This window comes from Lissotriton vulgaris, chromosome 5 (genome assembly GCF_964263255.1).
Source record: "Lissotriton vulgaris chromosome 5, aLisVul1.2, whole genome shotgun sequence".
In the NCBI taxonomy this organism is placed as follows: domain Eukaryota; kingdom Metazoa; phylum Chordata; class Amphibia; order Caudata; family Salamandridae; genus Lissotriton; species Lissotriton vulgaris.
The window spans coordinates 1,627,781,603-1,628,358,318 of NC_141693.1; the positions used below are offsets into that span (position 1 = coordinate 1,627,781,603).

The 576,716-nt window shown below is 44.9% G+C and overlaps 2 protein-coding genes across 3 annotated transcripts; both read left to right on the forward strand.

Moving 5' to 3' along the window:
- Window positions 1–4,536: 4,536 nt before the first annotated feature.
- On the forward strand, window positions 4,537–79,049 carry LOC147716861 (nicotinamide N-methyltransferase-like). The gene is made up of 3 exons (XM_086923769.1): window positions 4,537–4,737; window positions 56,940–57,147; window positions 77,286–79,049. Exons 1-3 carry the CDS (start codon window positions 4,590–4,592, stop codon window positions 77,710–77,712), a joined length of 783 nt encoding a protein of 260 aa, XP_086779895.1. The 5' UTR covers window positions 4,537–4,589; the 3' UTR covers window positions 77,713–79,049.
- An 80,837-nt stretch (window positions 79,050–159,886) lies between these two features.
- LOC147716862 (nicotinamide N-methyltransferase-like) lies at window positions 159,887–471,040 on the forward strand. Of its 2 annotated transcripts, XM_086920447.1 has the most exons (4): window positions 159,887–159,978; window positions 225,450–225,651; window positions 233,703–233,708; window positions 470,614–471,040. In XM_086920447.1, the coding sequence occupies exons 2-4, from the start codon at window positions 225,452–225,454 to the stop codon at window positions 471,038–471,040; spliced, it is 633 nt and encodes a 210-aa protein (XP_086776573.1). In that variant the 5' UTR covers window positions 159,887–159,978; window positions 225,450–225,451. The 2 variants fall into 2 exon arrangements, with proteins under 2 accessions (XP_086776573.1, XP_086776572.1); XM_086920446.1 differs by lacking the exon at window positions 233,703–233,708 and having other exon boundaries at window positions 225,450–225,657.
- Window positions 471,041–576,716: the final 105,676 nt, after the last annotated feature.

A 576,716-nucleotide genomic window follows, 5' to 3' on the forward strand; every position in this document is an offset into this window, starting at 1 on the left:
ATGTGCGGGACACCATCTAACCCTGCCCAATTCCATCCTTCTATACACCTTCCAGTCAGCGCCAGGATGCTTCTTCCGGAGCGACAGTCGCGCTTTATAAATACCAATTCCAATTCCAATTCCAATTCCAACACATGCAACATTCCCCACACCAGGAAGCAACATGACAGAGCAAATAAGAGCAACTGTAGCCACAGTATCAGCGCTATTCCCATTGAAGAAAATGTAGAACAGTAAATCCAAAAGAGCTCCTACAAAGCCTACCCCTACAACCTGCCCCAGCTGGTGGTGGTAGGCCAAAAATAGGAAAAGAGGGATGAGCCATTAGGCAGGACAGAGTCAATGGTAGAGGTGACCCCAAAGGTGGGGACAAGGGAGAACAAACACAAGCACATAACTCAGCCAGTTGGTATCACATACCTTCTGGAGGTCTCCCTGCTGTCTTCCCCTACCATGTCAGGTGTCTACATGGCCTTTAAGGGAGAATGGGACTTCTACCTGCCAGACACCTGTGTAAGTTCCATAACAGCCCTGATAACACTGTCTTTGTTGTTGCGAGAAGATGTGGAGAAAAGCTACTCCTGCAATTTGCCAAGCTTTGCCAAGTGACCTAGTACAAGCCAGGTCCCCATCCGGGTAGTGAGAAGTAGAGGCAGGCAGGACGGTGTTAATGATGGAGTCTTGCAAGGAGGCCAGAAAGGCATTGAGGTCACCTGGGACAAGGAAATCCATGCAGCTGCGATCCATGGTGATCCACATAAATGTCAGTTTCAACAGTCCATACTTGATGTCCCACTTGTACAGTACTGCAGCAACAAATGATAGACAGAATGCTGAATGAATCTGGCCTGGCCGTTAGGACTGGTCTGTTCCCATGGAGAGCAGGGTCAACACTGATATACATATGGCTGGGTTTAAATAGGAATTCATGGAGCAGCAAAATAATGGATTTCGGCCATATCTCTGTACTGTGGTGAACGTTTGACATTGTTCAGCATTCTGTTCATCAATTGTTCTTTTTGCACTTGCGCAGGGCTGGGCATCGGGCCAGGAAGGCCCAGCATTTTTGTTGGTTTCTCTCGAGTAGTCGCCTGCAATGCGGTTCTTGTGGCTCTTAAAGTCATAGGGATCCTGGGCGTGGGCTGAGGCCAGTATCTGCTGGACCTGGACATGGACAGGAAACAAGTGATGAGAAGGCGAGGCTTGTCATTAGACATTGGGTCACGGGTCTGGATTAGATGGAAACTCTGGACCTCCAGAGGAGGAGTGAAGGAGAGCCCCACAACGCATTGAATAATGTCACAGAGGAGATGCCCATCAGCGTCCTGCTCCACCTGCCCAGGGAATCCAAAGAAGCGAATGCTAGCCCAATGGCTTCTGTCCTCCAGGTCAGTAATTTTGTGCAAGAGGCGTTAAAGCTCCACCTCCAGTCCTTTACTTTTGACTACCTGCGCTTCCAGTGCATAAAGGTGGGATTCCACTCCTTACAGGAAGCCCTGAAAGACCCGATCTCTGTCCAAATTGACTTTGTGTTGGAGGTGAAGTCCGTGACCTTGGCATCCATCAATTTCAGTTTGTGGCCGACCACCATGATTTCCTGGAGGATGCAATCCATCCATTCACCAGGCAGCATGGTGGGACCAGTGCAGGGGTCTTGTGGAAGGCCGCTGTTTCAGAAAAGAGCTGTTGTCAGGATTCCTTCTCAGAGGCCATGCAGATAAAGCAACTACAGGAGACACAAGCGGTGGCAGGAGAGGGGGAGGAGCTGAATATAGACCAACAACCAGATGATAGTCCCAGTTGGAGACAAAGCGATCAAAGATCAGATGTGGGCCCCTGGAGGAGGGGCAGGGGCACAGCACTGGGGCAGGCTGAGGTAGGCAAACACACTTCCCAACAGCCAGTTGATGCCAGTCACATGTTCCAGGCCCCACATCAGTGGCACAGAGTAGTCGTCCAGGACCATGTGGTATATGCTAAGTCTGGGCAGTGAACACAGCTCCGCTCATGGACTTTGCAGAGTTTTCCGCACTCCCCGTTACGAGGACCTCATGGAGTTCCGAAAAACCTCTGAGGTTTTTTCCTCGCTCGCGTTTGTCAATGTCAAGTTGGCGCACGCGAGCGAGGAAAGTCCACCTCCTGGCGAGATATTTCCTTGTTCACAGTGGTCAAAATCAAGTTGGCGAGCGCAAGCGTGGAAAAACAACCTCCAGGCGAGATTTCTCAATACTGGCAGTGAGATTTCTCACTGCGAGTGGTCGCGTATGCTCGTGACCGCTTGCATTGAGAAACTGTCCGCGTTGAGAAAGGTGTTGCTCAAGTAAAAATCTACTCAAGTGGTAGAAAGGAAGCAGTGCCCACTTGCAATTTGCATGGTGCCGTTCGTGATGATTGCACAGTGCGGACAAGCACCTGGCACTGAGAATCATCGCAGAAGGCATTTATCTAACGTACTCCGCCACTTGCGGAGCTTTGCAAAGCGCAGCAGCATTTTTTTTTTACTTTGTGGAGTTCCACATAACAGAAATCCATGAACTCTGGCCAAGCTTAGTATATACCCCCACAGCCAGCACGAGGGGGAAAAGGGGAGGTAGAAACAAGAAGCAAGCCCCAAGCCTTGGTCACACAGCCCCAGTGTTGATGATCGGGGGTCAGCTAGGTCCAGAGCAGCAGATGAGTGGGTTGAAGCAGGGCTCAAATAATCCTCTGTGGGACACAAGGATGGGGCCTCTAACAGCCCTGTAAAAGATCCCTCTGTGGGCAGATAAGCCAGGACACCAGCTTGAAGAAGATAGATGGGCCCAGGCAGTAGAGAGCAGCAGCTGAAGTAACCAGTAATGGCCAGTGTCTTGCCCAGGCCCCCAAGTCTTTGGGGGCAATGAGCAGAGAGGGGGAAGTGCAATAGAGGATGGGGGAGGAATAATCAGTCCCTGGATGACCACCAAGGGCAGCTCTCCCTGCCTCAGCCTGCACGTAATGAGGGGGCAGGTCCAATGGTGCCATGGCAGTGCTTAGCTGGACAAAGAGGGAATCCATCACAGGCCATACCTGTCTGGAGCACAGACCTCTAAGGTATTCAAATCACTCCTTGGGGCCAGAAGATGGAAGGTGCAGAGCCCCGGGCCCTCTCAGCTGTTGAGGCACTGGGCACGGGGTAAATCTGGAGTAGGGTGGGGCTGGGACCAAGGCCTCACATGCTCCACTTCCCTCATCAGCCACCGGGAGCTCTGCAGAGGCAGCAGGCATCCTATGTCTTCATGGAGGCATGGGACACCTCCTGGCTGGGGCACAGAAGCTTCTCCAGTGCAGCCGATGCCACTGTGGTGGGGGAGTTCAGAGTTATGGTCGGCGATGTCAGGCGACAGTGAGCAGGCCCATGCCCATGCCCGGCTCCGTCCCGTGTTCGCACACCCTTTGGGCCTCAGGGCACCAATCAGGGCATTCATGGCAGAAAAGCCCCCGACAATTGGTGGGGAGCAGTCACAAAGCAACGTGGGTGCAATTGCCCCCAGGATAGTACCAGAGTCTCTCCAGCAGGCCACGGAAGCAAGGAGCTCTGGCATCAGGGGGCCATTAGTGTCAGAAGCCTAAAAGTTGTATTTTCAGAATTTACATTTTCAGACTTTAAATCCAACTTTACCATTAAAGAGGGTTTTAAATTACAATTCTTAGGACACAATATCAACATTCTCACTTGCTACCAATTGAAGGTTATCACTTATTAAATGCAATAAGGTAACCCAGTGTTATCCTACAGGAGAGGTTGGCCTTTCCACTATCTGGCCCAGTTAAACCTAAACATACTTGCCCAAAGTTTTAAAGATAATGTACTCTGCCATGTGGGCTTTGTAGGGTATACTCTAGGTGAGATTTATATGTATCTTAAAGGAAGGTTTAGGCCTGGCAAAAGGGTCATTTTGCCAGGTCAAAATTAAAAGGGAAACTTCACACTCAGGCTGCAATTGTAGACCCGAGTTATGTTTAAAGAAGCTACTTAAGTATGCAGCACAATAATTGCTGCAGGCGCACTAGTAGCATTTAATTTACAGGCTCTGGGTCCATGTAGTATCACTTTACTTATGACTTAATAGTAAATTAGTGTGCCAATTGGCTGCAAGCCAAATACACCATGCCTAAGGGAGAGAGCACAAGTACTTCAGCACTGGTAAGCAGTGGTAACGTGTGCAGAGTTCTAAATGCCAGCAGAAATGGCTTCAGAAAACAGTAGATTGAAGGCAAAATGTTTGGAGATGACACTACCAAAAGGGCCAAGTACCACAGCTAGGCATTCGGAGCACATTGGAACATCCATACAACGTAAGAGTGATTGAGTGTTGTAGTGCCAGGCCACATCATAAACAGCAAAAGAGAGGGTATGAGGTAAACACACAAATGATGCAATGGAAGAGACTAAACACCTGGATGGTTTGATTAGGATGTCACACATATTAGCATGTAGCACGTGTTCTAAATTAACATATTTTAATAGCTCCAGTTACCCTATAAAGGAGGAAGAGGAAACCGTGACACAGGCAAGGAAAGAGAAGCAAGATAACAGAGTCAAGAAACAGACAATCGAGAACGTGAACATGGCATCAGTTTCTTCACTGATAGCTCAATATGGAGAACATTTTGACCCTAAAAAAAAGTTTGAAGAATATTGTAGCGCTGAGTCAGGTTTTAGGGAAGATACTGTAGGATTTCCACTGAAATGGCTCGTCAAAACCTTCAGTTCAGGTATGTAAGACTTTTTAGCAGCCTTCCAAGTATGTGATTCTTCTTACTTCAGTAGCTATCTTTTCAATGTTATGGTGAGCCAAACACCGGAAAATAGCGGTTTTATGGTAATGGGAAATAATGCAAGGTGAGGTTTTTACCTTGTGTTTTTGTGTGTTTTCTCCTATGCTAATTTGGCCACCTATCCGATGGAAATGTTGGCATTATCTTCCTGCATACAGTGATGCAGCTTCAGTGTATCATTGATGTGGACGAACTGCATTAAGATGTAGCTGGTGTAAAGCTGAGCTTCAAAGTTGCTAAAATTAAAAAGAAGTGCAGTTTCCATATCGTTTTACTGCTTATACTGAAAAAAACATCTAAATGTTATTCTAGATCGAAGAACCAGGCTGAGTTATAATATAGAATTTTCAATACAGATCAAACCAGTCGTTGCTGAGAACATTCTTTTGTTTCGTAATTTGATTGTACTGTTTAATTGGATTTAATGAATAGAAAAATAACACTATGCACATAAAGTAAAACATTATATCACTTTAATTTAATTAAAACTAATTTCGTTTAGAGCTGCAATCCAATATCCTACATCCAGGCCTCCAACTCCCTACCATCTGTAGAGAGCCCCTTATGTCATTATGCTTTCCTGACCCAGGCATGTTGATACTAAAAATGCCCGTTGACATCAACAAAGGTAAACAATGTGAGGGGGCACATCGGTCATGTTAGAAGATTTCACAGAGATAACTGTGTTACTTAGAGGGACAAGACAACATCTCAGCAAAGCTTGCTGATCCGTCCTTGCTTTTTAGAACAGTTATCGTATCAGTGAGTTTATTTGGTTACTATTTTAACCCATGGGCCAATACATAAAATATACTATTTGTCTGGCTAACCTGTAATTACCAGATTAAATGCCTGCAGAAGGTTGGATGAATGGTCTGCCAAGATGGTAGCCGTAAAGATAGATGAGGTTACAAAAAGTTCAAATTAGAATATAATCATAAAACCACTGAATTCCATGGAAAAACAAGGACTAAAATGACTTTATATTTATGTTTGCTAAAAATATCTTAGAGGACCTGCAGATTAGCATGCTCTATGTAGTGGTCTTCAGAACATACAGTCTGGCACAGAGGAGGCCAACCACAAAATACAAGCAATTGTGTTTCATAATCTAACTCTTATGTTGCAATTTAAAGCCACATGTCATCATTGACTCCATTCTGACAAACCAGAAAGGTAAGCCTACAACAATCAATCAATCAGGAACATTTATATAGCGAGCTACTCACCCGCAGGGGTCTCAAGGCGCTGGGAGGGGGGGTGCCGCTACTGCTTAAAAATGAGGACTTCCCTCTTGTCTGAGTTAAGTTTCAGACGGTTGAGCTTCATCCATTCCGCGACGTCTTTCATTCCTTCCTGGAAGCTGGCTTTAGCGGTGGCGGGGTCGTTGGTGAGAGGATCAGTTGGGTGTCATTGGCGTAAGAGATGATGTGGAGGTTGTGTTTGCTTGCGATGGGTGCGAGGGGGCTCATGTAGACATTGAAGAGGATGGGGCTGAGCGAGGAGCTTTGGGGTACGCCGCAGATGATCTTGGTGGCCGCTGCGCGGAAGGGCGGGAGACGGACTCTTTGGGTTCTGTCGGAGAGGAAGGAGGTGATCCATTCCAGGGCCTTTCCATGGATCCCGGCGTGGTGGAGGCGGGTTGTCAGGGTGCGGTGGCAGACCGTGTCCTGATGTCGTCTGTGGCTGCGATGAGGGCGGTCTTGGTGCTGTGGTTCGCTTGGAATACGGACTGTGATGGGTCGAGGGAGCCGTTCGTCTTGAGGAAGGTGGTCAGCTGAATGTTGACGTTTTTCTCGATGACTTTTGCGGGGAAGAGGAGGAGCGAGATGGGGCGGAAGTTCGTAAGGTCTGTGGGGTCTACGGTGGGTTTCTTCAGGAGGGTGCTGATCTCCGCATGCTTCCAGCTCTCTGTGAAGGTGGCGGATGCGAAGGAGTTGTTAATGATGTCCCGGAGTTGGGGGCGCAATGATGGAGTCAGCTTTGTTGAAGATGTGGTGTGGGCAGGGGTCGGCTGGGGAGCCTGAGTGGATGGTGTTCATCATGAGGGTGGTGTCTTCCGTGCTGACAGGGGTCCAGATGCAGAGGGTGGTAGTGGGGGGTACGCGTTCTGAGCGCGGAAGCTGTCATGTATATCGGGGATATTGTGGTGGAAGAACGTGGCGAGTGAGTCACAGAGGTCTTGCGATGGCGTGATGTCATTGTTGCTGGCGCTGGGGTTGGAGAGCTCTTTAACAATGCTGAAGAGTTCCTTGCTGTTGTGGGTGTTGTTGTCCAGTCGTTCTCTGAAAGATGACCTTTTGGTGGGGCGGATCAGCTGGTGGTGTTTGCGGATGGCGTTCTTGAGGGCTGTCATGTTTCCGTTGACTGGTCGTGGCGCCAGGCTTTCTCGAGGGCACGGCAGGATTTCTTGGAGTCTTTGAGGTCATTGGTGAACCATGAGACTTTCTTGCTGTTGGGGTTGTTTGGAGGGTTCTTCAGTGGTGCAAGGGCATCAACGCAGTCGGTGATCCACTGTGTGAGGTTGCGGGCTGCTACGTTGGGGTCCGTAGTGTTGGTGGGTGGGTTTTGTCTCAGGGAGGTGGTGAGCTGGTTGGTGGTGATCTTGCTCCAGCATCATCAGGGGGCTTGTTGCGGGCGGTGGTGGGTCGTGGTTTTCCTGAAGTCGAAATGGACGCAGCTGTGATTGGTTCAGTGAAGTTCGGTAGCGTGGCTGAAGGAGATGTGGTTGCTAGAGAAGACAGGGATCTTATGGAGCGTGTGGCCAGCGTAGTAGGTGGGGGTGTTGACCAGTTGCTTGAGTCCGAGGTTGGCGAGGTTGTCTAGCAGGGAGGTGGTGTTGTTGTCCTTGTTGTTCTCCAGGTGGAAGTTGAGGTCCCCTAGGAGGATGTAGTCGGAGGAGGCGAGACCGAGCAGGCTGATGAAGTCTGCGATGGCTTTGCTAAAATGTGTGCGTGTTCCCGGGGGTCTGTAGATGAGTGTAACTCTGAGGGTGGTCTTGGGGTTGGTGTGTATCTGGAAGTGAAGGTGCTCGGCAGCGGTGAGGGTGTTGTCGGTGTTGGTTGTGATGCGGATGGTGTTTCTGTAAACAATGGCGATGCCACCTCTGGCTTGGTTGACGCAGTCCCTCCGGGTGATCTTGTAGCCGTCCGGGATGGCTATGGTGATGTCGGGGGCTCAGGAGGCATTCATCCAGGTTTCCATGAGGAAGGCGACGTCCGGTGCTGTTGTGTCAAGGAGAAAAAACCAAAGTTGATAGACAGAATACAGAACAATGTCATACATTCACCCCAGTACTGAGATCTGGGCCTAAATCCATCATTTGTTTGCACTCCACACCACCCCAGTTCAGACATGGCCATATGCAAATCAGTCTGACCCTTTGCCTCCTGGGAACAGTCCAGCCCGAACTGCCAAGCCATGCCTTCCCTGGACCGGAAACAAGCTTCCGAGGACCAGTTTCTGGCTTTCCAGCCGTCTTCAGCCCGGCTTGCTTGAATCCAGTGGTGTGGAGAGCATGGGACTCACGTCTGAGCATACCCATCCCACTTGGGGTGACAAATGCAAAAACGACAGTTGACGGACAGAATGCAGAACAATGTCATACATTCACCCCAGTACAGAGATCTGGGCCTAAATCCATCATTTTTTTGCACTCCACACCACCCCAGTTCAGACATGGCCATATGCAAATCATTCTGACCCTGTGCCCCATGGGAACAGTCCAGCCTGAACTGCCAAGCCATGCCTTCCCTGGACCCGAAAAAAGCTTCCGAGGACCGGTTTCCGGCATTCCAGCCGTCTTCAGCCCGGCTTGCTTGAATCCAGTGGTGTGGAGAGCATGGGACTCAGGTCAGAGATACCCATCCCACTCGGGGTGACAAGTGCAAAAACCACAGTTGATGGACAGAATGCAGAACAATGTCATACATTCACTCCAGTACAGAGATCTGGACCTAAATCCATCGTTTTTTTTGACTCCACACCACCCCAGTTCAGACATGGCCATATGCAAATCAGTCTGACCCAGTGCCTCATGGGAACAGTCCAACCCGAACTGCCAAGCCATGCCTTCCCTGGACCAGAAACAAGCTTCCGAAAACCGGTTTCTGGCATTCCAGCCGTCTTCAGCCAGGCTTGCTTGAATCCAGTGGTGTGGAGAGCATGGAACTCACGCCTGAGGATACCCATCCCACTTGGGGTGACAAATGCAAAACCCACAGTTGATGGACAGAATGCAGAACAATGTCATACATTCACCCCAGTACAGAGATCTGGGCCTAAATCCATAGTTTTTTTGCACTCCACACCACCCCAGTTCAGACATGGCCATATGCAAATCAGTCTGACCCTGTGCCTCATGGGAACAGTCCAGCCCGAACTGCCAAGCCATGCCTTCCCTGGACCGGAAACAAGCTTCCGAGGACCGGTTTCTGGCATTCCAGCCGTCTTCAGCCAGGCTTGCTTGAATCCAGTGGTGTGGAGAGCATGGGACTCCTGTCTGAGCATACCCATCCCACTCGGGGTGACAAATGCAAAAACCACAGTTAATGGACAGAATGCAGAACAATGTCATACATTCACCCAAGTACAGTGATCTGGGCCTAAATCCATCGTTTTTTTGCACTCCACACCATCCCAGTTCAGACATGGCCATATGCAAATGCAACAGGCTCAGACTGATTTACAAAGGCCATGCAAGGGCACTGGCAGCAGAGAGAGGGAGGGGACAGGCACAGAGGACTTACTCTGCAGCAGCAGCAGCAAGGGCACTGTCGGGAGGACCGTGTGGCAGCTGGGGGGCGACCTACCTGCTGGCAGGGTCAGAGGTCGCTCCCTTCAGTGCTCTGCGGCCTCCGTTTAAGTGAGTAGTAGGAGGGAGGAGCAGCTGGGAGTCGGGAGCGGGGTGGTGAATGGGACAGTGGGGGTGGGGCCGCAGGGACGCAGCAGCAGGAGCAGCAGGAAGGTGGAACGGAGGACAACGGGGAGGGGGACACGAAGGCACAGGCAGCAAAAACGAAGGGGACACCAGGGAGCAGGGGCACAGAAGAAATATGGGGGGAGAGGAGTCACAAGGGCACAGGCAGCAAAAACGAAGGGGACACCAGGGAGCAGGGGCACAGAAGAAAAACATGGGGGAAGGGTCACAAGGGCACAGGCAGCAGAGCGAGGGAGGCGAAAGACACAGAGGACTAACTCGGCAGCAGCAGCGAGGGCACTGTCAGGAGGACCGTCTGGTAGCTAGGAGGGGCGACCTACCTGCTGGAAACAGTCGGGACTCTTTGGAAAAATATGCGGCCACACAGGTTCTGCCAAGTAACTCTTGACCCATAGGTCCAGACTCCGCTGATGGAGCTAGATTTTAATTTAGGCTTCGGATCGGATTCATATGTGTTTCTTGATCCAAATGCGACATTGTCGAACACAAAGCAGACTGGGAAAATCCTACCATTTCTCCCAAACAACTTTTGTGCGATATAAGCCCCTGAATAGTTCCATTGACATACTAAAAGTCTCCATGTGATGCCTTCTATTTTTGTGTGTCCTATGCTGCACCTCATTTAAGGTACACTAATAAGTCAGGAAAAGGAAGTCAGAAGAGAGTAGGGACATACAGGATATAAAGAAAAATCTGGTGCAAATGAGACTGCTTGGTGTATCGGTAAATTATGCAAAAATACACTTACATTTGAGTGTGAAATTCTGTCAGTGACCATCATGTGTGTGAAAGTTTGTTTTATCAGAGGTATGTGCTCTGGGGAGGCTCATGTTACTCACTAAGCATCCATATGTCTCCTTAGTGTTGAAAAGTGGGTTATTAGTAGTAGTAACTATGCAGCTGCCACTGGCAATAAGTCCTCTAACACAGTCTAGGGCGAAGTACAGATCTCAATAAATTATTCCCATGCTCAACCTTGGTAACTTGGTTGCGAGCAGGCAGGCTTAACTTAGGAGACAGGTTTAAAAACCCAATTCAGTAAATAATTAAGACACAATAAACAATACAAATCCCACACCAATGTAGGACTAAGTAATCTATAGCGCCACTTTGGGACACCTGGTCACACTTAACAGGGACAAATTCAAAGTATTAGGCTGACTGCGATGGAACCCTGCTGGGATGCCCTTCTCTGTAAGCCGCGGTCAAGATTTTACGGTGGTGGTGCGGGTGCTGCCACACTGGTGTTCTGACTGCCCCATTATGACTTGGGGAGTCAAACTGCATTGGCACCACCACAAACGGGCAGTGTTGTGACATTCTTCAATCCCCAATATGCTTGGCGGGGTTGCTGCAGCCCCTCCAAACATATTCTGAGTTGCCTGTCTGCCAAGGTTTTCTTGGTGGTAAGCCTGCAATGAAAAGTGTAGTGGAGCGGAAAAAAAAGAGTCCTAATGGGTCCCCTGGTGTCTTTGCACCAAGGGATGGATGTAGTGCATCACATGGTGTGCCCCCCCCTGTTTGTATGTGTTGGACCCGGCCCTTTTGGCAGGTTCACCCCAAGACTTTTTGATTTTTCTTAGCCTGTTTCTGTGACCTGGTGTTAGTGATTTTAGGCCTCTGCGCACTTTTTCACTGTGGTACAGTGTAAAGTGCGTGAGTTGTCTGTGTATGTGTAGTGAGTGACCTGCCCTCCGATAGGAATGAATGGGGAATATGTATGCTCATGGTAGTTCCTGATGTGTGGGCAGTGCAGGGTCGAGTTTGGTATGTGCGAACTTGTGAGATTGAATGCTGCGCAATGATATATGTGGCATGATTGTGTCTAGTGTAGAAGTGCCACTTTTAGAAGTTGGCATATTTGTGTAATTTGTATCTGGCGTATTATTGGCTGCCAATGACCCTGGACCTGCTTGTGGATTGACTTTCTGGTTTGAGGGTCCTGAATGGGACTGGGTTTTCCCCACGCAATGCTGGCTCCACCCCCTGGGGTGCATCTGATGTCCCTAGCCTGGCCTGTGAAAGGAGTTCCCTATAACCAGTTGTAACTGGTTCTCACACTGCCTGCACCCTGCTAGACAAAGAATTTCTCTGTATAAAAAGGGGCTGTGTTCCCTTACAAAATGTTCTTGTTTCTGACTTGAATCCTGCCAGGGGCATGCTGCTGCTTGGGCTCAGGGGAAGGCTTGCCTCCCCGGGCCCTGCCCAGCCCATGGATACTTGATGGACTGCTGGAGGACTTCTTCCTGGGGGCCCTTTTTGCCTGGCCTGAGGGTGGCTGGGAGACTTCACTTGCCCTAGAAGCCTTGTCCTATAATGCCCTGCAGCTGCTGGGACCCTCCTTGCTGTGGGGGTCCTTTCTGGGGCGTTTTGGTGATTTCTGGGCTCCCCAGAGCCTCGTGGGCGCTTTTTTCCTGATTTCTGGCAGAGCGCTGTGGTTATCCCGTTTGGGAAGCGCCCCTGCCCTTTGTGTGCCCCCGAGTGCTTCGTGTGCACTTTATTTTTATAGTACGGGTATTCTCCCGTTTATAGGCCCCTCTGCGAGTGCCCACCTCGCTGGTATGTTTTATTTTAATACCGAGGGTGCCCACCCCTCCTTTCTACCCTTTCAATCACTGCCGCGGCCCTCCGCAAAACTGGAAGTCAGGCATCTTCCGCTGGGACGGGGGCGGGGCCTGCAATCCGGCAGGAAGTCCCGCCCGCCGCCGCCGGCCCGAGAAAGAAGAAGTGTGGGATGTTGCAGGGCTCCCGTGTGCTGAGGGAGCCCCGGGAAAAGAAGAGGAAGTGTGGTCTGTTACGGGGCTCCATGTGCGGAGGGAGCCCCGAGAGAAGAAGAGGAGCCGAGAGGTAGTGTGGCCAGAGCTCGAGTGAAGAGCCAGTTTGCAGAAGAGTCCGCGTAAAGAGGAAGGCGGGGCTCTCCTGTGGAGGAGGGAGAGCCCCGCGCACGCCGCCGCTTGAAGGAGCTGCCCCCGCCGCGAGTGAAGCAGGAGCCCCCGCCAGAGGAACAGCCCATGAGTAAAAAGGGCTGGGGGCTCCGTGGGGGCTGCTGTTGGTGCCGGAGAGAGGCACAAGGACGAGGGTGGAGGTAGGGCGGCCCCAGATGGCAGTGGACCGCCCCAACATTTCAATGGAGCTCGAGTGCCCCAATGCCCACATTTGTTGTAGAGCCTAAATAGGCTCTGAGGGGCATTTCAGTGATTCCGAGTCCCCCGAGAGGGACTCCAACATGCCGGGCATTAAGTTTCGAGCCCAGAGAGGCTCGTGGATGCCATTCTGGTCGTTTAGGGCCACCAGAGGACTTGGGGCATGTGTATTTATAGAGCCAGATGGCTCCAACGCCCCACAGCTGTTTCAAAGCCTGTGTGGCTCCAACGGGGGCTATATTTCTTTGAAGGGCCCAGGTTATTGTCCCTATGTTTTGCCTCAATATGCTGTTAGAGCCAGAGGGCTCAGTTTTGCGCAGTCCTTGTGTTGGAGGAGTCAGAGGGCACATGTAGTGTCGTAGAGCCTAGAGGGCTCCTACTTTGGGGCAGTCCTGTCCTAGGGCCAGTGAGGGCCCTGTCACAGTTTTACTGATGTCCCAGCTGCCCAGCAATTAGTGGGCAGCTGCACCGTTTAGGCTCTTGGGATTGTCCTCAGCTGCCCAGCAATTAGTGGGCAGCTGCAACGTTTAGGTTTTGCGCCAGTGGCGCACCCCTGACTGCCGCTGTATGGCAGCGCGCCCTGACATTCTGGACACAGGGCTCTTTAGTCCCTTTATTGTATGGCCAGTTGGCCTGGGTGACTGATAGGTGAATAGGGCACAAGGCCCTAAGGTGATCTTGCGCAATGTGGTTACCTGCTATGTTTATGATGGTAATTGCCTAATGTGAGTTTTGCGCAATGTGATGTGGTGCTAGTAAATGTAATGCATTTAGTATGATTATGCACCTTGATCTTACACCTCTGAATGTTTTAGGCATCATGTGTTTTTGCGCTATTGAGTTGTGTTCGGGCACCTTTGAATGTTTTTATGCATCATGTGTCTTCCTTGTTCTTACACTTCTGAATGTGTTGATTTATACATCATGTGTTTTTCCTTCCCTGTACCTCTGAATGTGTTTTTTATTCATCATATGCCTTGTTCTTACACTGCTAAATGTATGTTTTATGCATCATGTGTTTTACTTCCCTACACCTCTGAATGTTGTGATACATCATGTGTAATGTGTTCTTGCTTATACCCCTAATTGTATTGTGATACTTAGGTGGTTGTTCTGTCTAGTACAGGTGGTCCTAGTGAGGACCAGGTTCACTGCGTGACATTCTCTTAAGGTGTTTAGGGTTGCGTAGGTGGTACTTACCTGTTACCAGTACTTACTGGTTGTGTGCTATATTTGCTCATTTGTGCTACAGTGATTTTATAACCTATACTCTATTTTCTACTAAGTGCTGATTCTGACAGTGGCCCACGTGGCCCTGTCCTGTGTAAATAATCCCTTGTGCATATTGCCCGTGCCAGTTGGCACCATGTACATTGTGTGATTACTATCTGATGTGATTTCCAATACAGAAGATATTTTTATATAACCTTGTGTGGAGTTCCTTTTGTGGTGTGCTTAGGATGTTGTTGCTGTTGTGTGCATGCGCAAATGCTTTACACATTGCCTCCGGGATAAGCCTGTCCGATCGTGCCAAGCTACCAAGGGGGTGAGCGGGGGTTATCTTGGCGTGTGACTCCCTTGCCCTGACTAGAATGGTGGTTTCTGCCTAGCTTTGGCGTCAGCCTTAGCCAACCAGAAATAGCCAGTTCTAACAGTATGCACCCAAGTTCGTCCAGGGAATGGAGTTCACATTCCATGCCCATCAGGAACCTGCAATGGTGTTCCTATTGCAGTGCCTGTTACGGCTTGAATGTGATTTTTTAAACAGCCACCGCTGTGGGCCAGCTGACTCAGGACCGCCTTACCTGAATTCCAGTTGGAATCCGGCAGGCGGTTTAATTATGGCTTTAGAGGTGCAGGAGTGGGTCACAGGTGTGGTTGCCCTCTTGCGCACAGCCAGAGTCATCACAGGGCCCTCAGAAAATTTTATGGAGTTTTTTCTGCCGGGGTCCCTTGATAATGTTCACCAGTCCGGATTCGATGAGATGCAGGCGCTTAGTATTATAAGTGTTTCTTTATTATGTTCAGGTTGCAGGGTGGAATTCAAGTAAGATGGTTTCCATATACATCTGCCCTTCATCCTGGTGAACCTTATACTCCGGCCCCACCAGGAGCAGCCAGCCTGCTGCTCAGCCCATCTTCCAACTGTCACCACTCATCCACCCATGCACCCAAACATTCCAAGCATCACAGTCACACTAAGATTCCACTCTCAACACTTGCAGGGCAGCTAGGAGATAGGTAAACTGAGATACATATCATTACATAAACAGGATATAACATATCCCCGTCCTTTTAAATAAAAAGAACAATATAACATGGGAGAAACTGTAAACAAGAAAGTCTGAATCATGAACAAAGCAGAAAGGATGAATAATACATTGACAAGCAATATCAAATAAATTGACAATCAATATCACCCATTCTCCCCCATAAAACAATTTAAAAATATTTTGTAGCGTGTATCAAAGGGTGATATGCACCCAGAGACAAAATAACATACGCTGTGAAGATGGGAATAAAAACCCATCTTGACAACCCTCCTATAAATCGCGCACTTGGGACTGTAATTCATAAAGTCATCCCTCCTGTTAGGGTTATTTTCAGGTTAACCATGTAAATGGGACTAACACCCATGACCTACCCCTAAAGAAAGGGTGAGAAACCAATGTATATGTGTACATGGTGGCCTAAACACCGTATAGACAAGACATGTAGCAACTTACACACACACCAAGCAGACAAGACGTATAGGGCAAGGCGATTTACACACTGAACAGACCAAACGTGTAGCGCATGGCGACTTACACACAGTTAACAGAACCCACAAGTAGTGTAACTAAAGTAGCATATCTCATGACATATGCTACAGCGTGCCACATTTTGTGTATATGTTGCTTGTGGTATAATGGTGTGATAAACCCCCCAGAAGTGCTAGTTTATTATTTTATAAAACAAATATAAAAAAATGTTTTTCCCCAGCTGGAGTTTGAACCCTGGTCAAAAAGCATTCACAGCCACTGTATATTGCCAGTGAGCAATCTGTTTTGCTGGAATTACCCACAGCCAAAGGCCTATTTGTCAAGGAAAAATCATGTTGGTCCCTCCTCTATTTCCATGGTGTTTGGACTTTATATGCCAGAAATCCCCTCTTGATTTACATGCTTTAAGTACAAATAGCCCTTCATTTTTTACAGTCTGCCACTAGCCCCATGCATTTCTTATTGTTACACAATCATCCCCAAATTCTCCTTCCACTAAATAAGTGATTTCTTTTATAGCAAACATGTACCCCCCTTCCACATGACACACAGCATGCCATCAATGCCTGACATGCACAATAACTAAGGAGGCCATAGTTCACCCAGACACTGCTAGGGGGTGATTTACAAAGGCACAGCTTTCATTTGTGGAATTTAGAAAACAAAAAAAAAAAACGGTTTTCCCCAGCTGGGGTTTGAATCCTGGTCAAAAAGCACTCACAGTCCCTGTGAACTGCCAGTGAGCCATCTATTTAGCTGCAATTGCCCCGAGCCAAATGCCTATTTGTCATGGAAAAAAGATGTTGCTCCCTCCTCTATTTCCATCGTGTTTGGACATTATGAGCCAGAAATACTCTGTGATTGACATGCTTTATATACAAATAGCCCTTCTTTTTTTTACAGCCTGCCACTAGCCCCGTGCACTTTCTTATTGTTACACAATCATCTCCAAATTCTCATTCTACTAAATAAGTGATTTCATTTATAGCAAACCTGTCCCCACCTCCACATGCAAAACAGCATGCCATCAATGCCTGACATGCACTATGACTAAGGAGGCCATAGTTCTCCCAGACACTGCTAGGGGGTGATTTACAAAGGAACAGCTTTCATTTGTGGAATTTAAAAAACAAATTTAAAAACAAAACGATTTTCCCCAGCTGTGGTTTGAACCTTGGTCAAAAAGCACTCACAGCCCCTGTGAACTGCCAGAGAGCCACCTATTTTGCTGTAATTGCCCCCAGCCAAATGCCTTTGTCTCATGGAAAAATTATGTTGCTCCCTCATCTATTTCCATCGTCTTTGGACTTTAGATGCCAGAAATCCTCTCTTGATTTACATGCTTTAAATACAAATCACCCTTCCTTTTTTACAGTATGCCACTAGTCCCATGCATTTCTTATTGTTACACAATCATTCTCAAATTCTCATTCCACTAAATAAGTGATTTCTTTTATAGCAAACCTGCCCCCCCTCCACATGCCACGCAGCATGCCATCAATGCTTGACATGCACTATGACTAAGGAGGCCATAGTTCTCCCTGACATTGCTAGGGGAGGATTTACAAAGGCACAGCTTTCATTTGTGGAATTTAGAAAACAAATTAAAAAAAACGATTTTCCCTAGCTGGAGTTTGAACCCTGGTCAAAAAACACTCACAGCCCCTGTGAACTGGCAGTGAGCCATCTATTGAGCTGCAATTACCACCAGCCAAATGCCTATTTGTCATGGAAAAATGATGTTGCTCATTCCACTATTTCCATTGTGTTCGGACTTTATAAGCCAGAAATGCTCTCTTGATTTACATGCTTTATATACAAATAGCCCTTCCTTTTTTACAGTCTGCCACTAGCCCTGTGCATTTCTTATTGTTACACAATCATCCCCAAATTCTCATTCCACTAAATAAGTGATTTCTTTAATAGTAAACCTGTTCCCCCCTCCACATGCTACACAGCATGCTATCAATGCCTGACATGCACTATGACTAAGGAGGCCATAATTCCCCCAGACACTGCTAGGGGTGATTTACAAAGGCACAGCTTTCATTTGTGGAATTTAGAAAACAAATAGAAAAAAAGGAAAAACATCGATTATCCCCAGCTGGGGCTGAACCCTGGTCAAAAATCACACTCTGCCTCAGTGAGCTGCCAATGTTTTCCAGCCAAAGGCCTTTTTGTCACCAACCGAAAAATCATGCTGGTCCTTATTCTATTTTCCTTGTGTTTGGATCTTACAATCCAGAAATCCACTCTTGATTTCCATGCTTTATATACAAATAGCCCTTCCTTTTTTACAGTCTGCCACTAGCCCCATGCATTTCTTATCATGGATCCAAGGCACAGTGGGACCTGCGGCTCTGAGCTCAACTAACGCCACTGTTGACTTAACAGTATCTGTAGCATCAAATGAATGTACCTATACACAGACTGAGCCTGTGATAGGCCCCTCATTTTTCTTCAAACTTGGCGATACTGCAATTGACATTATAGCAGACTGTGTATTACCACAATAAAACACTTCTTGATAATAGCTTTGCAGATCTTTGGAAATGCCTAGATCGTTTAGAGTCATTAGTGAATAAACCAGGCTCGAATAACAACATCCATAAGCAGGCCTCACAACAGGTAGAGACTCTCAAGTCACAGATTTCTAATGCACCCAGCGTAACCAGCTCTAATAACCAACATCAAATGTTTATGTTCTCACAAACCCCCTATACTAGTACCCCTAGTGTTTGTGTCACCTATTATAAAAAAATGGAATGTTTGACACCTAAACCCACCGGTGCACAGAACGAACCAGTAACGTCTATTTCTATTAATAATACACACCAACCAGTTCACTCAGTCACCCATGTTGCCACCACGAACCGTGCAACAACACTGCTCTAGTTTGCAATACCCAGAGAGCGAAATTCCCCCCTGTGAATAATGACAGTGAGTTTGTGGTGGCCAATAAAGAAATCCTTAGCCTACCTCCGGTTGTTTGTCCCTATGTCTTACTCTTAGCATGCGTCCCACCCTGAAGGAAAAATCAGACTGCGACATGGGAACAACTGCGTAATAAAAGTGCTGATTGGCTAATTAAACATAAAGGTTTTAAGGTGACAAATGTAAGTGATATCATAATGGTGTGCAGGGTAGCGTGGGTTGGCTCATCAGTAAAGAACATAGAGGGAGATTACGTTGTTATTAACTTCGGTGGTCCAGCTTTAGCTAGATCAATACTAATGACACAAGAGCTCAACAACATCATTCCAACTCTTGTTACCCCTTGATTTCTTTTATACATCTACCCCTGGGCCAAACATACCTACTTTTGTCTTGCCTACAGATTTTAACTGATTCTCTGCTCTGCTTGGTTTGGATAGCTTGAATTGACAACTGGCTATTCGAACACCATCTGAATACATCCTCCCGAGACCTATGCTCAATTGTCTAGAACTTGCTACTTTAGAACTACATGATCCAAAGCCCACCTTTATAGAACGTGACATAATAGAACCACATGACCCAAATTGGAGTGTTCTAAGCTGGAACATCGCTGGCTTAGCTTTCAAGATAAGTTCTGAAGACTGGGCACATTTCGTTAGAAAATACAACAGTCTCATGTTTCTGGAAACTTGGGTAACAATGGACTTGTACTTGCAGGGGTTTTAATGCTTCATAATTATTGTACCCACTCCCAAACAAGGCAGCCCACCGGGGGGCTATTTATGGTAAACAGACATAATATCGATTCCAAAATATCGTTTGGACAAAATATCGAGTAAAAAATATAGACTAGCTAAAATATCGACCAGACATAATATAGACTACAAAAATATCGAGTAATATCGATATTAATAGCCGAAATATCGATTCAAAAATAAAGACTAGACATAATATCGACTAGATAGAATATAGACAAAAAAAATCGAAAATAAGGTAGTTATTAATAATTTTTAATACTTGTGTAATATAAATATGTAGTGGGTTGTGGGTTTATAGGGGAATAGGGTGGGGAGTAATTTAATTCTAAGTAATTAATTATGTAAATTAGTAATAATTGTTCATTAATTATTAATTGGTAAATAATTAAAATATAATTGGTACAAACTAATAAATAATTAATAATTAATTTTTAGTAAAATATTTTCTGTAGCGGGTTGTGGGTTTATAGGGGAATAGGGTGGGAAGTAAATGTATTATAATTAATGAATTATGTAAATTAAGAATAATTGTTAATTCATTATTAATAGGTAATTAATTAAAATATAATTGGTAATTAATTATAAATATTTAATTGATAAATAATTAATATTTAGTAAAATATTTTCTGTAGCGGGTTGTAGGTTTATAGGGGGATAGGGTGGGAAGTAATTTAATAATAATTAATTAATTATGTTAATTAATAATAATTGTTAAATAATTATTAATTGGTAAATAATTAAAATATTATTGGTAAATAATTATAAATATTTAATTGATAAATAATTAATATTTAGTAAAATATTTTCTTTAGTGGGTTGTGAGTTTATAAGGGGATAGGGTGGGAAGTTATTTAATAATAATTAATTAATTATGTAAATTAATTAAAATTGTTAATTGTTAATTAATTATTAGTCATTTTAACCCCTACGCTATCCGGCGCTTTCCATACTGTTGCACCCACTGGAGTGGGAATAGTAATTTTAACTCCTACGCTATCCAACGCTTTCCCTACTGTTGCACCCACTGGATTGTGAATAGTAATTTTTACCCCTGCACTATCCAACGCTTTCCCTACTGTTGCACCCACTGGAGTGGGAATAGTAATTTTAACCCTTACGCTATCCAATATTTTCCCTACTGTTGCACTCACTGGAGTGGGAATAGTAATTTTAACCCCTACGCTATCCAACGCTTTCCCTACTGTTGCACCCACTGGAGTGGGAATAGTAATTTTTACCCCTACGCTATCCAACGTTTTTTCTACTGTTGCACCCACTGGAGTGGGAATAGTAATTTTAACCCTTACGCTATCCAATATTTTCCCTACTGTTGCACCCACTGGAGTGGGAATAGTAATTTTAACCCCTACGCTATCCAACGCTTCCCCTACTGTTGCACCCACTGGAGTGGGAATAGTAATTTTTACCCCTACGCTATCCAACGCTTTCCCTACTGTTGCACCCACTGGAGTGGGAATAGTAATTTTAACCCTTACGCTATCCAATATTTTCCCTACTGTTGCACGCACTGGAGTGGGAAAAGTAATTTTAACCCCTACGCTATCCAACGTTTTCCCTACTGTTGCACCCACTGGAGTGGGAATAGTATTTTTTACCCCTACGCTATCCAACGCTTTCCCTACTGTTGCACCCACTGGAGTGGGAATAGTAATTTTTACCCCTACGCTATCCAACGTTTTCCCTACTGTTGCACCCACTGGAGTGGGAATAGTAATTTTTACCCCTACGCTATCCAGCGTTTTCTACTGTTGAATTCACTATAGTTGTTACAATAAATGTTAACCAATTTGCTATGCTACGGTAAAAATATTATATATGTTTAGTTAATAATATGTAATTATATATATATATATATTTATTATTATTTTTAAATTTTGTAATTTACATTAATTATTTATTAATATTACATTTATTTAATCATTTTAACTAAGTTTATATTAAATATATTTATTTTTATATTAGTTTTAACTTAATTTAAAGATATATAAAAAAAACGATATTTTGAGAGTCTATATTATTTACAGTCGATATTTTAGAGTCGATATTTTTGTACTTACCTGTATAAAGATAGAAACTCCATATTTTGTCCCGCGATATTTTCTCATCGATATTTTTGCAAGTCGATATTAATGGGCTCGATATTATTTCAGTGATCCCTCTTTATATGGCTCAATATCTCTTCTGGTGATCGTGTCAAAATCCTTGCCACAAACAACGACAATTTTCAAGCTGTTATTTGCACACGAGGGATCCCAATTTGTTTTAGTAATTTTTATAATAATGACTTTACAAATGTACCAAATAGGAATTATATTTAATTATTTTATTTTGTTTCTGCCTAAAAAAATCTAATTGAGTCTGGTAAGCTTGCAGGAATTTGCCTGGGTGGTGATTTTAATGCTAAGATGGTGAGGGCAAATGTAATCACTGCACCAATTTTAGACAGATCATCTGTTAAATCACAATCTACTGAATGTGATGGATATTGCCAATATTAATCATAACAACAGTCCCATTCCGACATATAGTGGTTGTTGTTGCGCCTCAGTGATATATTACATCTTTATCGCTGCCTCATTAGAAGATGTTGTAGTACAAGCTGATGTTTTACCGACTGTGTTTGGTGACCACAACCCTATTTTAACAAGAATTAGGTTTGCCCCCAGACCTGTTTTCTTTAAAGAGCCGGGTGCAAGAAATTTAACACACTTGATGGAAAACTTGAGGATAGTCTGGAAGGGCATTGATAATGGCAAACTTTTTCAAAATGATAACTGCATACTTATTCTCTATTGAGATTTGTCTGTTGTCTAATGATCCAAACTCAGAGGTGTCCAGCGCTTTTTGCCACCTATGTGGTGGTATCAAACGATCAAATTTGAAGGCTGTATCTAACATTAATTTGAATCCCTGATGGTTTAATAACGCCTGTTCTCGAGCAAGTAGAGAGCTCCGTGTAGCACTATAGTAGCGGTACCCAGTGATGGATCCCTGAGACAGCATTATAAACAAGTGATAAGGCAGCGTAAAGTAGGATACCTTAAAAGAAGACTGGGACAAGTTTGACTGTGTTGCCAGTTTCAACAATGGAAACAGTATTTGGCGGCTGTCAAAAATATGAGATCCATGGGCTTTTCACTTATGCCTTTAAGTTGTAATATAACAAGTGAGGCCTGGGAAGCTGATTTCTCTAAAATATATGCACCCCCCCCCCCCCCCAGAGTGAGGAGCCCTTTGATTTTTCGAATGTAGCACGCATCCGTAATCAATAATAGAAGTCAAGGATGCAATCAACCAAAGCTTGGGTAATAAGGCACCTGGCCCTTTTGGGCTTCTCATTGACCTCATTAATTACAAACCTGATTTCAGTGCTCCTGTTTTATTTAATGTGTTTAACAACTTAGCAAATACATTTATACCAAGCACATGGTGTACTAGTGCTATCATCCTGATTTTTAATAAGGGGACCCGTCCAACCCTAGCTGCTATAGACCATCTCCCTGATTGATAACACCCTTAAGATACTTGGGAGGATCCTGTTTAATAAAATTAGATCTTGGGCTGGGGAGGGACAGATTTTAAATAAATGCCAGCTAGGGTTCAGAAGTAAACTGGGACCAGTCGAACAATGTTTAAATCTTAACCTGATTGTCGGTAAATATACCATAGCCCGGATCTCTCCTCAGCCTTTGACTTTTTAAATAGGTCACTTCTATGGTCAGTACTCTTAAAGTATAGGTTGGTTGAGGTTTTAGTGCCCTTTTTAGCCTTTTTACACAGGGACTTGAACGCACGGGTGATAATTGGCAAGTAGGGGGAGGTTTCAGGGAACATTACTATCGGCAGAGGGGTCAGTCAGAGGTGCTTAATGGCCCCTCTCTTGTTCATTATGTATATTAATGATTTGCACACTGCCAGTTTTACTATATGCAGACAATGCTGTCCTAATTGGCCGCACCCCAAACGCACTTCACACTTTAGTTAGAGGCTTTGTTTATTATATGGCTGGTCTAGATCTTTGCATTAATTTAAAGAAATTGTTTATAATGTGTTGTGGCCCCAAAAAGCACTTTATTCACTCAATTACCTCAGGACTTGAAAGCCTTCTATGCACTCGCACTTTCCCGTACTAATTTTTCCGACATTGGTTGGCCCATAGTAGTAATACATATCTAAGGGCGAATAACTCAATTTTATGACTCCTGCAATCAAAAATGAATGAGGTAGTGCTCTCAATAATAAAATTTTATAAAGCACAATGCATACCTAAGGCTACTTATGGCACTGATGTTTGGGGCTATGCAAAAAGTAGCACTATCCAGGGAGAAGAAAATCTATTTTGTCGAAAACTTTTGGGGAACCCAATTTCTTCTCCAAATTTTATTTGACATCAGGAATTACAGCTGCCTTATAATGAGGATTACATCACATCCCGTCCGGCCATATTTTGGTTAAAAGTTTAGCAAAATTTGTCAGCTTCACTAACTAGAGAAATTATAACGGATTGCCTGAAATGCAGCAAGGGTGGAGACAAACTGTGGCTGGTCGCTGTCAGAAATAGTCTGATTAGCGTGAACCTTGATCACATTTTCCTGAACTCAAACAATATGGAGGGCATATATAAAAAGACTCTACAAGAGGCCCTATATGATCAATATATAATTTAACATTCGATATGGAACTTGTTAAGCCAACAGTCACAAGGTATATGTCCCTGGCATCTACTAACTGCCCTCCATCGCATTTGTCATCCAGTTATCTCCTACTGAATTTAAATTGCTGGGAGAGACGCTTGCTGTTCTGCCTCAGGGAAGCCCCCTTAAAATATCTATTGTGCTTCCCTTTAGGATTTAATGCCAACCTTGGGCAAATAATTGCCCCTGTGGCAATCGGAGCAACGAATCAACGCTACACTTCTTATTTTTTTGTGATTTTTATTTGCTATTTACTAAACAATTTTTGATCCCTTTTTTAAGGCAACTATAATTGCTGATTTTAGAATAGCCTACACGGAAATCTTTAACCTCAAGAGTGTAGACTTAACTTTTAGAATATTTTTTTTTTCTGAAGGTGGCAGTTCGCTCACGCGTTTCAATGAGCACTCCTTAAAAACATCAGATTTCACATGATTACATTTAGCTGTTACATGTTGTGAACCATAATTTCTAATGTTTTGTGGCATCTTGAAGAAATCTAATAATAATAATAATTCTTTATTCGATTAATCACGAAGAAAACCATGAAAGAAGCAATCAGCATAAAAAGGACCATACATACACAAGTAAAAAGACATTTCATAGGAACGTTTATACAAATAAGGAAGAAAGAAGCAGCTGTCATTTGTTTAAAAAGAGGAGGAGTTTTGCTTCTAAAAAACATTATTTTTCTTTTTCCTAGTGCAGTTTGCTAAAGGTTTTTTCTATGGTTCATAATACATTTTAAAAAGTTTAAGACCAGGTAACAGACTTCTTCAGACTCTAGGGTTTGCAGTCTAAGGAAGGCCGGTCGACATTGTCTGAGGCCCCATCGCCTACATAGCGGAAGTATCCAAAGTTTTCTGTGGGGTTGGTAAAATTTACAAAAGATAATGACGTGGATATTGGATTGAGTTGATATCGCATCGCAGGGACACGGAGGCAGGTTTGAGTCCCAGGCCTTATTTAGAGGAAAAGCAACCAGTCTGAAAAAGAGGTTCAGTCTGAGCCTGGTGAGCAGCATCCTCTCGTATATTTTGGTATGCAGAGTGAGATACGGTTGAATGCCAAAAGTTTGCTGGACTGTGTTCGCGTGAACTACTGAAGGTTTTGCAGCCTCGGTTATCAGTCTTAGTGTTTCCAGATGTCGTAGTGCAAGTTCCTTGAGCTCCTTTTTTGGGAGGGCAACAATCGATTCTGGATGATGGTAATATTTTTCGAGGCCAAGGTCAGTAAAAAAGTTTCTAATGTAGCGGAGCCATTTTAATCTAAGGGAGTGGTCAAGTGACATTGTGTCGGCCACTATCGACTGTGATAGCATGTTAGCATCCGAAGTCCATATACGCCTCCACAAAAGCAATGGCTGGATTTTGAGGAGATCCTGCAAGTAAGGAATTCCCAGTTCCATGTGGGAGGCGTAGGTTGATGAGCCTTTTGGGGTGGCGAGAAGAAATCTTATAAATAGGTTTTCAATTTTTTGTAGGGCTCCGACGTCTGTATGGCCCCAGACCCCTGCTTCATAAAGAGCAATCGCCTGGCACTTGGCGTTGTAGATTCTTAACAGTTCTGGTGGACGCCTCCTTCCCAATTTTCGTGAGAAGGTCTGCAGGGCTGATATTGAGCGCTTAAAAAGGTGGCATCTCGCTTCTACTGCTGGTTTCCATGTTAGCTTATCATCGATCATGATCCCGAGGTATGGGTATTGTGTGGCAATCTCCAGTGGTTGACTATCAAGAAAGATGTTTTTTTTGCCTTTCTTCGCCCCCCCCATGATCATGACAAAGGTTTTTTTTACATTAACCTTTAGATCCAAGGCGTTCATGAAGGTGGTATATCTATTTAGTGAATGCTGGAGTTCGCGCGGCGTTCGGGCCAGGATGACGGCGTCATCCGCGTAGAGGAGCGCTGGAATCGGTCTCTGTTTCATTTTTGGGAGGTCCTGGGCCCCCCTCAAGCCATTTGTGTAGAGCGAGAAAAGGAAGGGGGCCAGGACACAGCCCTGCCTAACTCCTCGCTCCACGCCAAATGATGCTGTCAGCTCACCGTTCTTTCCGAACCGAACTCTAGCCGAGGCCCCGGAGTACAGCTCTCTAAGAAGGTCCAGCAATGAAGGATCCACGTTCAGTTCACTTAGAACTGTCCATAATTTGGAGTGCGCGACACAGTCAAAAGCGGCAGACAGGTCCACATAGACCATGTATACCGTCGATTTCTTTGCATGCGTGTATTTGGCCATTATAAGGCTGAGGTTAAGTGCCTGCTCTACTGTCCCAAGGCCTTCTCTAAAGCCGAATTGTAAGTCCGAGATAATAGCCTTTTCCTCACTCCACTGTTGTAGTCTCTCCAGAATGACCCTCCCCACCACTTTGCCAAGGAAGTCCAGGAGAGATATGGCACGATAGCATTTTGGGTCCTGTCGGTCCCCTTTCTTGAAGATGGGGACCATGATTGATCTGGTCCAGGAGTCCAAGATGCCCTCACTGGCTGCTGCTGTGCATACTCTCGTCAAGATAGGTGCCCAAAGCTCCTGGTTGAATTTAAAAAGGTCCACAGGGACGCCATCAGGGCCCGGGGCTTTTCCTGTTTTGCTTTTTTCCAGAGCCGCCAGGATTTCGGAGATGTCAAAAGATATTGGAATTGGATATTGTACTTCGTTGTGGAGGTGAGATGGATGGTCTGTGGTTCCTTGGTCTTTGAATATATTTTCAAAGTGGGCTATCCAAGTTCCCTCATCTATAGCCACCTCTATCTTGGGAGAGTTGTTGTCCGAGAAGAATGGGGATCTAATCGTTCTCCAGAAGTCCTTGCTGTTTTTTGATGGGGAGCTCTTGTCTAGGTCATTCCAGAGTTTCTCTTTCATTTGTTGTAGTTTTAGTTTGCGTTACAGTTTGTATTTTCTTCTCAGAAGTTGAATAAGGCCCACGTCCCTTGGTTTTTTATGGAGGGCAGATTTTAGGTCAGTTAGAGCTCTCGTGCAGTTGTGGTTAAACCAACCTTTCCTTTCTGTATGTTTGTTAGTTATTTTCCCCGTGTGTAGTCTCTTGGCTACTGTCAGAATTTCAGCGAAATTCAGCAGGACCTCGGAATGATTTAGGGCTGGGTCCAGGCAGTTAACGATATGTGGGTACGCCTGGTTAACTAATTCTTTTGTGAGTTTTTGTGGGTCAATCTTTTCCCATTTTATGGAATAACCATTATGTTTGCGCAGTTGCAGGCTATCTTGGGTAAGGGCTGTTGCTATATCTGTAACCTTGGATTTGTATTCCGATGGATGGAATTCAATCTTTAGTGCGTAGTGATCACTTAGTGTGTTGTCAATTACTTGGTGATCTGTGACTTTTGTAGCGAGACTTTGGGACAGCAGGATGTAATCCACAGTTGTCTTGTGGCCTCTAGCCACGTAAGTTGGATTGAACTGATTTTTCTCCGCCTTCCGGGAATTAGCAATGAATAAGTCAAACTCTGACAGTGTGTTATTCAGAGCGTTGCCAGATTTATTGTGGACGAAATGGGCTAGTGGGACGTTGTTGTCGTCTACAAATCCGCAACATTGGGTGTCTGCCATTGGGCACGGATGTGTATTGAAATCACCTCCCCAGATAAGATGGATCGTTCTAGAGTTGTCCTCCCGGTGTTGAAAGGATCTTAGTCTCTCCTGCATATTTTCTACGAAAGTCAGGTAGTCATTTTCCGTTAAGTTGTTGTATGAGTTGACAAGAGTAATAGTGTCTTCATTTGCAAAGGAGAGAGAGAATATCTGACAGTTAGAGTCGGTGAAAAGATTAATCACTTTTAAGTGGGATAGAGTGTTAGCAATGTAGATTGTTAAGCCTCCTTTGGGTCTGCCTATTGTGCTTTGAGTAGCAAATGAGGAGTAGGTTTTGTACCCCAATAGATGGAGCTCTGAGGTTGCCCAGGTCTCTTGGAGGCAAATTATTTTGCCTTGTTCTAAAAAATTAACGGCCACGGGGTCTTCGATCTTTGTTCGTAGCCCCGCCACATTCCAGAATAAAAAAGGTATTGTGTGGGGGTTCACTTTCGGGACTAAGGTTGGTGGGGTCATGACAATGTTGTTAGTTAGGGGGGGGGAATATGGCAAGTTTAGGCTAGTATATTCTAGATCCCTTGATGGTCAATCCACCATTTCTAGGGGACTGTATCTATTTGTTGTTGGAATGTTATACCAGGGATCCCATCTGGGTGGTTCTCTGCGGGTCATCCTCTGCTGTTGGTATCCCCATTCTCCCCAATTTACTCCCTGATGGCGTGGATTAACTATTTGCCAAGGGTTTTCCTGCTCTCTAAAACGAGAGATGCCATATTGTCTGTTGTCATGGAAAGTTGGTTGGCGCTGAGGTGGTTCGACCCAAGGGAAAGCGGGGTCCTCAAAAAAATTGCTATTTGAGGTTTGGTTGAAGGGATAAAAGAATGAAAGGGGTTTAATTCTAATACTGCCCTTTAGGTTCGGTTGTTCCCAAGAGGTAAAATAGTCTGCCACCCATGGGTCTTCAAAGGTAATAATAATGCAGTCCCCTGGATATTGTTTGCTGCCTTTCCCCACCCACGGGGTCCTAGAAAGTGAGGAAATCCTACCATGGCAGTTTGGTGGCATGGGGGGATTTGTCTGCCGCCAATGGTGTACTTTGTTTTTTAGGGACCATGGCGGTTCCGCCGTATTAGGAGGTAGTTCAGTTACTCCAAACATAACTGCTACATAAGGGGCGGCCTCAGGGGGAAGCTCAGTATGGGCTCTGGCTTCACCCATCCCTCTTAGGGTATTTCTTTGGGTTGGTTGGGAAGAGGGGTTGTGTGCCGGGGTTTTAGGAGGAACGGTTTTTCTTGGGGCTGGTTGTGGCCGAGTGGTTGTGGGTGGTCTATTTTTAGTTTGTTTTGATGTGGTTGGGCCTGCAGTGGTAGTGTTTAATGTGGTTTGGGTCGAGGTAGCTGGGGGTGTTGGGATAGGAGGCGGTACAGCGGGTACTACTGTCTGTGGTGTGGTTGTATGGGGAGTGGAGGATTTTGCGCTAACACCCAAAGGGTTTAAGAGGGCGTTATGAGGAGGATTTGCACTCCCTTTCTTCTTTGGGGGGGCCCCTGGAAGTGTTGTGGGGTCGAGATAAGCTTCGAAATCTATGTTTCTATCTTTGTTAGCTTTTGTTCCACGGGTCGTAGGAGTTGTTTGAAGATTTCTGTTATCTTATCTATGAGAATAAGATTTTCGAGATCTTTCGGGCCCTTTTTCGTGGGTGGTTGGGTTGGTGAGTCCAATAGGATAGGAGTAGTATCTTCCTGTTGGCCATGATGTACAATTGCAGTGGCAAGTTCTTGCTGTGGTGGTGGTAAAGGAATTGATAGAGGAGTTGGTGAAACCTGGGAAGTATTCGGAGGGGGAGCAGTTTTGGATATAGTTGGATTTTTTTGGGGAAACTTATTTTTACTAATTGCTCTTTCTCTCCTTCCTCTGGCTTGTATATCTTCCGAGGGTGATATCTGGGTAGGGGATCGAGGTGGTAGCTCGGGGTTTTTTTTCTAATTCTGAACCTAACGGGGAATCTGCAAGGTCAGATGCGGATCGGTCTACATTATTTGGAAGGCTACGTCTACCTTCGTTCACAGTTCCTGGTGCTTTTTTATTTGCAGTCAGGACGGGAGTTCTAGCTTCTGCGAGGTTACCCAGGGAGGATCGCTTGGCAAAGTCTAAATCCAATGAGACTCTTTTTTCCATAAGGGTCGATGAACGAATTTGCTTTTGCAAGGAAATCGTCCATAGGTCCCAGTAGCTTCCCGACGCTCCCTGGAGCTAGTGTTTTTGTCCCTCTTGTGACTACCATCTTGTGATGTTATGAGACGATGTAGTGAATGTTATTTCCTGTGGCTAGATTAAATATTACTTGGATAGTGGATATGAGGAGGGAGTGAGTAATAACTTACAGAGAGTAGGGCCCAGTCCAGTCTCTCCGGTCCTCGAACGGCCTCAAACGGCCCGCTCTTTGCCCGGTCTTCGCCCCGGACTGCGCCCCGCGCCCGTCCCGCAATGCGCGTTGCTGGGGTCGCCTTTACGTTGTGATTAGTTGTAGGGGCGTGGCACTGGGAGGGGGCGCAGCTCACGTGGGAAGAGGACCAGCTGGAGCTGTTGTGTGCTAGTCCTCGCAGTCCCGGGGCCAGCGCCTCGCCCTCCTCTGCGGCCACGAGGTGTTCTGAGGCTTCCTAGCCGGTCGGCAGCGCTGGCAAATGTTGATGGGCTACTCCTGTAGCAGAGACAACTCAGGTAGGGCTGAAAACAAACACAGTCTGTTTGCGAGTGGCACCCGCGAAGCGGGTGCCGCGAGAAGTTATCGCGCTTGGTTAGGGGCGTGGCACTGGGAGGGGGCGAGGCTCACGCGGGAAGAGGACCAGCTGGAGCTGTTGTGTGCTGGTCCTCGCAGTCCCGGGGCCAGCGCCTCGCCCTCCTCTGCGGCCACGAGGTGTTCTGAGGCTTCCTAGCCGGTCGGCAGCGCTGGCAAATGTTGATGGGCTACTCCTGTAGCAGAGACAACTCAGGTAGGGCTGAAAACAAACACAGTCTGTTTGCGAGTGGCACCCGGGAAGCGGGTGCCGCGAGAAGTTATCGCGCTTGGTTAGGGGCGTGGCACTGGGAGGGGGCGCGGCTCACGCGGGAAGAGGACCAGCTGGAGCTGTTGTGTGCTGGTCCTCGCAGTCCCGGGGCCAGCGCCTCGCCCTCCTCTGCGGCCACGAGGTGTTCTGAGGCTTCGTAGCCGGTCGGCAGCGCTGGCAAATGTTGATGGGCTACTCCTGTAGCAGAGACAACTCAGGTAGAGCTGAAAACAAACACAGTCTGTTTGCGAGTGGCACCCGCGAAGCGGGTGCCGCGAGAAGTTATCGCGCTTGGTTAGGGGCGTGGCACTGGGAGGGGGCGCGGCTCACGCGGGAAGAGGACCAGCTGGAGCTGTTGTGTGCTGGTCCTCGCAGTCCCGGGGCCAGCGCCTCGCCCTCCTCTGCGGCCACGAGGTGTTCTGAGGCTTCCTAGCCGGTCGGCAGCGCTGGCAAATGTTGATGGGCTACTCCTGTAGCAGAGACAACTCAGGTAGGGCTGAAAACAAACACAGTCTGTTTGCGAGTGGCACCCGCGAAGCGGGTGCCGCGAGAAGTTATCGCGCTTGGTTAGGGGCGTGGCACTGGGAGGGGGCGTGGCTCACGCGGGAAGAGGACCAGCTGGAGCTGTTGTGTGCTGGTCCTCGCAGTCCCGGGGCCAGGGCCTCGCCCTCCTCTGCGGCCACGAGGTGTTCTGAGGCTTCCTAGCCGGTCAGCAGCGCTGGCAAATGTTGATGGGCTACTCCTGTAGCAGAGACAACTCAGGTAGGGCTGAAAACAAACACAGTCTGTTTGCGAGTGGCACCCGCAAAGCGGGTGCCGCGAGAAGTTATCGCGCTTGGTTAGGGGCGTGGCACTGGGAGGGGGCGCGGCTCACGCGGGAAGAGGACCAGCTGGAGCTGTTGTGTGCTGGTCCTCGCAGTCCCGGGGCCAGCGCCTCGCCCTCCTCTGCGGCCACGAGGTGTTCTGAGGCTTCCTAGCCGGTCGGCAGCGCTGGCAAATGTTGATGGGCTACTCCTGTAGCAGAGACAACTCAGGTAGGGCTGAAAACAAACACAGTCTGTTTGCGAGTGGCACCCGCGAAGCGGGTGCCGCGAGAAGTTATCGCGCTTGGTTAGGGGCGTGGCACTGGGAGGGGGCGTGGCTCATGCGGGAAGAGGACCAGCTGGAGCTGTTGTGTGCTGGTCCTCGCAGTCCCGGGGCCAGCGCCTCGCCCTCCTCTGCAGCCACGAGGTGTTCTGAGGCTTCCTAGCCGGTCGGCAGCGCTGGCAAATGTTGATGGGCTACTCCTGTAGCAGAGACAACTCAGGTAGGGCTGAAAACAAACACAGTCTGTTTGAAGAAATCTGCCCAGCATATTATGGTTTATCAAATATAGCTAATACCTGTATGCACTTTAATATAATATTTTCATGCTGCTATTTTCTTACTGTATTTTAACATATTACGCTGTGCTGTTATTTGCCTGTTTCTGTTTGCCCGCATATTAATTTAATTTGTTATTTGCACTTATTACTCTATGCTGCTATTGTCAAGAATAACTGAGCCATTTAAAGGAGTGGTCGTCTTATATATTTTCTGCTCTGTTATAATATGAATATTTATAATTACGTTTATGCTATATATACAAGTCCTTGTTATTTATTGTCATTTATTGATTTTTTTATCGAAAAAAGTTTTTAACATGAGCTGTGTATTTATGGATATTAAATATCCCCAAAAAGATTATTTTAATTGAATTGAATTGGAATATAACATAAACGCATTGAACCACTACTGCATTTCATTTCCCACCACATCGTCCACCCCAACAAATATATTCCATCACCATACAGTTGGTCCGTTAACTAAGAGGCCTGCATAACAACATTGATGCATATGCATCCACTGGGGGCACTGGGTCCAAATTGAGTCCTCGGTTGTCTGCCCATCTTTTCCAGATTTTGGGGTGCTTTTGTGGGCAACCCCTGGCCTTGAATATTGGGATCTCTAACCCCATGCAAAATGTCCAGCTCATTTTTCCATGTCGAGAGAGAAGATGGGGCCGTTGCCTTCCACAGCCTTACTACATTCCTTTTACCCAATGTCAGCCCCAACAATAACAGGTGCCTCTTCTATACTTTACCTCCTATGCCCTCCGTGATATGTAAAATTGCCAATCTTGTTGAAGAGGTGAGCTCCCACCCCAACACTTCTGCAAGACCGGCCAGAACCATTCTCCAAATTTTTTTGAGAACTGTACAATGCCTAGTTGTCTGTATTAGGGACCCCTCCACCCGACCACACTGCCGGCATATAGGGGATGACTCTAAGCCTGCCCTCCACAGCCAGAGCCTGGTATACTAAACCCGGTGAAGGTATTTAAAATTAATATTACGCTGCAGTATTTCTATCACTGCTCCCCTAGAGAAGGACAGTCTTTACATCCAATCATCTTCGTCTATTTGTCCAAGATCACCAGCTCAGGCTTCTCTAAGTTTATCCAATGTAGTGGAGCTATTGGTCACCAGTGACTGATAGATCTTTGAGATTTTATGATCCTGCAAACGGCCCATGAAGACCTTGGCTTCAATCTTTCTGAATTTGTGAATAGCCACTAAACCTGAGATACTAGGATAAATCGCATGCCAAAATAGAAGGTATTTATAAAATGTAGTTTTTGGCATCTGGTACTCTTGTTGAAGATCTTGGAATGATTTCAGAACCAAGCCTCGCAATACGTCTCCTAATGTGTAGACGCCTATATTTTCCTACCATCCATGTCCGGATAATGCAGCTAGCTGCAGCAAATGACCGTTGTGCCACAGTGGGGTTTCCCCAGTAAATGTATTCCACCACCCTATCCTGCAGAGAGACTGTTTCCACACCTAGACTACCACAGAGTGGCCGGCATTAAAGAATTGCGTGGAGGCGCCAAATACAGTATAGTATGTAGGATGGACTCTTGTATACACCTTCGCTCCACTGCATAAGCAGTGTCCTTCCTGTCCCCATACCACCATTCATTTGGCACCAAAAGATGCAATGCCATATAGTACGATTGGACATCCGACATGGCCAAACCCCGCAATATGTCGACTGACAGCAAGTCCTCAGCGCCACTCTGTATGCCCCTCCTATCAACAGAAAATTACCCAACGCTGCATTGACCTGGCAAAACCACATAGGGAGTATCTGATATGGATGGTTCTGCAATTGGTAGAGCAGGCGCAGCAATGACACCATTTTAAAACAAACACTGGCATAGCCATTAGGTATAGCCTTTTTGGACCTTATGAGTGTTTAGCAATGCAGTACATTATCTCCCACTGGCATACCCACACACTCTTAACATCTTTGAATAACCGTACAAGTTTTTTTCTTTTTTTAAAGTCGATATGACAAAGGAGAAGGTGTGGCGTAACGGCCAAAGCACCCAACATTGGAGTGGAGGTGACGATGTTCGAGCCTCCTCGTTGGCACAACAGCCTGTGATTCTGAGCAAATCACTTTATACCCATGCCCCCCAACCAAAACAAGTAGAGCTATTTACATATAAATGTAAAGTAAAATCGGGCTGTTCATAAATGATTAACAGTATGCGGTCATGCTGTGTCAGGAGATGGGAAGGGTCTGCTATAGAGGAAATCCAACAAATAACACTGCAAGTAGTCAAATTCAAAGTGAAAATGCAGCTGTGGACGCCCATGCTCTATTGGAGGTGGGAGAGGTGTGATTTTGAGGCAGGCCATGAACATTTTTTAACATACAGGCGTCATTAATGAAATAACGGTGCACAATAGCGCTGCTCGATGCTGTGTATTAGGTGGGAGGGGTCTGCTTTTGAGCCAAAGAGCAGTTAAAAACAATTATACTGGAACTCAGACAGAGCTTGGCCTGTCAATATCACAAGATGGTAGTGGTGGTTTATACAGGTCGCACCTCGAATTCTACCTGACAGTACAAAATTGTATTCCTTATTATTTGAGATATGTAGAAATGATGGTGCAAATCAAGGTATCAAGGACATCCCACTACCTAGGATGTCAGGTCATCAGGTGACAAATACCTAATGTAAAATATCTTAAGGATTTGTTGTACCTCGGCACTCTACTGATTTTATTTATGCTATTCGCAATTTTCTTAGTTATATCCAGACATGTATATCTGATATATCTGGTCGCTTTATGGTAAGTCATGTAAAACCAGACAAGCTTGAATATAAAACAGCATCATAATTGTTATTCCAGAAACAAAAAGAGAATATGTTGGCCAACATTCTATGCACTATATGTACTGATAATACTCTATGCACAGTCTGTTCTTTGACTCCTTGGCATAATGCCCAGATTTTCAATGAATTTGATTTCATAGAATGTTTTGAATTGAAGGAATATTAAATAGAACAAGACTATATATTGAATTTCTTGATGTTCTCTTGAGGTACAACAAATCCTTAAGAGCTTGGCCTGTGACTGTGGAGGATTGAGCACCATCCAGGTGCTGGGAGCGCGTGCAGCCACCTTGCTTTTAATAAACATCAGGATAGTGACTTACAGTACACAAAGAGAACATGGATGCATTTGTTGCAGGCACACATCCAGGACCACAGTTAATAAATAAAGGCGCACAGCAAGCAGTGCTCAATGATGTGTATAAAAAAAACATGCGGTTGATGATAATAAATAAATGAAGATGTGTCATGAGCGCTGCTCAATGCTTTGTTGGGGTGGGTTCTGCTTTTGAGGCAATGCAAGACAAGCCATGCAAGTGAACTCAACCGTTCTCTGTTTAATGACCCATGACGAGGAATGCAGCAGGCACCCTGCGCGCCGCTGCTCACTCTTGACAGATGGATGCCGTGGGAGTGAACATTTAGAGAAAATGTAGGACATGCACCCGCCTTTGGGCAATTGTGTGCTTACATTTTTCAAAGCCACATGCAATGGCCAATAGAATATGCCCGGAGAAAGTCTGAAGTGATTCCATGAAGCCTCCTCTTAGAGCAGCGCATGCATGCTGTGCTAGTATTGACCTAAATAGACGATCTACCATAAATAGAAAGGGACATGTGTGAACAACTTTTCATCTCCTCAAAAACCTGTGTCCTTATCGGGGCAATATTTCTTTCCCATGCAACACTCGGCAGATCTGACAGTAAAACTCCAAGATGTTTCACTCCCTCTGTCATCACCTGTACTGCCAAAGCTCAAGGTCCCAGACCAGTGGTTCCCCCCAGCACCCACAGAGTGTATTTATGCGGCTTCATGAAAAGGGCATAATGTGAAGCAGCCTCGGTCCTGTCTTGTTTATGTCTATTAAAAAGAATAAGACATCATCCGCATATAATGCGACACGATCCAAGAGCCCATGGTACCACTTAAAGCTCGCCACATGCTCATCCATCCGTACCTGCGCCGCTAAGGGCTACATGGCTAGAGAAAAGAGATGAGTGCCCCTGCCAATTTGAAATGTGAAGGAGGTAGGTGGATCACACAACATGCACCAACTCAGTGAGGACTATAGATAACCATTTTAAATATGACAGCAATCGTGCCCCATTTTGAGACGATCTAAGAGGGCGAACAAGTATACCCAGCTAAGGGAGTCAAACGCCCTATGCATGTCTGCCAGCAACAGGCCGGCTTGTACTCCCTTTCCCTGGATAGTGGCTATAGCCATGTGCGTTCGTCAGATTTTATGACTTCTAGCCCTCTGTTTAATAAATCTAGGCTGGTGTGGATGAATCAAATTGGTTATATGGGGTTGGAGTTGATTGGCCAATGCTTTAGCCAATTTTTTTGCCTCAACATTAAACAGTTTTGATGGGGCGGTATAACGCATGTTGGTCTGCGGGCCTGGTACTATTTCCGCGTGTCTCCAGTCTCGTGGCAGATGACCTCGGTCTCTTCCTTCGTCTATAACTCGGAGAAAATGAGGCTCCAATTTAGAAAAGTACTTCATAAAGAATTTGCACGGGAAACCTTTTCCAGAATTCAAATCTCCCAGGGCTGTGCAAAGCTCCTCTTCAGTGAGCAGAAGGTCAAGGTCTGCTCGAGCCTCATCGAGTGGCCGCAAGGTGGTAAGTCAGCTATGAAACTGTGTATCATGTCTTCCAGAAAGTAGTTCCTTCGGGGTTTTTAGCTCTGCAAATTTTCTTGCAAAAGTCTCTGCTAAGAGCCCTCCCATCTGAAACCAGGTATGCTCGGGAGAAACTTTGGATGCAAGTTCCTTTGACTCATTCTATGTAGTTATTAACTGGACTTGTCACCCCATTGGCAAATTCTGAAAAGGAATGCCAGCCACGCAAGTGGGCCTCATCTATCAGAGAGTCAGCACCAGCTGTCAGAGCACCCTATATGGGCCTCCGATCGCATAAGCTATTCCAGCTATGTTCAAAGTGCTGCCGCGCAGAATGAAATGTCTACCTCCGTAAGGTGGGCTTAATAGCCTCCCATAGGATTTCAGCCTCTGCAACTGTTCCCACATTTATATCTAGGTAGTGCTCAATTGCCTGCTCTATGTAATCCTGATATTTCTCATCCTGCAGATGTCAGGAGGAGAGACGCCACAAAAAGAGCTGTTTATCAGAACCCAACTGCGCTGTCCAAACCATTGGGGACTAATCGAACAGACCCCTTGGGAGAATCTCCATGGCTCCTATTGGTATAAATATATAGTCAAGACGAGAGTAAGAATCATGGGTTGTCAAAAAATAAGTGTATCCCTGCTCATCAACATACAGCTCCCTCCATAGATCCACCCATCCCAGTCCAGTTGCCATGGAGTTCAGTTTGGTACCGTAGAGCACATTTGAATTTCCCCATCCATCTATGGCCAAGTCCTGTTAAATCTGCCCACAGGGGGAAGAGACGCTTGACTAACGCCCATTGCAGGGGCGGGGGGCATATATACAGCCCAATACCACTTGTTCCTCATACATGGTACCCCCATATAAATACGTATCTCCCCTGGATGTCTGTCCAGGTCTTGATATGTTGGTATGAGACACTACCATGAATTAAAATCGCAACCCCACGGGACACCCTGGTGAAGCCAGAGTGGTACACTTACAAATAGCCATAGCGGAGGAGATGCAATGCTGTATTACCCATTAAATGCATCTCCTGAAGCATCAGGATGTCTGCTCGGTACAGTTTGGCCTGTTGAAGTACAGCCCCTCTTTTGACTTTATCTAGTGCTCCTTTGATGTTCCAACTAACTATTCGGAGGTCCCCCGCCAGGAGTCACGCCCTATCTATAGTGACTACCATCTTGTGACTTTAATGTGTGGGACAACTATAAGCCAGTGTGTGAATATTAGCCATGTGTAGCAGTGACGCAGTGCAAAAATATAACATGTATATCCCAACTTCCTCCAAACCTCTCCTATACTTCAAAACTGCTGAATTATAAGTATGGGGGGAAAATCCGTTCCGCTCGCGGATTTTGCGGATTTTCGGTAAATTCGCAATCCGCGAGATTCGCGAATTTCCTGCGAAATCCGCAAATCCGTGAGCAGCGGATTTTATGGCTTGCTCGCACTGTTCGCGTGAGTTCGCGGCTTCCCAGTTCAACTTCGCGCCCCGCGAATAAGCGCTAAATTGCAGAAATACGATCTTAGCAAAACTGAAACTACTTACCAGGCTCAAAAGTTCAAGCTCATCATTAGTAGCCATTTCCTGTAGTGCTTCCTGAGGGGCCCCTCCAGAGTTCAGTTGCCTACTTGCAACTATTATGTGACCCTGCTCTGACCCTCAGAATAGTTAGGTCCTGAATTACAGCTAAGGGAGACAAGCAGGAGCCAGGCTGGAAGTTCAAATCCAACAGTGACACATTAATCAGCCCCTAATTCATTATTGTCAGTTGGGGCAGGGCAGGTGTTTTAACTAATTTTGCAACAATGAAAGTACTTAGCAAGTGCAAAAGATCACTAATCAGGAAGCACTAAGGAAGCAGGTGCCAGCTAAAAAACATATTCTGTGACACATTAATCAGCCCCAAATTAATTCAGGTCACTTGAGGCAGGGAAGGTGTGCTTTGCTTTGCCACAATAATGTACACTGGACAACCAGAGGGTGCTGTGATGAAACAGAGGGTGGCATGGGTGGGCCAGAGGGTGGCATGAGTAGTCAGAGAGTGGCAGTGGTGACAGAGGGTGGCAGTGATGAAGAAGAGTGTCCCAAACAGGCTGGACACGTAGAAACAACAAGTTCACAAAACTTGCGACCCGACAGGTAAGTTCGCGTTTGCGAAATTGTACAAAACCCTCGCGAACTGGCAGAAACCCGCGCGAACACAAAAAAAATAAAAATCCGCAAATTCGCGAGAATTCGCGGATTTTTGCGGATTGCGAGTTCGCAAATCCGCAAAATTCGCGAACGCGAGATTCGCAAAATTCGCCCATGCTTACTGAATTATCTGTTGTCGCGGAAGTGGTTTGCGGATCCCAATGTGAGCCCCCGCCATTGTTTCACCAATAACCTGCCCATAGTTAACGGGCGTTCCCCTCAACTATTTAGAGTTGAACAAAGGTACTAGCCCCCGCTCATGCTTCATCCCGGGAGAGTCCTGGTGTACCTATGAGGCTGAAGACCCCTGCGGTGGCACCGAAGTGGATCTGTTTTTGATCGCTGCAGGATTGGCATCTAGATCTCAACCTCCTGGTTCCTTTCATTTTGTTATTGGGTGGGATGTGGACGACCTCACTGGACAAAGAATCTGATTCCAACCTTAGCGGCGTGCGGGCCGGATCTTCACTTTTTCATTTGTCCAGTTAAAGACATCTTCTGGCGATACAAAATAGTTGTACCTCAGCACTCTAATATTTGACTAAAACAATTTACGGTATGGCCATTACATTTAGCTAAATGGCCAGTACTAGAAGTCCTACAATAATGATTATTTAACCCCTTCCATGCTGATGACGGCCCCCATCCGTCATGCATTACAGTGCTCGTGTGCTGATGACGGCTGGGGGCCGTCATAAAGCCATTGATTAATTTAAAAGCCTAGCACACGAGGAAAATCGGCCCAGCATGGAAGGGGTTAATCCATGTATTGGATCAAAGATAGAAAAACATCTCAAATAAATCAAGCAAAAAGTATTTTTCTTGTGCAATTTAATGTTAATTATTCCAATGTTTTATTATAGCAGTTGAGGATAACTTCAAACATAGTACACAAATATGTCTAATAGTCTTGGAACACTACATGTAATATACACATTGTATATATAGTTTGAAAATTGGTTGAGCACTACAAGCAAGAGCAATAGTAACGGCCAAACTGGAGGTCCTAATCCTATGTCCTTCCAGGTAGTGATTGTTGATCAACAGCCGATGACTGCCGACACGTGTTACTTTACACATGCAAACTTTCTCAAGGCTTATTTTCCATTGCTGATAAAGCTGTTGCAGCGTGAAAAGGTTTTTGATATTGCTCCTAGCGCGGTTATTAGTCTTATAGAATCAATTCTGAATCTCGTGTGTCGTGTTCCCCTCTCTTTTTGGGCAACATAGTATATCAAACGTGACTATTCACAGATCCGTTTTGACTGGACCTGGCACGTGAAGTAGGAAGAGGTCGCCCCGTTAGGATTCCCAGCCTTTCTGTGGGTAGTTCCTAAATAATGTATACAATGGACCCTCATTTATTGTAAAGGCTAAGAGTATGCATTAAATGCACGTTTCACGTAGCAACTAAAGTCTTTGATAGGTCCTTTTTATGTTTTGCACCTGGCGACGCAGCGCAAAGCGCCGTCATCAGCAAGACTTATTGTTGCTGACTTGCCTCGGAAGGGAGACAGGAGAGTGGCATGCACTGGCCAGTCTGGAAATGTGAACGCGCCGTGCACATCTCATGTCCCCCTTCTGTCCACACAAGCCAGCCGCACGCAGTAACTGTGCGTGCGTGCGCATACACACACACACACATACACACACACTTCCACACACCCTCCACCCCACCCCACCCCACCCACCCTCCTCTCCCTCAACAACAAATATTTTGTGCTTTTGCTTTCCCTCCCTCCGCCTTCTCTATGGCTGGTCTTCTACCGGCCCTGCAGTGCTGTTACTGGTAGAATGATGCATGTGCTGTGGCTCCTCTGGGCCCTCGGCTGGGCCGGCATGTACTCACGAAAAGACCCGCTGGTCATCTTGGACTGCAACAACCTCTCTCACCTTCTTCACCGAGTTCTACGCGCCACCACTGGGCACGAGCCGCAGGCCACGCCGATGTGCACGCTCACGGCGTGCCTACAGCGTGCGCAGCTCTTTCACTTTCCCTTGGTTTTGAGTCATGGAGCTCAATGCAGAGACTACAGTGTGGAGTACGTGGCATAGCCCTGGATGAGCAGCGGAGGAAGAGGCCTACCGAGCCGAGACCAGATTATGAGTTACAGCTCGACGTACGGCCCTGAAGACGAGCCATGCAGCAGAGACATACGACAAGCGAAGGAAAAGCATAGCGGCGATAAAGTGGGCCCAAGTGCTGCGTTAATGAGGTGAGAGCCGCAGGGTCGACAAGGCAGCTGGGAGAGGACAAGGTTGGAGACTGGCCCTGACTAGTTGTATACAGGCTCATTGGGCAGATGTAATTGCATTTTCGCTGCAGACCTGAAAATCCACAGGCTCTTTCTAGCAGTTGCTCCTAAGCAATACCTGCAAGCACCAAGAGCACTGATGTCTCCTGTCAGGGCGCCTCTGAAATGAAAGCGCATTTCCAGAGCTGCCTTTGTTTCAAAATCACTCTTTTGGTGACTTATCAACTTTTTTGAACATCAGGGGTTCTTTGTCTGGATTGCTTTCAAATCATGTGCCTGTCGTGGTAATTCAAAATCTTTGCAATGACAGGCCTTGGTCTGGCTACCGGGGGCGACTTCTGCATCATGGCCCTGTGCGCCCTTTCAACAACAAAGTCTCAGGACAACAACTATGGAGGAAGCCAGCCGATCAGCCACTTAGTCAGGAACTGTTCCATGTCCCTCATTCACATTCTTTGTGGAATCCCACAAAGCATAGGTTTTTAAACCTACCCCTGCCCTCCATGTCTTCCACCCACGAGGGCAGGTAGAGATCGAATCCTCCACTCTCTGAACCCTGATCTCGGTCTCAGTAATGCACTCTACTGCATTCCACTGGTCCTGTCTTACGAGCATGACATCGGAGCCCACCTCTCCAATCTTCTTTTCCAATGTGTCCCTGGACTGTGTGATGGCCGCAATGAGTGCGGCATTGTCCGGAATGCCTCCCTGTGCACCTCCCTGGTCAGTTGTAGAAGCCCATGTTATGGTGTAGTGGTCCAACATGCTCTGCTTAGCAGTTCCTTCTGTTGTTTTATCTTTTGTCATGGTGCAATCTTGACGCTCATCCCTCATGATGGCGGTTCTATAACAACCCAGACTAACCTCCTGTATGAACCACACCTGCACAGCCATTGGCACATACCTCTTCCCCTTTGCGTTATTGGTTGTCAATATCTGTCGCTGCTTTGAACCTCTTGAATATCGGGACTCGGGTGGAGACCTCCTGCCCACAAGCCGCAGTGAGTGCTAACCCTCCTGCTTCTGCAGACAGTTGTGTTCCCCCTACTCGGTGTCACCCTGCCAACTCAAGCGCTGCCTCCAGCTGACCTAGGCAGTATATCTCACACCCCGTATTGGGTTCCACATTGCGCATGAAGCCTAGGCCTGGCTCCTTGCTTGGTAAAAGTCAGTAGCATATATGGGGTCCAGCAATCACAAGAAGGCCTTCATGCCGTAGGTCCACAATTTGCCACTGCCACAAGAACCACAAATGTCCATGTAGGGCTGTTCACTGCTGTACAGGGCTCTATTTACCTCCCATCAGCTAAAGGCCCTGTGCTTGGCTCCACTCCCAGTGCCTCCAATGGCACTCTTCCCCTGCAGTCACGGGCAATACATCACAAGGCTCAAGCTGTAACACTATTGTACATAAATAGAGTCACAGTGTCCCTCCACTGAGTGGATATATATGCCTTGTGGAGCCCAACAGCTCCCGTGCCAGTCCCTATGCTGCAGGCCCCAATGCTACATCCACCGGTAAGCAGGGTAACGTGAGCAGGCCCCCGGCCCTACAATTGGGCCCAGCGCAGTCCCAATGGCCCCCTCCAGGCTGTCCAGACCCCAGCAGGCAATTCACTCGACTCCGACCCCCGGTTTGTCTGGGGGACACCCCCTCCTCACGGCCTGATCTGACCTCTAGAATCAATGTAGAAGGTGGGTGGAGGGGAGATGAGTAAAAACAATCATTGGGTCACCACTGAGGACCTCCCGGTCACATATACACCGTTGCTGCTACAACAGGCATGCCAGGCCATCCACCAGGAGCTGATTCTACCCTCGGCCAGCCCTTTTGCCCTCGGAGCATTCTGGCTCTGCGCGCCCGTCGTTCTCTGCTCCGGCTGCCATCCAGAAGGCACCACCTGCATCTTGCCCACTGGGCTTCCGATGCTGCACACCACCGCAGCCACTGCAAACTCTCCTGTCATGGCTGTCTATGGGTGAGAAACACTGCAACAAGGCTCACAACAGCTACGGGAGACTTTGAAGGGTAGGTTATCCAATGATACAGGATAGAATCACATATTAGTATCTTTCCTATTACAGTGTTCTGCTGAACACAGAACGTAGCTACCATTTCATAGTTTCCGACATGGTTTCCATGCTGGTCTTTCCAAGATGGAAACCATGTTGAAAAGCGTGTTAGGGTGCCCCAGCTGGGCCACCTTTGGTTCACAGCCTCCCGTTTGAGGCTGAGAAAACACCTTTAGGTACCTATGGGAGCATGTATTATGTCGGGTTTAGGGCCAGAAGGCATGCTCCCATAGTAAATTATAACAATGCAACACAACAAGGTCTGTTTGCATTGTAATAGGGCGGTCAGGGCCGATGACTGGGAGTCGGTAGGTCCCATGACTGAGTCAGTATCTGGCAGAAGTGATTCTAGCCAACATCGTCATGAGCCCCGAATGTTTTTCAGAGTTTGGTAGCTGTCTGTCAAAAATTAGATCTGCTGTTCACAAAGCTTTTTGTACCTTCATGGGGCACATTGTTACAGCTTTTCATCTGAAGGCACAGAGATCATTCCTGGGCTTGAGGGTAACTCTAAATCTGTTGTGCTGTAGTACATCATAGTGGCGTAAGAAATTTCGTCCACCACCCTGACTGACAGACTACTGCCTATCAAACTATAAATTGCCCCCTTAAAGTTTAGGGATCTTATGCTAGTTTTGTTCTAACATCATGCCACATTTTATTTATAATTGTTTTCTGCACTGAAAGACACATACACTAAATGGATTCAATATAATGTTTTTAGACTGGATACTAATACTTTATTCCAGGTGTAAGCCCTGAACTCTGAGGAGCTTGTAATGTGCTCGTGATTAAGTATTGAAGCTTCTATCTTCTTTGTTGTTTCACAGAAGAGTTCAAAGTTGCTATGCACTTATGTGTGTTTAGGCATTATTTATAACAGTCTATTTGAAACTTTTACAAACTCTGAGATTGTGTGCATCTCTGACAATCCAGCAGTTGCATAGCAAGGTGAGGGAATGTAGTACAGAAAAGAACTCCATAGGGTACCTGTAAGAAAATGAATTATTACTTTTGGGGCGTTAGTAGGTCAGCAAAGCAATAAAGTCACAAACCTTTTTGGTCCAAGCTTATATTTCATTAATTTAAACCTAAACTAAGCCCCTGATAGATATAGCACAGAGCAAACACTGTTAAATAACAGAAAATGTGCAATGCATTTAAAATATCCAATAAACTTAAAAGTTTAAAACACAACACACTAATACTCTAACTCCAATCTGAAAATTGAATAAACAGATTTACTTCAAAATAATGAAATACCAATAAGGGGAACCAGAGCTATTATATTTTCAAAAGAAAGTGTGTCAAGAATAATTCACTTCTCGTGGGGGACCTGGACCTGGGTGTAATTTGAGGTTTACTGAGATAAAATGCAGTCAGGTATATCAATAGGTTAAGTTAGGTTGAAGGTTTTAACTTACGACTTTAAAATGAAAGTAGAGATCCTTGACTGTGCTAAGGTTGCAAACCATACCTGATGAAGTTTCCGGAAGCCTGATTGTTTTTAGTACAAGGTCCTGCTGAAGCTGTTGGTTTTGGAGGGAAAAGGCCTAGGTGGGAGCTGTTCAAATTTTGCGTGCAAGAAAGTAATTTTGTTGGGCGGTTCAAGATTTATAAGTTTGTACTTAGTGCCTGATTATGAGTTTGATGTTGTGAGAGCAGGACACCACACCACCGCCCCCTCCCACACTGCCATACCTTACAGCGGCCACCCGCAAGATTTAGAGTTCTTGTGTAGTCTAGCAGGTGGTCCTTTGGCATTGCCACAGTGGTGCCTATAAAAAAGTCCTAGCAATGTCAATGCTAAAGCCCATTCATTCACAGCATATACTGTAAAGTCCATGGTTTGCAGTAAAGTGGGTGCATGCAGACATGGGTGCACAACAACACCCCAGAGCAAGACCACTTTCTCCAGTGTGGCATAATCTTCTCCCAAAAAGCACTATTGCTTTCTGGGACCTGCTTACGGGCCGGGTCGCTCCCCTACCGCCGAACAGCACCACCTGTGCGCATTCACCTTGCTGCTACCGCTTCTAGCAGGTGTTCGATCCTCAGGTGCCCAGGATCGCTGATCTAACTGTGGTTTGTCCTTAACTGTTATTTGCTCTCCTGCCTGCTTTCATTTTCTGTATTCTATTGCACTGTTATTTCCACTGTTGTAGCCCATCTGCGCCCCCCTCCCCCCATTTTTGTCTTCTGTGACCCAATGTTTCCTGCCGTGGTCTCCCACGGCCACGCCCCCTTGCTGCCCCACTCCCGCCTCCCAGCTGCTCCTCCCTCCCTCCACACCTTAAATGGCGGCTGTTAGGTGGACGCGCCGGTGGCGCGCCGAAGGCGTGCCACGGGCAAGCCTGTCAGTGCCTGTCGGCGCCTGGACCGTGCCCAGCGCCAGAAACCCTGGACCCCGCCCATGCCAAGATGCCAGACTCCGATATGACACCAACACCCTCCTCGCGCTCAACACCGACCGAGACCACAGCTGCTTTCAGGCCGCCCCAAACGCACCCACTGACCCTTCTCCTGCCACGCCTGCAACTTTACATGCAACAGAACCGCTAAACCCCCATGGACCTGACCCAACCACCTCCGCTGCATACTCCTCAACACCCGTTCAGCATACAAACACCCTGTCAAGCTCTGGGACCTGCTCGACACCACCGCCCCTGACGTTGCCTTCCTGACTGAAACCTGGTGGAACGACTCCTCGGCACCTGACATCACCATTGCCATCCCAGACTGCAGCAAAATCTCCTGCCGAGACCGCAAAAACGGGATGGCAGGAGGAATAGCCATCGTCCACAAGTCAACCCTCCAGGTCCACACCCTCGCAGACGATTACCTTAACTCCGCCGAGCACCTTTGCTTCCAGATCCACACCGACCCCAACACCACCCTCAGAGGAGCACTCATATACACTCAGCCACACGCTCGACCCCGTCTTCTCCACAAGCACGCACATTGCCTTCAACCACACCACCGAACTCCACTGGACCGACCACCGATGCATCCACTTCACCATCAAGAAACCAACCACGCACCACCGCACCCAACAGCTGCCTCGCCGCTGCTGGAACAAAGTCACTGAAGACCAGTTGACCTCCACCCTCGCCCAGAACCCACCCACTAACCCCACCGACACAGACGCCGACGCCCGAAACTTCAGACAGTGGATCGACAACTGCGCAAACACCTTCATCCCAATGAAAACAAACCTTCATCAACCACCCCAGCAAGAAATCTGCCTGGTTCACCGAAAAACTCCAGACCTCCAAACGAACATTCCGGAAGCTGGGGAAGATATGGCTCCACGACCGCACACCAGACAGCCACACAGCCCACAAGGACGTCATCCGCAGATATTACCACCTCATCAGAACATACAAGAGATCGTCCTTCAAAGCCCGGCTGGACAACAATGGACACAACAGCAAAGAACTTTTCAACATAGTGAAGGAACTCTCGAACCCCAGCCCCAACACCAACGACATCCCGCCCTCGAAAGATCTGTGCGTCTCACTGGCCACCTTCTTCCATCGCAAGATCACTGACATCCACGACAGCTTCAACTCCTCAGACGACCCGTCCGCAACAGGCCCCATCCCGAACTCCACCTGCACCAACCAGCTGACCTCCTGGTGCCACATCAATGACAAAGAGACACGCAAGGTCATGAACTCCATCCACTCAGGATCTTCATCAGACACCTGCCCACACCACGTCTTCAACAAAGCTGATGCAACCATCGCACGCCAACTGCGGAAGGTCATCAACTTCTACTTTGACAGAGTGACATTCCCATAAAGCTGGAAGCACGCCGAAATCAACGCCCTTCTCAAGAAACCCAAAGTGGTCCCCAAAGACCTCAAGAACGTCCGGCCCATCTCTCTGCTCACCTTCCCGCCGAGGGTCCTCAATAAAATCTCCACCATACAGCTGACCCAATACCTTGAGTACAACAACATCCTAGATTCTTCTCAGTCCGGATTCAGATGCAACCACAGCACCGAGACTGTCCTCATCGCCGCCACAGATAACATCAGATGTCAGCTAGACAATGGCGAAACTTCAGCCCTCATCCTCCTGGACCTGCCACACACTAAGAACACGCTTCCAAGAAGCCGGAATCCAGAAGAAGGCACTAGACTGGACCACGTCCTTCCTCTCCGGCAGGACCCAGAGAGTCTGCCTCTCGCCCTTCTGATCCAAAGCCACTGACATCATCTGCGGTGTACCCCAGGGCTCATCCCTCAGCCTGACCCTGTTCAACGTCTACATGGCCCCCCTCGCACAAGTGGCCCGCCAGCACGACCTGAACATCATCTCCTACGCCGACGACGCGCAGCTCATCCTCTCCCTCACCAAGGACCCGCACACCGCCAAAACCAACCTCCATGAGGGAATGAAGGCCGTTGCCGAGTCCATGAGAAGCAGCCGTCTGAAACTTGAACTCGGACAAGACGGAGGTCCTCATCCTAGGTCCCACCCCATCTGCGTGGGACGACTCCTGGTGGCCAACGTCACTGGGAGCAGCTCCAACACCCAAGTTAATCAAGCCCTCGTCAGCAGCAGGCTGGACTACGGCAACACACTCTAAGCAGGAATCCCAGCCAAACACCTGCAATGATTACAACCCATCCAAAACCCCTCCGCCAGACCGATTCTCAACATCCCCCTCCGTAGCCACATCACCTCCCACCTAGGAGACCTGCACTGGCTCCCCATCAACAAGAGGATCACCTTCAAGCTTCTCACCAACACACACAAGGCACTCCACAACACCGGATCAGCCTACCTGAACAACAGACTCAACTTCTACAACCCCGCCTGCCAGCTCCACTCCTCCAGCCTCGCCCTCGCCACCATCCCGCGCATCCAATGAACAACCTCGGGCGGCAGATCCTTCTCCTCCCTCGCTGCCAAGACATGGAACACCCTCCCCACCCATCTGCGGCAGACCCAAGACCTGCTCATCTTCAGTAGGCTCCTCAAGACCTGGCTCTTCAAGCAGTAGCAGCACCCCCCCTCCCAGCACCTTGAGACCCTCACGGGTAAGTAGCGCGCTTTACAAATTCACTGATTGATTGGTCCAAAATTTGGAATGGCTGAAATCTCAGAAGAGGAGCAAGAACTAGTTAAACCAACCTCCAGGTTGGCTCATTTCAATAGCTCTCCTCCCCCTACAATCTGCAAATTCCTGTCTTAAGCCTGTCATCTGGCTGAGTCAGAGGGGCTGGGGGGTAGATGGGCCTCGCATTCCCTGCATGTTCTATCCCCTTTGAAGCTCCCTGCTTAATGACCCCCCCTGGCATTAGTGTCTAGCAGATTTCTCTCTACCAGATAGCCTCGCCCTGTGTGAGCCACTTATCACTTCATCCAAGCGGCCTGAATAATCCTGTTAACTCTGACCAATCAGGGAAGAGGCCACGAAGACTGAATTTTGGCTTACAGATAAGAAACTCTTATAACTTCTTTTCTGCATACTTTAGGATACATTCAACAATGGCATTCTGTTGGATTTATCAATACCAGTCTCCTAATTCATTGAGCAGTATTTATATTTAATTCCTAGCAATATTTATACATTCATTAACTATTGCAATGTTATCCTATGGGGCTAGGCATCGACAATGGGGAAACTGCAACGTGAAATTTCTCCACCATCAGGGAATATAGAAAACATACTTTATAATGCCCCTGATTATAGTTACCGGTCCCCCCACCCCTGGGGCACCTAGAGGAGACATTAAGGGTCCTGAATATGCAACAATTGTGTTTAACCTCACCCCACAGAGCTCTTAGCACCAAAGTCGAAATTGATAAGCACTTTACTACAATGGGGAAAGTGAAATGTTCAATATCTCTATCTCCAGGGCATATAAAACTACTTTTTTAAGGGCCCTCCTTATAATGACATGACCCTCCCTACCGGAAACATCAAGGGGAGAGCGGGAGCACCTAATATGCATATTGTAGTTTATACCTTTTTAAGTGCCCCAACCACCAAAGCCAAGTTTGGGCACAATTTACATTTAAAAGCAGTGCTGAAACACAAGGCTGCTTTTAAAATGACAGTAGGCACTAAAGAGGGGCAAACATGCAATTACAGAAAGGGTTCTAAACTGCCATGCTTTATTCTTTACTAGGGACTTATAGGTAGCTTTAATCCCCCGGCCCTATTATCTACTAGGTGCGTATAAGGTAAGTCGTACTAATGGTAAGTGTACCCTAATACCTTGTGTACCTTAATGCATGTGTGCGTTTCAACATAAGAGTGGGTCTTTTCAACATAGCACAGACCCTGAGGGTTTCCTCCTTACCCTGAATAGAAGCAAGGGTCCCTATTTGGACAGTGCTACCTACCTCTGCCAACTAGAGAACCCCAGTTCTAACAGAGCTGCAGTATGATTAACTGCCCTCCAGCTCCTGGTCTTCTATAGGAGGGCCCTCTTTTTTTCTCCTTCTCTTTCCTAGTCTTGTTGAGATTAAAAGTACCCATTGAAGTCAATAGCAGTGTTCAGTTTTCAGGTCCCAGAGGGGACTTGTGTAAAAATTTCACAGAGATCCCCGTGTTATTAACAACCAAAAACTGAAATCTCAGGGGAGCGTGTTTATCCTTCCTTGATTCTGAGGACAGTAGGCATACTATTGGGATTATTTGTTCACCATTTAAAGACATAGGACACTACATAAGATACACGCTTTGTCTGCCCGACCTGCAGTTTCCAGAACGAATCACAACTGTCTTGTATTTAAAAAGTACAATCACAATTAAGATGAGCTGGAAAAGGTACAGGCTGCGCATTTGTTCTGTGGCAATATTTTGCATCATGTATGTTATCGGATGCTCTGGTTTCATATTGTTGGATTGCTGCATTACCTCCTCTTCTCCTTCCTCATTCCACTACTTAGTTTAGCTATGAATATACCCATTCACCCCTTTCCTTCTTCTGCTTTCGATCTGTCTTCTTTTTCTATGTTTGGGTTGAAGAACTACTCATAAATTCACTCACCGCTCACAGCATTTCTTGTTCCTTTTATTTGCCCTTTTCTTCCAGAAGAGGGCTATTTTCTTCCTAGGTTTAGTAACGGTAACCCAGTTGTTAGGGGCTCACTCAATCCGAGGCAGACTTTCTCAGCGAGATCTTTCCATCTTCCCAAGAATTTGTCCTAAACCCTCTCCTCTTGCAAGACAAGTTCAGGAGGTGAGGAGTCCCTCTGATGGACTTGTGTGCAATGGAACACAACTCCTTACTATTGTTATTCTTGTCCGAATACTATGGACTGCAGTCAGCAGGCATAGATGCCCTAAACAGTACCTGGCTGAGAGGACTTGTCTACACATTCCTTTATATTCCCTAATTTAATGTATAATGAGTTAATAAACTACTGTTGTTCTGCTTATCTTTAAAAAACACAAACCACACCACCATGTGGCAGCTGTCTTAAGCCCCAGTGTTCCTAATTAAGTCCCAGTGCTAAGTGACAGAAACCACAGGCTCAAATTAAGCACCACCTGATGCCCAGGGTCCTGGCAGGACTTCATAAGCAGCCAGTGGAGGTCATCATGGTGCCTCCTTTTCAGACAAAGAGACCATGCATTCCCCTTCTGGGTCATCTGCAGGTAGAGCAGGAGTGGATTTTGAACTCTCTCCTTCTCTCATATGATATCCTCTCCCACTTCTAGACACCTTAGCACATTTAAGACTATTGGTCTGAAGGGTGAGAGGGAAGAATTTATAGAGAAGGTTGTATCCCTTTCTGTCTCCACCTCTCTACAGGCTTCTAAAAGGTTGTCCACTAATAATGTTTTGATCACCAGATAGGCAGAGCAGGGATACACGCATTTTCCCTATGACTACGGACACCCCTAATATTCCTCAATGTTTACAAGAGGAGATTTACAAGGGGTTGTCCGCTGCTAGGCAAAGATCGCAGTAGTCAGTTTTAGGGTATTTAGATCACCTTGGAATGAGTTTTCTTCTATGGAACCTATATTATCAAGGTTAATTAGAGGATTAAAATCTTTAGACCTAAGGATCATAATCCCCTCTTAGCTTGGGATATACCCCTAGTTTTCATTAAGAGGACTCCCTTCTAGCCCCCCGATACTATGTCTAAAACATTTTTTCTGTGTGGTTATTACCACAGGCAGACGTTTAGGGGAGATGGATGCTATACCGTGTCAGCATCCTCAATCAGAAATATATAAAAATCATATTACGCTCTCTCTAGAGCCCAAATTCTGTCTGAAAATCAATACAGACTTCCATAGCCATCAGCAGGTTGTTCTTCCTGCCCTATAACATGACTAAGAATAATCTGATACACCTATTCACCTTCTAGATTTAGTAAAGTTAAATATTGGACGGATTTGTTAGCATGAGCTGAAAGCCATTTTGTATTTCTGGCAGCCATTTTAGTTAGCCATGTGCTGCCACATGCTCGCTATGTGCTCTGTCCTCCCTCAGTGTTGACTGCTCTTGTAATCTGCCTAGAAACTAACTATATTTAGCATCTTCCACCTTCGCACATGCCCAGAAGGGCCTGGCTAGTAGAATGCACCTGCTTCTCTAGTATAACTGTCAGGCTATTTTTGCTGCTGTATGGAGAAGTAACTCTCCTCCCACTTTGTTGAGCAAGCAGATCGTGTATGCCCATCTTCGTAATTTTTGCATGCTTACATGAGCCAGGACTGCCCCTTGGTCATATGATGACTATGTTACCCTAAGCATATATAAGGCCTCTGTTTTCTGTACTCCTCAGACTGCCTCATTCAGTTGCTAAGGCTTCTGTGTGACGTAGTCTCACTCATTTGAGGTTAATAAAGATGTTCTGTTATATTTCAGCTTCTCTGCCAATTTCTTCTTTGTTGGTTTAAAAGGACCAAGTATCAGTGGGACCCCTAGGAAGGTGTCTTGATTTCTTCAGTAAGAACCATAAATATATTTGAAAATATCTGCTAAGTGCAGGGTCTTCAATCCCCTTTTTTTATAAATTACTGGTCTGCCAAGGAAGAACAGAAACCTTCCTCCTACGTAATGGCATAGGGGATAAAGATGGCCCATTGAATGTTATGATTTGCATATTTTGCACAACCAAAAACCACTATGGGCCATATGTTTAAAGCAAATTTGCAATCGCAAAAGCCGAAATTCCTGAATTTCTGGCTTAGCTAATGCTAATGTGCTTAACGGCATGTATGAATGCAAAAGCCATTGAATTTAAGGAATCGCAAGAAATGTGATTCTGCATTATGCGAAATGTGCCATTCTGCAAAAAATCAGCGATATTGAACATTTGCGAGTTTCCAGTTTGCGAAAATCGCAAATGGAAAATCGCTAATGTAGGAAATCACTTAAAAATCGCAGATAAGCAAATTTCGCTAAATAAAGAATTGCAATGATATGTATGAAAAATCGCAATTAGCGAATTTCGAAAAATCGCTAAATACAGATTCGCAATTGCCATCAAGTAGGAGCAGGTGGTAACAAGGTGCAAACTATTTAAGCAGCAACAGAATTCAAATAACTGTTTACCACAATGGCGGGGCTTTACATCATAGCTAGGAGGATACGTTTGAGAGCTGCTGCACAGAGGAGGCTACGGCAGGAGTGATATTCCGTTTGAGCATCAGCATCTTCCAGGGCCTTGAGGAGGACCTCTACACCCATTACAGGCTTGATGAAGACAGCATAAATGATTTAATTGCAAAACTCAGACCCTACCTTGAACACCCCACATGCAGGACAAATGCCATCTCCACTGAAATACTGGTCCTGTGTTCATTACACCTGTTGGCCTCTGGAAGTTTTGAGGGGGTGATTGCGTCAGCAGGAGGGGTGTCACAAAGTGCCCTTTCGCGATTATTCCATGCCTTCCTAGATGCCATGGTTCAGAGGATGCAACATCACATTTACTTCCCCAGCACACCTCAGGCAATAGCACAGACAAAGCAGGACTTTTATCACATATCGCATTTCCCACACGTGATAGGATGTATTGATGGCACACATGTTGCTATATCCCCCCCTCAAGCAATGAATACATCTTTTGAAATCGGAAATGCTACCCCTCCCTGAACATTCAGGGGGTGTGTGATGCCAAACACATCATTGCTGACATTGTAGCAAAGTACCCTGGCAGCACACATGATGCTTTCGTCTTCCGACACAGTGGGATATATCGTAGACTCTCAAGAGGGGAGTTTGGCGAAGGATACCTACTCGGTAAATACCTTCAGACATAGGGGTCATCAGTACCAAATACCATGTGCATGTCACAGGCTAACATATTTGTATCTAACCCACAGGTGACAGTGGTTATGCCGTACAGGATTTCATCTTGACTCCCTACCTCAATCCCAACAATGCAAGTGAACGCAGGTACAACAGGGCACACATTGCTACCAGAGGCACCATTGAACAGACATTTGGTATCCTGAAAAGGAGATTCCGGTGCCTCCATAAAAGTGGAGGTGCACTCCAATACAGCCCCAATACGTGTTGTAAAATAGTGGTGGCTTGTGCCATGCTCCATAACATTTCCACAAGAAAAGGGACACAAGTTGAGCTGAGTGACTCAGTATCCTCTGACGTAAAGGGGCCTGGACCTGGACGTACGGTAGCTGGTAGAGCTATTGCAGCGGCTGGGCGCCAGAGGCGTGATGAGATTATGCGCAGCTATTTTTAGGTAAGGAAAAACAACACAATGCCGAGTAATGTAAGTGTGAATTTTGTTTTTAATCCTTAATAGCAGGATATGTATCAACTGAAAACGTACAGTAGTCATACAAGACATATTTAGCACGTTGCTTTCACAGTGCTCAGAAAAGTAATGGAGTGACTCACTAGTCAAATGATGCACAGCCTAATGTTCATTTAAAGGTGTAGCCCTATTGGTCCCACCACTTGGGCCTCTCTCTAAGGCTGGCGTTGGGGTGGTGCTGCTCCGAACTGACTGATTATCTTCTTCACTTGAAGTCAGTACTTCCGGCCCTGTTGTGCGTACTTGGCGCAACTCATCCACAGCAGTGGTCACTTGCAAAAGCGCATTTACTATGTCTTGTGCAGCATGTGTGAAACGCCGCTGCATCTCAATGCTGCGCCTGGCCTGGATGCTAGATGTAGCCGCCACGCGGTTGATGGACCGGGTGTACCTATCTTGGCGTTGCCAACCTCTGCGCCTACCACTACACTCTGTACGCAATTCCTCGCATACCGCCTGTAGCCCATCCTTCAGGTCCTTCCTGAGTCCACGGAACCCCTCCCTCATCTCCCTTTGTAAAAGTTTAATGTTTTTTGCCTGCAGGCGCTGCACCTGTAATATGTTGAGTTCCAGTCCTGCATAAACTGATTCCTCGCCTCGCCCGTCAACATTGTTGCCCGTGCGTCGTCTGCGCCTGGCTGCACTTCGTGGGACATACTGGTCTGTTGCAGGTCCCTCTTGCTGTGGCTGTGTGTCCACAATAGTTACATTTTCACCACTTGCATCTGCCTCATCCTGAATTGGCTCCAGTGGTCTGACAATGTGTTTCCTTCTTTGTCTGTGAGTGGTCACAGGGCTGTCCTCCCCATCCGTGTTCACATCTTGGCCGGAATCTCCTGACTCAATACTCTCAACGACTGTCCCACTGCCTGAGGGCTGTGTTGAAGATGGTGCTGTGGATAGAACAACACACATTAATTTACTTTACTAACTTGCACTGTATAAATAAAATTTTCACACCTATTTCGTTTACATTGGTCTCTTGTTTCACTGTCAAGACCAGCAGAATATATGTTTGACTATTTTAGCTGCAATTTTAACACTTTGATTTACATGTGACTACATCTCCCATGAGGCATTGCTATGTCTGCCTGGGTGAGTGCTCTGGACTACCTATCTTGTTTCCTGCCCCTGGTTCACTGCTGGGGGGTGTTAGGGGGTGTGAGGGGTGTGAGGGCATGGTTCTTACCTTTTCCTGATGCTGGCTGGTCAGAGCTGTCAAATTTAGCCACTCGTCCCACACTCTCTGGTTGCAGGGTCCCCTCAACCAGTTCCTCCAGGGGTGTTGAAACAGAAACAGATGAGGTCCCACCACCTGTTATCCTGGACTGTTCCAGCCTGGCAGCTAGTTTTTCTTTGGAGCACAGGCATAGGTCGTACCAGCACTTTCTGAGGTCCTCCACACTCAGGGGTGTCACACCGCAAGCATTCAACTTGTGCTGGATTTCTTCCCAGATCCTCCTTTTGCGACTCTCTGGCACCTCCCTGGATTTCCTTCCAAAAAGTAATTCATGGTTTGACACCATTTCATGAATCAGATGCTCCAATTCTGCCTCAGAAAACTTTTGTTTTCTTTTCCTTGAGCTTCCACTCTCCTGCTGCTGGGATTCCTGCCTGGGCGTGGCTCCACTCTCAGCCCTGTTTCTCTAGGTGCACACTGCACTGTACCAAACACACCTTCACTCTGCCTCTGATTCAGGAACTCAGGTGCAGCATGGGAAGTCAATCACTTCCTGGTTGTGATTTCATCATGCTGCACCAGATCTCCTGATTGGCTCATTTGCGAAAATCGCGAAATTGCGATTTTTCACGCAAATTGCGATTTTTCACGCAAATTGCGATTTTTCATAGCGAATTCGCATATTGTGCGATTCCTACAGGTTAAGTAATCGCATTTGGGGGAATCGCAAATAAATAGCGATTTTTAAGGAATGGCTAATTATTTGCGATTTCTTTCATACATACCGATTTACGATTCTGAATGTGCGATTCAGTAAAAATCGCATTTTCAGATTTACAAATCGGTACTTTCATACATATGGCCCTATATATCATTACAACCAGAAGGGACTGATGGATGTAAAGTATAGTTTCCTGGATTCATCCATGGGGTTCATATCTGTTTTCACCACAAACTTCAAGTAGGCTGAAACCTTGAAACATAGGAAAAATGGACTAGCACTTCACAAAATGCAGAAACGCTGCTTGTTCTTGAAAAGTATAAAGATGATGCTTTTAGCAATGTTTTATTAAAAAAAGAATGTCTTCTTGCACAACACTTTTTGCTATTTTTCTGAAGAAAGAACATCAGTTTGGTTGTATTTTGGCTATTTTCTTGGCTCCCTTCTGCTGAATCCACAAACCCTAGGTACCATAAGAATCCTCAAGATTTGGGGAAAAATGAACTTGAATATGACTTTGATACCATTTGAGGAAAAATTGTCATGAAGGCTTAAGGGCACAGTGGCTCAAACATAAAAAAGACTCAGCTCGAGGGAGTGGGAGAAGCCTCAGCAGCAAAATGGTTAAAATATTTAAAAAGTCAAACAAACTATTTGTATAACTTAGCAACCAAATCCTCTTGCTTAAAAGATGCTAAATGTTTGTATATTCACACTCTTCCTAAGTAGCAGAATAAAGGAGGTAAGTCTTTTTTTTATTGAGGCTTTGCATTCTTGGATTAGGAGATTCACACAATACGATATAGTAGTTAAAAAAACAGTGTATAAACATAACATAAGTGGAATACAAACTAATGCACACATAGAGGATTGTTAGCTTAATCTATTTACCTTACATTTTAATGAAAATTCTTCAGTCACAAGCCATGAACTAAATATTACATATGTTTTCATCTAGAATCATTAAGAGTAACAATGTGTTATTTCATGTTAATAATTATTGAAACATTTCAAATTATTTGAAACAGGCAAAGTAAAGGGGGATACAATCATGCAAATTGGCATGACCTACCTCATACATTTACTTCTACCAACCTGCAAAGTCTTCAAGGAGATCTTTGTTGTTGATATTTTTGACATCAGCCTCCGGGAAGTTAGAAAATGGCAGGAGAAGGATCCTGGAGCAATCGATCTGTCATCTGCTGCAAAAACGCTTTGCGAACATGAAGGACACAGGTATGTATTCTAAAAACTTACCAGCTCTTTATAGATATTTCAAGGATTATCCCATCTGGGGCATGTATTACATGTCTATGTCAGAATGGTCTACTCTTACTATGTCTTGAATAGGTACTAGTCAAACCGCACTACTTTCATTTTTATCGGGTTAAGGCAACTAGTTAAACTTTTGAATTTCTGATCAGAATTTCAACATGCAGTGGAAAAACCAAATGGTGTGACTTTCCTAAATGCATTACATACTGACAATACTGCAGTAAAAACATGCTTTCACAGACAATATACAAAGAGCCAAATTGCACTGTCGCATGTGGACACACAACAGAAACTGGCTCCTGGGCACAGACGGCTTACAAACATGCATTGGATATGGGTACATGTACACGCAAAGTAGGTACATATTTTTTGCTGTTTAAAGAATTTGAGCAATGTCTCCTCATTTATTCAATTCTTCCAATAGCCCTTTCAGTTTGATTCTAATGTTAAGTTCAGAAGAAAGACTATTTGCTAATGTTCTTCTTGCTTTGTCATAATTTTTTTTATTGATGTTGTCCTTAATTTTTGTGGTATTTTAAGTTCTTGAATGTGCAAACAGCTGACATGTGTTTTGCCGCTAATGGTCTATTGGACCGGGGCTTTTTCAAGGCTGCAAGAGATGTAACGTGACAGTGTCAGTTTTAATAAAATTACTAAAACTGTATTGAGAACCACCACCGAGTGAGGAAACTATGTTGTGCATGGGTACCTAACATTCAGGAAATACAGGGAAGTGTACTGGGGAGGGAAGAGAAAAAAGTGAAATAGAACCAGTGACCAACAAAAAGAAAAAAAACACCTAAAAGGAATAGATGATGGGGTACTATTAAGGTTATTAGCAGACACAACAGTGCAGTGAAATTTCCCGTGGGTATATTTGAGGGCTACATGCTTTGGCGCTGGCAAGAGGGAGAGTTAAAAGAATGTATTCACTATGCGAGTCATGTTTTAGAAAGATTGTCTTACTCATGCTTTCATCAATCTTCTTGCAAGGCAAAATTCATTTGAGTCAAGTCAATTCTCATGTGTTGTTTGATTGGATTGGTAAGTTTGGTAATCACACTTTAGCCAATAGTTGTGCAATTAGTTGTTAAATAACATGCTTAATAAGAAAAACAAGCAAGAGTCAATTTTCAATAATACATATCCTGTGTACCTTAATAAGTAAACATAATCATAGTATGCAGTTTCCTTCAAATCTTCTATACATATATAAAAACGAAAGTATGTCTGTTTGTCCTTTATGCATTCCTACACCATTCATCCGATCGCCATGAAAATTTGGGAAGGTTTCTGGCAACAAAAAAAAGAAACATTTGTTAAATATCGGCTCCCCGGCCTCCCATGGCCCTCATAATCTTTCCAATAATGAACGGTTACAGTTTACGGTGCGACTCGCTTTTGCAATGACCATCAACAAAGCACAAGGACAACAGCTGCAAGTGTGTGGACTAGATTTGGAGAATCTGTGCTTCTCACATGGACAACTGTATGTGGCCAACTCACGCGTCATAAAACCTTCTGATTTATTTGTGTACGCACCAGACAGAAAAGCAAAAAATACTGTGTATCCACAAGCACTTGAATAAATAAACAGAATTAAAACAACACTTTAAAATGTTTTCCATATTAAAATGAATAAGTTTCAATAAAAATGACACAATGTAAATTGAATGTTATCATAACAAGTTTCCTTAAATGTCCTTTCTTCCGAGATCGCAGCAACGCGCGACGGGTAAGCTAGTTTGTTATAAAATGGTAAACATTAGTTTTCCCGACAAACGAAAAACTGAGTTGTAATCTGTTAGGAAGATAAGCACAAAAAACAGAAGAAGCCATAAGCAAAAAATGACATTGTTTATAATACATGATTTGCCAACAGTTAGGATAATGAGTGGTATAACTCCGAATATGAGAAAAGGAAAAAGGCATCATATCATTCATTTTCTGGCTTTATGCTCTCTGCAGTAACAGCCATAATATTAAAAGTGAACCCAATGATGGTCCCTTGACAGAGGGCTATCATCATGCCTCGATTTCGATTGGATCAAAAAACCTAGGAAACGAACAACAAGGGAAGCGAGGGCAGAGTCAAAATAATGTTATGCCAATATTAAAGTGTCAATATGATCCAATGGTATAAAAGTCAGCATTCTGAGTTTAATTTGACATGGCAATGACTCTAGGTAGAGTGGGTGTAAATATTTGATATTTTTGCCTCTGCAATGTGTCCGGGGCCAGTTTGTGTTGCATGTTCATGATTGATTGTACCTGTCATCTTTGAGTATGTTCTCATAGCTAATGGAATTTGCAATGAAATATTGCATTGATAAACAGAGTGCGGAATCATTTATACCCCTAGTAGAATGTTGCTGCTACTCTTCTTACCAAAACAAAAGTGGTGTTCTGTCATCCTCCCCTGGCACAGAAAATGAACCTGGCAACTGATATATTCTTCATACTCTGCAAATTGATGCTTACATAAAAAGTATTTCATTAGATAACAATTCAACTATACTATATGTCGGTTAGATTGATTTATGTCAATAATATCAATTTGAAAAACAACTATGATGCTTGATTGTACTTTTCAGATGTCAAATTGTCACTAATGCCTTGAAATATAAGTATGATGGTAGAATATTCTAGTAGCCACCAATATGTAACTGACAAAGTGTTTAAGCAAAGGCTGAAAAGGTCTAATAAAAAGATGTCAATTGGAGAAAACCACTGCCTCTATGGCCACTTACTGTATTCCTACTGTCTGAAATATTACAACACATTTATTTGTGCTGTGAAGTCACACCGGAAGATGAAGTATACAGATTTATTTTATGTGATACTGTTGTGTTCCCCAAATATTATTGGGGTCACACCCAGTAAACCCCCAAGCCCCAAAAGGAAACTTACCTTTGTTTGGAGAAAATTGAACTGACACGGGTCTCTCAGTTCCTCTCCAGTGAGTTATGCTTTATCAGACAGGGAGTATCAGTAGTCAGACACACCTGTTCTATAATCTGTTATCTGCAGGGTGATAGATGTAATCTTGTCTGTGTACTCCAAAGCAGCCTTCACACCACACACACACACACACACACACACACGCACACACACACACATACTCTATTAATATATTATTCAGCAGAAGTTGTCTGAGACTCCACACATAAAAAGATAGGCCTATCCTATAATTTTATGTGCAGAGTTCTACATCCGACTGCAGAGTCTCCACAGTTCTAAAATTATTATTCGTAAAATGTAACTTTTAGTTTGTCAAAAGGCCCTTAGATTTTGCAGCAACAGTACTGTGTGTATTTTTTGGTAGGTCTACCTGCAACTGTATGTTAACATGCACAAACCTATATGTGTATTAGTATAGCCTTGCATAGTTTCATGCTGTTAAATGCACAGACATGTACTCTTCTCAAGGGGTCAGTGAATGCGATTCAAAAGGGCATTTTGTTGCATTTTTTCAGTGAATTAAACAAAAGTCAAACTGTAAATATGAACACTCCGGGAAATCTTTGTGAATCCCATGAAAGTTAGAAATTTGCTCCAAATATTGAAGTTAAACTGTGGGATCAAAATTCCTAGTTTCAAGTTGGCGTTTTTGTTACATTGGCTGACTGTATATTTTTTAGTTGATGTGTTTCTTAACAATGTTTTCCGTTGTTTGTCAAATCCTTCACTTATAATGAGTTTCAGAGAGGGGGAAGAGAGAAGAAGAAATGCATCGCATGTGGAGAGGAGTTGGTTTAACGGCTAGCTTGGTTCGAGTCTCGGCAAAGACAGGGAAATTCCTGTGCTTCTGGGCAAATCACCTAATCTCCCGGTGCCTAACAAAAATTAATATGTTTCATGTAACGCAACCGGTGCTATGTAAAGTGATCTGATACGCAGTACCTACGGGTGAAGTTAGCGCTATATAAAACTCAGTAAAAAAAAGAGGCATGTTGTTTTATAAATCCTCAGCAGTAGTGTTTCTCACAGTAATACTGAAATACTAAAACACATTGGCATTTAAATACATATTGTATCATGTTTGCACACTATGAAGAACTTGATAACATACAGCTGTGTACCGGGGATGAAAACATTATGAAGTTGCAAAGTATGACGAACAGTTTTAAAAAAGTGAACATACTGATATGATAATAGTACAAACTGCATCCGAGAAGTGCTGGAAGAATGAGGCCACAGCCATGATGAGTGCAGTAAGTAAGCTTCCATGCAAACAGTTTATCTGTCACATATTGATAAATCATCTTTTACTTACAAATATCATCAGGCTCTTCTTAGTTAGATTCAGAAAAAGGGGGTGGTGATGAACAGAGTGTCTGAATTAAGCAGACCACTCTTACCCAGTCCAAAGATCAGGGCTTGATCCATCGCCGTTTTTTAGCTCACTGCACCATCCCAGCTCAGAACCTGGCTACATGCAAATTAGTCGGTCAAACTTTAGTCCAACCGCCATCCTGTTGGGAATGTGACCTCCGGACTAGCTGTCGGCAGTCCAGCTATAGGGATTATGAAGCAACCATTTTGCATATCCCTGCACTATTTAGCAGGCACCATACAGTGCCTGTCACATTGGTGCAGAGATATATAGAAGGCACCCAGAACCCAAGGCTGAGAGCAAGGTGGAAAGGGAGTCCACTAGGGGCCCTCAAAGTCCCTTTCCACCAGCCTTTTCATGGTGGGTTAACCGCCATGAAATGGCCGGCGGACAGTGACATTGTAATCCCTCAGGCACCACCACTGTTGGATTCAAGTCCTTTTGATGCATGACTGGCTCCTTGAGCCCGTAGGATATGTGGGGTCGGTCTCTCCATCTGCCAACCATTGTACAGCGGCGGGCAGACCTCTGAGTCCGATGGTGGTTGGACAACCACTGACTGGCTGACGGTGGCTGTCCCACCACCATCACAATCAGGCCCATATTTAGTAGAGAACTAAGGACCAGATATATGAAGATGTATCGAGTTGGTGATCAGTCACAAATTGATTAGGGTTAAGTTCTGTAAAATAGGGTCAAGTGATGGACAAAAGTTGGAAAAACTACTGAATCAAAAAATAACAAATTAAAAAATACATATATGTATTAAAGATTCACAAACAGTGATTCATAGGAAAAGCCCCTTTTGCATTCACAACCTAATATCAAATAGAGAGAGGTAATAAGCATGTGCAAAAATAAGAAATCTTAAAAAAATATTCATAAACTTAAACTCAGAAAAGCACTCAACTACCCAAAAAAACACATTCTGAATCAAATGTAAATTAATACACTACCTCAACAATTTTGAATGTGGAAGGCATGTTTGGGATTTCACAGTTACTTTTTATATCATCATGGTAGCATTTTTGTTCAGAAATAGTAACGGTATGTAAAATAATTGGAACATGACCATATAATCCTAAGGGGAGCTTTTTCAATGTGTTTAATTAAACATCAACTCAACACCTTCTCCGATTACCTACAGTGCCTCTGAATTGAGTATGTTGATGGATCTGTGCCAATTTCTCTGTATTGTACCCTGATGAGGTAGACTGTTCTTCCCTCTTCAGCTTACATGATACTTAGGCTGGATCCATCTCCAGTCCCCCAACAGAATTATAGCCCTAAAAGCAGAATTAAACATCTTCAGCTTCTCTACTGCAGTTGACATTAATTGTAAGACCTTTGTAACATCTCCTACACACGGTTTTATTTTGCATTTTTGACAGGGTATCTGTAAAGTTTTTCGGTAGCACTAGCATACCTGTCAAATAACAATGTCTTTCTGGAGGTAAGACCGCTGACTCATTGTCATTGAAATTGCTCTCCCTCACTCGCAGCTCACCATTAAGTGAGGCCTTCCCCCGAGTCCCTGCACTCTCGAATGTTGGTGTTCGAGGCCCTCCTCCACCTGTGCCACATCTCTAATGGTCCAGTGGACCTCTGTCTCCATTCCCTTGCTCCACTTTTGCTCTCCGTTTTCACTCTTTTTTTCCCTCACTTCTATCTCCCACCTTTACTCAACTTCTGGGTCTTAACCTCCATTTTCTGTCGTTTTCCCCTCATTTCAAGCTCCCCCCTTCGCTCTCTCTCCAGTGTCTTTCCTCAGTTTTTCACTCATTTTTACCCTCTTCTCCTGTGTCCTCTGTGTCTTTCCTCCACTCTTTCTTTCACTTTTGCTGCCTTATTTGCACTTTTCTCTCTCTTTTTGCCTTTTTCCTTTTGCCTTTTTTAGCCCGTTTTTCCCCGCTGCTGCTGCCCCCGCGGCCCCTCCCGCCAGCACGACCAGTGCGACTGGCCCAATCCAGCTCCCCTCCCGCCTCCCAGCTGTCCAGCCCTCCCTGACCCCTACTCAATGGCGGCCACTGCCAGCCGGGCAGTGGCTGCACCGCTGGGGCTCCAAAGGCTTGCCCGTCTGTGCCCGTCCGCGACCCAACTGCGACCAGCGCCAGGACCCCTGGATTTCTGCACCGCCAACGCTATGGCCCAGCGGCACTCACGCTCTCAACCCATGTCGCAACAACAACTACAAACATTCATCACCAGCCGACACCCACGGACCCTTCAGCTGTTACCGCTGCCGGCACACCTGCAGCATCGCCAAGACCACTGACCCAGAGAAAATCCGTCCGCAAGAACACAACCGAACCGAAGACCCTGCAAAGTATTCTCCTCAATGTCCAACCCCTCCACAAACATGCCACCGAAATCTGGGACCTCGTCCACAGCACTACCCCGAACTTAACATTCTTTACCTAAACCTGGACCAACACCACCTCAGGACCGGACATCGCCATTGCCATTGACCAAGGATACAAGATCTCCAGGAAAGACCGTCCCACCCGCCCTGGAGGAGGAATCGCCATCATCTACATATCCACCCTCCGCCTGAGCACACTCCCCGACGAGCCCACAGACCTGATGGAACACCTTCACTTCAAGATACAGACCAGCCTTAGCTCCACCCTCCGTGGAACCCTCATCTAACAACTACCTGGACCCATCAGACTTTTTGCCAACTCCATCACGGACATCATCTACCTGCATGCCATCGCATCCACCAACCACATCCAACTGGGAGACCTCAACTTCCACTACTACCTACTGGACCCCAGTACCACATCCCTCCTGGTCAACCTCCACAACATCGGACTCCGCCAGATCGTGACCGAACCCATGCACTCAGCAGGACACAACCTCGACCTCCTCTTCACAACAGGAAACTCCATCACCTTCAGCCACACCACCGAACTCCCATGCACTGACCATCGATGCGTCCAATTCACCTTCACAACACCCACTATCCACAGACACCAGTACCTGCTCCCATGAAGAAACTGGACCAGAATCACCGACGACCAGCTAACCTCATCACTCAGCAACTCCACTCCAACCATTGCGGAAAACGACAACACCAACACCACAGCCCCCCTCAAGAAAAACAACAACACCCACACCAAGAAAGCTAGATGGTTCACCACCGAACTTCGAGAGTCCAGACGCACTTGCCGGAACCTCAAAAAAGCCTGGAAGAACACCAAATCCACAGAAACCCACAACAACTTCAGAGCCGCCTCCAACGCCCACGAACAACTCATCAGAAAAACAAGGAAAAAAGTGATTGAAGACAGAATTTCCACTTATGCACACAACAGCAAAGAACTCTTCAACATCATTAAGGAGCTCGCCCTACCCACCAGCACGTCCACTGACATCCCTCCCTCACAAAACCTCTGCGACAAACTCAGCACATTTTCCACCACGAAATCAAGAGCATCTATGACAACTTCAATGAAGACAACCAACACACTGAACCCTCACCAACCACCCCGACACCCTGAAGCCAGCGATCGACAACTGGACAGCCCTCACCACCAAAGACACACTGAAGATGATGAAGTCAGTCCACTACTGGGCCCTCATGGACCCCTGCCGCACCACATTTTCATCATCGCACCCATGCTCTGCCACACCATCAACCACTCCCTGGCAACCGCCTCATTCCCTGATAACTGGAAACACGCTGGGATCAATCCCCTCCTGAAGAAACCCTTGGCAGACCCCACTGACCTAAAAAACTACAGACCCATCTCCCTACTCCTGTTCCCAGCGAAAGTCATCGAGAAAGCCATCAATAGCCAACTCGCCTCATCAAAGAGCACAACATACTCGACTCCTCCCAATCCGGCTACAGAAAAAAACACAGTACAGAAACCACCTTCCTTACTGCAACAGACGATATTCGTACCTTACTGGACAAAGGAGAAACAGCAGCCCTCATCATCCTCAACCTCTCAGTGGCGTTAAACACAGTCTCTCACCGCACCCTAATATGCAGACTCCACAACACAGGGTTCCAATACATGGCAGAATGCAGTGGGTCAGACTCCCCCATTTCCTCTCAGACCCTACCCCTACCACCTGCGGAGCCCCTAGGGGTGCTCCCTCAGGCCTACGCTCTTCAACGTCTACATGGCTCCGCTCGCCCCCATCGTCAGAACCTCCGGACTCAACATTGTGTCATACGCAGATGACACCCAACTCATCCTCTCCCTATCCAACGAACCCAACACAACTTTCGAGAAGGCATGGAAGCCATCGCCAAATGGATAAAAAACAGCTGCCTACAACTAAACACAAACAAAACGGATGTACTCATCATGGGCCCAAACCCAGACGCCTGGAATGACAGCTGGTAGCCACCCACCCTCGGAAGCCCACCCACCCCCACGGACCACTCACGCAACCTGAGAATCATCCTGGACTCAGAGCTCAAAATGGACCACCAGATCAAATCCGTCTCGTCCTCCTGCTTTCACACTCTCCGCTTCCTACGCAAGACCTTCAAATGGATCCTCCTTGAAAGCAGAAAGACTGTCACTCAGGCCCAGGTCACCAGCAGGTTCGACTAAGGCAACGCACTCTATGCCGTAATGAACTAATACCTCACCCGCAAGCTACAGAACATCCAAAACACCGCTGCAAGACTGGTCCTCAACCTGCCAAGCCTCTGCCACATCTCCCAGCACCTGGGCACACTCCACTGGCTTCTCATCGAAGCTAGAGTCACCTTTAAGATGCTAACCCACGCTCACAAAGCCCACCACGACACTGGACCAGCATACCAGAACAGCCGACTCAAATTCCACGCACCCCAAAAGGACCCTACGATCGGCCCAGATCTCCTACGCCTTGGTGCCCCGCACTAAAAGGACTAGATCGGGAGGCCGCTCCTTCTCCTTCCAAGGGGCCAGTGCCTGGAACGACCTTCCGCTCCACCTCAGACAGATAACATTGCTCCCCATCTTCGCTTGAAACCTTGAAACCTGGCTCTTCGACAGACCTCCTTCTTGATGGACTGCAACCTGCGAACCCCCCCCCCTCACCCACAGCACCTTGAGACCCTTACGGGTGAGTAGTCACGCTTAACAAACACCTGATTTGATTTGATTTGATTGTCTTTTTCCATTGCTTTCATTCAAAAAGTTAATCATTGCAACATAAGCTGTTGTACTTTTTCAAAAAGATTATCTTTATTTGCAATTCCTTTACATTCTTATCTATCAATATTCAAGAAAACATCCTTTTCCATCAAAAGCAGATATTTGTTTAGAGGATTACCCTCTTCATCAAGGCTGTAAAGAAAACAGAACATGAATCAGAACAACTCAAGTTCAATGTAAAATCATGTCTTACATAACGGCCTCTAATATGCAGCAATTCAATCATAAAATCAACCCCATAAAACATGATGTGATTGTTTATATGGATCTCTTTTTTTGATGTTATATTATACTTAGCTATTGCTTCACAATGTACTCATCCCCCAACACCATGTATGTTGGAGCAACAGTTAAGAGAGATATAGGGATTGTACTTGACTTTCAAATGATATATAGTATTCCTTAAATATATTAATAAGGGAAATTTAGATATGGTCTTCATTTCGCTCTCCTAAATGTCTTTAAATAGTTCATACAGTGCTATAAACATTCAAACAAGCCAATCCTCTTTTTGTAACACTACCCTTTGGAGTCACAAAGCATTCCTTTTACAATATACATGACGGCAGAAGCTATCACTATTAGCAATATTTCCCATGTAAAGATATATACGTGGCATGAAATAATAAATAGTGCAGTTGTCCTCAAAATAATACAATTTTTATATAGTAGAATGTTTATTCAAATATCACTTTGATTGATTTTAAAGTTTACATAGTGATACTTTTAAAGATGCTTACTAACTAGACATTATACATTCTCTGGATTGACTCAATGGCACGAAAACAGAATAAATGTTAGGGCCATTTTGGATACTCTATAACATTTATAGAAAGGTCCATCAAGTTCTAATACACACGGTACTGTCCAGAAGTACAAAACTTCTATCTCCCATTTATTGAAACCATGGAGAAAAAAATTGCTGCTTACAATTGAAACTGGATCTCTATATATGTTTCTAAGACTTTTACATATGATAAACTTCAGATAGTATAGAAATTACTTTGATCAGAATTCTGCAACCAATATAAAAATCCATATCCAATCTAACAATTAATAAACTCTAAAGTTATTACGGACTGTTCTAGAAGTCACACTCCTTTGTAATCTGCATAGAGGAATAGAAAATTCCTCATACTTGTGAGGTCAAATGGCAATACTTATGTAAAAAGTCTTGATAAAATCAATTCAAATAGGATCTCCACATCTTTAACTAATAGTTTCCCAAAAGATACATGTCCAATGACATGTCAATTACAAATGTCTACATTTTATATCAATATAAACATTCTAAATCCAATGTACCATTTAATAAAGACTAAGGGGTCTATTATGATGGCGGACAGACTTTGTCCAGCTAAATGACACATTTGGGATAACTCTTTCTTTGATGAAACACAAAGCACAAAATGAGAAATATTTGCGTTTTAGTTCCCCCGTATAACAAAAAAGTGTGCCAGAATGGACTAGAAAGTCAATAGCATTCTTCACTAACTCTGAAGATTGTAAAGATGCTTTCAGCATACCATTTTGCAAGTGGCAAGGCTCTCTTACAGGGAACACTTCAGCTCAGGTATTGATTTTGACACACAATATTTTCATATATGTAGCTGGATCACAGCATATACAAACAATATCACTCCAATCTTTGTTGAACTTGGGAAGAACTTTTTGCAGCAGCATTCCAAGTGATACTGCATTCCATGTTTTCCAAAGGTCTGGTGTCATATTTTCACCACAATCCCAGGTGCCTGGTGACAGCACTCTTTTCACATATACCTATCACTACACCTTGCATTTAATGTTTAATGCTTGGGGTATTTGGCAATTCACCTACTATTGATACTGACTCGCTAGAAAAGGGGGCTGATGTATAAAGAGGCTTTACCCATTCTCTATGGGTAAATGAGCAAAAGCAAGACCTCTGACCTTCCTGGTCAGTGTCACTGCTCTTCCCCTGTGCAGCTGCATCATTGAGGGACTGCCCTTGAGCCCAAGCTCCTTGCCCGGTAGGTGTTCAAGGCCCTCCTCCACCCGCAGGCTCCTGCCTGTGCCTCAACCCTGGTAGTCTCGTGGAAGAGCACCCTGCTCTTCTGCTATTCAGCTCTGTTCTGTGTCCTCTGTTCTCTTGTGCCTCTTTTTCTCTTTTGCCACTTTTTTCTCTGTTGCTTCTTTTCCTCTTCTGTCTCTTTCTCTTTTGCCTCTTTTTCCCTTTTGCCCATTTTTGCTCCCTCTTCCTGTGCTCCCCGCTGCTGCTGCCCCCGTGGCCCCTCCCACCAACATGTTGCTTCTCCTCCCACCTCCCAGCTGATCGCCTTCCCCCTGACCCCTACTTAATGGTGGCCAAGCATTGGGCACACCGCTCGAGCATCAAAGGCACGCCTGCCTGTCCATGATCCGTCTGTGACCAATGCCAGGGACCTTGGTCCCCCGGTGGTATGATGACCCCAGCACCCTACACACTCTCAACCCCCCCCCCCGACACATCAACAACTGCCATTTCGCAACACGGGCAACACCCAAGGCCCGATCTCCTGCCAACACTGCCACTGCACCTTCACTCACCTCTGTACCCCAGCAGACCCCCCAGCCCACCGGACACCAGCACACACAAACAACTGAAATGCATAATCCTCAATGTGCACACTCTGCACAGACATGCCATAGAAATCCGGAACCTTCTCAACACTCACACGCCTGACGTCACCTTCCTCACAGAGACCAGGACCAATGTCAGCTCTGGACCCGACACCGCAACCACCATCCCAGATGGATACAAGATCCTGAGGAATGACTGCCCCACATGCCCAGGAGGAGGCCTCGCCATCATCCACATAAGCTCCCCCTGCACGACAACCACACACTTGAATGATGCCTTGCCCTCATGGAACACATCCTCTTCCAGATCCAGACCAACCCCTCATCTACAGACCACCTGGCTCCGGTGGCGCATTCACCAACATCATTGCCGACCTCATTGCACCCCACGCCCTTGACTCCACAGACTAAATACTACTCAGAGAACTAAACTTCTACATGGACAACCATGATGAGGATGAGCCAAACACCACTGCCCTCCTAGAGAACATCACCAACATAGGACTGAAGCAACTTGTCTCCACCCCCACTCACAGAGCAGGACACACACTCGACCCTGTCTTGGATGGAGAAAACAGCATCTTCTTCAGCCACACCACTGAACTGTTCTGGACTGACTGCCACTGCATCTATTTCTCTTTTAGAAAACCCACCGCTCACAAGCATGTGCACCGTCTCCCATGCCGAATATGGAACAAAGTCTCTGAAGAACACCTCACCTCTGCCCTCACCTGCACTCTGCCCAACTATGACAGACTCCAACACCTTTGCAAGTAACCTCCATCAATGGTTCACCAGCTGTGCCAACACACTCGCCCCCCTCCAGGAGACTGCAAGATGACACAACAAGAAAGCAAACTGGTTCACCAGGGCACTCTAAGAACCCAAGCGCTCCTTCCGATGACAGGAAAAGATGTGGAGAAACAGCAGAATTCTGGAAACATGCACCACCTATAAAGCAGCCACCACGGCACACTAGCAACTTATCAAATCCACAAGGAAGAATTTCCTCCAAGACAGAATCCTCTCCAATGCCCACAACCCCAAGCAATGCTTCTCCATTATAAAGGAATTTGGCAAACCCAACAGCAAAACAACAGATGTCCCTCCCTCCCAAGACCTCTGCAACAGACTCAGCTCCTTCTTTCACCTCAAGATCAAGACGGTCTATGACAAATTCGACAAACAAGACCCCTCACCACCTCAAATCCTGCACCCAGCGATGTCAACCCAACAGACCCTACTTGGTTCCAAATCATGACAGAAGATACCCTAAATACCATGAAGAGCATCTACCTCAGAGCACCTTCAGATCCCTGCCCGACCACATCTTCCACAGGGCCACCACAGCCATCGCACCTCACCTACGTTGAACCATCAACTGCTTCCTTGAGACTGCCACATTCCCTGACAACTGGAAGCGTGCCAAAATCAATCTCCTCCTAAAGAAACCCTCGGAGGACCCGACAGACCTAAAAAACATCAGGCCCACCTTGCGGCCTCATTTTGCACCCAAGATCATTGAAAAGGCTGTCAACACCCAGCTAGCATAGTTCATCGAAGCCAACAACATCCTAGATTATGCCCATACCGGATTCCTCAACAACCACAGCACTGAGACCACCCTCCTCATTGCCATAGAGAACATCCATGCCATCCTTGACCAAGACCAAACGACAGCCCTCATCCACCTGGACCTATCATCAGCCCGCCTTCGACACCATCTCCCACCACACACTAGCCACCAGACTCCACGACCACGGCATCCAAGGAAAGGCATTAGACTGGATAATTTCATTCCTCACTGGCAAAACACTGAGAATAACAGAGAGCAGATGCAAGGTACACCAAGGATCCTCCCTCAGCCCACGCCACTTCAACGCCTACATAGCCCCCTCACAACCATCATCAGAAACCATGGGCAACATCGTCTCCTATGCAGATAATACCCAACTCATCCTCTCCCTCACCAGTGAACCAGACATCGCCAGGCACAACTTCCAAGAAGGGATAAAAGGTGTTGCAACCTGGATAAAGAACAGTTGCCTGAAACTCAACTCAGAGACAACAGAAGTCCTCATCCTTGGCTCCACCCCTTCACATGGGATGACACGTGTTGGCCCCCCACCCTCGGAAACCCACCCACCCTGATAGACCATGCATGTAACCTCAGCATCATACTGGGCTCATCGCTCACTATGAATTGCCAGATCAACACTGTCTCCTCTGCATGCTTCAACACCCTCCGCATAATACATACAACTTTCAAATGAATCCCCTTTGGCTCCAGGAAAATGTTCACTCATGCCCTCATCAGACTGGACTATCGCAAAACCCTCTATGCTGGAATCAGCAGAAAACTCCTCCACAAACCATTCAGAATGCCGCAGCCAGTCTAATCCTCCATATCCCACGGCACAACCACATCACCCAACACCTCCGTGACCTCCACTGGCTCCCTGTTGAAAGAAGAATAACTTTCAAGCTGCTCATGCACACCTACAAGACCATCTAAAACATATACCTCAACAACAGCCTATCCTTCCATTCCCCCAAGAGAAACCTCTACTCAGCCGTCCTCTCTCTAGGCACCATCTCATGCTTTTACAGGAACAGAGCGGGTGGAAGGTCCTTCTCCTACCTCACAGCCAAGACCTGGAATGAGTTCCCCCTTTACCTCCGGCAAAGCCAGACATTGCACCAATTCAGGAAAGACCTCAAGACCTGGCTCTTCAAATTACCCCAATGGAGCTGCACCCCCCCAGCGCCTTTGAGACCCTAACAGTTGAGTAGTGCACTTTACAAACCGCAGATTGATTGATTGATTGAATGTCATGGTACATATTGGAAAAGACCTAGCCAAAATATCAAATATGATTTTGATATTTCCTGATTCTGTACAGTTTATAAAATAATTAAACACGACCTAAAACATGCTTCTAAACCATGCATCTTTAGACCAAAGACCACAAAACTGAAAAAACTAAAAGGAAAAAGAAACAATATTTAAGTGACATCCTTAAACAACAAAACTCAAGCGGGATAATGTTAGCCCAGTCTTTATTGCTGCTACCTTGTATAACAAAGCTACATTGTATTGCCCCTTCTGTAAGAAATAAAAATGATTATTTCACTCTCTTTTTCCTTCCTTTGAATGGCATTTAATTTGCAGTTGTGCAGGTGTTTTTCCAGTGATAATATGTTTACACTGGTGAGGGTTATTTCCTTTTCAATGGGGTTTTATCAGGTATTATAAGTTTTAACCTAAAACAGGATAGCCTAAATGATTATGTTATTATCACTTTATTTTTCCCTTTCTTTTACTACTTCACAGCAGTGGGCAATGCTCCCCCAACATAGTGAAGGTGCCGCCACTGACCTTGCTATCCTCTGCCCTGGGAAAGCGCTTCATGGGTGGAGAGTGGGTGTTCTCAAACTTTGCTCACTTTGCCACTGGATTCAAGCTAGCCTGGCTGATGAGGGGTGTTCCCAGGATGCTTGTTTCGGGTCCAGGGAAGACATGGCTTTGCAGTTCGGGATGGACCATGAGGCACAGGGTCAAGACTGATATGCATATAGCTGTGTCTGAACTGAAGTGGGGAAGTGAGTTAAAGAACAATGATGGATTCAATCCAGATCTGTGACTGGGGGGAGTGTTTGAAAAGTTTCAGCACTCCGTCCATCATCTCCTTGTGCTTGCTTTGTTTCCCCTAATTTAGCAGAGTATGCCCAGACGTGTAAGTTGGTCACTTTGCCGCTGAATCCAACCTAGCCTGGCAGATGAGGAGTGTTACCCCGAAACCAGTCCCAGGATGCTTATCTCCGGTCTAGGGAAGACATGGCTTTGCAATTCAGGCTGGACTGTTCCCATGAGGCACAGGATCAAGACTTATTTGCATATAGCTGGGTCTGAACTGAGGTGTCGAAGTGAGCTAAAGAACGATGATGGATTCAACCCAGATTTGTGACTGGGGATGAGTGTATGTAACATTTCAGCACTCCATCCATCATCTCCTTGTGTTTGCTTTGTTCGCCCTGAGTTGGCAGGGTATGTCCCGACGTGGGCCCCTTGCTCACTTTGCCACTGGATTCAAGCTAGCTTGGCTGATGATGGGTGTTACCCGAAAATGGTTCCAGGATGCTTGTTCCGGTTCAGGGAAGACCAGGCTGGACTGTTCCCATGAGCCACAGGGTCAATACTGATTTGCATATAGCTGGGTCCTAACTGAGGTGGTGAAGTGAGCTAAAAAACGATAATGAGTTCAACCAGATCAGTGACTGGGGGTGAGTGTCTGAAAAGTTTTATCAGTCCGTCCATCATCTCCTTGTGTTTGCTATGTTCCCACACATCCACACATGGTTGTTTGGCACATTTCCACATATACTTCCACATGTAAATCTGGGAATGCATCAAAATGCTATGCCATCCCAGGTGAGGCTTAACAAGGCTTAACAAGGAGAAATCCTTGTATTTCTCCTTGTTTATTTCTCTTTCTACATGTTCTCAATTCTGCAGCACACATAAAAAGAGGAGGAAGCCTCAGAGCATTGTTTTTTTTAGGAAAGGTGTCCCCTCCAGCACAGAAAAAATTCTGTGTGTAACATAGGCACCCCTGCACCATAGTGCAAGGGTGCCAGCGCTAGGCTGCACTGTGTGCATCAGCAGAGGGACAGAGCCGAAGTGCACCATATCTTAATATCTCACGTTCATGCAGCAAGGTGTTTAGCTGTGTTGTTTGAATTGTTTGTAAATCTGGGCCCAGAAGTGTGGATGCACTTTATTTGATAGCAAGTGATTGGACAAAATATCCTGTTCTGGACTTGTAGGCTTGCTTTTGTGATGGATAGATGAACATGGTTTCATTAGATGTTTCAATGTTCACAAACGTTGAGTCCCACAAATGTTTTGATCATTCCAAACTGTCCCTTTGTGTTTGTTACAAACATATTTTGTATTTACTTTATTTTCACATATTCAGCAGACATAGCTGACCTCTCATCCTTCAACAATATGTGCAGTGTGTTTATACAAAGTATTATATCATCATGCATGGATTATGGAGGTTTTTCTGCTGCTTCTCTCACAGCACTGAAAACTGTAATTACAAAACACTGCTCAATAAAGTGCATGCGGTTTCTTAACATACCCTTTGTGGTATTTTTGTTTACTTGATCATGGGCCATATGTATCAAGGCCAAATGGGTTCGCAAACGCTGAAATTCGCAGAATTTCGGCGTTAGCGAACCCATTTTCGCAAAATGGTAGGTATCAAACAATTTGGGTGCAAAATAAGGAATCGCAAAATTTGCCATTCCTTATTTTGCTATTGCATTCCTTAAATGCAATATATCAAGGAAAAAAAAAATTCCAAAATGCCCTTAAGGAATCGCAAATTACCACCAACTTCTAGTTGGTGGTAAGTTGCGAATTCTTTAAAAAAAGCATTTTTTTGAAAATCAATGGTGCCATGTGACGCTCATACATGCCCTTAGGGCATGTACATGGGCCATATGCGCACACATGTCATTTTCACGGGTGCAGCAGGGTGTTCTTGAGACACCCCTGCACCCTTGAAATTATTCTCAATTTGCGATTAGCAAATTGCGAATCGCAAATTGCGAATAGTTTACCATTCATTCCTATGGGCCTCCTGGCCCATGGAAATGAATGGGAAATTATTCCTTAATTGTGATTAGCAATTTTCTAATCGCAATTAAGTAATTTTAAGGAATCGCTTAAAAATAGCGAATTTCTTCATACATACCATTTTGCGATTTCTAAATAGCGATTCCTTAAAAATCGCAATTAAGGAATCGCAAAAAGGTATGTTGACACATATGGACCGCCACCTTCCTGGAGAGCTGGAAGCACGCCGAACTCAGCGCCCTACTAAAGAAACCTACAGCGGACCCCACCAAACTCAAGAATTACCGCCCCATCTCGCTCCTCCCGTTCCCAGCCAAAGTCATCGAGAAGACCGTCAACAAACAGCTGGCCGCCTTCCTCGAGACGAACGGATCCCTCGACCCCTCACAGTCTGGCTTCCGAGCCAACCACAGCACCCAGACCGCCCTCATCGCTGCCACCGATGACATCCGAGCCCTGATGGACAACGGAGAAACAGCGGCCCTCATCCTCCTAGACCTCTCCGCGGCATTCGACACTGTCTGCCACCGCACCCTAGTGAAGCGCCTCAGCAACGTCGGAATCCAGGAGAAGGCTCTGGAATGGATCATCTCCTTCCTCGACGGAAGAACACAGAGAGTCCGTCTACCACCGTACAAGTCAGAGGCCACCGAAGTCATCTGCGGCGTCCCTCAAGGATCCTCGCTGAGCCCCACCCTCTTCAACGTCTACACGAGCCCCCTCGCGGCCATCGCACGCCAACACAACCTCAACATTATCTCCTATGCTGACGACACCCAGCTGATCCACTCCCTGACCAACGACCCCGCCGCCGACAGAGCCAACCTTCACGAAGGGATGAAAGACGTAGCCGAGTGGATGACGACCAGCCGCCTGAAACTGAACTCAGACAAGACAGAAGTCCTCATCCTGGGTTCCTCGCCTTCCGCCTGGGATGACTCCTGGTGGCCCCCCGCCCTGGGCACCGCACCCAAACCGACAGACCACGCACGCAACCTGGGCTTCATCTTGGACTCCTCCCTCACCATGACCAGACAAGTCAACGCCGTCTCCTCGTCATGCTTCAACATCCTGCGCATGCTACGGAAGATCTTCCGGTGGATCCCCACCGAGACCAGGAAGACGGTCACCCAGGCCCTCGTCACCAGCCGACTGGACTACGGCAACGCCCTCTACGCCGGAACCACCGCCAAGCTCCAGAAGAGACTCCAGCGGATCCAGAACGCCTCAGCCAGACTCATCCTCGACATCCCACGACACAGTCACATCTCCGGACATCTGAGGGACCTGCACTGGCTCCCCATCAACAAAAGAATCACCTTCTGTCTCCTCACCCACGCACACAAAGCCCTACACGATCAAGGCCCGAGCTACCTCAACAACCGCATCAACTTCTACGCTCCCAAACGCCATTACCGATCATCCAGCCACGCCCTCGCCGCCGTCCCCCGCATCCGAAGAACGACAACAGGAGGAAGGTCCTTCTCCTACCTGGCCGCCAGGACCTGGAACTCCCTCCCGACCAACCTGCGCCTGACCCAGGACCACCTCTCCTTCAGGAAGAAGCTCAAGACCTGGCTGTTCAAGCAGTAGCAGCACCCCCCCCCCACCCACCCCAAGCGCCTTGAGACCCTCCGGGTAAGTAGTGCGCTCTATAAATGTCTTTGATTGATTGATTAATTGATTGATGTTCTCTAAATGAAGGTCCGGTGCTATGAATGCTCTTTCCAATGATCTAGGATAATTTTCTTCCTACTATATTTATATGATACACTGAGAGCTAATTAATTCAATACTTTATTAATGATTCAAATTAAAGAAAGCATCCAGATGCTTTCTGAATATATTTATTTTATGAACTCTGAAGATCACATTGAATAATAAAATACACTAGTGTTGGTAAGCTGGCTTGATTGATCATTTTCTTTTCTATTTAACTTTGGTATTACATTAACATTCATGGAGTATGAGTTTTATTTTTACACTTGCTGTTTTGGTTAAGTATCTGTTTTTGTGTGTTGGAAGAATATAATATGGTTTATGGGTTTTGGTTACTATCATGGTTATTCTCTATGAATTACTTGCATAATTATGCAGATAGTTCCCATTGTGGCAGCTCAGATTTTCTGGGGCATTTGTATTAAATGCTTGGATAGGGAACCCAGGGAAAGTCTCCCTCTATATCCACAACACACTAAAATTGTACAAAAATGGTGTGGTGGAGATTAACTGCTTTGAACCAATTTGGCTGAATATGTTAATTACACAATATTATGAAGTCTTTTCTGACTATTAATGCAATTAGTCACTTAAATAATATTATTCATCCATGAATGTATTATTTTGTTTTTAGGGAAGAAGGTATTAAAAAGGAAGATGAACTAAGAAGAAAAATTACAGGCATAATGAAGTGTGACATCACTGCAAAGGACCCGTTATCGCCTAAAGTTCTGCCTCCTGTGGACTGTCTGTTCCTGGTTCACTGTTTAGAAAGTGTATGTCCTACCAAAGAAGCATACCGGAGTTCATTGAAAAATCTCTCCACATTGTTAAAAAGTGGAGGGAATTTGTTAATGATTGTGTGGCTCAAATGCACCTTTTTCATGATAGGAAGTCACAGAGTTCCAAGTCTGGGTATTAATGAAGAGTTGATTAAGAAAATGCTAACTGAAACAGGTTTTGTCATTGTAGAACTCACAGTAGTTCCTAGACATGAAAAACACCTTTATTCTCGCACTGATGCAGCAGGTGCAATATATATTGTTGCAAAAAAAGTTTAACTTTTTCATGGCATGCATTATATTTTTGCTCCCCAGTGCTCCAGCCCAGTAGGAAATACTCATTTAAGAAGAAAAATGTTCACAGTATATTAAATGAACATTGGCAACAACATAATTATGAAGGATAAACTATATCACTCACAAAAATACAGGGCACATATATTAGAATTGCATATAAAGGACGTTTTCACATTAAAGTCATACCAATTGTTTTCCATTGTCTTTCTCTGTGAGATGCTCTAAGTGTAACATGTATATCCATACATGTATTCTGTCTTTACTATGCCATTGAATCCAAACAGCACATCAATGATAAGTCCCAACTGACATTGTCACTACCTTGCTGTCAGTTGTAGTAGATGTTGTCTCTCCTGGAGTAGAAGTTATTTTTACTGCTGTGGTCTTGCTGTTGTGGAAGTTGTTGTTTATGCAGTTGTTCCTGCTGTGGTTACAATTTGTTATGCATATTGTGCCTTTTCTTTTCTGGGATTTTCCCTGCTTGATTTACATGTGCCAGTCACTCAATCAACAGTGAATATAAAGGATTGATAAAATGTTGGATGTGTGTGATTAATATGACGCATATTTAAGCTATCGTAATATGAGTTCGCAATCTGGAAATCAAGCTTACCTGAATATATTTTCAGTATTTCATCTAAACGCTGAATACTCTATTTTACATTAGCTAGGTATTGATTTCCAAGAGTTTCTAGAAGAATGATAGCTGCATGTCTTCTTTATTGTTATTGTTCAAAACGAACACTATTCATTAGAATGAAAATAATTAAAAAGGGCAGCAGGCCACTTTCTGTTAATTATTATAGCTAACGGTTTCTAATAAGATTGATATAGGTTATGCAAGCCAGGCATAGAGAGTGAAGGGGCGGCGGAAGTATTTACACCAGGCAATACTGGGACAGGTCCTACAGATTCATACCTTTGGTCCCAATGGAAGGTCACTTGGGAGGCCTTGGACTTCGTTTACTGGTTTTTCAGTGCAGCTGGTCTCATGTGAGAAGAATATCAGACCTTGCCATTTTAACAAACATAGAACTCAATTGTTCAAACAAGAATGTGGGTGTAAACCTTCTCTGAAACTCAAAATAGGTTTTACTTCCTGCTTTGCTAGAAATAGATTATCACTTAGAAGTAGCGTAATAAGGGTAGATTTGCTACAGATTAAAAATAGCAATCATGTTTGAAGTGGTATGTATTATTAATGCTTTTTGGAAACATTGCTGCTGCCATTTAAGTTGTATTCATTGTGATTACAATTCATATTGTGTGCCCTACACTCGGATTTTGATATTAAATACATGTTTTAAATATATTTTCCATGTTCTAGTGTTCATGAGTGTGTTATTTCTTAATTGCAGGGGGTTTGTACTTCCACTATTTGTCCTCATATTGTCATACAGTGTAGTTACTTGAAACACATCTTGCTCGAATATTGCTAAGTGAAGTGTGGAATGGTTATTGTACATCTGGTTCTCTTTTTCGTGTTGGGTTATTGACTGAGTCCTTGATGCCAAAGGTTCTAAAAAACTCACTTCTTTGTCTCTACAAAACCTAAAAATGTATCTCATTGTGCTCAATGTTGTAGTTCCAAGCTTGCAAGCAACTGTTGTTGCAGTTGCCCCTGCCTTTTGGGCAGCTATGGTCACTGCTTAGTCCCAATTGTGGTCAATGCATTTCAACAGCTGGGGTTACTGATATTGGGAGAGTTGCTATTGTTGCAATTTTCCTGTTGTAATAACAATTGTGATTATTGCTGTGGTCCCCATAGAGATTACACTTGTACTTGCTGTCATACTCTAGTTTACATACAAGAAAAAACAATGTCTCCTTCTATGTATTTGAATAACAAAGAAGTGTAGGCACCTTGCCATTGTTATGAGTTGCAATAAGTCTAAAGAAGGTGGAGGGGTAGTCCAAAAGTTGAATAACATTGAGATATCAATGCCAAGAAGTGATTTGAAGGGGACTTCATCAGGACAGGTACAAAGATATTTGTAGTCAATTATGTAAAATGTGATAAACTATGTCGATATGCACACTTGGAATATGTATTATGTAATTTGCAGCATCATGTATTCTATATTTACAAGCATAATAGATTGTTGTCTAGCAGTAGATTATGCCCAATGGCTCATCAAGCCATCACCTCTGCTCCTCATGGTCTCTGCTTAACCACTCAGAATCTATGAACACATGTTAACCCAGCTATGCTCCTCTCAATACTCTTCTCTTACACTGAAAGGCTACTTAGAGAATTTACAAGCACTCAGTCACCCAGATTATGCTCTCTGCTCTACTCCTCCATGTTTCCACAGGGTATTTTTAGTATCTATGAGTATCTGAAGAACCTGCTATGCTGCCCCTGACGATCCTACCCTAATACACCAGATTACATCTATGATTTAGAAACCCCTTGCAGATATATAATTTTACAAATGTACACAAGACTCACTTTACAATCTAAACTGCTAAGCAATTTAGATTGCTACATTTTGAATGTCACAAACTGTATTTTTAAGTATGCAGAGCAAATGAAGATCATTACCATCTTTCAACATTATCAGTTTTAGTCATCTGCTTATGTTCATGGCGCACTCTACCGCGCACAGCTGGCAGTAGCTCATAGAGTACCCTGAGCCTTTGCAAGATGGACATGATCAGTCGAACTCTGCTGTGGATGCCCAAGACCAAGTGCTCATGGGTTTCCACCATCTCTTTCCTTCTGTCAATCAGTGCTTCTCTGTTAAAGCAAAGAACTGGTGTTAGACATGACAGTCTTTAGGGTGGTCTCACCTCAAACATGTTGCCTACTGACCTCCTGTCGCTTAACTTTGTTTTTGTGGGCTTTGGGACTCCGGACACTTTATTACTGCTACCCAGTGCTAAAGGGCTCATGCAAACTCCTTAAAACATGGTAAAATTGGCCTAAACATGATTGGCACATCTACTTCACTTATAAGTTCCTAATAAAGTGCACCAAGTACTGAATATTAAATACTTGTTAGACCTGGCCCTTTTTGCAGGTTTATTCCTAAGCATTTTGCCTTTTGCCTCCTATTTTTCTAATCTTGTTTTTGTTGGCTATAGGATTCTGGGCACTTTACCACTGCTGAATGGGTGCCAAAGTGTATATGCTCTCTGTGTAAATTGTGAATACGATTGGTTATCCATGATTGGCATATTTGATTTACTGGTAAGGCCAATGGCGGCTCGCACAGGTAATGCTGTGGCGTGGTGTGACAGGAGCTAGAGATGTGTATTCACTCGAGGCAGTCACAAGGGGGGTTGAGGTGTGTTCTGCTGTGCCTAGGTGACTCAATTCTTGGCTGAATAGACCTAGTTTGCATTAAGAGTGGTGGGAGATGTTTTCTCCAGCACCTGAATAGGTTGTGTCTCCTTTGCACAATGCTGTCTCCACCCCCTGTGGTCATGCTGATCCAGGGAGGATAGAACAGGTTTGAACTGAGCACAGAGACTATAACACAAAGAGAACAATGAGAAAATGGGGTTTAAGTATTGGACCTTAAACTCCAAGACTTTGGATTTCTTCAGGAAACAAGAGGACCCTGCCCAGAAGAAGAGCTGATGAACTGTGTGAGGAGCACTGCCTTTTCTGTGTGGGGGGTGGGTTGGCGTACAGTTGATGCTTGTATGTACTTGCCTCCAGTTGGAAGTCTCAGGGAGATAAAAAATGTCAGAGAAAGCTCCTTGCTGGATTTAAAGAGAATCGTCTGTGAGGATAGCTGAATAAGCTGTCTGATGTATGTGGGGTAGGACGGCATGCAGTGGATGCTCCAGCCTGGAGTAGGAGAAGGACTGAACTGTTCCCCACGTTTTTTAAATGAAAATATGCAACGCACTTTATTGTTTTCTTCCTCCCAAAGTGCATGTGGAGCACTTTGCGTTCCATTCCAAACTGAGAAAGTGCTAAGTGAAACCCAACCACAACAAACACATGTTGAATATTTTATTGTCTGGAACATCCCTTTGCTTATACTCTACTGGAAGCTCCTGGTGCTTATTGGAATTTCCTTGTGCTTTTATGTTCCTCTTCAGATCTTATCAGTACTGTTCCTGTGTGCTTTGCTTGCTAACCCAGGCTTCTGTGGGCATTTTGCTAGCTGTGATGATCTGATCTGGTTCTAAGTTCTATATTCTTGAGCTGGACTCACCCAGCTTCTTTAGGTATCATTCTTAACCCAAATGCGGAACCATTCGTACAAGTACAATCTGTGGAAGGTGTGGAGAACAATTTTGTTAAAGATTTTGAGGGGTTGTTTAGTGAAACTTTAGGGTGTTTAAAGGGTTATAAACATCACATCAAACTGAAGCTTGGTGCAAAGCCTGTCACTGCTAAAGTGAGACAAATTCCAATCGGTGTTCATGAGGCTGTACAAAAAGAAATTGATAAATTGCTATGTACTGGTGTCATACAGCCTGTTGAAGCAACTGAATGGTTGGCCCCAATTATAGTAGCCCAAAAACCCAATAATGAGATTAGTTTGTGTGTGGACCTTCCGGCACTAAACAAAGAGGTGGTTGTTGATAAATTCCCTCTGCCCAATATCAAGGAACTAGTGTCAACGTTGGACGGTGCGTGCTATTTTACCACATTGGACATGGCTTCAGCTTACCATCAAGTACCTCTTAGTGAAGATTTACAAGAGTTGACAGCCTTTGTAACACCCATGGGTGCATTCAGGTTTCTGAGGATGCCTTTTGGATTAGTTTCCACAGCATCTGTATTCCAGAGAATTATGAATGACCTTTTTAAGGGTATACCACGTGTGAGATGTTATCAGGACAACGTTTTAATCTGTGGAAAGAATGTGAAAGAACATGATAAAAGAGTAACTCGGGTTCTAAGGAAAATGCTGAATGCAGGTTTATCTTTACAACATGATAAGTGCAAGTTTTGAGTTACTGAACTTGATTATCTGGGCCATCACATCTCAAGAGAGGGTGTTAGACCAAAGTAGGAGCTGGTTGATACCATTGAGATGTTAAAAGAACCATGTTCAAAAGAAGAAGTATCATCTTTTTGGGCATGGCTGAATTTTATAACAAGTATGTAAATAATTTTGCTGATAAAACAATTCCTCTGATGGGTTTAATGTCTAAAAATAAGGAGTTTGTGTGGACTGATGAATGTAGTGTGGAGTTCAAACAAATAAAGAAATACCTTAAAAATGCAGCAAATGTACAAGCTTTTAAACCGGTTGAGATTACTTTTATTGTCAAGGATGCAAGTAATAAAGGTCTTGGGGCACTACTTTATCAGGTACATAATGGAAATGAAGAGTTGATTGCTTGTGCTTCTAGGTGTCTGAAAGGTGAAGAAATCAATTACTCTGTAATTGAAAAGGAGGCTCTAGCCATTTACTGGGCAGTAAATAAACCTAAGAAATTTGTATGGGGTTCTTCTTTCGTGGTCAAGTCTGATCTGATCATAAACCACTTAACCACTTGGATGCTATGGTGCCTCTGGTGCCTCAATGTAATTTCCATTGAAATCAATGGAAACTCCATGACGAGTTACCCTTGTCATTAGCGGCGAAGAGGTTAAGGAGATATTTGAGAAGAAAGGTCTGGATTCTATCTTTTTCAGAATTAGAAGATGGGTTATTTCATTACAGGAGTACAATTTCAAGTTTGAATACATTCCTGGTAGCACGAACGTGTCTGCTGACTGTCTGTCATGCTTAGTAGATATGGTTGAGTCAAAAGACAGTGGTGAGGAAAAAGTTCAGTATAATGAAGAATTTGAGATGAAAGTATATGATATAACTTTAGGGGCACTAAAAGAGGATGAGTGGAAAGAAGAATTGAACAAAGATGAAGAGTTACAGAGTGTTATGAGTTTAATAACACAGAATAAGACAAAAAGTCTAAGGAAGCCATGGTTTTTGATGTCTCATGAGTTGGCAATTGTTGATGGAGTTCTAACTAGAGGTACCGGAATGATTCCACCTTGAAGTTTAAGAAATACTATTATTAATATGGCACATGAAGGTCATATGGGCATTTCAAAAACAAAAGAGCAAATCAGACAAGATTTTTGGGGGCCAGGCTGGTTGAACGAGTGGTTCGTGAGTGTGTCTCTTGTCAGTTAAGTGATAAGGTACTTAAGACCAGACATCCTCCAGTGGTTTGTAGGAAGTTGCCAAAGTCTCCATGGGATGAAATAGCTATCAACATACTGGGTCCTTTGCATGGAGAACAACAAACTCCATACTTAATTGTTTTGTTGGATTTATATTCTCGTTGGGTGGAAGTCAGTTCTGTGAGAGAGATTACAACTCAATCAGTTATTACATTTTTGGATTTAATTTTTAAACGTGAGCGCTACCCTAATTCTGTACTTTCGGACAATGGTCCTCAATTCTGTTCTGTGGTGATGGAAGAATATTTACTCAAGTGTGGTATTCAACATAAAAATATTTGGAGAGATTCAATAGAACATTGAAGGAGAGCCTTCAACTGGCAAAATTTAACAATCTTGACTGGAAGAAAGAGTTACAAAATCGCATTTCTGTGCACAGATACACTCCTCATTCTCAACGGGCAAAACAACTTTTGAACTTTTCAAAGGAAGATCTGCCAATACTAGTTTGTGTCCAGGGTGGATGATTTTGGATAATGGGCTGAAAAACAACGATGTTGGGGATTGGAGAGAGAAGGAACTTTGGGCTAGATGTAGGTAATCTAAGATTACCGATTCTAAAATACAGAATTTTACCAATTCGGTATTTTAGAATCGGTATTTGGGATGTAGGTAAAAAAATCTATATTTTTTTATTGATTCAGTAAAAATCGGTATCTGCCATTCGTAATTTACCGAATCGGTATTTACTGATTCGGTATTTACCGAATCGGTACTTCCCATTCAATCCTATAGGCCTTTTGGCCCATAGGAATGAATAGGAAATACCGATTCAGTAAATACCGAATTGGAAACGAAAGAAAGTGAAACTTAGGAGTCAGCCAATCAGTTGCTACCACCCACCCCCTCCCAACCAGGAAGTGGCTACACCCAGGCAGCTGGAAGTAATTAGAAGCTTCTGGAGAGGCAGTGAAAGCAGAGCTGAGTCCCTGAGCCACATGAAAACTTTTTTGTGCTTTTAAAGTTTGAAAATGGCAAGCAGCAATGGAAAGGAACTTCAAGAGAGGAAGAGAAAAATAATATGTAGCACCATGGAGCTGCAGGTCCTCGTGGAGGAGGTGTTTAAAGAACACCAGAAATTGTTTGGAAAGCTGCCCCTGACTGTGGCTGAATCTGCCAAAAGAAAGATTTGCCTAGAAATACAGTTGAAGTTGAATGCAGTAGGAGTGACTCCAAGGGACATAGAGGACCTGAAAAGAGGTGGTATGACCTCAGGAGCATGACTAAGAAGAAAATAGCAGAGCTCCATAAAGAGGCAAACAACACTGGAGGAGGGAAGAACCGTGCTCCTCCCCTGACTGAGCTGGAGGAGCTGGTGGGGTCCACCATTGAGCCAAAAAGCGTTTGTGGACTGGGAGATGCAGACAGCTCAGCCAGAGCTGCCACTAGAAAAGGTAAGACGCATTCACAGCAATCACCCCCACCACAACACCTTCCCTTTTCCCTATGTGGCAAAGTTTACCCCACTCCAGTAGAGGTAACATTATACAGAAGCAAGGTATTATGGGTCATGTAGTAATTGAATGACCATGTCATACAGCACAGCAATCAACAAGTTAGGCAAAACATATCAGTCATAATCAGTCTGAGGCAATATGTACAGTGTATCAGTGAATACATTTAATTGTAGAAGCAGTGAGGCAGGAGCACAGAGCTAATGTACGCTGTTATGTCCACAGGCGAGGCATCTGGCAGGGGTACCAGGGAGAAGGAAGGCACTGCACCACAGAGGGATGACAGCCAGGAGGCAGGCATAAGTGCAGAGAATGTGACAGAGGACACTGGTGCACAAACACCACTGCCACCATCCCAAGACCTTGAAATGTCTCCACATCTGCAGGCGTCCCCAGAATGTTCAGGATCCCCTCTGCTACTGTCCTCACCTGAACTGCCTGCGTCACTGCCGCAAACAACACCTGCATCTCAAAAGAGCAGAAGGCATGCAGTTGCTCGACCGCTTGAAATGAAAACTTCAGCAGGTGAAATGGAGGTGGATGACACTCAAACCTTGGCTGGGGAAGGAAGCACTGCCACACAGCAGTCCAGTGCAGAGGTTGCCCGTACAGGTACCAGACGCCGCAGGCCCAGAGATAGCAGTGCTGCACAACATGTGGAGGGTCCCAGTGTCTTCCATGGGCTGGAGGGTAGCATGGTAAAGATCCAAAAAATGCAGGGGAAGGCCATCCAGTCTGTGCCACGCCAGATGATACAACTGAATACACATAGGGAATACACAGGGAAGGGCATCAGTGCACTGGTAGATGAGAATAAAGAGATGGCATCAGGTATGAGGGAGATGGCTGCAGGGATGCGGGAGATGGCCACCGGTATGCGGGACACAACACAATCGGTGCAGCTTCTGCTCACTACACTGGGCCTGGACAGGTTAGCAAGGTGCAAGGACAGGCAACATGCGCAGCAACAAAGTAACGCAATGAACCGCCCAGCCACAGCCACTTTCCTTCTATGCAGACGATGCATCAACATGCAAGGGGGACTAACACACAGCAGCAGTGAGGAGTCTAAGGGCCTTGCAAGGGTGACCAGTGCTGTAGAGGTGCTGCTTAATGCACAGACATCACAAAACTGCTTCTCTGGATGTACCAGAAAGTGAGGAAAGCACCAGTAGGAGTAGCATGACAAGCCCCCCTGTTGTTGAGATACGGAGGAGCAGCAGGCGCCATGGTGAGCCAACACCCCAAACACCCAGTGAGGACAGCCAGCAACTTTCATCTAGCACTGGTAGGCATGGCCGGAAATTACTTATACAGCCCACACTCCATGACCTTAAATGGGGAAGTGAGCCAGGACTACCATTATTAAATGGATAACATTTGTGTTGCACATTGGTGCGTTTGAGTACCTGCGTAGTGCCAAATATTAAACTACGTTGGGTGCATACTCTACCTGTCTGTGTGCCGAGCAAAGTTTGAAAGAAATCTCAAGACCCCAAGCAAAGTAATCCCTGGCAATTCCAGGTGCCTAACGCGGCTGCCAGAGTTCCTGACGTTGTCAGGCAACCGCCAGGTAGCAGACAGAGATGCAGCGTTGTCTAGTGCTTGCCATAGAGTAATCCCCAGGTAGAGCCTGTGCAGGCTCTACCCATGTAAACCGGACCCTTGCCCTCACCACCCCAGCCTCAATGGACCGACACAGCTGCACACCACAGAAAGGAGTGGTGCTTCCCGCCCCTGAGACCCAGGGAGAACTCCCCGGTGCCGATTTTGCTCAACGAGAAGTGCAATTATTTATCTCAATTTCTCTTTCGTCAGTTTAGCATATGAAGTGTAATTTTATATATGAACCTATTTTAAAGGTTGAAATTAAGTCCTCGGTAGGGAGCTTGTTTTCTGTCGATATTTTAGATGGTCTTGCCTAGCAACCATTACAAATTGTCAGAAATGCAAAGCATGTCAGGGGTGTATACATTTTTGCATGCTAACAGATAATCTGGCCTGTGAACTTTGCGGCCAATAAATTATTCTTAAAGCTGCAGATGGAAAAGCCCTGTTCAGGAAGAAAACAGAAACATTTGTCTGTTCAGTGGATTGTTTGGCAGATCAGTTATTGGAATAAGGGCTACTCAGCTGCAGTCAATCCATTTGCAAACATGGCCAATGCAAACCTATGTAGAAAAAGGAAGGTTAACATTTTTGAACAATCTTTGGGACTGCTTGTTGACTTTGTCCTGGTAACTAGGATGTTTTATTTGGTCCACAGTCCCATCGTAAATCTCCACACATTAAAACTCTCTTCACATTAAAAATGGTAGAAGTGACATGACCTGCGCAAGATCTTTTGACCAGGTGTGAGTGTTTGATTGATTCAGATGCTCCGTCCATCACTACCCCCTTTTGTACCGCTTTTGGCCGCCATAACTGTGGCAGGGTATGCTCAGACATGAGTCCCTTGCTCACTTTACCACTGGATTCAAGCAAGCCGGGCTGAAGACGGCTGGAATGCTAGAAACCGGTCCTCGGAAGCTTGTTTCTGGACCAGGGAAGACATGGCTTGGCAGTTCGGGCTGGACTGTTCCCATGAGGCACAGGGTCAGACTGATTTGCATATAGCCATGTCTGAACTGGGGTGGCAGAGTGGGCTTAATAACGGTGATGGATTAAACCCAGATCCTTTGACTAGGTGTGAGTGTTTGATTGATTCAGATGCTCCGTCCATCACCACCCGCTTTTGTACTGCTTTTGGCCGCTATAAGTGTGGCAGGGTATGCTCAGATGTGAGTCCTTTGCTCACTTTTCCACTGGATTCAAGCAAGCTGGGGCTGAAGACGGCTGGAATGCCAGAAACCGGTCCTTGGAAGCTTGTTTCTGGTCCATGGAAGACATGGCTTGGCAGTTCGGGCTGGACTGTTCCCATGAGGCACAGGGTCAGACTGATTTGCATATAGCCATGTCTGAATTGGGGTGGCATAGTGGGTCCTGGAGCACCATCTGTCCTCATTTTTTTAATCTGGGTAGTTACCACAGCCGCAGTGATGTCAGGAGTTTTGACGACTTTGTCTTTTATCGAAGATTGTTGATGAGGATAGGTTTAAATGATATTCTGATGGGTTGAGTACAGCTGTGTTGCATGTTTAACCCACTCCAAGGCTGCCACTCCATTTCCTTTTGTCTGACCGGTGTTAGTGTACTGCTTAATGTATCTACAAAGTTGAATATGACCCCTTTCTTTGAGGAAGGTAAATAATTTGACCCATTCTGCCGCAATTTTCTCTGATCATATCTCCCAAACTTTCTTTCTGTGTTCTGCACGGAGAGCTATTATTTTCTGATTTTGGGGATTTTTGATTGCTTCCCTTCTTGTCTTCAAGGCTCTTAAAAGACTGCGTTTTGTGTGATTTAGATCTCTTGATTGGATTCGTTGAGGGGGTCCTTGGGAGTGGGTGTTCTGCTCTTGAGTGCCTCCAAATCGTCCTCTTCGGGCTGATTTTAATTCTACTAGGAATGCTTCCCAGTGCTCATGGGGGAGACTATGCTCATGACTATCGAGTTTGACTCCATATAATTTACCCACTCCAGGAGTTTTATACCAAGATTGGTAGTCCATTTTATTCTACTCAAGACTTCGTAGCATTCTTTGCCAGTTGAAACCCCCAGTGCTTCCAATTGTGTTGCAGTTTTCCCATTTAGCTACAGAGTTATCCTCAGTGGCCTGTGATCGCTCTCATCCCTATTGTCCACTTAGAAGTTGTTAAAGTATGTTACTAGATGATCCGAAATAAAGATATAGTCTATTGTAGACTCATCCCTGAAGGTGGGGAGAGGGAGCCAGAGAGGAACCACAGCTGTTTTGATGGTATGAGCGGAGACCAAGCTATGATTATGGAAAAGCCGCTGAAATTGGTCAAAGTCGATGTGCGGTAGGGTATGCACTTTCAACTTCCCTAACTCCTGAGTGTTCAGGTCTCCAGCGATAACGGGAATGTGTGAAAAGTATTTGTTTGTAAGCTGGTCCATTTTTGATGTTAGTGTTTTTAATACTTGTTTTCTTTGCTGGGAGACAGGGTTTACATAGCAGTTGGAGACAAATTGAGTTTTTGTTAATTTTCAGTCCGCTTATAAGTATCGCTTACAAGTCTGGGGTGTTGGTTACAATAAAAGTTGTCTCTAGTCTGCGAGCTTGGTTTATAGAGACTGACAGCCCACCGGAAGCTCTCCCGAAGATGTTGATAGCTGTAGTATGTAATTCGTAAAAGCCTTAAAGAATTAAAGGTTTGGTGGCCCAGGTCTCTTGTAGATATCATTTTCACGAAAATAGTTACTCGCTAAGCTGTACTCAAGAAGTCTTTTTGGACCAGCTTCTTTCCAGGATATAATGGACAGCTGAGTGTTATTTCCCAGAGTTCTGGTGCTGAATAGGTGGCGGACAGACTTGTTGATGTTAGAGGTGCAGTCGTAATTGCTGATCCCCTTGATCCTCTGGAAGACACCTAATGAGGCCTGCTTTTGCTGTCTTTAAAAATGACTTTGAGTAAGGGACTGCATTCCGTGAACTCCTTAAGAATCTGGGTGAAACTTGGGTCGAGGAATTTGATTTAACAAGGGCGTTTGTGGTTGGGAAGCTGTTTTTATTTGGCATCCTGTGGTTGAAGCCCGGCTATCAATGCCTGTATATTACCCCGATAGTCTTTACCTTCCTCCTTTGGGGTAGCCGATCACCGGGAAGGGTGGCTGCAGTGAGTAACAAACCACCTCTCCCCGGTAGGCCAAAGGAAGTAAGGAGGCCAGGGGACAAAGGTAATCAGGAAGCCCGGGGCCAAAGCCAACCTGCTCTGGAGTTTAGCCTCTGGGGAGCCCAGGGGAAACCGAGGAGGAGCCCGGGAAGAGAACTAATAGGGAGTATGGCATGGCCCACTTGCGTGAAGTGTCCTATGTTCTGAGGTGCTTGTTATCCTGTATGTGTGGTACAGACTTGGCTCTGCAGCTATATTTTTTTGCTTGTAGGTTGCTCACTGTGCCCTTTAGTACTGAGTAAACTTCCTTCCTAGGCGATGGGGCTGCTAGCACGTGCGGATATTTCTCTGGAACGGGAAAAGCAATGTCAATGTCACAGTCTGCCATTTGAGATATTTCTTCTTGTGTTAGCCCCACACTGGTATGACAACTCAGGCCTATCGAGGTTGATTCCCCATGGGTGTCACTGGAAAGACGAAGAAAATTTACCCAGGCTAGATTATCCTAGTATGTTTCCGACAGCATCAGAATGTGATTGAATAGACTAAGTATATTGCCCCTATTTAAGATGTCATGTTGCCCTTTGATGTAATATCGAGGCATGAGGATTACCTCATGAGTTTTGTTTGCAGGCTTTACTTAGTTTACTGACTTGCTCTGCTTTTAGATGGGTGTTTAAACTAGTCTGTAAATTACTTTGTTTGAAGCTTGGGCCTGCGTCAAGTTGACAGGTCTCAAGACTAATACTGGGGCTTTGTGTTGGCAGAGTGGTCCATTGTGGAGTCGGTTGGAGAGGGCCCTGGATGGGTTAGACCCCAGTGGCAGTTCCTTGTTCCTTGGACACGCTTAATTGACTTTTATACTCCAGCTTCTTAGTCTTTAGTGAGGAAACTGATTGATTATTTATTATCGAACCTTGTAAACTGCACAGACTCCCAGTTTGGGGAATTGACTGTTATGATCTTTCAGTCACTTCTTTTGTATCTGATGAAGTTGATACTGTAGATTTGTCATCACTCAAGGCAAATTTTATAGTAAAAATTGGAACATTCCTAATTTTTCCATTGTCTGCTTGTGAGGTTTGATTATGAGTTGATAAGAAGAGGGCAACTTTTTTTGTAGCTTTGGTTTTTTTCTCCTGTTTCCTTAATTTTGTTTTGGCCCTCCTTGAGAGAGGCTCGTCCTTTCTTACCTGGCTGGGATCATTGCCCTCAAGCTCAGTGGCTAGGTGTATGAATTCAGAGCTGGAGTTGAAACCTAATGGGCTGATGTTGACTTTGGTGGATATGGGTAAAACTTGATTGTCAAGCGTTGTAGTCGGATTACTAGAGTTGATTGTAGCCAGATTGGTTTGAAGCTCTACACTGTTTGTTGTGGATGGTGTGTCACTGTTTTTTAACTGGAGACTGGTTCCTACTGTTTGTACCTTCAGTGAGGCTACCAAGTCTGTTAACATTTATGGGAGTGTTGCCCATTTATCGATGAGTTCAGCACAAGAGCAAGTACAGTGTTGGTTGTCCTGTGTAACTCTAAGCTTGTTCTCTATAAAATCTACCTTGTTGTTTAACTCCACCAAGCGTTGTGCAATTGTAGATAGCAGGTCAATTTGCAGCTGCATGTTATTAGACTGCCAAAGTAGTACCTTTGTCATTGATTGGTTCGTTACGCCAGTTAAAGTCGGTCATGGATAGTTTATGAAGCTGCTACTGTGTATACTATGGCTTTGAAAACTTTGGGTTGGAGAAGGAGAGAGCCGAGTATCATTGCCGTTCTAAGAAGCTTTGGAGTAAGCTCCAATGCTCTTTGTATCTTTGTTTCCAAATTCTGTAGAAATATTGGTGATAAGAACCAGCAATTTCCCTGATGTTCTAGTGTTTCAGTCTTGATTGAGTCAAAACCTAATGGCTCTTAAGAAGGTGCCAGAATAGGGGACTGTAGAGTTTCTTGTTGGTACCAGTGTATTTGGGCTGGGGCAACCTGCTCTTGCTTTCCGAGAATTGGAGCGGTGGTGGCCCCTGGTAAATCAGATAATTGACTTGCATATTCATATTCATTTCCTGGCCAAGGGCAGGATTGGGACCGGCGTTTCCCAATTTGAGTGCTCTGGTCTTGTATTGCAGAGGAGTGAATGTTGTGAGATCTCTCCAAAAAGGGGTTCATTCCATTGCTGGCATTAGTCCTTTCTGGTAAGTCGTTCAGGATAGGGGAATTCTTATCATTAGAATGGCATTTACATAAAAATTGAGCAATGAGGCCTGCTTTTGGTGTCATTAAAAATTACTTCGTGTCAGGGACTGCATTCCGTGAACTCCTTAAAAATCTGGGTCAAACTTGAGTCGCAGGGTTTGATTTTACAAGGGTGTTTCCTTGTGGTTGGGAAGCTGTTTTTTTGGGGGCATCCTGAAGTAGAAGCCTGCTATCAATGCCTGTATATTATTTCGGTAGTCTTTACCTTCCTTCTTGGGGGTAGCCAATCACCAGGAAGGGTGGCTGCGGTGAGCCACCAAACCACCTCTCTTCAGGGGGCCAAAGGAAGTCAGGAGGCCCGGGGCAAAAAGGTAGTCAGGAGGCCTGGGGCCAAATCCAACCAGCTCTGGAGTTTAGCCTCATGGGAGCCCAGGGGAAACCCAGGAGGAGCCCAGGAGGAGCCCAGGGCATGCCCAGGTGGCAAAACAGGATGCTCTTTAGCCCCCACTTCCCCCAGCGTACACCCCTTTGTGCCTTGGGCGCACCTCCCTGCAGCCTCCCTGAGTCTCTGCTGCACAGGGGACTTCGGGGGCCTCAGTATTACTGGCTACCCCTTCCCCTCTCCAGCTCACCTCACTCACTCACTCTGCTCCTCACCGTCAGCTGCTTCTCTGGCGTCTGGCTCCCTGGCTCTGGCTCTCAGTTGGAGTCCGTTCTCTGTTTCCTCCTATCTGTTCCCCGGCTGCAGTTGCGGGTGCGGGTGTTGCTGCGGTGCCGGGGGTGCCACTCAGGAGGCAGAGAAGGGCTCAGGGGACTCTGGGGCCTTGATAATACTGCTCTCCCACCCGGATATATGTTGATACCACGCATACTTTTAGCACGCATACCATTACCACACATTTTTTACAACGCAGGACCCTTTACCACGAATACCTTTACACCGCATTACACTACAACGCAGGTACTATTACAACGCATACCATTACAACGTAAGTATAGGCAAGTATATAACATTTTAAAATAATGTAATTAATAATAAATTGAATATTTTAATTAATTAATAATTATTTTATTATTAAATATTTTAATTAATTATATTAATTTTTATTTATTAATTTGTGAATATATATGTTAAAAATACCCCTGTACCCCAAAACCCAAACCCAGCCCAGAACCCTAAAAATACCCCTTACCCCAAAACCCAAACCCAACCCTGAAACCTAAAAATACCCCTGTGCCTCAAAATCCAAACCCAACCCTGAAACCTAAAAATACCCCTGTACCCCAAAACCCAAACCCAACCCTGAAACCTAAAAATACCCCTGTACCCCCAAACCCAAACCCAACCCTGAAACCTAAAAATACCCCTGTACCCCCAAACCCAAACCCAGCCCTGAAAACTAAAAATACCCCTGTACCCCAAAACCCAAACCCAGCCCTGAAACATAAAAATACCCCTGTACCCCAAAACCCAAACCCAACCCTGAAACCTAAAAATACCCCTGTACCCCAAAACCCAAACCCAACCCTGAAACCTAAAAAACCCCTGTATCCCAAAAACCAAACCCAACCCTGAAACCTAAAAATACCCCAAAACCCAAACCCAGCCCTGAAACCTAAAAATACCCCTGTACCCCAAAACCCAAACCCAGCCCTGAAACCTAAAAATACCCCTGTACCCCAAACCCAACCCTGAAACCTAAAAATAACCCTGTACCCGAAAACCCAAACCCAACCCTGAAATCTAAAAATACCCCTGTACCCCAAAAACCAAACCCAACCCTGAAACCTAAAAATACCCCTGTACCCCAAAACCCAAACCCAGCCCTGAAACCTAAAAATACCCCTGTACCCCAAAACCCAAACCCAATACCCCTAATAAATGTTTTTAAAAAAAGATAAACTTACCTATACTTACGTTGTAACGGTATGCGTTGTAAAGGTATTCGTGGTAAAGGGTCCTGCGTGGTAATAGTTTTGTTGTAAATGTATTTCGTGCTAAAAGTTGCGTGGTAACAGTTACATACCCTCCCACCCCCGTCTTCCGCGTGCATGCTCGCTCTGCTTCATGCCATTGCGGGCCCCAGGGGAAGTAGGGTCACAGACCAGTCTTTCCCTGGGGATTTCGCGCATGGACTGGAAGGACAAGGTGTGGGGGTGGGATTAAAAGGGCAAGGGGTGGGGATTTGGGAGGTCTTAAAAGGTGTTGGGAGAGGAGAGTCAGCCTCTTCCGAACACCAAGCACCACCGGGGGGACCTAGGAAGAATTTTGTGTTGGGACCTGGGAAAAATTTTTTGTGGATGGTAGGGGCAGATTTGTCGATCGGTAGGGAGAGGTTTTTAGTTTCATTACGGTGGTTTTGGGTTTCGCGCTGGAACGTGTACATGGTTAAGGGGCTCTGGGTACCCTTCATATGACAGCTGTCTGCGGTCGGGGCCGAGCAGGCGGGGGGGACTGGCTGCGAGCAGCGTGCTTATCGGGCGCTTGAAGGGCCAACTGGTAGGCGTATGCTGGGGCCGGCGTAGGTGCTGCTGTGGTCCGGCGCACGTGATACAGTGGCTGTGGCATGTTGGGGCGGGCACCATGTTGTTGCGTCCGGCGGGAGTTTGGGGAGGGGGGGGCAGGAGTTTGGGGAGGGGAGGCGGCAGCCCATGTTTTTTCCTTGTGCCGCTTCGCGCTGTCCGCTTCCTTTGCGTGTGGGCGGGGGAGGGGGGAGTGGTTTTGTGTCTCGAGTAGCCGGCGCTGGGCGGCCCCTCTTGCCAGGTGAGGATCACGATGCGACGCGGGTGATTAGGATGGCCACGGGGGGCTAGGAGGGGGGCAGCGGGTGGGTGGTGGCATCCGTTTGTGGGCGGGTGGCGGCACCTTGCCCCGTAATTGATGCAAGCTGGCTGCCTGAACAGGGGTGGGGGAACGCGGTGCAGGGTCCTGCCGTCTCTCATTTAATGTGGCCATGAGGTCGGCTGAATCATCCGGGGGGGCGCGGTGTGGGGGCGGGGGGGCTGCTGTTGCACAAACTTGAGGTGTAACGGCCTCCTATCGTGGGCCTGCACCCCCCCTTTTTTTTCGGGGGAAAAGCGGAGTGGCACGTGTCGGGAGTCTGTGCAGGGGAGGGCCTCGGGGTTTTTTAGTGCAGTCTCTTCCCCCGCGTATGGTGGACACGGGGCAGTAGGAGTGGCTTCATGCCAGCTATGGGTGCAGGTCACCTTCGAAGGGTGCCTAGGCTACTGATGGCAGGGGTTCTTGTGGGGGGATGCTGCGTGGAGGGACACAGAGGAGTTTCAGGGGCCTGGGAGTAAGGGTGAGGGAGCGCCAAGCACGGCACGAGGCCCGGTGGTGCTTGGGCCTCACCTGGTTGGAGCGACCTGGTGGGGGGGAACCAGGACCGGTATTGTTCCGGCAGACGGGGATGCCAGTGGGGCGCACAACGGCCTCCAGACGCTGCCCAGAAGCAGTAGGGGGGTCCGCGGCGGCCTGCCCTCCATCGTGGGATCGTGCAGCTCGAACATTGCAGCCTTTATTGAATTTTTCAGTATTATGATCAGTGTGTGTCAGTTGACATGCAGCATGAAAGTCTGCTGATGAGTGAGGGGTTGCGGACATGCATGTGGGGGTATGCCGTGAAATAGTGAGTGGGTTGGTGGAGTGCAGCATGCGGTGCATACGACGTGGTTGAGTGGGGTTGCTCGGTGGGGAGGGGTTCCAGTAACTAGTTTATTTTGTGTTGCTCCAGGAGACAGATACGGTTACAGGCGAGTACGGGGGACGACGACAGCGGGAACATCAGCAACTGAACAGGAGCAGGAAGTCTTGGATGGAGTCTCAGGTACGGGTCTATGGTTGAGGGAAAGGGGGGAGCTGCGGGGGTCTTCAGCTGGTTGGCTGGGGGGCATCGGAAGGTGGTGGCCGCAAGGGGATGCAGGTGCTGCTGCAGCAGGCTGCTGGGGTACTGCTCAGGGCAAGTGACAGGTTGACATGGGACTGGACTGTTGTCTGACGGAGCACACAGGTTGCTTGATTGGAATGTTGGGTGACGGGGTTTGAGCGGGGTTGACATGCTTTGCCAGGGGTGCCGGGGCATTCTCAGACCGAGAGGAGCGCTTGAGGGCCTGAAGGACTGACTGCCCCACAAATAGTAATGGGTGGTATATGCGGTATCTGTTCTGGGTTTTCTGATTGGGTGCCATCAGGCTGGGGTTGACTTGCACAGGAGGAATTTGGACAATCCATTTGACAGGCGGGGATCGAAGGGGCTGGGAAGCCCATCTCTGTGGTTCGAGGCTATGGGTCCATGACGCTCAGTATCGTAGGGAGATGTGCAGGGAGTCCGGCGTAGAGGCAGGTTTCTTCTGGAACAGGGTTTTTTTAGCATAAGTCCAGGGATGCTGGAGCGGGGCTGGGGCTGCGCTGGAGGGCCATGGACATGGATGGCTGACACAAATGCTGCGGCTACGGAAGACTGGCATATGAGTGATGGGGCTTGAGGTTTGCGCTATGGTGAGGCAGGTTTTGATTGATACTGCCCCCCCTTTATTTCAGAACAGCTCTATATAGCAGTGGCTGGACTTGTGGGTATCATGGCGCTCTGCATACAGGCTGTGGCGGACTGGAGTGGCTGTGGGTGTGCAGTGAGTCGGTTTTTTTGGGGGGCCTGGGGTGCTCATGGCTTTATAGTATGTCTGGTTTGGTAGCGGTACACACAGGAGGGGGGGTTGTAGGCTGAGTGTCTGGCCAGGGAATGATTGCATGCACGACTGCAAGACCGAATGGTGCATCTGGTGTGTACGCGACAGTGGCAGAATGACTCTGGTGCTGTGCTACTCTCATGAGTTACGGGGGTCCTGGAAGTGCATTAGTTTTCCCCTGGATGCGGGTTTACAGTGGTCAACGTGGAGCAGTGGATGAATGGGGGACCGGCATTGTTGGCATGCCCTGGGGGTACGTAATGGGGCACCTGATTCTCAAGCAGGGCGACTTTGGTGCTTTGTGGCGCTTTGTGAGGATGGTTTGTCTGGGTGTCTGGATTGGGGGTGGGTTTGGTGGTTACGGTTGAAGGATAGTTTTCGCGGGCAGCGAGATTATTGTCTTACGGTTGAAGGCATAGGAATGGGGGGTTGTTTTTCAAAGGAGGGGATAGGGTTTTCAGTTCTGCAGGTCGTTATAGGTTTTCACACGCAGGGCTGCATACAGTGGCGCATAGTTTGGGTGTTATGGGACTGTTGCAGCATTGACAGACGGAGGGCCCTGGGGGGGATAGAGGGGAAGCGGCTGCAGCATTCGGGGCTGCGGGTGACTGGACACTTGTCGACCGGGGCTGAGGGAATAAGGATACACTTCATGCAGGACTAATTATTATTTTCTACTACAGGAGTTGGGAGTGGAGCAGGACCCCAGGCGGGCGCCTGGCGGGAGTGGCCCCCTTGCTACGGGGGCATGGTCTGTCGGAAGAGGCGAACTAGCCAGTTGCGCAAGTGCTGAAATATGATGATTGACTAGGGGATGTATGGGTTTTTTTCTTTGGTCTGGACGTGTGACATTGTGTTATTTTGTAAGGAGTCGCCCCAATCCGAGGTTTCAGGTGGGAGTCAGACGTATGCTGGGATTAGTGGGTATGGTTTACACGCTGATACACGGAGGGGGACATGGTGCAAGGAGACGGATACTGGAGGCAATAGGGTCGCTGTGATGAACTGGGGCCTCGCAGCGGAATGAGTCACAGGGTGAGCTATTGACTGGCAAGGGTACAAGTGAGGGGAGTGGGGATTGCGATGGGAGGGAGGCCACCGGCATGGATCGGGTCGGCACCTTCCATGACAGTTACTGGGCTTTGGGGCAGGCCCTGGTGGTGGATGGTCGTTCACCGTTGAGGGGGCTCTGGTCATGAGCAAAGTTTTGGCCTAAATATTGCTGAGCGGTTTACGCGGAAGGAAGGCAGAAGGGGGACTGGGCATGCAAGGAGAGGGGGGCAAGTGCCACAAACAAACTTTCGGTCCCATCAAATCTTATCAGTCTACAATGGTGGCGAGCAAGAGGGTGGATGGTCGTCCATCGTGAGGGGGACACTTGGCACTAATAGAGTTTTGGCCCCAGCATCCTCTCTATCTACATTGAAGGCAAGCAAAGGGGTGTATGGTCGTTCACCAATGAAGGGGCCCTTGTCAGACAGCAAAGTCTGGGCCCAGAATCTATTGTTACACTGATTGCATGCAAAAAGGTGGATGGTCATTCACCGCAAATGGGGCACTTGGCACGGGATGGATTTTGGCCCAAGAATCCAGTCTGTCTACACAGAATGCAACCAAGAGGGTGGATGGTCGTTCACCAAGGTGGGGGTGTTTGTCGCAAGCAGAGTTGGTTCTGCAAAAATCTGCTCTTACGCCGAATACAAGCAAAGGGTGGATGGTCGTTCACCCCGAGGGGGGCACTTGTCACAACCAGTTTCGGTCACATTGAATTCTCTATGTTCACAGTGGAGGCGGGCAAGAATGGTGGATGGTCGTTCACCGCGAGGGGGGTATTGGCACTAACAAGGTTTGGCCGGGGAACCCTATGTCTATGCTGGACGCCAGTAAAAGGTGGATGGTCGTTCACCAGCCACGGAGGCATTTGTTGCGAGGAAAGTTTGGCCCAATAATGGCTCTTATCAATGTGCTCGGGATCCTGGCAGAGGTGGTGGATTGGTCGTTCACCATGGGGGGAACACCTTTCGCAGACAAGGAGTTGCTTGCAATATGTGATGTGGTCCCGCGGTGAAGGGTTGTTCAACACATTGGGGGGGGCACTGTCCCGGCCAGGGTCTGGCATGGCGCAATGTACCTGGTAAATTTGACTACAGACACAGGTGGTGGATGGTCACTCACCAGACGGGGGGGCCTGCTGTTACTGCTATGGTTTGGCCGACAAAAGGTGGTTACTCAGGATACATGCAAAGTGGCGTGGTCTTTCACTGAGAAGGGGGCAATTTTCCCAGACATGGGATTGCCTTGGATACATTATCTGTTTGCGCAAGATGCATGGGGAAGTGGTGGCTGGTCGGCCACTGGTCACCACAAGGTTGCGGATGCATTCACTGCACAGGAACTTGGGGTTCCAGTGATGCTGGGAACGTTGGCACCTTTCGCGACAGAAGGTTGTCCCATCAACAGTGAGTTATATAGAACATACATTTGGGTGGTGGATTGGTCGTCCACAGGGTGGCACGGGGGTGGCACACAGGAGGCAAAAGGTGCCTGGGGGTGGGGCAGTAAACCGCCCTACGGGGGTTCTCTGGTTGGTGGTACTTTGGAGGGGTGGTGAGTCACATACGGGCGATCCACCCCTCAAGGGGGAGAACGGTACACGGGTGACTGATAGCGGGGCGCGGGAGGCAATGAAGGAAATTCAACAGAGGATGATCGGAGGGCAAGTGAAGGTGAGAATAGGGAGAGTCGAACAGGTGAGATGGTTTTAAGAAGGAGGAATGGAGAATGAGTCGGCCTGGGGTGGGGAAAGTACATTTATTGCATTTATGTAATATGTAATAAAGTCTAAAGGAGTGCAACCTTGTCCTAATAAAATGGCCTTTTACACTTCAAGTAACAGCGTGGAGTGTGGTTCTTGCGCGATGCGGGCCCCAGGGGAAGTAGGGTCGAAGACCAGTCATTCCCTGGGGATTTCAGGCATGGACCGGAAGGACAAGGTGTGGGGGTGGGATGAGAAGGGCAAGGGGTGGGGATTTGGGAGGTCTTAAAAGGTGTTGGGAGAGGAGAGTCAGCCTCTTCCGAACACCAAGCACCACCGGGGGGACCTAGGAAGAATTTTGTCCACCCACCCACCCTACAGGTCTTAAGTGATGGCCTTGGGGTGGTTTTTGGGCCGGAGCATGCCAGTTCAGGGCAGGTTGCAGGGCAGAGGCGTGGCGGTACTTTGGAGGAGTGGTGAGTCACATACGGGCGATCCACCCCTCGAGGGGGAGAACGGTACACGGGTGACTGATAGAGGGGCAGGGGAGGCAATGAAAGAAATTCAACAGAGTATGATCAGAGGGCACGTGAAGGTGAGAATGGGGAGAGGAAGGAGGTCACCAAGTGAATGGGGAAGAGTCAAACAGGTGAGATGGTTTTAAGAAGGAGGAATGGAATGAGTCGGCATGGGGTGGGGAAAGTACATTTATTGCATTTATGTAATATGTAATAAAGTCTAAAGGAGTGCAACCTTGTCCTAATAAAATGGCCTTTTACGCTTCAAGTAACAGCGTTGAGTGTGGTTCTTGCGCGACAGCAGCTTTCTCCGGCGTCTGACTCCGGCTCTCCGTTCTCTGGTGACTAGTGATGCTCTGTCTTGCCCTGCCGCCTGTCTCGTCCTGAGTGGTCATGCAGGAAAGACACAGCACCATACTCCTGCGGGCACCTGACTGCCATCAAGAGAACCTTGGGGATTACCAGGCCGACCCGAGCACTAAAGAGGGCGGGCCGAGGCTTAGACGCACTCAATTGCACTTGGCCGCCTGATGCTAGACAATGGATGTGGCCGGATGCTGCCCGTGGCCCCGGCTGAACTGTGTTTAGATAGAACCCCGGTAAGGGAAACTGGAGCTAAAGTCAGCTGGGAGCCGGGAGCTGTGAGCTGGAACGCGGCAGTTCGATGTCCTGCTGCTCACTCACTGCAGCCACTGGTCAAAACAAAAAACGTGGTAACTGGAACCGGCCTGTAGCAGGATTAGTAGAATTAGCATAAGGTTTCCCAGCATGCCCATCATTGAATACATTTATTTTATTGCTCACTTTTCTTTATGAATTGGTTGATAATTTCATGTTTTTAACTTTACTAATTCTTTGATGAGCTACTCCTTACACAAGCATTGATTTTAAGGTATTCTACAAGCATATATGCACGTATAACATCTTCGACAGAACGACATTACTGAGTTTTTTACATAACTTTATCTGTAACTTCTATGGCTTCTTGCCAAATAAAGTTTGTATAAATAGTTGAACTATTGAGATAGAGAAGTAGCACTATGTTTAGCATGATGAAAACATTTTCTGTACAAAGGCACAAAGATTTCTCTGTTTACTGACTTCAAAAGGAAACAGTAACAATGAAACACATGTATGCTATAGTATACCTTGCGAGGCTGCATATCCTTCTGTACAAAATAATTTTTTGTGATGTGCAAAAAGCTGCACAGTTCACAAAAAACATTGATGCATCCGTCAATGGCGTCTTCAACTATAAAATCCTCTCCAGAATGCCACACCGACACAGAAAACACTGGATAAACAACGGCTCCTAGGCTAAGGGCAAGTACACAAGGACAGACTCTTGGTAAAAAGAAATATGATCATTTCTGCCAGTTAAATTATAGCTACCATCTATCCACTATTAGGTGGATGTGCTCGCATGGCAACTCAAGGCTTACAAGCCCTTCTGTTATTTAGAAAGTTTATAGGTGTGAAATTGGGTAGTTCACTGACCCTTTGAGTGTGGTGCGGGTTTGGGGGCTGGGGGAGTTGATGGTGAATTTAAGTTGCCTAATACATTACTTGAAATGCCAACAGGGAAATCAAGGTTAGCCTACAGAAAGCATTATATCATAACAAACACACAGGCCATCTGTTGGATTCGGCCATGTCTACAGGGGCATCCCAAACTTTTTGTCATCCCCCTCCTGTGTTCTAAACTCATATTTATTGCCCTTTAGGCAGTGCTTAATTTGTAAATAAATGTAGTGCCGGGGCCCTCGACAAGAGGACACTAGAGCTTGCACCCTCCATTGCCCCTGGCAGCACTGCCAATGACAGCACCAAGACTCTGCTAATTAACCCACTCTTAAAAGTATGACAATTGATACTATTACAGACCCTCAAAGCTCTAAGAATGGCTCTGGAGGCAAATACTCATAATTGGAAATTTAATTTTAAATAATAAGCAGAAGTTATTGTGCTTGTACCTAAATTTTCAGACACCAATACCATGTGCCAGACAGTCATAATCACTGGTGCTGGCAATTAATTTGCGGTGCTGAGCACCGGAAAGCACTGGCACAAATCAAGCAGTGCTTTTAGGCTCAGCTAACCAGTGAGAAAGTGCTTATGCTCTCGTCTTTGAACATGGTGAAAATGGCTTACAGCCAATTGGCAAATTTATATACAAGTACATTCCTATTAAAGTGGAACTACACGGGTGCCAACACCTGTAAAATAAATGCTACTAGTAGACTTGCGATTCAGAAAAGGGGGTGGTGATGAACAGAGTGTCTGAATTAAGCAGACCACTCTTACCCAGTCCAAAGATCAGGGCTTGATCCATCACCGTTATTTGTCTCACTGCACCATCCCAGCTCAGAACCTGGCTATATGCAAATCAGTCTGTCCCTGGCCCAGTGCATCATGGGAACAGGGCAGACTAAACTACCAAGCCAATTCTTTACCAGAAAGGAGACAAGCTACCGGGGACCGGTTTCTGGCATTTCAGCCGTCTTCGGCCCGGCTTGCTTGAATCCTGATGGTGCAGTGAGAAAGGGACTCATGTCTAAGCATGGGCGGAAAATCCGTTTCGCTCGCGGATTTTGCGGATTTTCGGGAAATTCGCAATCCGCGAGATTCGCAAATCTCCCGCAAATTCCGCAAATCCGCGAGCAGCGGATTTTATGGCTTGCTCGCACTGTTCGCGTGAGTTCGCGGCTTCCCAGTACAACTTCGCGCCCCGCGAATAAGCGCTAAATTGCTGAAATACGATCTTAGCAAAACTGAAACTACTTACCAGGTTCAAAAGTTCAGGCTCATCATTAGCAGCCATTTCCTGTAGTGCTTCCTGAGGGGCCCCTCCAGAGTTCAGTTGCCAGTTGCAACTATTATGTGACCCTGCTCTGAACCTCAGAATAGTTACACATATGCCACAAAGGTCCTGAATTACAGCTAAGGGAGACAAGCAGGAGCCAGGCTGGAAGTTCAAATCCATTAATCAGCCCCTAATTCATTGTTGTCAGTTGGGGCAGGGCAGGTGTTGTAACTAATTTTGCAACAATGAAAGCACTTAGCAAGTGCAAAAGATCACTAATCAGGAAGCACTAAGGAAGCAGGTGCCAGCTAAAAAAATATTCTGTGACACATTAATCAGCCCCAAATTAATTCAGGTCACTTGAGGCAGGGAAGGTGTGCTTTGCTTTGCCACAATAATGTACACTGACTGGACAACCAGAGGGTGCTGTGATGAAACAGAGGGTGGCATGGGTGGGCCAGAGGGTGGCATGAGTAGTCAGAGAGTGGCAGTGGTGACAGAGAGTGGCAAACACACAAAAAAAAAAATCCGCCAATTCGCGAGAATTCACGGATTTTGCGGATTGCGAGTTCGCAAATCCGCAAAATCCGCGAACGCGAGATTCGCAAAATTCGCCCATGCTTACTCATGTCTGAGTATACCCTGCCACACCTATAGTGGCCAAAAACGATTCAGAAAAGGGGTGGTGATGAACAGAGTGTCTGAATTAAGCAGACCACTCTTACCCAGTCCAAAGATCAGGGCTTGATCCATCACCGTTATTTATCTCACTGCACCATCCCAGCTCAGAACCTGGCTATATGCAAATCAGTCTGTCCCTGGCCCAGTGCATCATGGGAACAGGGCAGACTAAACTACCAAGCCAATTCTTTACCAGAAAGGAGACAAGCCAGAAACCGGTCCCCGGAAGCTTGTTTCTTTCCCAGTATAAGAATTGGCTTGGTAGTTTGGTCTGCCCTGTTCCCATGATGCACTGGGCCAGGGACAGACTAATTTGCATGTAGCCAGGTTCTAAGCTGGGATGGGGCAGTGAGCTAAAAAACGGTGATGGATCAAGCCCTGATCTGTTGACTGAGTATGAGTGTTCTGTTTAATTCAGATACTCTGTCCATCACCACCCCCTTTTCGGAATCGTGTTGTCCACCATAAGCGTGGAAGGGTATACTCAGATGTGAGTCCCTTGCTCATTGCACCATCAGGATTCAAGCAAGCCGGGCCGAAGATGGCTGTAATGCCAGAAACCGGTCCCCGGAAGCTTGTTTCCTTCCCAGTATAAGAATTGGCTTGGTAGTTTGGTCTGCCCTGTTCCCATGATGCACTGGGCCAGGGACAGACTAATTTGCCTGTAGCCAGGTTCTGAGCTGGGATGGTGCAGTGAGCTAAAAAACGGTGATGGATCAAGCCCTGATCTGTTGACTGGGTATGAGTGTTCTGTTTAATTCAGATACTCTGTCCATCACCACCCCCTTTTCTGAATCGTTTTGTCCACCATAAGCGTGGAAGGGTATACTCAGATGTGAGTCCCTTGCTCATTGCACCATCAGGATTCAAGCAAGCCGGGCCGAAGATGGCTGTAATGCCAGAAACTGGTCCCCGGAAGCTTGTTTCCTTCCCAGTATAAGAATTGGCTTGGTAGTTTGGTCTGCCTGTTCCCATGATGCACTGGGCCAGGGACAGACTAATTTGCATGTAGCCAGGTTTTGAGCTGGGATGGTGCAGTGAGCTAAAAAACGGTGATGGATCAAGCCCTGATCTGTTGACTGGGTATGAGTGTTCTGTTTAATTCAGATACTCTGTCCATGACCACCCCCTTTTCTGAATCGTTTTGTCCACCATAAGCGTGGAAGGGTATACTCAGATGTGAGTCCCTTGCTCATTGCACCATCAGGATTCAAGCAAGCCGGGCCGGAAGATGGCTGTAATGCCAGAAACCGGTCCCCGGAAGCTTGTTTCCTTCCCAGTATAAGAATTGGCTTGGTAGTTTGGTCTGCCCTGTTCCCATGATGCACTGGGCCAGGGACAGACTAATTTGCATGTAGCCAGGTTCTGAGCAGGGATGGTGCAGTGAGCTAAAAAACGGTGATGGATCAAGCCCTGATCTGTTGACTGGGTATGAGTGTTCTGTTTAATTCAGATACTCTGTCCATCACACCCCCTTTTCTGAATCGTTTTGTCCACCATAAGCGTGGAAGGGTATACTCAGATGTGAGTCCCTTGCTCATTGCACCATCAGGATTCAAGCAAGCCGGGCCGAAGATGGCTGTATTGCCAGAAACCGGTCCCCGGAAGCTTGTTTCCTTCCCAGTATAAGAATTGGCTTGGTAGTTTGGTCTGCCCTGTTCCTATGATGCACTGGGCCAGGGACAGACTAATTTGCATGTAGCCAGGATCTGAGCTGGGATGGTGCAGTGAGCTAAAAAACGGTGATGGATCAAGCCCTGATCTGTTGACTGGGTATGAGTGTTCTGTTTAATTCAGATACTCTGCCCATCACCACCCCCTTTTCTGAATCGTTATGTCCACCATAAGCGTGGAAGGGTATACTCAGATGTGAGTCCCTTGCTCATTGCACCATCAGGATTCAAGCAAGCCGGACCGAAGATGGCTGTAATGCCAGAAACCGGTCCCCAGAAGCTTGTTTCCTTCCCAGTATAAGAATTGGCTTGGTAGTTTGGTCTGCCCTGTTCCCATGATGCACTGGGCCAGGGACAGACTAATTTGCATGTAGCCAGGTTCTGAGCTGGGATGGTGCAGTGAGCCAAAAAACGGTGATGGATCAAGCCCTGATCTGTTGACTGGGTATGAGTGTTCTGTTTAATTCAGATACTCTGTGCATCACCACCCCCTTTTCTGAATCGTTTTGTCCACCATAAGCGTGGAAGGGTATACTCAGATGTGAGTCCCTTGCTCATTGCACCATCAGGATTCAAGCAAGCCGGGCCGAAGATGGCTGTAATGCCAGAAACCGGTCCCCGGAAGCTTGTTTCCTTCCCAGTATAAGAATTGGCTTGGTAGTTTGGTCTGCCCTGTTCCCATGATGCACTGGGCCAGAGACAGACTAATTTGCATGTAGCCAGGTTCTGAGCTGGGATGGTGCAGTGAGCTAAAAAACGGTGATGGATCAAGCCCTGATCTGTTGACTGGGTATGAGTGTTCTGTTTAATTCAGATACTCTGTCCATCACCACCCCCTTTTCTGACTAGTAGACTTGCAGCACTCATTTTGTCACCCACTTGAGTAGCTCCTTTAAGTATTTCTTAGGCATTGCATTGCAGGCTGTGCGTATAGTTTTAAACACTTTATGAAAATTATATGCAGCAATGGGCATCTGATAAAAAATTGAAAAAAACTCTAAATGCAGATTTGACCCACCCATGTTTGCGATGAAAAAAGGTCCCAGTGTAGGATCACAAATCATAAGGGCCAATTTGGTGCAGCCCAAGAAGCGCAGCGGCATGAAACCTAAAACCACTTCAAGGACATCATAAATATATCCAATGTAACATCGGCAATCAAGCTATGTAAGGTCGCATCTTCACTGATGGTAAAATAAAGTGGGTTGACGACGAATTCTCAAATCGCAAACCCAAGATTGTTGTTTATGCTGTAATCTGCCTGTGTAATAAAGTCTACATTGGTAAGACTAACCAAGAAGTGAGACAACATATTGAGCATCACTAGAATCAAGACGAATACTGTTGCACCACCTATGGTGAACCATTTCAATCAAATGGGTCACACAGAAAAAGATCGCCATTGGACAGTAGTAAGTGTAATGCAGGCTGACCCCAGAGGAGGAGACTTGGATAGCAGACTTTTGCGTAGAGATGCAGACCTGATTATGAAATTTAATATGTGGTGCAAGGGGCTGAATGAAATGTCTGAGGCCCTCAGGCTGCAGAAAAGAATTTGTCACATCTTAATATTCCAGCGGGATGTTTTAAACACTTACCATGAATCTATATTAGTCCACACTACAACTCCCAGAATCCCTTGGTAAATGGTTTGTGCTCAATTAAGCTTCCCTGGAGCAAAAAGTAAATGTATCAGCCTCCATTCCTTGACGAGTTCGAAGAAGCACTGTGAGCTGGTTGTGTCGAGCTGAAAGTTGTTGAAAGTGGTCCAGTCGTTTCCACACGTACACATAACAATGCATGCATTACAACGCATGCATGGTTACCACTCATAGCCTTTACCACGCATAACTTTAGAACGAGATAAGTAGTAAAGGCATGTGTGTTAAAGGAACAAGCTAATGACCAAAAAATGCAGACTTAAACATTACAAAGAATTTCCGTTAAAAAAAGCATCTCTTTCCGTTGGCTTCACAGACAAAACATTTATTGAGGAAAGATGTGGAAACTGTAACCTAACCCCTGGGATGGGATTCATGGAAAATAAGTATTTTGGGGGGGCGAGTACATTTCTGAAACCAATGAATATTTTTAAAGCTATGAATACATTTTTCACGGAAAGTTAATTCTCGTTATATATTCTTCTCCTTTGCTTAATTTACACGAATGAACATATGTCGATACATCCCAAACAAATAATTTTGATGCTTTTACAACACCTTCATCGTGCTTTCTTACTCGCTTTATTTTACATTTCTCTTTATTAAATACGTCCATTTTATAATCTACACAAATACAGCATACCACCCACCTCTCAATTTACCCGGACCTCTACTAAATTTTATAATAAACGTTTTAAAGCTCTTACGTGGAAAACGCTCATCTGTGCTTCTTGTACTTCATGAGATGAGCCTCCCTAATGACGTTATTACATACGTGCGTCTACGTACTGCATTTTCCCAAAAATAGAAAAAAGGAGAATTCCGTCCTTAGAAAGCTTTTAAAAACTGTGAGTAGATTTTTTTATTGTACTAATTTTTTATGTTAGGCTTTTAAAAATATATATTTTTAGGTTTTATCTAAATATTGATAATGATAATGATCATGATGATGCTATTTATAAAGGGCGCAAATACCAAAACTGTGTCTCGGCGCTGAGAACTGGCAAATAGCCTGCAATACACCCCTCACTGAAACAACCAAGTTTTCAAGTTTTTTCTGAAACTCACGAGGGAGCATGCATTCCTGATTTCTAATGGAAGAGAGTTCCACAGTTTAGATGTACTATACTGAAATCTCCGCCGGCCCCAATGCACGGTCCGAATTGTGGGCACCAACAGCAATTTTGCCCCCATTGAGCGGAGCTGTGTAGCTGGCTGATACCACACAAAGAGATTTTGAAGAAGAGCTGGACCCTTCTGCATCAGAGCTTTGTAGGCCACACAAAGAGCTTTGAATTTGATTTGTTGCACAACTGGAGCCAGTGAAGCTTCCGAATATCCTCTGAAACTGATTTCTACTGAGGCAGATTCAACAAAAGACGAGCCGCCGAATTTTGCACTACCTGGAGTTTCTTAAGACACTGCTTTTGGGCATTAAGATAAAGCCAATTGCAGTAATCCAGCTTTGACTAAGTAAGGGAGGTGGCCACCGTTTTCTGCGTATGAGCTGGAATATAGGGTAGCACCTTCGGAATTTTCTTTATGAGGAAGTGTGAGGCAGACACAATGGTATTGGTTTGTTGACCAAACGTAAGTCTGTTGTCTAACAACACACCCACATTTTTTGTCTTCGCCTTTGGGGTAGGCGGCAAACCCATTTCTACTGGCCACCAGAGATTGCTCCAGGTGGGCTGTAGATTGCCAAAAATCAGAACTTCTGTCTTATCGGCATTTACCTTAAGGCAATGCCGACTCATCCAATTGTTGATCGCAACCATACAATTTTGAAACTGTGAAGCAGGAGAGATCTGGTTTTTGTACGCTGCTACCACAATCTGGGAATCGTCAGCGTATGATGTTGACATGAAACCAAAGTCCCTGATCAAAGGGGCAAGTTCGGAGACATAAACATTAAATAACGAAGGACTCAACGAGCTGCCCTGCGGCACTCCACAAGGTAGCAAGTAGGGATCTGAGTTAAAGCCATCAAGAGACACTGTCGATCTTCTCTCCTGCAGAAAGGATGCCAATGCCATTCCATCTACACCCAGATTTTTTAGTCGACGTAGCAGAAGAGTATGATCAACAGTGTCAGTTAGTCAGTCAAAGATTCTTTATTTCGATTAATTAAAATCATACAAGAGCAATAGAAACACATACATCCTATAAACAGATAAAATATATAAAACATTAATATGCGTTTAATTATTCCAATTCAGCAACACACTATTTACAATACAAAAATTAATTGTATACTATATCAAGTATAATTAATAACCAACAAGTTTCCCAATATGAGTCCTACTAGTCGATTACATACACACTCTCATTCTATTATGGATCCGGACAGCGGCCACCAAAAAGCACACTACACTATAAGTGACATGCGTACTACTGAGCATTTGTAGAAAGCCGACCTCACGCATTACAGGGTATCGAAATGTTTTTCTTGGATCTAGATAATGCTCACAAAACATCAGGAAATGTAGAATATCCTGTGTGGAAAACATATCACAGGAACAGGGAGCTGAATTTTCCAGTTTACCCCACCTTGGGAAATTACCCAAGGTTAAATATATTTGATTGAACTGGAATCTAACCAACAGGAATCAATGGAAAGGCTTAGTTACAAATTTTAAGTACGGTTCAATAGCAGGGGAAGTGGCTAACAAATAGTTGTTTCTAACCCCTGGTTTCCTTAGCTCCTGCTTTTCCCGATCTGTCACTAACAGATTCAAAAAATTGTGTTTAATCCAACCTATATCATCTTTTTGTAGGCCCTCAGGTGATGTGTACAATTCAGGACGCCCAAGCCTGAAGTACGCCACTCTAACGTAACTCAGCCATGGAATCCTGTTTGCCTTATCCAGGGCTACACAATCTTTTAAAATCAAGTGGTTTAGTGTGATTTCTTCATTTAACCACGATTTCACCCAGCATATTAGTGGGGCCATTTTTAGGTGGTCAGAAATATAACCCATACCCAGTTCAGTGTGTAGAGTATAGGTCGGAATCGACTGAGGAAGTGACAGGAATGATCTTAAGAACCTATTTTCTGCAACTTGGATTTTATTCGGAGCAGTATAGCTCCATAAATCTGCCCCATACGAGGCAATCGCTTGGCACTTAGATTTGTAGATTTTTAACATTGCCTCGATAGGTCTTGCTTCCAACCTCTTTGAAAAGCCCAGGAGTGCTGCTGTAGATCTCGCAACAACATTACCCTTGAGCTTCTGTTGTCGGCCCCAATTTCCCTTCTCATCAAACAGGACCCCCAGATATGTAAAGACCGGGACCTTCGATAATTCTGCTCCATTGCAAGTAAATGCTTGTGCTTTTATATTCCTACTTCCTGCTCTGACCATCATTACATGGGATTTTTTAATATGCACTCTTAAATCTAATGATTCCATGAAACTACCGAAGTGATCCAACAGCCTCTGTAGACCCAACCCTCTATGAGCCAGTAAAACTGCGTCATCCGCGTACACAAGGACGGGGATGCCCAGTCCCCCTGCACGCGGAATATCCAAGGTGGCCACTCCGAGGGACTCCTCCAGGGCGTTGATGTAAATAGTAAAAAGTAGGGGTGCCAGAATGCACCCTTGTCTGATACCCCTCCTTGACCTAAATTGTGAGGTTCATCGCCCCTCCCTGGTGACCCTAACTGAGGCTGAGAGGTCCGGATGTAAATCACTTAAAAAGTTTACCAAGGCGGGATCTATGCCTATTTCCCTGAGGATTCGCTATAGTTTGGAATGGTTAACCAAATCGAACGCAGACGCCAGGTCCATAAAAACCATTTACAGTAGCTCATCCTTGGCGACTGTATACTTGCTTACCAAGAGATGTAAATTTAAGCATTGTTCCATGGTGCTCCTGTGACCTCTAAAACCATACTGGAGGTTAGAGAGCACCACCCTGTCCTTGAGCCAATCCCCCAATCTCTGTAGAACCACTCTGCCCAGAATTGTTACTGCAGAGTCTAGAAGGGAAATTGGCCTATAACAGGCGGGGTCCCCTCTATCCCCCTTTTTAAAAATTGGGACTATAACCGCTGTTGCCCACGAAGGTGGGACACCAACTAGAGACGCTGCATTAAAAACATTGGTCAAGATTTTTGCCCAAAAAACTGGGTAAAGACTATATAAGTCAGCGGGAACCCCATCGGGGCCTGGTTCTTTATTTTTTGACATATCTCTAATGGCTCTCTCAACTTCTGTCAAGTCAAATATAACGGGGTTTACCTTTAGAGCACCCATGATGTCCACTTCCGCTAGATCAAGGTGCCCCACACCATAGATGTTATTGAAGTATTGAAGCCACCGTTCATCTGGAATCACACAATCCATCTCCTCATTTTCCTGTTCCGAGAAGAACGGGTGATTAATTGTAGCCCCAAACTTCTTCTATCCCTCAGCACATCGATAGATTGAAGATTGTCCCAGGCCTCCTCTCTGATTTGCTGTTTACGTAGGGCATGGTTATTTTATAATTGTTACGCAGGGATGCAACTAGCGCCCTATCTCTTGGCCTTTGTTTAAGTGCCGATAGTATTGCTCCATGAGCCCCTGAGCAACTATTATCGGACCATTTGTGTGCTTTCCTGGGTTTGGCCCGGTTATCTGCCTCTATATTTTTGACAATCTGATCGCATATTGCCACGTAGGCACCCAGAATCTCAACGCCCGAGGCCACACCATTAAGGCAGGTTGCAAAATGTGACTCAGCCTTGACTGTGAGATCTTCAAAGAACACTTCCGGGACCACCCTGTCCCATTTGATTCTTCTCCCTTGATCTTTTGTGGATAAACTCCTGTGATCCCCCCCCCTGTTTTCCTTGGCACCACTGGAGTTCCCTAATACCACCTCCATCAGGGCAGAATTGTGGTTGCTAAAGATTGAAGTCACCACTCTATATAGTCTAGTTTTAGCCAAAACTGTGGGGGATAAAAAGATATAGTCAATGATTGAAACTCCTCCCCGCCCTATGAAAGTGGGTACTCCCTCCTCTCCTTTTTCAATACAGGGTTCAAAAAGGTTCATGTTGGACAAAAAATCATCAAGAGCCTCTCCCTGCCTGCTATGCTCAAAGTGATCAACAGTGTCAAACGCGGCAGATAGATCGAGGAGCACCAATGCGGCAGTACCTCCTTCATCCATGACTGCTCTAATCTCTCCGGTCACCCTAATGAGCGCTGTTTCAGTACTATGTTCCTTGCGGAAACCAAACTGTGACTGATCCAGCAGCCCATTATCATTAATAAAGTGTGTCAGTTGACAGTTCATGACTTTGTCAACAATCTTAGCCGGTAAAGGGAGACGAGCAATGGGACGGTAATTAATTGTGTTAGTTGCATCAAACGTAGGTTTTTTTAGTAATGAGAGAATAGATGTCTCATTCCAGCTCACAGGAGAAATGCCTGATGAAAACATCTTGTTAGAGATCTCTGAAAGTACAGGGCTCACCAAATCTGAAAAATCTTTTAAAAAGACTGGTGGACAAGGGTCCGAAGGAGAGCCTGCCTTGGAATCGGATATGTAAAGGCTCGCAGTTGCAGCTGACACAGGTGACACAGGTGAGAAATTAAGTAATCTGCTCATGCCAGAATCCAAATCCTGCCCCTTAGGTGCCATATGTGAGTCTAAGCTATCCTTAAAAATGCTAAAAATGCTAAAATGCTAAAAATATCCATACCTTTAGTTTTAAATGTGGAGGCCATGTCATTAGCAAATTGCTGGCTTCCCAACTTGCCCAATACTTTGAGAACAGTGAGTTTGTTGATGACCGCAAATAATTCTTTAGAGGAATATTTAGCGGATTTAATCTGAGCCTTAAAATAATTACTTTTCTCCGCAACCAATAAGTCTTTGTAGGACCTAAGTACCGTCTTGTAAGCTTGTTAGTCAGAGTCAAGATAATTCAGTCACCAACGATGTTCCATACGGCGGCATTTCTGTTTCTCCTTACGAAGGAGATCAGAGATCCAAGGTGCCGATGGGACAGACCTTTTGCTGGAAAAACATTTTTTTTGTGGGAACCGCTAAGCAGATTGCTTTGGACAACCAATTATTATAATGGTTAACAGCAATATCCACTTTATCCGAGCATTGCGGGTAAGAACCCTCCAATAGAATCCGGAGGGCTTTTTTATCCGCTTTGCTCCATGCTTTGCAGGAAACAGCCAGTGGCATGGAATTGCTAACCTGACAAAAACTACTGCTAGGGAAGTTAAAACTAATGAAAGAGTGGTCCAACCATAAAAGAGGAATCACCTCTTCGATTTTAAATCCCTTGACCGATAAAAAATCCCATCCAACGTGTGACCAGCCGCATGATTGGGAAGGCATACTAATTGAGCTAGTCCAACTGCGCTTAGTGTGCCTAAACGCATAGCTGTCTCTTTGTTCTCAAAATTCCACGGACCTGATAATTCTAGCCTTGGTGCCTATTCCAATCATGGAGTCCCACTCTGCAATTCTGGACAATATCTTGCTTAATCTCCACAACGGCCCCAACAACGCTAAGGATGCCTGGCTTCCACCTTGGGGGTGCCCAGGAGTGGTCACCTCACAGGGAAAGCCAGGATGGGTTCCACAGCGGTATTCGTACAAGCGCCTTGAGACCCTTGCGGGTGAGTAGTGTGCTATACAAGTATCAATTTACAATTTACAATTTGTTCTCAAGGTCCTGTAAGTAAAAATTAAAATCTCCTAAAACAGTGAAATCTTTATTGGACAAAATGGTTTCTAGCATCCCATAGAGATTAGCTAGAAAACTGTTTTTAGTCCCTGGAGGTCGATAAATTAAAATACCCATAAAAGTTAAGTTTGCACTAAGACTACATGTACATTGAAGTGCCTCGAAAGAGAGAGAAGAGATAGGGTGAATAGTGACTAAAAAGCATTCTCTAAAATAATCGCTACTCCTCCACCTCTTTTGTTTGAAGGCCTGTCTACTCTAACTGCTCTATACCCCACCGGTGTAGCAGTAATAAAATCCGGATCAGAAGCAGCATCTGCCCAAGTTTCCGTGACGAAAAGCATGTCCAGCCCCGCATTTTCTATCAATTGAGCTATTTATTATCTATGCTTCCCCAAGGATCTTACGTTGACGAGCCCGCCCTGCAGCATAGTTTCATCCCAAAAGTTAAACACATCTGGAGACTGATGACTCAAAGAAAGATATAACGAAGTGTGATCGCTCCTAGGATCATTCCAAGGAGTGAAAGCGAAGCCACAGCCTGCACAGCTACTGTTGTCACTATTTCCAATCAAGCAACAACCCTCCCTCCTTTGTTTAAAGGAATAAAGTTCTTTCACTGAATAAGTTACCAGGTTCCTGGGCAAACCACTAGCATTTGGGGAGCTGGGCGTGATCCAGGCGCAGACGGGCGCAGACCGGCTTGCCTTAGGCAAGCCATTTGCACGCCCGTGGCGCGGCCGCTGCGTGCTTCCGCTGCGTACCCAGTCCATATGATGATTTATAGCCTCCTTCTGGTGGACGACTAGACCTCGTCCTACCCGAAGTGGAATTGTGAAAGAAAGGAGCTGCCTCCCGCACAAACGGCACAGCAGCCACGGCAGACAGGGGTCAATCCCGACAAACAGGCAGACACAGAAAGAAACAGTAGGGGCAAAGCAGCAATAACACATGCAAAATATGGATTATTAAAAACACACCCGTGATAAAAATATACACCGCCAATGTCTAGAAGAACACAATAACTGATAAAAAAACAAGTTAAAAGGAATCAGCCCCGGTGAGCAGCGCTAGCAGGTCTACTATAGTCCGCTGCGCGCCCGCACCATATGATGATTTATACTATATAGCCTCCTTCCGGGGGACAACTAGACCGCGTCCTACCAGAAGTGGAATTGTGAAAGAAAGGAGCCGCCCTCGGCACATACAGCACAGCAGCCGCGGCGGATCAGGGTCGGTCCCGACAAACAGGCAGACAAAGAAACAAACAGTAGGTGCAAAGCAGCAATAACACGTGCAAAATATGGAATGTTAAAAGCACCCCCCTGATAAAAAATATAGACCACCAATGTCTAGAAGAGCACAATAACTGATAAAATAACAAGTTAAAAGGAATCAGCCCCGGTGAGCAGCGCTAGCAGGCCTACTATAGTAGCTCTGCAGTCGGTAATGGTGTGGTTGGATTGGGGGATGGGGGTCGGGGGTCGCTCAGGGGTACAGGAGAGGGGTATTTTAAATAAATAATCAGAGAGCAGAAGGGGGGAGGGAGCAAGGAAAGGGTTATAGGAATTGGGGCAGGGATCTAAGATAGGATTTACTATGAATATGCCATTACCAAGCATGGGTCAATCGTTGTAAAGGTATGTGTGGTAAAGGCATTTTCGTGGTAAAGGTTATGTGAGGGAATGGTATTCGCATTGTAACACATGCATTGTATTGTCATACAACCCTGAACGATTAATCAGGGAGCCTAGGATGGGAAACAGCCACTACAACGTCATACAACCGCAGTGAGTTCTCGCTGTCAGGCCCACAGCACGTCTAGAAGCAAGTGAGTCAGAGGCATACATTACATTACTTAATATGAGCGGCAGCTCCTCGAGAATCTTTCCAAACAGCGCAGAAGCTACAATGTTACAGTAGCACACACAAGCAGATTGTCTACGCATATTTTCATTAACTGAAGCATGAGTTGGTTTAACACGCCCAAAGTGGTTTTTCATAGACGCTCTGCAATTCTTGATTACTGGGCCTGATGTGGTCTTTTCAAATGAAAGCACGGTACCAGGTCTCTGAAAATATTCTTTACTACCTGAATGACGCATCAACAACTGGAGATAATATCTGAGGCACTCAAGAGGTTTCCCTTGTTCTGTGCCTGCAATTAGAGACAAATGCCTTAAATAATATAAGGTGATCAACACTAAAAATATTTCTGGGGCATATTATCAAGACAGGCGATAAATTTATCGCCGCTTATTGGCAGAAAACATCCGCTAAAACGGCGATAATGGGCTTGACAATATGCTCTATGGTATTCCAATTGAAGCTCAGGTTAGATTTCCTACACATCTAAGATGGGCTTCAATTGGAATTCCATAGAGCATATTATTAAGCCCATTATCGCTATTTTAGCAGCAGTTTTCTGCCGCTAAAGTGGCGATAATTTTAACGCCTGTATTGATAATATGCCCCCTGGTTTTTGTTTGTAGCCATCCACCAAGTATTTTTTAAGCTTATGAAGAAATTGATTTGCTCCTTTACAGTTTTAAAAATCAGACTATTGGGTGTCTTGCTCGAGACAAACCAGCCCTTTGTTTCAACACACATTCTGTTCTGAAAGGTAACCGTTATTTGATGTTTCCATGATTGAGGAGGAGAATGAAGAGTGCAGTATATTCATGTTCTAAGCAAAATTACCTTTCACCTTTCTGAAGTCACTCAGCCCTGGTCTTAAGAAGAACCCTCAAAGAAAAGTGGGGCTCGAAACGCGTTGACCACTACTCAAGGTTACTAAAAAAAAAGTCATTGTTCTGAAGCCCATATTAGGTTTTTCTGGTCCCCCCTAGTATTCCAAGAGTGATAGCAAACAAATATTTTGTTCTGTTTTTTTTTTAATATAGGACTGGTGAATACTAAATTGTTATACACTTTTTTGTATGATTCCCTCAATGTATTGTTCACATTTGAGCACATAATCGGTTTCACGTTGAGAACAATGTGCTTAGACAAAATGCTGTGTGATTGTGGTTTTATCTTTCTTTCCTTTTTTGTAATAATGTCAATGTTTTAAATAAGTATGAATTTGTTATATGAAATAATCAGAGGCCAAGTTTATTCAATACAATTTCCTCTATGCTGAAGTAAAAGCATACAGGAATGTTACAACTACCTTTTTTTGTGTATAGTATGCAGTTGTGAAGCCCGGGTGGTTGTCGATAAGGGCCAAACCCCGCTATTTTAAAGCACTTTTAGAAAGTTGGCATAATATTCTCCTGACTATTTGATGAATAATGCTCCTTGGTCACATAACTGGGTGTTGATGGAGGTTGGCCTGTGTTTATTCCTCCCAGACAGTGCACAATAAAGGGACAAGGTGTGCTTGGGTGTCATCAAGTATTGGGGGGTTAGGACTGTTCATAGCTCCACTTGTACTTCAAAAGATTGTTCTCTGCTCCATACAAAGAACTTCACAATAGCCTATTGTTCCTCCAAACAGACTGGGACCAGGGTAGGGAGGCATGAAATTACAGACACTTCTGTGAGGAAAGCCTGCAGATGTTTCTCCCACTTCAAAGGGGACACCAGCTATACAAATAGATTCCTCAGACCCACTCTTTAGTTCAATCCTGGACATGCTGAAGGACTCTCAGAAGACTGCTTGCTTCTGTAGCCTGATGTGTACAGCAGAAGAACTCCTTTGCAGCAACAAAAATGAGTTCTCTGTTGCCAGAAGCCTGATCTGAACCCCCAGAGAACTACCATGCTGCTTGAGCCTTCCTCTTCTACTTGAACCCAGGACTTCCCAAGTGAGTTGCTAGTTGACTGGCCTCCTAATCACAACCACAGGGACAGAAAAGGCTCAAACCATCTCGAACCCTCACCTGACTCCGCCTGAGTGACTCCTGACACTACAAGACTTTGACCCTTAGAAGTGGTGCTAAAGGAACCCAGAAAGCCTAAATCCAAAATTTGGGACTTGGTGGCCAAAACGTTCTCTGAGAACGGAGAGAGGACCAGGACATACCTGCTTGTCGATTTCCCCCATGTCACATCATCGGTCTGCATGACTTCATGGCAGTTTCCATCATGTTCATCTCCAAAGCAGCAAATACTGTTCGACTGCTCTTCGAAGAAGAGGTATCCTGCCTTGTGGAGCCCTCATCAACAACAGCCTGCAGCTTTGTCTCACGCTGTAGATTTTTTACTTCCAAAAGGTGAGTTGAAGTCCAAATGAAGGCATCTTCACCTGAACTTTATCTAGTGGCTACCCAACGACGCCTGCTGCCGAGACCCCACTGGACTTTTCCTTCTCAGAAATTTTCTTCAAAAATGTTCTTTAAGTCCTAAGGAAAGCGGAGACCAGGCTCAATCAACTTCATATATCCGACCCATGCTCCATTGAGGTCCGCTATAACTTTTGACTTTGCCCCTGTCTCACGCGGCTAGATATCTGCGGTTGGCACTTTGATATTATAGGTGCTATTTTCCACTTTAAACATGTATAACTCTGGTTCTACTGATAAATTTTTATTGTATTGGTGTCAAATAATTAATTAGAATGTTCATCATGTTTTTAAATTGATGTTGGATTTCTTTTGTGTAGTGTTTTCACTTTATTAATGTGTAAGTGGTGCATAAATACTTCATACATTGCCTTTAAATTAAGCCTAACTGCCTTTGTGCAAGTCTACCAGAGGTTTAAGCACAAGTTAATTCAGTGACTTTTGTGAATGCACACTGATGAGGATTGTTTTGAAACCTAAGCACAGACTATCTCCAGAAATCAAAGCATCAGACATTGCTGAAGGCACAGGAGTTGAATGCACACAATCAAAAGTTACAGGGACTGAAGATAGACCCAGTTATGGTCTGTCATTGAAAGCAAGCTAACTTGTTCCTCTTATGCATACAATCAAAATGCTCTAGTAATGAAGGAAACAAACCTTGAAACTACAGTAGAAGTTATACAGCCTGACAATTGAAGAATATGTATTTTAATAAGAACCAACACACCAGTTACATCGACTGGGAAAGTACTCTAGGGAGAAGACGAAGATTATATTGTTTCAAAGAAGTAAGAGTAGGTACAGAACGTAATCTGGAAATAGGGCAGCAAGGTGCTAAACACATCACCCCCTCGCTGTTACTTAGGAACCTTTCATATTATCATACCCTAATATGAATATCAACTGTACATATTTCTTTTTAAAGATTTGTAACGGACTGGTAACTTCAAAGCAGAATTAACTAGCAACCAGGTTGAAGTTAGCTTGTAGTGTAGTTCCTATTTTCCCAATAGGCCCTGCGCATTGGAATAACATAAACAGTAGTATCGACGTAGAAGTGCGGATCTTCCAGGCCTCCACTGACTATGCTAAACTTAATTGGGTTTGTTACCAACTAGCTCAGAGGTCACTGGAAACTTTCTTGACTGAATAGGAAGTGATCAGCTTCCCTGGCACAGACAAGAAGGGATTCAGTTTTCCAACAACCGTGCAACATGACAACTTTGCTCCTCAGATAAGAGTCAATCTCTAGAGTCGTGTGAACAATAGACAGTTATTTTACTCAGTCAGTTGTTGTGCAGATTACTTTCACAATATGTAGAGAATAGAGAGACAGGTGTTTTCAATAAAGGGTAACATTTATTGAACAGTCTTTCTTCTCGTACAAGAGAAATGAATTGCCACATTTGCAAGACTTGTTATTATAAAAAGTACGTACAGTAAGATGAGTATTGCGAAATAATACTGTAAAAGCATTGATATGGTTTCTTAGCCATACAATGGTTTAAAATGAATATAACATATATACATTCATATATGCATTAGGCTAAAATACTCAACTGGTGCTTCTAACTACGCCTACCCCAGTGTACCTGACCTAAGCCCAATACTTGGGAGGGAGTAAGTAAGTAGCTTTAAGTTAAGTTGGTTTTGCCAAGGTTTGCTTCAAGAATTCTCTCTAAGGGTTTAGTCAACACCATACCTCTAGGATAGAATGCTGGAGGTCTGGTATCTCCTTCAGGGAACTCGATATCCCAGTCACTCGCAAGAGTAGCCTGGAAACGCTGGAGCTGGATTTCTCGGCAGGAGAAAAGACAGCGTCTCTCTCAGCGCGTCGAGGAAGAGGAGGGGCAGCGTCCACGGGCAGCTTGCATCTGCTGGGCTCTTGCAGGGGGACGGCTGCTCAGCTCCTAAGTTCACCACACCATCGTTTGTTCGTTAGCAGCGATAGCAGTAGCGATAGTAGCTTCAGGGATGGTATCATCATCAGCAGCTTCAGCATTTGCTTAGGGCAACGTTGGTAATATTTATACCTGAAAGGTGCCTTGTTTGACGTAAGTTTTTGGACATAAGACGTCAATAAAGATGTCACTAGGAAGTGATCGTCTATCAGTGCTCATTAGAGTTCTATTACTAATCAAAACATAGCAAGCGGGGCTTTCCCAGGTTGCTGAGTTTTTATCTTGTTGAAGAACTCGGAGTGTTAATCTAGGAATCTTAAATAGTAACTTCTGCTATGTCATTGCACTAATTAGCTGCAAAGGAAGTTGCAGAGGAAGCGATTCTGAAATGTGGCTCTGTTCGTGTGAGGCCAGAGACGAGTTTCTGAATATTGTGTTTGATCTGTTATGCCAATATAGGGAATAAATGGATTTATAGCCGTATAGGGGTATAAGGTCACAGTATCGATCAGGGTCCTAGATTAGAACGCGACAAGCTACTTCTTCTTGCTGCCTCATTTTACATAGGACATTTATCGATTTTTCTTGCCCGGACTGCAACAAAATGTGGAGGGATCATTACTAACAGACCACCTGGTATTAGGGACTTTATTCTTATGCCACACTGCTGTGATATAACTGCTCACACTTGTGATGTTGTTTTACTGACAAGCCTGTACAAACTTAAGCAAAATTCTACGAACATGTATACTATTGCTTTTTGAAGCAAGAAAGCAATCGCTTCCCGTTGTATTTCCATAACTGTCTTTGAATTAGTAATAGAACAGCAAACTAAAACATGTTCAAGCATTGAGGGGTGCATACTACTGAATTCATAACATCATTCTTAAACGCACCTTATTTGTGTAGGAAATTTGATGTTTATTTTTTATACCAGTGAGGTTCGAAATATTTTTCATTGTTAAGTGTTGGAGAACTGCCCTGTAGAAAGAGTACCACACACACACAAATAAAATAAACTAGCTACCGAAATATATAATATTTCTTAGGAGCAAAATCTTTAGTCATTCTGCCAAGTGGTTGTTAGTAGCCTAGAATAAGAAAGACACCAGAAAAAGAACAGAGCACATGATAGACACCCAGGATTTCAGGTGAGTAGGGATTAAAGACGTCAGTTCAAATAACAACCAGAGTAAAAGAAGACAAGTTCAAACTGAAGCCCATCAGGTTCCTCACACACAATTGCTGATGCAGATACTGAATGAATGCAATTATCCTGCAGGCCAGATGTGCAGGACTTTCTGGTGTACTGCTTTTGTTAATAGTGAGAAACACAACTTAGGATGACATCTGTGTCCCACAATCATGACAATCAGTCTCATAGAAACGTGTAAGGCTGCAACAGCAATAGGTGAAATTAATACAAATGCATGATGGTCTACACTCTCCATTTAATTGGTATTCCTCAAAAACTATTTTAACTCACTGCCTCTGAATTTAACCTGGCTGCTCATGCCAAACTTTAAAGGGGGTGAGCAGTGGCTATTTCAGGTAGTGTATCCCCCGTACCCTGACCAGAAGAAAATATCCCAATTTGGACACAGGTTCAAACCATTGCCAACTAGAGACCCTCATTTCTAATACTGGTTGTCAGCCGTGAGGATAGGACTTGCGTTTTCACATGACCTACAGTGATTGGTGTACACTACTACCATATCACAGACCACTATGTACCACATCCTAATTCTTTTTGGCCTATTTTTGATCTTGTTATTTTATCTGAACCTGAACTTGCTTTTGCAAAAAGCCTGAATCAAGAGCATCACCCGTTGCATACATGAAAGTGGACTTTGAGGAGGAGAGGTTAGAAACCTACAACATGAAGGAGTTGAAGGCTATTTGCAAGCACCTCAAAATCCGAAGCAGTGGCCTCACCAGGAAAGAGGAGCTGCAAAAGGTGCTGATGGCCTGGGTAACAGCCAGACATGCCAGTGGGCAGTCTTGAGATTTCAGTGTGGAGGCAAAGGAGGCTATTCCTAGGATGGAAGTGCTTTAGGGAGGGTGGGACCCTCCAGGTCAGGCAGCAGTTGCTTGTGCCAAGAGGAGCTGAAGGACGGGCAGGAAGCAAGGAAGTTTGAACTGGAAAACTCCAGCTAGAGAATGAGGGAAGGCAAAAGAATAGCCATGGAGGAAAGGAAGATGATCTTGGATCATGAGTGTGGTATTAAGGAGCTAAGAAGTAGTTCCAGCACAGATGGTGGCAGCAATTCCTCAGTACAGGCAGATAGAATTGTGCACATCCCCAAGAATATAGGCAAGGAATTCAAGAAGGGGGATTATTTAAAAAGGTGGTTTCAGGGTTATGAGGCATTGATACACATGAATGGGGTCCCTGAAACGAATTGGGGAGCAGGATTGTGGCCTATTTTTCCAGAAGAGGGAAAGGACACTTTAGTAGAATTGGGTAAGGGGCAGACCCTCACCAACGCTAACATGAAGGAGGCCCTTCTAACCAGATATGGTCTGACTCCTGAGTACATGGATCAGTTTAGGTGCAGTAGGAAAACTAATGCAAACTCTTGGTTGGAATGTGTTGTTTCTTTTTGCAGGTCACAGGATGATTGTGTGAAGGGCAGTAATGTGACAGATTTTCAGGGGCTTTACAATTTGATTGCAAGGAAGCATTTGTCTAGTCCATGTTTTGCAGAGCTTCGCCAGCACTTGACTGATAGTAAGCTGACTGACCTCATGAATCTTGCTATGGAGGCTGACCGCTGGGAGAGTACCAGGCCCACAAGAAGGTGTATTGTGGAGAATCCACCAAAGGTGGCAGAGTCCCCAGCAGAGTGGGGGAGGGATAAGGGTAAAGCATAAGAGTTCTCTAAAGGCCCCCAAGCTAATACCCAGGATGTATGTTCCCATCCCCTAGGAGATAAGAAACAGGGGGTCTTTTCAGGGAAGCTTGCAGTGACCGGACCCCACAAGTGCTATGCCTGTGAGTAGGTGGGTCACTTGAAGGGGGAACCCAGTGTCCCAAGAGGGCACAGTCCCCACTGGTGGACAGTCAATGGTTTTGGCTAGTATAGCCCTTGGGGAGGAGGGTACCCGCAAAAGGGTGGGGATCCCGCAGAGATGACCCTTGTCTCACTGGGGGACAGTGAGATGGTCCCGGGAAATCAGGTGTCTGCTAACACTAAGAAATACCGTGCCTGAGTGATCATCAATGAGCAAAGGGTAGAGGCTCTCAGAGATACTGGAGCCAGCGTGACCTCAGTCTGTTATTACCTGGTCTCTGAGTAGCAAGTAGTCCTTGGGGCATTCCACTAAGTAGGTGCTGTGGACAACTCAGAGTGCAATTCTATGATGTCACAGGTTGCCTTTGAATGGGGAGGCCTCAGGTTCCTTGAGAGAGGTAGCAAGCCCTACCATGCATGTAGATTGTCTGCTAGGTAAAGCAATGAAGCAGTCCTGTGGAAGGATGTTGAGCTCAGGTCTCTCTTGGAGATGCTTTGGTTGCCAGAGTGGGCCTGTATTACCACTCGGTTCATGGCAGCCGGACAGGGTTATCAGAAGGACCTGGAGCCTGAAACAGTGAACCAGGTTACTGCCAAGAGAAAGGGCAATGGGTGCGGAAACTTGCCCCTAAGTTTCCCACGGTCCGGGAGGAGACTGACCTTGAGTGGGATGCCCTGGTACCTACAGGGGAGCAAGTGGCTGACCTTGGGGACTTACCTGAGCTGACTCATTGGCAGCAAGAAGGTAGTCCCACCAGGGAAGAATTATGCAGGGAACAGAATAAATGTCCTTCTCTGGAGGGTTTGCGGTAGCAGGCTGCAAACCAGGCACCTAGTGATCAGTCTGAATCACACTGGATCTACAAGGGGGAATTGTCTTCTCTACAGCGAGCTTAAGGTTGCTGAGCTTGAGTCAGCCTGTGTGCTGGTGGTACCCCAGGGCTTCAGGCCCTTCCTATTGGATCTGGCTCACAACGTGCCTTTGGCAGGACATTTGGGGGTGACTGTCCCTTTGAGCTTCTGTATGCCCACCCTGTGAGATGACCTCTCAGTTTGGTCAAGGAAGGTTGGGAGACAGCTCCCAGGAAAAGTCTCCAGGATTTATTTTGAAACATGCTGGCCTTCAGGAACCAAACTTAATGCTTCAGGAAACTCACTCAGGTGAACCTGGAAGCAAACCAGGAGGAGGTGAAACATTTATGACCACAATGCCATTCTGGCAGAGTTTCAGCCTGGTCAGGAAGTGTGGGTCATGGCCCCAGTTGAACCTGGTGCCTTGCAGGACAAGTGGACTGGGCCTTTGAGGTGGTGGAGCACAAAAGTGATGTCACCTACCGGGTGAATTTGCAGACTCCCAGGAACCCTTTGAGGGTTCTTCATGTGAACGGCCTCAAGCCTCATTGTGAGAGGTCCAAAGTGAGCATACTCTTGGGGAAAGATATTGGGGTGGAATAGGAGAGTGAATCTCTACTTGACCTCCTGTCTAGGAAGGAGCATGATGGGTCAGTTCAAGGTGTGATTCTCTTCAGTACATTGACCCCAGAGCAGCAGAGTGACTGTCACCAGTTGTTGGGGCAGTTCTCTGGGCTGTTCTCCCTGACACCAGGTGTTACTCACTGGTGTACACATGACATGTACACTGGTGACATCCCTCCTGTGAAAAACAAAATTTACAGTTTGACTGACCGGGTGAGAGCCAGCATCAAAGAGGAGGTCTCCAAGATGTTGGCATTAGGGATGATGGAGCCATCCAACAATCTTGGGCCAGCCCAGCAGTCTTGGTCTAAAGGCTGCTGCACCCAGTGCCACTCCTGAACCTTTTAGAGGTTGGCCAATCAGGTGTTGGCTGGGCTGGAGGATTACAGTGTTGCCTACCTGGATGACATTGCAGTGTTCAGTTCCAGATAGGAAGAATACTAGCAGCACCTCTGGGAAGTGTTGAAAGATGCAGAGGACAGGCCACATGGTAATGTTTAGTGAGTGCCAGATCAGGTAAGGCTCTGTGGTCTACTTAGGGTAAGAGGTAGGGAGCTTCCAGGTGGTGCCCCAAAAGCCTAGGATTGACACCTGTCTGGCTTGGAAGCCCCCAAGACCCAGACAGAGGTGAGAGCTTTTTTAGGTCTCACCGGCTACAATAGGAGATTTATCAAGGGCTTTGGCACCATTGTTGCCCCCTTGACAGAGCTAACTTCTTGGAAGTAGCCCATGAAGTTGGTCTAGACTGATGCCTGCGGAATGCTTTTGATGCCCTGAAGGTAGCCATGTGCACGGCACCCTGCTCAAGGCACCCGACTGCCCCAAGGAATTTGTTGTTCACACGGACACTTCAGAACATGCTGTTGGAGCAGTGCTCATACAAATGAACAATGAGGGCCTAGTCTAGCCTATAGTCTTCCTTAGCAGGAGACTACTCCCCAGGGAACAGAGGTGGAGTGCCATAGAGCATTTGCTGTGATCCGGACATTGAAGAAGCTAGGACCCTACCTGTTTGGGACTCACTTCTGAGTTTAGACAGACCACAGACCCCTCAGCTGGTTAATGCATATAAGGGGTGAGAACGTAAACCTCTGAGGTGGTCCATCTCCCTACAGGGTATTGACTTTATGGGGGCACACCGCCCTGGCATAGAACATGCCAATGCTGATGGTCTTTCCAGGTTCTTATGCCTTAGTGAAGAGAACTCCAAGGAGATTGGGTAGTTCTCACTACTTTCAGCTGGAGGGGACATGTGTTAGACCTGGCATCTTCTGGTGTATTTCCCATGTGTTTTTGCTTTCTGACCTCCCGGTTATGACCCTGTTTTTGCTGGTTTAGTGTCAGTGTGCACTTTCTCACTGCTGTTCAGTGTGAAAGTGCAAGTGTTCCTATTAATATAAATTGGATTACGGATTAATGTTTCCATGATTGGCATATTTGATTTACCTGTAAGTTTCTAGTAAGGTGCACTGAGAGTGCCAGGGCCTGTAAATTAAATGCTGCTAGTGGGTCTGCAGCACTGATTGTACCACCCAAGCGAGCAGCCTTTCAAAGGGTTCTCAGACCTGCCACTGCAGTGTCTGCACACAGTTTTTACTGCCATGTCGACATTGACAAGTGCACCCACTTGTCAAGCCCTAACCTTCCCTTTTAATACATGTGAGTCACCACTAAGGTAGGACCAAGGTATGTGAAAGGTAGGACATGTCCTGGTGTGTGTAATACAGTGTCATTTGTTTTTCGGTGTTGAAAGGCTATTTGTACCATATGATAGAATGGGGAATAGTTTGTAAATATTTTACAAGTATATCTTCCCATTGGGGCAAGGTGGAGAATTGGAGTTTAGAATGCCTGAATGTAGAAATGCATATTTTAGTAAAGATGATTTTTATGCTCTGAGTTGTGAAAATACCACTTTTAGAAATAGGTATTTTCTGGCTTAGTGTTATAAATTGGATTTTTGGTCGGCCAGGGCTGCATGTACCAAAGTCAGGCAGAAACCAGCAATCCAATCAGAATAAGTGAGTTACACTCCTAAAATAATCCCTGCTCACCCCCTTGGTAGCTTGGCACGAGCAGTCAGGCTAATCTTAGAAGCAGTGTCTAAAGCATTTGTACATAACCAACAGTAATACAGTGTAAGCACTACAAAAGGACATCACACCAGTTTAGAAAAATATCCAACATTTTATATACTTAAGACTAGACCAAAAATGATAAAAATCCACAATACAGTACTTAAAAATCTTCAGTTATCAAAACATGCTTGAAAAACAGTTCCTTGATGTCGATAGCACCGTGCTATCACAGCGTCGTGAACAAACAAATCCAAACAGTTCTGGCTGACCGCGGTGTCGCGGGCCGGCTACTGTGTTGGGAAGACCAGCAAACAGTACCTTTTTAGAACTGCAGGGCGTCGGCTCCCTCTCGTTGAGATCCAAAAGCACGGGGTCTGCAGGCGTCGGTTCCGGAGGTCATGCAGGAGTCATTGGGGCCCTCAAAGTCACATGCATTGCAGAACAAACTCCTCTCTGTTGAAGTCAGGAGCACTGGCATTGGCAGGCATCGTGTGCTGCGGTGCGAAGTGCAGCAGTGCAGCTGTGCGGTGTGCGGTGCCCTAAGGTCACGGTGCGAGCAGCGGGTCGGTGGCGGTGTCAGATGGCGTCATCAGTGAGACTAGGGTTGCGGTGCGAGGTGAATGCTGTGCTCATTGTGGTGCTGGCAGGTCATGGTGCAAGCAGCAGTGTTGTCATGGCTTAAGCACTGTCGTCGGCTGACGAACAGGAGTCGATGCCCATGGCATTGGTAGGCCGAGGCTGCGGTGAGGGATGAGGGTGGTGCGTCATGTGACTTTACAAGCAGTGCCATCGAACCTCGGTACAAGCAGCAGCGTAGATTTTGGTGTAGAGCATCATCGTCGGGGATACCATGGCATCGTCGTGAAGCGAGGTGGTGCAGAGTGTGGTGCCCATAGGACACGGTGCGAGCAGAAGCTCGGTGGTGGCATCAGCAGGTGACATCAGTGACACCAGGGTCATAGTGTGGGGTTGCAGCAGAGCCTTCTGGAGTGCCTTCACGACAAAGAGTCGGCAGCGGCATCGTAGACTGAGTCGGCAGCGGCGTCATAGACATCGTCGAATTGCTTGTCTTCTGTTGCAGCAAAAAAATACAGTCCCCAGTGCTGAGTGCAAAAGAGCTTGAAGTCTTTGCTGTTCCTGGGCTTCTATGGGAATTCACAAGGGCATATTATCAAGCTTTATCGCTGCTTTAGCGGCAGTTTCATGCCAATAAAAGCGGCGATAATGTATCGCCCTTTCTCGATAGTATGGCCCTCAGTTCCTTTTTATATTTCACCTGTTTTACTTAATATTGCACTCCACGAGTATTAGTTCTGTCCAGGATGTTGAGTTTTTGTATTTGTATTTCGTGCTACATACTTCGCCCGTACAGTGACTAATCTGACCAGAGTCTCTTTGAGGTGTTTTTAACAGGCCATGATTGATAGATCTGGAGTTAAAGCTGAAGGCACTGCAAATTTCTCACAGTGTCTGTCACTGGATCAAAAGGGAGTTCAGAAAACCTGATCATCTAATCCATGTCTTTTCTGCAGAAAACACAGAAACAATTATTGATGAAGCCAATAGTCCTGGCTGGTTTTAGGTGCATGCCATTGTTGTATATATATATATATATATATATATATATATATATATATATATATATATATATATATATATATATATATATATATATATATATATATATGGATTACAAATAAAGAGGTATGCTGGCCCTAGTAATGAGAGAAAAGAAGAAAGGGACTGGCTTCTATAAAGAGCAAGAGCCCTCAAACCGTGCAAGAGGTGTCATTCTGTATCATAGGGCAGCTCCTCGTTGGGCCGGCACTGCAATGCCCAAAGGGCCCCACAGGGGGTCTCTTTGCCAGCGATCTTTTATAGATCATGGACTTAGCTGTAGATGAAATTTGTGTGTGTGGGACGTGTGGTGTGTAAGTGAGTAGAGTGTATGGAGTGTTTGGATTAAAAATAACTATAGAAAGCCCGCTGAACTAACATTAATTAGTGGGTTCCATGGCATGATGAATAGCAAGTAATACTTGGATATGGAGACGCTAATAGTATTGTCAAGTGTTTAAGTGCAAGTGACGGTCGACATGTTTCATGCCCTAAATTATGAAAAATTTGATTGTGGCATTTCTTCAGGACCTAAAACAATTACTAACTAGTCAAAAAAGGGTGTTGGTACACATCTATATAGTAGAGTCCATTCAGAATACCCTTACTAAATATACTATCTGCAGTCAGTACATCATCAGCAAGCAGGTTCCATTTCAGTAGGGACCTGCATCAAAAGAAAAGAGCTAAAAAGGGAGAGAAGAGGGGAAAAGGGAAGAAGGGAAGAAGGAGGAAATTAAATGGGGTAAAATCAATACTGAGGAAGGTGTAGAGGCATGCCTGATGATGTTCCTAGTTGGTAGATGGTGGTAAAAGAGGGGTACCAATTGCAACTGTCCAGTTATATAATACCCATGGTGCGTGTCCTGTGAAGTTTGAAGGAGACATTATGGCTTAGATGCTCTATTCACTCCTGTTTGAATCTTTAAGTTTGATTATCAAGGCACCCATACGTAAGATGTAATCCACATTTATAGATCCTATATCAGTGTCATCCTGATATCCATGGTTCTATACCATGGGCCCTCACAAACTTTCTCTCAGGGCCAAATTTACAGTGTGGTTTGTGTCCGAGGGCCGCACAGGTGAGGGCGGGGTCAGAGGGGGCGGGGCTAGAGCAACAAAAGAAACTGTGACCATGAAGTTGAACACAGGTCCCTGCAGCGGCATACACACATCTCTCACTCTCTCTCTCTCCCTCTCTCTCCCTCTCTCAACCTCGCTCTCCCTCTCTCCCCCTCTCTCCCCCTCTCTCTCTCCCTCTCTCCCTCCATCTCTCTCTATTTCTTACTCAGACTGTCTCACTCCCTATCACTTCCTCTCTGTCCCTCCCTGACTCCCTCTGTCTCACTCACTCTGACTGTCTCACTTCCTCTCTCTCTCTCTCTCTGTCTCCCCTCTCTCTCTCTGTCTCCCTCTTTCTCTGTCTCCCTCTCTCTCATTCCCTCTCCCTCGCTCCCTCGCTCTCTCCCTCACTCTGTCTCCCTCACTCTGTCGCCCTCCTCACTCTGTCACCCTCCTCCCTCTATAGCCTTCCCTCATCCCTCCCTCTGTCTGTCACCCTACTCCCTCCCTCCCACCTCTCTTTCTCTTCCCTCCCTCTGTCTGTCACTCTCCTCCCTCCCTCCTCCCTCCCTCTGTCAGTCACCCTTCTCCCTCTGTCTGTCACTCTCCTCCCTCCTCCCTCCCTCTGTCTGTCACCCTCATCCCTCCCTCCCTCCTCCCTCCCTGCTCCCTCCCTCCTCCCTCCCTCTGTCTGTCACCCTCTGTCTCACTCCCTCTCCCTTTCTCTGTCTCCCTCTCCATCCCTCTCTTTGTCTCCCTCCCCCTGCTTCTCTTTGTCTCCCTCTGTCTGTCTCCCTCTGTTTCCCTCCCTCTCTTTGTTTCCCTATGTCTGTCTCCCTCCCTCTCCCTCCCTTTTCTTCCCTCCCTCGCTCTCCCTCTGTCTGTGTCTGCCCCCCTTTCCCTCCCTCCCTCGCTCTCCCTCTGTCTGCCTCCCTTTCCCTACCTCCCTCGCTCTTCCTCTGTCTCCCTCTCCCTCCCTCCTTTTCCCTCCATCACTCTCCCTCCCCCTCCCTTTCTCTCCCTCCCTCCTCTCCCTCTGTCTGCCTCCCTCTCCCTCCCTCCCTCGCTTTCCCTCTGTTTCCATCCCTTGGTCTCCCTCCCCCTCCTTTCCCTCCCTCCCAGTCTCCCTCCCTCCACCCCCATCCCTCGCGGTATACAACCTTTACAACAAATCTTTTACCACGCACTACCATTACAACGCAGTCATTACAACGCAAACCATTACAAATCATTGCGCTGGGGGGCTCTCTAGGATATGGAATAAGTTTAATTTACTATCCAACACCTTCCCTAGTGTCCACGGGGACTGGAGTTGGAAAAGTAAATTAAACTATTCACTATCCAGCACCCCAAAGCGCTATGCGTTGTAATGGTATGCGTTGTAAAAACCGCGTTGTAATGGTATGTGTGGTAAAAGTATTAGTTGTAACGTCATACATCCCTCCCTCGCTCTCCCTGTCTGCCTCCCGTTCCCTCCCTCCATCATTCTCCCTCCCTCCCTCGCTCTCCCTCCACCTCCCTCTCTTGCACTCCCTCTGTCTGCCTCCCTTTCCCTCCCTCCCTCGCTCTCCCTCCCTCTCCCTTTCCCTCCCTCCGTCTGTGTCTGCCTCCCTTTCCTTCCCTCGCTCTCCCTCCCTCTCCCTCCCTCCCACTGTCTCCCTCCCTCTACCTGCCTCTGTCATCCTCTTCATCTCACCCTGCCTGTGTGTGCTCTGGCTGAGACAGTTTCCTGGCACACACACACACACACACACACACACAGCCGCACCCGAGCACTTCACAGGTCTTTAAAAGACCATTTGTATGTTAATGAGGCTTTTGTTTCACCTTTTAGCGCCCCTGCAGCTGCACTCTGACTGTCACTGGAATGCCTGGGCCCCCACAGAGCAGCAGAGTCTCTCAGAGTCGCTGCAAGCAGTGTTTGCTGACACTTCTTTATTTTTTATTTAACACGGCTAAATTGTCTGTAAGGTCCGCGGGCCGCCAGGAAAGGCTTGCCGGGCTGCTGGGGGCCCGCGGGTCGTACTATGAGTACCCATGCTCTATTCCATGCCGAGCACGTACTGTTACACCCCTCAAAAACATCCTCCCATAGTAAGTGAGATCCAGGGAAGGAGACAGTGGGCTGTAGTCCAAGTAGAGTGACACATTAGTACTCCATATCCCGCAGTGGAGTGCCCGAAAAAAACTCTGATATGAAGAATTACCGAGGTTCATGATTATGAATATAAAGGCACTTCCCCAAAATTAGAGGTGCAGGGAGTGAAACAATTCCACAGTCACAAGACACCCAGTGGCTTCATGACCAACTCCGGGTAGACATAGTAAAGGGGGCGCACGCTGGATTATGGCAGCATGGTTACAAACAAGTAAAATAAAATAAAAATCCAAGAAGAGAAAGGCATGCGCTAGAAAGGTTGCCTGACACACGCTAAGAGTATAAATGGAGCGTAGACTTACTGCCGGTTGGTGCATGGACTGCGACTAACTACTCTCTGTGAGTCCGGAGTGGTGTAGGAAACAACATACGTGCTGCAGTGAAAAAGGGTCCCATGCCAGGTCAGGAGAAGCACTTCCGGTGCACGGCAAAGTGTCATCCCAGTTGTGCCGGTGGGAGTAGTCCTGGCGCAACAAAACATCATGTGGGTGCCATGATGGGATGGGGTCGTCCAGGAGCAACCAACACATAAGTGACGGAAAGGGGCCTTGAAGGGTCCTTGCATGGTGGAAAACACAGGAGCAGGAGGTCAGGCTTGTGTCGACCAGTCGTGAAGGGAGGAGGAATGGTGCACCGGCCCACCAATGGATGAGGCGGGTGCCAAAACGAAAAGGTGTGGAATTGGGAAACAAAACCAGGGTTGTTAGAAATTGGATGTTTGGCAGGCTAGGGCAGATGTCAAAGCCTGGCAGAAACCACCACTCTAGTCAGGATAAGGGAATAACATTCCTAAAATAACCCCTGCTCACCCCCTTGGTAGCTTGGCACGAGCATTCAGGCTTATCTCAGCGGCAGTATGTAAAGCATTTGCACATAACTAACAGTAATACAGCGTAAGCACAACAAAAGGACACCACACCAGTTTAGAAAAATATCCAATATTTTTGTATATTTAAGACAAGACAAAAAGTAATAAAAATACACAATACAGTACTTAAAAATCCACAGTTATCAAAATACGCTTTAAAAACAGTTCCTTGATGTCAATAGCTCTGTCCGAGGCTTTCACTGTGTTGTGAGCAAACAAATCCAAATAGTTCTGGCTGACCGCGGCACCGCGGGCCAGCTACGGTGTCGGGAAGACCCGCAAACAGTACCTTTTAGAATTGTAAGGCGTCGGCGACCTCTCGTTGAGCTTCTAAAAACACAGCATCCGCAGGCATCTGTTCCGGAGGTCGGTGCAGGAGTCGTCGGGCCCTCAAAGTCACACGCATTGCAGGTCGAACTCCTCTCTGTTGGAGTCAGGAGTGCTGGCATCGGCCGGCGTCGGGTGCTGTGGTGCGAAGTGTAGCGGTGTGGCATGCAGTGCTCTCAGGTCACTGTGCGAGCAGCGGCTCGGTGGCGGCGTCAGATGAAGTCGTCAGTGGGACCAGGGCCACGGTGCAAGATGAAGGAGGTGCTCGTCACGGTGCTAGCAGGTCACTGTGCAAGCAGCGGTGTCGTTGTTGCTGAAGCGCTGTCATTGGCTGACGAACTGGAGTCAATGGCACCGTCGTCGGCATACCAAAGCTGTGGGTTGGGATGAGGGTGGTGCGTCATGCAACTTTAGGAGTGGTGCCCTTGAACCAGTGGTGTTGATTCCGGCGTGGAGCAGTGGCGATGGGGATAACAAGGCGTTGTTGTGAAGCAAGGGGGGCGGAGTGCGGTGCCCACAGGTTACGGTGCAAGCAATGGCTCACTGGTGGCGTCAGATGGCAGCGTCGGTGAGCCCAGGGCCGCGGTGCGGCATTGAGGAGTTGCTCTCTGTGGTGGCAAGGTGTCATCGTAAAGCGAGGCGGTGCAGAGTATGGTGCCCGCAGGTCGCGGTGCGAGCAGCGGCTTGGTGGCGGTGTCTGCAGGTGTCTTCGGTGAGACCAGGATCGCGTTGAGATGTTACGGCATTGCAGCGGTGCCCTCTGCGGTGCCGTCAGGACGTGGAGTCTGCAGTGGCGTTGTAGACGTTGTCGAGTTGCTTTTCCTCTGTTACAGCACAAAACACACAGTCCCCAGTGCTGCGGGCAGAAGACCTTGAAGTCTTTGTCGTTCCTGAGACTTCTTGAACAGGGGGCAAGCTCTACTTCAAGCCCTTGGAGAAACTCACAAAGCAAATTGCAGAACGTTCAGTCCAGTCCTTTCACTGCCTAAGACAGAAGCATCCACTGCAGGCCAACACAGAAAAGCACACAGCAAAGTGGTAGGTCCTCCTCACAGCTTCTCCAGCTCTTCTTGTCAGTCTTCTTGATGACAAAAGCGTTTTAAAGTTCAGGGGTCTGGGCCCCAGTTTTTGTTTAAAAAAATCCTTTGATCCTCTAGACAGAGGGTCTGTGCCCAGCCAGAACCAGTTCTGCCTTCTCTGGTGTGATTTCCCGGCAGGGGGTGGGGAGGGTATTCTCAGAGGCAGACCATGCCCTTTGACATGCAAGGAAATCTCCTCCCTCTTCCCCCATCGCAGCCCAGGTCTATTCAGCCCTTTCCTGACCTACCTAGACTATCGGCAGCCACCCTTGCTTCCAAGCCATCTGTCGTCCAAAACCCAGACAGGCAATCCACATTCTAGCAGACTCACACGGGATGACTGAGCAAGAAAATACCTTCTTCCTAAAGGAGATATTTTCAAACACAGAATGTAAAAATCACCTTTACTAAAAGATGCATTGTTAGATTCTGAGTTCAGGCATACTAAATGTTATTTTCCTACTGGGTTCCCAGGGCCAGTTATGTTTATAAGATGTTAGAAACAAACTCCCCATTTTGTCCTTTGGGGAACAGGTAGCCTTGCAATAGTGAAAAAACGAAATGGGTTATTTGAGCCTACCGTAGGGGTGCCTGACATGTAAGAGAAGGGAAGGTTAGGAACTGGCAAGTGTGTGCACTGGCCAAGTCGACATGGCAGTTACCAAATGTGCACAGATTCTGCAATGGCAGGTCTGAGTTACCTTTTTAAGGTGACTCACGTGGGTGGCACAAACAGTGCTGCAGGTCCACTGGTAGCATTTGATTTACAGGCCCTGGCACACTCAGTGCACTTTACTAGGGACTAGCAAGTAAATCAAATATCCAATCATGAAAACACCAATTCATAACACAATTTACACAGAGAGCATATGCACTTTGGCACTGCTCAGCAGTCATAAAGTACCCAGAGTCCTAAAACCAACAACAGCAGGTCAGGAAAAAATAGGAGGACAAAGCAAAAAGTTTGAGGACAACCCTGCAAAAAGGGCTATTTCCAACAAGGGTCTACTGGGGGGTGGGGGGAAGCTGTGTCTCCTGCACCAAGAGGGCACCACTGCTGGGACCAGTGGGTGTGGCACAGGAAATGGCCTATTGGGGTGGGCGTCTTGCGCTCAGGACACATAATCCTGGAAAAAGTCTTGGGTCGGCAAAAGTACCAAACATAGTCCTAAAAGGAACCGGGTAAGCTTGGAAGTGAAACCCCAAGAAGTAGTGTAAAGGACATGAGCAGAATTGTTTTCATGATCCTGGATACAAGGTGTAGAGGGTTAGAGAAGAAAAGAGAAAGGGACTACGCTGCTTAGCATATAGAGGTACCTTTTAAAAAGCCCTTACCATGAGATAGACCTTTCTACAATTGGTATGTCATCCCTGGCAGTAAAAAGGGGCTTAAGTGAGTAGTGACTGTTTAAATGATTATGGTTACAGTCCTAGTCAGCAGTGAGATCAAAGATACATAAAGATGTTGAAATGTGGATTCACAATCTGATTTCATTCCAGGGAATGCCATGGTTGAGGCCTGTCAGATTTGCCGAAAGGCGGAGAATCCACTGCTGATCTCTATGGAACAAATCAGCTTTCTTTATTTGTGTGTGGGTTTCTAAGATTGTCCAACTAAGTTTGTCTGGTCAGTAAACCTTCTCTCTATAGTGGGTGATCATCTTAGTGGTATCCCTTCTGCATCTGATGTTGCTGCGATGTTCAGGTATTTTCATTTTGACTTGTATGGTGGTAATGCCTATGTATTGTTTTTGGCATGGCCAGGTAATCATGTACATGCAATTCTTGGTGTTGCCATTAGTGTGGGAAGTTTGAGACCATGTGCTGGGGGAGCTCAACTGGATTTCTTTACATGGTTTTGTCTTCTGACACACACTGCACGATCCACATGGGTAGTGTCCCTTGATAGGTGGGAGGCCCCAGAGTGTATTCCTATCTGTCCTATCAATGGCCTCCAGTCTTGTGTGGACAATGTTATCTCTCAGATCTTTGGTGCGTTTAAAAGCAAAGCGAAGTGATGCAGGGGTAACTTTTACTGTGTGTAGTATGGGCTAATGGGCCAGTAGGATGCAATAACAAAAAACTTGGAGAGATGACGAAATACGATTTGCGTGGCACCCTATGGAAATCATAGAGATGTAGTTTATGATATAAGCCATGCATATAACTACATGTTCATGCCCCATTTAGAGACCCCCACACAATTGTTCAATCACACTTAAAAGCCCAATAGCAGTATATCATTAAAGAAAACACAATTAATGGCACAGTTTTGACTAGTCTTGCGTGAAAGACCGCATCAACCACCCCAAATAAAAATCAACTTTTTTTACAGCCTGCAAGCACTATACGGGAAAAAAACATTGATGTCCCACCATCAATGTGAAAAGTCAGAACTGCTAGTTGTCCTTGATCTGGATAAACAACACACTTATCTACGTTTCAATTAAATGCGATGTTTTGGGGCATTTTGAAAGGTAGAATGCTTAACTCACTTATAACATTGATGATGTTAGCTAAAGACTAACTGATAGGTCCTGAAAAGCCCACACCCACCTTCATAACTATGTCTCCAAGGGGTAACAAATGCAATCATAGATTCTATAATCTTGACAAGAGAAAAAGGTGATGGGGTACAGAGATGAAAGATGAAAGATGGAGCACGGTTACAGGAAAGTTTGAGGATAGAAAAGATTAATAGGAAACAAGAAAAGGAAGGATAATATAAAAGGTAAGATGGATGTAGCAAGTGTAAAGAAGTGAATAAAAGGGAAGAGAGAAATATTTCGCAGAGGGTTGATTAATGAGGAGTAGGCATGTTGAGCATCATAAAGTAGAGAAGATGAAGACGATATTGTGAGAGGTGGATAAAGGAAGATGAAAAAAGAGCCTGAGGAAGTAGGATGGATGTAGCATGGTATTGATGAGACAAATGAGTGATGATAGGAATGGGGATGGGTAAGCCGGTACTGATTCGGGCCAATAAGAGATGAGCAGAAGAAGAGGAATACCGAAAGATGTATGGGGAGGATGATACTTGTGAAGGATGGGAATGATGTGAAAGGAAGGTGGTCATATAAGAGGGTCATGAGAAAATGATTAGTGTTGGGGTAGGGGCCAGCAAAGGATTGTGAAGAGACTGGAGAATATAGGTAGAATAAGAAGGAGGATTGTTTGACCCAAAGGTTGATGGGTAAAGAGAAGGTAATGATAGTGAGAGTGGGAGAGAGTAGTGGGAGACAGGACATGGGGAAAGAAGATAAAGCATGCCGGTCACTGTTTAGAGATTGTAGTATTCCTAGTTAGAACATGTTTCCTGACATGTCTTTAGAATGTTATTGTTTCTCTAGGCTGGACGTTCTGTGAGTGGGAGTTGGACAGAAGGAATTTACATCTTAGGAACTGTGGTTGTATAAGCTGTCTGCAGTGAATAAATCTCTCTCCTTACATGAACCTGTCTACTGGATTACTTCATGATTTGGCGACGATCGGGATTCTGGACAAGAGTTATCAGACAGCGTTCACTTACTTTGAAGGTATTTTGATTTACTTCAATTTTTGCGTGTTTTGATTGCACCAGCGGCCGTTCTACTGTGTTGTGCTTTGATCGAACCAGCGGCTGGTTAAGTGTTTCTGGGATAAATATTCCTGTGCCAAATGGATACATTTTTTGATTGTTATGTGAATTAAATGCCTAGCCTACTTCTGGCTGAGGGTGATCTATTGTACGTGCATTTTATGCTGAGAAGTGTTTGTTATGCTGTTTGCATTCAATCAGTAACTTTATACTTTGGTGTGTTTGGTTCCGCTGTCGGTATCGGGCAGCAGGTGATTTCTGTCGACTCTCATTTTCGGGCAGTACTGAGGCATCTTCTATTGTTAACCGGCATTAGAGCGATGCCTGCATCTTTCAAAATTTCAACTTGCACTTACTGGTTGTGTCGCGTGTTACCAGATCGGCAAAGAACTTTCACGCGCATCGGCACATCGTCATTGCAACTTCTGTAGTCGAAGGTTTACGCTTCATTACATCATCACGCATCACGCAACGTTACAGTCGCCATCTTCTTTTTTTTTTTTTTGTTTATCGAGTTTTCGTTACCAATCAACATGCAAGTTGAAGCAACGCAAGGAAATTGAAGCAGCGCATTGCGGAATGGAGTGCTTACATCGATTTGGCGTTTCAAATTAGCATCGCTTTCATAAGGGATTCATTTCTTATACATAAAATCGAAATGTTAACATCGAGGAAATAAAAGACGGTAATAGATTTGATTATAGGAGGTTTTTTTTTTTGTTGCTTTGTTGCGCATTGACTCACGCTGATGCGCACAGCTTGACATTTTACTTTCTGCGCTTTCATTCATGTTGATGCGTACAGCTTGACATTTGGCGTTTCGCATATTCACTCGCGCTAATGCGCACAGCTGTAAATTTGTTTTTTTTCTCTGCAATCTAATATTGTATATTTACAATGTTGAAATTGCATAGCCGTTTTACTGAAACTAACTATATTCATCTCACCATTATTTACAACATGTCTAATATTGTCGCACCTCCACTTTTTTTGCCAGTTGCAGGTGAATCTGAAATGGAGTGGGATCTTTGGTATTTATTGTTTCTAGCTTATGTTGAAGTGTTAGAGGAAGATGGTTGCTTGCCTAAAAGAAAACTTGCTCTTTCAAGGAATTGTTTGGGGGGAGTAGGTTTGAAAGAATTAGCAAATTTACCTCCTATAGAAGGTTCGGGTGACACCAATGTTTTTGAAATTTACTGTCCAACAAATGAGCATTAGATTTGGCAGGAAAATAAACGCAGTTATGGAAAGATTAAAATTTTACTCGCAGGCTCAAAAGGATGATGAGTCGATCGAGGATTATGTAGCTGCATTACGTACATTAGGTGGATCCTGTGCTTTTGAAACCATCAATTGTGAACAGGTGTTAAGGGATCAAGTTATGATGAAGACTAAGAGTAAGAAAATTCAAGAAGCTTATGGATGGGTACAGAGTCTTCACTTAGTGCTGTATTAAATATTGCTAAAGGGATTGAACAGTACAAAAAATGTTAGTGAAAATAGTTGTCAAGTAGTTAAACCCAAAGAAGTTATTCCAGAGGTATCGGTAGTAAAAGACCATCCCAATTCGGATTTTTTGGAAATTTTTGTATGAACCTCCCAAGAAAGAAACAAAGATGAGAGACAACACATTTTTGGGAAAAAAACCTCAGGTAGTTTGTTATAGATGTGGTGGTTTGGACCATGTAGGAAGTTACAAAGGATGTCCTGCATGGAAAAAGAAATGCATAAATTGTAAGAAACCTGGTCATTTCAGCAAGGTTTGCAAGTCTTCGCAAAAGATCAATCTCATGACTTATGAAGAGGATGAAGGTTCTGATCAGATCTCAGAAATCAATAGCCTTCTGTGTGTTATTGATACTGTGTGTTAGAGTTTTCCCAATGACAAAATATTGATCAATGGAAAATAAATTTCTATGCATATTGATTCATGTGCATGGTATAGTATTATAGGGAGAGATGTATTTGACAAATTCTGGAGCTCTAAAAATTATTTCCGCCTGATGCCCAACCAGGTGGTTACTCTTGCCATAAAAGTGATCTTGATGGTTTTATGTGGGCCTACTTGGAGTTTAAAAATAGAAGAACTAGAGGCAAAGTGTATATTGCCACTGAAGGTGTGTCTATTCTTGGTTGGCCTCACCAACAAGAAATGGGCATAAAGTTAGACCCTAGTGCTTCTCCACCTGTGTATGTTGTACCTTCTGATGCAGAGGAATTTACTGATAATTTGAAAAGTAAGTTTCCTGCCATTTTCACAGACACCCTTGGGAAATTCGCAAATTTCCAGGACAAAATTATTCTTAAGAGGATGCTGTTTCTGTTAGACACAGAGTGAGAAATGTACCTTTAGCATATCGAGACAAATTGAAAATAATTTTGTCTGATCTAGTATCCCAAAAAACGATTGAGCCGATAGAATCTTCTACTTGGGTTTCTCCAGTTGTCTTGTCCCTTAAGAGCAATGGCGATCTTCGTTTATCTGTGGATCTTCGAAGCCTAAACAAGGAAATATGGATAGATAGACATACTTTACCTCATATACATGAACTAATTTCAACATTGTCTGGTGCCCGTGTCTTTTCCACTATAGATTTAGCTAGTGCCTATCACCAGGTAGTTTTACACGAAGAATCAACATTTTTAACAACTTTTATTACACCTGAGGGTATGTTTCAATTTTGCTGCATGCCATTTGGTTTGGCCAGTGCGGCGTCTGTTTTCCAAAGACTCATGAAGGAAGTTCTTGAAGGATGTTCCTGTGCGGTTACATTCCAGGATGATATCTTGATTTTTGGAAAGGACGTTGAAGAACATGACAAGAACTAGAAAATGGTATTGAAATGCGTGCAAGAGAAAGGTCAAACCCTAAAATTTTCTAAATGTAAGTTTAGACAAAATAAAGTGGAGTATTTGGGACATGAAATTTCCAGCAATGGGATTAAACCTAAATTCAATCACATCAAAAGCATTTGGAATGCTTTTGCCCCTTCAACAAAAGAGCAGCTTGTGTCGTTTTTAGGGTTAACAGAGTTTTACAATAAATTTGAACAGGATTATTCATTTAAAGTACATCCTTTGAGGTGAAATTCACATGGGGTAATGATTAACAATGTGCTTTTGATCTTCTTAAAAAAGAAATTATGAATGTTCCATTTTTAAGACCTTTCAAAGTAGGGAATGATTGTATTGTCACTTTGGATGCAAGTAACATTTGTTTTTCTGCATTAAAAGAGAACCCAAACCAAGGTGAAGAATATGTGGTCTCCTATGCTTCCAGAACATTGCGTGGGTTTGAATACAATTATTCCACTATTGAAAAAAGTGTTGCTGGCATGTACTTGGGCTGCACAACACTTTCGACAATTTTTGTGGGGTACTAAATTCCGTTTACGAACGGACCACAAGCCTTTAATCAACATGTTAGCTGGTGGTGGTAGAAGACTTACTGCTCGGCTGGCACGCCTTGCCGCCAAGTTACAGGAAATTCAATGTGTAGTTGAGTATGTTCCTGGTCGCTTAAATGTACATGCTGACTGCATGTCTTGTTTACCATTACTTGACACACATGATTCTGCTAATAATAGTATTAATCTTAACGTTGCATATACGATTGATGATGTTAATGGTGGTGATGCGAATGTTTCTTCCGATATCCTTTCGGAATCTGAATGGAAAGAGACTATGGGGGTCATTATGATTGCGGATTTTCCGCATCCTCGGGGCCGGCGGAAGCCACCGCCGGCCCCGAGGATGCGGAAAATCCGCAGCGGACTGACCAAAGACCCACCGCCAGATTAGGATGGCTGGTGGGTCCTGGTTTCCGTCCGCAGCTTTTCCGCCGCGGTCGGATTACAACCGCGGCGGAAAAGCTCTAATATGGTGACGGTGTCTTCCAGACACCGTCCACCATATTAGGATGGCTAGTAAAGTATGCTTTTCCGCGGCAGGTTTTCCGCCGCGGAAAAGCATACGGAACTTCACTGCGGGGGCCCGTTGCGGGCCCCTTAGGTGAAGGGGGAGGTGGGGGGTGCACATGGGGGGTACCTATGGTACCCCCCTGCATTTGCATGCAGAAAGCGGTAGGCACCGCGCGGTGCCTGCCTCTTTCTGCATGCAAATGCAATGCGTGCATTTTTAACATTGCCGCGGGTGCAGCTTGAAGCTGCACCCGCGGCAATGTTAAAAATAGAGGATGTGACCGCCAAGGTGGCGGTCACATCCTAATTGCACAGCAGGGAACTCCGCATGCCATGCGGAGGTTCCCTCCTGCTCTGGGGTCGCGGACGGACGCAAGTCCGTCCGCGATTCTAATCGACCCCTTAGTGTGAGGATGGTACCTTATCCAGTATTGTAAAATTTCTGCAGATTGGGTGGCCTGAGGAAAGGAAATTATCTGGCGATCTATTGTCTTTTTGTAAGATAAAAGATGAGCTTATGTTTTCTCATGGTTCTGTAACTAGGTGTGATAAAATAGTTCCTCCATCCAAGATAAGAGAGAAAATCATTGCTATGGCTCATGAGGGACATTTGGGTTTGTCCAGTACTAAAAGACGTATTAGAGAATTTTATTATTGGCCGGGTGTTGATGCAATGGTTAATAGGTGGGTCCGATTATGTTCTCCTTGTTCCAAAAGTGACAAATCTGTCAAACCTCTGTCGGCTGATGTTTCTCCCATTGAGTATGTTTTAAGCCCCTGGAAGAAGCTTGGCATTGATATTATTGGTCCACTTAATTTCTTTCCTAACAAGGATGTGTATGTACTAGTTCTGATTGATTACTTTTCTAAATGGCCTGAGCTGAAGGTAGTAGACAAAATTGGTTCTACTCTTGACAATTAATTTTTAGATGAAGTTCTTTGCCACGAGGGTATTCCTGCAGAAGTTGTTTCGGACAATGGTCCACAATTTATCAGCAAAGAGTTTGGTTCTTTTCTTGATAGATGTGGTATTGTGCATAAAAGGGTGTCTAATTATAATCCTCAAGCCAATGGTCAGGTGGAGCGCTTTAAAAGGGTCATTACAGATTCTATCCAACTAGCTATGAAAAGTGGTTTAGATTGGAAAAAAAACCCTACGTGCTACTGTACTGTTGTATCGTGTTGCTCCGAATTCAGTCACTGGTTTGTATCCATTTGAGATATTGCGAGGTAGGAAGCCTGGTTCTAAATTATTACCGTGGTGGATGAAAGTTAAAACTGCACACAATTACACTTTTGATCTTTCTCAAGTCAAAGAAAAGGTTCAGAGTTATCAGGAGAAGATGACAGGCAATGTTTTGCGACACAGCAGTCACAATTCGAAAATTAAAGTGGGTGATTTTGTACGTGTTAAATATGGTGGTTTTCATGGGAAATAAGGGCCAATTGGTCTGATCCTTGTAGAGTGATTGAAGTTTTCAGTAAAGCGGTGAGAGTAGAAGGCGGCAAAATTTGGAATTTTAGACGCATTTCTTTATGTAAAATTGTGAATCCTGTAACAATTTCTCAGTCTGATTTGCCAAAATCTATTGAGGACAATGAATGCAATTCTACCATGCTTGACACATTTGAGAATGTTTTGCCACCTCTTAATTCAGCAGAATCTGGTTCCACAAATGTAAGTAATTCTCACGAGACAACTCCTTGCACATCCAGTAATGATGTTTTTAATGGTATTAGTTTGGAATCTGGTAGTAATATTGGTGAGTTAATGAAAAGTTCTCGCATCAAGCATACTCCTGTCAAATTGAGAGATTTTTTTCATTATTAATTGTTATTAGTGTATTTCTATTTTTTTTATTATTTTATTTTGTTTTATTGGGGGAAGGTGTGTAGTATTCCAAGTTAGAACATGTTTCCTGACATGTCTTTAGAATGTTATTGTTTCTCTAGGCTGGAAATTCTGTGAGTGGGAGTTGGGCAGAAGGAATTTACATCTTATGAACTGTGGTTGTATAAGCTGTCTGCTATGAATACATCTCTCTTCTTACATGAACCTGTCTACTGGATTACTTCAGAGATAAATTTCAATTTTGAGGCACTTACATTAGTTGCACATTTCCTCTTTGTTCCCCTCAAAATACATTCTGACAAGTGACAGACAACAACATAATGGTTGAGAAATAGCCACCTAATTACAAGTCCAGTCATTAACCTCAAAAGATATAATCTTGGATTAGTGGGCCGACCGAGGTCGAAACAATCCCACCTCTGATGTCTGATTTTGTTTTGTTGCTCAGGTTGCCACCTTATGTTGCTCTTACAATTGTCACCTAACTTATTTAGTTACAATATGCATAACCCTAACTCTTTGTAGATCTTGTGTGTGCTCATGAGTTTGCTATATATAATCCAGGCCTTATTGTTACCACTGTTTAGAATGTGGAGAGCTACCAGGGATGAGCAGAGCCAGAGACAGAGAAGTGCCAGGCCGATTACATACACCCAGGCACCAACGTAAGGATATGCACACCCATCGTTCCTTTGCATACACAAAATATCTACCCAATAGGATGCAGCAGTGAAGATGAGGCTGACAGAAGAGAGTAAGAAGGTGAGTCCAGGGTGCGGTTAAGAGACAGAAGTATGAGGTGAAGAGAGGGGAAGCCGAAGCAGAGAGACAGGAGGGTAAATGGGAAGAGGCAGGAATGATAGTGTGAAAAATGAGGATGGTGAAAAGTAGAGTGAAAAGGAAAGATACAAGGGTGAGCAAGAATGAGAGGAGGGTGAGGAAGAGAGAGTAGGGTGACGTAGGGAAAGAAGGGTGGGGTGGAAGAAGAAGTGTGTTTTGGAGAGACAAAATGAGGTGGAAATAGAAGGGTGAAGTGGAGTCAGTATGTTTAACTAAAGTGAGAGGATGGCATGGTCAGGAGAGAAATAAAGTAGGGTCAGACAGAAATATTGAAGGGTGAGGTAAGAGAAATATATGAGAACAAAGTGAAGGGCACAGCCAGACAATGTGGATAATGGCGAGAGAGAGTAGAATGAGGTGAAGAGAGTAAGGTGGAAGAAAGTAGAGGGTGAGGTGAGCCGGACAACAGGTTCAAATGAAGACAAAGGAGGGTGATGTAAAGAGAGATGAAGAACACAGAGAGAAAGGAGGGGGAGGTGGAGAGAGCAAAGAGATCAAGTCCATAAACTTAAACCTCTAGGAATACACTGCTCAAAAGAGCAGACAAAACCTGGTAATAGATATGGTACGCAGCCCACTTCCGTACAAGACTGTCAAACAAGTCCAGACCCAGTTCTCAGACACCTGGGAGACTCTGGACAAGCCATTCATCTTTGTAGCCCACCCATGCTTTTTCATGGCCCTCTCAGATCCCAAATCCTGGAGCAAGGCCTGCTCAGAATCAATCTAATTCTTGTGCTGATGTTCAAAGTCACATATCATTGACTCCACCATGCCAAATCAGTATGGCAAACCTACAACAGTGGGCACTAGGATAAAAACTTTTGGCGAGGCAGTCCCTCACAAGAAATTCCGGGTCCAGGAGCCCATCCACAGGTAAGGGAGCTAGTCCAGGATGGAGGTCCTGAATGTGATTTATATGGGTTTGTCCTGACGCTATGTAATAATATTAAATATTTATACGGAAGTAGTCACAACCATAAAAGATTAAAAAAATACCATAAAAAGAACATCATTGCAGTTATAATTCATTAAGTGTATTGTACAGAGTCCACGCAGCCATCTGTCGCATCTAGAGCTTCGTCATTCAAAAGAAGCCATCAGGAAGTTCATGCCAACAAAAAGAGTATGGTCATTGGGCAGAAGCTACAAATACATAAGTGCAACATGGGCTTGTCTACATTTCATAGCTTTTAACCACTTCGATGTTCATGATGGCTCCACGCCGTCATGAACCACGGGCGACGTGTGCTCATGACGGCGTGGAGCCGTCATCAACTGCCGCTCTGGCCACGCTCCACCTGCGCGGCACTAATTCCCAGCCTGTGCGGGTGAATTAGTGAGTGGGCGGGGTCATGATGGCTCCATGCCATCATGAGCACAGCTCGCCGGTGACTCATGATGGCATGGAGCTGTCATGAGTGAGGGAGCGCCGTGCTCACCCCCAGCCCCACCCGCGCCGCGGCCGAATTCGTGCTCCGGCGATATCGTTAAAAGGAGCCTAAGAAGCCATCTCCTGGGATAGATAAAACATTTGCATAAGAGGAACACAAAGCAGTCCAGTCTTACTCATCACTTTTGGAAGCGTAGGACCACAACTCAAGTGACATACTTGTCTTTGAATAGTTACCAGAAGATACTAAAATCCTTCACTATGACCCCTTCTATTTCTGTCTGTGCTCTATTGAAACTCATGTGAGGTACAGTGATAAGCCGAGAGAAGGGAGCCACAAAGTATGGGGATCAATCAATCAATCAATCAATCAATCAGGTGTTGTTAAGCCGAACTACTCACCCGTAAGTTGATATGGTGGTTCATTTTGAGCTCAGAGGCCAGGATGATTCCAAGGTTGCATGCATGGTCCATGGGGGTGGGTGGGCTTCCGATGGCGGGGGGGCCACCAGGTGTTGTTTTAGGTGTCGGAGTTTGGGCCCATGATGAGTACTTCTGTATTGTCGGTGTTGAGTTGTAGGCAACTGCTTTTCATCCATTTGGTGATTGATTTTATGCCTTCTTGAAAATTGTGTCTGGCGGTGTTAGGTTTGTTGAATAGGGTGAGGATGAGTTGGGTTTTGTTGGTGTATGGCACAATGTTGAGTCTGTAGTTTTGACGATGGGAGCGAGTGGAGCCATGTAGATGTTGAAAAGCATAGGGATGAAGGATGACCCCTGGGGGACTCCGCAGGTGGTGGGTGTAGGGTCCGAGAGGGAGGAGTCTGACCCGCTACGTTCTGCTGGAGAGAAAGGAGTGGGTCTAGTCGAGGGCCTTGCCCTATATCCCTGCATTGTGGAGCCTGTGTATTAGGGTGCTGTGAGAGACTGTGTAGAACACTGCTGAGAGGCCAAAGAGGATGAGGGCTACTGTTTCTCTTTTGTCCAGTAGGGAGCAGATGTTGTCAGTTTCGGCGAGGAGGGCGTTTTCCGTGCTGTGGTTTTTTCTGAAACTGGATTGGGAGGAGTCGAGGATGTTGTGCTCTTTGATGAAGGTGGTGAGTTGGCTGTTGATGGATTTCTCAATGGTGTCATATGGTTACTGCGTTTCTATATATTGTGTTAAGTTAGCATGAGTTTATTAAATGTTTAAACACCATATTTTCCTTAGGCTTCAGTTTGCGCACGACACCTAATTGTTATGTGATTTATTTGAGAATAATATGTTATTGCTCTGATATCAGTCGTGCTTGGTACACTTGGTACAAATGTCTGCACACTGAGAACTGCACCCTCTAAGAATAAACTAACACAAGGTTGCTGAAGGCCTGATCCTCGCACCACATTAGACATGACACAAATAATATTGCTGCCAACATTGGGCTCTACTCGGGTTTAAGATAGAGTTACAGGGAATGAATCAACACACTTGATGCTTCGCATGCAGAGAGCTGGTAGCTGTTGATGTGATCTCCTACTACTGAGAATTAGAGGTATGGGCCCGCCCTGCTAGAACCCAAATGAGACCTTCTTAGATATAATATAATATGCTAAATAGGGTGCGCGAAATATAGGTGATACAGATTTCTATAGATTTTGCATTATAATATGCTATCACCGTTCGCTTATTATGGACTAGTGACTATGCTGCTAACTCTGGTTTTTATAATATGTATGTTGATATTATATAAGATACTGCGTTTGAGAACTTTGCATTGAAAAATAAACATTTCAAATTTGCACGTGTGTTCTTTGCCTCCCTGTTTCGGTTTGTAATGATTATATAACGAAAGAGTGTTCATGTGTTCCACGATACCTGAGGTACCCTAAGTTCATGTTCTGGATTGTCTAAGTCATTGGTAAGTTATTACTACCAATGAGACACTGTAGCTAGCTTGGTAAGGGGATTTCTGAAACTAAGGTGAGTTTTGGGTCACCCTAACTTACCCAGGTTCTAGATCTCTGTGCACAGTTCTGTGGGAGAACGGAAACCCTGCTACATGGCGCCCATACGTTGTTGGCCTTATATCATGACACTCGAGTAGTATATCATTCAAACCTTAACGCCTTCATTCCCGTTTCCGGAAAACGGCAGTGTCGGAAAAACCTACCTATTTTTGAAATAGGTCCTTTTCAAGCTTGAATCTATCTGTAAACGGTTTCTTTGAATTACTACCCAGTCGTGCTACAAAGTAATCTTTGTTTTTTCACTTTCCTGTGCTGACATGGCACAAGCCGTGGACATCCCGCAGCATAGTCGCATTGCGGTGCGTGACCATTTGCGGGCTTATGAAGTCCCTGTTGAGGGCTTGGCTGTTGTTCTAGTGGTGAGTGCGGAACATGCTTACCCGTACGAACTATTTTATTCGTGGGTGACATTTCCGCCGGTGAACGCTAATTCTGGCGTTTTCCATTCCTACACTGCTACGGCTGTACCGGCTGCGTATGCTCCGTACAGAGCACTGGAGGTTCCTATTGACGCTTGGCAGCATGGAGTTTGGTTTGGTGGCGCCCTACCACATGCTTTAACCGCTCCGAGGTTAGGTCCTTTGTCCATTCCGGGCACTCCTTGGCCCGCTTTGGCTGGATTCACTCCTCACCCTAATCAAGCCACTTGTGGCATAGCTGAGCTGCGGTAACTTCATGAAGTCGCAGTGACAGTGATTAGGGCGCTTGTGCATTACACTAGCCGTAATGTTCAAGATGTAGCCCCTAGGGGCGCACAGCTTTGTGCAGAACAGGCTGGTTTGAAAATCAATCCTGTCATGGTGAATTCCATGATGGGCAAAAAGCCGCAGGACAAGGATGATTTTCCGTTCTGGCTTGCTGAGAAATTCGGCCAGCTTGAAGCTGTGTTTCCTAATACGAATCCTGGTGATAAGCACCGGATTCTTACACTAAGTTTACCGAAAGATTTGGCACCTGAGCTTGTTGACTGCGAAACCTGGGGTAAGACTTTTGCAGCGGTCTATTCGAGGTGCTATGGCACCCCGTCTGTGACCAATCTGGGTGCGGTCCTTAAACGTGTTCAGGACGAACACGGACCGGAGTCGGCGGTTGAATTGGGTATGCGCCTGTGTGCTCCTTTGATGAAGTTTGCGATCTGATCCTTGCAAATGTAAAGGGAGATGCAGTGAACTTTCAGGTTGCTAACGCTTTGGCGTTGATTCCCGAGGCCGAAAGACCCCGTCAGTTGGCAAGGATAATTGTGGCTGCTTATAAAACGGTTGGCCGCAATGCGAAGGGGCTTAAGGCTTTTCCTGATAAAGAGAAAAAGCAGCCCCAGGGTCAGTCTTCGGAAACTAGTGGTCAACCTAAGTCCAAGAAACAGAATTGGCCTAAAAAGCAGAATCAGGGTAAGCAACAACAACAACGACAAACACAGGTTTCTGCTCCTGCGTCTCCGTTGCCTGCGCAGTCGGATCGTGTTTATGATTTGCGCGACCGCGCGATGATTAAATCGTCTAAGAGGTTTCAGGCTTCTGACCACCGCTCTCCTCGTTCCTTTCAGGACTCATCAGCTCCGTCAACCGGTGGTGGAGGGGGCGGCAGGGGCCGGGGTGGCCAGCAAGGACGTGGTCAGCCCCGCCCGCGTACCGGTGGAAAGCAGCAGGAAGGCGCTACGCCCAAGAGACCTCAGTTTGCCACGAAGAAAGTCGCCGCCCTGACAGCACATCGTTATGCCCAAGATAGTGAGAACGCGGCTTCGGAATCTGACGTGGGCTCTGACCTTGCTGAACAGCGCGGCAGAGATTACCATAGTGAGAGAGGCCCTCCGTCCACTGTTGAAGGTGACAGCGACTGATACTTTTGTTGTAATTGAAACTGCTGATACGCATGTTGCTCCCCCTGAACGTCTTTTTGAAATTGTCCTGTTAATAGAAGGTGACATGCAGCGAACTGTAAAAGGGGTATTTTGGGAAAATCTCTCGTCTACGTATGACATTTTGCTTTCGGAGGCTGATTGGCCCCCACCTTTTGTTCTCGCAGCTCCGCGAGGGGAGGAGGTAATCCTACCCAGTTTCGCGCACACTGTACCGAGAGTGGAAGCGCTGCATTTTGCAGAAGAGTGGGCTCTGGTGCTTGCGCCGGCTGTGTACCACAATCAGTGTGGCTGGGATAAATTGTCTCCAAGCCACGAGATTCCTTTACGGTCTCAGCCGCAGCCTCAACCTCAATATCCCATACGGCGTGAAGCCAAAGCTACAGTCGTGGCTATCCTTGAACAATTGGAATATCAAGGTGTAATTGAAACGTGTGTGTCACCGATGAATAACACTCTTTTTACTGTAAACAAGCTGGACGGCTCATATCGTTTGGTTTTGGATTATAGGCATTTGAACTCGCATTGCCGTAACTGTGCAGTACAGAATACTCATGGCTCTGCGTTAGTGAACAGTCTTGAGCGTAAACGGTTCAAAAACACGCTTGACATTTCCAATGGTTTTTATGCCCATAGATTAGACGGTCTAAGTTCCCAATCAACCAGTTTTACATGCGGCGGTGTGCAAAAAATGTTTCGGCGACTCCCAATGGGCTATAAGAACAGTCCTGGAGTATTCTCCGCCCGCATTGTCTCTCTTCTGGAGGGCATCGACCCAGTTGCTTGTTCGTATGTGGATGACATTTATCTCACAGACGACGATCTTTGGGAGCATCTGTGTCGAGTAAATAGCATAATTTGTAACTTTGCTGACATAGGTTACAAGTTTAACTTTGCAAAGTCGCACATTGCAGAGTACACAGTGTTGTTTCTAGGTTACGAGCTTAACAACGAAGGGAAGGGTTTAGCACCCCACTTCCTGGAGAAATGCGCACAGTTGCGCTCTCCAACAACACTGAAGAAATTACAATCTCTACTGGGCTTCTTGAATTTCGGGAGGACTTACATTCCGGAATATGCCCACCGTATCAAGCCTTTGTATGCTTTGATACAACCATCTTTTTCCAAATCATGCTGGCTGCCTGAGCATTCAGCCATTCTGCAGTCTTTGCAGGGTGATTTGCTCGCTTCTGAATACTTACAGACTCGTGATAACCAGACCAACCTGGTGATAAGAATTATCCCTGGGGCGGTGGGTTTCACGTACCTGACTTTTAATGAAGGAGATACAGTACCTATTGCTTACAAGTCACACTTGTACACTTCGGCTGAACTGCGTTTTTCCACTGTGGAGAAAGTTTTATCAGCTGTGCAGATGGCAATTCTTAAGGAACGTGCCCTGTCACAAGGAAAACGCATGTTGGTTGTTACCCCGTGTCCTGCCTTGGAGGCAGTTACGAAAGCCAGTGTACCTAATTCCAAAGCTTTGCACCCTCGGTGGATTCAATGGGCTGCATCCTTGACGTCCCAGGATGTCACGTTTATTTTTGACGCCACGTTACGGTCGCAGGAGTATTTACAGTATGAATTTGTTCATCCTGCTCCTTTAGCAATGCGGCCGTTGGAGGATTTCCATTGCATCATTTACACTGATGGTTCGGCGCAGGCTGCGCATGGCTCTAAACATGCCTATGTTTCCGCGTGCGCCATTGTGGTCGGTGCCATGGTGAACGATGAGTTCAAGTCCAGTGTCGTGCACACGCAGACGCGTGGGGACTGCACCGCACAATTAGCTGAGCTTCGTGCTCTGATGCTTGCATTGGAGTATGCTGATCCTAGTGTGACGACTTTAATCGTAAGCGACTCTTACTACTGTGTCCAGTCTTACAATGAAAACTTGTTCTTTTGGATTCAGAATGAATTTCGTGATTCCAAAGGTAGCACAATAAAACACAAAATGATCTGGGTCCGAGTGGCGGAACTTAAAGAGAAGTTGCCACTCGTGTTTGTGATTCATACTCTCGGCCATCAGCGCGTGGGGGTTCACGCTGTTGGTAACTCGCTTGCTGATGAAGCAGCGAAGTCAGTGGTATCAAAATACTTAGTTGCAGCAGTCACGAGGTCCAAAAGCAAAATAGATGATGACATCTTGGCAGCTGCTGCTGCAACCGAGAAGGGAAGTAAATATCCTGCGGGGTTCCCTTCTAAATACACATACCACTTAAGTCCCGATAAGGTTCCTTATGTGAAAATTCCTGATGTTGGTGAACGTCTAGTTCCCAACTCGGATCGCAGGGCTACTTTGATTGCAGTGGCTCATGAAGGTGTAGCGTCTGCGCATGCGGGCGTCTCATCCACTGTAAATCAGCTACAACAAAGGTTCTGGTGGCGGGGACTGTACAAACAGACACGCGATTATGTCCTTCAATGTGACATTTGCCAGCAGATTAAACCTTCAACTGCTGCGTGTCCGCCTCAGACACAGTTGTACATCTCGAATAAACCGCTTGGATGCGTTTATTTGGATCACTGCGGTCCATTTTCTTCTGATACTGCATACAAATACATCTTAGTAGCAGTTGATTCATGCACACGCTTTGTGTGGGTATGGCCACATCGGAGCGCTGATTCACGGACTGTCATTAAGGATTTGCGAGTCTTTGTGGGAATTTTTGCCTGTGGTACCTTCCATTCGGATCAGGGTCCAGCTTTCGCCTCTAAGGCGTATAAGGATGCTATGGTTTCGTTGGGGGTCCAAGTCAAGTTTTCGAGTCCCTACAGGCCCAAGAGCAATAGTGTAGTTGAACGAATGAACCGCGACTTAAAGCAATCTTTGACAGCTCGAGTTATAGGCACTGGCAGAAACTGGTTAGCCCACCTCATGGGCGTGCAGCATGCGCTTAATAATCTCCCTAGAAGGTCTCTGGGTGGGCGGACCCCGTACGAAATGCTCTTTGGTATCAAGATGTATGTCCCTGACCTCGATGGGCTAGACTGCAAGTCCCAGGCCACGGCCTTTGACGTAGATGAACATTGCAATGTTTTACAGAATCTACAAAAGACCACAGACAGTCTTGCAAAGGAACATTTGCCCTCCACATCGGATGATGCGCTGCAGATCCCGGTAGTTGGCTGGCTACCCCAAGTTGGAGAACTGGTTCGAGAGAAGATCGATAACAAGAAAGAGTTTGGTCCCTCATATCGGACACCGGTTCGAGTTCTTGGAGTGAAGGGCACAAGTACAGTCATTTTACCACCACTTCCAGGTCGTAAGGAAAACAGATTTATTTCTATTGACAATGTCAAGACACACAGGGTGGCCGATTCTTCATAGCATGACACCGGCTGTATCCTGTCCTTCCATGGTGAGGCACTCTGTGCTGGCTATTGCGTCTGGTGCAGAACAGGAGGTGTCCCTCGAGATGCCTGCCATATCTAGTCCTTTATTAAATACTATTCCTGTTACTAACATTGATGAGCTAAACTACACCTATCCTGCTGATTTATCGATGCCTGATTTACAGACTCGTTTGGCCGACCAGTCCAGATTCTCTTTTGACTCTGTTTCGGAACTTTCAAAGAAATCCTCATCTATTGCAAAATATGCCACGTTGTTTAAAAAACATTTTTTAATTCCCCCTTGGACATACATTTGGTTGATCTTATTTTCATTTTACCTTTTTATGTCAATTGGTTTTGTGTTTTATTTTTTCCGCCTGATCGATGGTCACTACGTTAAAGAAAGAACAGGAATTCGGTACCTTAATGGAACATTGGCCCCTCTTTCCTCTTCACATTCAGCGCACAGACTGAAATGAAACTTAAATACAGTCAACATTACAGCTTGGCCTGTCCTTGATGGGATTGTGTGCGATGCGGTTAGATTTCAAATACATGGGCCCACTGAAGTGATTAATGTTCCGAATGTGCTTAGAGTAAACATGGGAGATGTGATTAAACAAAATATACGTTCTGATGATTGGGATATTCAGGCCGTAGAAGCATTATTTTCTGATTTAAAATATTATGCGGCTTTTGATGCTGAAGACTTATATTCAGATTCTATTCATTATGGTGATTTGTTTTGCTTCCAACATTATGGTAATCATTTTCTCCATAAGACGAACTCCAGGAGGGTTGCTGTGAATTTCACGCAGTGGGAGCACTGCCCAGCCCCTTTCATAGGAAGCTCCAGTACATTTCTGAAAAAATATAGTTATTTTACAGATTTCAATCAATCAAATCCTGAGTCATTTTACTTCAGAATGACAGAAAAATCCATGTCCAAAGTTAGACTTACCGATACAAAGTTGCTGTATTCGAAGTCCTTTCTAGACAAGTTGGCTGTAGATGGCTACGAGTTCTGGAAGGGAATAATTGACCTTAAATCGGTTTGGGGTATCAAAGATTGGCAGGTACAAGGCACTGAGGCTTTGCACCGCGCATGTCTCATCCCGAATCACATGTTGTTTCTAAATTCTACTATTTCCCAAACAACATGCTTTGGATTGGCTACTTCTGAAAGATTAAATACACCAACTATCCCCGAATTAGAAGAATATTCAGGTTGGGGTAATTTTTCCAAGTTGTCTATTCATGAGATACAATCTCTACTATGCAATTCGTCCTTTAATGTATCCAGCTTGGATCCTAAAGGTTGGCTGTTGTGGCAAAAGAGTTCTGATTCTTGCCAACGTCGATTTCTAGGGTTGGCTGAAGGGTTCACACAGGTGCGACCAGATCCCCGTTTTGAAACTGATTATACTGTCACCACTTACTCTGTAGGGAAACTGTGTCAGAATTGGTTACAACATTCCACGTTAGCTGCAGTTAAACTACATCTGTCTCAGTTGACTGAAAATGTGGATTTAAATGATTTTATAAAAGGCCCAGTTAAGGGTAGGTCTAAATGGTGGAATTATGCTGTTTACAATGAAATTTGGAAAGTGTCTCAAGTTGAGGCTGCTAAGCGCCTAAGGGCAATTGACCAAGCAAATTTGGAAAAGGTACTTGCAGTGGTCGATAACAGTATTAACACACTTTCTTCCCGAATTTACACGTTAAACAATATTGTTTCTTCTGTTGTTGACATTGTGCATGATGAAGTGTCCGTATTATATCATGGTCAAAATCAATTGCGTTCTGTTATGCAGTTTGCCTGGACACTACAGACTCTGAAGTCTGGTCGAGTGCCTTGGAGTTATATGAACGTCTCATCATTATTTGCCCCGTTTAATTTGACTGACAAGCAGCGCATGCTTTCCATGCGAGATGCATCATTTTCTATGTTACACATTGAGAAATTAGAATCTTTGCCTTTCTCTGTGGCTGAGGCGGCTGCTGCTACATGGCTTATCCATGGTATTATTACTTTGCCATTTGCTCTGTATAAATTTACAAATTGTATGAGATATATTGCTATAGGGCGATATGAACCACTAGGTAGTGCTTTCCTACATGTGACATGGTCTTTACCATATTCATACAGATGTCTGAAAGAGGGAAAGGAGGTGAATCTGAATGGTGAAGAATGCACACAGTTGCCTGACCGTTCACTGATATGCAGGCACATCCAATTACATGGTTCTTGTAATCAAGACAGACCTAATTTAGCCTGTGTTTTAAAGGGCACACCGGTTCCTGCAATAGTTCCCACATTCACTTTGTTGTCTAACGGTAGTTATTTGCTTTTGAACAACGAACTGTGTTGTGGGTTAATGGTCGGTATCGCATATGTGGTTACTGTATCAGAACGTGTGGTGTGTTGCAAGAACGTGTTATATCCACCCACGCATGGGAATTCAGATGTTTCCATTTGGCCAAGTATTCTAACCTTGAGAGCGGACTTCAATGGTTTGAGCCGAATAAGAGCACTATTGTCTCAAAAATAGGTGGCACTGAGCTCAGCCCGCGAAACTTATGTCATTCACATAGCTAACACACGCACAGAGGTGCAGGCACTTTTAAATACTGATTTGCCGTTTCATTTCTGCGAGCTGGTTCATCAAATCTTCAATGCCTCCTCCACAAATGGCCTAGCACATTTTTTTAAATTGGTTAGCAGTGGTCTCGTGACTACGTTTGAAAAAGTATTTGGTATTATCCCTGCATTCTTTTATTCTATATTCGCAAGCTTGTTTGGCAGATTTCCTGTTTTGCTGGCTTTGGCTGCAGGCGTTCTGGTGATATTTTGCTTTATTAAACATGAATGCCCATCTTGCGCAAGGAAACGCTCAGCCCCTACTGACGCTGTTAGGCAACCGGAAGCTTGATTACTATGGCTCCTTACCGCTTGCGACCTTAAGCACGGCCTTTGGATTATCGTTCCGATTTTCCTTTTTCACATGTGTCCAGCCTGTGTTTCATTGCCTGAGCTGTGATTTCGACTGGGCCATTGATTTGTGTCTCTGCTTACCGACTTCTGCTGATGTCGATTTTGATCAGCTAATGAGCCCCGTAGTTGCTCACGAGTTGGTTTGTTCTGGCGAAAGGGTTATGGCAGTGGCAGCGATGCATGGACTAATGGGTCAGTGGGACATATCCGCAACGGCGCATGACTTTCTGGCACATAGCGTTCTCGAGAACCCACTGAGTTGTCCTCTGATGTTGCTAGAGGATTCAGTGCTGGAGGAGCGCGTATGTTCTTTCCCATTACTTAATTGGATGGCTGAACTGTTTTCGGATGATGACAGTGATTTCATGTTGGAGGCTGTGGCTACCTATTTTGCCTATTCTATCCACCCATGAGTGGCTTTGGAGACTTTCACTATTATGGCACGTGACTTTTTAGTAATTCTGAATGGTTCCTTTTTTATTACGAACATTGGACTTTGATATGTTCTGGGCCTATGATTTTATAAATGGCCTAAAGTTCAAGTTTTTTATATTTTTGGTGTGGCCACTATAGGCATTCATATATATTTTATATTAATGATTTTTATATACATTTACATACATTTAGCTTGGCTCAATATTGTTGAAGTCTGCTTTCATGTTTTGCCTTTCTTGTAGTATTGGCTTATTTTTTTCCTTTTTTGACCGTTCTCGGATCATTGGGGGGGTGTCATATGGTTACTGCGTTTCTATATATTGTGTTAAGTTAGCATGAGTTTATTAAATGTTTAAACACCATATTTTCCTTAGGCTTCAGTTTGCGCACGACACCTAATTGTTATTGTAGCTTTCAACCTAGACGAAAGATGTGATTTATTTGAGAATAATATGTTATTGCTCTGATATCAGTCGTGCTTCGTACACTTGGTTCAAATGTCTGCACACTGAGAACTGCACCCTCTAAGAATAACCTAACACAAGGTTGCTGAAGGCCTGATCCTCGCACCACATTAGACATAACACAAATAATATTGCTGCCAACATTGGGCTCTACTCGGGTTTAAGATAGAGTTACAGGGAATGAATCAACACACTTGCTGCTTCGCATGCAGAGAGCTGGTAGCTGTTGATGTGATCTCCTACTACTGAGAATTAGAGGTATGGGCCCGCCCTGCTAGAACCCAAATGAGACCTTCTTAGATATAATATAATATGGTAAATAGGGTGCGCGAAATATAGGTGATACAGATTTCTATAGATTTTGCATTATAATATGCTATCACCGTTCGCTTATTATGGACTAGTGACTATGCTGCTAACTCTGGTTTTTATAATATGTATGTTGATATTATATAAGATACTGCGTTTGAGAACTTTGCATTGAAAAATAAACATTTCAAACTTGCACGTGTGTTCTTTGCCTCCCTGTTTCGGTTTGTAATGATTATATAACGAAAGAGTGTTCATGTGTTCCACGGTACCTGAGGTACCCTAAGTTCATGTTCTGGATTGTCTAAGTCATTGGTAAGTTATTACTACCGATGAGACACTGTAGCCAGCTTGGTAAGGGGATTTCTGAAACTAAGGTGAGTTTTGGGTCACCCTAACTCACCCAGGTTCTAGATCTCTGTGCACAGTTCTGTGGGAGAACGGAAACCCTGCTACAATGGCTTTCACTGGGAACAGGAGCAGGGGATGGGTCTGTAGTTTTTGAGATCAATGGATCCACCAAGAGTTTCTTCAAGAGGGGGTTGATCTCAGTGTGTTTCCAGTCGTCAGGGAATGAGGCGGTTGCCAGGGAGCGGTTGATGGTGTGGCAGAGCATGGGTGCGATGGTGTCAGAGGCTCTGTTGAAAATGTGGTGGGGGCAGGGGTCCGTGGGGGCCCCGGAGTGGATTGATTTTATCGTCTTCCGTGTGTCTTCGGTGGTGAAGGCTGTCTAGTTGTCGATCGCTGGCATCAGAGTGTTGGGGGTGGTTGGTGAGGGTTCAGTGTGTTGGTTGTCTTCGTCAAAGTTGTCTTAGATGCTCTTGATTTTGTGGTGGAAAAAGGTGCTGAGTTTATTGCAGAGGTCTTGTGAGGGAGGGATGTCGTTGGACGCGCTGGTGGGTTGGGTGAACTCCTTAATGATTTTGAAGTGTTCTTTGCTGTTGTGTGCATGAGTGGAGATTCTGTCTTTAATCGCTTTTTTCCTAATTTTTCTGATGAGTTGGTGGTGGGCTCTGACGTTTATGTGAGCTTCTGTGGATTTGGTGTTCCTCAAGGTCTTTTTGAGGTGGCGGCTAGTGCGTCTGGACTCTCAAAGTTTGGTGGTGAACGATCTAGCTTTCTTCGCATGGGTGTTGTTGTTTTTCTTGAGGAGGGCCATGGTGTTGGCGCTATCGGAGATCCATCTGTGCAGGGTTTGGGTTGCGGTTGTCATTTTCCACGATGGTTGGGGTTGATTTGCTGAGTGATGAGGTTAGCTAGTCAGCAGTGATTCTGGTCCATTTTCTTCATGGGAGCAGGTGCTGGTGTCTATGGATGATGGGTGTTCTGAAGGTGAAGTGGACGCAATGATGGTCAGTCCATGGGAGTTCGGTGGTGTGGCTGAAGGTGATAGAGGATCCTGTTGTGAAGAGGGGTTGAGGTTGTGTCCTACTGAGTACGTGGGTTCGGTCACGATCTGGCGGAGTCCAATGTTGTGGAGGTTGTCCAGGAGGGTTGTGGTGCTGGGGTCCAGTTAGTTGTCGAGGTGGAAGTTGAGGTCTCCCAATAGGGTGTTGGTGGTGGACACGATTGCATGCGGGGAGATGATGTCTGTGATGGAGTTGGCGAAAAGTCTGCAGGGTGCAAGGGGTCATAGATGAGGGTTCTTCGGAGGGTGGAGGTAGGGCTAGCCAGTATCTTGAAGTGAAGGTGTTTCATCAGGTCTGTTGGCAATGGCGATTCCTCCTCCCGGGCTGGTGGGGCGGTCCTTCCTGGAGATCTTGTATCCTTGGGGCATGGCAATGGCGATGTCCGGTCCCGAGGTTGTGTTGGTCCAGGTTTCTGTAAAGAATGCTACGTCTGACGTGGTGCTGTCAAGGAGGTCCCAGATTTTTGTGTCGTGTTTGTGGAGGGATCGGACGTTGAGGAGGATACATTGCAGGGTCTTTGGTTTGGTTGTGTTCTTGCTGGGAGGTTGAGCTGGGTCCGTGGTCTTGGTGGTGCTGTAGGTGTGCCGGCAGCGTTGACAGCTGAAGGGTCCCTGGGTGTCGGCTGGTAATACTAGCTTGCAGTCGGGTCGTGGATGGGCACAGACAGGCTTACCGGCGGCGCATTGTTTGCCATTAAGTAGGGGTTGGGGAGGGCTGGATAGCTGGGAGGCGTGAGTGGGAAGGGGAGCTGGATTGGGGCAGTTGCACTAGTTGTGCTGGGGGAGAGGGGCCGCGGGGGCAGCAGCAGCGGGGACAAACGGGCTGAAAAAGGCAAAAGGAAAAGGGCAAGAAGAGAGAGAACCGCATATAAGGCAGCAAAAGTGCAAGAAAGAGTGGAGGAAAGACACAGAGGACACAGAAGGAGAGTGAAAGGGGGAGATTGAGATGAGGGTAAAAAAACGAGTGGAAAAACAGCGGAAAGACACAGGAAATTGAAGGGGAAACTTGAAATGAGGGGAAAAATGACAGAAAATGGAGGAAAGACCCAAAAGGAGAGTGAAGGGGGGAGATAGAAGTGAGGGAAAAAAACAAGTGAAAAAGCAGAGCGAGAGAATGGAGACAGAGGTCCACTAGACCACCAGGGATGAGGCACAGGTGAAACCTGTGGGTGGAGTAGGGCCTCGAACACCAACACTCAAGAGTGCAGGGGCTCGGAAGAAGGCCTCACTTAATGGTGGAGCTGCGAGGGAGGTAGAACAATTTCACTGACAATGAGTCAGAATAATCATCTGTGCAGATGAAACTGCATGGTGTGTAAGTAAAACATGCAACATTAAACTGTGACCTTCTGTCAGTGAGCATGATGCGTCTGAAAAAGTTGGTTCGCAGATTCACGTAAACTGGGTGAACATACATGTAGAAAAAAAAGTTAATTTTACCCACTAAGCCCTCAAATAAATGTCTTTGACGTCACTGTCAAACTTTTTTACTGCAACTGGAGAGCGCTGTGCATTCAGGGCCCTTTAAAACATCCTATCAAAGCCAGAGTGAATGTGTAGTGCAGTGCAAGGCCACATATACACACACATAGTAAAGAGAGTCGGAGGTAAGCACGCTGATGGCAAAATGGAGGAAATTAATCCCTCACGTGGTGTGATCAGGATGTCAATATTAGTATGCAACACGGGTTCTGAATTAACATGTTTTATTAGCTCCCGTTATGTTATAAACTGTAAAGAGGAAAAAGTATTACAGACAAGGAAACAGAGGCAAGACAACAGAAACAAGAAAGAGACTACCAGGGACGCTAGCATGGCATCAGTTTCTTCAGTAAAGGAATTATATGAAAAATATTTAGATCCAAAAAGAAAATTTTATGAATATTGCGGCGCTGAGTCATGTTTTAGGGACGACTCAGTAGACAATCCTCTCAAAAATCTCATTAAAATCTTCAGTTCAGGTATGTAACCGTTTTTAGCAGCCTGACATTTTTGTGATTCTTTTATAATGCGTTTATCTTCACCAGCGGTCAATTTGATTTTATGGTGAACACAACACTAGGACATAGAAGTAGCATTTTATTTGAAAATAACGGTAGGTAATATTGTTACTGAGTTATTTTCTGCATTTTCTCCAGTGCGTTTATGGACAGCCTTTTGAAGATAATGTTGTCTTCCGTTTTTACCAAAGCAGTGATATGATTTTAGTGCATTACTGATGCCGAGAACCGAAACGAAAAAGTTAATTTCAAAGGGGGGAGGATGTGGCCAACGGCTAGGTCGACTTCGAAACTGTGGGAGTGAGTTCGAGTCTGGGCAGTAATGCTCAACATCCTGTGATTCTGGGCGGCAAATGACTTAATCTCCCGTGCCTAATAAAAATAATGTGTTAGTTTGCAACGCAACTGGTGCGCTCTGATGCCTTCGAGTCGAGTTCGCGCTATACACAACTCTTAAAAAATGGGGGGAAAAAGATACATGAATGATTAAAAGAGCAGTTATAGTTTCGTTTTACTCTGTGCACATAGAGAAGTCCTAAAAGTTATTCATTCTACTGGAGTACACGTTTGTGTTCTATGAGTGAAATGTTATAACCGATTAACAAGTCTATACTGAGTGCCTTATTTTATAATACTTTATTGAGTAGTGCAAAAATACAATACTCATAAAGTAAATACCCAGAACGCAAAAGATTATATTACTTTAATGTACATGCACCTCATTTTCGCCTGTTTTGGTACTACTAATGAGTGCAAGCTTTTGCAACATGCTTATCCCTGAGGGGATTGCATATGTGGAGGATGTATAGTGTAGTGTAGTGTTCTCCATAGGACAAAGGCTGTGCATCGCAGAAGCTTCTCCATTTCACAGGGCCACGGCCGTACATAGCAGGAGATGCAATGTAATATGGTTTGGGTGTCTGGATGGAGTGGACTTTCTGGGAAGAGTTTTGCACAGGGTGAAAGCTGTGTGTAATAGGACTGTAGTAGCAGCTTGGGCACCTATTGGGGCTTGGGTGTCAGAAGGTAGCAGATTGTCAGTGAAAATGTTTGCACATTTGCGAAGGTGTGCGTAGCATTGGCTTGACCATCTAACGTAGATTGTGTGTCTAGAGGCACTAAACTGCAGTCACAGTTTTGATATATGCTCCTACATCCATGTACTACCTATTTAAATATTACCCTACCTACCTCTGTCCCTTTTTTCAGTGAATTTCTAGGTTTTCGTTTTTTAAAACAATGTATGATCTTATTACCGTAGCTAACTAATCCATCACTGGCCTGTGGCAGACAAGCCCTGCATCCAACCCCACAAGGGCGTCCAACCCTCCTCAAAATGCTCTGGCAATGAGAGCACTCATCCAAAAATGAAAGGGTGCTATTTTAAATAATGCAAATCTGTTGACTTTGTCAAGGGGTGACCACAATAATGTATAAAAGGCAGGCATATTGGCTCTATCCATAGGGAAATACATCACTAAAAAAAGGCAAGGCTATTGGCTTTGTCAACGGTGACCACATCAATATATCATTAGATGAAGGCAAACCTTTTTGCTTTGTCATCGCGTGGCCACATTGCCATGCAAGGCAAACCTGTTGAGTTTGTCAAGTGGTCACCACATCATTATATGTAGGCAGCCTATTGAGATTGTCAATGAGTAATCACCTCAATATGGAAAGCATGCTCATTAGCTTTGTGAAGGGAGCACCACATTATTATTAATAATGCAAGCCAATGGCCTTGTTAAATGTATTAAACACATCTGTATACAAAACTATTTTCTCAATAAAATCATTTGAAATCAAAAAGTAATCTTAGTCTTCAGGCCATGTATGTCAGCCATAATACCAAACACAAAGGGTCCTTGCAATGCTTAGCTGAAGGCCTAACGCTCCAACTATAAGTATGCATACACACACCTGAAACTTTCCTTGGGGATGCACGGTGTACTCCACAGGCAAAGTAGTATTTATTTTAATAAATTATTCGTGGCATGGGCTACGGCACTCCCTTCAGCCTGCGACATTTTTGTAACATGTTTGTGGTGCACCACAAAGCAGGGACATATGTGCATATCAGCCCATATAGAGAATAATGCTAAGCTCCTTGCCGGAAGCACTGAATAAATGAGTAATTCCAGATGCTTATTTAGTATTTATTTTACTTTTTTGTGGGGTGTTCTGATCCCACCTGGGATACCCACAGCATGCGATTCTGTTGGGGGCTGTCGGGGGAGGTCCAAGGCCACTGTGGCCCTACCAGCTCTCCAACCTGCACCCATCCTGGAGTGTAGGAGGAGTGGGCACACTTTTTTCATATTTTTTATTTATTTATGGGTGCCCTTGTTTCTCCCGGGGCACTTACAGCTCAGCACCAGAATGGGGGCTACAAGAGAAGGACCATAGACTCTATTGCCTCGATGGCTCCCCTATCAGTACCCTTCCTTGATTGTCAGTAGCAGCCAGCTATACTTCAATGTGGTCCTGCATGGTGGAAGCAGGTTTCATTTCTGTACCTACTAGGTGGGAGCAATCCAGTGTCCCCTATCCACATGTGTGTGAGCAGAGGAAAAAACGAAACTGTCTCTGTGTCCCCGGGGAATGAGTCCTGGGCACATCCATATTAGCTGTGGGCCTCAGAGGATGGGGTGCCTGAAGTCATTACATGGCTTGAAGAGGAAGCCCCCCCTTTAATATTTATTGCACCAACCACTAAAGCCATGGCCCACGGGTTAAAAAATGAGTATCCCATCCTTTTTAAAAAAAAATGTTCCCCCTGTAGCGTAGTATCATGGTACCAAAGTATTGTAATTGTATAAATATTTTTGCTCCTGGAAGTCCCTTTCGGTCCCTCCACAGGGCTAAGGGGTCGGAACATTCCTAGCCTGTCCTATTGTATGTTATTATACATTTTTCCAGGACACAGGATCTAGGTCCTAAAATCGCTGCAAAACTGAGCATCTTTTTTGATTTGAGGAAGCCAATCAGATCAAACGGTTGGAGAGTGTTGCCATTAAATATAGCATCGGTAAAGATCCTGGAGTGTGATCAAGTCATTTTTATTATTTATTAGCACATCCTAATTGGAATTGAAAATGGAAGTTGCACATATAGTAATAGTGTGAACAAGAGTACTTGGTACTCGAAACACGTCGCTTAGAAAGTGAACAATAAAAATAACATCTTGCCTGAAGCCGAGGGGTCCGTCTCTTCTTTCGCCACATGACTGTATGGATAACTGTATACCTGTATACTTGTAATATTGATTTTATAATTCACTAAGTATGACTTACTATCTAAATGAATAGATGAAGTTGTGTTTGTATAAGTGTTTAGCTAAGTAAATATGTAAGTATGATCCATTGTTTGCGTAAGTGAGTAGGATGACTTCATATGTCAATAGGATGTGTGCTGGTGTGTAATGTCGATATTGGTGTATAAGTATTTTTGATAGTGTTCTATTGTTCATTGACAGCATGTATCAGTGAATCTACAGGTAAGTGATTAGATGTGTGTATACATCTATGAATCACTGAGTGGGTTTTTAGATACTTGTATTGCTGTGATAATGGATTCAAATATGATACTCTGTATTTTACAAAGAGTGATGAAAGATTTTACTAGTATATGAAAAGATGTATGTGATTGTCACGTGGATGATGTCATCAGTGATGTCATCAGTGATGTCATTTGAGATGTCATCAGTGATGTTACTGACCATGCCATGAATGATGTAATATGTGACATCATCAGCAGTGGATTGCGGGTGCGCGAAATATAGTTAGTACAACTAACTATATAGAGCAATTTCAATGGTTTTGTATGAGTGAAATATCCAGCTAACTATAACACCCCTAAAACGTATAGTTTTTTTAGTGAATTTTAAAGGTTTTTTAAATACTAATTCCTAACTATATAAGGCCAGAAACCTATGTTTTTTTCAGTGAATTTCAAAGGTTTTTTTAAAAGCTGACTCCTAACTATAAAAGACCTGAAAGCTCACCAGGAATCTCCAGTATGCGCCAGGAGACTGCATTGCAGAGAGGTGTAATGAAGCCACGCCCCTTTTTACACCTCTCTGCAACGCATCCCCCGGGCGTGTTTGCAGAGGGGGAACTAATTCCCCTTGCATACTGGGGGTCCCTGGAGCCAACTATCCCACCTTGAACCTGCAGTATGCGCCAGGGGACTGCATTGCAGAGAGGTGTAATGAGGCCACACCCTTTTTTACACCTCTTTGCAACGCAGCCCCTGTGCATGTTTGAAGAGGGGGAACTAATTCCCCTTGCATACTGGGGGACCCTGGGGGCCAACAAGCCCACCTGGAGCCTCCAGTATGTGCCAGGGGGCTGCATTGCACAGAGGTGTAATTAGGCTATGCCCCTTTTTACACCTTTCTGCAACGCAGCCCACTGCGCGTTTGCAGAGGGGGAACTAATTCCCCTTGCATACTGGGGGTCCCTGGGGGCCAACTAGCCCACCAGGAGCCTCCAGTATGCCCAGTGGGCTGTGTTGGTTTGCCCAGGAGGTCCACGGGGCATTGTGGGGGGGATTGGGCACCCCCCCCACTTCTTTATCACTATGCCCCTGTGATTTGGACCCCTGGGGGGTAATTTTTAAAAAAAACATACTGGGTTTAAAAAAAAAAAATGTTGGCTTTGGAGGTCCTTGTGGGACCACCTTAGCAGGCCTAGGGGGTCAGGGTGTTTCTACCCTGCCCCCTTTTTGTGTTCTACATGTTTGTTTTTCTGCTTTCTTGTGCCTCAGTCTAATGAGCACAAGATGGCTGCCAACACAACCTGGTTTGGAGGGTTGACAGCCAATAAGCATGCAGCTTTCTCGGAAAGGTACGCGCACCGTCCCGTACACTTACGTACGCGGACCCGTGCGTGCACAGTACGTGCATCCCGCAATTTTTTGAAGAAAAGAAATGTCTGCCTTGGGGGGTCCTAGTGGGACCCCCTGAGCAGGCCTAGGGGGTCAGGGTGCTTCTACCCTGCCCCCTTTTTGAGTTCCACACGTTTGTTTTTCTGCTTTCTTGTGCCTCAGTCTACCAAGGCACAAGATGGCTGCCAATAATTTCTGTTTTGGAGTGTTGACAGCCATTGGCAGCCAATCAGCATGCAGCTCGCGCACGCGAAGGTCCGCGGACGTCCTCGCACGTATATATAAATATATATATTATAGTTAGCTGGACATTTTACTCAAACAAAACCATTGAACTTCCCCGTTATAGTTAGTTGTACTCACTATAACTTGCGCGCCCGCAATCCACTGCTGATGATGTCACATATTACATTATTCATGACATGGTCAGCGACATCACTGATGACATCACTGATGACATCTCAAATGACATCACTGATGACACGATCCAGTGAATGTGGTTTGCTTTGATATTTAAATATGTATTATAAATACACTACTTTGCATTGAAGAATGAGTGGATATATAAATATAAATGCGTGGATGGTGGATTTAGTAACAGTGTCATTGATTGTATCCTTGACTAATTTGTAGATTCTCACTATATCTAATGTGTAGTTACTAAACTGTGTGAAAGTCTTTATTGCTTTGTCTTAATTTCTATGTTAAAGACTATATTTGTTATTGGTTTCTTAACGGAGTATTTGTATGGGCAAATTAATGTCTATGTGGTTTGGTGGGGGGTGTGTGATTGCAAAACATATGTGTGAATAGTTCATTCAGTAGGTATGTGAGGTTAAGACTACATGTTATAACAGTTGTTTCAGTGAGTGTATATGTTTATGGGTGTGGTGGTGATGACATTTTTCTCTCAATGGTACATCTCCATTAAACTTGAAAAAAGGCAGTGTATGTGACAGTTATATCTAATTAAGTTTTGCCTAAGACTTAGTGATTGTATGAGTCACTATATGGATAACTGTATACTTGTAATAGTGATTGTTCACTGCATATAACACTAAATCTATAGGTAATTGATTAGATGTGTGTATAGTTCTATGAATAACTGAGTGGGTTTTTTGAAATTTCTATTGGTGTCTCAATGGTTTCAAATATGGCCCTTTCTATTTTACAGTGAGTGATGAAAGATTTTCGATTAGGTGTATTTGATTGTCACATAGATGATGTCATCAGTGATGTCACTGACCATGTCATGAATGATGCTCTTTTTGTGACGTTCCGGTGGCGCAGAAGACTGAGTGATATTTATCAGGCAGGACTAAACCACTTTTTGTGGCGTAATCCTGCCTGATAAATATCAGTCCCTTTAACTCAGTGTCCTGCGTTAAAGGGGTGTGCAATAAGTGTTGCTGGGGGCGTTCCCAGCAACATCCATGGACTTGAGTAATTTATAGCATCCTCAAAGTCAGTCTTTCAAAAATTCCAAAGTATAGGACATGATAATCCAAATCCAAATGTTTCTCAAGAAAAGTCATAAACCGTGTCCGTGGGTCATATCTGCCCAAACGCCGATATTCTGAACGATTGAAAATGACTTTTCTTGAGAAACATTTGGATTTGGATTATCATGTCCTACTTTGGAATTTTCGAAAGACTGACTTTGAGGATGCTATAAATTACTCAATTCTGCCCGAATTGTGTGGGTAAAATTGATACCTAGCCACTTTGAATAAGAATGTACTTACGTCTCGTCCAACATTTGGAAGAAATATCTAGTTATTTGACAACAGAATACCGACATAACTTGAGGAAAAAAGAACGCCCTGAAGAAGTTCTGTTGTACAGAACGAAGCTCGTCGGCTGGCTGTGGTACATAAACTTAAGGAAAATAAAAGCATTTGAATATACACCAAGATTCAGCGCTTCAATAAGGACTCTAAGTGATATGATTTGATTGGACTTGTTGTGCAAGTGGTGCTGGGCCAAACTTTGGAATATTCTCCACTATTCTCTACTACTCACTCTGTACTACTCCACTACTCTCTAACACTCACTCTCTACTACTCATTCTCTACTACTCTACTACTCTCTACTACTCTCTCTCTACTACTCACTCCGTACTACTCACTATCTACTACTCTCTACTACTCACTCTCTACTATTCTCTACTCTCTACTACACACTCGCTACTACTCTCTCTCTACTACTCACTCTCTACTTCTCACTCTCTACTACTCTCTACTACGCACTCTCTACTACTCTCTCTCTACTACTCACTCTACTACTCACTCTCTACTACTCTCTACTACTCACTCTCTACTACTTTCTCCCTACTACTCTCTACTACTCGCTCTCTACTACTCTCTACTATTCTCTCTCTCTGCTACTCACTCTCTACTACTCACTCTCTACTACTCTACTACTCACTCTCTACTACTCACTCTCTACTACTTTCTACTACTCACTCTTTACTACTCACTACTACTCACTCTCTACTGATCTCTACTACACACTCTACTACTTACTATCTACTACTCTCTACTACTCACTCTCTACTACTCACTCTACTATTCACTCTACTACTCTCTACTACTCACTCTCTGCTACTCTCTCTACTGCTCTCTACCACTCTCTACTACTCACTCTCTACTACTCTCTCCCTACTACTCTCTACTACTCACTCTCTACTACTCACTCTCTACTACTCTCTACTATTCTCTCTCTCTGCTACTCACTCTCTACTACTCACTCTCTACTGCTCTACTACTCACTCTCTACTACTCAGTCTCTACTACTCTCTACTACTCACTCTTTACTACTCCCTACTACTCACTCTACTACTCTCTACTACTCACTCTAATATTCACTCTACTACTCACTCTCTGCTACTCTCTCTACTGCTCTCTACTACTCTCTACTACTCACCTCTACTCTCTTTTACTCACTCTCTACTCTCTGCCTCTCTCTACTTCTCCCTCTATTAGTCTCTACCTCTCTACCTCTACACCTCTACCTCTCTTGCTCTCTCTACACGCACACATATACACATATATATGTGCGTGCATTTATATATGTGTATATATATATATATATATATATATATATATATATATATACATACATATATAAACATATATAATCTGCATATCTATAAAAATACAAATATAAATGCATGCATACATATACATATATGCATGTTATTTACATGAAAATTTGGAAAACACTAATAAAAGCAAAGCTAAAAAGCCACCTCATTACAAACAGAATGGCTTTAACTTAAACGAGGGTAAGATCTATTGCATTTTCAATGCTTGTTTACTTTGGTTCCATCATGAAGGCATTCAGATGTGTCACACATTTGCCATAAATTCTGAATGTTAGCACTCTAGTTGCTCATTAGATCACTGTAGTATATCTACTGCTCACCAGGGAAGTCTGCTGCTGGTATTCAAAGTGCATGTTTCAGTGTGCATGTCAGAATTTCTTTAATGAAATAGAAGAGGATTTGAGGAGTCACTCAAAAAGTGCCCTAATTTTTCTTTCTGAAGCACAAATCATACTTTCTATGGCAAAATGAACCCCCTCATTTTGTTCCTTTCTAAATTAAATGTTTTCAGACTTACCACTTCATTCCAATCAAGATGGCTTCTGGTGTGCCATACTTTTGTCATAAGTAAGACTGTTAGCGCTCTAGTTGTTCTTTAGAACACTCTGGGACATTCGGTCATTGGGCTAAACTTGGGCTACATCTGGGTAATATTTGGGCTACATTTGGGCACTTTTGTCTCTGGTGGCCATCTTGGGAGACTGCATGTCAGAATTTTTTTAATGAAATAGAAGAGGATTTTCAAGTCACTCAAAATGTGCCCTGATTTTTCTTTCTGCTGCACTAATCATACTTTCTATGGCAAAATATACCCCCTCATTTTGTTCCTTTTTAAATTAAATGTTTTAAGACTTACCACTTTATTCCAATCAAGATGGCATCAGGTGTGCCATACCTTTGTAATAAGTAGGACTGTTAGCACTCTAGTTGTTCTTTAGAACACTCTAGGAGGCTGCATTAGAACACAAAGGAATCAACCGAAAGTCTCTGCCCTTGTTGGATGTACATGTTTTACTGAGAATGACAGACTTCATTTGTACATGACCGAGAAAGATAATGCGAATTTACAGAAAATATGCTTTCAGTTTAGCTTATAGATCCCCTTCCAAACCACTGTGGGAAACGCATGAGATAATAGTTTTCTTTCAAACATGATTCATGATATCCCAGCAGAAGGCTTTTTCACTTGGTAAAATCACCTTAGAACACACCACAATTCCTAAAATGAGTATGGTACCATCAACAAATGATTTATAATGTAACTAAAGTCCTAAAACCTTCTATTAACTGCAATGCTTTTTAATGAGGTGCTATCATGTATATTGGTCACAAGTTGGCTGCCAACACTTCTTGGATGAAGTGCTGACAGCCAATCAGATCTCACGATGAGATGTGTGGTTAGGCTCCGCCCAGATATATACATTTTTTCCTTTTGATTTTCTTAGGAACTAATGGAGGGATTTACACCATTTAAGCAGAAGGGCAATCTGCGAACGGAACTCTACCTCTCTGCCAAATTTGGTGTAATTCCGTTCAGCCGTTCGGGCTGTAGCCGCGTCTAATTGTCCTATGGAAAATAACATGGAGAAAACAAGTTTTGGGACCCCCCTTTTTTCTCAACCCCCACTTGACGAATCCCCCAAAAGTTTCATGGAAGGAGCGAAGCGGGCCATCTTCTTTGAAAAATGTGCGAAGATTCATCTACCGGCCCCAAAGTTTTTCCCAATAGAATGCTGCGGATTTCCTAGGGAAACTAGGTCCTAACTATATATACCTACTGGCGACCACCAGTAGGATATATAGTTAGGATTTTTTCTCTATGGGACTTTTGAAAATTCTATGTCTAATAACTTTGGCGTTTGTGGACGGAATCGGCTGAAAGTTTCAGGAAAATGGCAAATTTGGGGGGGTTTCGTCAAGGGGGGGCCGAGAAAAAAGGGGGTCCCAAAACGCGTTTTTCCCATTCATTTTTCCATAGGGCGTTTGGCCTCACTTTTAGCTCGAACGGCTGAATGGATTTGCACGAAACTTGGCAAAATTGTAGGGACTGTTAGCCCGATGTGCCTTTGCTGGGTCTCAATATATGTGCTCCAGTGGATTTTGAGAAATTAATTTTTTTTAAAACAGATATATCTGTGACAGCGTCCCGGTTAGCGCTCTGGTTCGTGAACTTTTCGCGTAACGGAACTTTGTGAAGCGAAGCTGATTGGCTCTCTGGTGTCTGTCAACATTCTAAACAGTCCGGAGCAGCCGCCCTCTTGTCTCTCGGTAGGATCGAGAGACAAGAGGAGGAGAAAAACGAAGGGGGAATTTAATGAAAGGGGGCAAGGTAGACCCTTCTTGACCCTCTAGGAATGATGTTGGGGTTATTAAAGGGTCCCTTGGGGCAAATAAAAAAAATTTATTTTTTGCGGTAGAAGCGCTTTCCGGTTCGCGAACCGGGTAGCGAACCAGGACGCGAAACGGGAATTCGCCATTTTGTGTTTCGTTTTAATTAAATTACAAGATGGAGGAAAAACAATGTGAGAAATGGGTATAAGGGGGTACGGGAGACGTATCCTGACCCCCTATGTTTTCTGAGGGTGGCTGAGGATGCTCATATATGTTGATACCTGTCTTCCAGCGGCTGCGCGTGAGCGTTTTTTTTTTTTTTTGCTGCGTGACGTCTGTTAACGTTCGATTCGAAGGAAATCAGGAAGTGTTGACCGCCATTTTGACACTGCAAGTAAATATATTGTTAAAAATAATTGTTATAAATTAATCCGTATTGATAAACAGTGTCTGCGCCATCTTGCTTTTTTCCAATGCCACACTTTTGTTGTGCACGGCAGCCATTTTAGATGCCTTGACCAGCCCCACTCTCTGCACGCCGCCGATCCTCAGCATGGCTCCCCACCCTCGCAAGCATCTCCCCTACGCACTGGTCACCCCCGCTCTCTCTCTTATGCATGGGCCATAAACCTCCCCCCATCTGCGCTGCTCTTCCATGAGAATTACACCATGTGCCCGCCCGACACCTCCCTTTAACCCTATTCACTACCGCACCCTCTGACACTCCTCTTCCTTTGTGTCTGATTGTCCAGGCCGGTCCCAGGCTATCACCTAGCCCTGCGGATGTAGTTTATGGCCTCAACTGTAAAGAATCACCCCTCTTCAAAGGAGTTACAGTAGATCAAGGCCCCCACCCCATGAGATCCGTCACACCACACGCGTTCCTACTATCTGATAACGATCCTGTATTGTGATTGGGGAGGGGATTCTCACTGTGAGGGTGTGTGGGACCGAGCCTGAAGCGGAAGATTCCAGGGATGCCTTTTTGTGCATCAAAGTCTTCACAATTATGTGTCACATTAAAAATATATAGCACTCCAACAAAGTAGTAGGATTATAACACTTTAATAACTTATAAATATATACAACGCACCAAAAACAGTAAACACGTTAAAAAAAAAATTTAAACAAAGGAACAATGGGCTGCTGTGAGATGGCGTCAGTAGCTGTCTGTTGTGCGAATAGTTCGAAGGCAGCACAACGCGCTGAGACCTGGACGGCACCCAGGTGATGTCCTTTACTTGCCGCACTGGTCTTGGCATCCTACAATGCTGCTCCGAAAAACGGTGTGGGGCGCCCCCGTGGGGGGGGGAGGCGGCGTGAACGGGCCTCCCCAGGTGGAGGCTCGTCTGCTGTAGTGGGGCGCCCCTTTACCGTTTCAGTTGCCATTCAGCGGTTTTCCGCCCGCTTTTGCTGCACTGTGCCTCAGCCGCCATTCAGCTGTTTACCGCCCGCTCTTGCGGCTACAGCGTCTCGTCCACCTTCCAGTTGAGTTGCGCCCGCTCTTGCGGCTACAGCGTCTCGCCCACCATCCAGTTGAATTGCGCACACTCTTGCGGTGCAGCGATAGGCGGCTGCCACAGGACTCTTAAAATGGCGGCCGGCTCTTCGGATTTGGGCCTGGTCCACTAAAATGTCCCTGGGACACGTTTGAACTCAGACATTTGCCTGCTAGGGCTTGGGCCCCATTCTCGAAAGCGTCCCCTCAGCCTTGAAGATTCTACAAAAGACATTGGGGCCCCCGACTCCCGCAGGCTTCCGGTGGTGAGCGGCTGCCATGATTGCTTGCGGAATGGCCACGACGGAGCTACGAGATGGTGGTGCTCTCATGCTGACGCCAGCTTCAGTCTGAAACATCCAGAAACACTGTAGACTATCATTTTGATGACTTCCGGTGGAGCCCCAACGTGACCCGGTAGGGAAGAACTTGCCCTCCCCTTTTTTGACTGATGGTTCTTGTTGCCTGTCCCCTCTGTTGTCATCTAACTGAACCTTTTTGGATTGCCGAGTGAGAAAAAAAAAGGTGGGGCTTTCATCCTTTGGGCAAACATTTTTTTTCAATCCAATGAAAAGTGTTATTTTTAGGTCATATGATCGAGCATTTCATCATTAGGAAACCAAAAGCAAAATGAACCAATGAAAAGTTTTATAAACAAGTCACATGACCTGTTATGCGGTTTTGGGCTATAAAAAGCCTACAAAATCAGTTGGCCTGTGAGGCGGCCTCAGTAGCGGACCGATGTGCGAATAGGCCGAAGGCAGCACAACGCGTCGAGATCCGGATGGCACCGAGGTGGTGTCCAGCAAGTTGCCGCACTGGTGTGGCTATCCTACAATGCTGCGCCGAAAGACGGCGTGGGGTGCCCGGGGGGGGGGGGCGAGGCGGCGCAAACGGCCCTCTCCCGCCTCCCCAGGTGGAGGCACCTCATCTGCAGTGGGGCGCCCCTTACCGTTTCACTCGCCGTTCACCAGAGTTGCGCCCGCTCTTGCGGCACAGTGCCTCACCCTCCATCCAGCTGAGTTTGTCCCGCTCTTGCGGTACAGTGACTCACCCGCCATCCAGCTGATTTTCGCCCACTCTTGCGGTACAGTGACTCGAACGCGCCGAGATCCGGATGGCACCGAGGTGGTGTCCAGCAAGTTTCACTGGTGTGACCATCCTACAATGCTGCGCCGAAAGACGGCGTGGGGTGCCTGGGGGGGGGGGGGAGGCGGCGCAAACGGGCCTCTCTCGCCTCCCCAGGTGGAGGCACCTCATCTGCAGTGGGGCGCCTCTTAGCGTTTCACTCGCCTTCCAGCTGAGTTCCGCCCGCTCTTGCGGCACAGTGCCTCACCCCCCATCCAGCTGATGTATATCTAGATAATTTTATTGTAACTGGCCCTGTCGTACTTTAATTATAAAATGTACGTCCACCGATTCCGCAACTGTTAGACACCTTAGTTCTTGCAACCTAATGGCCCGCTCGTTACGTTCTTCTACAGTGTAAATGTCCCCTCATCATATACGATTCCAGTTTGCTCCGTGGCCGGCCCACGTGGTTATAGGCCCGTATTTGTATACTGACATTTTCACAATAAAGGTTTTTAAAACAAAACATGGTAGTAGTACCTTTTTTGGTATAGTTTTGAATAATAGCCACTGTTTTCGAATGAGTAAAAGGCAAGTGAAATAAAGCAGCCCGATTACATGACGGTTAAAAGGTATAATACGCAGGAACGCAGTAAAGATAAATGGTCAGGGGCTGTTGTGTTTTCCACTCCTGCAACATAAAGTGATCGATAAGAATCCGATAATCATGCCTATCAGCGACTAAGACAGCAGGCCGAGCCTCTTTTGCTCAATGGCTCCCTCATGGGACGAAGAATCGCCCTTTTTCTCGAAATAGGAATTTTTTACTTGCAGGACAGTTGTAAATTTCCCGGGAAAATACATTAGCCTGGAACATTGTTAGTGATAAACTGTAAATGCATCTGGGTCCTTTGCTTTACAAGTCAGAGCGAGAAAAAAAAAGGTGGGGCTTTCATCATTTGGGCAAAAAAAATGTTCGAAAGCAATGAAAAGTGTTATTTTTAGGTCATATGACCAAGCCTTTCATCATTAGAATAACAAAAGTAAAATGAACCAATGAAAAGTTTTATTAACAAGTCACATGATCTGTTATGCTTACGTTACGCGCTGCGCGCCGCGCTCTGGATCGCTTCCGGGAAGCTGCGCCTCGCACACCGGAGCACTTCCGGGTGCGCTAACGCGGCGCGTCATATGACGCATTACGCGACAACGCAGGTCCAGAATATAGTCAAAAAGTCTCCAACAACCAGCGGTCGGAACACAACCCCTTTCAGCAGTCCAAAAAGTTCTGTTAAATGACAAGAGAAGGGACAGGCAACAAGAACCATCAGTCAAAGAGGGGAGGTCAAGTTCTTCTCTACCGGGTCACGTTGGGGCTCCACCGGAACTGATCGAATTGGTAGTCTACAGTGTTTCTGGATGTTTCAGACTGAAGCTGGCGTCAGCTTGAGAGCACCACCATCTCGTGGCTACGTCGTGGCCATTCCGCGAGCAATCATGGCAGTCGATCCCCACCGGAAGTCCACGGGAGTCGGGGGTCTCGGTGACTGTTGTAGAATCATCAAGGCTGAGGGGACTCTTTTGGGAATGGGGCCCATGCCCTAGCAGTCAAGCGTCCGAGTTCCACGGTTGCCCAGAGCCATCTTTGCAGGCCAGGCCCAAGTCTGTGGAGCCGACCACCATTTCGTGAGCTCCGTAGCAGCCGCCTGTCACTGTACCGCAAGATTGGGTGCAATTCCGTTGGATGGCGGGTGAGACGTTGTAATAGCAAAAGCAGGCGCAATTCAGCTGGCCGAGCGAGGCACTGTGTCGGAAGAGCGGGCGCAAGTCAGCTGGTCGAGTGAAGCGCTGGGGTGTAGCTGAGAAACCTCCACCTGGGGAGGTGGGGGAGGCTCGTTCGCGCCGCCTCTCCCTTCTACTGCACCCCACGCCTTCTCCTGGCACAGCTATATGTGATGGTCGGACCAGGGCACCGCAGGACGTGTCTTCAGGTCAAACGAATTGTGGGACAAGGTGTGGAGCAGGCGCAATTATCTCGGGGGCCTCCGTCAAGCGGTTCAGGGAGGCACCGCATCACATTGTTTTCCAATGCAGTCAGGTCCACAAACAGCCCCCACTTACTTTGAGAATAGTGAAGCAGCAGCAGGTGCAAATAAGCTTCAGACAGTGTTACAAGCGCTGCTCGGAACCCTCAACTATGGCACCCAACATCCAGGACTTATGCCATTTGTGCAAGGCAGTGACATCGAAGCATCTCAGGGACCAAGAAACATACTATATCCAGAGTCCTTACCACAACCTCTGCCTTCCTTCTTACCTAGTTATTGTTCTTTCACTCCCACTCCAGGCTTTTAGTCTGTGGATAGAAAACCATGAACCTACACTCACCTATGAAAATCTTACTATTGATGCTTGACTGATGCAAAGGAGATCAGAGTGCATGACTCTCATGCTCGATCGATTGAGCTAGCCGGATCAGGCAAGAAGAAGGTGGTGGTGGGGGTGGCGGCATCAGCAAGGGATCCTCCCACACAACTTGTCGGACATCACCTCTGGATGTACTGGAGACGAGCCTAGGCGTATGGTGTCGTCCCCGGGCAATTTGCACAACGGTCCTCCACCCCTAGGCCGCCAGCTATGCTACCTCGACAGGAACAGTGATGGATGTTGCAGCAGGCTGCCATGTAAATAGTTATTTAATAAAAAGTTTTACCCTGTTACTTTGCTGGTGTGTTGTATATATTTATATTATTTGCATAGGGTTTGTCGTTGTTTTGGGCGGGGTGGGCGGCGGAGCCGAGCTGTCTTGCAGCCATCATGGCGTCGAGCTCAGTTCCTCTCACTAGCTGCGTATTTCTCATGAGGGGTTGTTCCTAATGTTCCTATTTTAGCGAGGTCAAAAAGAGATCCCATTAGTGGCCTACTGATTTTGCTTGATTCCTTTTGTTTACTCCTAAAAGAAAAGAGATGGGGGGGGGGTGGCAGCGTTCAAAGCACATCAGCGTGCATAAACACGAAAATGTTTTTACCTACCACGTACTTCACATTTTACAGCTTTTGATATTTGCTATTAAAAAACCATTGAAATTCACTGAAAAAACCATAGGTTATAGACCATATATAGTTAGGAATTAGCATTTACAAAACCTTGAAAATTCACTGAAAAAACCATGGGTTATAGACCATATATAGTTAGGGATTAGCATTTACAAAACCTTATTTTACTCGCACAAAACCATTGAAATTCGCATATATAGTTAGTTGCACTAACTATATATCGCGCACCCGCAATCCACTGCTGATCATGTCACATATTACATCATTCATGACATGGTCAGTGACATCACTGATGACATCACTGATGACATCTCAAATGACATCACTGATGACATACATACAAACAGTGAGTCAGTCATTGATACATCTATGTGCTAAGTAACACCCCCACCAAACTATACAGACACTCATACTGATACTAAAAAAACATATAATAACCCATATACACACACATGTAGCTACTCACCAACCCATACAGCCACTTATACACAAAGTGAAACACTGATACATATATTTAAATATTTAAACATTACTCGATAATATATGTATTCACTAAGATACACTTAATAAGCCAGTTAACCAATCAATTTTTTAAAAAAAAACATTAATTAAGACAATAATTTAAACATTTATTCTTCCATCGACCTTTACATATACATATATAAAACATATTTATTTTTCAGAAAGACACACATTCACTGGATAGTGTCATCAGTGATGTCATGAGGGATGTCACTGACCATGTCATGAGTGATGTAATATGTGATGTCATCAGCAGTGCATTGCACGCGCAAGTTATAGTGAGTCCAACTCACTATAACGTGGGAATTTCGATGGTTTTACGTCAGTAAAATTTCCAGCTAACTATAACTGGTGTTTTTTCAGTGAATATATATATATATATATATATATATATATATATATATATATATATATATATATATATATATATATATATATATATATATATATATATATATATATACACACACACACACATACAATATATATATATTCGATGGTTTTACGTCAGTAAAATTTCCAGCTAACTATAACTGGTGTTTTTTCAGTGAATATATTATATATATATATATATATATATATATATATATATATATATATATATATATATATATACACACACACACACACACTATATATATATATATATATATATATATATATATATATATATATATATATATATATATATATATTGTATGTGTGTGTGTGTATATATATATATATATATATATATATATATATATATATTCACTGAAAAAACCATAGGTTTCACACCAGTTATAGTTAGGAATTAGCATTTAAAAAACCTATTAAATTCACTGAAAAAACCATAGGTTTCACACCAGTTCTAGTTAGCTGGAAATTTTACTGATATAAAACCATTGAAATTCCCACGTTATAGTTAGTCGGACTCACTATAACTTGCGCGTGCAATGCACTGCTGATGACATCACATATTACATCACTCATGACATGGTCAGTGACATCACTTCAGTGAATTTAATAGGTTTTTTAAATGCTAATTCCTAACTATAACTGGTGTGAAACCTATGGTTTTTTCAGTGAATTTCATAGGTTTTTTAAATGCTAATTCCTAACTATAACCGGTGTGAAACCTATGGTTTTTTCAGTGAATTTCATAGGTTTTTTAAATGCTAATTCCTAACTATAACTGGTGTGAAACCTATGTTTTTTTCAGTGAATTTCATAGGTTTTGTTAATGCTAATTCCTAACTATAAGTTTCACTTTATAAATAAGACTGTTAGCACTCTAGTTGTTCTTTTTAACACTCTGGTACATTCTGTCATTGGGCTACAGTTGGGCTACATCTAGTTGAAATTTGGGCTACATTTACAATTTTTGGTCTCTGGTGGCCATCTTTGGGCTACATTGGGCTACTTTGGGCTACATTTGGGCTACATTTTGGCTCTAACATATATTAAGCCCAATGTAGCACAATACATATTTTTCTAAAGTTAATTTTTTTACAAACCACTTCAGAATAGGGCTACCTGTCCCTACAATTATCCCATTTTTTTTTTTTTTTTTTTGGGGGGAGCGCTCCCGGAGCGCGCCTCGGGGAGCGCCCCGAAAAGCGTATTTCTGAAAAGCGCCCCGGGGCGCGCTTCGGGGAGCGTCCCGTGAGCGCCAATATCGCAAACGAAAACATGATTGTGACGTATCGCGTAGCCGCGACCGCGTAATACGCACGGCGTAAGCGCACCCGGAAGCACTCGAGCGAATACGATCGTGCAACGTAGGCGTCTGACACGCTTACGTGGCGCGCCTCTGGCCGCGCCCCGAGGCGCGTCGCGTAAGCACGTCGGTTCATGTGACCAGAAAATAACACTTTTCATTGGTTCATAACAGTTTTGGTTTCATAATGATGAAGCCCATGGTCATGTGACCTGTAAATAACACTTTTCATTGGTTCAATAATTATTTTTTTCTAAATTTAGAGAAACCCACCCATTTCTCTCACTATTGATTTGCACTTGGAGAGAGCAAGAGGTGTTTTGTGAATTGTCTACTCATTAATTTCCTGATCTACAGCAATGGCTGCAAGGGAGTCATCCAGCAGTGATTCAGATGGATTTGTGCAAGAGGACCCTCCTCACCAGAAAACAAAGAACCACTTCATCTGGAAATTTTATGAGATCCCTAAAGGACAAAAAAAAGTTAATGCTGGTAAAGTAACCTGTAAAATATGTGGCAGTATTTTATCCAGAGGCAATCCTCTAAAAAAATACAGCTTCGGAAATGCCAATTTAATTAGGCATGTCAAAAGAAAACACCCCAACAATTACTCCAGGGAGAGTGTCAGGGAGCTGGCAGAGAAGGCACGGAGAGATGGCAGCAGCACCTCCACTGGTGGAGCAACACCTTCAGGTTCAAGACATGCAAGAATGGTCCCTAACGTCCAGCCGGTATTTGCAGGAATAAAATTTTTATGCAAGGACTGTGACGAACTACTCTGTTACGGGGAGCAGAGCGTTGAACTCATTGCAATAAAGAAACAGGAACACCAATGCTCTCCCCGTCCCTAAATTTTCTCATTTTTTTGCTCCTGTTGAGCATTTTTTGAATCCCTGTTTTTGTTTTTCCCCTGAAAAAAAAACAAAAAAAATATAAAATCGTTTCAAAAAGTATAAAAAAAATATAAAACAAAAAAAACAAAAAAAAAGTTCTTTTCAGAACTACCTCCAATTTATAAAAAAATGACACTTTTTTTTTAAAAAAAAGTGTCATTCTTTTTCTCAATCGTACGCTCACCGGTGCGCGTACCAGGCGCTCCCTCGGCGCAAATTTAAAAAAAAAAATTTTTGGGGCCCCGTACGGCTTTTTTATGACCCCCACATCAAACCTAGGGGGTCAGGGGGGGTGTACCCTGCCCCCTTTTGCTCATTTCCCCCTTTGATTTTTACCACCTCAATCCTACCGAGGTACAAGATGGCGGCCGCTGCGGACTGTTTCGAATGTTTACAGACACCCGAGAGCCAATCAGCTTTCCGTACGCAAGTCGCGTGGCGCGCTTTGAGCGCTCCCCTGCGTGCGTACCGGGGCGCGGCTCTAGATATATATATTTTTTTGAACCTAAATTACTCAAAATCCACTTGAGCACATATCTCGAGACATAGCAAAGGCACATCGGACTACCAGTCCATACAATTTTGACAAATTAGGTGGAAATCCATTCAGCCGTTCGGGCTAAAAGTGACATCGACCGCCCTATGGAAATTAACATGGGGAAAACGCGTTTTGGGACCCCCCTTTTATCTCGGCCCCCGCTTCACGCATCCCCCCCAAACTTTCAGGGAAGGACCGGAGCTCCACGAGGCCATTTTCAGGAAATTTTCAGGCAGATTCGTCAACCGGCGCCAAAGTTATTCCAAATAGAATTTTGAGATTTAACATTGAAAAAAATCCTAACTATAACTACCTACTGGCGACCGCCAGTAGGTAATATATATATATATATATATATTCACTGAAAAAACCATAGGTTTCACACCAGTTATAGTTAGGAATTAGCATTTAAAAAACCTATTAAATTCACTGAAAAAACCATAGGTTTCACACCAGTTATAGTTAGCTGGAAATTTTACTGATATAAAACCATTGAAATTCCCACGTTATAGTTAGTCGGACTCACTATAACTTGCGCGTGCAATGCACTGCTGATGACATCACATATTACATCACTCATGACATGGTCAGTGACATCACTCATGACACCATCCTTGTGACATATTGACAGACCTCCTTTCACTATAATGTAACCCTTGAGACACATATTCAAAAATAGAAACTGAAATTTTTAAAAAAATGGAGATACCTATATCAGTTACAACAAGCAATTCAGTAATTCCACTATCTATATACACATCCACTCATTCACCAACAGTTCTATATAGTCACTCATACATATACTCACTCATCATATGAAGAGATACACCTATACATCCTGTTACACACCGACATTCATCCAAAAGTTACTCACACACATATTCACACGTGCAAATAAACTATTGAACAACCATTTATTTGAATATAGAGTTATACACACACTTCCACCTTACTTCTATTGAAAATTACACATATTTATTCTCTTAAACAATCACTTATAGAAACACATACTTATTTAAACAGGAACTCTTACAATCTCTTACTCTCACATATACTCACTTATATACATCAATATTCATATATACTAGATTAAAACATATGTAGTTACTGATAAAGACACTAGTGAGACAGTCATTTACTCACTAACAAACACATATAGACACTCATCCACCCATACAGTCCTGTACATATGCTGTCTTCAAAACACATACAAAGAAAGAGTCAGTCACTCATGCATCTATGTGCTAAGTAATACCCCCACCAAACCATATAGACACTCATACTGATACTAATAAAAATATCTAATAACCCATATACATACGCATGTAGCTACTTATCAACACATGTAGCCACTTATACACAAAGTGAAACACTAATATATATATTTAAATATTTAAACATAACTCACTAATATTTATTTTTCAGAAAGACACATATTCACTGGATGGTGTCATCAGTGATGTCATGAGTGATGTCACTGACCATGTCATGAGTGATGTAATATGTGATGTCATCAGCAGTGCATTGCACGCGCAAGTTATAGTGAGTCCGACTAACTATAACGTGGGAATTTCAATGGTTTTATATCAGTAAAATTTCCAGCTAACTATAACTGGTGTGAAACCTATGGTTTTTTCAGTGAATTTAATAGGTTTTTTAAATGCTAATTCCTAACTATAACTGGTGTGAAACCTATGGTTTTTTCAGTGAATTTCATAGGTTTTTTAAATGCTAATTCCTTTGTATATCGAGTTTCTTACCTTTTTTTTTTTTACAATTTGCTGTTTTTTTTTAAGTATTCATTTTTTTTATAATTTTTTTCTTTTGCGCTCTGGGTGCGCGCTCGGGGAAGCTTTCAGCTAAGCTCTCCTGTAAGCTTCTCCGTGCGCTCATCTGAAAGCGCACCCAGAGCGAAACTGTCGTTCGTGAAAAAAAAATATGAATGAAAAGTTAATAATAATGCAAAACATTTCGTACCATACAAATAAAATTTTTTTTTTTTAATATGGAAAATGATTATGCATTTCTATGAAAGATTGATGACGTCACTTCGGCGCGCAACGTACGTGCCCTCGGAAGCGCCTACGTGCGCGGCTCCTAAACGCACGCAAAAGCGCCTACGATCGCGCCACGTTTGCGCCCCGGAAGCGCCTACGATCGCGCCACGTTTGCGCCCCGGAAGCGCCTACGATCGCGCCACGTTTGCGCCCCGGAAGCGCCTACGATCGCGCTGCGTAAACGCACCCGGAAGTGCACCTGAGCGCGCAGCGTAAGCGCGTCGGGTCATGTGACCCTAAAATAACACTTTTCATTGGTTGCTAACAGTTTTTTTTTTACAATGAATGAAATCCCCACCCATTTCCTTCACTTCTTCTTTCACTTTTGTGACTGAAAGACCTGCCTGTTTTGCTCTTGCATATTTCTTGGATAATCATGGCTGCCAGATCATCCAGCAGTGAAGATGACTTCATTGATGAAGAGCCACCTACCCCAAAGAAGAAGGGACATTTCATCTGGAAATTTTTTAAGTTTCCTGCAGACCAGAAAAAGGTGAATGCACCAAAAGTAGAGTGCAGGATCTGCAAAAAGGTCCTGTCACGGGGTAACCCCCTAAAAAAATACTCTTTTGGCAACTTCACCATGATTCGCCATGTGGAGACCAAGCACCCCCAGAATTTTGCCCGGGAAAGTGTCAGGGCTCTGGCACAGGAGGTTCCTAGAGATGGGGCCTCTACATCAACCGGAGGAGCAACTTCTTCTGGAAGAGAACAAGCTCAGGGGCAGGTAGCAAACATCCAACCTGCATTCAACCATGGGGTCGTCAGATGCAGATACTGCAATCAACTCCTCACCTATGGGGAGCAAAGTGTCCTGCTCATGGTTCGGGCATTAGAGAACCATCACTGCCCTTCCCACCCCTAATTTTTTTCTTTTCTTTTTGCTCCTGTTGAGCAGTTTCTATTCCCTGTTTTTGTTCCTCTTCAGTTAAAAGAAGAAAACCAAAAGTTCTTTTCAGAACTACCTCCAATTCTCATCAAAGAGCTATAATCTTAAAAAATGAAGAGTAAGTGAAATATAGTGCATTGATAATTGAAAGGAGAATGAGTAAGAAAGAACAGAAAGGTATGAGAGGTGAAAGGAAGTGAAGTAGGAGGACTGAAAGAAGGTGAGTGTTAGAAAAGAAATTTATGACACAGTGAATAAACTGGAGGCCTCATTTCTGAAAAGTGACGCATCGCTACGTGAAAATAGCGATGCGTCACTTATCTGGACGCACTCCTTATGACATTCCACATATGTCATATTTAATATATGACTAATCAATTCGCAAGGAGTTACAGATATGTCAGTATTTCTGACATATCTCTAAACACAAAAGTAACGCATTGCAGGAGTGCGTCACAAAAGTGACGCAACTCCAGTAATGTGTCCTTTCACATGGAAAAAGCACCATGTGAAAGGTTTGCTATGAAGCAGGCGCAAGATTTTGGCGCAACTGCATCCTAAAAGTGACTCACTGCGTCATTATTACCAAGCTTTTTGCAAGGAACACCCCCTCTGCATGCATTATACCTGACACTATTTTTTAAAAAGTGACGCATCTAGGTACATGGGTCACTTTTTAAAACTCTGCGCCATATTGTATCTGCATCAGGTATAATGTATGCAGAGGGGGCAATCCCTCGCAAAAAGCTTGGTAATAACAACGTACTGAAATCTATGAGATTTCCCTGCGTCACTTTTAGGATGCTATTGCGTCAAAATTTTGCGCCGGCCTCGCATCACTTTTATGTTTACACATATGTCAGAAATACTGACGTATCTGTAACTCCTTGCAACATGATTCGTCATACATTAAATATGACACATCTGGAATGTCATAAGGACTGTGTACAGAAAAGTGACGCATCACACCAGCAGTGTAATAAAATGTGCCTCGTTGCACTATATTTAAAGGATGCAACAGCATCCTAAAAGTGACGCAGTGAAATCTCAAACATTTCACTGCGTCGCTATTACAAAGCTTTTTGTGGGGGAACACCCCCTCTGCATGCATTATACCTCACGCAGATATAATGTGGCGCTTGATTTTAAAAAGTGACCCATCTACCTAGATACCTCACTTTTTAAATATAACGCAACGCAACACATTTTTTTACACTACTGGTGCAATGCGTCACTTTTCTGTGCGCACTCCTTATGACATTCCAAGTAACGCATTGCTGGAGTGCGTCATAGCGATGCGTCACTTATCTGGACGCACTCCTTATGACATTCCACATATGTCATATTTAATATATGACTAATCAATTCGCAAGGAGTTACAGATATGTCAGTATTTCTGACATATCTCTAAACACAAAAGTAACGCATTGCAGGAGTGCGTCACAAAAGTGACGCAACTCCAGTAATGTCTCCTTTCACATGGAAAAAGCACCATGTGAAAGGTTTGCTGTGAAGCAGGCGCAAGATTTTGGCGCAACTGCATCCTAAAAGTGACTCACTGCGTCATTATTACCAAGCTTTTTGCAAGGAACACCCCCTCTGCATGCATTATACCTGACACTATTTTTTAAAAAGTGACGCATCTAGGTACATGGGTCACTTTTTAAAACTCTGCGCCATATTGTATCTGCATCAGGTATAATGTATGCAGAGGGGGCAATCCCTCGCAAAAAGCTTGGTAATAACAACGTACTGAAATCTATGAGATTTCCCTGCGTCACTTTTAGGATGCTATTGCGTCAAAATTTTGCGCCGGCCTCGCATCACTTTTATGTTTACACATATGTCAGAAATACTGACGTATCTGTAACTCCTTGCAACATGATTCGTCATACATTAAATATGACACATCTGGAATGTCATAAGGACTGTGTACAGAAAAGTGACGCATCACACCAGCAGTGTAATAAAATGTGCCTCGTTGCACTATATTTAAAGGATGCAACAGCATCCTAAAAGTGACGCAGTGAAATCTCAAACATTTCACTGCGTCGCTATTACAAAGCTTTTTGTGGGGGAACACCCCCTCTGCATGCATTATACCTCACGCAGATATAATGTGGCGCTTGATTTTAAAAAGTGACCCATCTACCTAGATACCTCACTTTTTAAATATAACGCAACGCAACACATTTTTTTACACTACTGGTGCAATGCGTCACTTTTCTGTGCGCACTCCTTATGACATTCCAAGTAACGCATTGCTGGAGTGCGTCACAAAAGTGACGCAACTCCAGTAATGTGTCCTTTCAAATGGGGAAAGCAGCATATGAAAGGTCTTGCCTCAGTCTAACACCTGCTGTAAAGCAGGCACAAGATTTTGACGCAACAGCATCCTAAAACTGACGCAGTGAAATCTCAAAGATTTCACTGCGTCGCTATTACAAAGCTTTTTGCGGGAGAACACCCCCTCTGCATACATTATACCTGACGCTATTTTTAAAAAGTGACGCATCTAGGTACATGGGTCACTTTTTAAAACTCTGCGCCATATTGTATCTGCAACATGATTCGTCATACATTAAATATGACACATCTGGAACGTCATAAGGAGTGCGCACAGAAAAGTGACGCATAACACCAGCAGTGTAATAAAATGTACCTCGTTGCACTATATTTAAAAAGTGACGCATCTAGATAGATGCGTCACTTTTTAAATATTGCATAACAATGCGCATTTTTTTACACCGCTGGTGCGTCACAAAAATTGACGCACAGGAAGCGCAAAACTAACAGCGCAAGGCCTTCATAAATATAGTCCTGGATTTTCCCCGTGCTTCCGGTGCGCGTACCATGCGCTTCCCCCGCGCAAAACGAAAAAAATTTTTTATTGCCCTGCAGGACCCTATTTTAGTCCCTACATCAAACCTAGGGGGTCAGAGGGGGTCTACTCTTCCCCCTTATGGTCATTTGCCCCTTTTTTTTTCAAACCCCTTGTGTCTCGATTTTACCGAGACACAAGATGGCGGCCGCTCCGCACTGTTTAGAATGTTTACAGACAACTGAGATCCAATCAGCTTCCTGTGCGCAAGTCGCGTGTCGCGCCTGGAGCGCTCTCCCGTGCGCGCACGGGAGAGCGCCTATCCCCGCGCAAAACGAAAAAAATTTTTTAATGCCCTGCAGGACCCTATTTTAGTCCCTACATCAAACCTAGGGGGTCAGAGGGGGTCTACTCTTCCCCCTTATGGTCATTTGCCCCTTTTTTTTTCAAACCCCTTGTGTCTCGATTTTACCGAGACACAAGATGGCGGCCGCTCCGCACTGTTTAGAATGTTTACAGACAACTGAGATCCAATCAGCTTCCTGCGCGCAAGTCGCGTGTCGCGCCTGGAGCGCTCTCCCGTGCGCGCACGGGAGAGCGCCTATAGATATATATATTTTTTTGAACCTAAATTACTCAAAATCCACTGGAGCACATATCTTGAGACATAGCAAAGGCACATCGGGCTACCAGTCCCTACAATTTTGCCAAGTTTGGTGGAAATCCATTCAGCCGTTCGGGCTAAAAGTGAAATCGACCGCCCTATGGAAATTAACATGGGGAAAACGCGTTTTGGGACCCCCCTTTTATCTCGGCCCCCGCTTGACGAATCCCCCCCAAACTTTCAGGGAAGGACCGGACCGCCATGAGACCATTTTCCTGAAAATTTCAGGCAGATTCGACAACCGGCGCCAAAGTTATTCAAAATAGAATGTTGAGATTTAACATTGAAAATTATCCTAACTATAACTACCTACTGGCGACCGCCAGTAGGTAATATATATATATATATATATATATATATATATATATATATATATATATTGGCTGTCCTGCTGTGTTCAGTATTTATTTTTTGTGCATTTCAGTGTTGTTTTCTCAGTGTTTTTCAAACCTCTTGAAACAGTGCCTATCAGTGTTTACTCAGCAGCCTAACCCCCAAAATAGACAAAAACTGTGTTTTCCCATGGTTTTTAAATTATTTTGTTATAAAGCACATTTTAATTTAAAGAAGTAGTAATAATGGGTATGTAGTGTCCAATGGACTTATGTTAGATTGTTGTAAGCATAGCAAGTCTGTGTATGGCACTCTCACTTAGGGGAGAGGATGTGGCATAATTGCACAAGCTGCATACTTCAAAGCCGGTAGGAACAACGTTCGGGTCTCGGGATCAACATCCTGTGATTATGGGCAAATTACTTATTCTCCCTGTGCCTGCAATTCAGCGCCTTGGGTGATTTGACACACTTTAAAAATCATGGATTTATTTATTATTTTCTCACATTCACATCTCCTCACCTTATCCCGCATTTTCTTATCTCTTACACTCTCTCAGGCATATGTAGGTTATGCATGACTGTTAATCAATTAAAGCAGTAAGAGTGCTATATGCATATGTTTTAATAGAATACATTCTTGAAAAAAGTTGGGGTCATTCGCCTACTCTTTAGTGAATATTGTGACATTGTTGGGCTAGTCTACAGGATAGTACATTGTGCATTGTTTACACTTTAGAATTCCATAAGATTCATTTGTAGCCCTGGGTCCCAAAATGTTTTCCATGCCATTTCTCATAGGGCATTTTGTGATTTGGTGTACATCCATTCATAGCTTTTGAGAAATAAAGGTTAGAAATGTGTAGATATGTGTCACAGCACCCACTTTCAGTAGATGTTCTGTTCTCTTTTTACTGTTATTCAGGTGCATAGGAAACAAAATCTGTTTTACCATTAAAGTGTTCAGAAAATTAGTGAATCCTTTGAATACTATTTGAAAGAGCTTTTAGTCATTATTTATCCTTGTGAGATGTACTTGTAAATACATAATATAACATAGAATTGCAAGTCTGCAGGTTCCCAACTATGCATTAGCCAGTGATAAGGCATGCACAACCAGGTCTTATGTGCAACCCTTCATAATTTGCAAAACGTTTGTTGACATACTCGTGATATGAAAAGAATGGTGTACATCGCTATTAGAACAGTACTTACAATCTGACTGCAACAGGAACCACTTGTATATTACATTATACATTCCTCAACAATGAATGGTGTCAAGGAATTATCAATGAACGGCTGTAAATAATCATTTTCACCATATAAATCTCAAGAAAATAAAACTGGTCTATAGCACTACCAGACATCTCTTATGTCAGTACTCACACAGAAATCCACAACTGAAAAATGAATTGCAAAAACATTGACTTTTTCTCACATCTTTTTGGGGACAGTCTTCCTATTAAAGCCACAACCTCTTTGAAACGTATGCCTACAACTTACACAAGTTTTGTTAAACACATTTTATTGAGAGTTATGACAATAGGGCACACGAAAATTGAGAATGGTTCATCAATCAGTTGAGCAGAAGTTCAGCACAAAAACAAATAGGGATAATGGAAACCATACACAGTGTAGCAGTAGAACAATCAATAACATTGTTGCAATTAATAATTTTGTGCATAACAACTGCACAACAATTATAAAATAAATAGCAGTGGTAGTATTGACAAAAAAGGATAGGCATGGATAAACGGATAGGTATCACTAGGGATAAGGAGGGGAGGAGAGGAGAAGAAGGAGGAAAACAGCAATCAACCAATGAAGTAAAAAATGCAACAATCAGTCACAGGCAAACAAAGGCCTCATTAGGAGAATGATTGAATGAAGAAAAATGCATAAAGCACAACTGCTGCTTCATTAGAAGCATCCTGATGCTAAAATGGATGGATGAGGTGTATTCAAGCAGGGAGGGGGATGCACACGTTACCAGAGTCCAGCCATCACTGTCATTATCTGTCCTAAGGGGTATCCAGATCTATAATCTAGCCCCCATCCCAGAAGCTAAAAATACTCTAGGCATGACAACAGAACCTATTGCTGATCTGCTGAATCCTGCTCCAAGGGGGATAGTATTTGACCCTGGGGATCGATACTCATGCAGTCCTTGAGTATCACTTCCCATGCCTGTGTATGAGCTGGGCTACCCAATACTCTATGCACCTTCAGTTTTAGCAGAGCCCTTTCACATTCGTTTTTTTTAACCAAAAGCACTGGTGCACACACAACAAAAGTAGATTAATAAGAACAATTATATAGTCCATATCCAATAGAGAACGAGAGAAGGATTCCTCAGTTTTTTCTCTTTATTCCATTTTCATTTTATGTGGAAAAAATAGAGGGGCATATTACCAAGCTGAGCTGCGGCGATTTTTACCGCAAATAAACCTTGGTATTAACAAGGTTTATCGCAAATGCGATAAAAATCGCTGCAATGCATGAATATCGCTGAAAAGTCAGCGAGATTCATGCATTACCGAGCTAATGCTCTTAGCCATGTTATACACCTCCCATTGGATAACATGGCTAAGAACTGCTCAGGGCAGGTGTTAGCTTTTGGAGATATTCGCGCTTAGCGCGTATATCTCCAAAAGTTGGTAATAGGAGATAGCGATGTTAGCGACTGTTTTCAGTCTCTAACATCTTGGCACGCCCACTTTGCATGTCATTAGTGATAAATATCACTGACATGCAAAGTGGGGCCCAAGATGGTCGCTACCTCCTACTAGCTGTCGCCAACTGGTGTTAGCGACAGCTAGGTAATAGGGCGATAATTTTATCTCCGCTTTCTTGGCTTTTAAAGCCAAAAAAGTGGAGAGAAACCCCCTTGATAATATGCCCCATAGTCCGGTTCTAATGACTCAACACACAGTACCTTTTACATTAGGCCTTTCCATGGTTCAAAAGTTCCAAAATTCAAGCCACTATCTTTGTAAGGAGGGGCCAGTGGGAGACTTCAACGACACGGACAATTGCCTCCTACCAACGATAGTAATACGTCTGCAAACCTGGCAGTGACAGGCCTCGCCTTGAGCCTGAGGAATAACCCCCAGCAGACAGATTGTCGGGGACTCCACCAATGTTCTGTCCATCAACCAAGGAAATGATTGTGTTTCAATAGGGGGTACGTGCGGGGCAGAGCCATACCACATGATAAAAGTAATTTCCCTCCAACTGACAGCATGGACAGGCGGCATAGACCTCTGGGGACCTTTAATATATGGGTGATTCACAAACTGTTCAAGTCACAATATTGTGCACACCATTCGGCTCATTTCTGGAATATGTTGAGGATAGTTGACTTATTATGGAGGGTTGCCCGAAGGGCCTGGTAGTCACTGCTTTATACCGGGCTGATCTATATAAGTCTTAAACTTCTACATAAGACTGATTGGGTATTTATCATTAAGATAAATAATAACCAGACACTGTTTTTGAATGGTATTCAAGGTTTATTAAGTTTCTGATGCCATTAATGTCTACTGAGCAATTACATTCTTACATGCCTCGATACCAGTAAAACAGAACATAATATCTCCTTAATGTGGTTGATTTCGCTTAGATGCTTCATGTTCTGCTTGTTGCAAAATGATACTCCCATTAGTACTGCAGATGCTATGGAATCTTAGGTCTATCTGTACCTTGCTGAATACCCTCCAGTATGGAAAGCTTACAGCAAATTCTCATATCCCTTGGATGAAATAACCAATGATGTAATCAGTGATGTCATACATTATGTGATTTAAGATGTCATTAGAAATGGCATCAGTTATGTCATTTTTCATTCCTTGAATGATGTACTACTTAAAGTAATGAGTAATGGATTGTAGGGGTGCGAGTTATGGTTAGTTCATTAAAGTACAAAGCTGGTTAATTTGGGTGTTTTTTGTTTTTAAACATTAGTTTTCATATTATTACAACACGTAGAAATATTGTCACTTTTATTTTTGTTTTTGTAGTCAATTCCTATGGTTTGTATACATAAGCTAAAATCTTATTACCTTACCTAACTGCAATGCCACATTAAACCTTGTTTTTTCAGTACATGTCTAGGATTTATTTAATGTAAACTAAAATCTCATTACTATTCCAAATGAGAGCATCACTTGTAACTTTTTTCCAATGAATTTCTGTTTTTATATGTCATATTCAATAGCCAACTCCCTCCAGAAGTATAACTTTATGCAATGTATGAAGTGGGCTGGTTGCAGGCCCAGATCTGAGGCCAAGCCCTGCACTTATTACACTGAGGAGCAGCCAAACCCACACCAAACACAGATGTTCGTCAATCATGGCCTAGGATTGGCTGCAGGGCCGTCTTGAAATTTGCCCTGTGCCTAATCCCCCAGAGGTTGCCAATCTCCTGCCTTGGACATACATTGTAGTGATTTTCACTAGCGGGCATTAAGCCCCGCCCCTCTTTTTCATTGGCTGGCGTCACCGTTTAGGGTAAACGGTGGAAAGAGGTCATGGTGACGCATTCTTTTCTCTTTTTCATAAGGCCCACTTGGACGGGCTTGTCTGATTTACGTTGGCCGCAAAAGCTTTGTTATCTTTATGGGGTCATGTGTTTCAAACACATGGCCCCATAAAGATAACAAAACTTTTGCGACCAGCGTAAATGAAAGCGGATCATGATCGTGCTTGTTAAACCATTTAGTCTCAGCTCGTCCTCCACTTCCCCCGGCAGCAGGAATCGCGCTGCCCTCACACCCACACTTTTTTTCCTCCATTTTTTTTGTTGAAAAACTGAAGCTGTGCAACATATGAAGTGGCCGGGGCTGGAGCACAGACTGCCTCCCAGGCTGAGCCAGCGCCCTGTCCCGTTATCTGTAGAATGTCAGGGGTCCCTCCCCTCCCCGCCTCCTCGCACACACACAGACTCACACTCACTCAGACACCAATGACAAAGGGAGTCTCCCGGCCCTCCACCCCCCCTCCCATCCAGCAGTGCGGTCCCCAGGGGAAGTGAGGTCGACAGACCAGTCTTCCCCTGGGGTGTTCGCGTGTGGCCAGGGACAGGCAGGCTAGGATAGGCTAGGGGGTGGGCTTAGGGGTGGGGAGCTAGGGAGGGTACTTAGGGGACAGGGGAGGAAGTCCTTCCTCTTCCTGTCCCCGGTGCCGCAGGGTGAAGTTAGTTTGTAGGTCAGGTGCTCGGGTATTGTTGGGGACCTTTAGGTAGGGGTAGGTTTAGGGTCAGCAGGGGTTTGTGTCAGGACCCCGCTGGTGCCCCGGTGCGGTCCTGTAGGTGGAGCGCTCAGTTTTTCTTCGGCGGATTGCTGCTTGAGGTATTCGGTGCCGGCCGGCGCGCTCAGGCCCCGTTATTACACACGTTGCGCATGAGGCGCGAGGCTGCCAAAGTGCACGCATCTCTCGGGCGGGAGCAAGGGTGCCGAATACCACGCATCTCGCGGGGACGTGCGAGGTGCCGAACTACAGGCATCTCGCGGGCACCTTAGGAGGTCATGCATTGCGCAGAGGCGGTGCGCGAGGCTCTGCTGGTGCTGGGGAAGGCCGGTAGGGCGGGCCTCTTGCGGCCAGGAGTACTGGATCAGGCGTGGGTCGGCATGACCCGGACGCCGAGGTCCGAGTCGGCGGGTGTGGTGGAGGTGGTGGTGGCTTGGATGGACGAGCCACCACCGGCCCGATCAGGTGCGGGTGGGAGGGGTAGAGGCAAGAAACAATCGGAGGCGCCTCTGCGCGGAGGATGGCGAAAGAGCCTCCCTGCACGGTTGGTGGATGTGTCAGTGGGGGTGGGGGAGGCCTGGAGATCACGGCTGGGGGCGACGCGGCGGGCATGGGCCACGCGCCACCGGTCATGCATGTGGGCAGCCAAGCTTCTTCGGATTCGGTGGGGGATGGCCCGGATCAGGGGTCATTGATGAGGCCATGAGGGAGGACAGTGAGGCTAGCCGGCTGGAGGGTGAGGCTGGCTCGAAGGTGTCTGCGGGGGAGGAGTTCACGCTCGTGCTGTCAGATGGGGAGTCTGGGCCTGAGGAGGGGGGTGGCCCATCAGGGGAGCAGCCAGTAGATTTGTCAAGTGGCAGGAAGGGGGTGGTGAGGGCACCTGTCCCCAAGGGGAAGGGCCCGGCCAAGGCACTATACCAGCAGACGGGAGGGGTTCACCCGAAGGTCGGCCGCACGGCCCCAACGTGGAGGACAGAGGGTACCAGGGAGCTCACTGGACAGAACACGTGGTATGCCAGGTGGGCACACATGACTGAGGAGGAGAGGGTCTGCGACCAACGTCACATAATTGAAGAATCCAAACAGGCATGGCAGCGTTTGTGTGCTGCCAAGGAGACGCGGGCAGGTGGGGTGCATGGGGCAAAGGGGGCCCGCACCTGCGTGTGGGGCAGGAACTGGTTGAGGCAGCGGAGGGGGTACTCCTGGGTCACGGGGCGAGTGGGTCTGGGTAGAAGGGTCAGGGACTGCTCTGGCGGTGCAGAGACCTGGTGGCACTGGGGCCTCCCTGGGCGCAGACGGCTCGGGGGGCGGGAACAAGCCAGCTGTGAGTGCTGGCAGAGGCAAGGGTGGGCCGGCAGGGCACAAAATGGCCTCCAAACGCTGGCACAAAGCAGCAGGGGGGTCCGCGGCAGCCTGCCCTCCACCGAGGGAGTGTGCAGCGACAATGTTGGAGTGCGAGTTTGTACCTGGAGTGCGAGGGAAAGGTGGAAAACGAGTGGTGAGTGTGGTGCGGAGAGTGGCAGCAGTGGAAGTGGATGAGGAACGATTGGACAATGAGGACGAGGATGAGGAGTTGGAAGAAGGTGAGGTGCGTGACAATGTGAGTTGGGGGAAGGGTGGAGCGACAACAGGCAGATTTGGTGTTTTCCAGGCAGAACAGGACAGAGCTGGTCGGACGGCCAAAGGGAGTCAGAAGCCGGCGGATGCCCAGCGGACGGAGCGCGGAGCTCCAACGACTTTGGCAGGTGAGGGCGCATGCTGGGATGCTTGGGACGAAAGTACTAGAGGGGTGCGCAAGAAGGCCTGCCGGTCGGTGGGTGTGGGGGATGGCTCTGTGTGGGATGGGGGGGGCCTTGGGGAGACGGGGCCCGCCCCAAAGGATGGTAAGAAGCAGGTCGTGATGGCCAGCGCGCAGACAGACGCGACAGAGGGTGAGGGTGGGAAGGAGGATGGATCGGACAAATTGAGTAAGAAGTTGCCTTACATGGGTTTGGCGATGCGCCCTAACTTCTGCCAAATTTTGTGTAGCCATTTTTCATGTATTCTCTCCCAACTTTCCTTATTGAAATAAACATAAGCGAGAAGAGCAAGATTGCGGCTGTTGAATGCTGCACAAGCTGCCCGCTTCAGCCCGCTATATGTCATTTATATCTCTGGCGACACTTAAATAATGCAGATGGTGCTGTTCCAGGTTATAAGAAGGCTATAGACCCATTTTTAGGGAAACGGTTACTAGTAATCTACTGGAGTTAAGAAGCGTACCTCATTTGTGCTCCAAGCAGCAGCAGAGGTATTTGGTGAGTTTAATCGCTGATTCTGTTGGAGCTGACAGACTACTATGCACCCGAAGCAGAGCAAGTCGACTAAAGATCGCGCTGGAGCACCCACAGTGGTGTGGGGGGTCCTTCAGAGTTTAAAATCTCTGGCGGAGCAAAGGGCGGATGACATTGCTGCCCCCGCTGAGAGACGTGACTCGGAAAATGCGAGCAGGCAGAAAATCAAAACTGCAGGAGCAGCAATCTAGCGCGGACTTGTTGAGAGAAAATTAGGCTGTAATTCCGGAGATTTTTGCTGGATGAGCTGCGGTGGGAAACAAAAAAGAAGGCTCTGCCTGGCCACGGCCATGATTCACCAGGAGGTTCGAACGGCAGCAAATGCCTCTTTGGTGACAAATATTGTGAGTGAAACTTTAACTTTTTTGACATCCCCGGCCAATATTGCGGTCGACAAAGATGGTATTTATCCGTCTACTGGCCATACATGGGGTTGAGATCACGGAAAGCTTGGTTGACCCAGACAGTCGATTTCTGGGGCCAGAACCAAACACTGCTCTATGTCTTGGTGAGCAAAAGCTGAGGGCAGGGGGTACTCCTGAAGGGGCTGAGAATTTGTTTCCCATACTGATGAATCAGACCTATCCTGGGTTGGTGATACCCAATGTGATGTGGGCTCAGCACCAGGCTGTGAGAAGTTGGCCTGGCATATGCTGTCCACTATTCTGGTGGGCACCTTGCACCAGTCCAAACAACCCTTATTGATGACAGGTTTAAAGACAACCTTTATTGAAAGCTATCCTAAAGGTAGCTATGGAGACAGCCTTCAGGCTCTGTCTTGTAGGAATGTAAAGCAGCTTGTTTAACAAACCTATAATCTCGTGAATGACCAAATGAAAGGAGAACCACACCAGGTATGTATAAAATATATGTATTTATTCTAAGCACATCCCACTAGTCTCTTTATGAGGCTAGAGGCCAAAGCACATACGGAAAACTTAATAGCACACAGTAAATTAGCACAATATACGTTGAGCCCTAGGGGCGTACCAAACCATATATTAAGAAAGTGGTATAAGAACCACTACTTGACTAGACACAAGGCCTAGAGCCTGTAGAATCGTTGGGTTCACAAGGAACCACCCAAGGTAGTGACACAGGGGGCCCATGGAGAATGCGTGAAGTGTGTGAACACACCCGCCGGACACCGTTAGCTTTTATGCGGAAAGTCGTGGTTGGAAATTTAAAGATAAAGGAGACTTAGGAGAGGACTTTGAGCAAACCCTTTAGACTTCAGGGGTCCTAGGGCCAACACGCATGGGAGCACACGAGTTACCTCACCCAGGGAAACCGGGTGCATAGGTGTCTTTTGGTGTCAAGAATCGTCATTGTTTCTAATGGTGATCTGCTTCAAAGTGCTGCTGCCGTTGAAGAGGAAAGTGTCCATTGTGATCCAAGCCTGGATCGAAGATATAAAGAACTTGAATGCAGAGGGGACAGACTCTGGGTCATTTGCCAGTGACCGGGGTAAAATAGTCGAAAGCCCACCAATGCCGGGTCATTTCAGGTGAAGAAGGTGAAGCTTGACTCTTCAGCCACGAGGAACAGGAGGCGTCGACAACAACCAGGATCTGGAATCAAGCTGTCCCACAAAGGATGTTGAATGCTGTGGTGTTGGTGCCCAGTTTGGACCCAACAAGCCATGGCAACAGCAAACTACGCAGAAAGTAAAGAAATGCTTCAGTGTGGACCAGCAAGGTCCGAGGGACTCACCACGCCGTGGGGATTCGGGACACATCTGGAGCAACAAAGGAAGCCCAAGGAAAATTATAATTGCCTTCATAGGGACCCACCAGTTGACGGACCGGGGATGGCAAAGGAGCCTCAGGCGGAAATGCAAGCGCACTCACAGAACACTTGTGGAGTGTCGGCCCACAATTTTCGGTGCAGATGGTGCTTGGGGTTTGGGCTACAAATAACCCAAAGCACAACGCTGAGACGTCGAAAAATCAATGCACTAGCAAATGTGCACAGTGTCCTGGAGTTCCATATCCACGTCACTCACGGGGGCTGCGTGTCTCAACTTTGCTGGGGATTTGGGTCAGCCTCTGAGAAGTCTGGAAATCCTCTTCCAGGGCTGCAAGTACTTCAGAGTCCATGGGGAGCTTCAGAGATGCAGAATGGCAAATGTTTTGTTGGTGCCTGCCAAGCAGGGGAGTCACTCCTTGACTCCAAGGAAGATTCTTCCGTCCTCTAGTCTTGAGTAGAGTATCAAAGTTCTGGGATTTCTGTAGCAGAGTTTCGTCTGATGCAATCTAAAGTCCTGTAGCCAGGGGTTCCTTACTTATATAGTCTCTGCAACGGGTTTTGGAAGAGATGTATAGTGGCGCTCAGGCAGGTTAACGGTGTGGTGTACTGTGGAAAAGAAGAACAAATGCTTCATAGTGCAACCAGGTCAGGGGAAGACCCAAAATCCATGTATAAGATGTGGGTAAGAAACCCACACCAACAAAATCAAAAGCAAGTCCTGGGCACACGTATAGGGATACAGTTAATACAATTGTAGTGCTAAATTGATTTACAAATCAAAAGGAGTTTGTTAAAATCTAGTTTGCGACATCAACATTATCGGCGCCATCTTGTCCCTTTTTAGGGTCATTCGTGCGCGTAAGTGGCAGCCATTTTGAATGCCATGGCCTCTCTGCCCACTGCCGATAGCCAGCGCGTCTCTCTCTCTCTCTCCTAACCTTGCAAGCATCCCCCCGCACGCTGACAGCCCCCGCTCTCACATGCTTGGGCCATAAAACTCCCTTCAGCGCAACCCTGCCTCGGAACCCCATCCTGTTCCCAGCTCAACACCTCCCTCCATTCCTTTCATGATCCCGTATCCTTTGATAAACCCCCCTTTCCTCTGTGCCCGATTGTCCTGCTCGTTCCCAGGCCGCCACCTGGCCCTGCGGATGCTGTTTATTGCCCCCATACAGTAGGAAGCTTCCCCATCAAAGAATCCACAACTGATCAAAGCCCCCACCCTATGAGATCCGATCAACCACATGCATTCCGAGAATCGGCGGAATGCCCAGCTGCGTGACAATCATCACCTGTTGTGACCAGAGTGGGGACTTCTACTGTAAATGTGTGTGGGAACGGGCTTGAAGCGGGGATTCCGAGGATGTCTTTCCGTGTTGGCAAGGATGTGTTTCATGCAATAAAGCCATAAACCTGTGTATAAGAGGCCAGGCCTCAGAGATGCGGTTAGAGCACCTCAAGAAGATACCCTGTTGTCTGAGTTGACGTGTTCTGCTCCGTCAGAATAAAACTTCTGTTTCCTGCCTTCCAGTCTCCAGCGTCTGCCTCTTTGTTTGATAGATTTGAGTGGTATGAGAGGCGGTTAGCGCCGGGCAAAACTTAAAAAGGTTCTCGGCCAACATCTGCCCTACCCTTTTTCTACAAGTTCGACACCGGTAGTTCCATGAATGATGTTTGTGCAAATAGAGTTTGTCAAAGCAAAACGCCAACCAACACGTGCTACGTCAACAGGTAGGTCCGTGACTCTTCAGGGCTGGAAACAAACCAATATGAAAAATCAAATTATTGGTAAAAATACTATAAATGAGGGTGTCAAATATTCAACAGTGAAATCACTTAGGTGACATCACACGACACCGAACTATCAGTGGAAGCCCTAATGAAACCTATTTGGGAAGAACGACAGGTAAGCCAGGAACTACACGGAAAAAATATATATACGTAGTGACTACAAAATAGTCAAGTCAAGTCAAAGTTATGTTTATTATGACCATAGTCTTTAAACAATAGCAATAAGCAATATCACAGTTTTAAAATATTCCCATAAAACTCATAAAACAATGTAAAATTAATCCAATGTCAGATAAAAACTCTTAATAGTCCTTTTTACATTTATCAGTTTCTCTAAAATATACATCTTACCATAAAACTTATTCTAACATTTAAAACTCATTTCTTTCCTTTAGTTCTTATATCATTTCCTTCGTGTTAGAGTTCATGCAATACTACAATTTTTCTTGGCTTCTTAGTGCTTTTTGCATCGCCTTTATGTATTTCCCCAGGGCAATTACAATATCAATAGTTGAGCTTTCAAATATTAAGTTTGTTGCCTGCGCCCTTGTCCTTACATCATGTTTTATAAATACAGGACGTAGCCACGTTTTCCGCTGTTCTAAAAACGACAGGCAATCCAGTAGAATATGTACCAGGTCTCCTTTACATCCTAAACTACACCTGCAACACCCTTCATGATCTAGCATTTTTGCTTTCCAGTCTCTATTCATTAACCATGGGTGGATCCCTATCCGCAGCCTTAGTATCTCCTGCCTGTAACCACGGTTGGGAAGTATGTCTAAATAGGGGAACCAGTTATCATTTGACCAGGCATTCATCATGTGTGTTACTGATTTCTTCATTGCTAGGTATCCCATATCAATGGTTCTGCTTACTTCGTTCCCTTTTAATTTCACTCACTCTTAGTGCATGTTACTTGGAGCGTTTCCTGGGACACCTCCACCTTTAGCATTTTACAGATTTGCATCAGTCTTTCTCTACATGCTTTTGCCCATTTTAGGTCACTCTTTTGTATTTCTCTCCTACACCATTGGGCAACTTTTTGCCCTTCTAGATCTTCAAATCGATTCCAAAGTCTTATTAGTGCCATTTGAGTTTGTGTATCCCAAGACTTTGTACCTATTTCAATTCTTATGGCTTGGACCATAGACGACGGTGGTAGAGAAACAAAATAAATATTTCTTGGAATGGGGTCATCAAAGGTGAAATCCTACATATATAAAGCCATAACTCTAACTGAAATGGGTTACTGCTGATAAGAGCGAACATGTGGTCAAAGACCTTGTGCATGCGTAAAAGAGCGAGTGACATACAGTAATGGTACATGTGAAAAATAAATACCATGAAATATCCAAGATCACGTTTCAATTACTGTAACAGAAAGCCACGTTTCATTGATAAGATGTTTACACAAGTAACAAATTTAGTTTTGTAGTACATGCCAGAATAGGGGACTAATCAACAGCATAGGATATGTGATAAAAAACAGTTACTGAATTGTACTACATTGTGTAAAGTGTCTAAGATAGATGTCTGTAAGTTTAAGCGAAAAAGTGGCAGCGGTGTGCACCAGGGTAGAAAGAACAGACAAAACTGTAAAAGTGACAAGCACGTCAGGAAGGTCGGGGGAAACAGAAAAAAAGGGTATTGCATTACCTGATTTATGTGCTATGTTTGCGTGCTCTACGGTTTAAAGAAAGGAGAAATAAAAAATGGCATGCAATGAGTTATAAAGCGCCGGGGAAGAGGGCAAGTGAAAAAAAAAGGAACATGAATAGAAATTTAAAACGCGTAGTGTCCGAGGCTGGGACATCTCACCGAAAAACCAGTGATAATTCCAACCCAGTCGACGAGTATTAATGTGAGCAAAGGAAGGGGCCAGCAATAGAAAAGGAGTCACACGGGCGGGTGCGTCCGTGTTCAGCGGGCCTGAAAAGAAGCATAAGCGTTGGTCAGAACTTAAGTTAGAGAATTCTGAGTTGAAGAAACACCATATGGGGTGGGGAGAGGTTTGTAGGTCACCTCTAAGAAGCAGGGTCCAGCCTGTGTACGTCTCGCTTCCGAAGTGTGGGAGGAGTTGTACAAACAGGAAGTGTTTTTTATTGGCAAATGAAGCCAAGGCTAGAACGCTAACCTCTGTGCGTGCCTGTGAATACGGAAGTGGTTTTGTGAGCGAGTCGCGAATGGTGAGAAATGTGGAAAGGTAATACAGTAAAGGTAGTCAATATCCAGAATCGTATATCTACAGATAGTGAAAGTTATGTAATCAAAAGACATACTGAAATCAGACTTTACACTACGATAGTCGGTTGTGGTTTGGCGATTAAAATGGCATAAAGATAAACATTTTTGAGATAATATAGGTCAGGGTGTCATGTAATATTTACCTGGAAATGCAAACATCTCTTACTGGTGGTAATGCGCATGCAATAATTTCTAGCATTTGCATTTGGGTTTAGCATACACATCTTAGCACATTCATATATTCTGATAGTAGTTACAGTCAATATACAGCAATGCTGTTCAATTGAATAGTAGACAAACATGGATAAAAGCTGAAACAGACCGTTGCTTGACTGGAGAACAGTAAAGTTAATTTCATAGGAAAGATATGCAAAGCAAACTTGATACAATGATACATGATAATCATTTAGAGCTAGAGAAACTGGTCATTATGGAGTCTGGTAGTGCTATCAGGGAAATAATTGACAAGTTGAACAGCTTGTGATAAAGCTTGCTACATAGATGCAGAAAATCTAATAAAAGGGATTTACAGAATGATAAACCAGGAGAAGAAGAAAATACAAAAAGGCTGTGGGTCATGGCTTGAAAGGCATGAATGTATAGCGCCATGTTGTGATTGGATGTGAAAACATGGTCTAAAGCAAGTGTTGTGCCTTAAGTGCCCAAGAAGTATTGTAACTCATGGTTGGTGTTCTGGCCATGTCTCAGTGTGTAGGCGCATAATCCAGGTGGCCTCAAGGTGTCTTAGTTTGAGTTCACGATTTTCCCCCCTTATATTGTGTTGGGCAATATCAAATCCAAAGAATGAGAATTTTTTTACGAGCGCACTGCAAGGGGCATGACGCACCATGTAGAGCCATAGGGTACCTGGCATCCTGTTGGTGAATGGCTCTGGCGTCTTCACCGATGCTGTCTTTCAGGGCCCTGAATGTGCTGCCAACATATTGGCTTTTACAGGTGCACTCAAGCACTTACATTAAAAATTTAGTGTTACAGTTGATGTTCACATTGATCTCATAGTTACGTTTGTGGTGGCTCGTGAATTTCTTGACTCTATTTTGTGCCCATTTGCAAACATCACAGCAACCGCATTTGTGAAACCCTTTAGTGTGTGGCGTGAGCCAAGAAGAGGTTGTTGCTGCGTGTGGAACAGTGGGGCTTAGTCTGTTCCTCAAAGCCCTCCCACTTCTGTATGTGATTAAAGGCTTGGTAGTAATGCTCTCACTCATTGTTTTGTCAGCTAGTAGGATGTTTCAATGTTTATTGAGGCTCTTTCTGATCACTATGCTGAGGTCATTGTAGTCCGTTATCAATATGGTTTGTTGGGTTTGTGGTTCTTTGTGGGTTTTTGGTCGGAGTGTGCTGTCTCTGTTAATTTTTTTAATTCGGGTTTCCGCTTTGTTGATCGTGTTTGGTTTGTAACCTCTTTTTGAAAATCAGTTTTCATGTCTGACATGCAGTTTCGGAATTCAATCAGGACATTCAATCAGAACACTTGTAAAGCACACTACATACCGGGTAGTGTCTCAAGGTACTGTGGGGGGTCATGGGGGGGGGACGTGCTGCTGCTAATCGAAGAGCAAGGTCTTGAGGAGTCTTCTGAAGGCCAGTAGCCCTTGGGTCTGCCATAGGTTGGTGGGGAGGGTGTTCCAGTTGTGAAAATGATCCGACGCCAACGGTCGTTCTTCAGATGCAGGGGCATGGCTGGCGGAGCAGAGCTGGCTGGTGGGGTTGTAAAAGCTGAGTCATCTGTTGAGGTTTGCTGGCCCGTTGTAATGGAGAGCTTTGTGTGCGTGGATGAGGAGCTTGAAGGTTAACCTCTTGTTGATGGGGAGCCAGCACAGGTCTCCCAGCTGGTGTGTGATGTGGCTGTGGAGGGGGATGTCGAGGATCAAACGTGCAGAGGCATTCTGGAATGCGTTGCAGCCGTCTCAGGAGCTTGGCCAAAATTCCTGTGTAGAGGGCGTTTCCGTAATCCAGCCTGTTGGTGACGAGGGCCTGGGTGACCATTCTCCTCGTTTGGGTGGGGATCCACTTGAAGATCCTGCGGATCATGTGGAGGGTATTGAAGCAGGATGAGGAGACTGTGTTGACCTGCTTGGTCATGGAGAGGGTGGTTGGTGCGTGTGTGGTTGGTGCATGTTGGGGCTGTTCCCAGTGTAGTTGGCCACTAGGAGTTGTCCCAGGCTGAGGGGGCTGAGTTGAAGATGAGGACCTCTGTCTTGTCCGAGTTCTCCTTCGGTCAGCTGTTCCTCGTCCATTCGGCGATGGCCTTCATTCCTTCATCGAGGTTGTTTTTGGCGGTGTGAGGGTCTTTGTTGAGGGAGAGGATCAGCTGGGTGTCGTCGGCATAGGATATGATGTTGAGGTCATGCTGTTGGGCGACGTGGGCGAGGGGAGCCATGTAGATGTTAAACAGCGTCGGGCTGAGGGATGAGCCCTGGGGTACGCCGCAGAGGATCTCAGTGGCATTGGAGTGGAAGGGTGGGAGGTGGACACTCTGAGTTCTGCTGGAGAGGAAGGATGTGGTCCAGTCCAGGGCCTTCCCTTGGATCCTGGCGTCATGTAGGTGTGTGCGTAGTGTGCGGTGGCAGACCGTGTCAAAGGCAGCTAAAAGGTCCAGGAGGATGGGGCCGCTGTTTCTCCATTGTCTAGCAGGGTCCTGATGTCGTCAGTGGTGGCAATGAGGATGGTTTTGGTGCTGTGGTTGCTGCGGAACCCAGACTGGGACAGGTCCAGGATGCTGTTCTCCTTGAGGAAGTGGGTCACTTGTTTGTTGATGATTTTCTCGTTGACCTTCACCGGGAACAGGTGCAAGGAGATGGGTCGAAAGTTCTTGAGGTCCTTGGGGTCCGCTTTGGGTTTCTTGAGTAAGGCGTTAATATCTGCATGCTTCCAGCTTTCCAGGAAGGTCGCTGATTTGAAGGAGATGTTGATTACTTTCCGGAGATGGGTTGCAATGGTAGTGCTGGCTTTATTGAAGATGTGGTGAGGGGGGGTCTAGCAGTGTTCCGGAGTGGATTGTGTTCATGATTTCGCTGGTGTCTTCGTTGTTGATGTTGGTGTTGGAGTTGGGGTTGGAGAGTTACTTCACGATGTTGAAGGGCTCTTTGCTTTTGTGTGTGTTGTTATCTAGGTGGTCTTTGAATGATGCCCTCTTGGCGGATCTGATGAAATGATGGTGTCTGCGGGTGGCGTTCTTGTGGGCTATGTGACTGTCCGGTGTACGTTCACAGAGCCAGTTCTTCTCCAGTTTTTGGCATGTTTGTTTAGAGGCCTGGACCCTGGAGGTCTTCTGTAAACCAGGTGGCTTTCTTGCTGGTGTGACTGTTGAAGGGTGTTTTGAGCAGGGCGAGGGTGTTGTCGCAGTCGTCGATCCACTGTCTGAGGTTGCGGTCGGCGGTGTATGGGTTAGTGGGGTCGGTGGGTAGGCTCTTGGTGAGGGTGGTGGTAAGCTGGTCTTCGGTGGTTTTGCCCCAGCAGCGAAGAGACATATGTTGGGTGCAGTGGTGTGTGGTGAGCTTCTTGACGGTGAAATAAACCCAGCGATGGTTGGTCCAGTGGGGTTCGGTGGTGTGGTTGAAGGAGACTTGGGTCTCACAGAGAAGATAAGGTCAAGCGTGTTGCCGGCGGCGTGGGTGGGTGTTGTCATGAGCTGTTTGAGTCCGAGGTTGGCGAGGTTGTCGATCAGGGTGGTGGAGTGGATGTTGTTGTTGTTCTCGAGAAGAAGTTCACGTCCCTGAGGAGGATGTAGTCCGTGGAGGTGAGTGCGTGTGTGCTGATGAAGTCGGCGATGGTGTCGCTGAACTGTGGTCGGGGTCCGGTGGTCTGTAGATGAGGGTTCCTCTGAGGGTGGTGTTGGGATTGGTGTGGATCTGGAGGTTCAGGTGTTCGGCGGTGCTGAGGGTGTCGTCGGTGGTGGTCAAGACTCTGAGGGTTTTCTTGTGGGTGATGGTGACTCCCCCTCCTACTCCGTTGGTGCAGTCCCTGCATGTGATCTTGTAGCCTTCCTGGATGGCTATGGCGATGTCTGGTGAAGTGGTGGGGTTCAGCAGGTCTCTGTCAGGAAGGTGACGTCTGGGGCGGTTGAGTCGAGTAGGTCACAGAGTTCAACTGCGTTTACGAGCAAAGTGGGTGTTGAGAAGGATGCATCGGAGGTAGTTGGTTTCTTTGGTCACCGGTTTGGCAGGCCAGATGCTGCTGAAGCTGCAGTTCCAGCAGGTGAAGGGTCCTTGGGTTTGCTTCGGTGTGGCCCGTTAGCAGGTGCGTTCTTGTCTGGAGTTGAGTGCATGGAGGGTGCGGGCATCGTTGTGATTCGGGCGTCGTGGGGTCCGTGGGGGAATTCAGTTTTTTGCCATAAGGAATGGACTCTATCTGAGGGGCAGGGTAGGAATTGTCCTCATGAAGAATTGCATTGCAAGCGGTCTCTTTTCGATATAATCTGCTGTGTAAAATGTTCTTTTTTACGTAGAGTTCTATATCTGGGAATGTGATGTGCAATGTGCTGTGACTGCACGTGAACCTCATGTCCATGTCATTGGTGTTGAGGTGATCACAAAAGGCATCTAGCTCCTCTTGTGTACCGGACTACAGGAGAAGACGGTCATTGATATAGCGTCCTCATGTAGAGGTTTGCAAAAGAAGGTGAGAACCTTGAACCCATGGCCACACGTTTGGTTTGCTTGTACCATTTCTTATCGTACATGAAGCAATTGTTTTTGAGTATGATGTCCATCATGGATATTATCATGTTGGTGTGCTGCCACAAGGTGGCAGGTCTTTTGTCCAGATATTGTGTCACGACCTTTAGGCCTATATCAGGTTTGCGGTGTATAGAGACACCACATCCAGTGTCGGCATTATCATGCCTGGTTGTCATCGGATGTCACTAAGGATACCCAGAATATGCTTAGTGTTCTGGATGAATGACGGGAGATTTTTGAACATAGGGTTGAGAAATAGGTCGACATACTCTGCCAGTCTTTCCGTGGGCCACCCTATACCAGAAACCATGGGTCTACCTGGGGAAGGGCTGATTGTGTGTGTATTTTTGGGAGTGTACATAGCCATGGTGAGATGGGTCTATCTACTCTCATGTACAAGACTTCATTTTCATCTAGTAGACCTAAGGTGTGCCAGTCAGTCAGGTGTTTGATTATTAGGATGGTCAAAGCACTAGTAGGGTTACTCGCAAGAAGTTCATAGCAAGTTGAATCATTTAGTTGTGTGATAATTTCATTACGGTAGTCTGTTCTGTCCATTATATTGACGTTACCGCCCTTATCGGCCTCTCTTATAATTATGTCATGATTTGAGATGAGGGTTCTAAGGGTCATGCATTCATTTCTTGAGAGATTATCTCTGCTTCTGCGTTTGGGTTTGTCAAATTTGTTCTCGTATTTGCCAATGTCTTCTAAGACCAAATTGTAAAAGGTGTCCACAGAATTGCCCCCCGTAGTGTGGGGCTCCATTTTGATTGTACTTTGAGACCACTAGCAATTGTCATGTCAGTGTCAATGTCAAGTTCATACAGTAGATGTTCAAGTGTGTAGGGTGATCGTCCAGGTCACTAAGTGTCATGAGCAGGTGAGTATCTTTGTTGTCTTTGATACTTTGGAAGGTAGGGAGGGTAGTATTGACAAGGGTCGAGTGTTGGTGTTGACTTTAGGGATACTAGCAAAGTGTTTCCTAAGTTTCAGACCCCTAATAAATTTGATGCGGTCAATCTTAGTTCTGCAGAGGTCACCAGTTTCATAAGGATTAAAGTTAAGACCCTTGCTAAGTAGAGAAACCATATCCTCAGTTAATGGTTTGGAGGAGAGATTGACAACCTGGACCTCTTCTATGTTGGCTGCTATTTCCTTGTGTCCCCTGATCTTAATTTCTTCTTGTACTCATCTTTTGCCAGATCTTTTCCCTCTGCGGGTTTTCTTTCCTGTGTTTGAACCTTGCGTAAAACATTGGAGGTGGTTGCCCCTCTCTGCAGTTCGAATTCACTATCACTTGTGGGGAGGGTCTCCAGTGATGAGTAGCTTGAAGATATAGATGATGTGTCTACTCTCTCTGGTTTGTCACTATGTTTTGTGTTATGGACCAGTTGATCGTACTTCCTGGCGAAGGTAAAGACGCGCCCTTATTTGTAATCAGCCTTGTCTCTTTTCAATTGTCTGCTCTTCCTGTCTTTGATTTTGTTTTGGTAGTTACTAAGGACCTCATTCAGGATAGTGGGTTTTTTTCGGTTGCTTCTTTGAGATCCAGGTCTTGTATTTCTAGCTCTAGTTGTGTGGAACATGATTTTAGTTTAATTACCTTGCGTTCGGCATATTCAATTAAAATATGGATGAGTGTGTTCGAATTTACTGTGAATGCCTCTTCCCATTTACCTAACAGGTCGTCATCAAGGTCATCGAATGTGGGAAAGATCTGTGAACGTAGTCCCCTTGGTACCCTATTTAGCCTAAGGTACTGTTTGAGGGTGGCACTGTCCCACCATCTAGAGTTTTTGGTTTTGTGAAAAATAAATAACATGAAATGACAAAGTTCGAATTTGGGGTAGGGAGGGTGCACACTAGACTAATTATATCGTATACTGGGGACACTATATTGATGACTGTCTCCTCCTGTGATCCGGTACACAAGAGGAGATAGATGCCTTTTGTGATCACCTTAACACCAATGACATGGACATGAGGTTCATGTTCAGTCACAGCATATCACTTATCACATTCCAAGATATAGAACTCTACGTAAAAAGTCCGTTCCTTATGGTGTACTCATGAGAGCAAGAAGGAATTCCAGCAAAGAAGCTGAGTTCCAAAACTGCATGTCAGACATGAAAAACAGATTTTCAAAACAAAGCACTAACCAGAATTGAAAAAACTAACAGAGACAGCACACTCCCATCAAAAGCCCCCAAAGAACCACAAACCCAACAAACCAGATTGATAACAGACTACAATGACCTCAGCATAGTGATCAGAAAAGGGTTTCAGAAATGCGGTTGCTTGGCGTTTGCAAATGGGCAAAAAATGGAGTAAAGAAATCCATGAGCCACCACAAACGTCACTATGAGATCAATGTACACATCAACTGTAACACTACATTTGTAATGTATGTGATTGAGTGCACCTGTGAAAGCCAATATGTTGGCAGCACTCTCAGGGCTCTGAAAGACAGCATCAGTGAAAATGCCAGAGCCATTCACCAACCGGTTGCCAGGTACCCTATGACTCTACATGTTGCGTCATGCCCCTCGCAGGATTCTCATAAAACATTCTTATTCTTTGGAATTGATATTGCCCAACCCAATATATGGGGGGGAATTGTGAACTCAAACTAAGACGCCTTGAGGCCACCTGAATTATGCTCCTACACACTGTGATACATGGCCAGAACACCGACCATGAGTTACAATACTTCTTGGGCACTTAAGGCACAACCCGTGCTTTGGAACATGTTTTCACATCTAATCACCACATGGCGCTATACATTCATGCCTCTGAAGTCATGACCCACAGCCTTTTCGTATTTTCTTCTTCTTCTGGTTTATCATTCTGTAAATCCCTTGTATTAGATTTCCTGCATTTATGTAGCAAGCTTTATCACAATGGGTTCAACTTGTCTCTGATTTCCCTGATAGCACTACCCATACTGCATAATGATCCGTTTCTCTATCTCTAAATGATTATCATGCATCATCGTGTCATGTTCGCTCTGCATATCTTTTCTATGAAATGAACTTTACTGTTCTCCAGTCAAGCAACAGTCTGTTGCAGCTTTTATCCATGTTTGTCTACTATTCAATTCAACATCATTGCTGTATATTGACTGTAACTACTATCTGAATATATCAATGTGTTAAGATTTATATGCTAAACCCAAATGTAAATGCTAGAAATGATTGCATGCGCATTACCACCACTAAGAGGAGTTTGCATTTCAAGGCAAATATTACATGACAGTTAAGTCAAGCAAAAAATCCTTTTGGGACACCTTATTAAAATGACAAAACGTTCAGCAAACAGTTAAAACAGAAACAAATAAAGTAACAAAATACTGTACTCATGAGGCAAAACACAAACGAACTTATGAAAAATCCTGAACAATTTATTACACAATGCAATATTAAAAAATAATGATTCAACAATAATTAAGAAGATGGGGAAGAACATTAAAAGAAAGGAAACAATGAATTCCTATTAGTAAAAAAGGAGGTATAGCCAGAAAATTAAATTCAGCAAAAACGTCGGAATTATTTTGTAATCAATATAAAGCACAATCCTCCTTTTGTTATGTGACGCGTTTCGGTGGATCATTTGGTCAGACCACCTTCCACAGGGTTATATATAATTTCTTCCCCAAAAATTCTGAAATTGAGAAAAATGATCTTAAAAAAAACCTTCTTATTTACAACACTCTCTATTCAAGATAAAAACATTGTACAACAAATTTCACAATAACCTCGTTATATTGCCTCAAGCTTCATTTGACAGTATTACACAGACATAAAACATTGTTAAAAAGCCAAATTTGAAATATACAACATAGACAACTCATGACATTAAATATATAAAAAGAATAGATACTTCATACCCCTTAGTCCAACAATTAAGTATAGGTCGTGAGACACAGCATAGTAAATATCTACGAACAATTCTTCATTTGCAACATAAAATTTAAACCAAGCATCATTTCATTTTTTTCACTGCTTATTTGTATGTGTACCCTTGTAGTCAATGATATACATTTACTGACAGAGTGGACTGAAGTAGGAATAGGCCTGCCTCCCACAGGATGACACATCGATTGATCATAGAATGATAAGTGAGTACATCCTGGAAAAGAGTCTACTGAGGGAGCAACAACAACATCACAGTTGTTATAATTTAAATATAGGAAAGTATATGCTCACATACCTCGAATATTTCAAAATATAACAGCTTGGGGTAGATACTTTCTATGTTTTATAAAACCTTCTCTCGTCCAAAGAGTTAAGAAACTTAAGTATATCCTAATCAGCAGAATTAGAGCCACAAACGTGATCCCTGCATATAGTATACCGAATTAGCAACCCACCTTTATCAGACACAATAAGGTGGGTACATAGGACTCCGATGCAGATACAAGATAAATCTGAAAACAAAAAATACAATGGACCATGAATATCTAGTTCGTACTGCCTCAACTAAAATGATTACATCTAACCTTATACTTTCATTTATATATATTAAGTTTTAAAGATCTCCAGTGACACACAGTAGATATGAGAGGCTTTAGAAACGACACAGTCCTTGATCGAACACATACGCAGAAATATGCTGCAGTACTAGGATGGTTCCACAATTCATTAATCTCGGATACCACCGAAAAAATATAGAGCATAAGATTCCCTTAGTTCAAAAGACGAGATATTCACATGTCTCTTATTCACAGACAGTCAGCGCCTAAGCTTACCGGCATTCGTTGAAAAAACGGCGTCCCGTGTGTCGATCACCTTCACCATGTATAAAACGCCGAAGTTGTCTCACCCGCCGCTTAAATACTTTTTTAAACCGCGGGAATCCGCTAATACAAAGCAGCTGTGTATGCTAATCGGGAAATCACACTTCCTGTTTCCCTAAAGAATGGCACGAAAAACAAAAGAGGACTATCTGTATCACAGAGTCGTGTTTGTTTACACAAGATATTAGTCCCATCTAATATGGCCGACATTATGAGTGCCGATTAATTTAATTTTATTTATTTTAACGGCCGAAACGAGATACGTGTGAAGAATATCACTAATACTTAAAGTAGGTCACTCGCAAAACAAGCGTATCACTTTCAAAGAGTGCATTCGATTGGTTGAAAAATATACATTCCCTACACGTTACAAACACAATATAGTGTGAATATACGGACAACCATAGTGATGCCACTTGCCATTTTCCTTCAATATGGCCGTGATAATTTTCACACTGTATAATAATGCCATTTCAAACGGTAAATTGCATCATCACTCAAAAGTAAATACCACGCATCAATCTCATTAGCCACTGTATCCAATTAATACAATTTCACAAGGAATCCTAATTAGAACTTCGAGGCAGCATAATTCCAGCGTGAACTATAGAATATGAGCCTTAATATGCCTAAATAGTAATGCTAATTCTAATCGTTATACCGTGAAATATATCCGATAATGGAAATGAGAAACTGCACATTTATTCTCTCACTCCACATACATAAAGCCACGCTAGGATTATGCTGCCTCAATCCTGAGGATCCCTTGGGGCCAACTAGCCCACTAGGTACCTCCAGTATGCGCCAGAGAGCTGTGTTGCATAGAGGTCTTCAGAGGCCACGCCCCTTGTTACAACACTCTGCAACGCAGCTCTGTGGTGCTTACTGGAGGTACCTGTTGGGCTAGTTGGCCACCAGGGATCCTCAGGATTGAAGAGGAATTAATTTCCCAACTTAAACTGCGCCACAGGGTGTGTTTGCACACATGTCAACTCAGGCCCCGCCGCCTCCCTACACCACTGTGCAAACGCGCCTGTGGCGTGTTTTAAGTTGGGGAATTAACTCCCCTTGAATCCTGAGAGTCCCTGGGGTGTGACTAGCCCACCAGGTACCTCCCCCTCTACTACCTTAGTGGCAGCGCAAAACAGGACAACAAACATTCCCAAAGTAATATATCCCTTTAACAGCACACTAGCTCAATGTTCAGAGATGTGGCAATCAACTATGTATAAGGGAATAAACTCGCACATCAACAATAATGTACACAATCCTAACACTATCGGTGATATGCTATACACAACTCACTATACACACCAAAAACTTTTCCATGTGTAGATATACTATTGATATGTGTAGTGTACTGCAGAGTGGATGAAACCATATTATCTCAGACACTGGGGATTATCTCAGTCATGTAGCTGTGTTGTCTCCCCCCCCTTGAAGCAGAAGCGGAGTGGGCTGGTCCAACGTGCGCAACTCCAGTGTAAGACTGTAAATAATTAGCCTCCCCCTTGGGCGTGGTTAACTTCTGCAAAGAGAAAAGAGTCTGCCACAGCGTAGGTCATCACCCTGCCACGTGGCTCCCGCCATGAACACGTGCCTCTTTGATACAGGCCCATTGCAAACTCAGCACCACAGCACCACAGACTTATGTCTGTATCGACTACTGCCTTCGATCTACACTGTGGACAGCATTGTTCAAGACTTGAATTCAGCTTTGGATCTTCACTTTGCACATCATTTAAGTTAGCCTTGATTTATGTAAGGCAGAGATAATTTTCTATGTCCTCAGACTTTGTTAAAATAAGTGACAAAAATCCTTCGTCGATATCTGTACTGACTACTGCTTTCCATCTACAGTGCGGGCAGCAGGGTTCACAACTTGAATTCAGCTTTGGAAGTACACTACGAACAGCATGAAATAAATATAGCCTTGTTTTATTTAAAGCAGAGATAATTGTACTCGATGTCCTCAGATTTTGTAAAAGGATACAACAAAAATAATTTCTTGATGTCTGTGCTGACTACTGCCTTCGACCTACACTGCGGACAGCAGGGTTCACAACTTAAATTCAGCTTTGGATCTACACTACGGACAGCATTGAATCAAGCCATGCTTTGTTAAAGGTAGAGAGAATTCTACTCTATGTCTTCTGACTTTGTAAAAGGATGTGACAAAAAGCATTTGTCTATAACTGTGCTGACTACTGCCTTCGATCTACACTGTGGACAACTTTAATTCAGCTTTGGATCTACACTACGGACAGCATTGAATCAAGCCTTGCTTTATTTAAGGTAGAGACAATTTTGCGCTATGTCTTTCGATTTTGTAAAAGAATGTGAAAGTAAAAGGGAGAAGGGAGCACACAACCTCTCATTCCAGCACATTCATCCCATTGCAGTCTGGTACATGAAGTACGCTTACTTCAAAGTTGCTGTACTGTGCTGTAGGGAGTGACCACTGCGCCTCTGGCCTGGTCGCCCCCCTGCTCCTCTCCGCGCCTGCCACTGCAGCCCTGACTACCTGCTGACAGAGTTCCTTCGCTGACACCGCCAGCAGCGCCCCAGCCGCCGCTGGGCCGCCCGCTCTGCCGGTCCCGTTCCCGCACCTCCTGCCTGCGGCCCCCCCGCCACACGATTGGTTAACCCCTTCCCGCCTCCCAGCGGACCCGCCCTCCCTGCTCCCCTCTTAAGGGGACCTCGCCTGCTTCTAGGGAGCGACCACTGCGCCTCTGGCCTGGTCGCCCCCCTGCTCCTCTCCGCGCCTGCCACTGCAGCCCTGACTACCTGCTGACAGAGTTCCTTCGCCGACACCGCCAGCAGCGCCCCAGCCGCCGCTGGGCCGCCCGCTCTGCCGGTCCCGTTCCCACGCCTCCTGCCTGCGGCCCCGCCCCGTCACGCGATTGGTTAACCCCTTCCCGCCTCCCAGCGGACCCGCCCTCCCTGCTCCCCTCTTATGACGCCCCCTCAGCGACCGCGCAGCGGACGCGCGCAGCGGGAGCACCGATTGAGCGCCGAAGGTGCGCCAAAGGTAAGCCCGTCTGCGCCCATCCGTGCCTGGACCGCGCCCAGTGCCAGGACCCCTGGCCTCCGCAGTTCCCAGCCCACCCGCCGGACGTACGATCCCGCACCCTCATTGCACTCAACGACGGACGAGTCCCGGGATGCTACCGTGCCACCCCGAGACGCTCCCACGGACCCTTCTGCTGTACCGCCTGCAAGTTCACCTGCATCCGGACCTGCCTCGCACCAGCACCCACCAAGATGAACACCAGCAGCAACCACCTCAAGTGCATCCTGCTCAACACCCGCTCAGTCCACAGACACGCCATCGAACTCTGGAACCTCATCGACACCACTCCTCCTGACGTTGCCTTCCTCACGGAGACCTGGATGAACGCCTCCTCAGCACCCGACATCGCCATCGCCATCCCAGAGGGCTACAAGATCACCCGGAGGGACCGCACCGCCAACCAGATAGGAGGAGGCATCGCCATCATCCACAGGGACACCATCCGCATCACGACCTACACCGACGACATCCTGACTACCGCCGAACACCTACACTTCCAGATCCACACCGACCCGAAGACCACCCTCAGAAGCACCCTGATCTACGACCCCCGGGACCACGCACCCAATTCAGCGAGGACATCGCCGACTTCGTCAGCCCGCATGCCCTCCCCTCCGCTGACTACATCCTCCTGGGGGACCTCAACTTCCACCTGGAGAACAACAACGACCGCAACACCACCACCCTGCTCGACAACCTCGCCAACCTCGGGCTCAAGCAACTGGTGACCACCCCCACCCACCTCGCCGGAAACACACTCGACACCGTCTTCTCATCCAGCAAAGACATCGCCTTCAGCCACGCCACAGGACTCCACTGGACGGACCACAGCTGCGTCCACTTCACCTTCAGAAGAACGACGACCCACCACCACCAGCAACAGGTCGCCCGCAGAAGCTGGAGCAAGATCACAGCCGACCAGCTCGCCGCTTCCCTGAGCCATCACTCTCCCGCCAGCTCAGCGAACCCCAGCCAGGCCGCCGACAACCTCACGAAGTGGATCAGCAACTGCGCGGACGAACTCGCCCCACTGAGGACCCCGCCCAGCAGACCCGGCAGCAAGAAGGCCCCGTGGTTCACCGACGAACTCAAGAGCTCCAAGAAGAACTGCCGAGCCCTCGAGAAAGCCTGGAGAAGAGAGCCAACACCGGACAACATGACCACCCTCAAGCTTGCCACCCGGAAGCATCACCAACTGATCCGCGACACCAAGAAAACTGCATTCAAGGACCGGTTGGATAACAACGCACACAACAGCAAGGAACTCTTCAACATCGTGAAAGAGCTCTCCAACCCCAACGCCGTAAACAAGGACATCACCCCATCGCAAGAACTCTGCAACTCCCTCGCCTCCTACTTCCACAACAAGATCGCGGACATACACAACAGCTTCAACACCCAACCGACGAACGCCACGTCCAACTCGACCGAACCACCGCCCCTCACCACCACCCTCCGCGCCTGGACTCTGATCTGCACCGAAGAAACCGTCCGCATGATGAACTCCATCCACTCCGGATCTCCGACCAACCCCTGCCCTCACCACGTCTTCAACAAGGCCGACGCCGTCATCGCACCCCACCTGCGGGACATCATCAACACCTCCTTCACCACCGCCACCTTCCCTGAGAGCTGGAAGCATGCCGAACTCAGCGCTCTAATCAAGAAACCAACAGCGGACCCCACCGAACTAAAGAATTACCGCCCCATCTCGCTGCTCCCGTTCCCATCCAAAGTCATCGAGAAGACCGTCAACAAGCAGCTGGCCGCCTTCCTCGAGACGAATGGATCCCTCGACCCCTCACAGTCTGGCTTCCGAGCCAACCACAGCACCGAGACCGCCCTCATCGCTGCCACCGATGACATCCGAACCCTGATGGACAACGGAGAAACAGCGGCCCTCATCCTACTAGACCTCTCCGCGGCCTTCGACACCGTCTGCCACCGCACCCTAGTGCAGCGCCTCAGCAATGTCGGAATCCAGGAGAAGGCGCTGGAATGGATCATCTCCTTCCTCGACGGAAGAACACAGAGAGTCCGTCTACCACCGTACAAGTCAGAGGCCACCGAAGTCATCTGCGGCGTCCCTCAAGGATCCTCGCTGAGCCCAACCCCCTTCAACGTCTACATGAGCCCCCTCGCGGCCATCGCACGCCAACACAACCTCAACATCATCTCCTACGCCGACGATACCCAGCTGATCCTCTCCCTGACCAACAACCCCGCCGCCGCCAGAGCCAACCTTCACGAAGGAATGAAAGAGGTAGCCGAGTGGATGTCGACCAGCCGCCTGAAGCTGAACTCGGACAAGACGGAAGTCCTCATCCTGGGATCCTCGCCCTCCGCCTGGGACGACTCCTGGTGGCCCCCGACCTGGGCACCGCACCCAAACCGACAGACCACGCACGCAACCTGGGCTTCATCCTGGACTCCTTCCTCTCCATGACCAAGCAAGTCAACGCCGTCTCCTCGTCATGCTTCAACACCCTGCGCATGCTACGGAAGATCTTCCGGTGGATCCCCACCGAGACCAGGAAGACTGTCACCCAGGCACTCGTCACCAGCCGACTGGACTACGGCAACGCCCTCTACGCCGGAACCACCGCCAAGCTCCAGAAGAGACTCCAACGGATCCAGAACGCCTCAGCCAGACTCATCCTCGACATCCCACGACACAGCCACATCTCCGGACACCTAAAAGACCTGCACTGGCTCCCGGTCAACAAGAGAATCACCTTCCGTCTCCTTACCCACGCACACAAAGCTCTTCACGACCAAGGCCCGAGCTACCTCAACAACCGCATCAACTTCTACGCTCTCAAACGACACCTCCGATCAGCCAGTCACGCCCTCGCCGCCGTCCCCCGCATCCGAAGAACAACAACAGGAGGAAGGTCCTTCTCCTACCTGGCCGCCAAGACCTGGAACTCCCTCCCTCCCGACCTGCGCCTGACCCAAGACCACCTCGCCTTCAGGAAGAAGCTCAAGACCTGGCTGTTCGGGTAGCAGCAGCACCCCCCCCCCCCCCCCTAGCGCCTTGAGACCCTCCGGGTAAGTAGAGCGCTCTATAAATGCCTATGATTGATTGATTGATACTTTTTCACCAAAGTTGTCTAGACACATGTTTCTAGATTGAGCCCTTTATCAGTAGAGAGCAGAAGTTGTGGAGAGCAGTGTAAAGTCATCTGGGGTTTCTGAGATACTGCCCAAGTCTTCACTGGTCACAGTACCACTCCACAAGCGCACGGTGCATCCCAGGTTAGCTTGTCAGCTCATTGGCTCAAGGGAGCCTTTTAAAGATCGGGGGAAGGAGCACACTGTCTCTCAAGCCAGCACAGTATTGCATTCGTGTACTGCAGTACACTTACTTCAAAGTTGCTGTAGCTTTTCACCAATGTTGGTGCATGTAGTGCTGTTATCTCTGTGTAGGCACACAGTTACATCGCAGGTGAGCACATCAGCTCCTTTGCTCTAGGGAGCCCTTTAAACACAAATGGGGAGAGAGCACACTGCCTCTCATCCAAACAAAGTTCACCCCATTGCATTCTTGAAAATGCAGTGTGCTTACTTCAAAGTTGCTGTAGTTTTTCATCAAATTTGGTATTAGTGCAGGTAGTGCTGTTCTCTCTAGACCTGTGCTTCTGGGTTAAACCCTTCAACAGTAGGGATTGGAAGTAGTAGAGAGCAGAGAAAAGTCATCTGTGGTTGCTGACATCCTGTTGAAGTCCACAGGTGACAGTACCACTCCACATGTGCAACCCATGTAATCTCGTCAGCTTCTTGGCTCAAGGTAGCCTTTTAGACACAAGGGGGAAGGTAGTACACTGCGTCTCATCCTAGCAAAGTTCACTTCCATTACATTCTGGCAAATGCAGTAGACTTATTTCAAAGTTTCTGTAGTTTTTTGGCAAAGTTGGTGAATATAGTGCTGTTATCTGTAGACACGTGTTTCTAAGCAGTGTAGTGTGTTGGATTCCAATGAATGGTTAGCTGTCAAGTTCTGAGATAAGCAAAATGTTTATATGATCAAAACAATTCAAGATTAGATCACTCCTCCAGTTAAGACGCAGGGTCATTAGGCAGAAGTACACAAGTCCAACTGTATACTTGATTACAACAGGTGCATGATGAGAGTGGGTACAGCTACTTTAGCCATATTATGAGTCATAAAATTCACATAGGATACTAGAAGTTGGCTAAAAAACTGATCCAGATGGCAACATACGCTTTAAAGTTGTATTCTAAATTATCCCTTATTGAAACTCTTACTAGTGTTGAAACATTAACCACACATCATCTGCTTTAAAGTGATATACCTGCCAGCCTTAGGGTGGTTTCCCCCCAATTTTTTGCCTCCTCCTCCATTTTTTCTGATCTTGTTTTTTCTGGCCTTATGACTCTGAGCACTTTACTACTGCTAATCAGTGCTAAGGTGCATGTGCTCCTCTTCTCCAAACATTATAATATTTGCTCATACCTACTTGGCAGTACCCTGTGTGATCAGGGCCTGTAAATTAAATGCTACTAGTGGGCCACAAATGCAAAAGAAACAATTGATGGATGGAATGCTGAAAAAGCAAACATTCACCCCCAGTCACAACAATCTGGGTTTAATCCATCATTTTTTTGCACACCACACCACCCCAGTGTGGACCCAGCCATTTGCAAATCAGTCTCTACCCTGTTCCTTATGGGAACAGTCAAATCCGAACTGCAAAGCCAGATCCTCCTTGGACCGGTAACAGGCATCCTGTGACCGGTTTCAGGGCATCACCCCTCATCAGCCAGGCTGAATCCAGAGGCGCAGAGAGCATGGGGCCCACGTTTGGGCATACCATTCCCACTGAGGGCGACAAATGCAAAAGAAACAATTGATGGACTGAATTCACCCCTTGCTGTACTAATTTTATCACCCACTTACCTAGCCCTTTACATTCGTCTCAGGCCTGCAATTGCAGAGCCAATGTGTTCAGTTTCAGCTGCGTTGTCGGCCTGGCAAAATAAACCATTTGCCAGGCTCAAACCCTCCTTTTCTATACCTGTAAGTTATCCATATGGTAGGGCCTGGATATCCCAGAGAGCAGAGTGCCATGCATTTAAAAAGTTGGACATGTATTTTTAAGTCTTGCATGCCCTGGTGGTGAAAAACGATTTCACTACTGCAAGCCCTATCTCTTTAGTAGGATAACATTGGGGTCACCTTACTGCATTTTACTAATGTAATTTCCAAATGAGAAGAGATACCCCTTCAAGTTTTGTGTTTCTGGAATCACAATTTGAAATGCTATTCTGAAAATTCCACTTTTCAAACGTTTTTTGCTATAGCCATTTGGAGCCTTCAGACTGCGTGGGTCACATGGCTGGATGTAGTTGGCAGTTGGGTTTTCTGTATTCTTCCTAGGCAGCCTCACACAATGGGAGCTTAGGTGTGACAGGCATGGATACGAGGGAGGAGCTGGGCCAAGCCTCACTTACACATGAATTTGTTGTGTCGAGGCTTCACACAAAGAGCCTAACGACCTTGCATTGTCATTTTAGCCAGCTTGGAGCCATGGCAAGGGAGGTAGGGAATCTCATTCATATCAAAGACACTATCTAGAAGCTTCTCCCACCTTACAGAACCAGGGCACCAGTGTTTAAAAGAAGGATCTCAGACAGTAACTCTTCGTTAGACATAAGGACCTGTGGATACTCTGCTAGGAAGGACTGCTGTGCTGCTGAAAGGAGTTTGATCTGTTGGACTGCCACTCTGAAGGAGCTGCTGCCCTCTTGTTTTGGCCTTCTGCCTGCAGCCCTTTTCTCTGGGGCAGAAGAACTGGACTTGCAACCCATCTTAAACCCAGGGCTTCAGAGCAACTTAAGCGGCTAGTCTGCTGAATTCCTGATCTGAGCCTTAGGGACATACCAAACGCCCCTAAAGCTTCTGGATCTGCCTACAGAGAATCCCAAGTTGTGCCCCTCAGGTCCTAGACCCTTGGTGTGGCCCAGCTAGCTTTTACATCAAGCTCTTCAGCTCTTACTGACCACAAACAGGCCCATTCACAACACAACAGCGCCGCTTACACAGAAAATCAGAGCGATCCGCCACCAGCCCGTCTCTTCGCACAGCAAGCATTAATCAACATGAAGGACCAACAATGTGAGGGTCCAGTTCGCCCATCCATGATGCCCGGTCTGCTTCTTGCATCATGCCAAACAATCAATCAATCAATCAGTGACACTTATAAAGCGCGCTACATACCCGTAGGGTCTCAAGGCGCGGGGGGGGGGAGCCGCTACTGCTCGAACAGCCAGGTCTTCAGCTTCTTCCTGAAGGAGAGGTGGTCTTGGGTCAGGCGCAGGTCGGTCGGGAGGGAGTTCCAGGTCTTGGCGGCCAGGTAGGAGAAGGACCTTCCTCCTGTAGTCGCTCTTCGGATGCGGGGGACGGCGGCGAGGGCGTGGTTGGCTGATCGGAGGTGGCGTTTGGGAGCGTAGAAGTTGACTCGGCTGTTGAGGTAGCTCGGGCCTTGGTCGTGTAGGGCTTTGTGTGCGTGGGTGAGGAGGCGGAAGGTGATTCTTTTGTTGACGGGGAGCCAGTGAAGGTCTCTCAGATGTCCGGAGATGTGGCTGGTTCGTGGGATGTCGAGGATGAGTCTGGCTGAGGCGTTCTGGATCCGCTGGAGTCTCTTCTGGAGCTTGGCGGTGGTACCGGCGTAGAGGGCGTTGCCGTAGTCCAGTCGGCTGGTGACGAGGGCCTGGGTGACGGTCTTCCTGGTCTCGGTGGGGATCCACCAGAAGATCTTCCGTAGCATGCGTAGGATGTTGAAGCATGCCGAAGAGACGTTGTTGACTTGTCTGGTCATGGAGAGGGAGGAGTCCAGGATGAAGCCCAGGTTGCGTGCATGGTCTGTCGGTTTGGGTGCGGTGCCCAGGGCGGGAGGCCACCAGGAGTCGTCCCAGGCGGAGGGAGAGGAGCCCAGGATGAGGACCTCCGTCTTGTCCGAGTTCAGTTTCAGGCGGCTGGTCGTCATCCACTCGGCTACCTCTTTCATCCCTTCGTGCAGGTTGGCTCTGGCGGCGGCGGGGTCGTTGGTCAGGGAGAGGATCAGCTGGGTGTCGTCGGCGTAGGAGATTATGCTGAGGTTTTGTTTGCGTACGATGGCCGCGAGGGGGCTCATGTAGACGTTGAAGAGGGTGGGGCTCAGAGATGATCCTTGGGGGACGCCGCAGATGACTTCGGTGGCCTCTGACTTGTACGGTGGTATGCGGACTCTCTGTGTTCTCCCGTCGAGGAAGGATATGATCCATTCCAGCGCCTTGTCCTGGATTCCGACGTTGCTGAGGCGCCGTACTAGGGTGCGGTGGCAGACCGTGTCGAATGCCGCGGAGAGGTCCAGGAGGATGAGGGCCGCTGTTTCTCCGTTGTCCATCAGGGCTCGGATGTCATCGGTGGCGGCGATGAGGGCGGTCTCGGTGCTGTGGTTGGCTCGGAAGCCGGACTGTGAGGGGTCGAGGGATCCGTTCGTCTCGAGGAAAGCGGCCATCTGCTTGTTGACGGTCTTCTCGATGACTTTGGCTGGAAACGGGAGGAGCGAGATGGGGCGGTAATTCTTGAGGTCGGTGGGGTCCGCTGTTGGTTTCTTGAGTAGAGCGCTGAGTTCGGCGTGTTTCCAGCTCTCGGGGAAGATGGTGGTGTCGAAGGATGTGTTGATGATGTCTCGCAGGTGGGGTGCGATGACAGCGTCGGCCTTGTTGAAGACGTGGTGAGGGCAGGGGTCGGTCGGTGATCCGGAGTGGATGGAGTTCATCGTGCGGATGGTGTCTTCGGTGCTGATCGGGGTCCAGGCGTGGAGGGTGGTGGTTGTTCGGTCATGGTGTGCGTTGGTTGGTTGTTGAAGCTGTTGTGTATGTCCGCGATCTTGTTGTGGAAGTATGAAGCCAGGGAGTTGCAGAGGTCTTGCGATGGGGTGATGTCGTTGTTTCCTGCGCTGGGGTTGGAAAGCTCTTTGACGATGTTGAAGAGTTCCTTGCAGTTGTGTGCGTTGTTGTCCAACCGGTCCTTGAATGCTGTTTTCTTGGCGGCGCGGATCAGCTGGTGGTGTTTCCGGGTGGCAAGTTTGAAGGAGGTCCTGTTGTCCGGTGTCGGTTCCCTTCTCCAGACTTTCTCGAGGGCTCGGCAGTTCTTCTTGGACCTCTTGAGTTCGTCGGTGAACCATGGGGCTTTCTTGCTGCCGGGTCTGCTGGGCGGGGTCCTCAGTGGGGCGAGTTCGTCCGTGCAGTTGCTGATCCACTTCGTGAGGTTGTCGGCGGCCTGGCTGGGGTTCGCTGAGCTGGCAGGAGGGTGCTGGCTCAGGGAGGTGGCGAGCTGGTCTGCTGTGATCTTGTTCCAGCTTCTGCGGGCGGCCTGTTGCTGGTGGTGGTGGGTCGTTGTTTTCTTGAAGGTGAAGTGGACGCAGCTGTGGTCCGTCCATTGAAGCTCTGTGGCGTGGCTGAAGTCGATGTCCTTGCTGGATGAGAAGACAGCGTTGAGTGTGTGTCCGGCGAGGTGGGTGGGGGTGGACACCAGTTGCTTGAGTCCCAGGTTGGCGAGGTTGTCGAGCAGGGTGCTGGTGTTGCGGTCGTTGTTGTTCTCCAGATGGAAGTTGAGGTCTCCCAGGAGGATGTAGTCAGCGGAGGGGAGGGCATGTGGGCTGACGAAGTCGGCGATGTCCTCGCTGAATTGTGTGCGTGGTCCAGGGGGTCGGTAGATCAGGGTGCCTCTGAGGGTGGTGTTCGGGTTGGTGTGGATCTGGAAATGCAGGTGTTCGGCGGTGGTCAGGGAGTTGTCGGTGCTGGTCGTGAGACGGATGGTGCTCCTGTGGATGATGGCGATGCCTCCTCCCATCTGGTTGGCGTTTCGGTCCCTCCGGACGATCTTGTAGCCCTCTGGGATGGCGATGGCGATGTCGGGAGCTGAAGAGGCGTTCATCCAGGTCTCCGTGAGGAAGGCAACGTCTGGAGCTGTGGTGTCGAGGAGGTTCCAGAGTTCGATGGCATGTCTGTGGACGGAGCGGGTGTTGAGCAGGATGCACTTGAGGTGGGTGCTGCTGGTGTTCGGCTTGGTGGGTGCTGGTGCGAGGCAGGTCCGGATGCAGGTGAACTTGCAGGCGTGGCAGCTGAAGGGTCCGTGGGTACGTCGCGGAGAGGCTTGATGGCATTCTGGGAGTCGGCCGGTGTTGAGAGCGGTGAGGGTGGCGGCGGAGTACGTCAGGCGGGTCGGTAGGGGTCTTCGTGGGCCAGGGGTCCTGGCACTGGGCGCGGTCCAGGTGCGGACGGGCGTAGACGGGCTTACCTTTGGCGTGCCTTCGGCGCACAATCGGCGCGTCCGCTGCGCGTGACCGCTGCGCGTTCGCACGGTCGCCATTTAAGGCGAAGTGCGCAGGTGGGCGGAGCAGCTGGGAGGCGGGAGCGGGGAGGGTACAGAATAGAAAAAGGGGCGGGGAAAAGCGGCGGTGGTGGGAAAGGAGGGCGGAGGGCGGCGAGGTAGGCGGACAACAAGGAAGGAAACCACAACACGGGGGAAATAAAAATTATACAGAACGGGCACAAATTCTCAACAAAACAAGGAAAACAAGGAAAAAACCAAAGTTATATCAAACAGGCACAAATGTTAGACAAAACAAGGGCAAAAACAACCGCAGCGGCGCCCGCCGGCAATCGGCAAAACGAGGCAGCAGCGAGGCAGAGGGCAGGCAGGGGGCACACGCAGCAGCTGGTGGCCGTGCGGCGCGGGGGTGTCCCACAAGTGGGTCAGTTATGCTCTCCTTGCTCCTTGCTCTCCAGTGTAAATGGCACAAAATGTAAGAAGGAAACCTTCAGCCCGACTAATCTGGGATGGTATCTGACCTGAACTCAATTGTGGTTGGCTTGAACCTTTGACTGTTACCTGGTCCAGTGTGAACACATATCTGTGGTTGGTGCTTTATGCTTTAAAGCACTATATTGCTGTTTATTCTTGAAAAATGAATAACTTTTAATCTACTGATTGGATTTTTGGCATTTTGGTCTTGTTTTATTGATTAAATCTGACTCTATTTTCCTAACGTTGTTGTCCTGTGTGCTCCTTTTGTGGTGTGTTTTCTCTATTTTAATGTCTGAAGTGGTGTTTCGCAAATTATTTACACATTGCTTCTGAGTTAAGCCTGATTGCTTTGTGGCAAGTTACTAAGGGGTTAGGACACCCCAGGCTCACACCCCAGTCAACCAGCAACACAATTGATTATAGGTAGGATGTTGCAATAATCTGGGATAGGAACTTTGCTGACTGCATTGCTATAGTAGAGAAATAAATCAGTCATGTTCTTGATGCTGAGTGTGCACTTAGTGTCAAATTCACTTTATTCGGTTAATTAAAACCATAAAAGTTTACTACAAAAATGCATTACAAGGAAATTTACAAAAAAAATAACAAATAAACACAATCATCACAATTTATCAAAAAATACATAACTAATTCATTATTTTACAGAATAAAGAGGGGAAAATTTCATACAAGTCTTGACACAAGCTGCACATTATTAGCAGCACTTCCTTTCTTCTTAATCCTGACAGCCGAGGTTAGAAAACTAGCTATAGCAAAAATTTCCCATGTATTATTTAACATTTGCAAATAAATTAAATCCGGTCTTTCATGAGTAAAACCTTTGCCTTTTAAAATTGGTATTATAAAACGATTACAGATAAGCAAAAAATATTCACAGAATAAGACAAAATGCGAGAATCCTGAGTAGAGAAATTGTCACAGGTACATATATCTAAGTCCTCCAGCTTTTTCCATCCCTTTGGCTCGGCAAAAAGCAAATGTAGTTGGTTTAACCTAAATCGAACCAATAGGAAGCGATGGTGCTGGTTAAACACAATGGTTAAGTATGGCTCAATCGTTAATGATGTACATATCAGCTGATGAGCCCGAACAGACGGTATGCTTAACTCATTCTGCTCTCTATCACTTTGAGATACTAGAACATACCTATTTTTAACCCACAATTTGTCAGGTTTTAATAATTTCTCCGGGGAACAAAAGAGCTCAGGTCTGCCTGAATAAGCTGCAGTCCTTTTGACCTAATTTATCCATGGGATGCTACTTGCCAAGTCAAGAGTTAAACAGTCACGAATGATAACACGGTTCATCTCCAGCTCCGGATTTGTCCAAATACTTATCCATTTGAGCAGAGGAGCCATTCCAATGGTGTCTGTTATATAACCTATGCCCATTTCTTGATGAATAATATAGGTGGATGTCTATGACGGTACGGCTAGCAAATTTCTTGGAAATCTATTTTCCACTATTTACACGTTCCCAGCATTTCTGTGCAGTTACTGAGCAAAGTAAAGAGGATGTTGAGTCTGTACTACTGTCCTCCGCACCCATCTGAGCCAGGCCTGTGTTTCCCAACTTGTTTCACTTTGTTCCACACAAGAGTGAAGTTCTGGGAGACTGACTGAAGTGGAGCAGTCAGTATAATATGATGCCTAACTTTCTTGGCTGGAGTTATCGATGTCTCTAACGATTGCTACAGGATTTGATGAAAACTGTGACTATATGAAGTCAAAAGTATTATGAATTTGGTCTTCACATGGTCACTTGTTTGGTCCATTCTTGTCTCAGGTAACTGACCCAGCCATCCAAATGGGGAACCACTATTATTAGAAGAGTGGGAGAGCTGAGTGGTAGGAATTGTGTGTATCCCATAGATTCCACAAGTTTACCTCAATTAAAATGTGAGGAAAATGCATGTTTTTAGCTAGATTTTAGTTGAAGTTTTTAGGATGTTTTGGGTACACAAATGGAGAGGAGCACCCTGGAATTCCCTATGTGACTAGCTTTCAGAAATGTCTGGATGTAGTAGCTATCATTGGGTGTTGGGCCAGTTCAAGCCGATATTCCACAGCCTTCCACATTATCAAAATTGGTCATTTTTCATGGTAAATATGTAATATATCCATGTTATCTTTCCAGACTCGGGCACTAGGTCCAGCTTCACAAGCAGGGTACCGTTTTTATTAGGGGAAGTATGGGTCTACAGAACAGTAGAAACCGTGTTATGGTCCACTGAGTTTCTCTCCATTTGTAGCTTTCACATGTAGGCCAGTGTGAAAGAAAGACATATTTTGTGAAATGCACTTCGAATACACAATAGTAGGGTGTAATGCCAAGATGTACAAATAAGCGCTATTCCTAAATTCAATATACTGAGTACATTTACAAAATGCATTCCTTCATACCAATATGTCATCCATTAGATTTTACTATTTTAATAACTGCATGGTTTATCTAAATTGGAAAATCATTATAGGCTGCTGCCCAGTTGAATCTCAGGTTATTGTGTTTTATGATACCCAACACACATTGAATATCCATAGAACCAAAAGGCATTGCTGGGTTTAATGCTACATTACTTTTGTTAGTCAGTCAGCAGAGACAAAAAATTACTAATGAAAATATCACCAATTTTCTTCATGAAAGCAGAGATTATAGTGACGCACATGCTTTCTTTTAGAGCAATACTTTCCCATTTTTGCAAACAACAGCCATAACATATTGCTATGCTTTGGCTATTGTCTTGGTTGTTTCCAGGGGTATCCACAAACCCTAGGTATATTTAGAATCCCCAGGATTTCGGAATAACATTAAGAAAATGTGGCCTGAATACCTTTTTTGGATGGGTGGCAACTCTTAGCAGCTAAGGGGGTAAAATGCTGTAAAAGTCTACCAAGCTATTTGTGATATTTAGCAACCAACTTCTTTGTTGCTCATAAGATGTAGACTGCAAATATACCAATTTTCCCCTTTATATGTATATTCTCACTTTTTCCATAAAGCAGAACAAGGTGTAACGCCCTTTTTTGATTGCGTATAGATATTTCATCGAAGTCAGTTATTAGGTTAGGAGACTCAAACAAATGAGGTAAGCTCAAAGAAACAACATAAAACAGAGTATGTAATGGAGCCAACTGCAATTGAAGCCTGTCGAAATATGAATTGAGGTCCGCTTTATCATTCCAAATATCCTAAATATCAATAAACTAATCGTCACTGGATAGAACTATTAATAGCGATTGTGCTCTTTCACAAGTAACATTTATTATTTCACATTTTTCAAAACAGGCATGGTGAAAGGGGATACTATCATGCAAATTGGCATGACCTACCTTATACATTTCCTTTTACCAACCTGCGAGTCCTTCAAAGAGATCTTTGTCGTGGACACGATTGACAGCAGCCTCGAGGTTGTTAAAAAATGGCTGGAGAGGGATCCTGGAGCCATCGACCTTTCATCAGCTGCAAAATGTTTCTGCGAACTTAAAGGGTGCAGGTATACATCCTAAAAACGTATCAGGTCTTTAAAGATACTTGGATGATTATTCTGTTTCTGTCGTGTATGTTGGTTATGTCAGAATGTTCTTCTATTACTGTGTCCTTCATAGTACCAGTTAAACTCAACTGCTTTATAGATTTGCAGGCAAAGAGCTAAGCCTGAATAGAAGTTCAACAAGCAATGGCAAAGCCAAAAGGTGTGGCTTTGCTGCAATGCATGCATTGACAGACAACAATCCAGGAAAAACTCTTGCATAGAGTACAATTACAGTTGCACATGCATATCAACAGAGACATGTCCTGGATCCTGGTACCAATGCACATAATGCAAGAGCAAAAGTGTTTGCTGCCGGTGCAGTGCATGCATGGGATCTGCGGCCATTTTGTGTTGTGTGTCCATGATTGACTTTACCTGTCACCTGTGAGTATGATCCCATAGGTAGTGAAATGTGCACTGAAAATGTTGTAATCATAGCTCATCATTCCTCCCTAACCTATTTGTGTTAAATGTCTAACTTCTCCAAATATTGTCAGGTGTCGAACGTTTACGGTTGCTTAACTATGCTTTGCCATGAATTATTTTTCCACTTACCCTATGCTGCCATCAGATCAGAAGCCATCTCCCCTCAGTAAGCAATCCATGGCTATACACCAGAACCATATATACCTTTCTTGCTAAGGTAGTCATATGGCGCGAGGAGGTTAAATTCTTACTTGGCTTTGGTTTGCCACAAAACTGTGCTAACACTGTCCCTTTGCAGAAGTAAAAGTAAGCTATGAAAGATAATGCTACTTTTCTCTTCTTCCTTCATAGACGTATCTCTAGCTTCCATTAGAGCTGTAGTTGCAACACGCGCACCAGAGAAGCAGAGGTTTCTCTTTTTTGTCCTTTTATTTCCAAAAGTGACAGAAAAAACGAGGGGCGTATTTAAAATCCTCTAACGCTACTTTGTCTGGTGCTCTGGTTGCGTTGACCATTTCACAATTTTACAAGGTAGCCCTAAGCCACTTAATATGGCTTATTGCCACTTTGTAAATATGCCTCTTTCCGCTGCAGTCCGCTGCTCAAAGGGGAGGGCAATGGGTGTTGCTGTTGGCGTTCCACCACAACAATCATTGCTTTTCTGACACTGCCCCATATTTACAAGGCTGGCGCAGTGCCAAACTCTAAGACCAGGCTATACCTGGTCTTAGACTGAATATACAAGAATAAATTATAAATGACTCCTCGTTTTTTGCTCTTTACATGCTTGCTGCATTCTACACCACACGTAGAAAGAGTAAATCTCCTTTTAAGATTGTTTATGTGCAGGAAGTTGTCTGTTCCTGCATATACACAATCCCCTCTGTAGTGCAGTCACCCTTGCAACATGGCACAAGGGGGTCTGTGCTGCAACTAGGCAGCTTTACGAGTGCCAACGCTGGGGGGAAACTCAGAGCTTCTGATTTCACAAAAGAGAAGACCCCACTTAGTTCCAGGGAACAGGGTACTATCGACAACTTAAGTCAAAAGAGAAATCCCTGGACTACAGGCATTTATCTCCACACTCTATCTCACATACACATCGATCACTAGAGCAACACAAGTGTTATTATATATCATGCCAACACAGAAATATGACGTTTACACTCTTCGTATTTTCCTAAATATTTTTTTTCCTTGGGTTAAAATTCAGATCACTGTCTGAAAAGCATCATTAAAAACTTATACAGTGTTGTCAAATTTCAACAAATTAATTACAGTGTTACATACAGGTACATAATAGTAAAGAAAACAAATTATAAAAGTTATAAAAAATCAGTTACCACAGTTTTAAAGTGCATGATAAATCACAAAAACAACCCCTACAACCTGTAGGTGAAATGTGCTCCCTACAACTTTTTTATCCTGACCCAATATCCTCATACGATTTTGAAACAAAGAGATAACGATCACAGTATCCAAAATCAAGGTATATCTGCTATCTGGTTGGGTTTCTGTTGGGTTCTATTTATCTGTGTGTCGACGCGTTTCGGTGTTGTCTCACTGATAAATTAACACCTTCTCCAGGACAGCGAAATTCATGGGGTTCATCATTAATACATATCCTTTCTGTATGTATAAAACAATAATAGAATACAGTTAGAAAAGAGCTCTCTGTGGTTCTCTACTACTTGTGATTTAAATTCTAAAATACATTTCTCTCGTGACTTTCCCCATATGGTCTATGTTGTATTACATGTTTCTCTATTCTGTTTTGCCACTACCCATTTCTTTAAGGGAAACATTCTTCTCACGAGAGGGGATTTTATTATGCAATGATCACAATTTTTTTTTTATTTAAAACACATTTAAAAAGCAAATGAAATCTGCCTCCATTATATTTCAGTGTTGGACTAGTATCTCACCGTACACGTATTCTACTCATTCAATCTCATTCAGAACCTCACTTTACTCACATCAAAGGGAAGGATGGCAATGTTTTAATTCCTTCCTTATTCTTTTTCTTAATCGCTCTATCTTGGACTGGTGATTTCTGGTACAAGTAGATCTCCCTATAGGGTACAAATGCACTTCTTTTAGTGATTGAATTTTTGGATCCCTGGGAATATTCTCATTGGCTGATTCAAGTTGTTACCTTTTTGATTCAGGGCAGCGTTTACTCAGTAGTGGACCATTGATATAAGTCCTATTGCGCTCCTCTCTCTGATGTCATGTATTTGTACTTCACCTATACGGTTTCTAAAAATTAAATTTAAAAGGGGAGTCATATCTTTCCTTAAACCCATATGCCCTTCTTACTGTGTATTGCACTCATTTATTATTTACCTTCATGCAGTGTGCCCAGGTGAAATATCACTCTCTATTCTTCCATAGATGTGTTTGATGCACTCTCCTGGTCTCTGTTCTAGTAGATGTATTTCTAATTTGAATTTGAATTTAAAAACATTTATTCAGCGCTCTTTTACCAAGCGGTTTCATGGCGCTAAAAAATGTTTAACAGTATATTACTAGAGCATCCCTCTCCTTGGCTGTGAGATTTGCTTCCTCTATAAGGCGGTATCTTACCTTGTTTTAAATTAAAATCATCACATCGAGGTATGGCGTTTTCTTTCTGCCATGCAGCGGACCGGATATGTTCTGTTAAAGAATATTAATAATATCCCACATTATCGATCTATGTTTTTTATGTCACCTCGCACAAGGGATATATATACATATCACATTTAAAGATAATGGGTATGTATGGGTTAACACTGAGCATCGGAGATTTATTCTACGGGTGCCCGATTAAGTGGTAACCTTTGTATTGTCGGGATATGTATACACTACGTTTGAAACTCGTGGGTATACGTGAATTTACACAAAACATAGGAATTTTATTCTACGGGAGCCCGATTCAGCGGTAGCCTTTGTACTATCGGGTTTGCCCGCTCTCCGAACACAATAACGCTGCTAGTATTTCTTTCATTTCCCCAGTAGTATTATGGATATAATTGGTCACTCTAGTTAGTAACCTTTGGGCAGGGGGAAGATAATCAATTGTATACAATTATTTTTTCTGTGAGAGAAAGATAATCGTGTCGATCGTGTGAGTTTCGTCCCTTAGAGTTGTGCACCCCATCGATATAAACATTTCATAATCGTGAAAAGCCAGGGTTCTACATTCTATTCGTCACGAGTCAGTATCAGGAGCACTTACCGGAATATGTGTAGATATGCGCGTCTACCTCGTTCTCCTAATGTGATCTGGGGTTATCTTTCACGTTCTTTAATTTCGCACACCGACCTTCTTTACAGTTTGCAGGTGTGTATTAACTTGCGCATGCGCATGACCCGGCTTCTTCCGGGTTCATGGCTCCGCCATCTTGGAATGTCTCAGGGTAGTTAATATCGACTCTATAAGTGTGGACTTTTTCTCTTTTGCTCCTCTCCAGTTACCAGAAAAAATGTATTCTTCTGGTTTACAATATTGTGGTGATATTCTTTATTAAGGAGAGAAATTTTACATATGATTATATAATCTGTAATTTTGTCCTGATTTTTGTCTGACAGATCTCTTTTTAGTTTCTCTTCTCGAGGTATTCCTGGATATTGCACTCTCACTATTTTAAGAATGCTACCCTTTGTTGCACTGTTAGGTTATGCGTCCTAGCATTTAACAGAATTTAGAACAACTTCTTTGGTTACTAGGCAGAGGTCACATATACTCCACACAGTAGTATATGTGACCTCTGCCTTTCTCACGGGTTAAGGGTGAAGGGCAGTGGGTAAGACAAATTCCTTGTGATTGAAGTGTTCTTCCACCCTTAGTATGGGTTAGGGTGTAGGGTAGTGGGTAAGCCAAATGACTGGTGATTAAAGTGTTGTTCCACTTTTACTATGGTTTAGTGTGAAGGGCAGTGTTTAGGCCATATGACGTTGTCATATGGATACTTCATTACATATATTGCGTTAAGTTAGCATGAGTGTATTACATGTTTAAACAGCCGCTTTGCCTTCGGCTTCAGTTTTGCACACGACACGTACTTGTTGTTGTAGCTTTCACCCTAGAAGCGGTGAGGTGTTTTATTTGAGAATAATATGTTATTCCTATGCTATCAGCTTTGCCTCGTACACTTGGTACAACTGTCTGCACACTGAGAGCTGCACACTCTAAGATTAACCTAACACAAGGTTGCTGGGAAGTCTGATCCTCGCACCACATTAGACATTAGACATAACACAAATAATGTTGATGCCAACATTGTGGGCTCTACGCGGGTTTAAGATAGAGTTACACGGAATGAACGTAGACACTTGGTACTGCGCATGGAGAGAGCTGGTAGCTGTTGATGTGAACTGCTCCTACTGACATTGAGAGGTATGGGGCCGCCCTGCTAAAGCCCGAATGAGACCTTCTTAGATATAAAATAATATACTAGATAGGGTGCGCGAAATATAGGTGATATCGATTCTATAGGTTTTTGCATTATAACATGCTAGCACCTTTTGCTTACTATGGATTAGTGACTATGCTGCTAACTCTGATTTTTATAATCTGCATTTTGGTATTATACAAGATACTGCGTTTGAGAACTTTGCATTGAATAATAAATATTTCAAACTTGCATGTGTGTTCTTTGACTCCCAGTTTTGGTTTGAAATGATTGTATAACGAAAGAGTGTTCATGTGTTCCACGACTCCTGAGGTATTCTAAAGATCATGTTCTGGTTTGTCTAATACATGTATCATTTCATAATGATCCATGAGACACTGTAGCTAGCTAGGTAACGAGATTTCTGACACTGAGATGAGTTTTGGATCATCCTAACTCACTGAGGTTCTAGATCTCTATGCACAGTTCTGTGGGAGAACGGAAACCCTGCTACATGGCGCCCAACGGATTGGTTGGCCGTATTTCATGACACTCGAGTAGTATATCATTCAAACCTTAACACCTTCATTCCCGTTTCCGGTAAACGGTGGTGTCGGAAAAACCTACCTATTTTTGAAATAGGTCTTTTCAAGCTTGAATTCTACTTTAAACGGTTTCTTTGAATTACTACCCAGTTGTGCTACAAAGTGTTCTTTGTCCTTTTTTCACTTCCGGTGCTACCATGGCCGTGGAAATAGCGCAGCATAGCCGCGTCGCGGTTCGCGACCACTTGAGGGCATATAATGTCCCTGCGGAAGGTTTGGCTGTGGTTCTAGTGGTGAGTGCGGAACATGCGTACCCGTACGAATTGTTTTATTCCTGGGTGACGTTTCCGGAAGTAAACGCTAATTCGGGCGTCTACCACTCGTACACTGCCTCGGCTGTTCCGGCGGCTTATGCTCCGTACAGAGCACTGGAAGTACCTATCGATGCTTGGCAGCACGGAGTTTGGTTTGGTGGCGTCCTACCCCACTCTTTAACGGCTCCGAGGTTAGGTCCGTTGTCCATTCCGGGCACAGCCTGGCCCGCCTTGGGCGGATTTACTCCTCATCCTAATCGCGCCACTTGTAATGTGGGTGATTTGCGGCGTCTGCATGATGTCGCGGTTGACGTGATTAGAGCGCTTGTTCATTACATTGGTCGTAATATACATGGCGCAGCCCCCGCAGGTGCGCAGCTTCGAGCGGAACAGGCTGGTTTGAAAATCAGTCCTGTCTTGGTGAATTCCGTAATGGGCAGAAAGCCAGACAATAAGGATGATTTTCCTTACTGGCTTGCCGAGAAATTCGACCAGCTGGAGGCTGTGTTTCCTAATACGACTCCGGGTGAAAAACACCGGATTCTTACGCTTAGTTTACCGAAGGATTTAGCCCCTGAACTTGCTGACTGTGAAACATGGGGTAAGACTTTTGCAGCGGTTTACTCGAGGTGCTTTGGCACACCGACAGTGTCGAACCTGTCTGCGATCCTCAAACGTGTTCAAGATGATCACGGACCTGAGTCGGCGGTTGAGTTGGGTATGCGCCTGAACGGTTCATTTGAGACAGTTTGCGGTATTATCCTTGCCAATGTAAAAGGGGATGCTGTGAACTTTCAAGTGGCCAATGGTCTGGCGTTAATTCCCGATGCCGAGAAACCCCGTCAGCTGGCAAAAATTATTGTGGCAGCTTATAAAACGGTTGGCCGCAATTCTAAGGGCGCAAAGGTTTTTCTTGAAAAAGAAAGGAAGCAGCCCCAGGGACAGTCTTCGGAAACAGGTGGACAGCCCAAGTCCAAAAAACAAAATTGGCCTAAAAAGCAGAATCAGGGTAAGCAACAACAACAACAGACACAGGTTTCGAGTCCGGCGCCTTCACAACCTGCGCAGTCAGAGCGAGTTTATGAATTGCGCGATCGCGCTACGATTAAATCGCCTGATAGATATCAGGCAACTGACCAACGCTCTCCTCGTTCCTTTCAGGACTCATCGGCTCCGTCAACCGGTGGTGGAGGGGGCGGCAGGGGCAGGGGTGGCCAGCAAGGACGTGGCCAGCCCCGCACACGAAGTGAAGGGGATCAGCGGGACGACTCTACGCCAAAGAGACCGCAGTTTGCCAAGAAGAAAGTCGCTGCCTTAACGGCGCATCGATATGCCCCAGATAGTGAGAACGCGGCTTCGGAATCTGACGTGGGCGCTGACCTTGCTGGACAGCGCGGCGGAGATTACCATAGTGAGAGAGGCCCTCCGTCCACTGTTGAAGGTGACAGCGACTGAGACTTTTATTGTGATTGAAACAGCTGATACACATGTTGCTCCCCCTGAAAGACTTTTTGAAATTGTCCTGTTAATTGAAGGTGACATGCAGCGAACTGTAAAAGGGGTATTTTGGGAAAATCTTTCGGATACGTATGATATTTTGCTTTCGGAGGCTGACTGGCCCCCACCTTTTGTTCTCGCAGCTCCGCGAGGGGAGGAGGTAATCCTCCCCAGTTTCGCGCACACTGTGCCAAGAATGGAAGCTCTGCAATTTGCAGAAGAGTGGGCTCTGGCGCTTGCGCCGGCTGTGTACCGGAATCAGTGTGGCTGGGATAAATTGTCCCCGAGCCATGAGATTCCGTTACGGTCACAGCCGCAGCCACAACCCCAATATCCCATACGGCGTGAAGCTAAGGCTTCGGTCGCGGCTATCCTTGAACAATTGGAATATCAAGGTGTAATTGAAACGTGTGTGTCACCGATGAATAATCCCCTTTTTACTGTTAACAAGCCGGACGGATCATATCGTCTGGTTTTGGATTACCGGCATTTGAACTCGCATTGCCGTAACTGTGCAGTACAGAATACTCACGGCTCTGCCCTAGTGAATAGTCTTGAGCGTAAACGGTTCAAAACCACGCTTGACATTTCCAATGGTTTTTATGCACATAGATTAGATGGTCTAAGTTCCCAATGGACCAGTTTTACATGCGGCGGCGTACAAAAAATGTTTAAACGACTCCCAATGGGATATAAAAATAGTCCTGGGGTGTTTTCCGCCCGCATAGTCTCTCTTTTGGAGAGTTTCGATCCAGTTGCATGTTCGTATGTGGATGACATTTATCTCACAGACGACGAACTTTGGGTGCATCTGTGTCGTGTAAACAGCATCATTTGTAACTTTGCAGACATGGGTTACAAGTTTAACTTTGCAAAATCACACATTGCGGAGTACACAGTGTTGTTTCTAGGTTATGAACTTAACCATGAAGGAAAGGGATTGGCTCCTCACTTCCTGGAGAAGTGCGCGCAGTTGCGCTCTCCGACAACGCTGAAAAAATTACAGTCTTTACTGGGTTTTTTGAATTTCGGGAGGACATACATTCCGGAATATGCCCAGCGTATCAAGCCTTTATATGCCTTGATACAACCATCTTTTTCCAAATCATGCTGGCTGCCTGAGCATTCAGCCATTCTGCAGTCCTTGCAGGCTGATTTGCTCACTTCTGACTACTTACAGACCCGTGATAACCAGACCAACCTGGTGATAAGAATTATCCCTGGGACGGTGGGTTTCACGTACCTGACTTTTAATGAGGGGGATACTGTACCTATTGCTTACAAGTCACACTTGTACACTTCGGCTGAATTGCGATTTTCCACTGTGGAGAAAGTTTTAACGGCTGTGCAGATGGCAATTCTTAAGGAACGTGCCCTGTCGCAGGGAAAGCGCATGTTGGTTGTTACCCCGTGTCCGGCCTTGGAGGCGGTCACGAAAGCCAGTGTACCAAATTCTAAAGCTTTGCACCCTCGGTGGATTCAGTGGGCTACATCCTTGACATCTCAGGATGTCACGTTTATTTTTGACGCCGCTTTACGGTCGCAGGAGTATTTACAGTATGAATTTGTTCATCCTGCGCCTTTAGCAATGCGGCCGTTGGAGGATTTCCACTGTATCATTTACACGGATGGTTCGGCGCAGGTTGCGCATGGCTCTAAACATGCCTACGTTTCCGCTTGCGCCATTGTGGTCGGTGCCATGGTGAACGATGAGTTCGAGTCCAGCGTCGTGCACACGCAGACGCTTGGGGACTGCACCGCACAATTAGCTGAGCTGCGTGCTCTAATGCTTGCATTGGAGTACGCTGATCCTTGTGTGACGACTTTAATCGTAAGTGATTCTTACTACTGTGTCCAGTCTTACAATGAGAACTTGTTCTTTTGGATTCAAAATGATTTTCGTGATTCCAAAGGTAGCACAATAAAACATAAAATGATCTGGGTCCGAGTGGCGGAACTTAAAGAGAAACTGCCGCTCGTGTTTGTGATTCATACTCTCGGCCACCAGCGCGTGGGAGTCCACGCTGTTGGCAACTCGCTTGCTGATGAAGCAGCGAAGTCAGCGGTATCAAAATACTTAGTTGCAGCGGTCACGAGGTCCAAAAGCAAAATAGATGATGACATCTTGGCGGCTGTTGCTGCCACAGCGAAGGGAGGTAAATATCCTGCGGGGTTCCCTTCGAAGTACACATACCACTTAAGTCCCGATAAGGTTCCTTATGTGAAAATTCCTGAAGTTGGAGAGCGTTTAGTTCCCAACTCGGATCGCAGAGCTTCTCTGATTACAGCGGCTCATGAAGGTGTGGCGTCTGCGCATGCGGGCGTCTCAGCCACTGTATCTCAGCTACAACAGAGGTTCTGGTGGCGGGGACTGTACAAACAGACGCGCGATTATGTCCTTATGTGTGACATTTGTCAGCAGATTAAGCCTTCTACTGCTGCGCGTCCGCCTCAGACACAGTTGTACATCTCTAATAAACCACTTGGTTGTGTTTATTTGGATCACTGCGGTCCTTTTTCTTCTGATACTGCGTATAAATACATCTTAGTAGCAGTTGACTCATGCACACGCTTTGTGTGGTTATGGCCTCATCGAAGCGCTGATTCGCGAACTGTCATTAAGGATTTGCGTGTCTTTGTGGGAATCTTTGCTTGTGGTACTTTCCATTCGGACCAGGGTCCGGCTTTCGCCTCTAAGGCGTATAAGGATGCTATGGTTTCGTTGGGAGTACAGGTGAAGTTTTCAAGCCCCTACAGGCCTGAGGGCAATTCTGTAGTAGAAAGAATGAACCGCGACTTAAAGCAATCTTTGACAGCCCGTGTTATAGGCACTGGTAGAAACTGGCTGACCCACCTCTATGGCGTGCAGCGTGCGCTTAATAATCTCCCTAGAAGGTCTCTGGGTGGGCGGACCCCATACGAAATGCTCTTTGGTATCAAGATGTACGTCCCTGACCTTGATGGTGCAGACTGCCAGGCCCAGGCCGCGGCCTTTGACGTAGATGAACATTGCAATGTTTTACAGGATCTACAAAAGACCAGAGACAGTCTTGCAAAGGAACACTTGCCCTCCACATCGGATGATGCGTTGCAGATCCCGGTAGTTGGCTGGCTACCCCAAGTTGGAGAACTGGTTCGAGAGAAGATCGATAACAAGAAAGAGTTTGGTCCCTCATATCGAGCACCAGTCCGAGTACTTGGAGTGAAGGGCACAAGAACAGTCATTTTACCACCACTTCCAGGTCGTAAAGAAAACAGATTTATTTCTATTGACAATGTCAAGACACACAGGGTGGCCGATTCTTCATAGCATGACACCGGCTGTATCCTGTCCTTCCATGGTGAGGCACTCTGTGCTGGCTATTACATCTGGTGCAGATCAGGAGGTGTCCCTCGAGATGCCTGCCATAACTAGTCCTTTATTAAATACTATTCCTGTTACTAACATTGATGAGGTGACCTATGCAGATCCTGCTGATTTATCTATGTCCGATTTACAAGCTCGTTTGGCTAACCAATCCAGATTCTCTTTTGACTCTGATTCGGAACTTTCAAAGAAACCATCGACTATTGCAAAATATGCCACGTTGTTTAAAAAACATTTTTTAATTCCACCTTGGACATACATTTGGCTGATACTATTTTTATTTCATCTTTTTATGTCGATTGGTTTTGTGTTTTATTTTTTCCGACTGACCGATGGCCATTATGTGAAAGAAAGAACAGGAATTCGGTACCTTAATGGAACATTGGCCCCTCTTTCCTCCTCACATTCAGTACACAGACTAAAGAGAGACTTACATTCAGTACAGATTACTGCTTGGCCAGTCCTTGATGGGATTGTGTGGGATGCGGTTAGGTTTCAGATACATGGCCCCACAGAAGTTATTAATGTTCCTAATGTGCTTAGAGTAAACATGGGAGATGTGATTAAGCAAAATGTTCGTTCTGATGATTGGGATCTTCAGGCCGTAGAAGCATTGTTCTCCGATTTGAAATATTATGCGGCCTTTGATGCTGAGGATTTGTACTTAGATTCTGTCAATTATGGTGATTTGTTTTGTTATCAACATTATGGGAATCATTTCTTACACAAGACAAGTACCAGGAGGGTTCCTGTGAATTACACTCAGTGGGAACATTGCCCTACTCCCTTACAGGGGAGCTCAAGTACATTTCTGGAAAAATACTCTTATTTTACAGATTTTAATCAATCGAATCCTGAGTCGTTTTATTTTAAAGTGAACCAGAAGTTCATGCCCAAAGTTAGACTAACTGACACAAAATTGCTGTATTCAAAGTCCTTTCTAGAAAGGTTATCCGTGGATGGCTATGAGTTATGGAAGGATACTATTGACCTTAAATCGGTTTGGGGTACCAAAGATTGGCAGGTACAAGGCACTGAGGCTTTGCATCGTGCATGTCTCATCCCGAATCACATGTTGTTTTTAAATTCAACTATTTCTCAAACAACATGTTTTGGATTGGCTACATCTAAAAAATTAAATACCCCTACTATCCCTGACTTGGAAGAGTATTCAGGTTGGAGTAATTTCACTACATTATCCATCAGTGGGATACAAGCGCTTTTGCAGAATTCCTCCTTTAATATTTCCCATTTTGATCCGGAGGGGTGGCTTTTGTGGCAAAAAAGCACTGATGCTTGCCAACGTAGGTTTTTGGGTTTATCTGAAGGTTTTACGCACATCAGGCCAGATCCCAGGTTCGAAACAGATCACACTGTTACCACTTATTCAGTAGGTAAATTGTGTCAGAACTGGTTACAACATTCCACTTTGGCTGCAGTTAAACTGCATCTGTCCCAGTTGAATGAGAATATAGAGCTAAATGATTTTATAAAAGGCCCGACTAGGGGTAGATCTAAACGCTTTATTTATGCGGTATACAATGAAATTTGGAAATTTTCACAAGTTGAGGCAGCTAAACGCCTGAGAGCTATTGATCAAGCAAATTTGGAAAAGGTGCTTGCAGTGGTCGATAACAGTATTAACATGCTTTCTTCCAGAATTTACACATTGGATAATATTGTTTCTTCTGTTGTTGATATTGTACATGATGAAGTGTCCACGTTATACCATGGTCAAAATCAATTACGTTCTGTAATGCAGTTTGCCTGGACTCTACAGACAATTAAGGCTGGTCGAGTTCCCTGGACCTCATTGAACGTTTCATCCCTTTTCGCCCCTTTTAATCTTACTGAAAAACAGCGCATGCTTTCAATGCGTGATGCATCATTTTCTATGTTACATATTGAGAAGCTAGAATCCTTGCCTTTTTCTGTTGCTGAAACCACTACTGCTACGTGGCTTATTCATGGTTTAATTACATTACCATTTCCTTTATATAAATTTACTAACTGTATGCGGTATATTGCTATAGGACGATATGAACCACTAGGCAATGCATTCCTACATGAGGCATGGTCATTACCATACACATACAGATGTCTGAAGGATGGGAAAGAAGTGAATCTTAATGGTGAGGAATGCACACAGTCACCTGACCATTCATTAATATGCAGACACATTCAGTTACACGGTTCTTGTAATCAGGACCGCCCAAATTTAGCATGTGTTTTAAAAGGCACGCCAGTTCCAGCAGTGGTTCCCACATTCACATTATTAGCTAATGGTAGTTATTTGCTTTTAAACAACGAAGTATGTTGTGGTTTATTAATTGGTGTGGCATATGTGGTAACTGTATCAGAGCGTGTAGTGTGCTGCAAGAATGTTCTATACCCACCCACGCATGGTTCTTCAGATGTCTCCATCTGGCCACGGATCCCAACCTTGGAAGCAAAATTCAATGGTTTAAGCAGAATAAGGGCCCTTTTGTCTCAGAAACAAGTGACCCTGAGTTCGGCCCGGGAAACTTATGTCCTTCACATAGCCAACACCCGCACAGAGGTGCAGGCGCTTTTAAATACTGATTTGCCGTTTCATTTCTGCGAGCTGGTACACCAGATATTTAATGCTTCTTCGACTACTGGGCTGGCACATTTTTTCAAGTTAGTCAGCAGTGGCCTTGTGACTACGTTTGAAAAGGTTTTTGGTATCATTCCCACGTTTTTCCACACTATTTTTTCGAGTCTGTTTGGTGGACTACCTGTGTTGCTGGCTTTAGCAGCAGGCATTCTGTTGGTGTTTTTCTTCATAAAACATGGATGCCCATCCTGCGCAAGACGCCGTTCAACGCCTCCTGACACTGTGCCGTAATCGGATGCTCAATTACTATGGAACATTGCCGCTTGCAGCATTAAGCACGGCCTATAGATTGTCATTTCGGTTCACCGACTTCACGTGTGTCCAACCTGTGTTTCACTGCCTGAACTGCGAGTTCGATTGGGCAATTGATTTGTGCCTATGCTTGAGGACTGCTCCTGACGTCGATTTTGATCAGTTAATGCGTCCCGTGGTGGCTCACGAGCTGATCTGTTCTGGCGAGAGAGTTATGGCCTTGGCAGCGATAAATGGAGTTCTGGGCATATGGGAGATTTCTGCAGCGGCGGATGCCTTTCTGACACACAGCGATCTGGTGAACCCACCGAGTTGTCCTCTGACGGTACATGAGGATCCGATGCTGGAGGAGCACGTATGTTCTTTCCCATTGCTAAATTGGATGGCTGAACTATTTTCGGATGATGATAGTGATTTCATACTGGAGGCTGTTGCAACTATCTTTGCATATACTTTCCAATCGTGAGATGCCTGGAGGGAATGCTTTGTTGTGAAATATAACTTTCCCCTCGCTGAATTGGAGGGATGGACTATGTTCAGTTGATGGAAAGTTCACTCACGTGATGTCGCTGGAGATAACGTCTAGGTGGCACATGACTTTGGATATCGGATAAGTGCCTTGGTTTTTTCTCTTACAAACATTTGAAAGGATGCGACCTGGTCATACATTTCATATTTTTTGGACCTGGCGGAAGACTTTTGGTTCAAGACTTTTGTTCTTTTTTTAGATTTGAGGCCACTGTAGGCATTCATACATATTCATTCATACATATTCATTCATACATATTTTTAGCTTATTTTAGCTCAAGATTATTGAATTTTGCTTTCAATTTTTGTATCTGATTTAGTATTGCCTTTTCCCTTATGATTGGCGGTGCTCGGACCAATGGGGGGGTGTCATATGGATACTTCATTACATATATTGCGTTAAGTTAGCATGAGTGTATTACATGTTTAAACAGCCGCTTTGCCTTCGGCTTCAGTTTTGCACACGACACGTACTTGTTGTTGTAGCTTTCACCCTAGAAGCGGTGAGGTGTTTTATTTGAGAATAATATGTTATTCCTATGCTATCAGCTTTGCCTCGTACACTTGGTACAACTGTCTGCACACTGAGAGCTGCACACTCTAAGATTAACCTAACACAAGGTTGCTGGGAAGTCTGATCCTCGCACCACATTAGACATTAGACATAACACAAATAATGTTGATGCCAACATTGTGGGCTCTACGCGGGTTTAAGATAGAGTTACACGGAATGAACGTAGACACTTGGTACTGCGCATGGAGAGAGCTGGTAGCTGTTGATGTGAACTGCTCCTACTGACATTGAGAGGTATGGGGCCGCCCTGCTAAAGCCCGAATGAGACCTTCTTAGATATAAAATAATATACTAGATAGGGTGCGCGAAATATAGGTGATATCGATTCTATAGGTTTTTGCATTATAACATGCTAGCACCTTTTGCTTACTATGGATTAGTGACTATGCTGCTAACTCTGATTTTTATAATCTGCATTTTGGTATTATACAAGATACTGCGTTTGAGAACTTTGCATTGAATAATAAATATTTCAAACTTGCATGTGTGTTCTTTGACTCCCAGTTTTGGTTTGAAATGATTGTATAACGAAAGAGTGTTCATGTGTTCCACGACTCCTGAGGTATTCTAAAGATCATGTTCTGGTTTGTCTAATACATGTATCATTTCATAATGATCCATGAGACACTGTAGCTAGCTAGGTAACGAGATTTCTGACACTGAGATGAGTTTTGGATCATCCTAACTCACTGAGGTTCTAGATCTCTATGCACAGTTCTGTGGGAGAACGGAAACCCTGCTACAACGTGTGATGTGAAGTTTTTTATTCCACCCTGACTTTGAGTTAGGGGTGAAGGGGAACGTTTAAGCCAAATGATGTGTGATTGAAGTTCTGTTTGTTTCACCCTTACTATGGGTTAGGGGAAAAGTGCAGTGTTTAACCCAAGGTGTTCCATCCTGCTTATGGGGTTTGGGATGAAGGGCAGTACTTAAGCCAAGGTGTTCTGCCCTTCCCAATGTTTTTTCATTTGCTAAGGATGGTTCTCTACTGCCCCTCTGGTGGTTGGCTCCCTGCGTGCTGCTTTTCATGTCTCCCTGGCCAAATGGCATGGTGGCATTAGGGGTTTGGTAGAGGAGCTGTGGTGGGATAAAGTGTATGTTTTTGTTGATTGAAAGGGGGAAGATGAGTGAAGCATGTTTGTTTTATTGTTTTCTCTGTCTGATTAGCATGCATAAGGTAAAGTGCGTGTTCAAAGTGTCAGGTTTACCTTTAGTTAACATGGTAATACGTTTGAACTCAACAGGTTACTTGCATGTTTTCCTTTTTACATGTAGGTCTTCATTCTGTGGTCAGCATGCTAGGTCTTTTACATTCATTATGATACATATATATTTAGTTGCTAATGTTGTTCTGGCATTTGTAAAGAATGGAGATATGTTATATCCGCTGCTCAGCCAGTGTGACTGAGGTTGGGGAATGTTGGTGTGTAATGCTGTGGAATGTTGGGTGAGGAAGTCAGTTGGAGAATGGGCTATATAGCAGGAAGGCTGCTCCTGGTGGGGCTCTTACTTAATAAACATCTTTCATGCTTTACACTGGAGTATTGAACCACTTTTCAAGTACAACAGTGTCCCTTTCAAATAGCAATTCCTATTCATATCTATCAATCGTTTAGGCCCGAAATAGAAGTTGTAGACCATTGAAAACTTACTAACCTCCAAATTTGGGGTGTTAACCGGTTTTGAGAAGGGATGGGGTCCCCTTGGATTCCCTTTTGTTTTTTAAATGTTAAAATAAAGTTTACTGAAGAGTAGGCAATAGTCCATGTACCCAGAGCCAATTCTCAAACAAACGTTTTTGAAAAAGTACTTTTGTTTAAAATACAGCCCTGTTTCCTGTCAGGGAAACTGGCCAAATTTAAAATAAAACGCAATCACAGATATGGGGTTCCGCAGTCACCATAAGGCCACCATTGCTGTAATGCTCTTCAGTCTGTTTTGAAAAACAGTGTGGGTTAATGGTGTGTTTTCAAGGGCATATGTGAGAAAGTAAGAAGGTTGGAAAAACAATGATTAAAGTGTATTTATGGCATCAATAAAGACATTTCATATGATAATGAAGTTTGAGGGTTTGGGGGGCTATTGGACATCTGAGTCTCCATGTAGAGGCCAGAGAAATGTTGTGCATAGTTAAGTACTGTGAGAAGTTGGCCTGGTATGTGATGCTCACTAATTCTAGTGATCACCTTGTACCATGCCAAGCAACCCTTATGATGATTGGTTGTAAGTCAACCTTATAGACGAGCTATCCTAGTGGTAGCGTGGACAAAGCAGTCTTAGGCTAAACTCTGAAAGGCATGTGAAGCAAGCTGTTTTACCATATACAACCCCCTTGAATACCAATGAAAGGACACCTCACAGATATATATTGAAAATATATATATATTTATTAACTACAAATATCCCCTATACTCTTTATGAGCACAGAAGCACAAGCGTTAAAACAAAACACAGTTGAAATACACAAAAGTTGCACAATATGGATGAGCCCTAGGGGCCACTTAAACCATATACTAAGAAAGTGGTATAAGAGATACCAATCGAAAAGGAAACAGGCCTAGGGCCTTGGGAATCACTGGAGCTGATCGGGACAAGCAGTGACTAAGTCGGGAAAGGCCCGCGGGACTCGGGTGCAGTGTTTAAAGTGCACGCACTCACCAATGCAATGTCTATGGTGCATTAAAGTTATAAAGTTAGTTAGTTAGGAACCTTCCGAGTGACCTAGAGGAGTGAAACCTAAGACACAGACACTAGAGGTGTGTACCAGTGTGGGATCACTGGCGTTGCTGAGGTACCTCACCCACAGGACGCTGGTGCATAGGGTCGAAGTAGTGTCGTGTTTCTTCACGCTGGCCGATGGTGCTTGGAGCTGAAGATGCTGCAAGCGGCTCGATGTGAAGAGTTCCGGTGGATCCAATGGTGGATCTGAAGTGGTGAAGAGTTGAAAGCAGAGGGGACAATGTTCAAAGTCACTAGCCAGTGACTACCGTGGAACCAGATTGGAACCAGGCGATGTCGGGTGCAAACAGGCGATGAGGTGTAGCTTTTCTCTGCAGCCACGTGGACACGAAGAGGTTGAGGACGTCCAGGTGTCGGTCACGTGCTGTCCCACAAAGGCTCTAGCTGATGGCGGTGTCGGCAACTTGATCGGAGCAAACAGGCCTTGGCTAATGCAAGCCACGCAGGAATCAAAAAAGGCTTATCACTCGGACCAGCAAGGTCAGAGCGGGTGCTCCCTTTTACAGGAGCGAGGGCAAGTCTGGAGCAACCAGACCCGCAGTGTAGTTTGTAGGTTTCATTGCCAAGACGGCCGCTGACCACGTGGCAAGTGGCCGGGATGGCGCATTGAGTGGCACAATGCAAAAGGGCCCCACGCAGATCGTGGAGGTGCTGGGGGGCTGATCTTCGGTGCAAGGGCGGCTCGGTGGTGGGGCTTCTCAGTCCCCAAAGCACAACGTCGAGGGTGCCTCGGATGCTGCGCAGTCAGCTTCTCGGGGGTCTTTCAAGAGGACTAACCACAACTCTTTTTAGGCCAGTTACCCCTTCCCAGGAAAAGTTAACAATTGCCACACTATGGGTAGTGGTGACATTGCTGGCATTGGTCACCAGGTAATTATCACCTGGCATGTATTGTCCAGGGTCCACAAAGCTGGGTGTCACCATAGTGACACTGGCACATGTGTCCCTGTATGCTTGAGAGCCACTTTGTCATTAATCAAAGGCGTCTGTCTGTATTTGCCCAGATTACTGGGACTTATGGTAGGGGCCAAATCTATGTCCCCCTCACAAATCAGAACAGCCTGTGTAAGGGTTCTGACTAGGTCAGAATCTCCTTCAGTTCCCAAGGTGATACCCACTACCCCCTTGGTTTGTGGACCAACACTGCCAGCTGTACTAGTGGGTGCAGGTGCCTTAGTGGCTGCAGTGTTGGGGGCTCCACCCTTTTTACACTCACTTGTCCAGTGAGAGGTGTTTTTACAAGTACTACACCAGGGTTTTCTTTGACCTTCTTTCTTCTTCTTCTTGGAAGTTTGGGACCCACCCTCTGTATTAGTTTGGGGCCCTGTTGAAGACTTCCGGTCTTTAGCTTTCTGCTCCCCACCCTTCTGGTCTGTTTTCTTCAGGTCACCACCCTGGTTCTGGTTCTGGTTCTTTTGCTTAACTCTGGTTCTAACCCATTTATTTACCCTCTTTCCCAATTCTTGGGGAGAGGTCAAATCTGAGTCAACCAAATGCTGATGCAACTGCTGGTTCTGACAATTATTTAAAATGTGTTCTCTCATAAGCAAATTGTACAATCCTTCATAGTCTGTAACCTTGCTTCCCAGCAACCATCCCTCCAGAGCCTTAGTGGCACACTCAACAAATTCTGACCAGTCCTGAGTCTGTGTCTTCTGGGTGTCTCTGAACATTAACCTGTACTGTTCAGTGGTTAAGCCTAACCCATCAATCAGAGCACTCTTCAGGACCAGGTAGTTTCTAGAATCCCCATCACTAACTGTGAGGAGTCTGTCTCGGCCTCTACCTTCAAAGGAGAGCCACAAGATTGCTGCCCACTGCTGCTGAGGGATCTGCTGTACTTTGCAGGCTCTCTCAAGTGCAGTCATCCATTTGTGGATATCATCCCCAGCTTTGTAGGGGGGCACAATCTTACTCAGGTTTATGTTATCAAAAGACCTGTCTTTATCCTTGTGGATAATGCTGCCACCAGTGGGTTCTATTACCCCACTCTCTCTAGGCTGTCCTGCTCTAGCAAGTTTCTCTTGGGCCAGGGCAACTTCTAATTCTTGTCTCTGGATCCTAAGCTCAGCCTCTCTCATTTTGGCCTCATGTTCCCTTCTCTGATGACTAGTCATCTCCCTTCTGGAGTGACCATGAGAACCTCTAGAAGCCTGGGAGGTATTGGATTCACCCAAGTGATTCCTCCTCCTCCTACGCTCCTGGTTAAATCCACCTGGGTGTCTGGGCAAGGTCATCTTTGTTTCAGTCCCAAATATACTTAAGTTAGCCTGGTTAAGCCTGCTGACTAGCACCTGGCTATTTCTGCCATCATCAGAATCACTGCTCCACCCTTCTGTCTCCTCTTCTTCTTCCTCCTCCTCATCTACCTGAGGAGCTCCAGTGACTTGGTCATCCTTGTCTACCAGGACTATGGGGACAGGAGTTTCAGTATTGACATCTTCAGTGGGAGAGCCTCCCTCAGCATTCCCTGTGGGGTCTGCTTTAGAGGTCTTTAGAGCCTCAGACTGGTCTAAGAGCTCTCTAAGGTGGTCTGCACTAGGGGATGGCCCTGTCTTCAGACCTCTTAAGGTACAAAGCTGCCTTAGTTCCTTAAAGGAAAATATAGCAAATTTGGATGGTGCCCTTGGAGGGTCACTCTCAACAGAGACATTCCCAGTGGAACCCTCTGCTCCAGACATTTCTCTAGTGTGGGTGAATATGTTGCAATCTACCTTCACTGGTGTTTACCTACTAAACCTATCTAGTAGTTGTAGTCAGGGTGTGCTACTCCCTATCCTCTACAACAACTAAGTTCAGTAGAACTTAAGTATACTAGTCTTGTTTTATATGTACCTAGCAGGTACCTGTATGATCTTTCAAATGATACTCTCAAAGATTGTAATGGTAAAACAAACAGCAAGCTGAGATCCCAATCCGCTGCTCACCAATGTGAGAAGTTGGCATGGTATGTGATGCTAACTAATTCTAGTGATCACCTTGTACCATGCCAAGCAACCCTTATGATGATTGGTTGTAAGTCAACCTTATAGAACAGCTATCCTAGTGGTAGCGTGGACAAAGCAGTCTTAGGCTAAACTCTGAAAGGCATGTGAAGCAAGCTGTTTTACCATATACAACCCCATTGAATACCAATGAAAGGACACCACACATATATATATTGAAAATATATATATATATTTATTAACTACAAATATCCCCTATACTCTTTATGAGCACAGAAGCACAAGCGTTAAAACAAAACACAGTTGAAATACACAAAAGTTGCACAATATGGATGAGCCCTAGGGGCCACCTAAACCATATACTAAGAAAGTGGTATAAGAGATACCAAACGAAAAGGAAACAGGCCTAGGGCCTTGGGAATCGCTCGAGCTGATCGGGACTAGCAGTGACTAAGTCGGGATAGGCCTGCGGGACTCAGGTGCAGTGTTTAAAGTGCACGCACTCACCAATGCAATGTCTATGGTGCGTAAAAGTTATAAAGTTAGTTAGTTAGGAACCTTCCGAGTGACCTAGAGGAGTGAAACTTAAGACACACACACTAGAGGTGTGTCCCAGTGTGGGAACACCGGCGTTTCTGAGTTACCTCACCCACAGGACGCGGGTGTATAGGGTCGAATTAGTGTCGGGTTTCGTCACGATGGTCGATGGTGCTTGGAGCTGAAGATGCTGCAGGCGGCTCGATGTGAAGAGCTCCGTCGGATCCAAGGGTGGATCTGAAGTGGTGAAGACCTGAAAGCAGAGGGGACTATGTTCAAAGTCACTAGCCAGTGACTACCGTGGAACCAGATTGGAACCAGGCGATGTCGGGTGCAAACAGGCGATGAGGTGTAGCTTTTCTCTGCAGCCACGTGGACACGAAGAGGTCGAGGACATCCAGGTGTCGGTCACGAGCTGTCCCACGAAGGCTCTAGCTGATGGCAGTGTCGGCAACTTGATCGGAGCAAACAGGCCTTGGCTAATGCAAGCCACGCAGGAATTGAAAAAGCTTATTACTCGGACCAGCAAGGTCAGAGCGGGTGCTCCCTTTTACAGGAGCTCATGCAAGTCTGGTGCAACCAGACCTGCAGTGTAGTTTGTAGGTTTCGTCGCCAAGATGGCTGCTGACCACGTAGTAAGTGGCCTGGATGGCCCGTCGAGTGGCACAATGCAAAAGGGCCCCACGCAGATCGTGGAGATGCTGGAAAGCACAATGTCAAGGGTGCCTCGGATGCTGAAGCAGTCAGCTTCTCGGGGGTCTTTCAAGAGGTCCGGTCCCACGTCTCTTGGTGCCTCCACGGGTCACTTCTATGCAGGGACTATGGATCGGGCTGTGAGAAGTCTGGGAGTCTGGGTGTTGTCAGGCTCTGGGCTCGGGCTCCGGCGGGAGGCGGCGGCAAAGCAGACGTTGAGTTGCTGGATGGTGCCTGTGTTCACAGGGTGGCCACTCCTAGGCCACAAGGGAGATACTCTTCAGTCTTCTGTGCAGCAGAATGTCGAAGTCCAGTCGTCTTCTTAGTTTAAAGTTGATTTCAGGATGATCTGAGGTGCTATGGCACTGCTCCCACTCTTATTCCCAATCTGAGGGGTGGATGACCTGCTAGGTCCCTCCTCTGGGTGGGACCAGGAAGGGGGGCGGTTACACCCCCTTTCCTTTGTCCAGCTCCTCGCCAGGCCTGGGTCTGGAAAGTCCCAGGACCGGTTTGGACTGGCTTATGCACGGGGACACCTTTTGTTCCCCGGGCATGTCTGATTCTATTCAGCCCTGTCCTACCCAATACACAAAATCCTGTCTGGGGTGGTGCTCGCACCTCCCAAGGCAGGAAACCCTTTGTCCAAGCCTCCTTCGCTGGAAGGACTCCCAGCAGCAGGAGGTCAGACTTGTGTCTGTGCTGGCAGCATCCATTTTGTGATGCTGAGGCTCTGGTTAACTTTAACCGGGGTTAAGGCTAGGTACATGTCGTGTCCCTCTAGAAGGGTGGAATGCTATCCCCGTCGACAGAACTGTCGAGGGGATAGTATTCCAAATCGTATGACACCTTACTCGACATGTTTTGATAAAGCCAAACCAAAGTTAGCATATAACCGCGAGGATTATAATGCACTTAAGAGTATAAATGGTATGGCAATATCCCGGAACAGCTAAGGGAGTTGTTCCCGACAGCTGCAGACAGGCTCAGCTCATGCCAGAGCACCATCTCACATGAAACCACGCACTCTGCCCCCAGGATTGCAGGGGCCTTCCATAGGAATGGCTTATAGGTTAACATGTGTCCAGTTAAGGTTAGATATAGGGATACTATATCTAAGCAAGAGGTGATTACACCACCTTACCCCAGCTGAGTGATCAGCCAGTTTTGTCAAATATGGAGGCCAGGCCAGGGGTGGCACAATACATGCTGCAGCCCCTGGTAGGCCTTGGAAACACCTATGCCCTGGGTACCTAGGGTACACTGTTACAGGGGCCAATAAGGTGAACCAGTTCCAATTCGTAATGCACCTAGAGTGCATTGGCAGTAATTTAGAGAGAGAACAGCAGGCTGTGGGTCTGATTAGCAGGCCCACAGCCACATTAAGTCATAAACCAGTGAAGCAAAAAGCAAAAATTTGGGGTGACCATAGGATAGCAGACCCTACTCTCCTACAAGTACCATCAGTCTCTTACTGGAATCTGTCTTGTGTGCAGACACACTGCACTGAGCCCTGTACTGAGATCGCCTCTAGAACCAACCTGCATTGAAACTGAATTTACATGCCTGGGAATTCAAGACACCTTGATTCCCGGATGCTCATTTTATAACAATTCAGTTGTCAACTCCTTTTTTATGTTGACTCTGTAAGGTCAGAGCCTTTGATCCCGGATAGTGGATATCTCTGGAGGACATGACATGCAAAACACAGCTCTATGGTGCACATATCATGACACAGTGAGCCCTGCTTATTGCAGCTCACAGTAGGATAAAATGCTGGTCGGTGCCTTTGGGCAGTTACAGAGAAAGCGTTTGACTCTAAGAGTCTGTCTCTATGCAATACGCACATCCAACGAACGCAAAGATCACATGTCACAAGTTTTTTCCTGGAAACAGACATTATTAAGCAGTTTCACTAATCACTTGAGTAAATACACTTGTATTCTGGCAACCAAAAGTTAATGTGAGAATCGGATGCAAAACTTCAGGGTCAGACTGGTGAACACACAATTAATAAGCACCAGGACTGCAGCACGTGTGCAACAAAAAAGCGGCTCTGACCCTGAGATAGCTGATTAACCGGCCCACATGATTAGGTGCAAATTTGAACTTGTTAGGACAGAGTGTTGCAGGGATTCTGCTCAGATACAGCACTTTGCACAGAGACCCAGGACCTCAGTGAATTGTGGTGGACCAAAAAACTCACCTCAGTACCTAGAACCCCTAACCGGCTAGCATCAGTCTCACATTAGCTCTTTGTCCTATAGCAAAGTAACCACTGATTAGATAACCCAGAACGTGTGACTTAGGTTACTCTCTGGAATGGAGGGAATCATTATATTTGCATACCAGTCCACAACATGGGTTAAAAAAGAGACACAGTTATTGCAGACACATACGCGGCCTACTATGAACGCTTCTATGAAGCTAGACCACTGGGCACGTGCGACGACACCCTACTCTACCTGACACAGGTCACCCTGCCCGTGGTGGACGCTGAGGCCCTTCCGGCACTGGAGGCTGATATCTCCTTGGAGGAGGTGAAGACCGCCATCTCGGAGCTGAAACCGGGTAAGGTCCCTGGACCGAATGGATTTCCCCCGGAATTCTTTAAAGGTACAATGGACATACTAGCCCCCCACATGCGAAATCTTTTTACTGCGGCCTACCGGGAAGGAGGCCTGCCGGCTGACCTCGCCATGGCAATCATTGTACCTATACATAAGGAGGGCAAACCTCGAGAGGACTGCGCCTCGTACCGGCCTATCTCCCTATTGAACACTGAGGAGAAGGTCCTCGCCACGGTCTTGGCGCGACGGTTAAAGGCGATACTGCCTGACCTGATACACCTGGACCAAACTGGTTTCCTGCCAGACCGAGCCACGAAATTCAATCTCCGGCGCACACATAACTGGCTGCAGGAGGTGCGGGATAGGGAGCTGCCGCATTGGTTCCTCTCCCTAGATGCCGAGAAGGCCTTTGACTCAGTACATTGGCCATTCCTGGAGGCCGTGTTGCAAAAATTTGGCCTTGGCCCAAAATTCTGTACGTGGATACGACTTCTATATACCAGCCCACGTGCCAGAGTGAGAGTCAATGGGAGGCTCTCCCGCATCATTGATATCCAAAGGGGCACCCGTCAGGGTTGTCCCCTATCACCGCTCCTGTTTACACTTACCATTGAAGTGTTGGTGGCCAGGATTAGGCAGAACCACAGGATCTCAGGCTTCCGGATTGCTGCCGCGGACGCCACGCAGGAAAAAATATCGTTATATGCGGACGATATTCTTCTGTACATCACCAACCCGCAGACTACAGTGCCCGAACTCTTCAGAGAGTTGGAGCGCTATGGCAGCCACTCCGGCTATGCCATCAACTGGCACAAATCTGTCCTCTACGACCCTTGTGGAGGGGCTTCCAGAACGACTGGTAGTCTCTGAGGAGGGCTTTCAATATTTAGGGATCTACGTCACACTTGACAGGCAATTGTCGCGTCGCAAAAATGTAGACAGAATACTCTTGAACTCTGCCTCGGACATGGACCGTTGGCGACGACTCCCCTTGACACTCCTGGGCAGGGCAGCGATGTACAAGATGATCATACTACCTAAGTACCTCTACGCTCTCCAAAACGAGTACTATCTGCTCCCAGACAGCGTACTACGTAAAGCCCATGCAGACCTCCGAGCCTATATATGGTTAGACAGACAGCCGAGAGTGGCGCTGACCACCCTCCAAAGACATCAATATAGTGGTGGAATCTCGCTCCCCAACCTTGAAGACTACTATTGGGCAGAACACGTATCCCCCATTAATGACTGGTTACACGCCCCGGCGGATCACCCCACGTATGCACTGGAACGGGCCAAACTATCCCCCCATGCTTTGCTAACGTACCTATATGGCAGAACAGCGACAAAGTCGCTTCTCCCGGCCACAAACATCACACTCCGAGCCTGGAGAATGGCCACCAGACGCACAGGCTGGGATAAGCGACCCACGAGGCAGACCCCGCTTTGGCACTGCAAGTGGCTACCTGAGTTGTATAAACTTACCGGGTTTAGGAGATGGGATGATATAGGGATATCCACGATAGGCGACGTAATCGCTAGAGGTGACCTGAAACCCTTTTTGACCCTACAGGCAGAATATGGTTTACACCAAACACAGTTCTATAAATACACCCAACTGTGGCATGCATGGAGAGCACAGTCCCTGACTTTAGAAGGTCTCCCCGAGTATGCCCCGCTGGAAGGCAGACTGTTACAAGAACGAATACCGAGCAAGGCTGTATCGCTTACATATAAAACACTCACCAATAGCCTTAGAACGACATGGGAGAATGATGTGGGCACACTTGAGGACATAGACTGGGACACAGTTTTAATGCACCCCAGGGAGGTGGCCATTAAATCCCGGCTTCGCCTAATTCAATATAATGTACTACATAGAACCTACTATGATAGGGTGAGACTGTTGAAAATGGGGAGAATCATGGACGCCACATGCCTCCGATGCCAGGGCGAGAGAGGGGATTTTTTCCATACACTATGGACATGTGATAAAATACAGTCTACTGGACCCTAATCTTTGCTGAACTTAAAGATGTCCTGTCGGTCCCCCTGGAGCTAGAGCCCAAGCTCGCCATCTTGGGCATGACGAACGATGTTGATCTCCCACGTCCTTTGCTGGTGTTCCTGACCTTGGCGCTAGTGGTGGCAAAACGGGATATTGCGAGGTACTGGGGGGTGGAAACAGTCCCTACTGTGGAGGAGTGGAGGAGAGGGTTGGATCTTTACATGGCAGCAGAGCGTTTGACATACAAGGCCAGGGGTTGCCCGAACAAGTTTAAGAGGGTCTGGTCGAAATGGAGACATTATCACGGGATGGATGGGGGGCTGGGATTGGGGGGCGTATGATTCATGACTGGTGAGATGGAAAGGGGGTGCGAAGGGGACCGAGATACTTGTCTTGAATTGAACCTGATGCAACAGGACCGCACTGAGAGTTCAGCATTCTTACACACATGCCTGCCGGACGGGATGGGAGGTTGGAAATTGAAGGAAATGTATTGTGCCAATGTTATGACTGCACAGTTTAGTTCTGAACAAGAGATGTTAAGATGATTTTTTACATACACACTATGCTGTTTGTTCAAGGGAAGGGGGGAGGGGGTATTAACAAAAAAACAAAAGCAGCCGCTTGAATGGTTCACATGAGTGCCTCCCTCACTAAGCCATTGATATGTGGAGATTTGGACATTGTTATCGCCGGACTGTTTTTGCTGATTATCCTAGGGCAGAGCGGAGGACTCCGTGGGTTTACTTTGTAGTGTACTGATGCGTACTTTGAAACATGTATGTTACTGTGGATTTCTTCCCATTTGAGCGTCTGCAATAAAAATATTTAAAAAAAAAAAAAAAAAAAAGAGACACAGTAAAGTTTAAAATGTTTATTTTTAATGATGTGCTCTAAGATGCAGTATTTTTGCAAGCATAAGCAGGCAAATGATTAAAAATAATACAAGCTGCATTGTTACAATTCCATAAATCACAAAAGGAGAAATCATATTATAATGATGGTGGAAACAGGTGGTCCTATAATGCCTTTTATGCCACCCTCCCTAGCTAGGAACTATGTTTTATAAAATATTGTAGGTGTCTTAGGCTTGAATGGGGACCCCGTATCTCTAAGGTCAGCAGGAGTGAATCACATCAGGATCTGCAAAAGCTCTCTGTCTCTCTGTAAACGGAATTCTTCCAAGTGTCTAAAATAATTTATGCGGTGCCATATTAAAGGCGCCAGAATTTCAGTTAGCTGCAGCTGCATGCATGTTGTGTCTAAGCATGAGCCGATCAGCCTGAATAACAGCTAAACATTGTTATGATAATCTTGGAGGCTTCAGAAGTCACTGTGCAGAAAAAGATTGTGATGCAAGTCTAGGGATGTTGAAAACAAGCCTTTCTCATGTGAAGATATTCACGAAGTCAGACTTACAACAACAGCTACATGCAGTGTTGTGTGCAAAAGCGGCAAAAAGGCAAAAACGCGCCTAAACTTCTAATTAGCTTAGGCAAACATAGCAATGTGCGCAAACAAGGCCCTGCCTTCACTACAAGAGTAGACACGGTGAAGCTATAATTTTGCAAGGCTAGTGTTGATATTGTGAGGCATGTTTACCTTCACGCATTCCGTCAACAAAACGTTAGGTGGGCAAACCAGCTACACGTGCAACATCCTGGTCACCTGGTCGGACTGGCGAACAGAAAAAATTGAATAGCTATAAAACCGGCCCACATGATTGATGACAACGACGTGCAGGGATGTAGCTATAAATTTACAATGGTGTACTGTATGCATTTGTCTTTTGTAGTTGGTGTTTATGATAATATCAGGGAACAAGTGCACAACAGAACAGTAAACACCAACAAGCAGGAGCAGCACAAAAAACAGGTCTGGCCAACATATGGTAGTGTAGTGCCGCAGCTTCTGTAATCTTGTACTTGTACACCATTTTATTACCATTATTAGACAGTTTCACTACTATTACACATTCCGGCAACCAAATAAATGTTAATGTGAGAAAAACAGATGCACGCAGCCTGGCCCCTGGCTCTTCCTCAGCAACAGGCGAACATTGACTTCATTTTAATCCCTTCAAAGCTGCCGGTGATATTAAAGCTGCAAGTCACCACTTTACCCCACTTGATTCAGGTGGCATTACATAATTAAATGTTGTTTCCCTTGCCCAGCTTTATTAGACATTGCGAACTAACTTGTTTTGTAAAGTAAATTAAAAAATTTTAGGCTTGTTTTATTAATTATTTTAACACTAGTAGTTTTGGATAAATCTCAACGTTGATTCATATTAGCTTATGCGTCTTTGATTTTCTATATTTTCAGATTTTCTTCTTCAGGAACAACATAGACTGAGATGATATTAAATACATATTTTCTATGTCTCAGAAGGAAGGAATCATTACTTTGAGTTGTTCACGGCAGTGCGGTATGATCTGGTAGTATTATTAATGTTTTCCCCTAGTGATGTAGAGAGAGACCGCGTCTTGATCAGTTCTAATGAAAGCTGTGGACAAAATAAACAGCAAATCATCACCCCTGGACTGCAGTGACCCTCGGATGTGCAGCTGTGCACGCCCCTTAGTGATCATCATGAAATAATCTCTTAGATTGCTTGCCCCTGGGTAGTACAGGACACCTTATTCCTGGCAATAGTAGTTTTAGAAGTGGACCTGCCCAGCATCATGTAATGTGAGAGATGAAAGGGTGTAGCGTGAGGTATCCTATAGAAGAAGTCCTTCTGCAATAGTAGGCCAAGACCCATCTGACCCGTACACATTTTCTCCTTTGCAAAAGGACTGAAGCCCGCATTTGCAATAATGGAAGATGCATGCCCTGCCCTTGTTCGACTCAAATTTTGGTCGCGCCCTGGAGATTAACAAAATGAGAAGTGTGAGAGGATGTGGCCTAACGGACAGAGCTGTTGACATTGGGGAACCAGGTTCCAGTCTCGGCGTCAGCTCAGCATACTGTAATTCTTGGCAAATTACTTAATCTCCTCGTGCCCGACAAATAAATTGATGTGTCCTGGTGTAGGCAACTGGTGCTCATGTAAAGCACGTCAATACCTTTGGGTCGGGTTCACACAGTGGTGGTGCGTCCATTGGGGGCTTTGGGGCGTTGCCTCATCACCCGCACCCGCAGGTCCCTCGTGTCTCTGAACTTAAGGAAACTCTCAGTTTACTTAAGTTCAGAGAGGCGGAAGAAGAACTGACAATCATGTCAGTCAACATGATGTCGGACCGCCCGTCCCCTTCACAGAGTCTGAAGGGGGTGGGCGGTCTGGCATCATGTAGACTGACATGATTGTCAGACCATCACCAGGGGCATGCAGCAGCACAATGCACAAGTGCGCATGTCTGGGGAAGGTTGGCAAATTTTTCGCCGTGCCCAGTCATGCGCACTTGTGTCTCCTGTGGCTCGTGCATGCCTATTAGGAGAGCGAGGGTTGCTCAGTCCCCTAATGGGCAGGCCGGCGAAGAGGAACCCTGCTCTATGTCAATCCTGGTGCTGCTGGCAGCGCCAGGATTGGGTGAGAGGGGCTGCTGCCCACTTGCCAGCAGTGATGAGGCATTGAGGCTGTTCCTGAATGTAGGCACCAACCAGTGGAGTGGACGAGAGGCGGGGCGGACCTGGTCAGGTAGGTAGGATTTTACATTCATTTTAACACTCCCCCCGCACAACACCCCACCCGTGACACCTCCCCCCCGCGACCCTCCCGCAACCACCCCTGTGAATCACCCCCGCGACACCCCTTTCCCCGAGAGCCGCAACTGTAATTAATGTGTATTATGAAAAGAAGCAAGATAACGAACTTAGAATTATTATGACTACACTCTTGGCCGTTTCAGTTGTCATTAGCGTGGACTGACGAGATACGTTGGGTAACATTGATTGTACAGAAAACAGACTTCAGTGGTTTTCAGCTGACTGATATAAACTGGCGCGCGAGAGAAGAATGGAGACAACCAACATGTTCCGAATTGTTTTCTGATATGTGGTAGTTAAAAGTAACAAAAACATCATTTTTATGTGCTGTAGTGATGTATCTTTCAGGATATCTCAAAGAATGTTGCTGCACTAGGCAAGGGATATTCCACCTCCCCTCCCTCCCCTCACACCTTCTTCAACACCATTATATTTAATACCCAGTTCTGAAGGCTAATGTCTTCTGCTCCCAGTAGGTGGCGCCAGTGACGGCCACTCATGTGGCCTATGCTCAGAAACGATCCCGAAAACCTAGCACAGTGAATTCCCATTTTGAAATTGTTTTGCTGTTGTGCATGTGTGAATATGTACACAGTGTAGTTGTTGAATGGGCTGTAATTACAGAAGGCGATGCCGACAGCGATAATTACATGCTCATTAAGAGGAATGCAGATTAGAGATTACTGAGTTTGTTAATTTTGAATGAACTTTTTGTCAAATGTATTACTTTAAACTACACTCGATAATGCAAATGTGGAATAATCTGAAAGGTCCAAGTAATTGGCATACAGAAGGCACACAAGTGGGTTACACAAAGGAGGCACTATATATGACTAATGGCACTGGACAAAGGCAGTATATGGCCCTGGGTAAGATTGTCATTCTTTCTGCTCATTGCCTCTAAATCCAACAGGTCAGGATGTGCCATAGTTAAGGGTTGCACGGTCATGTACACCACCCTGAGCGTTTCAGTCCCATTATTTCGAAACAATGACAGATGTGCGATGGACAAATGCACAAAGCGCCTCGTTGATGTGGTGTTCAAGGCACATCAAAGCAGTTTAAGGCCTGTTAGTGCAGGTGCTAACACTGTTCCGTAGGGTACGCTAGAGTGCTCCGCTTAAAGCTGTAAGAATGGCCTTCACCTGTTGTTATTATGAATTGTTAATGTATATTGAAGTGCCAAATTCTCTGCTAAAGTGCTTCCCTCACATATATTTTAATATCACCACCTTGCGGGGATTGACTTAAGTGACAGTGTTGATAATTAAGTGCCGGTGCCGAGTACCGACAAACACTGCCTCAAATTAGTCTCTGAATGAGCATTTATGGTTGTAAAAGTGCCTTTTTTCCCTGCATGCAATCCGTGGCCGGTGTAGAGTCAGTAGGCCGCAGGCGCATGATTGCATAAGCGCCGCGGCAGCAATAAGACTCGGGACACACAGTTCAGTTTAACCGCATGGTCCGGACTGCCTCCGCCGGCCACGCCCCCTTTATTATGAATGCGAGCGCGTGACGTCACACGCTTGCATATGCGCACCCTTTGGTGCGCGGTCAACTAGACCTCTAACCAGCGGTTGAGAACATTACAGCCGGGATTCTGCATTCAGGTGATATGGCCATGCATACTAACGGGGTCCGTTCTACTGCGCTGCTGCTAAATTTGCTTGATAATGCACAGTTCATCCACTCTTCTTGTCGGAAGAACACTCCCAAACCACCCTCCGTAGTTTGTTCGAGCTTGTGTGCTACGCGCGCTCGCCGCAGTGCAGTACAACATTAATGTTACGCCTCACCACTTTTAAATGTCACCAGCCGCCACTGGGTTCGCACTATATAAATCTGCAACAAAAAAACATATCTCAATCACAGGAAGAGGCAGTATAATTAAGTAAGGAGCATGGTCGCCCTGCTTGTTTAGTAAAAATTACTGGAAAGTGGAAAGGCATCGTTCTAAAAGAATAAATTGATATTGGTTTGGAGAGTGTGTGCGTAAGGTGAGATAAAATCAAGATGGAACCCCACTGGGTAGGATCTTCAGTGAATTCCCACTGTTTAAGATTCCTTGTTACAACTCTCTTGGCTCTGGCTTCGGTCCATAGTCCGTGCTCTCCTCCTCCTGACCGCCAATGCAGACCTTGAGAGAGAAACGGGGGAAACGGGCTGACGATGCACCCAAGATATTACCAGACTGCTGACTGATGCCGCATGAGCTGTGAAGTGGAAACCCGGCTCAGCGTTTATCTCAAGCATGACCGCGTGGAGGGCCCCTGTCCCACCTCACACCCTTCAAGCATCTGACACGTAGTGATACTGGAGCAGTCATCTTATCTCCCCACTCTAAGTTCAGCCCTTTCACTCACGGAGTGATCCTTAGCACGTCGCCTTATAGCTCAAATAGCACAGCGCAACCACTAGACACAGTGTGATCTTGGCAAGACGTTGTCTTTCGCTTGGTGCTTTGGTTACAAAAAATTATCCGAACAAACGCAAGAATCTGGTGCCAGCATGCCCTACAAGCATTTTCAACAGCAGGTCTGCCGAGTCCTGGGGTTCAAAAAAGGGAGAAGGCTTACCTGCACGCGGGTCGTTTGAAACCACAGCTGCATGAGCCTTTCTTTTTCCAGCAACAAACACACCCTTCCCGGAAATAGAAGCTGCCTGCCAAACTGAAACTAAATGCAAAGCCACTCCCGGTCGCCTCTGCCTTACCCAATTAGGAAGCCTAATTTACGGAGGCGAAAGAGTGCTGCAATTGTTACCACCCCCTGCACTTAGTGCACTGTGAGCCAGCCCTGCCCCTTACCATTACCCTGAATGGCGCTCCATTGACCGTGCCCTGTGCCAATTCATTACCGCCCCATTTGAAACCCATTTACTGCCGCTTTATGCAGCCACTCCCACAAGGCTGATGTCACCCTGATGTCACCCGCCTCCTCGCTTGTCTCTTGAGGGGGAGGAATGGTTCTCGCCCAGATTTGCACATGCGCACATTGCGCAGGAAGACTCCTAGACCGAAACAAAGTAAGTTAAAAATGTATATATATTTGACATAGTTTAACTTTCAAGTTTCATGGGGGAACACCAAGCAGCGAGCACTTCTTTAAACTGCTCCATTGGTGTTCATTCTCTTCCTTTAGTTTTCCCAGATTCTGATAGGTGGGGCAACGCACCCTAGGTCCCTTAATACCAGCCGTCCCTGGTCAGACTACAATCCACTCCAAATAGGAATTTTTCAAATGCAACCTATATGTACACTGGTCAGTTTGGAAAAGGATTTGCTAGTCACAAAAACAGTGGCCTTAAATTGCAACCAGTATTTTACAAGCATTAAATAGTACATCTAGGGCTGTAGTATGAAAAATTGCCCCAGGGTGCAACAGGCAGGTGTTCCCTCATTTGCATAGGGGAGTTGCACTATGAAAACGAGGGATTCCGTTTGTATCTGTGCCCGCACCATATGAGACACATAAGTGCAGAGGCAAAGAAGCTGATAGCAGCCCTCTGGAAGCGGGATCCTATGGGCCCTGCAGACATCCCCTTGCAGGTGGATGCAGTAACTCACCGCACCCACCTGCAAGGGATCTCTAATCCCCCTTAAAAGTGTAGCCGGGTTGTAGCCTGTACAGTGAAACATGGAGCTGATTTGAAGCAGCAATTCCATATTTCACTTGAATATGCTGCCCCCAGGTCAGTACAAGTTTGCAGTTGCCCTGGGGCAGCACATTTAGTATAATATGGCATACTCTCCTTTTGAGCGCCAAGCGCACCTTTTGAAAGGTGCACAAAGCGTTAACAAGGAAATACGCTGCATTGCATATTACAGGCCATGGGGCCCTAATACAGATAAGGCACACATTCTTTGTTTGCACCATGGTACACCTCAAAGAGCAGCAAACAGAGAAAGTGCACCCTATAACATTTAATGCATTGCCCCAAAGGTAGCCACGACCTTGCATTGTCCTGGGGTAGTGTTTTCAAGTGAAAAATGGAGCAGCTTAGAAGTAACTGCTCCGTGTTTCACTGTGCAGACTGAAAGCCTCCTGCATTTTTAAGAGGGGATTAAAGATCCCCTTGCAGGAAGGTCTACAAGAGGATGACTGGGGGCTACATAGGACCCTCTTCCCCCTCCAGATGGCAGCATCAAGGGCGCACTAACAGTGCGTTTCCTGACAGCTTCTTTGCCTTTGTGCCCATGTCTGCAATATGGCGCGGGCACAGAAGCAAAGGGATGCACTCATTTGCATGGGCCACACCCCCAAGCAAATGAGAGAACGCCAGCGCTATCTGTATTTTTTTTCCTTTTTGTCCTCATTTACCACCATGGTCATTCCGTTAAAGTCTGAAGAGAGTGACACACTGCTTCAGTGAACTCGATAGCAAGGATATTGATCAGGTAGCCTTCGCCAATCAGTGATGTCAAAGCCTCCAAGACCTTCGTATAGAGACCATAGGGGAGCCACATTGCTGGGCATGTGTCCCAGCGATCAGGGCGCAACCTGATATATCTGGATATGCCTCAAAAGGAAGAGAAAGCAAGGGCAGAATAATCATTGGACAGGGAAAAAAAAACATCCGAAATCTCACTGTTGACCCCACTTCAAAAGGTACCAAAAGACTCTATTATTTTGATTGCCCGATCTCATTAGGTCTAGCCTAGAAACCTGCAATACTGATGCCCGCCAATCAGGAAAGGAGGGTGGTATAGAGTCCTTCCACTTTTTGCAGATTTCTCTCCTGGCCAGGGGGATGGTATAGAAAAGAAGATGTTTGGCAGGACCCATGACACCATCCATCACACCAAATATTGCAAGTACGGGATTTATTGTGATTGGGCGGCCGAGAGAAGTTGACAGTAGACTACTTATAGAGTCCCAAAAGGGAGACAAAGATGTGCAATCAAAAAACATATGTAAGTCCGAGGCAGCTATTGCCCCACACCTCATACAAGATACTGGTGAGTCTTTTGAGAATTTTGAGAGCCTCTGTGGTGAGTAAAAGGCCCTAAGCAGGGTGAAGAGGTGATTCCTTCTGAGCCATGCTGGTTTTACAATATCCCACAGTAGCTTAAAGGAATTAAGCCAGAGGCTTCCCACATCCTGGTCGAAGAAGGAGCTCCCCCAAAGCTTATCGGTCAGTTGAAATTCACATTCAATCTCGCCCAGAATTGCATGGTACCAAAAAGAGATTTCCTTTTTAGCCGGGATTTTATTAAGAAGTTGGAACTCTAGATGGTTACCTCCCCCTACTGGGAATCTACCCTTAGTGGTAGACTGTGACCGAGCCCAGCTAGCTATCTGTAGGTATTTAAACCTAGAAAGGTTTAAACCGACTCTATCTCTGAGGGATTCCCATGATACAAGAACCCCCTCTAGATACAAGTTGCCCCATACTTCCACACCTGCCTCTCTCAAGGGCAAAGCGATACTGTCCTTAAGCCAACCCGGGCCCCCAGGTGAATCCCACAGAGGTGCCCTACTAGAGAAATACCCTAGCATTACAGAGCTACGCAAGTTGGCTCACGTTCTAGCCATACCCTGTAAAACCTTTAGTTTTTTTTTTTTATTTGGGCTCCCCAAATTTAAACAGAAATCCCTCCTGTGATAGACTTGCCCCACTAAGCATAGCCATGAACATACAGCCAATCCCGATGTTAGTGGGCATCTTCAATAGCATGCAGGAGTGGGTAAGTTGGAATGCTCATGCATACAATTGAAGATCCGGAGCTCCCTTTTCTATTCGGCGCCTATGTTTTTTCCAGGCAATCCTGGGTATATGGTGAGCCCAAATAAATGAATTAATATCACTCTGCAACTTAGATAAAGAAGAAGGTTCAAAATAAAGAGGAATAGTATTAAACAGAAAAGTGATTTTGGGTAAAATGGACATTTTTATAAGATTTACCCTTCCCAAAATGGACAAAGGTAGTGAAGACCATGATCTCATGAGTTTTCGTTAGTCTTTCGCTACTACAGAAAGCTTAGTTTCAGCTATTTTATTGACATCCTGGACAATATTAATACCAAGGTACCACATTTTTAAGCTGGCCTGCACCCCTACAACTGACTCCTCATTGTTCCAGACCATGATCTCCGTTTTAGAGGTATTAATCTTATATCCGGAGATTTCACCAAAATCCTGAGCTAATTTAATAACCGACGGAAGGGCGGTACACAGTTCCGAAGACAAAATCAATATGTCATCCTCGTACAGGGCCACCTTCTTCTCCCACTCCCTGTTCCTAAAAGGCTTGATGTTATGGTCATCCCTCAGCCGTTGGGCGAAGGGTTTCATCAATAGGTCAAGCAGGAGAGGAGAGAGTAGCACATGGTGTCGCAGGCTCAGATTGCAAGACTGCATTACTTCATCGAAACACACGGTGCTTCTGTTGTCGTCTAGCCCTGCCTAGCCTTGCCTTGCCTGACAGACCCGACCAGCCGATCGCGGAGCGCCGAGCAACCTCACACACCACGGACCCAGCGGAGGAGGAGAGCGCCGGTCCGTTTGGAGGAGGACGCCTAACAGAAAATTACCGGTGAGCCCGGATACCCCTCTAGCCACTCTAGCCCCCCCGGACACGCAGCGCGTGACAAACGCGTAGTATAGTGAGGGGGCGGAGTAGGTTTGGGGATTGCCTGGGGACCGACGGTGCGTCGTAGCAAACGACGTGTAGCCACCCGGGAGCGAACTGGCAGCCTCAAGGGGTGAGAATATTAGCATCCTGCACTCAGGACAACCGGAGCGGAGTGCGGGGCAGTGCAGGGGCAGCGTGGGGTGCAGTTTGGGAGAGCACCCTAGTCACCCCTGGCTGCACTGGAAAGTACAATACCCAGCACTCGTGAGCACCTACCTAGTATTAGGCAGCTTCCAACCCCCACGGAACCACAAGCGGACAGTCTGGTGAATAGGAGGCCCAGAAATCACCAGAGGCACTGATGTAAGGGGGGAAGAAGAGAGGGAGCATCAGAGAAAACGGAAAACTGTGAACCTTGAAAACTAAAACGTGAGTGGAAACAATATAAGGAGAACCAGGCGAGGAAAAAGCCAAAAGACACCGCAAGAGAGGATAACAGAGGCGGCAGGCAGGCTAACCGGTGGGCATAAGGCACAACAGAGGTAAGTGTAAAGTTACAGCTACTCCTTTTTTAAACTTTTAAATCTGAGAAACGACCGCACGAAACGAGAAATAGCTGCATTACACATTAGGCAACCTAACCGAGAAATGAGACCGAAAAAAGGGCAAACCATGCGCAAAGAAGATAGCCCAGAGAAAAGCAAAATAACAGAGGGCTCAATATCTGTGGAAGAGAGCCAAGAAAGCCAGGCCTCACATATAGAGAATAATAAAGGGCGGCGCAAGAAAAGGAAAGTCAAAAGGGTAAATAAAAACGCCAAACAGGCTAAAAGGGACGGGGACCAAACAAATACTAAACAGAAAGACAATACGCTAACCTCCAAAGCTATAAAGGATTTTGTAGGGAAACACTACAAACCTTTAGAGCCAGTAATAAGACCGGACCCTGAGGAAGATACGGAAGAACATGGTGCGGAAGGAGTAGGAAGGATAGAAGCAGTAGTGGTGAATCCCGATATGGAAGTAGGAATGGAGGATTCCGTATTAATAAACCTGACGCTCCAGAGCCAAAATATCCACATCTCAGCTCCCCGGCTCTCATCGTCACCAAAACTTTTCTCATTACAGTCACTGGGAAATGAGGAACCAAGGGGAAATGGAATACAGAGCCAGAGCCTAATCTGGGGCGGGGAGCCAGCCCATTCCCCTCAACAACATGGTACCAAAAATCCAATCCAACAGCAAGAACCCACAAGAACAGGTCATCATACAAACCCAGGCAGAGACCACACACAGGACCCGGAGTGTTCCGTAACACCCACTTCTTCATTGGTGGACCTGATATTGATACTACAAAAGACGTTACAAGGAATCCTTGAAGTAACTCTATCAAATAATGGAGTATTGAAAGCCCAGAAATCGAACCTAAAAAGGATCGAAGAGGAACTAGTGGGGATAAAGAACCAAATGCCGAGGATGCAAAGCACTACTGTCACTGAACATTCGATTGATGAAAGGGTAGAGATGGAACTGGTGGAGGTATCCGCGGGAAGTCCAGTAGGATCCCCACATCCAACAAACCAAAAGCCATCAAACGACTCTATGGAAGCATCTGAAAATGTATACATCTCCAGACGCCCAATGTTGATAAAAAGGCGCGGGGTGTTTACAGGGGCCCCCCATAAGTGTAGGGGTAGAAAGAAGAGAGAACAAGCCTCAAAAGTAAAGAAAAATGGGAGGACAGCAGGGAGGGAAGCACAGGCACAGGCAGACCTAAATTCACCAGCCCAGATAGATGCACCAAATAGACCAAGGCAAAAGGAGTATAACCCAAGAACGACCCCGATAAACCCAAGAAAAAATGGGAGAACAAAGGTCATAAAAGAGAAGCCATTAACACCCTGTGTTACGAAACAGAAAGTAAGAGTAGCCTTAGGACATCCAAATAGGGGTAATAGAGCTGTAAGCCCTCTAGTCCAGGTAATTCCAAGAACAGGAAATATCGGGCGGCGATCAGAAGGACCAAAGGCAAGACAGCTCCAATATGACACCCCTAAAAAAGTACAAGAGAGAGAGAAAAATAAATGGGTGTATTTGGACCATATGCAGTCGGGGAAAAGGGGTAGTACGAATGGGAGTACGAACAGGAAAAGGAACCCCCTGAACAGAGCACAGATCTTGAAAGTCTTTGCAGAATGTAGTAGCCTTAGTGGGATCAGTACAAGCGATCTCCGGCAAATTGGCTTTGTAGAGACCAGAAATGGTAAAGAAATAACAAAAGTATCATTACATTCAGTCATGGTAAAAATGGCAATCCTCAAAGCAACTAGCGAGATAAACCACCTGGGAATAAGAATAATCCCGGAGAGGGAAGTAAAAGCCCCCAATGACAATACCTTCCTAAAGCATCATGCAGGTTTAGGGAGAAGACAGGTGAGATTATATAAAGACGAGGAAGGGAACCAAAGCTGTCTGAATATAGAAATAGACAATACAGGAAACGAAGTCCCATGGGGTAATTGGTCACACTGTAGCAGCCCAAGGTTCGATTTAAACAGGAGTCATACGGAGGCCGAGGGAGATGAGGGAGGTATGAGTGAGATAGAATAGGATGAGGGGGTGTCGCAAAGTCTAGGTCTCCTGTCATGGAATGTAAACGGGCTAGGCAATGAGAAAAAGAGAGAAACTATAAAGGAGATAGTAAATAAAGTGGACATTGCCTGCTTGCAAGAGACCTGGTCATGTGACGAAACCCCGTTTAATGAAGGATACCTACAACTAATCTGCCCGGCCAAGAAAAAGAACTTTGGTCGTTCGTCGGGTGGTTTAATGACTTTGATTTCAACGAAAGTGCTCAGAGAAGTAAAACTGATAAAAATGAAATGTAAATGGGTTCAGACTAGCAGAATAGAATTATTGACAGTGGAAAAGAAGTATAAAATGCTGACTATAATGAATGTATACATGCAGTGGGAGAATGGGGCAGAGTATGAGAAGGAGATGAAGCTGTTTAAAGAAGATGTAGATTCTGTTGCAGAAAAATATGTATTGGATACCGTGATAATAATGGGGGATTTCAATCATAAACTTAACCCAAAAAAGGCGGATATCTGGAACAGAGAAATGTTAGAGGTGTTTGGTATAAACCCAGCAAGGTTCCCAGTAGGGGAGATATCAAAACATGAAGCAGCTCTGGTATACTTCCTAGGAGGCAGGGGTTTCCAATGCCTGAATGGAAGAATGAAGAACGACTGCCCAGCAGGGAAAACTTTTAAAGTAGGCTCTCAGAACTGCCCAATTGATTATATGTTTTTACATGCCTGGAACTTCCCCCAAGTACGGGAATTTAGGTTGGAACAAAAAGAGATTAGCGACCACATCCTTCTATATCTAAAAATACAAGGGGGAAGAAGCTTACCCAGAGATAAAGTGATCACCCAGGAGGTGGAGTACCCTAGACGTGTGACGACACGACTCACGGAGGAATATCAGGCAAAACTGCTAGCTATGCAAATTAAAATAAAGCCGGAAAATCTTGAGAACAAAACCTTGAACTGGTTCATAGGTAAACTAGAGGAAGTTGTCTGTTGTTTAAGAATTGAACTGAAAAGGGTCAATAATACTAGTCGAAAACCACCCAGTAGAGTAAAATGGTTTTCAGTAGAGTGTCAATCCAAAAAACGAGAGATCCGGGCAGCACAAAGAAAACAAAAAAAGAACTTCAGCCAGGAGAGACAGGATCAGGTAACCCGTTTAAAAAGAGAGTATAAAAAAATGGTAAATGACGCTAAAAGGGCATTTAAAGAGAAATGCTGGTCAAACCTGCTGGAAGCGATTGAGGATAAAAACCTAAGACAATTTTGGAAATTGGTAAAGGCAGCATTTAGCCCCCCTGAAGGGGAACTAAAACTTGTAGTTAGTGAGGCCGAATGGGAAAAGTATATTAGGGAATTGTATGGGGCAAGAGCCACCACAAACCAGGTAGTGACACATAAATGGCAGGAAATATCAGCAGACCTAAAAGCTAAATTTTGCGTAAAACAAGTAGAAGATACAATAAGAGAGCTGAAATTATCCAGAGCAGCAGGTCCGGACAACCTCCCAGCAATAATTTTAAAGTCAGACATAAACTGGTGGGCAAGATTCTTTGCTCAGATGTTTGGTACAATACTAACAGAAGGCAAAATGCCATCCAACTGGAAGGGTGCTATAATTAGGCCCATCCATAAGAAAGGTAGTATGGAGGCACCACAAAACTACCGCCTGATTAACCTCCTTGATATAGGAGAGAAAGTTTTCTCTAAAATTGTACTGAAGCAACTCAACATATGGGTAAAAGAGCGCCAGATTGTCCCTACAGAGCAAGGAGGTTTCAGGGAAGGGCACTCGACTATAGACCATGGGTTTGCACTGTGGGCATTGGCGAAGAAGTCAACGGAACAAAATGGCAAGTTGTGCTGTTGTTTCGTCGACTTCCGAGCCGCATTTGACTCGGTTGATCGCGCGTGCCTATGGGAAGCATTACTAAAAGTAAACATCCCGAGTGACCTCCTGACAATAATAAAGGAACTACATAATGAGAACTGGGCGCAAGTCATCAAGGATACGGAGGGCTCCTTAACGCAAAAAATACCCATCAGAAACGGCCTAAGACAGGGGTGTGTGTTAGCGCCGCAGTTATTCTCCTTATTCCTGTCAGACCTCCCGGCCCATCTAGAGGTCGAGGGCAGTGCAAGTCCCAGAATGAACGGAAACAAGGTGGCCTGCCGACTATATGCAGACGACCTTGTTATTGTAGATCAGACAGAAATAGGCCTCCAGCGTAAGCTCAATGCCTTCAACGCATACTGTGCTAATAAATTTCTTATTGTCAACCTGGATAAAACTAAAGTACTTTGCTTTGGGAAAAAATTAACCAGATTCAATTGGTACCTAGGGGAGCTCAAACTGGAGACGGTGAATGAGTATCGCTACCTAGGTATATGGTTCGACAAAAGCCTAAAATGGGATATGCATTGGGATACGCAAAAAGCCAAAGCACACACATCGATATGTGGCCTAAAAATGTTCAACAGGGATTACGGTGAGATGTCGCACAGACCAATGCTAAGGGCCTTTGAGGCAATGATACCCCCCCAAGTGCTGTATGGGGCAGAAATCCTTTATTTGAGCGGTAAAGGAGCCTGGGACTTGGTAGAGGGTAAATGCCTCAAAGGACTCCTCTCTCTCCCACAATCTGCGATGGTGCAAGCCATAAGAAGGGAAATAGGCACAAAGTCCTGGGAGACATTAACTCAAATGGCAATACTTAGACTTTGGAAACATCTGGAAGACCCCGAGGGACAAAAAGTAGCACAATGGTGCAAGAAGGAAATCCAAACGAGTAACCTAAAATGGGCAAAAATGTGCAGGGAAAGAATTACGCAAATCTGTAAAAAATTAAAGGTAGAGGTAAACCAGGAAACTCATCAACTCCTTTGTACTAGGAGTGAGTTGAAATCAAAGGGGAAGGAAATATCGGGATTGTCCGATATGGAATATCTAGCGAAAAAGAAATCAATAACACATATGATGGGCGCATGGCTAAATGAAAACTGGTTCCCCTACCTAGACATCCTTCCCAACCGCGGACTTAGGCAGGAGATCTTAAGGCTGAGGGTTGGTCTAAACCCATTGTTAACAAATAAAGATCTGAAAAATAAATTGTTAGATAAAAATGGATGTTGTAAATGTAATTTGGGGTGCAAAGGAGACCTGGTACACATCCTACTTGATTGTCTGTTTTTACTGGAACAGCGGAAACTGTGGTTACGTCCCGTGTTCCTAAAATATGATATAAGCTCTAGAGCGCAGGCAGCCAACCTGTTAACTGAAATACCCACTATCGACATTGCGATTGCGCTTGGGAAATACATAAAAGCAGCATTAAGTGAGCTAAGAAACCGGGAATAACTGGTATATTCTAAAGCATTTTAAATTAATGAAACTAGTCTAGCTGAAGGAAGTAGAATGGGTTTTTTTTTTATTCATAACTGCGGAATGTTAACTAAAATGCAATTTTAAGGGCGTCGACAAAGGATGAAGCGTGCGTAAGAGTTTTAACTAATATGTGATGGATTTTATTGTGATAATGTTTTAAATGATTTGAGCTCATCGTTTTAACTTTTTGATACTCTCTTGCACCTGTTTAAATGACTAAGGTCATAATAAACATACCTTTTGACTTGACTTGACTTGAGAGTAGGCAGCCCTGATGTGTTCCCCTTGTCATGTTAAAAGGGTCAGACAATGCTCCATTCACCAAAAGGTAGGCTGAAGGATTCTGGTATAGCAATCTCACCGCTCGACGAAATTTGTCTCCGATGTTAAACTTACCTAAAACCTCCGACAGGTATGACCAATTTACCCAGTTAAAGGCCTTGGTGGCGTCGAGCGTAAGAACAGCGAAAGGAAGAGAATCAGTGGATGCAATATCAATAGCCCCTATCAGGTCATAGGTCAGTTCAAAGAGTTGTCGACCCTTGACGAAACCCCTCTGGTCTTGGTGCAAGATGTCACCTGCAACCGACCCCAATCCATTGGCCATAATAGAGGCAAAGATTTTATAATCAACATTGAAAATAGAAATCGGTCTATAAGACCCACAATTTGATGCCGGTTTACCAGGTTTTAAAATCAGGGTAATGGATGCATTATCCCATGAGGCTGGGGGTGTCACCCCTTCCTGGAGGATCTCGTTGAATGGGGTAGTTAAGAAAGGAACAATTGCCTGCTCCAAAACCCTATAGATCTCAGCAGGAAGACCATCCGGGCATGCTGCCTTTCCCTTCTTCCTGCTCACAATAGCCGCTTTGACCTCGTCCTGCGTGATTACCTGATCTAGAGTGGCACGTTGTTCCAAGGTCAACGAAGGCACTGGTATCTCATTCAACCAATCTTCAATACTATCCGCCTCAATACATTTATCCTCCTTATAGATGTCTTGAAAAAACAGCCTAAAAATCCTCCGAATATCTTCGTCCGATGTGTTTACCAAATTATCCTGGGAAATTGAACCAATATTATTTCGTACCTGGTCAGTCTTGGATTTCCAAGATAAAAGTCTACCTGCTCCCTCTCCATATTGAAAATGAGTGATTTTACTTGCTTCCCACCTTTGTAAAACACGTGTATTCAACATTGAATCCAAGTGCCCCTCTACTCGCATTAACTTGTTCTGTAACTCCTGTAAGATATCGACCGAGGCATATGAATGTAAATCTATTTCCCTTTGTACCTTACCAATTTCAGACTCACTGGAGGATACCTCCTCTCTATATAGTTTCCTCCTATAGGTAGCCCTACTAGTTATTTGGCCCCATAAAAAGGACTTGTAGGAGTCCCAAACACAGCCTAATGAGGCTGAACCAATGTTCACATTCATGTACCACTCAGTTTTGTTTACCAGAAAGGAAGTCTCCTCGTGTTCCAAGAGACTTGGAAGTTTCCTACTGCCTACCGTTTCCTACCGCCGTCTCCCCTCTTAAACGCCAGATGATGCTTGGATGCAGACCTACCAACTGAGGTACGAGTGCTGCTGCGCTGCTACCAGTGAATTTTCATTTGCACTTTGCTTTTACTGCAGGGGGCACGAGTTTGGTGCTCGCACTGCTTTGTTTGCTGAACTTTTAGCTGCCATTCGCAGGGGACACGATTAAGGTGCTCGCACTACGGGCTTATTTTTATAATTACTTTCCTAGCGCATCATTGTTCTTGACATTGGCGCCACTGCTGTGAGAGAGCAGGGGGGCACGAGATCAGGCGCAGCGCTATAGGCGTTTTAAATGTCATGCTCACCTTCATTTCCTACTCCCCGGTCCACCCCGAGCTTAGCTCGTTGTTGTGGAGGGAGTTCTTGCTTTCTCTTACTCACTTCCGGCGGAAGGGGGAGCGGTCTAGTTTCCTACCGCCACCTCCCCTCTTAAACGCCGGATGATGGCTGGATGCAGACCTACCAACTGAGGTACGAGTGCTGCTGCGCTGCTACCAGTGAATTTTCATTTGCGCTTTGCTTTTACTGCAGGGGGCACGAGTTTGGTGCTCGCACTGCTTTGTTTGCTGAACTTTTAGCTGCCATTCGCAGGGGGCACAATTAAGGTGCTCGCACTACGGGCTTTTTTTTATAATTACTTTCCCAGCGCATCATTGTTCTTGACATTGGCGCCACTGTTGTGAGAGAGCAGGGGGGCACGAGATCAGGCGCAGCGCTATAGGCGTTTTAAATTTCACGCTCACCTTCATTTCCTACTCCCCGGTCCACCCCAAGCTTAGCTCGTTGTTGTGGAGGGAGTTCTTGCTTTCTCTTACTCACTTCCGGCAGAAGGGGGGAGCGGTCTAGTTTCCTACTGCCGCCTGCCCTCTTAAACACCGGGTTATGGCTGGATGCAGACCTACCAACTGAGGTACGAGTGCTGCTGCGCTGCTACCCTGTAAATTTTCATTTGCGCTTTGCTTTTACTGCAGGGGGCACGAGTTGGTGCTCGCACTGCTTTGTTTGCTGAACGTTTAGCTGCCATTCGCAGGGGGCACGATTAAGGTGCTCGCACTACAGGCTTATTTTTATAATTACTTTCCCAGCGCATCATTGTTCTTGACATTGACGCCACTGCTGTGAGAGAGCAGGGGGGCACGAGATCAGGCGCAGCGCTATAGGCGTTTTAAATTTCACGCTCGCCTTCATTTCCTACTCCCCGGTCCACCCCGAGCTTAGCTCGTTGTTGTGTAGGGAGTTCTTGCTTTCTCTTACCCACTTCCAGCGGAAGGGGGAGCGGTCTAGTTTCCTACCGCCGCCTCCCCTCTTAAACATCGGATGATGGCTGGATGCAGACCTACCAACTGAGGTACAAGTGCTGCTGCGCTGCTAACAGTGAATTTTCATTTGTGCTTTGCTTTTACTGCAGGGGGCACAAGTTTGGTGCTCGCACTGCTTTGTTTGCTGAACTTTTAGCTGCCGTTCGCAGGGGGCACGATTAAGGTGCTCGCACTGCGGGCTTATTTTTATAATTACTTTCCCAGCGCATCATTGTTCTTGACATTGGCGCCACTGCTGTGAGAGAGCAGGGGGGCACGAGATCAGGCGCAGTGCTATAGGCGTTTTAAATTTCACGCTCCCGTTCATTTCCTACTCCCCGGTCCACCCCGAGCTTAGCTCGTTGTTGTGGAGGGAGTTCTTGCTTTCTCTTACTCACTTCCGGCGGAAGGGGGGAGCGGTCTAGTTTCCTACCGCCGCCTCCCCTCTTAAACGCCGGATGATGGCTGGATGCTGACCTACCAACTGAGGTACGAGTGCTGCTGCGCTGCTACCAGCGAATTTTCATTTGCGCTTTGCTTTTACTGCAGGGGGCACGAGTTGGTGCTCGCACTGCTTTGTTTGCTGAACTTTTAGCTGCCATTCGCAGGGGGCACGATTAAGGGGCTCGCACTACGGGCTTATTTTTATAATTACTTTCCCAGCGCATCATTGTTCTTGACATTGGCGCCACTGCTGTGAGAGAGCAGGGGGGCACGAGATCAGGCGCAGCGCTATAGGCGTTTTAAATTTCACGCTCACCTTCATTTCCTACTCCCCGGTCCACCCCGAGCTTAGCTCGTTGTTGTGGAGGGAGTTCTTGCTTTCTCTTACTCACTTCCGGCAGAAGGGGGGAGCGGTCTAGTTTCCTACTGCCGCTTTCCCTCTTAAACGCCGGATGATGGATGGATGCAGACCTACCAACTGAGGTACGAGTGCTGCTGCGCTGCTACCAGTGAATTTTCATTTGCGCTTTGCTTTTACTGCAGGGGGCACGAGTTTGGTGCTCACACTGCTTTGTTTGCTGAACTTTTAGCTGCCATTCGCAGGGGGCATGATTAAGGTGCTCGCACTACGTACTTATTTTTATAATTACTTTCCCAGCGCATAATTGTTCTTGACATTGGCGCCACCGCTGTGAGAGAGCAGGGGGGCATGAGATCAGGCGCAGCGCTATAGGCGTTTTAAATTTCACGCTCACCTTCATTTCCTACTCCCCAGTCCACCCCGAGCTTAGCTCATTGTTGTGGAGGGAGTTCTTGCTTTCTCTTACTTAGTTTCCTACCGCCTCCTCCCCTCTTAAATGGATGTGTTGGACGACGCGCAGCGGACGCGCGCAGCGGGAGCGACGATGGGGCGCCGAAGCCGCGCCAAAGTCCAGCCCGTCTGCGCCCGTCCACGACGGGCCGGGACAAGGGGCCACGTCCCCTGTCACTATATTCCCTGGATCACCTCTTACTTATTCTAGAGAGGTCCTCCCTAGCCTTAGGCCATTGCACTGTTTACATGGCATCACTCTGAACCCTCATAAGGCTCCTACAACCTGTCCAGGTTGTCATCTCTCCCTCACATCCTTTTCCTCTTTAACCAATATAGCCATATGCAACTTCCCGCCATTTTGTTCTAAGCCTAAATCTATGGATTTTCCTCAGGCTCGCACGTTAATCAGTTTAAACTGTAGTTCATAAGTCAAACATAAGAGAGAGATTTTCGATCTCCTCACTTCCTTGGAACCAGCCGCTTTATTTCTTACTGAGACTTGGCTAAAAGACTATTCCGGACCGGATATTGCATCTGCCCTCCCTGATAACTACACGTAATTAGGAAAAAATAGAACAGTGAAAGAAGGTGGAGGGATAGCTATAATTTATAATAGATTGTATTCTTGTAAATGGGAGGACCTTGATCTACCTAACAGCGAAGCTGGTCTTTTTAAACTTTCGTTATCTCCCAATTTTACCCTCTTGGGGATGCTCATTTATGGCCCCCCCACCCCCCGGCCCAGCGAGTTCCTTGGCTTCCACCTTTCTTGAGCATGTAGCACCTCTACTTCAGAACTCCACTAATTTTTCAATTATTGGTGATCTGAACTTACACTTGAATGATCCCTCCTGTTCTACCAGAATCAACCTCTTACAGGACCTTGCTGCTCTAAATATCACCTTACATAACTCTGGCCATACTCATAAGGCAGGGAACCTTTTGGATCCCATTCTGTCAAATTTAGAAACCATTACTTGTAGGCCTCCCTTACCTATCCTATGGTCCGATCATTTTATGGTGACTTTCTCCGTTATTATTGGTTGTCTGCCCAACACCCCCTCTACCTCTACTGAATTAAGGACATCCAGAAATTGGAATAATCTGGATTTCAAGAAACTTAATTCTTGTCTTGAGAATTCAAGACCTCTCACGGAAGTCAACAGTATTGGAGCAGCGGATGCTATCCATTCCTGGCTCACCCTGGCTGCCGATGCATGCGTACCCCTGCGCAAGCTAAAGCACAACCCACATCATCCACCTGCACCCTGGTTTACAGCTGCATTAAAACAAGAAAAAACTATCTGCAAAAACCTTGAGCGCAAATGGCGAGTAAAGTATGACCTGTGTTCCAAGCTAACTTATAAGACTGCCCTAACTAAATATCATTTACTGTGCAAAACTGCAAAAAATGGAACATGTCAATTTATCTATTCTTGAGGCACAAAATCGCCCTAAGGCACTTTTTAAGGCGGTACAAAAACTTTTGGGCACATTATGTCAGCCCAATTCGCCTTGTCTAGATGCCGCACAATGCAACTCTCTGGCTGAAAGTTTTTATCGCCAAAATTGACACCATTTATACTGACTTTGAAAAATCTACCTCTCCTCATCTCTCCCTTAAATCATCTGTTACAGTCATCCTCTGCGATCCAGTGACTTCAGAGGATAGGCACCCTACACCCTTACAGCAGACCTGCCCCTCTAAAGCATCTAACCCTATGATCTCGGGTGAATCTGGGGTCCCAGAGGAGACTAGTCTTCCATCCTCACAGCTGATCGGTACGTGGGATCCTCTTAATATCACCCTACTTATGTATTTATCAGTAAAATCAAATCTGGTTCCCCACTGGATCCTTTTCCCCCTCAAATTCTAAAAATGCTGGACAATTCTTCCCTTAAACTCATTTTGGACCTACTTAACACCTCCCTTAGAGAAGCCATAGTACCTTCTGCATGGAAACATGCAAGGATAGTACCTTTGTTAAAAAAGGCAAACGCTGACTCAAATAATCCATCTAACCTCTGTTCCATCTCACTCCTCCCGGTTTTTTCAAAAATTTTGGAAAAACATATTAACTCACAACTCATCTTACATGTTGAATCTAGGAGCATTTTACATCCATCCCAATCAGGTTTTAGGTCCGGCTTCTCGACGGAATCTACTCTGTTGGGGGTTTCTGAAACCATCCGATGCCGAGTGGACATGGGGAAACCGTGGCTCTCATTTTGCTTGATTTGAGTGCGGCATCTGATACGGTTTCTCACCCCATCCTTATTAATGCCCTTAAATCATCTGGCATTACCGGCTCAGCCCTCAACTGGCTTGCTAGTTTTCTTTCAGACAGTACCTTTCAAATCGGCGTATGGTGTCCCGCAGGGCTCCATCCTGAGCTCCTTGCTTTTTAATTTGTATGTCAGACCTTTGGCTACTATTGCGGAGCAAGCTGGGCTCACTATTTATTCGTACGCCGATGATACCCAGATCATCTATTCTCTCTCTATGGGTTCTCACTCTTCATCTTCCTCCCTTTGTGTAGGACTTAGTAACATCGCTGCTTGGATGCACGATAATAAATCAAAATTGAACGGGTGGAAAACAGAGCTTCTTCTGTTTGGCCATAACACTACTCTGTGGGGACCCCAACACTGGCCCTCGCAAATGGGCACTCTCCCCGTTCCCTCTAGAACAACACGTAACCTTGGCGTCATTTTTGACGACCAGTTATCTATGAAGCACCATGTGGTTAAAACTTCCTCTACTTGTATTACCATCATCAAATGGTTGAGAAAGATCATCTGGATGCTCCCCCAGGATACACAGAAAACCGTAGTCCAGGCCTTAATCACCTCTAGACTAGACTACGGGAATATTCTTCTCCTGGGGGCCTGCAAAGAGGTAACCCGTAAATTACAGACTGTCCAGAACATGGTGGCTTGGCTGCTCTGTAAACTTCCCAATACATCCTCTACCTTCAATTCCCTACACACTCTGCATTGGCTTCGCATTGAAAGCCGCACGAAATTCAAGGCCCTCTGCTTCATGCACAGAATTAATGCTGGCCAGGGCTCCACCCTATCTTAATTCCTTGGTTCAGCATTATTGTCCTCCCCGTACTCTTCACTCATCTAATCAGCATAGGTTTCTGGTTCCCAGAATCAAAAGAGCTAGAATGGGTGGCCGCTCCTTCTCCTGGCTCGCTCCTTCGCTTTGGAACTCCCTTCCCCTACTGTTGCGCACCAAACTTTGCTACCTTAAGTTCCGTAGAGAGGTGAAAACGTGGTTATTTAACCTGTAATTGCCTTCCTTTGTTTCAGTTTGATCTCTCCCATTAGGTTCTAGCGCCGGGAAACCTCCGGGTAGCTGCGCGCTTTATAAACTTAAATATAATAATAATAATAAAGAGAAGCGAGCGATCAAACAACCAAATTCTGGGGAAAGCTTTGGCAAAGCCTTCCATTTCCATCCATACAGCGGAATGGTCTGATAGATTTAGGGAAGGTAAGAGATGGTTTATACTACACTCTTCAGAGTCTGACTGATCAAAATAAAATCAATCCTTGATTGATGATGATATTTATAGTTACGAAATGAGACACCCAGTTGTTGTCCAGACCTTATTCTTCATATATCTAAATAGCCATACTGTTTCCTATTATCCAATAGGAAGGCCCTAGTTTTAGAAGGAATTGAGGTCCGACTATTTGGTGATTTATCGAGGAGGGGATCTCAAACTATATTGAAATCTTCGGCCAGGACAATAGGTTCTGAATACAGTAATAAAGGAGAAAAGATGGATTTAAGAACAGAGGGGTCATCATGATTCGAACCATAATATCCTACAATTGTAATTTGTGCACCTGAAATGTTTACTGTTACGATGACCCATCTGCCACCTGGGTCTACTAACTTAGATATAAGACAAGCTTTTACTGATTTCTTAACCCCTTCGATGCTGTTGACGGAACGGTTTCGTCATGCACGTCGGGTGAGCTGTGCGGATGACGGAACCGTTCCGTCATGACTCCGCCCACGCAAGGCGGAGTCAGCATGGGCGGAGAATTCGCGCCGCACGGAAGCGGATAAAAACTATTGTGACTCCCCTAATGTTCATAGTCTGAGTTGTAGAAATACATAAATCAATACATCTGTTTTTTTTAGCCAAGGAAAGCATCTCTGGTTCTGTCAAATGCGTCTCCTGGAGAACAATGACCTGCGCACCAGAATCACGAAGATATTGCAGGATCTTATCCCTTCTGGGTCCGGTGCGAAGATCATTAATATTCCAGGAGAGAATCTGCAAACTATTCATAGGTAAAATTGGCTCCCCCTTTCATATGTCTAATTTCAAACAAAAGCCCCCAAGACCCATCCAAAAACGTCATATTTACACCAAAAATCACTCTATGAAAAAAAGAAGAATAAATGAATGTTACAGAGAAGAAAATGAGGATTTTTTTTATTTTTTACCTTTCAACACCCACCCACCTTCCCCGTGCCCTAATCTACCCACCCCCTCCTCCGTGGGAAACCCTTGCCCTATCTATCCGGACCAAGTCCAGAGATAGCGCCCCACTGCACTCCTGCAACACTTTACTCCTTACAAACAAAACAAAAAAAGCAAATAAGAAGTCAAGGATGCCGAAGAGTTAGTACCTTGCCAACATAAGAGTAATTGGGACTCAATATATATTTTTTACCTTTTAAGATATCATCCTAATACTCAGTAGACAAGAAATGTAAATGCAAACCTACCCTACAACTACCCTACAAAAACTAACTTTTTCCAATATTGAATGTACTAATCAGAGAAGGAGAATCTACTATAGGACCAGGACTGGCTCAAAGCTAACCTGATGGACCTTCCTCTTTACCCAAGTCCGGCAAAAATTCGTCGGCAGCCTGCACAGATCTGATGTAGTACATTTTATTGTTATACATTATCTTTAGTGCAGCTGGAAACTTGAGTTGTGCAACCGCTCCTAATTTCGTAAAGGTGCCTAACCTCCACCCCAACTCCCATTGTTTTTCCAGGGTTGCCTTAGATAGATCTGACCTTATCTGAAAAGTGAACCCCTTGCCGCTCAAGGATTTCAGTTTTAGGGCTTGGTTAAGAATAAACTCTTTAAGGGAATAGGTGTGGAAGTTAACTATGATTTTCCTAGGCTTGGATCTTTGTGGGTTCTTCCTAAAGGGGTCCCTATGGATTCTTTGTATATCAGTACCTAGATCTTCTACCGACTGTTCAAGGCTTAAAGAGTCCATTAAAAGCGCGATAACATATTGCTTAATATCGGTCCCCTCACTCCCCTCAGGAATATTAAGGATTCGGAGGTTGTTGCGTCGAGCATTGTTCTCCAAAACCGCAATATTTTTACACAGGGCGAGATCCTCTTTTTTGAGATTAATAATGTCAGCTTTGGCCTTGTCAAGATGAAGAGAGTATCTTCTAGCGCCACCGTCCTAGCATTGAGTCATCAATGTTATTCTCCAAGGATTCACAGAATTTTCTAATTTCTGTCTGGTTAGCAGTTGAAACTTCGAATCCCTTTTTAATGTCCAGTGACAGAGATGAAAACATAGTTTCCAAAGAGTCTGCTACCGATCCGCCTCCATCTTCAACCTGAGAGCTGCTTGTCATTAAGGCCATACCCTTCTGCTGCGCTATCTGTATTACAGAAAGGGCTGCACAGGCCTCCACGGCCTCTTTTGTAATACCAAAGTGCCCCAGGAGTGCACAAAGCAGGCGCAAACATCTGTTGCATCCCGGGACAATTTTTATAAAATGGCCCTTTGCCTAAAGGCAGTCGGTAATTAGCATTAACCTGATTTGTAACCCAAATAGGGTTGTGAAGTGCAAAAGTCTGAACATTAACAATTTCAAAAAATAGCATGCCAATTGACAAAATACTGAGTAGGTAAATAGCAGATGAGAAAAATCAATTTGTTAATAGCAATTAATAATTAAAAAATCAAATTATATAGACTAAAGATTCACTAACAACAAGGCCTAAGAAAATAACCTTTTTGCATTTGTAGTTTAGCATCAAATGAAGAGAGGTGGTAGATATGTGCAGAAAAAATAAACATATCACAATCTTTAAAAAAGATATATAACACAATTTAATAGTTGTTTAGATCAAACTTAAATTGCTATTCGACTTCCAGAAGGCACAATTAGTGAATCTAATGTAAATAAAAACATTACCACAGCCAATGTGAAAGTCCTGTTTAGGCTTTATGCGCAGTATTTTTTACCAACCCTTCAGGCAAAGTTTTCCTAAACTGTTTGCCTTCTCCTTCTGGGATTTGCTGATTATCATGTGGTGGCCTTGGGGCCTGGGGCACTTTCCTACTCTAAAGGCAGGGTGAAAGTGTTTGTGCCCTTCCTACACAATTTAGGAAGTGCTGCTTACCTGGTGTTCGCCCTGCCATTTCAGGCTTGAGCGCGCACTTGTACTGATGCAGTCTGTAAACAGTGAGCGCTTTGCACCAGTGGTATGCTAAATACTTGTCAATTGTGCGTCTGCTCATACTGACTTGTTTAAGTCATTAGCCATCCTGAGAGGACCTTTAACTACTACCCAAGAACCCAGAGAGTATGTCTTAAGGAGTGAAGTGAGTGGTAGGTGAAAAGCAGGGCAGGAACACATGTGTCCCCTGCACAGGTAGTGAGGAATACCCATGTGTATTTCCACTACATATGAGTTTTCGCTTCCCATAGGCTAACATGGGGAAATGGGTGAAATTACTTCAGACTGAATAAGTAGATTGCAGTGGAGCAGCCTCATGATGCTTCCTTACATTGGTTTCACAGTGACAACTCCTTGCCAGTGGTCAAGTTGGCTTTGTCATGATTCATGTAGAAATGCCACTACTAGAAAGGGCAAACAAAACAGGTGATGGACCGAATGTGGATCAATGTCACACATTCACCCCAGTCCAAAGATCTGGGCCCAAATCCATCGTTTTTTTGCACTCCACACCACCCTGGGTTAGACAATGGCGATATGCAAATCAGCTCTGACCCTGTGCCCCATGGGAACAGTCCAGTCCGAACTACAAAAGCCATGTCCTTCCGAGAACAGAATCAAGCATCCGAGGACCGGACCGGTTTCGAGGTAACACCTCTCATCAGCCCGGCTAGCTTGACTCCAGTGGTGTGGAGTGCCTGGGACCCACGTCTGAGCATCCCCAGTGCACTTATGGCGGCAATTGCAAACAAAACAGGTGATGGACCGAATGTGGATCAATGTCACACATTCACCCCAGTCCAAAGATCTGGGCCCAAATCCATCATTTTTTTGCACTCCACACCACCCTGGGTTAGACAATGGCGATATGCAAATCAGCTCTGACCCTGTGCCCCATGGGAACAGTCCAGTCCGAACTACAAAAGCCATGTCCTTCCCAGAACGGAATCAAGCATCCGAGGACCGGACCGGTTTCGAGGTAACACCTCTCATCAGCCCGGCTAGCTTGAGTCCAGTGGTGTGGAGTGCCTGGGACCCACGTCTGAGCATCCCCAGCGCACTTATGGCGGCAATTGCAAACAAAACAGGTGATGGACCGAATGTGGATCAATGTCACACATTCACCCCAGTCCAAAGATCTGGGCCCAAATCCATCGTTTTTTTGCACTCCACATCACCCTGGGTTAGACAATGGCGATATGCAAATCAACTCTGACCCTGTGCCCCATGGGAACAGTCCAGTCCGAACTACAAAAGCCATGTCCTTCCCAGAACGGAATCAAGCATCCGAGGACCGGACCGGTTTCGAGGTAACACCTCTCATCAGCCCGGCTAGCTTGACTCCAGTGGTGTGGAGTGCCTGGGACCCACGCCTGAGCATCCCCAGCGCACTTATGGCGGCAATTGCAAACAAAACAGGTGATGGACCGAATGTGGATCAATGTCACACATTCACCCCAGTCCAAAGATCTGGGCCCAAATCCATTGTTTTTTTGCACTCCACACCACCCTGGGTTAGACAATGGCGATATGCAAAACAGCTCTGACCCTGTGCCCCATGGGAACAGTCCAGTCCGAACTACAAAAGCCATGTCCTTCCCAGAACGGAATCAAGCATCCGAGGACCGGACCGGTTTCGAGGTAACACCTCTCATCAGCCCGGCTAGCTTGACTCCAGTGGTGTGTAGTGCCTGGGACCCACGTCTGAGCATCCCCAGCGCACTTATGGCGGCAATTGCAAACAAAACAGGTGATGGACCGAATGTGGATCAATGTCACACATTCACCCCAGTCCAAAGATCTGGGCCCAAATCCATCGTTTTTTTGCACTCCACACCACCCTGGGTTAGACAATGGTGATATGCAAATCAGCTCTGACCCTGTGCCCCATGGGAACAGTCCAGTCCGAACTACAAAAGCCATGTCCTTCCTAGAACGGAATCAAGCATCCGAGGACCGGACCGGTTTCGAGGTAACACCTCTCATCAGCCCGGCTAGCTTGACTCCAGTGGTGTGGAGTGCCTGGGACCCACGTCTGAGCATCCCCAGCGCACTTATGGCGGCAATTGCAAACAAAACAGGTGATGGACCGAATGTGGATCAATGTCACACATTCACCCCAGTCCAAAGATCTGGGCCCAAATCCATCGTTTTTTTGCACTCCACATCATCCTGGGTTAGACAATGGCGATATGCAAATCAGCTCTGACCCTGTGCCCCATGGGAACAGTCCAGTCCGAACTACAAAAGCCATGTCCTTCCCAGAACAGAATCAAGCATCCGAGGACCGGACCGGTTTCGAGGTAACACCTCTCATCAGCCCGGCTAGCTTAACTCCAGTGGTGTGGAGTGCCTGGGACCCACGTCTGAGCATCCCCAGCGCACTTATGGCGGCAATTGCAAACAAAACAGGTGATGGACCGAATGTGGATCAATGTCACACATTCACCCCAGTCCAAAGATCTGGGCCCAAATCCATCATTTTTTTGCACTCCACACCACCCTGGGTTAGACAATGGCGATATGCAAATCAGCTCTGACCCTGTGCCCCATGGGAACAGTCCAGTCCGAACTACAAAAGCCATGTCCTTCCCAGAACGGAATCAAGCATCCGAGGACCGGACCGGTTTCGAGGTAACACCTCTCATCAGCCCGGCTAGCTTGACTCCAGTGGTGTGGAGTGCCTGGGACCCACGTCTGAGCATCCCCAGCGCACTTATGGCAGCAATTGCAAAATAACAGGCGATGGACAGAATGTGGATCAATGTCACACATTCACCCCAGTCCAAAGATCTGGGCCCATATCCATCGTTTTTTTGCACTCCATACCACCCTGGGTTAGACAATAGTGATATGCAAATCAGCTCTGACCCTGTGCCCCATGGGAACAGTCCGGTCCGAACTACAAAAGCCATGTCCTTCCCAGAACGGAATCAAGCATCCGAGGACCGGACCGGTTTCGAGGTAACACCTCTCATCAGCCCGGCTAGCTTGACTCCAGTGGTGTGGAGTGCCTGGGACCCACGCCTGAGCATCCCCAGCGCACTTATGGCGGCAATTGTAAACAAAACAGGTGATGGACCGAATGTGGATCAATGTCACACATTCACCCCAGTCCAAAGATCTGGGCCCAAATCCATTGTTTTTTTGCACTCCACACCACCCTGGGTTAGACAATGGCGATATGCAAAACAGCTCTGACCCTGTGCCCCATGGGAACAGTCCAGTCCGAACTACAAAAGCCATGTCCTTCCCAGAACGGAATCAAGCATCCGAGGACCGGACCGGTTTCGAGGTAACACCTCTCATCAGCCCGGCTAGCTTGACTCCAGTGGTGTGTAGTGCCTGGGACCCACGTCTGAGCATCCCCAGCGCACTTATGGCGGCAATTGCAAACAAAACAGGTGATGGACCGAATGTGGATCAATGTCACACATTCACCCCAGTCCAAAGATCTGGGCCCAAATCCATCGTTTTTTTGCACTCCACACCACCCTGGGTTAGACAATGGCGATATGCAAATCAGCTCTGACCCTGTGCCCCATGGGAACAGTCCAGTCCGAACTACAAAAGCCATGTCCTTCCTAGAACGGAATCAAGCATCCGAGGACCGGACCGGTTTCGAGGTAACACCTCTCATCAGCCCGGCTAGCTTGACTCCAGTGGTGTGGAGTGCCTGGGACCCACGTCTGAGCATCCCCAGCGCACTTATGGCGGCAATTGCAAACAAAACAGGTGATGGAACGAATGTGGATCAATGTCACACATTCACCCCAGTCCAAAGATCTGGGCCCAAATCCATCTTTTGTTTGCACTCCACACCACCCTGGGTTAGACAATGGCGATATGCAAATCAGCTCTGACCCTGTGCCCCATGGGAACAGTCCAGTCCGAACTACAAAAGCCATGTCCTTCCCAGAACGGAATCAAGCATCCGAGGACCGGACCGGTTTCGAGGTAACACCTCTCATCAGCCCGGCTAGCTTGACTCCAGTGGTGTGGAGTGCCTGGGACCCACGTCTGAGCATCCCCAGCGCACTTATGGCAGCAATTGCAAACAAAACAGGTGATGGACCGAATGTGGATCAATGTCACACATTCACCCCAGTCCAAAGATCTGGGTCCAAATCCATCGTTATTTTGCACTCCACACCACCCTGGGTTAGGCAATGGCGATATCCAAATCAGCTCTGACCCTGTGCCCCATGGGAACAGTCCAGTCCGGACTACAAAAGCCATGTCCTTCCCAGAACGGAATCAAGCATCCGAGGACCGGACCGGTTTCGAGGTAACACCTCTCATCAGCCCGGCTAGCTTGACTCCAGTGGTGTGGAGTGCCTGGGACCCACGCCTGAGCATCCCCAGCGCACTTATGGCGGCAATTGCAAACAAAACAGGTGATGGACCGAATGTGGATCAATGTCACACATTCACCCCAGTCCAAAGATCTGGGCCCAAATCCATTGTTTTTTTTGCACTCCACACCACCCTGGGTTAGACAATGGCGATATGCAAATCAGCTCTGACCCTGTGCCCCATGGGAACAGTCCGGTCCGAACTACAAAAGCCTTGTCCTTCCCAGAACGGAATCAAGCATCCGAGGACCGGACCGGTTTCGAGGTAACACCTCTCATCAGCCCGGCTAGCTTGACTCCAGTGGTGTGGAGTGCCTAGGACCCACGTCTGAGCATCCCCAGCGCACTTATGTCGGCAATTGCAAACAAAACAGGTGATGGACCGAATGTGGATCAATGTCACAAATTCACCCCAGTCCAAATATCTTGGCCCAAATCCATCGTTTTTTTGCACTCCACACCACCCTGGGTTAGACAATGGCGATATGCAAATCAGCTCTGACCCTGTGCCCCATGGGAACAGTCCAGTCCGAACTACAAAAGCCATGTCCTTCCCAGACCGGAATCAAGCATCCGAGGACCGGACCGGTTTCGAGGTAACACCTCTCATCAGCCCGGCTAGCTTGAATCCAGTGGTGTGGAGTGCCTGGGACCCACGTCTGAGCATCCCCAGCGCACTTATGGCGGCAATTGCAAACAAAACAGGTGATGGACCGAATGTGGATCAATGTCACACTTTCCCCCCAGTCCAAAGATCTGGGCCCAAATCCATCGTTTTTTTGCACTCCACACCACTCTGGGTTAGACAATGGCGATATGCAAATCAGCTCTGACCCTGTGCCCCATGGGAACAGTCCAGTCCGAACTACAAAAGCCATGTCCTTCCCAGAACGGAATCAAGCATCCGAGGACCGGACCGGTTTCGAGGTAACACCTCTCATCAGCCCGGCTAGCTTGACTCCAGTGGTGTGGAGTGCCTGGGACCCACGCCTGAGTATCCCCAGCGCACTTATAGCGGCAATTGCAAAAAAAACAGGTGATGGACCGAATGTGGATCAATGTCACACATTCACCCCAGTCCAAAGATCTGGGCCCAAATCCATTGTTTTTTTGCACTCCACACCACTCTGGGTTAGACAATGGCGATATGCAAATCAGCTCTGACCCTGTGCCCCATGGGAACAGTCCGGTCCGAACTACAAAAGCCATGTCCTTCCCAGAACGGAATCAAGCATCCGAGGACCGGACCGGTTTCGAGGTAACACCTCTCATCAGCCCGGCTAGCTTGACTCCAGTGGTGTGGAGTGCCTGGGACCCACGTCTGAGCATCCCCAGCGCACTTATGGCGGCAATTGCAAACAAAACAGGTGATGGACCGAATGTGGATCAATGTCACACATTCACCCCAGTCCAAAGATCTTGGCCCAAATCCATTGTTTTTTGCACTCCACACCACCCTGGGTTAGACAATGGCGATATGCAAATCAGCTCTGACCCTGTGCCCCATGGGAACAGTCCAGTCCGAACTACAAAAGCCATGTCCTTCCCAGACCGGAATCAAGCATCCGAGGACTGGACCGGTTTCGAGGTAACACCTCTCATCAGCCCGGCTAGCTTGACTCCAGTGGTGTGGAGTGCCTGGGACCCACGTCTGAGCATCCCCAGCGCACTTATGGCGGCAATTGCAAACAAAACAGGTGATGGACCAAATGTGGATCAATGTCACACTTTCCCCCCAGTCCAAAGATCTGGGCCCAAATCCATCGTTTTTTTGCACTCCACACCACTCTGGGTTAGACAATGGCGATATGCAAATCAGCTCTGACCCTGTGCCCCATGGGAACAGTCCAGTCCGAACTACAAAAGCCATGTCCTTCCCAGAACGGAATCAAGCATCCGAGGACCGGACCGGTTTCGAGGTAACACCTCTCATCAGCCCGGCTAGCTTGACTCCAGTGGTGTGGAGTGCCTGGGACCCACGTCTGAGCATCCCCAGCGCACTTATGGCGGCAATTGCAAAATAACAGGTGATGGACCGAATGTGGATCAATGTCACACATTCAACCCAGTCCAAAGATCTGGGCCCAAATCCATCGTTTTTTTGCACTCCACACCACTCTGGGTTAGACAATGGCGATATGCAAATCAGCTCTGACCCTGTGCCCCATGGGAACAGTCCAGTCCGAACTACAAAAGCCATGTCCTTCCCAGAACGGAATCAAGCATCCGAGGACCGGACCGGTTTCGAGGTAACACCTCTCATCAGCCCGGCTAGCTTGACTCCAGTGGTGTGGAGTGCCTGGGACCCACGCCTGAGCATCCCCAGCGCACTTATGGCGGCAATTGCAAACAAAACAGGTGATGGACCGAATGTGGATCAATGTCACACATTCACCCCAGTCCAAAGATCTGGGCCCAAATCCATCATTTTTTTGCACTCCACACCACCCTGGGTTAGACAATGGCGATATGCAAATCAGCTCTGACCCTGTGCCCCATGGGAACAGTCCAGTCCGAACTACAAAAGCCATGTCCTTCCCAGAACGGAATCAAGCATCCGAGGACCGGACCGGTTTCGAGGTAACACCTCTCATCAGCCCGGCTAGCTTGACTCCAGTGGTGTGTAGTGCCTGGGACCCACGTCTGAGCATCCCCAGAGCACTTATTACGGCAATTGCAAACAAAACAGGTGATGGACCGAATGTGGATCAATGTCACACATTCACCCCAGTTCAAAGATCTGGGCCCAAATCCATCGTTTTTTTGCACTCCACACCACCCTGGGTTAGACAATGGCGATATGCAAATCAGCTCTGACCCTGTGCCCCATGGGAACAGTCCAGTCCGAACTACAAAAGCCATGTCCTTCCTAGAACGGAATCAAGCATCCGAGGACCGGACCGGTTTCGAGGTAACACCTCTCATCAGCCCGGCTAGCTTGACTCCAGTGATGTGGAGTGCCTGGGACCCACGTCTGAGCATCCCCAGTGCACTTATGGCGGCAATTGCAAACAAAACAGGTAATGGACCGAATGTGGATCAATGTCACACATTCACCCCAGTCCAAAGATCTGGGCCCAAATCCATCGTTTGTTTGCACTCCACACCACCCTGGGTTAGACAATGGCGATATGCAAATCAGCTCTGACCCTGTGCCCCATGGGAACAGTCCAGTCCGAACTACAAAAGCCATGTCCTTCCCAGAACGGAATCAAGCATCCGAGGACCGGACCGGTTTCGAGGTAACACCTCTCATCAGCCCGGCTAGCTTGACTCCAGTGGTGTGGAGTGCCTGGGACCCACGTCTGAGCATCCCCAGCGCACTTATGGCGGCAATTGCAAACAAAACAGGTGATGGGCCGAATGTGGATCAATGTCACACATTCACCCCAGTCCGAAGATCTGGGCCCAAATCCATCGTTTTTTTGCACTCCACACCACCCTGGGTTAGACAATGGCGATATGCAAATCAGCAGTGAACCTGTTCCCCATGGGAACAGTCCAGTCCGAACTACAAAAGCCATGTCCTTCCCAGAACGGAATCAAGCATCCGAGGACCGGACCGGTTTCGAGGTAACACCTCTCATCAGCCCGGCTAGCTTGACTCCAGTGGTGTGGAGTGCCTGGGACCCACATCTGAGCATCCCCAGCGCACTTATGGCGGCAATTGCAAACAAAACAGGTGATGGACCGAATGTGGATCAATGTCACACATTCACCCCAGTCCAAAGATCTGGGCCCAAATCCATTGTTTTTCTGCACTCCACACCACCCTGGGTTAGACAATGGCGATATGCAAATCAGCTCTGACCCTGTGCCCCATGGGAACAGTCCAGTCCGAACTACAAAAGCCATGTCCTTCCCAGAACGGAATCAAGCATCCGAGGACCGGACCTGTTTCGAGGTAACACCTCTCATCAGCCTGAGCATCCCCAGCGCACTTATGGCGGCAATTGCATCCGGTCCTCGGATGCTTGATTCCGTTCTGGGAAGGACATGGCTTTTGTAGTTCGGACTGGACTCTTCCCATGGGGCACAGGGTCAGAGCTGATTTGCATATCGCCATTGTCTAACCCAGGGTGGTGTGGAGTGCAAAAAAACGATGGATTAGGACCCAGATCTTTTGACTGGGTTGAATGTGTGACATTGATCCTCATTCGGTCCATCACCTGTTGTTTTTGCAAATCCGCTATAAGTGTACTGGGGATGCCCAGACGTGGGTCCCAGGCACTCCACACCACTGGAGTCAAGCTAGCCGGGCTGATGAGAGGTGTTACCTCGAAACCGGTCCGGTCTTCGGATGCTTGATTCCGTTCTGGGAAGGACATGGCTTTTGTAGTTCGGACTGGACTGTTCCCATGGGGCACAGGGTCAGAGCTGATTTGCACATTGCCATTGTCTAACCCAGGGTGGTGTGGAGTGCAAAAAAACGATGGATTAGGACCCAGATCTTTTGACTGGGTTGAATGTATGACATTGATCCTCATTCGGTCCATCACCTGTTGTTTTTGCAAATCCCCTATAAGTGTACTGGGGATGCCCAGACGTGGGTCCCAGGCACTCCACACCACTGGAGTCAAGCTAGCCGGGCTGATGAGAGGTGTTACCTCGAAACCGGTCCGGTCCTCGGATGCTTGATTCCGTTCTGGGAAGGACATGGCTTTTGTAGTTCGGACTGGACTGTTCCCATGGGGCACAGGGTCAGAGCTGATTTGCATATCGCCATTGTCTAACCCAGGGTGGTGTGGAGTGCAAAAAAACGATGGATTAGGACCCAGATCTTTTGACTGGGTTGAATGTGTGACATTGATCCTCATTCGGTCCATCACCTGTTGTTTTTGCAAATCCGCTATAAGTGTACTGTGGATGCCCAGACGTGGGTCCCAGGCACTCCACACCACTGGAGTCAAGCTAGCCGGGCTGATGAGAGGTGTTACCTCAAAACCGGTCCGGTCCTCGGATGCTTGATTCCGTTCTGGGAAGGACATGGCTTTTGTAGTTCGGACTGGACTGTTCCCATGGGGCACAGGGTCAGAGCTGATTTGCATATCGCCATTGTCTAACCCAGGGTGGTGTGGAGTGCAAAAAAACGATGGATTAGGACCCAGATCTTTTGACTGGGTTGAATGTGTGACATTGATCCTCATTCGGTCCATCACCTGTTGTTTTTGCAAATCCGCTATAAGTGTACTGGGGATGCCCAGACGTGGGTCCCAGGCACTCCACACCACTGGAGTCAAGCTAGCCGGGCTGATGAGAGGTGTCACCTCGAAACCGGTCCGGTCCTCGGATGCTTGATTCCGTTCTGGGAAGGACATGGCTTTTGTAGTTCGGACTGGACTGTTCCCATGGGGCACAGGGTCAGAGCTGATTTGTATATCGCCATTGTCTAACCCAGGGTGGTGTGGAGTGCAAAAAAACGATGGATTAGGACCCAGATCTTTTGACTGGGTTGAATGTGTGACATTGATCCTCATTCGGTCCATCACCTGTTGTTTTTGCAAATCCGCTATAAGTGTACAGGGGATGCCCAGACGTGGGTCCCAGGCACTCCACACCACTGGAGTCAAGCTAGCCGGGCTGATGAGAGGTGTTACCTCGAAACCGGTCCGGTCCTCGGATGCTTGATTCCGTTCTAGGAAGGACATGGCTTTTGTAGTTCGGACTGGACTGTTCCCATGGGGCACAGGGTCAGAGCTGATTTGCATATCGCTATTGTCTATCTCAGGGTGGTGTGGAGTGCAAGAAAACGATGGATTAGGACCCAGATCTTTTGACTGGGTTGAATATGTGACATTGATCCTCATTCGGTCCATCACCTGTTGTTTTGGCAAATCCTCTATAAGTGTACTGGGGATGCCCAGACGTGGGTCCCAGGCACTCCACACCACTGGAGTCAAGCTAGCCGGGCTGATGAGAGGTGTTACCTCGAAACCGGTCCGGTCCTCGGATGCTTGATTCCGTTCTGGGAAGGACATGGCTTTTGTAGTTCGGACTGGACTGTTCCCATGGGGCACAGGGTCGGAGCTGATTTGCATATCGCCATTGTCTAACCCAGGGTGGTGTGGAGTGCAAAAAAACGATGGATTAGGACCCAGATCTTTTGACTGGGTTGAATGTGTGACATTGATCCTCATTCGGTCAATCACCTGTTGTTTTTGCAAATCCGCTATAAGTGTACTGGGGATGCCCAGACGTGGGTCCCAGGCACTCCACACCACTGGAGTCAAGCTAGCCGGGCTGATGAGAGGTGTTACCTCGAAACCGGTCCGGTCCTGGATGCTTGATTCCGTTCTGGGAAGGACATGGCTTTTGTAGTTCGGACTGGACTGTTCCCATGGGGCACAGGGTCACAGCTGATTTGCATATCGCCACTGTCTAACCCAGGGTGGTGTGGAGTGCAAAAAAACGATGGATTAGGACCCTGATCTTTTGACTGGGTTGAATGTGTGACATTGATCCTCATTCGGTCCATCACCTGTTGTTTTTGCAAATCCGCTATAAGTGTACTGGGGATGCCCAGACGTGGGTCCCAGACACTCCACACCACGTTAGTCAAGCTAGCCGGGGTTATGAGAGGTGTTACCTCGAAACCGGTCCGGTCCTTGGATGCTTGATTCCGTTCTGGGAAGGACATGGCTTTGGTAGTTCGGACTGGACTGTTCCCATGGGGCACAGGGTCAGAGCTGATTTGTATATCGCCATTGTCTAACCCAGGGTGGTGTGGAGTGCAAAAAAACGATGGATTAGGACCCAGATCTTTTGACTGGGTTGAATGTGTGACATTGATCCTCATTCGGTCCATCACCTGTTGTTTTTGCAAATCCGCTATAAGTGTACAGGGGATGCCCAGACGTGGGTCCCAGGCACTCCACACCTCTGGAGTCAAGCTAGCCGGGCTGATGAGAGGTGTTACCTCGAAACCGGTCCGGTCCTCGGATGCTTGATTCCGTTCTGGGAAGGACATGGCTTTTGTAGTTCGGACTGGACTGTTCCCATGGGGCACAGGGTCAGAGCTGATTTGCATATCGCTATTGTCTATCTCAGGGTGGTGTGGAGTGCAAGAAAACGATGGATTAGGACCCAGATCTTTTGACTGGGTTGAATATGTGACATTGATCCTCATTCGGTCCATCACCTGTTGTTTTGGCAAATCCTCTATAAGTGTACTGGGGATGCCCAGACGTGGGTCCCAGGCACTCCACACCACTGGAGTCAAGCTAGCCGGGCTGATGAGAGGTGTTACCTCGAAACCGGTCCGGTCCTCGGATGCTTGATTCCGTTCTGGGAAGGACATGGCTTTTGTAGTTCGGACTGGACTGTTCCCATGGGGCACAGGGTCGGAGCTGATTTGCATATCGCCATTGTCTAACCCAGGGTGGTGTGGAGTGCAAAAAAACGATGGATTAGGACCCAGATCTTTTGACTGGGTTGAATGTGTGACATTGATCCTCATTCGGTCAATCACCTGTTGTTTTTGCAAATCCGCTATAAGTGTACTGGGGATGCCCAGACGTGGGTCCCAGGCACTCCACACCACTGGAGTCAAGCTAGCCGGGCTGATGAGAGGTGTTACCTCGAAACCGGTCCGGTCCTGGATGCTTGATTCCGTTCTGGGAAGGACATGGCTTTTGTAGTTCGGACTGGACTGTTCCCATGGGGCACAGGGTCAGAGCTGATTTGCATATCGCCACTGTCTAACCCAGGGTGGTGTGGAGTGCAAAAAAACGATGGATTAGGACCCTGATCTTTTAACTGGGTTGAATGTGTGACATTGATCCTCATTCGGTCCATCACCTGTTGTTTTTGCAAATCCGCTATAAGTGTACTGGGGATGCCCAGACGTGGGTCCCAGGCACTCCACACCACTGGAGTCAAGCTAGCCGGGGTTATGAGAGGTGTTACCTCGAAACCGGTCCGGTCCTCGGATGCTTGATTCCGTTCTGGGAAGGACATGGCTTTGGTAGTTCGGACTGGACTGTTCCCATGGGGCACAGGGTCAGAGCTGATTTGTATATCGCCATTGTCTAACCCAGGGTGGTGTGGAGTGCAAAAAAACGATGGATTAGGACCCAGATCTTTTGACTGGGTTGAATGTGTGACATTGATCCTCATTCGGTCCATCACCTGTTGTTTTTGCAAATCCGCTATAAGTGTACTGGGGATGCCCAGACGTGGGTCCCAGGCACTCCACACCACTGGAGTCAAGCTAGCCGGGCTGATGAGAGGTGTTACCTCGAAACCTGTCCGGTCCTCGGATGCTTGATTCCGTTCTGGGAAGGACATGGCTTTTGTAGTTCGGACTGGACTGTTCCCATGGGGCACAGGGTCAGAGCTGATTTGCATATCGCCATTGTCTAACCCAGGGTGGTGTGGAGTGCAAAAAAACGATGGATTAGGACCCAGATCTTTTGACTGGGTTGAATGTGTGACATTGATCCTCATTCGGTCCATCACCTGTTGTTTTTGCAAATCCGCTATAAGTGTACTGGGGATGCCCAGACGTGGGTCCCAGGCACTCCACACCACTGGAGTCAAGCTAGCCGGGGTTATGAGAGGTGTTACCTCGAAACCGGTCCGGTCCTCGGATGCTTGATTCCGTTCTGGGAAGGACATGGCTTTGGTAGTTCGGACTGGACTGTTCCCATGGGGCACAGGGTCAGAGCTGATTTGTATATCGCCATTGTCTAACCCAGGGTGGTGTGGAGTGCAAAAAAACGATGGATTAGGACCCAGATCTTTTGACTGGGTTGAATGTGTGACATTGATCCTCATTCGGTCCATCACCTGTTGTTTTTGCAAATCCGCTATAAGTGTACTGGGGATGCCCAGACGTGGGTCCCAGGCACTCCACACCACTGGAGTCAAGCTAGCCGGGCTGATGAGAGGTGTTACCTCGAAACCTGTCCGGTCCTCGGATGCTTGATTCCGTTCTGGGAAGGACATGGCTTTTGTAGTTCGGACTGGACTGTTCCCATGGGGCACAGGGTCAGAGCTGATTTGCATATCGCCATTGTCTAACCCAGGATGGTGTGGAGTGCAAAAAAACGATGGATTAGGACCCAGATCTTTTGACTGGGTTGAATGTGTGACATTGATCCTCATTCGGTCCATCACCTGTTGTTTTTGCAAATCCGCTATAAGTGTACTGGGGATGCCCAGACGTGGGTCCCAGGCACTCCACACCACTGGAGTCAAGCTAGCCGGGCTGATGAGAGGTGTTACCTCGAAACCGGTCCGGTCCTCGGATGCTTGATTCCGTTCTGGGAAGGACATGGCTTTTGTAGTTCGGACTGGACTGTTCCCATGGGGCACAGGGTCAGAGCTGATTTGCATATCGCCATTGTCTAACCCAGGGTGGTGTGGAGTGCAAAAAAACGATGGATTAGGACCCAGATCTTTTGACTGGGTTGAATGTGTGACATTGATCCTCATTCGGTCCATCACCTGTTGTTTTTGCAAATCCGCTATAAGTGTACTGGGGATGCCCAGACGTGGGTCCCAGGCACTCCACACCACTGGAGTCAAGCTAGCCGGGCTGATGAGAGGTGTTACCTCGAAACCGGTCCGGTCCTCGGATGCTTGATTCCGTTCTGGGAAGGACATGGCTTTTGTAGTTCGGACTGGACTGTTCCCATGGGGCACAGGGTCAGAGCTGATTTGCATATCGCCATTGTCTAACCCAGGGTGGTGTGGAGTGCAAAAAAAACGATGGATTAGGACCCAGATCTTTTGACTGGGTTGAATGTGTGACATTGATCCTCATTCGGTCCATCACCTGTTGTTTTTTCAAATCCACTACTAGAAAGAAGGCATTTCTGTGCTCTAAAACTCTGAGTGCTCTGGTGCATGCCTCAATTCCACACTGAAGGTTGGGGAGCACATCTGGGCATTCCACAGCAACAGCTATAAAACACTGGGCATCCAACTTAAACAACAGACCTCAGTCATTTGTGGGCTGGCTGGAGAGACTGGAGAAAGCTGTTTTGCTTCTTTGCCTCTGGACCAGATCATGGTCTCACTAAAGATAAAGAACTGCATTCCATGGTCTGATAGCAGACAGGCTAAAATTTAGTGGAGACATCTGTGGTTCAGAGGGATCTCCTTTGTAGCCACCACCAACTTCAAAGGAACACTCCAGTAAACCTACTGGTGCCTTACTTCAGGAAAGGGTAAGATACACTTGTGGGGATGCTGGATCAGAGAACTTGGAACTATGTGGCACACTCTGCCAGAGGAGTCTCTTGTGCACATGGATGATTACTGCCCTTGAAAGGGATTGCATGCCCTTCCTGAATAGCTGCTGGCATGGGCTGACTCCCTGCTCCAGTATGGCACACCGAAGTATGCTCTCCATGGGCTTGTTGAGCTTTCTCCCTGTTCTTCAGAGTTATCATGAACATCAAAGATCTCCTATGAGGGACCCACACAGCACAGGTAACAGTGGGAAGAGGAGGAGGGGCGGTGCGTGGGTGGGATTGGGGGGCTGTTGACAGATGACAGGATAGGGAAAGTAAAAAAAAAAAATTGCAATGCTTGCCTATTGGGTAACGACCTGGAGCACACTTTTTAGAAGGAAATTGAGCTTCAGGCTCATATGGAGATGTTGGGTTTACCCGACTGGATCTGTGCTACCACATGGCCCATAGTTACCCGAGAAGGGAGTCAGATGGGGCTAGAGTCAGGAACAGTGGCCCAGCCTCCTGTTAAGAAGGGGATAGGATGAGGACCAGGGACTCAGACAAGATGGAAAAAGTGCTAGAAACTATCGAACACTCTATGGTATCAATGGAGGAAAGGCTTAGTACCCTGACAACAGACATCAGTCTGCTCAGGGATGACCATTGCAGATTAGCAGACAAAGTGTCGGGCTCAGAGTAAATAACCGTCACCATGCAACCTTCAGTCAACACTCACCAAGAGACCCTGCAGGCCCTACTGGGTCGAATGACCACCAGGGAGGAGCGCATAGATGATCTCAAAGGTCACTCGAGAGGCTGCAACATACGAGTTTTAGGACTTCCAGAGGGAATTGAAGGCACTGACCCTGTGTTGTACATGGATACATGGACAAAATCATTCACCCTAATCAATGAGCACACAGCATTCTTCTCCATTGAAAGGGCCCACAGGGTGCCGGCCCGTAGACCCCCGCCATGCGCCCGCCTCGACCGATGCTGGCAAACTTCCTGCATTTCAGAGACAGTGATGCAGTACTTAGAGCAGCCAGACAGCATGGCCCTATCCACATTGAAAGTAAACAGATAATGCTCTTCCCGGACTACTCCTGAGCAGTGCAATGCCAACGGTCCTCGTTTCTCAAGGTAAAATGTTATCTCCAGCTGGAAGGAATACAATACTCCCTGCTGTTTCCAGCCCATATCAAATTCATGCACGAAGGTTCATCCAGATTTTTTACAGATGAAGAAGAAGGACACGACTTGGCAGACCAACACTGCAAGAAACATCCCAGAGCAAATGCCAAGTTTATTAGGCGCCCAAAGACACAACGCACCAGCAGGCACCAACCAAAACAACAAAACAGAAGAAAAGACTCCGACATGCACACCCATTCCATGGGGTCACCTGACCTGGAAAAAATTATACAGGAAAGACGAAAACCCTACAAGCTGCAGCAGAGATCAGACCCACCTTCCCCAAAACAGACCTGGATAGAGGCCTGCACATCTTCTTGTCTGTGGAGGAAAAGGCAATGAAGGCTCGATCTCAAGGGTGGACTCAGTGACCCCACCACTGATCACACCACAGACTGCTTACACCCTGTTATGAGTGAGCATCAGTAGTCTATGTAAGCAGGGTAGCCCTGAAAGTCGCATTATAATGTAACTCGAGGTATGTGAATAATCGCGCTCCTGGCACAGCGACCAAATGCTACTTCCTCAGGCCAGATAGTGCGAAATTATCCTGCAAATGCCCCTAAGGTGAGCCACCTTGCTGACATGCGCCGCCACCTCCACATTACATTACAGGCCTCTTCTTACACAAGAGCAAGTTTGAATGTATCACTTGGTGTGATAGGTCCCCAGTATTGGGATTGTTCCCCACCCCTGATGTCTCCCACCATTATGGGGCAGCAGCTGAGCCAGGAAAACAAGGGCAGCCTAAGGAAGGGAGGCGGGTTAAGACTCAATGTAGTACCAAGCCATACTTCTCCCCTAGAAACCCCCAATACCATATTGCATATAAGGAAAACCTCACCATCCTCACAGTAAACGTGCGAGGCATGCACACAGAACGTAAACGATACTCAACTTATGAATACATAAAGCAACAGAATGTGCAGATCGCGCTGCTACAGAAAACCCACCAGGTAACAGAACAGTAAGAAAAACTGCACAAACGCTGGTGCTGGATTTTTTATGCCACAATGTACTCGGTCTATGCACGAGGAACTCTCATCTGGATCTGACCAGAGGTCCCATACCAGAAACTATCCAGAACAATCTACACCGAGGCTAGCTACGCTCTGACACAGGTGCTCCTAGATGGTCAGCCAGTAGTCCTGGGAAGCATTTACCCGCCTAATAAGGATTAAATGTTGGGACGCACTTTCACTCCCATTAAGCTTACACACTCAAGCACAATGGATCCTGGGAGGGGATTATAAATGTATATAAAATACGCTCCTAGACAGAGCCTATCCAAAGAATGCCTGGACGACACACCACCCGGGCAATGGAATGGAACGCGTTCGTGATCAGAGGCACATGCATACAGCACATGACAGGGGAGCATAAAACCCTAGAGTGCAGCATATGCAAAAAGGAACGCGCACTAGACACGTTAACACAATCAGCAGATAAAAACAAGGCCATGTCAGTTCCAAGTATCAGAAGCTAAAACTGCATATGCAGAAGCACTAGCAGCCCTCTGCAGATACAATTTTAGGGTGCATGCATCTATGGCACACAAAGAAGGAGACAGAGCACGTGCACTCCTGGCATAGGTAGGGGAACACTATACACTGCTATATGTAGAGTCTGACCCAGTAGACGGGAGTGACTCAATAGATTCTTCGATGCACATTCCTTACCCCTCATAGCGCGAAGCAACCGACACACCCTAGCCTGCCATTCTATGCTGGTGTACACAATAGTGCATCTGCTCAGACTGTCCATTTAAATTACTAGCCATCTTGAAAGGACCTTTTACTACCACCCAAGTATCCCAAGGATACATCATAAGGGATGAAGTGAGTGTTAGGTGAAATGTAGGGCAGGTACACATGTGTGTCCCCTGCCCAGGTAGTGAGGAATTCCCATGTGTGTTTCCACTAACTATGTGGTTTGCTCTTCCTATTGGCTAACAAGGGGAAATGCATGACATTACCCCAGACTGCAAAATTGTAGTGCGGTTGAGGAGTCTCATGATGTTTACTATCATTGGATTTGCAGCGACAACCCCTTGCCAGGGCTCAAGGTGGCTTTGTCATGATTTGCATAGATATGTCACTACTAGAAAGTGGGCATACCTATGCACTACAAATTTTTGTGTGCCTTGGTGCTTGACTCTAGTTCACAATGTAGGTTCAGGGTGCACATCTGGGCATTCCCCTGTGACCGCTGTAAAATACTGGGCATGCAACTAGAATGACAGACCTCTGCCGTCTATGGTCCGCTGGAGAGATTGGAGAAAGAGTTTTACACACTTGGCCTCTGGAGCCAGACCATGGCCCAGGTAAAGATTAACATCTGCACTCATGGCCTCCTGGCAGACATGGTGAAATTAAGGGGAGCCATATGTGGTTCAAAGGGAGAACTTTTGAACCACCCCAACTTCAAAGGAACACTCCAGTATAACTACTAGTATCATATTTCAGCAAAGGGTGAGATACGCTTGCTGGGAAGTGGGGCCGGAGAACCGGTAACTACGTGGTGCACAGTGCCAGGGAATCTGTTGTGCACACAGAAGTTTTCTGCCTTTGATAGGGACTGCATGCCCTTCCTGAATAGTGGCTGGCCGGGACCGCCTACCTGCTGCAGTGTTTCACCCTGTAGTGTGCTCTCCAAAGGCTTATTGAGCTTGCCCCCCGTTCATTCGGTGGTCTCAGGGACTTCAAAGACCTCTTATGAGAGACCCACATGGTCTACCTGTCCACTGCCCAGCGGTGCTGCTAGTCAGTGGTATAAATCTGTGTATGCACATATCTCTGATATTGTTGTTTATGCACATATCTCTGATATTGTAGTTACCCTTTAACTGTGTAGCACTGAATTATAAGAATTGCTGGGGTGGGCCTGGGGTGGACAACGTGTTGCACCACATAAGGGTGCTGGAGCATGTAAAAAAAGATCTTTCCCATGGGTGAATTGTACTAGTTTCATTCAAAAACGGTTGGGCCTAGTACTGCTAGTAATAATACCATGTGTGATTTATGCCCAGAAATACATAATGATCATGCTGTGTTGATTGTTATCTGTGTTGAATACAAAGCGTTATTTACTTACATTGCGTGTGAAGTCTTTTTTGTGACGCTCAAGGTATTTATCGTGAGCGACAGCTGTGCCAATGCTTTACACGCTGCCTCTGTGGTAAGCCTTATTGGTCAGTGCCAAGCTCCCCAAGGGTGAGTGCAGGTCATACAGTGTGTGTAATCACCCTCCCCTGATGGGAATGATAGGTTCTGCCCAACTGGGGTATTGCCTTGGCAAACCAGAAAGTGTTGGTTCCAACAAACACAGCATACCTTTCATTACAAAATAAGAAAGCTAAGTAAAATTGTTGAAACATGCCATATATCAAACAGAGATTTTCTTTCAATGTGTCTCATTAAACATCAGATGAGTCTCAGTAAGGGGCCTATACATTTTAAGTTCCTTCCTAACTAATTGGCGTTTACTAGCTGCATTTAGGCCGGAAACGATCCAACATATACATTTAATTAGTCCTATTGCAAGGTACCTTTATTTCCACTAACATAGTCGGCCTATGCCCCTCCTCCTCTCTTTGCTCTCAGTTCTTAACAGAAAGGTATGATTAGTTTATACATAAGCTTATAGTCATTGTTCCAATTCTGTGATGAATCATGTTTCTCATTGCTTTTAATCCCTTTGACTGTTTTCCCTCTCTTCCCTTAAGTACTCCCCTTCCTTCTTGAGCCCCCTTCTCCCCACCCCAAAAGCACTAACGAAAATAAAGATGGGAAGATTTGTTTCCTGTGGACAGCAACAGCCCCAAACCCCCACCATCTGACCTTCCCTCTCTGTATCCTGGAAAGGGAATCATCCCCCCACAAGCTGTCGATTGAATGACAGCAATCAGGGAGCACTCAACCATGTGGGCCATGCAACCCCAATTATGCATCACATACAAAACATCAAGAAAAAGTGATGAAAATATTAGTAGAGAATAAACAGAAATGTAGAGGAGAGATACATGAAACACATATTTTATCCTGCTCCAAAGTCCTGGAGTCACCGTTCGATACTTAACCTGAAAAGAATGAGATAGTTATGCAACAGCCCTGGCTAAATGCTATTATAAAAGCAATGGGCCACATTAGGATGGCGGTGAATGGATGGGAAGCCATCGCCGGCCCGGAGGATGCGGATTCACCGCCGCGGCCACAGAATACACCCACCGCCAGATTAAGATGGCGGTGGGATTGCGGTGGGACCAGCACGGAAGGCAGGTCCGTCCGCCGCTGATCCGCGGCGTGTGGAGGGCCATTTGGTGGCGGTGTCTGCAAGACACCGTCAGCCAAATTAGAATGTGCATCGTCACATGCTTTTCCACGGCAGCTTTTCCGCTGTGGAAAAGCATGTGGTCTTTGGTGTTTGGGGGCCCGTTGCGGTGCCTGCTGCTTTGTACATGTAAATGTTAAACATGCATTTTTAACCTTGCAGCAGCTGCTGCTTCAAGCAGCACCCGCCGCAAGGTTAAAGATCCAGAATGTGACCGCCAGGGTGGCGGTCACATCCTGATTGCACCGGAGGGACCGCCTCTGCCCCTGCCGACGGTCCCACCACCTCCGGGGTGGTGGACGGACGCAGGTCTGTCCGCCATCCTAATGAGGCCCTAAGTTAGATTACCACTCCCTCATCTACCGCTATTTGGTTGCCTGATATTGCCATTGACTAAGAGCCTGCTTAGCCTCAAGATCAGTATGAAAGATCTGAGAGCGGCCATCTTTGATGAACTTCAAACGTGCTGGCTCCAGCAAGAACACCTGTGCCCCCACTGCCTTCACAACGCATCTTCCGGCAATGTGTTTTTACATAAATCCGACCTCATGAAGAATTAAATAGATTCAACCACAATGGGAGACGTAGGACGGGCCTTGATGGAGATGGCCTGTCACAGGAGGAAGTTACCAATGAAGATGAGCATTGGACGGGGATGTTGTGGCTTTACTCATTGTTGCTTGGTTTAAGAAGACTCGAAGTATGTGGGCCAGCTGAATTTGGGAATCCCAATCGTACGCATGTTCCACAAATGCCTTTTGGAATAGCTGTACAATAAATGCTCGGGTCAGGTCCTTCTTTTACTTTGGGTATCTCGAAAAGCCTTAGATGATTCCCACGCTCCTGATCTCCAGGTCATCAACTTTCCCCTGTAAGAATATCAGTTGGATGTCCTGTGTTTTAATTGTTTTGGGTGTGGTTGCAGTAGCCTACTTAGTGTCTGCCAAATGCTGCTGCAGATCTGCTATATCACATGTGATTGAAGCAGTTTTGCCAGTCACTTCCGATAGTGATTGTCGTATTGAAAGATCATGCAATCTGACTTACGCAAAATGTTCCTGTGCCTCTACTTTTTGGGCATGCAGGGCCTGGAGAATTAAAGACAATGAAGGTTCCTGTATATCAGAGGTGTCATTTAGTTTACTCATAGCAGTTGTAGTTTCAGTCGTCACTGATGGGGGGGACCCAAGAGACTACGTACTTCCCGATATGTCAGGTGCTTTTCATTAGGCTATCCGACAGGTCATGTATCTCCATATTGACCGTGGCTTTTAAGACCTAGTCAAAAGGGTTCAACTCCTCAAGTATGTGTGAGAAGGACCCAGTCACAGGTTCAGAGTTCGATAGCTGCTTTATAATGACATTAACTTCTCCTAGACGTGACCCATTTATTTATTGGACTTCCATGGGACCCATCCTTCAGACATGCAGAAGTTTCACAGTTATAACGTTAGCTTTCCTGCTAGTCAGTAAGCTTTTTCAGACTTTTCACAGGTGTGGCTTTACTTTGATTTTCTCTCCCTGGGGAGGGGGGCATCTCAGTTTGTACATCCTCTTGGCTTGTTATAGGATCTGGGAGATTCTGAGTACATACAATAGTGGGGCAGATATTGCTGGTTCATTGATAACATCCTGAATCATCACAATATCCTGGTCTACTAGATACTCAGTTAGTTGATCAATGGTCTTGCCTTCACTGGCAGTGGGGTCTTTTCCCACAAGCTCTGAGCTGTAGATGCGAAGTGTGAACCTGTTAAGGTGGATTTTGCTGAGATGCATGTATTTCTTTTGCAGTCCCCTGCCTCCTGACCCTTTTGATGCCCTCCCCTCTGAATTATACTAGATAGTTCCATTTGCTGTTGAGATACTGATTACAACTCACGGGTGAGTAGTGCGCTTTATGGACCCCTGATTGATTGATTGATTGAACTCATGCACCAAAGGCTGTAAATCGATACAACCAACATTATTGTTCCTAGCCTCAGCCAAGCCATAAATATGTTCTGCATGCTTTGAGCTGCTCTGGTACCTTGGGGAGACTTATCGACACTGTTGGGGGTTTGCAAGAGTCCTTGCTGGGAGGAGCAGACTAGCGCCTTGAAACGCAAAACAGCTCTACAACTTGCTGCATCTGCAACGCGGGTGCCGCTGCGGCCTTTGCACCGGGAGATAAGATCTCTGCCTGGGCTGGAGACCCCATGTGGTATCTGGGGCTAATCAACAATGTACGAGACATTCCTGAGGGGCGGAGAGTTACGCGGTAGGGACTGCAAGTCCCAGGAGCCCCAGACTGATGACCTGCACCTGGTCCTGTCTGCCCTGTGAGCTCCGCCCACTGGACTCCGTGTGCATTTAATCCCCTGTACTCCTGCGGTCGGCGGGAGACTTATCAACACTGTTGGGGGTTTGCAGGAGCCCTTGCTGAGAGGAGCAGACTAGCGCCTTGAAACGCAAAACAGCGCTACAACTCGCCGCACTCGCTTTGCGGCTCCCGCTGCGGCCTTTGCACCGGGAGATAAGATCACTGCCTGGGCTGGAGACCCCGTGTGGTATCTGGGGCTAATCAACAACATACACGACATTCCTGAGGGGCGGAGAGTTACGCGGTAGGGACTGCAAGTCCCAGGAGCCCCGGACTGACGACCTACACCTGGTCCTGTCTGCCCTGTGAGCCCCGCCCACTGGACTCCGGGTGCTCTCTCTTTATATTGGACTTTGCCTGCAGCTGCGCGTTAGCGCTGAGGGAAGCCCGGGCAAAGGGCGGGCCATCTGTGGCCATCCGGGGACGTCGAGGGACGGGACGGGCCACCCCTCCAACACTCACGGACCAGCAATCATGGGTAAGCGCAAATTGCCATCTCCCACTACTGGAGGGGGTTTTAAGGCCAAAGTTCCCCGTAATTCTGAGAGCCTCATCTCATATCTGACTACTGCGGTGGGGGCTCTGAACACTGAAATAGCTAACACAGAACGTAAATTAAGCTTGGATGTTACTAAAATCAATACCCAAGAGGGAGAGGGAGAAGTCATTGAGAACCTACCCGCAGGCCAGGTGCCCCTGGAGCCCAGGATCATAATTGAACACCCTAAGACTAACCCTACCAGATTAGCTGATCCGGCCCCGGAAAACACTGCTACCGTTACGCCTGCTAACCTCACTCCAGGGGATAGACCAAACCAAGCCAAGAAACAGGGAAAGATACAGCATAAAAGAGGGAAGTCCCAAAAAATCGATATGGCGGAAAAAAGAACCCTGAGCCCCCTCGAATCTACAATCAGGGATATGCTGGAGAACATCCTTACAGAGAAAGTGGAATCTACATTGACGTCAATTGCTAAAGACATTATCGACACCCTGAATGAATGTGTTGCCGGGATCCTAAAAAAATGTGAGCGTCTGAATGCCTTCTTATTAGCCAAGGAGTCACCCACTTTTGTGTTTAATGGCACCCCTACGACATTACAGAGGCCACAGAACCCTCAACAAGTAAATGGGAGGCCCAAGAATATACTGCCTTTGATTAGTAAGGAAAGGGTTTCAACAGTGATGCCTAGTAGGACTGCTCCTCAACAGGCAGGACACTCCATAGAGGAGTTAGGGGCGGTGCGCTCTCCTTCTGTAAGGGAACTGGATGTTAGGAAGGCCCAGCCAAAGGAAAAAGCCTCAGTCCACCAACCCACGATCAATCTCCCCCCCGGAAGCTGCCCCCTTTGTTGGCATTATAGTCAACGTTCCCCCCTTAGAAGTGGGAGCGAGGGAATCCTCTGAGTCTCTAATAAAAACCATCAAAACCTGGTGCAATGAAAACTGTACAGGGGAGAAAAACATATCTTCCAGAATTCTAACGGGAAGACGTGTGGGTTGGCTGGGTCGCTCTAAAAAACCTTTGAAGGGGGATTGTCTGATTGTAAATTTTGATAACCCGAATGAGGCATCACAACTTTTCTGGGATGCATCTTATTTGAATAATATGGACCAAGGGATCCGAGCACTCCCATTGGGTTTCTTTTATCCAAACTTCAGTTCACGCATCTTAGAAGAGAAGGCCATCCAAGTGAGGAGAGAATCTACTTGGAAGTGTCCACTCCGTATTCTCCCGTGTCAGATAGAGAGAGAACAGACATATGACGGGACTACTATTAATACAGCATTACGCCCTAAACCACGCAGTGACTCAGGTACCTAGAAGAGGGAGGTTCTGGCCCTTCAAAACCGCTTTTCACCCTTGTCGCAGGTGGGAGAGATAGATTGACTTGTAGCCTCTTCTAGGGGGCCTCAAACACTTGACCTAAAAGTAGCAACTGAGACTGGGGGATTGGAGAATAAGGTACAAATATTGAGCTGGAATATTGCAGGGCTACGCTCAAAAAGGGAAGATAACATCTGGCTAACTTATGTCAAGCAGTATGACATTATAGCGTTTCAGGAGACCTGGGATAGGGGGTGTGATTTCTGGGCTACGCGTCTTTTTTTGTTCCAGCATGTGAAATGACTGTAGGGAGAGATAAAGGGGGTCTTATGCTCTTGTTATCGGTAAAAGTAGTTGGTTCGGCAAAAAAGTTAGACTCTACCTCCCTAAACCACTTGATAGTGGAGATTAGCTTGCCAAATGACACCAAATTATTACTTATTAATTTTTATAATTCTATGGTAGATGGATCTCAAAATGAGCATCTCTGCTCACTGGAAAACTTTTAAAAAATATACAACGAGAATCAATCCACTTTTGTACACTATATTTTGATGGGGGATTTTAATATCCATTTATGTAATCTAAATTGTCAGTTTGAAGATAGGGAAGGTCCTGTAAACTCAGTATACCAACATTTTGAACATAGCCCAAAAGGTGAAGCACTGGAGGGCCTTATTTCAAATATTGATCTGTATAAATCTGGGTTTCAGGATAGGAACGACCGTGTAGTAACATATTCTGCTAGGAATTCTGAATCTATTATTGATTATATATTTATATCTCCGGGATTGTTAAGTTTTGTGATTTACTACAATGCTGTGTTATCAGCTTTTAGTGATCACAATCCGGTAGTCTTGGAGTTGGATAATAGTATTAAATTCCTTAACAGAACGGCCAACATAGTAGCAGAAACTGCGTTAATACCCAAAGATCCAGGGAGGAGGTTAAAGTGGAGTAAGGTAACTCCCGTAGACTTCTTTAATACCCTAAATGTGAAAGCTGACATTGAGTTAAATATCTGTTTGGACTCCTCTAGTATGGGGATGGATAAAATCACCTCATATGAAACCATTTGTGCCCTAGTGGCCAAAGAACTCACTGTAAATACCCGACCAAAAAACCCCTTGGCTAAGGGATGGTTTGGCAGCAAGTGTTCCAGAGCTCATAGTATGCTCATAGGGGCCCTTAAAAAGACCCCTAGGGATAAATTGCAAGTAATAAGACTTAGGAGGGAGTATAAAACTATAGTGCAGGCTCGCAAAAGTGATATAAAAAAGGAAGCTTGGGCAGAATTAATGGATAAAGCAACAATGAGGGACAGCTCCAGTTTCTGGGCTATTGTTAACAACCCATTGTTCTCTGGTATTGAGAACGGCAAACTAGAAGTAAACATTAGTGAGAAGGATTGGTTAACTCATTTTGAAAATATTTATGGCAGTACTCTGGAATTAGAACCCTTTGTGGTATCTGACTTAAATCCTCTGTGGCCAGCACTTTCTTTTTCGATTGAGGAAGTTAGTAAGGCAATCGAGAATACAGCGGGTCAAAAGGCACCTGGGCCCGATGGTGTGCTAGCGGACATGTATAAAGCCAATCCCGATTTCTGGGCCAAATTACTAACAAATGTATTTAATGCTTCAATAACATCTGGGTTCCCAGAGTCATGGTCACGTTCAACCATCTTCCCTGTGTTTAAAAAGGGCCAAAGAGGGGACCCTAGGTGCTACAGGCCCATATCGCTCCTAGACTCATCCATAAAAATTCTAGGGAAAATGAATTTAGCCAAAATAGAAGATTGGGTTAAAGAGAAAAATATTCTGTCCAACGCCCAGTTTGGGTTCAGAGCGGGTAGAGGCACCGAAGATTAGTGTCTCAACCTGGATTTAATATTAAACAAATATACGGTGGCCTCTAGAGGATCGGTCTACCTGGGGTTCATGGACTTGTCCACAGCCTTTGATCTAGTAAACAGGTCTAGGCTGTGGACTATGCTCATGGACCTAGGGTTGGATCAACCTCTGGTATATTTCCTGGCAGAGCTACACAGGGACTTATATGCCTCAATAAGAATGACACAGGAGGGCAAATGTACTGCAAGGTTTAAGTCAGGTAGAGGGGTACGCCAAGGGTGTATATTAGCCCCCATGCTATTCACCCTTTATATAAATTCATTGGAAGATTCCTTGGGTAAGGCTACACTTGACATACCGCGTATGGGAGGAATTTCAATCCCAGTACTCCTTTACGCGGACAATGCCGTTTTATTGGCACAGACTCCTTTAGGCCTCCAAAGATTACTGAATTCTTTTGGTGATTTCAAGACATCACTGGACCTAGTGATTAATAACGGAAAGTCGCATGTCATGTCTGTGGGAGCAAGAAAAAATAGTATTAACTCCTTCTACTGTAATGGTAGAGCTATTTCTAGAGTTAAGGTCTTTACCTATTTAGGTGTGGAATTCGATGACAGAGGCACCTGGGCCCCACAATTCTCAGCTAAGGCCAATGCGATAAAAAGATCCTCTGCTGCTATACTAGGCCTCGCAAAACGTCTAGGAGGGAAACCTATTGGAGCAATTTTATCCATTTATAGGGCGAAAACAATTACAATTGCAAGATATAGGGCGACTGTATGGGGGTATAAACACTCGGAGGCTATTCAAACAGAGGAGAATACATTTTTCCGTGCACTCCTAGGTCATCCCCAATCAGCGCCCACCTTTGCAATTCATCAAGAGCTAGGGATGGGCTATATTGGAGACATAATAAATATGGCCCCTATTCTGTTATGGATAAAAACCTGGCTGAACCCTAACCTCACCCTAAACCATGTGATTCTGAGGGATTGCTTGCACTTGGAGAAAGGGAAGAATATCCAGTGGCTGTCTTAAATTAAAACCACCTCTAGGGAACTGGGGCGACCAGAAATTTTTACAAATCCAGCTGGTCTGGTAAAAGCAGATATAGGATGGGTCAAAACCAACTTTATCAAGATCAGAGAACAAGAGCGGGAGGCGGTACAACTTAGGAAACCTATGGTAAGAGATCATTACCTATTAATCTCATCCCTATCAATTCAACAGTACCTTACCACCGTGACGATCCCCTTCCACCGCTGGTTGCTGACCAAATTTAGATTTAATCAGATTCATTTGTTGCTAACTGATTCTAAAGTCTGGTGCAGGCCCGATAATGCCGCCCCCTGTAAGTTTGACGGCCACCCCCTGCAGGACACAATACATTTTACTTTCTTTTGCTCTTACTACAGATTACCCAGGATAAAGTTTATTCTCCCATTACTAAATGACAAGGGGTTTCTGTAAGTTAAACCAGCGCTGCTATATTTGAAGTTAATGGAATCCTCTGTGACTATGTTTGGAGTGGCAAACTATTTTGTTGCTTCTATTCGCTGCAGAAAACACAGTATGATGGATTAAATGGTTCTGTCGGTGTAGATATATTAACTTAACTGAAAAATGAATAGTATTAAATTATAACTGTAAATATATTTTAATTGCTTTTATATGTAATCATGTACCCCCACATTGATTTGTATGGCTTACTTTTTATGATTTTTAATAATCGAAATAAAGTGGAATTGAACTTGCTCTGGTACCTTGTTGCAGTGCAGCTTCTGATGCAACATTATCCTACTGTAGCCAATTCACAGCATCGACGGGAGCCAAAGATCCTGAGTATCCTGACTCGGATAGTAGCTCACGCAAACAGCTGCCTCTTCGAGTCCTGGCCGGACTGCACTAACACAGTGCCAACCATTGCTTATTCTAATTAAGGGTCTGTGGACATGCAAGTATGCAGTTCTGCTTTTCCTGACTGCAGCAGCTTTCAGATCGGTTTTCCAACCTGGGAGCCAGACCCTTTTAATGCTGCCGACTGTCGTCCACGTATCTCGCCCCGCCTGCCGCATTCTCCTCCATTACTGCAACTGCTGCAGTCACTAAAGCTGTTGCCTCCAGGGGTGTAGCCCTGGCCGCCCCAGGGCCCACATTGTGGGGGGGCACCCGCGCTCCAGGGGCTCCCTCAATTCGTCATGAATTTAAATGGTGCGCCTGGCCTCTTAATAAATTAAATGGTACACACCACACAGCACGCACTCAGAGGTTCGTCTTTAATTAAATGGTGTGGGTGCCCGTCGCCCGGCCGGCCCACCTAGGGCGTCAGAAGCCCGCTCTTCATGAATTGAATGATGCACAACTGCACATGTGCGGGTCCTGGCCGGGCCTCTGAGCCTCTTCTTTCATTATCACTCTCGCGTTGTCTGGGGCACGGGCTGCCCGAGTTTACGCAACCGAAGCCCGCTTGCTTCCCCTTTCCCAAATGAAGCATGACCAAGCCTCAACCAGTGCGGCTGCTGCGGAGGCAGTTGGCAGGTAAGGAGCGAGAATGAAAGGGAGCAGTGACAGTGAGTCGTGGTGACTGCAAAGTGCCAATAAAAGTGAGGTCTGTGACTCGCTTCCTCCGGAACACTCTTTGTTTCACCTCCTTAGAGCACTTATAATACTTTAGCCTGTCATCCTGTGACCTGACAAGTCGGGAAAGGGAGAAATATTTTTGTCTTCTATCCAATCCTTGATAAATGCGGCCACCAGCGTCTCCTTCCCTCGCAGGACTGTTACATTTGGTCCCTGGTGTCTTCTTTCTATACAGATTCAGAAAAGGGGGGTGGTGATGGACAGAGTATCTGAATTAAACAGAACACTCATACCCAGTCAACAGATCAGGGCTTGATCCATCACCGTTTTTTAGCTCACTGCACCAACCTGGCTACATGCAAATTAGTCTGGCCCTGGCCCAGTGCATCATGGGAACAGGGCAGATCAAACTACCAAGCCAATTCTTATACTGGGAAGGAAACAAGCTTCCGGGGACCGGTTTCTGGCATTACAGCCGTCTTCGGCCCGGCTTGCTTGAATCCTGATGGTGCAATTATCAAGGGACTCACATCTGAGTATACCCTTCCACGCTTATGGTGAACAAAACGATTCAGAAAAGGGGGGTGGTGATGGACAGAGTATCTGAATTAAACAGAACACTCATACCCAGTCAACAGATCAGGGCTTGATCCATCACCGTTTTTTAGCTCACTGCACCATCCCAGCTCAGAACCTACTCAGAACCTGGCCACGTTTCCTTTGCAGTGACACATTGTTAAATATGACAGGCACTCCACTGCCTTAGCAATGGTCTCTGTAAACCCGTATTCAATAGCCAAACAGGTGTGTTCCTTGAATGTGACACCCAATGTCTTTTACCCTGACATGGGTGGATTTTTACATCTGGTACTCTGCAGCATGTGTCCTGAAACTCAGCAGTGTTTGTAAAATGGACTCAGTCTGACGTGAATACCACTATTCTCCTCCCTCTGTGTTGCCTTTCCATTTTGGGCCTGACAGGAATCGGTACAATTATTTTGTTCTCTTTATGTGCTATCCTTGCTTGAATTGATTAGCTCTGGCACATTGTTGTACATTTACACTAAAAGGATGTAAATAGTTTTTAAGCTGAAGCTACAGTCACTGAAGTGAAGACAAAATGTCCCCAACTGGAATAAAGGAATTGCCCAAAGGAAGGCAGCAAAGAAGCTCAAGCTCACTGGAACAAAACTGGTGATCATGTCTATGGGAACAGGGTGGGGAACAACGTGTCTTGCCATACTGAGGGGCGTGATCCATGTTCAAGTCTTTTACTTTTAGTAGAGCTTCTAGTAGTTTAAGTAGGTCCCCAAGTTTTTGATGCCACTTTGAATCAATAATACAGCTTTAATTGGCTTCTATTTAAATTTGTTTCAAATGAGTTGGTTCCCTTCCATAAAGTTTTTGCATTTCGTGACCTTATGGCTAGATTATGTAGTGTTTACATGGATATCACATTTAAAACCCAGGCACGGAAGACGGCCGCCTCATGCTATGCCGTCCTAAAGATGATTTGAAAGGTACTTCCTCTCCTGCCTTTTCAGGCTAGGAAGATTATGGTCCAGGCCCTCGTCCTGTCCCAGCTGGACTATGCGAATGCCCTATACCTTGGTGCCCCTGTTGCCACTGTCTCCAAACTACAGACTATTCAAAATTGGGCCACACTACTCTTACTGGGCATCCCTAAGCATCACTCGGTCAAACCTGCCCTGAAATCACTCCACTGGCTGCCAGTCCAGGAGAGAGTCAAGTTCAAGTACCTGAGTATTGTTCACAAATCTCTTTTCAAAACAGGTCCCCCCATTCTGCACAGCATCATCCAGCCGTATGAGCCCAACAGAAGCCTTCGCTCTAAAACCATGAACCTGGCGATCCCTAGGATCAGGAAGGCCAGAAGTGGAGGCTGGCAATTCTCGCTCAATGCTGCCAGACTCTGGAACTCCCTTCCCATCCACTTGCGAACAGAACCCAACCACCTCTCCTTTCGCAGATCCCTGAAAACATTACTTTTCCCCTAACTGGCTGAACAACTCACTGCTGCTACTGCCAGCGCTAGGATGCCTCTGGGTAGCCATGCGCTATACAAATGCTATTCAATGTCAATGTCAATCATAGACCCTCTTCTGGACACTTGACAGTCACCTACCCAGCCTTACATTGGGCAGAGTTCCTCCTCGTCTCCCCGCTATGACTCCTTCCTCCCCTCCCTCCTACGAATTCTTGCAACATTGTTTTTGTGTACTGTTCCTTCCTATGCTCTTGTAACTTATGTAACTTTTAATACAACAATCCTAAAATTAAAGCGCTCTGATACCCTCTTGGGTCAAGTTTGCGCTATATAAAGTCTCTGAGGCTCTGCTCTTTATATTAAATGGTCTAGTCTCCTTGCCCTGCCAATGCTTTCTCTGCTGCCTGCCCGGCTACAAGTCTGTGCCCACCACTCACCTGAGCAGTAACGCTCCCCACTTCCCCCACATGGAAACAAGGTGTAACTTACCACTTTTTTACACAGGTAGCAAAACACCAACCCCTCAGAAACGTAATTTTACAAACTGTAAACCGCCATCGCTCATACAAGGCCGAACAAGCATTGAAGCACTATTGAACAGAACAAAAGATGGCATTAACGTGCGAAGAGGGGAACAATGAGTGAAATTTCCTCAGGGCTAGAGGGTCTCAGAGGTTGTCGTTTGGCTGCTCTCAGCATTTACATCAGCGGCAGCTCTGTGTCCTGCTTCATGTAGTAGTGAGTCTTTGCCATACAGCAATGCGGCGTAGGAGTTTCAAAACAACATAACTGAAAAACAAAAACATTCAACATATCGCCACAAAAATTTACATGTATCAATTGCTGTTCTCTTTTACTTTATTAGTTACAGATAGACTCACTATCTATAAGCTGAAGGAGCTTGTTACATAGGTCTCTAGGTATCAAGCACCTCAAGGTTCAATACTAAATAAGATGGCTTTAGAAATGTATGCAGCTCCCTCATGGACCCAGTGTTTCCAAACTACTAGTCAGAGGTTTGAAACATCATAAAAACAGGAAAAAACAAATGCCCCTCTTTCGGATCCCTGCGTGTAACCAACCTACAGGGATCTGGTTTGTGTTCCAGTAATGTTTTACATTGGGTTCCTGTGTTTTTTGTAGACTATCCTCTTGCATCTTACCCATCACAAGTACCAATCGCAGTAAGATAAGTGAGTGTATTATGCACCCGCAGCAGCCGCCAAAAACAATTAAGAGGGTATTGTTTGTTATAAATGTTAATTAGTAATGTAATGACACAAAGCCTACAATACCATATACACAAAATGGCATTTGTTAGACATTGTTTTACTCCATTATCTTACCGTCCAACATCGCCCTTTGATACCACACTAATTTTCTTCACTTTTTGTTTTTGGCTTGATAACATTAATCTATAGGTTTGTGTGTCGGCTTACTTGTGAAGTTACAGGGCAGAGCGCCTTTTTTGATGACTGGAGGCGAAGGTACGGCTGTCGCTAATGGCCCGGCTTTTCGTTATATATGATAGCTGGTCTAAGCTGGGCTCAAGTGACGTTAGGAACTCCTGATTGTTTGTTTGTTGTTACAGCATTTTGAGCAGGGCTCCTTGGAGGAGGCCAGGGCATCGTAAAGTCGACCCCCAATCCTTCAGTTTCCACGCAAGCAGACGATTGGCATATAAAAAGTGCAATGGTTGTGCAGCAGTGTTTGCAGCAATTCCCCTTTGCACTACATACATTTAAGTTCATTGACAGTACAAATAAGGACAGCAGTAATGAATATGACACTGGCTGGAATCTCTTGTCAGTACAGCCATTAGAAAAGATTGGAGTCAGCAGTGTATCATTTACATGGGTGTTCCCTGTATTTCTTGACAGGGGTATTAAGCAACCATATGTTATTAAATATATAAAGGATACAATTGCACGTTACAGCACTAATAGCCTGGCATGCAATGGTGAAAAAGAACACTGACAGGTATAAATCCAAATCACGAAGAAAATATTTCTAATGTCAAAGAGATGGTCTGACAGCAGTCATTTTTGGAGAGCACCTCCTGGAAGTATTTATTAGCACTGCCAATGAACACATACCGGTGTGCAGATTAGATCATCGCTGTCCAGCTGTTATCGCTATACTAACAGAAGTCACAATCCTATTCTTGTTTTCACAAGGTATTCAGCTCTATCTTTGCTTACTGAGGAGTGTTGCTCACCCCGGACTGCCCCGATCCTTTTAATTCCTATACCAATGCCCTCTCAACACCCCGCTGCTGGGAAGTTGCTCTTTTCATTTTTTCATAACTAATAATTGAAAATATATGTTTTTAATATTACTTCTGAATGTCCTCTAATTTTATAATGGTATCCCCTTTATCGTAGCATGATGTGGTGAAGGAACTGGCAAGTTAACTTATGTCATGTTTGACTTCTGTTGCTGGGTTTTTAGCACAGAGCAGCACTTTGAGTGCTAAGAGTTTTCAATCGTATGTAAACTGTACAAGGAAAGTAGAAGTCCCTGAATACAACAGCTTTTGGCTAAAAAGCAGAGCCTTGATTGTTGATGTTACACTTGACATGTTACATACATTTAAGAGGAGGGACTGCATTGATCTTACAGGTAGATAAGCCAAGCTGGTGTTGAGCCTGTGTCGGCCAAAGTTATTTCTAGGAATCTAGCATGTCTTTAGGCCCTACTTAAATGACTGACCACATAGGGAGCTAGGCGGATGGGTAGGTGAGTTACAGCTTCCTAATTAATACTCAACACTTTGTGGGAGCAATGAACTCGAGTTGTGCGTGGTATGTGCGCGCAGCTCTAACCCTGGTTAGGGACAGCGAAGTAGGTGACCTGCTAGTCTTGGAAGAGGTTAGGGATGCCCATGTGGAAGAGTTGCATATTTCACATCGTCTCTCACATAGCCAGTTGGAAACTCTTTGTTTGCCAGATGGTAAGGGGTGGCCAGTTGGGAGACCTGAAAGTCTTGATACTGGTAAAGAGTTGATAAATGGAGGTTTAACTCTCTCCAGAATAGCTGAGTTAAAGGGTAGCAAATCTCTGGACTGCCAGATGAAATTCTGCATATCGCTTAACCTGGTCAGAAAAGGGCAGTTGAACAATTTGAAGACTTTAATAGTGTTATTTATTATCCTTGTATGGAGCTCACGGGCCCCTATGTAATGGAAGATGACAGTATATGCTTACAGGACACTTAACTATTCAGGGATGCACAGGTTGGAGATTCCCAGGCATTTGTAATAGTTTTGGATTGGCAGAGGGAGGCAAGCAGGTCACTTTCTTTGTTACTGGTGCCCAAATCTGTAACCCAGTTAGTGGTAATGAACTGGGAAATTGATCGGTCTCTGTTCTGGGCTGAATGATCAGGTGAGACTTTGATAAATCTCTGGACAGGTCTCAAACAACCAAGTAGGGTACTTTTGACTGCTTATATATGGCCAGATTTGTGTGTATGTATGTTCACATAGCACAGACTTAGCTAGGGAGCATTTGACTGGTGAACCACTCTTTCATTCTCAAGCTAGGCCTGTGGTTGTCTGGGTATTAATTGTGAACCATATGGATGTCAATTTCTCATTCTTAGGTTATGCTGTGGGCTTTTTTAAGGGCTTATCGCTTATTCAGAATGTGGCTACGGGGATGCCTACAGATTCCCTAGGATGGGATTCTCTAAATTGGTTATTGGTTGTCAAGCGGGTCAGTTTCAAATCTTTGTGTTTGGCCCATAGGGTTCTACATGGTAAGGGCCCTTATACATGCAAAATAAGTTCCTGTTTTTTATTCCAGCCATAACGCTACATTCGGCAATTTAGATGGGAAGCAACTGCTCAGTAAAAGCTGTTCAACACTTGAACACATTGCCCAACTTTGCGGAAGATCCGCAGCGGTTGTGTTAGTAAAGCTTAGAAACCTGGCTTTGCAAACAGCATACCTGAACTGGTACTATTATCTAATTGTAGTTGGAATCTACCATTTATCTCAGCACCAGGATACAGTTTAGGTTTCAGTGCGCTTTATAAGCTAATTAATAATAATTACATTGTCAAGAGTCCAGGGATATGATTCATTATCATCTATAAAAAGCAGAATCTTACAATGGTGATTTCTATTGTTAAGCATTGTAGTGTTCTTGAAAAGGCGAATCTACAGGTCCTTTCAGGATAGGGCCTTTCTGATGTTGATATAATCAAGCCCTGGTAGCTTGAACAGGAAAAGCCTACTTTTTGTTTTGGTTTGGATGGGATGTAAGTGTAATTCCAATGTATGTCAAGAGGTGACGTGCTGAAGCATGAGGCCAATATACTTTCAGAGAAACCATGGAACATGTAATCAGTAAGTCTGCTAATGTTTGAACTGTTGCAGTGACGTGTGTTTCACAGACGTTAGGTTCATTTTCTTCAGGAAGGGCAGCTTGTACTACATTGCCTTAGGTTTTTTGACAATGTGTACTTTGCATGTAAATTTTGTGTCAAAGGTTTTTTTTTTCTCTCTTTTTTTTTTTTAGTCCTCAATTTCGCCCTTGGTGGCCAAATAGTAGTGCATGGAGATAGGCGTACTGTCACAGATAAACTGGTAGGGGCACTGAATAGTACGAAGTGGGTCGCCCCTCAGTACAATTACCATACTCCAACTGCACCACATTAGAACAACCAACGGGGTAGTATGCTGCAGTCAGATACCCAATCTTGTATCGATGTCGCCCTATTGGGTATACGAACATAAAAAGAGATGCCAAAGAGCGTAATCATTGGACCTTGGGGGAAAAAAAAAAACCATGGTCGAGTACTCAGCTATAACCAACTTAATAAAAACCAGACGTTTCTCTTGTCTGGATTGCCCAATCTTAATAGGTCCATTTTGGATGTTTGTAACACTGAAGTGCGCCAGTCCAGCAAGGTAGGAGGTAACGGGTCTTTCCATTTTCTACGTATCTCTCTTCTGGCCAACAAAATACCATAAAAGAGTAAATTCTTAGCCAGACCCTGAAACTCTGGTGCGACCCCAAAAATTATAAGAGCGGGACATAGCAGGACTTGGGAGCCTAAGACAGTAGTGAGTGTTAGACAAACCGTGTTCCAAAAGGGCGATAACAGTGGGCAATCAAGGAACATATGCAGGTCAGAATCCGCAGTCAGACCACATTTAGGGCATGCCACTGCGGAATTGTTTGGATATTTTGAGAGTCTCTCTGGCAAATAGTAGGCCCTATGTAGGGTAAAAAGGTGGTTTTGGCGCAACCAAGAGGGTTTCACTATGTTCCACATGATCTTAAAAGACTCAAACCACAAGTTCTCCACATTATGATTGGTGATATGCACGGCCCACAGCATGTCAGGCAGATGGAACTCACTCTCGACCTCCTCCAATAGTAGATTGTACCAAAATGAAACCTCTTTCTTAGTTGGAGGCTTATCTATTAAGAGGGAGACCATGGTGCTATCACCCCCTAACAAAAATCTGCCCTTAGCAGAAACCTGTGAGTGCGCCCAGCTTCGTATTTGCAAGTATTTAAACCTGGAAAGTCCTACCCCTATTTTAGAGAATAACACCTCCCACAGGAGTAAGCTACCCTCAGCGAAAAGGTCCCCCCACACCTCCACTCCTCCTCTCTTAGTGGAAGACTATCAAGAAGCCAACTCGGAGACCCGGGTGAATTCCACAGTGGAGATCTACTAGAGAAGTAATCAATTTTTATGGAACGCCTGAGTTTCACCCATGTTTTAGATATATCTCGCAATACCTTCAGTTTTACTTTTTTTAAAAACTTGGGGTCGCCAAACTTAAACAAAAACGCATGCTCAGCTATTTTTTTCCCTCTAAGCAGTGCTGCAAACATATACCCACAAGCAGAGTTTATGGGTGATTTTAGCAACATCCTAGCATGGGAAAATTGAAAAGCCCACGCATATAGCTGTAGATCAGGAGCCGCCAAACCACCCTTTTCTCTACGATGCCTAAGTTTCTTCCAGGCTATTCTAGGAATGTGGTTATTCCTAATAAAAGAACTTATATCACTTTGAAGTTTGGCTATCATAGAGGGTTAAAAAAAAAAGAGAGATGGTGTTAAACAAAAAAGAAACTTTGGGAAGGATGGACGTTTTTATTAAGTTGGCTCTACCCAATAAGGATAAAGGAAGCGAAGACCATGATTTCATCAACCTATGACACTCCTTGGCAAGAAGCGAAAAATTTGATGGAACTATTTCATTTATATCATTATATATATTTAGGCCCAAATAGCGTAAGACAGAACTCAGCTGAGCCCCTGCCACCGGCTCAGGGTCGTTCCAGACCATAATACCCATCTTCGAGGCATTGATTTCATAACCAGACACGTTGACGAAGTCCTGAGCCAGAGCAATTACAGCTGGAAAGGCCGAGCGGAGTTCAGAGGAGAAAACGAGGACATCATCCGCATACAAGGCTACCTTCTTCTCCCATCCTTCAAAAATAAAGGGCTTGATGTTACAATCGTCCGTAGCCATTGACCAAAAGGCACAATATATAGGTCGAATAAGAGGGGAGAAAGAGGGCAGCTCTGGCGGGTACCCCGCATGATGTTAAATGGGTTAGATAATTCCCCGTTTACAAGTAAGGAGGCAGACGGATTGTGATACAAAAGTCTCACTGCACGCCTGAATTTCTCGCCATTATTAAATTTCCCCAAGACCTCCGATAGGTAAGTCCAGTTAACCCTATCGAAGGCCTTGGTGGCGTCCAAGGTGAGAACAGCCAGGGGGAGTGATTCCACGGAAGCCATATCGATGGCTCCTATGAGATCGTAAGTCAACTCATAGAGCTGGCGACCCCTTACAAATCCCTTTTGGTGTACATGCAAGATACTTGAAGCGACTGCCCCCGACCTGTTCGCCAACACTGACGCAAAGATTTTATAGTCAGCGCTTAAGATAGAAAATAAGACCCACAACAAGTTGCCGGTTTTCCTGGTTTCAGTATCAATGTTATTGAACCACTGTTCCAAGAAATAGGAGGGGGCATTCCATCTTGGAGGATATCATTAAACAGCTCAGTCAAAAAAGGGAGGATTGTTAAGTTCAAAGCCTTGTAAATTTCCGACGGCAGACCGTCTGGGCCAGAAGCCCTACCCTTTTTACTATTGATAATTGCCAGTCTAACTTCTTCCTGGGAGATAGGATCTTCCAAAACAGCACGTTGTTCTAATGACAGTGCAGAAAGAGAAAGTCCCGCCAGCCAATCTTCAACTTGTTTGATTTCAATATTTTTATCCTCACGGTATATTTCACTGAAAAATTCTCGAAGAGCCCCCCTAATATCTGCATCGGTAGAGTATGTCATATCGCCAGAAATGATTGAATAAATATTATTTCTAACCTGCTCAGTCTTTGTCTTCCAGGCTAGCAGCTTTCCAGCCCCCTCACCATACTCAAAATGGGCTAATTTACTTGCTTCCCACCTCTCTAAGACCCGAGCATTCAAAACTGAGCCCAACTCCCCTTTTAGAGTAACTACTTTGTTTTGCCACACCTGTACTGTGGTGGCAGGGGCATCTGGGTGCATGGCTATTTCTGTCTGCACTCTGGCCATCTCCATTTCCAGGGAAGCCACAGCTTCCCTATAAATCTTATTCTTATATGTAGGTTTATTTGTTTTAAAGCCCCTCAAGAAGGCCTTTAGTGAATCCCATACACCCCCAGGGGAAGCTGTTCCAATATTATCTTCCAAAAAATGCTTCACTTCTACCTTACGAGCATTAATAACATCCAGCAAGGAGAGCAATGAACGATCAAATGACCAGTTTCTCAAATGACTCTTAGGAAACCCCCCCAGTTCTAAATAAATAGCCGCGTGTTCTGATAAATGAAAGGGGAGGTGAGAAACTGATTTCACCAAATTAACTAAAGGTTGGCTAATCAAAATAAAATCGATTCTTGACTGATGGTGGTATCTGTAGTTACGAAATGTAACACCTCTTTGTTGCCCATGTAATAATCTCAGATATCGTTATACCCTAGCTGCTTCATACTATCCTGCAGGAAAGACCTGGTTTTAGATAAAGTCCTGGCTCTGTTAGAAGGGGACTTATCCAAAAGAGGATCCAGAACTATGTTGAAATCTCCTGCAAGAATATCCGGCTCGGGAAATAAATACAGGTGAGAAAAAAGGGTCTTCAAAGCTGACGGGTCATCCTGATTTGGACCATAGTATCCTATTATAGTAATTGGGGACCCCGCTATGATCACTGATGCAATTGCCCACCTACCGCCAGGGTCAACCAATTTAGACACCAATCTCGCTTTTATTGATTTTTTAAAGATTATTGCCACACCTCTAATGTGTACAGATTGCGATGTCATTATACATAGATCAATCCACCTATTTTTTTTAACCAGCGAAAGCATTTCAGATTCAGCAAGATGAGTCTCCTGGAGTACTATAATCTGTGGATCTGAGTCGCGAAGATACTGCATTATGTTATTTTTTCTAGGGTTAATACGCAATCCATTAGTATTCCAGGAGATAATCGCTAATTTACTCATTGTATTAAAGATCCCACGCCTAGACTTTTAACATCAACATCAACACAATAATATCTGTACCAACACTACAGAGTTTATAAGGGCAAACCCACCAATATGCATACAACCAGAATGAAGAAAGGACAATCATATATTCTTTAAGCAGCAGCAACAAACTCAAAGCTAAACTAGAGCAAAAATTAAGAAATTGTTTAAGTTTTTTCCCTTGCAACCCCAACCCTAACCCCCCTGTGCCCCAAACTACCCTTCCACCCCCCTGGGAAACCCTTGCTCTATCTATCTGGAAAAACCAGAAGATAGCGCCCCATCCTGGGTTCCCACCCTACCCGTGACCGTGAAAAGCCAAAACATTAAACCTATACTATATACCTTATACCTATACTACCGATGTTTATACAAAAGCAGTGATTTTCTATTTCCCCGATTCTTTTTAATTCTTTATTGTATATTTCTCTTTTTTTTTTTCCTTTCTTCTTTTTTTTTTTTAACATTTCTAGTCTTTTATACTTTCGTATTTAAGCTAACGTTGTCTTCCGGGCCTTATCAGATTACAAAAAGGTTTCTTGCTGTACATATGTACATTATTAATTACATCACTCTCTTTTAGGTTCTATTAAGTTCTTACAGCTAGATTCATCACTGTCCCGTTTTGCGAGTCCTTATTAGCGATTATTAAGGCATCGCTATTAAGGACTTGCAAAACGGGATTCATGTAGGAATCACTAAATAAATTGCGATTCCTACACATTCCTTATTTGCGATTAGCAAATTGCTAATCGCAAATAAGGAATAAGGCCCATAGGAATGAATGGGGAGTTATTCCTTATTTGCGATTAGCAATTTGCTAATCGCAAATAAGGATGCGATTTCAAGGGTGCCAGGGGTGTCCAAAGGACACCCTGTAGCACCCCTGAAATGAAAATGTAGACTGATGTTGCGCACACACATGTCCAAAGGACATATGTGTGTGTGTAACATACAACTGAGAAAAATGAACAAAAGTGCATTTTTCTCAGTTTTCGCTATTTACCACGAAGTCAGACTTTGTGGTAAATAGCGGTCAAAAATAGCGATTTCGCAATTTTTAAATGCTTCTTGAAATGCATTTAAGGAATCTCTAATTGAGATTCCTTAAATGCAATTATTCGCAAATATGCGATTTCTAAAAATGCGATTTTTGCATTTGGGATGATGAATCCCAAATGCAAAAATAGCGCTCGCAAAGGGCCAGATTCTCAGAATCTGGCCCTTGGCGAGCCGTTTTCGGCTTGATGAATCTGGCCGTTAGTGACTCCCCAATACCGCAAAGCGCCTAACCTAGCCTGATGCTCCTTTGTCTTTGCCCATAGTCAGTAAAAGCTCCTCCGCTGCCTGCACTGATCTGATATTATGCATACTATTTTTCTACTTTACTCTCAGTGTTGCCGGAAAGACTAATTGAGCAACTTCCCCATAACTTCTAAACTCCTCAAGCCTCCTCTCAAACTCCCACTGCTTATCAAGTGTGGTCCTGGACAGGTCAGATCGAATCTGAAAATTAAATCCCTTACCACTCACAGATTTCTGCTTTAGGGCCAGATTGAGAATGGTCTCCTTAAGTGAGTAAGTATGAAAATTGACCAAAACTTTTCTTGGCTTGGTCCTTTGGGCGTTCTTCCTGAAAGGCTCTCTATGGATGTGTTGGATGTCTAAAGCTAGTTCTTTCACAGACTGATCCAAACGAAATGCTTCCTTCAATAGCGAGATGACAAACTGCTTAATATCTGAGCCTTCCTTGTCCTCCGAAATATTCAAGATACGAAGATTATTCCATCGGGCATTGTTCTCAAGAGTCTCTATCCTCTCTGCCAATGCTTGGTCTTCTTTCCTGAGCGTTGTGATATCCACTTTTGCTTCATCCAAATGTATAGACAGACCCGATACCGTGTCCTCTAATGACTCTATTCTTAAAGTAAGATCACTTAGCTTCTTGTCCAGGGACTCACAAAAACATCTAATGTCGGCCTGATTAGCTGCAGAGGTCTCAAACCCTTTTTTTATGTCAGCGGACAAAGATGTAAACATCCCCTGTAAGGAAGCCTGCAGGGAGGTGGTCAAGGTTACATTATCACAGTTAACCGGCAAAGCACTGGCACTGGAAAAGGGAGCCTGTGCACCACCTTGTATGCTATCTTGTGTACTATCCCCTTGCGTTGACCCATCAAGGGGGGCGGTTATCAAAAATGGAGGAGCCAGCAGAAGTGGCGGAGCCAGTGGTGGAGCCAGAACCAAGGCAAGAGGCGGGGGATGACCTGATGAACCAGCAGGACCCAAAGTTTCCAACACAGGGAACAAGCTCTCAGGAACTTCAGTAAGGTTAAGGGTGCAGGTGGTCTCATCCTCTCTATCCCTATCCCTATCCAAGTCTAATTCAGCTTCCATGTTGGAGTCTGGGATTTCTGGGCCATCCACACCACCCATCGCCATGACAATTGAGGTACTAATAAATGAGACCCCAGTATTCACTGCCTCCTCAGGACCCACGACCTCTGATAGTGGCTTTTCTGGACAGACCTTGGGAGAAAGTTTATCCGATAGTAGTAACACTTGGGGGATCACCTTAAAGTACGACCTAAGTGATGGAGTTATCCTTGACCCAGCACTAGCAGAGCTAGTGGATTTACACTTAAAATTAGAGTCTTTAGGCCCTTTAGTTATTTTACACATGTAGGCTCGCTTAGCCTTGACCTGCCCTGTTAGGTAGGAGGAAAGTTTCTTTTTCGTGCTATCAGCGTTACCAAAACTAGCAAGAACCACTGGCTTGGGCACCTCTAACTTAGGGCAGGGGTTGGGTTAGAGCAACAAGATGCGGAGAGTGTGGTGTTTTGAGCTTGTACTCCTTTACATTTTTTCCCTTTTTTTGACTCTCTCTTTGGCCCCTTGCGTTTGTCCTTTCTCAAATGTGGTGACCCCCCTACTCCAGACTTGAATAAATCACCACCCGGAGGTATACAGATGGACTCACCTTGAGTACCATCCCCCCGGCCTGCGCTGAGCCCCCACCACCTTTAGCACCACCACCTTCACCATAATCGTGGCAACTAAAGTCAGCGACAACTCTCCTTCCTCTGGCATTTCCTAATACATTTCTGCTGTCACCTCCACCTCGGCAGCGGGACCCCCAGCGGCTCCATGACGTCCCGGGAGAAGACAACGGATCCTACGTCTTCATCGGAGCTCCAGGGCGGCAAGACTCCAAACCGGAAAGCCCAGCGCCTGCAGCGGCAAAAACACAGGTTAGCTCCAGCTCTGATTCAAGCTCTTCGACTGCGATGCAGAGCCAGCACCTACAGCGGCAGGAGACTCCGCCGAGGAACACGCCCCTTCCAAACACATTGGATCTGATGGAGACGGGAAACGCCAATATCTCTGCAATGAGAAAAAATGTTCAAAATGTTAAAAAATGGATTAGGGAGTCAGCAGCACAACACAATACCAGGTGTCAGCTTCACAGGAAGCACATCGCGCAGTATTCACCCCGGAACCATCAAAAGATATCACGGCCGGGAACCCAGGAACGGAGCACTGCCGCAGCTCAACCGGCTGCCGCCATGTTCCCCCTTTGTGTCAAAGGTTTAATAGAATTTTGTTTTAGCATTTGCGACAAGAATTTTAGATTCTATTAAAGGACACAGAGGCGAGAATTATGCTTCTCAATCTTTCCTACTCAGAATACAGCAGCCAATCATAAAACAGCAAAATATTGAAAACACTACATATCCCATGAAGCTTTGAACCACACCTCCATAATCCACCAATCAACAGTATTCAGGATATATAAAATAGAGAGGCACCATCTTGCTGACTCTTTCTTTGCAAACAAGCAGTCTATAACCAGTCCAATGTATAACAGGAAACAGTTCCAACTTCCAACTCAGAGTAAAATCCACACAAAACAGGATCTTGGATAAGGCAACTTCCATTGATCTGGCGTAAAAACGCATCACTGCAGATAGCGATCCATAAGATTTAAGTTTGCTTTAATTCCGTTCCTGAAATCAAAATAAGTTTGAATACCAACGAATCTTAATCATGAACAGAAGAAGGGAGGGAAAAGCCGATGTCAAAACATAAACCATATGAGATATGACTCTTACCTGTCCCAATCAGTGGGATATTCCTTGCCTCTGTGTCCTTAATATATTTCAAAATTCTTGTCGCAAATGCTGAAAATTGTTCTATTCTAAGGCAGGACCGGAGGCTCCAATTATCCAGGTTCAAAGCTCGACAAACAACCATAGATGAAACATGCACAATAGGTTTGTAATAAAATATCTTAAACATGGAATCAGACAACCTGCAGCTCTGAGAAATCTTCTAATCTAGAACCACTCACAAAGGCTTTGGACGCCAAAGCGCCTCTAGTACAATGAGCACCATATACTGATAAGTCAATCCCAGCTTCAGCCATGACTCATTGAATCCAATGTGCAAAAGTATCAGCAGACACAGAGTGGAACTGTTTCTGGAGTGCCAGAAGTAAGGGCCCTAAGAGATCATTCTTATGTGTCAGGGCATGTTACTCATAAACCTTTATACATTTTACTACACAACGCTTCTCATTGGGAGGAAAAGCAGGGTACTCAAAGGAGCATGACATTAAGCATGGGCGAATTTTGCGAATCTCGCGTTCGCGAATTTTGCGGATTTGCGAACTCGCAATCCGCAAAATCCGCGAATTCTTGCGAATTTGCGGATTTTTTTTTTTTTGTGTTCGCAAGGATTTCTGCCAGTTCGCGAGAGTTTCGTACCAGTTCGCAATTGCGAACTTACATTTTGTCGCGCAACGGTCGCAAATTATGTTGTTTCTACGTCTGGTTCATCAAAACAGGTTCCCAGCACCCTCTGTTTCACCACTGCAACCCTCTGTTACATCAATGCAACCCTCTGGTTCATCATTACTGTAGATTATGGGGGGGAAAAGCAAGCACACCAGCCCTGCTTCAACTGAGATGAATTAATTTGGGGTTAGTTTATTAATGTGTCACTGTTTTAAAATTCCAGTCTGGCACCTGCTTCCTTATCTGTAATTTTGCTTTCTGTTGCAGTGCATTTTTTTTCCCCAGGACCTTCTTTGTGGCCTACTTGTAGCTATTGTATGAGCCTGCTGTGAGGGTCAGAGCAGGGTCATACAATTGTTGCAACTAGCAACTGAATTCTGGAGGGGCCCCAGTCAGGAAGCACTACCGGGAATTGTTACTAATGATGAGTTTGAACTCTTGCCCCTGCCGAGTGCTTTCAGTTTTGAAAAACTCGTTTTTCTGCAATTTCGCGGGGTTCGCAGGGTGCGAACACGCGCGAGATCGGATTCGGAAGCCGCAAATTCGTGCGAATATGCAATTTGTTTTTTTTGCGGCGTGTTAGTTGGCAAGGTTTTGTGCGTTTTTGCGAGCCGCTCGTAGCGCAAGACGCGAAGTTACCCTCGCGGTCGTTCAAGGGCGCAGCCATCTTGTTTGCCTGACGTATTTCCGTTTCCGGGCGCGAAGTGTAATCTCGCAAAGTCCGCGGCTTGCCAGTACAGTCTCGTGCGTGTTCGCAAGGAAAATCTCGCGCGAACTTACCGGCGCGGTCGTGAACGGGCGCGGCCATCTTGTTTTTCATTCATTGCTATGGTTCTGGGCATGGTCTTTGTATCCTCTGTCAATCTCTGCCATCCTTTGCTTGTTTGAAGTTTTTTTTGATCTATTTTACTTATTATCTATCCCTCTATTTTTCTAGCCCTATATTTTTGTGTTTACTGCTACTTTTGGTTAATTTTAAACTACTTTTGTAAACTCTTTTCTTTTCTTCTCTTCCCTATTCTATTTTCTTTATTCCTTTCCGCCCAGACCATGGTGAAGGGAGCCGGGAAGCATCCCGAGAAAGGGAAGGATCCCGCACCCCGTGTCCGGCTCCCGTGCGGGCGTTTGAGGGGGAGCTAGTGATGCCACAGGAGATCTTTACCCCGGAGGAGGTGGCCCAACTCATTTTTTATGTTCAGCGCCGCCTCCCCAGGACCATCATGGGAGGCGGCAAGATCAGTGCCGGGTACGGGGCCCGGGAGCGCCGGAAGCGGTGGGAGAAGGTGTGCCAGGCCATTTACCACCACTCTCGGGTCTGGCGCACCTACAACCAGGCCACCCACCGCTGGACGGATGTCCTGACCCGTGAGCGAGATCTGCTCGACCTCCTTGGCCTTGAGATCCCCGGGCTTGGTGAGTAGTAGTAGCTATGTCTTTACTACTATGTTTTCTCCTGCTGTGTTATTATATTGCAAATTTTTGTTTTTTACCAAGAGCAATAATGCTGCTCATTACATTGTAGGTAAATTTTATTTCAAAATCTTCTGTGCATTTCAGGTACACTGCTCTCCTTCTTCTCAGTAGTGTTGCTACTATGCTTATTTGTTTTAGATTTTGTGTTCATTTCATTGGCCTGTGAAATTATGTATGAGTGTAGTTGAAAGAACTGCGTAATGCTACACACTAAGGTTCAGATTTTTAATTACCGGCGCATCCCTGCAAAGTTGCAGGGATGCGCCAGTAATTGTGCGTCACGCCACCATCACCCATGGTGCGCCGTATTTACAATGCGGCGCGCCATGGGCCCAAAACGTCACCAAAGCGTTACGCATCTGTGCCGTAAAGGCGGCGCATTGCTGGAGTTGCGTCGCAACGATGGTGCAGCTCCATCAATGCTCTGGGGTGCCCTATCTCCCCAATGCTGCGTCAAGCCGTACGTCTGCTTCAAGCAGGCGCAGGGTTTGAGTCACGCATCATTGTCCTCAAAGTGACTGATTGAAATCTTGTAGATTTCCCTCAGCCACTTTTAGGATGCGTTCCTGCGCAGGAACGCCCTCCCTTGCGCCGGAACACCCCTATTGGCGCAGGGCTTTACAACGTGATGCATCTCCCAGATGCGTCACGTTGTTAATATACGCCGCACCATTGCGCCTCTTTTGTGCTGTCGCTGCATCACAAAAGTCACGCAACAATGGAGCAAAAGAGCCGCAAGGGCCTTCTAAATCAGCCCCTACAGACTCAAGTCCAGTCCTTCCTTTGTACACATGGCGATAAGAAGAAATAGTGGTGGTGGATTAATAGTTTGAGTATTTTAATGACTGGTGAATGTAATAGGAAACTTTAGTGTTGTCGCTGATCTTCAATCACGATGGACTTTGGCTGTCACTTTGCATGCTGCGGACTGCTGCCTGCCAATCCTAGGCAAACCTTTTTAGTACTTTGTTTAGTGAGTTACATAGGGTAGTTTCCAATTCGACGGTCCGCAAATCAAGCAATACTAAAGTAATGATGTAGTCGACCACATGAGATTGGTCAATAATATATCCCGTGGAGTCGTTCCCTATTTGCTATTTCGCAAAAATATTTTGTTACTTTGTTAGTTCTTTTTTAAATGTTTGATTTGGTTGAGAAATATCATCCATGTTTTCTGTTTTTCTTTCTTTCATGTTGTACATCAGCTTCCCCCAGGGGCAAGAGGAGGACACAGGAGGAGGAGGAGGAGGGTGCTGTTGTCGATGCAGGCCAGGACCGGGCAGTCGAGGGCTCCTTTGCTGGCCCCAGTAAGTTTTAATTTTAATATAGAGTACTTATTTTTTCCTAGCGTTCCTCATTCGATTTTTTCTAAATCGTCTTTGATCTTCTTGTAGACAGGATCTAAATTCTTATCCTGCCTCGACTATGACTCCGTGTGGTATTACTAGATTATTCTTATTAATCTGTCTGTGTAGCTAACTAAGATTGCACATTTGGCATTTCCATTGGACTCCCATTCTAGTCAGCAATAGCTCTATGCACTGAGTGTAGTCCTCTGGGATTGTCCATAATGTCTTTTCAAGTATTCTAAATGTTTATGCTTTGACCATTGCCAACAATAAAAAGGTGAATGACCACCACCAAGAAATAATAAGATACTACTTTACTTTTGGTTTGGATAGGAGGACAATCCATTCTACTACTGTTGCAGGGACAAATCTGCACAAACAGAACTATGGACACTAAATAATGCATCGCTTAGCTTATCAATTATAATAGGTGCTGTAACTGTTAGACTTTCCACATACCTCAGTGATAACAGACTTTGTAGTTGAACCCCCAATCTCCTTACTGACTAGATAGTGTGGGAGAGTCATTTAGCTCCCAAAGTCACCGATGGCAGAGGCACAGACTCATGCTTGCAAAAATTCGAAAACCTTTAGCTCATCCACTCTAGTCTGGAGGACCAAAAACCACAGAGTCTATTTAAGTTTAAAAGCTTTATTAAAAGTAAACACATTTATTAAATTCAAGTTTGTCATAAAAGTGAACGTGTAACTGAAAATGGAAAAGTGCTTAGTGCTGACGATTAATTGGACACATTTCTTGTGGTCGAGCCGAGCTCTCACCTGGTTTGAACTTGATCCTACTCGTGTTCTTAGAAGTCAAGGTTCTGTCTGTTAGGAGAAAAAGTGGTGCGTGTTAAAAAGTAAAAAGCAAACATTCATCAGTTGTGCCAAAAAGTGCAGCAAGACAACAGCCTTCCCTGGAAAAAGGGACATTTTTACTCTAGAGTACACAGTCAAAAATTATTAAATTGTACACTTTTTTCACATTTCTTTCTTCCTCCTAGACCAAATATTATATAGTAGTGAGTGGTGTATTCTAACATTATTAAATGTACTTTGTAGGTGGAACATCTGGAGACGGGGCCAGCGCGGAGGTGGTGGTGGCATTGGACGAGGAGGACAACTCTGGGGAGGAGGCGGTGCAAGTGCCGGAAAAGGACATGCCTGTGAGGGTTCACACGGTGGTGGCGGGCAGAGGTAAGCTATACATTCCTTAGTCATTGAGATTGAAGACTGCAGAGTGTGCTTTCTGCACGGGTGTATTATAAAAAAAGCAGGTAGTAGCCTCCTCTAAATGTACTTCGACTTAGCTGTGAAGTTTTTGGCGAGAAGAATCCCAATCAGATCTGAGGTGAACTTGATGGATGGGATGAACGAAAAGCGAAAGAAGGGTGTAAGTAAGTGTGGAAGCACGAGAAATGTAATGATGACTGGCAAAGAAGAATGATATGTGTTTGCTTGGTCCCCGAGGTGGCTGGGAAGGTAAGAAAATGGTATGGTGCATGGCTGGGTGAATGATGAAGCAAGGATGGGTGGAAGGAGAACAGCCTGGGTGGGTGAGACAGAAACTGTATGTGTGCAATATACTTTGAATGGATGGATGCCTGGATCATTCATGGTACAATCTGACTCTTAGATAGCATATGTGAATCTAGAGAGAGTAGACGGTCACTGGATGAACTAAGTGTTACTTTGAAGAGCATGTAACACCGCACCCGCACGTCCGTTCCAGTGTAGGAAAGGCAAGGAAAAGAAGTTGTAACGTTGTCCAAAGACTACCATGAATAGTAGCAGTAGTTTGTATTGCAACTGCAAGCACAGCATATATCCAGTTATTACGGTGGACACTCCCTACCTCCCTTAATAACTTTAGTTTAGTAGTAGTACGTCATTCATGTGTGGGGGTATCACTGTTCACTCAATAATAAGCAAAGCACCTAAAGTCATCCCATATGTCATCAAATACATCCCATGTGAAGTGATAGATAATCAGATAATTTAGCTTCTTCATTTTCCTTTTCTAATACTCATTTGCACTGTAGGGTGAAAGCTAAATTAATTAAGCAGTAGCCCTTTTAACAGAGTATTCTCAGTGCCACCCGTAATAGAAAAGTAAGAGCTTCACCACCTGCATGTACTGGACCGGTACAGTAACGCAAGTCTGTCTCACTCACCATGGTGTGCGTCTGTTTTTCTCGGGTGCAAGTTCACTGCGCTGGCATTATGCCGGCTTGCATAAGATAACGTACCAATTTTCCTAAACAAGAGAGAAGAAGAAGAATAAGAGTGGTGTACTGTCATAGTCGACTGTAATAGAAGTCCATAGTGCTCGTAGAATTTGTTCCTTAAACTCCCACTAATGTTAGAGCAAGGATGAAGAAGTCGGAGGTTACATAGATACTGTCCTCAATAGTTATGCACTGTGCTTTCAATTTGCTACTTGTACTGTGACAACTTTCTGCTCAATCATTTTGTGTTAATCTTAAGGAGCATTGGTTACAGACTATGTCTTTCTTTTTTCATGTAGTTGCTCCTTCCAAATCCAAGACACCATCAAGGAGGAAGGAGCTGGCTCGAATGGCCCGGCAACGGAGGCTGGATGCCACTGTTGCTGAATATCGGCGGCTGGTGGCCCTGGAGGAGGAGGAGACGCAGTCTGGTACAACAACAACGTCCACTGGGACAGCTGCATCCTCCTCCGTGCGGGCTGCCAGCCAGCGCAGTGCTCCAGCGGTACGGAGCCGGGCTACCAAAGCCAAACACCACCGCCCAGCAGCAAAGAAAGCAGCTGCCCCTCACAGGATTTGCAAGGCACGCCGGCGCCGCTTATCCCTCAGACTGTCCTACCTGGAGCAGGAGGTCCATAATTATAAGAACGTGGTGGAGGGCCTCCGCTTCGAACTTGCCACCCTCCGCAAGGAGCATGATGCCCTGGCTGCTAATTCCAACAGCACCCTGCCATAGTGTCCCTTGCCCCTTTTTTAGAGACTTTTGGGGGGTGGGAATTGGGAGTTGTGATTTTTGGGGACTTTTGAAGGACAATCGTTGGGGTTAGGGAGGGTCTTGCGGGAGATTCTTTTGTTAGGGCTATAAAAATATACTTTTTGAAACTTTATCTGACCATACCTGTTTTTTACTGCTTTTGAGTCTGGTGGGTGGGGGTTTAACATAACAGTAAGTTTGTTTTCCTGAATAGTCCTAGGACTTTAGTAGTACTACCGTCAATCAAATCTCTCGTCTCTCCTAATACTCCATTATACTACCTCCAACCAAACGCCTATCTTACCTGTAATTTCTGTTTGCAAGTAGGGCTAGGCCCAGGGCTGGCTCCACGGGAAACAGCAAATAAGGTTGGCAATCCTGGGCGGATAAAATTTCCTCATAGCGGTGGTACTAGTGGTGTGACACAGTGGCAGTTGCTTGCCTATGAAAAAAAAGAAAATGAAATCTGGTTTGTCCTCCTGAGCAATACAAAGGTACAATACAGAATATAGCAGGTGACAGAAGTACACTAGAACAGTGCCACGTTGTAGCCTAACAAATGTTAAAGTATAACTAATTCTGTTGAAGTTCTTTGACATTAGCCATGGGTCTTTGTCAAGCAGAGTAAGAATATATCCTCGGATTTCTTCACCAGCCTGTTGCTATCACCTTATCCTCCCCAGCAAGTGTGTGGATTTATTGCTGTAATTTAGTCACACATCAATCAAAACCACACAGCCCGGGGGAAGAGGGTTAGGGTTTGAAAAATGGATGGGTACGGGGGTTTTTGGGAAAGGTTTTGGGAGACAAGAAAAAGTAGCACAGCATGGATGAACAATTGTGAACATAAACAAATCTTTGGGTACAAACCTATCCATCAATCTTTGAAAGTGCATACACTACTGCATGCATGTCAGTTAAAAGTAAGTAGTACTTTCGACAACTGTGGAAGAAAGAATGCGACAGTACAGGGCGTGGGTGGAAATATTGATAACTATATTCAACATAAGGTCTCTGTAGCCAGATACCTGAGAGCCTTGCTGGTCACTATAAATCCATTCACAACAACACTCAATGGGGTTGGTCTGGAAGGTATAGTAGATAGAAAAGGAGAAATTGCTTTTTTTCTAGGTGTCCCCTCACTCACCAGGGTTGCCCCTTGGTGACATGCTTCATCATTGGGGCCATCCCAGTCCTCTACGGGCTGGGGCATGCTGCGACTTGCGAATTACGTAGGAGCACTTACAAATGACTATGTGTGGTGCAGATGTGATAGTGGAGTGGACTAAGTGATGTGTTAAGGGATCAATTTAGAAGCAGAGAGAGATCCAAGAAATGCAGTCACAGTCAGAGAAAAAGGCAAGGGATACTGTATCTATGTGGTTGTAGTGGTCCTGTTGGAAGTGGTAAGTAAGTTGCCTGCAGAAAAAAAATCCTCCTTTTAGCGGCACTCCTCCATTGCAGCCGACGCTTCGTCCATCGATGTTGGTCACCAGAAGACACCCTGTAAAAAAAAGCACAGCATAGACAAACAATGGAACATAAACAATTCTTTGGGTACAAACCTATCCATCAATCTTTGAAAGTGCATGCACTACTGCATGCATGTCAGTGAAAAGTAAGTAGTATATTCGACAACTGTGGAAGAAAGAATGCGACAGTACAGGGCCTGTGTGGAATTATTGATAACGATATTCAACATAAGGTCTCTGTACTTAGCCAGATACCCGAGAACCTTGCTGGTCACTATAAATCCATTCACAACAACACTCAGTGGGGTTGGTCTGGAAGGTATAGTAGATAGAAAAGGAGAAATTGCTTGTTTTCTAGGTGTCCCCTCACTCACCAGGGTTGCCCCTTGGTGACATGCTTCATCATTGGGGCCATCCCAGTCCTCTACGGCCTGGGGCGTGCTGCGACTTGCGAATTACGTAGGAGCACTTACAAATGACTATGTGTGGTGCAGATGTGATAGTGGAGTGGACTAAGTGATGTGTTAAGGGATCAATTTAGAAGCAGAGAGAGATCCAAGAAATGCAGTCACAGTCAGAGAAAAAGGCAAGAGATACTGTATCTATGTGGTTGTAGTGGTCCTGTTGGAAGTGGTAAGTAAGTTGCCTGCAGAAAAAAAATCCTCCTTTTAGCGGCACTCCTCCATTGCAGCCGACGCTTCGTCCATCGATGTTGGTCACCAGAAGACACCCTGTAAAAAAAAGCACAGCATAGACAAACAATGGAACATAAACAATTCTTTGGGTACAAACCTATCCATCAATCTTTGAAAGTGCATGCACTACTGCATGCATGTCAGTGAAAAGTAAGTAGTACATTCGACAACTGTGGAAGAAAGAATGCGACAGTACAGGGCCTGTGTGGAATTATTGATAACGATATTCAACATAAGGTCTCTGTACTTAGCCAGATACCCGAGAGCCTTGCTGGTCACTATAAATCCATTCACAACAACACTCAGTGGGGTTGGTCTGGAAGGTATAGTAGATAGAAAAGGAGAAATTGCTTGTTTTCTAGGTGTCCCCTCACTCACCAGGGTTGCCCCTTGGTGACATGCTTCATCATTGGGGCCATCCCAGTCCTCTACGGCCTGGGGCGTGCTGCGACTTGCGAATTACGTAGAAGCACTTACAAATGACTATGTGTGGTGCAGATGTGATAGTGGAGTGGACTAAGTGATGTGTTAAGGGATCAATTTAGAAGCAGAGAGAGATCCAAGAAATGCAGTCACAGTCAGAGAAAAAGGCAAGGGATACTGTATCTATGTGGTTGTAGTGGTCCTGTTGGAAGTGGTAAGTAAGTTGCCTGCAGAAAAAAAATCCTCCTATTAGCGGCACTCCTCCATTGCAGCCGACGCTTCGTCCATCGATGTTGGTCACCAGAAGACACCTTGTCCACTGCCTGCCTGATGCTGAATTGTGGCTCGCTACTGTGAAGCCTGACTCCATCCTTTTTTCCCCATTGCAGAGACTGAAACCCGGCCTGTAATTATTCAACGAAAAACAGGAAGTGATATAATATTACAACACCACTGATAAATAAATATAAGGTATGTAGGCTGTGGAGTGCAAAAAGTCACAATTTGATTTTCCTAGTAGACAGTACAATATTTTTGAAAGTGCGTACTCTGAGTCACCTTTTGAAGGATAAATAAGTATGGGCAAATTAATGTAGCGGATCTTGCCCCTCAAGCTAGGTGTACTGTAAACTGTGTTTTAGAACAAAATTAGATCTTCCTAGCAGTGCTCCCACCCAGACCCTTACTAAAGCCAGTCGCAAAAATGTAGAAGACCCCCAATCAAATCTCAAAAAACGAGGCCTAGCAGAAAACTGGTGACAAAACTTACTTTGAAAGTAAAAGTAGGCCGAAGTACCCCCTTCCTAATTACCCCTTACCCACCGTGGATTGCATTCAAACCACTTGCAAGCAACCAAGCAAAAGTAGCCATAGCCAGCATCGCTCCAAGACTCGAAATCCCCCCCACTCAAACACATGCAATAGAAATACTGCTAACCCTAACGAACCCTAAGTTAAGAATAGTGGCAAAGGCTTTCTTTAACTATGCCAAATCCCCCCTTTCCCACCATGGATTTTCTTCAAATGACTTGCAACCAAAATTACACATTCTCACGAGTGCTCTAAGACCCCAAAACTCAGTTGGAAAAATCTAGAACACCCCGAAACACATGCAATCCTGCTGCTAGGGCTAACCCTAACGAACCCTAAGTTACAAAAAGTGCCAAAAGGCTTTTCCGCGAGGATTTTGTCCCAACCACTTCTACCCGGTATTAGACCTTCCCAGGGATGCCCCAAGACCCGCCAACCCACCCGCCAAGAAGCATAACACCCCCAAACAGGCCAAAAGCATAATCTCATACTTGCAATATTTCTCGGCCTTCGGTCCAAACGCACTGCGTAGCTAGGCCATAAGTCGGGGTTGCCACGACGGATTTCCTGAAAAGCAAATGTAATCAAGATTAGAGTGTCCCAGCAGTGCTCCCAGACCACGAAACTCACCCACAAACACCAGGAAGCCCCCCTAAGAGCACCTCAAAGGCAAGCAAGTCATCAAAAACACAAAAAAAATTCCGCCTGGGATTTGGTCCAAAACACTTTTATCCGGTATTAGAGCTTCCCAGCAATGGCCCCAGAGCCGTCAACCCAGGAGAAAACGAGTAGAAGACCCCCAAACAGCCAAAGAGCAAAAGTACAAAAATGGGGACTTAGTCAATTTTTCACAAATTTCCCAAATCACTCCGCGCGCGCTCTGCAGCTAGGCCTAACTCCCCTCTGCCACCATGGATTTGCTTCAAACCTCTTGCAAAGTAAAGTATATATAGCCAGCAGTGCTCCCAGACCACGAAACTCACCCACAAACACCAAGAAGCCCCCCAAACAGGCCCCCGAAAAAGCTACATAGAGCAAAATGTCAGAAATAGCCCCAAAAAAAATTGGCCTGGATTTTGTCCCAACCACTTCTACCCGGTATTAGACCTTCCCAGGAATGCCCCAAGACACGCCAACCCACCCGCCAAGAAGCATAACACCCCCAAACAGGCCAAAAGCAAAATCTCATACTTGCAATATTTCTCGGCCTTCGGTCCAAACGCACTGCGTAGCTAGGCCATAAGTCGGGGTTGCCACGACGGATTTCCTGAAAAGCAAATGCAATCAAGATTAGAGTGTCCCAGCAGTGCTCCCAGACCACGAAACTCACCCACAAACACCAGGAAGCCCCCCAAACAGGCCCCCGAAAACGCTACATAGAGCAAAATGTCAGAAATAGCCAAAAAAAAATCGGCCTGGATTTTGTCCCAACCACTTCTACCCGGTATTAGACCTTCCCAGGAATGCCCCAAGACCCGCCAACCCACCCGCCAAGAAGCATAACACCCCCAAACAGGCCAAAAGCAAAATCTCATACTTGCAATATTTCTGGGCCTTCGGTCCAAACGCACTGCGTAGCTAGGCCATAAGTCGGGGTTGCCACGACAGATTTCCTGAAAAGCAAATGCAATCAAGATTAGAGTGTCCTAACAGTGCTCCCAGACCACGAAACTCACCCACAAACACCAGGAAGCCCCCCAAACAGGCCCCCGAAAACGCTACATAGAGCAAAATGTCAGAAATAGCCAAAAAAAAAATCGGCCTGGATTTTGTCCCAACCACTTCTACCCGGTATTAGACCTTCCCAGGAATGCCCCAAGACCCACCAACCCACCCGCCAAGAAGCATAACACCCCCAAACAGGCCAAAAGCAAAATCTCATACTTGCAATATTTCTCGGCCTTCGGTCCAAACGCGCTGCGTAGCTAGGCCATAAGTCGGGGTTGGCACGACGGATTTCCTGAAAAGCAAATGCAATCAAGATTAGAGTGAGCCAGCAATGCTCCCAGACCACGAAACTCATCCACAAACAGACGGAACCTTCCCTAAGAGCACCTAAAAGGCAAGCAAGTCATCAAAAACACAAAAAAATTTCTTCCTGGGATTTGGTCCAAACCACTTTTATCCGGTATTAGAGCTTCCCAACAATGGTCCCAGAGCCGTCAACTCACCTGCAAAGAGGTACAACAACACCCCCACAAGTGCTGAGTCTTTCTTCATCGGGCGTAAACCAGCCCTCTGGTTTGATGGAAATAGGAGTCTGGAGGAGGAGGATAGAGGAGCATGTTCTTCTGAACTTGTGAACCTGAGGAATGCAGACTGCGGCAACTTCAAATCAATTAGCAAACCAGCGAAGACAGTTCTGCTGATGGGCTTGATTTTGTGATTATCTGATTAAAGTTTGAAATATATTAACTGTGCACAACAAAGAAAGACAGACACACAGGAATAAAAGTGAATAGGGACGAAAAAGAAAGTTATTGATTCGTTGTCTCATTTTCAGGGCTCGGTATCACGGTCCAGGAATAAGAATAAGGCTTCGTCATCATACTCTGCGAATTCAGGCAGGGTGAGCTCAGTGTCAACTGACAGAGTAGAAATTCCCTCATCTATGTTGCTGGCCACCTCCTCTTCATCCGGCACGCTCTCTCGTACTCTGAAATCTGGTGGTATGAGGTGCTGATTCATCTTGATCATTGTTAACCTCTCCACATTTTTGGGCGAGAGGCGGCTCCGTTTGGGAGTTACAATCCCACCAGCTGCACTGAAAACCCGTTCAGAAGACACGCTTGCGAGTGGGCAAGACAAGTAGTTTAAAGCCAGGTTGGTGAGCTGTGGCCACAATTCTTTTTTCCCATGCCAATACGCCAATGGGTCAGAATTAACATAGACCTCTGTTGAGTCATTCAGATAGTCCTTCACCATCGACTCAAGGTCCTCATCCAAGGTTCCTCCACTTTGCTTAGCTCTTGCTGTGCCTCTGACCTTTTGAGAACCAAACCCACGCAGAGCTAGCCAATCCTCTTCAGCCTCCAATGTTTCTGTTGTGTTTCGTGCAGATGATCCGGTTGCCGGTGTCTTTAACGGCTGAGAGGTCACTTGTGCCACAGCCACAGGTGCAGAAGTGGATTGTTTTGACTGGGGATGGCCTGCTGATGTACTGCCATTTCCTTCAATTTCCAGCCGTTCTGTTTCAAACCTCTTGGCTGACAAGGCTAGCCAACGTTTGTACTTTGGAACATGTTCATCATCAAAAGGAAAGAATGCTTGGCCTGCCAGCACCTTTTTGTAGCGTGGATCCAGAATAGTAGCACAAATGTAATGCTGTTCTGAGTGGATCTTTTTAAGACGTTCATCACCTTGTAGGAGCTCTAATAATTGCTCAGCCAGAAGCAAAGAGTCTTGGTTTTTGTCATCTTTTCCAAACACAGAACACACCTCCTTCAGTTGGTCCTCCAGCATGTACAACAATGGGATAGCTTTTCCCAAATTAGAGTCCTCCTTGCTGACTGCACGCGTGAAGAACTCAAAAGGACGAAGCATGCGTGTCAGGCTTTCAACTATGTTCCATTGCGGCCCACCCATCCTCAGCTCCTCTGTACCCTCTTTAAGGAAATATTGATCGAGTTCCGTATACTGCTCATACAGACGCTCAAGCATGTAGAAGGTTGAGTTCCAACGTGTTACCACCTCCTGGATGAGTGCTTTCACTGGCATTTGACGTTGATATAGCAGGCTCCTCAGCTGCTTCCGGGCCTTAAAAGAATGGCTGAAATGCTTGCACATTTTTCGGCAGGTCTCCAATACACTGTACGCTGCACTGCCTTTATTACCCAAGAATTTTTGGACAACCAGGTTTATACAGTGCGCCAAACACGGCACTCTGAAATAGTAACCGTCCCTCATGGCCTTAACTATATTGGCGCCATTGTCCATGGAAACATAACCAACCTTGCGTTTTAGTGGGGACAGCCAGTTAAGGACCTTTGTGTTAAAGACATCCAAAATGTTTTCTGCTGTGTGACGTTTCTCCAAACCAAACATGGCTAGTGTTGCATGTTTCCGAGCAGCTTTAAAAACAATGTTCGTGTCAACACCTGTGTTTAGCTTTGCTTTAGCCCCTGAAAAAGAGACCCAGTGTGCAGTGATGCACATGTAATCAGCGCCTGCGCCACTGGTCCACATGTCTGTTGTCAGATGTATAGGTGAACAGCACTCTTCTGCAAAGCTGCCCCAATCACCTTCAGAACATCTTCATGTAGTGCTGGAACCGCAACTCGGGCAAAATAGAACCGGCTAGGAACCTTCCATTTAGGGCAGAGCGCTTCCACTAATTCTAGAAAACCAACCCCTTCTACAAAAGAAAAAGGGAGAAGGTCCAGAGCTAGCATTTTAGCCAGCTTAGTGTTATACAGACGCGTCATTGGGTGGTTGCGTTCATATTGCGCTTCTGTAAACAACATCTTTTTAATGTTGCCCTGGACCAAGGATTTACGGGATGATGATGATCTCTTCGACCCAGTTACGCTCGCTGATGTACTTTTCCGCATTGATGTCTCACTCTCTCCCAAACTCTTAGTGTGGCTCACATGGGGTGTGCTGCTGACAGGGGTACTGGGTGTAAGTGAAGTGTTTGAATCGTCTTCTTCCTCCTCATCATCAGATGAAAAATCAACGTTTTCATTACGTGCAATTCTGCCTTGCATAAACGCCTCTAGGTGCGGAAGCAATTGGACAGGGTGCGCTCTCTTAAGATGACCTCTCTGGCCTCCGGTACCATAGTTAGAACCAAGCTTACCATGACCAACTCGAACCTTACAAAGGCTACAAATGGCTACGTTTTCCATTTTTGGGCAAACACTAAAGAAGTCCCAAACTGGAGACTTGAAATGTCTTTGGGGGCCGGAGGAGGCGGCGATACTGGTGGTGGTGGTCCTGCTGCTAATGCCAGATGAAGTGGAGGATGTGGATTGCCGAACTTCAGTACGTTTTGCACTTTCACCACCACGAATTGAGGTCGAGGACGAGGTGGGTACCTTCTTGCGAGGAAGAAATATGGAAGCGGTAGGTTTTGGTGTACTACTTAACTCCAAATCTAATGATTCCATTTCCATTGCCTCCTCGCCGACATCATCATCACGCTCAACAGCTTCTCGGGATAGGGTCAAAATGTCTCTTTGCTGCATGCCCGGTGGGGCTGCAGTGACCTTTGTGATGACTGGCTCGTCGTCATCGTGAGAGGCTTCATCACCAGCAGTATCTGTCACTTCTTGTTGAGCCTCATCACACTCCATAGGTTTGAGTTTTTGGACGACCTTCCTTTTACGCTTAGGTACCTGTGTCAGATCATGGTGTGCCTCACTGTCAGACCGCAGTTGTGGTTCCCAAGACAGATCACTTGCATCAGAACGAGGTGGGCTTGAAGAAGATGTAGACACCCCCCTTGATCTTTTCCTTGCTAGGGATGTGGAAGACAATGAATGATCATCAGCAGGAGTGGCTTCCAATGATACCTTGGCTTCATTGTCGATTTCCTGATGTGCCCCTACTTCGGGAGGAACAACTATTGTGGGCACTTGTGAACCTCCATGCACCTTTGCTTGCGCATCTCCTTTTGCTGCCTCTCCTTCCACATGTACTTGGGCGTGTACTTGCACATGGTGTTGTTGTTGCGGCTGTGGTTGTTCAACACTTGTCAGATGAGTTACAACAACCTGTGTTGATTCAGGGACATTGCTGCTACTTTCTTGCGATGAGCCAACATCACTGGTCGATGGTGATTGGAGAAGTGCACTGACTGCCTCTGAAGCACTCAAGGGCTTTGACTTAAGTTGGCGTGGTGGTGGAGGCACTGAACCCAATGGAGCAGGGGTGCTGCTCCCAGCTTGGTCCCCAGCAGATCCTGCTGCTGCAGGCGTACTTTTTTTTTTTCTCCCAAAAAACGTGGCGGGTGGCACACCAGCCTCCTTGGTAACTTGCTTCTTCTGCTCCTTACTAGCAACTTTCTTGCTAGAGGAGCTACGGAGACCTTTCTTTGGGGCCATCTTCTTCAGAGCAGGTCAGACAGCAGGCCGCAGTTGCACGAATTGTAGAGTTGTCTGAGGCCAGACGTGACGTCGCGTGACGTTATGCTGCACACACACACCGCTGCAGGACTTCTTCCTGGCACTGGTGGTTCTCTTGAGTCTTGTGCACCTAAAAAAAATGGAAGACAGAGGAACATCAGTTCAGTTATAGAGCACAAAAAAATCGAAAAACACTGCAAAATCAGCACAATCCCAATCCATCCATGCCCTCCATGATGTTTAAATTCAAGACAACCCACAGAAAGACTAGGCCCATGCAAGACTCACTACCCCTGGGCATAAATAAAGGTTGAAAAGTAAGCAAAATGGTTGGAGGCCTAACAACAAAGCCTGCATTCAAAATGGCCACTTGCCTGCCAGCACATGGCCAGTGCCTGTAGCTGCACTCAAAATGGCCACCAGCCACATGGCCTGTCCCTCCCCATGAACACCCCCAAAAATCGAAAAACACTGCAAAATCAGCACAATCCCATTCCATCCATGGCCTCCACGATGTTTAAATTCAAGACAACCCACAGAAAGACTAGGCCCATGCAAGACTCACTACCCCTGGGCATAAATAAAGGTTGAAAAGTAGGCAAAATGGTTGGAGGCCTAACAACAAAGCCTGCATTAAAAATGGCCACTTGCCTGCCAGCACATGGCCAGTGCCTGTAGCTGCACTCAAAATGGCCACCAGCCACATGGCCTGTCCCTCCCCATGAACACCCCCAAAAATCGAAAAACACTGCAAAATCAGCACAATCCCATTCCATCCATGCCCTCCATGATGTTTAAGTTCAAGACAGCCCACAGAAAGACTAGGCCCATGCTAGACTCAAATACCCCTGGTGAAAAGGCCACAAGTACAGGCCCAAAAAACGAAAATCACTGAAAAATCAGCACAATCCCATTCCATCCGTGCCCTCCATGATGTTTAAATTCAAGACAACCTACAGAAAGACTAGGCCCATGCTAGACTCAAATACCCCTGGTGAAAAGGCCACAAGTACAGGCCCAAAAAACGAAAATCACTGAAAAATCTGCACAATCCCATTCCACCCATGGCCTCCATGATGTTTAAATTCAAGACAACCCACAGAAAGACTAGGCCCATGCAAGACTCACTACCCCTGGGCATAAATAAAGGTTGAAAAGTAGGCAAAATGGTTGGAGGCCTAACAACAAAGCCTGCATTCAAAATGGCCACTTGCCTGCCAGCACATGGCCAGTGCCTGTAGCTGCACTCAAAATGGCCACCAGCCACATGGCCTGTCCCTCCCCATGAACACCCCCAAAAATCGAAAAACACTGCAAAATCAGCACAATCCCATTCCATCCATGGCCTCCACGATGTTTAAATTCAAGACAACCCACAGAAAGACTAGGCCCATGCAAGACTCACTACCCCTGGGCATAAATAAAGGTTGAAAAGTAGGCAAAATGGTTGGAGGCCTAACAACAAAGCCTGCATTCAAAATGGCCACTTGCCTGCCAGCACATGGCCAGTGCCTGTAGCTGCACTCAAAATGGCCACCAGCCACATGGCCTGTCCCTCCCCATGAACACCCCCAAAAATCGAAAAACACTGCAAAATCAGCACAATCCCATTCCATCCATGCCCTCCATGATGTTTAAGTTCAAGACAGCCCACAGAAAGACTAGGCCCATGCTAGACTCAAATACCCCTGGTGAAAAGGCCACAAGTACAGGCCCAAAAAACGAAAATCACTGAAAAATCTGCACAATCCCATTCCATCCATGGCCTCCATGATGTTTAAATTCAAGACAACCCACAGAAAGACTAGGCCCATGCAAGACTCACTACCCCTGGGCATAAATAAAGGTTGAAAAGTAGGCAAAATGGTTGGAGGCCTAACAACAAAGCCTGCATTCAAAATGGCCACTTGCCTGCCAGCACATGGCCAGTGCCTGTAGCTGCACTCAAAATGGCCACCAGCCACATGGCCTGTCCCTCCCCATGAACACCCCCAAAAATCGAAAAACACTGCAAAATCAGCACAATCCCATTCCATCCATGGCCTCCACGATGTTTAAATTCAAGACAACCCACAGAAAGACTAGGCCCATGCAAGACTCACTACCCCTGGGCATAAATAAAGGTTGAAAAGTAGGCAAAATGGTTGGAGGCCTAACAACAAAGCCTGCATTCAAAATGGCCACTTGCCTGCCAGCACATGGCCAGTGCCTGTAGCTGCACTCAAAATGGCCACCAGCCACATGGCCTGTCCCTCCCCATGAACACCCCCAAAAATCGAAAAACACTGCAAAATCAGCACAATCCCATTCCATCCATGGCCTCCACGATGTTTAAATTCAAGACAACCCACAGAAAGACTAGGCCCATGCAAGACTCACTACCCCTGGGCATAAATAAAGGTTGAAAAGTAGGCAAAATGGTTGGAGGCCTAACAACAAAGCCTGCATTCAAAATGGCCACTTGCCTGCCAGCACATGGCCAGTGCCTGTAGCTGCACTCAAAATGGCCACCAGCCACATGGCCTGTCCCTCCCCATGAACACCCCCAAAAATCGAAAAACACTGCAAAATCAGCACAATCCCATTCCATCCATGGCCTCCACGATGTTTAAATTCAAGACAACCCACAGAAAGACTAGGCCCATGCAAGACTCACTACCCCTGGGCATAAATAAAGGTTGAAAAGTAGGCAAAATGGTTGGAGGCCTAACAACAAAGCCTGCATTCAAAATGGCCACTTGCCTGCCAGCACATGGCCAGTGCCTGTAGCTGCACTCAAAATGGCCACCAGCCACATGGCCTGTCCCTCCCCATGAACACCCCCAAAAATCGAAAAACACTGCAAAATCAGCACAATCCCATTCCATCCATGCCCTCCATGATGTTTAAGTTCAAGACAGCCCACAGAAAGACTAGGCCCATGCAAGACTCACTACCCCTGGGCATAAATAAAGGTTGAAAAGTAGGCAAAATGGTTGGAGGCCTAACAACAAAGCCTGCATTCAAAATGGCCACTTGCCTGCCAGCACATGGCCAGTGCCTGTAGCTGCACTCAAAATGGCCACCAGCCACATGGCCTGTCCCTCCCCATGAACACCCCCAAAAATCGAAAAACACTGCAAAATCAGCACAATCCCATTCCATCCATGGCCTCCATGATGTTTAAATTCAAGACAACCTACAGAAAGACTAGGCCCATGCAAGACTCACTACCCCTGGGCATAAATAAAGGTTGAAAAGTAGGCAAAATGGTTGGAGGCCTAACAACAAAGCCTGCATTCAAAATGGCCACTTGCTGCCAGCACATGGCCAGTGCCTGTAGCTGCACTCAAAATGGCCACCAGCCACATGGCCTGTCCCTCCCCATGAACACCCCCAAAAATCGAAAAACACTGCAAAATCAGCACAATCCCATTCCATCCATGCCCTCCATGATGTTTAAGTTCAAGACATCCCACAGAAAGACTAGGCCCATGCTAGACTCAAATACCCCTGGTGAAAAGGCCACAAGTACAGGCCCAAAAAACGAAAATCACTGAAAAATCAGCACAATCCCATTCCATCCGTGCCCTCCATGATGTTTAAATTCAAGACAACCTACAGAAAGACTAGGCCCATGCTAGACTCAAATACCCCTGGTGAAAAGGCCACAAGTACAGCCCCAAAAAACGGAAATCACTGAAAAATCAGCACAATCCCAATCCATCCATGGCCTCCATGATGTTTAAGTTCAAGACAACCCACAGAAAGACTCAGTCCACCCACCACTGAGTACCCCTGGGCAAAAGGCCCCAAAACAGCCCAAAAATCGAAAATTCCAAAATTTTAATTGCAGCAACTGTAATGCCCCAAACAAACTTACTTGTAAAATTTCTAATCCAACAGTGATCCAAAGAAAGTCAAAAAGGCCTCAAATCCAAATATCCAGCAGCATCCACAAAAAGTGATCCTTCCAGCTCCAGACCCAAATGAAAAGTGACCAGGAGATGGACAAAGCACTGGGAGGAGCCTGCTGAACAGGAACAGGAAGTTGAAGACTGTGGGGCACTTCCTTCCTCCCACCCCCCTGCACCCCTCCCCAAAATGGACTCCTTGCTAAAAAAGTGCAGGCAAATGTCAAACTAAGGAGTTATTCAGATAAAAATCATCATTTCTAGTAGGTTTATGCTGCTTGCTGGTGGATTTCTTGTGCAGATTTGCAAATTTTATATTTTCGCTTGTGCGAGATTGTTGCTGCTCGCCGCATCTCAATTCTCGCAATTGCGAAGTACCGCGAGACGTGATCTCGCCGTACTCGCGTTGACAAACTCTCGCTGTGCAAGTTGGCAAGCCGCGATGACGTAATCGCGCTCGCCAAATTCCCGCGGGATCACACAGCAAGATCCAAAATGGCGCAGCACTCGCAAAATATCGAGAAAAACAACTCGGCAAACGATGATAAACGCCGCGCGCCGCAAAAATTGTATCACCAATGCCGCGCGCCGCAAAAAAAATCCGCTGCGTGCGAATTTGCGGATTTTGCGGGAAATTCGCAAATCTCGCGGATTGCGAATTTCCCAAAAATCCGCAAAATCCGCGAGCGTAACGGATTTTCCGCCCATGCTTACGTGACATAGTCTTAGAACGTTTGGGAATATAAAAGAGACATCCTATGGAGATAACAACCTACTTGCTGGATCTAGCGCACATACATCCGACACCCATAGGCACGAAATCAAACATAACAGCATGATTAATTTAGCTGACAGTTGTTTTAATGATAAATCTTTATTTTCAGGCCAATATTCCAACAGGGATAGCACATTTATTACATCCCATAACTGAGTGTATCTGGAATTCAATGGTCGAACCACCATTTTTCCTTTCAAAAGCTTGCATACAACAGGGTGAACACCCACCGGTTTACCATCTATAGGATTGTACCCAGCTGATAATGCAGATCTAAAATTCTTACTGACCTGTCACAAATACAAGATTCAGCACATTCTGAGAGGAAATTAAGGATGTCTTTCAAATCTGATCCCACTGGTTTCAACTCCCGTTGAAGGCACCAACCCACCCATCGCTTTCATGCTAAAGAATATAATTTTCAGGTGGAAGGAGCCTAATCTTGTTGTATAAAGTCAGCAGCTGCCTCTGAAATTCCTTCAATTTGATCATGTCTCCCTAGATTTTCCAAACCATGAGCGTCGGTTTTGCAATTCTTACTAATAAAGACAAGATAATAGAAATTGAAATTGCTTCATCAGTTCAAGTTATTATCATGAACAACCCTTGACAGTTGCTAGTGTGTGGCATGCAGATAATTCACCAGTCTATTTCTCTTGACTTTCACAGGATACCGACTTATATCTTGTGTACTTCTCGTGTATATTGTTTTTATGGAACTGCAGGTCTGGGTTTGTCTTTCAAAGTTTCAAGTTATTGTCCATTAAAGTCAATTCTATTTCAGACCCTTCATAGTTGTTAGTTGTTCTTCAGCCATAAGCAGTTTCTGAGACAATAGGATCTCTCCCCTTGGCATTCTTTCGATTGCTGCCTCAGCTAAGTAATCTGCTTTGGACAGTATTGTTACAAATGGCACAGCTTGTATGTTAAGAGTTTTTCCCATTTTCTCATTAGAACTTAGAGAAAGACAAGATAGAGGCATTTCATTTAAGTGATGGAGGTTTAAAATCAAAATATACTAGATTTCTGGGTCGTAGGGCAAAGTAGTAAGTGGTGGGCCAGGCCGCCGGGGGGTGGGGGGCCCCCTCAATGTGCTTTGCAGGGGGGCCCCTCAAGTTTCGATACACCACTGGTTGCCTCTGTAGCCATAGAAGCGAGGCCACTGTGTCCTTCCTAGCTGCGCGCTACCTCTCTCCCAAGTTGAAATTAGACTTGGCTAGTAGAGAGTAGAACAGCTTGGTCCGATGATCCACAGCGCAATTCTGATCAGTTACCCGGAGTGTGGGTGGATCCTCACATGTGGTTGGTCCGTACATCGAGTTTTAAAAGCCTGGAAAGTTGTCTAAATCGAAGCTTTTCTCCTCTCTGCTCTTTTCCATGGATACTTTCAATCCGCTGAAAATGCTTGCCAGTGAAGCAACATTATGTTCCAGGAGCTGCTCTTGATTCATTCTCTCTGCATCGGATTCATTTTGCCAGCTGCAGCATACCGTTGAGTTCTATGCCAATAAGCTTCAGTTATTACACACCAACACACCAATGGGTGGACATGTGTTTTACAAATACATGTGATTGTATTGCCACATAAGATGTTTACATTTTTTTTAGAATTCAAGACCTAATTACACATTACCAAGAAAGAAATGAGGACTAAAGAGAGTGCACTTATGCTGCCATTCTTTGTCATCCAAACTCTAAAGGCTTTATTGTCCCGATAGTGTTAAGCCTTCTCAAACATTCCTGGACTTTTGAATGCTTTACATTTTTTGTCAAGCTATGAATTCAGCATCTTTTTCTGTTGTATCAGATTTTCAACCAGCATGATTCATAACTTTTATCAATCATCTAGCCTTTACGTCTTTCATTTTGTTTTCAAAATATTTGACACGTCAACTCCTGACTACTTCATCTTTGATATTTTGCATGAGTTTGGTCCTCTGCTGCGATACTTGCAGGATGTATCTTCCTCCAGTTTCCAGGTCTGTCAGTGTCTGTATGTATCTCCATCCAGTTTATGGTCAATTGTCCTTTGTTTGCCCCTTGTTTCTGTTTATAGTCATCTTTTTATTAAAGCACAGCATTAAAGCCCTGCCCTTAGCCTTGCTTATTGGGGGCACTGTTGGCTACAGTTAAATATATAAGCTGGCTTGAAGGGGAATGGGTATCATGGCTGATGATCTTCAGCTTGGAAAGAAGGAATGCATCTCTTTAACCGTCTCTTGAAATTTGCGGATAGCAATCCCTGGAAGCATCTTTGTCCCTGTGTACAGGGTGAACCCCATTATAGAGAACATATGTAAAGTTAAACAGTCTGCACCTGGGCTTTAGGATTCTAAATTTAAGCAGACCATCTTGCTGAGTCAGTCCAATGCCTTTATTTGCCATTCTGTTAAGAGGTTTGTATTGAGCCACCATGAGGCTTCTAGCAATTGCTTACATGCAATAAATATGAGAAGGGTTGCAGCACACATGCCCTGTTTAGAAAATAAGGAGATATTTCCATTAGTCACTCAGGTACTGGTATGAATCGCTTTATTTCTACCTGTACCAGTAGGCAGCAAAAGCTCATTCATGAATTTGTAGATCTGGTGGACAAGACCCTTTTTGCAGTGTCTCTCACAGATTTTTTGATTTTCGCTGCTAAACCCATTTTTGTTGGCATTAGGACTCACTGCTAATCAATGGCGAAGTGACTGTGCTCTTCCCCTAAAACATGGTAACATTTGTTCATGCCTAATTGGCACAATGAATGTACAAGTATATCCCTATTAGATGGTGCTAAATGTACACAGGGACTGTAAAGGAAATGCTACTAGTGGGCATGCATCACTCATTGGGTCACCAATAAAATAGCATTTTAAAATATGTAGCAGGCCTACAGCTGCTGCCTGTACTGTAGTTTTAAATTGACATTCAACCTGCCAAAATAAATCTTTTGCCAGGCCTTCAACAAAGCAGACTCCATCATCGCACCCCATCTCCGCGACGTCATCAACTGCTCCTTCAACTCCGCTACCTTCCCGGAAAGCTGGAAACACGCCGAACTCACCGCCCTCCTGAAGAAACCCACAGCAGACCCCTCTGAACTTAAGAACTACCGCCCCATCTCCCTCCTCCCATTCCCTGTCAAAGTCATTGAGAAAGCCGTCAACAGACAGCTTGCCGCCTTCCTTGAATCCAACAACTCCCTCGACTCCTCACAGTCCGGCTTTCGAGCCAAACACAGTACCGAAACCGCCCTTATTGCAGCGACAGACGACATCCGAACACTACTGGACAACGGCGAAACAGTTGCCCTCATCCTACTCGACTTCTCCGCCGCCTTTGACACAGTCTGTCATAACACCCTCATACAATGCCTCAACAACATCGGCATACAAGAAAAGGCCTTGAACTGGATCATTTTGTTCCTAGCCGGGAGAACACAGAGAGTCCGACTCCCCCCTTTCAAATCAGAGGCCACCGAAGTCATCTGCGGAGTACCACAAGGATCATCACTCAGTCCCACCATCTTCAACGTTTACATGAGCCCCCTCGCATCCATCACGCGACAACACAACCTTAACATCATCTCTTACGCTGACGACACCCAGCTGATACTTTCCCTTACCAAAGACCCTAACACCGCCAAAACCAATCTTCATGAAGGCATGAAAGATGTAGCCGAATGGATGAAAAACAGCCGCCTAAAACTTAACTCAGTCAAAACGGAAGTCCTCATCCTAGGATCATCCCCCTCTGCCTGGGACAACTCATGGTGGCCATCGGCCCTGGGCACGGCACCCATACCCACAGACCACGCACGTAACCTAGGCTTCATCCTAGACTCCTCCCTCTTGATGACCAGACAAGTAAACGCCGTCTCATCCTCTTGCTTCAATGTACTTCGTATGCTCAAAAAAATCTTTTGCTGGATCCCCACCGAAACAGGAAAGAGTGTCACCCATGCACTGGTCACAAGCCGACTGGACTATGGAAACACCCTCTACGCCGGAACCACAGCCAAATTACAGAAAAAACTCCAACGCATCCAAAACGCATCAGCCAGACTCATCTTGGACATCCCGCATCAAGCTCACATTACCGGCCACCTGAAAGACCTCCACTGGCCTCCCGTCAACAAGAGAATTACGTTTCGTCTCCTCACCCACGCACACAAGGCCCTCTAGAAACTAGGACCCGAATGCCTCAACACACGACTGTCCTTCTACACTCCTACCCGCCAACTAAGATCCTCCAATCAAGCCCTCGCCGCAGTTCCGCGCATCCATAGATCCACCATGGGAGGTAGATCCTTCTCCTACTTGGCGGACAAAACCTGGAACTCCCTCCCCACCCACCTTCGCCTTACCCAGAACCACATCTCCTTCAGGAAAGAACTCAAAACCCGGCTATTCGATAAATAATGCACCCCCTCCCCCAAGCGCCTTGAGACCCTCTGGGTGAGTAGTGCGCTATACAAATCCCTGAACTTGAACTTGAACTATACCCTCCTTTTTAATACTTCTCATCAATCTCACCAAACAAGACCATAAACGCTCACAAATGCCAGGCTAGCTTGAATCCAGTGGCCTTACTTTGCCACTGGATTCAAGCTAGCCTGGCTGATGATAGCTGATTAGCCAGAAAAAGGTCCCAGGATGCTTGTTTCCGGTCTAGGGAAGACATGGCTTAGCAGTTTGGGCTGGACTGTTTCAATGAGGCACAGGGTCAGACTGATTTGCATATGGCCATGTCTGAACAGTGGTGGCAGAGTGAGCTAAAGAATGATGAGGAATTAAACCCAGATCAGTTGACTGGGGGTGAGTGCTTGCATTGTTCCACACCATCCGTCCATCACCCCCTTTGGTTTTTCTCCATGTTTACACAAAGCTTTTGATGCCCACTATAACCGCCAACGTGAAGCTCTACTTAAATCTGCCCTAAGTGCTACAGCAATGGCCGGTAATGTGAGAATTGCACTTCGCACTATGGAAACAACAGCCCGTGGTGACTGTCAACAAGAAGATCCAGTATCAACCAACAGTGTGGCACGACTGTACGCAACGCCAGGCCTGCTCCTAATGCTACAGCAACGACCATTCAAGATGCTTTACCTGCTCCACGCATCCTCCTCCACTGTGAGCACAACTCTCTGTGCAAGACTTTGAATGTAACTCTTCAGTCGGGCTAACTTGGTCTCTGTATCTAACCTGCACTTCATCATGATCGACCTGAACATTTGATTTTCTCCAATCTAGCAGTCTAGCTTCTAAGTACTGTTTTGATCTTCAGACTTTATAATTGAATACCTCTGGTTCTGCTGTGTGAATTTTTGTACTTCTGGTATAATTTTATTAATTAAAATTCTCTCAACGTTTTTAAAACTAGTTTGGAATGTTTCTTGTATTGTTTTTACTTTATTAATATTTGCGTGCCACATAAATATTTTACACATTGCCTCTAAGTTATGCCTGACTGCTGTTGTGCCATGCTGCCAGAGGGTTAACCACAGCTTAATTTAGTGACTATTTGCAGTTCACCCTGACAAGGATTGTGGTTGTTGCCTCAGTGGGGCTTCTACCCACCTCAACCCAATTTCTTATAATGTCAGAAAATATGATCTGCATTCTTTGGTCGTGATACTCACCTACCTTTCCATTCTAACTAATTATAAATCACATCTACAGACCTGAGATATTTTTCACTTGTTAAAAGTGCTATGTGTGACTATATAGATTATATCCTGAAACATAAATGACCCATATTGCCCCTTCCTAATAAATATTTCTTTATGACTGGTGAATACTTCATTAAGTCAAACCCAAGGGCAAGGTATTGTTGTCATGGCCTCTATAGCTGGAATAGCCAAACATTGAGGAGATCACCTGCATATTCTCAAGAGGATTTTCACAGTCTAGCTGCACAAACCTCAGGAGCCAATACTTACTTCTGGGATCACAGGGTCAAAATCCAGCAGACTCAATCAACCTTGTATCTTACTAAGGAGTGGTGCTTTACTTGAGGTGGTGGTTGCTGGTGGGAGCCACCGGCACTCATTTTTGTGGTCTGGCGCTTACTTTTCCTCACCCAACATTTCCATAGAGTAAGAGAGAGAAAATACACAATGGAGAATAGAGAACAAGAAAGAAGGGAAAACCATCACAGAGGGATGAAGTAGGGATCTGCAAGGGTTATATAAAGGGACAGGGAGTGTCTGGAAGTCGATTAAAGGGGTCGGAGGTTCATTTCATACTAAGCAGCCCTGGTATTCGGGGGCTAGCGCCTGCTGTGTGACCCTGAGCAAAGCAATTAAGCACTGCATACAATAAAACGAATGCCAGTGAGATAGTAATGTACACATCTGATACCACAATCCACTGAGCATTGAATGAGTGATTTGCAATATTTTTATTCGTTTTTAGCTACATGGTACCCCACAGTTTTTCACTGCTCTGCCTCTCTGCCTCAATCTCCTAACTTAATTTTGTTCCTGTAGATGCTTGTGATAATTGTATTCAATGGAAGTGTAAGGGATGGTGATCTGGGTCTGTATCACGCAAAGAATCCCAGGGGTGCAACAGGTGTTTGCGCCTGCTTTGCGTATTACAGAAGGGGCTGCAGACGCTCGTGCGGCCCCTTCTGTAATGCTGAAAGTGCAGTTGCACATAAAGCACCAGCGTTTCCTCAAGAGGGCATTCCCTCATTTGCATGTGTGTGTCCCATGCAAATGAGGGAACCATCTTGCCTCTGCTCCCTCCTATTACAGATGTGGGCGCAGAGGCAAATAAGCTTTCTGGTGCACTCTTAGTGCGCCCCCTGATGGCAACCCTCTGGGTGGAAAAGGGGGTCCCATGGACCCCCCCCCCCAGACATTCCTTTGCAGGTGGGTGCAGTCACTTACTGCACCCACCTGCAAGGGGATCTCTAATTTCTTTTACAAGTGCAGGCAAGTTGCCGTCTGGACAGTGAAATACAGAGAAGCTGTTTCAAAGCCACTCCATATTTTACCAGAATGAGCTGGGGGCAGCGCATTCTATGTAGGAGTGTGCACTTTTTATGTTTGTGCCCAGTGCACCTATTTTATTGCACGCCAGTGCGCACACAGGGAATGTGCTCCCTATACATAATAGGACCCATGGTGATCTGAAGGCACAGAGGTAATAGCCCTTGCATCTATGTATTGGAAACCAATATATCATTTGAATGGAAGAGGTGTATTGCATAAATTGCCAAAACACAATATAAACCATCTTTTTTCAAGTGGACATCTTTCCCCAGATATGGATTTCCGGCAGGTGGTAAGCAATCAAAGAACCTGCATTGTTGGGCAGTACATTGCACTCTTAAATGTCCATGACTCTCACTCAATTTTTTATGGCTCAGACTCGGCTTTTTTCCCTACTTTCCAATAACTTCAACTAGCACATCTGCTTGACACTGTTTTCACTAAAGCAGATTACTGACTCTCTGCAGAACAGTCCAATAGCGACTTGAGTCTCTCCCTAGAATTGCCATTACTCTCCCTACAGTTAAGCATTTTTGTGGCTTTCCTTGAAGCACAGTGTTCTCGCTTCCATGATTCACTGTACAATGCTAGGTGTTCATTAGAGCATGCTGGAATTTTCCCCAAATGATTTAGGTTTCAGTGCTGAGAACTATAAATTATCACAGAAATCACATGTTGGGCATCATATGTATACACTCATTTCATCCAGTGTCCCTGAAACTTTTCAACAGGGCTTCCTGGGTACATCTGGGTGTGGAACGTGACTCAAGGTACGATTGTCTCTTTTAATCTAGTTCCATATTTAGCTTCTGCTATCACATTGTATTTCCTCCGAAAATGTAGGCCCATATTACAGTGGCCCAAAGCGGTATCTCAGGGTAGCCACTGCTCTAACCCATTCTCAGAAGCCATTTGTGAGCTAGTAATCATTAGGTCTACAGCCAGTGGGTCCAGTAATCTGTCACCTACATACTCCAGACCCAGGTACTGCAGTCACTCATACACCAGACTTACACCAGCAAGCAAGGAATTGTGATCCAGACACCCCATAGCCCTGCAGCAAAAGCTCTGGCATTGGCAGAGCCTGGGAACCACAGATGGCTTCCCAGCCTCATGTCACTGACCCCATCCCACAGTTAAGATAACCGCTTGTGGTATGAGGTTTAGAAATCCATTCTATATTCTTTAGCATATTTGCACTCCTCTTTACTCAAACTGCATACATACTCCCCTTTAGTGATTTTAATATTCTGATTAGTTTATGCAATGGATTTTAAATATTTGATCTAGGGTATTGAACCCTGAGGATCTCCAGAAACAGGAATATCTTCCAGCAAAGTGTTGGAATCCAACAAGTCTGGTGACACAAACTCTTGCTTATTAAATATACTAGCAGAAACATTTCATGATAATCTGTACGACATTGGCAGTTGATAATATGTTTATCCTTTACCAGAAGAAGAAGGAATAAAGGTTCACAGAAAGCAGTTTCCAACCCTCTTCAGAATTCCTTCCTAGAAATGAATGCAAGAAAGAGAAATTGATGCACGAGACATTTCTAAGACTTAACCCAAGCAAAATCGAGATCTTACCAACTTGATCCTGTATACTCCATCTGAAACAACTAAGAATATACTTTTAATTATCTTTTCCTCAATGAGTATCAATAGGTCTTGCTTTTATCCCCTCACACCTGGACTACAGTAATACAGCCTATCTTGGCCTGCCAAAGAGAAAGTTGGACCATCTGCAGAAACCCTAGAAAGCCACAGTCAGGCTTCTGTTCAAGGTAATGTGTCATTCTGTATCGAATTAAATTGCACAATCAAAGGATTAAGTTCAAAACTGCCTGCATCATGTATAAAGACACACCCTCAGCTGCCAACTGAGCTCTTCATCATTAGTGCTGTTATAGGACCCTAGTTCAGATCCTTTCCTTTTGGAACTCCGTGGTTTGAACCCTCCTAACAGAACCCAGTTTGCGTTCGTTTGGCAAGTTCTCAAAACCTGACTGTATTGATATGAAAGGGGTCCTCAGACAACTTTATTTTTTTTCCATTCACTCTAGTGCCAAAGTACTTTAGACATTACTGTGACAGCAGCATCACAAACCTTGCAGCACCTCTCACTACCCATGTAACCCTTAATTCAAGCAGGGAATCAATGGTTGTGGATTTAGGGCCAGTATTTCAGGGTCTGCAGTTATTCTCATTTTTAGGACAAATAACTTGTTAGCACCTGATTTTCATGTGGGGATACCATCTTGAATTTACATTTGCGGTTCTCGGTATGCCAACATCTAAAGCAGGGTATTACATAATAAATGCCATAACAACGACCTAGTAAGTCCCATAATGAGCAACTGCAGCATGTATTTGAAATGTATAAGGAGATAGAAGTCATCCCTCTTTGCTCCAAACTCAAACACCTCCTTGCTACCATTTTTGGGACCCCTGCTTTGACTTGAGTAGTCCTGCCCAAAGGCTACTATGGATTGCGTCTGCAGTGATCGTTTGCTAAATTTGCCCTTTTTCCTAAACTTTGAACTGCCAAAGATTGAAACGTGTAAATAAATGATGCAAAGTTATGAGTGAACCAAATCTGCAATATTGTACTCTTCTATATGAAACCCCTATTGAAAGTGGAGCAGTATTTGCATTCTGAAAGGATGGTAAAGTCACTAGTCTTGCTGCATCAATATAGTATCAGGATATTCAAGTCCACACATTCACTTGCATCAGAATGATGGTTTCCCAGACAATCTCTGGTGGTTGTGGTCACACTTGCAGCCTGGACTCCTTCAGACTGAAAACAAAGATGTACAAAATAAGAGGGTCTTCTCCATCTGCAGGAGAAAATGCCCTTTTTTGCTTTTCACCTGATGTTTTGTTGAATTTTATCCTTTGCTTTTATGCATATTGTTGCTGCTTGGTAAAACCTACCATGTGACCTATTAAAATAACCTTTTTAAAAGTAAAATCCTCCCTTTTAAATATTTATAAGTCACCACAATATAAATCTTGAAGCTCACAAGGTAGGGTGCATGATATTTAAAAGTAGGACATTTAGACAAATTAAAGTTACTGTGTCCTTACAGTGACATAGTCCTAAAATGTATTTCCATTGCTAGAAAAATAATGAAACAATCATTTTTAGGTCTTGCATGGGCACCGCATGTGCTGCCTCTATGAGGCTTCAAGTAATTAGTATTAGTGGTGAAACTCCACCCTCTGCGTTTTTTTTGTTTTGTCCCTTGCCATTGGTTTAAATCTGGCATTGCTTTTTTTTATCTCTCTCATTATTGGCTGGTGGACCGATGGGTCACTTCCATTTTCTTCTATTTTAGGAGGAAGCAGCATCGACCAACTAAAGTTACGTTATGCTGCAGAGCGGTATCTTTCAATTTAGGGACTACTTTGTTGTTGCCTTGTGCCTCCTCTCATGCCCGGACAGGACCAGGACGCACTTGGACCTGCAGTACTTCTCTCTGTAAAGTATGCAGCACTCTGAACCTTTTCTCTCTATTCCGTTGACTCGTGGAGTCTGGAGTGTGCTTCACTCCATCAGGCCAGTTCTCCGTGGAAGGGGCGAGCTGGCCTCAGTCAGGGTGTCTCATTCCTGCCAGCAGTGCGCTGGCCCACCTACGCTCCTTCCTGGGTGTGTCAGCGCTTCCAGCTCATAATCACTTCCTTTCAAGCAAAGTTTGGGGCAATTTACAAGCGCTGTGCCACGAGGCCGAAGCAGAAGTTAGCTGCTGTTCTGGGGCTTCTGCTCTGAACACGCAGTTGGGTGTGCTGTGAAGTCTTGCACTGAGTGCCGGGTGCAGGATCCCTCCCGCCGCTCGCACTGGTGCTGTTGAGAAGTTTGGTACTGAGTGTTGGGGACCGGAAGCAGGGCTCTGCAGGTGCTGGCAGAACACACTGAGGTTCAGGGGCATGCCCGAGGGGCAGGATGGTCAGAAGAGGACAATCTAGATGGCCCCTCCCTCCCTGCACCAGTTCCCCTCACTTCGGCCAGCATGTCAGACGAACAATGCCAACTGGAGCTCTTCGTGAAGGGAAGAATCAGCGTCCCGTTATCACTTCTTTTACATGGTTGGAAGGCACGAGTATTTTATTTATTTCTTTTAAGTTCAAGGGCATGTTTCTGGGTCATGAGACACTAATTGCTCCAGGGTTCTTATAGAGCACTGGTTTGAATCTGTTTTTTGTTCAAATAGCTGGGGGCGGCATCACGCACAGCTGTCCAAATTTACACTTCCCAGTATCTTTATAGGAGATTGTTAGAACTGGGGGTCTCTAGTTGGCAGAGGTAGGTACCACTAGCCAAATAGGGACCCTTTCTTCTAGTCAGGGTAAGGAGGAAACACTCTTTAGATAACCCCTGATCACCCCCTTGGTAGCTTGGCACAAGCAGTCAGGCTGATCCAAAAGCAATGTGTAAAGTATTTGTACCAACACGCACAGTAACACAGTGAAAACACCACAAACTGACTCCACAACAGTTTAGAAAAAAAAAGGTATTTAATGTAAACTACACAAGACCAAAACAACAAAAATCCAACATACACAGTTCAAGAATATTGTTGCGAAAGAGTTCTTAAAGTTGTGATCAAATAATCCACAGATGCATGAAAAGTTCACGGTTGCGTCACGTTTAGCCAACAGTACCTTTAAGTGCGACAAAGTTACAAAGCAGAAGCTGGTGCGGTGGAAAACAAGAGATGCATTGCTCCTGAGACCATGGGGAGGCGTTGGCGACAGTCCTGCTGCAGCAGTGGGCGTGTTGCGATGAATCCGGTCTTTATGGGGAGGAAGGCAATGACTTGTATGGATTCCGGTGCGTAGGTTCCGTAGGAAGTTTGTTCTTGCAAAGGCACGATGCGATGATCTGTAGGGGCTGTGACGATCTCAGGGGCAATGATGCATGATCCAGTGGCGATCTTCCTCTCGGGCTCCTTGATGTGATGACTCTGCGACGATGTTCGCGTCGACGTGAGGCGGTCCGCAAGGAGGCGGTGCTGCGATCTCACCCAGCGATGACAGGTTCTGTGACGATGCTCGCAGCGATGGTGATCTACCCGCAAACAAAGGATGCGACGTCTCTGGCAGCTGCAACAGGCACTGCGACGATCTCGGCCTTCGTAGCAGCGGGAATTTCCTCGCTCTGTCGGGGATGCGCTCTGCGAACGAGCGATGCAATAACTTTTCTGTAGCAAAGTCTCTCAAATCTTGGTTTCCAGCTTCCCAGCACAGGTACAACTTCCAGAGGCACCACAACTGGCCCAAGCAGTCTAGGAAGGACAGAGCTCTCTCAGCAGGGCTCAGGGAAGTTGGTGGTGAAGTCCTTTTGTTCCTGGGACTTCAAAACAGGGAGCCAGCTCACAACCTTCAAGTAAGGGGACAAAGCAACAACAAAATCCTTCCCCTCTCCTAGGAAGCAAAGCAACTGCAAGTCAGTCCAGCATCACAAGGCAGGGCAGTCCTTCTTTTTCAGTCTTACAGCTTTCTCCTTGGCAGAAGTTCCTTCTTGTTTCCAGGATGATCTAATTTTCAGTTGTCAGGGGTCCTGTACTTATACCCCTAAAAGTCTTTGTTCCCTTTGTGCAGGAGGGCTCTGAGCCCAGTCTGAACCAGTTCTGGGTGTTCCTGGAGCACTTTGTTTTCCTGGCTTCTTCTTTCCTTTCAGAGTGAGGGGCAGGGTTGTCAGCCGCCCAGCAGGAGGTGGAGCCGATATTGTGGAAGGCAGGCACAGCCTTATTCAGGCCCAGGTGCTATCCCCTCCCACCACTCAAGATGCAGATGCAGTCATTCAGCCTAGGGCTGACTCAGCCAGCCTCCTGGGGAATCCCCAGCACCTGTCCCTCTCCAACCAGACAGTCAATTTACAAACAGGCCAATGCACACAGAAAGGTCAGACAAGAGAACAGCAACTTTCTAAAAGTGCCATTCTCAAACACAGGAGTTAAAAACCACCTCTCCTTAAAGACGTGTTATTAAATTCTGAGTTCAGGGATACAAGACTTTTATGTCCTACCTTGCCCCTATGGGAAGATATGCTGGTAGCCACTGTAGCCAGCATCCCCATGATAGCCTATTGAGCAAGATAGCCTTACAATAGTGAAAAACGAAAATGGCTGTAATTCATTACCAGAGCATGTCACCTGCACAAGTGCATGCTCTACCTTTCACATACACTGCACCCTGCCCAAGGGGGTAACTTGGGCTTTCCATAGGGGTGACCAATGTGTACAGAAAGGGAAGGCTTAGGCTGGGTCAGTGGGGACACTGACCAGGAGGACATGGCAGTTCACAGACTGCCCACAGGCACTGCGGTGGCAGGCTTGAGACACCATTTTAGGGGTTACCCTCATGTGGGTGGCATGAACGCTGCTATCGTGAGCTCCTTACCTTCAGCGCTAGTGATAGTGCATTGACCTGTTTTTAACCCAGCCTTTCGCTGGTTGCTTTATTTTCCTTTGTGTGTGCTTGTGGGAATTTGGGGGGAGCGCTTGACGGGAATTTGGGGGGGAGTGCCTGAACTTTTACATTTATTTTTATTTGCAGCTCGATGAGGGCTTTTATTGTATAGACTGTCTTTCACCGCTTGATCCTGCTCGGGGCTTGTCTCCCTTCTGCCTCGCACCACTCCGGACACCGATTCTGGCCGAGTAGCGGCCATCTTGGACCTGACTCGCGTTATTCGCGGTCAGCGGTCCAGTTGTTGCGCGATTCCCCTGGCACTGGCCACTCCCTATTTCAATGTGGCTTGGCCGTACGTGCAGCGGGCGGGCGAAGCAGGCGGGCGCAGCGGGGGCGCCGTTGGCGCGCCGAAGGCAAGCCTGTCTGCACCCGTCAGCGCTAAGGCAGTGCTCAGGGTGAGCCATGCTGCCGGTTTAGATCCCACTCATCACATTGGTCCAGGTATCCGGTATTCCAGCTCGGCATTAAGGTCCTTGCGAGGCCCTTGTTGTACCTCTTATCCCATGTTTACCACGGACCCGGTAAATGTCCTGGCCTGTCCTGACTGCGGCTTTCTTCCCTCCATTCAGCTCCAGTCGGAGGCACGGTGTATCGATACCTGCCTCACGGCCAGTTTTAAAGCCTGTCTTATTAATTCCAGATCTCTCAAATGGCACCATGTTGATATTGCCGACCTGGTTATGGATACTGACTTTGATCTCCTATTTGTGACGGAGACCTGGTTAGATGCATTCTCGAATCCGATAGTCACTTTGGCAACCCCCGCTGGGTATAAAATACACCGGTTTAACCGCCCACTGGGGAGAGGGGGGGTGTTGCTATATTGTACAGAGATTGCTGGGTCCTTCAGGGGGAAGCATCGAATAATTGGGTAGACTGTGAGGCTTTGGACTTCAGTCAGCAATTGTCGCCCCATTTTACCTTGGGCGGCTATTTACTATATCGCCCTCTGGGCCCTGCTGGGGTCTTTTTAGACACTTGCGGTGACATTATAGCGGAGAGAGCCCTTAGGTTTTCTAAATTCCTTTTGCTGGGTGACCTCAATTTACATCTAGACTCAGCCGAGTCGCCGGATGCCGCCACTTTTCAGGATATCCTCCAGTTAGCTATGCTCTACCAATGGGTGAGTGATCCCACCCATAAGGGGGGTCATACCTTGGACCTCATTTGTTCCAACTTCTCGGTCCTGGTCTAAAAACCCCTCCCGGTCCCCTGGTCAGATCATTTTCCAGTATTCTTTTCTTGGACGACTTTGCGAGAACGTCCACCAGTCTGTCATCGCGCCCCGAAGGCCAGGGAGATTGATGCTGCACTTCTGAGCGCTAAGCTGGTGGTCTGGCGCCCGACTCTTGGGGGCACCTTATCGGATAATGTTACCACGTTTTCGAGCTTGTAAGTTGGGGAGAAAAAACCCCCTCCAAGCCTTGGTTCACCGCAGAGCTGAGGGATCTCAAACACTCTTGTAAGGTTTTGGAGAGAATTTGGAGGGCCAGTGGCTATTGTCCTTTGGCCAAACAGGCTCTTAGGGACAAACAGAAAGTGTACTACACAGCCATCTCCTCAGCAAAAAGTTCCCATTTTGCCGCTCGCATTGATAGGGCAAATATTAATGCGAAGGAAATCTTTGCCACTGTGCAGAGTTTTGTGGCTCCTTGTGCACAGGAGGCTGTTGCTACCCCTTCAGTCACTTGGGCGAACACTTTGTCCAATCTCTTTAGGGAGAAAATCAGGGATATTCAAGATTCCTTCCAAAAAAATGTGACGCCTGCTTTGCCCTTTGGGGGGTCTTTCTGTCTTTAGCCCCATCGACCTCTTGGCCTCTCGCAAAATCCTCGGGGCTCTGAAATCTGGTTCCCCCCACGACCCTTGCGCGGCTCGGTTGCTGGCAGATCTAGCTGACTCGATTAACCCAGAAGTTTATAATCTAATTAATCAGCCGCTTCGCGAGGCACATGTCCCGCTTGCTTGGAAGCAGGCCCTGTTATTGCCTTTACTCAAGAAGCCCACTCTCGGCCCCTCGCTTCCTGGTAATTACAGACCTATCTCTCTTTTGCCTAGCTTGGCCAAGGTCTGCGAAAAGGTGGTCACTTCGCAGCTAACCAACTATGTGGCGAAGTCGGACGCGCTACATCCTGCGCAATCAGGGTTTCGGGTTACCCACAGCACAGAGTCGGCATTGTTGGGGGTGGCTGAGGCTATTAGGGACTGTTTGGATGCCGGCGGGAGAGCAGCCTTGGTGATGCTGGATCTCTCGGCGGCTTTCGACACGGTTCCTCATTCTCTCCTTCTTAACCGATTGGCCGATATTGGCATTACGGGTACAGCGTGGAGTTGGTTGCAATCCTTTTTGGAGGACAGGTCACAGCAAGTCTGGCTGCCTCAGTTTTCCTCGTCATCCTCCCCTCTCTCCACTGGTGTCCCGCAGGGCTCTTCCATTAGCCCCCTTTTGTTTAACATCTTTATGACTCCCCTGGTTTACCTCGCGGAGTCACTGGGGGCTAGGGTGATCGCATATGCGGATGACACGCAGTTATTGTTCACCTGGAGAAGGGATGAGGACTCGGTCATCATGGTTCAGCGCTGTCTTTCTGCGGTGTTTCGCTGGCTGGCCAATGCACAACTTAAGTGCAATGAGGAGAAGTCGGAGGTGCTCCTGTTTGGGGCATTTCCTGCTGGCTTTAGAACTAGACTATGGCCTCCGGACTTTCCGCTCCCTCAATAGTTCAAGTTCAAGTTCTGGTATTTATAGAGCGCACTACTCACCCAGAGGGTCTCAAGGCGCTAGGGGAAGGGGTTCATTATTTGTCAAAAAGCCAGGTTTTAAGTTCTTTTCTGAACGAGATGTGATTCTGAGTAAGGCGGAGGTGGGTGGGGAGTGAGTTCCAGGTCTTGGCAGCCAGGAAGGAGAAGGATCTGCCACCCATGGTGGATTTTTGGATGCGCAGGACTGCGGCGAGGGCAAGATTGGACGATCTAAGTTGGCGGGTGGGTTTGTAGAAGGACAGTCGAGTGTTGAGGCATTCTGGTCCTAGATTGTAGAGGGCTTTGTGTGCGTGGGTGAGAAGGCGGAAAGTAATTATTTTGTTAACGGGAAGCCAGTGGAGGTCTTTTAGATGTCCGGTGATGTGATTTTGGTGCGGGATGTCTAATATGAGTCTTGCTGACGAGTTTTGGATGTGCTGGAGTTTTTTCAGTAATTTTGCTGTGATTCCAGTGTAAAGTGTGTTACCATAATCCAGTCGACTCGTGACCAGTGCGTGGGTGACAGTCTTTCTTGTCTCGAGGGGGATTAGCGGAAGATCTTTTTGAGAATGCGAAGTACATTGAAGCAGGAGGACGAGACGGCATTGACTTGTCTGGACATCGAAAGAGAGGAGTCTAGGATGAAGCCAAGGTTACGTGCATGGTCTGTGGGTGTGGGTGCTGCGCCCAGCGCTGAAGGCCACCAGGAGTCGTCCCAAGCTGAGGGGGAAGATCCTAGGATGAGTACTTCCGTTTTGTCTGAGTTGAGTTTTAGGCGGCTATGTTTCATCCATTCAGCTACTTCTTTCATGCCTTCGTGAAGATTGGTTTTGGCGGTGTTGGGGTCTTTGGTGAGGGAGAGGATCAACTGGGTGTCGTCGGCGTAAGAGACGATGTTGAGGTTGTGATGGTGCGCGATGGAGGCGAGGGGACTCATGTAGACGTTGAAGAGGGTGGGACTGAGTGAGGATCCTTGAGGAACGCCGCAGATGACTTCGGTGGCCTCTGAGTAGAATGGGGGAAGTCGGACTCTTTGAGTTCTTCCAGCGAGGAATGAGATGATCCAGTCCAAGGCTTTTCCTTGTATGCCGATGTTGCTGAGGCGATGTATAAGGGTGCTGTGGCAGACTGTGTCAAAAGCGGCGGAAAGGTCGAGTAGGATGAGGGCCACTGTTTCTCTGTTATCCAGGAGTGATCGGATGTCGTCGGTCGCTGCGATGAGGGCGGTTTCGGTGCTGTGTTTTGCTCGAAACCCGGATTGAGATGGATCAAGGGAGTTGTTGGATTCGAGGAAGGTGGCGAGCTGGCTGTTGAAGGCTTTCTCGATGACTTTAGCCGGGAATGGGAGGAGGGATATGGGACGGTAGTTTTTAAGTTCAGAGGGGTCTGCTGTGGGTTTCTTCAGAAGGGCGCTGAGTTCGGCTTGTTTCCAGCTTTCAGGAAAGGTGGCAGAGTTGAACGAGCAGTTGATGACATCCCGGAGGTAGGGTGCGATGAGTCAGCTTTGTTGAAGATGTGGTGGGGGCAAGGGTCGGTGGGCGAGCCAGAGTGGATTGAGTTCATGAGGCGAATGGTGTCTTCAGTGGTAATTGGGTTCCAGGCGTTGAGGATGTTAGTTGTCGGAGTAGGAACTGAGGGGAGTGGGGAGGGTTGATCGCTGGGGGAATTTTCGAAGCTGTTGTGGATGTCGGCAATTTTGTTGTAGAAGAAGGAGGATAACGCGTCGCAAAGGTCTTGGGAGGGAGTGATGTCGTTGGATGCTGCGGTGGGGTTGGTGAATTCTTTGATGATGTTGAAGAGTTCCTTGCTGTTATGATTGTTGTTGTCGAGACGGTCCTTGAATGCTGATTTCTTAGCGGATCGGATAAATTGGTGGTGTTTGCGGGTGGCTGACTTGAGGAAGGCCATGTTGTCTGGGGTTGGGTTTTTTCTCCATATCTTCTCCAGAGTGCGGCATAGCTCCTTGGATTTTTTAAGGTCGTCATTGAACCAGGGGGCCTTTTTGCTGGTTGAATTGATCTGGTGCTTTTTCAGTGGTGCTAATTCGTCAGCACTGTGCGTGATCCATAGCTTGAGTTTGGTGGCCGCCTGGTTTGGGTCCAGTGAGAGGGTGGGGGGGTTTAGGTTGAGTGAAGTGAAGAGTTGGTCGGAGGTGATTTTGTTCCAGTTTCTCCTAGGAATAGGTTGAGGGCGATTGTGGGTTAGGGAGGTTTTGTAGCTGAAGTGAACGCAGCTGTGGTCCGTCCGGTGGAGAGCTGTGGTGCGATCGAAGGAGATGTGCTTGCTGGATGTGAAGATAGGGTCGAGCGTGTGTCCGGCTACATGGATGGGGGTGTCCAAAAGTTGTTTGAGTCCGAGATTGGCCAGGTTGTCCAGAAGGGTGGCGGTGTTGCTGTCGTGTTTGTTTTCGAGGTGGTAGTTGAGGTCTCTTAGAAGAATGTAGTTTTCGGAGGCTAGGGCGTGTGGGCTGACGAAGTCCGTGATGTCATCGCTGAATTGGGTGCGGGTACCTGGAGGTCTGTAGATGAGGGTGCCTCTCAGTGTGGTCCTGGGGTCGGTGTGGATCTGGAAGTGGAGGTGTTCGGCGGTTGCAAGGTTATCGTCGGAGCTGGTTGTGATTTTGATGTTGTTCTTGTGGATGATGGCGATGCCTCCTCCTGTTTGATTGGTGCGGTCTTTGCGGATAATCTTGTAAGTGTCCGGTATGGCAATGGCGATGTCGGGAGCTGATGATGTGTTCATCCAAGTTTCAGTAAGGAAGGCGACGTCAGGTGACGTAGAGTCGATTAGGTCCCAAAGTTCTGTTGCGTGTCTGTGGATCGAGCGGGTGTTGAGCAGGATGCAATTTAGGCGGTTTGAGTCGGAGTTGTGTTTGGAGGACATGGAGTTGGTGAGGGTCCTGAAGCAGTTGAACTTGCAGGAGAGGCAGGCGAATGGGCCGTGAGTACGTCCTGGGGTGGCTTCGCAGCATTGTGGAGAGCGTCCGGGGTTGAGGGCGAGGAGAGTAGCGGCATCATATGTGATTTTAGTGGTTTGGGAGCGGCGGGGGGCAGGGGGTCTGGCGCTGGGCGCGGTCCAGGCGCGGACGGGCGTAGATGGGCTTACCTTTGGCGCACCTTCGGCGCGAATGGGGCACGTCCGCTGCGCGTGATAGCTGCGCGTAGGTCCTTCTGACATAAGTGGAGAAGTGGAGGGGGGCGGAGCGTGGGAGGGGGAGCTGGGAGGTGGTAGCGTAGGGGGAGGGACGGGCTGCAGGCACAACAAAATGGTGGAAGCAACAACAACAAGGACAACAGGACACTATGGGCGCAAACAATCAAGCAGCAATTGTGCTTAGGGGCTAATGCGAATAGTGCGATCTAGCGGTGGAGCACACAATATTCATAAAATCACTGAGCAAAGTAATGCGGAGCACTATGCCACAGACGGGCTTCTGAGTCAGTTTCAATTAAGTTTATGGCAGTGGGGGAGAGGCAGCGCTACGCACACAGGTCAGTTAAAGTAATCTGAACACTGAAAGGAATGCGAAGTGACAATCAGCAGCGCTATGCACACAGGTCGATTGAAAATATTATAAAACACTGAAAGCAATGCGAAGTGACAATCAGCAGCGCTATGCACACAGGTCGAATAAAATATTGTAAATAAATAACGCAATGCGGAGCGCTACACCAGGTATCGGGTGCAGAATCAATATGATGAATGGCAGTGTGGACAGGCAGCGCTACGATACCACTATAGCGCTTGCAGGTCGGGAGGTAGGCAGGAGCGACCCCTTCACACGGAGTTAGGCTGGTCACGGAGGCTCCCAGCCGGGCTGTTCCTGGTGATTCGTGGGTGGGAGGGGGAGCTGGGAGGCGGTAGCCTAGGAGGAGGGATGGGCTGCAGGCACAACAAAATGGTGGAAGCAACAACAACAAGGACAACAGGACGCTATGGGCGCAAACAATCAGGCAGCAATTGTGCTTAGGGGCTAATGCGACTAGTGAGATCTAGCGGTGGAGCACACAATATTGATAAAATCACTGAGCAAATTAATGCGGAGGCCTATGCCACAGACCGGCTTCCGAGTCAGTTTCAATTAAGTTTATGGCAGTGGGGGAGAGGCAGCGCTACGCACACAGGTCAGTTAAGGGCCTTGCAAAAAACTTGGGGGTGTGGTTTGAGGAAAATCTGAATTTTAGGACGCATGTCAAAAAAGTCACAGGGACTTGTTTTGGTATACTTAAAACCCTGCGAAAATTCCTCCCCCTTCTGGCTATGGAGGCAAAAATACAGGAGGTAGAGGCAAAAAGATAGGGGGAAACCACGCCAAGGATGCCAGGTCTAACAGAGATACTATTTAATACATTGTATGGTGATGTTGCTTTATGGCATACACATCATAAGTTATGTTCAGTTGTTTTGATATTACAGCACTTTCTGGGTCACCTGTTTTATTATGCAGCATGTTTAACATGGATGTTAGTAATACATCGTAAACAAGGGTTTCTTAGGAAGCTTTTTGCTTTAGTCCCTTGCATGCTGGTTAATGAAGGCAACAGTCTTTTGTCCATTTCTTTTAAGCGTAAGGGTTGGTTCTGGGGCATAAGGCACGTATTTCTTTTTTTGTTTTTTTATGTTGGCTTTTAAAATTCAATGTTAAATTGGGGGTGACCATGTGCACTATCGGTTTAGGGGACCACATACATGTGGGTTACACTACAGCAAGCACACACTGTGTGTGTTAAAAGGCTGTGCAAATTGGGACTGTGGAACCTAATCATTCTGCAGCTTTCCTTGAAAATGTTTGTGCACCGACAGACCATGGTACCAGGAGTTGCACGCCAAGAACTTCTGCCTTACAGCGTTGTTTGAAAATGGCTTAAGAGCGTTGGTTAACAGTGGCCTTAGCGCGTTGGTTAAAAAATGGTTTACAAGTGTTATGAATTGGGTCTGCATTCTTCTAGTTATATTGTTATACTAACATGACATTTGCCAAAAAATGTGTATCCACCAGCGAATGTTCTGTGCTCGAAAGTACGTTAGTAACAACCAAAATACTGCTGCTCCAGTCCTGGCCACTTTCCCTTAGCCAAGGAGGAATTCAGCTGCCTGAGCCGTAGTCACATTACCAGCATTGCAGGATCCACACTGGAAGATCCAGTGGTCACCAATGATGCAATGAGCAGACTCACAAGTGTAACATACTCACATGCACACTCTCACTCAGCTAAGCTCACTTACATTTACACACTCAATTCATTCTCACTTAAATGCTATTCTCACTCATTCACACTCCCTCATATGCTTTCACCCGGTCCTGCGCACTCTCATAATCTTACTGTCCCTTAGTCCCAGTTATTTTCTTTTACGCAGACTCTCTCATTCCCCTCTCTGTTTCACTCCCTTCCCTGTCACTGATTTTCACTCAATCACTTTCACTCACACATGCACACACTCACAATCCACCAGACACCTACGGTCTGCCTGACTCTCAATCACTGCCTGCCCCTGAAAAAAAAAAATATGTAAAAAAATTGTCAATTACAATGGCAAAAGCTTCAACTTTCACAAATGCAAGACCGATTACATTGCAAATGCTTGTTAATAATTGTTAAAATTCAATTCAATGGTGAATTCAGATCTTGAATAAATATTAAGAAAAAAGTAACTTTAAAAAGGTCACCTTTTCCATGCCTGAAGTTCAAAGAGGTTACTTAGCTCTCTAGATTCTCCCACCTGTACATGGAAGGATTATGGTGTGAATGCGATTTACAATCCTCCCATGACCACACCTGAATGTACAGGGGTGACTCTGTTGAACTCCACAAGCTTTCCAGAGTGGAGGCCCTGGCCATTCTGTGACACCAAATTGTCAAAACCTGCTTGACAACTTGGGCTGCACTTGAAAGAGAGAGAACAGGATGCTAGGACAATTCTTCTGTATCTCCTATCTGGTTTCTGCAGGACCCTGCTTTTCGCCTATCAGAATTCAGTCTCTGAGTTTGTTATGGGTACAGTGCCTGCTTCAAACTGGATTTCAGAGTTAGATGTGGGAGGATACTTGGATTACCCTAATACACTCCCTACTCACACCCCAGTCTCAAAGCCGACGTTCATTGTGGCTGAAGAACTTCCCCATCCTGGATTTCCGCTGATGCATTGTCTAACTGGCCTGTATGAAACTAGTCAAACAGGAATGACTGCAAAATTAAGTAGGTCACAGCCTGGTAACTTTTACTCCATTGGCGAGAGAGGGACTAGGAACATCTTGGTGTGTCCCCCACCCACAGGCTGTGAACTCCACAACGTTGGACTCTCACAAAGTATTCTCATAACACTGCTGTAGTTCCAAAAAGAAACCAGGCAGACAAAACTGCAGCACTTGACATCTGTGACTTGTGAGGAGGACCTGATGGGAATGAACTTCCTTCCATTTGAAATCTAAAGACAGAAAATGTTCAAAGTATAAGTCTCATCCTCGCGTTGGCTCCAGTAACATAAAAAGCAGAAGAGGACATCTTTGTGGAATATCTCAGCCATCCAGTAGCAACTGGACCTGTACTAATCTTTGCTGTTGCCCCAATCCTGACACCCTTAGAGTCGCCACGTACTCCTTCTGGCGTTGGGGTCTTTGGGAGTGTACTCCTGTGGTTGTTTGGGCACACAAAAGAAGTTTGGGAACTTTTATAAATCTTTTGCTCTAGAGTTACAAGGACACTGACTGTGAAATAATGTTCAGAAAGCAATTCCACAGTGACAGATTGAATTTCAGGTATGTCCCACATAGGAAATAAAAAACCATTAAAGTTCTTTTACCGATTGGGACTCAGAAAGTTTGTAGAACATCTGCACTTCCAGGCCATATCAAGGCCAATCTAGTTGGTGTACCAGGTCTCTTTTTCATCAAAGTGAGACTCAAATCATCCCTAGGTCACGGTCTACAGTGACTCTAGACTCCACCTGGCACATTGCAATTTTTGGTGCTCTATTAACTTAAATTCATATCTCTGCTTCTCCTTATTCGACATTTGTCATTTTGAATATTAAAGGTGTGGCTACTTTTATAAATTTGAGTGAGATATTTGTGATATTGACATTTCAACTGGTTTGGTGCTTCTACATAATTTACACATTTTTCTTAAATTAATCCAGTGTGCTCTGTGCCATTGCTATGAGGGGTGGAACTCAGGTTTACATTACTGAGGTCTTTACCTGGACATAACAACTTAGTGATTGTATTGCTTGTGGTGGACTAGCATCCACCACAATGAATATTTCACTTCCTCAAAGCATCCCAGATCTGGAATAACATCCTGGTAATTGTTAGGAGTGACCAACCAAAATTTAGGAAAGAGCTGTAGGAATGACTGTTTAAATTATAATTTATCACAATGTTGTAATAGTCAACTTCTGCTCTTAGAAAACATCCATTAAATATATTCACCTTTTTCTTCTTTACATTCCTCAGCTGCCTGTCAGCTAGGTTGTGCTATGGAATTATCAAATACATATATCCATAAAGTTCAGAAGATCTGTGAGGAAAAATGCCGAATGACAAATAATCCTTTCCATAAAAAAAACCACAACATTGAGCAGGGATATAAAGAAATTCCAGATTTCTAGATCTCCTTCCAGTGAAAGATGAGAGTACTTGTAGCGAATGACAACAGTATTTCTCCTTCCATGGTGTGCAAGCATTAGGTGCTGCACTGTAATCATGCAAGCATGGCAATCACCTCAAGGTTTACCATGGAGGTACTAGATGCAGCTTGACAGGATGAAGGGTTCAGGAACGGACTTGCAGGGTCTATGAGTAGGCCTCCAAGAAACTCTAATTGAAGCAGGGATTCTACTCAGAAACAGAACTATGCCTGGGACCACAGAACATCAGCATGTAGGTCATGAAGATGGTGGTGAACCTGGTACCGGCCGTCTGCCGGTGTTGATTTCACTGTCATCGTAAACCACTTCTCCGCCGCCCAAATTACAATGGCGGGCGGTGTGCTTGCGGATGCAAAGTCCGTCCGCCACCGGTCTCAGACCCCCCCCCACATCTACAATATGGTGGATGTGCCTAGCAGGCACCGTCTGCCACATTGTGACGCTGCCTTCCCACCAGCTGGTGATTGGCGGTGAAACCGCCATTCACTGGCTGACAGGGATTGCGTTTGGGGGCCCGTAGAAGGCCCCCTTTTTGTTGGGGGAGGTGGGTGTGCACACATTTCCTTGCACCAGGGGGCAGGCACCACGTGGAGCCTGCCACGTAGTACAGGGAAATGCAAACCCTGTATTTCTGACATTGCCGCAGGTGCTTCAGCCAGCAGCACCCACTGTAATGTCACAGATACACAACACGACTGCCACAGTGGCGATCGCATTGTAATCTTGTGTGCGGGACCGCCACAATCCAGGCGGACAGGCCCAAGCATCGGCACAATGGCAGACAGACGGAAGTCCGTCCGCAATCGTAATGACCCCCTAAGTCAGACTACTGCATCAGTACCTGTGGGGTCAAATCTGACTAGGTAATGGTACCTCACTTGCCTTCCTAACCTTTCCAGAGAGACATGTGATTTGGCACCCCAGAAGATAACACTTCTGACCCTCCCAGGGATCGCAGTAGCAGGTCATCACCTTTCATTCTCTCACTCACACGACCGCAATAAATGGAAAAGAGACATGAAAAAAGCTTACAATATTTATTAAAACTGTTGTGCTCTATTAATATTAAGGCATTAGTGGTAATGGGGTAACCCAGTAACCCTCAGAACCTGAGTGTGAAGCTAAACAATAACAATGGTTCTGTCAGGAATCACAATTGATTTGAAAACCCGTAATTAATACATATGAATAGAAATATCCCTTTAGAGGATATAAGAAGACACACACTACGTATATGGTTCTGAAGGTCAATCTTTAGTATAATGTAAGTAAAAAAGGAATCCATGGACTACACATCCTTTTCTCCACACTCTTATCTTACATACACCCAAATCTTAAGAGCAACACAATTTTTTAAATATGTATCAAACCAACACGCAAATATGACGTTTACACTCTCTGTATTTTATTAATTTGATTTTTTCCCGTTTAAAATTCAGATCACTTTCTGAAGAGCATTATTTAAAAACATGATATTATCATATTTGAACCAATTGACAACAATATTACATAAAAAACAAAATCATATAAAAACCACAAAATTGTTACTACTAAGCTTCCACAGCTTCCAAGTACAGAGTAAATCACAATAGACAACCCCTCCTAACCTGTAGGTACAAAAATTCCTACTACCGTACTTTCCTGACCCAATAACTTCATATAATTTTGGAGTAGTTCGAAATTACAGTATCCGAAATTGTGGTATATCTGATATCTCGTTGGGTTTTTATTGGGTTCTATTTATCCATGCGTCGATGCGTTTCGGTGTTATTTCATTGATATAGTAACACCTTCTTCAGGACAGCAAAATTTGTGGGGTCATCGTTTATACATTTCCTTTCTGTGTGTATGAAACAGTAATAAATCACAATTAAAAAGGAGCTTTCTACAACATTCTCTTATCCTTACATTCTAGGTTCTAGTTCTTGTCTTTCATCTCACGGTACAATTAAAACATGTTTCTATCCTATTATATTCCATTATAATCCTCCACATTGTAACTGTTATTAAAGAGAAACATTTTTTCAGGAAAAAAAATGTTTTGTATTGTAACATGGTCACAGCAGTTTTTTTTTTAAAAACAGGTGAGACTTCAATTTACCTCCGTTATATTTCAGTGTTGGGCTCCACATATCTATAGTCCCCCATTCACTCTCCTCATGCACTCAAGTCTGAATACTCGCCTTACTTACAAAGAGAAAGGGTAGCAATGCTTATTTCCCTCTTTTTCCTGCTCGGGAATTGGTTGTAATCCTAAGGGATTTTTGTTCCAATCAGGGTGTTGGCTTCCTGTTTTATAAATCTTCCTGTTGGATCAATGTACAATATTTTAATAGTTAAAATTTTTGTTGATCCCTTATTCTACTTTAAAATGTTTACAAAAGGTTACCTTTTCTTAATCAGGTCAAAGTTGGCAGAAGGAAAACTGTATAGAACAGGCCGATGTTCCTGTCACACTCTTCTCTTTGATCTCGTGATTCTATGGTTAACCTAGGAGGTTAGAAGTATAGTTGGGAATCACTTCTCTACTATATCTATTATTACAATCTTGCTCTCACTCACATATGCTGAATTTACCTTGGAGCAACCTGCCCAAGAACTGTACAGTTTTCCATTTCCCCGTTATCGTTTCCTGTGTACTCTTCTGATCTTTGTTCCAGTAGCTATCTCCTGTAAAGGATATTTTACAGCATATCACTTATATGTCCCCCTCTCCAAGTTCTAGTTTGGTTTTATACGCTAGGCGGGTTCTTACCTTGTATTGAATTAAAATTCTCCAAACGAGGTATGGCGTCTTGTTTCTGTATTACAGTGAACCGGATATGTTCTGTAGGGTAATGTTGATAATATCCCACATTAGTGATCTGTTTTTTCAATATTTTCAATATTGAAAAAACTAAAATCATGAGAGTTATTGGTGTTACTATTTTATTCTATATATGCACTTTACCATATTCTCAAGGAACCTTAGTAATTCATTTAGATTTTACATGATTTGTTTGATGTCCTGCACTTTTAGTGTGCTCTGAATCTTTTTTTCTGGAAGTTTTTACCCGGGATTAGAAAGGCTACCGTTGCATCGGGTGCCCAGACATTCTTTAATGCATGCCAGATTTGAAAAAACCTGGCTCAAACTGCGTATGACCATTAGCTTTAAATGCAGTGTGTATATATACAACATATGCACTTAGTGCATACGTTGTATATATACACACTGCATGCATACGCAGTTTGAGCCAGGTTTTTTCAAATCTGGCATGCATTAAAGAATGTCTGGGCACCCGATGCAACGGTAGCCTTTCTAATCCCGGGTAAAAACTTCCAGAAAAAAAGATTCAGAGCACACTAAAAGTGCAGGACATCAAACAAATCATATAAAATCTAAATGAATTACTAAGGTTCCTTGAGAATATGGTAAAGTGCATAGATAGAATAAAATAGTAACACCAATAACTTTCATGATAATATTACATGAAGAAATACAGATCACCTCTGCAATAAAGTGCTATAAGACATCACAAACTTCATTACTTACAATCATAATTCATTAGGTCAACTGCTGGACAATGTAGCACATTAGACAAATAGTATAGCCAGCCCTTCGTGACATAGAGCAAAATTCACCTTAAGGGGAACCTGAACTATTCAGAACCAGAGAACCCAGATTTTCAATTGAATCAAGATACTGCCAAGAGTCATTGAATCTCTTAAAGCCCCCAAGATCTTTGCGTTGGTTTCCTCAAATTGGTTCTTTCTAATCATTTTATTCATCCATTCTTGATATACTGGGACCCTGCAGGTTTGCCACAGTTGCAAAATCAAAGAGCAGGCTACAGTGAAGACAATTGAAGAGAAGTCTGTCCTGATTTTGCTATTTTTGAGGATTGACCATTCTTGAAAAGGTCAAAAATTTCCAAAGTAGATTACAAACCAATTCTTACCCCCATGGCCAAGCTTAAAACAGAAAACAGCTGCTACGAAAAGGGTTTTAAAATATGGCAAGTGTAAAAAGTTTCAAGCAACCCCCTTCGCCCTGGTGCTTGCAACGCAAACAACAATTATCAATCGACTGAAACATTCTATTCAGGGCTGCCAGTGAGGAATAGGCCATCCAACAAGATAGGAACAAAATCCTTTCAAAGTTTGCCACTCTCGATGACTTGACTTGTGACCTAGTAGTGAGTTAGTCTGCCATTCCTCCTTTGAAGGATGACAATGTGTTGCGATGGTAATGAGGCATATTCTTGAGCACAGCTTAATTATTTCATTCTTACCCGGATGACGTAGTTTGATTTCCATCTGTTCTTGACGTGACATCTTTTTTACTGCATGAAAAATTGCGTTCTTCAGTAACTAGAACTTTTCAATTAGAAGTTTGATAATAGTAGTGACAACAAACATATACCTTTTATTATGTTTGCAAAACAATGTTATTAAAGGTTTCTAAGAATAGCTTTATGCATGGGTCTGACATCTACTTCAGAGATGTTAGTGGTCTGCAGTGACATCTGCATCTGGTATATCATTTCTTTTCAATGACTGTAATTAGTAGAGATATGTAGAGGAAGAGTAGATAAACTGAGTGTATCTTTAATTCTAAAGTGTACAAGATTAGCCTCAGTATGGGGGAAGAGAGGTTCTTTTAATATTGGTCACTGATTCTCTTGTGTACAACTGTGGTCCAATAGAGAAAGAAAATATAGAATTTGTGTTGTATAATAGTTGTAATAATTCTATCTGAGGTTCCTTAAGATTTTATTAGTAACAAGAGCAAAGGTGTTAGGGAACACAGAAGTTATTGAAATACTTCTATCAACCACAGTTGCTGAGAGGTACTGATACTGTTTCCTTGATATTTGATTTCAGAACTAACCTGACAGTTACACTGACAGAGAACATATGCTACAGAGAATGTTGTTCTTCCTTTGGAAAGGAGTAGGTACAGCTTATTTTCTGCATAATAAGCCATTTTAAACTATCGGCTCTAGTGTTGCAGCAAGGTCCTAAACACATATTTATTTTGTTATTACTCTGGAAATCTAGTTTTTTAACTAGACCCTTAAGAGAACATGGGCAGTACATCTTCTTTAAAGAAAGTCATAGGCTTAGCAACCAACTAGTGACCAGGTACCATCTGGTTATATCTGCTGCTGACCTGATTTTGCATAGTTCAATGAAGTGCAAAATGTTAGTTGATGTAAATCCTCATATGTGTCCAAACCCCCTTGTTCCAAATATTCAGAGTTATGGGATGTGTTCTCCATTTTGAGATTCTTGGAGGCTTGACCTTCCAATAAGTATTTGTCAAGAAAACAGATTTCTGCTAAATTGACTATGCTACTCTGCCTAGTGTAATGTAAAAGGGTCTCCGATGTCTGTACTTTAGATCTAGCTGGGTGAAGGTTATCCCCATAGGGAGTAATTATTATAATTGCAAAACGTACTAAGTATAATATCTCTTCAATAGCTTACCCAGCTCTCCCTAATAATCCTAAACTGTGTGTAGTACAGTGTATAAAAGATTATGAGGTGAGCACACTCAATTTCGGCAGGACATGCAGAATCAATTATTAATTGCTCTACAAAAACCCTTTCGCCCAGTGACTCCACTACCTTGTCCAGATAGGTGTGTTGGCTCAAGGGCGAATCGGGTATCATCAGCTTGTGGAGCTATGGCACCTAAGGCTTTCTCTGTGGGGGTCGGCTTAGCAGATATTATGAATGCAGCTGATTGGTCATCTAATACAACATTCTACTTCCGTCAAAAAACACAAAGACTGTACAAGAACCAGGACCATCTTGCTCTACTTGATTTCAGCACCTGAAATGAAAAAGGATAGGGCCATAACATCATTCACCCTCAGATATCCCATCAATACATCGGAAGGGGAAGATTAAACATTGGAACATATATGTGGTATGAAGATACAAAAAAAACATACAATGTAATATACAATATGCAATACGTATCTCAGGATGGGTCTGTCCTTGCCTCCGTGTCCTTAATAGAATTGTTCTGAAGACAAAAGTGCCAAAAGACCCGGGCAATCTCCTCTAGAATCTGGGATTTTGTCCCCCCTTGCTTGTTTACATAGCATACTGTTGACGAAGAAGGATTCAACAGTTCCTCTTGCGAGGCGAAAGACTGTGGATCGCAAAGGAGTTCGCCAAAAGTTCCAGGCAAATGATATGCAACCCAAGTTCCTCTAGTGACCAGCAGCCGCCCATGGACATCTGGCAGAAATGGGCTCCCCATTACCATCGACTGGTGTCGGATTCTATCACTACTTCCGGGGTAGATCCGAAGAGGGCTCGACCATTCCAGGCCTCCATGTGGTCCAGCCACCACAACATCTCCAACCTCATCTCCTCGGAAAGAGGAATCTCATCTGAGTAACCGAGAGCTTTTGAGAGATGTTGAATCTTGCGCCGTTTAATTGCCCGGTAGTGAAGGATAACCCGGAAAGATTGCTTGAATTGAGGAAGCTAACAGCCCTACAATCTTGGCTACAGATTTCAATGACACACTCTTGATACACCTGATTTTCTGGGCTGGCAAGAGGAGTTGACAACTCCGCGAGTCGATCAGAAAACCCAGAAACACGATCGATTGAGTTGGAACTAAGACCGATTTTTGAGAAAACCGAGACACTGAAAAAGATTGATCATCCATTCTAGATGAATCATCACAAGTTAAGGACAACGAGCCATGATGAGGATGTCGCCCAAGTATATAATCAGATGAACTCCCTGCGCTCTCAATGATTCCACTACTGGCCTGAGACGTTTCGTAAAGCACCAAGGTGCTGATGGGAGGCCAAAGGGAAGGACTCTGTGTTTGTATCAAACTCCCTGCCAAAGGAACTGGAGAAAACGTTGATGAGGTTTGGACTCTGTGTTTGTACCAAACTCCCTGCCAAAGGAACTGGAGAAAGCCTCGATAAGGTTTGTTAATGGGAACAGACAGATACGCATGTTTCAGGTCCAGATGTACCATCCAGTAAGCCTCCTGAAGGAGATTACATAGAGAATGAATACCCTCCATCTTGAAATGTAAATATACTACCCATCCATTGAAAACCTTTAGATTTAAAACTAGCCTGGAACCACACCCTTCCTTTCTACTAGGAAGATGCTGCTGATGAAGAAGTGGAGAAGTGTGGCTCAATGGTTAGAGCAGGCAGACCTTGATGCAGAGCACTGGCCAGGGACCAGGGTTCGATTCCCGCCTCGGCCGGCCTCGAGCTCATTAATTCCCCTGACCAGATATTCTCGCCTCAGTGCCTATTCTGATCATGGGTCCCACGCTGCAACTCTGGGCAATAGCTTGCTTAGTCTCCACGATGGCCCCCACAACGCAAGGGATGCCTGGTCTGCACCATGGGGGTGCCCAGGAGTGGACACTTCACAGGGAAAGCCAGGAAGGGTTCCCTTGCGGTATTCATACAAGCGCCGGGAAACCCACTGCGGGTAGCTGTGTGCTATACACGTACAAAAACAATGAAGCCCCAGGGATGACGATCCGTGGCCACTATGGCCCCTTTCTTTAGGAGAGAATCTTTCTCTTTGGAGATGAAGACCTGATCTTGTCGGGACCAATACATCTGATGTGGAGGAAAAACCTGATTGGGGGAACTGCAAAAGTCCATCTTGTAGCCCTGCACTGTCTCTAAGATCCATGCATCCTGCGTTATCTTGAGCCAATTATACAGACAAAAATTGAATCCTGCCCCCCAACATTACTTCTGTTGACAGAATCAGTCTCACCTGGAGTTTAGGCATCTCGGTGTCCTCCCTGGTTGCCTCCAAATCTATCCTTTCTGAATCTGTTCTTGGCTCAAAGAGTCGGATAGAAAGAGGAGTTGTTACTGTAACTGGAGTCCTTGTAACCTCCTCGATGTTGCTGGTACTGACCATGCGGGGTGCCTTGGTTGTAACCAGGGCCAAACAACCTCCCACAATATTGTTAGGCCCTGCCTAAAACCAGGCGAAAAGCCCTTTAAGGGATCACTGCGCTTTGTCCAAACCACTAAAAGCAGTGACAAACTTTGTCAGCTCCTTAAGAAAAGGCTGGCCAAAGAAGAGACCCATAGTTAGGGGACCCAACTTTGAAGAGGAGAGCTTTGCCAATTTAGGATCGAGCTTCAGAAGTATGGAACGACGACGTTCGCTAGACGTACCACAATTTGCATTTCCTAGCTGACATATCACCCTTTGAGCCAATCCAATCACTTCCTCCGGGTCAATAGCCATTCCTGACTCCTTGCCACAAAAACCCAACTTCAAAATCTTAGTGAGTGGACCCGTCAAATCTAAAGGTTTGTCTTTACAGGATCTCCATGCCCGGTCAATACCTTTGTTTGGATCCTTAGAATATTTTTTAAGATAGGTGAGCAAGGAAAGATCCACCTCCTCTACCTCCTGGGCCGCTCTCAGCTGAGTATTGACGCTGAGAGCTGGTCCCGGGGAGGCGAGGGCTGCTTAGCGGCCATCTTGGGTGTGTAGTCACGCCCTCGCGCTCTAGTCGATATAAAGGGGGCTCTGGTAGAGACTGCCAAACGATTCCATTTCACCCTCTGAGGCGGAAGCCGGAGGTTCTACACCACTTTTCTTTACCTTTTCTGGCACAGATTTAATTGCTGAGGGGAACGCTCATTTTAGATCGCGTCCCGAGTGACGCTCGCTTTTAATAGGCGCTTGATTTTAATAAGCGGATTTGCACTAGGATCTTTGTTCCCTACCTTCCTCTACCTCCTGGGCCGCTCTCAGCTGAGTATTGACGCTGAGAGCTGGTCCCGGGGAGGCGAGGGCTGCTTAGCGGCCATCTTGGGTGTGTAGTCGCGCCCTCGCGCTCTAGTCGATATAAAAGAGGCCCTTGACGCTCCGCGTAGCGGACGCGGTAGCGGATGCGCCGGATGCCCGCCGGAGTCATGCCAGAGTCCAGCCCGTCTGCGCCCGTCCGCGCTGAGGATGCGCTGGACGGCTGGCCCCTGGACTCTGGTGAAATGTTTTCTCTCCCCTGCAGCTACTCCTTTCGCCAAATGTTGGCCCTGAAACCTCGCAAAAAACGCTGCAGACATTCCTACGAGCCGGATGACTTTCTGTTCCCTTTACGATGTGGCTGTCATTCCACGTCTAGGCCTCCGAACTCCGCCCCCATCCATCCTCCCTCTGGACACTCCGCCATATCCAGTCCTAATACAGTAGGAGTAGAGGGCAGCTTGGTTAATGCCCGCTCCCTTGTCAAGAACAAGGTTATGTTTAAGGAGATGGTATTGGATAGAACGCCCACTTTAGTGTTTGTTACCGAAACATGGGCCAAGGATTCATCCGACCCTGATCTAATCGAGGCGGTCCCTGAAGGGTACTGCCTGGCCAGACTCGATAGACAGGGACGAGTGGGAGGGGGGATAGCGATCCTTTACAAAGATCATCTACATTGCCATATCGTACCCATACCCGATTTTCCGGACAGCTTTCAAGCACTTTATTTTACAATAAAGGAAGCGCAACGCCCCTTCTTCAACGGTATCTTAGTGTATCGACCTCCTGGCTCGAGAACCCACTTTACGCACAACCTCCTCCAGTCCCTTGAACCTTATTTCGGCCGAGATAACTTTTCTATTCTGGGTGACTTTAACTATCACCTAGAACGGCATGACCTTTCTGATACCTCCTGTCTCACTGAGGCCCTGGAATCATGTGGGCTCACGCAACGTGTTACCGGAGCCACACATCGTGCAGGACATACTTTGGATGGTATCTTCTCCAATGACCCCCGTCTGACTATTAAGGATCCGATTCATCTATCCTGGTCTGACCATCTGGCGGTCCCTTTCCTTTTGGAACACCATAGGGTGGACTCCTGCAAAAAAGGGAATCACATAATGGAGACTGCCAGAAACTTCAGGAATATCAATAGCGATTCCTTCATGCCCTGGGCTGCAAGCCTTGCTATCACTGGCTTAGATAGCGTACAGACTGCAGTCGCTCATTTTGAACAGGTCACCACCGAGGCCTTGAATAAATTGGCCCCAGTACAGTCTCGGCGCCGAGCCAGAAAGAGACCATCTGCCCCCTGGTTCTTTGACTCCCTCAGGCTTCTTAGGCAAGAAGTGAGGAGAAAGGAGAGGCTTTGGCATGCTAGTTGGGACCTCAAGAACAAGAAAGCTCATAAACTCCTTGTTAAAAAATACAAAGCTGAAATTGTGCAGGCTAAACAAGAATACTTTGTTACCGTGACCACCTCGCTCTCCTCCCCGAAGGAGCTCTTTAAAACTGTTGACTCTTTAGTCAAACTGCAAGCCCCTGACCCTGTCATTCCTTCGCAGGACCTATGTGATAAGATTGCCTCCTTCTTCCACACTAAAATTCAGGATATTCACCTGGCCCTCGAGGAACAAAGAGCTTGTATCAGTGCATCTACATCAGGGGTAGAGATGAGTTTGATTACCACAGACATCTCCCCATCATGCACCCTGGACTCTTTTCCCCCGCTGGTCTTGCAAGATCTTGAGTTACTGCTAAATAAGACCAAGTCTAGTTCTCCCATGGATACCTGCCCACTGAAAGTCATCAAGCAGTGTAGGGAGACCCTCCTGCCACCGCTGCTAGAGGTAATGAATCTAGCCATTAGAGACGGTATTTTCCCTATAGAATGGAAGAAGGCGGTAGTAAAACCCCTGTTGAAAAAGGCCTCCCTGGATCCCGGGGTCCTAAAAAACTTCCGGCCTATCTCACTGCTCCCTGCCCCAGCGAAGATGCTTGAGGCACATCTTAACAAGCATCTCGCTGTTTTTGTGGAAAGCTCGGGATGCCTAGACTCCTCCCAGCATGGATTTAGGAGAGAATTCAGCACCGAGTCAGCCCTCACCATCGTGCTCGATAAGATCTGCACGACAGTAGATGAGGGCCAGACCTCCCTCCTGGTCCTGCTTGATCTAACTGCGGCTTTCGATACCCTCTCCCCCTCAGTACTTACATCTCGGCTGAGGGAGGTGGGGGTGAAGAACACAGCTCTGGATCTTTTGACCTCTTTCCTCACGGGGAGGGAACAAAGAGTCAAGCTGGGGGAATTCCTATCTCCATCCCGAACAGTGCAATGTGGGGTCCCTCAAGGGTCAGCACTCAGCCCGACCCTTTTCAACATCTATGTGACCCCACTAGCCAAATTAATAAGATCTTTCGGGATGGAGGTAGTCTCTTACGCAGACGACACCCAAATCCTCGTCTCTCTCCCCCATTCAGATGTACTAATCGCCTCCAAGTTTAGATCTTGTATGGAGGCGGTTGGTCATTGGATGATTCAGAACTCTCTTAAACTGAATGGGGAGAAGACTAAGGTGATGGTGTTTGGGGGGAAAGAAAACATCTGGTTAGCCAACTGGTGGCCCGACTCACTAGGAACATGCCCTTCCCCTACAACATCTGCCAAGAATCTCGGGGTGTTGATAGACCCTGCCCTTGATTTGGGCAGCCAGGTGAGCAGAACCGTCTCCACCTGCTGGGGTTTGATTCACACCCTACGAAGGATCAGGAAATATCTCTCCTTGCAGGCAAGAAAACAAATAGCCGTTGCACTCATTGGTTCTCGTTTGGACTACTGTAATGCACTGTATGCTGGGCTTAACAAGAGCCACCTGCAGCGCTTACAGGTAGTCCAAAACGCCATAGCCAGATTCGTTCTGGATATTCCCAGACGCTCTTCGGCCACTGCAGCCAGGAAAACACTGCATTGGCTGCCGGTGGAACATCGAATCCGGTTCAAAGTCCTATGCATGACCTACAGAGCCATCGCCAAAAATAGCGACACTGGAATTGGGTCCATCATTTCCCACTATATCCCCGGAAGGAACCTGCGTTCCTCTGGGAAATTGCGTCTGACAGCCCCCCGTGTACGAAGAGCTAGATGGGGTGGCAGAGCCTTCTCCACTCTAGCTCCTAAGTGGTGGAATGACCTTCCCCTGGACCTGAGATCTCTCCCGTCTTTACAGAACTTCCGCACTGCTTTAAAAACTCTTCTCTTTCGGCAAGCATATATGTAAGGTTTTCTGTCTCATTCTCTGATCATTCTCTGATCATTTTGTTAGGCGCCTTGATACCTGCGGGTTATTGTTCTTGCGCATTATAAATCTCCATTCAATTCAATTCAATTCCTGCGTTTCCACCACCTGATCAACCAAGAGAATGAATGAATGAATGAATGAATGAATGAATGAATGAATGAAGAATGAATGAATGACAACACATTTATATAGCGCATGGCTATCCAGAGGCATCCCAGCGCTTCAGTGACCCATTCATTTCTGGTGGTTTAAGAGAATAGAAAGGTTTTTAGCATCTTCCTAAACCTGAGATGATTCGCTTCCAGTCGGATGGTGTCGGGAAGCTTGTTCCAAAGATTTGCGGCCTGTAGTGTGAAACGCCTGCCGCCCATGCGGATTCTCTTTATCCTAGGAGTCGCCAGTAGATTCCTATTACTGGACCTTAGGGTATGGCAGGTATGGTAAGGACAAAACATTGGTTGGATCAAGGCTGGACCATCCTTAGTCATAGCTTTATGTACAATGGTCATAGCCTTGAACTCAATCCTCTGTTGTACTGGCAACCAGTGTAATTGGCGCACCGCTGTTTTGGCCGAGGTCCTTCGTGGGATGTCCAGTAACAACCGTGCCGCACAATTTTGTACTGTCTGTAGGATCTTGACTGTCCCCTGTGGGGCCCCTAGGTAGACCGCATTGGAGTAGTCAAGGCGTGATAGAATCAAGGCCTGTACTAGAATCCGCCTCGCCTCGAACGGGAGGAGCCTAAGGATTTTCCTAAGTAGTGTAATCAAGGCATAGCAGGTGGCTGACACCTTCCGGGCTTGCACCAAGAAATTCCGAGCTGGGTCCAGCCACACTCCCAAACTTTTAATTTGCCCCTTTGGAAGGGGGGCCTGGCCCAGGTGAAGTTCTACGATTTCAGATTTCATCCCGTATTTAGCCGCCATTTTGTGTCCGGTTGCCATTTTGTATTGCCTTCACTCAGGCGGCACGGCGAACACAATGCTTTTGTTTTACCAGCTGCGACGTGTTCTTTCAGGTAAAAAGTAACTCTATTGTCCTTGTTCATGAAACCCGATGTCAGGGTCTGATCGAGTTCGTTAATCCATGTCTTGCTTGATTGATCCCTGTCTCAGCCGACTATTTACCCTCTCCTATTCTTCTCTTATACTATCTTATCCAACTGGCCTTCACTATTCTCTCCTTGTATGCTCCTATTACACAACCATCCATTGAAACACACCAGCATGTCCTGCCACCTGCGAGAGGGGATTGTGAACACTTTCACTGATTAATTTGTTGGGAGGGGTGACACACGGGGTCCGAGAAAGAGGCGTATACTAGGATACCTGATAACTTGTTTTCCAACTTTTCCTATTGGTTCGATTTGTGTGTGCGGGGGTGGGATATCGTAAATCTGTTTAGTATAAGAGATTGTACGCCACGGATTGAAGTGGCAGTCTTCTGGGTTAACTGTGCTTAACTGCAGCTAATAAACCTGGCTTCCCCGCCCAACGGAGTGTCTCGTGTCTCTGTTAGTAAAAAGGTGAGCCCAGGGATTAAGGCATGCCCTGCGCCGCCCGGCCCATAAGGCCCGGTTCTCCAACTGGCGCCCAACGTGGGGCGGTTTCAGTGGTAGCGGTTCAGCCCGAGGGTCGTGAGAAGCCCCGCAAGAAAATTCCAGAGGATTCGCGAGCCACACCAAGCGACCCCTGTATGTCGAAGTGGACCGAAGGTCTTTTACAGCGCGGCTCCTCCTTCTCGACGGCTGCTGATGACTGCTGCCCTGACTACCGCCCTGCCTTGGACCCTCTGATGATGATTGGTATCGCGAGACGTTAGACGGTCCTCTGTTGGCGTGAGAAGTCCATCTAGTTAAGTATTCGTGGGTAGCGCCCACTTCTTTGTTTTGTTTTTGATTTTTGTTATTCGCCTGTTGCAATAGTTGAAGCTGAGGGGTGAGTACTTTTGTACTGTGTTCTTTGCTTTCACTCTCGAAGTTAGTGAACGGATCAGAGTGCTTGAAATACCAGGCTGTTGTTTTTGTTGTTCTAGGGATTCCCAGCTTGAGGAATCATGTCCGATTCCTCCGGTTGGAACTCCCACTTATGAGCTCTATTCTAAGCATGGTGTTGGTCCTATTGCTTTTAACGATGCATGGATTTGATACACAAAGAAAGATGGTGTCTTACGGTGGCCACAAAATGGTAGCTTTGAGCCTGACATATTAGATCATTTTGAATCGATTTTGTTTAAAAGAAAAGCCCGGCCGGCAAATTTTGACTCTTTCAGCCTTTGGCGTAAGGAAGCCAAACAGAAAGAAATTGAGCAAGCAAAACGAGATAGGAAAATGAAAGATATGATGGTTATTTAAAGAGGATGAGACAGATCGAGTGATTGAAGTCTCAGATAGGCAGCATTGGATGGCAATAGATAGGGGCTATCCTGCGCTGCCCCCACAACAAAAAGATCTTGAAGAAGATCCTTTAATGTCTCATTTACTGAAATTGCCTCCGCCTCATGTGCCAGGCACTAATGCACCCGTATTATTGCCACCTGTGCAGCAACCTGTTGTTCAGCCGGGAGCTCTGGCTCCTGCTCCCTTGGCTCTTCCAGTAATACCACTAGCACCTCCTTTGCCAAAATCTTCTGTACATCAGTCTCCTTTGCCTTTTGTATCTGTCGGAACAGACAGCCCTTCTCTGCCTTTGTTTAACACTTCATCTCCAGTTTTACTCCCCACTTCTTCTCCGATGCGTAATAGGCTAGTTAATACTGTTTCTGTTTTTTTCTCTCCTATCTTTGGTTCGTTTAATAGGACTCCTGCTTTCTCTCGAAGACAATCTGTAGCCAAGTCCCAGATTCTGAGGAACGGGTTGTGCTGGACTCCCGTGCTCACAAATGGATGATGAATGGTCCATTATATAGTGTACCCGATATATTGAGTACCTTTCTTCAATGGAATGCACCTACACAAAGATACGTTTTTTATGGTATGTGTGATGTGCTCGTTAAAGGTTGGGAGGATATGGAGTTGGACCTAACTCCTCAGGGTTTGTTGGAGATACATGATAAGTTTGATAAGGGACTTATAGTTGGTCCTGATGTTCAGGATGCTACACAGACACTTGTTACTTTTAGGACCTTGTATTCTTCTCGGACTATTCCCGAACCTGATCCTGCAGTTAGACAGAAAATGAAGAATTATCCTATGAGAGAAGTTCCTCCGGTATGCAGGAAAGCGGTTCCGCAAGCAGGTGCTAATCCACCTGTCCCTGCTCATTTTCAGCCTGTATAGGTACATGTTCCTTAGAAGAGAGCTGAAGTTTTAGCCCTTAAGCAGTCTTTGCCGGACCCTCGTAAAAATCCTGCTTGTTATTATAAAGAGTTGTCCCAGACTGTTGATGCATGTCTTATGAATTTGGCCGATATTGATATGCTGATGGGGAAAGTGGTTCCACAAGCATTGTGGGCTCGGATTCGTAGAGAGGACCACAAGCAAGCTTTAGGTGGTACTTGGAATGATATAGTTGCCACGGATGCAGCACAAGTGGGTGGTGCTAAGCCAGATGATTTGATTACACAGTTGCCTGGTAGAATCATAACTTTAATGAAGACGATGATGCCTGCTTTACGCGTCAATTGGGATAAATTGGCTGTGTGCAAGCAGGAAAAAGTTGAGAGTGTTTCCGATTTCTTTACTCGGTTCGAGGAGACGTTTATTGACCATAGTGGTCAGGACTTGAGTACTGAAGGAGGACAGCGATCATTTGTGGATAAATTTATTTTTAATTTGCTTCCTGAATTATCTCATAAATTAAAAGATTCGGAAAGCTCTTGGGCTGTTTCTTCATCTGCTCAAATATTGGCTACTGCTCAACATTATGAGAATAGGGACAAGGAGGAAAAAGATAAAGCTGAGAAGAAAACTAAGGATTTAAAAATGAAAGTTCTTCTTCAGCAGGCTTATCCTCCTCGTTCCGGTCAGCGTCAGTTCCAGCAACCTATTTAGTCTCAAAGGTTGCTGCAGAAACCTGAGTCTTTTGTTCCGCGACCTTTTCTGGGTCCTAATCAGTGCACCTATTGTTAAGAGGAAGGCCATTTTAAGAATAGTTGTCCGGTTTTATTGCAGCGTAATGGTGGGTTTCAAGGGCCGCGAGGTCGTGGTGGTTTTCAACCAGCACCTAGAGGTAGAGGGCGAGGTGCGTTGCCTCAGGGGCAGCGTTCCTTCTCCCCTCAGAACTCTTCGAATTATTTTGATCAGCAGAATACTCAGTCTGCGCAGTACTATAATGATGATTATTGTGTGGAAGGTGAGGTTCAGGATTTTCATTCTAGTTAGGATAGCCATGGACAAAGAAAGGGAGTCGTATCAGTTCCAGTGGATCAAAATGGGCCTTATGTTGAGGTAGTTGCTTTGGGTGTTGCAGAGCCATTTCTTTTGGATACTGGTGCAATGAGAAGTTCTATGATTCATTCAAAACTCCCTGGGGCACCTTTGTCTGGCTTAACAAATGTTTCTGTGGGATTCTCTGGCGCCCTAGTTGCTAACCCAGTTTCTTGTCCTTTGTCTCTTTCGATTGGTCCTTACGATCTGGAAGCTCCACTTATTTTGACGACCGGTTGAGGAGAGAATTTGTTGGGTCTGGATATGTTGAAGCGTCTTCATGCAATGTTGTACTGTTCCCCCTCTGGTGTGCTTCTTAGTTTGGGTGAGAAATTGGTTTCTCCCATATATCCATAGAAGGATAATTTTCCACCCGAGTTGCAGTCTCTTCCTTCCACACTTTGGGCTACAGGTTCAAACGATGTTGGTCTATTACAAATTCCTCCTTATGTGGTTACTATCAAGCCTAATGTCAAATTGCCACGTATTCCACAATACAAGATCTCTAACGATGGTGAGCGAGCCTTGATGGCTATTATTTATGATCTGGTTCAGAAGGGCGTGGTCGAGGAAACAAGAGGTAATGTTTGCAACAGTCCTGTTCTCTCTGTTCTTAAACGTAGCAATCCTTCTCAACCACCTGTGTATCATTTTGTGATTGATCTTCGGGAGGTCAACAAGATTGTTGTCCCCCAGTTTCCTGTTGTTCCAGATATTACTGCTTTGCTTACTAGGATACACGCCTCAGCGGCATAGTTTTCTGTTATCGATCTGAAGAATGCTTTCTTTAGTATTCCCTTTGCTGAGGAAAGCAGAGATATTTTTGGTTTCTCTCTTGGAGGCCGAAGCTTACGGTTCAAGCGTACTCCTCAAGGTTATTGTGAGAGTCCCTCTATCTACAGTTAAGCTTTGAAATCTCAGCTTGATGCATTTACTTTGCCTTCAGGTGCTACTTTGATACAATTGGTTGATGACTTGCTGATTGCTGCCGATTCGGAGGATATTGGTAAGGATGTGACGGTTTCTTTGTCTGATTTACATCATAAAGTGTCTCCTTCTATATTGCAATATTGTTGCCAAGAGGTTACCTACTTAGGTCATCTCTTGCACAAAGGGAGGTACGTGCCTTTCTGGGTATTAACTCATATTGTAGGCAATGGATTCCGAATTTTTCTTTGTTAGCTAAGCCCTTGCTGGCGCTTATGTTGAAAGATACGCCACACCCCCTCCCTTGGACTGATGAATGCCAAAAGAGTTTTACTGCTTTATGTGATCCTCTGTGTTCTGCACCTGTGTTAGGTACTCCGGATTACAATAAGCCTTTTACACTCTATGTTCACGAAAGAGAAGGTTGTGCATTGTCAGGTTTTTTTTTAAAAACAGATTTTATAGACAGATCATATAAACAGCTACAGAACTCTGTACTCCAGAGACATCTGTCAGGTATCAATAAAGTTGTACAATAAGGCAAACCGTCATTACTTTTCATGAGCAAAACAATAGGAACAATTACAAGAAAGTAGTACCCCCACCCAGTGCTCCCTATCCCCATCCCTAACTACCCCCCCCCCTTCTAACCCACCCGGGACCCCCCGTACGGTAGTCGATCGATCAAGCCATTCACACGCATCCATCCTGTCATCACACTCATTCATAGGTCCGGATCTGGATCCTGCTCCACTGGGGGCTCTAGCCAGAGTCCCCTGTAGTTTGCCCACCTTTTCCATATCTTATAGTGCTTACCAGGGCAGCCCCGGGCCAGGAATATGAGCCTCTCCATCCCCATACAAAAGTCCAGACCTCTCTTCCAAGCGAGAAGTGATGGGGGTTGCGGGTCCTTCCAGGCCCTTGCTATGTCGCGCTTAGCTATTGTTAGTCCCAGCAGTAAGAGATGTCGCTTGTACAGATTGCCCCCCACTCCCTCCAGGACGTGCAGTAAGCCCAAGCGCGGTGTACGTGGGAGCACCCATCCGAGTGCCTCATCCAGACCATTCCAAACACCACGCCAGAACCTCTCCAGGCGCCCACAACTCCACACTGTATGAAGAAACGTACCTTCCTCGCTCCCACACCGGGTACACACCGGGGATGCAGTGAGTCCCGCCCTCCATAGCCTCTGTCGTGTGTAGTACACTCTGTGGAAGTATTTAAATTGAATCAATCGGAGGCGAATCGAGATGGCTGTGCCTCGAGAACTCGCCAGTGCCTCATTCCAATCCTCTTCCTCCAGGGGCCCCACATCCTCCTCCCATTTCTCCTTAAGTGAACATAAGTCAGAGGAGCAATGTATGATCAGGGATTGGTATATGAGAGACATTTTTTTAGAGTCCAATTCCCCATGAAGACCCGGGCCTCCAGTGGACTAAACTCCGGAAGTGCAGTCAGGCCCACCAGATCCGGAGTCAGGGCGTGATGAAATTGCAAGTATCGAAAAAATTGTGTGCTAGGCATGTCAAACTCCACTTTTTCAACTCCTGAAACGATTTAAGCGTCGTCCCAGCCATAACGTCGCCCAACCTAGAAATTCCGATAGCATCCCAACCCGCAAATCCCTCCAGGGTAGCAAGGCCCGGGAAGCGGCCATTGCGCCAGAGGGGAGTCTCCTCCTTTAGGGTTCGCCACCAACCCATCCGCCTCAGTGCCCGCTGCCAGACGTCGAAGACAACCTGCGTCATCGCCGGCAGTGCCCTGCGCATCTTCGGTGCATAAAGCAATGTGTGAAGTGTATGGGGTTCCATCAGTAGTCTCTCCAGCGCATAGGCCGGGTCTCCCCTGTCCCCATACCACCAGTCATTTAGGACGAGAAGCTGAGACGCCTGGTAATAGGAAAGCACGTCTGATGTCGCCAGTCCCCCCCGTACGTGGAGCGAAAGCACGTGCGCAGCGCCACCCTGACAGAGCCACCCTCCCAGAGGAACTGTCCCAGGACCGAGTTGACGCGCTTAAACCATAAGGGCGGGATCGGGTATTGATGGTTCTGCAATTGATATAGCAGCCTGGGCAGGGCCACCATCTTAAATATGGCCGACCTGCCATGGATGGTCAACGGCTTCCGGGACCACACCTTAAAGTCCGCCTGCGTCCGTTCCCAGACCGGCATCACATTGCGTTCCCAGGCAACCGCCGGGATCTTGGTAAGAAACACCCCTAGATATTTAATTCCTCCCGCAGCCTGCTGGACTTCTGCTGCCCAGTCCCCGACCGGCGGACCCTTCCCCAACACCCAGAGGATGGATTTACGTGGATTCATGTACAGGCCCGACGTCTCGCCGAAGATCTGTAAAATGCGCATGAGTCGGGGCCCGGACTTATAAAGGTCCGTGAGGAAAAACAATACGTTGTCCGCATAGAATGCGATGCGGTCAGATAGGTCGCCAGTCCACTCAAATCCCCTCATCTGCGCATCAAAGCGGACCCAGGCAGCCAGGGTTTCCATGGCTAAGGCAAATAAGTAAGGCGAGAGGGGACAGCCCTGCCTGGTGCCCCTCCGGATGGTAAAGGTCGAGGACGCCACCCCCGCCACCCGAACCGAGGCCGTGAGGTTAGTATAGAGCAGTTTCACATAGGACAGGAATACCGGCCCGTGCATTGTCAGTTTTAACACAACAATTTGGAGACAAACAACGGCCATGTGCCTATTTTTCGACAACGTTGGACCCAGTAGCCAAGGCATTGCCTAGTTGTCTCAGAGCCACAGCAGCGGCAGCAATTTCTATTCGACAGTCTGCTGGATTGGTACGGGACAACACCCTTGTTGTCATGGTACCACATACAGTAGATACTCTTTTGAATAGAACTAAGACACAACACTTGACGAGTGCTTGCTTGTCTGGATATAAGCTAACACTTTTGGCTAGTCATATACATATCAAGCGGTGCAATACTCTGAACCCATCGACATTGTTGCCCATACCAGATGAGAAATACATTCAGGAACAGCATGATTGTTTTCTTTGAACAGAGGAGGAGACGAAAGGCAGAATAGATCTAAAAGATACACCACTCGTGGATCCGGATGGGATCCTATGGGTGGATGGATCTTGTTTTAAGCTTCCGAATGGAGAGACAACTGCAGCTTATACTGTCACTACTTTGCATACTATAGTGGAGACAGCACGTATTGCACAGAATTCAGCCCAAGCAGCTGAGTTAATTGCTTTAACGTGGGCATGTGTTTTGGCGAAGCGAAGGAGGGTAAACATCTACACCGATAGCCAATATGCTTTTGGTGTAGCTCATAGTTTTGGTCGCTTGTGGAAGGAAAGAGGATTCTTTACTTCACATGGGACTAAAATACCGCATGGTCAGTTGGTGACTGATCTTCTTGATTCACTTGCTTTGCCTAAGCAAATAGCAATAATCAAATGTAGCGCTCACAAAAAGATTATCGATGATGTGGGCCGTGGGAATGCTCTTGCAGACGAGGTAGCAAAAGAGACAGCGAGAGATGTTACGAGTCGAATGAATGTTGCGGGTCCTGCGAGATTTATCAGAGAAGGAGGAATGTGTGAGGATACAATAGAAAGTGTAAGAATGATTCAAGAAGAGGCCACTGAGAAAGAGTTAAGTAAGTGGAAATAAAGCACGGGAATGTTGGACGCGACTAGGTGTTGGACGAAGTTGTCAGAGCATCAACGATGGCTGTTACCAGACGCCTATGTGCTACCTGTAGTTACTATGGCGCATGGTCCAGCCCATATTAGTGCGAAGTGCATTTGTAAAGTTTTGGCCCCAGTATGGCAGAATGAGAGAATTCCGAAATGTGCAGAAAACATAGTGAAGCATTGCATTGTTTGTTTAATGCATAATCCAGGAAAGGGAACCCCGACTCCAGCAGGTCATTTTACTCCCCCTACGTATACTTTTGAGGTATTGCAAATTGGTTTCATTCACATGAATCGTTGCACTAACCTCAAATATGTTCTGGTGGTGGTTTGTGCCTTTTCCAGATGGTTAGAGGCCTACCCCCTAAAGGACAATAATGCTCTATATACTGCTAAAGTTCTTTTGAAGGAGTTTTTCCCGAGGTTTGGTTTGCCGCGCATTGTCTGGTCTGACAATGGAAGTGAATTTGTGGGTGAGATCATGCAGAAAGTATGTGCAGGTCTTGGTATCAAACAGAAATTCCATGCGGCAAACCACCCTCAGTCAGCGGGATTGGTAGAGTGTTATAATGGTACTCTCAAGCTCAAATTGGCAAAGATTCAGGCGAGCACAGGTCTCGCCTGGCCTGATGCCTTACCATTAGCACTTTGTCTACAAGAACCACTGCTCATTCCCGCTTAGGTCTAAGTCCGTATGAGGTAGTTTTTGGGTGACCAGCAAATATCTGGGGAGTGCCTCGCCCTAAAAAATACTCCGATATTCCATACCCACTGTTGATCGATTACTTGCATGACCTCACCACTAAGTTGCGTGTTCTTCACCAACAGGTTCAAAACGCTTTGCCAGAGGCCTCCGCAGACCCAGGTCATTCCATCCAACCTGGCGACTGGGCCTGCGTCAAGAACTTTCAGCGAAAGCGGAATCTGGAATCTCGTTGGGGTCCACCACGTCAAGTTCTGTTGACTACGAGGACGGCTGTGAAGGTTTTTGGGAAGAAGAACTGGGTCCACGGCATGCACTGCAAAAAGATACCCCTGCCCTTGCCTTTTGACCAATGGGTTCGAGAGGGTATAGCGGACAATGAAGGTGAGACAGTGCCCAGATTTGTGTCATTCAGTAGTGCACGCCGGGACCATACGACCTGCGAGAAAGAAGACGACGATGTGTTACAGGAGGCCGTCCCAACACATTTGCGTTTGAACACTGTGAATCCAGAAACCTTGTTTAAGGACCAGAAAATTCCCTACAAGACTCAATATAATTTACGACCAAAGAAGGGTCGAGAATAATTGAATTTTTTATGATTTTTCTGGTCATACCTTTTTGTTTTTAAAACAAAGACATTTTGTGTATGAATTTTTCTTCCACCATCCATCAAGTTGCAGGGTCACGGTATGAGTCTTAAGCTGTGACCTGAGTAGTGACCTAGGTTCCACAGGACTTGCAGTGTCATAGGACGGCTAACAACCACAACTAAGTGATCTAGGAAGATTTCCGTGAGCAACGCCTTTGGAGTAATGGATGTTGAAATGGAAGTTAATGATCAGACTGTAAATATGAAACACCGATTTAAGAAACTTATGGTTAGTCCATGCGGTGTAACCATATGTATTTTAATATGCTTATGTACTCTATTATATTTACAACAAGGGGTGGTGAGGGACAGAGTCTCTGAATTAAGCAGAAAGCTCTCACCCAGTCAAGAGATCAGGGCTAGATCCAACACCGTTTTTTAGCTCACTGCACCATCCCAGTTTCAGAACCTGGCTGTATGCAAATTAGTCTGTTCCTGTCCCAGTGCATGATGGGAACAGGGCAAACCAAACTACAAAAGCCAATTCTTACACTGGGAAGGAAACAAGCTCCCGGGGACCGGTTTCTGGCATTACAGCCGTCTTCGGCCCGGTTTGCTTGAATCCTGATGGTGCAATGAGCAAGGGTCTCACATCTGAGAATACCCTTCCACGCTTAGGGTGGACAAAAATATTTACAACAAGGGGTGGTGAGGGAGAGAGTCTCTGAATTAAGCAGAAAGCTCTCACCCAGTCAAGAGATCAGGGCTAGATCCAACACAGTTTTTTAGCTCACTGCACCATCCCAGTTTCAGAACCTGGCTGTATGCAAATTAGTCTGTTCCTGTCCCAGTGCATGATGGGAACAGGGCAAACCAAACTACAAAAGCCAATTCTTACACTGGGAAGGAAACAAGCTCCCGGGGACCGGTTTCTGGCATTACAGCCGTCTTCGGCCCGGTTTGCTTGAATCCTGATGGTGCAATGAGCAAGGGTCTCACATCTGAGAATACCCTTCCACGCTTAGGGTGGACAAAAATATTTACAACAAGGGGTGGTGAGGGACAGAGTCTCTGAATTAAGCAGAAAGCTCTCACCCAGTCAAGAGATCAGGGCTAGATCCAACACCGTTTTTTAGCTCACTGCACCATCCCAGTTTCAGAACCTGGCTGTATGCAAATTAGTCTGTTCCTGTCCCAGTGCATGATGGGAACAGGGCAAACCAAACTACAAAAGCCAATTCTTACACTGGGAAGGAAACAAGCTCCCGGGGACCGGTTTCTGGCATTACAGCCGTCTTCGGCCCGGTTTGCTTGAATCCTGATGGTGCAATGAGCAAGGGTCTCACATCTGAGAATACCCTTCCACGCTTAGGGTGGACAAAAATATTTACAACAAGGGGTGGTGAGGGACAGAGTCTCTGAATTAAGCAGAAAGCTCTCACCCAGTCAAGAGATCAGGGCTAGATCCAACACCGTTTTTTAGCTCACTGCACCATCCCAGTTTCAGAACCTGGCTGTATGCAAATTAGTCTGTTCCTGTCCCAGTGCATGATGGGAACAGGGCAAACCAAACTACAAAAGCCAATTCTTACACTGGGAAGGAAACAAGCTCCCGGGGACCGGTTTCTGGCATTACAGCCGTCTTCGGCCCGGTTTGCTTGAATCCTGATGGTGCAATGAGCAAGGGTCTCACATCTGAGAATACCCTTCCACGCTTAGGGTGGACAAAAATATTTACAACAAGGGGTGGTGAGGGACAGAGTCTCTGAATTAAGCAGAAAGCTCTCACCCAGTCAAGAGATCAGGGCTAGATCCAACACCGTTTTTTAGCTCACTGCACCATCCCAGTTTCAGAACCTGGCTGTATGCAAATTAGTCTGTTCCTGTCCCAGTGCATGATGGAAACAGGGCAAACGAAACTACAAAAGCCAATTCTTACACTGGGAAGGAAACAAGCTCCCGGGGACCGGTTTCTGGCATTACAGCCGTCTTCGGCCCGGTTTGCTTGAATCCTGATGGTGCAATGAGCAAGGGTCTCACATCTGAGAATACCCTTCCACGCTTAGGGTGGACAAAAATATTTACAACAAGGGGTGGTGAGGGACAGAGTCTCTGAATTAAGCAGAAAGCGCTCACCCAGTCAAGAGATCAGGGCTAGATTCAACACCGTTTTTTAGCTCACTGCACCATCCCAGTTTCAGAACCTGGCTGTATGCAAATTAGTCTGTTCCTGTCCCAGTGCATGATGGGAACAGGGCAAACCAAACTACAAAAGCCAATTCTTACACTGGGAAGGAAACAAGCTCCCGGGGACCGGTTTCTGGCATTACAGCCGTCTTCGGCCCGGTTTGCTTGAATCCTGATGGTGCAATGAGCAAGGGTCTCACATCTGAGAATACCCTTCCACGCTTAGGGTGGACAAAAATATTTACAACAAGGGGTGGTGAGGGACAGAGTCTCTGAATTAAGCAGAAAGCTCTCACCCAGTCAAGAGATCAGGGCTAGATCCAACACCGTTTTTTAGCTCACTGCACCATCCCAGTTTCAGAACCTGGCTGTATGCAAATTAGTCTGTTCCTGTCCCAGTGCATGATGGGAACAGGGCAAACCAAACTACAAAAGCCAATTCTTACACTGGGAAGGAAACAAGCTCCCGGGGACCGGTTTCTGGCATTACAGCCGTCTTCGGCCCGGTTTGCTTGAATCCTGATGGTGCAATGAGCAAGGGTCTCACATCTGAGAATACCCTTCCACGCTTAGGGTGGACAAAAATATTTACAACAAAGGGTGGTGAGGGACAGAGTCTCTGAATTAAGCAGAAAGCTCTCACCCAGTCAAGAGATCAGGGCTAGATCCAACACCGTTTTTTAGCTCACTGCACCATCCCAGTTTCAGAACCTGGCTGTATGCAAATTAGTCTGTTCCTGTCCCAGTGCATGATGGGAACAGGGCAAACCAAACTACAAAAGCCAATTCTTACACTGGGAAGGAAACAAGCTCCCGGGGACCGGTTTCTGGCATTACAGCCGTCTTCGGCCCGGTTTGCTTGAATCCTGATGGTGCAATGAGCAAGGGTCTCACATCTGAGAATACCCTTCCACGCTTAGGGTGGACAAAAATATTTACAACAAGGGGTGGTGAGGGACAGAGTCTCTGAATTAAGCAGAAAGCTCTCACCCAGTCAAGAGATCAGGGCTAGATCCAACACCGTTTTTTAGCTCACTGCACCATCCCAGTTTCAGAACCTGGCTGTATGCAAATTAGTCTGTTCCTGTCCCAGTGCATGATGGGAACAGGGCAAACCAAACTACAAAAGCCAATTCTTACACTGGGAAGGAAACAAGCTCCCGGGGACCGGTTTCTGGCATTACAGCTGTCTTCGGCCCGGTTTGCTTGAATCCTGATGGTGCAATGAGCAAGGGTCTCACATCTGAGAATACCCTTCCACGCTTAGGGTGGACAAAAATATTTACAACAAGGGGTGGTGAGGGACAGAGTCTCTGAATTAAGCAGAAAGCTCTCACCCAGTCAAGAGATCAGGGCTAGATCCAACACCGTTTTTTAGCTCACTGCACCATCCCAGTTTCAGAACCTGGCTGTATGCAAATTAGTCTGTTCCTGTCCCAGTGCATGATGGGAACAGGGCAAACCAAACTACAAAAGCCAATTCATACACTGGGAAGGAAACAAGCTCCTGGGGACCGGTTTCTGGCATTACAGCCGTCTTCGGACCAGTTTGCTTGAATCCTGATGGTGCAATGAGCAAGGGTCTCACATCTGAGAATACCCTTCCACGCTTAGGGTGGACAAAAATATTTACAACAAGGGGTGGTGAGGGACAGAGTCTCTGAATTAAGCAGAAAGCTCTCACCCAGTCAAGAGATCAGGGCTAGATCCAACACCGTTTTTTAGCTCACTGCACCATCCCAGTTTCAGAACCTGGCTGTATGCAAATTAGTCTGTTCCTGTCCCAGTGCATGATGGGAACAGGTCAAACCAAACTACAAAAGCCAATTCTTACACTGGGAAGGAAACAAGCTCCCGGGGACCGGTTTCTGGCATTACAGCCGTCTTCGGCCCGGTTTGCTTGAATCCTGATGGTGCAATGAGCAAGGGTCTCACATCTGAGAATACCCTTCCACGCTTAGGGTGGACAAAAATATTTACAACAAGGGGTGGTGAGGGACAGAGTCTCTGAATTAAGCAGAAAGCTCTCACCCAGTCAAGAGATCAGGGCTAGATCCAACACCGTTTTTTAGCTCACTGCACCATCCCAGTTTCAGAACCTGGCTGTATGCAAATTAGTCTGTTCCTGTCCCAGTGCATGATGGGAACAGGGCAAACCAAACTACAAAAGCCAATTCTTACACTGGGAAGGAAACAAGCTCCCGGGGACCGGTTTCTGGCATTACAGCCGTCTTCGGCCCGGTTTGCTTGAATCCTGATGGTGCAATGAGCAAGGGTCTCACATCTGAGAATACCCTTCCACGCTTAGGGTGGACAAAAATATTTACAACAAGGGGTGGTGAGGGACAGAGTCTCTGAATTAAGCAGAAAGCTCTCACCCAGTCAAGAGATCAGGGCTAGATCCAACACCGTTTTTTAGCTCACTGCACCATCCCAGTTTCAGAACCTGGCTGTATGCAAATTAGTCTGTTCCTGTCCCAGTGCATGATGGGAACAGGGCAAACCAAACTACAAAAGCCAATTCTTACACTGGGAAGGAAACAAGCTCCCGGGGACCGGTTTCTGGCATTACAGCTGTCTTCGGCCCGGTTTGCTTGAATCCTGATGGTGCAATGAGCAAGGGTCTCACATCTGAGAATACCCTTCCACGCTTAGGGTGGACAAAAATATTTACAACAAGGGGTGGTGAGGGACAGAGTCTCTGAATTAAGCAGAAAGCTCTCACCCAGTCAAGAGATCAGGGCTAGATCCAACACCGTTTTTTAGCTCACTGCACCATCCCAGTTTCAGAACCTGGCTGTATGCAAATTAGTCTGTTCCTGTCCCAGTGCATGATGGGAACAGGGCAAACCAAACTACAAAAGCCAATTCATACACTGGGAAGGAAACAAGCTCCTGGGGACCGGTTTCTGGCATTACAGCCGTCTTCGGACCAGTTTGCTTGAATCCTGATGGTGCAATGAGCAAGGGTCTCACATCTGAGAATACCCTTCCACGCTTAGGGTGGACAAAAATATTTACAACAAGGGGTGGTGAGGGACAGAGTCTCTGAATTAAGCAGAAAGCTCTCACCCAGTCAAGAGATCAGGGCTAGATCCAACACCGTTTTTTAGCTCACTGCACCATCCCAGTTTCAGAACCTGGCTGTATGCAAATTAGTCTGTTCCTGTCCCAGTGCATGATGGGAACAGGTCAAACCAAACTACAAAAGCCAATTCTTACACTGGGAAGGAAACAAGCTCCCGGGGACCGGTTTCTGGCATTACAGCCGTCTTCGGCCCGGTTTGCTTGAATCCTGATGGTGCAATGAGCAAGGGTCTCACATCTGAGAATACCCTTCCACGCTTAGGGTGGACAAAAATATTTACAACAAGGGGTGGTGAGGGACAGAGTCTCTGAATTAAGCAGAAAGCTCTCACCCAGTCAAGAGATCAGGGCTAGATCCAACACCGTTTTTTAGCTCACTGCACCATCCCAGTTTCAGAACCTGGCTGTATGCAAATTAGTCTGTTCCTGTCCCAGTGCATGATGGGAACAGGGCAAACCAAACTACAAAAGCCAATTCTTACACTGGGAAGGAAACAAGCTCCCGGGGACCGGTTTCTGGCATTACAGCCGTCTTCGGCCCGGTTTGCTTGAATCCTGATGGTGCAATGAGCAAGGGTCTCACATCTGAGAATACCCTTCCACGCTTAGGGTGGACAAAAATATTTACAACAAGGGGTGGTGAGGGACAGAGTCTCTGAATTAAGCAGAAAGCTCTCACCCAGTCAAGAGATCAGGGCTAGATCCAACACCGTTTTTTAGCTCACTGCACCATCCCAGTTTCAGAACCTGGCTGTATGCAAATTAGTCTGTTCCTGTCCCAGTGCATGATGGGAACAGGGCAAACCAAACTACAAAAGCCAATTCTTACACTGGGAAGGAAACAAGCTCCCGGGGACCGGTTTCTGGCATTAAAGCCGTCTTCGGCCCGGTTTGCTTGAATCCTGATGGTGCAATGAGCAAGGGTCTCACATCTGAGAATACCCTTCCACGCTTAGGGTGGACAAAAATATTTACAACAAGGGGTGGTGAGGGACAGAGTCTCTGAATTAAGCAGAAAGCTCTCACCCAGTCAAGAGATCAGGGCTAGATCCAACACCGTTTTTTAGCTCACTGCACCATCCCAGTTTCAGAACCTGGCTGTATGCAAATTAGTCTGTTCCTGTCCCAGTGCATGATGGGAACAGGGAAAACCAAACTACAAAAGCTAATTCTTACACTGGGAAGGAAACAAGCTCCTGGGGACCGGTTTCTGGCATTACAGCCGTCTTCGGACCAGTTTGCTTGAATCCTGATGGTGCAATGAGCAAGGGTCTCACATCTGAGAATACCCTTCCACGCTTAGGGTGGACAAAAATATTTACAACAAGGGGTGGTGAGGGACAGAGTCTCTGAATTAAGCAGAAAGCTCTCACCCAGTCAAGAGATCAGGGCTAGATCCAACACCGTTTTTTAGCTCACTGCACCATCCCAGTTTCAGAACCTGGCTGTATGCAAATTAGTCTGTTCCTGTCCCAGTGCATGATGGGAACAGGGCAAACCAAATTACAAAAGCCAATTCTTACACTGGGAAGGAAACAAGCTCCCGGGGACCGGTTTCTGGCATTACAGCCGTCTTCGGCCCGGTTTGCTTGAATCCTGATGGTGCAATGAGCAAGGGTCTCACATCTGAGAATACCCTTCCACGCTTAGGGTGGACAAAAATATTTACAACAAGGGGTGGTGAGGGACAGAGTCTCTGAATTAAGCAGAAAGCTCTCACCCAGTCAAGAGATCAGGGCTAGATCCAACACCGTTTTTTAGCTCACTGCACCATCCCAGTTTCAGAACCTGGCTGTATGCAAATTAGTCTGTTCCTGTCCCAGTGCATGATGGGAACAGGGCAAACCAAACTACAAAAGCCAATTCTTACACTGGGAAGGAAACAAGCTCCCGGGGACCGGTTTCTGGCATTACAGCCGTCTTCGGCCCGGTTTGCTTGAATCCTGATGGTGCAATGAGCAAGGGTCTCACATCTGAGAATACCCTTCCACGCTTAGGGTGGACAAAAATATTTACAACAAGGGGTGGTGAGGGACAGAGTCTCTGAATTAAGCAGAAAGCTCTCACCCAGTCAAGAGATCAGGGCTAGATCCAACACCGTTTTTTAGCTCACTGCACCATCCCAGTTTCAGAACCTGGCTGTATGCAAATTAGTCTGTTCCTGTCCCAGTGCATGATGGAAACAGGGCAAACGAAACTACAAAAGCCAATTCTTACACTGGGAAGGAAACAAGCTCCCGGGGACCGGTTTCTGGCATTACAGCCGTCTTCGGCCCGGTTTGCTTGAATCCTGATGGTGCAATGAGCAAGGGTCTCACATCTGAGAATACCCTTCCACGCTTAGGGTGGACAAAAATATTTACAACAAGGGGTGGTGAGGGACAGAGTCTCTGAATTAAGCAGAAAGCTCTCACCCAGTCAAGAGATCAGGGCTAGATCCAACACCGTTTTTTAGCTCACTGCACCATCCCAGTTTCAGAACCTGGCTGTATGCAAATTAGTCTGTTCCTGTCCCAGTGCATGATGGGAACAGGGCAAACCAAACTACAAAAGCCAATTCTTACACTGGGAAGGAAACAAGCTCCCGGGGATCGGTTTCTGGCATTACAGCCGTCTTCGGCCCGGTTTGCTTGAATCCTGATGGTGCAATGAGCAAGGGTCTCACATCTGAGAATACCCTTCCACGCTTAGGGTGGACAAAAATATTTACAACAAGGGGTGGTGAGGGACAGAGTCTCTGAATTAAGCAGAAAGCTCTCACCCAGTCAAGAGATCAGGGCTAGATCCAACACCGTTTTTTAGCTCACTGCACCATCCCAGTTTCAGAACCTGGCTGTATGCAAATTAGTCTGTTCCTGTCCCAGTGCATGATGGGAACAGGGCAAACCAAACTACAAAAGCCAATTCTTACACTGGGAAGGAAACAAGCTCCCGGGGACCGGTTTCTGGCATTACAGCCGTCTTCGGCCCGGTTTGCTTGAATCCTGATGGTGCAATGAGCAAGGGTCTCACATCTGAGAATACCCTTCCACGCTTAGGGTGGACAAAAATATTTACAACAAGGGGTGGTGAGGGACAGAGTCTCTGAATTAAGCAGAAAGCTCTCACCCAGTCAAGAGATCAGGGCTAGATCCAACACCGTTTTTTAGCTCACTGCACCATCCCAGTTTCAGAACCTGGCTGTATGCAAATTAGTCTGTTCCTGTCCCAGTGCATGATGGGAACAGGGCAAACCAAACTACAAAAGCCAATTCTTACACTGGGAAGGAAACAAGCTCCCGGGGACCGGTTTCTGGCATTACAGCCGTCTTCGGACCAGTTTGCTTGAATCCTGATGGTGCAATGAGCAAGGGTCTCACATCTGAGAATACCCTTCCACGCTTAGGGTGGACAAAAATATTTACAACAAGGGGTGGTGAGGGACAGAGTCTCTGAATTAAGCAGAAAGCTCTCACCCAGTCAAGAGATCAGGGCTAGATCCAACACCGTTTTTTAGCTCACTGCACCATCCCAGTTTCAGAACCTGGCTGTATGCAAATTAGTCTGTTCCTGTCCCAGTGCATGATGGGAACAGGGCAAACCAAACTACAAAAGCCAATTCTTACACTGGGAAGGAAACAAGCTCCCGGGGACCGGTTTCTGGCGTTACAGCCGTCTTCGGCCCGGTTTGCTTGAATCCTGATGGTGCAATGAGCAAGGGTCTCACATCTGAGAATACCCTTCCACGCTTAGGGTGGACAAAAATATTTACAACAAGGGGTGGTGAGGGACTGAGTCTCTGAATTAAGCAGAAAGCTCTCACCCAGTCAAGAGATCAGGGCTAGATCCAACACCGTTTTTTAGCTCACTGCACCATCCCAGTTTCAGAACCTGGCTGTATGCAAATTAGTCTGTTCCTGTCCCAGTGCATGATGGGAACAGGGCAAACCAAACTACAAAAGCCAATTCTTACACTGGGAAGGAAACAAGCTCCCGGGGACCGGTTTCTGGCATTACAGCCGTCTTCGGCCCGGTTTGCTTGAATCCTGATGGTGCAATGAGCAAGGGTCTCACATCTGAGAATACCCTTCCACGCTTAGGGTGGACAAAAATATTTACAACAAGGGGTGGTGAGGGACAGAGTCTCTGAATTAAGCAGAAAGCTCTCACCCAGTCAAGAGATCAGGGCTAGATCCAACACCGTTTTTTAGCTCACTGCACCATCCCAGTTTCAGAACCTGGCTGTATGCAAATTAGTCTGTTCCTGTCCCAGTGCATGATGGGAACAGGGCAAACCAAATTACAAAAGCCAATTCTTACACTGGGAAGGAAACAAGCTCCCGGGGACCGGTTTCTGGCATTACAGCCGTCTTCGGCCCGGTTTGCTTGAATCCTGATGGTGCAATGGTGCAATGAGCAAGGGTCTCACATCTGAGAATACCCTTCCACGCTTAGGGTGGACAAAAATATTTACAACAAGGGGTGGTGAGGGACACTGCTCCATCAGGATTCAAGCAAGCCGGGCCGAAGAAGGCTGAAATGCCAGAAACCGGTCCCCGGTAGCTTGTCTCCTTTCTGGTGAAGAATTGGCTTGGTAGTTTAGTCTGCCCTGTTCCCATGATGCACTGGGCCAGGGACAGACTGATTTGCATATAGCCAGGTTCTGAGCTGGGATGGGGCAGTGAGATAAATAACGGTGATGGATCAAGCCCTGATCTTTGGACTGGGTAAGAGTGGTCTGTTTAACTCAGACACTCTGTTCATCACCACCCCCTTTTTGTAAATCGTTTTTGGCCACTATAGGTGTGGCAGGGTATACTCAGACATGAGTCCCTTTCTCACTGCTCCATCAGGATTCAAGCAAGCCGGGCCGAAGAAGGCTGAAATGCCAGAAACCGGTCCCCGGTAGCTTGTCTCCTTTCTGGTGAAGAATTGGCTTGGTAGTTTAGTCTGCCCTGTTCCCATGATGCACTGGGCCAGGGACAGACTGATTTGCATATAGCCAGGTTCTGAGCTGGGATGGGGCAGTGAGATAAATAACGGTGATGGATCAAGCCCTGATCTTTGGACTGGGTAAGAGTGGTCTGTTTAACTCAGACACTCTGTTCATCACCACCCCCTTTTTGTAAATCGTTTTTGGCCACTATAGGTGTGGCAGGGTATACTCAGACATGAGTCCCTTTCTCACTGCTCCATCAGGATTCAAGCAAGCCGGGCCGAAGAAGGCTGAAATGCCAGAAACCGGTCCCCGGTAGCTTGTCTCCTTTCTGGTGAAGAATTGGCTTGGTAGTTTAGTCTGCCCTGTTCCCATGATGCACTGGGCCAGAGACAGACTGATTTGCATATAGCCAGGTTCTGAGCTGGGATGGGGCAGTGAGATAAATAACGGTGATGGATCAAGCCCTGATCTTTGGACTGGGTAAGAGTGGTCTGTTTAACTCAGACACTCTGTTCATCACCACCCCCTTTTTGTAAATCGTTTTTGGCCACTATAGGTGTGGCAGGGTATACTCAGACATGAGTCCCTTTCTCACTGCTCCATCAGGATTCAAGCAAGCCGGGCCGAAGAAGGCTGAAATGCCAGAAACCGGTCCCCGGTAGCTTGTCTCCTTTCTGGTGAAGAATTGGCTTGGTAGTTTAGTCTGCCCTGTTCCCATGATGCACTGGGCCAGGGACAGACTGATTTGCATATAGCCAGGTTCTGAGCTGGGATGGGGCAGTGAGATAAATAACGGTGATGGATCAAGCCCTGATCTTTGGACTGGGTAAGAGTGGTCTGTTTAACTCAGACACTCTGTTCATCACCACCCCCTTTTTGTAAATCGTTTTTGGCCACTATAGGTGTGGCAGGGTATACTCAGACATGAGTCCCTTTCTCACTGCTCCATCAGGATTCAAGCAAGCCGGGCCGAAGAAGGCTGAAATGCCAGAAACCGGTCCCCGGTAGCTTGTCTCCTCTCTGGTGAAGAATTGGCTTGGTAGTTTAGTCTGCCCTGTTCCCATGATGCACTGGGCCAGGGACAGACTGATTTGCATATAGCCAGGTTCTGAGCTGGGATGGGGCAGTGAGATAAATAACGGTGATGGATCAAGCCCTGATCTTTGGACTGGGTAAGAGTGGTCTGTTTAACTCAGACACTCTGTTCATCACCACCCCCTTTTTGTAAATCGTTTTTGGCCACTATAGGTGTGGCAGGGTATACTCAGACATGAGTCCCTTTCTCACTGCTCCATCAGGATTCAAGCAAGCCGGGCCGAAGAAGGCTGAAATGCCAGAAACCGGTCCCCGGTAGCTTGTCTCCTTTCTGGTGAAGAATTGGCTTGGTAGTTTAGTCTGCCCTGTTCCCATGATGCACTGGGCCAGGGACAGACTGATTTGCATATAGCCAGGTTCTGAGCTGGGATGGGGCAGTGAGATAAATAACAGTGATGGATCAAGCCCTGATCTTTGGACTGGGTAAGAGTGGTCTGTTCAACTCAGACACTCTGTTCATCACCACCCCCTTTTTGTAAATCGTTTTTGGCCACTATAGGTGTGGCAGGGTATACTCAGACATGAGTCCCTTTCTCACTGCTCCATCAGGATTCAAGCAAGCCGGGCCGAAGAAGGCTGAAATGCCAGAAACCGGTCCCCGGTAGCTTGTCTCCTTTCTGGTGAAGAATTGGCTTGGTAGTTTAGTCTGCCCTGTTCCCATGATGCAATGGGCCAGGGACAGACTGATTTGCATATAGCCAGGTTCTGAGCTGGGATGGGGCAGTGAGATAAATAACGGTGATGGATCAAGCCCTGATCTTTGGACTGGGTAAGAGTGGTCTGTTTAACTCAGACACTCTGTTCATCACCACCCCCTTTTTGTAAATCGTTTTTGGCCACTATAGGTGTGGCAGGGTATACTCAGACATGAGTCCCTTTCTCACTGCTCCATCAGGATTCAAGCAAGCCGGGCCGAAGAAGGCTGAAATGCCAGAAACCGGTCCCCGGTAGCTTGTCTCCTTTCTGGTGAAGAATTGGCTTGGTAGTTTAGTCTGCCCTGTTCCCATGATGCACTGGGCCAGGGACAGACTGATTTGCATATAGCCAGGTTCTGAGCTGGGATGGGGCAGTGAGATAAATAACGGTGATGGATCAAGCCCTGATCTTTGGACTGGGTAAGAGTGGTCTGTTTAACTCAGACACTCTGTTCATCACCACCCCCTTTTTGTAAATCGTTTTTGGCCACTATAGGTGTGGCAGGGTATACTCAGACATGAGTCCCTTTCTCACTGCTCCATCAGGATTCAAGCAAGCCGGGCCGAAGAAGGCTGAAATGCCAGAAACCGGTCCCCGGTAGCTTGTCTCCTTTCTGGTGAAGAATTGGCTTGGTAGTTTAGTCTGCCCTGTTCCCATGATGCAATGGGCCAGGGACAGACTGATTTGCATATAGCCAGGTTCTGAGCTGGGATGGGGCAGTGAGATAAATAACGGTGATGGATCAAGCCCTGATCTTTGGACTGGGTAAGAGTGGTCTGTTTAACTCAGACACTCTGTTCATCACCACCCCCTTTTTGTAAATCATATGTACTCTATTAGCATGTGGAAGCTGGATTGTTTATGTTTTGCAGCTGTTACCTGTTCCTACTTCTGTCCCCGTATCTTTTTCTGTGACTGCTTCCCCACACCGGTTCTATACATTTTCACCACATGAACAGATCAGGAGGACCTAATATTTTAACAATTCGTTCATTCAGTTATTACATCAACATCAGTTAGTAATGAATACTACTGATTGTTGGGTATATGGGCTCATGCCTCATAATACAGAAAGAGGTATTCCATATTTGGTTTTTCCGTTGTCCTATGAAGGTTCCGCCTGGGCATATTTGGCTATGTTTTCTAATCTTTACCAGAATCAGTTGCGATACCCTCCTGGCAGTCCATATGGTGGTGGAGCAGACTTTAGTCATATTTTGATTAAGGGAATTGTGACTATGGCTAAGATTGCACAGATTAGTAAGATTTCTTTAGATGAAAAGAGAGCATATATAATGGATGGAACATAAGACAGTATGGTACTACCCTTACCGAAAAAGCCAAATTGAGGAGCTCTCCACCAAATTGGACTGTGCCTCATCAAGGTAATTTCTGTTTACAAATCAATGGTCAGAACGTTAAGAATCAGCCAGAGAGGAGAATCTGTTCTTATACCTATGTCTATACACCTCAGATTCCCTTACCGTTAGTGCCATCACAAGGCACATATTTCATCTGTCATGATAAAGCCTACACATGGATTCCCACTTATTTCTCGGGACATGTCATGTGGCTTTTCTTCTTCCGTACAACCTTAGGTCTGCAGGAGTTACGGCCGGACGTCCCAAAGTAAAAGACCCTCATGCACGTGATGGGTATGATCGTATTCAAGCGGTATATCTTGGTTCTCCACTGTACATGTCACGTGTGTGCATAATCATTAGGTCATTGAGTTATGCAGCCTCCACCAGGAGGTTCTTACCCAAGGTTGCAACAGTAGTGAGCCAGTGATAGGGGATCTTAAAAAGGCCCGGAAAACCAGAAGTAAATATTTATTAGGTCTGGGTTCGGGTCTGAATAACTCTGTAAAAGTGCATCTTGTGATTTTTTATGAGTCGTAGGTGCACTTAGAGTAGTAGATGAAAAAATTGTGAGGGGGGAGTAAAAATTGGTCAACATGTTTCTGCCTTGTCTGCCTAAGTTAGGACTTACGGGCATTCATCAGGACCGTTATGTGAATAACGTGGGGGGAAAAAGGAGGTGGCAGTGAGCGGCGTCAACAGTACAGACGCGAGGAGCGGACACAAGAGTCTACCTCGAGCCCTCCACCCGATTGGAGCGAGTATAACAAACGTGCAAGGTACACTGAGACCTTTATCAAAAGGAAACAGGTTAATTAATCCTATTTTCTTATCACTTTTTTGAGAGCACTTTACCCCTCTTTTTTCTTGTGAAAAGATAAACATAATAATATACAATGTGAAATGATTAAAATTAATTCATTACTCAAACGGCCAAAGACTTATTCCTAGTGGATGGACACAAGAAGATATTTACAGTTTTAAAATCACTTTGAACATCCTATATCGATTTACAAAAACATATAAAAATCTTCTGTTGAATTCAACCCATTAGGGCTCTTGGTGTCCATCTCAAGAATATATTTCGTTTCCACCCTCCTTAATTTAGCGTTTCTGTCACCACCACGTCTCAGGGGTAAAATGCAATCAATAATGTAATACTTCAACAAATCAGAGTTTTTTGCGTGAACTGCAGAAAAGTGACGAGCCACGGGGTATGATTCATCCCCATTCTTGATGGCCCGTAGGTGTTGGAGGATTCTCTTGTGACACTGGGGTCTAGTGCTCCCTACGTATTTCAGACCGCAAGGGCACTCTAATACGTAGACTACATATTCTGATTTACATGTAAGTTTTTTGTCAATTTTCCTCGGTGTACTATGGAATGGGCTGTGGTATTCAGTCTTATTAATGCCCTGCTTACATGCCTTGCACGTTGCACATTTGATGAAGCCCTTACTTTTAGTTAGCCAGTCTGAGGAGGATTTAATTTCCGGGCTACTCGAGACCAAGGTGTTACTCATGGAGTTGGCTTTTCTAAAAGTCAGATTGGGGGAACGTGAAAGTCTCTCCCCCAAGACTGGATCGTTCTTAATTAGAAGCCAATTCCTAGTTATAATCCTCCTGATGGCCTGATGCTGATCACTAAAAGTAAGAATGAGTCTTATGGGCTGCTCATCAATGGGAATGTCTCTGATTCTGTCTCTGGTTACCAATGCCTGTGCTCTACTTTGTGCATTGGCCCTTCTGGTCGCACTATCAATGACCTTGGGGCTGTAACCCCTTTCAATGAACCTTAATCAGCATTCCTGCTGTGCTTTAAGGCAATCAGTCTCCCTACTGCAGATTCTCGTGATCCGCAACATCTCCCCATAGGGGATGCTGCGGATCAAGTGGGCCGGATGGTTACTGTCTGCATGTAGCACTGAATTGCCCGCCGTGCTTTTCCTGTGTAATCTGGTGTTAAGAGAATTCTCACTCACAAAAATCTCCACATCAAGGAACATGACCGAGGATTTGCTGATGTAGCTAGTGAACTGTAAATTCATGTCATTAACATTGAGCGAGTTCACAAAATACTGTGCTTCACTCTCAGTCCCACGCCAAATAAACAATAGGTCATCAATATACCTAAACATATGTGCTGCATGACTGTTAATAAATGAAAGATCTACATCAAGAAGTGTCTGTCTATATATATATATATTCACTGAAAAAAACATAGGTTATAGACCATATATAGTTAGGAATTAGCATTTACAAAACCTTATTTTACTGACACAAAACCATTGAAATTCGCATATATATAGTTAGTTGTACTAACTATATATATATATATATATATATATATATATATATATATATATATATATATATATATATATATATATAGTTAGGAAATAGCATTTACAATATATATATTCACTGAAAAAAACATAGGTTATAGACCATATATAGTTAGGAATTAGCATTTACAAAACCTTATTTTACTCACACAAAACCATTGAAATTCGCATATATATAGTTAGTTGCACTAACTATATATCGCGCACCCGCAATCCACTGCTGATGATGTCACATATTACATCATTCATGACATGGTCAGTGACATCACTGATGACATCACTGATGACATCTCAAATGACATCAAGGTTTTGTAAATGCTAATTCCTAACTATATATGGTCTATAACCTATGGTTTTTTCAGTGAATTTCAATGGTTTTTTAATAGCAAATATCAAAAGCTGTAAAATGTATTCTTCTTTTTAATGGAAAAATATATTTTATATGTTTTTAATATAATTTTTTTATGTATATATTTTTTTTTAATTATTTTTTTTTGTTTCGCTACCGGTCCGCGCAGTGGGTACCTTCCCGTTAGCTCAATTTGGTGCCGCGACCCGGTCCGCGCACCGGGAAATGTTCTGTTAGCGCAAATGCCGCGTCCGAAAACAACATCGTGACGCGCTGCGTAAGCGTGACGTATCGCGTTGCCGCGTAATGCGTCTTATGGCGCGCCGCGTTAGCGCACCCGGAAGTGCTCCGGAGCGAGAACCGAGGCGCGAAGCGCAGCACCCCGGAAGTGCTCCGGGTGCATAGCGGCACGCGTAACGTAAGCGTAACAGGTCATGTGACCAGAAAATAACACTTTTCATTGGTTTAGAACATTTTTTTTCCCAAATGATGAAAGCCCCCACCTTTTTTCTCACTCTGACTTTCAACTTTGTGAGAGGAAGACCTGTTTTTCATTATTTTCATTATTAAGTGATGGCTTCAGTAGTAGCTACAGCTGGTGGACCCCCACCACCACCACCACCTCCTAGGAAGGAAGGACCACCTACACAGTTTCTTCCCAACCCTGAGGAAGAGGAGGAAGACGAGGAAGAGGAGGTACAGGACAGACAATTATTGCCTGAACAGGCCTTTCCCTCAAGGCCAAAAAAATGTCAATGCCCGACATGTGACATGCCTCATATGTAATGGAGTTCTGTCCCGAGGCGCAGATAAAAAATATAGTTACGGGAACTATACTATGCATCGCCACATGCAGAGGTGGCATTCAATTAATTACAGCGTGGCTGAGGTGCGTCACCTCCGCGAAAACCCACCAACTCCTGTGGCCACCACCTCGACACATGAAAGTCGCGAATGACCTGGAGTCCCTGTTTAAAAACTAGCGCCGATTGCCTTGCGCCTCAGCAACTAGACTGCACCCTATACTGGAAAAAAAACCTCCCCAAGATGGCCACACTCCATCAGCTTCGCCTCCTAAGATCGAGGCCCGACTATACCCCAAATCGGCTAAGTCGCGTGAGTGAAGGTAGGTTAAAAAAATGCCCCAATGCGAAAATAGCAGTCCAAATAAAATTTAAATTAGTATTTTTAAAAACAGTGCTCAAAATACATAATTCACGTACAATGCGCGCAATCTCCCAGCTTCCGCCTCAGGAGAATGAACGGGTCTGGCCATGGGCATGCCGAGCGGAGGCGCGCTCTCACATTTTTTTTGAATGCCTGCCTCAGGTGGGGCTGAACATATTCCGCGACCTCAGGAGGCGGAAGCTATGCAGAGGAATTAGGATGAACTATTTCTGTTGGCTTAAATGTTAGGAGTTTAGGATGAGAAGGTGAGCCAACAAACGCTCTTTCCTTAATTTCCTGGTGAGCCAAGGGGACTCTTCCTGCTCAGAAGCTTGCTCCGAGGAAACTTAGAAATAGGTGCTTCCTTAGATGTAGTACCATAGTCATGATCATTAGACATGGCTCTGCCAGCCTCGCAAAGTCTGCCATGTGGGGATTTTTGGACCCTTTCCCTCTGGCGTTAGGACAACTGCCGGAGCTGGGAAGCCAGCCCTGCTGAAGGGCATAAGTACATAAATAATGCTTCAGTGGTTCAATAGCCCTCACCAGAGCCTCATTGACTGAGTGTTGAATTCCTGCATCTAGTGCATCAACAAGCTCCTGCTCCATGGACCCAGGGGGTTCCTCACCAAAATATTCCTCCTCAAAATAGAAATCCAACATAATATCACACTAAAGTGACACACTTTCCCACAGGAGGACTGCCAGTGATACAGAATAAGGGCCTCGTTGCACAGATAATATCTGTAAACAACTGCAACAGCAATTAATTAAGGGGGAGTGGAAAAAACCCCAGGCAATCCAATGCACAGAGATGAAAACAGAATGTATAAACTTTTGTGCAAAATGAATGAAATGTGGAGGGAGGGCTTGCCAAATCCACTCTAGGCAAAGCCTATGCAGCAATTATCCAGCCCCACTCAACCTCTTTGTCAGGGTGTCGCCAAGAGCGGGGTTCCAGCTAGTGGGACAAGAGCAATAAAGTGCTGCTCCCGCGCTCGTTTAAACCAGAAAATCTGCTGTGGAACGGGTAAATGGCCGTCGTGCATGCGCAAGGCATGGGTGACCGTTCATCTCCTCAAATCACATTGCAGTAACCTTGATAGCAGCAGATGCTGTCTCTATGAGTTCGAGTGTCAAGAGAAACTACTGCTATTAAATTATTTTATTTAAAGGGTGGACCACGGAATCTCGTCATTGAGCCCAAGACTCTTCACCTAGAGACTGCAGGTGACCTCAGTACTTGTCTTTGAACTTTGTTTCTTATTTTCACTTATTATTTCTTTTATATTTGCAGTAGCATATATTTGTTGTAAGGTCCTGAAGATAGAAGGATAATCCTGTCCACAAATTGCTGAAACATGTTGGCCTGGTTCCATTTCTAGACAGCTAATTTCTCAAACTGTCTTAACAAATTTTTTAATGTTGGTGGAGTGAGTATCACCCGAATAAATTTTGTTCTGTACTCCCTCATCCAATTTTAAACACACTCTTCTATTTTTCATTATTTTTTTCACATAGTTTTTGTGCACTGCACTCCACCAGTCATCCTACACTTTACCACTCATTAACCTAGAGAAGTGGTACGCCATACTACCTGTTGTTTCAGTCGAAGGGATATATTAACATCTGCGTCTCCTTCTTTCTGAGAATAGCACATCTGAGTAGATGGTTTTGGAGGAATCCCAAATGATGAAGGGCGGTTCCGAGTGGTGACTGATGGGTATCTCTGACCATCTATCAAGGTGTCATTGATTACCATCCTCTATAGGTCAGGTGAAAGGGTCGATGTTGATTGGCTTCACACACTATTAATCCACCTCTTTCTTTCTAGACCCTCTGGTACTCTTTTGTTGCTACATAGTTCTAAATTGTTCTCTATCTGCTAGGTCAAAGATGGCATACGTGGTCCTCTTCACATCTTAATTTATAACACCAATCTTGCTTCTCTGATCACGTCTTATGGACTTACTCCTCTTTTACCTTTCCTTTTTGTCAGAATGATTCTACATACTTTTTGTCTGAAAAATGTTGCACTTCTTATTTTACTTTCTCTATATGAAGCCAAATAAAATGGAGATATTAGCTCACATATTTGAAGCTCCATAGCTGTCCTATTCCTCTATCCATGTCACTTGCTTCTTTCCTTTTGTCCTTATGTTAGGCTAACTTTGGTTTGATCCTCAATTCCTCTCTTCTCTTTGCAAATCCTAACATTTTATGACTGCTCTTCTCATGCTTATGGGTCTACCATTCTGCTCTTTGTCCTTCTTCTCTCAAAGTTGTATGTTTCAGTAAGATGTCTTATTTGCTATTGCTTTCTTTGAATAACTTTAAAACGAATAACAGTTTTGCCACTTTCTATATATAAGGAGCTATCAGTAGTGGTCAGCAGCAGGGTTCAGACAGGTCTTGTCGGTGCTGGTCAGCTGCAGGGAGGTCCCTAGTAGCTTGTCATTTTCATTTAGCACAAACAGAAGGTCAGCCAGCTGACCCATGGAGTCTCTTTTGGGGATGCTGAGTTGAGGGTACACAGATCGTCTTCCATCTCCACAGAACAAGATTCCACAGGTCCAGTAGTGTACTGATGAGAGGATCTGAAGGTGTCACATTTATACCTGGTGCCAGCCCCTGGCCTACTCACTCTCAAAGTGGTTCTGACTGTTCTTTCCCTTCTCCTGGGTTTAGCTCCAAACTGACATGTGTGACAAGGGAAAGGCATGCCTGGGGACAGATTTATTTGTGTGTGCTGCAGACAGTGTACTTTGAAGTGTAATCAGGGTAGGGTACAACTCCCCCATCATCCTGCCTGAAAGTTCAACTCCTTCTACACCCAGCCTAACGTTTTACCCCATTTCAGGAATGCCTACACAACACAGAAGAGGACAGTCATTCACAGTTATGAGACCTTGAATAACTGGCAGAGAGGTGCATTTGGTTCAGGCAGGAAAATGCCAGCTTTCTAAAAGTGGTACTTTTAGAATAGTAATCTAAAATTCAACTTTACCATTAAAAAGGATTTTAAATTACAATTCAGATGAGTGGACTATGCTTTTCTCTATCTGTTTCTAACCTAGGGACTGATTACAATGGCGGAGGGACTTCAGTCGTATCAATCAATCAATCATGTCACTTATAAAGCGCACTACTTACCCGTCATGGTCTCAAGGTGCTGGGGGAGGAAGGGAGGGTGCTGTTAGTGCTCGAAAAGCCAGGTCTTGAGTCATCTTCTGAAGGCCAGCAGGCCTCGGGTCTGCAGTAGGTGTGTGGGTAAGGTGTTCCAAGTCTTGGTGGTGAGGTGGGAAAAGGATCTACCACCGGCAGTTGTTCTTTGGATGTGGGGGACTGCAGCCCGAGCGAGACCGGTGGAGCAGAGCTGGCGGGTGGGGGTTTAGAAGCTGAGTCGTCTGTTGAGGTATGCTGGTCCGGTGTTGTGGAGTGCAGTGTGTGCGTGGATGAGGAGCTTGAAGGTTATCTTCTTGCTGACAGGGAGCCAGTGCAGGTCTCTCAGGTGGGGTTTGATGTGGTTGCGGCCGGGGCGTTCTGTATGTGTTGAAGTTGTCTCAGGAGTTTGGCTGAACTTTCTGCTTGGAGGGCGTTTCCGTAGTCCAACCTGCTGGTGACGAGGGCATGGGTGACCGTTCATCTTGTTTCGGTGGGGATCCACTTGTAGATCCTGCGGAGCATGTGGAGGGTGTTGAAGCAGGAGGAGGAGACTAAGTTGACCTGCTTAGTCATGGAGAGGGTGGAGTCGAGGATGACCCCTAGGTTGCTTGTGTGGTCAGTGGGTATCGGGCTGTTCCCAGTGTGGTCAGCCACCATGAATCGTCCCAGGCTGAAGTGGTGGATCCGAGGATGAGAACCTCCATCTTGTCCAAGTTCAGCTTCAGTTGGCTGTTCCTCATTCATTCGGCAACGGCCTTCATTCCTTCGTGGAGGTTGGTCTTGGCAGAGTGAGGGTCTTTGGTGAGGGAGAGGATCAGTTGGATATCATCTGAGTAGGAGATGATGTTGAGGTCGTGCTGTTGCGCGAGGGGTGCCATGTAGATGTTGAACAGCATCGGGCAGAAGGATGAGCCCTGGGGTACGCCGCAGATGATCTTGTTGGCATTGGAGCGGAAGGGGGGAAGGCGGACGCTCTCTGTTCTGCCAAGGAGGAAGGATGCGGTCCAGTCCAGGGCCTTCCTTGGATACCGGCGTTGTGTAGGCGTGTTAGTAGTGTGCGGAGGCAGACCATGTTGAAGGCAGGTGACAGGTCCAGGAGGATGAGGGCTGCTGTTTCTCCGTTGTCTAGCAGGGTCCTGATGTCATTAATGGTGGCGATGAGGGCAGTTTCGGTGCTATGGTTGCTGCGGGAGCCGGACTGGGATGGGTCAAGGATGCAGTTCTCCTCGAGGAAATGAGTCAGTTGTTTGTTGATGGGTTTTCTGATGACCTTCGCCGGGAGCAGGGAGATGGCCCGGAAGTTCTTAAGGTCCTTGAGGTCTGTCTTGGGCTTATTGAGTAAGGCGTTACTCTTGGTGTGCTTCCAGCTTTCCGGGAAGGTTGCTGTCTCGAAGGAGACGTTGATTACTTTCTGGAGATGGGGTGCAATGGCTGTGCTGGCTTTGCTGGCTTTGTTGAAGATGTGGTGTGGGCATGGGTCGGTGATCCAGAGTGGATGGTGTTCATGATCTTGCTAGTGTCCTCGTTGTTGATGCATTTTCAGAAGAGCAGGGGGTTGGTGCGGGAGGTGGTCGTGGGGGCGGAGGTCTCAGTGGATGTCGGGGTGGTCGTTTTGTTGAAGCTGTCGTGGATGTCGGCGATCTTACAGTGGAAGAAGGTGGCCAGCGAGTCGTACAGGTCTTGAAAAGGTGGGATGTTGTTGGTGTTGGAGCTGGGGTTGGAGAGTTCCTTCACGATGTTGAAGAGCTCTTTGCTGTGTGTGCGTTGTGGTCTAGGTGGTCTCGGGGATTTGGTTCCAGAGTAGGCATTACAATTCCTATATTTTACATTGCACACGCCACAATGTAAAAATAGCACATGTTACATATTCCTGCACTACGAGGCAGGCACCATACGCAGCCGGTCACATGGTATATGGATATGTAGGGGGCAGTGATGTCATCAGTGATGTCATTTGAGATGTCATCAGTGATGTCATCAGTGATGTCACTGACCATGTCATGAATGATGTAATATGTGACATCATCAGCAGTGGATTGCGGGTGCGCGATATATAGTTAGTGCAACTAACTATATATGCAAATTTCAATGGTTTTGTGTGAGTAAAATAAGGTTTTGTAAATGCTAATTCCTAACTATATATGGTCTATAACCTATGGTTTTTTCAGTGAATTTTCAAGGTTTTGTAAATGCTAATTCCTAACTATATATGGTCTATAACCTATGTTTTTGTCAGTGAATTTCAATGGTTTTTTAATAGCAAATATCAAAAGCTGTAAAATGTATTCTTCTTTTTAATGGAAAAATATATTTTATATGTTTTTAATATAATTTTTTTATGTATATATTTTTTTTTAATTATTTTTCTTTTTTTCGCTACCGGTCCGCGCACCGGGTAGCTTCTCGTTAGCTCAAATTGGTGCCGCGACCCGGTCCGCGCACTGGGAAACGTTCCGTTAGCGCAAATGCCGCGTCCAAAAACAACATTGTGACGCGTCGCTTAAGCGCGACGTATCGCGTTGCCGCGTAATGCGTCTTATGACGCGCCGCGTTAGCGCACCCGGAAGTGCTCCGGAGCGCGAACCGAGGCGCGAAGCGCAGCACCTCGGAAGCGCTCCGGGTGCGTAGCGGGACGCGTAACGTAAGCGTAACAGGTCATGTGACCAGAAAATAACACTTTTCATTGGTTTAGAAATTTTTTTTCCCAAATGATGAAAGCTCTCACCTTTTTTCTCACTCTGACTTTAAACTTTGTGAGAGGAAGACCTGTTTTTCATTGTTAAGTGATGGCTTCAGTAGTAGCTGCAGCTGGTGGACCCCCACCACCACCACCACCTCATAGGAAGGAAGGACCACCTACACAGTTCCTTCCCAACCCTGAGGAAGAGGAGGAAGAAGAGGAAGAGGAAGTACAGGACAGACAATTCTTGCCTGAACAGCCCCGGAAATCCCACCACAAAGACAATTTTATTTGGCAATTTTTTTCTTTCCCTCAAGGCCAATTAAAGGTCAATGCCCGACATGTGACATGCCTCATATGTAATGGAGTTCTGTCCTGAGGCACAGATAAAAAATATAGTTACGGGAACTATACTATGCATCGCCACATGCAGAGGTGGCATCCAATTAATTACAGCGTGGCTGAGGTGAGTCACCTCCGCGAAAACCCACCAACTCCTGTGGCCACCACCTCGACACAGGTTAGTCTTTCGGGACCAGAGGCGAGGGAGACGGTCCCCAGTATCCAGAGCAATTTTGCACACATAAAGCTAGTGTGTATTTATTGTGGGGGACTACTTTGTTATGGGGAGATGAGTGTGAATTTAATGAACAGAGCATATGAAAACCACAAGTGCTCAAAACGCCCCAAAAAGTAAATTTTTTTTGCTCCTGTTGAGCCCTTTCTAATGCCTGTTTTTCGTTGTTCCCCTCAAAAAAAAAAATTTAAAATTGTTAAAAAAATACAAAAAAAAATGTTTAGAAAAATAATAAAAAAATATAAAACAACAAAAACAATAAAATAAAGTTCTTTTCAGAACTACCTCCCATTTCTAAAAAATTGCTAAAATGTTTAGCAATCTGGCAATCTCTTTTTTTTTATTCGCTTCCTGGTTCGCGCACCTGTACGCGAACCGGAAGCAAACCAAAAAAAATAATGAAAAAAAAAAATAAAGAGTGAATATAAGGGAAGGAGACAGAGAGAATAATGTTAAAAGAAAGACAGCTAGAGGGAGTAACACAGAGATACTGTATAATAGATAATTATACAAAGAAAAGATGTAAGAGGGTAACATTGAGAAAAAGAAAATAGAAAAGGAAGTGAAAGGAAAAAGAGTGTAGAAGAATAATAAACAAGAGTTACTTGGAGAATGTGAATGAATCTTCAAATTAAAAAGAAAGAGAGTAAAGGATGTGGAGTAAGAGGTAGGGATAGAACCGGACTAAAACAACAACCCTGAGGGATGGTGTTAAAAAAACAGTGAGTGAAAGTAAATAGGATTAAAACAAGGAGTATGATAGTGAATAAGGTTAAAACATGTGGAATAACAGAGAGAAAAAACAGAAAGAAGAAAAGAAGAAGTGATAGAAAAAGAATAATTGAAGCAGCAAAAAAATGTAAATAAGATAGTGTGCTTGAACTACAGAGAGAAAGCATAATGAACAACTAGTACAAGAGTGAAGAGACAGAGACAGTGAGAGTAAGAGAGACGGATTGAGTGAAAAGGAGTGAGGAACTGTGAGAACAGAGGGACTGACAAAAGGAGTGGAAGGAGGGGAGTAAGTAAGTAATTGAAAAGGAATGAGAGAAAAAGCAAAGGAAGTAATAGAAGTTGAATGTGATAGAGATGTAAGGGAAAAAGTACTAAATACTCACTTTATAGTTGTTGTTAACTCCATCACTTATAATTTTTTTACTTTCAATCTGTGAAAGAAAAACAAAAATTTGAAAAATATTAAAACATGTATTTAACAAATAGAAAAGACAAGGCATAAGGTTGAAAATCATACAATTTTACAAACAAATAAAGTTAGAGATAAACATTCAGAAAGGAAAATAAAGTAATGGTGAAAGACAGACAGAGTCAAAAAGAAATAGAAATAGAGTAAATTACTAAGTGAATAAAAAGGAGGATAGATTCAGTGACAGAAAAGAAGGATAGAAGAGAAAAATAAACTAAAGATGTGTAAGATACTAAAAGAATGTGAGTAAGGTAAACTAAATAAGGAAAGGGTGAATAAGGAAAAGAGAGTGAGGGAGAGAGGGGACAGAGAAAGTGAAGGAAAGAGTATTAGATACAGACTGAGTGAAGCAACAAAGAAAGATAAATGAGTGAAGGTGAGTTATTTTAACTGATTGCAACAAAAAGGGAGAACCCAAAATTATTTAATTTCGAAAACAAAAGGGAGAAAAGATGGAAAAGAGAAGCGAAGCAGAGGGTCTAAAAGCTAGAAAATGGTGCATGAGAGAAAAGAAAAAAGCAGAGTTGGAATAAGGAAACAAAGGTTGAAAGATAAGTGGAGTTAGAGAACAAGGGTGAAAGAGAATAAAACAAAAGGCAATGTGAGTATGTAAAGAGAATTGATATAAGGTAGTAAAAGACAAGTGAGCATGACACAAGATGAGTACAAATTAAAAATCACAATACAAAATATAGAATTAATTATACATGTTAAATGGTTTATTTTTGCTGTTCTCAGAATATATCAGATTTCTCTAAAAACAGTGAGTTGAAGGTATTTATCATATAACAGCGGGGAAAAAAACACAATCAAAATGATTGTGTTTAAAAAACCCATATAATATAACAAATCAAAAATCAGAACTCATCAAAAGTACACTTACTTTCCATGACGTCGAATGATATGCGATGAACAGCTTATACTCTGTTGTGCTCTAAAAAATCCGTGCCCGCCACTTTCTGAAAGAAAAGCTCTTTTTTTTGGAGTAATATGTTAGAAACAATAAATGACTTTTCGCTCTCTACCGCACTTCTCCTCAAGGCCAAATCGTGCAAGAGCCATTTTAAACTCTTCGAATTCCTCAAAGCAAATCCCGCCATTTTCTTTTTCCCCGACTTTCAGAAAGAAAACGTCCAAAATCACTTTCACAATCTTGTACTAATAATATCTCCCCTTCTAGTTTACTCATGTTTTACATTTCCTATAACATTGATACCACTTACTATGAGGCACACTTACACCACCTCTATGACTTTTCCAATTTTTTCATTCTCTTGATCTCAGTTACTAACAAAGCAATTTAAAACAACAGAGTAAATCATATCAACTCTTTGAATCATTATAGGCCAGTTATGTACCTCTATGACTACTTTACATTTTTATTCATTATAAACACTCTAATTCACAAAGCAATTTAAAACAGCAGACTAAAATTTATCAACTGCTCCAATCTTTGTAGGCGACTTTCCTTCCCTAAAATTGTGGTTGTAAAAACACTAGGTAAGAATTTTTTAAGTCAAATGATAAACGTTTTTTGAAAGTTAAAACAGAATCATGGCAGAATGACCAGCCGTTTCCAGATTTTAAATATGCTGTGTAATGTCCTGAAGTTGTTGAAGGACCGTCATGATATATAATTGCTGCAGTTACAAAAGTCCTTCCTGATATTGACAACTGCGAAGCCACACATTTTTTTTTAATTAAAGTTGTCAATTTAGTTCCATCAGACCTACATCGTTGGAACATTAAAATGACATACTGGCCATAACTTTGTATAAATAATGTGGACATCATTGCAGACTTACATTGGCTACACTCCATGTTTTGATCAGCTGCTTTTACTAGCTTATTAAAGGATACTGATTTACTGTCAGGCAAAGTTAAATATATAAATCTTTCTGAGTCTACACTAGTAGTACTTGATAGCCTACAGTTCTCGCAGTCATGCTGCCATTGATAAGAAAGGCCAAACAGATAATCTACATCTACACCTTCATCTTGCAATACACCAAGCATATACATTAAAAACTCCTGACAATCCTGCTGAATATTTTGAGAGAATTGCGTTTGACATGAACATTTGACTAAGAGATTTCGAATTTCAGACACACTTTCTATTTTTCTTCTATCAGTGCTACATTTCTCTAACACAGAATTTAATAAACAGCAAATGTTTGATCCAAATTGACCACAATCTGTTCTTTTAATGTTTCTAGAGAGAAGACAACATTAACCACTACATTAGCATAGCAGTTGACACCAGAACTATTTTCAAATTGAAAACCAACAACATCTTGAACAGCATCCATTTTCTTTCTGCTTACAATTTTGGGTTCATCGACTTTTCGTGTTTTTGCTACAACCTCCCTACTAATGGTTACATTTCTTCGTTTCCGACCTACCACACGTTTTTCAAACAAAGGATATTGAGGCAAATGTGGCGCATACTCTCTTCTTAACCTATTGTATTCCTTTACACAATCTAGATCTGCACAAATGTTTGGCTCATCACACTCAATCAAGTACAATCCAGATAAAGTTCTGACTCGTGATAATGCCACATAAGCCATACCCTCCTTGAAGACAGAACTGCCAATATTCACCAAAGCACTGTCTACACTTAAACCTTGCGATTTATGGATTGTCACTGCATATGCCAAGCAAACAGGAAACTGCTTACGGCGAACATATAAGTCTTTAACAAGCAAAAACCTAGCAGAGCAACGACCAATTTGCTGTACATCCTCAATGCCATCAAATTTAATTTTTATAAATTCAATTCCATCTCTATTTCTGTATTTCTCAAAATCAACAACATTACCCATTGATCCATTTACCAGACCTCTTTCAACATTTAAATTCCTTCTCAAAATAATACGGCAATTTAAGCACACATTCAGAGTCTTTTCAAAACCAGCAGTCTTAGATATAGTCTTCTCTAAAGAATCCAATTTAGATTTAAAATTTTCAGACAAAATAATTGTTGCTCCCATATGCTCAATTCTGTCAATAGCTTCCAGTTTCACTATGTCTTGGTTTTCTAAAATCAACATTTTGTTGTTGAAGATGGAACATTCTTGCAGAGTTGGCATCAAACATATCCCAGATTTCTTCTCCGTAATTTTCTGAAAAATATTCTCTGGCAGAACGTCTTCATCTGGATACAAATTTGACAATAATTATGCATGTAAAGCTTCCTTCCCATGCTCGGTCACTTTTCCGATTCTAACATCTTGTAGAATATTCTTATCATCTTCATCCTTCGCCTGACGCATATTTTCACGCAGTTCAGCATAATTGAAGTTTATCCATATATTAACGTTGCCAATGCTCCCTAGGCACTTCCTGGTATCTTCATGCGTGAGTAGTTTAAACACTGGTTGTCCTTTCACTGGTGTCAGCTGCAGAAGATCACCAAAAACAATGATGTGTTTGCCACCAAATAACACATCATACTCAGTTTTAAGAACTTCTTGCATTCGCAAATGCACAAAGGCAAGCATGACATTGGAAACCATGCTTACTTCGTCAATGATAAGAAGTTTCATCTTCTTTAGGACTCTTGAAACTTCACAACAAGCATCTCCAGATAACTTGTGGTATTGTAATTTGTTATCATGCTCCACTGGCAGCATCAGTAGACGATGCAAAGTAATACCTTTAATGTTATGTGCTACCAGTCCAGTTGGAGCAGTGACAACACAAGACAGCGATGACTCAGTCCTTTTCTGCAAATAACATGAAATTGCTTTAATGAGGAAACTTTTTCCAGTTCCTGCTTCTCCACTCACGTACAGTCGGACAGGCTTCAACGACGTACATGAGCACTCTTTCTTCTCACGACTTAATCCATGATCAATTTGGTTGGTAACTTCGTCATATATTTTCCTCTGCTCAACGTTGAGTTGTCTTTCCAAATCTTCTAACTTAACCGCATCCTCCTGAGCATGTGCCATGGCTCTTTCCACTACAATCATGGCAGTGGCAGCTTCATTTTCGATAACTGGTCCTCCTAGTGGATCCTGACTCAATGAAGTGGAACTCTGACTGTCCTAAGAACTGTCTCTAGCAATCTAGGCTGCAATTGTTGCTTCCTGCTCGATTTCTGCATTCAACATTTCTAGATATTAAGGAAAAACGGGACATTCTATGGACTCCTTGGCTGCATTGAAAGAATCTTCATAACAGAGGAAATCTCCAAGCAATTCCTCAATTTTCGATGATTTACCAATTGGCATTTTCTTTGCTTGACCAGACATCCCTCACTTCCAATTACAGCATACACTCCTTTATCAATATCTTCTTTGATGCTCCTCTTGAATATGTAATTTTGTAGAACCTCATACAGACAAACATTCTCGAGGTGACTGCTTCTATTTGGATAATATGTATCCAACATGTTGCTCTTCAAAATATCTGTACTGTTTGGCTCCTTCTCCGCCAAATACTCAATTTCCCATACAGGTTTCAGAACTCGATTACGTGTTGCAGCAAGACCAAGACTCACCCAAATTATACTCCTAGATTTGGCATAGAGACTTGCTGAAGATAACCGATCAGAACATTCGTATGCTCCGATTTCTCGATGCGACATCTTTAGACTGAAACTAAACAACTTCTTACTGAGGCTCTTTTCATGTGAACTGTCATCCCACATATCCTTCAGTTCTGTCTTTTCTTTTTTTGTGATAGAAGACGTCACATACCGAGCCACAGCCATACAGTTGTCAGCCACAAACTGTATATCCATGTTAGCATTCCATATGGACAAAATCACTGGGTTGTAGTCGTTGATGTACTTGGACTCTTCGTTTCTTCTTAAATTGTATGTATTTTTGGGTGATTTCCTCGTCACATTATGTCGCAGTGAAGACATTAAATTGTTCACTCTTCCTTTAGATATCCCTGATCGTGGAAACCCAAAACAACATTTTGTATAGAACTTGTTCTTGTTTCTGAATTTACGACGACAGTACTTTCCACAACGATGGTTTTGAAAGCGTAAAACTTGTTCTCTTAAACGTTTGTCTTCCTTTGTCTTTGGAACGGCACAAGTAGAATACTGTTCTATGAAACTCATCACTAAGTCATCCGGATCTGTTCCAAATTTGGGTGCATCTTTGATCCATAGCAGCATATGTATATGAGGAGCACCTCTTGCTTGATACTCCTTTTCCCAGAAGAAATCTAACACCTCTCCAAGAGGTGGAATTTTCTTGTTCGTAATGAAAGACATCATAGCTTCAAATCTATGATTGAAGTACCTACATACATTGACTGGATCCAAAGAGCACAGTTCTCCAGGTGTCTTGAATTCGGTATTTTCGATGTTTCCATTTGCCTCTCGTAGAAATTCAAGTAAGTCTTCCCAGCCATATTCGGCACAGCTGAGAGTGAGGAACCATGTTGGAGTTCCTAAGTTCCTCAGCATACATTTTAAGTCACCATGACGACGGTACCAATACTCATTAGTACCACGCTGACATGCCATGAGAGTAATCAGGTGAGAATCCAAAATACTGTCTTGCACATTGACTTTATCCATAAACTCCCTTGCCGAGATATTTTGCATCTGTACACCACTTTTCAGGATGTGGTTCACTGCATAAGACAGTCCAGACAGATCACTTTCATACAGTAGATGAAACAAATAGGGAATGCATTGATGAAACCTAGGATCTTCTGCATACAATCGAAAGTCCGGTATTCAGAAGCAGGAATTTTATCAGGTCGCTCATCATATCTTCCTCCTCCACCTGTTGGAAATAACTGTGGGAAACACAGAGCTTCCAAACTTTCCTCCCAAACACTAATGGGACTCCCTTTGGCTTGTTTCATTTGAAACAACTCAATAGCATTCCCCATGACTTCTTTAGAATGCAAAGGATGAACACTATAATGTTCATATATTTCTTCATTTTTAGAGGCATCTACTTTCTCTATGTGTCCAGCACACAAATCGCTGTCCTCTTCTTCACTCAGTTCCTCTTCTGCAACACATACATTCTTGTAGTACTCATTGTTTTTCATCAAATACAACGTTGCCTTTTTGACTTTCCTAACATCCACTAACTCTTGCCATATTTTCTTACTCTTTGTCGGAACCCCATTAACTAGGATAACCAGAGGTTCCTCTTCCACTTTGTCTACACCAATTGTATCAATATTTTTCTTCAAATCCAGAGGCAAATAAACAACTCTTCCCTTTAATCCTCTCTGTAAATCTGAAGGAGGCAATTTCCCTGTCTTAGGCTCCATTCGAACAATAGCCTGAAAAGGATGGACACTTTGAATCAAAATAGATTCATAAGTATTTAAATCCTTCAGTTCAGAAGGAATGTCAACCAATTCCAGATTATTATGAACCGCTCTAGCAGGCATCCAGTTTTGATTTAATTTGTTAAAACAATAAGCACACATACTTTGATCTGATCCCAAATCAAAACAATTTTCTACCATCAAGTATGTTGCAAAATCCTTCCATTCACTATTGTTTACCATTTCACTTTTTGCATATAAATCCACTAACTTAGTCTGATTCTTATAATAAGTCCGTCGACAACACACACAAGTGAAATTAGGCCTCTCACTTGATTTCACCGTAAACGTGGAAATTTCCTTGTGAAACTTATCTGTACTGGAAATCTGTACACTCTCTTCCACATTACCTTCTTCTACTGGGTCAATTTCAACATTGTTCTCTTTACTAGCAAAGTAACAAAACTCAATTTCTTCACAAATATTCTTCACATCTACTTCAGAACCATGCAAAAGAGCAGTGCATAATTGTTTAAGCATAATTGCTGGACTCTTAGCATAATACAACATTCTAACTAATTTCCTCACTTTATTATGATGCACTGCTAGCATCCTGAAATGATGAAAAACACTCTGGCATACTCTCCTGGAAAGACAAGCCAGTGAATGACCATGCAAACCTGTCACTTCTCTCACTCTGCAAGGATCTATTCCTTGCAACAACTTCATTTTCTGTTTTAAACTTTTCTTATTAAATGTCCGTACAAAATCACAAACAAATTGATGGAATCCTGTCGCACACTGCAAATAGTACTACACTTCCAGGTGTACACTGGTCTCTTAGGACGTCTCCCCAAAACTTCATTACCTAACACCTCTTCTGCCTCTGTTGACACAAGTTTTTATTTTTCAACCGGACAACCGTCTTTCACCTCATATGCTCGACCACTGGTGTCAACTGCATGCACCAAATCATTGTCCTGGAAATAACTCTCCTCCTTAAAAAATGCCTCACAACTTGAACTATGCATCCATTCTCCTGAAAAAACTTCACAAAAATTACTACGATTAACTGTTTTCTTCCATCTACTATTTGATTTGAAATCATAAATTGCCTTGTTTAGTTTCCTAATTCTATTGATTATCAAAATAAATAACTTTCGCTTAATTTCGAAAGCCTGATCAATAATTTTCTCTACATTTTTCTTTCTCCTATAAAAAGCCACTTTCTGTTGACCTTTCTTAATATTTTTTAACAAATTGCCAATTATCCTGTTGCGGAACATTTGTCTACGAATGTCCCTAAACAGATTTTACCTTCTACTACCATGCACAGAGTTATCTCCTGCTCTAGCAGTAACATTTTTGAGGGGCCTTTCCTTCCCGTTTAAATTGGCTCTCTTCTTCTGGACTAAAACATGTTCTGTAGTGATACTTTTTCGTCTGCAAATGTTTCTTAAAAAAGATTTTATTGTCTTACCCGGAATTTTTTTGGTGACTTGACAAGTTTTTATTGTAGAGGACTGCTGCAAAGGTTTACCAAGGTGGGGTGTAAGTTGCTTTGCTTCTTTTCTTTTTCTTTGCCTTGAGGGCATTTTTGAATTTTTCAAAAGATCTTGAGTTGAATCTGTGGTAAATTTAAAAAAAAAAAGGTTATTAACCACTATTACCAAAACAGTAAACCAATAACAGTAAGCAAACAATTAACACACTAGTTGTCAATTCTACCTACGGTAATTTAGCAGCATAGACAAATTTAAAACTCACAAATAGTAGCAATGGAATGGAATGCTTCTATAATAATTTGCTTACTGGATGTGTTTAAAATCGTTTCTTGAAGTCACTTAGGTTTCAGAATATGTACTGCTAGAGTTTCATAGCCAGTATGGGGCCTATTTACAAAGCCTTTGAGACATTTTAAGTCAAAAAACACATTTTTAAAACACATCAAGTAAGTACATTATTCTCCCAGATTCATGTGGGAAGTGACTTAAAATGGCCTAACACACATGGGGGCGTATTTACAAGGCCCTTACACCACTTTTGCATCACTATTAACATGGGGAAAATTACGTGAAAGTGACTCAAAGGCCTTTTAAATATGCCCCATGCTGGCTATGAAACTCTAGCAGTACATATCAAGAAACCTAAATGACTTCAAGAAACGTTTTTAAACACATCAAGTAAGCAAATTATTCTCCCAGATTCATGGGGCAAGTGAAATATTTGTTTAAAGAAGCAGACACCATTTTTTTCTTCTCGTAAATTTAAAAAGCATTCCTTTTCCTTAAAAACGATTTTCAAGTCATAATTTGAAAACACAGCACAGCTCCTATGTACAAGCACACCCTGTCAGTACTAATGCTTCACATTATCTCCAATTACAATTTCTCAAAGAAACAACATCTTTTTGTAAAACACTTGACACAAAGCAACATTTTAAATACACAACTTGCTTCCTAATTATCTCCCTAAAGCATACTAGTCTCTATCTAAATTAAATGAATCTTTTCTCACCTTAATTTCAAAACAGTCTCAGACACACACCAATTTTTCTTTAGCAGAGCAAAGGGTATGCACTCCAGAGGCTGCAACCAACAATGGCACAGAAATTCTGTAATTCATCACACATATCTCTCATGTCACCCAATCAAAACTCTTCCCTCACTTTTTTCAAATCAACACCCTTCCCCCCTCTGCCCTTTTTGCCTTTTTTCCATAGCAACTAACTCCTAACAGACCTCTCATGTTTACAAGTTCACACAACAATGTTTCAACTGAACTCTGAACTCTCAGTACACCTGCTTATCCAGTGCAATGTTTCTTAAAATGATTTTTTCTTAACCATTCGAATTACATCTTTCAAAGAACAAATCCATGCACCCTAACTTTCTGTTTTCAGCAATCAAAATCCACCAATCACTGCTACTGAATCATTAGCACTGAAACTCCACAGTTTTTTTCATTACAAAATCCTACTGTTTCAACTGCCATTTCATTCCCACACTTCATCTGACTGCAGCAGAACCTCCTCTCACCATGTTTTCTGTCTGGATTCTTGGACATAGCTACATCCACTGGGCTCACAGGTATGCTGATAACAGAAATTTACACAACCTCAATTTACAAAAAGTGGAAATCAAGTGGATTGGCCAGAGAGGTTTGAGATGTCACCAATTGATACCATTGGTGAAAACCTTTTTGCATTTGCCAAACCCTGACCTCATAATAGTGCACTGTGGAGGAAATGATTTGGGCACTTTGACTGGGGTAGGTCTGGACATGCTTTCAAATGTTATAGTTAGTTGGACTCACTATAACTTGCGCGTGTAATGCACTGCTGATGACGTCACATATTACATCACTCATGACATGGTCAGTGACATCACTCATGACATCACTGATGACACCATCCAGTGAATGTGTGCCTTTCTGAAAAATAAATATGTTTTATATATGTATATGTAAAGGTCGATGGAAGAATAAATGTTATAATAAGTGACTTAATGGATGTTTTTTTAAAAAAAATTGATTAGTTAACTGGCTTATTAAGTGTATTTTAGTGAATACATATATTAGCAAATATTGTTTAAATATTTAAATGTTTGTATCAGTGTTTCACTTTGTGTATAAGTGGCTGCATGGGTTAATGAGTAGCTACATGTGTGTGTATATGGGTTACTAGATGTTTTTTTAAGTATCAGTATGAGTGTCTGTATGGTTTGGTGGGGGTATTACTTATCACATAGATGCATGAATGACTAACTCTCTCTTTGTATGTGTTTGGAAGACGGAATATGTGCAGGACTGTATGGATGGATGAGAGTGTATATGTGTGTGTTAGTGAGTGAATGACTGTCTCACTAGTGTCTATATCAGTAACTACATATGTTTTAATCTAGTATATGTGAGTATTGATGTATATAAGTGAGTATATGTGAGAGTGAGAGATTGTAAGAATTCCTGTTTAAATAAGTATATGTTTCAATAAGTGATTGTTTAAGAGAGTAAGTATGTGTAAGTTTCCTTAGAAATAAGGTGGTAGTGTGTGTATAGCTGTATATGCAAATAAATGGATGATCAATAGTTTATTTGCATGTGTGAGTATGTGTGTGAACAACTTTTGGAAGACTGTCAATGTGTTACAGGATATATAGGTGTATCACTACATATGATGAGTGAGTATATGTATGAGTGACTATATAGAAATGTTGGTGAATTAGTGGATGTGTATATAAATGGTGGAATTACTGAATTGGTTGTTGTAACTGGTATGGGTATCTCCTTTTTTTAAAAAATTTAAGTTTCTATTTTTGAATATGTGTTTCAAGGGTTACAGTGAAAGGAGGTCTGTCACTCTGTCACAAGGATGGTGTCATCAGTGATGTCATGAGTGATGTCACTGACCATGTCATGAGTGATGTAATATGTGAGGTCATCAGCAGTGCATTACACGCGCAAGTTATAGTGAGTCCAACTAACTATAACGTGAATTTCAATGGTTTTATGTCAGTAAAATTTCCAGCTAACTATAACTGGTGTGAAACCTATGGTTTTTTCAGTGAATTTAATAGGTTTTTAAGTGCTATTTCCTAACTATAACTGGTGTGAAACCTATGGTTTTTTCAGTGAATTTCATAGGTTTTTTAAATGCTAATTCCTAACTATAACTGGTGTGAAACCTATGTTTTTTACAGTGAATTTCAGAGGTTTTTTAAATGTTAATCCCTAACTATAAGTCTCAGTTTATAAGTAAGACTGTTAGCGCTCTAGTTGTTCTTTAGAACACTCTATGACATTCTGTCATTGGGCTATATTTGGGCTACATCTGGCTGATATTTGGGCTACATTTGTTTTTTTTGTCTCTGGTGGCCATCTTTGGGCTACATTGGGCTACATTGGGCTACATTTGGGCTACATTTGGGCTCAAACATATATATAGGCCAATGTAGCACAATATATATTTTTTTCAAAGTTAATTTTCGTAAAAACCACTTGAGCATATATCTTGAGACATAGTAAAGGCACATCGGGGTACCAGTCCCTACAATTTTGCCAAATTTTTTTTGTATATATATATTTTTTTTTTGCCTTGGAGCGCTCCCGGTGCGCGCCCCGGTGAGCGCCCCAGAAAGCGTAGTTTTATGAAGCGCCCCGGGGCGCGCACGGGGGAGCGTCCCGTAAGTGCCAACATCACGAACGAAAACATGATCGTGACGTATCGCGTAGCCGCGACCGCGTGATACGCACGGCGTAAACGCACCCGGAGGAACTCGAGCGAATACCCGGGGCGCGTAGCGTAAGCGTGTCGGGTCATGTGACCTGAAAAAAACACTTTTTATCGGTTCATAACAGTTTTGGTTTCATAATGATGAAGCCCCTGGTCATGTGCCCTGAAAATAACACTTTTCATTGGTTCCTAATATTTTTTTTTTCAAATGAGGAAAGCCCCCACCTTTTTTCCTCATTCTTACTTTCTTCTTTGAGAGAGAAAGAGCTATTTCTTTGTGAGAGACCAATAATGGCTACTCTACTTGCTGCTGCCCGGGAGCTCCAATACCACCACCACCACCACCACCACCAAAAGGACCACCACCACCTCAGCTTTTTAGTGGTGAGCAGGACGAAGAGGAGGAAGAGGAGCAGGAGGAGCAGGAGAGACAGTTCCTACCAGAGGAACCCCACCCATCTCATGTAAAGGAGCACTACATTTGGCAATTCTTTAAGTTTCCTGCAGGACTGAAGAAAGTCAATGCCCCTAAAGTAACATGTCTGATTTGCAGCAACATCCTTTCACGTGGCAATCCTGCTAAAAAATATAGTTTTGGCAACCACACCATGATTCGCCACATGGAGAGGTGGCACCCACATAATTTGGCCCAAGCAAAGGTGAGAGCTATGGCTGAAAACCCACAGACCCCTCAGCCTAGCACCTCAAGGGCGAAATAATAATAATAATAGGGAGATTTGTAGAGCGCATGGTGACGCCGGCGGCGTGTCCCCGCGCTGAGATCCCAGTGCAGGCAGAAGGGAGGGAGGAACACTATTGAGAGTAGAGAAGTGTTTTCAGTTTAGCTCTAAAGGTGGGCTCTGAGGTTTCCAGGCGGAGCGCTACAGGGAGTTTATTCCAACTGGACGCTGCTAGGTACCTAAAGGACCTGCCACCCATCCTGGCTTTGGACACCTTAGGAATGGCCAGGCGACGCGTGCCAGATGATCTGAGGGAACGCACTGGCTCATATTGTGTCAGAAGATCGTGCAAAGGGAGGGGTGCCCTACCGTTGATGATCCGGTGGCACGTGCAGAGTGCTTTAAATTTCACCCTGTTTCTCACCGGGAGCCAGTGGAGTGCTTGAAGCGCGGATTTTGAGGCTGATCTTCTAGGCCGTCTGAGGACCAGCCGGGCTGCGGCATTTTGTAAAACCTGCAGACGGTTTAGGTTCTTCTCGAGGGTCCCCAAGTAAAGCAAGTTGCCATAGTCCATTTTGGAGGTGACTAAGGCGTGCACAAGTGTTTGGCGAGCTTTGATGGGAAGGAACTCCAAGACCTTCCTCAGGGTCTTGAGGGTCCCAAAGCATGAGCCGATCACACGGTTGACCTGAGGTTCGAAAGTGAGTTTAGAGTCGAACCAAACACCGAGATTCCTCGCCTCCTGGCATGGGACTGGTGTAGGTCCTAGGCAGGGTGGCCACCACTCTGATGTCCAGGCTGCTTGGTCTCCCCCCACCACCAGCACCTCGGTCTTGCCTCCGTTGAGCTTGAGACAGTTGGCAGACATCCAGGCAGCAAGATCTTGCATGCATGCTCTGAAGATGTCTGCCGACAGACCGGGCGCTCGCGATAGGGAGATGACGAGCTGTGTATCGTCAGCGTACGATACCATGCGCAGGCCGTGACTTTCCACTATGGTGGCAACCGGCGCAACATAAAGATTAAAAAGTGTCGGGCTCAGAGACGAGCCCTGCGGGACCCCCTGATCGAGGGCCACTCGCTCTGAGTAGCAGTCACCCAGTCTGACTTGGAAACCACGTCCGGATAGAAACGACTGGATCCATTTTAGAGCTGCGCCTCCTACCCCTCCCTTGTTCAGACACTGTAGCAGGATGGAATGAGCTACAGTGTCGAACGCGGCGCTCAGGTCTAATAGGATCAGGGCCATGGTGTGGCCTTCGTCAACACCCTGCCTGATGGTTTCGGTTGCCATGAGAAGAGCCGACTCCGTTGAGTGTCGGGGCCGGAATCCAAACTGGGTAGGGTGTAGGAGGCTCGTATTCTCCACAAATTGCATTAATTGCAAGTTGGCCACCTTCTCTGCCACTTTGGAGAAATAAGGTAGAAGGGAGATGGGACGCAGATTCTCCAGCTTATCGAAGCTGATATTGGGCTTCTTGCGGAGGGGAAGCACCACAGCTTGTTTCCATTCCATAGGCAAACTGCTGGAGTTGAAAGAGGTATCCAGCAGATGCCTAATGTATGGTTCGAGTGTCATCAAGCTGTCGGCCAACCGTTTGGGAGATGATGGGTCCCGTGGGGAACCTGACTTTACTGATTTGCAAATTTTGATCAGGTCTTCTCCAGGTGGAGTGGAGAATGTAAGCAATAAATTTTGTCCCTCATCCTCTCTATCCTGGATTTTAATCTCCCCTCCTGCCACCGGTTGGATAGGGAATGCTGAGTAGATTTTGGAAACTTTGTCGCTGAAATACTCAGCAATGCGATTGCATGCTGTGACTGATCGGTCCTCTGGTCCTGTCGAGGACTGAGGGACAGCCAGAGATTTGTAGACACAAAATAATTCCTTGGTTGAGTTTTCAGCATCCGTAATTCTAGTGGCATAGTAGTCCGTTTTAGCTTTTTTGATTAGATTGTGGTACAGCCGTCTGTTAGTGAGATATTTTTCTCTTACTAGGCTGTCATAGGCTGACCGCCACTGCCTTTCTGCCCGTTTACAGTTCTTCTTGGCACTCCGTAGTTCCTTGTTGAACCAAGGTGCCGTTCTTTGTTTGCGACCACCCCTCTTTGAGTGGCCCAAGGGGGCCGTGAGGTCAAGGGCCGCAGTAATACGAGCGTTGAGCAGTGTGTTTGCCGTATCCGCGTCGTCACCCCCAGGGGGGCCTCCTGCTATAAGGGCTTCGTTGAAGTCAGGTAGAGAGAACCTGGCCCAACTACGCCTGGGGTAGTTGAGGGGGGAGGGATCTAGCACCTTCTGTTTTGGGAGGGGGATTACAAATGGCACCAGGAAATGATCTGTCCAGGGGAGAGGCACGGGGGGCAGCGTAGTGACATCCTCCCAGTTAGCAAACTCTGGATCGAGCAGATGGTTGTGCTGATGAGTAGGGAGCTGACCCTTTAGCTCTAATTGTAAGGCCTGGAGTTCTTGGCAAAACTCCATAGCTCCTTTGTCCGTCTGGTCCTCTAAGTGCATGTTTAGGTCCCCTAGTAATAGAAATTTATTTCTCCTCAACGCCATCTCGATGACACTTTCTATTAGATTATTTTTAAACCTTGCTGGGGGGCCTGGGGGGCGGTAGATTAAATAACCCTTTATCGTGGTCCCCCCATTGACTTTTATGGTGAAGACGCCGGCCTCGCAATCTGCCATGTGTAATTGTTCCAGTTGGCAGGCGAGTTGCTGTTTAAATGCAATAGCTATGCCACCGCCTCTGCCATCAGGTCTGTCCAACCTTGTCATCAGGTATTCTTGCGGTAATGCCTGGATGATGTCAGGGTCGGATTGACCGTCCAGCCACGTTTCTGTAAGGAATATCAGGTCTGGTTGTCTATCGACTAATAGGTCGTGGATGTCGAATTTATGGCGTCGGAGTGATCTTACATTGAGTAAGCCGCAGGACAGGGTAGAACAGCTAGAGGTATCGGCTATTGACGTAGTGAATTGAAATTGGCAATGTTTACAGCCAGTTTCCACCCCTGCATGTATAGTATGGAGGCCAGGATTGCATGCAATGGTGGAAAATTTAACAAGCTCATTTCGACTCCACTTTATAGAGGTGGCCGGGACAGGGGGGGTGGCCCTTGGCCGTGTCCGGTCGCGGACGGGCGCAGACGGGCTTGACTTGTGCGCGAAATCATGTTTTGCAGCACCTGAAGGGCGTCAAATGGTGCCCAACTTCCAAAGCAAATTCTCACACTTCAAAATAGTTTGTATTTATTGTGGGGCTACTATTGCTTATGGTGAAAAAAGTATCTCCTTAATTAACAGAGCAGAAGAAAACCACAAGTGCTCTCACAAACGAAAGCAATGATTCTTTATTTATTTATTTTGCTCCTGTTGAGCCATTTTCAAATCCTTCTGTTTTTTTCAAAGTACTAAAAAACAAAAAAAATATAAAATTGTTTTGAAAAACCAAAAAAAGTAAAAAATGTTCACCCAAAAAAATATATAAAACAACAAAAACAATTAAAAAAAAAGTTATTTTCAGAACTACCTCCCATTTATATAAAATGACTTACATTTTTAAACTCTGCCATTCTCTTTTCTCTTCAGTGCGCTCCCCGGTACGCGTACTGGCCGCTCAATCCCCCCCCCCTGCAAATCCTTCCCAATTTTTTTTTTGTTGCCCAGCGGGACCCTTTTATAGCCCCCACATCAAACCTACGGGGCCAGGGGGGTCTACCCTGCCCCCTTATGGTCATTTCCCCCTTTGATATTTCCACCTCTTATATCTCAATTTTACCGAGACACAAGATGGCGGCCGCTCCGGACTGTTTCGAATGTTTACAGACACCCGAGAGCCAATCAGCTTTCCGTGCGCAAGTCGCGTGGCGCTCCCACCCGGAGCGCTCCCCGGAGCGCGTACCGGGGCGCTGCCATAGATATATATATTTTTTTTAACCTAAATTACTCAAAATCCACTGGAGCACATATCTTGAGACATAGCAAAGGCACATCGGGCTACCAGTCCCTACAATTTTGCCAAGTTTGGTGGAAATCCATTCAGCCGTTCAGGCTAAAAGTGAGGTCGACCGCCCTATGGAAATTAACATGGGGAAAACACGTTTTTGGACCCCCCTTTTATCTCAGCCCCCGCTTGACAAATCCCCCACAAACTTTCAGGGAAGGACCAGGGCGCCGCAAGGCCATTTTGAGGAAATTTTCAGGCAGATTCATCAACCTGCGCCAAAGATATTCAAAATAGAATTTTGAGATTTAACATTGAAAAAAATACTAACTATAACCACCTACTGGCGACCGCCAGTAGGTGATATATATGTATATATATATCTATATATGTATATACATATATTTTACCTACTGGCGGTCGCCAGTAGGTAGTTATAGTTAGGACCTAGTTTCCATAGGAAATCCGCAACATTCTATTTGGATTAACTTTGGCGCCAGAGCACGAATGTTTGCGAATTTCTCAAAGAAGATGGCTCGCTCCGCTCTGCTGCTTCCCTGAAAGTTTTGGGGGGTTTCGTCCAGTGGGGGTTGAGATAAAAGGGGGGTTTCAAAACGTGTTTTCCCCATTTATTTTCCATAGGACGTTTAGACACGGCTGCAGCCCGAACGGGTGAAATGAATTATAAGAAATTTGGCAAAAAGGTAGAATCCGGCTCGCAGAATACGCTTTTCTTTAAATGGTGTAAATCCGTTCAGTAGTTGCTGAGAAAATTTAAGTTGAAATCAATTATATATCTATAAGCGCGCACGGGTCCGCACACTAGTGCGGCTATGCGCGAGCGGAATTATGATTTGCTGATTCAATTTGGAGGAAATCAGGAAGTGTTGACTGCCATTTTGTCAGTGCGAGTGAATATATTGTAGAGAACAAAGTGGCAGAACATGGAAAGGGGACAAGGTAGAGACTCCCTGGCCCCGTAGGTTTTCTAAGGGGGTGCAGTAAGGACCCCCAAAGCCAAAAAGAAACATTTTTTTTTGCAAAAAAGTTGCCTGGTGCGCGCACTGGGTCGCGCACTGCTATTTACAAGAGTGTGAAAACTTATAGCAGAGAGTGTGGAAAGGGGGCAGGACGGAGACTTCCTGACCTCCTAGGTTTTCTCAGGGTGTTCATTAAGGACCCCAAAGCCAAAAAGAACATTTTTTTTGGCTAAAAAGTTGCGGGGTGCGCGCACCCGGTCGCGTCCGCTGACCAAAAAAGATTAAAAAAATTGAGTTAAATTACAAGTTTGAGTGTTTAGATGTAAGGTGGCTCTAAAAAGAGCCGTTGTGTTAATTGGGTGTTTTTTGTACCTACAAGTAAGTACCGATGCAGAGTCTCATGTTACAGAGGAAGATTCTATTCCCCTCATCCGTGAAATGAACACCATCTCTCCTATAGATGCCTTCCATGTTGCAACGCAAGTTTTTGTGGTATATAGAACCCATGCTATAGTCCCTGAGGAAAGCAGAAACAGATTTATTTACATGTTTCCTTGCTTTCTCAATCTGTGGACAATATTGATTGGACCAATTCCATTTCTGTCTTTGGCATATATTGAAATACACAAAGGCAGTTTGAGGAAAAAGTGACATCAATTGCTCAAAGGTGTCCTTTAAAAGCATTTCCAGACCTACCCCAGTCAATGTGCCTAGATCATTTCAACCACAGTGCACAAGTATAAGGTCAGGTTGTGGGAGATGCATAAAGGTTTTCACCATGGTATCAATTGGTGACATCTCAATCCTCTCTGGCCAATCCACATAATGTCCACATTTGGTAAATCAAGATTGGAAATACCTCTGTTTGCTGTGTATCTTTCACTCCAGTAAATATAGCTGTGCCCTAAAAGCCAAACTTTCATCATTTTCAAGGCAGATTCAGTAGTACTCAGATGCGTTCTGGAAGTGAAATGGCAGTTAGAAGCTGAGAGTTTTGAATAAAAAGTGGATGAGGTTTGGTGCACTTGAAAAACTAAAAATGATTGGTTGTTTCTTACAATTCAAGTTTGAAGACTAGGTTGCATGTTAATGTTTTTTTAAAACTAAAAATGCTATTGGTTGTGAAAAAATAATGAAAACTAAGAAAGCAGTGGATAAGCAGGTGTGTTTGGAGGTCAATCAGCCTTGCTTGTGTTGATATGAACTTTTGACCTGTGTCTTCAGCCAGGTTCAGAATGAGGTGTTACCATGGTAACAGCCAGAGAAGGTAGAGGGTGAAGGGTTAACTTTATGTGACTTTGAAATTATTGAAAGGGACAACCAACAGAAATGTTAGTTTGATTTTGAATTTGTGGTTATATAGACAAATATGAGTCTGTATAGAGTGGAAATCTGTGCCATACTTTTTTGGTTGCAGCGTCAGAAGCATTATTCAGAGTTTCTGCATACGAAAATCTGGTTTGTGACTGCCATTGTTCTACATCTAATAAAGCATTGTTAAAGGTGAGTCTCTAATTCTTTATCACTGTATTTCACCTTAAATTATGCTTTAGTCAGTATAACTGTTTCACTCCTTCACAGTCTCTGACTGACCTAATTTTTCTCTCTGGCACTGCTTTCTTTTCTTTCTACTACTCTTCCCTTTCATTTCCTCACTCTTTATATAAATTATTTGCTCTCACTTACTAGTTTTAAATTTCTCTTAATATGTTTTATTTCCTCAGTGCTCTTCAGTCATCCTGTTATGTAATCCCTGACTGTTAGTTCTTTTTATTCACTGTTAGTCAGAGGCGATACTGGAGCCAAATTTCGGGGGGGGGGCTAACAAAAAATTGTGGGGGGGGTCTGAACCTTTAATCAGTAGGCAGAGTGAAGCTGCAGGGGCTCTTAGAAGGGGTGAAACAAGTGTTTGGCCTAATTAACATTCAAATGGTCCTTTAAAGATGTGTGAAACGTTCGGGTGTGGCTCTGTGTGTGCCCGGGATCTGTCTCATCCCGGGCTGCCACACACGACGGGGGGGGGGTGAAGCCCTGTGAGTTCAATGATTCAGAAAAGGGGGTGGTGATGAACAGAGTGTCTGAATTAAGCAGACCACTCTTACCCAGTCCAAAGATCAGGGCTTGATCCATCACCGTTTTTTAGCTCACTGTACCATCCCAGCTCAGAACTTGGCTATATGCAAATTAGTCTGACCCTGGCCCAGTGCATCATGGGAACAGGGCAGACCAAACTACCAAGCCAATTCTTATACTGGGAAGGAAACAAGCTACCGGGGACCGGTTTCTGGCATTTCAGTCGTCTTCAGCCCGGCTTGCTTGAATCCTGATGGTGCAATGAGCTAGGGACTCACATCTGAGTATACCCTTCCACGCTTATGGTGGACAAAAATGATTCAGAAAAGGGGGTGGTGATGAACAGAGTGTCTGAATTAGGCAGACCACTCTTACCCAGTCCAAAGATCAGGGCTTGATCCATCATCGTTTTTTAGCTCACTGCACCATCCCAGCTCAGAACTTGGCTATATGCAAATTAGTCTGACCCTGGCCCAGTGCATCATGGGAACAGGGCAGACCAAACTACCAAGCCAATTCTTATACTGGGAAGGAAACAAGCTACCGGGGACCGGTTTCTGGCATTTCAGCCGTCTCCGGCTTGCTTGAATCCTGATGGTGCAATGAGCTAGGGACTCACATCTGAGTATACCCTTCCACGCTTATGGTGCACAAAAATGATTCAGAAAAGGGGGTGCTGATCAACAGAGTGTCTGAATTAAGCAGACCACTCTTACCCAGTCCAAAGATCAGGGCTTGATCCATCACCATTTTTTAGCTCACTGCACCATCGTTTTTTGCCACTATAGGTGTGGCAGGGTATACTCAGACATGAGACCCTTTCTCACTGCACCATCAGGATTCAAGCAAGCCGGGCCGAAGACGGCTGAAATGCCAGAAACCGGTCCCCGGTAGCTTGTCTCCTTTCTGGTGAAGAATTGTCCTGGTATTTTAGTCTGCCCTGTTCCCATGATGCACTGGGCCAGGGACAGTCTGATTTGCATATAGCCAGGTTCTGAGCTGGGATGGTGCAGTGAGATAAATAACGGTGATGGATCAAGCCCTGATCTTTGGACTGGGTAAGAGTGGTCTGCTTAATTCAGACACTCTGTTCATCACCACCCCCTTTTCTGTGAGTTCAATGGGCGTTGCGCGTCTGCTGTCAGTTCTTTTTCCTTATTCTCCTTCCTCACTTTCTTTCCTTCAACTGTTACTTTGTAGGTTTGCAACCATTTTTGGTATACTGAATAAATGGTATATAAAATGTGTTTAAAGCAGACAGTAATTATTTGACTGATTTGTAAGCGTTTTACTGTAATCTGTAAAGATGGTGCAGAGATGGAGAGATGGTATGAGCAAACACACACATAGTGCAGGCAGAGACAGGCATGGTAGATTACATGTGACATCGTGGTAATGTGTCTAAGATCACACTGTGAGTCAAGGTTGTTTTTAAATGAATCTAGGTGAATAATTTGCTTAGTTGATGTGTTAAAAAGTTATTTCTTGAAGGTAGTTAGGCTTCGTGATCTGTACTGCTAGAGAATCTTAGGTAGCATGTCTGTTAGGTGTCTTAGATGCGAAAAGATCCAGGGTGTGCTGTTGAAATGAGAAAGGAATGTTTTTTCTTGCATACATATATATGGTTTATTTTTTGCTAGTAAAGACACACATAGTGTAGGTAGAGAGAGACATGGTAGATTGCATGTAACATCCTGCTCATGTGTCTAAGATCACACTGTGAGTCAAGGTTGATTTTAAACGAATCTGGGTGAATATTTTGCTTACTTGATGTGTTAAAAAATCATTTGTTGAAGTTAGTTATGCTATATTAAATGTACTGCTTGAGAATCTTAGGTAGGATGTCTGTTGGCTGTCTTAGTTGTCAAAAGATACATGGTGATTCGTTCTGGCAACTAGGAGGTCTAACAGACTGTCACAGGAATTCCGTGCTCAGGCAGAACTGTGCATAGAAGCATGGAACCTCAGTGAATTACGATGTCCCAAAACTCACCTTAGTACCCAAAAATCCTCCACCAGACTAGCAATCAGTGACTTATTGGTCATCATAAACTTCCAATGCTTAGGGTACTCACAAACTTTCTCTCGGGGGCCAAATTTACAGTGTGGTTTGTGGCCGTGGGCCGCAGTGGTGGGGGCGGGGTGAGAGGGGGAGGGGGCGCGGTACAGCAAAATGAAAACTTGTGACCCTGAGGTTGTACACAGGTCCCTGTAGCAGATGCCTTCATCCACTGAGCTACCAGACCCAGTATACATAGATCTCTTTCCCTCCTGCCCTCTCTCTCCCTCCTGCCGTCATTCTCCCTACTGCCGTCTGTCTGCATCTCTCTCTCCCTCCTGCCCTCCGTCTCCGTCCCCTTCTGTTATCTCACTGTGTGTGAGTCTGTCTGTGTCTCCGTTCAGTCCGGGCTGAGACAGCTTCCTCAGCGCTCACACACACACAGCCGCAGCAAAGTACTTGGCAGGTCTTTAACAGACCATTTATATAATTTTGGGGCTTTGCTGAAGCGCCACTGAATGTCCACTCTGACAAAACCGCTCGCTCGGCCCCACAGAGCAGAGGGTTTGTCGTATTTCACCTCTTAGTTCCCCTGCATCTCCACTCTGTTCTGTGGTGGCCGGGGGAGAAGTGATTTTCAGAGTGGAGATTATCAGTCTAAGTCAAGCGCTGCTGTGGCGGTGTTTGCTAACACTAATAAATTATTTTTTTAGCAGAGGTACGATTGTCTGTAAGGTCCGTGGGCCGCCAAGGAAGGCTTGCCGGGCCGTCACCGGCCCGCGGGTTCTACTATGAGTATGCCAGGCTTAGACAAACTAGAACATGAACTTAGTACACCTCAGGTTACGTGGAACATTTCAGTTCAGAATAAGGAGTAAAAGAGGAAACGTGCAAATTTGAAATGTTTATTCAGTAATGCAGTGCTCTCAAGCGCAGTATCTTGGCTAATACAAGCAAACATATTATAAGAAATAAGGTAATCAGCATAGTTACTAGTCCATAGAACACAAACGGTGCAAGCATAGTACGATTCTAAATGAATAGAGTTTAACAAAACCTAATTTTTACCCTCCCTAGCTAGTATATTATTTTATATCTAAGAAGGTCTCTTTTGAGTTTTAGTAGAGCGGGCCCATAACTGAAAATCCTAGAGTTTACAGATCACATCATTAGCAACCAGCTCTCTGCATGCGAAGTACTATCAAGTGTGTTTGTATACTCTTGTGCAAGGCAATATAAAACGCGCCTAAAGCCAGAACTTGGCTGCAGCTGCATGTATGTTATATGTAGGCACGTGCGAAGATCAGTGCTCATAACAACTATTGTATTGAGATATCTTTGAAGGTGTTAGCACTCGCTGTACAGATACAGCTCGCCAAGCAAGGCTGATATCAGTGCAACAACATATTATTCTGGTATGAACTGAAAACATTTCACTAGGCTGATAAGTAAAGCAGCAGATGTGTGTTGTGCGCAAAAAGCAGCAGAAAGGAAAAAAGGCGTTTAAACTCATAAAAAGCTCATGGTAACTTAACACAGTAATCAGGGCACATCTATCCATATTTTGCCCTCCGTTGATCTGAGCACGTATTAGATAGGATAAGATAAGATAAGCGACTCAATTGTTGAAATCAGAATTCAATAAAATGCCCAGTTCGAAATCGAGTATGTGAGGAAAAAAAATGTTGTCCACATAAAAATCTAAAATCTCACCATCATGAAATTGTAATGTCCACTGTTAGCAAAGCCAATAGGTATGCTTATATAAAAAAAGTCCATAAAAGATCGGAATAATAATGAGAGAAGACATTTTTTTTGACATCAATGGCTTCAATAAGAGTCAGCTTAAAAATGAGTAGGCGAAATAAGTAGCAACCGCTTCTAAAAGGCAGTCACTATTATCATCCGAAAACAACTCAGCTATCCAATTCAATAGAGGAAAAGAACATACATGCTCTTCCATTACCGGAGCCTCTAGTACCATCAGAGGACAACTCGGTGGGTTTTCAATGAAGCTGTGTGCCAAGAAATCTTGCGCCGCTGCGAATATATTCCAACGACCCAGAACTCCATCCATCGCTGCACAGGCCATAATCCCTCCGTCAGAGCAAAGCAATTCAAGAGCAAGTAAGGGACTCATGAGATGATTAAAATCGACTTCAGGAGACACCAACGTACAGAGACACAAATCCAGGGCCCACATGAAATCACAGCTCAGGCAATGAAATACAGGCTGGACACAGGTGAAATAGGAAAATCGAAAAGACAATCCATATGATGCACTTAAGGTGGCGAGTGGCAGGACTCCGTAGTACTCAAGCATCCTGTGGCGAAATAGTTCTAACTGCTCCAGCTCGTTTGCGAAGATAGGACGGACATCCATTTTGCAATAAACAAAGTATTAAAAAAAAAAGAGCAGCCAGTGGCAGCAAAACAGGAAGTCCATGAAATAGACTGGAGAATATCGAGTGAAGGGAAGCAGGAATGACTCCAAATATTTTCGGCAAAGAAGTCACTAAACCAGTGCTCACTACTTTAAAAAAAATGAGCCAGCCCGAAAGTGGAGGATGCGTTAAAGATTGTGTGAATCATCTCACCAAAATGTAAAGCAATGTCAGTATTTAATAAGGCATGCACTTCTATGCGAGTTTTAGCTAAGGGCAGAACAAATGTTTGCGTGCAGATGTCAGGTTAACTTGTTTTTGTGACAATAAGGCTCTTGTTCATATCATCTTATTGAACTCTGAATTCAAGGCCGGAATTCTCGGCCAGATGGAAACATCAAGGTTCCCATGCGGGGGTGGATAAAGGAGCTTCTTACAGGAAAGGACATGCTCAGTGACTGTTACAACGTAAGCTATGCTGTTCAATAACCTATAAAAATGCTCATTGTTTAAAAGTAAATAACTCCCGTTAACCAATAAGGTAAAAGTCGGGACTATAGCAGGCACCGGTGTACCTTTCAAAACATATGCTACATTAGGGCGGTGCTGGTTACATGAACCATGCAATTGGATGTGTCTACACATCAACGAGTGATCCGGTGTTTCTGTACACTCATTTCTATTCAGATATACCTCTTTCCCATCCCTAAGGCATCTGTAAGTGAAAGGGAGCGACCAGGTTTCATGCAAGTAGGAGGTACTGTGCCGGTCGTATCTGCCTATGTCAAAATAGTTCATGTAATTTCAAAACTGAAGAAGCGCGAAAGGTAGAGTAATTAATTTGTGGATTAGCCACGTTGCAGCTGTGGCTTCTGCCACTAAAAAGGTCAAAGTCTCTAGGCGTTTAATGTGCAACATCAAAAAAGAAGCATGTCTCATGGAAAGCAAACGTTGTTTCTCTGTCAAATTAAAGGGTGCAAAGTGAGAGGAGACATTAACATAGGTGTAAGGCACTTTTTCATGCTTCAGCGTCTGCAAGGTCTACGCAAACTGCATAACAGAACGCAATTGATTTTGACCATGGTATAAAACAGATACTTTATCATGTACTATTTCAAAAACAGATGAAACAATATTATCTAATGAGTAAATTTGGGAGGAAAGGGTATTAATGCTGTTGTCCACAACTGCCTTTTAGATTTACTGTTAGTCGGGCCCTTTATGAAATCATTTAAGTCAACCTCGTTGGTTAGTTTTCATGGGTACTCACAAACTTTCTCTCGGGGGCCAAATTTACAGTGTGGTTTGTGGCAGAGGGCCGCACTGGTGGGGGCGGGGTCAGAGAGGATGGGGGCGGGGCTAAAGCGAAACAAAAACTTGTTACCATGAGGATGCATACAGATCCCTGCAGCAGATGCCTTCATCCACTGAGCTACCAGACCCAGCATACATACATCTGTCTCCCTGGTTCCCTCCCTGTCCATCTCTCTCTTCCTCCTGTGTTCCCTCTCAATATCTCTCTCTCTCCTGTCCTCCCTCTCCATTACTCTCTATCCTGCCCTCCCTCTCTATCCTGCCCACCCTGTTCCTCCTACCCTTCCTCTCCCTCCTGCCTTCCCTCTCTCTCCTGCCCTGCCTCTCCCTCCTGCCCTCTCTCCCTCCTGCCCTCTGTCTCTCTCCCTCCTGCCCTTCCTCCCCCTCTCCATCTCTCTCTCCCTCCTGCCCTGCCTTTCCATCTACCTCTCCTTCTCTCTCTTCCTCCTGCCCTGTTTGCCTGCTACCCTCACTCTCCCTCTTGCCCTCCCTCTCCCTCCTGCCCTCTCTGTCCCTCATACCCTCTCCCTCCCTTTCCATCTTCATTTCTCTCTTCTTTCTGTCCTCCCTTTGTCTCTTACTCTCACTCTCCCTCCTGTACTCTTTCTCCCTCTTCATCTGTCTCTCTCACTCCTGCCCTCCCTTTGTATCTCTCTCTCACTCCTGCTTCTCTCTCCCTATTGTCCTCTCTCTCCATTCTGCCCTTCCTCTCCCTACTGCCCTCCCTCTTCCTCCTGCGCTCTTTATCGTTCCTACCCTCTCCCCCCCTCTCCACGTTCATCTTTCTCTTCCTCCTGTTCTCCCTCTCTCTCCTGCCCTCTCTCTTCCTCCTGTCCTCTTTCTCCCTCTCCATCTCTCTCTCTCACTCCTGCCCTCCCTCTGCATCTCTCTCTCTGTCCGGCCCTCTGTCTTCCTCCTGTCCTCTTTCTCACTCTCCATCTGTCTCTCTCACTCCTATCCTCCCTCTGCATGTCCCTCTCCCTGTTGCCCTCTCTCTCCCTCCTGCCCTCCTTCTCCCTCATGTCCTCCCTCTCCCTCCTGCCATCCCTCTCCCTCTCTCTCTGTCATTAGTTTTTTACTTGCCACAAAGGCTCTATGTTGTCTAATAAAGATGTGTGTAATATGGTAATACAGTTTGAGGTTTTTTCTTTTTTTTTGTGTTTCGTGCTCAAATCAAAGAATCTGGAGTGTAATTGATAGAGTTTTGAAACTTCAAAACCATTTTTATAGGTGAGTTGCAAATTTGTAAAGGGAATCTATTTTTGTGCAGATTAAAATGATAGGCAACATTTCTCTCAATGTTTACAGTATTTCTCTTGTGTTCTACCATTTCATCTTTTATGTGTAGCATGTCTGCATCTGCTTGCACTATTTATGTATATTGTCATACTATTTTACTGTTTCTTGGCACCATCTTTTTATGGGACTGGTCCATGTGTTCTTTTCTTTGCAGTCCTGTTTCATCTGACCTCTGAATGTAACAGTTTACTGTCTGCTGCATTATTTCTTGGTAAATCTTGGTAAATCTGCATTATCTCTCTAACTCATGCTGTACCATCTGTCTGCACTCGTTCTTGTGTATTTGTAGAGGCGTAATATGATATGGCTGTTGATGTGTGTTATACAGTCCTACCATGATAAATCTTTTCCCTGTCTGTCTGTAGTTTCGCAGTCTCTGGATGTACTGTTTTCTCTCTGTTTTCTCTATCTGCGTCTCTGTGTGTTTAATATAGCCTCTGGATGTAACATTTCAGTGTCTGTTTCTAGCATTTTTTCTGTGTTGTACCATTTTATTATCTGTGTGTACTATGTGTGAGTCTGTTGCACTATCTGTGTCTGAGCTCATACCATCTCATCGTCTCTACTGGCAAAAAACAGACCATATACATGTAAGCAAGAAAAAACATTCCTTTTTTATTTCAACAGTGCACCCTGGATCTTGATTGCACAGCATAGGCACTTTTTGGCAACAAAGAGGCCTAACAAACATGCTGCTTAAGATTCTCTAACAGTACATATCCTGAAGAGTAATTGTCTTCCAAACATAGTTTCCAAACATATGAACTAAGCAAATTATTTTTCCACATTAATTTAAAATCAAACTTAACTTACAGTGTGATGTTAGACACATGACCAGTATGTTACATGCAATCTACCATGTGTGTGTCTGCCTCTACTATGTGTCTCTCTGGTCATATCATGTCACTGTGTCTCTACATCTTCTCTTTTTATAACTGCTCCATCTGTTCTTTAACTTGCAGCAGTGCATTATCTATTCTCTGACTGTAACAGTTTACTATTTACTATCTACCTGTGTTATTTTATTTTTTAATGGGCACCATCTCTCTATATCTGTGCCTGTACCATCTGTCTGTACCCTTTTATATGAATTTTCAGAGGTTTTATTATGATATGGTTGCTCATGCTTAGCATGACATTTTGTACATGCTGTGCATTTTAGATGCTGAGTGTGCTGTTGAAAAACAAAAGCAACTGTCTCTGTGGCAGGTAGTTTTTAGTTATCTATTCATGAAAAAGATATAATTTAGTCTTTATATTTTTTTGAAAGGACCAGCAACCAAATCCATTTGATATAATGGAAAGCCACCAAGAAAACGTTGATTTACATTTTGAAATCGCAAGTGATTTAAGTGGAAATGGCGATTTCATGGATGAGACTTTGGACAGTGCTTTTTTAGAAATGGTTGAAGATTTGGAAGGGGAAGATGAAAATTTTGAATATGATGGAAATTAAATATCTGATGAAGTTATGTTGCAAGTGTTATTAGAATATGAATTGTTAAATGAATAAATTTATAATTTATAATACAACATTTTTCGAGTCAGTCTTCTTGTCGTATTGATCGTTGATCTGCTTAATGAAAATGAGAATAAATGTTTTGATGAAGTGTGTTAGAGATTATGTTCAGAAATATTAATTGCACTATGATCACCTACAGCGCCTCAAAATCAGTGTACTGTTCTTAAGCCTGAAAAATTATTGTCGGTAAATACGTCTATATTGTTGACACAGCTATGCACTGTCACAAAGTCAGAAACAGCACTCACTGCATGATTTCCTACTCTGTTCAGAGACTGTTGCTTTGTCTTTATTTTACTTATAAAGTAAACCAGTAGTTATAATTTCTATGTTATATGTTAGTAGAGGTCTACAAAACTGTTTTTTCTCTTTTCACAACAGATTGTAATTTTGAATAGAAAGAAAAATCAGAATGCCGACCAAAAATGAAAAAAGAAAGCACTATAAACGGACATACCATTCCAAGAGAAAAGAATTAGAAGAACTACGTAATCAACAAAGGACGGATAAAAACAAGAGTGCTCCTGGTAAGAAAAGCAAGAATTTTATAAAGAAGTTATCTCAAAGGAATTTTTTTTGGGATAATTTTGAAAAGGAAAAACAGTTGTCAGTATCTACAAGGACAAATCAGAGAAAAAAGAAAAATGTTTCTCAACTCTGTGGTGAGGAAAATGTGTACAGTAAAAGACGTACTAATCATTTTGCGGAAATCGGAAAGCTCATGTTTTATAATGGAGTAGTTTCGAATTTATTAAAAAAGGAAAACATTTTTAAAAGGAAATCAGCTTTTTATAAGAAAAAAATATATATTGAGGATGTTGTTGAACGCGCGTTTGAGACAAAAAAGAAGTTATTTATTTTAGTAATTAATAGAATAAATACACTGAATAACGCAATCAAAGTTTTAAAAGCTAAGAGTAAATGGAAAAGACACATAAATAGAAGTAATTTTTGTAAAGTTTTTTCGGGAAAATGGATGCAGACTTCAAGTTCTGAGCCATTTTTTTATGAAGAGAGTTACTTTCAAAGTAACGATTCGTTGCATGCAGTTGACACCAGTGGTCGAGCATATGAGGTGAAGGACGGTTGTCCTATTGAAAAAGAGAAAATTGTGCTTAGAAATGCAGAAGAGGTGATAGCTGATGAAGTTTTAGTTAGACGTCCTAAGGTTCCTGTGTACAGTTGGAACTGTAGTAGTATTTGCAGTGTACGACAGGATTCAATTGATTTCTTTCGCAATTTCTTACGTAAGTATACTAAGGAAAGTCTTAAAAAAAAGATTGTAATGTTGCAACAATTAGACCGTTGCAGAGTGAGAGAAAAAACAGGTCTGCAAGGGCATTCTCTGGCTTGTCTTTCTAAAAAAATATGCCAGAGTGTTTTTCATCATTTCAGGATGTTAGCAGTGCATCGTACCAAAATGAGGAAATTAGTGAGAAAGTTGTATTATGCAAAAAGTCCAGCACTTAAACTTAAACAGTTAAATAGTGCTCTTTTGCATGGATCTGAATTAAATGTTAAGAAGATTTGTGAAGAAATTGATGTTAGTTACTTTGGTCCAGAAGAAGACAATGCAGAAACTGATACAGTAATAGAAGGAAATGTGGTAGAAAATGTCCGAAATTTTAATACTAAACATTTTGAACAGGAAATAACAAAGTTTAAGGTCATTGCAGGTGAAAAAACAAATTTTACTTGTGTGTGTTGTCGAGGCACTCATTACAAAAATCAAACTAGGTTAGTTGATTTATATTTAAAAAGTGAAGAGGAAAATAATAGTGTGTGGAAAGATTTTGCAACTTATTTGCTGGTAGAAAACTGTTTTGATTTGGGTTTTGATCAACGTATTTGTAAATATTGTTGTAATAAATTAAATGGAAATAGAATGCCTGCTAGAGCTGTACATAATGATCTTGAGTTGAGAAATATTCCATCTGAACTAAAGGATTTAAATACCTATGAGACTATTCTAATTCAATGTGTGCATCCATTTCAGGCTATTGCTCGTATGGAGCCTAAGACAGGGAAATTAAATCCTTCAGATTTACAAAGAGGATTAAAGGGTAGAGTTGTATATTTGCCTCTTGATTTAAAGAAAAACATTGAGACAATTGGTGTTGAAAATGTAGAAGAGGAACCTCTAGTTATTCTAGTTAATGGTGTGCCTACAAATAGTAAGAAAATCTGGCAAGATTTAGTGGATGTTAGAAAAGTCAAAAAGGCAACGTTGTATTTGGTTAAAAACAATAAATACTATAAAAATGTATACGTAGGAGAAGAGGAAATAAATGAAGAAGAGGATAATGATTTGTCTGTTGGACAAATTGAAAAAGTGGATGTGTCCAGAGGTGAAGAAATGTATGAACATTACAGTGTTCATTCACTGCATTCCAAAGAAGCAATGGGGAATGCTATTGAATTATTTCAGATGAAAAAAGCAAAAGGAAGTCCCATTAGTGTATGGGAAGAAAGCTTGGAAGCTCGTTGTTTTCCTCAGTTATTTCCAACAGGTCAAGGTGCACGATATGAAGACGGACCTATGCAGATTCCTGCATCTGAATACCGGACAACACGATTATATGCAGAAGATCCGAGATTTCGTCAGTGTATTCCATATTTGTTTCATCTTCTGTTTGAGAGTGACTTATCTGGACTTTCTTATGCAGTGAACCATATCCTAAAAAGTGGAGTACATCTGCAAAATATTTCAGCAAAGGAATTTATGGATAAAGTGCAACAGAAAGGCACTGTTTTGGATTCTCACCTAAATAATCTAATGGCATGTCAGCGTGGTACTAATGAGTATTGGTACCATCATCATGGAGATTTGAAATGCATGTAAGAAACTTAGGAGCACCTACATGGTTTTTAACTCTAAGCTGTGCTGAGTATGCTTTGGAAGATTTACTTGAATTTCTTCGGGAGGCAAATGCAAACATAGAAAATATAGAGTACAAGACACCTGGAGAACTGTGCTCTTTGGATCCAGTTAATGTTTGCAGGTATTTTAATCATAGATTTGAAGCTATGATGTCTTTTATTACAAACAAAAAGAAACCTCCTCTTGGCGAAGTTCTGGGTTTCTTTTGGAGAAAAGAGTATCAAGTGAGAGGTGCTCCTCATATTCATATGCTATTATGGATCAAAGATGCTCCCAAATTTGGAACTGACTCAGATGAGACCGTACTGTCTTTCACTGAAGAATATGCAACATGTGATATACCTAAAAGTACAACTGATAAGGACTTAAGAGGAAAAGTGTTACGATTTCAAAGCCATTGTTGTGGCAAATATTGTCGGCAAAAATTCAAATCAAAGGAAAAATTCTATACCAAATGTCGTTTTGGGTTTCCATGGCCAGTACTTTCAAAAGGAAGAGTAAACAATTTTATGTCATCTTTGCGACATACTATCACAAGAAGATCACCCAAAAATACTTACAATTTAAGAAGAAGTGAAGAGTCCAAATACATAAATGACTATAACACAGTCATTTTGTCCATGTGGAATGCTAACATAGATATTCAATATGTTGCAGACAACTCTATTGCTGTGGCTCGATATGTAACGTCTTACATCACCAAATCTGAAAAGACGGAACTGAAAGATATGTGGGAAGACATTTCTCATGAAAAGAGTCTAAGTAAGAAATTGTACACCTACAGTTTGAAGATGTTATCTCATCCAGAAATTGGTGCATATGAATGTTGTGATCGATTATCATCAGCAAGTCTTTATGCGAAATCTAGGACAATCCTGTGGGTGAGTTTAGGTCTTGCAAGAACACGAAACCGAGTTTTGAAACCTGTTCAATAAATTGAATATTTAGCAGAGAAAGAACCAAACAGTACAGGCATTCTGAAGACAAACATGTTGGATACATACTATCCAAATAGAAGTAATCTGCTTGAAAACATTTGTCTGTATGAAATACTACAAAACTACACTTTTAAAAGGAATATTACAGAGAATATCGATAAAGGTGTATATGCTGTGATTGGATATGAAAGATGTCTGGTGAAACAAAGAAAAGGACATTTGATTAATCACCGAAAACTGAGTTGCGACACTCCTGACAAAAGAGAATTTTACTATTTAGCTCTTTTGCAACTGTTTAAACCATGGCGTACAGAAGAGGAACTACTTGGTGACTTTGACAGTTATGAAGATTCATTCAACGCATCTAAAAATATTATAGAATGTCCTGTTTTTAGTAATTATCTGCAAATGTTGAACGACAAAATAGAGCAAGAAGCAACAATTGCAGCGGAGATTGCTAGAGACAGTTCTCAAGATAGTCAAAGTTCTGCTTTGTTGAGTCAAGATCCACTAGGACAACCAATTATCCAAAATGAAGCAGCCAATGCCATGGATGAGGTGGAAAGAGCAATGGAACAAGCTCAAGAGGGTGCAATAAACCTAGAAGAATTGGAAAAGCAACTTAATCTTGAGCAAAAACAAATATATGATGAAGTGACAGAGCAGATTGAGCATGGTTTTCGTCATGAGAAAAAAGAATGCTCATGTATGTCATTTCAACCTGTACGACTATATGTGAGTGGAGAAGCTGGAACTGGCAAATGTTTTCTAATTAAAAGAATTGCCACATATCTTCAGCAAAGAGTCATCACTCTCTTGTGTTTTCACTGCTCCAACTAGGTTGGCAGCACACAACATTAAAGGAATTACTTTACATCGTTTATTGATGCTGCCAGTTGAACATGAAAATGAATTACAATATCACAAGCTATCTGGAGAAGCTTGTTGTGAAGTTTCTCGAGTCCTTAAAAAATGAAACTTCTCATTATTGATGAGGTAAGCATGGTATCAAATGTAATGCTTGCTTTTGTGCATTTAAGAATGCAACAGATTCTTAAAATGGAGTATGATGTGTTATTTGGAGGCAAACATGTCATAGTTTTTGGAGATCTACTGCAGCTAACTCCTGTAAAAGGACAACCTGTATTTAAAACTGTTACACATGAAGACACCAGAAAGTGCCTGGGAAGTATTGGAAATGTTAATATATGGTCGCATTTCAAATATACTGAACTCATTCAAAATATTCGACAGGCAAAGGATGCTAAATATGGAAATATTCTTCAAGATATAAGAATTGGAAAACTAAGTGATCATGCGAAAGAAACTTTACAAACACGATTACTTTCCAATTTGTTTCCAAATGAAAATAATGTGGCAGAGAAAATATATACTAAAGAGGCAGAAGATAAGTCAGTTATATGCTTGATGCCAACTTTACAAGAATGTGCAATGTTCAATGAAAAAATGTTGAAGTTAGAAAATCCAGAAATTAAGAAACTGGAAGCTATAGATAGAGTAGAGCATGAAGGAAGTACTATTATTTTGTCAGAAAGGTTGAAGTTAAAATTGGATTCTCTACAGAAATCTATATCTAAAACTGCTGACTTAGAAAAGAATCTGTATGTATGTTTAAATTGTCGGGTTATTTTACGAAGAAATTTACATGTGAAAAGAGGTTTGGTGAATGGAGCAATGGGTAATGTTGTTGGTTTTGTGAATTACCCAAATAGAGATGAGATTCAATTTTTAAGAATCAAATTTGATGGAATTGAGGAAGTTCAACAATTCAGTCATTGTTCGACTCAATTTTTGCTTGTGAAAGACTTATATGTCCGTCGAAAACAATTTCCTATTTGTTTAGCATATGCAGTGACTATTCATAAATCTCAAGGTTTAAGTGTAGATAGTGCTTTGATAAATATTGGAAGTACTGTGTTCAAAGAGGGTATGGCCTATGTTGCTTTATCTCGAGTTAGAACTTTATCTGGACTGTATCTAATTGATTTTGATGAGACAAAGATTAGTGCAGATCTAAATTGTGTGAAGGAGTATAACAGGTTAAGAAGAGAATATGCTCCAAATTTACCTCAATATCCTTTAATTGAAAAGTGTGTGGTAGGTCGAAAAAGGAGATGTGAGGAAAAATGTAGTGAAGTAGTAGAGAAACGAAAAAAATAGATGAACCTGTAATTGGTAGCATAAAGAAAAAGGTTACTACTGAAGATATTGTTGGATTTAAATTTGAAAACAGTTCTGGTGTCAACTCATATGCAAATGTAGTAGTTAATGTTGTTTTTTTTCTTAAAACTTTACAGCAACAGATTGTAGAAAATCGGGACCAAACATTTTGTTCTTCATTAAATTCTGTGATTGAAAAATGTAGCAGTGATAATAGTGAAATACCAAGTGTTTCAGAACTTCAAAATGTTTTAGACATATGTGCTGGAATAAAGCAATTTTCTCAGAATATTCAGCAAGATTGTCAGGAAATTATTATGTATATGCTTACAGTTTTAGAAGATGAAGGTGTAGATATTGATAGTCTTTTCGGCCTTTCTTATAAATGGCAACCTAACTGCGACAACTGTTCATTTTCAAGTGGTACTGACATACACAAGGAAAGATTTATATATTTAACTTTACCAGACTGTGAAGCAGTGTCTTTCAATAGTCTCGTTAGAGATGCGCATCAAAAAATGGTCTTTTCTCAATGTAACTCAGAAATGTTATCAACATTATTTATCCAAAGATATGGACAGTATGTAATTTTAATGTTCCAGCGATGCAGAGCTGATGGTACAAAATTGACAACTTCAATTAAAAATGTTGTGGCTTCTCAAATATCAATTTCTAGAAGAACATTTGTATCTGTAGCAATCTTCTCTCATGATGGTCCTTCAACAACATCAGGACATTACACAGCTTTTTTGAAATCTCCAACAGGCTGGACACAGTGCAATGATAGTCAATTGACTTTTAAGAAATGTTTGCCTTTTGACTTAGCAAATTCTTATCTGGTGTTTTTGCAAACCAAATTTCAGTAAAATTACTTGGTGTAGGAAGATTACTGCTGTTAAGAAAAGATACTCTGTTCTTCAGAAGTATTGTGTGAGTCAGGTTGACCAAATTAAAAAATGAAACTTGTATTTGGCATAGTGATAGTATCAGGTACAGGTTTAAGTAATGTTTGATGGTACAGAACATGTTGGAACTTTTGATTCTAAAGCTCGGGAAAAGAATTGTTAAGAGTACAATTAGGTAATTTGGGAAATAAGGACTTTACTCATACTATTTGGCCACGCGGAAAAGTATGAGAGAACAAAATGAGTACTTGAGAAAAATGTTGTTAGAACATGCTTGTACGGAAGTTTGGGTTTAAATAATGTTTGATGGTACAGAATACGTTGAAACTTTTGATTCTAAAGCTCGGGAAAAGAATGGTTAAGAGTATAATTAAGTAATTTGGGAAATAAGGACTTTACTCATACTATTTGGCCACGCGGAAAAGTATGAGAGAATAAAATGAGTACTTGAGAAAAATGTTGTTAGAACATGCTTGTACGGAAGTTTATTGAGAGGTATTTAAAAGAAAGTGATATTGTTTTATTACTTTGTGATTGTTGAAGATGTAGTGCCCTTACACAAGAAATTGCGAATTAGAGAAAAACATTTAGGACATGTTTTTTTCAAATATTTACATTATGTATTCAAGTTTTGTATGGGTTTTTTAAACACAATCATTTTGATTGTGTTTTTTTTTTGCCCGCTGTCATATGATGAGTAGTATTGAACTCACTGCTTATAGTGAAAATCAATATATTCTGAGAACAGCAAAAATAAACCATATAACATATTGTACAAGGTTTTTTGTTAGATTGTATTCAGAAATATTTATTATAACTGATTTGTTTATTCTCTTCCACAGATATTACATTTATAAGGTAAGTACGACTAATAAAAAAACTTTTTCATTAGTTTTTTATTTCTCTTTCTCCCTATACTTCCCTCTCTCTCTCTCTCTTACCCTTACTCATTTCATCGCCTTCCTTTGTCATTGCCCTTCTCTTATGCTCACTCCCTTTAAGTCATCCACATTTCGTCATTTACTTTTCTTTGCTCCTTCCCTGAGTCCTTTTCTGTCACTATTTCCTTCACTCCCTCTATCTCTTCACTTTCTTACTCCCGTTGTCTCATGCTCACTCATGTTTATCCACCCTCTATGACCTCTGTTTCCTCAACCTTAATGCCCTTCTCTTACCCTACCTTATTCCTTGTTCCCTTACTTTCATCACTTATCCTCTTTTCCCATACTTTAATTCATACTTCACTCCCCTTACCCTACTTTATTTCTGTTTATCCATCCGTTACAGTCCTTCCCTGTTTCTGCCCCGTTCACCTTCTGTCACTTACTCTTCATCACTCTGTTTTTCTTAGTGTCCTTTCCTTATTTTATCATCTCCTTAACTCATTCCCCTACCTTTAGTGTCTTTGTTTTAGACACTGTTTCTTTCGCCTTCCATCACTCATCATACTCTCCTTTCCTCCCTCACCATACTTTTTTTTAACCCTTTCAATGCTGATGACGAGCTCAGCTCGTCATGATGCACGGTTGAGCTGTGCTGATGACGAGCTGAGCTCGTCATGAACAATGATAAATCTGAGATTTCAGCACCGGAGGGGAAAACACCTAGCAGCCAAGGTGTTAACACAGTCATTCCTTTAGTGCCATTCTCTCTTTCACTCAATTATCTTAGTCATTGATTTATACACTACACATTCTGTCCCTCTCTCTCTCTCTCCCTCACTCTTCCTTTCTTTCAGTTTCTGTTTCCTGCACTCCTATTTTCTTTTGTTTTAGGAAATGTAGATTTTAACTCTATTTTTTCTTTTCTTCAACAGATAGTATGTTTTTAAAAGAAATTTATTATTACAATGTTACTATTTGCAAGGTAAGTATTACAAACAAAAATACTTTATCATCACTCTCTTACTTCTCTTTCTCTCTTGCTCATTATTCAATCTATCTCTTATTCACCTTCCTTAACTCTTTTTACTTTCCTTTAGTTTCCTTTACTTATTCCCATTATTTCCCTTCTATTTTGTTTACAGTCTTTTAATCATTAATAAAACTATGTTTTTCAGGCTCACTCAGCTTGTTTAACTACCTTTTTTTCTCTTAGTCCCTTACTTACTTTAATTCCTCAGGGGCAGATTTAGAAGCGCATTGCACCTCTGTTATACTGCCTGTGTGTCAGTTGTCTTACGCAGTGGCAGCGCAAAAGAAGAGCCATAGTGCAGGGAAATACATCACGTTTGGAAAGGGGCGACCAATCGGTCCCCCCGAACGTATGGTCGAGTACCACGATCCCCCCGGGAAGCCATCTTGGGCGGGAGGCGAGTCTCGGCTGGTATGCCCGAAGCGGCGTAGCCGGGGCGCGCCTTTTTCCCGCCCTAGAGTGGGCTGGCCTAGACACCAACACGGCCGGCCATGCCCTTGGAGGCAGGCGGGGGCAGGTTCACGCCCACCCCGAAGACGGATAAAAGGAGCGGAAGCCAACAAAGCATCCTCTTGTTCCTGTGCTCTGAAGCTGCACCTCCCCGCTGCACGTGAGCTCGAGACGGAACGAAGAGCAATTTTGAGCGTTGTAATCCCTCTTTTTGTCTTACAGATATCCCGTCTAAGAATGCCCAAGCATGCTCATGAAGGAGATAGCCGATCTGAAGAGAAAGGTTGAGGCTAAGGACGGGGAGGGAGGACCGAAACGGCCTTTACAGGGAACAATTCCCGGTGGAAAGAGCAAGAGGCCCAGAAGGGGAGCACTTGGGGGGGAGACCCCGGTTCCCAAAGCGCCACGAGAGGAGCCAACCCCGGCGCAAAAGGAGGGGAACCCAATCCCTGTGGTGGTCACCCCTGCGAACAGGGGGGATATGCCCCCCGAGTTAGCGGCGCAATTGGCAGCGTGGTTGGGAAACGATAGCGAGGGCGCCACGGCTGACGACGCCCGGGCAGTGATGAGGCAACTGCGGGAATCTAGGGAGGCTGCGAAGACTCCATCTCCTGTTCCCCCGCAGGTCCCAGCAGTTGGAAGTACAGCAGGCCCAAGTTCGGCGACAAGCGTGGGGTCTACTTCAGGTAAGCGGCCATTGCCGATTGCGGGGGGGGACTCTGCACCTTCTCGAAAGGAGAGGATTGCCCAGCACGTCCCACTAGAAGTCAAGGAATTGATTTGGGCGGACAAATATGTAAACATGTTTTCATTGCTTACCGACCATTACGAGATCGAGCATGTAAAGAGTCAAAAGGAGCTCATGCATCCGAGTGTTTGGCGCGCTAAAATGGCCGCCTTTAAGGTTGATGAGACCATTGGTACTTGGGGCAGAGCGTGGGGAATTTTTACTTCCATCATGGGGGAGCGCAGACCTGAGTTACTGACCGAGTTACCCATTTATCAGTCACGTATTATGGAGTATTCTGTGGCATATGGGGGCAATCAGTGGTTCTGCTATGATAATCTGTTTAGAAAAGCTAAGGAACACAACCCGTTGTTGTCCTGGGACTGTTACGACTCTGTGTCTTGGCAAAAAATGGAGAGTACAGGGATGTTGAAGGTGCCATTAGTAGGGAGTAACGGGGGGGAATCCTCCCGCCAAAACTCTGGGACACCCTTTCGGACGGGTACAGGTAACGAGTCCCACACGAAGCCGAGTGGCAACACAGGTAAAAGGGGGATCTGTTGGAATTTTAACAGGGGCAAATGTACCAGGCCCCAGGGGTCATGCAAATTCAGACATGAGTGTGGGGGATGCGGGCAGCCATCCCATCCTGAGTCCATGTGCAGAGCCAAAACGGGTGATAACGGTGGTAAGGGAGGCGCCAAACAGGTCTAATATAGTCCGAGGGGCGCCTTTACCGACCCCGATTGATACCATGGCAATGATTCCTTGGCTCAGCGAATACCCAGATTATGCTTCCGCTGGGGTGTTGCGGAACGGGTTTTCATATGGTTTCCGCATCCCAGTGGGGGATTTTCAGGGGGTACCGGACTGTAAGAATCAAATGTCGGTCTTACAGCACACGGCGGTGGTGCAGGTAAAGATTAGGAAAGAGGTGACTCGAGGTCGTGTCGCCGGTCCATTCGATTTGCCACCAGTTGCTAATTTTGTGTGTTCTCCTCTAGGGGTGGTTCCCAAGAAGGACCCGGGTGAGTTTCGGCTGATACACAATTTGTCAGCCCCACATGGTCTTTCCGTGAATGACGCGATAGACCCGGAAGTATGTTCGGTGCGGTACGCATCTTTCGATGAGGCCGTTGCCATGTTGAATCGCCTGGGGCCCGGGACGCTGATGGCCAAATCGGACATCGAGTCAGCGTTCCGGTTGCTCCCGGTACACCCAGACGATCAGCATCTCCTTGGTTTTCAGTTTCAGGGTCGCTATTACATGGATAAATGTATGCCTATGGAATGTTCGATTTCATGTGCCTATTTCGAGAAATTCAGTTGTTTTCTGCAGTGGGTATTCACGAGGAAGACAGGTTTTCAACATGTTATGCACTATCTCGATGACTTTCTGTTTCTGGGGGCAGCCGGGGATTCTGAGTGTGGACAGGCCTTACATGAATTTTGTGTCCTAATGAATCAATTTGGTGTGCCATTGGCGCCAGGTAAGACGGTGGGTCCCTCGACCTTAATCGAGTTTCTGGGGATCGAACTCGACTCAGTGGAAGGTTGTTTTCGTTTACCTAAAGAAAAGGTGTTAAAATTCAGGTTATCCCTTGAGACATGTATTCGTGCAACGAAAGTGAACTTACATCAATTGCAACAGGTGGTAGGTCAGTTGAATTTTGCCCTAAGAGTAATGCCGATGGCACGCCCCTTTTCCCGCTCGATTGCACAGTCCATGGTCGGCTTGAAGGAAGGACATCATCGTACGAGACTCTCGGCAGAGGTTCGCCAGGACATGCGCATTTGGATTGCGTTCCTGGCGGATTTCAATGGTCGAATTGTCTGGAATAAACCAGCAGTGTCTTCCGAGGAGTTGGGACTATGGACAGACTCGGCGGGGAGTGTGGGTTTTGGCGCCATATTGGGTACACAATGGTCGGCTCAAAAATGGCCGTCATGGTGGCATGAGTGCTGGTTGACGAGTAACATTGCTTTTCTCGAACTGTTCCCTATTCTGGTGGCCTTGAAAACATGGCCAGAAGGGTTTAGGGGTCACTCTGTGGTTTTCTGGTCTGATAACATGACCGTGGTTGAGTGTATCAATAGTCAGGCAGCACGTTGCAAATTGATTCTAAGACTACTCAAGGAAATTGTGTTGTTGTGCATGCAACTAAATGTACTGTTTAGGGCGCGGCATGTGCCGGGGGTGATGAACCAAGCGGCTGATGCGCTCTCTCGTTTCCGTATGCAGGCCTTCTGGGGTTTTCTGCCCACAGCGGACCCGGTGGCGGCACCCTTTCCCGAAGCTCTCTGGTCTCTCGGTGCCCCGAACTACAAAACCTCGTGGGAGAGAGTTTAGCACCCAGGACGAGGAAGGCATATGAAGGGGCGTTCCGTTCCTATTGGGCCTTTTTGGGTACTGCCGGGAGGGAGCTTTGGGGTCTGGAAGAGTCTGTAGTAAGATTCCTGCTCTCTTTACGTCACGCAGGCAAGTCAGTAGCTACGGCCCAGAGGCATCGGGCCGCCATTTCCTTCATGGCAAGGGCTCATGGGATCCAGGACCCGACAGCGTCTTTCGTTGTGCAGAAAGCGCTACGGGGGTGGCAACGCCTTGAGGGTCGCAAAGTAGACGATAGGCACCCGATAGGTTTGGATAGGTTGACCCTGTTATTATCCGTGCTACCGGTAACATGTTCATCCCAGTACGAAGCAGTGTTGTTCCGAGCCGCATTTGCATTAGCATTCCATGGGGCTATGCGGGTAAGCGAATTAGTGGCAAAGAACAAGCAGGATACGATGGGGGGACTGTGCCGGGAACACATTCAGGTCAGAGAGGAGACGATGACGGTCTCGTTTGTAAAATCCAAATCCGATCAGGATGCAATCGGGGACTGTGTAATCATCCAGAGGATCCCCGGGTCTGCCATGTGCCCTGTTGGGTGCGTAGAAGCATATTTAGCGCAGAGGGTGGCAGCATGGGGGGGGACCTTGTTAAGACACGCTGACGCCACCCCACTGACGAGGTTTCAGTTTCAGCGGGTGCTTGCGATGTTGATTTCTGCCGCGGGCTTGAACCCCGGCGACTTTGGGACCCATTCCTTTCGGATAGGGGCTGCTACGGAGGCTACAGCCAGGGGTCTGAATGTTGATCAAATAAAACGTGTGGGGCGTTGGTCCTCGAACTGTTATAAGAGGTATGTACGGTTGCACATGTTGTGAAGCTGTAACGATGTACTCACGCTTCTTGTTTTTGTTTGGTTTTCAGTGGCGCAAGCCTACGAGGCGGGGCGGACTGTCCAGTCGACCCAACACCGGGGGGCCAGCGGTCAGACATTACCGGCTGTGAAAAAGGAGGTGTGGGTCGTGGGCCACTCATACGTGAGGCGTGCCGCGGACGTATTCAAAGCAGGTGACATGACTCACGTGGCTGGGGAATACGGGTACAGGGTGTCCTTCTACGGAAAGGGCGGGCTCTGTATTGACCAGTTTCAAGCATTTTTCGAGGTTTTGTTAGGGCGGACAAGGTCACCGCCGTCTGTAGTCATAGTACATCTTGGGGGCAATGATTTGGTGACCACTGGTAGACGACTTCTTCTTGAGGCGATGCTTTCCACGGTAAGTTGGTTAGCGAGAAGAGTTCCAGGGTGCACAATTGCTTGGTCCCATATGATCCCACGGAAAGTGTGGCGGGGGGCTATTTCTGTTTCTGCACTGAATCATTCAGTAAGGAAAATTAATAATAAAATGAGTAGATTGTTTCGTTCAAGTACACTGCATTCTGTTTCGCATGGTTGTATTAAAGGGGACAGTATGTATTTGGGGGACGGTGTTCATTTGTCCCGGGTGGGGAACGAATTACTCATAGGAGACTTCATAGCATGGTTAAGGAGTTTACAGCATGACCTTTAGGTAGGAGTGTTTTGTGGGGGGTCCGGATAGCCGGTCAACTATCCGGCCTGTGGCGGTAAGGTCATGATCGGTGAGCAGTAATTGGAAGATCCCTATGAGGGGGCGTCACCCATTACGGATGGGAGTGCGCGGGGGAGGTGGCCAATTGGCCCCTCAATGGGGAGGCGGTCCTGTCTAAGGAGAGGCCGCCGGAAGGAAAGGAAAGGTGGTCAAGGCCCCTTCCTGGATAGGAGGGGCTACGGCCCCTCCTGGGGAATTTCCCGGGGCCAGGACATCTGCGACGGCAGATGGGTAAGTTGTGTGGGGTGCGGGAGGGGGATTACGCTACCTTTTAGACACCTCACACGAGTCCTCGAACGACCGTTAAATGGCGTCGAGTTTATTTGGGCCCCCGTCAAGTACAAAGGGAAATTGGTAAATGCACTTGAGGTACGCCTCTGTGCGGTCGCCCCTCTCACAAGTGAGGGGGGTATTTCTGGTTTAGGGATCTGACACCGGTTACGACCTTGCCGTTGGCCCTTAACGTTAGGATGTACAATTTCAAGTCAAATGTTTTGTAGGATGTTAGTTCGGCTAGGAGAACCTTTGTATTAGAGATCTGTTAAGGTTAGCCAACATCGTAATGTGGAAATGAAATTGTACATTATATGAAACTGTTATTTTAATGTTTTCTTTTGTTTCATATTTTAATAAATACGGCCGGGAAGGGTGACTCCCTTCCCGCCTTCCAAAAGTTCAAGAACTGTTTCCGGTTTCCCAATTCTTGGGGATTGTGTTGAGAGGGGGTGGCGGGTATCTCGGCCATATGGAAAGGGGCGACCAATCGGCCCCCCCGAACGTATGGTCGAGTACCACGATCCCCCCGGGAAGCCATCGTGGGCGGGAGGCGAGTCTCGGCTGGTATGCCCGAAGCGGCGTAGCCGGGGCGCGCCTTTTTCCCGCCCTAGAGTGGGCTGGCCTAGACACCAACACGGCCGGCCACGCCCTTGGAGGCAGGCGGGGGCAGGTTCACGCCCACCCCGAAGACGGATAAAAGGAGCGGAAGCCAACAAAGCATCCTCTTGTTCCTGTGCTCTGAAGCTGCACCTCCCCGCTGCACGTGAGCTCGAGACGGAACGAAGAGCAATTTTGACCCACCCACCAGCCCCTGAGGACAGCGATTCGTTGTAAATACAGTTGATATAGTATCTTTGGTTTTCTCTGCTTTCTTACAGGTTGTGATGGTTGTCGTGAAAGTTCTTAGCGATGCAATAAAGATTGATTATTTTCAGTATGTTTTGCTAATAAAGTAATTTTGAACAAGGATCGATCAGTATTTACGCTTGGTAATAAATGCTGTTTTGCTTTAGAGATCTTAGTAACTTAGGTAGAACTGTCGTATTTATTTTGGTCGGGCGGTAAGGTCATGATCGGTGAGCAGTAATTGGAAGATCCCTATGAGGGGGCGTCACCCATTACGGATGGGAGTGCGCGGGGGAGGTGGCCAATTGGCCCCTCAATGGGGAGGCGGTCCTGTCTAAGGAGAGGCCGCCGGAAGGAAAGGAAAGGTGGTCAAGGCCCCTTCCTGGATAGGAGGGGCTACGGCCCCTCCTGGGGAATTTCCCGGGGCCAGGACATCTGCGACGGCAGATGGGTAAGTTGTGTGGGGTGCGGGAGGGGGTTTACGCTACCTTTTAGACACCTCACACGAGTCCTCGAACGACCGTTAAATGGCGTTGAGTTTATTTGGGCCCCCGTCAAGTACAAAGGGAAATTGGTAAATGCACTTGAGGTACGCCTCTGTGCGGTCGCCCCTCTCACAAGTGAGGGGGGTATTTCTGGTTTAGGGATCTGACACCGGTTACGACCTTGCCGTTGGCCCTTAACGTTAGGATGTACAATTTCAAGTCAAATGTTTTGTAGGATGTTAGTTCGGCTAGGAGAACCTTTGTATTAGAGATCTGTTAAGGTTAGCCAACATCGTAATGTGGAAATGAAATTGTACATTATATGAAACTGTTATTTTAATGTTTTCTTTTGTTTCATATTTTAATAAATACGGCCGGGAAGGGTGACTCCCTTCCCGCCTTCCAAAAGTTCAAGAACTGTTTCCGGTTTCCCAATTCTTGGGGATTGTGTTGAGAGGGGGTGGCGGGTATCTCGGCCATATTAAAACCGTGCAGCACATGAAACCAGTGTCAGGTTTTATGTGGGCATTTCCACTCACAAGAACTCCCTTGAAAAGTAATTCAGTGAAATCTACAAGATTTTTCTGAGTCACTTCACTAAAGCTGATGTGTCAAAACATTGCACATATGGAAGCAACTGTAAAGGTTGACGTACCACGTTACAGATAGAGCAAGTTTGAAAAGTGCTGGTGCTGCGCCGTGCATAGAACACAATTTCAACATTGTGCAAACCTTCAGCCCTAGATGTGACATGCATCTGTTTATTCCTGCACCATGGTGCACCGCTTTGCAAATGCGGTGCATCATGACTGGTGTAAGGATTAACTTGTGTGTTGCATCTTTCCTGGTGCATCTCTGCTATTTTGCAAAGATTTGTTGGGTAATATAAATTTGTATCTCTGCTGCATTCCCTCTCTACGCTTTCCTAAGACCCTTCATTCTCTTGATCAATTTTTAAATCACTTATTTCCCACTTTTCACTTTCACTTACCTCCTTTTTATCATCCTCAAATCCTCTTCCTTCATCATCTTTCCATTTGTTATACTTTCACTCTCCTAACTCTACTCTATAAATTTCTATTTCTACCTTACTCTCCTTCCATATGTCCATCCTCAGTCCCCTTTTGTGACTCCTTCGCTTTTACTTTCTTTTCCATACTGCTCTTCTCATAATTTTTAATTTCCTTTAATTCACAACCCTATCTTTAGACATCTTGGGGCAGATTTACAAGCCCTTTACGCCTCTTTTGCGCCGTCATTGTCTCACTTTTGTGATGCAGCAGCGGTGCAAAAGATGCGCCATGGTGTGGACTATTTACAACATGACGCATCTGTGAGATGTGTTTCGTTGTAAAGCCCTGCACCTTAAGGACGCGTTCTGGTGCAGGGGGGGACGTTCCTGTGCAGGAATGTCTGCTAAAAGTGGGTGAGTGATATCTACAAGATTTTACTCAATCACTTTTAGGTGAATGCTATGTCAAAAGCCTGCGCCTGTTTCAAGCAGGCGTAAGGCTTGTAGCAGCATTATTTGAATGGGCCCACTAGGAGCACTGCTGGAGCTACATCGCTCATGCGATGGAACTCCAACAATGCGACACCTTTACTGCATAGATGCATCACGCATGTGTGCTGTTTTTGCCCCATGGTGCGCCACATTGTAAATGTGACACATCAATGGTGGCGCACGGGTGATTTTTCTTGTCATAGTTTATTTGACGTATCTTTGATGATTTGCAGAGATATGCCATGTAACGTACATTAGCCCCCATGTTTCAGTTACTCTTTTTCTTCACTTTGTTCAGTCACTATACTTCCTTTACCTCACCCATTTCCTCAGTTCCTTACTACATTTTTGTCATCAATTTAATTCACTCATTTATACACTACACATTCATTCAAAAGAAAGGTGATACAGGAGCATATTAACAAGATGTGCTTTAAAAAACACACATCGCACATTTGACTTTCGCCGGCAGTCGCCAGATTTTTTCGCCGTGTTAGCGCGTTATTATCAACGCACAACACATAGGCGATAGTAAATCCTGTGATAGCCGGCGATTGTGTGCCTTGTTAATATGGGGGGGTGGATTCACCTTTATGATCCACACCCCCAGGTTAACAATGCCTAACGCCTGGTCAGAGCAGGCGTTGGGAGACCTGCGATAAACGAGTTTATCACAGGTCTTTTCCTCTGAACGCCTGTCTTGGTGATAGGGTGTTCCCACCTCCAACCACATTTTGCATGCGGTTGGACGTGGGAACGCCCACTTTGCATGTCATTAGCGATGTTTCTAGTTGACATGCAAAGTGGGCTTGTGCCAGGCGTTGCAATGCCCTTTTTAATAAGGCGCTGTACGTATCGTCGCTTTCTCGGCAGATTCTGCCGAGAAAGCGGCGATACAGCTTGTTAATATGCCCCAGAGCTCTTTTTGGAAAAATGAGTTAGTTCTGAAAAGAACTTTTTTTTGTTTTCTTCTTTTATTTATTTTTTATCATTTTTTAAAACTTTTATATTTTTTTTAGATTTTTCAAACAGGGACAGAAATCTTCAACTGCAAAACTGTTCAACAGGAACAAAAAGAATCCAAACGTTGAAAAAATTCATCTTCTCTAGGAGCATTGATGTTCATTAATCCTTCGCTCAATCAGAGTGAGACTCTGCTCCCCGTATACAATAATTTGAAAACATTTGTTGCATCTCATGTGCACTTTTGACAAGAATGGTGTTAAGTCCAACTCTGCAGTGGATGGAGATGCAGGTCGTCCTCCAGATGATGTGCTGGTGGTATTTGTGTGGCCAGAGCTCTTGTAGATGCTTGTGCAAATTGCACAGGGTGCACTTGTCTGACATGCCTTGTCATTGTATGTATTGAAAAGGAGTACATTTTTGAAGGATTTCCTCTTGATAGAACAGTGTCACATATTGTGAAAGTAACTTTCGGGGCATTCACTTTTTTAGTTCTTTAGGATAAGTAAAAAATTTCCATATGAAAGATTTTTTCATTTTTCTTTTAGGCAGCTGAAAATCTTCCTCAGAATTAGAAGATGAATCCTGTCTTGCAGCCATTTCAGAAAATTCTCCGCAAAGTTGTAAAGGCTCCTTCTCCTGTGAGAGTAAAAGAGAGAGTGAGGGAAGTGGGTGGGGTTTTTGAAAATTCTGGAACAGAAACTACTATGAACTAATAAAAAGTGTTGTTTTCGAGTCACATGACTCGAGCACCCGGTCACGCACGTCGCTTGAAAATGGCGTTTTCTCCGATTTACATAAAAGTTTCAAAACTTGAAAAGGAGGCAAGGTAGACCCCCTAGAGTTTCTCTGGGGGTCTTAGAAGAATCTCAACGGACCAAAAAACCCTTTCTTTTTGTTGAAAAAATAGCGGGGTGCGCCCACCTGGTCGCGCACGTTGGTTTAAAATGGCATTTTGCTCCATTACATTAAAGTTACAAAACGTGAAAAGGAAGCAAAGCAGACACTGCTTGACCCGATACAGCTTTTTTGTTCAAAACATTTGCGGGGTGCGCGCACCTCCCAGTTGCGCACCTCCCAATTAAAAAAAAATACATTTATGCTTTTCGGGGTTCTTTTGGGACCTCCTGAGAAGGTTTAGGGGGTCAGGGAGTGTCTACCTTGACTCCTTTTCAAGTTTTGAAACTTTTAAGTAAAACGGGCAAAACGCTGTTTTCATTCGACGTGTGCGTGGCGAATGTGCATATGCGATGCAACAACTGTTTTGATGTTATTGTTTTTGCTGAAGAGAGCCTGAATCTAATTGAACGCAGTATTCAGAATCATAAATGCTTTAAAAGGAGATAATTTGTTTTTTATTTTTCATGTATTTTGTTCGTGTTGAACAGTTTCCAAGTTGCAGTTCCTGAATTTTTTTGCAAAAAAACTCAAAAAAATATAAAACTTTAAAAAAAGCTAAAAAAAATATAAAACAACAAAAGAAAAAAAAAGTTGTTTTCAGAACTCATTCAATTCTCAAACAAAAGTTATATGTACACTGTGTCGTTCATTATTCTGAATGAAAGCGTAGTGCATAAATGAGTGATTGAAATGACTGAGTGAACAGAAGGGAGGAACTAAGAGAAAGAGTGAGAAAAGGAGACTAAGGTGAGTGAGAAAAGAGGAGTCGAATAGTGAGTGAAAGAAGGGGACTATAGGAAGAGGAGTGAGTTAAGGGGAATAAAAACCAAGGGAAGGGCAGTAAAGAGAGGAGAAAAAAAACTACATTCAGTGTTTTAATGTTGTATTGATATTCATTAAAAAAGAACAAAGATTTACACACGTATTTTATTTAGGGGTTAGCATTTAAAAAACCTTGCAAATTCACTAAAAAAAATATAAGTTTTAGACACATTATAGTTAGGAATTAGCATTTAAAAAACCTTGCAAATTCAGTAAAAAAACCATAGGTTTAGCACATGTTATAGTTAGGAATTAGCATTAAAAAAAATTGCAAATGTACTGAAAAAACCATAGGTTTAACACATGTTATAGTTAGGAATTAGCATTTTAAAAACCTTTGAAATTCACTGAAAAAACCATAGGTTTTACAAACGTTATAGTTAGGAAGTAGCATTTACAAAACCTTTGAAATTCACTGACAAAACCATAGCTTTGACACATGTTATAGTTAGCTGGACATTTCACTCATATAAAACCATTGAAATTCCCCTGTTATGGTTCCTTCAGCTAACTATAGCTCGTGCGCCCGCAATGCACTGCTGATGACGTCACATATTACATCACTCATGACATGGTCAGTGACATCACTCATGACATCACTGATGACATCTCAAATATTTTGAATATCATTTGAGTAGTTCATTGTTATTATTTTTTATTTCAGGGAATGTGGACTCCTCTTAAATATTGAGACAGCACAATGCAGTTTACTACACTTGAATGCTCAAGGAAATCACGTTGAGGGAATTACGCCCACTTGGGCAAGATTGTTGCTGTCATAATATGGTTTGATATTCATGCACTTTGAAAATCATGTGTGAATTCGATGTTCCGTGGAAATTTAATTTGGGGACTTGCTTTAGCCCACTGGGGCAGTACTTGTAAATGACAATTTCGCCGACTGTTATTTTTAAGCAGTTGTAAACTGATCAGTTTAAATCCAATCTTTGGTATAACTGTATTGAGGAGCACTGGCCTTGGGATTATTTTGTAAACCGCGGCGTGATAAAGATAGCAATCGCCATTTGCTGGTTAAAATAAGCTGACTCAGAGATTTATGGTCCAATCTAAAGCCCTCGGAACTCACCTATTTTTATTGATAAAATGTGCAATGAACATTTCGAAGGGAAGCTAATAAATTTTCTTTGCATTTATTAATCATTTTTAGGCATAATAATGGTATATCCCGGTTTCAAACAAAACAAATGAAATTGTATAAACTGTTAAGAGGAAGAAACACTCCGTACTGCCGCTTTGTTTACTAAATAGCGGTAGTCTGTTGTTCATGTTATTGTGTCACATGTTTGTTTATTTAAACCAATGAGATGCACACAACTTGACTCGCGAGCAAGGGAAGTCTCCCGAAATGCGTTGAGTTATTTTTCTGTTGCCAGTCACAAAATAAAATCCTTTTGATGCAACTTTGGGCTCGTGCTTTTTCATACAGCCTTGAATGTGAGGAGCATTGAGTGGATCATGGAATTGATATATACATATATATATATATATATATTTATATATGTATATATATATATATATATATATGTACGAAAGGGCTCCCACAGCAAGTACGTTCCCAGGAACAACAAAAAGACTCGCACACCAGGGTCCGTGTAGAAAATTGCGTTTATTGGCGACACGTTTCAACCAGACGGTCTTTTTCGTAAGCCAGCCACATAAACACACAATCACCGTTTTATAAAAAAGTGCCCAAGGATAGTAGTGGAAACTGAGGAAGGACCACAGATGTATCAAGGACTACAATTCAAGAAACTACAAATGAGGTGGAAGACAGACTTTGTGGTGCACGGTTTCACAATTTAAACACTACAGGAATCAAATATTTTAAATGATTGAATAATTAAATAAATACGCAAACATTATTTAGGTGCATTTCATATTATCATATTTCTGTTTGTACTGGTCACATTGATTTATCATTCGATCCAAGGTAACAAGGTTAGACAATAACAGTAATGATAATAACAATAAAATAATAATAATAGTGATGGCCAAGTGGCCTATAATTCCCAGAATCCTTTTAGAGTCCATATGTTGGCACCACCTCATGTCCATCCTGCTCTAGTTTACACCTTAAAATTTAATAGTCAGATTTAATAGTCAGAGGTGAGTTTTGACTCTCGGCCATGTGGCCAATCAATCTATCTGTTGATTAACAATAGCTATATCGTAGTCTAATTAGAAATACGTGTCCCAAGGCGGGGGGTCCTTCACAGTTTGAGTAACGGACTGCTCCATCATTGAAAGAGCCACTCCGGAGAGGTAGCAAAATTAAAAGAATTAAAGGGTGACAAGGTGCCAAAATGCGTCTTTCAGCACCGTGAGTTATACAAAGCGTGAACCCTGTACTGACTGTAGTTCGCCTAGCCAGGCATATAACAACAGTCAATTCGGGTGTGATTGTGCAAATGAAATTGTGGAGTAAGGATGTGCCTGTGGGGGAGTCGGGGAAACTGTCCTCCTAGTGGTGATAGTGATGGGATGCTCTCTATTATGAGCTCGCCCTTGTGCTGGACCGAAGTGGTCATGAGGATGGCGTTAAATCTAAGCTTAGATGTGAAGCTTCTAACTGTATACCCGTCAACAGAGAGAGCCCTCTCTGGACGGGATTGTGAGTAGGACGTCGCAAACACAAAAGCTGGGGCGGGGGGGTCAGTGAAGCAGTAAAGGGGGGATGAGGATCATGTGCAGTGTCAAGGCAGATCTTCCGGCTTAACATAAGGTTCTCAGCCAATATGCACGTATAACTCCTCATCCTCATTCAAACCAAAGGGGTTTCTTGAATCCAGATGGATGATGTACCGGGATTCCAGGACACGTAGCTGGTTGAGCTGGTTACCCCCTCTGGGATACACTGGAACTCTGTCAATGCCAAAAAAGGAAAATTAGTTGACATCACTATTGTGGAAACGCAACCAGTGACGTGCAGTAGCATAAGACATATCAACATTTTTGATTGCCCTCATGTGTTCCAAAATTCTTTTCTTTATTGGGAAGATGGTACTCCCAATATAGAACTTTGCACATGGGCAGGCAATCACATACACACAATGGTCAGTGTTACAATTCATGAATTTCCCAATGTTTTCGCTCTTGCCAGTAGGGAGGGGTTAGGATTTCACATTTTTACTGGTGGCACAGGCCTTACATTTGCCACATTTGTAAAAACCTTTCTGCTCTTTCAGCCAATTCTTTTTCTTGACTGGACCCTCAAAATAACTCTTTACTAGCATATCTTTTAAGGAGCGTGCCTTCCTGTAGGTCAGCTGTGGTTGTCTATTGATCATTTTTCCTATCGTTGGGTCACTCTTCACGATATGCCAATGTTTTCTCAGTATCTCTCATACCTTGCCTGCTTCCACACTGTACGACGTTATCATCCTGACATTGTTGGATCCCAGGTTATTACGGTCACTAGCTGTTTTCTTGCTCAAGAGTGTCTCCCTTTTCCTAGCTTTTGCTTTCTATTTGGCTACCAGCAGTACCTGGTCTGAGTATCCCCTGGCTTTAAACCTCTGGGTCATCGTGGTCTGTTATTTCTCATAAATGTCATTCGGGCTACAGTTACGCTTAGCTCTCAAAAATTCTCCATATAAAATGCTGTCCTTGAGGCTGTTTGGATGGTGACTTTTTGCATGTAAGATGCTATTACCTGAGGTAGGTTTTCTGTATAGATTTGTCTGAATAGTTCCCTCTACTATTTTGACTGTGACATCTAAGAGATCCATTTCTGAGTAGTCTATCTTATTAGTGAATTTCAGATTCACATCATTCTTATTGATGTTCAGAAGGAATTTATTCAGATCTAACCTTGGGCCATCCCAGATCAGAAAGATGTCGTTGATGTACCTGGTATAAAACACAATGTGGTGAGTGACATCAACATTATCCTCTGACCATAGGATTTGCTCTTCCCACCACCCCATCAGCATGCAGGCAAAGCTGGGAGCAAAGCAACTCCCCATCGCAGTGCCCACATCTTGCTTAAACCAATTATTCTCGAACAGAAAGAAATTGTTCATAAGGCAGAATTCCAACATTTCAAGTAGCATTTCCGTTTGTCTTATGTAGAAAATAGACCTGTCTCTCAGAAAATGTCTGCATGCTTTCAAACCATCAGCGTGTCTGATACACGTGTACAAAGAGACCACGTCTATTGTAACCATACAAAAACTTTCCTCCCATCTGATGCCCTCAATTTTAGTGATGAAATCTGTGCTGTCTCTACAGTATGATGGAAGGTTGAGTACATACGGGAAAAGAAAAGTGTCCAGAAAAATAGAGGTGCTTTCTAGGAGACTGTCATTCGCCGATACAATGGGCCTACCAGGTGGGTTGGTCTCGTCCTTGTGGACCTTGGGCAACATGTAAAAACAGGGGGAGACTGGATGCTGCACACATAAAAATCTCAATTCTGACTCAGCTAGTAGGTTCTTACCTCTCCAGTTTCTGAGTTTGTCATGATAGATAGAAATGCTTTCCAAATACTCTTCCCTGTTTGATCTTCTATAGTTGCCTGACAATTCCAACTGTTTTCTCGCCTCCTGTCTGTACAGATTAACATCCCACAAAACAACATTACCACCCTTGTCTGAGGGTTTGATTATGCAACATGGGTCAGCATTTAGGGTGCTCAGTGCTCTTCTCTGTTCTACTGAGAAGTTGTGAACGTGTTTGTTCTTGCTCTTCTCCCATAAAGAGAGAAGATCCCTAGTAACTACGTCATGAAATGTCTCTAGGTTATCATGCGGTGTAATGGGATTGAAAGTAGATTTGGGCCTATGGCCTGTTGCACTACGTCCTCCTAGTGTCAATCCCATTCTGTCAAGTATCTCCAAATCATCTAAACCACTCACATCTTCACCACATAATTCGAACGTGCTTGCTAAGCTGTCAACATCCTGAATCTGTAAAACATTAGACACCTGTGTGCTCCAAACTGTATCATTACTACCTTGCTCAAGCGCACGTTTTTTCTTTAGTAAAAACATTTTCAATAATTTCAATTTACAGACAAAAAGGAAAACATCAATTCTGGTTTGGATGTAATCGAAATTGGCCATCGGGCAGAAACTCAAGCCCAACTCCAAAACCGATTTTTCAGCCATAGTCAAGGTGTGGGAGGAAATGTTAATGATAGTCAAATTGGGCTCACCCATCATTGTTGCTTGTTCTGTCGTGGTGTCTTCCCATGCGACATTGCTCCTCTTGTGTTTCCTCCCCCCGCGCCTTTGGTTTTCCTCTCGTGTTTCCGCCTCTTCCTCTTCCGTATGTTCGGTTTGGTGGTCTTGCCCTTAGTGTCATTGCTGACTGTAAAAAATCATATTCTTCCAAAGGTTTGAAAGATAGTTGACTCCTTCCGCTAGTATCCAGTACCTCATCAAGGTCTGAATAGGTTTCCGAGCCTGATTCAGAAACCGTGACATTCCGTTGTTGCCCTGCAAGCTGTTTAAACTTTTTGATTGCCCCATTATATTTCTTCCCAAAGGTCAGAATCCGCCCACTGGCATAATCCTGTTTATCTCTTAGGAACTTGCTCTTCTTCTTTTGCTTGATTTCATCCTCATATTTATCAAGTCTTTTCTCCATTTGCTCGATGGCCTTAGCTATTTCATCTTTGGCATCATGTTTGTCCAGCTCTGATTTCAGTTTCGCAATGTCTATGATGACCTGTTCCAATTCCATGCCTGCATACTTTGACAACAGGCCAAGCATGTTTTTGTAGGTCCCTACCATTAATTCAGACCAATCAGAAATCAGCTTAGGATGTGGGTCGTGGTATGTGGGGGTGATCATGATTCGAAGACCCCTCGGTACTCTCCCAACCTCTATATAGTTATCCAGAGAGGTTACCTCCCACCATCTATTGATTTCTTTTTTCATGAGTTTCTCATACTGAAATAGCATCTGTTTCAATGTTTTATCCGGCGGTGTTATTGCAGTTTCGTTGGTACTCCCTGAGCTTGTGTTTGCCATTTCCGTCTCACAAAATAACGACCGTGCCTCATCCACTTTGCCTGCACGGCGATTCGTAATTGTTGCACTCGCCATAGTACTTGTATTTGTACTTGTGGTTGTTTCATTCCCTATGGTGGTCTTGGGGGTTGTTGATGCAGATGCGGCAGCTGCCGCTTTTTGTGCGCCTCTAGTCATGGTGTTAGGATGACGTCCCGTTTCCTTAAAGGCACCAGTGTTTATTCAATATCACTGCTCAAATTGTCCTGCACAGAGGGAGCACTGTTTCAGTCGGTGCCCGCGTCGAGACCAGGACAGGGTCTCCCAAATATTTCTCACAAAATTTAATTTCACGGCACTCCTCTTGGTAAGTTCAAAGTTGTTTTATTTCACAAACGTGTCTTTCTCCTACGCGTTTCAGACCGTAGTTCCTGATCACGACAGTATGTAACATACTGCCGTGATCAGGAACTACCGTTCAAAACGCGTAGGAGAAAGACACGTTTGTGAAATAAAACAACTTTGAACTTACCAAGAGGAGTGCTGTGAAATTACTTTTGTGAGAAAAAAAAAATTATATATAAAAAAAAAAAATGCACTTCAGGCTAACAGCAAAACGTAATGCTATACACTAATGGGCTTTCAGTATATGGTTGGGTGATTCCATCTGCGGGTTGTAGCCAATTGTCCCACCAACTGTAATGTCATATTCCCAGTATATCTATGAGATCTGGTGGAAATAAATCCTAGGCAGCAACACACTAGGTGTGAGTTCACTAAGCTGCCATCATGTTTGGCAACCAGTAGGTCAGTTTAATTAATCTTGTCAAAAAGGAGTTCCATCTATCAATGTTGGGGAGAGGATGTAGCCTTACGGCTAGAGTGGTCACTCGGGTGAGAGTCTCGGCAACAACGCTCAACATCCTGTGATTCTGAGCTAATCACTTAATCTACCAGTGCCTAACAAAAATGAAAGTGTCCTTCTGTAACGAAACTGGTGTTATGTAAAGCGCTTTGCTACCCGATGTCTCGGGTCTAGTACGCGCTATATAAAACTAAAAAAAAATAATAATAATAATAATATGGCAGGCGGTAACGTTGGTTACGATGGTGAGGGGACCGGCACCGACAGGCTGTGGATGGCATCCTCCCAGTAATTGTAATTAGCCCCTTAGTGTCAGTCTATGAGAGAGAAGTCTTTGCTACAGAGAAAAATGAGTGTAAGAGTGCTTCACTGTTAGGACATCTACATTTTAATTCCCATGCACCATATCCTAGGGGCCTTTAGGGCCTACCTTGGGGGTGGCTTACAATGATTGAAAAGGAAAGTGTAGGCCTGGCAAAATGTTTATTTTATCAGCTTGCAGTGGCAGTTTAAAACTCCGCAACAGGCAGCAGTGGCAGTCCTGGGACATGTACTTAAGTGAATGTAAAAACAATTGCTCACTTTGCCACTGGATTCAAGATATCCTGACTGATGAGGGTTATGAACCCCAAACCGGTCTTAGGGTGCTTGTTTCTGGTCCTGGGAAGACATGGTTTGGCAGTTCGGGCTGGACTGTTCCCATGATGCACAGGGTCAGACTGATTTGCATATGGCCGAGTCTGTACTGGGGTGGCGGAGTGAGCTAAAGAAAGATGATGGATTAAACCCAGATCATTGACTGAGGGTGAGAGCTTGCAATGTTCAACACTCCATCCATCATCCCCTTTGGTTTTGCACAGTTCGCCCTAAGTTGGCAGGGTATACCCAGACGTGGGTCCCTTGCTCACTTTCCTACTGGATTCAAGATAGCCTGGCTAATGAGGGTTATGAACCCGAAACTGGTCCCAGGTTGCTTGTTTCAAGTCCAGGGAAGACATCGTTTGGCAGTTTGGGCTGGACTGTTCCCACGAGGCACAGGGTCAGATTGATTTGTATATGGACATGTCTGAACTGGGGTGACGGAGTGTGTTAAAGAATGATGCTGGATTAAACCCAGATCAGTTGACTGGGGTGAGTGCTTGCAATGTTCAACACTCCGTCCATCATCCCCTTTGGTTTTGCAAAGTTTGCACTTAAGTGAATGGCACAATGTATGCTGCAGCCAAATTGTAGCATTAATTTACAGGTGGTAGGTACATGTCGTACCATTTACGAGGGATTCTATGTAAATTAAACATGCCTATTAAGACTGATGTATATTTTTCTGTGCAGACTTATCTCCCTGACTTTGGAGTCTCCACTATTTGTGAATAGCCTAAAAGTTTAAACGTACACAAAAGCATACATTTACCTTTGTGTATAAGACCGTAAGCTTTCTCTACATATTTATATATTGTAATTGCAGCACACATACAAAGAAACAATAAAGACATAAGCAAAAATCAGCCAACATGTTAGCTTATATGACTGATGTCAAACATGTAGTTCATTAAAGTATGCTAGAATATTGCTTGTGAGAGAATCACAGTTATTTACTTGTAGCATATTCAATAATACAAGTTTGTACACATAAATGTAAACGGCCTCTGCATTGAAAAATATATGATCATGATAACATCATTATCCTACATGGATACTATTGTGGAAGCTCCTGTGTCCTGTAGCATATCTATTCCACAGAATGATAGAGAGGCCATGTTAAGTCTCACAGCTGAATCTCCCTTGATTCACTCAATCCACTACAATTGAAAGACAAGCTCAGTAAATGTTTGCATGATTTACCAACGTGGCCAAATACAGTTCTGGATTTTTCCATTCGTGGTCCATCTATGTATGTATGTATGTATATGATATTTCAATAGAGCGAGCCTATCTAAAATGCAGAGGAGCTTTGTACAAGGTCAAAGACTGACATAAAGAAAACAAATAGAGGAGAGGAAGCTGGGTTGTAGACCATTAATACATTGCGATGTAGTGTTCTTTAAATGGATGAGTTATCAAATGTTTCCTAAATTTGAGCAGCGTTAGAGCTTTCCTGATGGATACATGGATGTTGTTCAAATCCTAGGTGCATAGATTGGAAAAGGCCTGCTGTCTTGTTGTTTGCTTTTTAAGACTTGCTAGTCTGCAGTTTAATGGTGTACTGGCTGTGGTTGTGCTGAGATTCACCAGAGACAGTGAGCTTTTCAGGATGGAGGTGATGTTATCATATTTCATTAGCCCTCGATGAGACATGCCGCAATATTTAGGATGTCCCTAAGGAGTGCCAGTGTGTAGGTTGGGAGGTCATGGAGTGCCACCATCTGGATGTGAAAGTGTGAGGGCTTTTTCTGAAGACCCTATCCGAAAAAACTGGTTTGATATTCTTTAGATGAGAGAGCTGTTACCAGGCTGTATACTTATTTGGCAATGTATTTCTTGAGGATGAGGTAAGTGTCCAGGGTGAATCCAAGTAACTTAATATTCAGTGAATGTTGGAGGGTTTGAAGGCATCAAGGTCCATGTCATTGAGCAAGGTTAATACTGGATCTTGTTTATTGTACTTCTGATGTATGTAAATTCATATGCCATTGAAATCTAGCTATGGTGCTTATATGATGCATACATTGATTAGACAATGTTATGAAATCCGTGCTGACTACTAATGTAATTAATCTACATGAATACTTTTACTCAATAATATTATTTATGCATCAATGTATGCTTTTGTTTTTAGGAACCAATGGATAAACAAAGAAGATGAATTGCGAGGAAAAATAACACATCTAGTAAAGTGTGATATCACTGCAAAGAACCCATTGCTTCCTGAAGTCCTACCTCTAGTAGACTGTCTGTATGTGGTTCATTGTTTAGAAAGTCTATGTCCTGACAAAGAAACCTACTGCTGTGCCCTGAAAAATATCTCTAAATTGTTAAAAAGTGGAGGCATTCTGGTAATGTTTGTGTGTCTCAACTGCACCTTTTTCATGATAGGAAGTAACAAAGTTCCAAGTCTACAGGTTGATGAACAGTTTGTGAAGAAAACATTAATTAATACAGGGTATGTCATTAAGGAAGTGAATGTAGTTCCTAGATCGGAGAAAAATCTTTATTCTCGTACCGATTTTTCAAGTGTGTTATATGTTGTTGCCAAAAAAGTCTAACTTTTTCCTTGCATATCTAATTTTTTATTCCAGTTCTGAAACCTAGGTCAGAATACTGATTTAAGTATAAACATGTTAATGGCACATTACAACATACCAACAAAATATTTGTTTAAAAAGATACACACTATGATTCATGGAAACACAGGTGACAGACATAGAAATTACAGAAAGATGCAAGTTTTCACATTAAAGTCAAACCGATTGGCTTTAATAATCATTTATTTTTCTTGGCAAGATGCCATAAGTACAACATTCATACTCAGACATTTATTCTGTATTCACTATGCCGTAGAATCTGAGGTGCAATAATAAGTTCCAACAGCCCAGAACTGAACTTGAGTACCTTGAAATCACACTCAGGAGGGGCACGCTACAGCAGTTCGACTAGAATATTCCATCATTAGCAAGCCTGCTTTGCGTGTATCAGGAATCTGTCTGTGATTTTATAGCAGGTAAAATAACAATGGACTGGGAGACAGCCTAAGGTAGTTCCCTACTGCTGGAATTATTCTAAGCATTGCATGTATGTCTTCCTTTATTTTTTAGGTCAAGCCTACAGCAGCGAATGTGCTGTCTCTTTGAGACATGCTGTATTTACTCCCATTGACTTAAGCCTACCCTTTGCCTTTTTATTCATCTCATCAATTGTTGTGCCTGTTAGTAGTACATCTTTCCTCTTTGTCCCTCTATTTTATGTTTGGTTTCCTCCCACAGAGCACCACCCAATTACGGGTAACATTAGGATTCTGTGTTTATGTGTTCACTTGGTGGACTATTTTTTTATTGATTCCTGCTCTTGTCACTGTATGCCCATCATCGATGGTTACGCTTTGGCGCTAGTCACTTAAACTCCCTGTTCCGTTCAGATACCAAGATGAAATGTCATATGATTCAGGCGCAGTTTTCAAAATCGCATCTTTAATTTTCTCTGACTTCAAAGTGCGAGGACTTCCCCCAAACCCCTCCTCTTCACTGCTTGTTGCGTTAGTGAGCCTTAGTCACTGGATCTTCTGCAGCCTAACCTTGCAGCACAGTTAATGGCACACATAATACTATAGTGCTGTTGACATGCCTTGAGGAACTTGTCTTTTCTATCTGTGCATTAAAAAGCCTTGAAATGTGTCCATACATTTTTCCTGAGAAAAGCATGTGTTCCTGAATCACACTGCATAGCCCAGTGTGTAGTAATTGTTTATCTCTTCACTCCCTGGTGGCACAGCACCCAGGATAATGTGCTGCATAGCTAAGCACCTATAAGGTCCCAAAGGTGAGACCTATCGGCTACTCTTGTTTCAGCATGTACAGCTGTGGTAACTGGTATAGTCACCACCTTGTAGCCAGATGCCATCCATGCTAGGGTAGAAGATATTGTTGCTGCAGTGTTCTTGCTGTTGGGGATGCTGTAATTTTGGTGTTGTCCCTGCTATGGTTACCTTTTGTGCTCTGTGCCGTTGCCTCAACCTTGCTATCAACTGTTGCTAAAGCTGTTGTTCGTTTCTGCTCATTGTGAGCTGTGGTCACTATTTTTGCAGCAGCGTTGGTCACTGATTTGGTGGAAGTTATTAATGCTGCAGATGTTCTGATGTGGCAGCAAATGTTGTTGTTGGTGCTGTGCTCTCTGATGAGTACTGTTTGCTGCAGATCTCATACTGTAGTGCAAGAAAGAGACAATGCTTCCTTCAGGGTAATTTTCAGGACACAATGAAGTGTTGGTGCATTGTCACTGACATGACCTACGCTTATTCAACAGGGGCTTTGCGCCGTTCAAAAGGTGAATGATGAAGAGGTATCAACCCAAAGAAGAAGTCAATGCTTCTTCATCAGGACAAGTATAATGACATTTAAGCAATCATTATGTACAATGAAAAAATTGCATGCTATGCAGATATACACATATCCCAGTATGGCAGAAAAGTAAGCGAATCCTAACACGCAGGAGTGGAACTAGTCATTTAGATAGGTGAGAGTACATCCACTAGGACATTTCCCTTAAGAAAGAAATCACATAGGTGCATGTAAGTAGAACTTAACACATGCGAGGAAGTAGGCCGCCTCTCCAGTGATTCAGAATAAATGGATTAGTCACCCTGTTCATTTGCAAAAATTTCTATGCCACCACTGTCGCTCTATGTATTAAATTCAATTCAACTGATCTTTATTTCGGCAAACTTTGCCATAAAAGATTTACATCATATACATTTCATAAAATAAAAACAATAAATCCCCTGAGTAGGACAATTAATTGGTATACCATTAAAAGCAATATGGATTAATAAAGATACAAATGTGAAAGGTAGTACATCTCTAGCGTTAAAAGCAGTGAGGAACGAAGCTGAAAAATATACAGTTTTAAAACATACATTTACACCATAAACCAGCTAAAACGAGCGAAGAAGTGGTTGATGATTTGGATCTTATAGCGTTATACCTTTTTTCTTTCGCACAATGTAAATTGAGTGCAAAAAACGACTGACACTAAATACAATTACTCGTGTTGTATCAGATTTGATCATTCTCAGTGCCGTTGTGCATGACCTTATTCCCAACAGGTTACACAGAGGTTTAATCCACTTCCTTCTGGCCAACACATATGCTGGACAGAAGAATAGGATATGCTGGTCATCCTCCTTGTGATTACCCTCACACATAGAACATATTTCACTAGTTGTATGGTCCTCATCAACATTACCCCTTCTAGACCAACGTGCCAAGGTAGAATTGGTCACAAGATTACCATATCTGAATTTCAAAAAAAGGGTTTTCGCTAGCGGGGGCTCAATTTCATCTAAAAAATTCTCAAAAAATGGTTCATCCTTGAACCTGAGAAAGTTATTTACTAGTGTCCCACCACTATTTCCATTGGTCATTTGGTTAATTATAAAGTCCCAAAAGGCCATTTTCACCATTTTTTTTTAATTACGGGGCAAACTATCAGGATTCTCCCAAAATGTGGATAAGCCTATTCTGATTAACCACAGCTTAACATGTTTTAGCCACACATTAGAGTTCGATCCATCCATACCCATTATCTCTTTTATTCCATTTTTGTAGTCAAGCAGTTCTGGTGTTAGCCAAAGTCTTACCGATAGCATTATTGGTCGGATAATGGTGTAGTGGTCAGTTCTTCTGACATTTAAATCCAACTGTAATGGTACTAGGGAGGTGCCTTTTGGAACCCTTACAAGACTTCTCATGAATTTGTTTTCAGATATCAAAAACACTTCCTTTGACATTGGCCCCCAAGTGCAGCCGATTGAACTTTGAATTTAAACAGTTCTAGTGCTGGAGAAACAGCTTTACAGGTGCTTGCACCCTGCTTCTTCAAAATGGGTATGGTGTTCTGGGTGAATATTAGCTTACTTTTCTCAATTTGGGGTCTCCATGTGAGATTAGAGTCGATTGTGACCGCCAAATAGGAAAAAGCTTTGAACAGATTCTAGTCTTTGGCCATTTAGTAATAAGTGTCCTTTGTCTGGTTTGATTGGGTTTAATGCCATGCATTTAGTTTTTTTGCGTTAATTTCCAAGCCTTTCTTATTACAATATTCGCTAAATGAATGCACTAATGCCTGTAAGCCTTTCTTGGTTTAAGAAATTAAAATGGTATCATCCGCGAATAGTAACGCGGATACCCTTTCCCCATTTAGTTTTGGAGAGTCGTTTTTACAACCCTCCAAATGAGCAGGAATATCATTCACATAAATGGAAAATAAGGTGGGGGCCAAAACACATCCTTGGCGGACCCCACGCTCAATGGGTATGTTCTGAGTCAATTCCCCATTTGGGCCCCATCTTACTTTAGCGAAATTATTAGCATGTAATCCAATATTCTGAGTCAACAGACAATCGGGAAGTCCTGCCTTATGTAGAGACATCCATAAAAGATCTTGTGGAACTAGATCGAAGGCTGCCCTGAGATCAACAAAGGCGACATATAAATGCCCCTTTTTAATCTGGACATATTTCCAATAAAGGCAGCAAAGTCTAAAAACTTGGTCAATGGTGCTCACTTTGTTCCAAAACCCAGCTTGGAACTTTGTTAGAACCGAATGGTCTTCCAACCACAAGTTAACACGAGTTAAAATGTGCCTAGAATAGATTTTCTGAAGGATATCCATTAGGCTAATTGGTCGGTAGTTTGAAGGTTCCGACCGCTCACCCTATTTAAAAATTAAAACAATTTCGGCTCCTCTCCAGCTTTTAGGGAAATCTACACTACAAGACAATGTGTTACACAGGTGATTAATGTAAGGTGCCCAGACCTTTTGATCATGCTTGTAGAGGTCCCCCGGGATTTTATCTAAGCCAGGGGCTTTACCATTTTTCACAGAACTAATAGCCGCCTCAGTTTCCTCTAAAGTAAAGTTCTTGCTAACGCCCGACGGTGTGAACTGTAAAACCTCCTCGCTGGTTACATGGAAAAATCATCGTATTCTTATAAAGAGTAGTAAAGTGATTAACCCACGTCATTTCATCAAGGTAAACATCTTTTACAATTCTCCCCTCATGGTTCCCCTTTGCCACTAGCCTCCAGTAGCCTATATTATCTTTAGCCTTTACAGCTGCCAGCATGTCCGCCCATTTTTCCTCCTCCCAAGCTTTCCTTGAAGCAACCTGCACCTCCTTGTATGCTTTCCTTGCCAGCCTAACCTGGTCCGAGGAGTTCGTTTTAATCGCTAGTAGGAGACTTTCTTTGTGCTGTCTACATGTTTTGTCTTACCAAGTTTTGCGATTGGACAGATTTTGTGATTTCTGGTGGCTCTTTTTTGGTAATTTTGTGACGAGGAGTTTTAAAGTTTTGAAGAGATCATTGTGAAGGTCAATAAAGCAGCCAGGATTAGCTGCCTTAATCTGTGAACTTATTAAGGTCGACAACATGCTTGCAAATTGTAAATAAATTTCAGCAAGAATATCACCATGTTCCAATATGTGGGACCACTTTAAAGCACGTCTGTTATTACTAACAAGGATCTCATCACATTGGTCATTATTTGAGTCTGGTGTCATTGTGCTCCCAATTCCTGTTACCAAACATGCTTTTAGACAAAGTTCCAAAGGACAGTGATCACTCTCTAATCTGTCCTTCACCTCCAGGTCAATCATATGGTGCCAAATGGCCAATGAAACAATTACAACATCTAAATTACTTCTGCAATTGTTCCTGTGAAATGTTGTTTTTTTAATCATTTCTGATGGAAGACGACCATTGCAGGCCCTGAGGCCATGTTCCGAAGACAGCTTCACTAATTGGACTTCTAGTGCTGTACAATGTACGGGATCATTGTTATCCAACAGGGGAATGTTATATGCATGGTCTTCTTCATCAAAAACATCACTAAGCCCTGGGATTGGTTCATAATTAAAATTTAAATCACCAGCTATAATGATCACCTCTTCATTGACTAATCTACTTAGAAAAGAATCCAGCTTTGTCAGGGTTAATGATTCTTTATATGCTGGAACAGGTAGACATTAGTTAAATAAAGTGATTTGCCCTCACTGGTTGTGATTTTTAATGCCAGTATGTCCAATGAGCTAGTGTTTATAATTTCTACCTTAATCTTCAACGTTACTTTAACCTAAGGTATTAGACCGCCTGATGGTCTTCCCCTTGCTGAAGGAATGGCACCAATACCAAAAGACTTGTAGCCTACCCTATGTGGTGTATCAAGTGCCCATGATTCTTGCAGAAGGCAAAAATCAACAGAATCAATGTACGTAGGCCCAATCAGGATCCCTCAAATTCTTTGTTACACCGGCTATGTTCCATGATATTAGTTTCAAGGTCCCATTGTTACTACTTCTAGTGGGTAACAGTCTCAAATTGGGTGTCCTAATATCTGGGATTGTGTTTCTCATAGGGAGCTCTCCCAGAGGATTCTGTTCCTCCAGGGATTCCATTAGCTCTTCCTGTGTAGACATACAGTTTGGACGCCCTGTTACGTGTATGGGTGGGTCCTGTGATCCATTCCCTTGGTCGCTAACTATCATGGCTTCTCCTTCGCTGTTAAGGGTACTAGGGGCTTCTATATATCCTTTCCCTAGGTCAAAATTGGGCATAGGGCTCGCCGTGTATGATTTACCTTCAATACTGGATGCACAGCTCGTGACTAGCTTCGGTCAATCAACTGAGTCTAAACAGCTGAATCTATTATAAATTGGTGCCTCTGCCCATTGATTTGGGTTAATCATGTCCCTCTCACAAGTCCTACCCCGAGCATGATAATTGACCCTAGTCCAACTACCTCCACCTTCCAGACACATCCTGTATTAAACGCATGTATGCTGTCATCAAACAAAGGTGTGTGTTGTTCCCTTCAAGGTCCCAGGCCAAATGCAGGAACGTCTCACAATCAGGTACAGAACTAGGCCTCTGTGTATAGCCTGAAATTTGAGACAGTGGTTTTAGGCACAAGAAGTGCGGAGTTTAGGTGGGAGGTTGCAGGGTTGCTGGAAATTAAAGGTAGCTGTTTTAGAATCAAAATATTCCAGAAGGTTGTCACAATTTTGCATTGATGGATGTGGTTTTGCTTTTCAGGTAATCACGAATAGATATTTCTTGAGGAATGTCAACAAGATGTACCTTGTTCGGTTGGAGACCTCATTGAGACATATTTGTTTGAGAGGTATTTTTAACACTCTTGGTAGCCTCTTCAGTTTTATCTTGCAATGGGTGTATTTTCTGTGGAAATTGACGAGCCATTTGCACTTCACATTGTCATGAGGTCGGTTTAGCTTTGCTGTTTTCTCATATATTTTGTGTAATCTGTTAATTCAATGTTAGCTTAGATTTGTAGTCTTGGCATGTAACAGCTTTCTAGAAAATCGTAGATATGGTAACAGTAGTGGGTTAGCGGTAAGATTGGCCTTACGTGTAACTTTCCATGTCCAGCAGGATTCCAGGGTTGTCTTGGCTCAAATGGAAGTTTTTTTTAAACCATTCTGTTCTACCAGCAAAGTGTGTTTTATTAAATTGTTCTGTTCTTGTGATTGAATTGGCCTCGGGAATATCATGATAGCTCCTTGAGACTCCACCTGTGGAAAAGTAAGGACTGTAAGTATGAAAGTCACACACACTCTCCAGTAGATTTGATGTTCATTGCCAAATGAGCATTGTTCTTGGTGAAAATCAGAGCCAGTTCTTCACAGTTATACCCAGAGAAGTAATATTATTGACCAAACCGAGCTATAACTCACCTTGTCCTCACAAAGCTGCATCAGTACTAGGGGGTGTGTTAAATTCACGTAATTTTCATGGAGTTTAGACAAAATTAAGTGTAATTAAGTTTAATTACACAAACACAAATCTGTCATTTTGCACTATATTTTAGTAGGAAATTAGATTTTGTGTTAATTTTTGACAGAAGGACAAATTGTTGTTCCTGAAAAAGTAGCAAACATCACACTTGCTGCTTACAAAAGGCACTCCCACACTCCTCACCTAATGTGGCATAACATCGTAAACGCACAAATCCCCAAATTACGAGAATTTCGCCAGTGTATTTGAAAATTTTCCTTTGGCTAAATGAACCCCTTAAAAGCCAGCATAATCAGTCCGATTCTTCTTTGCACTATGTATTAACTCATAATTCAAATAATCCCCCATCCGTACATGCAGAACAATCATGTGCCCCTTGCAAAGATGAAGTTATGGCTAGATATTTCTGCCCCACTGTGTCTAACCTGAAATGTCCCCTGTTGAATGTGTCTGTTGTTGACTATGACATTTGTTATACAGAAATAACTTGAAACAATGTGTACGCAAAACGCAGTTGCATTGTACGTCACGTCCATGCACTTGTAGTGGAGTAATTCATCAAACCACTGTAATCTACAGCTGGCTGTTGTAAGAAATTACATACGGAATAAACCAAACCTAGGCATAATCTGCTATCTCCAGATATGAGTGTTTAGTATGAATGTTGAATGTGGGGCACTGCAAATGTTTCCTAATTTAATTTATGATTCGTTTTTCATGCAGGTAATTTTTTAAATTAATTTGGCATTTCTTCCAGCAGCATTTCGTCTAAAACTACACTAATGGCACCTTTCTTTTTTATGTTTGAAAGCTTTATTGAAGATAAAATTGGATAGTACAATAAGGTGACATCATCAAATTACAAGAAAAAGGTTAAAAATTGGGATAAACTAAACAAAAGGAGCTAATGCCACATTGAAAAGGCAAAGCATTTTGAATATTTTAGGGGGAGGAGGGGGGGGAGGGAGGGGAAGGAAATAAAACCATGCTAATCTCATAGAAGAATGAATAAAAACTAGAAAACACAATGAAGATCAGTCAGAAAGTAGAGTAAATACACAATATTCAGCAACATACTTGAAATAAGCAACTTTAGCAAAAAACATGAATAAAGCTAAAAAACTGCGTTAGTGAAATTGAAAAACATCATCAACTACAACAGGAGTACATATGTTCAGGGGGGTTTGAAATTTTCAGAGGAAAGTGGAGAATATGTTTTTTGTTTGGCAGATTGATCTAAATATAGGGTGAGAGGTAACCAGTAGAGCTCAACATTTCGGGAAGGTTTGCAGGAGGACGCACAAGCAACATCAAGTCTATGTGAATGACATACTAGAGTCCACCAGCAGCTTAGGGACAGAGTATTCAGGGATTTCCAGTTAGTAACAATGTGTTGCAGTGCAAGGGCTAACATAAGATCAAAAAGACCATGAGAGTGTGGAGAGAGTTCCAAAGTGTCTGAGAGGCTACCTAGAAAAACAAAAGAGGTGGAGAAGGGAAGAGAGATGTTAAAAATACGGGAGAGACGAGACCATATCTGAGTCCAAAAAAGGCGAATTGAGGGACAGAGGAAGAAGAGGTGTAGAAGATCAGCATTAGGAGCATTACAGGTCCAACAATTAGCTACAGAATTGGATACAAAGCGAGAAATAGAAAGAGGAGAAAGGTAGAGTCTGTGATAAAAGAAAAATAGGGACTGAGTAAGAGAGGCAGTGCGGGAAATCCTCAAGGATCTAGCCCAAAGTCTTTTTCCCAAGATAATTCCAATTTCGACTTGGGACGATTCGGATCAGGGGCCGAGAAATATCGATAAATAAGGGAAGCTTTAGGAGCAGTAGAGAGGACGGTAAGTAGAGAGGAAGACGAGGCTGGTAAACCTTCAGAAGGAAGAGAATAATAGCGATCAAGAATGGTTTCCATAAGTGTGAAGAATTTCTTTGCAAAAGAAGGGGGCAACGGAATTGAGATTGGAATTGAGGAAACGAGCAAGGAGATGAACCATCAAAAAGATGACGTACCCAGATGATAACTTTCGATCTCCACGAGGGCCATGCAATAGGTCTATTATGTATTAAAATGAGTGAGTTGTACCAGATAGGTAATAATAAGAAGGATTCCTGAGAGATCGGAATAGAGGAAACTAAAGGCCGCAAAAGAGAAGAAGTGTGTTTAAATAGGAGGGGGTTAAGACATGGGGCCTTAGAAGTGAAACGAATTACCTCCTGGAAAGAATAAGGAAGCAATAATTCCTGTTCAACAGAAAGCCAAAGGGGAGAAAAAGGAGAGATTTCCTGTGATAACCAGCGGGAAGCTTGTCGAAGCGAAAAGGACTTATGGTAAAGGCGAAAGTCTGGAAAATTGGTCCCACCATTAGATTTAGATTTACGAAGATTTGAGAGAGATATGCGAGCCTTTTTTTGTTTCCAGAGAAATTTGGACAATACAGAGTCAATGCGGCGGAAATAGAACGCTGGGATACGGATTGGGAGCATGGACAATAAGTAGATCAAAATCGGGGCAATCATCACCCTGATGGAATCAAGACGACCCCACCAAGAAAGAAATAAAGGGTTCCAAGAGGAGAGTAAAGAATCTATTCTAGAGATGACCGCGTTCATGTTAAGTTGAATAGAGGAGGAGATAGAGTTAGAGAAAAGAACACCAAGATATTTTATTTTCTTAGAGTTCCAAGCAAAACCGGTGGAGGTGAAGAAGTGGGGAAGGCAAAATTTGGTTAGAGGAAGAATTTCCGTTTTATCAGAATTTATTTTATAACCTGAAACCAAAGAGAATTTTTCAAATTCACTTAATAAGGAGGGAACAGAGGTAACCGGATCTGAAATAAATAAAAGGATATCATCCGCATAGGCAGATAATTTAAGATGGTGATCACCATACGGGAATCCAGAAATGGAGGGATTGTTACGTATAGAAGTGAGGAAGGGCTCAAGCGCTAAAATAAATAAAAGAGGTGACAGTGGACATCCTTGACGAACTCCACGTTGGAGTGTGAATGGGGAAGTGAGGTGACCATTGACGAGAACGGAAGCCTGGGGCATAGAATATATTAAAGACATATAGGAGATAAATTTAGGACTGAAGCCATGCCATTTCAGGGAAGCCATGAGAAAAGACCAGTCAACCCGGTCAAAGGCTTTCTCAGCATCGACTGAGATGGCTGCAATGGGAATTGACAGCGATGGGGCCTTACTTAAAACGTTAAGGAAGAGTCTGGAGTTATCCGAGGTGAGGCGGCCCTTAACAAAACCACATTGCTCTTTTCTGATGAGATGTGGCATGAGCGGGTCAAGGCGAAGAGCCAATAATTTTGCAAAAATCTTATAGTCCACATTAACTAAAGATATAGGTCGATAATTCTTACAAAATTTAGGATCTCTACCTTCTTTAGGGATAAGGCATATGGTAGCATCTTGAAATGAGCCTTGAGCCAGTCCAGCAGAACAAAAAGACTGAAAAAGTGAAAGAAGTTTGGGTAAGAGGAGATCGGAAAAATGTAAATAAAATTCAACTGGAAAGCCGTCAGGTCCTGGTGTTTTGCCTTTGGTGAGAGAGGACAAAGCAGTGGATAACTCAGAAATAGTGAGATCAGTATCAATGTCCGAAAAATTAAGCTGGGAAGCATCTGGCTTAGGTAGGTTATCAAAATAAGATTGGATGAGCTCTGGGGTAGGGGGATTTTCAGGAGTGTATAATGATTCATAAAAAGAGTGAAATTGTTCCAAAATTTCTGCATCTGTATGTAGAAGAACATTATAAGGGGAATAGATAGAGTCTATGATAGTTCGTTCCTTACGCGATTTTAGATAGTTAGCCAGTAATTTACCGGACCTATTGCGACCTCCATAGTATCGTGCACTGCTCCGGAGAAGAAAAGAGGAGGCTGAATCCGTAGTAAGCTTGTTAAAAGCAATTTTAGCCTTAAGAAGGTCAGGGGACATATGATTAGGAGAGGAAGTGTAGAATTGATGCTCTAATGACTTAATGTGTGCAAGGGTAACTTTACGTTTTTGAAGGAACATTTTCTTCTTTTTAGAGACAAAATCGATAATAAAACCACGGGCTGTGGCCTTGAAGGAATCCCAAAGAACATGAGGAGGGGTATCAGGTTTAGAGTTAAATTGGAAAAATTCAGAGGTGAAAGAACGAAAAGAGGAGGAAAAAAGAGGATCAACAATAAGAGAAGGGTTAAAACGCCAGCGAGAAGACTTAGGAGTAGGAGGAAGAAGATCAAATACAGTGATGATAGAAGCATGGTCAGAGATAACGATAGGTTCAATAGAAGAGGATAGAAGATGTTGAGATAAAGATGAGGATAGAAAGATGTAATCCAAATGAGAGAAAGAAGCATGAGGGGGAGAGAAAAAGGAAAAGTCTATAACATCCGGGTGAGTGAGTCTCCATGAGTCCACTAGATGTATCTGAGTGATAGTGTCAAGGAACTGTTTATGGGGCTAGTGAGGGGTAAAACGAACAGAGGATTTACGATACAGGAAGAGATCGATAATCTGATTACAGTCTCCACCTAACAGGAAGGAATCATCTTTATATTGAACACATTTTGCTGTAATGGAGGGCCAAAAAGAGGAGTCAAAGCATGTAGGGCCATAAACATTGAAAACAGTAATTGGGACAGCATTAATAAGTAATTTAGCTAAAATCCAACGACCCTCATCATCCTTTTATTCAAGTAGTACTTTACACTGAAGACGTTTATGAATCAAAATAGCAACCCCGTTCTTTTTATGAGAAGCAGGGGAAAACAAAACAGTTCCAACCCACAATCTCTTTAGTTTTAAAGATTCAATATCCGAGAGATGGGTTTCTTGAATAAGAACAATATCAGGATTGTAAGAGGATAGGTGTGAGAGTACTCTCTGCCTTTTAATAGGGTGATTAAATCCTTTCACATTCCATGAAACAACTTTGAAAGTGAAAGAGTAATAAACTGTTCAAAATTGAAAAATGCAAAAACATACTGTACAAGTAGTAATTCAAACTTTAAAAAGGTAAAAACGATGAAAAGCATTAAAAAGGTAGAAGGAAGAAGAGGTAGAGGGGGAAAAAGAAAAGGGGAAAGGGAAAGCGGGTCAGCAAAAGAAGGAGAAGGAAGAAAAGAGGGAAGGCATAGAAGACAGTACAAATCCAAAAGGATGACTGTAATGAACATACCTGGAAGGGGGAGGTACACAAAGGGGGGAGGTGGGGAGGTGGTGATGCGTTACAAGACGGGTGGACCAGGACCAGGAGCAGAACCACACCGAGACCTCACAAAAAGGAACAAAGGATGGAACAAGATGGTGAAGGGAGCGTCCGACACATATCCGCCTGGGGAAAAAAGGAGAGATTGTTAACATACGGAACATACTGAACATGTGACACAAAGTATGGATCCAGAAATTAGAAAGAGAAAGTATGTATAACATACGGAAGGAGACATAGGAGAAATAAGAAAAAGGAATATAAGCAAGATGAGAAGATTAAGATTAAGAAAAGGAGTATAGAGAAGTACACAAAATCAGAGAAACATTACTAGAAAACAATACATGGAGACAACAAAAACATTTCAGCCACTGTTCGAAGTAGAGGAGAAGGCGTCCATCCCTTCTTCACTCTGCAAAAAGAGGAAATTCCGTAGTTCACCAGGATCTTGTAATGACCAAAACTTATTCCGATAAGTGACTCTGAGGGTACAAGGGTGAAATAGGCCATATCTTGCTCCCAGGGAGCGCAGAGAAGGACGCATAGCTAGAAACTCCTTACGTCTGGAGGCAGTGGCATTAGAGACATCTTGAGATAAGTAAACTCGTTGACCTTGCCAAGTCACTTGTTTTTTGTTCCTTGCCACTGAAAGGATCGAAAGGAGATCTGTGTACTTCAAAAATAGGATAATGACTCCACGAGGCTTAGAAGAAGAATCTGTTCTTGCGCCTAATCGATGAGCTCTCTGTATACTGATGGATGTAGATGGGGGCATGTCCAAAAGTTTCGGTAGGAAGGTGGTAAAGAAAGCCACTGGATTGTCACCCTCAAGATTTTCCGGTAAATTGTAAATACGCAGGTTGTTTCTTCTATTGCGATTTTCCAAATCCTCCGTATGTTTTTGTAGAGAAAGGACATTCTTTTCTAATGCAACAATACGTTGCGTGTTGGATTGAAGCTCAGGAATTTGTAGTTCAACAGTAGAAAGTCGTGCATCCATGGACTCTCATTTGTCCTTCAAAAGCTGCATATCTTTACTTGTCTCTTCGACAAAGGGGCGCATTGCCCGCAACTCCTCCAAAATTTGGTCAATAGGGGATGTTGAGGGGCTGTCCTCCGGTGTAGGAGAATTTTGTTTGAGACGTTTGCCCGATGGAGTAGGTGGAGAGGGTCTACTGGCAGATGAATGATCCGAAGAGGGTTTTTGAGAAGAAGAAGTCGACATTTTTGCAGAGTGAGTCGAGTTAGGTGTATCAGCTGAGGGACCCACTGAAGTACGCACTGAGGGAGCAAAGACAAATTGAGGTTTGCGTAATCTCACCATAGAAAGTGGCACTGGAGCCAGCAACTCAGTTCAATGCACAAGAGGAAATGAAATGAAGTTATTTCCCAGTGGGAGTGCTTGTAAATTTGAGAAGAAGGTGCCAAAAAATTGGGGGGAGGATATGCCGGCAATTTGAGGATTTGAAGAGAGGAGGCGTTGAGGCTGGCAATAAGGAAAGCGAGTAATGAGACGGCTGAGGTTTAATGAGATGCGCAGCACAGCAAACAGTCAGAAAAAAGTCATGAGGAGCATCGGTGGCGCACTGGCAGTGAGAAGCGCTGAGGTGATAAGGCGCGTGAAGAGAATGAATCTCATAGAAGAGGCGCCTGAGGAAAGGCTTCGCAGAAGAGATAAAGTAAAAACTAGAACGTGTCAAAAGACACCAAACAGTTCAGCTGCTCACCCCAAGTTCGTTGCTGCCGAGGAATGCATGATAGCAGTGGTCGTCATCATGCGTTGTGAAGAGAGGAAGCCGGCAGTTGAAAGGCACCTAAAATGGCGGCTCCGTGAGGCGCGATAAAAACATCGCGGTAACTGGTGAAGAGCGGCACCTTGAGAGTTGTAAAGATGCTCCACTTGTGCCCACGGGGTTCTGACAAAGGAATCCGGCCAGACGGCGGTCAGGCAGTCCCGTTCACATCGGGAAAGAGGCGATGAGGTGCAGCGATGCGGCGGCGCTCGGAACCTAGCCGGCCATCTTGCGCAGCATCCAAGCCACGCCCCCTAATGGCACCTTTCTAACAGCAGTGGCAGCTTTTGAATTTTGGGGTGTAAAATATGTGCCCTGAAATATTTAGGCATGCATTTATATTTGACGGTGAATTCCTTCTAAGTTGAACCAGAGTGGTTATGTTGTCTAGCAAAAAGTTCCGCAATCTCTCCTCTGACATGCAGCAGAGAATGCCTACAAGTGTAACATTAAAAGTATAGAATACATGTGTGGGTAGTGAACTGTACGCTAAATTGCACAACAATATGTCAACCATTTTTGCCTGTGACCAAATGTTTGGGAAAACCATGTAAGTTATATCTTTATAGGTCTGGTGTTCGTCAAGAAATTTAGATTTTGCTAAAATATATGTATATTATGCTTACTTAAAGGAGGTCTCAGCCATCCATTGGTCTGTTTTTGTGCCATTCACATTTTGCTTCCGCCCACTATTGCATACAGCATGGGCTCATGGGTCAGCCTCCTTCAGCCACTGGTTAATTTCACTTTGAGTGACTGCATTCTGGTCTCTCACAATAAGCAAATCCACACACTAGGTTCTTCCCTTCAGTGTTTTTATTGTTACTTTATGACTACTTTAGTATTCCCTTATGTTTTGAGTCCAAGGTGAAAGCAGTACATTTCTTCCAGATGATAGCACAGACCACAACCAGCCGTTGTGTTTAATTTGCAGCACTTGTAACACGTTTTCATTTTATTTCCTTTTCCTTCTTTCTTTGTTTCTTTCCTTCCTTCCTGCTTTGTTTCTGTTCTTCTTTCTTTGCTTCTTGCTTTGTTTCTCCTTTGCCTTCTTTCTTTCCTTATTTTCATTGTATTTATTTCTCAACCAACTTAAGCATGGAACAAGGGGCAATGTGTCCCTTTCAGCCATTGACCAATGAAATAAATGCAAGTTGTAGAAAAAAGAGAAATAAAAATAAAAGATAATCTCAATAAATCAAACTTTAGCTCAAGTATCAGCTCACAACTATACTGTACAACCCTTAAATCAGAATACATACTGGTTAGTACATTTTATATAATATAAAATACACATTTATGTCATTACTCAATCATATTAAATAGAATTGCTTGATGACCTAAATGTTTATATATACCCACTAATAAAACATACTGAGGGCCGACCATGTTTGTGGTATATAATTACCCAGCCAGATGTATTCAGTATTCATAGCATTAGGGCGAAAAGCTTCAACTTTTACATTCCATGCCCAGTAAAAAAACGGGACACAACAAAAAATAGTTGTTCTATTGGGAAGCTTTTTAAAACCCCTAATGCCTCCCAGTAATTTCTCACACCAACAAGTTTGTCTACAGCAACAATTAATTTCTTGTGTGCAGATGCTAAATGAGGGCAAACAATTGAAATGTGTCTCTGTCTCTTTGACCAGAGGGCAATGTGGGCAGAAATTCGAAAGGGAGCATGTTTTGTCCCAATTTGAAGTGTGGGTTCTTAGTGGGAGAAGTCCACTTCTGAATTGGTCATGTAAACATTTGGCTTGAAAGGGAAATATTCTATCCACATAAGGCTTCTGAATGATCTTTCTGAATCTGATGCATTGCTTCCTCCCAATACATTTTTTTTACTTTCTGTACATCGGTTTTGACTATATCTCCTGGAGCACTCCATAATTCCCCCATCCTGACTTTGTCTGGAAGTTTCTTGATTTGCTTCAGCCAAGGGTACATACTTCTTTATCATAAGCTATCAACTCCTTTAGCGATTCCTGATACAGTGCCAGCTCCACAATTGATCATAACCAGACTAAATATTACAAAGGTTTAAGCAAGATGACCATATTAATGGGACTAAATGCAAATCAAATCTCAGGGGTATACGAGGTGTACTCTCAGGTAAATTAAAAAAGAGGGCCCTAATAAATGTGTTCTCGGTCTCAGTAAGAATTGCTGTGTCTACATAGCTCCCCATCTCAGCATATAGTTGCTGTCTACACCATATATCTATATGCAGTAATGGTAGGTGACACCAAGCCCCCTGAGGTGGCCTTATATTTTCGTCCTATTGCAGATTTCTTCTGATGTAAAATAGGATTACTTTTTTCTAACAGATCCCTCCATGTCAGGTTATCTGTAAGTCTATCACCTAAATATTGAAAGTGTGTTACCAGCTTTAGTTAACCCTATCTATTGTCATCTTCCTTCTGAAGGACCAATGGGGAATTATTGAGATGGACTATGATTTAGATGGATTCATTTCTAATCCCCTATTAGCACAACAGGCTACTGAAACATTCAATTCTGACTGTAAGTGCATTGAGGATCTTGATATAAGTAAAGTGTCATCTGCAAACATTAGAAATGGGAGAGGGACACTTTCAGATTCATGAGCACCATGTCTGCATAGGGCTAGCCATTTAAACGCTCCATTAATATAGAGACTGACGAGATTAGGTACAAAGAGACATCCATGCCTTACTGCCGCTTAATGTCAATTCTGTCCATTAGGTCCCTTCTCATATTTCATCTCACCCGAGCATATGTTTCAGAGTGGAGTACCCTCAATGTTCAAAGTAGATCCCTTGGGATTCCTCATTCATCCAGGACTTTCCCGAGGTTATCCTTCTGGACCAGGTCAAATGCCACTCTTAAATCAATAAAAGCGGCATGTAGATGATCCCACTTCAAGGTGATATATTTTCAGCATAGCACCTTAAAGCAAAATACCTGGTCGAGGGTACTTACCTTATTCATGAAGCCCGTTTGTGTATCTTCAAAGATGCACTTCTCATCTACTCACTTATGCAATCGAACAGGACCTACCTACAAAAGATTTCATGAGTATTATCCAGTAGGGTTTTGGGCCTGTAGCTTGAAGGGAAATCCCTGTTCCCCTTCCTTTAAATAGGGAGAAGGGCAGCTTCATGCCATTATGTAGGAATGTCTTTGCCTTTTAGAATGCTATTACTCACAACATTAAGATACAGGACCCATATATTTGGCTGAAGTGAATACAGATCTGCAAGTTTTTCATCTTCATCTGTTTTTAGGGCAAGAGCCGAATCAGCTAAAGTAAAGTATGGAACATCAGAACTTCCATTTATTGAACCCTTTTCCATTAGTCCTAAATTTCTCTGGGTCCCTGACATTTCCTTCCCTGGAGGTTTGCACTGGGTTTATTCACAGAGCCATTCTTTATATAGACCATGAAAATGAAGTACCCACCTATCTGGTGTTATTGTTGCTTTAAGATGTTTCTAAATTGTTTGAGAGTTAACTGCAATCAGCTTCCAGAAGCCTTTTGGCCCCAGTTTGTAGGGCATCGGTTATTTCCATCCGATGTTCAGATTCTCTTTCCCTTTTGGCATTAATCAAAGTAGTCTCATAGTTTTTCTTAGACTACTTTTTTCTGAGCAATTGCCCTTCTTTATTACTTCCAGGAATTGCTGTTTCTCTACACTGCAATCTTTCGAGTTCCTATTAGGGGCTGTTTTTTTTACTATAGCCCCTCTTTTTTTCTTTCACAAAAAGCACACTTATTAGTTCATCAGATTGCAATGAAGATTTACAAATATGACATTAGTTATGTTAGCAAAATCTATCAGAGAAACTTTTTCCACAAGTAATTCATATATTTGTGTTAGGACCAAAATATTAGTTGCTGTTATTGGCCATTGTATGCTTTTTCTTTTATTGATGGTTTCCAAAGGAACTTTAGGTATAGAAGGGGCCAGATTTATATCGTACAATGCGTCAATTACTCATTTTGCGCTTAATGTCTGGTGGTCGCGGTCTGTTTTTGGGATTAACTTTATATCATTTAAATCAAGCCACAGACCAATTTCTAAAAGTTTATAATCTATGTTTGAATTAGTTTGCCATCTTTTAAAAGTTGGATAAGAAGGGAAATAAGATCTTCTGTTACCATTTATGCCATGGTCTACAGTTACCGTAGGCCGCTGGGATGCCACTTTTATCAATTTCTTATCAGTGGAGTGCCATATCAGCCAGGGACTACTCTGTAGGCAATCATGTGTTGCAATCACATTATATTCCTGTAGCAGACTGAAGATTTGGTTGAACTGATCTAATATACTTATTCACTAGATCAATATATCTCACTCCTACTGTAGGAGTTACTTAAATTTCAAGATCGAATAAATCCCTGGTGTTTGAAGGCACTACTCTAACCAGCAGAAATAGATTTTCCCAATACTGCGCCAATATAGCAGTACTAATCGCACAGGGTTTTCACGTGTAAGGATGCTTTTGTGACGTCAGACGCCGAAACACCAGATGCCAAAAACATGAACGCTGACCGTGAGGAGAAGCTGCTGCTGCCGCGATTCCATAGATTGATGCAGCAGTCACCGGATTGCCGTAGAAGCAGGAAAACACCAAGATGGCCTTAAGTTAACACAGCCGCTCGAGGAGAGGGACGCACAGTTAATTGCAGTACACGAAAGGAAAAACAGAATTGAACAGGTTGTAAGAACAAACAACGTGCAAGGACGAGTGCCCCTTCAAAAACAGGAAAAAGGGAAGAGTGTCGAGATAATGAAAAAGACACACCCAGGAACAAGACCAAGATAAATAGTTGAGTGAAAAACAAACCTGCAGACCGGCAACAGCGGGAAAACAGACAAACTCAAAAGACAGAGCCCTGAAGAGAACCTGAGAATTGATGTCATCGGGTTTGAAACGCGTCGGCACATAAAAAGAAAATAGACATTTATTGTTGAATAGACCAAGCAAAGGCTAAGGGCATCTACTACGCCAATCGGATCGCCAAGGCCAATAACAACAGCCGAGAGATCTTCTCAATTGTTAACAGCTTTCTGTCCCCTTGCGCGGAGGAGCGGACAGTTCCAGCTTCCAAGGATTGGTGTGAGAGTTTGTCTGGGTTTTTTGAGGATAAGATCGCGGCTATTCAGTCCAACTTTGCCGCTATTATTCCCTCAAATGCCTTAACACACCTGATTCCTCTGAGGGCTCCAGCGGCTTGGTTGACGGAGTTTGCCCCTCCTTCAACTACCGACACTCTTGCTGTGATTAAATCTTTGAAATCCGGGTCTCCATCGGACCCTTGTCCAGCAAGAGTGTTAGCGGAGGTTGCCGACGTAGTTGTTCAGGAGGTATCACACTTAGTCGGCCTTTCATTTAAATCAGCCAGCCTGCCTTCTGAGTGGAAACAAGCCAAACTTCTGCCCCTCCTTAAAAAGGCTGGTGCTGATCCGGCGGTTCTGACTAACTACCGTCCGATATCGCTGCTCCCTGCTTTGGCAAAAATTGGAGAGAAACTGGCCTTTCAGCAGCTTAACAAGTTTGTGGAAAGCTCCGGAGCTCTGCATGAGGCACAGTCCGGGTTCCGTGCTGCCTACAGCACTGAATCGGCTCTTGTGGAAATCTCGGAGGCGGTCAGAGAGTGTTTGGATGGTGGCGGCAGAGCGGCTCTAATTTTATTGGACCTCTCTGCCGCGTTTGACACGGTTCCCCACCAACGCCTCTTGACCAGGCTTGCCGACATTGGCATTGGAGGTCTTGCATTAGATTGGCTGAGCTCAACAGATTTGGCTCCCCCCTTACTCCTCTTCGGCGAGACCTCTCGTGACAGGAGTCCCACAGGGCTCGACTCTGAGCCCTTTGCTCTTTAATATATATATGACACCTCTGATTGAACTAGCAGAACATCTGGGAGCCAAAGTTATAGCCTACGCGGACGACACGCAGTTGTTGTTTACCTGGCCTGGAGAGGCTCTTGACACTGAGCAGATTCAGAACTGTCTGTCCTCAGTCTTCAATTGGTTAGCGTCTGCTCAATTGAAGTGTAACGAGGACAAGACCGAAATCCTGCTCTATGGCCAGTTCCCCCCTGATTTTCGATCCCTACTGTGGCCGGCTGGCTTTCCTGCACCATGTGCCTCTAACACCTTGGCTAAAAACCTTGGGGTCTGGTTTGGGGAAGACCTCCGCTTTGAGGGGCATATCAAGAGGCTCACTGGTGGCTGCTTTGGGACTCTGAAGTCTCTTAGAAAATTTTTCCCTTATCTGCCTGCCCCGGCCTGCGAGTCAGTCGCGAGAGCTTTAATTCTCTCGCGTCTGGACTACGCCAATGCCCTGTTCAGTGGCTCACCGGCCTATCTGATCGGGCGGCTCCAGATTATTCAAAACGCCACCGCCAGACTTTTGGGGAATATCTCCAGGCGGATCAGTGTTAGAAGTTATCTGGAGAGCCTGCATTGGCTGCCGGTACAGCATCGAATTACCTTCAAAATTCTGACTCTGGCCCATAAAGCCATCAATGGGTGTGGCCCTGCCTATCTGATGAAACGTTTCACGCGGTACTTCCCTAACAGAGATTTACGCTCAGCAGCACAACATCTGCTGCTGGTCCCGCGCTTCCAGCGTGTTCGGCTGGGAGGCCACTCTGTGACTGTAAAGGCCGCGCGCGCATGGAACGCCCTCCCTGCGGCTCTACGCTGCATTGACGAATTCACTGCTTTTAAAAAAGCGCTGAAGACTCACCTGTTTAGAATAGCTGTCTAGTATGTTTGCTGATCTATGCTCTGCGTCTACTGTTCCCCTCTTTCCGCGCCAGGATACTCCGGAGTAATTGTGCGCGCTATAAAACAGCTTAATAATAATAATAATAATAATAATAATAATAATAATAATAATAATTGATTTATGGTTTATTGAAAACTTCTCTTACATTTAGTTGTTGTTTATTTAACTTTTAGTCCAAACGTGACTTTGTCTTGAAAGAAGTGTGGTCAGTAAACACACAAATACGAACTGTTGTGTATATAACGCCAAACATTTTGCATATTGTGTATTTATATGTGTTGTAGATATGTATTGTATGAATGTGTAAATTGTCAAAATGTCTAGTGTTTTTTTCATACATGAAATACTGAAAAAGATGGAAATAATAGATTAAAAGGGTACGAATGAAGTATACCCAACAAACTAAAGAGTAATACTGGTTTGTTTTCCTTAAAACTTGAGGATTTAGAGAAGTGTGTAGTTGGTAATCTTCACTTTGTAATAGCGATTCCAATAACCGCACTTCCTGCAACTCCCACAACAGCCATCACAGCCTGCCTAAGTGCCTGTCTAAGTGCCACCTTGTTCCCCGGATCCCGCCGTCACGAGGAGACCGGCATTGCCGGTACGGGCTGCGCGATTTGAGCAGCAGAGTGGAGCAAAAAGCTGTGCAATCGGATATCTAAACGACAGACCAGACCACAGTAGGAGCGTAGTAGAGCGTCCGAGTTGAGCTCAACCAGCCGCGCAGGTGCTGGTGAACTGCTGCGAGGAGCACGTCGCTCATTACTCTCCTGACGCCGGCCCGCGGCTGCACGGTTACACTGTGATCACAGGCCACAGGGTGCAGCACGCTTTCGGTCCAAGGAATGAGGACTGGGGCACGGGATCAGCCGGTCCAGCCGGGAGCAGCCAGAGGCAGCAGAGGTAAACCAGAGGTGAGGGACGGAGAAGGAGCAAGTCGGGAGCTGCGGGAGCCGCAAAGCTGTCGGCGGCTGGCTTTTAACACGTTGTGCGACTCCCCCTTTAAGCCCGGGTTCTGCCCTCCACCTTCTGCTCACCTTCTGATCTTCTTTTTGCTTCATTCCCCGCTCCTCACTCAACACCCCGGAGTCTGGGAGCGGTGTTGTGCTGAGTAGATGCGGGTGTCTGCCTCATGTGCCCAGTGTACCCAGGTGTGATCTTGGCTGCTTGAGCATTGGCATTGGGGGCAGTCTCGCTTCGCCCCCACTTCCCTTTAGAGTACACAGCCCTGGTCTATTCAGCCCTCAACCCTCAGCCTCCATTCCACCTAACCTGCTCATCTCAGCCATAGAACTGTCTCAAAGTGGGAGACCGGCTCCGGAAGGCAGTGCTCAAAGCAGTTGAGAGGTGGAGGCAGAGAAGGGGGCCAGGGGGGCCAGGGCTTGGGCTTAGGTAAAGCTCTGGGAAAGGTCTAAACCAGGTGCGAACAAACACCATCAAATTGAGCCAAGGGACTGCCCTTTATTAAACAAACTTTCTGCTTTTAGCCTCAACCATAAGACCTATTGACTTACAGGATCACTGGCACAAAAAGGCACAAAACGGCCTGAGAAGGTGAGATCAGGCAGGGAGAGACTCTCTGTCACATCCTAATTAACAAATGGAAAAAAAGAACAAAAGCCTAACTGATATAGTCAGCAATAGAGTCCAACGATGGAAGAAAACCCATCTCAGTACCTGGTTGATGTTGAAGGGCAGGACCAGAGCACTGAAATTAAACCAGCCAGTCATCAACCAAAAATCTACACAAAATTTGCTTTCTTAAGGGATGTGGGTCAGTTCTCTGCACAAAAAATGAGAGCCTCAACAACCTCCCATCCCCTCTGTGCCCAGTAAAAACAGACTTTCAAGCACTTGCTGTAGACATGACGGCTCCAAGTAGTGGAGGCAGAGAAGCAAAAAATGAAAAGAACCAGAAGGCATAAGCCCAGAATTATGAGTACCCCACATTTAGAAGGCCAGAAAGAGAGGAGGTCACTTAAAGAAATGCCTACCGAGCCTCTCCAAGCAACAGACAAGGACACAGGATTATGGTCCTCTCAGACATTAACATCAGTAGCAGGATCCAACTTAGCCACGGACAAGTTTAATAAAGAACCACCTCTTGAACCTATTGTCACCATTCTTTCAGGAAACCTTATCTCCATTTCTGGTAATCAAGATTTCCACTCCAACAATTACCAAAACACTGGAAAATTCCCTGCAACTGTTCCCGGTACAACCTCCTTATCTATCGCGCACAATGAGGTTTGCAAAGAAATTCCAGCTTATCCAACAGGGTCAAAATCACCAAAAAATGAATCCATCAACTCCAAAAAAGAGAATCACCCAGTTTGTGTGGAACCACATCCCCAAATGCCCATGGGTCCAATGGGCATACTTCACTCCCGCCCAGAGATGGGTCTGAATAGCCAATATCACGGGTCTAGCCCTAGTAGGTCGGAAGTTATAACGAGCATCGCCAAAAGCACATCAAAATGGGATAAACCAACTACTATTGACAGTCTAAACTCTGTCTTTTCTCCCAATCATAACACAGTAGCCACTGCTTCCTCTTGTAGCTCCTACCAAACAACTGGAGAAAAAGGACCGGGCCCACCCGACAGCTTCACGTATTTAGCCGGTAACCAAGGATACTTAGCCAAGAATAGCAGGACCTCTCCAACTCTTACCTACTTACAGACTTCTGGCAGGCAAAGTCCACTACCATTCCAAAAACTAGCAATAATGAGCCCAATCAGTCAGACTTAGACAAGATCTGGGAAACCTTACTGGATACCATGCAGCTTTCTGTCAAGTCAATGCAGTATCGTTCCGACAAGATGGATGTCCAACTTTCCATCCTCAATTCAGTGGCCACCCACATTTCAAACATCGACAGTAGACTGGCAGACATGAACAAGTTGATCAAAAGGGCCCAGGCAGATACATATCTGACCCCAACGCACTGCACCTGTTTTCCATAGTCGACAAACTTTCCACTCTTCCAGTGGTCATGGAGAACATCCTAGCAGACATCTGGAAAATAGCTGCAACACCCATCCAACAATCTCTGGATGCTCAAACAAACAGCCCTTTGACGGGTGAATCCTCCACCGAGAAAGATAAGGTGAATACAGGATGGGAAAAGGGTCCACTAAATAGTTTAGAAAAGGAAAAGCGGCCTGGAAACCACTTATACAATAAGCAGATAATCTCTACCAAAAAAGAAGAAGAAGATCAAAAGAGCAAGGACCCTGGAAGTCATAACAAAAAAGAGCACATTAGGGGTGCCAAGCACAGCTATGACCACCTTTTGCTCACCAACAAACTCTGAATTAGAGGATTCAGATAAATCTGAGGCTGGGGGCTACAAGGACCACAAACCTAGTCGCAAACAGAGGAGAAAGGGAAGAAAGAAGAAAAAGAATATAATGGAATATTTTCGCAGAGGCAGCATAGAACTATGGGCAAAAGGGTTCACTAAGAATGGTTAAACAGAAACACTGCACCCAGAAGGTAACACTGTGAGCGTCCTAAAGTTCCCTAAAGGAGAGGACTCCAAAGCAGAAAAGAAATTGGATGAATTGGTAGAGATACCGTTAACAGAGTCGGGAGAATCCAAACAGAATGTAATCACCCGAGCTCCAGCACCTTCAAATATGATTAGATCAACAGGGAATCCCATCACCAAGAAAACAACAGGAGAAATAAAGTCAAGCCTGTCAACTATTCCACCATCAGGGGACCCTGAACTCAAACTGCATAAAACTGCGGGCGAACAAATAGCGCCACCAATAACAGCACAGAACGCAGACAGTAATAGAATATGTAGAGAACCAGTATATACCAATATGGAAAGGACAGGAGAGCCAGTCACTCAAAGGAAACCGTTTACCATTACTAGGTTGGACCAAAGAGATCTCCAACATACACATTCAAATGTGCACGCCGATGACGAGACAGCTACTCAGGCAGCATCCGTAACGGCCAACCAATCAGAACCCAAAAATAACGCCCTTCCGTTCATCCCTGAATATAAGTCCAGAGGCAGAGGGGATATCCTCAAAAGAGGGAACATAAGACAACTGATACAAGCTATTGACAATTTGGCAGATATAAACTCAAATATTCTCGAAAGAATTGCATTTCAATGTATCAAGGGTATTTCAGAAAGAGAAATAGCCAAGACATTCTGGATTTCAGAGGAAATAGCAAGGAGTATTTTAGCAGAGGAAACACAACTAAAGCTATGGGGGATAAAAATACAACTTGAGCAAAAGCCTGGCTACCCGCCACCATTAACTATAATTAAAAGAGAGCAACGGAACCTAGTTCCTCCTTCGACGGGCACTCAACAGAAATCTGTGCTGAAATGCGCCCGTAGTACGGACGCTCGACCAGCTGAAAGGAAGGACCAACAGCAAATACTCGAGTCTAAGGATTGGTCATGGCTCGCTAAGACCATAAACCGTCAAGTCGAGAGCACTTGACGTAGGCCAAACGATTCACTGGCAGGGGACACCAAACTACGAATTTGAAAAAAAGAGAAAAAGATGATAACCTATGGGCGGGGCTATTGCATGACTCCAAGACGAACAACAGTGCAAGGTTTTGGTGAACAATAAATAGTTTAGCCAACCAGAACGTGCAAAGAGTAAACTCCCACCTGTCAGAAGAAACCTGGGCCTCGCATCAGCACCTACACTTTAATGCTCCATGGAGTCAGACCCTAAACACACCAGAGGCATCCTATCCATACTTAAAAGCTCTAACCATGAACAATCATCCTCCATTCACAACCATGCAGATTAAGAACAGGATAGCCAAGGGTGAGAGGGACGGTGCCCAAGGCCCTAACAGGATTCCACCAATTCTATTCAAACTGGACCTGGAATACTGGGCTTCCATTCTTTTGCTGCTGTATGTCCAAATAACGGAAGGAGACATCATCCCGGACTCCTGGCAGGATTCAATTATATCCCCACTACACAAGAAAGGGGACAAGAACTCAGCTAAGCTTGTAGCCTTAATTGACATCGAGGTGAAATATTATGCTCGCCTCCTTCTGGATGACTTAAAAGTCTGGATCGAAGAACAATCAATTATACCAATCAATCAAACAGGGTTTTGCGAGGGCATGGGGACAACTACTAATATTCTGGCATTATCCCTACTGATAGACAGCGCTAAGACAGCAAAACTACCTCTATTCATGTGCTTCATCGACTAATCGTCGGCTTTTGAAAAATCAATAGAAATAGGCTCTGGCACAAACTCAAGGAAATTAAAATACCTTCTGTTCTCCTAAATCAGTTAATTCTCCCTCACACAGACACTTGGGTCCAAGTAAAGCTCGGAGATGGAAAGTACTTGTCTAGGAAAATTCCAACAACCATGGGGCTTAAACAGGGGTGCGTTCTGGCACCTGTGCTATTCAACTTATTTATGTCTGACCTTTCAACAGAACTGGGTACTTGCAACTCTCATCCACCTAAGCTAGGAGGCCTCCCAATTTACAACCTCTTGTACGCAGACAACCGTGTACTGGTCAGCCAGACCCCTATCGGTCTCCAACGCTTATTGGACAGTACTAGTCGATACTCTACATCTGATGGACTAACCATTAACCATGACAAAACGCAGGTCATGAGGATACATCAGAAAAAGGAAACCTCCAAACACTGCTGGCTTACAGCAGACTCTCCAATCGAAGTAGTCAACCCGTATAAGTATCTAGGTGTGACCATGGATAACAAGGAGACTTTCAATCTGCACAAAGAAGCAATCAAAAGAAGAGGCAACTCGATTGTGGTATCCATCAAATCGATCAAACAGAAAACGGCTGGCCCTAGCCTTATCCCACTGCTACAAGTCTGGCAAGCGAAACTCATCCCGGCTATCACTTATGGTAGTGAATGTCTGAGGGGGAGAGATGCATTGACTTTGGACAGAACTGTTTCTAGAGCTGCCAGAATGATTTTTAATTTACCAAAGTATGTCTTACCAGCCCAAATAAGGCTAAAAATTGTCATGCAAAGTCAAGAAATAGCCCGCAAAGGATCCTATGCTAAGACCCGGTACAGGATAAAAAAATCTGGAGCAGGCACACTGAACTCGTATTTATGGAAAGAAATACATCTAAAGAGGGAGTGTGCAGCAAGGTCTTATCTGACATCATCTATATATCATCTAGGTCTCAAGGAACTCTGGGCAGCCTCAGGATCCTAGCCATGTTTTAAACAAAGTGTTAACGAAACAGTGAAAAAGCTATCACTAGTTGAAGACAAGGCGACACTTACAGAAAGAGCCAATGGATGGTATGTGGTCCACAGTTATGATAAATCCTCTCCACAACCATACTTAGGCACTGGTTTCAATAGAAAGAGGAAAGAAAAATATCTTCACTTTCGTTTGGGCATTTTACCATCTTTACTGCATCTTCCCCCATGGAAGCGACTTCATGTTCAGTCAACATGCCGTTTATGCGAGTACGCCAACAAAAGCCATTTACATCTGCTATGTATATGCAGAAATCTACAGGCCAAACGGCGACAGTTACTAAAGCCGCTCTTTGTACGCAAGCGGATAAGATCCTGCAGACAAGCTGTGAAGGCATGTTTTGGAGTTGGAGATGTACAACTAGCGTGCCGCGTTGTTCAATTCATGGAAGCGGCTGGGGCAAAAGCTCTTGCGTCAAGTAACCAGACTGCTTAATCACTGCGCCACATGGTCCCTTAAACCTAACAGCAAATCTTCTCATACTGCAGATGACAACTAACTGATGATGGAACTGTCCCTCGCTTGTCTTTGAAAATTGAGCATTGTATTCTTAATTTACGGTCTGTGTAAACATCTATTGATAACTGCTCTGTTCCTGTTAAACAATTTAAGAAAGTTACATGTTTTTTCAAAAAGGTTTTAGATTATGAATTCTGCTGCTGCTGTTTTGTGTATGTCAATACAATTCATGACAGTTTTATATGTTTAATTTAATTGGTTTTAGAATATGAATGTTGCTGCTATTACGTTTTTTTTACATGAAAATTGTAAAGGTTTTAACTAACCACACAATAAATATTACCTTACCTTACCTTACCTATCAGAAGACCACCAGATGGTTGACACGCACGGGAATTCAAAGCGTTATTACTAAATGCAACAAACCCATATCTATGAACTGGTTTAATACCCCGTGTTTCCCTGGAAGAGTATAATATGGTAATGAACTATGATAAACCCCACTTTTGGGTCTGAAAGTTTTGCTTTAATCCCTGCTACATTCCAACACAGCATATTCATGTAGGCATCCTTTATTGTTTCACTCCTTCCTATATACAATGATATGCACAAGGACTCAGGCCCCTGGGTCAGTTGATCTTTTCCAAGGTCCAGCAATATGCTGGTATTGTGCTTTAATGCTGCATCTAAGGTTAGTTTTTTTGGCACCCATTCCCAATTTAGGGACAGTTGGTCTCTCCCCATACATGTTGATAATGGAGCAGAAGTATTCAAGATTACCTGTCTAAAAAAAATAGGAGAACCTTGTGTTTTGTGGTCCTTTGAGATTGCTAGTGCTGATGTGTGCGCTAGGGAGTTCAATTTCAATCTTATTTGTGACTAGATATTAGATCTGAACTGTGATTTGAGTGTAATTAACCCTTCTGCCAGTCCTGGTTTCTTAATTCCAGCCCTGTAAACTGTTGATCAGTGTTAGTGAAATGCTTGTGTACACTATGTCCTTCTTTATGATAGATCTACACCGCATTGTATGTCTTACCCAATGGATAGATTTATTAACTAGTGAATCAAATGTTTCCCTAGTTCCGTGGGGGAATTTAAGGACATTCATCATATAGATTTTGTAGGGCTTAATCATAGAAATATTAAAGTCAAATCTACTCATTTTGCCATGATTATGATGTATAGTAATCCCACTCCATCTGGGTTGGATGTTTAAAGAAGTCCCCTGTCTCAAATTAGACGTATAATTTATGGCGTCCATATCTTCACGGGGGTCTAGGTATGAAGATATTGAACATATCCTACAATTACTCCTCTATCTATATTCCCAGTTTTAGTTACAGTTATAATATTTCTATAGGTGGTAGAGTGCTTGAAATGGGCTGGAGGTACCTGGTTTTTCCTGTTGGCTAATGAGGAACTTATCTTTATCACTAGACTTGAGAGCTTCCCTATTTTTTCATTTAAAACTTTGGCCAGTCTACCAATACAAAGCCACAGGCTCATAATCTCCACCCTCATCAAATCTAGCTGTTCAGTTAAATCCCCATTTCCCTCACCCACATTATTCTTTAAATGCGCAGCCACTTTACTCACAGAATGCTGTTTATTTCCTAAGGGTTCCAATACTGCACATGATTAGAGCACTCAATATTAACTACAATAGGGTTGTCTTCAAGCTCTTTCACATTGGATAGCTCCTGAATAGGAATTGCTGGAGTGCTTGTTTGGGGGCGGGGAAGGGGGAATAGAATTGATATCTATAATAGGCACCTCTAGGGAATGGTCATTGACTGGTTTACTAAAATACGTTTTAATATCCTTCTGTGTGTCATCCTTCTTCCCTTCTCCCTTTCTCCTCCTACCTTGCTGTTTTCCCCTTTTATCTTTATGAGTAAGAAACCCCTCCACTTCTTCTATTAGCTCAAATATTTCATCAAGTGTGCAATTCTCAGCTGCATTTTTCGGCATTTTCCTAGTGCTCCCTTTTCCAGGAATTTTGTCAATTGCCCTTGTTTTTGCCATAGTTTTACTGTCATGTCTAAAATCTTTTTTTTTTTGAGAAGTAAATTCTATCTCAAAATATAAATATTATTCAAGAACAAAAAGACAATAAGCATACCGAGAGCAAGTAGGAAAGATATAATATGCTACTGGTTCCAAAAGTATCGATTTGTAAAAAAATTTAAATCACCCAAAAGTCCCTCTGATTTTACTTAAGATAAATCCAACACCTTCAAAATAATCGAATAGTCTTATCCAGCGCCAAGAATAGTTAATGGCAGAGCCAATCAGCGCGGCCCTACCCTGCCTCCTTCGGTTGCCGATGGGCAGAATCTGCCTGTCTAAACCACGAAGGGTAAACAACGACTAGAGCCCAACCACAACATATTGTACAACGACTTACTAACCACGAAAATGTATGTATTCTCATGTATTCCGAATCTACAACTACGTTTAAAACAATGCAAGTTTGAAACAAGAACAAACTGTATTTAAATTAATCTACACTTCTATTAACAACAATTTATAGTAAAGAGACTTTAAATTTACTATCAAATAATGATTTTTTAGAAATACAGACAAATTTATAGAGCGACAGTTATGTACGTGGAAAAAACTATTTAACATGAGGTCATCATCTTTTTTCTCAGACATTAAAAAAAACGGACTCCATAACATTTTCATTTTTTTTTAAAGAATGAACACAAATAAAACAAATTCAAAAGTCCAACCACCCTTTTCTAACCACTTCAACTGTGAAATGAACACTAAATTTAATCAAATCGAATTTGAACTCTGAACAGTCGCATCCAATACAGTACAGAATAGCTTTATTGAAAAACACACCTTCAGTGCCATCTACTGGCCTAACACGGTTAATTTATACAAAACCTATTATAACAACAGCGTAATTAAAATAAGTAAATGTATAAATCAATTCAAAAAAACAATATTTGTAATTTTTTTATTTAATTATTGACACATACCTCTGGTTTATGAGGTTGTGGTTCAGATACAGTAATTGTTAAGGAGTTCGTGGCTCAGGTACAGCTCGTTTTTTGGGAGTCATTGTTATTCCCACTGGTTGCTAGGGATTCTGTATTAAGGTTGTTTCCCATGGTTCCCAGCTGGAGGTAGTCTATAATACCCTACACTGGAATGGAATAAATGTCACCTGCCTACGATGCACAAAGAGTGCAAAGCGTCTCTGAATGAAGGTAACACATGAATTTCCAAAGGGGGGAAAAAGATTTTCCACAAACCCAACAGTAATGCAAAATTAACAAAGTATCAAAAGTACTTTATAGATTAGACAAAATATATATTTTCAATTGTTTTAAATATATCACATAACAAATCAATTTGAGATGCCTTACATAATATTTTTAGGATGAAAACAAATCGACATAAATATAACACAGAAAAAAGCTCTATCACAAATAACCCCTTATCACAAGTAAATCAGCACCAGGACATTAGAAATCATCAACAACATGTCATATTCCACACCGCAATTCACACACTAGATCAGTCATACTTCAGTCATACCCAAACATCTAACATACTGCAAGGAAAAACAATAAAAAATAGTGATTCTAGACAGGAAACACTGAACAAGATGCTAGTGGTGGAAAGAAGCAGAAAAATATTCTTTAGAGGTACAGTATTGAACTGTTATACAGTGACTGCTCAGACCACGCGTGATACCACTGCTGTCTACATTGACCGCGTTGAGCTTAGAACATTCATGGGTACATTCTCTTTAATTGAATACAGTTTTCATCATGTGCGTAAGGAAAAAAGAGATTAGTTAATGCTTTCAAAGCATGTCAAGCTCTTCTTTACAAGCCATGTAGTTCCTGTCGCTAGGTGTGCAGACACACCTTTCAGTGCTGGGCTTAAATGTAGGCACTATCTTCCTCAGGAGGAACTCAGGACAAAAGTGGACTTAATCACCTAAGCAGCAGTGCACCAGGGGGTTCATTTGCAAAGTGGTGTAAAAAAGGGGTGTAGCCTCTGACAACTCTCAGCAATACAGCTGTGTGGGGTTTACTAAAGCTAACAAGAGTGCAAGTTGGCACCCAGGGACCCTCAGGAGGCAAGGGGACTTTATCCCCAACCAAAGATCATGCCAGGAGGTGCATTCACAGAGTTGTGGAGAGAGTGGGTGAGGCCTGTTTCCACCTCCCAGAAATCCCACTGTGTGGGGCTTACTGGAGGTAACAGGTAGACTAGTTGGCCCCTAACAACCCCCAGCAGCGAAGGGGACTTTAATCCCCATCCAAGAGGACACTAGGGAGCGTGTTTTCAGAGTCTTGGGCAAAGGGGGGATTCCTGTTATGAGAACCTAACAATCCTGCTGGGTGGGACTTACTGGAGGTAATAGGAGGGGTAGTTGGCCACTAGAATGCCCTTAGGAGCCACCAACCCCTCCTGTTACCTCCAGTAAGTTCCACACAGTGGGATTGCTAAAAGTCTTCGGAGGCCATTCCCCCTTTCTCCACCACTCTGCAAACGCACCACCTGGCAAACCACTGGCTTGGGGATGAAGACAACCATGATCATGAGGGACTTTGGGGCCCAAGAAGCCCTCCTGGTACCTTCTGTAAATCCTACACAGCGGAATACCTGAGCGCTGGTCAGAGACCCATTCCCCTTTTCCCACCTCTATGCAAATGCGACTACTAGTTAAAGAAGCATTTGCAATGTAATAGGTCTTGCATTTGCAAAAGTTAGTGCTATTGGCATTGTAAATGTAAAGGTTTTTTACCACTATTTTTTGGAGTGAAATGGATGTACGTTTTGTGTAGTGGAATTTGTTATGGAGAGTACATATGTGCTATGGTAGTCTGTGTTGTGGAATTGTAACCTCAGGTTAAGTCTTCCTCATTCCCCAAGAAGCTAAACAATAAACTCAATGAGGCAACAAATGTATTTATTTATTTATTTTGGAGTTTTATATAGCGCTGGCCAGACCCGAAGGTATCGGAGCGCTTTACAACATTTGTCAAATAACAGTTGAGTAAGCTAAGAGTGGGACAGTAGACACATTGTTCAGCGATGGGTCGTGTATCAATAGAAGTCCTGTTGCAAATAAATGCAGAGTCATCATGGAGGAGGTAATATTATGGGTAAAGGTAAGATGCTGTAGGAGTTGGTCTTATCGTAGTGCCTAGATCCTCAGAAGATGGCGGATCTGCCTTTGTATGACCATTGTCATTTCGTGAGAGCTCGATTGAGGAGGAGCACTTTGAGCTGGCTTTTGAAATCTTTAAAGGAAGGGTTCGTCCTGACATGAATGGGGATGGCATTCCAAATTATGGGAGCATTTCCAGAGAAAGACCGAGATAAGGTCTTTGGTTTACGGGTTTTCGGGGGGATGAGTAGCATAGTGTTGGTGCTCCTAAGATTTCTAGTTTGTCCTGCTTTGTTGAGTTTGGTGGCTAGATAGGTGGGTTTGCCAGTGTGCAGAGCTTGAGGGTGAGGCAGGCCGTTCTGAAGTTAGCACGCAGTTCAATTGGGAGCCAGTTGAGCTCTTTGAGAGCGGGAGAGATGTGTTCATATTTCTTCACTCCTGTCACCATTCTGGCTGCTGCATTTAGTGTAGCTCTAAGAGGAGACAAGATGTAGCTTGGCTGTGCCTGTGAGGGTGGCCTTCGCTTAGACTAATCTGGATAGCACAAGAGATTGCATGACTTGCTTGTGGTCTTTTTGAGGGATGAAGGGTTTGATCTTTTTTAGTAGTTTTAAGTTGAAGAAGGCACATCTTGCTGTGTTCTTGATGTGTTTGACCACGTCAAGGTTGGGGTCAAAAGTTATTCCCAGTGACTTCACCGAGTCTGCCGGTATGAGAGTGCAGTTGAGAACATCAATAGACTTCAACCCTTCTGTGATTCGAGGGGTCTGCTTCTTGTTGGCTATAACAAGGATTTCCGTTTTTTCTTGGTTGATTTTCAGATGGTTATGGGACAGTCATTTTTGGACTTCCATTAGGGTGACGTTGAGTCTTTGCATGTCCGCTATGGAAGAGGTTCCGAGGTAGATCTGGTGTCGTCGGTGTAGAAATGGAAGGGAATGTTGGCTTTTTGAGGATGATAGTGAGTGGCTCCATGTAAATGTTGAACAATGTGGGTGAGAGAACTGAGCCTTGAAGAATGCCTCTGGTGAGAGGGTGTAGGTCGGACGTGAAGTTTTGGATTTCTATTCTTTGAGAGCACTTCTGGACGTAGTCTGAGGTATGAGCAGTGCCACTGGAATTATGAAACTGTTCAGCTGCACCGATTTCCACATAGTTAGACATTTTCCGCATTTGTCACATAATCCATAATCTGCTGCATAATCTGCAGATTTGAACAAAAAAAAAATTGTTTCTAGCTCAAAAGGCTCAAACGTTTGCAAAAATGCAGTGACAAGCATTACTGCATGGTGAAAGGCGAATGGTGAATGGTCACCTGGTAATTATTACTAAATGTGGGTTTTAAATTGGTAGTCTAGTGGTGTACAAACCGCTCTTCTTCTTTATGCAACTCTCTTGCCTATTTCTGTATTTCTCATGCTTCTTTGTGCACCGTTCTTACTCTTTCTGCACTTCCATTGCTTCTTTCTGTAATTTTCTTACCTCTTTCTGTACTCTCTTCCCTCATTCTCACCTCATTCTTGCCTCTTTCTGCAACTCTATTGCCTCTTTTTTCAATTATTTTGCCTTTTCTGCACCTCACTTGGTTCTATCTGCAGTTCTCTTGCCTTTCTCTGCACCTCTGTTGCTTTTTTCTGTGCCTCTGTTGCTTCTTTCTGCACCCCTCTTGACTCTTTCTGCACCCCTCTTTCTTCTTTCTGCACCCCTCTTGCCTCTTTCTGTACCCCTCTTTCTTCTTTCTGCACTCCTCTTTCCTCTTTCTGCACCTCTCTCACCTGTTTCTGTAACTCTCTTACCTCTTTCTGTAGTTCTATTACACCTATGTTGCTTCTTTCATTCAGCATTTCTCTTGGCTATTTCTGCACCCTTCTTGCCTATTTATGCACCTCTCTTCCCTCTTTCTTTAACTCTCTTGCCTCTGTCTGCACCCCAGTTCCCTCTTTTTGCAGCTCTCTTGCCCGTTTCTGCAACTCTCTTGCCTCTTTCTGCAGTTCTCTTGCCTCTTTCTGCTCTTCTCCTGCCTCTTTCTGCACCTCACTTGTCTCTTTATGCACATCTTTTGCTTTTGTTCTGCACCTCTCTTGATTCTTTAGAAAACTGTTGTCCAGCACTCCATTTAATGGTAAGAAAGGTATATAAAGGGACACATTTTCAGAAATAGAAAAAAAAGGTCGTGGTATAACTTCTTTATTCAAGATTCTTCTTTTAAAAAACACACAATGTGGTCATAAAAACACGAAGTGGCCAAAGTGCTTCATCCTTAAAGACTTCTTCAGGGCTACAAACAAATACATATACACACAATTTAGACACTATATACAGCACATCATATATACAAAGTATTTACATTTATATAAAATTATTCAAATTTTGTAACCCATTTTTGAAAATACAATGTCAGTGAAAGGATCCCCTTGTAGGATCCTACGCATGAGATGCATTAACATCATTAGAAAAAATGCTCTCATTTGAGATGCATTGTTGGCAACACACAGGAAAGATATTAATACATTCTTATTCTCAAATGCATGTTATAACAACGTAGGACCTGCTGATTCAAAAAGCAATATTAAATACATTTTCAGTATGAGCACAAAAGAGAGCGTGAAAGAGAAAAAAGAGAGATGGTCAGAAAACCACATATCAATGCTTTAAATTTCCATTTATATTATATTCAAATATGTCTATTACAAGACCATTAAATAAAAACACCATTATCTGTGCTGTGACCGACAACAACAACATGATGATCAAGAGATCTAAAAGGTCAATATTTTACTGTTTCATGTCTTATTCTGCTGAATCATTTAAAAGGACATTTCCTGTAGCCAAGGTTAAAAAGCAGCAACATGTGGGTACCCCAGGAGACATCTCTAGTAGTATTAGTTCATGACATCTGTCTTAAAACCTATACATATATTGCACTACTGGTGAGGGCTTACCAAATATGTTCATCAATGTGTTTTTTTCAGTTTCTCAATAGAAACATTTTCTCAAATCAATGTTGAACGTATCAATATGTTCCAACAGCTGCCTAAAGAACAGATATCAATGAAGTAAAATATATCAGGATAGGTCACTCAATAAAACAATTACGAAAGAGCCACTTAGTTCATTTATGTTTGGGTGCACATACCTCTATAAGGATAAAAGTAAAAGTGAAGCGTTGTATACAACAACAATGGTATCTTCATTAATCATTCCCAGCAGCGGTAGCGTTGCTGTGTTTGTATATTTCAAAACCTAAAAGGATTAGAAACCACATGATTTTTTAGCACAAGCCTGTCTTAAAAACCTGCAAACAGGTCCGATCATTTCAACTTTAATGAAGTCATGTCAAGTCAAAAAGTGGTTTATTCGAGTATTACTCATAAAAGCATGGTACACACAGAAATTTAAAAATAGATTAAATTTTTCTGTCAAACACATTGACACAGCACTATTAGATATACAAATACATTCAGTTAAAAAGATATTTCCAGTACAATAATTGATAAATGGTTAAAAAAGAATTAATACATTTAGTAAAAAGGTTTTTCAGGATATAGAACGCCGGTATCTAAAAACAGAAATACAAATACAAAAAACACTTATTACAGACAGAGAATAGTTATCTAACTAGCAGTCTCTGTCTTAATACAAAATCGTTTATAGATAAAAAGCAGTGATAACAAATTCAAGGGGACCATTTTTACAGACAGAGAATAGTTATTTAACTAGCAGTCTCTGTCGGATCACTGAAATAATATCGAATTCCAAAATATTGACCTGCAATAATATCGTGTCAAAAATATCGACTGACAAAATATCGAGTTTCTATCTACAAACAGGTAAGTACAAAAATATCGAGTTTAAAATATCGTTTACAAAAATATAGTTGTAAAAAATATCGGCTTTACTAAAAACACTATTAAATTAAATTAATATTAAAAACTAAGTACTAAAATGTACTTAAGAATACTTAAATTAACTAATGATAATTAAATAATTAATGAAAGTACAACATTTTTTTTATCATATTTCTTAAAACATATATATATATATAGTTACAAAATATAATTAAATAATAGCCAATATTATTAATGTACAATAACAATAGAGTAAAAATTACGATTCCCACTCCAGTGGGTGCAACAGTAGGGAAAACGTTGGATAGCGTAGGGGTTGAAATTACTATTCCAACTCCAGTGGGTTCAACAGTAGGGAAATCGTTGGATAGCGTAGGGGTTAAAATTACTATTCCCACTCCAGTGGGTGCAACAGTAGGGAAAGCGTTGGATAGCTTAGGGGTTAAAATTACTATTCCCACTCCAGTGGGTGCAACAGTAGGGAAAGCGTTGGATAGCGTAGGGGTTAAAATTACTATTCCAACTCCAGTGGGTGCAACAGTAGGGAAAGCGTTGGATAGCGTAGGGGTTAAAATTACTATTTCCACTCCAGTGGGTGCAACAGTAGGGAAAGTGTTGGATAGCGTAGGGGTTAAAATTACTATTCCCACTCCAGTGGGTGCAACAGTAGGGAAAGCGTTGGATAGCGTAGGGGTTAAAATTACTATTCCAACTCCAGTGGGTGCAACAGTAGGGAAAGCGTTGGATAGCGTAGGGGTTAAAATTACTATTCCCACTCCAGTGGGTGCAACAGTAGGGAAAGCATTGGATAGCGCAGGGGTTAAAATTACTATTCCCACTCCAGTGGGTGCAACAGTAGGGAAAGCGTTGGATAGCGTAGGGGTTAAAATTACTAGTCCAACTCCAGTGGGTGCAACAGTAGGGAAAGCGTTGGATAGCGTAGGGGTTAAAATTACTATTCCCACTCCAGTGGGTGCAACAGTAGGGAAAGTGTTGGATAGCGTAGGGGTTAAAATTACTATTCCCACTCCAGTGGGTACAACAGTAGGGAAAGCGTTGCAAAGCGTAGTTGTAATAATTAAATTTGTAAAAATCACATATTAACCAATTAATCAATTAATATAAAATTATTAACAATTACTATTTAATTAATTAACACATATAAATTAATAATCAATTATTCACTAATTACTATCAAAAAATATATTAACATATTTAATTATTATTAATTAAATTACTTCCCACCCTATTCCCCTATAATCCCACAACCCGCTACTGCATTAAATTAGTAAAATTTACATATTTAACAATTAATCAATTATTATTAATTAATTTGCAATTACTATTAAATTAATTAACACATATAAATTAATTTACAATTAATTTTAAATTAATATCAATTAATTAATTTACATATTTAATTAATTATAATTAAATTACTTCCCACCCTATTCTCCTATAAACCCACAACCCGCTACAGAATTACATTACGCAATTATTATAAAAACAAAATTCATTTAATAAAATTATTTATAACATTAATACACACTTTTCACACATATTATTACATAAAAATACATTATAAAATATTATATTATTAAAAATTCGATATTTTTACTATCTATATTTTATACAGTCGATATTACTTCACTTACCTTAAAAACGATATTTTTGTAGTTGATATTCTGTCCAGTCGATATTTTGTCCAGTCTATATTATTTACTCGATATTATGTCCAAACAATATTTTTGGACTCGATATTATGTCTGTGCACCGTCTCTGTCTGATGGCCCACGCCCAACCGAGATATTTTGCTGTAGCTATCATAATCCAGGTGACTGGGCTCGTACATATGATTCGCATAGCTACAGAACTACATGTTGTCTCAAGATTCCTGCACATAGGTGCTAACCAGACACGTCTTGGCACGGTGTAAACCCTACAAGAAAACAGAAAGTGGCCCAATGACTCCTTCCCCGTCCCACAAGCTGGGCAGATGTTACTTCCTCCTAAACCCCATTTGACAGTCAATGTTCTTATAGGGAGTGCTCCAGCTCTCAGTTGAAATAGGAGCTTCCTGTCACCTGGCTTCGAGATGATGTCCCAATATGATTCCAAAACTGGGTACATTTTAGCCTCAATGAAGTACATAGACATGGACCCAATGCTATGAGTGCTTAAGATTTTGTTAGCAGCGTTTTCCCCAAAAATATTTTTTCAGACAAGCTTGGAGGGAAATAATGCGCCAGCTGGGTCCAGCCATAAAGAACTCAACCCAAGCTCAAATAATATAGCTTTCAATGAATTTAGCCAACTTATTTTGTGGAAGCCATCAGCCTTGATGACGTCCAAAAAACCTGTGGCATAATGTGAGAGCTCGGGAGTAGTCCAGAGTCTACGCCAATACAAGGCCAGGCGTAATCTGGCTAAATCCTTAATTTGTTTCCTTCCGAGGTCGTATCGGAGAGGTAACAACGGAGTACTTTTAGGTGTACCAGTCAGTGCCCGTAAAAATTTGTTTTCTGAGGCTTGCAAAGAATTAAGATTTTCAAAGCCCCACATTTCTGCGCCGTACAGTGCAGACCCGATAGCCTTTGCTTCATAAACTAATAGGGCTGGTTTAACAGGTTTAGTTAGGGATTTCCTGTGCTCTGAATTGATGGCGCCCGCTATTTGCTTATGCCGCAGTGTAGCAATATTTAAGTGGTGGTTCCACCTGTTGTTATCAGAAATTTGGATACCCAGATATGTAAATGAGTTGACTAATTCTAGCGGCCGACCGCTCATCATAATTTTGGACTTGAAGCTGCGATGCGGCTTAAAACTCATAAGTTTAGTTTTAGTGGTATTCACCTCGAGTCCGTGTTCCCCACAAAAATTCTCAAAAATCAACAGAGCACGCTGCAAGCCACTAGGTGTTTTTGATAAAATTAGCGTGTCATTCGCAAACTTTAGTATGGGGATTTTTAGGCCTGAGAGAGAGGGAGCGTCAACTGTCGCGGGTACCAATCGGGAGACAACACCATTTATAAACAATGTAAACAAGGCAGGGGCCATTGAACACCCTTGTCTGACTCCTCGCTCAACACGGAAATCAGCTGTGACCATCCCGTGGCCGCCCCACTGGATTTTAGCAAAATTAGATTCGTGGAGGCTCAATATCATTGTTAGTAATTCATTTGGAACCCCCAGACTATGCAAGACTTGCCACAGTTTGGCTCGTGGGACCAGGTCGAAGGCAGCCCGCAGATCGACGAATGCCGCATACAGGCTGCCCCCCCTAGCACCACGGTCTTCCACTGTAGCAATTGGAAGCGGAACACTTGGTCAACCGTGCTAGTTGCCCTTCAAATCCTGCTTGGAAGGGAGATAGAATGTTATTATCATCTGCCCAATCAAGGAGCCTATTAACCACCACACGACCAACAATTTTTTTAACAGTGTCAATAAGGCTAATAGGCCTGTAATTACATGGCTGAGAACGGTCCCCCTTTTTGTACACGGGGATGATCACTGCACCTCTCCATGAATTAGGGACATCGGCTCCCTGTTCAATAGAATTGATAAGCAAATAAATATATTTGCACCAGCGTTCCCTATCATTTAAAAAGATGTCAGTGGGTACTCCATCTAAACCAGGGGCTCGCCCTCGCTTTACTGCGCAAATAGCAGACAATCTCTTTATGAGTGAAGAGGCTGTCTTCTGAAAACGTCATGGTGAAACTATCATCATCTGTGGCCAAGGTATTAAGAGTATATTGAGAGCTAAAGAATTTTACCCATGCCTCTTGTGAGACATTATTGCTTGGAGGCTCTTCAGCTCTCTCAGAACCCCATTTTGCAATGTTCCAAAATACTCTGGAATCCTTCCTGTCGCTGTCCTTTTTCAATTTGCACCAGTGATGCTCATCCCACTCCCTCTTGGCTTTAGCTATACATGCTTTATATTCCTTCCTGGCAAGACAAGTAAGTGCACAGTCTCTCCTCTTAATTGCGTGACCAAGGGCAAGTCTTGCCTTTCTACAATCAGTGTTATACCATCTTGCATCCTTACGGACCATAGCCCCCTTTCTCTTATCAGGTTTTAAAAAGTGCACCTTGATCTTGGCAAAGAGTGTATCGTGAATTTTAACCACGTCCCCCAAGCCAGAAGAAGAGGCACTAATCGATTCCATGGCTAGAATGGCTAGATCAGTTTCTTTATTGACAGTGTCTATCGCCTGTTGATTGTTAATTACAGTATCCCATCTTAGCCTACGCATGTTATTCTCAGGGATGATCAGCGGTGGAACAAGGTCGTTCGTACAGGTAGAATTTGTCTCTGCAGACCACCATTTATGAGTCACACATAGGGGGTTGTGGTCACTCTCTCGTCTCACGGTAACCTCCATGTCACAGAGGGTTGGCCAAAAAGGCAAACTGCAGATTACATAATCAATTCTACTTTTGTGCCTCCCATTATCAAAAGTTACAGAGCAATTTTTATCCCTCATTGTTCTTCCATTCATGGCTCTCAGGCCCTTTTCAAGACACATTGCATTAATGGCTATTATGTCCTCAGTCCAGTGGGAAACTGGTTTCAGTTGTAACTCTGGGATACCCCAGAGAGAGTCCTCTTCAGCTCCAGTGTAGGCCTCTCCCGCGACCAAAGGCTCAAACATCCGGTTAAGGTCACCTGCAATAACAATGTTGTTCTCGTGGGAGTGCATATCAAGGAAGTTATCCAAGGCTGTTAGAACTTCGGATCGGCCACCTTTAGCACTCCTGACGTATATGTTGTAGATATCAAGTGACCCAAGAGTGTCAGTAGTTAACCTAATCAACTGTATATCTTTATGGCTAGTAGCTATGTTTTTGACTGAGAGGTTTAGCGACTGTCGAATCCAGATGGTAAGCCCCCCCATAGGTCTACCTTTCGGACCCTTTACAGCTGGCACAGAGAAATTCAAATAACCTAGTATAAAGACTGGTTCGCATGCCCAAGTCTCCTGGAATATGCAGATATCAAATTGGGTGACAAAGCCAAGCCAGTCCCCACAATCTAGCTTAGAGGCCAAACCAGCTAAGTTCCAGGAGATTAAGTTAGCAACCCCAGGCGCATGTCCCTCTAGGGCACCGGGTGGGGGATTCTTTGTACAGGTCTCGCCTACTGCTGGGACAGCCAAGTTATTCAACAAATCGTTATTAAGGCAGGTATCATCCTGGGGAGGCAAGCTAGATGCGATTTGTTCCACACTAGCTAGGGGTGCAACAATTTTACCCTTGGAAAGTCAGTAACAGTCATTTAGATTGGAAAGGGCTGAATACCTATTTTCCAAATTTAGACCCCACTCTGTTGGCTGCACTACCCTCCGCCCTTTCTTTGAAACAACATTCCACTTCGTCTTTAGCATAGTTTTGTTAGAAACCCTCCCACTACGGGGATAAAAGAAATCTAAGGTGAGTGGAATAATTTCAGTGGATCTTCGCTGTGGGGGTAAGAGGTTGGGCAAAATATTAGCCAAAACCTCTGGTTCAGAGAAATGTAAAATAACACAATCACCCCGAAACTTCTTGACACTATTTCCAATCCACTTCACCCTCCTGGCCTTTACTAGTTCTTCGGCCAACTGGTGCTTACCCCAGGGAGTTATTAACATATTATTTGTCAACCAATAAAGGGCTTTAGACAACAGGGATGAGGTAGATTCTTCCTGCCCAGGCGCCAATAGAGGAAAGTTAGCTAAAACTAAAACCAAGGGAGAAGCCTCAACTATCAATTTAGTCATTTACAGGTTCTGAAGCAGAGGATACAGCGGGAGGGACATCTTTCTCCTGCACACCATCCGATGTGGATACCTGGGGAGCCAGCAAATGATCAGTTGAAGGGGGAGCCCGCCACCCACCGGAATGGAGGAGGCCCTAGTTTGCTCAACCCTGCTGGAGAGTGCATCAGGTAATTTACCTACTTCAGCTAAGGTGTGGTTCAATAAATCCCCTAACCGATTGACCTCTTTTGTGAGCTTCTCTATTCTGCCAATCAACGGCTTGACAATTCCCTGTATCTTGATATCTATCATGTCCAGCAAGTTCATAAATTGTCCACTAGATATAGACTTGCAAGCGTCATCTAAAGATCCGTCTTCCTCCACCAAGGTTTTACTAGGAGGGGATGCAATCTTTTTCCGACCTGATCTTAGCCCACCACGCTTAGGCTGGGTCCTTCTAGAACCTCTTGTAGTGGGTGGTGCAGGGACCGGAGTGGGGGCTTTGTCCTGAGCTAAGTGTTGATCGGCTTCCTCGTCATTTTCGCTGTCTGACTCAACATAAACTGACTGAGTCATTATGGTGTTGTCAGCGTGGTCAAAGACAGCAGCAGGAGCACTGCAAGAGCTATGTGACTCAGGGGATTGGGCCAGGGTTGGTATCGGTGATGTAGGTGTGATTGGGTTAGGTGATGTACACAGCCCAAGTGAGGATCTCCTATCGTTGTTAATTTTGGCAACTACCTGGAGGAGATAGTTGTCCATAGTATTTTTAACAGGGGATGACTTTTTGCCAGACATGGTGCACCGTAGGGCTATGCACAGAGCCCTCTCAGAAGCGATTTGTAAAAAGCAATATTTCTAAGGCCACAGAACAGCTCAACCACACCAGGTCAGGAACAATAATATTAGTTAGCACTAGGTAACCCCCAGCTATAACAGTGGCTCACCTCCTAGATTCCTGAATTCGGGCAGAGTAACTGGCCCAGCCCAGTCTCTACCTGTCTCGGACTGTCTTAGACTACCGCCCTTAGTCCGGGCTTCGTTCGGCGCGTCCCGCGCGCGTCCTCGCGGGGCGAGGGCCCTACTGGTGCTTTATGCGCCTCCTGGCACGCAGATTGCAGGCGTCGTCGTCACAGTGCCCCTGAGGATGCTGGGGGATGTGGTCAAGCCCGGCCGGTCGGTTGCTGGTAGCGTTGATGGCGGAGCGAAGCCCGGCCGCAGAGAAGGAGGATCAAAGCCTCAGGTAGGGCAGCAGCGTTGAGCAAGAAGGAACAAGGCGCTCAGCCCCTACTGGTGCTTTATGCGCCTCCTGGCGCGCAGATTACAGGCGTCGTCGTCACAGTGCCCCTGAGGATTTTGGGGATTGTGGTCCGGCCGGCTGAGCCAAGCCCGGCCGGTCGGTTGCTGGTAGCGTTGATGGCGGAGCCAAGCCCGGCCGCAGAGAAGGAGGATCAAAGCCTCAGGTAGGGCAGCAGTGTTGAGCAAGAAGGAACTCTAATGAAGTTCCCATCTAGTCACTTAAAAAAGTCAATACTTGGAGTAACATAAATTTCTACACGGGAGGTCAGGAAGCAAGGTCATGCCATTCAAATAGTCAAACTCAATAATTTAGCCCCACATACGGGGAAAGCATTTATATATTAAGGGCCATCAATGCTGACACTAGCGCCATTTTTACAAATAACAGAAGCTGATACATATTCTCCCATATCAAAGAATAATGGCCTAAATACAGTATAATCATGACCCACATAATGCTAAAACCCTCAGTCAAATTCAAAACGAAAATACAATAAAAAAGCAATGTACTTAGTGCATAAGAGAAAACAGCCCCAAAGTACATATTAACTAAAGAGTCACCCGAGTCTGGCCAATATAGGGTATCCCCCTCAAATTCCCTGTACTCACTTGTGTAACAGCACCTATTCCTCTCTTGATTTTTTCTGCAACTCTCTTGTCTCTTTCATCACTTCTATTGCTTCTTTCTATACCTATCTTGCTCATTTCAGTGCTTCGCTTTCCTCTTTCTGCACTTTTCTTGCCTCCTTCAGCACCTCTCTTGCCTCTTTCTGCACCTCTGATGCCTCTTTCTTCACCTTACTTGCCTCTTTCTTCACCCCTCTTGCATCTTTCTTCACCCCACTTGCCTTTTTCTACACCCCTCTTCCCTCTTTCTGTATCTTTTGTGCCTCTTTCGGCATCCCTGTTCCCTCTTTCTGTACCTCTCCTGCCTCTTTCTGCAACTTTCTTGCCTCTTTCTGCTCTTCTTTTCAGTCTATCTGCATATCTGTTGCTTCTTTCTGTACTTCTTTTGTCACTTTCTTCACCCCTCTTGCCCCTTCCTGTACTTCTTTTCCTTCTTTCTGTACTTCTTTTGCTTCTTGGTATACTTCCCCTGCTCCTTTCTCCACTGCACTTTCTTCAATCTGCACCTTTCTTGTCTCTGCCTGCACCCCTGTTACTTCTTTTTGCTCCTCTTTTGCATGTTTGTTCAACTCTTTTGCCTCCTTCTGCAGTTCTCTTGCCTCTTTCTGCACTATTCTTCTGCCTTCTTTCTGCACCGCCCTTGCCTCTTTCTGCACAGCCATTGGTTCTTTCTACACTTCTCTTGCTTTTTTCCGCACCAGATGTCCATCCTATTGTACCACTGTTATCTCTTCCTAGACCCTTGTTTCCTCTTTCTATAACTCCTGCCTCTTTCTGCAGTTCTCTTGCACCCTTTTGCACCTCTGTTGCTTCTTTCCGCACTTGTCTAACCTTCTGCACCCCTCTTGACTCTTTCTGTACCTCACTTGCCTCTGTTTGCACTTTTTTGCTTTTTCTAGTCCTCTCTTGGTTCTTTCTGCAACTTTCTTTCATGACCTATCTTGCTTCTTTCTATACCACTGTATCTTGTTCCAGCTCTTCTGTTGCCTCTTTATGCACTACTCTTGCCTCCTTCAGCACCTCTCTTGCCTCTTTCAGCACCTCTCTTGCTTCTTTCTGTACCTCTCTTGCTTCTTTCTGCACCTCAGTTGCTTCTTTGTACACCCCTCTTGCCTCTTTCTCCACCCTTCTTCCCTCTTTCTGTACCTCTCCTCTTACTTTTTGCACCCCTGTACCCTCCTTCTGCACCTCTCCTACCAGTTTCTGCACCTTTCTGATGTCACTTATTTATGTACTTCTTTTATATCTTTCTATTCCTCTATTGCTTGTTTGTTCCCCCTCTTGCCTCTTTCCACACCCTTCTTTCATTTTTGTGCACCTCTCTTGCATCTTTCTGCAGTTCTCTTGTCTCTTGATGCCCCCCTCTTGCCTCTTTCTGAACCTCTGTTGGTTCTTTCTGCATTGCTCTTGCTTCTTTCTGCACCTCTTTTGCCTCTGCCTGCACCCCTGTTCCTTCTTTAGCTCCTTTTTTACCCGTTTCATCGACTCTCTTGCCTCTCTGCAGTTCGCTTGCCTCTTTCTGCACTCCTCTTCTTCCTTCTTTCTGCACTGCTCTTGCCTCTTTCTGCAACTCCGTTGGTTCCTTTTACACTTCTATTGCTTTTTTCCCTACCAGATTTGCTCCTTCTGTACCCCTGTTGCCCCTTTCTGCACCCCTCTTTCCTCTTTCTACAAATCTATTGCCTCTTTTTGCAGTTCTCTTACCTCCTTCTGCACCTCTGTTGCTTCTAACCACTTTCTGCACACCTCTTGACTCTTTCTGTACCTCACCTGCCTCTTTCTACACTTTTTTGCTTTTACTGGTCCTCTCTTGTTTCTTTCTGCAACTCTCTTGTCTCTTTCATGACTTATCTTGTTTCTTTCTACATCTATGTGTCTTCTTCCAGCTCTTCTGTTGCCTCTTTGTGTGCTACTCTTGCCACTTTCAATACCTCTCTTGCCTCTGTCAGTACCTCTCTTACTTCTATCTGCACCTCTCAAGCTTTCTTTTACACCTCAGTTGCTTCTTTCTGATCCCCTCTTGCCTCTCTCTACCCTTCTTCCCTCTTTCTGAACATCTCTTCCCATTTTTGCACTCCTGTTCCCTCTTTCTGCACCTCGCATGCCTGTTTCTGCACCTTTCTGATCTTTCTGCACTTCTCTAGCCTTTGTCTACACCACTGTCGCTAATTACTGTACTAATTTTGTATCTTTCTATTCCTCTAGTGCTTCTTTGTTCTCCCCTCTTGCCACTTCCCACACCCTTCTTCCATCTTTGTGCATCTCTCTTGCATCTTTCTGCAGTTCTCTTGTCTCTTAATGCACCCTTCTTGCCTCTTTCTGCTCCTCTGTGGTTCTTTCTGTATTACTCTTGCTACTTTCTGTACATCTCTTCTGCACCCTGTTCCTTCTTTTTGCAACTCCTTTGCCTGTTTCTACAACTCTCTGGACTCTTTCTGCAATTCAAAATCAATCCACATCTCAACCAGCTCTGACGTCAATCTCGCCAACTCTGTACACCTTCACTTCCAGATCCACATCGACCCCAAGACCACACTGAGAGGCACCCTCCTTTACAGGCCACCAGGACCCCGCGCACAATTCAGTGAAGACATCACGGACTTCATCACTCCACACGCACTCCCCTCCAAAGATTACATCCTTCTGGGAGACCTCAATTTTCACCTTGAAAAGAACAACGACCGCAACACCACCACCCTCTTGGACAACCTCACCAACCTCGGACTTAAACAACTGGTCACTTCCCCCACCCACATCGCAGATCACACTCTCGACCCTATCTTCACCTCCAGCAATCACGTCTCCTTCAGCCACACTACGGCTCTCCTCTGGACTGACCACAGCTGCGTTCACTTTACCTACAACAAGCCTAAACCCATCAACCACCCCCAACCAACTCTGCTAAGAAACTGGAACAAAATCACCATCGACCAGATCTCCTCATCGCTCCTTCTAAACACCCCAGCCCACTCTTCAAACCCCGACCAAGCCACCACCAACTTCACCCTATGGTTATCCAACAGCGCCGACATCCTAGCACCACTGAAAAAACAACAAAGCAAACCTGGCAGCAAGAAGGCCTCATGATTCAACGATGATCTTAAGAAGTCCAAGAAACTCTGCCGCTCCCTTGAGAAGGCCTGGAAAAAAGACCCAACCACCAGCACCAAGGACGCCTTCAAAAACGCCACCCGCATACACCACCAACTAATCCGAAAGGCCAAGAAAACCGCCTTCAAGGATCGACTAGATAACAACGCCCACAACAGCAAGGAACTTTTCAACATCGTCAAGGAATTTACCAATCCCTCGGCCAACTCCAACAACATCACCCCCTCTCAAGCCCTCTGCGACTCCCTAGCTTCATTCTTCCACAACAAAATTGCAGACATCCACAACAGCTTCGACAACCAACCCGGAGACCAACCCATCCAACCATATGCTGAACATTCACCCCCCTTGAACATCCTTAACGACTGGAACCCAATCTCCACTGAGGACACCATCCGCCTGATGTACTCCATCCACTCAGGATCCCCCACAGGCACAGACCCATGCCCTCACCACATCTTCAACAAAGCAGACTCCATCATAGCACCGCACCTCCGAGACGTCATCAACTGCTCCTTCAACTCCGCCACCTTCCCGGAAAGCTGGAAACACGCTGAACTCAGCGCCCTTCTGAAAAAACCCACAGCGGACCCCACCGAACTCAAAAATTACCGCCCCATCTCGCTCCTTCCATTCCCGGCCAAAGTCATAGAGAAAGCTGTCAACAACCAGCTCGCCGCCTTCCTCGAAACCAACAAATCCCTTGACTCCTCACAGTCCGGCTTCCGAGCCAAACACAGCACTGAGACCGCCCTCATCGCAGCAACAGACGACATTCGAACTCTACTGGACAATGGAGACACAGTCGCCCTCATCCTCCTCGACCTCTCCGCAGCCTTCGACACAGTCTGCCACAGCACCCTTCTACAGCACCTCAGAAACATCGGAATACAAGGAAAAGCACTTGAATGGATGACCTCGTTCCTCACCGGAAGAACCCAGAGAGTCCGCCTTCCACCATTCAAGTCAGAGGCCACTGAAGTCATCTGCGGTGTTCCACAAGGATCCTCACTCAGCCCCACCCTCTTCAACGGATACATGAGCCCCCTCGCGGCCATCGCCCGCCAACACAACCTCAACATCATCTCCTACGCGGATGACACTCAACTGATCCTTTCACTCACCAATGACCCTAGCACCGCCAAAACTAACCTACACGAAGGAATGAAAGAAGTTGCCGAATGGATGAAACACAGCCGTCTGAAACTGAACTCAGATAAAACAGAAGTCCTCATCTTAGGTACATCCCCCTCTGCATGGGACGACTCTTGGTGGCCGGAAGCGCTTGGAAAAGCACCCATCCTGACAGACCACGCACGGAATCTAGGCGTCATCCTGGATTCCTCACTTTCAATGAACAGACAAGTCAACGCCGTCTCCTCATCCTGCTTCAACATTCTGCGCATGCTCAAAAAAACATTTCGCTGGATCCCCACCGAAACTAGGAAAACGGTCACCCACGCTCTGGTCACGAGGCGACTGGACTACGGAAACACCCTCTACGCAGGTACTACCGCTAAACTCCAGAAAAAACTCCAACAAATCCAAAACGCCTCAGCCAGGATCATATTAGACATCCCGCGTAAAGAACACATCTCTGGTCACCTGAAAAACCTCCACTGGCTTCCCGTCAATAAGAGGATCACTTTCCGGCTCCTAACTCACGCACACAAAGCACTCTACGAAATCGGACCAGAATGCCTCAACACACGACTGTCCTTCTACACCGCCTCCCGCCAACTACGATCTTCCAACCAAGCCCTCGCCACTGTACCTCGCATCAACAAAACCACCATGGGAGGTAGATCCTTCTCCTACCTGGCAGCTAAAACATGGAACTCACTTCCCACTTACCTTCGCCTTACCCTGAACCACCTAGCATTCAGAAAGCAACTTAAAACGTGGATATTTGACAAGTAATCCCCCAGCCCTCCCTAAGCGCCTTGAGACCCTCTGGGTATGTAGTGCGCTATATAAATTCTATGACTTGACTTGACTTGACTTGACTCCTTCCGCAACTCTGGTGTTTCTTTCTGCGCTTCTCTCACCTCTTTTTGCACCCCTGGAGCCTCTTTCTGCACCACTGTGTTGCTTCATGCTGCATTCTCTTGCTTTTTTCTTTACTTCTCTTGTTTCTTTCTGCAACTATCTTGTTTCTTTCACTAGTGTGGCTCACTGGTTAGAGGAGGCATACCCTGAAGCAGAGGTCAGACCCGGGACCAGGGTTCAATTCTCGACGCGGCAGGGTCCTGAGCTCAATTGTCCACGGACTCGATAATTCTCACTTCGGTGCCCACTCTAATCAGGGGTTCACACTCTGCAACTCTGGGCATTAGCTTGCTTAATCTCCACACGCCCCCCCCCTCCACGGCGGGATGCCTGGCTTTCACCTTGGGGATGCCCAGTACGGGTTATCTCACAGGGAAAAGCCAGGACGGGTTTCCAAGGCAAGCGCCGAGATGCCCTAGGGTAAGTCGAGTGCTATATAAGAACACACATAAATACATACTTATCTTGCTTCTTTATACACATCTGCAGCTTCTTCCATCATTTCTGTTGCCCATTTCTGCACCTCTCTTGCCTGTTTCTGCACTTCTATTGCTTGTTTCTGCACCTCTCTTGCCTATTTATGTACCTCTCTTGCCTCCTTCTACACACCAGTTGCTTCTTTCTTCATCCCTCTTACCTCTTTCTGCACCTTTCTTCCCTCTTTCTGTACATCTCCTACCTCTTTTTGCACCCGTGTTCCCTCTTTCTATACCTCACCTGCCTCTTTTTACACTTTTTTGCTTTTACTGGTCCTCTCTTGTTTCTTTCTGCAACTCTCTTGTCTCTTTCATGACTTATCTTGTTTCTTTCTACATCTATGTGTCTTCTTCCAGCTCTTCTGTTGCCTCTTTGTGTGCTACTCTTGCCACTTTCAATACCTCTCTTGCCTCTGTCAGTACCTCTCTTACTTCTATCTGCACCTCTCATGCTTTCTTCTACACCCCAGGTGCTTCTTTCTGATCCCCTCTTGCCTCTCTCTACCCTTCTTCCCTCTTTCTGAACCTCTCTTCCCATTTTTGCACCCCTGTTCCCTCTTTCTGCACCTCTCATGCCTGTTTCTGCACCTATCTGATCTTTCTGCACTTCTCTAGCCTTTGTCTACACCACTGTCGCTAATTACTGTACTAATTTTGTATCTTTCTATTCCTCTAGTGCTTCTTTGTTCTCCCCTCTTGCCACTTCCCACACCCTTCTTCCATCTTTGTGCATCTCTCTTGTATCTTTCTGCAGTTCTCTTGTCTCTTGATGCACCCTTCTTGCCTCTTTCTGCACCTCTGTGGTTCTTTCTGTATTACTCTTGCTACTTTCTGTACATCTCTAATGCACCCTGTTCCTTCTTTTTGCAACTCCTTTGCCTGTTTCTACAACTCTCTGGACTCTTTCTGCAATTCAAAATCAATCCACATCTCAACCAGCTCTGACGTCAATCTCGCCAACTCTGAACACCTTCACTTCCAGATCCACATCGACCCCAAGACCACACTCAGAGGCACCCTCCTTTACAGGCCACCAGGACCCCGCGCACAATTCAGTGAAGACATCACGGACTTCATCACTCCACACGCGCTCCCCTCCAAAGATTACATCCTTCTGGGAGACCTCAATTTTCACCTTGAAAAGAACAACGACCGCAACACCACCACTCTCTTGGACAACCTCACCAACCTCGGACTTAAACAACTGGTCACTTCCCTCACCCACATCGCAGGTCACACTCTCGACCCTATCTTCACCTCCAGCAATCACGTCTCCTTCAGCCACACTACGGCTCTCCTCTGGACTGACCACAGCTGCGTTCACTTTACCTACAACAAGCCTAAACCCATCAACCACCCCCAACCAACTCTGCAAAGAAACTGGAACAAAATCACCATCGACCAGATCTCCTCATCGCTCCTTCTAAACACCCCAGCCCACTCTTCAAACCCCGACCAAGCCACCACCAACTTCACCCTATGGTTATCCAACAGCGCCGACATCCTAGCACCACTGAAAAAACGACAAAGCAAACCTGGCAGCAAGAAGGCCTCATGGTTTAACGATGATCTTAAGAAGTCCAAGAAACTCTGCCGCTCCCTTGAGAAGGCCTGGAAAAAAGACCCAACCACCAGCACCAAGGACGCCTTCAAAAACGCCACCCGCATACACCACCAACAAATCCGAAAGGCCAAGAAAACCGCCTTCAAGGATCGACTAGATAACAACGCCCACAACAGCAAGGAACTTTTCAACATCGTCAAGGAATTTACCAATCCCTCGGCCAACTCCAACGACATCACCCCCTCTCAAGCCCTCTGCGACTCCCTAGCTTCATTCTTCCACAACAAAATTGCAGACATCCACAACAGCTTCGACAACCAACCCGGAGACCAACCCATCCAACCATATGCTGAACATTCACCCCCCTTGAACATCCTTAACGACTGGAACCCAATCTCCACTGAGGACACCATCCGCCTGATGAACTCCATCCACTCAGGATCCCCCACAGGCACAGACCCATGCCCTCACCACATCTTCAACAAAGCAGACTCCGTCATAGCACCGCACCTCCGAGACGTCATCAACTGCTCCTTCAACTCCGCCACCTTCCCGGAAAGCTGGAAACACGCTGAACTCAGCGCCCTTCTGAAAAAACCCACAGCGGACCCCACCGAACTCAAAAATTACCGCCCCATCTCGCTCCTTCCATTCCCGGCCAAAGTCATAGAGAAAGCTGTCAACAACCAGCTCGCCGCCTTCCTCGAAACCAACAAATCCCTTGACTCCTCACAGTCCGGCTTCCGAGCCAAACACAGCACTGAGACCGCCCTCATCGCAGCAACAGACGACATTCGAACTCTACTGGACAATGGAGACACAGTCGCCCTCATCCTCCTCGACCTCTCCGCAGCCTTCGACACAGTCTGCCACAGCACCCTTCTACAGCGCCTCAGAAACATCGGAATACAAGGAAAAGCACTTGAATGGATCACCTCGTTCCTCACCGGAAGAACCCAGAGAGTCCGCCTTCCACCATTCAAGTCAGAGGCCACTGAAGTCATCTGCGGTGTTCCACAAGGATCCTCACTCAGCCCCACCCTCTTCAACGTATACATGAGCCCCCTCGCGGCCATCGCCCGCCAACACAACCTCAACATCATCTCCTACGCGGATGACACTCAACTGATCCTTTCACTCACCAATGACCCTAGCACCGCCAAAACTAACCTACACGAAGGAATGAAAGAAGTTGCCGAATGGATGAAACACAGCCGTCTGAAACTGAACTCAGATAAAACAGAAGTCCTCATCTTAGGTACATCCCCCTCTGCATGGGACGACTCTTTGTGGCCGGAAGCGCTTGGAAAAGCACCCATCCTGACAGACCACGCACGGAATCTAGGCGTCATCCTGGATTCCTCACTTTCAATGAACAGACAAGTCAACGCCGTCTCCTCATCCTGCTTCAACATTCTGCGCATGCTCAAAAAAACATTTCGCTGGATCCCCACCGAAACTAGGAAAACGGTCACCCACGCTCTGGTCACGAGCCGACTGGACTACGGAAACACCCTCTACGCAGGTACTACCGCTAAACTCCAGAAAAAACTCCAACAAATCCAAAACGCCTCAGCCAGGATCATATTAGACATCCCGCGTAAAGAACACATCTCTGGTCACCTGAAAAACATCCACTGGCTTCCCGTCAATAAGAGGATCACTTTCCGGCTCCTAACTCACGCACACAAAGCACTCTACGAAATCGGACCAGAATGCCTCAACACACGACTGTCCTTCTACACCCCCTCCCGCCAACTACGATCTTCCAACCAAGCCCTCGCCACTGTACCTCGCATCAACAAAACCACCATGGGAGGTAGATCCTTCTCCTACCTGGCAGCTAAAACATGGAACTCACTTCCCACTTACCTTCGCCTTACCCTGAACCACCTAGCATTCAGAAAGCAACTTAAAACGTGGATATTTGACAAGTAATCCCCCACCCCTCCCTAAGCGCCTTGAGACCCTCTGGGTATGTAGTGCGCTATATAAATTCTATGACTTGACTTGACTTGACTTGACTCCTTCCGCAACTCTGTTGTTTCTTTTTGCGCTTCTCTCACCTCTTTTTGCACCCCTGGAGCCTCTTTCTGCACCACTGTGTTGCTTCATGCTGCATTCTCTTGCTTTTTTCTTCACTTCTCTTGTTTCTTTCTGCAACTATCTTGTTTCTTTCACTAGTGTGGCTCACTGGTTAGAGGAGGCATACCCTGAAGCAGAGGTCAGACCCGGGACCAGGGTTCAATTCTCGACGCGGCAGGGTCCTGAGCTCAATTGTCCATGGACTCGATAATTCTCACTTCGGTGCCCACTCTAATCAGGGGTTCACACTCTGCAACTCTGGGCATTAGCTTGCTTAATCTCCACACGCCCCCCCCCCCCCGCGGCGGGATGCCTGGCTTTCACCTTGGGGATGCCCAGTACGGGTTATCTCACAGGGAAAAGCCAGGACGGGTTTCCAAGGCAAGCGCCGAGATGCCCTAGGGTAAGTCGAGTGCTATATAAGAACACACATACATACATACTTATCTTGCTTCTTTATACACATCTACAGCTTCTTCCATCATTTCTGTTGCCCATTTCTGCACTTCTCTTGCCTGTTTCTGCACTTCTATTGCTTGTTTCTGCACCTCTCTTGCCTATTTATGTACCTCTCTTGCCTCCTTCTACACCTCAGTTGCTTCTTTCTTCATCCCTCTTACCTCTTTCTGCACCTTTCTTCCCTCTTTCTGTACATCTCCTACCTCTTTTTGCACCCGTGTTCCCTCTTTCTATACCTCTCCTGCCTGTTTCTGCACCTTTCTTCCCTCTTTCTTCACTTCCCTTGCCTCATTCCGCACCTCTATTGCTTATTTCTGCAATTCTTTTTCTTCTTTCTGCACCTCTCTTGCCTCTGTTGCACCCCTCTTTCCTCTTTCTGCACCTCTCTCACCTGTTTCTGCACTTCTCTTGCCTCTTTTTGCACGCTTCTAGCCTCTTACTGGACCCTTGTTTTTTATGCACCTCTCTTGTTTCTTTCTGCAACTCTCTTGCCTCTTACATCACTAATCTTGCTACTTTTCACACTTCTGTTGCCTCTTTCTGCACTGCTCTTGGCTATTTCTGCACCTCTCTTGCCTGTTTCTGCCTCTCTCTAACCTCTTTTTGCACCCCTCTTCCCTCTTTCTGCATCTCACTTGCCTTTGCCTGCACCCCTGTTCCCTCTTTTTGTACCTCTTTGCATCTTTCTGCACCTTTCTTGCCTCTTTCTGCACTTCTTTTCAGTCTATATGCATATCTGTTGCTCCTTTCTGTACTTCTTTTGTCACTTTCTTCACCCCTCTTGCCCCTTCCTGTACTTCTTTTCCTTCTTTCTGTACTTCTTTTGCTTCTTTGTGTACTTCCCCTGCTCCTTTCTCCACTGCACTTTCTTCAATCTGTACCTTTCTTGCCTCTGCCTGCACCCCTGTTCCTTCTTTTTGCTCCTCTTTTGCATGTTTCTTCAACTCTTTTGCCTCCTTCTGCAGTTCTCTTGCCTCTTTCTGCACTATTCTTCTGCCTTCTTTCTGCACCACCCTTGCCTCTTTCTGCACCGCCATTGGTTCTTTCTATACTTCTCTTGCTTTTTTCCGCACCAGATGTCCTTCCTACTGTACCACTGTTACCTCTTCCTAGAGCCTTGTTTCCTCTTTCTATAACTCCTGCCTCTTTCTGCAGTTCTCTTGCACCCTTCTGCACCTCTGTTGCTTCTTTCCGCACTTGTCTAACCTTCTGCACCCCTCTTGACTCTTTCTGTACCTCTCTTGCCTCTGTTTGCACTTTTTTGCTTTTTCTGGTCCTCTCCTGGTTCTTTCTGCAACTTTCTTTCATGACTTATCTTGCTTCTTTCTATACCACTGTATCTTGTTCCAGCTCTTCTGTTGCCTCTTTATGCACTACTCTTGCCTCCTTCGGCACCTCTCTTGCCTCTTTCAGCACCTCTCTTGCTTCTTTCTGTACCTCTCTTGCTTCTTTCTGCACCTCAGTTGCTTCTTTGTACACCCCTCTTGCCTCTTTCTCCACCCTTCTTCCCTCTTTCTGTACCTCTCCTCCTACTTTTTGCACCCCTGTACCCTCCTTCTGCACCTCTCCTACCAGTTTCTGCACCTTTCTGATGTCTTTCTGCACTTCTCTGCTCTTTTTCTGCACCTCTGTCACTTATTTATGTACTTCTTTTATATCCTTCTATTCCTCTCTTGCTTGTTTGTTCCCCCTCTTGCCTCTTTCCACACCCTTCTTTCATTTTTGTGCACCTCTCTTGCATCTTTCTGCAGTTCTCTTGTCTCTTGATGCCCCCCTCTTGCCTCTTTCTGAACCTCTGTTGGTTCTTTCTGCATTGCTCTTGCTTCTTTCTGCACCTCTTTTGCCTCTGCCTGCACCCCTGTTCCTTCTTTAGCTCCTTTTTTACCCGTTTCATCGACTCTCTTGCCTCTCTGCAGTTCGCTTGCCTCTTTCTGCACTCCTCTTCTTCCTTCTTTCTGCACTGCTCTTGCCTCTTTCTGCACCTCCGTTGGTTCCTTTTATACTTCTATTGCTTTTTTCCCTACCAGATTTGCTCCTTCTGTACCCCTGTTGCCCCTTTCTGCACCCCTCTTTCCTCTTTCTACAAATCTATTGCCTCTGTTTGCAGTTCTCTTGCTTCCTTCTGCACCTCTGTTGCTTCTAACCACTTTCTGCACACCTCTTGACTCTTTCTGTACCTCACCTGCCTCTTTTTACACTTTTTTGCTTTTACTGGTCCTCTCTTGTTTCTTTCTGCAACTCTCTTGTCTCTTTCATGACTTATCTTGTTTCTTTCTACATCTATGTGTCTTCTTCCAGCTCTTCTGTTGCCTCTTTTTGTGCTACTCTTGCCACTTTCAATACCTCTCTTGCCTCTGTCAGTACCTCTCTTACTTCTATCTGCACCTCTCATGCTTTCTTCTACACCTCAGTTGCTTCTTTCTGATCCCCTCTTGCCTCTCTCTACCCGTCTTCCCTCTTTCTGAACCTCTCTTCCCATTTTTGTACCCCTGTTCCCTCTTTCTGCACCTCTCATGCCTGTTTCTGCACCTTTCTGATCTTTCTGCACTTTTCTAGCCTTTGTCTACACCACTGTCGCTAATTACTGTACTAATTTTGTATCTTTCTATTCCTCTAGTGCTTCTTTGTTCTCCCCTCTTGCCACTTCCCACACCCTTCTTCCATCTTTGTGCATCTCTCTTGCATCTTTCTGCAGTTCTCTTGTCTCTTGATGCACCCTTCTTGCCTCTTTCTGCTCCTCTGTGGTTCTTTCTGTATTACTCTTGCTACTTTCTGTACATCTCTTCTGCACCCTGTTCCTTCTTTTTGCAACTCCTTTGCCTGTTTCTACAACTCTCTGGACTCTTTCTGCAATTCTCTTCCCTCCTTCCGCAACTCTGTTGTTTCTTTCTGCGCTTCTCTCACCTCTTTTTGCACCCCTGGAGCCTCTTTCTGCACCACTGTGTTGGTTCATTCTGAATTCTCTTGCTTTTTTCTTCACTTCTCTTGTTTCTTTCTGCAACTATCTTGTTTCTTTCACTAGTGTGGCTCACTGGTTAGAGGAGGCATACCCTGAAGCAGTGGTCAGACCCGGGACCAGGGTTCAATTCCCGACGCGGCAGGGTCCTGAGCTCAATTGTCCACGGACTCGATAATTCTCAGTTTGGTGCCCACTCTAATCAGGGGTTCACACTCTGCAACTCTGGGCATTAGCTTGCTTAATCTCCACACGCCCCCCCCCCCCCACGGCGGGATGCCTGGCTTTCACCTTGGGGATGCCCAGTACGGGTTATCTCACAGGGAAAAGCCAGGACGGGTTTCCAAGGCAAGCGCCGAGATGCCCTAGGGTAAGTCGAGTGCTATATAAGAACACACATAAATACATACTTATCTTGCTTCTTTATACACATCTGCAGCTTCTTCCATCATTTCTGTTGCCCATTTCTGCACCTCTCTTGCCTGTTTCTGCACTTCTATTGCTTGTTTCTGCACCTCTCTTGCCTATTTATGTACCTCTCTTGCCTCCTTCTACACACCAGTTGCTTCTTTCTTCATCCCTCTTACCTCTTTCTGCACCTTTCTTCCGTCTTTCTGTACATCTCCTACCTCTTTTTGCACCCGTGTTCCCTCTTTCTATACCTCACCTGCCTCTTTTTACACTTTTTTGCTTTTACTGGTCCTCTCTTGTTTCTTTCTGCAACTCTCTTGTCTCTTTCATGACTTATCTTGTTTCTTTCTACATCTATGTGTCTTCTTCCAGCTCTTCTGTTGCCTCTTTGTGTGCTACTCTTGCCACTTTCAATACCTCTCTTGCCTCTGTCAGTACCTCTCTTACTTCTATCTGCACCTCTCATGCTTTCTTCTACACCCCAGGTGCTTCTTTCTGATCCCCTCTTGCCTCTCTCTACCCTTCTTCCCTCTTTCTGAACCTCTCTTCCCATTTTTGCACCCCTGTTCCCTCTTTCTGCACCTCTCATGCCTGTTTCTGCACCTTTCTGATCTTTCTGCACTTCTCTAGCCTTTGTCTACACCACTGTCGCTAATTACTGTACTAATTTTGTATCTTTCTATTCCTCTAGTGCTTCTTTGTTCTCCCCTCTTGCCACTTCCCACACCCTTCTTCCATCTTTGTGCATCTCTCTTGCATCTTTCTGCAGTTCTCTTGTCTCTTGATGCACCCTTCTTGCCTCTTTCTGCACCTCTGTGGTTCTTTCTGTATTACTCTTGCTACTTTCTGTACATCTCTAATGCACCCTGTTCCTTCTTTTTGCAACTCCTTTGCCTGTTTCTACAACTCTCTGGACTCTTTCTGCAATTCTCTTCCCTCCTTCCGCAACTCTGTTGTTTCTTTCTGCACTTCTCTCACCTCTTTTTGCACCCCTGGAGCCTCTTTCTGCACCACTGTGTTGCTTCATTTTGCATTCTCTTGCTTTTTTCTTCACTTCTCTTGTTTCTTTCTGCAACTATCTTGTTTCTTTCACTAGTGTGGCTCACTGGTTAGAGGAGGCATACCCTGAAGCAGAGGTCAGACCCGGGACCAGGGTTCAATTCCCGACGCAGCAGGGTCCTGAGCTCAATTGTCCACGGACTCGATAATTCTCACTTCGGTGCCCACTCTAATCAGGGGTTCACACTCTGCAACTCTGGGCATTAGCTTGCTTAATCTCCACACGCCCCCCCCCCCCCCGCGGCGGGATGCCTGGCTTTCACCTTGGGGATGCCCAGCACGGGTTATCTCACAGGGAAAAGCCAGGACGGGTTTCCAAGGCAAGCACCGAGATGCCCTAGGGTAAGTCGAGTGCTATATAAGAACACACATACATGCATAACTATCTTGCTTCTTTATACACATCTGCAGCTTCTTCCATCATTTCTGTTGCCCATTTCTGCACTTCTCTTGCCTGTTTCTGCACTTCTATTGCTTGTTTCTGCACCTCTCTTGCCTATTTATGTACCTCTCTTGCCTCCTTCTACACCTCAGTTGCTTCTTTCTTCATCCCTCTTACCTCTTTCTGCAACTTTCTTCCCTCTTTCTGTACATCTCCTACCTCTTTTTGCACCGGTGTTCCCTCTTTCTATACCTCTCCTGCCTGTTTCTGCACCCTTCTTTCCTCTTTCTTCACTTCTCTTGCCTCATTCCGCACCTCTATTGCTTATTTCTGCAATTCTTTTTCTTCTTTCTGCACCTCTCTTGCCTCTGTTGCACCCCTCTTTCCTCTTTCTGCACCTCTCTCACCTGTTTCAGCACTTCTCTTGCCTCTTTTTGCACGCTTCTAGCCTCTTACTGGACCCTTGTTTTTTATGCACCTCTCTTGTTTCTTTCTGCAACTCTCTTGCCTCTTACATCACTAATCTTGCTACTTTCCACACTTCAGTTGCCTCTTTCTGCACTGCTCTTGGCTATTTCTGCACCTCTCTTGCCTGTTTCTGCCTCTCTCTAACCTCTTGTTGCACCCCTCTTCCCTCTTTCTGCATCTCACTTGCCTTTGCCTTCACCCCTGTTCCCTCTTTTTGTACCTCTTTTGCATGTTTCTGCAACTCTCTTGTCTCTTTCTGCAGTTCTCCTGCCTCTTACTGCTCTTCTCTTGCCTTTTCTGTACCTCACTTGCCTCAATCTACACATTTCTCGCTTTTTTCTGCAACTCTCTTGTCTCTATCATCACTTCAATTGCTTCTTTCTATACTTCCCTTGCCTGTTTCTGCACCTCTCTTGGCTCTTTTTGAACCTCTCTTGCCTCTATCTTCACCTCACTTGCTTCTTTCTTCACCCCTCATGCCTCTTTTTATGTCCCTGTTTACTCTTTCTGCACCTCTCTTACCTGTTTCTGCACTTCTCTTGCCTCTTTTTGCACACTTCTAGCCTCTTACTGGACCCTTGTTTTTTATGCACCTCTCTTGTTTCTTTCTGCAACTCTCTTGCCTATTACATCACTAATCTTGCTACTTTCCACACTTCTGTTGCCTCTTTCTGCACTGCTCTTGGCTATTTCTGTACCTCTCTTGCCTGTTTCTGCCTCTCTCTAACCTCTTTTTGCACCCCTCTTCCCTCTTTCTGCATCTCTCTTGCCTTTGCCTGCATCCCTGTTCCCTATTTTTGTACCTCTTTTGCATGTTTCTGCAACTCTCTTGTCTCTTTCTGCAGTTCTCCTGCCTCTTACTGCTCTTCTCTTGCCTTTTCTGCACCTCACTTGTCTCAATCTACACTTTTCTCGCTTTTTTCTGCAACTCTCTTGTCTCTATCATCACTTCAATTGCTTCTTTCTATACTTCCCTTGCCTGTTTCTGCACCTCTCTTGGCTCTTGTTGCACCTCTATTGCCTCTATCTTCACCTCACTTGCTTCTTTCTTCACCCCTCATGCCTCTTTTTACGTCCCTGTTCACTCTTTCTGCTCCTCTCTTGCCTCTTTATGCACTTATCTTGACTCTTTATGCACCTGTGTTGCTTCTCTCTCTACTTCTCTTGTCTCTTTCTGTACCCCCTTGCATGTTTATGCACCTCTCTTGCTTCTTTCTACACTCCTCTTGCCGCACCCCCTCATGCTTCTTTCTACACCTCTTTTGGTTCTTCCTGCCTGCTCTTCCTATTTTCTGCACCCCTCTTGTCTCTGTCTGCACTCCTCTTCCCTCTTTCTGCACCTCTCTTGCCTATTTCTGCACCTTTCTTGCCTCTTTCTTCACTTCTCTTGCCTCATTCCGCACCTCTATTGCTTATATCTGCAATTCTCTTGCTTCTTTCTGTATCCCTTTTACCTCTTTATGCACCCTTCTTCCCACTTTGTGCCCGTCTCTTGCCTCTTTCTGAACGTCTTTTTCTTCTTTCTGCACGTCTCTTGCCTTTTTCTGCACATCTCTTGCTTCTTTTTGCAGCTCTCTTGCCTCTTTCTGCACCTCTTTTTCTTCTTTCTGCATTTCTCTTGCACCTTTTTGTACCTCTCTTGCCTCTTTCTGCACCTCACTTCACTCTTGCTGCCCCCTCTTGCCTCTGTTTGCACACCTGTTCAGTCTTTCTGCACCTCTTTTGCCTGTTTCTGCAACTCTCTTGCCTCTTTCTGCAGTTCTCTAGCCTCTCTTGCTTATTTCTGCACCTCTTTGTTTCCTCTCTGCAGCTCTCTTTTCCCTTTATACATAAATCTGTATTTGTTAAGCACAAACTACTCACCCTTATGGGTCTTAAGTCACTGGGGGACGTCGTGGAAATTAAGTTAGCTATTGCCCAGAGTAACATGGTGCTGAGCTGGGGTGCCTCTGGAGCCGGGGATCGAACCTTAAACCCGGTGCTCCAAAGTCAGCTGCCCTGGCCGCTGCACCACACGTCTGTTGCTTCTTTCTATATCTCTGTTGCCTCTTTCTGCACCTCTCTTGCCTCTTTCTCTACTTCTATTGCCTCTTTCTACACATCTGTTGCATTTCCCTGCACTTCTCTGGCCTCTTTCTGCACCTCTGTTGCTTCTTTCTGTACTTCGCTTGCTTCTTTCTGCAACACCTCTCTTGCTTCTTTCTCCACCCCTCTTGCCTCTTTCTGTACCCATCATCCCTCTTTCTGTACCTCTCTGGGCACACCTGTTCCATTTTTGCACCACATTTGCCTGTTTCTGCAACTCTCTTGCCTCGTTCTGCAGTTCTCTAGACCTCTTTCTGGTCTTCTCCTACCTCTTTCTGTACCTCTCTTGCCTCTTTCCGCACTGCTCTTGCTTCTTTCTGCACCTCTCTTGCCTCTTTCTGCACCCCTTTCCTCGTTCTGCACCTCTCTTGTGTTTTCCTGCATTTCTTGTTTCTTTCTGCATCTCTGTTGCCTATTTCTTCACCCCACTTGCTTCTTTCTTCAACCCTCTTGCCCTTTTCTGCATCCCTCTTCCCTCTTTCTGTGTCCCTCTTGCCAATTTCTGCATGTCTATTGCCTCTTTCTACACCTCTGTTGCTTTTTTCTGTACCTCTCTGGCCTCTTTCTGTACCTATCTTGTCTCTTTCTGTACTTCTGCCTGGTTCTCCACCTCTTTTGCCTGTTTCTGCACTTGCTTGTTTCTATACCCCTCTTGCCTTTTTTGCAACCCTCATCCCTCTTTCTGTGCCTCTCTTGGCTCTTTCTGCACCCATGTTCCCTCTTTCTGCAACTCTCCTGCCTGTTTCTCCACCTCCCTTGCTTCTTTCTGCACTTCTGTAGCTCCTGTCTGCAACTCTCTTGCTTCTTTCTGCACCCTGCTTGCCTCTTTCTGCACCCTTCTTTTTTTGTACCTCTCTTGCATCTTTGTGCACCTCATTTGCCTCCATCTGCAGTTCTCTTCCCTCTTTCTGCACCTCGTTTGCTTTTTTCTGCACTTCTCTTGCCTCTTTCTGCACCCCTGTTCCCTCTTTTTGCTCATCTTTTGCCCATTTCTTCAACTCTCTGCCTCTTTCAGCAGTTCTCTTTCCTCTTTCTGCACCCCTCTTCCCTCTTTCTGGACTGCTCTTACCTCTTTCTGCATATCTGTTTGCTTTATCTACACTTCTATTGTTTTTTCTGCACCTTTTGCTTCTTTCTGCATCCCTCTTGCCCGTTTTTGCAACCTTCTTGCCTCTTTCTGCACCCTTCTTCCATCTTTCTGCATCTCTCTTGCCTCTTTCTACACCTCTTTCTTCTTTCTGCAGTTCTCTTGCCTCTTTCTGCACCTTTTTTGCTTCTTCATGTACCTCTCCTGCTTCTCTCTGCACCTCTGTTGCCTCTTTCTGCATCCTTCTTCCCTCTTACTGTACCTCTGTTGCCTCTTTCTGCATCCTTCTTCCCTCTTACTGTACCTCTTTTGCCTCTTTTTTGCATCCCTGTTCCCTTTCTGCACCTCTCCTTCCTGTTTCTATAACTTTCTTGCCTCTTTATGCACTTATTTTGCCTCTGTCTGTACCTCTATTGCTTATTTCTGTACTTCCTATGCTTCTTTCAATACATCTCTTGCTTTTTTCTACACATCTCTCTTTCTGCAGTTTTCTTGCCTTCTTCTGCATCTCTGTTTCTTCTTTATGCACTGCTCTTGCTTCTTTCTTTGCACCTCTCTTACACATTTCTGCACCACTCTTGCCTCTTTGTTCACCCATCTTATTTTTTTCTGTACAACTCTTGCCTATGTCTGCACCCTGTTTCCCTCTTTCTGCAACTCTTCCTGTTTCTACAACTCTCTGTCCTCTTTCTGCAGTTTTCTTGCCTCCTTCTGCACCTCTGTTTTTCCATTCGGCACTTCTCTTGATGCTTTTTGCACCCCTTTAGCCTCTTTTCGCACCCCTGTTGCTTCATCTACACTTTTATTGCATTTGTCTGCAACTCTCTCATTTCTTTCTGCAACTCTCTTGCCTCTTCCATCACTTACCTTGCTTCTTTCTACACCTCTTTTGCTTCGTTCAGAACTTCTGTTGCGTCTTTTTGTACTTCTCTTTCCTATTTCTGCACCTCTCTTGCCTCTTTCTGCACACTACACTTACTTTTTTCTATACCACTCATGCCTCTTTCTGTACCCTTCATCCCTCTTTGAGTACCTCTCTTGCCTCTTTCTGTACATCTCTGGCTTCTTTCTGCATTCTCTTGCCTCTTTCTGCACCTCTTTTGCATCTTTCTGTACTTCTCTTGCTGCACCCCTCTTGCCTCTTTCTGCACCTCTCTTAGTTCTTTCTGCTCTGCTCTTGCTTCTTTCTGCATCTCCTTTGCAAATGTATGCACCCCTCTTTCCTCTTTTGCTTCTTTCTGTACTTTTTTTGCTTCTTGTTGCACCCCTCTAGCCTCCTGCTGCATCCCTGTTGCTTCTTTTTGCACTTCTTTTTCATTTTTCTGTACTTCTCTTGCATCTTTCAGCATTCCACTTGCATCTTTTTGCACCCCTCTTGCCTCTTTTTATACCCCTTTTTCCTCTCTCTGCACCTCTCCTACCTCTTTCTGCACCTTTCTTCCACCTTTCTGTACTTCTCTTGCCACTTTCTGTACCTCCTTTGCTTCTTTCTGTACCTCTCTTGCTTCTTTCTGCACCCTTGTTGCCTCTTTTTCAACTTGTCTTCCTTCTTTCTGCAACACTCTTCCCTCTTTCTGTACCCCTCTTGCCTCTTTCTGTATTTCTTTTGCCACTTTCTGCACATGTGTTACTCTTTCTGCACCGTTCTTGCTTCTTTCTGTACTTCTCTTGCGCCTTTCTGTACTCACATGGAAGTGCAAGCTGTCAAATGTAAAGGTCTCCGTGCTCCTGTGACTGTTGTATATGTCTACCTATATATGTATTCTCACGTGTTATGCATCTGAAGATGGTAGCATAAAATGTGGGTAGCTTCTCCTGTAGGTGGTAAATGTTTTCCTTTCTACTCTGTCATTCAGTTGCACAGGCAGACATGTCATATGTATATATTTGTAATAGAGCCCCTCAAATATATATATATATATGTTTTTTTAAACATCTTTTTATTGGTAAACAGACATAATATCGAATCCAAAATATCGTTTGGACAAAATATCGAGTAAAAAATATAGACTAGTCAAAATATCGACCAGACATAATATAGACTACAAAAATATTGTGTAATATCGATATTAATAGCCAAAATATCGAATCAAAAATATAGACTAGACATAATATCGACTAGATAGAATATAAACAAAAAAAATCGAAAATAAGGTAGTTCTTAATATTTTTTAATAATTGTGTAATATAAATCTGTAGCGGGTTGTGGGTTTATAGGGGAATAGGGTGGGAAGTAATTTAATTATAATTAATTATGTAAATTAATAATAAGTGTTAATTAATTATTAATTGGAAAATAAATAAAATATAATTGGTAAAAAATAATAATTGAATAATAATTAATTTTTAGTAAATTAATTTCTGTAGCGGGTTGTGGGTTTATAGGGGAATAGGTTGGGAAGTAATTGTATTATAATTAATTAATTATGTAAATTAATAATAATTGTTAATTAATTATTAATTGGTAATTAATTAAAATATAACTGGTAATTAATTATAAATATTTAATTGATAAATAATTAATATTTAGTAAATTATTTTCTGTAGTGGATTGTGAGTTTATAGGGGGATAGGGTAGGAAGTAATTTAATAATAATTAATTAATTATGTACATTAATTAAAATTGTTAATTGTTAATTAATTAATAGTCATTTTAACCACTACGCTATCCAGCGCTTTCCCTACTGTTGCACCCACTGGAGTGGGAATAGTAATTTTAACCCCTACGCTATCTAACGCTTTCCCTACTGTTGCACCCACTGGAGTGGGAATAGTAATTTTTACCCCTACGCTATCCAACGCTTTCCCTACTGTTGCACCCACTGGAGTGGGAATAGTAATTTTAACCCCTACGCTATCCATCGCTTTCCCTACTGTTGCACCCACAGGAGTGGGAATAGTAATTTTAACCTCTACGCTATCCAGCGCTTTCCCTACTGTTGCACCCACTGGAGTGGGAATAGTAATTTTTACCCCTACGCTATCCAATGTTTTCCCTACTGTTGCACCCACTGGAGTGGGAATAGTATTTTTTACCCCTACGCTATCCTGCGTTTTTCTACAGTTGAATTCACTATAGTTGTTACAATAAATTTTAACCATTTTGCTATGCTACGGTAAAAAGATTATATATGTTTAGTTAATAATATGTATTTATATATATATATATATATATATATATATATATATATATATATATATATATATATATATATATATATATTATTTTTGTTATATATTTTTGTAATTTAAATTAATTATTTATTAATATTACATTTATTTAATCATTTTAACTAAGTTTATATTAAATATATTTATTATTATATTAGTTTTAACTTAATTTAAAGACATATAAAAAAACGATATTTTGACAGTCTATATTATTTACAGACGATATTTTAGAGTCGATATTTTTGTACTTACCTGTATGAAGATAGAAACTCGATATTTTGTCCCTCGATATTTTGTCATCGATATTTTTGTAACTCTATATTAATGGGCTCGATATTATTTCAGTGATCCCTTTTTATTGAACAATAATAAACATATACAATACAAAAACAGACCAGAGCGCCTTGAGTGACTGCCAATGTATACTTTGAGAACATAGACCTCCACAAGACATAATAGACAGAATACAGAGTTATAAGCGCGGGCTTAGGCGTCATCGGTTCCATAGTGTCAGGATCTACCTCAGGTGGTGTACAGATGTCCCCCTGGAAGGCGTTCCCCAAGCCTTGCCCCACTTACGAGGTCGCCCCCTTGATATATACACGGACCTCTCCCGGAACATACGCCAGTCGAGGTCTTCCATCCACTTCCCAACCCGAGGCGCTAGAGCAGCACCCCAGAGTTGTGCAATATTGCGTTTAGCTATCGCACAAGCTAATGTGACCCAGAGTTTAACATGTATCGAAAGGTCAGAGGGCTCCCACACATTCAGCAAACATCGACGCGCCTCCAACTCAATCCGCACTCCCCAAACTTCACTCATCTTCAAATGTATACTAGTCCAGTATTCACTGACCCTTTCACACTCCCATGGGATACGTAGAAATGTACCGGGCATACCACACCCTCGTTGACAATCCCCAGATGCTGCCAACCCCATTCTCATTAGGTGTAAGAGCGGTGCAAAATCCGTAGTTGTACCATATGGAGTCTCATCGGGACAGCAACTACTCTGGGGGACGCTACCACCTCCCTCCAATCTTCTTCATCCAGAACCATGCCATCTGCCACCCATTGCTCCCTTAGCCACTCCAGGGGATCCCCAGAGTGGTTAACGAGTTTCCTATATGTCAGCGATATTGCTTTGGTGGGTAGATGACCATCCAGCAATCTGTCCTCCAGCGGGGAGGCCACCAGAAGGAACACACCACTGGGAACGGCAGCATGTAGAGCGTGACTGACCTGAAGGTATCTAAATCTTTCAGCATCACGCAGCTCATACTTGGCTTGCAATTCCTCAAATGTCAGCACCTTATCTTTGCCCCACACATCACGCACCTGAGCAATGCCAATCAAGTCCCATTGGTCAAACCCCTTCGATTTCCAAAGGGTACCCAACTTCTCCGAACTCCACAATGGTGTAGCTAGCGTTATACGTCCCTCCCACTTGATAGCTCTGTTGGCCTCATGCCATACCCTCGTCTCAGTCGCTGGAGGACCCACCAAAGGGTAACAACCATTCCTTGCATACAACACTCTGGTATACTCTCCCCTGGGTATCTGACCCCGATCCATTGCATAACCTGGGTCAGCCGGTGAACCATAGATGGCATGGTTTATTGGAGCCAGCTGGGACACCCAATAGTACTTCCTAATATTAGGGAGACCGATGCCCCCATCGTACCAGGGCAACATCAATTTTGACAAGGCAATACGCAGTCTCCCCCCCACAGCAGGCCACGCTGCAAAGATTCTATCTCATTAAAATGCGCCAGAGGTAGCGGGTCAAAGGAATTCTGCAAAGCGTATAGAAAGCGCGGGAGGGCCATCATATTGAAGAGGACTGTGCGACCCACCATAGAGATCGGCAATCCCTTCCATCTGGCGACATCACCTTGCAGCCTAGCCAGCGGGGGAAGCAGATTCAGATTGAAACGCACGTTTGGGTCCCTTGATATCTGGATCCCTAGGTAATGAAAATTGTCCAGTTCTACTTTAACCGGACAATTCGGCGGCAATATAGGTGGATCACCGCTTAATACAAAAAGGACCGATTTCGCCCAGTTAATTGCAAACCTCCTGAAGATAGCTAAGACATCCATAATAACCGCCAGTGAACTGTGTGGGGAGGTCAAATACAATAGAATGTCGTCGGCATAAAGCGAACACTAGTCCTCCCACTCCGGTGTCCAGCACAGCCCTTTAATCGAGCGGTCCCAGCGCACCCAGGCCGTGAGCGGCTCCAGTGCGAGGGCAAACAACAATGGTGAGAGAGGGCAACCCTCATGCGTGCCCCTTCCAAGTGCAAAGTCACAGGATCTATGTTTGTTGATGACCACACGAGACAAGGGGGCAGAGTAAAGAAGGCGAACCCAACCAATAAATTCGGGGCCAAAACCTAACTTCTCCAAGACGGCAAAGAGATACGGCCACTCCACACGGTCGAAGGCCATTGTGCCGTCCAGGGACTGCAGCACCGCTGGTTCATGGATGTGCGAAGCACCTGCTACCACCCAATGAAGCCGTCGGAGATTCAAGGCAGTATTCCGGCGTGGCATAAAACCGGACTGGTCCGGATGCACCAGCGTCCCGATAACCTTCACTAAGCGGGTGGCGAGCAGTTTGGCCAACACTTTGGGCTCTACGTTTAACAAGGAGATCAGGGAGCCAGCATCGGAATATCCCGGATCATGTCGGCATTTTCTTCCACCGTAAAATCCCCTGTTGAGGTATAAACCTCCTCGAAGTAGCGGGCGAATTCGTCTACGATTAACTGAGGGTCCGATGAGACCGCCGCACCCGCGATACGCAGTTCCGGCACCAACCGAGAACCCCATTCACCCTTTTCCAACCAAGCTATCAATTTTCCGGCCTTATCACCATGTTCATATATCCTACTCTGCGTTGCGTCTTTGCACTATCACGCGCCAGGGTCCTGTACTCGTCCCGGAGCAACCCGAGGCGGTGCTCCGACCCCCGGGTCACCCACGGAGGAGACAACAGCCTCCAAAACCAATAATTTTGCCTCCACCCTATCTATTTCCGCTCTGCTCTTCTTCTTCTGCCCAGAGACAAGGGAGAGAACCTCCCCCCTAGCGACTGTTTTATACGCCTCCCACAGAGAACACTTTGATGCAACCGATCCGACATTCTCCCGAAAGTAATGATCAGTAACCCGTACATGTTCCTTTCTGACAATGGGGTCTTTCAGATGCCATGCATTAATCGGTGCCACCCTTCCCACATCTCCCCGTCCCATCCGCAATCTAAGCCATATCGGACACCACCCGCGCCAGATGAGTCACTTCCTGAATAAAGGCCGCCTGAGACGCTGGTAACAAAACATAATCAATTCTAGAAAGTGAGTGATGTGCCGCAGAGGCGTTAGTGTAGCTAACATCGCTGGGGTGCCGGAGGCGCCACCCGTCCACCAGGACCGTTGTGGCGATAAAATGCGCCAACCATTTACGGGAAGGCAGAAGGCAGAAGGGCACGGGAGGGGTACCTGTCCAGTTCACCATCCAATACCGCATTGAAGTCCCCATCTAATACCATGGTCCCAATGGGTAGAGTCAAAAACCCACGGCCTAAATCACGAAAAGTATCCTCCTGCAAATCGGGGGTGACATATATAGACAAAAAAGTTACAGTTCTACCCTCCCATAACCCGGAGATTCCGACATATCGACCTCTATTGTCACACCACGTCAACTGGATAGTGAAGGGAAAGGAGTTCTTTACCAAAATTCCTACTCCCCTAGAGCCTGAGCTAAAGCCAGCATGTGCCACTAATTTATAGCCTCCTCTATGAAGTGCCATACAGCGCTTACCCATGAGATGTGTTTCCTGTAGAAGAGCCACATCTGGCGAGTGCCTTCTGATCAACTGACTCACCTTAGTGCGTTTAATCTTATCACCCAAGCCAATCACATTCCAGCTAAGGACGGAGAACCCCAAGCCCAACCTATCGGAGGCCATTTCTATCTCCGAAAAAGAACAGGATAGTCATAGACACCTATAGCCAGCTCTGGTCAAACGAAACAAACAACTCAACAGTCGAGTCCCCCCATGTAACATTCGAGTCAACACAGAGTAGAACCCAACAACCAAACCCTCTGCCCCCCACCCTGCACCCCTGCATGTAGCAATTGCACATCCCCAACTCGCAGTGTGCCTGTCGCCCCACTAACTGGTATCTAAAAGTAGAAAATACAGAGGGGAACCTTACAACAGGTCGCCCGCCCCCATCACCCCAAACCGACCCCCCCCCCGACCAATTAATACACAAAAAGTGAGCCTCAATCAAAAATAGCCCAAAGGAGGGGGGGGACTAAAAAACAGCCCCCAACAAACCCCTGCTTAAGTGTAAAAATCAAGGCAACTTTACAGTCTCAAGTGATGCACTATTCTCCATTGTCCGTTCGGGTCTGTGTCCCCGAGTCCGGGCCCTCGACTCGATCCATTCAGTCCGACGCCACCTCAGGATTGTCGAAAAACCAAGTCTTTTCATCATGTTCGATCCTCAAGCGGCGGGATACAACATTGAGTATTTCATGCCTTTGTCACTTAGTCGCTGCTTGACGGCCATGAAGCCTTGTCTCTGTCTCTGTACTATCTGCGTGAAGTCGGGAAAAAACAACAGCGAAGCGTTCTCAAAAGCCAATGGCCCGGTGGATCTCTCCGATTGCAGAATAATATCCCGGTCACGAAAGTTCAGAACCCGGGCAATGATGGGACGAGGAGGTGCCCCTACCTTCCGGCGGCCTCCAGGAATCCTATGTGCCCTCTCCACCGTGAAAAAATTACTAAGACCCTTCGGCTTTAGATGATTGAGAATGAGTTCTTTGACAAAGAGATCCGGGGTCGCCCCTTCGGATTTCTCCGGAACCTCCAAGTTCTTGACTTTCTCCGTTGTTTTGGTAAGGTCTGCCCTGATGAGGCCCACCTCGATTGTAACGGTGTCCAGCTTCGTGTCCATCTTACCCGACGAGGATTGGACCCCGGTTATGGCTGCCATTAAGTCTTTCATGGTGGGGTCCCCATCGGTCGTGTAGCCGTCTGTGCCTCCAGCCGGAGGTCGTTTCATTTCACCAGGGGACCCCTTGGAGATTGCATATTTGTCAATGCGGTTCGACTGGACCTGTCGAGTGACTTTCAAGGTCTTCTGCCGTATCTTATCAGAGTCTCTCGCAGCCATTTCCACCGCCAATGCTGGGGAAACCCACCACTCCTCAATCGAATGTGGGCAGATCCTGTGATAATCAGCCTCCAGTCCATATGTGGACACCCACGTCGTCTCGGTTGCCACTCGAATGCGACAAAGCAGGATCCGACCTGCGACTTCCGGTCCAAGAGTCCGATGTTGTTGCACTCCGCCCCGGTCCTCGAAGCCACAGGCCCCGATTTTTCCGACGACGCTATTCAGTCGCCGCAGCCACCAAACGAGCCAGAATTTCACCTAGCGACTCAGGTGTTTGTCCTCCACCCGATGGTAGGGACGGGGATCAGGATAATGTGCCAGATAGTCGGTCAGGATGTGGCGACCGGCGGAGCCGATGCTCAAGCGGCCATCTTGGTCGCTGGCTCGGCTCCTCCCCGTCAAATATATTATTTAATACCCATGTACCCTGTATTATGAGCAGAAAGAAATACATAAAACTTTTTGTACACATATCCACAGAGTATGCAGTTTGAAACAGAGGTATTCAAGTATTGGTATGTTTATTTTATGTAAAATGTCACTAGGTGAACTTCTCTGCTTCTTTCTGCGCCTTTCTTCCTCTTTATGGACTTCTGATGCCTCTTTCTGAATTTCTCTTGCTACTTTCTGCACTTTTCTTTCCTCTTTCTGCACTTCTCTTGCTGTGCCTTTCTTCTTTTTTCTGCACATGTCCTACTTAAGTAGGCATAGTTAGAAATTTAAATTTAAAGAACCTTAGAAATTAACTGAAAAAACAGAGGTTCCAGGGATGCTACAGTTTGGAATTGGCATTAAATTAAAAAACCTAAGAAATTCACTTAAAAAAACACAGGTTTCAGGGACATTATAATTAGGCTGTTTTTTCACTTGTACAAAACCAGAGAAATTCAACTGTTATAGTTAGCTGAGCAACTCTAGCCGCTGCAATGTACTGCTCATTATGTCACATATTACATCTTTCAGGACATGGTCAGTGACATCACTGATGACATCCCAAATGACATCACTGATGACATCATCTACTTAATATCTGATGTACATCTTCACACCCTATATATAACCTTTCATACACCCACTCTAAAATAGAGGCTACTATTCTCGAAACTATAGACACACCAATAGCAGTTAGTACATACCCACTCACTGATTCATAGGTTTACACACATCCACTTACTAACCTATACAGTAACCTATTCATGCAGACACTCATCTGAACAGCCACTTATATATGCAATTATATACCCATACAGACACTCACACACTGCTACTCACCCATAGACCTACTCACACACCTAGTCAGTTATAAAGATACTAACACTGTCACAAGCACACACTCATCCCTACAGTCACTCTCACAATCCTCACTCTCACATATATAGTCACTTATATACTCCAACACTTACATATACTGCCTTTCACATATGTAGTTACTCACACATATATCACTGAGATAGCACTTACTTACGAACATGGCCAAACACATACTAACTCACCCATACAGCCCCATGCACATGTACTCATATACCCATACAACCAGTGAATCACCCACTCACACATCTATGCAGGGAGTCACGTGCCCCCACCAACTCACATAGATACTCAGGCATCCATAAAGGTACTTAGACAGCTAATCATTAACCCATATAGACAATCATGTAGCTACTCACCAACCCATGCAGCCACTTACACACCAGATTGACACAGACATTCACACAGATTAGTTATTCACTCATGCATTCACTAAGACACAGTCAATCACTCACTAATACAGTCAATAACACACCCACTAAATCACCATTCAGACACTCATATACCCACTGATGCTTCAATACAACTTGGATAATTATTGTCTTCAAGCCTATTATTTTTACATACCATGCTTTGCAATAAAGAATTGTGTAACTTAGATATTTCTAAACTGCTGATAATTTTGTAGTTGTATTTGTGTCAATTACATTTCAGATAAAGTAAGTCAATATTTTTGATAGAACTATTTTTGTCATAATATTTTTGTACTTAGATTTTTTGTGGACCATATTTAGAATTGCAACTAGCAAAACGGTCTGATTAAATGACAAATTCTCAGGGACAGTGTTGGTAAATCTTTGCTAGGTCCACTGAAGGATACCTTGTGTTGCACCTAAGGAGTTGTTGGGGTTGTAATCTTCAAACACTGTACAATGAGATCTTTTTACTCCCCTTAATGATTGCCATTGGAAAAGGAAGACTCTTCTCATTAGCCATGAGGCCAATCTGTAGAGAATAGTATATGTTAAAGGTGTCAGATCCCTCCTTTACATGGGCATAGTGATAAAAGAATATTATAAAAGTTAAAAAAACCTCCTTGACAATCTTTTGTACATTAACTTTATTAGCAATGTACCAATTTTCCCCTGACAACCGGTTGCAGAAAAGAGACAGGAATAACACCCAAGAGAAAAATCCAGGAGACAATCAAATTTCAAGAATCTTAATTCAGAGATAAAAATAATAGCAAAACAGGTGATGAACTCTGTAAAACATATTTGTCTCATGATTGCCTTCTGATATATGCTCCAAACAGGAACTAATATCAAAGGAGAGATTCTACTATATTTTGGATTGATAAAATCCGAAAGAGAAACCATTATAATGAAAATGGATGTTTTTTTTATACATTTCCAAATCATTTTATAGAATGCATGCTGTTCTTTGGGCACAGGAAGAGGTCTGGCATAGTGTCACACTGAATTCTGGAGTCATTCTGTCAATCTTTATGCTCTCTGCTACAAGTGGCTTGAAGTACACCTATCAGGTTTACTGTGGGCATGGGCATTGGAGGCAGCAAGAACAGCCAACCATGCAATCTTGCTGACTTGAGCAACACAGTCAGGCAGCATGTGAAGCACTTCTTCCTCTGAAAGTGTGAAGTTTCTGTGTAACTTATTTCAAGCATTTCCAGTAATTTATTTTCATTGTTGATTACAGGGTTATCTGAAAAGCATCAGTGTTAGAACCGGCAGTCTTACTGTAGTCCTCCCACAAACGTTTTGCTGAATTTGTTTTAGCTGGATTTAGGACTCTCTGCACTTTACCAATGCTAGCCAGTGTTAAAGTTTGTGTGCACTCCCCCTAAACAAATACACAATTGCCAAGGACTGGAAGATCCATTTAGCATTTATGGACCTTAGTTCATCTTTCGACTAAGTAAATAGATCCAAGCTCTGGACCATAATGTTCAAAACTGAAGTAGAAACAAGTAGTTTCAACTTTGTGAGGGAAATATATTCAGAATTGACTGCCAGTGTGAGGATTAGGCTGGGTGGGGAAACAATGGAATCTTTTAAGGTTCCTAGAAGTGTACTGCATACTGGGTCCTAGCCCCCTTCCTTTTATCACTGTATGTGAATGGGCTTAAAAACAGATTATTAGATGTTAATGTTGATTTTCCTGGGTTAGGATATCACAGTGATCTAGCACTGATATTTGCTGATGACACCGTGCTATTACCTAGAACTGCTTAGGGTTACAATGATTGCTAGATCAGTTCTGCATCTTAATGGCACATTTTGACCTTAGGGTAAATCAAGAGAAAACACATGTGATTGTCCATCGGTCGAAGCAAACAAAAGATATGGCCTTTACAGTGAATAATATGAAAGACAACATGATTCCATCCTCTCTGTATTTGGAAATCTTGTTTGATGATAGTCTTACCTGGGGCCTTTGAATACAGCTCGAACAGTAGCACTAGCAAGAACCTTGGAGATGGTCCTTAGTTTTGCAACCAGGATAAGCAATAAACTCATTAAAGAATTGACAACAATCATTACGGCTAAATGCTAGTGCTACTCAGATGTGATCTATGGAGCTGGTCTGTGGGGAATCAGTGATCAACCAGGGCTGGGGAAGGTTGGGATCTGCTTCATTAAAAGAATTCTTGCTGTATCAAAAACTATCAGCACTGAAGGGCCTTGCTGATTGTCTTACGCTTGACTTAAGATTAAAAATACATTGGTTTGCATTCATATTCTCATATTTGGATTAAACTGAATGTATTTGATTTTCTGGAAAAACAGGTACTTATTTGCCTACTTTTTCCAAACCCTTGAGGAAAATGTTTTTGATCAAATGTGCAGATGAAAGGTCAGTTAAAAATGTTGCAAAGCCTGCTTTTCTATCCCATGCTATCATTTGCACCAGCCCTGGACCTGAGCCTTGTTTAGTTTGGGTTAGTGACCTGTACCACAGATTCCTGTAAACTACATTGAAGATAAACACTGTACATATTCTCGTGGCCTAACTGGTCAAAAGTACACATTTCAGTAGTCTAACCCACATCAATGTGATGGTGGTTCTGCACAAAGCAAGTTGCACTTTATATTATTCTGTACGTTTTAGTCTGTACTTAGGAAAATCTCATTTTACCTTTTTTAAACTGGTGGTTTTTAGAAAATGCAGGATTGCAAGGTGTTTCTGCAATGATTGACAACACCAAGATTATGCATTTTGGTTTCAACCTTCATGCAATGTGCAATGAGTTTGCGGGCACAGAATGTCACATGACTTCACTATTAGTCTATGCATTTAGCACTTATTGTACCACTGACTTAAGTAGTTTCTTAAAACATGTCTCAGACTTGCCATTGCAGCCTGAATGGAGTTTAAAGCTGCCAATTTGACTTGGCAATATATACACATTGCGAAGTCTTGAGCTCCCCTTTAATTGTTTATATGTTGCCCCTAATGTAGACTCCAGGTAGCCCAAAAGGCAGGGTTCATTGTGAACAATTGTTTGCGCATATACTTTTTAGTTTTGCAGGTCCTGTTTGTGGAAAACTCTTGAAAGTCGTTTTTCACTGCTATGCACTGCTATGAGGCCTAACTCTGCCATAGGATAACATTAGGCTGCTTTATTACATTTAATCTGTGCTAACATTTGATTGGAAACAGGTAGACTGTTCTTGCTTGGTGTGTGATTAAAAATTCCCTTTAGTGGTAATTCTGATTTTAAGTTAACATTTTGAAAAAAATCCCACTTGTAGAAAGTTGGACTTTTCTAGCCCTATTTTGTGTCAACAGCTTTTTCCTGGGTCACATGACTAGGCCTAGCAGACGGTTGGAATTTGTTTATTCCTCCCAGACAGTCCCACCTGCACAAGGCTGTGCTCAGCCTTCATAGAAAGGACTTGTCAAAACTACATTGTTCATGCAGCCAGCTTGGAGCCAGGGCAGGGGAAGCAGCAAGCCTCAAGCACTTCAAATAAAATTGTGTAGAAACATTTCCTACTTAAAATGGGGCACCAGGAATAACAATAGGACCCTCAGACACACTATACAGTTAACTTTCTGTACCTGCGTAAGGATCTCAGAGGTCTACCTGCCCTGCTGCTGTGTACTGCTATGTACTGCAGAAAACTTCACACTAGCTCTGCAACAACAACACTCCCACCTTGGCCATCGCCTGCAGCCTTGCACTGCTGAACTTTCCATTCTCAGAAATTTTTTCTTCACATTTCTTCTATGCCTGAAGGTAATTGCCAACCTGTCCTAATGCACTTCTTGTATGCGACTCGTGTTCCATTGTGTTCAGCCATATTTTTTTACTTTGGCCTGGTCTCAGGCATCTAGGTGTCCACTATTGGCACTTTGATCTTTTAGGCCCTAGTTTTCACATTGAACTTTAAACATTCATAGATTTAATTCTACTGTTGGATGTTTGTCATTTTGTTGTCAACTAATTTATTAAAATGCACTTTAGTATTCTAAATTGGTGTGGGTTTGTTTCTTGTGATGTGTTTTTACTTTATTACTGTTTGTGTGATTTATAGATACTTTATACATTGCCTCTAATTTAAGCCTGACTGCTTTTTTGCCAAGCTACCAGAGGATTATGCACAGGCTAATTTAGTGATATTTTTGGTTCACCATGAAAGGGATTGTGGCTGTTGCTTAATCATGGTTAACACTCCACTCAACAAACACCTCAATTTCTCACACTCAAGGATGCTTGTCAAGTAGCTGCTCCCTTCGAATGAATCTCATGTTATCAACATTTGTAGGATACATGGTCAAATTGTCTTTGTCGATATTTGACTAATTGACATACTTGGTGCAGGTCTCTGCTGTAGGTTCATATGCACCTTAAGGTAATGTACTCTATTTTCAATGCTGCTGCTGACTGTTTGCTCTCTCTTATTCACAAAAGGGTCAAAATGTTCATGTGTGTGTTTCTCCATTTAGTGCTAGAATGATCATTCTCTTTTTAACTTGTTTTTGCCCTGTTCATTGCAGTAGCTTTATTGGATAGGTAATGATGCTTGTGTCCATCATATTTCAGGCCCTGGAGCTCTTCCTGGCACAAAGTGACATCTGCCTCAGCGTGACTTTCCAGCCTTGGTATACTTTCTGGTTGTGCATTACAGCCCATACCTCTGGCCAAGATAAAAAGGTTGAATGAAACTGAATGTCTTGAAGATATTTGGGGCCTCATTTAAATTTCTGCCCTGGTGACAGAATGAATTACTCCATTGCATTGATAGAGGTGACGCCTGCCAAATTTATAAAATTCGGCTACCCTAGCATACATTTCAAGCATTAACAGGAACTGCTATCCCAGTGGTACCTGCCAATGCATTGAACGTTTTATGGATAGCTCTGTCAACATAATGGAGCTATAGGTCAAACTTGAAGTGGGATTTTCTTGTTGAACCCCCACCCCCCTGAAACACAGTGCCCTCCACGCCGTAGGAGGTCCCTCCCATGGCAAGGGGGGCACTGTGCACTTTTCGAAGCCCTTTACAACAAGGTTTATCATGACAGTGGTGCACATCATTTAAAAATGGCTTTATATCCATCCATCAAATAAGAGAAGTTGACATATATCCAAACATCCAATGGCCTTTATTCCGGACCACAGCAGACATGCAATCTGATCCACTCTCATTTAAATCAGGTGGGTGCACCATACTGCTGGTGAAGACTAAGGGGCAGATTTATGTTAACTGGTGCATCCCCAGGGATGCGCCAGTTAACATGCGCCGCAGTGCGCCACTGCTCCGCCACCCATGGTGCGCCGCATTTATGATGCGGCGCACCATGGTGCAAGTTAGTGAAGATGCGTGACGCATCTCTTGGCGTACGGGCGGCGCATTGCAGGAGTCATGTGCGACATGACTCCTGCAATGCACAGGAGCCACCTCTTCAATGCATGGTGCGTCACCCTTACGCCTGCTTTAAGCAGGCGAATGGAATTGACGTAGAAAGTGACTGAGTGAAATCTCATAGATTTCACTCAGCCACTTTCAGGAGGCGTTCCTGCGCAGGAACGCCCCCCCCTGCGCAGGAACGCCTCCTCATGGCGCAGGGCTTTCCAACGTGACGCATCTCCTAGATGCGTCACGTTGTAAATAGGGCGCATTGTTTGCACCGCCGTTGCGTCACATTAAGTGACGCAATTGCGGTGCAAGGAGGCGCAAGGGCCTCATAAATCTGCCCCTAAGCTCTGTGAGAGTTCCGCCCCTTAGTTTCTGGCACTTTCATTCAATGCTATCATGGTGATAGTAAAGGTCTGTGGGTCAGAGAAACTAGGGAAAGAAGAGAAGCACAATGTATTTGTCCAACCAGGATGAGGTTGTGATCATCTTACGAGAATCAGAACACAAATGGATAGTGAGCAAATCAGAGCAATCCTACACAATGGCTTCTGTACAATAACCTCCAAAGGAGATTCTAACCCTCTGAGAAGGTAGTGATAGAGTGGAGGGGTCTGAAAATGCAGTGTGTCAATGACACAGCACTGGTTGGCTCCTATCAGAAAGCTAACAGATTTCGTTGTAAAATATTTTGGGTTAGACCCCCATAAAATAAATTCCAATAAACACCAGCAGCGTGATGTGAAATATGCTGGTTTTACCTTTTTCTGAGCCCAGAGGTCATTGATACCATAAAACAAATGTTGGTTTCAATATTTACAGCACACTTTAAATAGTACATGCAGTATTGCAGTTTGTAAACAGGTGGTCATTCCATCAGAGAGATGTGGTGGGTATATATCCATGGGAATAAGGGCCAGATGTACGACCATTTTATTTTGTGCCTCGCGAGGCGCAAAATAAAATGTAGAACAGTGTGTTTAACACTATTTGCGATTCCCAATGGGGTCGCAAATTGCGAGGCTAATTAATATTAAGGAGCCTCTCACAATTTGCAACCCCATTGGGAATGACTGGCCCTCCCAGGGATGGTGGCCTGCTAGGCTCAGCAGACCACCATGTCTGGGACTTCTTTGAAATAAAACAGTTTTTTTTAAATGCAGCCTGTTTTCCTTGAAGGAAAACAGAATGCATTTAAAAAAAACAGGATAGGATTTCATTTCATTTTTTAAGGGGAGGCAATGGTCCAATTTGCAAATCATTCCCACCTACTTGAAGTAGGTTGTAATTACGAATGGTTTGCACCTCAATTGAGGTCACAAAACATTAGTACATTGTTTTGAGACTCACTGTTTGAAAGGGAACGCCCCTTCCAAATAGCGAGTCGCAAAAACTATTAAGTTGCAAATAAAATGTGACTCGCTAAATAGGCTTTGTACATGACTCATGATATTTTTGCATGTGCAAACTGGTTCGCAAACCCATTTGCGCTCGCAAAAATGGGTCGTACATCTGGCCCTAAGAGTGATACTACGTCTCATAATTGGTATCTTAGATATTATGGGGCAGATTTATGTTAACTGGCGCATCCCCAGGGATGCGCCAGTTAACGTGCGCCACAGCTCCGCCACCCATGGTGCGCCGCATTTATAATTCGGCGCACCATGGTGCAAAAACGGCACAGATGCGTGACGCATCTGTGCCGGAAATGTGGCGCATTACTGGAGTTGCGTCGCAAGTGCGACGCAGCTCCAGCAAGGCTCGGGGGTACACCATGTGCACAATGCTGCGTCAAGACCTACGCCTGCTTCAAGCAGGCGCAGGGTTTTGACGCAGCATTGCCCTGAAAGTGACTGAGTGAAATCTCATAGATTTCACTCAGCCACTTTCAGGAGGCGTTCCTGCGCAGGAACGCCCCCCGTGCGCAGGAACGCCTCCTTATGGCGCAGTGCTTTACAACGTGACGCATCTCCTAGATGCGTCACGTTGTAAATAGGGCGCATTGTTTGCGCCGCAGTTGCGTCAAATAAAGTGACGCAATTGCAGCGCAAAGAGGCGCAACGGCCTCATAAATCTGCCCCTTAATTTACAGGAAGTGAACTTGCAATAATAAAAAGAATATACACCATGTGTCCCATTCACCTGTATTTAGCTCATCAATCATTTCTAAATAAAGATTCATTATTATTTGTATTATGTTTGTCTTTTAGTTGGGTGGTGTTCACGTCTCTTTGAGAGCCTGTGGAAGAATACAGTCCGCAGACAGCAGTAAGTTATTCACCACCTGCAGCCCATACAGTATAATATTTGGGTTACATTTCTTTTTATGTTTGAAAAAAAGCTTTATTAAGATCAATAGCAAAAACAATGACACTAGCAAGAAGAATAAAGCAAACAGGCCAAAAAGAAAAACATAGCATTGCTAATAACAAGCTAGGTAATAAAGCATTTTTTTGATTTTAAAAGGGGAAAGGAGGGAAGAGGGAAAGGGAATAAAATATGCTACGTCAAAGCAGTATTATAAAGAAATAGCGGCAAAAGAAGAAATAATACAAGCAACAATAAAAGTACCCAAAATATACAGAACAAAGCAATAAGCAAAACTGTAAACAGTTTTGAAGTACACACAGAGGAGAGAGTAAAATTCTCATGGTGGTTTAAAATTTTCAGTTTCAGTTTTCGAGCTAAGTGGTGCAGATATGTGGTAAGGGGTAACCAATATAATTCTACATTACGAGGTGGTTTACAAGAGGAAGCAAAATGAGACATCCAATCTATGAAAATGACATAAAGAGTTCCACCAATGATGTATGGAGACATTGGTAAGGCATTTCCAATTGGAAGCAATATGTTGAAATGCGAGCGCAATCATCAAATCAAAAAGACCTGCTGAGTGTGAGGGGAGAGTTAGAGAATCTGACAGAGTGCCAAGAAAAAGGAGAGGAGGTGAGTGTGGGACGGTGAATGAGAAAACATTGAAAATGTACTGCCAAACGTGTGTCCAGAAAGTAGAGACTGTAGGACAGAAAAAGAATATATGCAGAAGTTCCGCATCAGGTGCATCGCAAGTCCAACAATTAGAAGAAGAGGAAGAAGAAGAAGTGAAACGAGAGAGGGAAAGAGGAGAAAGAAAAAGTCTGTGATAGAGAAAAATTAGAGATTGTGTGAGAGAGGCTGAGCGTGATACTTTCAGGATTTTGGACCAAAGTTTATCCCAAAGGGAAATAGGCCAAGTAAATCCCAAATCTCTTTCCCAGGATAGTTCCAATTTGGACTTAATTCTATCCGGATTAGGGGAAGAGAAGTATTGATAGATAAAAGACGCCTTAGGAAACGTAGTGAGAAGAGCAAGAAGAGGAGGTGGAGGAACAGGAGGAGTAGAGGAAGGTAGGGAGTAGTAACGATCAAGAATGATTTCCATAAGAAGAGTATATTTCTGTAAAAAAGAACAGGGACAATGAAATTGAAGTTGAAAATGGGGAAAGGAGCAAGGAGAAATACCATCAAAAAGCTAACAAACTCAAATGATACCCTTAAGTCTCCAAGAAGATCAGGAAAGAGGCCTATTATATAGGAGAATAAGCTAATTGTACCAGCTGGGCAAAAGTAGGAATGACTCACGCGAAATGAGTCACGGAGAAAAAAAAGGCTTAAGATGAGAGGAAGTGAACGTAAATAAGGGAAGCAAATCATAAGGAGACTTAGAAGAGAAGCGAACAATCTCCTGAAAAGAGAAAGGAGACAAAAAGGACTGTCCAATATCAAGACAAAGGGGAGAGAAAGGGGAGGACTCAGAAGAAAGCCAGCATGAGGCCTGACAGAAGGAGAAGGATTTGTGGTAAAGGCAAAAATCTGGAAAGTTAACACCCCCATTCGATTTTGGTTTGCGAAGAGAGAGAAAAGAAATTCTAGAAGTTTTGTTTTTCCAAAGAAATTTCGAGATAGAGGAATCTATGCGCTTGAAATATATAGGGCAGGAATATATACCAGTAACATAGAGAGAATATAAATAATAATAGGAGCTATCATCATCTTGACGGAATCAAGATGACCCCACCAGGAGAGGAAAAGAGGATTCCAGGAAGAAAATAACTGATCAAGATGAGAGAGAACACCTGACATATTTAATTTAACGGAGGAGGAGATAGAATTAGAAAACCAAACACCTAGATACTTAATTTTAGTTTTATTCAAGGCGAAGCCAGTAGAGGAAAAGAGGTGAGGGAAAGAAAATTTAGTAAGGGGGAGAATTTCTGTTTTGTCGGAGTTGATCTTATAACCCTAAACACAAGAGAATGCCTCAAATTGAGATAATAAAGGAGGAATGGATGACTCCGGATCGGAAATAAATAAAAGAATGTCGTCAGCATATGCAGAAAGTTTTAATTGATGATCTCCATATGGAAAACCAGAAATGGAAGCATTGGGACGAATGGAGGACATAAAGGGTTCAAGGGCTAAAACAAAAAGGAAAGGAGAAAGTGGGCAGCCTTGGCGAACTCATCGATGAAGGGTGAAAGAAAAAGAAAGTCAGCCATTCACAAGTACAGAGGCTTTGGGTGAAGAATATAAAAGAGAAATTAGAGAGATAAACTTGGGGCCAAAGCCATGCCATTTGAGTGAAGCAAATAGGAAAGACCAATCCACTCTATCAAAGGCTTTCTCAGCATCAACAGAAATAGCAGCCAAAGGAATGGAGAGAGAGGGGGCTTTGTTTAAAACATTTAAAAAGAGACAAGAATTGTCAGAGGTGAGTCTTCCCTTGATAAAACCGCATTGTTTTTTTCCAATAAGATGGGACATGAAAGAGTCTAAACGCAAGGCAAGTAGTTTAGCAAAAAGCTTATAGTCAACATTTACCAATGAGATAGGGCAGTCATTTTTACAGAATTTGGGGTCACAACCCTCTTTTGGAATGAGACATATGGTGGCATCTTGAAGGGTACCCGCAGCCTTGCTAGAAGAATAAAAGGATTGAAAAATCAACAAAAGTTTAGGTAGTAAAAGATAGGAAAAGTGCAGCTAGAACTCCACCGGGAAGCCATCAGGACCAGGGGTCTTACCCTTAGTGAGGGAAAATAAAGCTGTAGAGAGTTCATGAAGGGAAAGATCGAGATCAAGAGTGGAAAAGTTAAGATGGGAGGTAGAGGCTTTAGGTAATTTTTCAAAGTAAGAATGAAGCATTGCGGAGGTAGGGGAGCTTTCCGGAGTGTATAACTGTTGATAGAAAAGTTGATACTGTTCAAGAATATCTTTATCCGTATGAAGAAGAACGTTGTTGGGAGAAAAGATGGATTCAATGGAAGTACGCTCCTTACGAGATTTGAGGTAATTAGCTAAGAGTTTCCCGGATTTATTACGGCCTCCATAGTAGCGCGCAGTACTACGAAGAAGGATAGAAAATGCATTGTCCAGATAAATTTGTTAAAGGAAATCTTTGCACGTAAAAGTTCAGGAGACATACAAGTAGCTGATGAAGTGTAGAATTGATGCTCTAACTTTTTAATATATGCAAGGGAAGATTTACGTTTTTGGAGAAATTGTTTCTTCTTCTTGGATACAAAGTCAATAATAAACCCTCTTGCAGTGGCTTTAAAGGAGTCCCGAGGATATAAGGGGGAGTGTTGGGAGTAGAATTAATTTGAAAAAAGTTGTCAGTAAAAGTTCGGAACGAGGAACAGAAAATAAAGTCAGTAAGGAGTGCGGAATTAAAGCGCCAACGAGAAGGCTTGGGGAGAGGTGGGAGTAAGTCAATATCAGTTATGATAGGAGCATGATCTGAGATAACAATAGGCTCAATAGAAGAGGAAAGTAGATTTTGAGTGAGAGAAGGAGAGAGAAAGATATAATCCAATCTAGAGGATGAAGCGTGAGGGTGTGAGAAAAAGGAATTGTCTAACGTAACAGGGTGTGTGAGTCTCCAAGAATCAGAGAGATTGGCTTGAAGTATAGTATTCAAAAATTGTTTGTGAGTAGATTTGCGATCCAGGAAAGGATCTACAAATTGATTTCAATGACCACCTAAAAGGAAAAAAGTCATCTTTGTATTGCACACATTTGCTAGTGATTAAAGGCCAAAATGCACAATCAGGTTGAGTAGGACCATACATGTTAAAAACAGTTAAAGAAATTGAATTAATTAACAATTTAACTAGAATCCATCTCCCTTCCGAATCCCTCTCTTCTAATAGTACAGTACATATCAATTTTTTATGAACTAAAATAGCAACACCATTTTTTTTAGAAGATGGAGAAAAGAAAACTGTACCAACCCAGTTCCTTTTTAGCTTAAGGGATTCAACATCATTAAGATGAGTTTCCTCCCACACTTCACCCATAGGCAGTTGGATTAAAAGATCTCTGCTAAAGAGCCCCTCTTTGAGGTGAGCCCGTTGGGTATTGCACCACCTGCCCAACGAGGAGCACTGCCTATGATGAAACATGACACCTGCAAAGGGGTGTGAGGCAACTATATCCAACACAATGGATACCCAGTGGTAGGTTTGCACATGCTAATCACCACACTTTCCTCCTCTTTCTTGTGACCAGCACACCTCCCCTTTCTAGGAACAGCGCTCTCTACCTTCTTTGTTCAATACTTGCGCAGGGCACGGACAGCGGTTGGACCTTCCACTCTCCTTGAGTGGTACTTTCGCCCTGTTGATCACAATAGATCACTCTCCCCCTATTTTGTATACATTCCTAGCACGGCTAACCACCGTGGGAGGTACTCTTAGGTGGGTAAGACAGGTTCTATCCCCTACATTTCTCCTTCTACCAATCCTGAGAAGGTGCTTAAGCCACCCGAAGTGAGTAGCTTCACACCCCCACACCCCCACCACAGCATCTTGTTGTTCCCTCTTAGGAACACGTCCTTCCCCTCGATTCCCTACTGACCTCCACGCGATGGACGGCCAGGGGTTGAGTTTCGGGGAAGAAGATGCAGCAGTTATCCTGAGAACTCCATCCATCCTTGGCCTAGAGGCAGATACAGCCTTAGGCAGCAACACAGCTGATTGGCAAGCCCTTTCCGATTTGAAAGGGGAATGGGTCAGAATCACTTTACATGGTGCTCTGATGGCCGAATATTTCAAGGCCAAAATTGCACCGAATGGCCTGATCGTGAAGAACTTCCCAAGAATTTTCTGGGAGGATGGACAATTCAAAATGTAATGGTCACAGATCTCATGGAAATGTACCCATGGCCTACTCATTCTTATTGTGAACATGGCTAAACGCTTGGCAGACGAACTACTGAGCCGCATCAAGCCGCAGAGAGCGCTCTTAAGGCAGCCGTCCCTAATCTAGGTTTTAAAACCAAACTGACGGAACTGAGTAAAGAGCTGGCAAAACACAAGGAATACCTGATGAACCAGAAGGTAACCAAATTACAAAAAGATATTAAACGTTTTTCCAAAGAGAAGGTGTACCCATACCTTAAGGATGACTATGTCCCCCAGGTACTAGTTATCAATCGGACTCTAGTGCTGCCTCATCCAGGAGGGGCTCAAGCAGTGGGAGTGATTCCAGCGGAGACGACTGGCAACCACAACAACAACGCAGGGGAAAGCGAGGCGGAAGACGGGGTCAGCAGGTCTTCCAGCACCTCCCTTACCAAGGGCCACCACTCTGGCAATACCCCCAATTTCAACAGATCTTACCTCCTTACGGCCCCAGTATCACCCCAATTTGCCCCACAATGTGGTAACCAACCATTTTTAGGCAGAGGTTGGGGAAGAGGGCGCTGCCGCAAGTGAGGAAATGTACCCGAGAAAAGAGTACAGTGGGAAGAAACACTCCCACAGGGGATGGACACCAGGAGCAGGACGGCGCACAAATAAGCTTGGTGGTTAACCTTTCGTCCAAGGAAGAAGAGCAAGTCTTACAGAAAGGACTTGGTTTTGTACCTACCCCTAAGGTAGACCATTTCCAACAGATGTGTGAGCTACAGAAGTTCTTCCGTAAAATAAGACCCAGTGCTTTCTTTGTAGGGAGGCCTAACGAATCCATTGAGGACTCTGGCCTACATAATCCTTCCACCTTTACCCCCCACAGCGGGATGGTCCCTAATGAGATCCTTATATACGAACAGGCTGTCCTTAAAGAAATTAAGACCCTGAACCACCAACACAATCACCGGAATATATCTAAAGCCGAAATGCAGATACTTGAGTCCTTAGCCAATGACCCCGTTATCACTATCAAACAGGCGGACAAGGGAGGTGCGACTGTACTCATGAACACCACAGATTATGACACTGAGTGCCTGAGACAACTGGGGGATGTGCGATATTACACTCCCATCCCTACCGACCCCACTAATCGCCTTAAATGTACAATTACTGGCTTGATCGAGGTGGCAGAATGCGAGGAATGGATCAGCTAAAAAGAAGCTGAGTTCATGGTGAAGAAGGACCCTCGGGTCCCTTACTTCTACGTACTCCCCAAGATCCACAAAGAGACCACCCCAGTACTTTGACGCCCAATCGTTTCAGGCATTGACTCGATACTCGAACCCCTCTCACAATTCTGTGACCATTTCCTCCAACCTTTGGTCAAACGTACCCCATCCTATATACAGGATACGACCGATGTACTACTAAGCAGACAAATTGATTTTCTCATCACCCTAGACGTGGAGGCCCTCTACACTAACATCCCACAGAGGGCCACACTAGGGGTGATAGAAGAAATACTTAATAATGAAACCTGGGGGTCCAATACACCACCGGCATTCCTTATGGACTGCGCCACTCTCGCCCTGACTGAGAACTATTTCGAATTCAAGGGGAGATTTTACCATCAGACACAGGGCACTTCGATGGGCAGCACTTTTGCTCCTTCGGTGGCCTGTCTGTACATGGCGGATTTCGAAAGTAAATTCATATACCATCAGATGAACCCTTACCACAACAATATCAAATTGTGGAAGATTTTCATCGAAGATATCCTGATCTTCTAGACAGGTACCAGTGACTCTCACAAGGCATTTTTTACTTGGATCAACACACTCAACCCCTTTCTGCGGTTCACCATGACAGTTTCTGGTACACAGATCCCTTTCCTGGACCTGACTATCAAGCTAACGGAAGGTCAATTGAGTACCACTATGTTTAGAAAACCAACTGACCGAAATAGTCTACTCCATTTTTCCAGCCACCACCCTAAAGCCCTACGAACTAACCTACCCTTCGGCCAGTTCTTAAGAGTAAGGTGCAATTGCAGCAGCCTCTCTGAATACAAAAACCAATCCGCTGTCCTGTCGAGGAACCTGGCTGAGAGGGGATACCCATGTAGAGTTATAGCAGAAGCTCAAAAAAGAACGAACAATATTCATAGAGAGGGTCTACTTGAACAGAGTAATAAAACCCTGTGTAACTACATATACACCAGTATCTACTCAAGTTAAAAGCAATACCAAACGTCATTGGCAAATTCTGAATAGTGGCGCACTCTCCCTTGAAGTCCACAGATTTGCTTTCAAGAGATCTACAAATGTCATGGACATTCTGATCAAGACTAGACCTAGCACGCAGAGAAAAACCACTCAATCCACCCTTTGGCATGCACCTCCAGTGCAAGGAAACTATCCCTGTGGTTCTTGCAGTGCCTGCCATTATACCTCTGTACACAAGACAATACAGATTACAGAGTATTTTAAGTGGAAACTGAGGGGGCATACCAATTGCAATACTTCACACTGCATCTATTTACTCAAATGCCCATGCGGACTCCAATACGCTGGGATGACCTCACGTCCCATCAAAACACGCATCACAAGACACCGCAGTAACTTTCGGTGCAAAAAGAATAATACCAAAATGTGTAGGCACTTCATTGAGTATAACCACACTGCTGACTCACTGAAATGGCTCGTACTGGAAGTCAGTCCTAACTGCTCCAAACAGAATCTCTTCTTGAAGGAGCAATGGTGGGTGCACCGATTGGCCACAGATAGAGGGGGCCTCAATAAAGATATTCCCTGGAGTTCACTGTAAACACATTATGGTGCACCTTAATTCCAACACAGCACCTATACAGTTCCATATAACAGTACCCCTCTTGAGTAGGACATTGACTATGGTGCTCTGCGCTCCCACCCAACACCTATATAGCTCCACAGCGTAGTATCCTATATGTTAAGATCATGGTTCATGGCCTAACACTATCCACATTGGACCCTCATTCTAAGCCTTCTACACTTTGGACATAGTGTCCACTGACCATCACAGTATGGCCGCCCCGTGAACAATCTACATCATGTGACCCCTTTGATCACGATCAGGCATAACAAGCAGGGTTTGGAGAGTTATGAGGGCTCACCCTAACAGACACGGACATCCACCTGTCATGGGTGTTTGAATATCGACCCCGATGAGTTTTACCATCAATTCCTGAATGGATCTTAATTTTGCCGAGACGTTTAGACAATAAGCATCCCTGCCAGTTATACATAACTAAAACATTTCGCCCAAACAATGATCATCCACCATTCACTTGAGACTACATTCCACATTATACATTTGTGCCTAACTTACAACATGCACATTTGTTTTTAACCATTACAAGATGGCCGCCATGTTCCAAAGCGAACCCATGTGACAGACAATTCCTTTGCTCCCTAGCGATCTGGCCATGCCTTTAACGCAACATAATGGCGAACGGACGTCCGAATCATATCTACTCGATGCCGGCTGTTAAGGGGTAGGACGATTGCCTACTACTCAGTAGACCCGAGGTGAGTGATGCCCCGTACTTTATTTTTAGACGCACGGCACACCGCACGAGCTCCACAGCTCGCGCCTCCGCCTCTCCATTTACCCATTGTCCCTGGTCTACCTTTCACCCTCCCCAAACAAACCCCCCACAGGGATTGATTTTAGTAACAACATGGGATCATGGAGGTCGTAAGGGATATAAGCAACAAAGGGGAAAATAATCCAAACCCGACCCAACACAACCACGCCCCCCCTCTATAGTTGTCACAGGCAACCAGCCCTGCCCAGATCCATCATATACACATGCTTAGACCCCACTTAGCTACTGGAGGTGTGTGTATGAACTGCTAGCGCTGTGCCACAATTCTCCGCGAGATACAGAAGCTGTGTAGGCAATATTTGAGTATAGGACATGGGATCATCACCACCATCCCATTTTACGAGGAATAATTATAGGATACAGGGAACCAGCTCCATTTACCTGGAGATTTAAACCTCTTTTACCCATTCCAGCACCTCATCATAATATTAATTATGACTCTCATCAGAGGGTTGGATAGTAGATTTTACCATGTTCTCTTTGTTTTTCAACTCACAACTATCTAGCCTTACACACAGAGGCTCAATCCCTGATGTACGAACCGCCGGTCACTGATGTTGCATTTTAATCTTGACTATTAGGTGAGTTTGAGTTCCCTTCCATGGGAACAACCAGAATGCTGCTACATTGTTTTTAATAATAATTTTCACGTGCACTGTTTTCTTCACTATTCGTGCTGAATGAACGCATTGGACCACACAAGAGCATGCCACCCGGTCCACCCACCACTCTCCTACATGCTAACGTAAATCCACAATTTAGCATGTTATGTTGTGTGCACTTGGTCACTATACATTGAGGACACTATGTCATATATACCCATAACCAAGCTGTTTTGTTCCCCATTCCAGGCAAGGAACAGTGCAATTGAGGCACAACATTCCCGCAACTGGTAATGAGTATAATAACCTGAAATAGTAATTATTGTTTGTAGACTTTATCACAGAGGTCCTGATGAATCGCGTGTCAATGCATCATATTGAGAAACATGTTGAGCGATTTTAAACACCTCCTAGTCTAGTCTAGAGCTAGGGACCATAAATTCCAGCAAGCTCATACTAACTTCATTTTTAATTGAAGCAAGGGACCGCCCAAATAAAGTAGTCTCAGGTACCCTGTGCTCCATTTTAAATCCCCTTTCTGTCTACAACCTTCAGGCCCCACACCAGCACTTCACCCATAGGCAGTTGGATTAAAAGATCTCCGCTAAAGAGCCCCTCTTTGAGGTGAGCCCGTTGGGTATTGCATCGCCTGCCCAACGAGGAGCACTGCCTATGATGATGCATAGCACCTGCAAAGGTGTGTGAGGCAACTATATCCAACACAATGGATACCCAGTGGTAGGTTTGCACACTCTAATCAACACGCTTCCCTCCTCTTTCTTGTGACCAGCACACCTCCCCTTTCTAGGAACAGCTCTGTCTATCTTCTGTGTTCAAAAATTTCATGTAAAGAACAATATGAGGGCTATAGGAGGATAAATGAGAAAGTACTCTCTGCCACTTAATAGGGTTATTAAAACCTTCTGCATTCTAGAAATAACTCTAAATTTGCAAATGAGGAAAGTATATTAACATTAAAATTTGCAAAAAGGTGAAGAAATAACTTTAAGCCGAGTAGAAAAAAAGAACCAAAGATGAGAAAAGAGAAGCAAGACTAAAGTGTAAGGGGGAGGGGAAAAGAAGGAAAAGAGAGGAGGGAAAGAAAAGAGTGAAGAAGAGACAGTACACATCCAAAGGATGACAGAAATCAACGTACTTGAAGAAGTAAAACATGAGGAAGTGGGGAGTAGCAACACTCTGCAAGACAGCACTTGCAAGGGAGGCAATCGGACCGCACCAGGACAAAAACAAATTGAGACGTTGACAGGTTGATTCATGCAGACCGAAGGAAGGATAGCAGGTATCGATGTTGCAGGGGAAGGACCACACGGGACAAGGGTCTACAAGGAATACAAAATGGTAAGTGACATTAAGTAAAATGACAACAAAAACGAATAGTATAACTATTTAATGAGCAAACACGAGAACAAAAGACGAAACAACATAACAATAAACGCACTATAAAATGTAAAACAACAAGTATGTATATGAACGCAGAATTATTACTAGACTGCAAAATGTGACTAAAAACACATTTGAAAACAAAACGGTAAACAGGGAACAGCATCAGAACTACTGTAGGAAGAAAACCCAACAGAATAGAGGGCACGATGATCAGCTACATGAGGAGGTGGACGTATCCATGGCACCACCAGACTGGAGATGAATGAAGTTTTTTAGTTCATCAGGATCTTGAAAGTGTCAGGATTCGCGATCTACAGCGCCTACCTAGTAGTTTAAACTACAACCCCCATGATTCCCTGTGAGATGGAGGTATTTATTGGCTGGACGCACTGGAGCGGATTCCTTCGCGTCATTGGATTCCCTGTCTTCACAAAGCACTGTTCCCCGCTCTTCGGCTGGAGAGCGGCGGTGTTTGGTTTCCTTCTCCTTCGGCATTGTGGAGTATACTGTGGTGAGTCCTAGAGTCGCGCTGCTGCGCAATCACAGGAGAAGGCATTTTAGGGTGGAACGCGGTTTGTCGGCCGACCACGCGTTACCGTACCTTTCTGTTAATACTTGCCTGCATATCTTCGTTGCAGAACACAGTGTGTGTATCTGCCATGCGTTACCATACCTTTCTATTTTAAACCCCCATTATATATAGCGGAGCGCGGTGTGTTAGAAGGCCACGGGCTGCCATTTTTTCTGCACAAATATTGAAAGCCTCATTAATTATTAAGCAGAGCGCTGTGTTTCAGGAGGCCACGCGCTGCATTTTTTCACTACATGATTTTGTAAAGTACTTTCTTGCTAAAGGAGAGGCATCTCGGGCAGCGGAGTTCTGTGGTGTATTAACTACGAACTGCTGTGTGTCCTGTTTTCTCATGGTTTAAAGGTCTATGTGCATTGTGATGAATTCCAATTACAATCGGACTGAGTATTTAGGTCTCCAAGGATCATATGACTTACAATACCCTTTGGAGTTTAATGAGTTTTGTGGAAACTAAGGATCAATGTTGTTATCATCTATTCTTTTACTTTGGAGAAGTGAACTGCCCTCTAATCAGACTATATATTTATTTCATTTTTTTCCTATTGGATGTTATATTGATGGATCCATGCATGCAAAGTGGTATGGGAATGTCTATTAAATATAATAGAATGCAATGACTGTGTGTAAGTGGATCTTATGATTGCTTTCTATGTTTGCAGATATGGTTCAGAAAACAGAATCTGTCTAACTTTTCTGATGTTAAGAGGTTCCTAATACCTTACAGGTAACATATCTTATAGTGAGACCAATTGAGTGTAGCCTTATGAAAGAATTGTGTATAACTGTTTTGCTTGTGTTGTTTCAGATCCTTTTTCCCTGCAGTTCCCTTCCCCTTCCTTCCCTCGCCTGATGGTTCGAACACCCTGTTCTTATACTTCAGGGTGTTGGTAACATCTGGAGGTGGACCCCATTGTGCTCCACCCGATCCGGTGGTTAAGGGGTCATGGCTACCATGGAGGATGTCCTCCAGGCGTTGGTCTCAGTACAGCAGGAGTGGGTTTCCTCTAGGGTGGAAACCACAGCCTTGAGGGACCAGGTGGAAAGATTAGCCAGGAATCCTTTTGATGCCTCCACATCCGCTCCACAGATACAGGTCACAGTACCCCCTCATATTTCCTTGGCCTGTCCTGAAAGATACTCCGGAGACACTTCAAAGACCCAGGTGTTTCTAACACAGATCATGTTGCACTGTTGTTTCAAACCAGCATCTTTCCCACTAATCATTCTAGAGTTGCTTTTGCAATTTCTTATTTAAATGGAGATGCTGCTAATTGGGCTGTTCCTCTAGTGAGGGGTAACAATGCCATGTTATCTGATTGGGCGGCTTTTCGGGCCGAGTTCGAAAAGGTGTTTGATAGAGGGGCCACCACCTTTAGTGCCGATAAAGAACTATTAGAGCTCCAACAAGGACGGCTGGACCTGGTCACATACCTCACTACCTTTAATAGGTTAGTGGCCGAGACAGCTTGGCCAGAGGAGAAGAGGATGTCGCTGTTTTATCAGGGCCTTTGAGGAGGGCTGAAAGACATAATTGCACAAATAGATCCCCAACCTGTTACCTGTGCCGACATGATAAATCTATCCCTAAGATTAGATGGGAGACTGACTGAGCGAGGAGGAGAAAGAAGGAAGTGGGAGAGGGGTTATTACCGGTCCGACTTCTCTCCACGCAAGGTTGGTAACGCACCATATGCAGGTAGTGAACCCATGGAGATAGGAGCAGTTAGAGCTCCTTTGTCCAGGACGGAACGAGAAAGCCGTAGAACATTAGGTCTGTGCATGTACTGTGGGAAAAAGGGGCATTTTGTTAAAGAATGTCCGGTTAAACCAAAGAAGACAGGGAGTTGGTCCAGAAACAAGAAAGTGGCGGTGTCATTCATGTTATCTGATGAACCTCCTAAAGAAGGTGAGGTATCTAGTAATTGAAAAGTTCTGCTCTCTCAGTGATGGCCTTACAGGATAATGTATCACACATTTTGCTTCCTATGACTTTGGAGAACCACGATCAGGTTTATCAAGTACTGGTTATGTTAGATTCCGGGACCACATGCAATGTTATTGATAGTGGTCTAGTCACTATTTTGGCTTTGCAGAGGGTTGGTAGAGATTACCCTGAGGAAGTATGGGCAGTGGACGGCAAACCTTTAAAATCAGGTCTTATTACTGAACAGACAGAAAGATTGGTGCTGTCTGTTCCGGTTTGTAACGGGAAACACAGCGAGAATTTAACTTTGAATATAATAGACGCTCCACAGTATGAAATCATTTTGGGTATGCCGTGGTTAGGCCATCACAATCCCACAGTACAATGGAGGACCAAGACTCTACAATTTTTAGATCCTGAGTGTCAGAGTCACATAGTCCAGAAACCCAACACTCAAGTGATTGCTTTATTGAGCTCATACAATATAGCCACTGCAGCAGAAAAGGAGGTGGTTTTGCCCCTGTGTTATCAGAAATACAGCGATGTATTCAGCGAAAACATGGCAGAACAGTTACCTCCTCATAGGGAATATGATTGTTGCATTGATTTAATAGATGGGGCCTCTGTTTCTACTTGCCGAGTATGTGCATTATCAGTACCTGAAACTAAACACCTGAAACACTATGTAAACATAGGTTTCATAAGACCATCTCGTTCTCCGGCTGCCTCCTCTTTATTTTTTATCTCAAAAGCAAATGGTGAATTGAGGGCTTGGGTATACTATCGCAGGTTGAATAAGATCACCGTTCGCAACAGATATCCCTTGCCCCTTATTACAGTTTTTGCTGGACCAAGTAAGAAATGCCAGAATGTACACGAGGCTTGATTTACGTGGGGCCTACCACTTGGTTCGCATTAGGGCAGGGGATGAATGGAAAACTGCATTTAAGACCCATTATGGCCTCTATGAATATCTAGTGATGCTATTTGGGCTTTGCAATGCCCCTGTAGCTTTCCAATTTTTCCTGAATGATGTCTTGAGAGAATATGTGGATGTCTGTGTAGTAGTCTATATCGATGACATCCTGATATGTTCAGAGGAGTAAGCATGGGCGTAAAATCCGTTCCGCTCGCGGAATTTGTGAATTTTCGGTAAATTCGCAATCCGTGAAATCTTGCGAATTTGCTGAAAATCCGCAAATTCGCACGCAGCGGATTTTTTTGCTTGGTGATACAATATTGCGGCGCGCGGCATTCACTTACCGTCATTCAGGGTTTGCCGAGTTGTTTTTCTCGATATTTTGCGTGTGCTGCGCCATTTTGGATCTTGCTGTGGGATCCCGCGGGAGTTTGGCGACCGCGATTACGTCATCGAGGCTTGCCACCTTGCACAGCGAGAGTTTGTCAACGCGAACACGTAGATGCAGCGGGCAGCAACAATCTCGCACTCGCGAAATTGCAAAATTTGCAATTCTGCACAAGAAATCCACCAGCAAGCAGCATAAACCTTCCGAAAACGATGATTTTTATCAGAATAACTCCTCAGGTTGACATTTGCCTGCAATTTGTTTTTGCAAGGAGTCCATTTTGGGGTGGGGGGTGGGAGGAAGGAAGTGCCCCACAGTCTCCAACTTCCTGTTCCTGTCCAGCAGGCTCCTCCCAGTGCTTTCTTCATGTGCTGGTCACTTTCATTCGGATCTCGACCTGGAAGGATTACTTTTTGTGGATGTTTGGATTTGAGGCCTTTTTGACTTTCTTTGGATCACTTTTGTATTAGAAATTTCACAAGTAAGTTTGCTTGGTGCATTACAGTTGCTGCAACTACCATTTTGGAATTTTCTATTTTTGGGTTGTTGTTGGGGCCTTTTGCCCAGGGGTAGTGAGTGGTGCATGGACTGAGTCTCTCTGTGGGGTCTCTTTAATGTAAACATCATGGAGGGCATGGATGGCATGGGGTTGTGCTGATTTCTGTGTGTTTTTTTAATTTTTTGGCTGCTGTTGGGGCCTTTTGCCCAGGGGTAGTGAGTGGTGCATGAGCCTAGTCTTTCTGTGGGGTGTCTTGAATTTAAACATCATTGAGGGCATGGATGGCATGGAATTGTGCTGTTTTTTGTGTGTTTTTTGATTTTTTTGGCTGCTGTTGGGGCCTTTTGCCCAGGGGTATTAAGTGGTGCATGGGCCTAGTCTTTCTGTGGGGTGTCTTGAATTTAAACATGGCATGGATGGCATGGGATTGTGGTGATTTTTATGTGTTTTTTGACTTTTTGGGGTGTATAACTGATGTTCCTCTGTCTTCCATTGCTTTTAGGTGCACAAGAGAACCACCAGTGCCAGGAAGGAGTCCTGCAGCGGTGTGTGTGCAGCATAACGTCACACAACGTCACGTGTGGCCACAGACAAGACAACTCTGCAACTCGTGCAACTGCGGCCTGCTGTTCTGACATCTGAAGAAGATGGCCCCAAAAAAAGTTCCTTGTAGCTCCTCTAGCAAGAAAGTTGTTTGGCATGGAGACAAGTCATACAGGAGAAAACATTTTGCAGGAGTTTAACACAAAGGTCTTTCAATGGCTGTCCCCAAAAAAACACAGGATTGGTTATGTTTCCACGGATAATGGCACCAATGTAGTTAAGGCCATGGATATGAGTAAATATTTCAGAGTGCCGTGTTTGGCGCACTGTGTAAACCTGGTTGTTAAAAAATTCTTGAGTGAAGAAAGTCCAGTGTGCGAGTTACTGGCCACCTGTCGAAGATTGTGCACACATTTCAGCCATTCTTTTAAGGCCCGGAAGCATCTGAGGGGCCTGCTACATGAACGTCGACTGCCAGTGAAAGCACTCATCCAGGAAGTGGCAACACGTTGGCACTCAACCTTCTACATGCTTGAGCGTCTGTATGAGCAGTTTATGGTAGTCGATCAGTATTTCCTAACACTGGGTACAGCTATGAAGGACCTGTTGCTAGATGCGGAGCAATGAGAGCTAGTTAAAAGCCTGACAGACATGCTTCGTCCTTTTGAGGTCTTCACGCGTGCAGTCAGCAGGGAGGACTGTAATTTGGGAAAAACTATCCCATTGTTGCGCATGCTAGAGCACCAACTGAAGGCGGTGTCTTCTATGTTTCAAAAAGATGAAGAAAAGCAAGAAGCTTTTGATTTGGCGGAGAAATTATTACAGCGCCTACTTTGCGATGAACGTCTTCAAAAGATCCTCTCAGAACAGCATTACATTTGTGCTACTATTCTAGATCCACGCTACACAAAGGCACTGGCAGGCAGAGCATTCTTTCCTTTTGGTGACGCAGAAGTTTTAAAGTACAAACTTTGGCTAGCTGTGTCAGCCATGAGGTTTGAAAGAGAACGGCAGGAAATTGAAGGAAAAGGCAGTACATCAGCATCAGCAGGCCATCCGGAGTCAAAAGAATCCACTTCTGCACCTGTGGCTGTGGCAGAAGTGACCTCTCAGCCGTTAAAGACACCAGCAACCGGATCATCTGCACCAGACACAGCAGTAACATTGTGTGAAGAAGAGGATTGGCTAACTCAGCTTGGGTTTGCTTCTCAAAAGGTCCCAGCAAAAAGTAAGCAAAGTGGAGGAACCGTGGAGAACCTTGAGTCGATGGTGCAGGGCTATCTGAATGACTCAACAGAGGTCTATGTTCATGATGACCCATTGGCGTATTGGAATGGGAAAAAAGAATTGTTGCCAGACATCTCCAACCTGGCTATAAACGACTTGTCTTGCCCACTCGCAAGCGTGTCTTCTGAATGTGTTTTCAGTGCTGCTGGTGGCATTGTAACTTGCAAAAGGACCCGCCTCTCGCCCAAAAATGTGGAGAGGTTAACAATGATCAAGATGAATCAGCACCTCATACCACCAGATTACAAAGTACGAGAATACACGCCAGAAGAAGACGAGGAGGACACCAACTTAGATGAGGGAATTTCTTCTCTGTTAGGTGACCTACTCCCGCCTGAATTCGCAGAGTATGAGGACGAACTCTTCTTCCCTGACACCGAGCCCTGAAAATGAGCCAATGAATCAATAACTTTCTTTTTCGTCCTTATTCACTTTTATTCCTGTGTGTATGTCTTTCTTTGTTTTGCAAAGTCAATATAAATAAAAACTTTAATCACCTAATCACAAAAACAAGCCCATCAGCAGAACTGTCTTCACTTATTTGCTTATTGATTTGAAGGTGCTGCAGTCTGCAATCTTCAGGTTCACAAGTTCACAAGAACATGCTCCTCTATCCTCCTCCCCCAGACTCCGATTTCCCTCAAAGCAGAGGGCTGGATTATGCCCAATGAAGAAAGACTCTGCACTTGTGGGGGTGTTCTACTTGTTTGCGGGTGAGTTGACGGCTCTGGGGCCATTGCTGGGAAGGTCTAATACCGGATAAAAGTGGTTTGGCAAAAATCAGACTTGAAAAAGTTTTTGCCTTTTTGCTCACTATCATGTTTTCGGGGGCCTGTTTGGGGGGCTTCCTGTTGTTTGTGGGTGGGTTTCGGGGTCTGGGAGCACTGCTGGGTATGGATACTTTTGATTGCAAGAGGTTTGAAGAAGATCCATGGTGGCAAAGGGGAGTTAGGGCCTAGCTGCAGAGCGCGCGCGGGGTGATTTTGGAAATTGGCCTGAAAATGACTAAGTCCCCGTTTTTGTGCTTTTGCTTTTTGGCTGTTTTGGGGTCTTCTACTTGTTTTCGCCTGGGTTGACGGCTCAGGGGCCATTGCTTCGGAAGGTCTAATACCGGATAAAAGTGGTTTGGACAAAATCCATGAGGAAAAAGTTTTTGCTTTTTCTGACATTTCGCTCAATTTAGCCATTTTCGGGGGCCTGTTTGGGGGGCTTCCTGGTGTTTGTGGGTGGGTTTCGGGGTCTGGGAGCACTGCTGGGTATGGATACTTTTGATTGCAAGAGGTTTGAAGAAGATCCATGGTGGCAAAGGGGAGTTAGGGCCTAGCTGCAGAGCGCGCGCGGGGTGATTTTGGAAATTGGCCTGAAAATGACTAAGTCCCCGTTTTTGTGCTTTTGCTTTTTGGCTGTTTTGGGGTCTTCTACTTGTTTTCGCCTGGGTTGACGGCTCAGGGGCCATTGCTTCGGAAGGTCTAATACCGGATAAAAGTGGTTTGGACAAAATCCATGAGGAAAAAGCTTTTGCTTTTTCTGACATTTCGCTCAATTTAGCCATTTTCGGGGGCCTGTTTGGGGGGCTTCCTGGTGTTTGTGGGTGGGTTTCGGGGTCTGGGAGCACTGCTGGGTATGGATACTTTTGATTGCAAGAGGTTTGAAGAAGATCCATGGTGGCAAAGGGGAGTTAGGGCCTAGCTGCAGAGCGCGCGCGGGGTGATTTGGGAAATTGGCCTGAAAATGACTAAGTCCCCGTTTTTGTGCTTTTGCTTTTTGGCTGTTTTGGGGTCTTCTACTTGTTTTCGCCTGGGTTGACGGCTCAGGGGCCATTGCTTCGGAAGGTCTAATACCGGATAAAAGTGGTTTGGACAAAATCCACGAGGAAAAAGTTTCTGCTTTTTCTGACATTTCGCTCAATTTAGCCATTTTCGGGGGCCTGTTTGGGGGGCTTCCTGGTGTTTGTGGGTGGGTTTCGGGGTCTGGGAGCACTGCTGGGTATGGATACTTTTGATTGCAAGAGGTTTGAAGAAGATCCATGGTGGCAAAGGGGAGTTAGGGCCTAGCTGCAGAGCGCAAGCGGAGTGATTTGGGAAATTGGCCTGAAAATGACTTAGTCCCCATTTTTGTACTTTTGCTTTTTGGCTGTTTGGGGGTCTTCAACTAGTTTCCGCCTGGGTTGAAGGCTCTGGGGCCATTGCTGGGAAGGTCTGATACCGGATAAAAGTGGTTTGGACAAAATCGGAGGCAAATTTATTTTGCGTTTTTGCTGACTTGCTTGTCTTTGAGGTGCTGTTTGGGGGGTTCCTGGGTGTTTGTGGGTGGGTTTTGGTGTCCGGGAGCACTGCTGACACAGTCTAGTTTTGATTGCATTTGTTTTTCAGGAAATCCATGGTGGAAAAGGGGAGTTAGGGCCTAGCTGCACAGCGCGTTTGGACAGAATTGAAAGAAGGCCGAAAAATATTGTAAGTATGAGATTTTCAATTTTTGCTTTTTGCCTGTTTGGGGGTGTTGTGCTTTTTTGCGGGTGGGTTGGCGGGTCTTTGGGCATTGCTGGGAAGGTCTAATACAGGATAAAAGTGGTTTGGAGAAAATCCATGCTGAAAAGCCTTTTGGCACTTTTTGTAACTTAGGGTTCGTTAGGGTTAGCACTAGCAGCAGTATTCCATGTGTTTGGGGGTGTTCTAGATTTTTGCAACAGGATTCTGGGGTCTTAGAGCACTCGTGGGAATGTGTAATTTTGGTTGCAAGTGATTTGAAGAAAATCCCTGGTGGGAAAGGGGGGATTCGGCCTAGTTATAGAAAGCGTTTGCCACTATTCTTAACTTAGGGCTCGTTAGGGTTAGCAGTATTGTATTGCATGTGTTTGGGTGTGTCTTGGAGCAATGCTGGGTATGGATACTTTTGCTTGCTTGCAAGTGGTTTGAATACAATCCACGGTGGGTAAGGGGGGATTTGGGCCTACTTTACTTTCAAAGTACGTTTTGTCACCATTTTTCTACTAGGCCTTGTTTTTTGAGATCTGATTGTGGGTCTTCTACATTTTTGCGACTGGGTTTAGTAAGGGTCTGGGAGCACTGCTGGGAAGGTCTAATTTTGTTCTAAAACACAGTTTACAGTATACCTAGCTTGTGGGGAAAGATCCACTAAATTAATTCGCCCATACTTATTTATCCTTCAAAAGGAGACTCAGACAGAGTACGCATTTAAAAAATATTGTACTGTCTATTAGGAAACTCAAAGTGTGACTTTTTGCACTACACAGCGTACATACCTTATATTTATATCAGTGGCATTCTATTATCACTTCCTGTTTTTCCATCAATAATTACAGGCCGGGTTTCAGTCTGTGCAATGGGAAAAAAAGGATGAAGTCAGGCTTCACATTAGCGAGCCGCAATTCAGCATCCGCCAGGCAGGCAGTGGACAGGGTGTCTTCTGGTCACCAACATTGATGGACGGAGCGTCAGCTGGAATGGAGGAGTCCCTCTAATAAGAGGAATGGTTTGATGCATGCAACTTACCAAATTCAACAGGACAACTACAACAACATGCAGATACACTATCCGTTCTTTTCTAATTATCTTTTAAGTAATGTTATTGCTGTGAACTTCTATGAGTGTGACTCTGCATTTCTTTGATCTCTGCTTCTAAATCCATCCCTACAGCCATTCTATAGGTTTTACTTGTGCTATTTTTTAAACCTAATTTAATGTAAGAAGTATTTCTCTGAGTGCAGAGATAGGCAAGTGAAAACGCATAATTAGTACTGCAGCCCTGTACTGTCTCATTCTTTCATTCACGGTTGTCGAAAGTACTACTTACTTTTCAGTAACCATGCATGCAGTAGTGCATGCACTTCTTTTATGTCACTTAAAAGATTTATGGTTAGCTTTGTACCCAAAGATCTTTATCTTCAATTATTGTTTGTCCATGCTGTGCTTTTTTTTCTTCTCTCAACAAAACTTTCCCAAAATCCCCCTTTCCCATCCATTTTCCAAACCCTAACCCTCTTCCCCCGGGCTGTGTGGTTTTGATTGATGTGTGACTAAATGACAGCAATAATTCCACACACTTGCTGGGGAGGATAAGGTCATAGCAAAAGGCTGGTGAAGGAATCCGAGGATATATTCTATGTCAGCTTGACACTCAGTCACTATTGGCAAATGAAAGCAGATTTTCATGTGCGCCATCAACTTGATTGGTCATCAAGAACATCCTCCTCCTAGACGTGGCAAATTATTACGCTGCTGTGTCCTTCACCTTCGGTACTATTTCTTGTAGTAGTAGCCAATGTCAAAGAAATTCAACGCAAGTACTAGTTATACTTTCAATACTTTACCATTTGTTAGGCTACATTGTGGCACTGTTCTAGTGTACTGCCACCTGCTATATTCTCTATTGTACCGTTCTAATGCTACTGTAAGGACAAACAAGGTTTCATTTTCTTTTTTTTCAGATGCTGCAACTGCCACTGTGTAACACCACTAGTACCACCGCAATGATGACATTTCATCCGCCCAGGATAAACAACCTTAATCGCCATTTGCCGTGCAGCCAGCCCTGTGCCTACCCCTATTTCCAAACACAAATTACAGGTAAGATAAGCGTTTGGGGGGAGGAAGTATAATGGAGTATTAGGAGTGACGAGAGGCTGACGCTAGTACTAGTAAAGTCCTAGGACTATTGAATTCACTTACTCTGTGAGAGGCACTTAGTTTTGAAAACATTTGGGCAATTAATTGCACAACTTGAATCAAGATGCCACTTACGTTTCAGGAAAACAAAACTTACTGTTAAACCCCCACCCACCAGCCTCAAAAGCAGTTAAAAAAACACGTATGCTATGATAAAGTTTAAAGTATATTTATATCCCTAACAAAAATAATCTCCCGCAAGACCCAACCCACCCCCACTCCCTAACCCCAACGAGTGTCCATGAAAAGTCCACAAAATCCAACTCCCAATTCGCACCCCCAGAAGTCTTTAAAAAAGGGGCAAGGGACAGTCTCCTCCTACTGCTGGCTGCTGCTGTTGACTTTCCGGGCCAGGTCGGCATGCTCCTTGCGGAGGGTCTCGAGCAGGGTTTTGGTGTTGAGGAGCTCCTGCTCGAGGTAGGAGACCCTCAGGGAAAGGTGGTGCATCCTTTTTTTGTAACTGCTGTGTGGGGCAGCTGATTTCTTTGCTGCTCGGCGGTGGCGGGTGGCTGCGGTACCCCAGCTCTGTACCGCTGGAGACCTGCTGCGCTGACTGGCTGACCCAGGGAGCGCGGAGGAGGATGCAGGTGTCGCCGTAGATGTTGTAGACGTACTCTGCGTGTCTTAGTCCTCCAGGGCCACCAGCCGCCGATATTCGGAGACAGTGGCCTCCAGCCTCCGTTGCCGGGCCCGTCTCGCCAGCTCCTTCCGTGTTGGTTTGGAAGGAGCATCTATATGAAGAAAGAAAAAGACATAGTCTGTAACCAATGCTCTTTAAGATTAACACAAATGATTCAGCAGAAAGTTGTGTGACAGTAGAACTAGCAACTTGCAAGTGCAGTACCTAACTATTGTGGCCAGTATCTATCTAACCTCCCACTTCTTCATCCTTGCTCTAACATTAGTGGGAGTTTAAGGAATCAATTCTACGAGCACCATGGACTCACTCCATTAGAGTCGACTATGACAGTACACCAATCTTATTCTTCTTCTTCTCTCTTGTTTAGCAAATTGTTACGTTAACTTCTGCAAGCTGGCATAATGCCGCACAGTCAACTTGCACCCGAGAAAAACAGACGCCCACCATGATAAGTGAGACAGACTTGCGTTACTGTACCAGTCCAGTACATGCAGGTGGTGATGCTCTTACTTTTCTATTATGGGTGGCACTGAGAATACTCTGTTACAAGGGCTACTGTTTAATTAATTTAACTTTCACCCTACAGTGCCAATGAATAATAGAAAAGGAAAAAGAAGAAGATAAATAATCTGATTATCTATCACTGCACATGGTATGTATTTGCTTACATATGGGATGACTTTAGGTGCTTTGCTTTTTATTGAGTGAACAGTGATACATCCACACATGAATGACCGAGTTCTACTAAACTTAATAACAGAGGTAGTGAGTGGCCATCGTAATAGCCGGATATATGCTGTGCTTGCAATACAAACTACTGCTACTATTCATGGTAGTATTCGGACAAAATTACAACTTCTTTTCCTTGCCTTTCCTACACTGGGACGGACGTGCGGGTGCGGTGTTACATGCCCTTCAAAGTAACACTTAGTTCATCCAGTGACCGTCTACTCTCTCTAGATACACATATGCTATCAAAGAGTCAGATAGTACCATGATCCAGGCATCCATCCATTCAAACTATATGTCAATCATTCTTCATGTCTCTCATCTGGACAAACCTTACGTTTTCTCACGGGGAGCACAGTATGCAGTCTGCAATCTCAATAAGTAAGGAATATAAGAGCTTACCACTGCCCGCCACTATCGTGGCAACCCACACAGCAGTTTGGTCAGGCACTTGCACCACCTCCTCCCCAGAGCTTTCCTCCTCCACCTCCGCGCTGGGCCCAGCACCAGATGTTCCTCCTACAAAGTACATTTAAGAATGTTTGATGTCATAGACATACACCACTCACTAGTATTTTGTCTAGGAATTAAGAAATGTGAATACAGAAACCAATCTAATAATTTGTGACTGTCTACTCTAAAGTAAAAATGTCCCTTTTTCCAGGGAAGGGTGTTGTCTTGCTGCACTTTTTGGCACAACTGATGAATGCATGCTTTAAGCACGCACCATTTTTCTCATAACAGACAGAAGCTTCACTTCTAAGAAGAAATCATCATAACTAGGACGAAGGGACCAATAATTCAGCACCAAAAAGAAAAATGAAAGTTCAAACCATGTGAGGGCTCGGATCGCCCACAATAAATGTGTGAAATAAATCACTATAAGCACTTTTCCATTTTTAATCAACCGTTTATGTTTTATGACAAGCTTGATTTTAATAAATATTTTAACTTTTAATAAAGCTTTCAAACTTAAATAGACTCTGCGGTTTTTGGTCATGAGTGAATGAGCAAAGGTTTTGCAATTTGCAAGCATGAGTCCGTGCCTCTGACACTTTTGGACTCTGACTCTGTACTCTTGTCCTGCGTTGGATAATCCTCATTGGGGATCAATCATCGATGAATTCGGGAGCAAAATGATTCTGCCACACTATCTAGTCAGTAAGGAGATTGGGGGTTCTTCAAAGACTGATATCACTGAGGTATGTGGAAAGTCTACCTGCGCCTATTATAATTGATAAACAATGCACTATTTAGTGTCCATAGTTCTGTTTGTGCAGATTTGTCCCTGCAACAGTAGTAGTATGGATTGTCCTCCTATCCAAACCAAAAGTAAAGTAGTATCTTGTTTTTTCTTGGTGGTCATTCACCTTTTTATTGTTGGTAATTGTCAAAGCATAAACATTTAGAAGACTTGAAAAGACATTATGGACAATCCCAGAGGACTGCACTCAGTGCATTGAGCTATTGCTGACTAGAATGGGAGTTTCGTTTTACACCTTTTGCCAAATGTGCAATCTTAGTTAGCTACACAGACAGACTAATAAGAATAATCTAGTAATACCACCGGGAGTCATAGTCGAGGCAGGATAAGAATTTAGATACAGTCTACAAGAAGATGAAAGACGATTTAGAAAAAAATCGAACGAGGAACGCTAGGAAAAAATAGGTACTCTATATTAAAATTAAAACTTACCGGGGCCAGCAAAGGAGCCCTCGCCTGACCGATCCTGGCCTTGTTCAGCAGCAGCAGCAGCCTCCTCCAATGACCTCTTGCCCCTGGGGGGAGCTGATGTACAATATGAAAGAAAGAAAGACCAGAAAACATGGATGATATTTGTCAACCAAATCAAACATTTCAAAAGAACAATAAAAAACATATTTTGGCGAAATAGCAAATAGACAACTATTCCACTGGATATATTGACCTATCTCATGTGGTCTACTACGATATTAGTATTGCTTTATTTGTGGACCGTCGACTTGGAAAGGTATGTAACTCACTAAACAAACTACTAAAAAGGTTCTCCTAGGACTGGCAGGCAGCTGTCCGCAGCACGCGAAGTGACAGACAAAGTCCATCGTGATTGCAAATCAGCGACAACACTAAAAAGTTTCCTACTACATTAACCAGTCATTAAAATACTCAAACTATCAATCCACCACCACTATTTCTTCTTATTGCCAGGTGTACAAAGGTAGGACTTGACTAGAGTCTGTAGGGGCAGATTTAGAAGCCCCTTGCGGCTCTTTTGCTCCATTGTTGCGTGACTTTTGTGACGCAGCGGCAGAACAAAAGAGGCGCCATGGTGCGACGTATATTAACAACGTGACGCATATGGGAGATGCATCACATTGTAAAGCCCTGCGCCATCAGGGGGCGTTCCGGTGCAAGGGAGGGCGTTCCTGTGCAGGAACGCATCCTAAAAATGGCTGAGGGAAATATACAAGATTTCAATCAGTCACTTTTAGGACAATGATGCGTGACTCAAACCCTGTGCCTG

Coding starts and splice junctions, on each gene's coding strand:
- LOC147716861 (XM_086923769.1), top strand. CDS start 4,590: ATGGCATCAGTTTCTTCACTGATAGCTCAATATGGAGAACATTTTGAC. Junction 4,738..56,939: donor CGTCAAAACCTTCAGTTCAG/GTATGTAAGACT, acceptor TATTTGAAACAG/GCAAAGTAAAGGGGGATACA. Junction 57,148..77,285: donor TGCGAACATGAAGGACACAG/GTATGTATTCTA, acceptor TTTTGTTTTTAG/GGAAGAAGGTATTAAAAAGG.
- LOC147716862 (XM_086920446.1), top strand. CDS start 225,452: ATGGTGAAAGGGGATACTATCATGCAAATTGGCATGACCTACCTTATA. Junction 225,658..470,613: donor TGCGAACTTAAAGGGTGCAG/GTATACATCCTA, acceptor TTTTGTTTTTAG/GAACCAATGGATAAACAAAG.